The 576,716-nt window shown below is 39.1% G+C and overlaps 1 protein-coding gene across 9 annotated transcripts; it reads left to right on the top strand.

The window, feature by feature from the left end:
* Window positions 1-199,897: 199,897 nt before the first annotated feature.
* Window positions 199,898-524,471, top strand: EYA1 (EYA transcriptional coactivator and phosphatase 1; the record flags this gene model as incomplete). Of its 9 annotated transcripts, none has more annotated exons than XM_079722292.1 (18): window positions 199,898-199,930; window positions 366,729-366,778; window positions 368,352-368,470; window positions 392,572-392,649; window positions 403,445-403,514; window positions 403,838-403,983; window positions 407,741-407,882; window positions 425,458-425,536; window positions 425,951-426,137; window positions 448,627-448,766; window positions 450,095-450,178; window positions 475,641-475,730; window positions 506,062-506,120; window positions 506,231-506,391; window positions 507,299-507,413; window positions 507,534-507,655; window positions 511,468-511,568; window positions 524,391-524,471. In XM_079722292.1, 18 exons carry the CDS (start codon window positions 199,898-199,900, stop codon window positions 524,469-524,471), a joined length of 1,857 nt encoding a protein of 618 aa, XP_079578418.1. The 9 variants fall into 9 exon arrangements, with proteins under 9 accessions (XP_079578418.1, XP_079578423.1, XP_079578422.1 ...); XM_079722299.1 differs by lacking the exon at window positions 199,898-199,930 and adding an exon at window positions 359,916-359,942; XM_079722297.1 differs by lacking the exon at window positions 475,641-475,730 and having other exon boundaries at window positions 403,841-403,983; window positions 407,756-407,882.
* Window positions 524,472-576,716: the final 52,245 nt, after the last annotated feature.

Here is a 576,716-nt window from a genome sequence, read left to right as displayed (position 1 = left end):
CGAATCTCTGTATTAAATAACCATTATCCTGGGTCTCTGTTACTTACAATCACATGCAATTACCAGCCAGTAGGAGGTATCTTTCTGCATCTCCACTGCATCACCCTCATCCAAGCCTCTCTCATCCCTTACCTGACCTTTGAAAAAACTAATGGAAGCATCTCACATCCCTGCTTAAAAGGCTTTGATAGATTCTACTAAGCTTAAAGTGAAATACAACTTCTTCAGCATGGCATGATGCAGCCCCTGCCTAGTTTCTCCAGGTCATCTCATATCACTTGTTCCTGTCTTTATTCCCTGCCAGGCAGAAGCCTTCCTTGAACATGTCACCCCAGGGCCCTTGCATGTGTTGTTTGGATTACCTAGAAATATCTACTCTTTATTCCTTCTCCCCACCTCTCTCCTCCATTTCCAGAGACTAACTTTTTGTCTTCCTTTAATTTACAAGTTAAATGTCACCTCTCTGACCATTCTGCCTAATTTTGATCATTCCCTCACACTCCACCATAATTTCCAGTTATTGCCATCTTTTGGTTTTCATCACCATACTTACTTTAGTTTATCATAATTTGCTTGTTTGTAGCATGTTCTTTGCCTTTCTTTCTCATTAAATCTGAAGTTGTAGGAGGACAGGGATGATGTTATATTTGTTCTTCAGCTTTGTTCTCTGTTTACAAGTACCTAAGAGGAGTGGCTAGTATCGGTTGGTTCAAAACCATGGCTGAACGTGAGAATCACCTGGGGAGATTTTAAGTACTGATGTCCAGGTCCTATACTGCTAGAGTCAGATTTAATTGGTCAGTGTTGGTACCCGGAATCAGTACACTCTAAAAGCTCTCCAGGTGGTGTAATGTGCAGCCAGGTTTGAGAACCACCACACTAGGCCAAAGGTTCTCAATCCTTGAATGTACATCCAAGTCACTGAGTGAGCTTTTAAAGCAATACTAGTGTATGTACCCCACCACCGGATTTGTTTGGTCTGTGGTGAGGGCTCTGAGTATAAAAATCTTCCCAAGTGATTCTGATGATTCCCTGGGGTGGGAAATATTTGTATTAATTCTTGATACATATCTGTTGCCTAAATGAACACAGCTCATTATACAATTAATTTAAACATAACCATGCATAACAAATTATATGTGATAGTGTTTTTATATCGATTTCTATGCCTCTTCAACAGGAATCGGTTGAATCTCGCTGCCGACAATTGTCTCTATTCTAGTTAACACCAGAGTTTTCTTAACACCTTCCCTCACCGTTTTTCTCCTCTTATTTGTGTTACTAACTGCTCTTGGTCACCCTGGGACACATTGGGATTCTTGTTTCCTTGTATCAGGACCCTTGTAACTATTGGATGTTAATTCTCAGTTTTGTATCTACAGCCGTACCAAGTTCACACTTGAAATTAAAAGTCAATCATATGTTTTCACTTCTATGTGGAACCTAAAAAAAAGAGCAAACAAATATAACGAAACAGAAACAGACTCACAGAGAACAAACTAGTGGTTACCTGTGGGGAGAGAAGTGGGGGGAGGGGCAACATAGGGGAAGGGGATTAAGAGGTAGAAAGTACTACGTATAAAATAAATAAGATACAAGGATGTAATGTACAGCACAGGGAATATAGCCAGTATTTTATAATAATTTTATATGAAATATCTATAAAATATCAAATCAGTATGTTGTACATCTGAAACTAATATAATATTGTAAGTTGACTATACTTCAATTAAAAAAAATAATTATACACAGCAAAAAAAAAAAAAAGTCAATTATTTCCCTACTTACAATCCTCACTCCCCAGCCCACCTGTCACACTGCATCTGGCACAAGGCCTATCAGAGAAGATGCTTGGCTCCTGTTTGTTAAATGGAATGAATTCATCAGCTCTATTAAAAAGGGTAGCCATACCCCAAGCTCCAAAAAATGCCCTGTGCTCTCACTATTTTCTTGGGTCCCCAGCCTTTTCTTCCAGAAGCCCCTGTTCTGAGCCACAGTGACCTTCATTGCGGGGGGGTGGGGGCAAGTAAGAAGATCAACTTCCTAGTTGAAGCTACACTGAAAAGGCAGCTCCCAGAATTCCTTTGTGCAAAGGGGCTTAACCCCCCTCCGCACCCCACTGCCGCCCCTTCCTTGGCCAGAAGGTTACCTTTTCCTGAATTTAATGTTTATACTCTGCTGTGCACATTTTAATGTTTTATTCCAGCATGACTTTTATTGTAGGAAATGATTTTTTTTAAAGTGAATTTATAGGAGCCACACTCTCTGTTGTACCACAGGACAGTCTGAGGATTTCTGAGAAATAGAAGGTAGACTACCTCTTGTCACAAAATGCCAACCCCAGCGGAGACAGTGCCTTCTACTGGGAGAAACAAAATTGAATGCCAGGACCAGAATTCTTTACAAGTTACGAAGTGAGTACAAATATTGTTGCTATTAAAATTCACACTGTTGCTAAAAATAAGACTAGAAAAGCATCCTGTTTACCCTCGGAAAACTTTCCATCTAACTTGCAAAGCACTGCTACAGCCAGACCACACAGTCCCAAGAACGCTAGTTCCAGAATCAAGAACTTTCTCTGGGGACTGCTATACCCTAACACCGAGGACGGTAAGCACTCACTGAATACCTGCTAAATATTGAGTTAATGAACTAAAATTCATTTACATGCAGTGGCAAAAAAACAAGTACAGGATTTTCTAAGTAAATTATAATGACAACCTGGGAGCGAGAGCTTACTGTGAGGTGAGGGTTTTGCAAGATGTGTGTCCAGACAGGAGCAGTAAAAAGGACTCCCCCCTCTGCACTCTTATGTGTGTGCCATTGTTCCAGAGACACCGGTTTTGGAGGGGACAAGGACGTAATTCATCCGCCTACATAGGGGACCAGGAGGAAATAGGACCCGGGTCCATTATGAATCGCTTTGTTTGTGAGCTCCTAACCATGTAATTGTTTTAACGACTAGCAGGTGGGTAAGTGATCCAGGTTTTCAGGACCTCAGACTATTGTAAGTGAGGAGATTAGTGAGTGTGAGTGAATCAGGATGGGGTTCAGCTTGAGACCCCAAGGAAGTTTCTTTAAAAACAAAAGAGAAAAATGGCTCACTGGTAAGTGAAAAGCATGGGAAAACAGCATTGGGTTCCACTCAAACAAGTCAAAAGTAAGAATTCCTTCCTGGAAAAGCTTATCTTCATGTGTTCCAAGTCTAAGCCCAAGCTTAGACTATCACAGGTGCTGTGGGGCTAATCCCTTTTTCGCAGCATTTCCAGCTATGGAATGCACACCTGAGAAACAGAATTCAGCTGCCCTAACGGGGACCTGGGGAGGGACCAGCTCTCCCTGTGTCAGCCACCCCAGACCCTGCTTCTCGGATTCCAATGAATAATTAACTTCTTTGCCTAATATCTACATCTCCCTTGCGGTTTCTTTTTCCTTCTACCTCTAGGAAGACCTGAGGCTAAGTGTGTAATTGCCCTCTCCTCTAAGGTGTCTGCAATGAGCGTTCCCAAATAGGGGATTCACCCATTTCACGGTGAAGGGAGAAACTACTGTTTAAAATCCATCATCATGAAGCTTTTCCTTTCCCAAATCTGTCAAATGAGTAGATACTGCTGAATGAACACATCAAGGCAATACAATGCTAACAAATGGTGTCCTTTGTTTCCCATGCTCCGTGGTCATCTTGTGATGGAAGGTTCTCTCTTAGATTAGCTTCAAGTTCCAATCCATCCTTCAAAATCCTTCTAAATTTCATACTTTCATGGAACCATCCAGTAAAAATGGACATTGGCTCCCAACCAACTCCTGTTTCTTAAACATCTATAATCTTCCTGCTCTCTCAGTCAGACAGAATCACTAGAGTCTTTTCTCCTCAGTGGTTAGGTGATTCCTGGATCATAAATGTTTTTACTCAGGATCAGAGGAAGCAAATGATACCCTGGTTGGTGTAAGGCATGGTGTACTCTCTCAGAACCGAGCAACGAATGAATCAGACACTAGAAGCCTCTTGAAGGCTCATGTCATCCCTTCTCAATTCTGCATCTTTTCTTGTTAATAAAGTTCTAGTAGATTATGAGAGAAAGCTTTGAAAAACATTCTAGGTGGCCCCTGGTTCTGAGATGCATCCACCCAGCCTGACACCTGGTCTCTCTACAGACAGCATCCCTTGAATCTTGACATTGTGCCAGGCAGTGCTCCAAGTGCTTCACATAACCATACATGAACTCATGTAACCCTCACACGATTGTGTGCTGTACCAGTGGGGAAGTGGAGATGCTGGCCTTACTCAAGGTCCCACAGCTCATAATTGGCAGGGCTGGTATTTGAACCAAGGCTACCTGGCTCCAAAGTCTAGGCTCTTAACTGCCACACCACCTGCCCTTTTACTGACAGAAAATTGAGCAGGTACTACGGTAGCCTGACTTTGTCCTCAACAGACTTCCCAAGCCCCAGGCAGCATCCCCGGGACAGTACCTTTGCCCTCCTACTGCCTGTAGAAAGCGGCTCAGATCAGACTAACTGAAGTCCATGTTTGTTCTGTAATAGTCAGGCGATGATATATGTAGCGGTCTTGTGTTCTTCTTTTCCGCGTTTCCATGAGCTGACCGCTGTGTACTGTTCATCACTCCAACTGCTTCTCCCGTTCCTTTTGTTTTCCCACTTCCCCTCCCCCTCACCTCCAGCAAATCTGATCTCTTTTTCTGCGTTTGTTTGTTTGTTTCTGAAGTATAATTGACCTGCAATGTTATGTTAGTTCCCATTGTACAACATGGTGACGTTTTCTATACATTTCAAGATGATTACCGGATACGTCTAGTTACGATGTGTCACCACAAAGATATTGGTCACTGACTATATTCCCCACACTGTACGCTTCAGACTGGTGATGTTTACTTTGCAACTGGAAGTTTGTACCTCTGAATCCCCCTCACCGACTTCTTTCTTCCCCCTACCGCTCGCTCCTCTGGTAACCATCTGTTTGTTCTCTCTATCTATAATTCTGTGTCTGTTTTGTTACATTTGTTCATTTGTTTTGATTGTTAGATTCCACATGTAAGTGACATCTTACAGTATTTGTCTTTCTCTGTCTGACTTATTTCACTTAGCACAATACCCTCTAGGTCCACCCATGTTGTCACAAATGGCAAGATTTCATTCTTCTTATGGCTAAATAATATTCCACTGTATATATATACACCACATCTTCTTTATCCATTCATCTGTTGATGGACACTTGGGTTGCTTCCATATCTTGGCTATTGTAAATAATGCTGCAATGGACATCAGGGTGCATATATCGTTTCTAATTAGTGTTTTTGTTTCTTTGGATAAGTACCCAGGAGTGGAATTGTTGGATCCTATGGTAGTCCTAGTTTTAATTTTTGAGGATTTTTTTCCCACTGTACCTTTCTGAGCAGCAAAAGTCTTAATTGTTATGTCACACATCTGCTGTGTCTGCATGAGTCTCAGCTTTCACTGAACAGTGCCATCCATTGTCAGGCACAGCAGTCAGTCTCCAAGTCTCTCTCTGTTTCCCTGCCTGCCCCTCATATATGTATATATATTGGTATATATATGGGACACACACATGCACACATATATTGGAATACAGAAAGCAGTAAACTAGGGTTTCACATGTGTCATCTCAGTCTTCATGACAGCCCTGTGAAGTAGGTACTCTCTTTATCCCCACATTACAGAGAAACGGGCCCAGGGCGGTTCCATAACTTGCCCGTGGAACATGGCTAACATTGGCTTTGGGATTCCCTGTTCTCTGACTCCAGAACTCTTGGTGAGGCTGCCTGCATTCACAGCAGGGAAAGCGGTGAGTTGCCGTGATATAAGCATGGCAATACTGAATTGAGCTCTCCAGTCCTTCCTTTGTAAGAGCATAGTAGAGTATTTTCAGTTTTTTTTTTTTTTTTTTTTTTTAGTAAAACACATCCATTCCAGTAAATCTCATTAGGGGAACTGATAGTTCCAGAGGAATCAAAGGGGTTTGCTTTTTCTTTGCTACTCACTGATTGACTGCTTGTCATCTTTCAAAGGGGGATAACATCTGCCTCATAGGCTTATTGTGAGGATGATTGGAAATAAAGGTGACTAAGCACCCTCCTCAGTGCGTGGTTCACATGGCACACCCTCAATAAATGTGAACATTCCATGTTATTCTGAAGCTCAATAAATGTGAACATTCCATGTTATTCTGAAGCTCGACACTGTGATTATCATTAATGACCTTGCAAATTATCAATAATTGATTATAACTTACATGAAAATTCATACTTTTAAAATCTGCTACACCCTGAGATAGGATCATTTTTATTTTATTCACAAAAGAGAAAATATTGTCAAATACTTTTCATGTCTAAATTCCACTCCAGTTTTGGGTCCAGCTTCCTTCATCTACCTCCTTTCCCCATTTGTGTGCAAAAAGAACATTCCCTCAATGAATCATGAGTTTCAAAAGCCATTTATTTTCACCACTTAAAACACTAAATTTACCAGAGTCCACTCCATAATTGTGCCTTATAACTTACAATATTTTCTTCCTGTTAACAAGAGATAGTGAATTAAGTCTCTGAATGCTACATTTTAGAAGGATAGAAGGGTGCCCCACAAGTTGAGGAAGAGGATGTAAGAGCATCCCTTAGAGTGCCAACCGGTCTGAGGGCCCCAAATAAACAGATGGTGGGGGAGGGAGGACAGGGGATTGGTGAGGAATGACGAATTACATGGGACCCAAAGAGAATAAAACCCAAACTGAGATAGGCCAAACACATAAATTGCTATTAAATCACGGCTTTTATTTTTCCTGCCTTTGCCCTGCTAACGTTTGGTTTCTCAGCAAATGAAAGGAATCATTTGAAGTAAGGGTCTGGAGAAGGCAGGCCTCTGACCTCTAGCTCGACCACAGAGATCAAAGGCAGGCCCCATATGTGTGAGATATTATCTTTTCCAGGCAAGTGGGCATGATGTTTTGTGATGCATTAGTGTGGAAACAGACAAATAGCCAGGTTAGTGACCACTGGGAGGGAAATGATTGACGTGGGGACTGAGCACGAGGAATGGGGGAATCGGAAAGCCCATCACCCATCGGCTGCCTTTTGGGTTTTGTTTTAGTTCTCACAAATCCTGTAGTGGTTATGTTGTTGTTGTTAATTATGTTACTCGTGACTTTAGTCCAAACCACATGTTCATGTTCATGTTCATGTTTGCAATGAACATTTATCTCTACAAACATGTTCCTTATTTATTTTTTTAACTTCCCTTATTTTTAAATGCAGTAAAAATTTTGTTTTGAAAGGCAAGGTTCTTGGCTAGTTTTGTGTGTGTTTGTGTGTGTGTGTAGATAAATAATATGACTAAAGTTTTACTAGTAATCATAATAAAATGCCTTTAGTAAAATCTCAACATGTAAACAGGTCGGACTATTCGACAGCTCCAAAGGCCACTCTGTGTGGAAATTAGGCCTCTCTTTTCCTCTATTGTTCTCTGCCCGTACTCCCCACACACAGAAAGAATTAATCCCAGAGGCAGCTCTCCTGTTGTTTCTGGGGCCAATGCTGCATTGACAGGACGACATTGTTGTCCATTTCCAGGAAGTCACCACCAGCTTAGAACTTTTCAGTTGTCTTGGCCTCTACTCTGTCCTTCAATCGGGCTGATCATTAGCATTCCTCAAAAAGAGAACAAAGCAGAACCCAGGTGAGATGGATTTCAGCCCATGTGGTTGAACTTGACCTTTCATCGTTTTCCTCATGCACTCCATGGTGATAATTCTGTGAGGAAGCCAAGGGCACCCACGGGCTCAGGTCATAGTGCTTTTCAGCCTCTTCTGATTTCTTTCTCTTTCTACCTTCCTGTCTAGATCTCACTCTCTTTCCTCACTCTTGATCCCTTTCAATTTATTCCTCTTCCCAACTTTTTCTTTGCCCCAGTACTTTATTGAATAGGTCCAGCTAGCATTTTCATGGAAAACAAACAAACAGAACATAGCCTTTCTTGATTAATATGCTCACCAAGTTTCCTATTCCCACTTGTCGGTTTATCCTTGCCCCTGTTTTTGCAACACACACACACACCCCAACATACACACATACATCTTGACATACACAATATACATACTAATACACACACACACATACCAACACACACGAACATGCACACCAAAACATACAGTGACACACACACACTCATACACACTAACACACTAATACACACACCAACATACATGCACACATACTAATACACCAATACACACTAATACACAAATACTAACACTAACACACAGTAACACAGCAACACACTAATACAAGTAGCATCTCATACACACACACCCATGCATGGGTGTGCATGCACACATGCAGAAAACAGTCACTTCTGAACCCTGGAACATATTTCTTCATTATCCAGCTGACATCCTCAGGAGGAGATGCAGATTGCCAGTTTCCAACGTCATCTATTTGTCCACTGATAATCGAGCTGAGAGGAATTCTTGTCACTCTCTTTGTGAATAAAAATTACTATGAAAATCTTGCCGAAGCTGAAACACTGTCAGGAAGGTGAAAACAAAGTCTACATTTCAGCTACAACACAGGAGTGTACTAGTTGGGCTTTCTGCTTTCAGTAGGCCCCCAACAGCAGAAGTGTGCCGTCCCTGAGGGCTTTGTGCAGGGACAGATGTAAGCGTCAAGATCTTCATCACGAGCCACATATGGGGTGATTCCTGCTAACACGATGTTCATGACGTTCAGGCAGCACAGACAGCGGACAGCTCCGCACTGTCGTTTCATCTAAGTAAGTGGGTTCACAGTAACCACTTGAAAACTCTTTAGTATGAACTGGTATGGAGTAAGTTAATACAGCCTCAGTTTCCATGCTTAAAAAAAAAGTGGTCTGGTACTCTCCCTGCCCCCTTGTATCTGTCTAGACAATTTGAGACAAAAGAAACTCATTTGCTCTTGGAGGTGTTGAATGAAAACTCACTGGGGGTTGGTTGAGGGATGGAGGAGGGGATGGAAGTCAAAGGACTTAAAGCAAAAGAGTCTTGTGCCTCCCAGGATCTAAAAAGGGGGATGTACTGTGTATAGAAACCGTCATAGGAATAACTGGGGCTGGGCGGGGTAGGGGAGGGGCTCAATGGCTAGAATCAAGGGGAGAATTAATTTTCTTTTAAGAATTTTTCTCATCACCTCTCTTCTTCGATGGAGCATAAAATAAAACAACTTGGGCTTCCCTGGTGGCGCAGTGGTTGAGAGTCTGCCTGCCGATGCAGGGGGACACGGGTTCGTGCCCCGGTCCGGGAAGATCCCACATGCCGCAGAGCGGCTGGGCCCGTGAGCCATGGCCACTGAGCCTGCGCGTCCGAAGCCTGTGCTCCGCAACGGGAGAGGCCACAACAGTGAGAGGCCCGCGTACCGCAAAAAATAATTAAAAAAAAAATAATAATAATAAAATAACTTTATTATTTTAATACACGTATTTTATCTTTCCTAAAAAAGTTATGCAAATATACTTTCATTTCTACGATTACTAAAATATTTTTTTAAATTACTAACCTAGACTTTTATTTCAATAATATTTTTAGGAGCCATGCTATGGGCTCTAGGGTGAGATGTTTTATAAAAACTACCCTAGAATAAAGAAGGGTATTCCTTTTTCCTTATTCCTTATACCTAGAATAAGGGCTATTTTTCTACTTCTGAAATAAATCCCTGCTGACTCCAAGACTGACCTGTGCTATGCAAACTGTTATGCCAAAAATCAGCTGTGTGCTTCCAAGACAACTTTTAATGGCACATCTAGGCCAGAGATACTCTGTTATTAGAACAGTTAATTCAAACATTTTATTCATAGTAAAAGGTAAGTTGAGTAGAAATTGATTATTAGTTAACAAAATATAAAGGATGTTTTACTCAGCAAAAACTAGCAAATGAAAATGCAAACCCCATTTTAATGACCTTGACAGCTCATATTACTGACTTTTATGAAACTTTCGCTGGAATTGCTCCTTCATGCCTCCATTGTGTGGAGACAAGCTTCTACCACAGAAACTATGGTGCTTCATCCATTCATTTGCCTCTTTCCCCAATGAACAGTGAGTTCCTGAAGAGTTGGGACAATTAATGTTTATATTTCCAGTGTCTAGAGCACAGTATAGACTCAGTGAATGTTTCCTACATGCATTTTATTTCATTTCAGAGCAAATGGAGGTGACATTAATTGGTTGCATTCATAGAAGTCTCTTAGTTTATTTTTAGCCATTGTGCACCAATTCTTACAGCTATAAACCCTGGAAAACTTAGAAGGAAATGATATGAAATGATTAATAGTGTGATTTGAGATATTGATAAAATTTACGTGGCTCATCAGTTGCTCCTTGGCCTTAAAATAGTTCTGTGATACTCTAATTTGGAATGATGTTCCCCAAGTGGATCTATACAAAAGGCATGTCCCCAGATGGTTTGTTAACCTTGATCCACTGAGGTGGGGGCGGGGAGGGAATCAGAATGTTTATAATATTTATTTTTATCTCATTCTTTTAACTCCTTATTTGGTGTATTTTGTGATATGCATAATGTGTTAATGTAAGTATTTACCTATATATATTTGTAAATATATATATTTACCTATATATATTTGTAAATATATATATTTACCTATATATATTTACCTATATATATTTGTATATATTGTATATTCCATATACTAATGGAATTGTGTGAACAAAAATGTATGGTCACCCTGGTTTAGAGAATTTAAGTAGATGACACAATTTTTTGGTACTTCTTATTATGTTTAATATGAATGAAAGAATACAAACATTCATTTATTTAACTTACACTTATGAGAACCTTATATATGCTGAAGACTGTTCTAATTACTAGGCATAAGCATACAAAGATAGATAAGACACATTTGCTTTTCTCAAAGAGTTTTTTCGTCTAATAGAAGAGATAAGAATTCAAGTTATATAAATAAATGCCACTACTCCCTCCCCGTAAAGGCTTTGCAGATTCCTCCTTTCTCTTCTTTTTTTTTTTTAAAACATGTTTATTGGAGTATAATTGCTTTACAATGGTGCATTAGTTTCTGCTTTATAACAAAGTGAATCAGCTATACATATACATACATCCCCATATCCCCTCCCTCTTGCGTCTCCCTCACACACTCACTATCCCAGCCCTCTAGGTGGTCACAAAGCACCGAGCTGATCTCCCTATGCGGCTGCTTCCCACTAGCTACCTGTTTTACATTTGGTAGTGTATATATGTCAGTGCCACTCTCTCACTTCATCCCAGCTTACCCTTCCCCCTCCCTGTGTCTTCAAGTCCATTCTCTACGTCTGCCTCTTTATTCCTGTCCTGGCCCTAGGTTCTTCAGAACCTTTTTTTTTTTTTTTAGATTCCATATATATGTGTTAGCATACAGTATTTGTTTTTCTCTTTCTGACTTACTTCACTCAGTATGAAAGACCCTAGGTCCACCCACCTCACTACAAATAACTCAATTTCATTTATTTTTATGTCTGAGTAATATTCCATTGTATATATGTGCCACATCTTCTTTATCCATTCATCTGTCGATGGACACAGGTTGCTTCCATGTCCTGGCTATCGTAAATAGAGCTGCAGTGAACATTGTGGTACATGACTCTGTTTGGATTATGGTTTTCTCAGGGTATACGCCCAGTAGTGGGATTGCTGGGTTGTATGGTAGTTCTACTTTTAGTTTTTTAAGGACCCTCCATACTGTTCTCCATAGTGGCTATATCAATTTACATTCCCACCAACAGTGCAAGAGGGTTCCCTTTTCTTCACACCCTATCCAACATTTATTGTTTGTAGATTTTTTTGATGATGGCCATTCTGACTGGTGTGAGGTGCTACCTCATTGTAGTTTTGATTTGCATTTCTCTGATGATTAGTGATGTTGAGCATCTTTTTATGTGTTTGTTGCCAATCTGTATATCTTATTTGGAAAACTGGCTGTTTAGGTCTTCTGCCCTGCATCCTTTTGTAGAAGACTGTGTCATAAGGCCATCCTAACTGCAAAATCAAGCATTTGTCTTTCTAGTTTTTATGATAGATGAGGAAAACAAAGACAAGTGGTTTGGGAATGGTGGTGTTGAGAGAGCCAACCTGTAATACCAGGCACTGAATATAGGTTGCCTAATATTTTATATATTGGTGTGAACTGATTTCCTTTCCTACCAAACCAAAAACTCCTTGAGATAAAATATGACTTCACTTCTCATGCAATAAATATCTGTTGATTGAATGAATCAATAAATGAGTTTAGAGACAGCAGAAGCAAGAAGAACTACAGTCCTGCAGCCTGTGGAACAAAAACCACATTCACAGAAAGATAGACAAGATGAAAAGGCAGAGGGCTATGTACTAGATGAATAAACAAGATAAAACCCCAGAAAAACAACTAAATGAAGTGGAGATAGGCAACCTTCCAGAAAAAGAATTCAAAATAATGATAGTGAAGATGATCCAGGACCTCGGAAAAAGAATAGAGGCAAAGACAGAGACAGAGAAGATGCAAGAAATGTTTAACAAAGACCTAGAAGAATTAAAGAACAAAAAAACAGAGATGAACAATGCAATAACTGGAATGACAAATACACTAGAAGGAATCAATAGCAGAATAACTGAGGCAGAAGAATGGATAAGTGACCTGGAAGACAGAATGGTGGAATTCACTGCTGCTGAACAGAATAAAAAAGAAAGAATGAAAAGAAATGAACACAGACTAAGAGCCCTCTGGGACAACATTAAATGCAACAACATTCACATTATAGGAGTCCCAGAAGGAGAAGAGAGAGAGAAAGGACCCGAGAAAATATTTGAAGAGATTATAGTCGAAAACTTCCCTAACATGGGAGAGGAAGTAGCCACCCAAGACCAGGAAGCGCAGAGAGTCCCATACAGGAAAAACCCAAGGAGAAACACGCAGAGACACATAGTAATCAAACTGGCAAAAATTAAAGACAAAAATTATTGAAAGCAGCAAGGGAAAAACAACAAATAACATAGAAGGGAACTCCCATAAGGTTAACAGCTGATTTCTCAGCAGAAACTCTGCAAGCCAGAAGGGAGTGGCATGACATATTTAAAGTGATGAAAAGGAAGAACCTACAACCAAGATTACTTTACCCCGCAAGGAACTCATTCAAATTCGATGGAGAAATCAAAAGCTTTACAGACAAGCAAAGCTAAGAGAATTCAGCACCACCAAACCAGCTCTACAACAAATGCTAACGGAACTTCTCTAAGGGGGAAACACAAGAGAAGAAAAGGACCTACAAAAACAAATGCAAAACAATTAAGAAAATGGTCATAGGAACATACATATCGATAATTACCTTAAATGTGAATGGATTAAATGCTCCAACCAAAAGACACAGGCTCGCTGAATGGATACAAAAACAAGACCCGTATATATGCTGTCTACAAGAGACCCACTTCAGACCTAGGGACACATACAGACTGAAAGTGAGGGGATGGAAAAAGATATTCCATGCAAATGGAAATCAAAAGAAAACTGGAGTAGCAATACTCATATCAGATAAAATAGACTTTAAAATAAAGAATGTTACAAAAGACAAGGAAGGACACTACATAATGATCAAGGGATCAATCCAAGAAGAAGATATAACAATTATATATGCACCCAACATAGGAGCACCTCAATACATAAGGCAACTGCTAACAGCTATAAAAGAGGAAATCAACAGTAACACAGTATTAGTGGGGGACTTTTAACACCTCACACCAATGGACACATCCAAACAGAAAATTAATAAGGAAACACAAGCTTTAAATGACACAATAGACCAGATAGATTTAATTGATATTTATAGGACACTCCATCCAGAAACAGCAGATTACACTTTCTTCTGAAGTGTGCATGGAACATTCTCCAGGGTAGATCACATCTTGGGTCACAAATAAAGCCTCAGTAAATTTAAGAAAATTGAAATCATATCAAGCATCTTTTCTGACCACAATGCTATGAAATTAGAAATCAGTTACAGGGAAAACAACGTAAAAAACACAAACACCTGGAGGCTAAACAGTATGTTACTAAATAACCAAGAGATCACTGAAGAAATCAAAGAGGAAATCCAAAAATACCTAGAGACAAATGACAATGAAAACATGACGATCCAAAGCCTATGGGATGCAGCAAAAGCAGTTCTAAGGAGGAAGTTTATAGAAATACAAGCCTACCTCAAGAAACAAGAAAAATCTCAAATAAGCAGTCTAACCTTACACCTAAAGGAACTAGAAAAAGAAGAGAAACCAAACCCAAAATTAGCAGAAGGAAAGAAATCATAAAGATCACATCAGAAATAAATGAAATAGAAACAAAACAATAGCAAAGATCAATAAAACTAAAAGCTGGTTCTTTGAGAAGATAAACAAAATTGATAAACCATTAGCCAGACTCATCAAGAAAAAGAGGGAGAGGACTCAAATCAATAAAATTAGAAATGAAAACAGAGAAGTTACAACAGACACCACAGAAATACAAAGCATCCTAAGAGACTACTACAAGCAACTATATGCCAATAAAATGGACAACCTGGAAGAAATGGGCAAATTCTTAGACAGGAATAACCTTCCAAGACTGAACCAGGAAGAAATAGAAAATATGAACAGACCAATCACAAGTAATGAAATTGAAACCGTGATTAAAAATCTTCCAACAAACAAAAGTCCAGGACCAGATGGCTTCACAGGTGAATTCTATCACACATTTAGAGAAGAGCTAATACCCATCCTTCTCAAACTCTTCCAAAAAATTGCAGAGGAAGGAACAATTCCAAATTCATTCTATGAGGCCACCATTACCCTGATACCAAAACCAGACAAAGATACTACAAAAAAAGAAAATTTCAGACCAATATCACTGATGAATATAGATGCAAAAATCCTCAACAAAATACTAGCAAATAGAATCCAACAACACATTAAAAGGATCATACACCATGATCAAGTGGGATGTATCCCAGGGATGCAAGGATTCTTTAATATACACAAATCAATCAATGTGATACACCATATTAACAAATTGAAGAGGAAAAACCATATGATCAACTCAATACATGCAGAAAGAGCTTTTGACAAAATTCAACACCGATTTATGATAAAACTCTCCAGAAAGTGGGCATAGAGGGAACCTACATCAACATAATAAAGGCCATATATGACAAACCCACAGCAAACCTCATTCTCAATGGTGAAAAACTGAAAGCATTTCCTCTAAGATCAGGAACAAGACAAGGATGTCCACTCTTGCCACTATTATTCAACATAGTTTTGTAAGTCCTAGCCCCGGCACTCAGAGAAGAAGAAGAAATGAAAGGACTCCAAATTGGAAAAGAAGAAATAAAGCTGTCACTGTTTGCAGATGACATGATACTATACATAGAGAATCCTAAGGATGCCACCAGAAAACTACTAGAGCTAATCAATGAATTTGGTAAAGTTGCAGGATACAAAATTAATGCACAGAAATCTCTTGCATTCCTATACACTAATGATGAAAGATCTGAAAGAGAAATTATGGAAACACTCCCATTTACCATGGCAACAAAAAAGATAAAATACCTAGGAATAGACCTACCTAGGGAGACAAAAGACCTGTATGCAGAAAACTATAAGACACTGATGAAAGAAATTAAAGATGATACAAACAGATTGAGAGATATACCATGTTCTTGGATTGGAAGAATCAATATTGTGAAAATGACTATACTACCCAAAGCAATCTACAGATTCAATGCAATCTCTATCAAATTACCAATGGCATCTTTTACAGAACTAGAATAAAAAAATCTTAAAATTTGTACGGAGACACAAAAGACCCTGAAAAGCCAAAGCAGTCTTGAGGGAAAAAAATGGAGCTGGAGGAATCAGACTCCCTGACTTCAGACTATACTACAAAGCTACAGTAATCAAGACAATATGGTACTGGCACAGAAACAGAAATATAGGTCCATGGAACAGGATAGAAAGTCCAGAGATAAACCCACACACCTGTTGGTCAACTAATCTATGACAAAGGAGGCAAGCATATACAATGGAGAAAAGACAGTCTCTTCAATAAGTGGTGCTGGGAAAACTGGACAGCTCCATGTAAAAGAATGAAATTAGAACACTCCCTAACACCATACACAAAAATAAACTCAAAATGGATTAGAGACCTAAATGTAAGACTGGACACTATAAAACCCTTAGAGGAAAAGGTAGGAAGAACACTCTTTGGCATAAATCACAGCAAGAACTTTTTTGATTCATCTCCTAGAGTAATGGAAATAAAAACAAAAATAAACAAAGGGGACTTAATGAAACTTAAAAGCTTTTGCACAGCAAAGGAAACCATAAAGAAGACGAAAAGACAACCCTCAGAATGGGCGAAAATATTTGCAAACAAATCAACGGACAAAGCATTAATCTCCAAAACATATAAACAGCTCATGCAGCTCAATATAGGAAAACAAACAACCCAATCCAAAAATAGGCAGAAGATTTAAATAGACATGTATCCAAAGAAGACATACAGATGGCCAAGAAGCACATGAAAAACTGCTCAACATCACTAATTATTAGAGAAATGCAAATCAAAACTACAATGAGGTATCACCTCATACCAGTCAGAATGGCCATCCTCAAAAAATCTACGAACAACAAATGCTGGAGAGGGTGTGGAGAAAAGGGAACCCTCTTGCACTGTTGGTTGGAATGTAAATTGATACAGCCACTATGGAGAAGAGTATGGAGGTTCCTTAAAAAACTAAAAATAGAATTACCATATGACCCAGCAATACCACTATGGGTCATATACCCAGAGAAAACCATAATTGAAAAAGACACATGCACCCCAATGTTCATTGCAGCACTATTTACAATAGCCAGGTCATGGAAGCAACCTAAATGCCCATTGACAGACGAATGGGTAAAGAAGATGTGGTACATATATACAGTGGAATATTAATGAGCCATAAAAAGGAACGAAATGGGGTCATTTGTAGAGACGTGGATAAATCTAGAGACTGTCATACAGAATGAAGTAAGTCAGAAAGAGAAAAACAAATATCGTATATTAATGCATATATGTGGAACCTAGAAAAATGGTATAGATGAACCAGTTTGTAGGGCAGAAATTGAGACACAGATATAGAGAACAAACATACGGACACCAAAGGGAGAAAGTGGCTGGGGAGGGGGGGTGGTCATGAATTGGGAGATTTGGATTGACATATATACACTAATATGTATAAAATGGATAACTAATAAGAACCTGCTGTATAAAAAATAAATAAAATAAAATTCAAAAATTCAAAAAAAAGTCAAACACTAAGGTGTGGGCATTGATATAAAAAATAAATGAGTTTAATTACCTTAGGGCAGAATAAATGTAGATGCTTTTTAGTTTGCTAAATCTAGTTTTCAATACACTGAAACAAAAGAAGGTTTGTAAACCTCATGAGGGAAGGTTTCCTGTTCAAATTTCTTGAGTTCCATAGATCTTAACACTTGACTTTGTGCACACAATAATAGGTGTTCAATTAATACTCGCTTGACACTAAATGAACGAATAAAGTGAACGGGCTGGTCACAGGGCAATTCCACATTCCATCGTGAACCAAAGATATCTGAAATTTTCAGGACAAAAACTAGCTTCCTCAATACCCAGACACTTGATCCTCAGTATATTAAATCAACAGATAACTTAACTTTTGAAAACATTCTGTTTCATAAACTTACACCAATTTCAGCCTGTTTCTGGTTTAATAGTATGAATTTTCCCTCACAGTCTCAGTTTAAAAGCCCTGAGGCCAATTTTTTTTTTTTAAATGCCCATATGAGCCAATGAATCTGCATTATCACTCATATTCTGCATAAATCTGATGTGATCATCTCCTTTAATCATAAACCTCTGAAGGTGTTTCACTAACAAAGTAAGTAGATCCTGTGGTTGAGCATGGAGCGAATTTACAGTGAAGACATAAAAGATTTCCATTAAAAAACACTCTTTCATTCTCCAGCCTTCTCTCATTATTCAGTGTGAAGGCTGAGGGCACTGCAGAGGTCACGGAGGCCTTTGTCCTGGACCTCCTCTCATGTTCCCCTAAATCATTTCATCCCACTGAGAAAATCTCTGTCCTTATAGACTTTTGAGAGGAACACAGTGCCCTTAGTAAGTTACTTCAAAGTTTGAAAAGCTTAATTTCAAACAACCTAACTTCTAACATAGATCCTGCTTGCTGCATTTTGTTCATTTTTATTGCTCTGGCAACAGAAGAGTTGGAAAATAGTTCCCTAAAGTCTCAGTGTAAAAGGTTTAACATGAAAGTTGCTGCTTCTTTCCTTGTTCTCAAAGCTCAATTATGCTAGTCTTTTTTTACATTTTTCTTAAGTTTTCACTCCCTGACTCAGTCCTCAGATTGACATTCCCCTGATTCTGCTTCAAGTTTTCTTTAACTATTTGCAGTGTTGTAGCCAGATATGGACACATTTCTTTCTCTCTGGGCATTCAACACTGTCCTTGTGTATTCCTCCCACATAATTTTGGAATCTCAGTTTTGAATCTTCTCAGAACTCTGACTTGACTCATATCTAGCAAAGATGTGTCTAATGTATATTATTCCTATCACTGCATTGTGCATTTTATATTTTAGCCTTATTATATTATTATACATTTTGATTTTCATTACCATACCAATGTGAAAGGTGACTTTACATTTTTATTTTCTTTTAACTATATATACACATACGATCTGCAGATTCAAGATATGTTTAATGGCGAACTTTATAAATATCTTTCTCTTCATTCATTCACATATTCATTTACTTGTTCATTCAGTTCTCTGAGCCACTTATAAACTGGTTAATTAAATTAACAGCCAATTAATTATATGCTGATCGCTATGCTAGGTACTAGGAATAAAAGGATGTACTCTCATAAAGCTTTCTGACTATTGACGAAAGAGACAATCAGTTTCCCAAAACTAAGTGTAAAATTGCGACTTTGACAAAAACAGTGATAGAACAGGTAGATTTGGCTTCGTCTAGGGGATCAAAGAAGGCTTTCCTGAGACAACCACGCTTAAGTCAAGATCTGAAGGATGAGGAGGGGTTAACCAAGTGAAGGGTAGAGGTAAGAACATTCTTCCAACCCTTAGATCATTCCTTCACTAAGAAACATTTATTGGGAGTCTGTTATTTGCCAGAGACAGTGTTTGATACTAGAAATGCAGCAATAGACCCGTCAGGAGCCCTGCCTTCACTGAGCATTCAGTCTAGTGGGGAAGCCAAATATTAAACACATCATCACTTCCAACAATGATTTAAATTACAATCAAGATAAGGACTATGAAGGAGAGGCATCAGGGCAGCTGTGAAATCAATTAAGATCTGTCAGGGGCTTTCCTGAAGAAGCAGCATGCAAAGGTCACTTGAAAATGGTACCAGTTTAGATGACCAGTTCCTGCCTGCTAACACTCGTGATGTTTCTGATATTGACGCTGATTTGCTACCACCTATTTTCCCGGAAAGAAGTGCTCTGTAGGTGTGAAAATACTTGAGTTAAGTGGTCTCAGGTACTTTGCTTAGTTTACTAATGAATATGCTGAGTAAGGGAATGTGGAATCCTTCTCTCAGCCCTATGCTGGCTTCTCTTTTGTTAGAGGCAGATATTTGCACAGCCTGACGGTATTTGTTCTTGGGGATCGTAGACCCTTAATGTCTGTGAGTGCAAATGGATTTTATTTGGATTCCTTTTCCTACTTACCTAGTAATGAAAGGCAAAGGCTTTTTCTTTTTTTCTAAATCATGAGCAATACTGGTTCTCTCCTGTCCCCATCCCATGTCTTTTCAAAGACTTTGGCCAGTTATTTTAACCTAGATTTTATCAAATGATTTCCTACACAAGGTGGTTTCCTGCCCATTTACAAAGCATGGCTTGGCCTCAGTATTTTTAAAGTAAATATTTTATTAAAAAATTAAAGATGTATTTGTATATGTAACTAAATGGAAACACTAGCATTTGTCATAGTTTTTCTTCTACATAAGTACAGCTTTCCATTTCCTTTACCTTTACTCTTATATGGCGTAGCTTAGCTATCTCTCTGGACTTAACTTACCCTTGAGGAATCAAAGCCAACTTCTTCCCTTCGGGGCATACGTATTTGCATTTGGTTTCTTGAATTGTTTTTTTGTTATTGTCATCTGTGGAAATTGCTTTTGGCATGTGGGCGGATGGGATGAGTGCTCCAAACATTTCCATTCTCTCCACATGTTGAAGATAATGGAACCATAGGACTTAAGAAGTCTGGGTCCCTGAATCACCACTTGGGATAGAATCCCCTGACCAGGAACATCCATATTGGACTGTGATATGAGAGGAAACAAACTTTCATTTTAGTGTTACCTTTAGAAATACACAGTCTTTATCGTACTATAAACAACAAAGCAACAAGAGAATGTATGGCTTGTGACAAGAGCCATCTTACCACTCTTGTGATGCATATGTGAAATTTATTTTCTGGCTCTGCTGCTCTTAACTCTTTGGGTAGTGGGATAAGATCCTTCCACATTTATAGGAGATTGAAGTTACAAGTTTAGTGTAGAGTGTTAGTACAATATTGTCTCTAATTTGAAGTAATTCATTGAATTTGAACCAGCACAGAACTTTAAAGAAGTATAGATCCTTAGATGATGGTTATTACCCAGTGTGTTAAGAATGGCTCACAAGATTCCTATGAATGAAATGTATAAACATGTCTCTCTAATTAATATTAGCAATAAGGAGCTTTCATTTAAAGTCATTTATCTTAGTTTTTTAAAGCAATAAGTAAAACTGCTTCCAATAGATACTCTTATGAGACAGACTGTGCGAGTGGGTCTTTTTTTCTTCTGTCCTTTATGTAAACTCATCTGCTTCACACAACCTATTTTTATGGTACATTTCTTCCCAAATTTTATACAGTAGATACATCATAACTGGAACAAATAGGCTTACACAAGGCCACTTTCCACCACCCACTTTGTGTATAGCTGGAAAAGTCATAAACAGTCCTTGGACGCTGCAATGTGATCTTTCAATCTGCAGTCGTTGATGACAATTTTCTGCCTGTTTGGGAGCATAATGCCTTAAAGGAAATTTCAGAGCCAGCCTTGCACAAACTGTGCTGTTGGTGACATCTGCCTTATTACCAATAAAAATGATGTATTGTGTAACAGTGAATTACTCAGCAAACAATTCCCAGAGATCACCTTTGCTATGGAGTGTGAAACAGAACTACTCCCTTTCCTGAATGTCAGGAGTTTTACAGAGGAGAATGACCTACCAACAGTTACTCAACGGGAACTACCCCTCTTCAAACAGATATATGATGTTTAACTTTACACACTTGGTACCCATAGAAAAAGTAAAATAAAACCATCAGTTCAGTTCTTACAGAGCTTAGTAGTGTACACGTACACACACACACACACACACGTATGCATACACATATATATGGCTCTGCAATGAATTATATGCAGTGAATGTATATTATATATTATATATCATATATGAAGCGAATATAATATAGTGAATGTATTATATGTAATGAATATATATAATATATGCAGTGAATATATACATATAACATATGCAGTGAACATATGTACATACACACACACATACATTTTGGAAAAAGTCACATGCAAGCAACAAACGCTGCTTCAGAAGGACAGTATCTCAGCAATTATGTGTCTTCAATAAATATTATGACTGCAAATCAGTTTGAAATACCCTAATGAAGAAAAAATTTGAGGTGAAGAAGTCCCTAAATTAACTGGAATAACTCACTGCCCAAACACTGTCAGAATAGAATACAAGCAACACAAAAAACTCATTAAAATTAAAAAAAAAAATTTCTTGTTCTACTGATTTGAATAGGGTTGGAAATCATCAATCAGTAAATTAATCCTGGGTAAATGGATTTATTGTAGTAAGACCCACACTGAAGTGATTAGGAGTGGCCAGTTAAAACATCTGAAATAAAAGAACACTACTAATCTCAGTCACATCACCAAATGCTATATGAAAACTCTCTACCAAGGAGCTTGAGTGCCTTCTTTGCTAAACACTGCCTCTTGTTTCTTGCTCATCTATATAACTGGGAGCACTGTACAATTTGTCCACCTAACGTTTTACATTTAATGAACCTAGAGACTAATGTGTTTTTTCCCAAACCTTGGAATGCATTGTTTTGAGTCTGTTGAAGAAAGCCTTCACGTACCCTAAAAGGACACTGGCCCTTTAATTTTTAACACACTTCCCCAATTAAGCGTTTTAGGCTCCAGACTTTAACAGCTGTCTGCAGCTGTTGAAAAGTGATTTATCATTGTCAGAGTTCGTGACCAAAACATTAAAGAATTTGTTTTTTATGTTTGGCAGGGTAACTTTCATCTATAGTCATACATCCTCCTTAATGCTTTCTTATTCCTAGTAGCAATAAAAAATGAAAGAAAAATATTTTACTGAATAATTTTGAATTTTATTTTCCTCATGTAGAACACTGTAATGATTTGTAAAAAATCTTTTGTGTAAGAGAATATTGCTCTGAAAAATATTTGTTTTTTATGGAGAAAAGTGTGGAGTTTTGCTTAAAAGGCTTTTGATGAAAATCTGATTTTATTCATGCCTGGGAAATTCTTTTGAATTCTAAAATGTTCAAAGAAATCCAAAACCATTTCCCTGTTTTTGAAATAATAAAAGAAGATTTTTTTTCCTCTTTTTTTTACTGATGTTAAAAAGGCTTCCACATCAAACATTCAGTGTTTTCATAGTGCTATACTTTGTTTTTAAAAGAAACTTTTTTTACCTTAAAAATTGCAAGTGGAAGGATCTATAACTTCAGGTTCATCTTTTACTGGGCATCACGTCCACTCATCTTGGAGAAATTCAATTGAATGTAGGGCTTTTTTCCCTTCTCACTTTCTACTTCTCTTTTCTAAACTTATTTGAGGTTTGATACGAACTCAATTTGCTAGACACCTATCTATTTTACAAGCAGTTCTTGAATTCTTAACAACCAATTCATAGGCTCCATGCCTATGGTGGCCCCGAAAGGCCAAAAGGCATCTTAAGACAGGAGTCATACTCCACAAGGCGTTCACTGTGCAGGTCTTTTATACTCTAAGCAGACTCTTCGAACCGCAGTTTTCCCATATCAGATGGCCAACATACACGTTTATTACAAAATCATTTGATCACTTTTTCAAAGTTCTGCACAATGAAAAATGTCACTTCTACTCTGGAAGAGATTTTAACACTGAATCGTAAATCTATTTACATCCTTCCCAACTTTAGTACAGAGCCTTTTCATGTGTCCTTCCACGGATGCCCTCCATATCCCATTTCTGCCATGAGCTGTAGAAAATAAGATTCAGGGATCTTTAAGCTCTGAAATCAAAGCAGTATAAGAGGGACTGGCTAGATTTCATTACAATGGTCTAACTCCTCACCTGGACTTTCTGCTGCCTTCCCCATGCCCCTGAAGATCAGGAGCCAACTGCACAGGCACACATGAGTTAGAGCTCCCCGTGACAAATGAAGTGGAAAAAGAAGTAAAACTTGAATGGAAAGCCTTCATGAAGCTCGCCACTGAACCATGGGCAAGGTGGAGACATTGAAGGAAAATAAAGAGTGTGTTTATAACCGCTTACTGTTTTACAGAAAAATATGAGCTAACTCAATTGAAGATGACAAGTCCTTCTTAACAACTCGCCTTAAGTGACTCTTATTTTTAGTTCAGCAGTGGCTTCTCTGAGGAGTAAGGGAGCTATGACAGAAAGCAGCAGCCTTGTGTGTTTAGTTCTGCTCTTGAAGTATGCCTCTGTCTGCTCACCTCCCTGAAGAAAAGGCAGTTGGCCTTTGCAATGTTTTGGCCATAGATCTGTCCTCCTAAAGATAATAATTTGCTTGAGCAACTTCCTGTTTTAAAGACACTCCCTGGGGTGTTAGTGGCCCTGAATTATAGAAGAGATAAAATACTGTAAGAATGTTAAAGCTGCAGACTCCAGATTAACCATGGCCTGGAAACTCCTTGGGAAACAGAAGGAACATTAAAAGAGGATAAAAGACACTGTAATTTTAACTCATTTTTCTTTTTCTATTTTCCAGTGTATCACAGGCATTGGCTTTATTGTATAAGGAAAGCAAACAGTCTGGAGGAAAAAAATGGAGGAGTCAGAATCAGGACTCAAGATTAATAATGATATCACAATATATCCAATGACTTTATAGAACAACATGAAATCACTTGGTCATTTCCTCTTTCTCGTAAAGCGATTGGGACACCTTGGAAACCCGTTTCGTTGTTTATTACCATTGTCTTACACACCAGTGGCCAGCTATGAATTGATGTGAGGTTCAGTGGGATAGGCTGGGAAGAAAAGAAACTTTATCATAAATTTGCCAGGTGGGGTCTCATTATTTTAAAAAGTTTAGGAAGGCTTCCAGTTTAAAGACTCATCATGGTAGAAAGCTTTACAAGCTCAGCCGGAGCACCTGGATGAATTATGTCTAAGAGGAAAGGCATTGGTGCAACAGGCTTTAAAAAGGTAAAAAGATTTTTTTTAAAAAAAGGCCCCCTATAAAAAAGACCACAGGAAATGTAGTAAATTTCATTTGTAACTTTCTCTAAGAACCAGCTAAAATATGTCAAACTCTTCCTCCTCCTTTTTTTTTTTTTTTAAAAGGAAGGGGTTAAAACAATATCCTCAAAAAGATCACTTCTTAAGAAAAAGCATCTAAAAAGTAATATCTGTATGTTTCTGAAACCACAAGTAAATTGCTAAAAAATACATATGTGAACTTGGGTTTACATTAAGTCCAATTGTTGAATATCATCTTGAAGGAAGAAAGTATTTGTAGATCAGTTACTGTCAAAGGTTTGTTTTATACATTTATTTTTCTAAAGGCTTACTTCCTTTGACCAACTCTTTAAAGCCAAAATTACCTATGTAATTGAAGGAAAATATGTGAGGAAAAAGAAGCTCTGAAATTTGTGGGTGCAAAGATATTTTTTAAAGAAGGTGACTGAAAGCCATAGGAAGATAATAAGCGTCTGAAGAGTAATTTAGTCCCATACACCAAAAATCTAAAATCCTTTAATTACATCACAAAAGGTTGCCTTTGATCAGAAAGACTTTTATAAATATATGTGTGAGTATTTTGTGCATCTTAAAGCATTCTATAAATATGAGGTATTGCTGTTATTATGGATCCTGGTGAGGGAGCAGCATCTCCTAAGTAAGAGAATCAAAGCTCCAGTCAGAATCTAGCCATGAAAGCATAGTCAGAGATAGTGGAAAGTGATGAACAAAGGGTGAAATGCTGGACCTAAGCTAGACAAAGGAAAAGAAACTTAAGTAAAAGTGAAGCTGTAAAACCTCATTATTTAGAAGGCTCAAGAAAGGCTTCCAATTAATGATACTGCTACTACTACCGCTAATAATAATGATGTTATTCCAGTTGGTAAAGACAAACAAACAGTGGGTGTAGCGAAAGTTTGTCAGGGTTAATGGGAAATGAGCTGTTCAAGAAAACGTGGAAACATCTGATTCAAGGCTACCCACAGACCAGGGATAAAAGACAAATGGCTTTCATCTTTTACCCCAACTCCAACTGATTGATTTCATTGCTAAAAGCACTAGGTTAAGAACGATTCTAAGGCTGCATCTTAGCTCATCAGGAAAAAGAGCCAAGATCAATTGATGATGCCTGCCTTGGGCAAAGAAAGAGAAAATGGCATGGGAGTTCAGGCTTGAATAAGGGAAATGGAATAAGGGTGAACTGAGAGCAGGATTGAACTCAACCAAATAGTGAGTGGCCTATTTGCTGTTTTCTTTTCCATAATATAGATGGGAAATGTGAGGAATCACTGGAGATGTGCAGGATGGCAAAGAAGCTACATTTCTGCCTAGAACCATAAAATCATAAAAAGTTGACCTTATTGCTGATGGTGTCAAAATCAGAGATTCAGTATAGTATCAAAAATGGTGGGCTTCCCTGGTGGCGCAGTGGTTGAGAGTCCGCCTGCTGATGCAGGAGACACGGGTTCGTGCCCCGGTCTGGGAAGATCCCACATGCCGCGGAGCGGCTGGGCCCGTGAGCCATGGCCGCTGAGCCTGCGCGTCCGGAGCCTGTGCTCCGCAACGGGAGAGGCCACAACAGTGAGAGGCCCACGTACCGCAAAAAAAAAAAAAAAAAAAAAAAAAAAAAAAAAATGGTGATAAGATCACCCGTTAACAGACAGCTTTCCCTAGACAAGGAGGGGGTCTGTGGCAGATAACCTCCATATGCCACTGTAGGTGTGTGTTCCACCCTTCCCTACCTTACTGATCTGCTGACATCAACTCAGGAGCCTGACCTTTGTAGACTGCCTCAGTGGGTTCTCTGTCTTGTGGCTTCCAGTCGGCTTCAAGTCCAGTTCATCCAATGAGAGGTGATAAGAGGAAGCCAGGATGTCAGAGCAGAGGAGAAGACAGATGTCAGTTTCCTCTCTGCTAGGTTCGCAGGGACTGAATTTCCCTATTCAAGGCCACATCTCCTGTCTGGGAGTTTTCATCTACAGCCTTAGCCGCAGCTCTCTCTCGATTCCAGTAAACCTTCCCCTGCCTTCAGCCTAGGGGTAGTAAGGGCTTCCTGCTGTTGCTAACTATCAGGTCCTAGCCATGCCTGTTGGCTTCCCACATTTTGTAAATAGTTCCCTTATTAAACTCTTTGTTGGAATATAACATCTTTTTCCTCCTCTCCAGGAGCCCAAAGATACATTGCTCCATTATCTAGGGATATAGTACCATAGTAACTACAGGACATCAGGGAGCTTTCAGACTCCCCTCCAGAATTTCCCTCAGCACCCCCCTTCTATGATATTGACAATCGATGTTATCTCAACAGAGTGTAAAGAATTCTATAAGTGAAATTTCAATATCCTCTCCCTTTCAACAATATGACACCCCACCCGACCCCCGCCCTCAAATGTGCGAGCACATGCGTACACACACACACACACACACACACCAGCTCATTTTACACAAATCTCTGGATCAGCAACAGCTCACCAGGATTAGCAGCGTCTGCACACAAGCAATATTATCTGCCTTCCCTGCCAAGGTGCTTGGGCCAATGAAATCAAAAGGTAGTTATATTTAGAGGTTGAAGATGTGATTTTTTTGTCAAGAATAATTACATGAGTGTGTGTACTTCTGTCAATAGGGGCATAATTTCCAGTTGCCTCTCGTCTTATTATGTTGTAGCCTTTGATGATTATTATTCAGATTCATTAATTAACTAGCATTTTGAAAAGTGATGATACTCTTTCATTTCATCTTCATTTATTTGGTGGAAAATTTCTATAAAAATAGAAATGTCTCCCCATAAACTCTTTGGTTACCCTGAGGTACAATTTAAACAGGAAAGGCAGATTAAATGCTCATTCCCCCCCCTTTATCAGTTTATGGGAGAATGAGTTTGTTCCCTAGCATCTTCTAAAGATAACCAACGAAGTTCCTCCCTCCCATCCACCCATGTATCATTGTGAACTCATGGATTTAAACATAGTTGACATCTTTCAATACACTGAAGTTGTTATTATTAATGGTCAAATTATCTCTTATCTCTTTGATCAATGGGATTCTCTTCTGAATCCTTTGGGTACCACCCCAATAGTCACTGTTATTTCCTTTCCTTTTCATACAAAAAGACCTTCCAGGCTGATATCATACATTTCCTGTTCCAGATATTTTCTCTGTATATTTCTCTGAACTGGATTCCTTTTAGTGGAAAATGTATCTAGAGACTACAAACAGGGTATTCTTGTTCTTTTTCAAAAGTATTTTGAAATTTTATTGCTAAATATTTACAAAATTGTACAATCTTCAGGATATTAACCAACAAAGATATTTAAATTATGGTCAAGGAAAGATGCTAAAAAAATTAAAAAGGGTATTTAAGTGTAGTCTAACTATATATCAGTTCATAAGGGAAAACGAGACTATTAGTATGTTTTCTTTCCTACACAGTCTTATAATTGCTTGAACTCAGATAAAGAATACTGTGAAAATAAGAACCCCCTTCTCATCCCCAAATATGTGAAGACTTTATCGCAGTACCTCGTGCATAGTAAGTGCTAAATAAGGGCTATTGCATTTATTATTATTAGCGGGATTCACAGTCCCTTTTTCCCCATCCAAAAAGTGGATAAAAAATGAAATTTTAAAGTAGAGGGGAAAAAATCTGTTTGTTCCCTGAAGGCCAAGCAAAGGCTCATTGGTATCTGCCTCCATTCTACTTCCTTCCAAAGTGTCCTCTGTATCCCAGAAGAGATCTGGTAATTACATCTCCCAGAATCCCCTTCCCCATGTGAGGAACCAAGATTTTTGTTGTGTAAGAAAGTAGATACAGATGTAACGCTCATGAGGTTAAATGAAAACACTGTATCCCTGAGTTTGAATTGGAAGTATCAATATGACCTAATGATTTATTTTAACACACACACACACACATTCCCCAATGTGTCCACTGAAGAAACCTGTGAACAGTGACCAACACAGGAGTAATGAACAGCCCTGTTGCACAAATTGTAACCTCCAAATATCATTTCCTGCTGTAAAGAACTAATGCTCCTTAGAGAAATAGCTGATTATAAGTCTGAGGGCAAGGAATGAGCAAGGTGAGGCTACCACATCTTGTCATAACTACAAAACAGGGAAGTGATCTAGGGTTTTGTCAAAAACAACAAGGAGCCAACTTGAAAAGGCTCCCCTGGCCAAGGATTAGACAACTGAGTATCAGTAAAAATAACAAGAGCAAGTTCATAGTGATACTAAACACAAAAAGCCTCATTGATGGACTTTTGAAGAAAACTAGGAAATAAAGAACGAATGCCCAGTAACTCAAGGACTTGTCCTTTTTTTAACATCCTAAACCAGTTGACTTTTCTGCAACATTGCCTCACTATTGGGGCTCTTTCTGAACTTTTGTTTTAGAACCCAGGGTTCTATCAGCCAGCTCTCATTACACATGCAGCCATTACTGTCCTTAACTATTAAAATGCATAATGAGGGCTTCATCTTTTATGATACTGGGTTTACAGGGAGTCACTAGAGAGAGAGCTTCCAGAATATAGTCAATATACAGACAAACATTAATTGAAGACTTATTAGGGATAAGACACCTTCCTTGTCCCTAAAGAGAGCGAATACCAGAACACCAAGCCAAGCCAAGTTCCTGCCATCAAAAACTTGCTTTTTTTTTTTTTTTTTTTTGGCCGCTTGGCCTGCGGGGATCTTAGTTCCCTGACTAGGGACTGAACTCGTGCCCCCTGCAGTGGCAGTGCAGCGTCCTTACTACTGTACCACCAGGGAAGTTTCCCCAAAAGTTTATATTTTTAGAGGACACAGTTCTACATAAAAGAATAAAGAAGGGGATGGAAGTGAAATGACTGAAGCGAATGAACGGGCCAACTGACAAATGGTTCTGAGTAACAAGTGTACAATAAATAGACTGATGGGACATAAAATAGAAGCAAGAGAGAAGTATTGTGAACGTATTTTTCCAAAGCTATTACATTCTCCTTGTTAAAGAAAACCTTTAATGAGGTGTTAACATTATGCATTTTAAATGTTTTGTCTCCCCTTCTTTTTGGATTATTCATCTCATCACCCTCTGACTTAAGCAAAAATAAAGACAGACGAAAGCCCTGATACAATAGGAAGTGCTAGCTCGCAACACACAACTTTAATGTAATGACTCTTTTCCTCTGAGAACTGCTTTTGAAACTCACCCAAACTTACTCAGAGGAAACTCATTTTGACTGTAATGGCTACATGTGTAATGAGATTAGGCTGACAGAATCCTGCTCTTTTTTTTTCAGGCTAAAATATATCAGATTTGAAACCCCTTTTCAATCTGAGAGTAAAGCAGGAATAGTCACTGGTGAGCCAGTGGTGGTTTACAAGTGTACAAAGCTTGCAGTTTTATTTTCTCCACACAAAGACTGCTTTTATTACCAACAGTATGCTCTGGCTTGGGAGTATCAATTCTAGTGTCTAAATCTCCAGGTAGAGGCATTCCTTGCCCAGGAGTCTAATAAGCATGCCAGAAAACCACACGGAGCAGAATGCTCTATGCCTCCTGCTAACCTGGGACCATCATCTTGTTAATTTCCTGGTGCTCATGTGTATTTTGTTAACTCATCAATTCGGTGGTTTCTGCATATATGTCAGAATAATAGTACACGGATGGCATTTGTAGGCAGGAGGGAAAAAACTTGTCACAAACAGGTCTCTGGCTTTCAAAAAATGTCCCCTGAAAGAATTCTTCTTAAGTAACGAACTCTGGCGGTACTGTGTCATTCTAGGCTGAAATGTGAATGTTTCTGCTTTCTAAAAGTCCTTCATGGTCCTGTTAATGTGCATTACGCGCACGTGCGCACGCGCACACACACACACTAATTATTTGAACACGTGGTTCTCTGAACTCCTCTGGAACATATATCTACATAATTCATTTTGGCCTTAATCATATACTGCCTTGTATTGTTACTTAGTAGTTCCATGTCTATAAGTTATATTGTCCCAGGATAAAATACTTAGATCATAGAAGACTGGGATTAGGTCTTACTTTTTTTTTTTTAATTTTTATTGAAATATAGTTGATTTACAATGTTGTGTTAGTTTCAGGTATACAGCAAAGTAATTCAGTTATATATACATACATAAGTTCAGTTTTATATATATAGATAGATTCTTTTCCATTATACGTTATTATATGATACTGAGTATCGTCCCCTGTGTTATACAGTAGGAATTTGCTGGTTATCTGTTTTATAGATAGTAGTATACATATTTTAATTCCAAACTCCTAATTTATTCCTCCCCACCTTTCCCATTTGGTAACCGTAAGTTTGTTTTCTATGTCTGTGAGACTATTTGTGTTTCATAAATAAGTTCATTTGTAATCACTTTTTAAGATTCCACATATAAGTGGTATCATGTGATATTTGTCTTTCTTTGTCTGATTTAGTTCACTTACTATGACAATCTCTAGGTCCATCCATGTTGCTGCAAATGGCATTATTTCATTCTTTTTTATGACTGAGTAGTATTCCACTGCATGTATTTACCACATCTTCTTTATCCATTCATCTGTTGATGGTCACTTAGGTTGTTTCCATGTCCTGGCTATTGTAAATAGTGCTGCTATGAACATTGGGGTGCATGTATCTTTTCAAATTAGTTTTCTCTGGATGTATGCCCAGGCATAGGATTGCTGGATCATATGGTAGTTCTCTTTTTAGTTTTTTAAGGAACCTCCATACTGTTCTCCGTAGTGGCTGTACCAATTTACATTCCCACCAACAGTGCAAGAGGGTTCCCTTTTCTCCACACCCTCTCCAGCATTTATTATTTATAGACTTTTTTTTTTTTTTTTTTTTTTTTGCGGTACGCGGGCCTCACTGTTGTGGCTTCTCCCGTTGTGGAGCACAGGCTCCGGACGTGCAGGCTCAGCGGCCATGGCTCACGGGCCCAGCCGCTCCGCGGCATGTGGGATCTTCCCGGATCGGGGCACAAACCCATGTCCCCTGCATTGGCAGGTGGACTCTCAACCACTGCGCCACCAGGGAAGCCCTTAGACTTTTTGATGATGACCATTCTGGCTGGTGTGAGAGGTGATACCTCACTGTAGTTCTGATTTGCATTTCTCTAATAATTAGGTCTTATTATTTTTTTAATCACTGTCCTCTCTCCCTGCTCCCGCCAATGCCCAATGCATTCCTCTGTACATAACTATTGCTAAAGAAATACAGTAATCATCATCTGTGGCAGCATCACTATTAGCAATAATAATGGTCAATTATTAAGCCAAGTGCGGAACTGGGTAGTGTGCATTCATAATCTTGTATTTTATACCCCTTGCATATTTTAGCCACATATTAAATTTATAATAAAATATTTCAGACATTCAAAAATAATAAAAGTTTATGTACCCACCATCATCAATGTAACAGAAACCTCTATTCTGGACATTTTCATAGGGATTTATACTGAAGCTTAGAGAGAGTAAAGTAACTTGCCAAGATTTCACAGTAAATAAGGAGCCACTCTAATTGAAGTGTGGGATTCAAGAATAAAAAGGACAAGATTTTTCTGTGTAGATAATGGAGGTATCGTTCTTGAAAGGGTTAAAGCAATTTCCAGAATTATCTAATGGATGGCCAGAAAGTTGCTTATCAGTTGTGAAAATATGGCCAGTATTTAAAAGAACTTATTCCACAGTCATCCCAGAGGGCTTCACTGATCACCCACTCTTTCCTCTTCCTTCTTATCTCACGGTTTGGTGATTTTTATAGCATGTTTCCCTTATTTTCCATGAAACATTTATGAGATCCTGCCACTTTAAAGTGTTGTCCTAACTCCAAAAGGCAAATGTAGAATTGCTACAAGTAAATGTTAGTTTCATTTTACCAATGCTTCGGATGCGTAAATGTCAAAAGAGTTCGAGTTCTTGCTTGGAAAAATGTTGGACTTTGGGGGAAAATTATCTTAAGAATTGTAATATCTCCAGGCTATAAAATGCAATTGGAAAATACTATGAAAAGGGTCTTTCTAGTAAGAGTTTTCATAGCCTTACTTCTGACTGTGACTGGAAATTCCACATAATAATTAGAATGAAAATTATTTCAATATTTTTAGGCTTAACTAGAAAACGCAGTGCAAAGGAGAAAAACCCACAATAGTTCTAAAACTTAGGACCTCACAAGCATCTTAGATAATCATAAGGGAAGTATATCTTGTTGGGAGAAATACTTTCATGATGATTCTTTAAAACCTGTATCTCTGTTACTAAGTAAAAAGACGAAGATACCGATTGCTTTTACTACAAATGTGTCTTCCGAAATGTCTTACCAATATTTTAACTGAGTGGTAATCAGTTCCAGAAGTAACAGTCTATCAATCCTTCAGTCAAAATGACTTATTTTCCTAATAGACTCTCTGCATGTACCATACTCTGATAACTGATTCTTCAAACATTCATTTGTTAAACTGATATCTGTTAAACATGCATTGTGTGCCCTGCATTACACTAGAACCTAAGTGGAATACACAGCCTTCATCCCCAAACTGAGGAGATTACCATGGAAGATAAGGCGTGTACCTATAAACTATAATATAATAAATAAAGAGTTAAGTACCACAAGTGAGGTAAATGTAAAGTTTTACAGAAGATCTGAGGACACAGAGAGAATTTTTTTCCTAAAAGAAACAAAGAAAGCTTTTTGGAAAAGGTGGAATTTAAACTGGGCCTTGAAATATTGATAGTGGTTGGATTTGTGGATCTAGAAGGGCATTGTCACCAGGAGAAAAATATGAATGGATGTGCAGAGGAGGATAATATGAAGCATGTACCATGACTCCAAGTAGGAGATCTCAGAGCCAGCGAAATGGGTGGGGAAGATGACTGAAGTCAGTCCCCAGTCCCAGACAAGACACACATCCTTCTTATAGACTTTGTATGCCATTCTGAGGAGTCCGTACTCTTCCTTTATATACTTGCTTCAGAGAGACTACTGCAGGGTATACAAAATGAATAAGAGCAGAGTAAGATGGGACACAGGATATAAGTTAGGAGCCTTTTTTAAAAAATGGTAACGAACACTATTTAAAAGTATTAAGGCAAATAGAAAAGGATGGGGTTAAGCTAGAAATATAACAGAGGAAGATGACATAATACTTCGGAAAATTGTAGCTGTTACAAGGAGGGAGTTAGGAAATGTTGATTAAGCATTAAAGGTATCTTGGGAATATTGAGTCACTATGTTGTACACCTGAAACTAATATAATATTGTAAATCAATATACTTCAATAAAGAAAGATATCTTGGTTATTTAAGAAGTGTGGGTGATAGTGCCATCCATAGAAATATAAAATACTGAACAAAAACCAGATTTGGAAGGAAATATAATGAGAATTATTCCGAACAATGAATTTCAGTGCTTGGCACAATGCCTAGTTCCAGTAAGAGTGACAGATCACTAGATGCCTCTCCTCCAAAAAATCTGTTTTCCCTTCTTCCATAGCAACAGGGACATCCTGCTGAAGACTCAGCCTTCCTTCCACATTCAGTGTGGTGACATTACTAAGTCAGGGTAATGACATGTGAGCTGGAGCAATACAGACCACTCTGGTGCTTGGTCTTCAGACATTGGGCATGCCCTCTTCCATTTCCTTTGTCTCCTTTTCACATGCTGACAGGAAAGTGATCCAGCTCTGGCCATATATATGTACAACACTTTAGGGGGACAGCACTGCAAGGTGGAAGAGTCCTGGGTTTCTGAATGACTTTGTAGAAATAGGTGTTCCACCGACTTGTGAAATAAGAGAAAGATGAACTTCTGCCTTATGAAAGTCATTGTACTTGGATAGCAGCTTAACTCTCACCTTAGCTAACATAGTGGGCACTTCATAAATGTATATTGAGTGAACGATTGAATAAATGAATTAAAGAATGAACTTAAGATGAATTTAGAACATTAAAATAAACATATCCAGGAGACAGAGGGAAACACATGTCCAGAGTGAAGAAAAGCAGTTAAAGAAATTTGAATAAGAATAGACATATGTATATGTATAACTGAATCACTTTGCTGCACACCTGCAACTGACACAACATTGTAAATCAACTATATAGTCCAATATAAAATAAAAATTTAAAAACAAAAGTTAAAGCAGAAGATTTGCTATTTACCTATATGGATTCATAGTTGAGACTGGATGAGATTGCTAAATCAAAGAAAGAGAGGAAGGAAGGAAGGAAATGGCCCCAGAGACAGATGTGGAGGAGCCAGATCCTTACAGACTACATTCATGTAGAGAAAGAATGTCATGTGGAAGAAGAGACAGAGGAGGCGTGGTCAGAGAAGTAAGAGAAGCAGGAGAGATGAGTCAGAGTCATATAGAAGCCAAAGTGAATGAGTTTTTTTTTTTAACTTTATCTTTTGGCTGCTTTGGGTCTTCATTGCTGTGCGCGGGCTTCCTCTAGTTGTGGCGAGCGTGGGCTACTCTTTGTTGCAGTGCGCGAGCTTCTCATTGCGGTGGCTTCTCTTGTTGCGGAGCACGGGCTCTAGGCGCATGGGCTTCAGTAGTTGTGGCACGTGGGCTCAGTAGTTGTGGCTCGTGGGCTCTAGAGTGCAGGCTCAGTAGTTGTGGCACATGGGCTTCTTTGCTCCGTGGCATGTGGGATCTTCCCGGACCAGGGCTTGAACCCATGTCCCCTGCATTTGCAGGCAGATTCTTAACCACTGTGCCGCCAGGGAAGTCCCAGTAAGTGAGTTTGAAAGTGAGATATTTCAAGAAATTGGGAGAATCGGATCAGTGGTGTGAGTAGGTGCTGGGCAACTGTGGTGGGCAATCATCTTTCCCGAAGTTTGGCCGTGGCCCAAAGGAGGAACAACAGAAGCATGGGAGAGTTGGAGAGAATGGCAGGATCAAGAGAAAGCCGTGTTTGGATAGGAAAACAATAGCATGTTGGCAGGCTGAATGGAAGGGACTTCTGAAGAGGGGAAATGTTAACAAATGTGAGTGGAGACAGGGTGGGGGCCAGTTAATTGATTCACCAGTGTTTCAGGATGGGAGCAAGGGATTAGGTGGAGAGATTAGAATGGAATAGGAGGAAGAGGTGAAGTGGGGGAGAAGCTGGATAAAGATGCAGGGAAATTTTGAGGACAGGAAAGCCAGGAAGTAAGAAGGGAAGCTGAGGGAGTTTGGTCTCTACATTCCTCTTTTTTATCCACCCACAGGAGCAAGGCTCACTAAAGTATTCCCTACAGTGCTCTATAATGCTGTTGGCAAACTGACATGAAGCTAATGTCTACAGCACAGAGCAGCTTGAATTCTGTATCAAGACAGAAAAAATAAATAATGCTGATTTTTGTGTGCTGCTACCTATCCAAATAAAAAATATGTTTTTCTAAACCTGTTTCTTTTCTTTTTCTCCAACACTAGGAGAAAATATTTACTTTTGTATTTTTCCCTTGACTGTGTAATCTTAGCATTGAGTAGTAATCAGAGATCCTGTCAGTTTGGGGTTCAGTTTCTTTTGATAACTTGTACAATATAATTTAGTTGATGGTCTACAATTGTTTTCCTTTAATTTGACAAGTTACTAGACATTTATCTTTGCATCATCATCATCTTCAGACAAGTCCTATCTTTCTTAGAACCATTGTTAGACCATTAGTCACAACCAGAGGAAGGCATGCAACTATTTTTTAACCTAAGAACCTTAATAACATTAAATAATAAAGAACTGTCAAGTAGGTGCTAAAGTAGAAACTGAAGGAGAAAATGTACTTTTGTGCACCATGTTTTCAAACCTTTGAACATCATGTAACTTAGCCATGATGTTTATACATTATAAAGTCCAGGTAGAGACATGATCATTCGATTATTAACAGTTTTATAATGAATGAATGAATGAATTGAACATAAACGATTACTTTCCATGTATTCAGTGGTTAAAAGTGCAGAATGTATCTTATGGGGCCCATTAGATGTTTCTTATGTCAAACTTACATAAGCTTACTAACAGGCCAGTGATTTTTGAAAGTCTAAAGTTGACTATAGCAGCATACCTTGGTTAGAACACTTAAAATGATAAAGTAAAATAGACGTATTATTCTTTTATAGAGCAGGATTTGAAGTCAGAAATACCTAGAGTTCACGCTGTGTGACTTTTGGCAAGTTGTTTAGTTTCTTTGTGTTTTACTTTCCTCATCTGTCCAAAGGGTGTTGGGTCATGACCTCCAGGAGCTTCCTAGGTGTAATCTGAAACTGGTCCCCAAACACAGAGGGCAGGGAGAGACCCAAGAAAGAGGCAGACCATTCCAGGTTGGTAGGTGGTAGGTTTAATAAGCAAAGGAACTTACGAGGCTGGTCTTGAGTGGCCACAAAATGAGTAGTTTTCTGTACTTGCCTACCAAATCTTAAAAGTTTATAGAGAGCCTTTAAGGGGGTTCAGTCATGTATTCAATCCAGATGGTCTCAACAGCACCTTACTCTCCCAAGGCTGTGTCCTTGGAACGGCTCCCACTGTGGGAACAGTAGGTAGAGCGTACATTCCAAAGACAGGGGAGGCGTGAGGAGCCTCTGATTACCTGGGTCCAGCTCCAGGGTCAACCAGTGGTCACATCCTCTTGATGACCTCCTCCAACAAACGGACTTATTTGTGACAAAATAAGCTATAGCTTACTTTAAAGTATTTTCTGGAAGTTGTAAAAATTCCATGTAGTAGTTCATTTATTGATTCATTCATTCAATAAATATTTCTCAGGAAATACTGAGGGCCAGACCCTGGGCTCACCTCCCAGGTGATTGACAACATTGGCAGGAACAAGCCATGAAGGGTCTTGTTTAACATATTAAAAATAAGGGCCTTACCCAGAAGACAGTAAGGAGCGAGTGATGAGATTTTCTTTTGAGGGAAGCTGTCCTGGCACAGAGAAAACTGATCTAGTGCTGAGAGTGACTGAGACCAGGAGACAGACTTCTGGCTACCATATTCTTTTATGATAGCATCTCTTCATTGAAGAAAATTTGGGAAATACATTTAAAAAAACTGTTAGTATATTGTTATATTTTCTTAGGGCAGCCATATGTCCTGGGTTTTCCAGGATAGACCTGATTCAGGTGCCTGCTCACATTATTCCCCAACATACACTTGTACTTGTTGGACTCGTGCAGCTATACCAATGAACTTCCAATTGACAAGGATAGAGTGAGAACGTGTTATCTTTTTTTTTTTCAGATAAGCAAAAATTAGCTTTATTTGCTTCACATTTTCATACATTGTCCTCTAAAACCATCTTTTTTTCCCCAAATTTTTATTTTATATTGGAGTATAGTTGATTTGCAATATGTTAGTTTCAGGTGTACAGCTAAGTGATTTAGTTATAAATATACATATATCCTTTTTTGGATTCTTTTCCCATTTAGGTCATTACAGAGTACTGAGTAGAGTTCTCTGTGCTATACAGTAGGTCCTTGTTGTTTATCTATTTTATATATAATAGTGTGTATATGTTAATCCCAATCTCCTAATTTATCCCCCCGCCTTTCCCCTTTGGTGACCATGTTTGTTTTCTAAGTATGCGAGTCTGTTTCTGTTTTGTAAATAAGTTCAGTTGTATCATTTTTTAGATTCTACACGTAAGTGATATCATATGATATTCGTCTTTCTCTGTTTGACTTACTTCAGTTAGTATGATAATCTCTAGGTCCAGAGACCGTGTTATCTTTAAGTTGCTTGAAGGCAGAGTCTGTATGTTTCCAGAAAAAAGGACAAGAGTAGTGAGTATGAGTAAAACAGTAATGAGAAGCAGCACAGTTGGCCAGTTGTTTGAGTACAAAGAGAAAAAAAAAGAGGAGCTGGTAAGGTCCCATCAAGAAATTTGTATCCAGAATCCCAGTGATTTTCAGCCATAGAGTTGAAAAGCATTGTTTGGCACAATCAGTGGTGATTTGAAAGTAATGTCATCAATGGTAATAATGTAAATGACTTACTTTTCTCTATAAATTAAAGCAGATTTAATTGAGTGGAGGTGCAGTTAGTCTGCACATCATGTGGAACACCCAACAGGTTGTTGTCATATAGGAAACTCATCCATCATGTTTGTTGGCAAAAAGAAGGAGAACCACTGCTGAGGTGACAGGGTCAAGAAGGATTTTTAAAAGGAGAGAGACATGGTGAAATTTGCATTTTAGAAAGGTCACTCTAGATATTGTAGGAGGCAAGACCTATTAGGAGGCTGTTGGAATAATCAGATGAGAGATGAGGGGCGATAAAGGTCTGAATTAGGGCTGTGGTAGCTGAAATAGTAGAGGACAGATTAGAAAGTAGGAAGTGCCCCCCCCAAATTTATGTCCATTCAGAACCCATGAATGTGACACTATTTAGAAATAAGGTCTTTACAGATGTAATAAAGTTAAGATGAAGCTATACTGGATTGGATTGGTTGTAATCCAACATGAATGTTGCCCTCATAAGAAGAGGGAAGTTTGAACACAGAGACAGACATGAGGACATGTGACAATGCAGGCAGAGGTTGGAATGATGCAGCTGCAAGCCAAGGAATGCCAAGGATTGCCTGCAGCCCAGAGAAGCTGGGAAGAAGCCAGAATGAAGCAAGGAAGCCTCTGCCCCTCAAGCCTTCAGAGAGAGCATGGCGCTGCCAACACCTTGATTTTGAACTTCTGGCCTCCAGAACTGTGAGAGAATAAATTTCTGTTGTGTTAAGCCACCAAGTTCATCCTAATTTGTTACAACAGCCCTAGAAAACTAATATAGGAAGTAAAATAATCGACTTAATCGTTGTTTGGATGTGAATGGAGAGTGAGAATTTTGGTCATAGGGAGTGAATGGACGGTATTCCACTAAGCAAGAGCATAGAACAGGTATCAGCAGACCACAGTCTTCAGTTAAAGTCTACTGTCTCCCCCACCTGCCTCCATATTGTTGTTAATAAAGTTTTATTGGAACACAGCCACGCCCATTTGTTACATATCGTCTGTAGCTGTTTTCCTGCTACAAAGTTGAGGAGTGTTGGTAGAGTTGGTAGCAGAGACTTCATAGCTTGCAACGCCTAAAATTTTTACTGTCTGGGCCTTTGCAGAAAAAGTTGCCAACCCTTAGCATGCAGGAAGAAGAGAAGATTTAGGGCTGTGATGAATTCAAAGTCTCTACAGGACAACTGGGTGAATTATGTTATGGCATCAACTGAAAATAAACTCACAGAAATATTTTAGAAAGTCCTACATCGATTTGACCTGTCAGTGGAAACAGAAAACTATAAAATCAGAACTGTGATAGGGACATTAAATCATTGCCCCAGAACGATTAATATTTACTTCATTCAAGATAAAGGGGGAGGGAATAAACTACGACACACCTCCTCCAAAAGCAAACTAAGCATTTCATGTCATTCTGGTACTATTTACTTTCTACCACATTTTTCTTCCATAAAAGGCAACCATTGTAGAACCTCATTATTGCCTGCAGGGAAAAGGCATTCCATGATGTTGGATTGCGGTCTAAGGAGAGTTTTCTAAACTGTGAAGTGGTCATTCACTTCTAAGTCTGGGAACACATTAAGATTTCTTATCCCTCGCATTCTAGCGTATAACAGTCCTTCTGAGCATTTCCGATTTAATATCCCCAACGGTAGAAATAGGATCGCATAGATCCTAGGTTGAGGGCCTGTCCAGAAGGGATGCACGGCAAAGTCAGTATTTCTTCAAACTCTCATGTTTAATCCTTAAAATACATTTAAATTTGTTGTTTTATTCTGTAATAATTTTGTTTTAATATAAAACAGTGTTTCTTTGAAAACTGATATCCAAAGTAGAGACCACATGTAAAACTTACGGCTATAGAACATTTTAGCATTACCAAGAAATCTGGAGAGGGCCCTAGTACAAGTGTGTTGGAAATATGTTTTCCTACACAACACTAGAAAATGTGTATTACTCATTGTTCAAGAAAAAGAGCAGACAGACTGGAATCACAGACCCAAATACAATTTGACAAAACGATTTCTGTCAGGATCAGGAAGTTCTACAGTTGCTTCCAAGGCCTTGTATTAAAATTCATAGTGATCAAAAATTATATCTGGACTATCCCTGCCTTTCTGCTGTATCTTTGGCAAAGGGCTTCTGACTGAAAAACCACCCACAACTCTAAAGAACAATAGCAAATTCAAATGTGTTCAGTCTACCACTGAATATCCAAATCATGTTGCGCCACTATCATTGGACATTTTAATAATAAAATAAATTCTGGTTCATCTCTGATGACAAACCAAATCATAAGATTATTCAAGATTTTGAGATTCTACATCTTGTATTTTCTATGGAGCGGTAGTTAGTAAAGAAACTGCCAGAGAAGTTAAAGCTATTGCCAAATGATATGCATGAGTTACTTTGGCCATAAGACATTCCACTTGTGGGTAAACTGCTTTGGCTGAAGGTGGCCATTGCATTATCTTGGTATCTGGAATATCTTAGCTTAAAAGCAAAGATTGGAAAGCATCATGGCTTTGTCAAAGGCATGTTCTTTTCCATGATAGTGGATTAAGAAATCTTGGCCAAGACTCCATAGGAATTTTGCAGAATGAATTTGTGTTCTGATAAATCAGCCAACATGGTTCACAATGCTTTCTTTCCCTTCCATCTCAGACTTAACATACTAAAATGAAATCAGGGCCAGTTATTCACAACCTACAGATTTTCAGGTGCCATTGTTTCTGAAAACCATCAACTGGATTTTAGGAATTCGTGGGTAGCTTGCCCAGGTTGTCACCATCATCCCTCATCTTTCTGAAGTTCGGAAATAATTAGCCAGATGAGAGTGCTAATGACTTGAGAATATCATGAGAGCAATTGTTGGAAGAGAATGATGCTACAGTTCTTTCCACGTAAATGAAGAAAAGAATCTGTTTTGCTGAGATGCACATCAGTAGGTACCTTGACTAACTCAATCCAGATTTATGGCTGCATGAGTGTTTAAGACAAGACCATATTTTAGTGGTTGCTTTCTTCACTAATTTTGCCTGTTTCTATTACAAACAAGAGGTTTTGCTAAGGAGTGTTGGGCTAGAACAAGTGTTGCTGCTACTTCAATTGAAATCAAATTCTTTGGGTAATTTTCCTGTAGGAAAATAAGATTTTCTAGATGAAGTAACTTAATAAAGGAGTGAGGTTCACTCTAAGTAAGGGAAAGATAAAATAGCATAGTTCTCATGCCAACAAGAAGCTGTGGAAAATAAAAAGGGCCCTCACTGTAGATGCTGGCTTCAGTTTTTCAGGCTGAACTCGAGAGACAGCAGTCTGATCTCAGGAGCATTCTAGGACCCTAAGCTACAAGGAATCTTCAAAGCATCAGAATAGCCCCATATATGCTGCATAGATGTTTGTTGAGTGAATAAATGACTTAAATGAATAGGCCATCTTATCTATCCATGAACCATAAAAGAATGACTGTGGTTTTGATGTTTGTGGTGATGTAGATTAGAGGATATAAGATTCAGAGATTTCTAGAAGCAAAGCTGTTCTTCCTCTAACCCATGTGAGAAATATGCAGAAAAGTACCCACTCTGTGTAAGGAAAAGGCTTGCTTAATCTTGACAAATAAGATTTTACAGAGAGATAAATTGAGACCCCCCCCAAAAGTTTATTCATCCACCAGTTAGTTACTGAATGCTTATTACATGACCACATGTAATAAGCAGAGCTTACATTTTAACTGATGGAAACTGTTAGTAAACAAATATATAAATAATATATTTGGTAGTGATTCATGCTCTGAAGACAACTGAAGCAGGATAAGGGAGTAGAGAATTGACAGAAAGGGACAGTGATCAAGGAAAGCTTTGATAGGATGATATTTGAGCAGACATGAGGAAGATAAATACTTTCTCTAAAGCAGTGAAAAAGTGGCTGACCTAGGATATTTGTGTGGTTGTCTCATTTGTCCATTTGTCCAATTCCAAAGTTGTAAACCTTGGGATTAGTTTCTGATAGTTGAACTACTGTTTCCTGAACATCCTTGACTGTCTTGCAGTAGTCCTTTTGGGCCCTTGAGATCTGATCATCTCCAAAGTGAGCCAATTCCTGGCTTTCCTGAGTCCCAGGATTGAGTCTGTTTCCAGAGCACAGATGAGCATTCGGGTACCACAATATTGCTCTGTGATTTCAGGTCCACTTGTGTCATTCAACATCAATCTGGTATATGTCATTCTCCTTTTGAGTTCCTGTTACAGTGCAACACAGAATATTAGAATAGCGGTGATGGCCTTTTGACACAGTCCATTTTTTTTTAAATGATATGAAATGAGGCTTTTTCCAGCTCTTCCTTTGAAAGTTTGTACAACAATCTACTGAAGGTTTTAGATGAATTAGAATCTTTCTTTCCTCTAATAACAAACAGGAAAAACACTCATCCATTAATATGATGGCAGTTGAATCTTCTATCTCATTCCAGGAGAGCCACTGCTGTCAGTGATCAACTAATAAATGGATGTTTTGGTCAATAATTTTTAAGGACAAACAATAATTATGCTTCAATCAGACTCATTATTTTTGACATCTAGTTAGATAATATAAAACAATTTCACTCAACATATTAATGTATTAGTTATTTGAGGATGGATTTAGGGGCCTGTTTCTTCTAGTTGGATGCATGAGGATGAAGCCTGTGAAAAATGAAATGTGCACTGGATGTCTCATTTCAGAATCAGAGACTTGCTAATGCCTAGGCTAAAAATCTCTGAGTAAGGTTATTTCTTTCATGATTTAAACTACAGAAAGCTGGGGCTTCAGTGAGGTACTAACTTAAGTGCTGGATGAATCCAAAGCTTCTATTTAAGTCACTATTGACTGGCAGCAGTTATGAGGTAAAAGAATTAACCTTCATGAATGTTTATATAAATAAAGAGGGCTGGAATGGATCTCAGAAATTACAGATTTAAAATATCAGATTTTGTGATAAGTAACAATTTTGGTAAGTTTTCCAAGGAAATTTTGTACATAGTACCCAACTTACCAGCTAGTTGTGTTTCAAAATTATATTTGTAAGTTGATACGAAGTCAGAGTGCATTTACAAAAACAATGGTGCTATAATGGTGTTAAAAAATGGAAATGAGCTTATTTAATATTTATTTAATCTATATTAAGATTAGGTTATTTGTTTCATCCATATGAAGACAAATCATTTTAATTTGCAAGTTTTTTAAGTTTCTAATATATGTTATTTCAGGTATTGTAACAAAAAATGAGCTACTAAAAGGCTCTGGGGTTAAATTGCCAGATGGATCCTAGCTGCTAGTTACCAGCAACACAGGTTGGGCAAGTACTTACCTTGTTGGCTACAGTTTATACAACTATATAAGAAAAAGAGTACTACTAATAATAGGTATGTAGAGATCTTAAGTTTTAAATGGCGTAGGCCCAGTGCGTGGTGTATGTAAGCAGTCCATAAATGCCTAAAATTGGCCAAAGAGTATGATCCCATCATAAGCTAAAGCATTTCATCTTCCTGCTGCTGTGATACCAGCATGAGAAATTAGAATCAGGAGGGCCTTGCGCGCCTCTTTGGTGGGCCAGTGTCTGGGCCTAATCATCAATTGGGTTTTGACAGAGCAGCCTCCTTGCGAGAAGGGAGCGTATAGCTAAGAGGGTCTGGGAACATGGTTCCCCTCCCTCTTTCCTCCTGAAGCACCAGGAAGACCACCTGGAGGAAAAGGCAGGTGGGACAGAGACCCGGCTGAGAGGACTTCCAGGCCCTTCAAATCACACCGAATTGAAAGGCCACACGTCCATGGCTTCTTCTAAAGGTTTCTTTGGGGTGAACTTCTTTGCGTCTGTCCCCAGTTTGCCTGGCACCTATCTCTTCTTCAGCTCACGGGCATCTTGGTGGTTTTTGGTTCCTGCAGATGAGCTCTCGCTGTCCCCACCTGCCTCGGGCCAACATCTGGACTTACTGTTAGCATTGCAACCACCCTTTGGCTTTATTCGGCCAAAGTGTAGATCCAGGGCAGAGGGAGCGGCCAGAGCGCCGGCGGTGGGCTGGTGGTGCTGGGGAGCAGGTACATGGTGGAGACTGGGCGACCAATGCCGATGCTCGTTTCCCATCCCAGAATCTGGTCCGCCCTTCCCACCTCATTCGTAGGGACCTTCTTAGTCCTTTGAAGGATATATTTCCTTTTTCTTTCTCAACTGTCTGTCCTCTGATCCTGTCTCCCTCAGTAACCATGATGATAGCTGCTGAGCCAGGAGAAAACACAACAGCTTGAGGAATCCATCTCACCTTCATACTTTTGTATAGGATTTACCCCTGCCCTCGGCATGGCCTGGGTGGACCTTTAAGAAGTTAGTGCAGGAGAGACAAGACAAATGATAAAATAAGTGGATAATATTATATATTATACATACAATAAATATAAAATGTATATGTAATATTTTACATAATGTATAATAAAATATATGTAATATATGATACATACTAGTAAAAATAAAAATATGTATAATATATAGAGTAGTATTCTTTATAAGCTCATTACATTTTTCTAGAGGAAAACAAAAGGCCCATTAAGTTGAGTATGTGTTGCTTTACCTCCACAAAGCAACACAAATCTTTGGTAAAACGTATTGTGTCACAAAATTTATATGCAAGAAAGAGAGAGAAAACTCTGTTTGAAAACAACAAGCACGACACCGGCTGGCTGTTGATTTTTGTGGAGTGTGAGGCTAAGGGCAGTGTTTGTTCTTATCTCCACCCCATGAATTATAAGGATAGGAAACACTCTAGTAAGTATGAGATGAAAAGAATCACCTGGTTGAATCAGCCTCCCGTCTTTGTGGTTGTAAAGCAGAGTTTTTTAAGCTCTGTCTCAGGATAGAATTGGGGCGAGGAACTGGACAGCCCGGGATAGGCAGGCGAAGATGGTTAGGAAGGGGCAGCCGGTTGCTTCTTGCTGCTCTTCTGCCCCAGGTGGCTGTACACCCAGTCTGTGTTTTAAAGACCTGAGTTTCCTTATTCACGGACCGGATCATCGACAGCGTCTGGATGTCTGGAAGGAACACATCATCAATGCCCAGATTTTTCTGGGTGGGACGAAAATCTCTAAACAGAGATTTATTTTAATTCCTACATTTAATTTAGGACTTCAGCCCCTACCACCCCTAGCATCCCTGCCCCTGTCTCCTGTGACCAGTGGCTGTCTGTGCCCCACAGATCCCTTCGGAAAACTGCCGCTAAGTTAATCACTGGGTGGCACCCAAGAGCCAGAAAAAGATGGATCGAGTTGCAGACACTCTCTAATACACACATTTTAACAATTTCCTCCGTCCTCAGCAAAATTATGCTAATATTTTAGTTGAGTTTCCTCAAGTCTGGAACTCAAATTAAGTCTGTCTGTTTCATTTTTATGATAGTGCTTGAAATCACTTGCAGACAAGGGGTTGTTGGGCCATGAGATTTATAGTGGCAGTGCCACAAAGGTCAAACACATCCTGAGGAAGAGGAAAGCAATCTGTAGAACCAGTGTTTTCACTGCAATAAAGTTTATAGCAGCATTAAGGGAATAGTTACAAATCAGTCGGATGGTGTTGATTTCATTGAGAATAAGTATATTTACACTTGTAAGCTTTCTCTCAATAATATTCTGAATGTTTTACACAATGGGGTTAGTGAAGGTTGGATCTGGGCATATTTCACAAGTGACAAAATTTGTTTTTCTTTTTTCCACCCATCCTTCTACTTGTTACTTTCACAAAATGGGTTTATAATGGCTCAGTAGGGGCCGAGTAAAGGTTCAGCAATTTTCTGAGATTTCAACAAAGTCGAAGATGCTGCAAAAACTTGGAAAGCAGAATGATTACTTGTGTGTATGTATGTGATAAAAGATGAGCTAAGTCTAGAGAAACAAAATGTCCCTAATACTAAAAAATGCTTCTTTTTAGGTAATTAGTAATTAGTTCTTACTGCAGCCAATTTTGTTTCATTAGAATTTCTCATTGAACGTTCAATTCCCGTATTTAAAAGGCAAAACACAGCTACCCCAACCCATATAAGACCTGCAAAGAATTATGTTTATGGTCAGCACAATCATTAAATAGCTTCCTTCTGTTACTTTATATCACAGCACCCAGTGTCCTTCATAGAACTAAGCACTATTATTTTTTGTAGTTAACTGTAAAATAATTATGTGGTTGTGCTCTCATTTGTATTAATTGGGCTATTATTATGTAATTATCTTACCTGTTGTTTATTTCCTTATTTATCATCTATCTTGTCCGCTAGATTGTAAATCCCACAAGGGCAAGAACCTTTTCCTGTTCCCAGAGTCACAGGGCCTATGCGTGAGTCTGGCACTTAGACCTCAAAAATATTTATTGAATTATTAATAAATGAATATTGCTATATTCTCAGGATTCTTCCACATGGTGAAAACACTTTCTCACCCTCAAACCAACTCTACACAATGTAAATATTTTCTAACTCAGTGTTATAGAACCTGCTGTCTCTATTGTGTTTTTATCCTCTAAGAGCTGATGTGTCTCCAACAGACATGGGGGCAAAGGAAGAGGTAGACCTTATTGTCCACGTTCTATAAATGAGAAAACTGGGGCTTCGGCCTAGAAGTCTGGCAAGTGTAATTTGTTGACAAGAAATCATAAAGCACGCCCTGAAGCAATTCTCTCTGAACCAGAGCAGAGTTGCCTGTGTGCAAACTATGAAAATCTGTGGGGCTCTTGTGGGTACATTTTATTTTCCCACGATTGCCTCATAAATATATTTGTGTTCAAATATCCTTCAGTCTCGATTGTAATAGAATTTAATTCAACCATTTTAAAGTCATACATAGTTTGGCCACTTTACAAACTAAGTAGACTGTAGAGTAATACGTTAAATGGTTAATTTGATATGTCCATTATTAGTCAGACTGACCATTTGTATATTTGTATTCCTTCTTAAAAACAAATTTTCCTGTTTTTTTCAATTATAAAATTAGAACATACCATTGTATGGAAAATATAAAAAAGCATAGAAGAAGAAAATTAAAATTACCCCAGTACTTGCCAGTAACTGAATTATATCGCTTTTTGTTCTAGAAACAAAATGTTTTAAAGTTCCATGATAATAAACAAGCCTAAGCCTGTGGCCTGAGAGCCAACTTCACCTCAAAACTTAAGATGGTGCCAAACAAAATGATGGAAAGATCAAACAAATAAAAGTCTGGTAAGAGCGGCTGACCCGTAATGTTTAAAAACATTTGTGTGTGTGCCTATGAGTGTGTGTGTGCATATTGGGTGTGTAGGGTGTGTAGAGATAGGAAGTTGTTGGCTGCATTTTAGAGAAAAGAAATAGCTATTTGGAGCCTTTTTTTTACTGCATCTGATAATTGAAAATGATTTTGACAGCCACTTCTTACACTAACTTGCTGTGTGTCTTTGGATAAACTGCCTCACTTCCTGGGTCTCAGGTTCTGCACCTAACAAATAGAAGGATGGGGAAGGGGAGTGTTGGCTGATCTGCTTTTAGACCCAGTTGAATGGGTACTTGAATGATGGTCAGTATTGAAATAAAATGCTCTGGTCTTGCCCCCAGAGTGGAAGCCACCTGAGGGCAGAGTCGTGTGTATAGTCACACTGCATGAGACAGCAGAAATTGGCCCCGCTAGTCATGAAAATATGGTCTCAGAGCAGGTGTCACTCTGAAATCTGAACTGTAGACTATTATCACTGAGACTGTTGGGGCTTTGTTGCTCTGATATGGGTAGGAAATGATGACTGATGAAGAGGCAGGCAGGGAAGTTTGTGAGAACCCTTTACTCTATGTGCTATTTCAACAAGCACTGGCCAATTTTGGTGGTGTTCAGTGTATAAATCATCAAGTATAAAGCACCAAGGATGTGAAGAGGAAGAAAATATATCTTACATGCTCATAGAGGAGATGGGTACTGGTCACAGCTAAGCCTATTCCAGTGGAGCACCTCCCCCAGTGTATGAACAATGTGAAGTGAAACATAGGAAAAAAGGAACAGTTCTGCAGGTCTGTTGGAAATCAGATGAGGAGGGAGGCTGGGAAATGCTTGTCCACAATTGTCTCTGAGCCAGTGTTTAAGAATGGGTGGGTAGGGCGCTGTCAAGTGAATAAGCGGAGGAGGCCATTGCAGGTAGAGGAAACAACATGAACCAAAGCTTAGCATCATGATAATATGCTGCTTTCCGAGAAAATTCCAAGTAATCAGGATTGCTAGGGTGCAGCTCAGCAAGTCGCCCACTGCCCATCAATGGATGGGAAATGGTTCACCAACATGGCAGCAGAGTGAATAAAAAATACCCTGCCCAATGTCAGAAAGAAATCAGGATGTTGCAAAATTAGAATAGCTATCTCTCTGCCTTTTCTTTGTTTTTTTTTTTTTTGGTTTTTTTTTTGCGGTACACAGGCCTCTCACTGTTGTGGCCTCTCCCGTTGCGGAGCACAGGCTCCGGACGCACAGGCTCAGCGGCCATGGTTCATGGGCCCAGCCGCTCCGTGGCATGTGGGATCCTCCCAGACCGGGGCACGAACCCGTGTCCCCTGCATCAGCAGGTGGACTCTCAACCACTGCGCCACCAGGGAAGCCCTCTCTGCCTTTTCTTAAAGAAAAGCAGAGGGTCTAGCAATCTTGGATCCTCCTTCTTGCAGGCAACAGTAGACAGAGCTGACTAGCAGCTCCCCGTCCCACCTTGGACACACGGACCTTCTCCAGTTCTCCTCAGCCACCGCTCGAGCAAGTGCATGTGTTCATTTCCCTGGACTGCTTCATCCAGGTGTGTCACCTAACCAGCCCAGTGGCAGGTGAACCTGTCACCTGGGGTAGAGGGTGAGGGCAGAGGCAGATGGGGTGGGGAATTACACTGGAAGAGTAGACAAGAGCCAGATTTGAACTTTATTCTGTAGTCAGTGTAACCTCATCAAGGCTATCCAAATGTGAGAATAACAGGGACAAAAAGAGTTCCCAACCACTGAAGGTCAGCCTCTCTACAAACTGGTCAGTTGGCTCTTTCCTCTATCTCTTCAAGACTAAGCAAACACTTGCTCAACATATACTATTTTTGAACAATGGACTGGACAATGCACATGGTTTGGGGTTGTGTCTGAGGGTATTTTCAGGAATAACAGGAAGGAAGAGTACTACACATGAAAAAAGACCCACTGTAATTTCTCCAAATAATCCAGTTCTTGTTATAATTTTAGTACTGGAAGAAAAGTTGTTGCCGAAAAATATCTTCGAGGGACACATATTTTAATGTTTTCAAACACAGTGTAAAACATAAAAATATAGACTAAAATAATTTAAAATTTAACAGTATGCCCCAGATGATTTTTTAAGCTACGAAGAACAAAATAATTTGTGCTCAGAGCATAATTTTCTCAATTTACCGAGTACTCTTGACCTAATTTGACCACAAATAGATACTGGTGGCAATGATGATATGTAGAGAAAAATAAGGATAAAGTCCAAAAGTGGATAAAATGCAGAATTTAGAGAAATATGAATGAAGAGGCCAGCATTCATTGTTGGTGTGCTATTTGTGTATAACTTCTGAGTTCTAAACCTAGCTCTGCTCTGGGAAATTCACTTAAACTTGGCTTCCTCACCTTCAGAATGAAGATATGTTCTTAAAAATACAATCTCAACATCTCCACCTCAAGCTGAAGTTTTTATCCTGGACCTTCAGGACTGCCGAGTGAAAGGACCATTGATACATGTATTTCAAGCAAAGGAAAAATAAGATTTACTTTTTTGCTAGGGCTAAGCAGACACTGAGGGAAGTGATTCCAGCTTTTTCTGAGAAACTTTTGTAACACGGGGAAAAAACGATGCAAAAATCAAATGAAACTTGGGGAAACTGAAAAACAAAGCAGGCGAGTTCTCAAGGTCATTTAATTTAAATTAATTAAAATTTGCCTGTCTTCTCAGCAAATACGTAGTACCCCTTAGGTGTAACTACCAGGTACCCTCTATCGGCAGATTGAAGACATAAGGCACTTAAGCAACTACGGAAGGTTTATTGCCATATTCTATAAAATACATACTCTGTAAAATAAACCTATTAGAATTATGAAATGGCCAGACATCCCAATTAGGAGTCCTGAAATTCAAATACTTGAGTTTTAAAGATAAATAGACTTGGATAACACCAAGTAACTTCTGGATAAGTATCTACTGCCTGTTATATGTTGACTTCTAAAAAAAGTGTAAGAAATAGAGCTTTAGTTTTGTCCAAGAATGAAATACAGTGTGTTGAAAATTGCTTCAGCCAATTTCAGGAATTCCCATAAATTTTTCCACTGTGTCTCTCTTATTGGACTGTCAACAGTAATAACACTTCATATTCAAGATATATTCTCCCCTTGTAGAATTTATCAATTTAGTAGTTTTCCTTCCCAATTATAGATGAAGTGTGAAAGGAAAATGGAAGGCAGTTTTCAGAAAAATCAATAAGGAAGAAGTCTTCATTATTTTAGTAGTGCTGCTTTGTGAATATTAATGTGATTTTAAATTTACCAAAAAAAGTCGTGAAGAGACAGCAACTTGTTTTTTTGTTTTTTTTTTTGCGGTATGCAAGCCTCTCACTGTTGTGGCCTCTCCCATTGCGGAGCACAGGCTCCAGACGTGCAGGTTCAGCGGCCATGGCTCACGGGCCCAGCCGCTCCGTGGCATGTGGGATCTTCCCGGACCGGGGCACGAACCCGTGTCCCCTGCATCGGCAGGCGGACTCTCAACCACTGCACCACCAGGGAAGCCCCTTTTTTTTTTTTGTGGTACGCGGGCCTCTCACTGTTGTGGCCTCTCCCGTTGTGGAGCACAGGCTCCGGACGCGCAGGCTCAGCGGCCATGGCTCACGGGCCCAGCCGCTCTGCGGCACGTGGGACCTTCCCAGACCGGGGCACGAACCCATGTCCCCTGCATCGGCAGGTGGACTCTCAACCACTGCACCATCAGGGAAGCCCCAGCAACTTGTATTTTTGTGGGAAATATTTTCTTATGGCACAAGTGAGAATGGAAGCCATTTTATCAATAAGATCACACCCTTTAATAGAAATTATGACTTATTTTCAGATATAGGTATTTACTTAGGCTTGTGTTCCCAAAATGTAAGCTATTATACAATATATAATATATATTACATACATATATTATATAAGTTCCCAAGGACTATGTTCATTTGTCCACTATTACATCTTTCATGTACTTTATTTTAATACATAGTTTTGAATAAACAGATCGATTAAAAATAATGACTGTAGGGCTTCCCTGGTGGCGCAGTGGTTGAGAGTCCGCCTGCCGATGCAGGGGACACGGGTTCGTGCCCCAGTCCGGGAAGATCCCGCATGCCGCAGAGCGGCTGGGCCCGTGAGCCATGGCCGCTGAGCCTGCGCGTCCGGAGCCTGTGCTCCGCAACAGGAGAGGCCACAACAGTGAGAGGCCCACGTACAGCAAAAAATAATAATAATAATAATGACTGTAGATCGTTGCAACAATGGTTTTATTGACTTTTATAATACAAACCATGCTTTTATATTTTGTTCTGTCTTTAAGGTACTGAAATCACAGTGGAATTTTTTCCCCTCTTCTCTATCCATTGGTCGCTCCTAACTGGTCTTTGCTTCCTCCTAACCCAAAAAGAGCATTTTTACATTTCAATGATTTAATGTACATAACGCAAAACCTAAATTGTCAGAATTCACAAATTCTAAATTTGTAAATGATTTATATTAGAGAAAGGAATGAATTTTCTAGATTTCTACATGCATCTCATGACCTGTTTGATTACCTATTCTTTAGCTGGCTGTACCTCAAAACTCTCATACTTCTCCTAAGCGCAAAACAATCTTGAAGTCACTCCTGATTTCTTATTTTTTGGACTTTCTGTATAATTCGTCACTAAGACTTTTAATTTTTTACTTGAATTTGCCCCTTATTCTCCATTTTTATTGCTGTTACCCTGGTCCCCCATCACTATCACCTACCAACGTCTGTTGCTTGGTACTTCTGGAGCACTCTGATAGAATGTTCTGTTGACCACATTCACATTGTCGTTCTGGCTTTAGCTCCATTCTTGCTTCTGTCTCTAATTTCAATCCTTTCCAGCCCATTGTTCATACCACAGACTTTTGTTTTCCCCAAACCTTGTTCAGATTCCACTTCCTTATGGAGCCATCCCCAAATGCCAAATCATTCTTTTATTCATTTATTCAGGACATTTTTGATGGAGTGTCAACTGTGATAATACCACTGTCTTGGCAGAGATTTCCTTAATTGAATGCAACATAATGTCATTTGTTTTTTCTTCATTTATTAACTTATACCTTCCTCTTACTCCAAAGAGAATTTCAGATAGCTTCTGTAAGTACTAGAGAAAAACAAAATAAAAACAAGTAATTAAGGAAAATGGAATTTATCCAGAAAATGTATCCTGTCTCTTCACATTTGCTAACGTTAGAGCACAGATTTGATAGAAAGCCAAGTAGAAAGATACATCTATTTAGAGGATTCACAAGATGTGTAAGATTAAACTTGGACAATAATCAAAATGCATTTCTCAGGGGAAGTACACTATTTTCCTGTTGAGATCAGAAAGAAATTTCTTCTGTAGCTCCTTACCAAAAGAACACATGTACTATAATAAACAATGCCCTCAATAACACCCTTATAGCTCGTTTCATAGGGCTCTTTTCAGGAATGTACCTCAGTGTTTGAGAATTGTGTAACACCAAGTGGAGACTCAAAAAAGCACTTCTAAGGGCATGGTTACCTTTATAAGTTTTCAAAACGTATTGTATGCACAGCATAACACTGATAATAATAGCAATGACAATTACAGCTGTTTGAGCATTTATTGTATATCAGGTACAATGTGCATCACTTTACGTACATTGTTATTTAACCCTCACAGTGACCTCTTGAGGTGGACATAATCCCATTGCACCAGTGAAATTGAGTGTTTAAGGAACTCAGCCATAAACACTCAGTAAGTATTGTTCAATAATAAAACACTGCCACCATATTAGAACCCCCTCATAGCTCATCAATCAGCCCTCTCTACCTTAAGTTTTAAGCACTATCCTGACTTCTAGCATTACAGATTAGTCTGCCTATTTTAAGTGTAAAACAAATGAAATCATACAGAAGGCATTATTTGGTGTCTGGTGTCTTTCACTGAATACTGTTTGTGGAATTCATTCATGTTGTATGTAGTTGTAATTTGCTTATTTTCATGTTGTGTAATTTTCCATTATAAGAGTAGACCACATTTATTTAACCATTGTACTGTCTTGGACATTTCTGTCATTTCCAGTTTTCAACTATTATGCATATTTTGCTGTCACTATTCTTATACATAGTTCTTTGTGTACATGTGCCCACATTTTTAGGGTATATACACCAGTTCAGAGTAGAATGTCTTTAGCTCCAGTGGATAAAGCTGTGCTGTTTCTCCGTGTGGTTGCCCTCTCTTCCTTTCTACTCGTGCTTGCATATTTCATCTACATCAGAAATACAGCTCAATTCAATCAAAGCCATTTCCTAATGAAAAGATCCTAACCAGATAAGTTCCACAAAAGCTTTCCATTTTTCATAAAATCGTAGCAAGTCATGACTAAATTATCTTTGAAAAAGTTTAGTACTCCAAAGAAGTAAGGGTGAAGTTTTATTCTACTTTAATTATAGGATATGGTGAATGAGCTACTGCATGCCAATTGCTGTAGACAGGAAGCACTCTCAAAAGCTCCTTGACACCAACTATCAGACCAAAGCACTAAAATTTCTTTGAACTTGAATTTTAAGTGCACTGAAACACTGTAATCTTAATTAGCTATGACACATAAATTACTTCATTTTACACTCACAACCATTAGCATTCAGAATTCTGAGTCAAAGTTTCTGAGTTCTCAGATTAATGTGTATGCCAGGAAGAGCTGTTATTGCCCCAGGAAGGAAATGTCTTTTGCTTTCAGTGAAAAGGTATAGAATGGAAAGTGATGCTCTGCACTTGGTAGATCTCATGGAATTTATCAAGAAAATTGCTTAACGATTATGTAATGCTATATCCCTAGCACTTTAAAAAATGATTATTCAATTTCAACAAAGATATATTAATTTAAAGTTTCTCAAACGAGGTCCGTTTAGCTCATGTGGGAAATTTGCAGGTTTTCCATGAGAATATTTTAATCCTGTGTTTTCACTTATTTAGATGATTATCTAAAAAAAAATTTAGTGAAGCCCTCTCTAGATGACCATCTATCAGTGAGCCTTTGCATCTCAGCTTCAGTGCTTGTGCTTGTTCAGTAGTGTTGGCTACCACTATATTCATTCTGAACTTCAGGCTAAGAAAAAAAGAGAACTTTGTATGTCAATCTGGTGTTCAGACGTGCGGTTTTAAAATAATTCAGATAGACTTTAAATAACAGAAGAATTGAAAGTATCACATAGCACATGGTAATTAAGGCAGGCCAAACTCAAAAGATGTCAAAAGAGTTTGTGCTAGCACCTTGTACCATTTTCAACAAAACAACATTAAATTAATACTATTAATTTGAATTTTATTGATTTCATGGGTTTGAGCTTAATTTATAAATACATTCTTGTTTATAGCTGCGTAATAGTTATAGAAATACAGAGTTTAGGTTTTTTATTTTTGTACATATTTGAGAAGTATTAAAATCATATGAATAAAAACTTGAGGTCTGTTAGAATTGTTTTCCTTTAAAATGGATCTTTACATTTTATAAGCTTAAAAACACTGCTCTAACAGATCAGTAATGAGAATAGCTAATACTTGTTGAGAACTCTGCTTGCAGTATGTTTTTTAATCTTCCCAAGCACACTGTTACATAATGGAGTGCTATTACGTAGGGTAATATTACCCTATATAATAGATTACTACTATATAATAGGTGCTATCTCTGGCCCATGTTACAGGTTAGGAAACTGACTTTAGATCATGTCCACAACTCACAAGTGGCTGCCCTGAGATTCCCACTACTAATCATGACGGTTGTGGGCATTAGAATGCATCACCCAAAGAAGCTAGTTTTTCCTAAAAGTGCAGACAACATTAGCTTTTTCAGGCTATTTCAAAGTAGTGCTTGTTCAAACAGAGGAATTAACTTCACCAAATCTCGCGTGATTTCATGGGCAGCATTACAACATTTGCGTGTCATTTAGGCCTGGACCTCAGCTGTGTAGTTTTAGGTTACATTTCTGTAACTCACCTTCTCCTGCTCTCATCGCTCCTCCTCGGTTTCGTCTTAGAGAACTGTTCCTTTCACTGTCATAACAAGCTGCATTCTGAACCATTTTTGATGAGTGCTGTCTTGTTTCTTCAGACACTAGCTGTGCATTTGGTGGCCACAGCAGTGCAAGAAGAGTTATCCCATCAAACTACCATAATCCCCAGCTACAGCGAGGACCTTGGCTTGTACTCATCTTGAGGGAGGGTGAGATCAAGCAGGCAGTGGATCCAGAAGAAACAAAAGACAAAAAGAATTCAAGCATGTTTAAGTGGGTACTTATTCCCCTCTGCGAGGGAAGAGGTGCATTTAAATGGAAACAAGAGTTACCTTGTATAGGAAGGTCTCAATTCTACACAACTGCAACGTCCGTATTCCCTGGCAGCAGAGGCCAGGAGAGCTCCACCTCAGAGACTGGAATAAACGCCACTGATTTGGTTTGAAATAATAATGAACAATATTTCAGTTGCTTTTCTTACAAAGAATAGAATGTTATAAGGTGCCCTAAGGTGATGATTCAATTAGAGTTATAGAATAAGTTCTCGGCAGTTAAGTAGAAATAAACACTAGAAGAGAAGCCAAGAAAGATCTCAAACAGCAACTCTAAAAACAAAACTTGACAAGCTTAATAACTTCATTTAGAACTGAAAATAGTATTTTTAAACTATAATTCTGAATGCTTTCCTCATAAAATAAGATTGCCATGCTCTAGTAATTCTGCCATGATTATGTTTCTATGACTCTTCTACAATTTGTAGTTTTTTCTCTTTTAAAATTTATTATGAAATATTTTAAAACACATGAAAATAAATATTACATATATGTATATATATACATGTATATATATAAAATGAGAGAGAGACGCAGTCAGACATATAGAAAAAGAGAAACATGTGTATCCACTACCCAGCTTAAGAAAAAAAAACTTTGCCTATGACATTTGAAGGTCTTTGTGTACCCTTTTATGATAGCATTCAACTTTCACACTCCCAGTGAAACATTATCATGAAATTTTGGTCTATCATTCCCTTGTTTTTTCATAGTTTTATAACATGTAAGTATATCTCAAAATAATATATTGTGATTATTGATATATTTGAATTTGTTTCTACTGCAGTATTATTTTGGTATCCTACTTTTTTTTCTCTTTTTAAAAATCTTCTTTGATGTAAACTGAGTTTTAAAATTTTTATTCCATATTTTCTTTGTAATAGTATGGAAGTTTCACAGTCCAAGTTTTTTTCAAGTAATACAATGATTTTTTAGAGTGGGTCAACTTGATCACCTACTCACCTCCCTGCACACATGTTATTGTGTAAGTATTTTGGTTCTCTCTCATTTTTTTAACTATCAGGCTAAACATTGTTCTTATTGTGTTATATAGTCATTTTTTTTTAGATTTACACTCATATTTGCCACTTTCTTTGTGTACCATTTTTCTTGAGGTTCTGACCTTGTTTTGAAATCATTTTACTTTGGCCTAAAATAGATCCTTTAGAAGCTCTTTTAGGATAATCTCAAAGTCATAAATACTCCTAGCTTTTGTTTCTCTGATAATGATTTGATTTCACACTTGTTATTCAAAGATAATCTTACTGACTATAAAATTCTATGTTGACAGTTATATTCTTTTAGCACTTGAAAAATGTTTTTTCATTGTTCTCTCACTTTCATTGTTGCTGATGAGAAATCAGCTGTTAATTTAACTATCTTTTCATTTTGGTTTCTTCTTTTAATCCTTTAAATTGTGTTTTTAATATTCTGTTTCACTACAATGTAAGTGGTGTAGAACTATTTTTATTTATTTTGTTTGGGTTATTATACTTTCTGAATCTGAAAATTCGTATATGCCTGAAGGCATATTACCCTTTTAGAATGTTGCCTCTAAGCTGGTGCTCCACCTTTAGATCACTCTATTCTGTCAGACTGTGTGCCTTTGGGCAGTGCAGTATATGATGCAATCAGAAGATACCATGATCATGAGCCACATCCATATTCCTTCACTGCAAAATATGTGCTGTGGTTATGTGCTATGTTGTATGGGATTCCATGCCTATAGATCAAGTACTCCATAAACCCAAGACAGTGGTGCTGGCTGAAGCTTTGCAGATAAAAATGGCAGAGCCATGCCCAGCATAGCTGTCTATCTCTGTTATGACAAATTGCTGGCCTGATATAATCAACTTGCCACCAAATGGCCTTTTGGTCTCCTAGAGGCATGGTGCCATACCAGGGACTCGGTGTTGGTCTCAGTTGCTGGCACTTTGGACAGTTGGATGCAGCAGTAGCTGGAATGACCTTGGTAAGTGGGAGTCCTTGCTGGTTAACTCATGTAGTACCTCCATCTCTGCCACTATGACCACTAAGTTTACATGCCCCTTGTTTCAGATTTAGGTTGGCTAGTTAGTGAGGAAAGCTGGTTAATATCAACAGGCTAAGTCACATTTTCAGTGTCTCTTGCATGTAGCACTTTTTTTTTTTTTTTTTTTTTTGCGGTACGCGGGCCTCTCACTGTTGTGGCCTCTCCCGTTGCGGAGCACAGGCTCTGGACGCGCAGGCTCAGCGGCCATGGCTCATGGGCCTAGCCGCTCCACGGCATGTGGGATCCTCCCAGACTGGGGCACGAACCCGTGTCCCCTGCATCGGCAGGCGGACTCTCAACCACTGCGCCACCAGGGAAGAAGCCCTTGCATGTAGCACTTTAACATGCAATATAAAATCTTTGCACTTTGTCCCAACTCCCATACATTCATCCACCTCCCTCCACCCTAGGCTTCCTGGTCTTCAATCTTCTGGTCCTTTTCCTTCCAGACCCCCAAAGATCACCAGGCTATTGGCCACTTCTCATGAATCTGACTATATTTTCACCTTGGCCACTCTTCCTTCCAAACAAGCATATGACCAGGTGCACTGCTCATGTCTCTGCCCATTGGAAATGTTTTCTGTCTCTACCATCTTTCAGGACTAGTCCTGAATGTGGATGTAATGCAGCTGCCGTCTATTTTTGGCTCGCCCTCAAGTACCTAGCTACCCCATCCATCAACCAAACTTGAGCTTAAAACTCTTCTTTCGGCTGTTCATATGGAACTTACTCAGTTGGCCATAGGTGCAAACTGGAGGAGAGGCTGAGTGCAATTGTAATGGGTTACAAGGAGGTCTGGCCCACCTGCTTATGCAGTTTACTCATGCCTTCTAGTCCTGCTCTGCAGTGATCCAGATATACCATTTCTGTCTTATGATGTCCTGTCACTGGACCTGTCTGACTTTACCACTTGGTCAGTTTAACTGAACACAGCTCATAATGGCACCACTTTATGTCTCATAGTCAAGCATTCTGCCTCTATAGGGACCAATAACATGCCAAGAACTGTGTAATTCTTTGCTGCTGATGGCATAGCCTTGTTCTGAAACCCAGGGGCTTAGATTGTGATTCTCCCATTGGAGCTTGCCCAAAGCACCATACTGCATCTTTTCCAACCACTGGCACCTCCAACACCATAGGTAGGGCCAAAATTATATGGCCCAAATATCAAAGTTGATTTTACCACAATCTGGAACTGTTACAGTGCTCTTTTATGTTCTGTGCCCCATCAAAAATGGGAGCCTTCTATATCACCTAGTACATGGGCCAGAGCACATTTTAACCTTTTGTGTTTCCTATGGACGGAATGTTTCTGTCTCCCCCCAAGTTCATTTGTTAAAATTCTAATCCCCAAAGCGATGGTGCTTGGAGATGGGCCTTTGAGAGTTGATTAGGTCATGAGAGCAGAGCCCTCATGAATGGGATTAGTGTCCTTATAAAAGAGGCCCCAGAGAGATCCCTTGCCCCTTCCACCATGTCAAGTTAGAGTGAAAAGAAAGCCATCAATGTACCAGCAAGGGCCTTCTCTAGACACTGAATCTGGCTGTGCCTTGATCTTGGACTTCCTAGCCTCCAGAACTGTGAGAAATAAATTTCTGTTGTTTTTAAGCCTTGCAGACTATGATATTTTGTTACAGCAGCCTAAATGGACTAAGACAGTGTAATTACATTTTAACATATAGTATTAAATAATAGAATATGTAATGTATTGTATTTATTGTTATTAACTCCCTTTTCCATTCTTTTGTGTATACTTATATACACATAACAAAAGAATAATGGCGATGATAATAATGATGTATTGAAGTGGTTCTCTCTGTTACTGTCCTCAACTTGCAGCCTTACTTAGTTCTTTTTCATTGAATTATTTTTCACTCTATCCTCTTTTGCATTTATACCTAATTTTTCAAAAAATGTATTAGACCCTAATATAAGTTCCATTCTGCATAACTGCTATTTATCAACTTTTTTCATTTATATGAGAATGTTTATAGGCAAGGGAATGATCACAGTATTTTGCAAAAATTTTAAATGGTATGCAAAATATTCACCAAGATGGTACCACTTTGTAAATATATGGAGAGGAAAGAGAAAAGTGTAGAGTCTGGGTATTTCCTGGCAGTAGAATAAAAAAGGTGGGGTGATAGAAGTGATTTCTACTGGATGCAGCCAAGAATGCAATTTTATTCTCAGTTATACTACTTAGGAATGGTAATAAAGCTAACAAAAAGCCAATAAGTGATTTATTATTAATATGGACCAGGTGGGTTTTCTGTTTGTTTGTTTGCATGAATAATGTCTTCTAAGAACAGAATACTAGGAAAATAAGAGTATAATCAAGAAAAATGTCTTTAATAATCATGTTACCAATTTTTTTCCATCTTGTCAAACTACTCAAAATCAAGTGGCTTAAAACAAAAATTTATCATTATTTTATTTCAATATTATGTAGGTCATTAATCTGGGTGGGGTTCAGGGGTTTATCTCAACTTCACAACATCTGGGATTTCTTCTGGGATGATTTGAATGGCTGAGGCTAGAATACCTGGGGCTGGTGGAGTTCCTCCGTCTGTCTCTCTTCTCTAATGGAGTTTCTCTGTCTCTCTGACTCCCTGCTTCCCCTCAAGACCTCTCCATGTGATTACCTTGGATTTTCACATAGTTTACACACTGAATGGTCTGACTTCTCAAATGTAGGTCAGTGATCCAAGAAAAAGGAAGTGGAAACTGCCAAGTTTCTTAAAGGCTAGGTCAAAAACTGGCAAACATTAGTTCTATCATGCTCTAAGCCTGGATTCAAGGGGATGGGATATAGTCCCCTCTTTTCAAAGGGAGGGATATTAAAGAATTCGTGGCCATTTTTAATGTCACAATATTTATATATGGGTTTGTGTACATGATTAGAGTGGTCAGATATATTTCAATTAAAATGAAACTCAATATAGCTTAAGAAAAAAAACTTGAAATAAAAAATGAAACAATATATGATAAATTATCAGACTGACAGAGAAGAATAAGAAGAGTGGGGAAATATATTGCCTACTTTAACTTAAAAAATCTAGTTAGGGGACTTCCCTGGCAGTCCAGTGGTTAAGACTTTGCCTTCCAACGCAGGGGGTGCGGGTTTGATCCCTGGTCGTGGAGCTAAAATCCCACATGCCTCGCAGCCACAAAACCAAAATATAAAACAGAAGCAATATTGTAACAAATTCAATAAAGACTTTAAAAATGGTCCACATCAAAAAAATCTTTTTAAAAAAATGCAGTTAGTATTCAAGGGAGGCTAGACACAGAATTCAAACTATATTCTCTCTCACACTTTTGCTCTCTCTTTCACTGGCTCAGATGTCCATGGAATAACTTGAGTGGACAGACTTTGTCCTAAGACTGTACCTATAACAATATTATAGTTTGGAAAAAAGCGTGTGGTTAGCCAACCTGAGCCACATGACCAACCCTGTGTCTGGAGAGATGAGGCCATGTAATTTCACTGCCAGCTTCTTTAGGTAGAAGTATTTTTCTTAAAAGGATGCATTAGACATTAGTTCCTATAAAAATTTGTGTCCACTAACTTTAAAAGGGATGTAAGTAAAGGTATCATAATAGAACTAGAACAAAAAGTTTCACAATTTGTATGGAAACACAAAAGACCCCGAATAGCCAAAGCAATCTTGAGAAAGAAAAACGGAGCTGGAGGAATCAGGCTCCCTGACTTCAGACTATACTACAAACCTACAGTAATCAAGACAGTATGGTATTGGCACAAAAACAGAAATAGAGACCAATGGAACAGGATAGAAGGCCCAGAGATAAACCCACCCACATATGGTCACCTTATCTTTGATAAAGGAGGCAAAAATATACAGTGGACAAAAGACAGCCTCTTCAATAAGTGGTGCTGGGAAAACTGGACAGCTACGTGTAAAAGAATGAAATTAGAACACTCTCTAACACCATACACAAAAATAAACTCAAAATGGATTAAAGGCCTAAATGTAAGGCCAGATACTATAAAACTCTTAGAGGAAAACATAGGCAGAACACTTCATGACATAAATCACAGCAAGATCCTTTTGACCCACCTCCTAGAGAAAGGGAAATAAAAAAAAACAAATGGGACCTGATGAAATTTAAAAGCTTTTGCACAGCAAAGGAAACCATAAACAGGATGAAAAGTCAACCCTCAGAATGGGAGAAAATATTTGCAAATGAAGAAACTGACAAAGGATTAATCTCCAAAATATACAAGCAGCTCATGCAGCTCAATATCAAAAAAACAAACAACCCAATCCAAAAATGGGCAGAAGACCTAAATAGACATTTCTCCAAAGAAGTTACACAGATTGCCAACAAACACATGGAAGGATGCTCAACATCACTAATAGAGAAATGCAAATCAAAACTACAATGAGATATCATCCCACACTGGTCAGAATGACCATCATCAGAAAGTGTACAAACAATAAATGCTGGAGAGGGTGTGGAGAAAAGGGATCCCTCTTGCATTGTTCGTGGGAATGTAAATAGCCACTATGGAGAACAGTATGAAGGTGCCTTAAAAAACTAAAAATAGAACTACCATATGACCCAGCAATCCCACTACTGGGCATGTACCCGGAGAAAACCATAATTCAAAGAGTCATGTACCACAATGTCCATTGCAGAACTATTTACAATAGCCAGGACATGGAATCAACCTAAGTGTCCATCGACAGATGAATGGATAAAGAAGATGTGGCACATACATACAATGGAATATTATTCAGCCATAAAAAGAAACGAAATTGAGTTATTTGTAGTGAGGTAGATGGACCTACAGTCTGTCATACAGCATGAAGTAAGTCAGAAAGAGAAAAACAAATACTGTATTCTAACACATATATATGGAATCTAAAAAAATAAAAAGGTTCTGAAGAACCTAAGGACAGGACAGGAATAAAGATGCAGACATAGAGAATGGACTTGAGGACATGGGAAGGGGGAAGAGTAAGCTGGGATGAAGTGAGAGAGTGGCACTGACATATATACACTACCAAAGGTAAAAGAGATAGCTAGTGGGAAGCAGCCACATAGCACAGGGAGATCAACTCAGTGCTTTGTGAGCACCTAGAAGGGTGGGATAGTGAGGGTGGGAGGGAGATGCAAGAGGGAGGGGATGTGGGGATATTTGTATACATATAGCTGATTCACTTTGTCATAAAGCAGAAACTAACACCATTGTAAAGCAATTATACTTCAATAAAGATGTTAAAAAAGATATAATAAGGATATGTTCATCATCTACATGTGTTTCCTGTTTTGAGTTATCTGCGTCCTGAATTAATACCTCCTATTAAGTAGAATTATAGTTTTTTAACTTTATTTTTTTATACAATTTTTAATTGTTACACTCCATTTACAGTTATTAAAAAGTATTGTCTATATTCCCCATATTGTACAGAACATCCTTCTAGTCTATCTTATACCCAATAGTTTGTACCACCCACTCCCCTACCTCTATATTGCACCTCCCCCCTCCCCACTGGTAACCACTAGTTTGTTCTCTATATCTGTGAGTCTGCTTCTTTTCTGTTACATTCACTAGCTTGTTGTATTTTTTAGATTCCCCATATAAGTAATATAATACAGTATTTAGGTTCATCTGTCTGACATTTCACTTAGCATAATGCCCTCCAAGTCCATCCATATCGCTGCAAATGGCAAAATTTCATTCTTTTTTTTATGGCTGAGTAGTATTCCATTGTGTGTATATGGAGATCTATCTATCTATTTATCTATATCTATCTATCTATCTATATCTATCAATATATAGATATAGATATAGATATATCTCACATCTTTTTATCCATTCATCTATTGCTTGACACTTCAGTTGCTTCCATATCTTGGCAATTAAAGTAATGCTGCTAGGAACATTCGGGTGCATGCATCTTTTTGAATTAGTGTTTTTGTTTTTTTCGAATATACACCCAGGAGTGGAATTGCTGGATCATATGGTTAAAACAACCATACTTCCCCAAGGCAATCTACAGAGTTAATGCAATACATATCAAAATACCAATGGCATTTTTCACAGAACTAAATCAAATAATTCTAAAATCTGTATGGAAGCAAAAAAGAACCCAAATAGCCAAAGCAATCTTGAGAAAGAAAAAAGGAGCCGGAGGAATCATGCTCCCTGACTTCAGACTGTACTACCAAGCTACAGAAATCCAAACAGTATGGTACTAGCACAAAAACAGACACATAAATCAATGGAACAGGATACAGAGCCCAGAAATAAACACACACACTTACGGTCAATTAATCTTTGACAAAAGAAGCAAGAATATACAATGGAGAAAGGCAGACTCTTTAACAAGTCATGCTGGGAAAACTGGACAGCTACATGTAAAAGAATGAAATTAGAACATTCTCTAACACCATATACAAAAATAAACTCAATATGGATTAAAGACCTAAATGTAAGACCGGATACTATAAAACTCCTTGAGGAAAACATAGGCAGAACACTCTTTGACATGAATCACAGCAATATTTTTTTTTGGATCTGTCTCCTAAAGTAAAGGAAATAAAAGCAAAAATAAACAAATGGGACCTGATTAAACTTAAAAGCTTTTGCACAGCAAAGGAAACCATAAGCAAAATGAAAAGACAACCTACTGAAATGGAGAAAATATTTGTAAACGATATGACCAATAAGAGATTAATATCCAGCATATATAAACAGCTCATACAACTCAACGTCAAAAAAACAAACACGATGATTAAAAAATGGGCAGAAGAACTGAATAGACATTTTTCCAGAGAGGAAATGCAGATGGCCAACAGGCACATGAAAAGATGCTCAGCATCGCTAATCATCAGAGAAATGCAAATTAAAACCACAGTGAGATATCACCTCACACCTGTCAGAATGGCTATCAACAAAAAGAACACAAATAACAAATGATGCAAGGTTGTGGAGAAAACGGAACCCTTGTACACAGTTGGTGGGAATGTAACTTGGAGCAGCCATTGTGGAAAACAGTATGGAGGTTTCTCAAAAAACTAGAAATAGAGCTACCATATTAATTGCATTTTTAAATTACAAAATCTAAGAGATTTATGTTCATATTTTCATTTGTAAGTGACATTTCTCCATGAGGGCTCTAAACAGATTTTCACTATCAACAACCCTGTATTAACTAATTTTTTGTGTAATTGGTACACAATGTTTAAAAGCTAGTAAATCACAGCAGATTTCTCCCATTTCCTAGGTATCACATATATTAAATTGACTTCTCTTAAATTCAACTCAGCTATACCTATAATTATTATCTATATAATTAACCACGCCTAAAATTAAGAAACCATAACAAGAAAATGGTTGTATAAATATACATTAACTCATCCTTGGCACACAAGTACTTACCAACTGTACCCAAAAAATTGTTTCCTCAATTTTTTCCCCATATACTAAATATAATGAGGTGGCATAGAGTATGTGGTTTTTTGGTGATAAATATAAAGTACATCTATGTTGTATATAATTTTCTGCTTGAAACTAAAACACAGACTGTAAAGTTACTAGTTAAATAGCCAGAAGATTAAAAATATTATCCACTTTGGATCTACTTAAGCTTGTCATATTTAGTATACACAACAGATCAGAACAGCTCAGAAATGTAAACTCTTCTGTACTCAATTTATCGCATCCAAACAGCTACTTTGGATGAGGTCTGTACTATGCAATTTCTATTTAAGAGACACCCACACTTAGCAGATATTATGTGTATCTTGGATCCTTCAAAAGAGGGTAAAACACAGCCAATAGCCATTTAAAATAAATACTGGTCTGTCAGTTGATCTTCATAATAGCATGCAGGATATTTATTATATAAACTGGGGATCTTTCACATTTATATTGTTTAAGTCTTTTTGATATTACTTTTTTTAACAGCAAAGTAACATTGAAACATATGCCTTACATCTGAAAGAACATCATTTCTTTGGATGTAAAACTACACTGTTCATTTAGAATTCTTTTACAACAAGCGGGAGGTCAAGAAAAATAGCCTGATAAAATTAATGAAGCTGATATTAAACTATGCATAAAAGTCAGAATTATGAACACTCTCTGCTTAACAGAAAATCTTAACTGATAAGATTTCACCAAACACTGTAACCTCTTTCTTTTCCTCACCCCGGCCACTAAGTATGCCCAGAATGGTAATTGCTTAGCTATTAAAAGCAGTTTTGCTGAAATCAGACCTAAGAACATGCTATTGGCTCGTGACTATCTTGTACTAGTTGACATATTTGTCTGTAGATCTATCTTTAGCCTCATGATTCTACCCACTCTTGTTACCCAGGATCCTCCTCTGTTCTACTGTCCTTGACAACCCATTCTGGAGAAACCACCCCTCTTTTTGAAGGATGACTGTCTGAGAAACTATCCAGTCATTTACTGAAGATCTTTTTAGTGCCTATCATATATTAATACTGTGCAAAGCATCAGGGAATCAAAATGTAAACAACACAACTCCTGCTCTTCAGGAGTTCTAGTGGAGCAAAGGAAATTCCCAACCTCTCTGTTACTGCAGGAATAAAAATGGGTACAATGTTCAGGGGGGGCATGAGGGAGGGAGCTATGCTTGTGAGGAAGAGACGTTTTCTCAAGTGAAGAAACCTGTGAGCTCTGGTTTGACAGATAAGTAAGAGTTGAGCTTACAGCCAAGAGGAGGAAGGACGAGGGACATCCAGAAAGTGGGCACTGTAGGTTGAAAGGCACGAGGCATAAAATAGCTTGTAATATGCAGAGTATTGTCAGTGGATTGGCGTGGCTGGAATACAGGATGCGAGGAAGTGGATGGTAAAAGTTATGCTGTAGAGGTAGACACGCAGATATATAGGTACACAAAGAGATGTATTCCAAGAATTCTCAGATGCACATGCTTTCACATTGTAACATTCCTGAGATTGGGATGCCTCTTGCAGTCACTGTCATTTGGGATGTTGTTGTGGTTGCTGGCATGTATACAAGCTCAGTCATAGCTGCTCCAGGTTTCAGTTGAGTTAAAGTGCAACATGTTGGGTTAATGCCATTCACATTTCTTTTAAAAAGTACACATAATTCAGTTTTGAAGCAAAATGGATTATTTATGCAGAAAGTCACAGAAACAGAGTAAGGGCTTACATTTGACATTAGAGAAGCAAGTAAATCTGAAAACATTCTTTCAGTAAATATAAATTAAGAATTCTGAGTGATAAAAAAGCATTACGCCACAGTTTAATTGGCATTTTTTCTTTCATAGCAGTACATAAAGTAGTGATGTATCTTCTAATCAGTGATGTATCTTCTAATACACCTTCTAATCAGACGTATCTTCTTTTTTTTTTTTAAATATGTTTATTATTTATCTCAACGTAGAGCCTAAATCTATTCTCCACATAAACATGAGTATTGGGGGTGTTGTTTTGTTTTGTTGCTGTTGTTGTTGTTGTCAGTTTTTGCGGTACACGGGCCTCTCACTGTTGTGCCCGTTGCGGAGCACAGGCTCCGGACGTGCAGTCTCAGCGGCCATGGCTCACGGGCACAGCCACTCCGCGGCATGTGGGATCTTCCCGGACCGGGACACGAACCCGTGTCCCCTGCATTGGCAGGCGGGCTCTCAACCACTGCGCCACCAGGGAAGCCCAGATGTATCTTCTAATCAGTTAGGTTAGATAAAGTATCAATTAATAATTGAGTATAGGCAAATCCTGTGCTTGCTTTTGTTTTCATCACTTTTGTTTTTTGCTAGAATAAACTCTCATAAAATATGAAAGGGTAGTTTGCTCCCCTCTCTTTAAAGAATGGGCAGTTAGGTGTTGTGCTGTTGATTCTGGGGCTCTGACCTATGGGAACATATTACTAGACTTGGCATTCAGATGAGGTGGGCAGTCCTGAGGGTACACAGAAACACACACACACACAGACACACACACACACACACACCAGTTCTTGACTTCATGACTTCAGGGTAAACGGGATCTGTGGACTTTCCAGAAACAAGTCATATGAAAAGGTATAGGGTCTTATCACCAGTTCATTTGCAAACAGGTCAGACTTCCTGTGGACTACTTTATTAAGTCCAGGTTGAGGCTGGGTCCATGCTCCAAGGCCTCATCAAATGCCCTGGAGGCCAAGCTTAATATGGAGCCAGAGGAGTACAAATGGACCATGCAGACCTAGACAATGAGTGTCTTCAGCATGACCAGGAAGACTGGTGTTCAGAGGTTTCTTCCTCCATGTAGCCTCAACTGTTTAAGTCCTAGAATCTTATTACAGTGCAAAGTGCAAGCCATGAACCACGAAGTATGAAAAATTACAGACACTGGATTTCTCAACAACCTTGTCAGTGGGGGTTGAGATTGGTGTGGGTTGATTTTAAAAATAAATAAATGTGGCACTTCATCTGAGTATTGAGCATAAATGTATTTCTGAAACATCAGGTCAAAGAATTCTGAAAGCAGAGAACCATTCATTGGGGTTTAAGTTAGGAGACTGGATTAATTATATCTTCAAGATCTTCAGTGTTGTTCTGGCAACAATCAAGACAGTGAAAGTGGGGAAGGGTAGATATGGAGGTGTCATCATTCAAGTAGGAAGTATACATTGCAAATAGACATGGGACAGTTAAGTATCTGGAAAAGAGCTGTGTAAGGAGGGGATGTTTTCAGTAAGGAAGTCTTCAAGGAATTCCAAAATCACAATGCAGTGGCAGCTAATTACTCTGATGATACATAAATCTATATTTCTTACAAGACATTACTTTGTCTAATGAAGCTGGATATTAGTTATCAGCTGAAACACACTGTCCTGTCTTGTGACAAAATCAGGCATACCACATAACATGGAGGACTATGGATGAGGAATGTGCTTTTAACCAACCCTAATCATCAGGTAAGATGAACATTAAGGAAAATGACTGTCCTCTCTATCTGGCCCTTTGAGCCAGCAGGATGCAGCCATATATCATACAGTTGGAAGTTAGAAACAATCACATCTTCTGCAAACTTTGAACTCTTCACTTTGTAGCCCTCTGTCTTAGCTTTTGTTTTCTTCCACAGGGCTTAGTTTGTCTTAACCCTTTGGTTCCAGATAAGTGGTAAGGATCCTTTACCCAAAGTATAATCTCCCCCATCTTAGGCTCTGCCTTGTTGGAACACAATCCCTATTCTAACCACATGCCTGGTAACTGGCTAAGCCATTTGAACACATCTAACACCCCTGCCCAGGATAGCAGGAGAGAAGATAGACTCTGAGTCAGCTACATGTTCATCAAAGAGGAGTTTGGCAAGCGAAACCTGGCTTCTAAGGGAAGGGCAGCTGATGCCCGGTGAGCAAGAGCCAGCAGTTTCCACACATATTATTTGGATTTCCCCCCCAAATTAGACAGAATCCCAAAAAGATGATGAGGGGAAGTCAGTTTCAGAAATCCAGAGGATAGCATCAGCAGAGTCAGTTCATGAAGTTGATGAATTCACAGAAAGGGACTGGAAACAGTAAGAAAGGGAGGGCTCTTGTCCTAGGGGGAAGGTAGGAAACTCAGCCAGGGGCTAGAACGGGGATCAAGGAAGAGTGTCCAGGTTAGCAAATCAGGCAAAAGGACTAGATACTGCATCTTAAAAATAAGACCAAAACACAGCATGCCACCAGAGTAAAAGGTTAAGGTTAGAATAAATGTCAAGGGTGCCTTGACCTTGGACAAGAATAAGGAGCTAGAACCACTGAATTATCTTCTATGTCATCATCAATATCATCATAGATAACATTTATTAACCTTTTACCATATGCTAGGCATCATGCTGAGTGTTACATATGCATTATCTCATTTAAATTCTGAGGTAAGTGATATTTTAGCATTTTGGAATTCAAGGAATTCCAAAATCACAATGCAGTGGCAGCTGATTACTCTGATGATACGTATGTCTATACTTTTTGCAAGATGTTACTTTGTCTAGTGAGGCTGGATATTCGTTATCAGCTGATTTTATAGTTGAGAAAACTGAGGCACAGAGAAGGTAAAGAACTTCCAAATGAAGTAACGGGATAGCATATGGAAAAGTGAATGTGAATCAATTTCTCACACCCTACAGTAGGATAAATTCCAAATGTTTCAGGTATTTAAATGTAAAAATTAAACTATAAAAGTATTAGAAGAAAAACAAGGTGGAAGAGGAGCTTCAAGATGGCGGACGAGTAAGATGTGGAGATCAACCGCTTCCCCACAAATACATCAGAAATACATCTACATGTGGAATAGCTCCTACAGAACACCCACTGAACGCTGGCAGAAGACCTCAGACCTCACAAAAGGCAAGAAACTCCCCATGTACCTGGGTAGGGCAAAAGAAAAAAAGAAAAAACAGAGACAAAAGAACAGGGATGGGACCTGCACCGGTGGGAGGGAGCTGTGAAGGAGGAAAGGTTTCCACACACTAGGAAGCCCCTTCGCGGGCGGAGACTGCGGGTGGTGGAGGAGGGAAGCTTCGGAGCTGCGGAGGAGAGCCCAGCAACAGGGATGCGGAGAGCAAAGCAGAGAGATTCCCACACAGAGGATCAGTGCGGACCGGCACTCACCAGCCCGAGAGGCTTGTCTGCTCACCTGCCGGGGTGGGTGGGGCTGGGAGCTGAGGCTTAGGCTTCGGTCGGATCCCAGGAAGAGGACCGGGGTTGGCTGTGTGAACACAGCCTGAAGGGGCTAGTGCACCACGGCTGGCCGGGAGGGAGTCCGGGAAAAAGTCTGGACCTGCCGAAGAGGCAAGAGACTTTTTCTCGCCTCTGTGTTTCCTGGTGCGCGAGGAGAGGGGATTAAGAGCGCTGCTTAAAGGAGCTCCAGAGACGGGCGTGAGCTGTGGCTATCAGCGTGGACCCCAGAGATGGGCATGAGACGCTAAGGCTGCTGCTGTTGCTGCCACCAAGAAGCCTGTGTGCGAGCACAGGTCACTCTCCACACCTCCCCCCCCAGAGCCTGTGCAGCCCACCACGGCCAGGGTCCCGTGATCCAGGGACAACTTCCCCGGGAGAACGCACGGCGCGCCTCAGGCTGGTGCTACGTCACGCTGGCCTCTGCCGCCGCAGGCTCGCCCAGCATCTGTACCCCTCCCTCCCCCTGGCCTGAGTGAGCCAGAGCCCCCGAATCAGCTGCTCCTTTAACCCTCCCCTGTCTGAACGAAGAACAGACGCCCTCAGGCGACCTACACGCAGAGGCAGGTCCAAATCCAAATCTGAACCCCGAGAGATGTGTGAACAAAGAAGAGAAAGGGAAATTTCTCCCAGCAGCCTCAGGAGCAGTGGATTAAAACTCCACAGTCAACTTGATGTACCTGCATCTGTGGAATACCTGAATAGACAACGAGTCATCCCAAATTCAGGAGTTGGACTTTGGCAGCAACAATATATATATTTTTTCCCCTTTTTCTCTTTTTCTGAGTGTGTATGTGTATGCTTCTGTGTGTGATTTTGTCTGTATAACTTTGCTTTTACCATTTTTCCTAGGGTTCTGTCTGTCCTTTTTTTTTTTTTTTTTCAGTAAAGTTTTTAGTGCTTGTAATCATTGGTGGATTGGTTTTTTTGGTTTGGTTATTCTCTCCTTTCTTTTTTTATTACTTAAAAAAATTTTTTAATACTTATTTTTTATTTTAAAAATTATTTTATTTTACTTTTTCTTTCTTTCTTTGTTTCTTTCTTTTCTTTTCTTTTCTTTTCTTTTCTCCCTTTTATTCTGAACCATATGGATGACAGGCTCTTGGTGCTCCAGCCAGGCATCAGGGCTGTGCCTCTGAGGTGGGAGACCCAAGTCCAGGACATTGGTTCACAAGAGACCTCCCAGCTCCACATAATATCAAACAGTGAAAATCTCCCAGAGATCTCCATCTCAACACCAAGATCCAGCTCCACTCAACGACCAGCAAGCTACAGTGCTGGACACCCTATGCCAAACAACTAGCAAGACAAGAACACAACGCCACCCATTAGCAGAGAGGCTGCCTAAAATCATAATAAGGCCACAGACACCCCAAAACACACCTCCAGACGTGGACCTGTCCACCAGAAAGACAAGATACAGCCTCATCCACCAGAACACAGGCACTGGTCCCCTCCACCAGGAAGCCTACACAACACACTGAAGCAACCTTAGCCACTGGGGGCAGAAACCAAAAACAACGGGAACTACGAACCTGCAGCCTGTGAAAAGGAGACCCCAAACACAGTAAGATAAGCAAAATAAGAAGACAGAGAAACACACAGCAGATGAAGGAGCAAGACAAAAACCCACCAGACCTAACAAATGAAGAGGAAATAGGCAGTCTACCTGAAAAAGAATTCAGAATAATGATAGTAAAGATGATCCAAAATCTTGGAAATAAAATGGAGAAAATACAGGAAACGTTTAACAAGGACCTAGAAGAACTAAAGAGCAAACAAACAGTGATGAACAACACAATAAATGAAATTAAAAGTTCTCTAGAAGGAATCAATAGCAGAATAACTGAGGCAGAAGAACGGATAAGTGACCTGGAAGATAAAATAGTGGAAATAACTACTGCAGAGCAGAATAAAGAAAAAAAATTGAAAAGAATTGAGGACAGTCTCAGACACCTCTGGGACAACATTAAACGCACCAACATTCGAATTATAGGGGTCCAAGAAGAAAAAGAGAAAAAGGGACTGAGAAAATATTTGAAGAGATTATAGTTGAAAACTTCCCTATTATGGGAAAGGAAATAGTTAATCAAGTCCAGGAAGCACAGAGAGTCCCATACAGGATAAAATCCAAGGAGAAACATACCAAGACATGTATTAATCAAACTAGCAAAGATTAAATACAAGGAAAGAATACTAAAAGCAGCAAGGGAAAAACAACAAATAACACACAAGGGAATCCCCATAAGGTTAACAGCTGATCTTTCAGCAGAAATTCTGCAAGCCAGAAGGGAGTGGCAGGACATATTTAAAGTGATGAAGGGGAAAAACCTACAACCAAGATTACTCTACCCGGCAAGGATCTCATTCAGATTCGATGGAGAAATTAAAACCTTTACAGAGAAGAAAGCTAAGAGAATTCAGCACCACCAAACCAGCTTTACAACAAATGCTAAAGGAACTTCTCTAGGCAGGAAGTGCAAGAGAAGGAAAAAACCTACAATAACAAACACAAAACAATTAAGAAAATGGTAATAGGAACATACATATCGATAATTACCTTAACTGTAAAGGGATTAAATGCTCCAACCAAAAGACATAGACTGGCTGAATGGATACAAAAACAAGACCCGTATATATGCTGTCTACAAGAGACCCACTTCAGACACAGGGACACATACAGACTGAAAGTGAGTGGATGGAAAAAGATATTCCATGCAAATGGAAATCAAAAGGAAGCTGGAGCAGCAATTCTCAGACAAAATAGACTTTAAAACAAACACTATTACAAGAGACAGAGAAGAACACTACATAATTATCAAGGGATCAATCCAAGAAGAAATATAACAATGGTAAATATTTATGCACCCAACATAGGAGCACCTCACTACATAAGTCAAATACTAACAGCCATAAAAGGGGAAATCAACAGTAACACGATCATAGTAGGGGACTTTAACACCCCACTTTCACCAATGGACATATCATCCAAAATGAAAATAAATAAGGAAACACAAGCTTTAAATGATACATTAAACAAGATGGACTTAATTGATATTTATAGGTCTTTCCATCCAAAAACAACAGAATACACTTTCTTCTCAGGTGCTCATGGAACATTCTCCAGGATAGATCATATCTTGGGTCACAAATCAAGCCTTGGTAAATTTAAGAAAATTGAAATCGTATCAAGTATCTTTTCTGACCACAATGCTATGACACTAGATATCAATTACAGGAAAAAAATCTGAAAAAATACAAACACATGGAGGCTAAACAATACACTACTTAATAGCCAAGAGATCACTGAATAAATCAAAGAGGAAATCAAAAAATACCTAGAAACAAATGACAATAAAAACACGACAACCCAAAACCTATGGGATGCAGCAAAAGCTGTTCTAAGAGGAAAGTTTATAGCAATATAACCCTTATAAATAATAAAATAAAATAAAAATTAAAAAATAAAGGGGAAAAATTATCTATACAAAAAGAAAAACAAGGGCAATTCATTTATACCTTGGAGTGAATCAAAATCCAGAAGTAATGAAGGAAAATATAGATACATTTAATTACATTAAAATAAAAATTCTTGACTAGGAAGACATACAGTAAGCAAAGTAAAAAGACAGAATCAAACTTGTAAAAATATTTGCTACTTATAACCCAGAACAGGAGATATTCTAATTTATAAAGAGTTTTCCAAAAGGGAGAAAAAGGAGATGGAAAATATTACAGAAAAACAGGTTGGAAATGCAAACATAAAACACAAAGAAAATGAAATTTAAATTGTTTCTTAGCCATATGAAAATAGACACGAATAACTCATATAAGAGAAATGGAAATTAGAAGTATGCTGAGACTGACAAAAATCCAAAAGTTTGGCAATATATTCAAATGTAGTAGCGCTCTCACACATTTGTGGTGTGAATGCAAATGACAGAACCATTTGGAAAGAAACTTGTAGTCTCCAGAGAAAGTATATACTTATTTTACTCTTTGATTCCGCAAACCCACTTCTAGAAATCTATCCAATGGGTACAGTGGCAGGATGCAAAAATATAAATGCACAGGGCCATTTTTAGTAAGATATTTGTTATAGCACAAATTAGAAACAAAATCAAATGAATGTTTACAGGAGGCTGGTTAGATACATCAAGGTATATGCTCATAATAGAATGCTATGCAGCTGTAAAGCGTGAAGAAGTGGGATATAGATCTATACCCTACTATGGAGTGGAGGTACTGTCAAGTGCAAAGAGCAAGATAGATAAAATGTGTGTAGTATGCACCTACTCATCTAAGAAAGGGGGGAACTGTGACAGGCCAAATAATGGTTTCCCCAGTTACGTCAAGCCAAATTCCCTGAACCTGAAGTATGTTACCTTACATGGCAAAAAGGACTTTTCAGAAGTGGTGAAATTAAGGACCTTCAGATGGGAGATTGTCCTGGATTCTTCGGATAGGCCCAGTGTAATCCCAAGGATCAAGATTGAGGCAGAAGAGGGGAGTTAAAGGGAGATGTGACTAATGAACAGAGAGATGCATGATGGATGACTTTGAAGATGTAGGAAGGAGGCCACTAGGCAAGGTACGTGGATGGTCTCCAAAAGCCATCTTTGCTGCAGAAAGCAAGGAGATGGGTTTTCCCAAAGAGCCTGAAGAAAGGCACACAGCCCTGCTGACATATTGATTTTTGCCCAGTGAAAGCTATCAGTGTTCTAACCTCTGTAACTATAGAAACCAAATCTGTGTTGTTTTAAAGCCACTAAGTCTGTGGTAATTTGTTATGGCATAAATAGAAAATTAATAGAGGAAAGCAAACATGAAATGAAAAGAGTGGTTGCATATTGGGGAAGGGAGGAAATAGGGTGGGACAGAAACTAGATTTATTTTATAGGTTTGACTTGGGCCATGTTAATGTTTTAATCCTAAAAATTTTAGTTTAAAAATCCATAAAATAGGGCCTCCCTGGTGGCGCAGTGGTTGAGAGTCCGCCTGCTGATGAAGGGGATACGGGTTCGTGCCCCAGTCCGGGAGGATCCCACATGCCGCGGAGCGGCTGGGCCCGTGAGCCATGGCCGCTGAGCCTGCGCGTCCGGAGCCTGTGCTCCGCAACGGGAGAGGCCACAACAGTGAGAGGCCCACGTACCGCAAAAAAAAAAAACTAAAAATCCATAAAATAAAAATAAAATGGGATGAATTGGTAGCACAACCACCCAGAAGTTCAAAGTGGCTAAAAAACACAGTTATTTGGTTATAATCTTTAATATGATATATGTAGGAAGAAAAATTTCTGAAACTACAAGAAAAAATCTTACACTATTTTCATTAATCATATGGTTGGTAGTAAATTTTTTTGTTATTTTGAAATTACTGTGGGTATATTATGGGAGAAAGCAAATGAGAAGTATTTGCTATTCTAATTCTATCATTCTATGTCATTAGAACTCAGATTCTGGGCGTGGGGTAAAGGAGATTCAGACTTAAGATCAAAAAGATTAAATAAAAATCCTGCCAGTCCTCAATTTGGATTGGAAGTATCATCTAAACTTATGATGAATTTTATTTAAAACAAAAATTTTCCTAGCTTTGTTTGCTGAAAAGACCTAGAAATAATGACCAACCCAGTAGCAGTGAGTACTCTCAGTGCCCAACTTATAGCCTCTAAATACAGTTTCCCACTAACAGGAAGATAATGGAGATTTCAGTGATTTCCAGGTCTTGGAAAGAAATGTACATGATGAATCTGGATCATTTATTATGCTACACATTGCAATGAAGCTATAAAAGAAGACTAAAGTCACGTCAAAGATCACAGGACTCAACTCAAAGAGTTACCCACTGGTCAAAAATGGGTTAGGATAAATAAGGATAATAATTGCAATTGGATTGAAGCATTTCAAGCACATTTAGATATATGAGTTCTTAAAGATATCATTATTGGTCATTGTTGAATGATGCTCAAGTATCAACTCTTTATTTGTAATACTGGCCTTTCCTATGCAAACTATACCTTTGGATAACCCAATAGTAGATGAGGGAAAGTTTCTCTTTATAGAGATATTCTAGCTAATAAGTGAAGGAAGAATGACAGATTTCCAGTATCACATATGGCTGACACTGAATCAGAAAACAGACCAGATTGCCAACAGTAAGAGAAAAAGGTCCTTGCTATTCAAAGTGTGGTTCATGGACCAGCATGGGCATCACCTGGGAATGTGTTGGCTAGGCAGCCTCTCACTCCCATCACCAGCCTTACTGAATCAGAATTCATTCTAGCTACCCCTCCTCCAGGTGATTCGTGTGCAGCTCATGTGTAAAAGCACCTCTAGAGCATTGGGCATTATTACCACCACCATCATAGCTAACATTCGTTTAGCATTTATCATGTGCTAATACTGTTCCTTCACATGAATTATCTCAATGCAACTATGTAAAGAAATCACTATTATTATTCTCATTTTAGCGATGAGATAACTGACATCCAAAAACATTTTTAAAGTTGAAAATGCACATGGCTTCTCACTGATGGATCTGGGGTTCAAACTCAGGTTCTTAGGACCCGAAAGTATGAGTCTTAATTACAATTTTGTTATCCTCAGAAATGGTCCTACCCGTAAGGAGAAACCCCACTGGTACCATTATGTTTGATTATGAAGACTGAATATATTACAGAGACAAATAAAGGAGAGAAGGCAGGAGAAAGATTCACCATCACCACTAAAGAATTTTCAAAGTGAGTTAACACCAGATTTAAAACAGTGAAGTCGAACAGGAAAGGCAGCACACAATAAGAACTGTTAGATGTCTTTCTTCACTGATTATTCCAACATTAAAAGATTCCATGTTCTTCAGAAATATTTATCTGAGAGAAAAACAAAATTAGCATTTTAGGTTTCATCTGTTTTGACAAACACATAACTGCCCTTAGCCTGGCAAAGATTTTCCCTGTTGTCCCAGATGAATGCTGACTAAATGTGACATGAATTTAGAATTAATCCCTACTGTAGTTAGGATTTGCTACAAAGCAGCTGTTTCTTCTTCTCATTTCTTGAGGATCATATGCTGATTATGACAGACTTATTAGATGTTTTCAGGAGGCTGTGAAGCTGCTTTTGACTGTTTGTGAGTAGGTCCTGAGTTTTATCACAAAATTTCTGCCTGATTCTCTTGATCTAGGGGTGGTTTATATTAAGTAACCGAGAGATAATAATCAGAAAGAAATGGCATGCCTCAAAATCTGAAACAAGGCAATTTTAATCAGTATATTTTAATCTAAATTACGTTTAGTTTATTTTTCAAAGGGAGATTCCAGATTTCTAGCGTTTATAATTCTGTCCCTTTAAAATACGACTTTGAAGGGTTCACAAATCACAAACGGTGGCTACATCTGCATGGTGCAATCACATGTTTAAAAACGAGGACATTCTGTCAAAATGACTTCCTGCCACTGTCCAAGGCAACTCAGAGTATCCCAAACAGCACCGTCCTCCATCACAAGCTCATCTGCCGGTGGGGTGAGGGGTCGTTTAAATCACCCCTCCATAGTTTCCTCTGGTTCCCAAACCTTTCATCTCCATTTCTTCCAACTCCCTGCCACGAACCTTTCACTTTAAATCCTTTCTTATTCTCTACTCTCTACTGAGGACTTAATTCAGACTGTCCCTACTTTACTCAGGGAGGTCCCATATATTACTGGTATTTATTCCCCATTTTTCTGCCATTGTCGCTTGATAGCAGATTCCCTACAAGAGGTGGAAAAACTTGTTTGGTTAGTGCAGGCCACTATGGCATTTCAGTAGCTTCATCCTAGTTGAGCTGACTGCAACCCAAGTTGGCCTGGCTGAGGCTTTGTCCCCAACTCAATGCATCTACTCATTAGATGCACTGGTTATCTCGTTTTTCTGGTAGGGTAGTTCCAACAGAGGTCAACCAGCCCAATGGGAAAGAGGAACTATTTGCTCCAAAGTGTACTTATGCTGTAGGCCTGAAGATTCCCATCATCCATGGTTGGTCTGCTTCAACCACTGTTAAGCTAGAACAGACCTGGGAACACAATCAGTTACAGGCAGGTGGTCGATCTCTCTTACTTATTTATTTGCAAATTATGTTTTTTTAATTTTAATGAGGTATAGTTTATATACCCCAGATCTTAAGTTTACACTATGAAAACTCCCGTAACAAGTTTAAAATACCTTCCTGACAAAAATGCTGATTTCATTTTCACATCAAGGAAATTTGATTGTCCAGAATAGTACCATAGATCTGTTAATATTTAACATATTAATACGTGACCTGCTGCATAAAATTCTTCATAAGCCACATTTTTCAAGTTTTAAAAATACTTAATGTGCTCCATTTGCAATATAACTTGTAACATTTCTGCTCTGTGGTGGAGATTTATTTGTAAAGGCTGATGAGAGGCAAAGGATGTTAGAATAGCAAAAAATGTTTTTATGAATGAATTAAATTTTTAACCTTTTAACGGCAACTACATGTGTTTTAAAAAATCTGTGCATTACAGAATGCACAGGTCTTAAGTCTTTATTTTGATCAATTTTGATAAATTATACACCCTTGTAACCATCATCCAAATCAAAATATAGAACATTTCAATCATCCCATAAAATTCCCCTTTGCCACTTTCCAGTCAACACTGCCAGCCCACAAGCAACCATTATTCCCATTTCTACATTACTGGAGTCATACAGAAGGTACTCATTTGGGTTTCTTTCGTTCAGTGTAATGTTTCTGAGATTCATCCATGTTTGTGTGTATTAGTAGTTTGTTCTTTTTCATTGTGATTCCATTGTGTGGATATACCATGATTTGTGTATTGACTCAACTATTGATGGATGCGTTGCTTCCAATTTCTTACTATTATAAATGAAGCTATAGACATTCATGGATTAGGCCTTTTGTGGCCATGTTTTCATTTCTCTTGGGCCTATGAGTGGAATTGTTGAATCATACAATAGTATATGGTTATCTTTATTAGAAACTGCCAAACTGTTTTCCAAAGTGGTTATATCATTTTTTTTTTAACTTCCACTAGCAAGGTTTGAGAGTCCTGATTGCTCCTTCTTCTTGCCACTACTTCCTACTGTCAGCCTTTTAAAATTTCAGCCATTCTAGTGGGTAGGTATTATTCTCTCATGTGGTTTTAATTTGAATTCCTCTCATAAATAATGATTTCATGTGCTTATTAGCATTCATAGTCTTATTTGGTGAAATGTCTGTTTAGATCATTATTTTAAAGTTGTTCAAGTTTACTCTCTCATATTCACAAAACTGATAGATATGCATTTTCTCCCAGAAATGCCCTGAGAGGTCCTCTGCTTGAACTCCTTGAAGCTACTTTTTATTTTTTTAATTGAATTGTAGGTGACATATGATATTATATTAGTTTTAAGCTTACAACATAGTGATTCAATATTTTTATACATTACAAAATGATCACCACGATGTCTAGCTACCATCTGTCACCATACAAAATTATTACAATATTTATTGACTATATCCCCTGTGCCATACATTCCATTCCTGTGGCTTATTTACTTTGTAGCTGGAAGTCTGTACCTCCTAATCCTCTTCACCTATTTCACCCATCTCCCCACCCTCCTCCCCTCTGGCAACCACCAGTTTGTTCTCTGTAACTGTGAGTCTGTTTCTCTTTTGTTTTGTTTGTTTTGTTTTTTAGATTCCACAAATAAGTGAAATCATACAGTATTTGTCTTTTTCTGTCTGACTTATTTCACTTAGCCTAATACCCTCTAGGTCCATCCATGTCATCACAAATAGCAAGGTTTCATTCTTTTTCATGGCTGAGTAATAGTCCATCATTTCTATCTATCACATTATATATATATATCACACATCATATATATATACATATACACATATATATACATATATGTGTGTATATATATATGTATATATATATATACCATATCTTCTTTATAATGGAAGAAGCTTTGAATATAACTTTCCCCACTCTTACTCAGATCCCAGTGCATTTCTACTTCTAGCCTTCCCCCCTCTGACCCCAGAGGTCATAAAACTTCTGGAGCCTTTTGTTTGGGGCTCCCTCAGGAGCGAGATGATGCCCACATCAGCACGGATCCAGCTGACCCTCAACCAGTATGCCCTTCCATGGGGAAGATAGACCAGAGGGAGTCAGTGCTTTCTCTGGTTTTAGCCTCTTGCTTAGACCATCACAGGAAGTGATTGATTTATTTTTTCATTTTTGGCTTATAGCTTTTTTTTTTTTTTTTTGCGGTACGCGGGCCTCTCACTGTTGTGGCCTCTCCCGTTGCGGAGCACAGGCTCCGGACGTGCAGGGTCAGCGGCCATGGCTCACGGGCCCAGCCGCTCCGCGGCATGTGGGATCTTCCCAGACCGGGGCATGAACCCGTGTCCCCTGCATCAGCAGGCAGACTCTCAACCACTGTGCCACCAGGGAAGCCCTGGCTTATAGCTTTAATTGGCTACTCTGACAGCTGACACCTTCCCTCAATCTCTCGAGCTCAGCTCTGCAGCTGAATGAATGGCTTTCCAGAATTGTTTCTCATGGGGGGAAAGGAGGTCAGGCTGTACCCTCATATCAGCTGGTTATTGGCTGTGGGCCACCCTCTGGGAAGGCACATAACCTTGGGTAGGGCAGGTCCCTGCAGCCAGGGGCGGGCGGGGGCAATGCCCAGTGAGGGGCACAGCTGTGAGGCATCAGCAGACAATATTCACAGCCACTGGGGATCGTTCTTTGGCCCAGAGGTAGAATCTTTGTGGAGCACCATGGTATTAACTATAGTCACCTCTTGTATTGCCCGGATCTACTTTTCTCTTATAATAAGTTTATTCTACCTGGGAACAGGGCCTCCAAAACTCTGGTTGGGCTTATTTCCTGGGATACTTGGGTTTAAGAGGATGAACTATAGACCCCTCCACAGTTCTAATTAAAGCTGTAACTGACACTCATCCTTCATCCCCTCACCACCAACTCTGGATTCCTCTCCCCCTTGGCAAACACCTCTGCTAGACTAAGCAGTTAGTCGGGGGGTGGGGGGCCGTAATCCAGACGTTCATCTTTGAGGGGTCTGAGCCCCTGGTTTCCAAGTGCTTAACAGGCTGTGGTGACTGTACTCATCGATTTAACATTAAAACTAGGCGCAGGAGTGCCAAGAGACACACTTGGTTTTTTGCTGAATACCAGACATCTTCTCTGTTCCCTCTGTCTGAAGGCAATTCTCAGTGAGGGGCACATCTGTGAGCTTTCAGCAGCTGGTACTCTCAAGAGTTAGGAGATGCATTAACTGGCACTGAGGCAAGGATCTAGATGTAATACCACAATATCTACTGGAAAAAGAAATCAGAATTTCCAGGACTTTTCTTGAATTCCAAAAATCTTAAATTACTTCATATTTTCATAACATGTTTTTATATGTTTAAGAAGTATATAATGAGTAAGATTTCCACTTCTGACCAAGATGGACTGACAAGAACTAGAATTACCCTCCTGTCTAAAACAACTGACAAAATATACAATATAATTTTTTCAAAACACTGGACTCACACCAGCAAATGATCTGCAGGGGTCCTCCTCAAATACTGAGTAATGATTAGCACATTTGTGTGAGGAAAGCACCTAAGGAAAGAACCACCAGGAAGAATTAGAGGGAATAGTGCCCAGCATTCATAGAAGGCCGGGGCAGTGCCTGCTTCCAACAGTCAGACTGGAAAACCTCATAATACATGGGCCATAAAGCACTCAAAAGGGTTTCACTAAACAGTGGGGAGAAATCAGCTGTAGAACAAACATTTCTCTGGTCCTGACTAATGAATTTTAAACGGAAAAACTGAAAGGATCACACTGTTTCTAAGTAATTTAATTGTATCTCTGAACAAATCCCAAGAAGGTTTATAGGCAGACAAAGTACCCAGCACTCAACAAGGTAAGACTCACAATGTATGTTATCAAAAATTACAAGGCATGCAAACTGCCAGGCAGGAAAATAAGACCCATAATGGGAAAAACCAGTCAATCTAAACCAAACAAGAATGGATATACATGTTAGAATTACATAATAAACAAGGACATTAAAAGGCTTACAATAACTGTATTCAATATATTTAAAAGTTAAATAAGGACATGGGAGATGCTTATAAAGACCCAAATCTAACTTCTAGAGATGAAAACTGTAATGTGTGAGATGAGAAATGCATTGATGGGGAGTAAGGGAAGATTAGACAGTGCAGAAGAAAAGATTAGCAAACTTGAAGACGTCACAATTGAAACTGTCCAAAATGAAATAGTGAGAAGAAAAGAATTTTGAACATGAACAGAGCATCAGTGAGGTGTGGGACAACTTCAAACAGCCATGTAATTGGATTAGGGATCCTCACTGTGAAAGAAAGACAACACGAGCAAGACTGAGCAGAGTTAGAGGTCTGATGGCGGTGCAGAGTCGTCAAAGCCTTGGCCAACCTGGCAGGAAGCACTGGGTTGAATATGCCTATCAGAGTGTTCTGAGTGGCCTTCATAATCTCATGTTGCTCACTCACCAGATCCAGGGCTCCCCAGGAAGTGTATGATCCTGCCTAAGGGATCTCTCTGCAGCAGAGGGAGCCCTTTGTCAAGGCTGGATCTGGAGGGGACCTTCCCCCTGAACTCACTGCTTCTGGTCAACAAGCCATTTCTTGAAGTGGGATCTGAAGGCAAACCTCCAGATCAACCACGAAGAGCATGGGCTTCCAAGCCGATTGCTCAGGTTCAAGTCCTGACTCTGCCACTTCGGGTAAGGTCTTAACTTCTCCGTGTTTTGTTTCCCCAAGTATATGATAGAGTTGGTAACAACTGTGTCTACTTCATGGGGTTATGTGAAGATTAAGTAGCTAAAGCACTTAGAGCTTAACACTGACTGGCCACTTAACACTTAGACCGTAGCACTGACTGGCCAGGTGTTAAGGATTCTATAAATATTTGCTATGATTGCTCTCATTGCTTCATTTAATATTCCCATTGGCCCTACAAAGTAGGTATTCTTGTCTCCATTTTACAAATCAGCAAACAGATTCTTTATTTATTTTCTTTATTTTTTAATTTGGCCACGCCGTGCAGGTTGTGGGATCTTAGTTCCCTGACGCGGGATTGAACCCACCCCCTCGGCAGTGAAAGCTCAGAGTCCTAACCACTGGACTGCCAGGGAATTCCCAACAGATCCTTTAAAAGGTCAAGTAACTTCCCTAAGATTACCCAGATAGGACATGCTATGATCAGAATCCAAACCTGGGTCTGTTTGCACCCAAAATTCATCTTTATGATTACATTAATTTTTTGTGGTTGTTATTATTATTTGTTGCCTCTGAATTATCTACGTAGACTGTAAATGTCCTGAGCTCTTTTTATGACTAAGACTCAGCATAATCTGCAGCACAGAATAGGCATTCAGTAAATATTTACTGGCTGGAAGGGTGAAAAGCTGGTGATTCCTTTGCTTATAGAGACCTAGCTTGTTGCTGCCTTGCCAGACTGTTCTGCCCTTGATCTGATTTTTTTGTTTTAATTGTTCAAGGGCTGCACATTCTACACTGACATCGTAACCCACACAAACAAAACCACTAAGTAAAGTTCAGTGAGGTGCAAACATTTCTGGAACTTTGTTTTCTGTCTTCCTGAAGAACCTCAAGCACATAATGTAACTAAATTGATGTGATTTTTTTTTGCCATAAATATGTGTTTCAATTCCTTTTTTTTTTATTCAACAGGTGTTATTAGAGAAAAATATATTCTTTATTTTTAAATATACCTCATTTATTTGTAATAATTAAGATGAGTAAGAGATTGAAGGGATTCATCAAGTAGGTACTAATTCCCATCTAACCCCCCAAAATATCTTGACTAAAACAACAGGTGAAAACATTGGGTGTGCAAAAAGCAAACTGGAGATTTTATAAATAGCACAGGAAATACGGAAGAGTTTAGCAAGGTTGTAGCACAGTGTGAAGTTAAGTATTTGAATAAGCTATCATACCGGCACAACTCTGGGGGTAAAAAGCAAAATTTGGTCTATGTCACTCATTAACAGTTTTCATTAATAAATTCATCTGGGGTTAATGGGAGTCTCATGTGAATAATCAAGATGAGGATTTTCTCTCCTGGCTAGTTCACTGATCAATCTTAACAGTTTAGTAGCAATCAAAGTTCCTGGGAAAACAAAGTCCAAAAAAAGTGTCTGGTTGAGTGAAATATTGTGGCAGACATCTGTGATTTTTGCTTATGTCTTCTGATAAGAGTACCATGATTTCCCCTTGAAAATACCCATCCCCTATTCTTAGTTCATGTGGTTTGAGTGGAACTGTGCCCATAGGTGGGCATGTGACTTAGACAAGATTCAAATAAAACATTGTGAACCAGTTGGCACCAGCTGGATTCAATAGCAGGACTTTTTTGGCCTGTTAAAAATACAGGATCTCAGGCTTCCCTGGTGGCGCAGTGGTTGAGAGTCTGCCTGCCGATGCAGGGGACATGGGTTCGTGCCCCGGTCTGGGAAGATCCCACATGGAGTGGCTGGGCCCGTGAGCCATGGCCGCTGAGCCTGTGTGTCCGGAGCCTGTGCTCCGCAACGGGAGAGGCCACAACAGTGAGAGGCCCGCGTACTGCAAAAAAAACAAAAATAAAAAATACAGAATCTCTCTTTCTTGTGGGGTTGATGAGTAGATAAACTATAAGGTAGTTATTGCTGGCAGCCATCGTACCATCATGAGAAAGCTGACTTCCAGGGAATATGGGGCAAGGTGGGAGGGGAACATGAACCAAGAGGGAGAGAGAGAGAAAGGGAGGTAGGAAGGGAGGGAGGCAGACTTGATAACAGCTGTAGTAGCCCTTGGATCCAGCTGTACTTCAAGTTCACCCTGGTATTTTTCAATTACATGAACCAATGTGTTTTCTTTTTACCTTAAGTCGGTTTGAGTTGAATTCTCCACACATAATTGAAAGAGCCCTAATATAATAGCTACTACCTTATGTCAGCCTCAGGTTCCATTATGTTCTTAAGTATTTGAATCTTAGATGGTAGCAAATATATTTTTTGAGTACTTAAGGTTATTTTCCACATAACTCAAAAGGTCAGTTAAAAAGTGATATATTCAGTAGGTCCACTAGTGTGACTTATATTTCAATGTCTTTGATAATTTAGGATTTTAGAGTTACAGGACAATTTATGCTCGCTTATTTGTATTTGTGTTCTTGTTTCTGTTGCTATAATTAAGTTATATTCAATTAGCCTGATGAACTTCTAAGATAACATTTCAATATAAATGACTAGGTAATAGTGAATTCAAAAATGTAAACAGGGCTTTCCTGATGGCACAGTGGTTGAGAGTCTGCCTGCCGATGCAGGGGACACGGGTTCGTGCCCTGGTCTGGGAACATCCCACATGCCGCGGAGTGGCTGGGCCTGTGAGCCATGGCTGCTGAGCCTGCGCGTCCGAAGCCTGTGCTCCGCAACGGGAGAGGCCACAACAGTGAGAGGCCTGCGTACCGCAAAAAAAAAAAAAAAAAGTAAACATTAGGAAATCACACAGAAAGGAGAGAGCGTTGTATAGGAAATGGAGTACAGAATTCTGGTACTGTCATTAAACAATACATTTAAATGTAATCTTTCTAGCAACCAAGGCCAGAAGAAAATTAGAATGGATTTCATAATCTCCACTGTTAAAAGGAAGCTTGTCAGTTATTCAGAAGAGACAAACTTCTTAGCAAAATTTTGTGTTAAATTTTTCTCAGAAAACCAAGAGTCATGGTTTTTTTAAAAAAATATATTTATTTAGGAGTCTGGCTTTGGTTAGAAAAGTCTCCTTTTGTCTGCTTTGTTTCTATTTTTTTCCCATTCATCATGCGACTTGGTAGCGACTTGAATAAAATGCTGTGATAACATTTTCATGGCTTGCCTAATGCCTAACGATTAGAGAAGAAGAGATAGAAACCAGGTGGTTTAACCTTCCACCAGGCCAAGACTGAAGCGATGTATCTTATCAGACAATTGAAAACACGTGCTCCAGCTCTGACCTCACGCTCCAAAGGTCAAGGAGGTAATGTGCAAATTCGGGATGCTTCTGAAAGTCTTTTAAAAGGACTTCTGGGTGGTAAAAGCTTGGCTGAAATGACTTCTTCATGTTCTCTGGAAACTCAAGGCCAGTATTTTTGCACAGAGTCTGGGCAAAAGTGGTTGAAGTTGACCTTGTTACTTCAAAGCGTCTATTGCACTCTTAAAGATAAAGGAAAACTTTGCTGCCTCAAAACAAATGGACCGCCGGCTCCAAGCAATCATTTGAAGGTACTTAAACAGTCAAAAGCCATTAATATTATCACAAAGTTGTATCCCTCTTCTTGGGAATCCTAAAACTACAATTCATTTTCCTTCGCCAGCATCTATGTTTGGCTCCATTTCCTTTCTTTTCTTCAGTCACAAGTCTCTTGTCTTTAAGTGCTTCATAAAACAGTTTATGAGACTCAGTCCCTTTCTCATTCTTCCAGAAATCTGTAGCCTCTTTTCAAAAATCCAGAAAGAGCAAAATTAAAACCACTGTATCAGTAAATAGAGTTTAGTAAGTTTATTGCGCATAGAAGAAGTTTTCCAACTGGGAGCTTTTAAATTTAAAACCGATATGAAGCTCAGGGCTGTAACATCACAGAGTGGCTTATAAAGTGAAAATGAGAAAGTTGTTTAATCTTTATAATGACTGGTTATTAGAATGGGGGTTTACAGAAAGCAGGGGATTTCTTAAAAGGATTATTTCATACCAATTTTAGGAAGATAACTTGTTTCTTTTATGATTATCAGAGGCATTTATATACGTTGTTTTGCTTATGTTCACGAAATTACCTAAACTTTGCTTATGTTCATGAGTAAGCTAGATTTAGCTTTGCTTACGTGGCTTAAATGGTTTTGCCTGCACAGGTAATTTGCAAGTCTGCTCTCCATTTTGTATTTAGTTTTAACATCTGTGAGGTCCCAACATCTGTGAGGTCCCAACTTAATCAGTTTTCCCCTCAGCTTTTTAAGGGTTTGCTTACTTAAGGCCTCATTGATATTTATATATATTTATATATAATTGATATATATATATATAACATATATATATCTCAAGGCCTGAATCATTTGGACTATTTATTAATCATTGTTACCAGAAAAGTCTCCTAAGATTAAGCATCTCAATCTCAATAATGCAGGAAGCAAAGACAAAATAAATTACATACAATTATATTTTCTCAAAACAAATCTAAGTTTTTCCTTAGAAATCCCAGTGTTTTCTGCCGTATGTAATATTGCCCTCTACGGTATCCTTTTCATCTTAGCAGTAAGTTTCATACCATGGTGTTATATCTCAATACAGGCATTATTTCCAAAACCACACAATTTCAGTCGTAGGGTTGGTTTGCGGCACAGTTACATCATATGAAATGATTTCTATTTACTGTTTGTCAATGATTTCTAGAAATGAAAATGGGAAACCGTGGGAGAAGAACAAGGTAACTTCTACAGATGATAGAAACAGTTCTATGAAAAATATGAGTAGCAGAAATTCCCTGTTTGTCTTTTAACACTTGGATATACATTTGCTTATGAAAATTTTGCTTATTCCTATTGATGAATGCTTATCCCAATTTCAGTATTTAATAATGTTTATCATTTCCTTGTGTCTGTAAAGATGATGACAATTGCAAGATGTATATTATATAGTAGTATTCTGATAGCATCCCTTACGTTGAAGACCATAGATTTGGAATAGCTATAATAGTGTTGGTGTCCAGCGTATAACAACTAAACACCAAGCCATCTCAGAATATTTATAAATAAGTTTAGGAGCCACAATTTTGGGTTGGAAAGGAGGACTAGAGAAATTTTCCTGGAAGCGCATTACTTTTCCTTAATTGTATGTTTATTTTGTGTGGCTTAGGAGGGGATGGGTGGGGGTTCTAAAGTCCTCCGCTCAGGCCAGGCAGCTCCTGGACTCTGTATATGACTCAGCTAAAAATATAGGTACCAGAAAAGGAACAAACTCACAAATGTTTACAACGATATGCACTAAGATCACAGAGCCTTTGAGTTTTTAATTTGTTACCTGACTGTTCCTATTGACACCTGAGTATTGTGAGATAAGGATTTTGCCCCATTCAAAGGAGCACACTTTGATTGGTTGCTTCTTCAAACCCTCACCACAACTTAACTGCATGGTAGGATATAAGTTATCATACACTGACTGACAACATTTCTAAATAGCTCAAGTCTTTATTCAATAAGGAACAAGACTTCATATATCAGTGATTCTCCAAGTGTAATCAACAGCCATATGGCCAGGAGAGTCCTTCTCTGCTACCAACAAAAAAATCCAAGCCCTTTCTTTAGTTGTGCCAGGTGAAGAAGTCATACTTGCACAGAATGTTGTTTTTAATCTATGCTTAAGGACTACACACTAAGTGAGTCACTAAGCGTCCCTAAACTTTGATAGCCATGAACTAAACTTAGCATCTAGTTTTGATGAGTTGCCACACAAACCTGACAATGTTGCAAAGCTGCTGTGCACGTGTGCCTTCCTGGACCATTGGATTAAGCAGGTGTCCCAGAAAGGATGTTTCACGGTCAGTGTGTCATCAGTCTTCTTTGGACTTGATCACTCTTTTCCATTCCTTCTATGCTTGCTTTTTACTCAGGACTTTTAGTTTGGCCTCAACATTATCAATTCCATTTATTTACTTTTTTTTTATTGAACTATAGTTGATTTACAATATTGTGTTACTTTCAGGTGTACAGCAAAGCGATTCAGTTATATACGTGTGTGTATATATAAATATATTCTTTTTCAGATTCTTTTCTATTATAGGTTATAATAAGATATTGAATAGAGTTCCCTATGCTGTACAGTAAATCCTTGTTGTTTGTCTGTTTTATATATAGTCGTGTGTACCAAAGGGGAAAGGGAGGAGGGATAAATTAGGAGCATGGGGTTAACAGATGCCCAGTGTTATCAATTCCATGTATTGAATCATTATAGTAACAATATAAGATACAGACTTGATAAACTGGCAGTGTTTGAATTGACGAGTGGTGTTGAAACCTAGATGCTAGGGGTACAGAAATGAGGGTAAATATTTTCCTTGTGTTGAATTTCAAGGCTTTTTGAGTTGAGTTTCTGAAACCTGTAGCCTAAAGCGTCCTGATATGGCCTCTGAATTTAAGCACAACCTCCCATCTCTGCTCCTGGTTTATTTGTTTTAGTTTCCTAGGCCTGGATGTTAGATTCACGTTTAGCTTTATTCTTCTTTCCTCTTGATTTCCTGCGTCCTTTTCATAAATGTCCCTTCTCCCTTGTACTTTTATCGAGCAGCTACTAGGTGCCAAGTCCTATTCTAGGCAATGTGAACCCCAAGTCACTGTCACTCCCTGGGGGGCCCCACCGTGGTGGACAGCGGCTCCCTTGAGTGTGGATACATTTTGCAGTTTCACAAGCCCATCTACTGCTGTTATTTCCAGGACTGAAAACTACCATTACATTTTCTGCTCCATTTCCCACTGCTTTGTTTTCCCTTCTCTTTCTGGTGCTGATTCTTTCCTCCATCCATTCTTGGGCTCATTTGTTTTTTCTCTTTCCTCCCTTGTGTTTATCCTCTTGGGTCTTCCTCCTCTGAGCAAAATGGAAGAAGCTATTTAATCATCCCCTCAGGCCGCTGCGCTTTTGGGAGAAGACCACTGGTTATCAGACACTACAAGAGACACCACAGACACAGAGCCCTTAAGAAACCAGCAGTGAATCTGTGCTTAGCACTGCAACAGAGGCCTCCAGGAAAATGCCATGAGACTATAGAGTGGGATTAAGCACACAGACTCTGGATCCTGACACTTTAGATGCAAATCGTAGCGCCAGCCGCCAGCCCTTAATAGCCGCGAGATTTTGACTTAACCTGTTTGGGCCTCAATTCCCCGTAAAATGGAGATGATGATAATTCGTGCTGCTCCCAGGGTTGTGATGAAGGTCAGTGTGTTAATATAACATAAGTGTTTAGAACCGATCCTCGCCCATTAATAAGTGCTAAGGCTTATATGGCGGTCATTACCACTGAGCCTGCTCTCCTCACCGGTGCTGTGAGGGCTTTTACAGCCCACTCCTGGAGCCCAAGAGTGCTGAGCCCCGGGGGAGGGGCTTGCAGTGAAAGCAGGAAGAGAGGGATGGACAGGCCCACAGCTTCTGGGTGGTGCCTCGTTACATGATTTGGCCCGAGCCAACCTGTCTTCCAATAGGAGGTGAAGCCTTGTTCAGGGCCACCCTGGCTTTCGCAGCACTCCCTGCATGCAGTCTTCCGCCTGGTGACCTCCGACACTCCTGGAGAGACATAGGTCTTCTGTTCAAAGCCACAGCATCCGTGTAAGTACCGTACCTCTTAAGATTCAGTAACAAAAACATGCCAATCGTGGCACAGACTCATCTCTGACAGATTCTTCGCGTAAACCACAATTCACTCCTTGGCTTTTAAGTCATCTGATCAAGTCCTACATGGTCATCCTTACAACTTCTCCATAACAAAACTGAATTCAATTAACTAAAGGTCTGTCTCTTCCAATTCACCCCTCACCTGCACACCCTTCCATGCAACATGGACAGTTATGAAGGTAAAACTTACACTGCATCTCAACTTAAACCTTCCTTTCTTCATCCCTTTCTCTTCCCTCATCCTTTCCTTCCTTTGCTCCCAAGTAGCTCCAAAAAGGATGTGAATTCAGCCTTCTTTGATAACACCACGCTGGGAAGGATGTGGGGCGGAGGGCACCATCATATGTTGCTACTGAAAGATGAATCAGTATAATATCTACAAAGGGCAGCTGTCGAAATTACAAATGCACATCCTCTTCGACCTAGTGCTTTGACTTTCAGGAATTTATCCTGTAGATAAACTCTCAGGATCTAAATGGAAGAGGTACAAAGTTATGTATTGCAGTATTATTTGTTTTTTGGGGTTTTTTTGTTTTATTTATTTATTTATTTATGGCTGTGTCGGGTCTTTGTTTCTGTGCGAGGGCTTTCTCTAGTTGTGGCAAGCGGGGGCCACTCTTCATCGCGGTGCGCAGGCCTCTCACTGTTGTGGCCTCTCTTGTTGCGGAGCACAGGCTCCTGATGTGCAGGCTCAGTAGTTGTGGCTCAGGGGCCTAGTTGCTCCGTGGCATGTGGGATCTTCCCAGACCAGGGCTTGAACCCGTGTCCCCTGCATTGGCAGGTAGACTCTCAACCACTGCCCCACCAGGGAAGCCCCTGCAGGATTATTTGTAATAGCCAAAGATTGGAAACAATCTAAATGTTCATCAATACTTTATAGTGCTTCAATCCATTTGAAATCTCCAACCTTCAAAAAGAACGAGGAGACCCTTCATGTATTGATATGAATCATTTTCCAGATACATACGCATTCACACGCACGTACACACTTGTATATGCTACCAGCTAAAATATCTTTGGAAGAGAGAGAATTACATTGTTTGGAAACTTGGTAAAAGGGAGGCTTTTCATTATTCAAATTAAGTTTGGCTGCATTTATAAGAAAAAGGAAAATTACAGAGGTTTAAACAAGAAAGAGAAACATATTTCTCCCATGTGAAAGAAATCCAGAGGTAGGCACTCCAGGGCTGAAGCTACAGCTCCATAAACTTAAAACCACCCAGATTCTTTCAGCCTCTCCCCTCCCCCTTCTCAGGTTGTGACCTGTGTCCTCATGGCACCAGCATCAGACCCCCTTCCAGGAAGCAGGACGAGGAGGGGAGGAGAAGTCCCTCTCTTTCCAGGAGGCCTCCCAGAATTCCTTCCCAACACTCCGACCACAGGTCACTGACTGGACCTTAGGGAATGTGGCCACACATTTTTCAAGGGGCTTCTGAAAATGTAGTTTGAGGCTGAAGTAAGGAAAAAAGCAAGAATGTACATTGGGAGGCTACTATCAGTCCTTTTGTCTTTTTGAATCACTGAATAAATTACCTATTTAAAGACTAAATAGAAATCGCATTTTAAATGTTACATTAAAAAAAAAAAGCCTAAAAAGTTACACATGGATCAGACCAGCCTTCTTTGGGGGCTTACGTCTGATACCACACTTTAGCTGATCTACTGCAGAGCTACCCTCTCCTCAGGCCCTGGCCTGTTCCACAAGGACCCGGGGCTCCTCCATAGTCTCTCACCCTCTCTTGAAGCCAGCGGCCCCTAGTGGCCACCTCAGTGGTCCAGGACTCAGGAAGTACCTATCAGATGCTTGCAAGGTTTCCATGAAGTGTTATCTTCACACCATCTCTCCAAGGTCATTTGCAGAATTGAGTTTCAATCCACCAAATAAATTCAGAACCATTGCTCTTAGAGTATTACCTATAAATAATGTCTTAATATTATTGATGAAAGCAATAATTTTTACCACATAACTAACTGTACCACCTTTGTTACCTGACTTAAAGTAGCTTTATGTCTTCCTATAATAGGAAAACAAGAGTTTTAATTTCAAGCCCTATTTAAGGTGCTTGGGGGAAGAGTACATAAGAGAAAATATAGTTAGCTTGATCTTGGCATCCCAAACCCTAGAGAAGAATAATTTATATTATTTTAGTATGTATTTATTAATGTATTCAACACACATTCAATGTAAAAGTTCGTTTAATCTCCTTTATTATGATAGTCACCTTATTAAACAACTTATTTAGTACTTTATAAATAATTTTATAACTGGAACCGAGCTCTTTCGCCATACTTCAGGAGTTGCAGCCATTAAAACAGAGTGAATTCATTTTAAAAATCTCCTAGTTGGGACATTTTTCTTTACTGAAAACATCAATCATAAATCATAAACACTAAGAGCCACTCTATCCAATAATGATGATGATGATCAGGGGAGTATTTGCTTCTTTAACTGTAATCATTCTCCCACAGATATTTAGGCTGGTATTCACTGTTCATATTTCCTAACTCTTCACAAAGCAGGGCTATTTAGCAGAGTTTGTGCTTCATATTGTGTCCTATTGCATCCTGCTAACAATCTGTGAGCAGTTCGCTGAGTCTTTAGACTTGGATATGAGTTCTGTGGGCAGGAACCCCCCCAAAAATTCTGCTTCTCAGTTTTCCACATAAGATGGGGTTTTCACTGCGCTCCCCAGGAGGGGGCAATATTGGAGTGAAACTGGACTGTGAGGTCCTTGTCAATCTAAGTGTGTTAGTTTGCCTCAAAAACAGAAAGCAGAGCCCCATCCCTGCCCTCACACTTTTGCATCCCGGGCCAGGACCCACCTCCCTCCTGTGCACTCTGGAGCTGCCCACTCAGCCTGCAGGCTGGGGCCTGGGAGGCAGGTGCCGGGGACAAATGACAGGGACGCTTAGAGGACCCGGCTCGCCAGCAGAGGCCCCCATGAGCGGGCTGACAGAGATGGAGGACCGGCTCCCCCTTTCTACAATGGACCGGTTCTGCACAATCCCAAATAAAGCGTACACTGACTGTGTGGGTGGTATCTACTGGGAGAAATCCACAGGGAACCCCCAAACCTGTCCCCTTCCCCCTGAGTTTTCCCCATTTTAGGAACTGACAACTCTCTTCAGAAACCTGGGGAGTCATCTTTGCCTCTTCCTTTATCCTCACTCCCACTGTTCAGTCCATCAGCAGGTCCTGTCTGCTCTACCTTCAAAATGTATCTTAAATGTACCCACTTTCCTCGTCTTCCTGGCTCCAGCATCCCTCCCAGGTAACCACAATGGCCGCTTCACTGGTGCTCCTATTTCAACTTCCCCTCCAAGCCCATCTTCATCCAGCTGCTAGAGTAATCTTGAAATAGGCAGATCAGATCATGCTCCTCCGCACTTAAAAGTCTCCAGTGGCTTCCAGCTGAGTGGAGAATAAAATCCAGGCCCCTGTCCATGTCCTGTAAGTTTTGTGTGCTCCAGCCCCAGCCCCTCGTCACTTTTCTAACCTCACCTCATCAGGCTCTCCCTCTCAGTAAGCAAGCTTTGGGCCCTGGACATTCTGTCCCTCCCCACCACGTGCCCTGCTGGGTCCTGCCTAGGCACTCAGTGCCTGAGATGTTCTCCCCTCCCCTCTTCACAGGGCTGGAGCCTCCTCCCCCTCGCCTTGGATGCCTTAACGCAAATGTGCTAATGGTGTACGTGGCTTAAGCAAGAAAGCTTAAAGGGAAGCATTCTTGGACCAGCTTGTCTTTACTCCCTTCATTTTATATTATCAACAAACCCTGCTTATTTTCTTCCCAGTGCTATTAACAATCCATTATTATTACTATTATCATAATCATCTTATTGTCCGACCCCAGAGGAAAATAGTGTTCTTTTGTTGGCCACACTATCCCTGAAACCTTGTATTTTTACTGGTGTGCAGTAGCAACCTGATAAATACTTGCCATTTAAATAACTGAATAAAGGAGTAAGGCTGTTATTGATCTATCTATTCGTGTGGCAAAGCATTTTTTAAAAATTGTTATTGAAGCATAGTTGATTTACAATGCTGTGTTAATTTCTGCTATATAGCAAAGTGATTCAGTTATACATATTTTTTTCATATTCTTTTCCATTATGGCTTATCATAGGACACTGAATACAGTTCCCTGTGCTATACAGTAGGATCTTGTTGTTTATCCATCCTATGTTTAATAGTTTGCATCTGCTAATCCCAAACTCCCAATCCATCCCTCCTCCCCCCCCACCCTTGGCAACGGCTAAGTCTGTTCTCTATGTCTGTGAGTCTGTTTCTGTTTCATAGATATGTTTATTTGTGTTGTATTTTAGATTCCACATATAAGTGATATCATATGGTATTTGTTGTTCTCTGACTTACTTTGCTTAGCATGATAATCTCTAGATCCATTCATGTTGCTGCAAATGGCATTATTTCATTCCTTTTTATGGCTGGTGGTATTCCATTGTATGTATATACCACATCTTCTTTATCTGTTCATCTGTTAATGGACAATTTATGTTGTTTCCATGTCTTGGCTATTGTAAATAGTGCTGCTATGAACACAGGGGTGCATATATCTTTTCAAATTATAGTTTTGTCTGGGTATATGCCCAGGAGTGGGATTGCTGGATCATATGGCAACTCTATTTTTAATTTTTTGAGGAAACTCTGTACTGTTTTCCATAGTGGCTACACCAATATACATTCCCACCAACAGCGTAGGAGGGTTCCCTTTTCTCTGCACCCTCTCCAGCATTTATTATCTGTAGACTTTTTAATGATGGCCATTCTGACCAGTATAAGGTGGTACCTCATTGTAGTTTTGATTTACATTTCTCTAATAATTAGCGATGTTGAGTATCTTTTCATGTGCCTATTGGCCATCTGTATGTCTTGTTTGGAGACTCGTCTAGTTAGGTCTTCTATGCGTGGCAAAGCATTTTGAAGCCCTTGATTCAATATCATCCTCTTGGCAAACTTCTATTTACCACTGAAGCATTTAAAAAAACACCAGGGAGGGCTTTCCTGGTGGCGCAGTGGTTGGGAGTCTGCCTGCCGATGCAGGGGACGCGGGTTCGTGCCCCGGTCCGGGAAGATCCCACATGCCGCGGAGTGGCTGGGCCCGTGAGCCATGGCCGCTGAGCCTGCGCGTCCAGAGCCTGTGCTCTGCAATGGGAGAGGCCACAACAGTGAGAGACCCACGTACCGCACAAAAAAAAAAAGAAAGAAAACACCAGGGAGAGCTGAAGAGAAGCAGCAGCAAAAGCTAGGATATTTGAAATTTGCTGACAATGTCATCAGGTCACACATCTTTTGCAGTCACTTTTGTAGTCACAAGTAGGGACCATCTCATCACCAAACACGGGGTCAGGCTTCTCTCGCCTGGGACCCTGCCCTTGTTCACTGGGCCTGGAGTACTCTTCTCCCAGAGACGGATCAATGTTTCACTTTCCTCAGCTAAGGCTCCGGTGTCACTTTCTCAGTGAGGAGGTCACTTCTCTGACCATCCCGTAGAAATTGCAGTCCCTCCACACCCCACAGGCACACAAGTGTTCCCTGTCGCCCTTCCACACCCTATTTTTTTCATGACACTTGTTAAAATCTGATATGCTATATTTATTTATATGTTTATTCATTCATTCATTCATTCTCTGTCACATTTCAGGAACTTTTGTTTGTCTTCTTCACTGTGGTATCCCCAGCCCCACACAATGATCCCTTGCACCCTGTTGGTGTTCAATAAATACAGATAATTAGATAGGGCTGTGTCACAGGAGTGAGGAATTTGTTCATTTTCCCAGTCTTCAGTTCCGTCTGTGTTGACATCATCTATGATGTGTCAAAGAGTTGTGTGCCTGCCATCAAACCAGTTAAAATCGACTGTATTCGCAGACCTCTGCATAAGACCTCTGTTCAGGTTGTGCACTGCTCAAGTCTAGTGGCTCACGTTCACAGAGACTCACCCCCTGGAGCTGGATGGTCTCACAATCTGCACAGCCAGGCCCAGAGCCCCAGGGAGGAGTGAATTCATGTCCTTGTGGAGGGGAGGAAAAAGTGAGAGGAAAGAAGGAAAAAGAATAAAATGGCGAAAGAAGTAGAAAAAGAGACTGAGGAGGAGAGCAGGAAATGAGTGAATAGTAGGAGAGGGGAAAACTAAAGAAGAAAGGGAAAGCTGAAAAGGCCAAGGGAGGAACCGGATCCTGGCTTCACACCTCATTCCTCCCCCGAGCAATCCCAGCCTGTTCACCCAGGACCCTCCTCCCACTCTTCAGTGATTCCCCTGCTATTAATCAGGCACAAAACTTGAATTATATATAAAACTCACTTAGGCCACTCAGCTTCAGCTCCACCGATATCTAATATATTCACATATACCTAAATTGTCCACTTTAATTTTTAAGAGAATGCTTTCCTCCTACAGCTGAATTTTAATTCGTTTACAAAATGCCTGCTCTTGATGTTTTAGGGTGACCAAGCCTGCAGCTGTATGAACAATACATTGAGACAGATCGAGAGGTAGAAAGAGGACCAGCTAAGAGACTGTCAGTGTAACAGAGGTGAGGGATCTGGCAGTGATGGAAGCTTGGGCAACAGTGGTAGCTATGGCAATGGGCATGAAATGTAAAACTGAGAGATATGCATGAAGAAATAGGCAGATTTTATAATGATTGAATGCAGCAAGAGAAGGAATAAAATAGGATCCCAAGTTTAGGGACCCAAAAAACTGATATTTGAACAGAAGATTCTGTATGGGAGCAATTGGGTAGAAGATGGAAAATTCATTTTTAAATATGTTTAGAGGAAATTAATCCTTTGGAATTTAAAGCCAGTCCTATTGAATGGAAAGATTTATTAATAAAACAACATACCACAAAGGTATCTACATAATAAATTTCTCTTCATTTTTATCCTTAGTTCTGTGAGGACAACTCGATTATGTAAGAAAAAACTTTGATTTAGACTGTATCCATTTTCAATTCCTCTTTGCTAATGAAGTTATACAGGAAAAATAGCAAAAATACAAAAATTTGAACATAATTAGGAAAGGAAATTTTTAAACTAAACTACACCAGTTTCCAGAGATGTTTAAAGAAGGAAAAGAAAGAGGTTGCACATATTTTCTTTGGCTCATAGCCCAAAAAATTGTACTTCAAGCTTCATAAGAAATCAAAGTAGGGAAAGATCTAGCAAAAGCAAAAATAACACAGGGATTGGGAAAATTTTCAGTAGATATAGCTTGGTTAGATATAAAAAAATTAAGGAAAAGAGTAGCATTTTGTAAGAACTATACTAGGAATAAAAACTTTAAGCCTTATTCATAAGAAACAGGTAAAGAAATATAAGGATTTGATTGATACGGAAACAGAAAAGAATATGCCTTTTCCACTTTCTGCTGGTGAATGTTAAATCCACTCCTGCACTAACATATAACCATGTGACACTGGACAATAAGAGTATCAACCTCAAAGGCTGTTGTGAGAATTTAGTGAGATAATCCACCAAAGGGCTTGGCACCCTGTCTGCCATTGAATAAGCTCTTCCATAAGCTGTTGCTATTCCAACTCTCTGCTGATTCCACAGTGAGATCTCATGTTTGCTAAAAGACTAGATACTGACTTTTCCTTGGTTTTTCCCATTGTGCATTTAGGTCCTGGGCAGATACCTTTCCAGCTTTATAGCAGAGGGCAGGATAAAATGCCTGGCTTCCAGACCAGTGCTTATTGGCTCTTGGGCATTTACCAAGGATAGTCATGTTCTTCTGGGTAGGATTATTGACTCCTTTTCTCCTAGTTTCTAAAGCACTGAACCAAATATTTGAAATATTTCAATCCCTAGCATGTGCAGTCCCATCGTTCTCTGTCTGTCTTTGCCTTCTGTACTGTACCGTGGGGACTATACCTCTTGGGAGGCAGTAACCCCCTCAGTCTCCCTTTCTCCCACTTAACCCACCCACACCCTTAACTTTCTTCCTTACATTTTTCTGGGAGTTTCAGTTTTCCAGTGAATATAGAAGTGCTTGGGATTAAGTTGGCCAAGGATAATAATAGTAAGAACCAACAATACTGGGTACCATGCCATGTTCTCTATATTTTATATACTCCCTGAAAACCTCATTTAATTCTCAGACCAACCCTATAAGGTAGATCCTCTTATTATCTTCGCTTTATAGACAAGGAAACAGGCACAGAGAGTCAAGCTCTTTGTGGCAGTAGGTGAGTCGTAGAGCCAGTACTTGATCCTGGGAAGTCTGGTTCTAAGGGCCATCCTCGTAACTGTACACTAGCCTACCTATCTACAGAGAGCATCCCAGCACCTGGGTGGTAGAACAGTGGCAGTTAGTGGTATTGGATGTCCCTGGCCTAGAGGCTGCATATACCCCTTACAGAGTCAGGAGGCAGATGACACCTCCCCTATTCTTTCAGGAGAAGCAAAGCACAGGCAAGCCACTTTTATTACTTTTCTTAATGGAACCCTCTCCATCTTACTATCAGAGGAAATTCCTCCTAGGCCTCCTCCACACTCTTCTTTGGGTTGGATCCTGGGACTTTCTCTTGAAAATTGGAGGAGGGGGCCTCTTCTTTGGTTCTTAGTAGCCGCATTGCTTCTTCTGCTACACAATATCCTCTCAACACAAGTTAGGCTCCCAATTCTGCCATCAAGTTACTACCCAGTGATAAAGACACAGCACAAGATCTCACCACAGCTTCCAAGGCTAGAACGGGGGCCGCCAGGAAGAGATGTGTAGGTTGGCTACTGCATGACCCAAGGGGGTGCCATATGCACTGTTGACATCGTAGATACACGTAGTTAAGTCTCTTGTTCTAATAAAATGTATACTATCCAAATTTTCTGACAGATGGACTCTTGAGGAAAGAGTGCCCTTTCCTCATTTTTTTTTTTTTTTTTTTTGCGGTACGCGGGCCTCTCACTGTTGTGGCCTCTCCCATTGCGGAGCACAGGCTCCGGACGCGCAGGCTCAGTGGCCATGGCTAACAGGCCCAGCCGCTCCGCGGTATGTGGGATCTTCCCAGACCAGGGCATGAACCCGTGTCCCCTGCATGGGCAGGCGGACTCTCAACCACTGTGCCACCAGGGAAGTCCTTTCCTCATTTTTTAAAGAAGGTATTATGTGGGATACTGATGGCTGTAGCTGATGTCAGCGGTATTCAGGCTTCTCAGGCAGGCTTCCTCTGAGCTCGCCAAAGCACCTCACAGCCATGGCCCATTCCCACCCACCCTATTTAGACTAAACACATTAATTTTCTAGTCTCAAACTAGCCTAGTCCTCAAAGAGAAGATATTATCTTCCAAGAAACTCTACTTCCAACTGGCCCTGAAATAAAACGATCCCTTTTTCTTCCCAGGAAGAAAGGGGTAGGAGTAACTGGTAAAAGAAATATGTACTTTCATTTTTCATTTTTCTTAGGGGAGTATAGAACAATAAAAAAATAAAAGGCCCCAGTTAGTCCTCCCTCCCCCAAGGAATCCTCTTATTGGGTTAATATTTGCAATTCCCCTCTCTGGTCTTTAAAATAGGATGTGTCCAAAGAAATTTCCCTTGGACACAAGGGTGAAATAGATGAGAATGCAAATGAGGTAGATCTCAGCATTAATGAGCTTGCAAATACTTAGAGGGGGAAAATATTTGAGAGGGACAATGGGGGCTGGGTACAGGGGACAGGTTAGAGAGAGATTTGTGGTGATGCAATGAGGCACAGAAATTAGGGAAAGGGTGAAGGATATAAATTGGATTTTTAGGAAGTTTTGCTGTATTTTGTGCTATACCACCCTCACCTCAGTTTCCTTAAAGAACTTCAGAAAAAAATATGCATTACTTTGAAAGGCATTTGAGGATTAGGCTTTATTTCATAAGAATATGACACTATGCTGAGAGGAGTCTTAAGGGAAGGCCAAGAAATATTTGGATTATGTTAGTTTTTGGTATGATGTTAGTTTTTCCTACATCTTTGTTGTTCAGTCTTTCCTAAATATTGTTACTTAAAAAACTTGTTTCTAGGTGCATTACTAGGTGATAACAAAGAAAACCTGTAGTTAAATAAGTATAAGAAACCTCACACGGCAGACTCCTCTATTCCTCTTAGCATGTTAAAGGACACAGACATCCTAGAAAAAACTCTGTAGCACTTGTTATCATCCTGCAGCGTTCCATGGGATACTGATTTGGGAAATGCAATAGATAGATGAATAAAAATTAAAAGTGGCTCCATCAGGGGCTACTACCTGACACCATCTAAAACTGGAAGACAGTTTTGTTTTGTTTTGTTTTTTGCGGTACACGGGCCTTTCACTGTTGTGGTCTCTCCCGTTGTGGAGCACAGGCTCCGGATGCGCAGGCTCAGCGGCCATGGGTCACGGGCCCAGCCGCTCCGCGGCACGTGGGATCTTCCCGGACCGGGGCACGAACCCGTGTCCCCTGCATCGGCAGGCAGACTCTCAACCACTGCGCCACCAGGGAAGCCCTGGAAGACAGTTTTTTTAATGTAGGGATAATACATTTTTTTCAAAACACTATGGCCAAAGATTGTTGACTCAAATTAAAGTTGTCACAGCGAAACAAGTAAAAATGAGAAATTTTGAAACAACTATTGTGTTGAAGAGTAGGAAACAGTAGAGAATTATTATAAATTGAGGCAAGTTTGGTTTCAACTGAAAGAAATGTATATTAAATTATCTGTGATTCTCTTAGATTAATCATATATGCAATGATCAGACTTGTTTCATTTCATTCGGTGGCAATGCTTTCTCAAAGGTACCTTTTAAAAATTAGTAGTAATGCAAAAACAGCCCCCAGTGGATCAGCATTCTATCATAGGTGGCAAGTTTTGACAAAGTTTGCTTGTTGATATTGTTTAATCAGCTAGCACCCTTGGCTTTATTAATTTTGAATTTTCAGTGATGAGCAAGATCTATTAAGTTTCTGAGGAATTACTCCCAATTCACCTGTAAGTTCAAATGTTTATGTGTCACTTAAATGCATGTATGTAGGAGATAATGGAAGGGGTAAAGGAAGGATAATGACCTTAGGGTTACAGACAACATTTAAGTTCATTTAAATCAATGGCTCCTGTTTATTTTCCTTCGGGACTGTGGGCTCTATCAGATTTCATCACATCACACACCTGCATCTTCTCGGTTTGTTTACTTTCCACCCCATGACTGCATTCAATAAACAGTACTCAGAGTGAATAAAAACAGAGACGGGATGGTGGAGAAAATCAGTGATAGAAAATCCATACTTTATTCTTAAAACTTAATTTGAGTAAATACAAAATGTCATTATCTTAATATTGGGTAGTTAGTTGAAATCTCATGTTTTACATATAAACTTTACAACAGGTGACTTTACAACGAAGTTATTTTTTACATATCACTTTACAACAGAAAATAAATGCATCTGAGAGGGTGCATCTGAGAGGATTATTCTTTTTGCATATAACAATGTTGGTTTCATTTTTAAAAGTAAAGGAATACCATGCTTTACTCATCTCAACAGGAAGCAGAAATCTGTCACCATGTCATTTCTCCACAACTTCTTAAAGAGACACCTTTCCATTTATTCTTTGAGATTTAGTTTTTTAGGATGAATCTGAATGGTTGTTTAGAATAATGTAACACCTCTTCATGTCCCTGTAATCATGGAATTGGATTTGAAGTTTCCACACTCCGGTCAGAATACCTTCTTCAAGGAAGAAATGCACACCAAGCTAACAAGTAACTATTTGGTGACATCAGTCAGCACAGAGAGAAGAACATCAGAACCCTTCCAGTTATAGAAACTGTGCATATTGGAATGTGCTAGTTTTGTTTTTTCACATAGTGTAAAACCAGGTTGAGGACACATCCCCATAACCAGGTATGTGCTCCCCTCAGACGGAGAGCCTGAGGAGATTGAGTGAAACCCCAGTCTTGGTACCTTGCATGGGGCCTGGTATGCAGTTGTCAAGGAGTGGATATTCGCCGAATTGATTTGAAACTCAGTTATATAAAATCATCATATATAGCAGATTATAGGATCAGAGGATGTTAGAACTGAAAAAGTAACAGTGATTACCTTAACTAGTCTTCTCATTTTTTCCATGGGAAAGTAAAGCAGTGAGCAAGAGCAAAATTACTAATTCAGTATTAAAAGGCTTGGAATGTGGGTACTCACTTGCCTTCTCAAGTTTACAGAATCATGGAATCTCAGAGTGGGGACAGGTCTGAAGTTAGAGACAACCTGTGATGCACAAATATCCTTTACAATATGCTCTTCAAATAATCCCTCGAGAAGACTGGGCCAGGTGACTTGGTTCCCTGGGCACATAGGGGAGGTTGTAAGCCCCTAGAAGAATCCCTCACATGGCCACTTCTGACATGGTGCAGGAGCCAATGTGAGGAGGTGTCAAGGCAGACAGGTAAGTGAGTGAACCCAAGGCACGTTCTTGGTTCTCATGGGGCCTAGAGAGGGTACAGGAAAGGTTCATGATCACAAGATATAGGATGAAATAGGTGGGGACTATTGACACCAGTGGGAAATAACTGGAACCATGGACTCCAGGGATGAACCAAACCATTGTCCCCAAAATGCCAGATGGGACCAGTAGCACCCAAAGTCACTGGTTCATAGAGCCATATCAACCTATCTGCATGTATCCAGAGGACACAGAAGGGAATATGAGGACCTGTACTTTACTGTTAATATTAGATTATGCAGAATGCACACACATGCACATGCAAGCACACATGTACATACACACACCTCCCCAATCCCCCAGATTATCATGGAGAGAACTGGGATCAGGAGATAGAGATGAAAAATCCAAGAGGCTGGGCATTTTTCATAAAGAGGATGAGGAATTTCTTGTGCCAGCCAAATGGAGTAAGCTGACTACTGCCTATCTCTTCTACTGATTTCAACTAACAACTCCAGACAAAGTAAAAAAGCAACTATGTGAGCACTCTGAAAAGTAAACAATAGCAAGCAGATTAGGGAAGGAAGTCAAAAGTTGAAGAATGACCAGGATGGCACTGAGTTTACTGGGCTCTTTTCCCTCCTTTATCTTTTGACTTTGACGTGAGGGCAACTGATGTCCTAGAACAGAGTAGCAGTGTGGACAGCAAGACCTCCAAGAGACACCTCCCTGTTTCCAAGAGGACAGGGAAACGGGGACCCTGTGAGCTAGAAAGTGTGTAGGAGGGGGGATCTCCTTTCTCTCTCCCTCTCTCCCCCTCTTTCTCTTCCCCTCTCTCTCTCCTTTAGTTCTTTTCTGAGGGCAGCACCAATGATGGAATTGCATTGCCAAGTGATGGTGGCCATAAAGGCACCTACCATCTCTAAAAGAAAATGCATCTCTCTAGCCAGAATTGGGATGAGGGGGCCCCTGCAGTCTGAAGAGTGTAGGGGAATCTCATCTTTGCTATTTTTGTCTCTCCTTTATCTCACTGCTTAACACTTAGGGTGAAGCCAGTGCTAGGGGCTAAATATCTGAGAGAAATCCCAGATTTCTAGCCAGAGAGCTAGGAAAAAGGACTTGTGAAAGCCAGAGAGAGTGGGAGAAATTTCAGAGAGGACACAGCTGGAGAAAGGGATCCCTTATCTATATATCAACCAACCGAAGCTCCAAGCTCACCCCTGAGCTGCATCAGCAAAGAAATATAGCAAAGGCTTTAGGGTCTGAGCTATGATAAAAACTACTACCCAAATCTCAGACTAACCACTAAGTGCAACATGCAGAGCAGATTCGAAAACAGCATAACAAAGGCTTTGAAAACCTAACTGGAACCACTGCTGAGAGAAGGCAAGACAATATGTGAGCTGAACACAGCTGGGCTTATTGTGTCCTAAAACAAACAAGCAAATCAACATTCTCCAGAGGGCTTTAACAGATCCCAAAGTCTCACCAGATTATATCCAAAATGCCCAGCATACAATCCAAAATTATATACCAAAAACAAACAAACAAATAAAATCCCAGGAATATATGGCAAATTTCCAAGGAAAAAGACAACAGTTGCCAGTACCAAGAAGACCCAAATATTTAAATTATTAGAGTCTTTAAAAAGTGAGATAGGGCTTCCCTGGTGGCGCAGTGGTTGAGAGTCCGCCTGCCAATGCAGGGGACACGGGTTTGAGCCCTGGTCTGGGAAGATCCCACATGCTGCAGAGCAACTGGGCCCGTGAGCCACGCCTACTGAGCCTGCGCGTCTGGAGCCTGTGCTCCGCAACAAGACAGGCCGCGACAGTGAGAGGCCCGCGCACCGTGATGAAGAGTGGCCCCCACTTGCCACAACTAGAGAAAGCCCTCGAACAGAAACGAAGACCCAACACAGCCATAAATAAATAAATAAATAAAGCAAAAAACTGTCAAAAAAAAAAAGTGAGATAAAGGTGAACACAATTGAAAGGAGTGGACAGAAGTTCTCAACAAAGAAGTAGAAACTATGAAAAAGAATTAAATGAAAGTTTTATAATTGAAAATTTCAATAGTTGGAATAAGAAAATTCACTTGATGGGCTCCATAACAAAACAGAGATAACAGAGGAAAGATGCAGCAAACTTGAGAGAAATAATCTAATTTGGAAAAGAAAAAAGTGGGAAAATATTGAAAAATATGAACAGATCCTGAGGACTTGTGGGGCCATAACAAAAAGTCTAACGTTGTGTCATTGGTCTCGAGAGGATAGAAGGTGAGGCTGAAAAGATATTTGAAGAAATATTGGCCAAAAACTTCCCAAATTTTGTGAAAGAAATCAATTTACAGATTGAAGATGCTCAGAACCCGCACCCCCTCCCCAAAGGAATACACTCAAAGAAAATCATGCCCAGTGACATCATGATCAAACCGCTAAAAACCAGTGATAAAGACAAATCCTGAAAGCAGCCTGAGAATGATACATTACATAGAGGGGAACAATTATTTGAATGACTGTGGATTTCTCATCAGAGGCCATGGAACCTAGAAGACAGTGGAACCATATCTTTAAAGTGCTGAAAGACATGAACTGTCATTCTATGTTCAACAAAATATATCTTTCAGGAATGAAGTCTAGGTAGACATTCTCAGATGATTGAAAACTGAATGTATTACCAGCAGATATGACCTAAAATAAATGCGAAAGGAAATTTTTTTCAGACAAGAGGGAAACATGGATCATCAGGAATGAAGAAAGAGTAACAGAAATGGTAAATATCTGGGTAAAAAAATGACAGACTATTTTTTCCCTGAAAGATCTTTAAAATATTTATGACTATAAAAATAAAAAATTATAACATTTCCTGGTTGGACTTCTCATTGCGTGTAAGACCTGTGGCAGCTATAACATAAAGAAACTGAGTATTTACCTATTGATCTGTGTTAATTACTGAATCAGTACACTCTACTGACTTTTCCCCTGCTACCCATTGGGGTGAGTGTTTGTGAAGAAAATCAGAGCAGTTATAGAGAAAATAATCTAAAGTTTCCTTATACAACTCACTTGTACTTAAGTAAATTAGAGACGTTGTCACACATATATTTTTGTTCTTTTTGGAGGGAGAGAGTAAGACAAACTATTTGCATGATTACCATGTAGTTTCTAATTATCTTCATATTCCAAGTTGACAGCCCAATTCAGGACTTCCAAAAAGTTTGATACAGGTGGAAAATTCTTCTGCATGCCACTTTCTTTTACCTGATCCCTGTTTATCTCCCACTCCAAGAGACCATTTGTAAACTGGGAAATTATGGTATTACCTGTTTTTTGTAAACTGAACAACTTTTGTTAGATAGCCTAAGCTCTATTCCCCCCCCCCCCGATTTTGGTAACTGTCCTGTCCCAGATTCAGTACCACCCTGACCCCAGCCCCAGTTGATGTGTATTTTATTCCCTGGGGGCATACTCCTGCTTTGGATCTTTAAGTTTAGAGCATGATCTTCTAAAAATTACTGAACACAGAATTTTTTCACATCTCTGGTAAGCTGCTGATGGTAGTAGCTGGGGGCTCCTACTCTTAAGAATTTTTCCTCTAATTTTTAAAATTGCATACTCATTCTTTTAGGATACTTCCTTTCACACAGGAGCATGTAAGGAAGAATCCTTTGGATTTTCTTGTCTCACTTTCTTTCCCTGATACTGTGTTTTTGGAAGCACAGGGGTGATAATTGGAAACGACATCGAAATATTGGGTTTTTTTCTAAATTTCATGTCCCGTAGTTTTATCAGTTTCCTTATCAGCTTGCTATTGGTATTTTTATTTTTTTAGTTTTTCTCCTTTTGGTTGGGGGTAAAGGAATCTCATTTTGTGAGGTATCAGGGGAGGAATTACTAATGATCTGGTTTTATTCTGCTATCTTTATTCAGAAGCCTGAGCATGAGATAAAGGTTTTGGCTTCAACACAATATATGCATTTCTGAATAACTCCACACCCTGCAAAATTGTACTAAAAATAACTGGGCTAATAGAAAAAAAGAAAATTATGTATAGATCACTCAAAACCTGTGCAACTTTGTAATCAGAGCATCAACAAAGAAAATAATAATTGAATTAAAATACTGGCACATGGGATAGGGAGGGTGGGAGGGAGATGCAAGAGGGAGGGGATATGGGGATATGAGTATACATATAGCTGATTCACTTTGTTATACAGCAGAAACTAACACAACATTGTAAAGCAGTTATACTCCAATAGAGATGTTAAATTAAAAAAAAATAAAGGTAAGATATAATATTATACTAAATCACTAAGACAAAAAAAAAATACTGGCACAGCTAAAAGACACTGAATTTTTTTTTTTTTTAATGGAGAATGTAGCTTGGTGGAAAAAGAAATGAGGAAAGGTTGAGGTTACTGAGTTATGGAGGCCAGGACAAAATGCCCACATGTCAGGAGGACATCACAGCAAGGACTTCAAGGACAGAGCATATAGCTAAAACCGAGCTAAGAGGATGGTTGTCAGGTACGAGGGCATCCATGTGGTACCGAATACCTCTGCAGCTTGTGGTCAGTGGCACTCATGTAGTTTGTGCTTTACTATTATTTGATGATGTAAAACATTATTGTGCTGGGGAAAAGCCCATAGGAAAATTTCATATGAAAATTCTCAGCATATCCACAGTATTCTTTTATTTCCAGTCAGCATGAGCTAGCTTGGATTACTGAAAGACACATGACAATGAAACAGATCGTACCTATTCATATGTAATGTTTCCTAAGAGGATCATTTCAGCAATATCTCTGGCTATATATTAACTTATAAAAATGATGCTACGCAGATTTTAAAATGTGATTTTAAAATCACAGATTTAAAAAATGACCTTGTCAGTGTTTTAAAATACTAAGACAAGAACAACTAAAGGCAGAAAAAATAATGAACATAATGCTTACTAAACATGCTTATGTTATCATTCAATATGGAAAGACTGGGAATAATCTCTACATGCAACAGGAAAAAAATTGATAAACTAGGGTACATCAATTCACTGGAATACAATGTGAACATTAACAAAGATTTATGATTACATGTATTATCAAGGAAAGATATTTAATATTATGTAAAAAAGTATGTAATATACATAACTCTGTGCATATACACCAAAATGTTAGCTGTGGTTATCTCAGTATCTCAGTGTGGTAGGATTCCAGTGATTTTTGGTTTTTCCCCCTTGTCTGTATTTCCTTTTTTTTTTTTTCTGTAATAAACTTATATTACTCTTGCAGTAAGATGAAGGGAAGTTATTATGAAAACTCACATCTGAAAATATTTTAGCTCTCTCAGCATTTTATAGCAGGAAACAGCAAGCAATATAATTTCAAAACCATAGGGGGCTAGATTTAAAGAGCCTCTTCTGCTTTGACCTACTAGGCTGGTGGAGCTTGGTGACATGTGGACATGGCATGAAATGTGGGGCTGGGGTCTGGAGAGGTTATACCAACATTCACTTAAAGGTCTGTTAGATTTGGTCTATTGCAACATCCTAAGCTTATCAACAAACTTTATTTTCAGGGACCATCCATCTCTTACGGAAACACTATTTCCTCCGAGGCACATGTGTATGCAACACAATACAGACTCTTTGCTGGGGGAAGAAACGAGTGACTATAACAACAGGAAAGCGGGTTAATGCTACAGCATGAATCAAGGCACCAAAAGGACAAAAGAAAAAAAAAGTGTTTTCTTGCATTTGCAAGTGTGACCACATCATGGTTTGGGCCATCCAGAATAGGGACGATTCAGTTGGGTCTTTCTTATTTCTGAAACCTAGCAAACAGGGCTGGATCCCAGTGTCTCTGAAACAGATATGGTTCTTTGTGTTAGTAACATCTGCATCACTGTGAGTCAATGACTTACCTCCTCTGGGCCTCAGCTTTCCTAGTTGCAAAATGTTTGTGCTGATCCCAGAGGTTCTCCTGTGGCTCTGAAATTCTACAGTTGTAATTTAAGGGAATTCAATTAATGTTAGTGGAGCACCTACTACATGCAAGGTATTATGCTAGGTTCTTCAGTAGGTACAAAGTGAGTAATATGTAGTCTTCCTCCTCAAGAAGCTGATAATCTGATAGGAGATATAGACATACAGATAATTAAGGCAAAGTAAAAGTGCCACTAGAGCAGAATAAATATGATGCCCTGAAAGTTGGAAAGAGCTAAGATAGCCTCAGTAAGAGTTCTAACGTGTTTCTCCTGGACTGTCTTCTTTAGCTATTTTCAATTTTTTGGCCATCTAGATCTCTAAAATATGAACAAATTCTTTTCAAAAACTCCAAACTGTAACAAGCCAATAAAAATAGGAATCTGCTTTTTTGCAAACACTAAAGGAATTCGCTCCAGTAAAATAGAATAAACCCTCAGTAATTCAGACCAAGGAAGGTAAGGAAATTTAATGTGAAGTCCATTATAGGATATATGCATTATGTGATTTTAATGAATTCTAGTTTTACTTTCAAGGGTATACAGAAACATTGCCTAGAAATCTTTACAAAGTGACTTTTGTAGAATATAAAATTTGAAAGCCCCATATATGTCTAGTCCAACCTTCTCAGTGTACCGGCGGGAAAACTCTTACAAACTGGTTATTCAAGGCCCCAGAGAGAGGAGTCTTTTTAAATGACACAGCAAATGTTTGTAAATGGTTATTTGATGAGCTTGAATTTTCTTGAAAGTGCCTTGTTCTCCACATTTCCTACAATCTTGTTCAGTCTATTAATTTGAACTTTATGAATAGGAGAGAGATTTGGTAGCACAAGTAAGCTTTCATCTATTTGCAGCTCTTTTCATTCATCTTGGTGCCAAACAGGCAATTTCTAGCCTATATTGTTAACATGAGGGGCGCTGGAGGAGGAAGAAAGTCGACAGATATTAACTATCCTGGTGGTATTTTTCCAGGACTGGGGCCTGACCTTCTGCAGATTAGCTAACCATCTAGCAGATATTATTGAGAAAGGCTGTCAAGGCACCTTAAGGCCCCCAGTTTTTCCTCTGCTGGATTGCTAAGGCTAAATTACATTGTTCTGAATTCATTCCTCTGGAATATAATTTTGTGTCACCAGCTGTCATGTGTGAGAGGTAATAAAACTTCACCTATTAGGTTAAATCATGTAAAATTGCTGCTTTGGTAGGTCCAAAAAAATGGCAATTTCATTTGGTTGAACCTATATTTCACAGAATTAACTAATTAGATATTAACCACCCTCTTAGAGAGGAGATAATAGGACTCTAAAGGAAAGAGACACAGAAAAGTTACATATTGACAGAAAAAGGAGTTAGGAAAAAAAGGCATAGGATGGGAGGTTGCCAGGATAGCAGATGTGGGTGGAGCATCAGAAAGGGAAAGGACGAATAGTATATAAACTTGGTCTACTCTATGCGGTCTTCAATGCCAGTTGTGTTCAGAGGTGCGAAAGAAAGAAGAGACATGATCTCACTCTACTTAAACAGAAAAGAGCATACAAATTGCTAGTGAGCCATACAAGCCTATATAAAATCAAGAGCTGGATTATTTTCAGACCACACATATTACACTAATTCCAAAAAGAGAAAGATCACTCTAGGTGGTCAGGCAAGAGGCTAAAGAGGTAATATCTTCAGCTGAGCTTTGAAGGATCTGAGTAAGTAGGGGGACATGGACTCTACTCATGGCAGATTTTATCCAAAAAGAAAGTTGGCAGTTTCTAACGTGGATACAAAAAGGGGCTTCCATCCTCCAAAAACTGCTATTCTTCTCTTCTTCCTTCCTTTGCTTGGGGTAGCATAGCATTTCATCATTTGTGATATAATTCCATGTGAATTAATTGATTATGTCTTCATCTTTGGATGCAAAAGAAAAAAAAGGGATAGATAGAGAGAGGGAAAACTCCCCCCGAAACAATGCTTATATAATCCCTGCCTCAATTTCCCTGTCATTGAGCAAGAAAACTCATGGGAATCCAAAAAATTAAAGTCCCATCTCCTAGGCTTGTGAATTCAATTTGTTTGAATTGACTGCTAGAAAATAAATAAATAGACTGAAGGCAGGACCAAGTCCTTAACATCAGCACACTGAGGTTAAGCATGCAAAGGTTTTTAAGCATAAACAGAATACCAAAATAGCCCAAGAGGGAAGAAAATCATGCATTTGGGCTCAGTACAGGTGGTGTGACAGGGCGGCCAGGAAAAGGTAGAGGTATTCTGAGCAGAGTTCCCGGATGCTTCTGCATAAAAACAACTCTACCTATATTACTGAGAATATGTCAGATAATGTATTTAGAGAAAGTATTTTTAAAGCTGTTTGTCTGTTTTGAACATTTGCTATCTTTGGATTTCTAGTGGGTTTCTGTTTTGTTTTTAATCATACAAACTGAAATATCTTCAGGGTATGTTTTTACTAAGGATCGGGTGTGGAAGATATGAGATAAGGTTTTGCCAATAGAATTTTTTTAAAAAGTGACATCAGAACAACTCCAGTAAACTGCAAGAACATTATCTATTGCAATAGTTTTTAAACTATTCACTACCAGGCACAACTTTTATTATTCCTTCTTCTCACCCCAGGATTTGTGTTTTATAAGATAGTTATTGCTATCCAATAAAAATTTCATTCCATCTGTGTTCCCACAACTTTTCTACTTCTGTTGTATTCCAGATTTTTAACAATCTACACTTAGGAAAGGGTCACAATATTATGAAATCATGTACCTAACTATGTAAACTTAAGAAACAATAACACATGCTAATTATGGTGTAGATTTGACTGTTTCCCTGTACTCACATCTAATATGCATGGCATCCTCAAAATTCACATCATAATCTTCAAGAAATAATCAGTGGTTTTGATCAGGGAAGAATAGCCTTTTTATTCCTTTTCCCCCTCTTCTTTATCTTCAGCCCTATTTTATTTATTTTTTCCTTCCAGTTGCATTAAGGTATAATTGACATACAGCACTGTATAAGTTTACGGCATAGAGCGTAATGATTTGACTTACATACATCATGAAATGATTATCATAACAGATATAGTGAACATCCCTCATCTCATATACATACAAAATCAAAGAAATAGAAAAAATGTTTTCCTTGTGATGAGAACTCTTAGAATTTACTCTCTTAACAATGTTCATATATAACATACAGCAGTGTTCATTATATTTATCATGTTGTACATTAAATCCCTAGTACTTATTTATCTTATAACTAGAAGTTTGTAGCTTTTGACTGCCTTCAGCCAATTCCTCCCCTAACCCTGGCCCGCCTCTGGTAACCACAAATCTGATCTCTTTTTCTATGGTTTGTTTGTTTGATTTAGAAGTATGATTGACCTACAACGTTATGTTAGTTCCCGTTACACAATATAGCAATTCGATATTTCTGTACATTTCAAAATGTTCACCAGGATAAGTCCAGTTAGATATAAAGATATTACATAGTTATTAACTATATTCCCCACACTGTACATTTCATACCTGTGACTCATTTATTTTGCAACTGGAAGCTCGTACCTCTTAATCTCCCTCACCGATTTCTTTCCTCCCCCCACTCCCTCCCCTCTGCCAATCACCTGTTTATTCTCTGTGTCTATAATTATTTGTTATATTTGTTCATTTGTTTTGTTTTTTAGATTCCACGTATAAGTGAAATCACACAGTATTTGTCTTTCTCTGACTTATTTCACTAAGCATAATACCCTCTAGGTCCATCCATGTTTTCTCAAATGGCAAGATTTCCTTCTTTTTGGTGGCTGAGTAATATTCCTTTATATGCATATACCACAGATTCTTTATCCATTCATCTATGGATTGCATTCATATCATAGCTATTGTAAATAATGCTGCAGTGAACATAGGGCTGCATATATCATTTCTAATTAGTGTTTTTGTTTTCTTCAGATAAATACCCAGGAGTGGAAATGCTGGGTCATATAGTAGTGCTGTTCTTAATTTTTTGAGGAATCTCCATGTTGTTCTCCATAGTGGCTGCACCAGTTTACATTCCTGCCAACAGTGCACAAGGGTTCCCTTTTCTCTACATCCTCTCCAACACTCGTTATTTGTTGTCTTTTTGATAATAGTCTTTCTGACAGGTGTGATGTAATAATATCTCATTGTGGTTTTGATTTGCATTTCCCTAATGACTAGTGATGTTGAGCATATTTTCATGTGCCTGTGGGCCATATGTATGTCTCCTTTGGAAAAATATCTATCCAGATCCTCTGCCCATTTTTAAATCAGGTTGTTTGTATTTTTTGATGTTGAGTTGTATGAGTTCTTTGGATATCAACACCTCATCCAATATATCTTTTACACATATCTTCTCCCATTCAATAGGTAGCCTTTATGCTTTATTGATAGTGTCCTTTGCTGTGCAAAAGCTTTTTAGTTTGATGTAGTCCCATTTATCTATTTTTCTTTTGCTTCCCTTGCCTGAAGAGTCATATCCAAAAAAATACTACTGAGAATAATGTCAGAGAGCTTACTGCCTATGTTTTCTTCTAGATACTTTATGGTTTCAGGTGTTACATTTAAGTCTTTAATCCATTTTGAAATTATTTTTGTGCATAGTGTAATAGAGTAGTCCAGTTTGACTCTTTTGCGTGTAGCTGTCCAGTTTTCCCAATGCCATTTATTGAAGAGGCTCTCTTTTCACCATTCCATGTTCTTGCCTCCTTTGTCATAGATTAATTGCCCATATAAATGTGGGCTCTATATTCTGTTCCATTGATCTATGTGTCTACTTTTGTAGTACCATACGGTTTTGATTACTGTAGCTTTGTAGTATAGTTTGAAATCAGGGAGCGTGATACCTCCAGCTTTGTTCTTCTTTCTCAAAGATGTTTTGGTTATTTAGGGTCTTTTGTGTTTCCATGAAAATTTTAGAATTATTTCTTCTAGCTCTGTGAAAAATGTCATTGGTGTTTTGATAGGGATTGCATTGAACTGTAGATTGCCTGGGTAGTATGGTCATTTTAACAATATTAATTCTTCCAGTCCATAAACACAGTATATTTTTCCACCTGTTTATGTCAACTACAATTACTTTCATCAGTGTCTTATAGATTTTTGAGTACAAGTCTTTTAGCTCCTTAGTTAGATTTATTCCTAGGTATTTTATTCTTTTTGATGCAATTGTAAATAGAACTGTTTTCTTATTTTCTCTTTCTGAGGGTTTGTTGTTAGTGTATAGAAATGCAACATGTTTCTGTATATTAATTTTGTATCCTGCAACTTTACCAAATTTATCGATGGGTTCTAGTAGTTTTTTGGTGGTCCTTTTAGGATTTTTTATGTATAGTATCATGTCATCTATCATTTTATGTATAGTACATGTCAACTGTAAACAGTGACAGTTTTACTTCTTCCTATCCAATTTGGATTCCTTTTATTTCTTTTTCTTGTCTGATTGCTGTGGCTAGGAATAATAATGCCTTATTGAATAAAAGTGGCAAGAGTGGGCATCCTTGTCTTGTTCCTGATCTTAGGGGAAATGCTTTCAGTTTTTCACCATCCAGTATGTTATCTATGGGCTTCTCATATATGGCCTTTATTATGTTGAGGTATGGTCTCTCTATACCCACTTTGTTGAGAGTTTTTACCATAAATGGATGTTGAGTTTTGTCAGTAGTCCTTTCTGCACTTACTGAGATGATCATATGATTTTTATTCTTCAATTTTTTAATGTGGTGTATCACATTGATTGATTAGAAGATATTGAAAAATCCTTGCATCCCTGGGATAAATCCGATTTGATCATGGTGTATAAGCCATTAGTGTATTGTTGAATTTGGTTTGCTAATGTTTCGCTGAGGATTTCTTCATTTATGTTCATCAGTGATATTGGCATGTAATTTTCTTTTTTATATGTGATATCTTTGTCTGGTTTTGGTATCAGGGTGATTCTGGCCTCATAGAATGAGTTCAGAAGCACTCCTTCCTCTGCAATTTTTCAGAATAGTTTGAGAGTAGGTGTTAAATCTTTAAATGTTGGTAGAAATCATCTGTGAGGCCATCTGGTCTGGACTTCTGTTTGTTGGGAGGGTTTTTTTTTTATTACTGATTCAATTTCATTACTGGTCATTGGTCTGTTCATATTTTCTATTTCTTCCTGGTTCAGTCTTGGGAGATTGTACATTTCTAGGAATTTGTCCATTTCTTCTAGGTTGTCTATCTTATTGTCTAATTGTCTATGATAATCTCTTATGATTCTTTGTATTTCTGAGGTATCAGTTGTAACTTCTCTTTTTTTCATTTCTGATTTTGTAGATTTGGGCCTTCTTTTTTTCCTTGATGAGTCTGGTAAAGATTTGTCAATTTTGTTTATCTTTTTAAAGAAACAGCTCTTAGTTTCATTGGTCAGTTCTATATGGTTTTTTACTCTCTATTTCATTTATTTCTGTTCTGATCTTTATGATATTTTTCCTTCTACTAACTTTGGGTTTTGTTTGTTCTTTTTCTAGTTCCTTTAGGTATAAAGTTACAATGTTTGAGATTTTTCTTGTTTCCTGAGGTAAGCTTGTATCACTATAAACTTCCCTCTTAGAACTGCTTTTGCTGTGTCCCGTAGATTTTGAATAGTTTTGTTTTCATTTTCATTTGTCTCTAGGTATTTTCTGGTTTCTTCTTTGATTTCTCCAGTAATCCACTGGTTTAGTAGCATATGGTTTTGCCTCCACATGTCTGTTTTTTTTTGCATTTTTTTTCTTGTAGTTGATTTCTAGTCTCATAGCTTTGTGGTTGGAAAAAATGCTTGATATGATTTCAGTTTTCTTAAATTTACTGACCAAATTTACTTAAATTTGTGGCCTAGTATGTGATCCATCCTGGAGAATGCTCTATGTGCACTTGAAAAGAATCTGTGTCCTGATGTTTTGGGATGGAATGTCCATATATTTACATATGTATATATATATATAAAGTTCATCTTATCTAATGTGTCATTGAAGGCCAGTGTTTCCTCATTGATTTTCTGTCTGGATGATGTGTCCATTATGTAATTGGTGTGTTAAAGTCCCCTAGTATTATTGTGTTACTGTCAGTTTTTCCCTTTATGTCTATTAATATTTGCTTTACGTATTGAGGTGCTCCAATGTTGGGTGCATATATATTTATAACTGTTGTATCTTCTTAGATTGATCATTTGATCATTATGTAATGTCCTTCTGTGTCTCTTATTGTCTTTTTTTAAAGTCTATTTTGTCTGATATAAGTATCACTATACATTTGTGTGGAACACCTTTTTCATCCACTCAGTTTCAATCTGTGTGTATCTTTAGATCTGAAGTTAGTTTCTTGTAGGCAACATATTTATGGATATTGTTTTTGTTTCCATTCAGCCATTCAGTGACTTTTGACTGCAGCATTTAGTCCATTTACATTAAGTAATTATTGATAGGTATGTACTTATTGCCATTTTGTTCATTGTTTTCGGGTTGTTTTGTAGTTCGTTTTTGTTCATTTCTTCTTCTTTTGCTTTCTTTTCTTGTGGTTTGATGACAATCTTTAGTGTTTGGATTCCTCTCTTTTTTATGTGCATATCTATTATAGATTTTTGGTTTTTCATTACCATGAGGTTTATATATAGCTATATATATACATTATTATTTTAGTTTATTGATCTCTTAAATTGAAATGCATTTTAACAATCCTGTATTTTTACTACCTGCCCCCCCCATGTTTACTGTTTTTGACATTATGTTTTATGTCGTTTGGTTTTGTGTATCCCTTAACTACTTTTGGTGGATATAGATGATTTTACTCCTTTTGTTTTTTAGCCTTTCTATTAGCTTTATATGTGTACCAGTGAGATTTTTCCATTCATAATTTTCATATTGCTAGTTGTGGTCTTTTCTTTTTTGCTTAGAGAAGTCCCTTTAACAATTCTTGTAAAGTTAATTTTGTGGTGCTGAATGCTTAGCTTTTGCTTGTCTGTAGAACTTTTTTTTTTTTAATTTATTTTTGGCTGCATTGGATCTTCGTTGGGGTGTGCGGGCATCTCATTGTGGGGCTTGGTAGTTGTGGTGCACAAGCTCAGTTGCTCTGCGGCACGTGGGATTTTCCTGGATCAGGGATCGAACCCATGTCCCCTGCACCAGCAGGCAGACTCCCAACCACTGAGCCACCAGGGAGGCCTGTCTGTAGAACTTTTCATCTCTTCTTCAAATCTGAATGAAAACCTTGCTGGATATAGTATTCTTTTTTTTTCCATAGTAATTGTAATAGTTAATATTTATTGCCATTTAATATATGTCAGGCACTGTTTTAGGGTCTTTATTTAATGAATGTTGATCTTTAACATTGAATGATCTCAATCCCAAAGAATTAAAGTTGTAAGTTTAGTGTTTTGCTGTTATAAGACCTGTCAACTAGTGTGTCATTGGAGTTCATCCTTCCTAGAAATTTCTCTTACATAGAAACTATTATATGATGCAGTTGACAAACATAGGGAAGGGGTGTGGATACAAAAACTCTATGATCAGCCCCTAGACCATTAAAGATTGAGTCATTATTTTATGATATAAGCCAAAATTGTGTTTGTTTTTGCTGTTTCTCATTAGAGTTTTGTTTAGGCACAGAGGGTAGGGCAACAACTCCTCCTCCTCCTCCTACAAAAGCTCCAGGCTTTACCTGCTATCACCTTACTTTTTTTTTTCTTATTAGTTATCTATTTTATACATATTAGTGTATATATGTCAATCCCAATCTCCCAATTCATCCCACCAGGATATAGTATTCTTGATTGTAGGTTTTTTGCTTTCATCACTTTAACTATATCATGCCACTCGCTTCTGGCCTGCAGGGTTTCTGCTGAAAAGTCAGCTCATAGCCTTATTGGAGTTCCCTTGTACATAACTTGTTGTTTTTCCCTTACTGCTTTTAATATTCTCTCTTTATTTTTAATTTTTGCCATTTTAAATACAGCGTGTCTTGGTGTGGTCCTCTTTAGGTTGATCCTGTTTAGAATTCTCTGTGCTTTCTGGTTCTGGATGTCTGTTTCCTTTCCCAGGTTAGGGAAGTTTTCATCTATTATGTCTTCAAATAATTTCTCTGCCCCATACTCTCTCTCTCTTCTCCTTCTTGGACCCCTATAATGCAAATGCTAGTACATTTGATGTTGTCCTAGAGAGTCTCTTAAGCTGTCCTAATTTCTTTTTATTCTTTTCTTTTTTTCTGTTCTGCTTCTGTGATTTCCACTACTCTGTCTTTCAGATTACTGACTCATTTCTCTGTATCATCTAGTCTACTGTTGGTTCCTTCTAGTGTATTTTTTTTTCAATTATTGTATAATTCATCTCTGGTTATTCTTTATATTTTCTAACTCTTGTTAAAAACTTCTAACTTTTCATTCTGTTCATCCCATCTTTCTCCAAGTTCTTTGATCATCTTTATGATCATTACCTTGAACTCTTACTGGGTAGATTGCTCATCTTCACTGTACTTATTTCTTATTCTGGGGATTTATCCCATTCCTTCATTTGGAACATAGTTCTCTTTCACCTGATTTTGCCTAATTTGCTGTTTTTATTTCTATGTATCTGGTAAGTTGGTTACATTTCCTGACCTTGGAGAAGTCGCCTTTTGTAGGAAATATCTTATGTGTCCCAACTCTGGTCACTGGAGCTGTATGCTGTAGGGATTCCCCCTATTTGGGTTGCATGGATCCTTCTGTTGTGATGGGTTGACTGCTGTGGGTGATCTTGTAGGTGTGGCTGGCCCTTGGTCTGGTTGTTTGTCAGGTCCTGCCTTGTGCAGAGGCTGCCAGCTGCTGGTGGGTGGAGCTGGGTCAGGAAGTGGCAGGCTGAAGAGCCCAGAGTCTCAGGGCTAGTGCTGGCCCCCTGGTGGGCAGAGTTGGGTTCTGGAATGAATGGGTGCAGGGCTGGAGGTCCCCAATCTAGTGTTGGCCTCCTGTTGCGGGGGATGGGGGCAGTTATTTACATGGCTGGCTGCAGGGTCCAGGTTGTCCCAAAGCTATGCCAGCCTGCTGGTGGTGAGACAGTATCCCAGGTTGATTGGCTAAGGGGCCCAAGGTGTCCCAGAGCTGGTGTTGGCCTGCTTGTTGGCAAGGCTGGAGCCCAGGGAGTTCCAGGTCTTGTGCTGGCCTGCTGGTGCATCAGTTGGGTCCTGACATGGCAGGCTATGGGGCTGCAGTTGTCTTGAGTCTGGTGTCTGCCTGCTGGTGTGTGAGGCTAGGCCCAGGGCTAGTGCCCACCCACTAGCGGGTGGAAATTGGTCCCAGGGTCTCTGGCTACAGAGCCCTGGTGGTCCCATGGCTAGTGCTGATGCACTGGTGTGCAGGGCCGGGTCTTGGGGCAGCTGTGGGGTCAGGGGACCTTAAGGAAGCCTGCCTGCTGGTGGGTGGGGGTCGTGTCCTTGCCCAGCTAATTGCTTGGCTTAGCCTGAGGTGTCCCAGTACTGGTGCACACAGGCTAGTAGGTGGGGGATGGGTCCTGGTGCTAATAAGCTAGAGGGAGAATTCCAAAGTGGTGCTTGCCAGCAGCAGTGTCCTCATGGTAGAACAAGCTTCTAAAAATGGCTGACATCAGGCCAGTGTCTATGTCCCCAGGGTGAACTCCAGTTGCTTCCTGCCTCTCCGGGAGGCTCTTTAAGATCAGCAGGTGGATCTGAACCAGGATCCTTTCAAATTACTGCTTCTACCCTGTATCCTGGAGCGTGTGGGATTTTGTGTGCACCCTTTAAGAGTGGAGTCTTTATTTCCCACAGCCCTCTGGCTCTCCCAAAAGTAAGCCCCCCTCTCTTTCAAAGTCAAACTTTCTGGGGCCTCATCTTTCTGCTGCAGGGCCCCTGGGTTTGGGGAGCCCAATGTGGACCTTGGACCCCTCACTCCTTGGGGAGAACGTCTGCAATTGTAATTATCCTCCTGCTTGTGGTCCACTCACCTGGGGAATGGGTACTCTGTCTCCATCCCTCCTACCTGTCTTACTGTGGTTCCTTCTTTATATCTTTGTTGTAGAAGATCTTCTGTGCTAGATTCCAGTCTTTCTCATCAATAGTTTCTCTGTAAATAGTTGTAATTTTGGTGACCTGTGAGGGGAGGTGAGCTCAGGCCTTCTCTACCGTCTTGGCCACACACTCTTAGCTGCTTACTTCTAATGAATAGAATATGACAGACGTCTCCAGCCCTATTTTTAATATTTTATTCAGTCCTTCTGGTCATTGTCTCCCTAACGCTAAACAATTCATGTGTACATCTATGTTCTAATTTTCAAGTTTTAACAGAAATTAGTAAATCTTTTCTATGCCAGATGAAGAATTTGTTTTACAGTAATCACTCTCCCTTTCCCATCCTTTCACCAATTTTGTTACTTATATTTTGACCTTAGTTCTGCACCTGTTTATCAATATAACTTTAACTATTAGACCTAAACTTATAACTCTTAATACATGAATCTTCAACAGCATGCCTTAAACGCCCATTATAGAAGCTGAAGTTCTTTTCAGCTCCACCTTCCAATCTGTTAATCCTACCACTATAATTTTTTATTATGAAAATTTTCAAATATGTACAAAGTAAAAACAATAATATAGTGAACTCCCCTATACTCATCACTCAGTTTCAACAATTATCAAAGATCTGCTATTCTTTGTCATTTATATTTTCATTCTTCACTCCTTCATTTGATTTTTTTCCATTACTTTATTATTTTCCATTACCTAAAATTGTCAAATGTTACATTTGCCTTCTTCAGCCAGTTTTTTATTTTCCTGAGAAGTAATATAATTCTAGCAAAAAGTTTAAAAGTTTATTTATTTTTGGCAACCTGAGTAGACTATTTGAAAATGGATGTACAATTTCTGTTAGCTTCTTTGAGGTGATGGAATAGTTCATGGCTCCACCATGACTATCATCCTCATCTCCTGAGTCTATAGTTCAAGTCCATAATTCCCCTGAGAAGCTCCTAACCCAAAAGTGCATACAAGATTCTTACAGCTCAAAAGCAGTAAGATGTGGATGACAGATGCAATGTCTCAGCAAGACGAGGCAGAAGAGGAAAGGTTATGTTAATTAATAGAAGGATTTGACTGCCAGGCTAAGCATTTTGAAGTGCAGTAGAAAAGATGCTCAATGAAGGGCTTCCCTGGTGGCACAGTGGTTGGGAGTCTGCCTGCCGGTGCAGGGGACACGGGTTCGTGCCCCGGTCCTGGAAGATCCCACGTGCCACGGAGCGGCTGGGCCCGTGAGCCATGGCTGCTGAGCCTGCACGTCCGGAGCCTGTGCTCTGCAACGGGAGAGGCCACAACAGTGAGAGGCCTGTGCACCACACACACACAAAAAAAAGATGCTCGATGAAGAAAAAATAGTTGGGGGTCAATGAGATCTAGTATTTTCTTCTGGATTTCTCCACTAGTATTTTTGCGTATTTGTTTGTTTTAGATTCAGTGTCTACTTTGTAGAACAACTGTGTCCTCTGCTGCAGTTTGCCTCATATTTAACTTGAAACAGACTTGCCTAATTTCCCATTATGGCACCACAGAACAAGAATTAGTTTATAATTATAAATCTCTTATGAATGTCAAGTGTCACTGTGATAAGTAAATACAGTGTTGGGGGCAGAGATCTTTTGGGAGTGGAAGGAGAGCCCCACGACCCAGCAAAGGGGCTCCACCTGCCTGGCTCTGGGTGGGGGTGGGTAGAGTATGGGCCTGCTTCGGACGGTTCTGACATGGTACTTGTTTCCCTTACCTTGTCCCTCCCCTCCCCCTCCCCCACCTACTGCTGCAGCCCTCTCACCTGCCTAGGACTTTCATGCCATCCTTTGGCTTCTGAAAACTTGATACAACCTAATACTTCATGTCTGCGATGGCCTTTTGATGGGGCCACTCAGCTGGGCTACAGTCTCCAGTTATACAATCAAACACTACTCTAGGTATTTTGTGGATGTGACTAAAGCCCATAATTAATTGACTTTAAGGGAGATCATCTGAAATAATCCAGGTGGGCCAGATTCAGCAGCTGAAAGGCCTTAAGAGCAGAGCTGATGAAGAAGAAATTCCCCCTTTGGACGGCAACTTCAGCCTCTACAGAGAGCGCCAGCCTGCCCCTCCTGACAGCATGTCCTATGGATTCCAGACTTACTGAGCTGGCCTTCACCAGGATCTAAGCCAGTGCCTTGTAATAAATGTCTTATATATTATCTCCTACTGGTTCTGCTTCTCTGGTTGGACACTGACTGGCACAGTGTTCCACAGTTTGCCCCCGATTGTATTTGGTCCTGGAGCGGAGCTAGAACTTGTATGTGAAAGTTAGGGCAGCCTCATAATCAAGAGATAGTATGGCAGTCTGTCAGAGAAGATGTAGGAGCAAGTGATTTGACAGTTTTACAGCTAGAGAGTCCTGCTGATCCCAGGTGGAATTTTGGCACAGGCGATAGTAAACTCTGCTGCCAACTACATAAGAAACAGGAGCAGAGACAGAAGAGGGAAGGCCTGTCATTCACTTGCTAGGGAGACACATTCTTGCAGAGACTGCTGGGAGGGCAGGAAAACCACCAGGTCCTCCTTGAGCTCTCCCCAGTCTGAATTACCTCTGCCAGAGGACCTCCCTCTCTTTAGGAGGCTTTCCATATCCATTAGACCATCTGATCACGTGAGCCATGCACAGTTGACTCTGGGAGTCCAGGAATCCCTGTATTTCCAGATCTAACTCTGGAATTTAAGAGATAAAGTCGAATTAGGGAGAAGAGAACGAGAAAGCAATGTTAACTGGTTGGCATTAGCATTTGCCTTTGGGAAACATTTTTAGGTCCATGAAGTAAAAGACATTAAGTACAGGCTTCAGAGCCACCCACACTGAGAGCTTTAGCAAACTTTCTAAGCAAATCCACTCAGCTTTCCCATTTGTGGGACAGAGACAATACCTACCATAGGCTTTAGAGCAAAGAAAGTATGTTAAGTTCTGGGCACATGGAAATGATGTTCCATAAACCTTAGCTCCCTGCTATATGCACAGACTCACAGGGAAAATAAAACGGTTGCAGGAGCCCCAAAATGAAGATTTCCAGCATCAGAGCCTATTCCTTCTTTCCTGTATATGTCTTTGCTAATATTTTTTGATGATGTTTGGATTCATATTATGTTCTTCCCTTTTGTCTGAAGACAAAAATCATTTTACTTTCCACTCTGGTGAGAAGTCACTAGATTCTGGGTGCTCAGTAAGCATCATTTATCCAAATACGTGAGGATTGCCTTGATGGTGCAACACAGTTTTGAAAAACAGATACATAGGGCTCTCCCAGTCTCCTGAGTCAACGAATGAGTCAGAAATAGATTCTAAAACTGCTGATCCATTGTCCTGTGGTCTGCTAGCTCAAGAAATTTTTCTTTTAATACCTCTATATGTAATTAAGTGTTCAGTTCTTCAATCACGTATTTTCCCTCTGCTTGTAACTTTTTTGCTGATGGCCAAGGGCATTAACTCCTTCCTTCCTTAGGCAGTAGAGCCTTGGGAAAAAACTCAAAGAGAAACTCTATAACCCTGGGAATGCGCCACAAAAATGTAACGAAGGAGACGTTTATTGGCTAATGATAGAAAGAGTTACCCAGCAGGTTTGAAACTGAAGATGGGCCTCTAATCTCAGTGATACATCAAATACAAAAGTTAACGTTTCCAAATTCCTGGAAATATCACATTTCCTCATAGTCTTCCGCTGCTTTATCTTCCCTGGAGATTGTTTTTCCCTGTTTCTTAAAATGAATTTGCTTTTCTCCTGAGGAGCTTCATAAAGTTACAGAATTGTTTCACAATAGAAAAAAATTCTCTGAGCCAGAGGGTGAACAGAGCGATATATCATATCCCTACTCAAGTTGTGTGGAATCCCGCAATATGTGATAGGAAAGTCAAGACATAGATACACAATGGATTCTTATTTTCCATGTTCTCCTCCAGTGGAAAGGGGCTCAAGCTCCAACTCAGAGCACATTCAAAAGTGTGTTGTGATCATGCGAGGGAGGAACCTGAAAATTCAGCCAGAGTGAGTTAATCCATTGTTGAGAGGTAGTTGAACTAAGGGGTGAATCAGCAGTTGAACACTTTTGAGAATTTTGGTTGATTCTAGTGGTCACAGGGTTGGCTACTTTGTCCAAAACAGAAAGGGAAAAACTAAAAATGTGTTCCAAGTGGATGGCTATAGGAAAGCTTTTCTTCCTTTGCTGGTGTTTCTGGCATTACGTCTTCACCTCTTTTAAGCAGCGTGGACTTGTTGGAACTGGAAGCAACACAAAACCCTCCCTCCCCAGTGAAACCAAATTTGCCAGCTGTGGAAGTGATTATGGTCCCTGTTGCTAAGACTCCCTCTGACCAGCCGGAAGAGATCATTAGATCTAAAGTTGGCCTTGGGCCTGGCCTTGAATAGCAAGCAAATGGCAACATTTGGTACCATTCCCTTAGTGTTTCTATTTCTATTCACAGTGCAAAATGGTTTTCTCAGCAGGATATGAACAATGATACGAAAGACCCAACATACTTGCTCTATTGAAAAATTGGCCATGAAAATTAAAAGCAGACATGTGTAAGGAAATTAAAACTAGAACTTATTAGGAATGCTTTCAGCAAAAGCAATAGAAAACCCAACTAAGAGTAACTTAAGCAATAAAAACATTGAATTAGCTCACATAATAGGCCTGGAGGTGGGTGGGCAGTTCCAGGTTTGGTCTGAAGGCTCACTAATATCATCAAGATACTACTCTCCTTCTATCCTTTCTGCCCTACTGTCCTCAGCATGTTGGCTTTTAGCTTTATGGTCATAAAATGGCTGCTGCAGCTCCAGTCATCATGACCTTGTTGTAGTATCCCAAGCAAGAAAAAAGGGACAAGAGCAAAAAGCTATTTTCACCTAGGTCTAATTTTTAGTCCCAACAGAATCTCCATTATATCTCTTTGATGAAACTGAATGTCACATTCACACCTAGACTGGCTAAGGGGCATAGATGGCCCCAACTTATTATACCAGTGTCCATTAACCAGTCGTGACTTTTATTCCCTGGGTCTGAGGAGGGGTGTACTTTCAACGAGATCAAGGGGCTCCACTTACCTGAATAACATCTGGAGTTCTTTTAGGTAGGAAGAATGATTGCGAGGCAGCCACAATCACCAGTGTCTGCCACAATCGGTCCTCCCTCTCCCATCAGACTGAAAAACAAGGTGGAATAGTACACAGTTGATGCCTCTAAACTTATTCAATCTTATAACCAAAATTAAGAGTACTGGACTCATTCCTTTTTTTTTTTTCCCAAAGAATTCCTAAAATAAAGATCACTCAATTCCTTTCAGGAAAACGTTTCTGGGACTAATCTTTTTTTTTGAAATATTCATTTATCGCTCCTTAGGATTTTCTTAAAATTCATTTAAAAATATGAATTTACACCGGTGGTTAACCTTGTTTAGCAAAGTTCAACATTTTTGAAACATACAATTGTGAATTTTTTAAGAAAAGGGGGGGTCTATTTGAAATGTGGTTGAATAAACATGATAATTGTTGCACTATGAAATACTGACAAATGACACAGCTGAAATGTTGCTCTATTTTTCTGAAAGGACTCTGTTCTATTTCTTGATGTAGGTGATGTTTTGGGGAATGTTTTTAGGATGTTTAGGAATTTTTACTCAAAAATAAATTTGAGGTGATACTAACCAAACTCTCTCCAGAGACAATTTTAAGTTATTTTTCCTTATCTCCTTATAGAGTATTTAGTTATGTGGCATAGAAATTGGAGATATTTCTTCCTAGGTATGACTCATAGTTAGTTTTTTCCACAAAGCATTGTACTTTGTACATTAAAAATGTACTTTGAGAAATCTCTATATGTCCAGAAATGCCATAGTTTGTTTTTTTTTTCTTTCTGACAGTCATTTAACCTGTGGGGTGGGGAGTACTATCTATAAAATTACACATGTGAAAATGAGTTTCACAGCTTATTTGCTTTAAAACTGCAATGCAGAACTTAGATTATCTCTCAACAGAGGCAAAAACTGGTGTTGACAAATGTAGTAAAGGAACTTAATCATGTGAAACTTTTGGAATTCTTATTTTTAGAATACCTGTCTGGGAACCTTTAAGATATTTTTTAGATTTCTTTATGTTTTAGTCATGGAGCAATACAGCATTTAGGAGCTTGGATTTGGGGCAAACATATAAGTTCAAGTTTTGCTTCTATCAGTTACTACTTGTCTAACCTTGGGCAATTTGATGAATTTCTTTGAATCTAAATCCCCTCATCAGTTAAATGGGATTAAAAATTGTTAAAGCATAAATGATTATAAAGATAAAATAATTCTCATACAAATATAAAATGAATGCGTATCAAAGATTTTTAACTCATTAATTAATGAGCAAAATGTTTAACTGTTGTAACTGGCGCAAAGGAAAATTCACACACACACACACACACACAGATACACACACACATGCGGCACACGCGCACGCGCACATTTCCACCAAACTTTATTTACATTTCAATTAGCAAGAATCATTTGCATTGTATCAGTTTTCTACAACTTGCCAAGTTGTAAAATAACTCAGACACTGAAAGAGGCAGATAACCCACCCACCTGGAAGAATGGGCTAGATGGGACGTACTACCTAAGGCATCCATTGACTGCTTCTAGGGAGAATGAATGCAATCAAAAATATGAAGGCAATTTTAGACAATAATGGGGTACCTGAGTCTGAAATCAAAGATCTTCTGATTTGCAAGAGCTTGGCTTTTGAGAGTAAAAGATTTTCCTAAATTCCAGACACTTCCTTTAAACATCAAGAAAGGGTCTTTATTTTTATTTATTTATTTATTTATTTATTATTTTTTTTTTTTTGCGGTACGCGGGCCTCTCACCACTGCGGCCTCTCCCGCTGCGGAGCACAGGCTCCGGACGCGCAGGCCCAGAGACCATGGCCCACGGGCCCAGCCGCTCCGCGGCATGTGGGATCCCCCCGTACCAGGGCACGAACCCGCGTCCCCTGCATCGGCAGGCGGACGCTCAACCACTGCGCCACCCGGGAAGCCCAAGAAAGGGTCTTTAAACACCAAGAAAGGGTCTTTAAACAAGAAAGGAGAGCACACTGGGTGCCGTGTCATTTCCTCACTCTTTCCAAGTCTGAACCGAGCAGGCTGGAGATACAGGGAGAGGAAGCCCAGACTGTGACCGAACGTGTTCCTTGACACTCGCCTCAGGGTTGTTACCTACAAAGGGCAAGAGACGCTCCAAGATGGACTTCTAGATAAGGATGCTGAGAGCAGAGGAGACTTTGGCTCCACTTCCCACCTGGAATTCTGCAAGGAGGCATCCTCACAGTATTTCCAACTTTTGTTTGGGGTGGTTGTGATAAAGAAAGTGTGGCAGTATGAAATATGCAGGGTGAGAGAAAGCCCAATATAACAACCTCCATCCCCGATGCCCTAGACCTGGCTTGGGGGACATCCCACAGGTGTGTGTCCCCACACACACATTTGGGGTATCCTCAGTGCTGGGTGAGGAGAGGAAGTTGCGGAGGACTCAGATCTCCAGAACCTGGGGCTCAGACAGCAGGAGATGCTGGCCCTGCCCACAGGCAGACGAAGCCAGGTACAGCAGCTGCAGACACTGCAGGACAGAGGCCAGAACCATGGTCCACAGGGGAGAAGACATCTCAACAGAGACCAGAGAGGAAAGAGGCAGCATCCAGGCATCCAGACAGGGCCCCATACACACACTCAGACACTCAGACAACCTCCCGAGGTTCCTTGAGAGAGGAGGAAGTTCAATATGAAGTTTGACATTTCCAGTAACTGAGCCTGAACCCTGAGTAGATTATTTACCCTCAAGTGTCTATACTCCAGCCCACAATGACTGAATCGACCTGAACTGGACAGCTTCAGTTATTTCCACTATGGCATTAGGCATTAGACACAACAGTGACACATGTGAGACCGTACATCGCTGATGTTTTACAAAAATGCTATGAATAAACCCATCCTCCACAGTAACTTATTCGCATTTTGTAAACACCTCTACTGGAAGCATCTCACCCTCTTTTATATATTATAATTATTTTTTATATAAGTATTTCTCTCTTACTAGATTCTGGTGAGGCCCACTAGATTCTGGCCAGACATGTTTTATGCATCATTTTGTAACACCTACCCTGTACATAGCAGGTGCTCAATAAATATTTATTGAACTGAGTTATGGTTTTTTTCTGAAATTAAAGTTTCAGTATTTCTTTTTTCAGTGGATAAATGTATTTTCCACTCTGCAACAATTTCAGAGCTAAAAGGGTATTAATGGTTTTAATTTTATTTCTATCATGTATCTTCTTTTTTATTGAGGTATAGCAAAGTGATTCAGTATATATATAACTTTGCTGTACACCTGAAAGTAACACAGCATTTAAAATATGTATATATATATGTATATATATTCTTTTTCAGATTCTTTTCTATTATAGGTTATTACAAGATATTGAATATAGTTCCCTGTGCTTATCATGTATTTTCTAATTGCAAAATCATTAGTGTATGTGTATACACTCATACATGTATACATATGTGTATATACACATACATGTGTGCACATACCCATATAGTGATGGCATCATATGGCTCTTCGATGGCTTGATTTCTCTATATTGACCAGTGTGCCTTCACCATACAGGCCATGGTCGTGGTCTTGTACTCTGCTGGGGTATTTGAGCAATATCACGCGGGCACCCACGCCTCTCCTGAAGAGGAGAGCACCTGGCCCCGTTTTCACGCAGCTGACCACGGTCGGGTCGCCTCCAGCCAGGACACACTAAACCTCCACTGAGCTGTCAAAGTTGTTTTATCCTGCACGGCTAGATCATTTTTTCCCCTGACATGTTGAAATTAACCCGGAACTCATCATTGCATAAAGTCGCTGAATTGTTCTTTCCAATAGACACTTCCTCTTACTTAACAGTCTTGTTTTTACCTGCCTGAAATTACAGTGTCTGGCATATAGAGGTGCAAGCTGCATGAGTACAAGGACGACAGAAGCGTGCAAATCTCAGCATTGCAGAGTGACTGCTTGGCCCATGCTGCTATCTGACCCCAAGGACAAGTCCCTAAGTACCTCCTAGGAAGAGGACCTGCTGGCCAAGATGTTGCAGTGAGATCCCAGAGCATGACGTCAAGTGCTACCCCTCTGTCCTGTGATATCTTCCCATTCCTGGTGACTCTTGCCTCACTACTGATTCCGCACGCTGACTCAGCGCCCTTGCTCTGTTTGCTGACACTGGTCATTCCTCTTTTAAACTGTTCTCCACGATACTTGACTGCATCCTGATAAGCATTATCCAGCTCCACCCGACTTGTCTCCCACTTGCTGAAGGTGGTCTCAGGCTGCAGAGGTGAGTACCATTCTGGCTTGCCTTTAACTAATTCTCTCCCTGGATACTTATGAGATGTCTAACGTGATAGCTCTGTCAATTGCCAGCCAAGGGAAGATTTCATGACCCATTGTGTCATCTCTCCCTGACAACAAATTCTAATGGCACTTTTAAGCATTCATTAAGAATGTGCTGGGCTTCCCTGGTGGCGCAGTGGTTGAGAGTCCGCCTGCCGATGCAGGGGACACGGGTTCGTGCCCCGGTCTGGGAGGATCCCACATGCCGCGGAGCGGCTGGGCCCGTGAGCCATGGCCACTGAGCCTGTGCTCCGGAGCCTGTGCTCCGCAAGGGGAGAGGCCACAACAGTGAGAGGCCCGCCTACCGCAAAAAAAAAAAAAAAAAAAAAAAAAAAAAAAAGAATGTGCTTAAGTGTGCCTTACCAAACAGCCTGAGATATCACCAACTTTTGGTGGACTATTCTCAACACATGTTAATGAATTGGGTTTTTTGTCTTTTTACTCTGGATAGCTAAAATGTGAACTTTTAGGACTACTGAAAAATTTTGAGCCTTTGTAGTCCAAAATATGGGGTCTTCATAAAATCTTCCTGACTTTTAAACTGCAACAACTTAAGTTTAAAGCGCACAATAATGTTTAAACAGCATTCAAAACAGATTTATTAAAGTTTCAGACCATATAACACAACTCTGCACAACATACTCTTATTTCAGATTCTATTACAAAAGATGGCTACCATACATGGGGAGGTTTTGCTGGCCCCCTTGGCTTATAGAATTTAAGTGCTGGCCAGCTGTGAGAAGGAAATTCACTGCTTACAACCAGGAAGATGCAGATGGTTTATATCATTCCTATAATCTAAATTATTAAAGTTAAAATGTTTAAAACAGCACCTGGACTTTATAAAAACTCTGAGCTACAGATAGATTCCAAATTGTTTAGCAATACAATCATAATGGCTTATGTTATTTTCTAAGAAATTTTCTTTTGAAATTACATTACTGTTTGATGCTTCCCAAAGTTGATTTGCGGGTAGGGGTCTAGTCTGAGAGAAATCTGCTTTTATTTTTGAGTGATAGCAACATGAAAGAAACATGTTTTTACCTCTTTTGCCCTTTTTGTCTTTCAAATTTCTCAGAAACATCTAAACCTTAGAACATCAGGCAGTCCTTCTAGGTTGAGCTCAATGAGAAAAGCAAATTGGAAAAAGTTCTCCAAAATGTAATAAAGTGGTTTGAAAGTGTCACACTACTTATATGAAATAGAAGACTATATCGGTTAAAACAATAAAGATTTTGGCCCAGTTAATTACAGCAAATTAAAAAGTTCACCAATGGTTACTCCCTAGATACGAATGCAGAAACAGTCAATTTAGATAAGCAGTCAATTTGGACTTTTAAAAAATTAAACAGAACATTTGATTGAAATGGTTGCTGGAGAAATACTTTTCAGTGTCTATCTGGCTTTCTGTGCCCAAAAGGTCATGAATCGTGTGTGCAAAAAAACTATAGGGCAACCAGTAACTTACCTAGGTAATACACATTACACTGAACCCCAAGTCTTCACTTGTGGGAGCACAGACTCAATAGAGGTTCTATCGAAATAGTGAAAAGAATACAGAGAAACGTGCTGTGGGACTCTTTTGATGCCAGTTATTTTCTTTTGCATAATTTACTCCAATTTTGTCATATTCATATGAAATTGACTTTTAAATAAATACAATGATAGGAGATAGTTCGGGCCAATTAACTTTCAAAAAGATTTTGTTGTTTTTGTTTTTGCCTTTGTTTATAACTCTTTATACAACAGAATAGGGTCTTTACTTCTTGTGTAGGATCATTCAGGGTCTCATGCTCCTAATTCTGGACTTGAGTTCTTTTTCAAAACGCCATATGTATATGTGAAATGTAAGTGATGAGGCTGAACATGGACTATCTCCAGGGTACAGGGTGAGAGTTGTTTTGTTTTTACATATTCTATGTTACGAGTTTCTTTCCATCTCGTTCCCTTCTTTACTTTAAAAATGAATTGCAGTGTACTATCAATCATATGAGCCTCTCAAAAAAAGATGCTTTCCTGTCATACTATTAGTGTATATATATATATATATATATATATATATATATATATACACACATATATATACACACATATATATCTTTATACATCAATTTTTAGGTTGCATAATCAATTTTACCAATATTTTATTCTCTTAACAAATCAGATTCAAGCTATGGAAGCAGTCTCTCAAGACTGGAAGCTGAGAGTACACAAAATCTGCAAAGTACCTAAATTAGAATTTTGTTGCCAATATTTGAACAGCTGCAGTAGGCACACAGAGAATATGTTGTTATCACAATTTACTTACTTATTTGTGCCTAAAATATTGATTCCAAAAGAGTTTAGGGCAGAGTGGGATGTAGAGCCTTCTGATTAGAGATGAAACTATTATTCCGTTTGCAAAACTACCAAATGGGACAGAAGACAAGCAGCCTGTCAAATAATGGAGTGGTGGAGCTCAGGTTGAACTTCCCCTGTGTTCCTTTCAACGTCATTCATCGTATAATCATTGAGAGCCTGCTGGATGCCAGACAAGTGCTGGGTACGGGGAATACAAGGGTAAATAAGACATCATTCCCACCTTCCAGAACTGCAGGAAAAATGGGCAGATGGATAGATAAATGGGTAAATCACTATCGAATATGGTAGCTCTGGAGTTAGAAACATTAACTTGGTGAGCACACGTGTGTGTGTGCGTGCGCGCGCACACACACACACACACACACACACACACACACACCGTCTACCTGGTCTACCTCTAAATCTAAGTTTTTCATACACTAACCACAGTGTTCTTCAAATTGCAAATCCGATTACATCATCATTGCTCACCCCAATTAAAATCCTTTTTTGGTTTTCTACTCCTTTGAGGATAAAAACAAAACTCCTTAATATGGCAGCCTGCAAGACCCCAGATCCCCCTGCTCTGGTGTCCCCCTGTGTCCTCTTCACTCTCTGGGTTCCAGCCATGCAGGCTTATGATTTTTCTAAACGACTTTATACAATCTATTGATAATACATACATACCATAATAGTCACTCTTCACCTGTTTAAAGTGAACAATTTAAAAAATTCTTGGTATATTTAGAGTTTTACAAACATCATCACAATCTAACTTTGGAACATTCCCATCACCCTATAAGGAAACCTTACCTCCATTTACAGTTATTCCTTGGTCCCAAACCCTCATTCCCAGGCAACCCCTAATCTACTTTCTATCCTTACATTTTTGCCTTTTCTGGACATTTAATGTAAATATAACCATATAATATGCACCCTTTTGTGACTGGCTTCTTTCCCTGAGCATTATATTTTTGAAGGTCATCCCTGTTGTGAGCATGTATCAGTACTTTGTTTCTTTTTATGGTAGAATAGTGTTCTATTGTATGGATAGACCACATTTTGTTTATCCATTTCTCAACTGATGGACATTTAGGTTGTTTCTATCTTAGGAGTATTATAAACAATGCTACTCTGAACATTCATGCACAAGTCTTTGTGTGGGCATATATTTTTGCTGCCCTTGGGTAGATATCTAGAAGTGGAATTGCTAGGTCATATGATGTCTATGTTTTTTTTTTGTTTATGAAAAACTTTTGCAAAGTAGTTCCACAATTTCATATATTCCCACCAGCAGTATACAAATGTTGCAATTTTTCCACATTCTTGTCAACCCTTGTTACTGTCTACCTATTATAGCTATCTTTATGGGTGTGTGGTATCCCATCATGGTTTTGACTCGCATTTCCCTAATAACTGATGAAGTTTAACATCTTTTCATGTGTTTATTGAATATTTGTATATCTTCCTTGGAGAAATATCTATTCAAATCGTTTGCCCATTTTTATTGGGTTGTCTTTTCATTATTGAGTTGTAAGAGCTCTTTATATGGATACAAGTCACTTATCAGATATAAGATTTGTGAATATTTTCTCCCATTTTAAGGGTTATCTTTTCACTTTCTTGATGGTGTCTTTTGAAGTGCAAAAGTTTTTAATTTTTGTAAGTTCAATTTATCTGTCTTTTTCTTTTATTCTGTGCACTTTTAATGATTTATCTAAGGAATCGTTGCATAACTCAACTCTGGCTTATTTTACTCTCTTCTTTTTGTTGTAACCCCTCCCACGCCAACCGTTGTACATGCTATTCCCTCAGCCTAGAACACTCTTATCCCCCTCTTCCTCACCTATTACCTTGAATCCATCCTTCAACTCTCAGAACAAACATTACCTCCTCAGAAAAGTCTTCCTTGACAAACCCTTCAATAGGTCAAATGCCTATTGGATCATGGCATGAGAAACTCACTTCCATAGCACTGACTGACACAGGTAAAGATTTTCATTTGTTTGGATGATTATTTGATGAATATTTGTCTCTCCCACTATAAACTTCTCAAAAACTTTGTCTATTTTTGCTTACCATTATAATCCTCACACCTAACGCTCTTCTTGGCACATAGGAGGTACTCGATAAGTATTTCTTGAATAAATGAGTAAACAATAAATAAATGTCTTAGAAAGATTTCACTGGGAAAATGTCATTTGAACCGGATCCTGAAGGACGAGGTAGGAGTTTAACCAGCAAAAAAGGCAGAACAGGGAACTGCAGGCAGAAAAAATAAGCATATACATACAAACGAGTTAGGAAATGGTAGAGAATGATGAAAGGGCTTGGCACGATGAGAAGTTCATTAAGACATAACACACATTCGCGCGCGCACACGCATGTGTCTATTTGTATGTGAAGGTCTAAGCAGCTGTGCAGGGAATGGCAAAAGATAATGGATGGGATGAGATGTTTCTACGTATGTAGGAGAGTGACTGGCAGTAGTCTGAAAAGCGGGGAGAGGGAACTGGAGTGAGAAGAGCCTATATGTACACAGAGAGATCTGTGAAGAGGTTATGCAGTATCTTAGTGCTCCTGCCTTCTCTCTCTTGCCCCAGCATCTTGGATACACAAAAGGAATGGAGTTATGCTTTGTCAAAACGGTGTCAAAGAGAAGAATCCAAAAGGAGTCTAGTGACGGAATGTTAACCATGGCCCCTGTTTAGGGGAGACATTTTGGTTAGTAAGGCTCTCGTGTGTTCAGATTACAACCTGTAGGGAACAGGGGGCATCCCTAGATAGGAACAAGGATATTCAGGTTATCCTTGACTCTGCTAGTTCAGTGTTCAACTCCACAAACAATGCAGTTTACAAACGGCAAACTCAGACACATTTTAAGGGCCCATCGAATGAGGAACTACAGTAATCCCAAGAAAGTTGAGCTCTGATAGAAGAACTCTGCACAAACTAAATTAATCCACCAAAGGGACTGTCACATGGCAGTCTGTAGAATAATTTGGGGAATCACATATTTCCACACTCTGTCTTTGTTTTTGTTTTTTAGCTCATGTTTTTAAAAAAGTTGTGGACTTTATAGTTTGAGCAAAAAGAAAAGATTGTGTTTACAAAGTGTTCAATCCTTTCCATTTGCACTCTGGCAAAACTTTTTTAGGTTTACCTTCTTAAATTGGATTTTTTTTGGCTCTTTGCAATGATTTATTTATGTTTTTGTTGTTTCTATTAGCATTTTAAGGATTGGATTTTTAAGGTGCTTAACATAAAATAAACTCACATACTGGTAAGTTTGGAGCCCAGCAAAATTTTAAAACCACGTGTTCACAATGAAACAGGGAGAGCTTTGAAATGCACAAATCCAAGCTAAGCTTGGGATGAAACCAGAAATGTTGCAGAAATGTCTCTGTGTCCCAGAGTTGGAGTCTGTGTGTGCTGGTTTGCCTTCTTTCACTTATGTGATGGAAAATCCCAAAAGCTACCAAATGAGGTCATATGAAGAAATGAACACCTCCTGAAATTAAAGGTTTCCATCTAGTCTCCTTTCTGGTTATTGTTCCCCTTGCCTATCTTCTTCCAAACTTTATGAGGGTATTTTCCCTTAAAAAAATATGTACCAGATTCAACCCCTTCTCAGACTTAGCTGCTAATTTGGATGGTATGGAAGGGAGACTTTGCTAATATCTGTGAAACAAAGTTTACTCTGTGCTTTCTTTTGATTTGTATTGATCTTGAGCTGAGTTATTTGTTCAGCTTTTGTTTAAGATAAATATTTCTGCAGATCTTTGCAGATTTGCATTTTAAAAAAATAATGCTCTCCAGACATTTTTCCAGACCCGACAGTTCATAAATTGTAGACTAGCATTTTTTGTCTTAATGTATGGTAAAAATAAGTCTGTGTTGATATCTCAGACATGATTTAAAGCTGCTATCTTTTATTTTTAACATTGTTGAAAAATGATTCCTTTTATCTGCCGTCATCCACTTTGTTTCATGTACGTGAAACTTAAAGGCAAGACATGCATTTTCTATTCTGGCCACTTGAGGGAATCAGGCTTTAGAAATGGCAGATAATTTAGATCTTTATTTCAAAAGCTAGGAGAATAAATATTTATTTGTTGACAAAATGGTTCTCCTGTCCCCCAGACATGAGGAAGATCACAGAGCCCAGGTTCTGAGATAAATTACTCGTTATATATTTATATGCAGGTGGAAAAGAGGAATTACTGGTAAATGGGAGTCCTGGGAGGTACTGAGTGAGGGCCCCACATACAATTTATGATCAGCACTCTTGGACTTCAGAATGATTAATACCGTCTATTCTCACTGGAATAAGAGCTGTTTTAGCCTAGGAGAGGACTGTATATTACTGTTTATAGAAGCAGATAACATCAAAGTAACCCATGGCTTGTGTTAAGCAAATACAAAATTCTGGGTCAACGCAAATTAATCCTAAAGGAGTAACGGAAAGTTCTTAATGACTGTGAGATCTATACATTATCACTTTTCATTCAAGTAGTGGAAACTGGTAGAACTATTGATGAGATTTGCAACTGGCCTCCTTTACTGCATTGTGCTAACAGCTGCTCAATAGCATATTCTCCAATCTAGAGCCTTATTATCTGTACATCTGTCATTTGTTAATGAAGTGTAGAAGTCTATGCAATTTTAAAATTACATTTGGGAGCTTCTGAACCATTTTAATATTATGTTTCACAACAAAAATGCAGCAAATCACATTATACTTTACATATTCTTAGACTTTAAGTGGCTGTGTGGATGGATGAATTAAAGACTGTTCTCCTATCTACATTATACTAAACAGATGTTATTTCAAGGGCATGTCATAAAGAGATTTTTTTCCCCCAAATGATGTTACTCACTGAATAATTATATATTTCTTTGATTTTAGGAAGATGAGAAATTTGTAAACAAAAGAAAAATATATGTAGACATTAACGTTAATATTTAAATGTTTTATGTACACATCTTAAAAAAAGTCTTGGGGATTTTGAGCACAATTCAAAGGAACTGTGGATAAAATAATTTACTCAGTAAACATTTTATATTTCTCATTCTATACAGCTGGGTTTTGCTTTAACACATTTTTACCCAAACATTTAAAATTATTTCATTGCCCCATTTGGGTTAGGTCATGTATCCATATTATTAATTATTTCCAAATGAATTACAGAATGCCAGTCTTCTTCAGATAAGCATAGTAATGAATTTAAATTTATTAAAATCAGCTTCACATTCTCTGCCTGACATAAAATGTTTAAAGTAACTTTTCCTTTTTTCCCCTACTGCTTCAAGTCTTTTACTAATTTCAAAAACCTAGGAATCTGATTGCCTTGAATTTCACATTCTTTTCCTCCTTGTACAGATTTTGCTAAAAGTTGAAATAGACAATTGCCAGCCTGAATAATTTGCTAATTACTTAATCCAGTCTCTAATAGATTAAGTTGATTTCCTTTGGAAAACACTCAAAGGAAAAATAAATTAGTCAATGAAATTATGCTGTAGTAAAATGTATTATTTAAATATTTAAAGATTATTTTATTTAAATTAGTGGCTTGAACTCAGATTCCTAACATTAGTATTTGACCATAGGTTTTATTACACAATTTAGGGCAAAAAGATTCCTTTAGTATAAATGATACCAAGAGAAATTAGATTATCCCGATGAAGCCTTCAGATGACCTTCTAATTATTCAATGTTTACTGATTTGTGTGTGTTTCCAACAAGTCATGTAAAATTAGGTCTCACTTTGTTCTGTTTAGTCATGAAATGGTCCAGACTTAACCAGCCCTGGATTTGAGCATTCAAACAGTAGTCTCTAAACCACTGGTTGCTCACACTTAAAAAGGCTGTATCCCTTTACAGAATCCTGAATATGTGTCATTGCTGATGTGATTTTCTTGGAAACTTAGGTCATAATGTAGAAGATTTTATCTCTTTAAATTGTTTACGTCCTTTCTCTGGTAGGCCACATTTTCAGTGTTACAATCCAAATCCAATGATGTGTTTTTGACAGAGTGTTATGGTTACATTAATTTGCCCTTTGTATACCATTTTGTATTTATCAAAGCTATTTCACTTTTTTTTTGGATTTTGGATTTTTTGGGGGGGGGGATTTTTGAAATGGCATGAGCTTATCAGGAAAGATAAAAGCCCATTTAACACATGAGAAACCTGAGTCCCTGCGATCCAAAATGAAGCCTAAATTACTAAGTCCAAGGTCAAGTGGCAAGTTACTTTGCTTCAGGAACCATACGCAGGTATTATGACATATTCAGTGATTCTTTTTATAAGCCAGTTGCCCGAATGAGTTGCACAGTTTTAAAGAAGCTATTTTCCAAAGCCCTGTTTGGGTAACATTATTTCAACATATCTATAAACATCATTCATATTAGGTTAGTGACTCAACCACTGGGATTCTGATCTATGATCATTGTTGATGGTAACCCGTGATGGAGATGCTGCCACAGAAAGAGTAGGTGGTGTATTAGACTACAGGATGACTTGTTTTGTTTTATTGCTGCTTTATATGCAGGGAGGAAAGGAATTCATTCCAATCTCTGATTTTTCATAGAATAAAACTTTCTAAACCTTGTATTTATATTCATATTTACCTACTGCATAAATTTCCAAACCAATATCTTTAAGGAATAGCACTTTACCTATCAATCGTGGCATGATAAATAATTATTTCAACTTTTCTCAAGCACTTTCCCATTATTCCCCCTCCCCCCAAATGAATACCTTATATTTTTCTATCACTTATAAGGGGCAGTGAAAATACTACCCCTTGACTGGAAGAGTGTAGGGTGCTGGCATGCCGTTTATTAAAATGGAATTTATTCCACCTCTGGTTAGAACTTGCAGCTATCACTTTTCTTGGGTTCATATCAGTCATTTTATTAAGTACTAGCCACTTGGGCTACCCTGAGGGTTGAGAGTTTATAGCAACTGTAAATCTATTAAGCCACAATTTGCACATAATAAAATGAAACAGCAAGTAGTTAAATGAAAAAGGCTCAATTCTGAGCCGCTGGAACATTTTCCAGGAAAAGTCCCCGAAACTGCTCCTGCTACTGCTTTTCTGCCTTTGAGAAATTCAATCACGCTGATTGAGGAAACCTGGAGAGAGTTGGCTGTTCCTTCCTCCAGTTCATAATCGCCCTGTAGACCACTTAATCATCTGTAGATGAAACAAAGCGGGTGCTGTAGAGGGCCGGAAGCAAAGGCATGCGCTTATCAATTGCTTCCTACCACCCTGGAGAGCCAGCACCCATGTCTGAGCCATCCTGCCGGCAGGCAGGGGAGTTGCAAGCAGACTGGATCTTCCGGTTGTCAGTACGGTGGCCTTCCTGAACGCCTTGATTTTATTACAGTCAAGCGCACGCTGGCCAAGTTTCTAAGAGCTCAGTTCAGAGCAGAGAATGAAGTCTTTCTACTTGCCGGAGAATGCAGATGGGCCTGGATAATGCTAGCAAGACCAGAACTTGCTGTGGACAGATTTGACAAGAAGACATTGAAGAAATCCTAACATTATTGACTAAGCAAGACAAAATGATCGTCCTCCTGTGAATGACCATCTGCAAATAACTTTCAATATCAGAATGACATATATCTAGACTACAAATATTATCTGTAATATAAACAAGCTGGTGCTTATATATGCGTATTCAGGCACATCCCCAGGAAAGCTGAGTTTTTGGTTAGCAGTGGATTTCATTGCCCTGTGTTGGTGGGTGACCCTGGCATAGCACACAAAAGGTCCGGTCAGAAACCGCATGCCCAGTTTTATTAAGTAAGGAAAGAAGACGGGCTGGCAAGTGGAGACACTGAAAACCAGAAAACCTGATACATCATGCTAATTGACTTGGAATATTAGTCTTTTGTAGAACCATGGAATTCATTTCCTCCTGAATATAGACAACGCGCCCAACAGCTTAGGCCCCATAGGTAACTCTGTGAAGTTGTCATAAACCTCGACACCTAATTTGAAGAACGAATTTGGGTGAACATGATGTTTACAAAAGAATTCCGGAAAGAATAGTTCCATTGTTTGGAGCCGTCCATTTGATAATCACAAAACAATCTTCTACGTTTTTTTCTTTTTTAAGCTTTTCTTGTCAGTGGGAAATTTTGAAGGAATTTTAATTCGGAACAACACTCACTTCTGGCTAATGTGTGCCAATTAAGTTCTATTCATTGAATCAGCAGTTTTCTGTTACCTGTTCCTTCAGGTAGAACAGAGTCTGATAGCCCTGCCCTTTCCCAGGCTTCTGTGCAGAGACCTTTGCTGCCTGCAAACAGTAGGGGCACCTGTTTTCTGAGCGGGGACGGCCAGCATCTGAAATCTTAGGAATGGGGCTGCTTTTGAAAAAGGGGTGCTTGATAAGGCAGTCGCTGTGATAGGCAGCGGAAATTTGATAATGAAAGGAGATGCCTAATAGATTAATCTAGTGCGATTTGCCAAAACACAGGGTTTTCTGGAAGATTATCCACACTCCCAATAGGAAGCTCTTTGTTTTGTGAAAGTCCCCACTTATCATTGTATTCTTTATCTCAGTAAGAAACATAATGGTTTGCTTGTTTACATGCATGGTAGATATATTCCGAGCTGGGTTCTGGGGCTGTGAACTCCCTTTCATTTGAAATGTCTCCACCATGCAGGTTATTAGCTAAGGGGGAACAAGCAGTTGGACACATATAAAATTTAAATCTGCCTTGCTTAGATTGGCAGAAACGACTGTTATTTTATCCACTGGGAAAAGGTTTTATTTCCTGCTCAAATACTTTCAGAGGAAAATCGCAAGCTCATTTGTAGCCATCATATATCAATGTGTATATGTTTTTAGAGCTAAGTGGTTTGTCTACAGAAGTGGACTTCTTGCTGTCAACCAGTTCTTTTCCACTAATTTTAATTATTTGATTAGCTTGTCTGACTCCTTCTGTTTTGTTCGGCTTACCATAAAGTGTGACTTATGCCTTTACATTATTTACATTGACCGTGTAGCTCAAATCTGGCCCTTGATGCATCTTGAACAGTACTGCTTTGGTTTCTGGAATTGATTTTTAAATATCTCACACATCCGGCGGGACAGGACTACCAAAGCACAGTGCTCCTGCTCTAAAAATAAACAAAAAATATCCCCATGCCTGAGCACAACTTGATTAAAGCTCTCCCTACTCTATTTTTTTTAAAGTAATTCCCTCTATCGACAGAACTCTTTTCTTGTATGTGCTCATACAAAATAAAGCTTGCCAGAACAAATAAATATCCGTACAAGGTAGTAGAAATACAGAATTTTGTATGCCATGCTCCCAGTGTCTCCCTGCTGGGGTTCAAATGATTGCATCTCTGACCTTTAGTAAGAATAGCTAATATTTATTGGCTGATTATAATATGCTGGGCATTGTGCAGGGAACTCTTTAGGCTTTTTTATTTTTATTTTTTCATGTAATCCTCACAACAATTACTCTCCCTTTTACAGGTGGGAAAGTGAATATGGGAAGGTTAGCAATTGCCTAGGATTGCAAATCTAGCAGTGACAAAATCAGGGCTCGAACCTAGGTGCTGGATCATCCAGAGAGTGTGCTCCTAACTCTTCCATTGCATTGCTTCTTAGGTGACCTGACTTTCCTTGGGATTCAATATTTCAGGAAACTGGGAGTCAGGTAGGGGGTGGTTATTCTTATGGTAGGTGAGGAAGGAATGATTCCCAGCAGGAAAGTTTGGGAGGCCTGCAGAATTCACTATACAGTGTTCGTCTCTCCTGGTCTTTCTGCTGCTCTCGAAGACATTAGGCCATTAATGACCTTCACCAGTAAATGTCATTATATCACATGTGCAAGCAGGAGAGACAGGAGGAAGTAGAAAATTATAAAGGAAAAATGGGGGTGGAAATCTGATAAACCTATCAAAAGAGAATGAATCTCAAAAGAATTGTCTGTCTAGACCAACTGACGGCTGCAAACAAAAGTGACTGGTTCATGGGGCTGAAAATGTATCCAGTGCTGGGAAAAATGACCACCAGGTAACACATGGCACCATATGAAAATGGCATTGTGCCTTCTTCAAACAGGTTTTAGACGTTGAAAGCACTGGAAATCTAGTCTTTACATTTATAGTTTTTGTTTCATATTTTATGGATGGTTGAGGCACATGTGGCTTTTCTGTCTCTCTTTTCCAGTCCTCTAGTTAATCCAAATTGGGGTTATTCTTGTTGAAAAATAACTTTTCACGGGAGGATAAATCTATATCACATATTTTGAAGCTACAGTCAAGTGGTCTAACTTGAGTTTGTGATTTCAAGCTGTTCAGCTATTTTCTAAGATGTTTCCTGATTAAATATTTGCTTCAGGGTAAGATCCTAATATATTCTCATTTATTCAGCATTTGCTTATATACATATAAGCAAATGCTGAATAAATCAATCAGCATTTGATCAATCAAAGAACAGTAACTGTCAGTCATTTTATCTCATGGGCAGCCGCACATATTTTCAATCAGTTTATTTATTTAAGAAATACACCCCCTCCCAGTTGTTTCTGAATGGAAACGTATGGCTGCGTGACCAGACCTGAAAACCATGGTATTTCCTTTTCATAGATGTTAAAACACCATGAATAAGCAGGATTCCTCACCATCAAGCACCTTCATGGTTAATTAAATCTCTGCACAGAGACACATAGAAGACCCATGTCTCTGTGGTGTAGTAATGGAGTCCCAGGGTAAACACAGGAACAAAATTGCTTGTTGGGCTTGGAATGTTTTCACTAGAATCTGACTACTTCAAATAAGTTATTTTTCCTTGACGATAATTATTTACTTCGACTAGACTGATTTTATTTTCAGGACTAGAAATGGTCGTGTACCCTCCAAAATATCTTAGCCATGAGGAGTCCCATGTGAAAAAAAGAAAATAACGTGAACCGTCACATTACATTCTGGCTGCACATTTATAGAAAGCTTTGAATCACATGAAAGTCTCCATTTTATAAGCCTTTTCTACCCAGTTTGAGTATTCAGTGCAAGCCACATGAGGTAGGACTGTTTTGGTGCCTTGAGGATTCAGTAATTCTGCCTAGTGCAATGTCTTAGATATCTTATTTTTACTATTTATTATTATTTTATTCTTTTTAAAATTTGTCTTTTTTGCATAAATAAATGCCTTTTCCCTCTCTGTATTAATATATATATTAACTCTGTATTAAAGTGTTCGGTTCTCAACCTAAGAATCAGAAGCGGATCCTACTCCACCAACATTCTTTATAGCTTTTTCTGGGAAAATGCACACCTACATACCAAATATTTCTCAAGTCCCTTCCTGTGAATATATCTCTTCCACTCTCACCCTTGTCCAATCTGCCGTCACTTTTCATCAGGGCCACAGTAGTCCCCTACCTACTTTACTGCATCTACTCTGGCCTCCCCCAATCCATTTTCCACCTTGCAGCCAGAGGAAGTGTTCTAAAAGTGCACGTCTGATCATATCACTTTGTTTCAGACCCTTGAAGCCTTCCGGTTGCTCCCAGGATCCAGCCAGACATCCATGCCATGGCACCACCCCTCCAGGCCCCTTCTCATGCCCCTGCTCCTTCCCTGCACTCCAGGGACCCCAGCCTTCTTTCAGCGTCTTGAGATCCCTATGTTTTGTCCCGCTGCACAGATGTTTGCACACATTCTTTTATCAGCCTGGAATTCTCTTCCTTCTTATCACTTTCCTTGAGGTGCTTCCCTTCACCTCCCTGACTCAGTCAAACTTTCTTCTGATTTCTCCTAACCCTGGGAACCTCTCTTCTGAAGTACCTGTTGCAGTAGCACTTTTATACTAATTTATGTCTCTCTTCCCTACTGGAAGTAAACTCCAAGACACCATCACAAAGGCCTGTCCTCCCTGTTGTATTCATGTAGTGGGCACTCAGTGAATGTTTGTTGAATGCAGCATTAATGGATTAAAAAATGGAATGCTATGGTATTGGTACAAGAACAGACACATAGATCAATGGAACTGAATAGAGAGCCCAGAAATAAACCCACACACTAATGGTTAATCAATCAATAACAAAGGAGGCAAGAATATACAATGGAGAAAAGACAGTCTCTTCAGTAAGTGGTGCTGGGAAAACTGGACAACTACACAGAAAAAAATGAGATTAAAACATTTCCTCACACCATATACAAAAACAAATTCAAAATAGATTAAATGTAAGACCTGAAATTGTAAAACTCCTAGAAGACATCATAGGCAGAACATTCTTTGACGTAAATCGTAGCAATATTTTTTTTGGATCTGTCTCCTAAGGCAGAAGAAATAAAGGCAAAAATAAACAAATGGGACCTAATTAAGTTTAACATCTTTTGCCCAGCAAAGGAAACCATCAACAAAACAAAAAGACAACCTAATAAATTGGAGAAAATATTTGCAAATGATATGACTGACAAGGGGTTAATATGCAAAATACATAAACAGCTTATACAACTCAAAATCAAAAAACTAAACAAATCAATCAAAAAAGTGGACAGAAGACCTGAATAGAAATCTTTCCAAAGGAGATATATATATATATATATATATATATGGCTATGGCTAACAGGCACATGAAAATATGCTCAACATTGCTAATCATCAGGGAAATGCAAATCAAAACCACAGTAAGATATCGTCTCACACCTGTCAGAATGGCTATCATCAAAAAGAACGCAAATAACAAATGTTGGCAAGGATGTGGAGAAAAGAGAACCTTTGTACACTGTTGGTAGGAATGTAAATTGATGCAACCACTACGGAACAGTGTGGAGGTTCCTCAAAAAACTAGAAATAGAACCACCACATGATCCAGCAATCCCACTCCTGGGTATATATCTGAAAATACTGAAAACACTAATTCAAAAAGATACTCACACCACAATGTTCATAGCACTATTATTTACAATAGCCAAGGTATGGAAGAACACACGTGTCCATCAACAGGTGAATGAATAAAGAAGTTATGAGATATATATATATATATATATATATATATATATATATATGTATGTATATATACACAATGGAATATTACTCGACCCTGACAAGAATGAAATTCTGCCATTTGCAACAATATGGATGGACCTAGAGAGTATTATGCTTAGTGAAATAAGTCAAAGAAAGATAAATACTGTATGTTATCACTTATATGTGGAATCTAAAAAATACAACAAACTAGTGAATATAACAAAAAAGATTCACAGATATAGAGAACAAACTAGTGGATTACAGTGGGGAGAGGGAATAGGGGAGGGGCAAGAAAGGGGTATGGGATTGACAGATACAAACTACTGTCTAAAATAGATAAGCAACAAAGATATATTGTACAGCACAGAGAAATATAACCATTATTTTGTAATAACTTTAAATGCAGTATAATGTATAAAAACGTTGAATCACTATGCTGTACACCTGAAATTTATATAATATTGTAAATCAACTATACTTCAATAAACAGAATGCTAGATTTTGCTAATGTATTTGAAGTAAGTCCCAAGTGCACTAAACAACCTGAGCTGACATTTCTTTTCAGTACCAAGAATAAGAGATCAGTCTATTCTCACAAACGGTGCTATCTGAGGCATAGTCAACAGCTGATGAAGTAAAATAAATATCCCTCTTGCATGCCAGCCTAGAGCTTGGGATCCGTACCAATACTATTTGAGTCCGGCAGATTTCTCAGCCCTTCTCAGGGATGCATCCTATTGCTCCCAGCCTGCAGACCCCTGGGGGCATATACACTACACTTTCCAGATATATAAACACCAGAATTGTGTTAACAGGTGAGCGAGCATAGGAAATTCTTTATGAAATCATGCTCTGCTGTCTTTTATTTATTCAAGAAATTGATTCTGTGCACACTGTGTGCCTTGTGATGAAGCTGATGCCCAGGAATTGTGAACTTCTGCAGAAAAAAATTAATTTTTATTGACAGTTTCAGTGAAGGCAAGGGAAAAAGTCCTTGCCCCAGCAATTCATCCAAGCAGCATCACCTGCTGGGATGGTGAGACCTTGATACTGTCGGGGGACACAAGATTCTTCATCCAAAGCTGCCAAGAGACATGGTAAAGCAAAGCCCATTCAAGAGGTCTTATCCCCAGCTGTTCCAACCGATGACCTGCTGTAGTGACAACTCACCAAGACTCAGGGCAGACTTCTGTTCTACGATCCCGTGATGTTCCAGGGGCTGTGCTCAGGGGCCATGAGAATTACCAAAAGCAATCAGGTCGGACTTCCTGCTCCCAAAATCCTTATCTTCGACGAAGGAGATCTGAAGCACAGAGAGACGAAGACATTTATTGCACCATGAGCTGGAGAACAGGAGGAATTCTTCACAGAGGAAATTACACTTGAGCCAAACCTTGAAAGAAAAGTCAAATTTACCAGGGAAAGTCAGGGATGAAGAACATCTCAGAGGAAAGAGCTTGACCCAGAGTGGGAAGATGTGAGACTACAAGGCAAATCCAGAGAGCCAAGGCTAATTTATCATAGCTGGAGCTCAATGAGAGGAAAGGGCAAAAGAAAGGAGGTAGAACAATGCTGCTAAGTATCCATTAGTGGATTTATGGATGGGAAAAATAGCTGTGGTCCTTCCTACCTTGAATCCATGTGTGGTCTTTCCAAATCAAGTAACATTTTACATAATCTAATCTGCCCTCCTGCAACATTTATTGCTGCTTGTAGGGTTCCATCTGCCATTTTGCCATGCAGTGTTTGAGCATTAAGTGGCAATGGAAATGGGCAATCTTGAGCTAATCCATTACTATATCCATTTTCTATTGCTGGATGACAAATTACCCAAAACTTAAATGTTTAAACAACAAAGATATATTGTCTCACCATTTCTCTAGGTCAGAAGTCCAGAATGGCATGGCTGGATTCTCTGCTCAGGGTCTCGCTGGGATGAAATCACGGTGTCAGCCAGTGCTGCTGTTCTCATTTGGGCCTCAGGGTTCTCTCCCAAGTTCACGATTATTGGCAGATCTCATCTCCTTGAATCATAGGACTGACATCCCCATTTCTTTGCTGGCTCTCAGACAGGAACACTCTCAGTTTCTAGAGGAAACACACACACACACACACACACACACACACACACACACACACACACGCACACACACGCGCGCACACACACACACACACACACACACACCCTTACCTGGCCCTCTCTATCTTCAAGCCAGCAACAGTACTTCAAATCCTTCCCATGCTTTGAATCTCTGACTTCTTCTTTTCCACCAACTGAAAACACTCCCAGCTTTTAGAGGGCTCGTGTGATGAGGTTAGGCCCATCCAGATAATCTCCCCATTTTAAGATCTATGGTGCGTATAACACAACCTAAATATGGGAGTAAAACCCATCCTATTCATAGAGATTATACAGTGTGTGTACAGCAGGCTGGGAAATGTTGGGATTCTTAGTATTCTGCCTATCACAATGAGCCGCTACAATGGCTGTGACTCAGCTTAGTATAGACAGAGAAGTCAATGATAATTTAAAAGCTCCTCTAAACTACCACCTGCTCCCTAAACTCTACCCCACGGACCAACCATTCCTAATGCTGAAGTTCTTCCGCCGGTGTTAATCTTCTAGGTTAACCAACAAACAAGGGGGCACTGTCTCTAGAGCCCACGCGGATCAAGAGGAAAAGGAAGACAATGGCCAGGGCATCCTTCTCCTCAGTGTCTCTCATATGTGCACAGTCACAGGCATTGATCTAATAGAATCAACTGGTAACCAAGTAGGATACTCTAGTAGATGCTGTTGCTCTTGACAGCCAAGTATCCATTACCCTTTCTCTGGCAAGGACATCATTATTTTCCTTTAGGGAACCACCCATCCCCCGCTCTATGTCCATGGGATTTGGGTAGAAATAATTCCCTGCCTAATAACCAGTGGGGTATTGGACCCAGACCTGCCTATGAGGGTACAACCACCCTCTGGCCACAGTGATTTCCTCAGGGATGTGCCTATAACCCATGCTGAGCTAACCGGTGCCAATGAGTCCTGAACTTTCACTAAATCTCTCTAGAAAATGAAGCTGTCTTTCATTGGTGATAGAATGCCTCAAGCAGGGTTTCTTAACCTTAACACTATTGACATTTGGGGCCAGATAATTCTTTGTTGGGTGAAAGGGCTGAGCGTTGTAGGATGTTTCACAGTGTCCTTGGCTTTTACCTACTAGGTGCCAGCAGCACTGCCCACCCCTGTCCCCAGTTGTGACAATCAAAAATGTCAACACACATTGTCAAATATCCCTGGGAGGGAAAATTCACCAACTATTGAGAACTTCTGTCCATCGTGTCACCAAGAGGAGAGAGGCTGCTTGAGAATTAAACCAATATAGAGAACAGAGAGGGGCAAATCCTGATGACAAGAGTTGAGCACTTTTGAACATTTTCTCACTAGATACACCCTAGACTTTTTAGTAATAAGCAACAATAAATTCCTTTCTTTGCTTACGCCTGTTTGACTTAGGTTTTTGTTTTTGTTTTCTAAATCAAGCACTTTGGATAACATAAAGCCTGAGGAAAAAAAATGCTGAGAAATCAATTTCAGTCAATTCTGGTAATGTAAGCCTAGGTCAAACAGTTAGGAAAGTGAGCTTCTTAAAAGTAAGGGGAATAGAATCTAATGATAAACTTCACCAAATTCATAACGCTGTCTTTTTCTTGCCTAGGATGCTTCACATCAAACTTGTCTTCGTAGGCAAGTAAGTATTAATTGCCTGACTGGTAACTGTCATATAGCCTCTGAAAGGAGAAGTTCCCCCAAAGATAAATAAAGAGCATATTCAGTAGGACTTTTTCAGATGCAAGTTACAGAAGCAAACCTCCAATTAGCTGAAAGAAATGTACTTAACCATAAAATAAAATAAAATAAAATAAAATAAAACAAGATATTGAATTCCAGAGGTCAGGGAAGGCTAGAGACGAGCTGGTCCCAGGACAACTGAAACCATTCTCCTCACTTGCCCCCAATCTCTGCTGCTCCCTGCACATCACTTTCTTTTGGCCTTGATATGAAATAGCTTCTTAAAATGACACAAAACATAGCTGCCCATGGTTTCCCAGCATTTATCTTCCAGCCACAGAGGCAGGACCTCTCTGCATCTCTATCTCAAGTTTAGACACTTAGCCCAGAGAACAGACTTGGAGGTGATATCTTTTCCCCGATTAATCCATCAACTGTGGCTCGTGGATGGGCTACCACGAAGGGCCCTGTGTTACCCCTAAGCGGTGGTGTGAGGTCATATAAGGACATGGGAAACCCCTGTAGTAACCATATGGACTGCAGGGGCAGGGTGGTATCCTGGAAAGGAGCGTCCAGCAGTCATTTGGGAGCGAGGGCACCCAAAGGAAGCTTATTTGAAACTTTTTCCTTGAAGTCCAAGCAATTAACATTAGGTCTGGCTATATTGTTCCTTCAAGGTTACTTTAGTTCAGTTCAATAGCAACTTGGAAAGAGCATAACGATCCTGAGATGCACAGCCCAGTGAAACTAAATTGAAAAAAAAAAAAGAGAAAAAAGGCTTCGTCGAGCACACAGCAGAACCTCATTAATGGTGGCCTTGTTAAACACAGCTTATAGATATAACTGATGGGACCCAGCCCAGACGTTGAAAACGGTATCTGTAAGCAGGTCCAGGTATCAGAGCCTCGGGGCTCTCTGGACAGCTCCATTGTTTGTAGACCTTTAGCTGGAGCTGGAGCTTGGTGCCCTGTTGACGCCAGAATCTGTCTGCCAGGTTCCCGAAGGACTTGCTGGATTTCTGGATGCAGTACAAGTCCCCTGTGTGTTAGTTCAGTTGAGAAACTTTTCCATGTTCTTTTTTTTTTTTCTTTTTGTAAACCCAATTACACAATGACTGGGGCTAGAGTGTAAGAGGAGAGAGAGGCAGAAGGAAGCTGCTGGCCTAACCGAACTGTCTAGTTTTCCACAGAAAACAATAAATCATCCTGGTAAACCCACAAGCTGATTCACATCTTCAGGACCTAACAAAGATTACCGGAGGGAAATTTTTTATTTCGATGACTTCTGAGAGCCATGGTTCTGAAAACTCAGCAGTAATTTGAAGGAAGAAAGAAAGAAAAAAACCATCAGCTCTTCCACCTATTCTTACTACATGCATGGAGGTCAACACCAGTGGTTAGAAAACTTGTAAATGACAGAGCAACAATCACTCAGTCTTTTTCTGCAACAACATAGGAGCTTGATGAGGATTTTAGGCTAAACCAGAGCCAAAAGAAATTTTAACCATCCAGACCGACCCTCGGAGCCAAAGGGAGAAAGACATGTTATTCTTCCCTCCCTACTTGTGGAGATAAATAGTATATAGATAAGGGGGGGCCAGACAATATTTCTGCACCTCAGCTCCCAGATCTGTTTTTACTTCTCTGCAAAATGTTTCTGAGGTAAATTAAAGTTAGAGGAAAGGCACAGATCTAATCTGTCGGCTTGGTTTTGAAAACCTTAGGCCTATTCGTCTAAACAGTGCTTTTCAAACATTTCTTTTTTCCTCCAGCGGTTCCACATGTAACCTCATTCAGAATTCTGAAATCTAAAACAGAAAACTGGGAGCTGTTGGCAGACATGAGGCGGGAGGCCCGGAGTTCCTCATGCTTGGCTTCCCCTCTCGCTCAGGATTCCACAGAAAACCACTCACCTAAGGCACTCTTAAATTGAGTATCTGGACAAAAGTCACACCATGGTCACTCCTAGACGCTTGAAAGAAAGATCTGGGACAGATTCTCCAGATGGTGCTGCAGGTGGATCCTGCCCTGGTGTCTTTGGTATCAAGTTGGTCATGCCACCTTCATGAAGGTGAGATTCCAAAATGGAAGACACAAATGGGAGACATGGAAACGGGGAGTGGACCACCTACAAAAGCAGGCTGGCCAATTTCCCTTGTCATGAAATTAGGCTAAATTTGCAGTGAAGCAGTTATTGGCAGTCCTTCCCACCCCTAGAAAAGTACAAAAAGACACTGATCTACCACACCCATCACCACCCCTGTACTCACTGTCTGGGAAAATCCAATCTTTGTCCCAAAGACTGAAGACCAAGGGTGGAGGGATTGAGAGCACCCCCCGTCATGGTGGTCATGGCAAGTCGAGACCCAGGTTACTCAGCTTTCAAACTAGGACCTCCCTGAGGTCCCAGCTGTCAGGCAGCAGTGAATTCAGATCGAGATGATGGGACCACAAACTAAGGAGAGTTGTAGGATTTGTGGATCAACTTGCTGCCTGATGACTTGCTACCTCTGAGCTCTAAGAACTTAAATCTGATCAATATAAAATCTCATAAGAATGTCCTCCTTTTTTTCTCAGAACATAGATTCAGTGAGCTAAGTTTTAAATTCCAATCCAATTGCATTTTAAATTCAATTCTAAATTTAAATTCAAATTAGTATATTATTTGCAAACCACATTTATTTTCCCCCGATGACATCCTTGGGAGGTAGACCGCTGGTAGCTGCTACGTATTTGCTCATATATAACATACCAAAGGCAGAATTCTTTGTTCTTCTATCCATGCACTCTCCCTCCCTGCCTCATCCCAACATTCCCCTAGTTATTTATGTTAAATCTTAAAAATCATCCGTAATTCCTCTCTGTCCTTTATATCTACATTTAGTGAATTAGCAAATCTTGTCAGTACTACCTCGAATATACGTTCTTAATCTGACCACTTCTTGGCGTCACAAAACTCTAGTCTGAGCCATCATCATCTTTGGTATCATCTTATTGGTTTCCTTGCTGCCTACCCTCCATTCTCCAGTTAGCAGTCAGAGTGATATGCTCAAAGCTTAAACCAGATGATAATCACTACCCTCCATAAAATCCCCAAATGGCCCATTATACCAAGAAAAATTCCAAACCATTCACCATGCTCTGAAGTTCCTAGTAATCTAGCTAATCATTGCCTACAACTTTTACCTTCCACCCCCAAACCCCACATGAGTGGGGCCTTCTTTAGGTTCCTCGAACCCACACTCATTCCCATTCTGGGCCTTGGCAGTGCTATTTCTTCTAGCTGGAAAATTCTTCACTCAGATCTTTGCAGGGCTGTTTCCCTTTTATCATTTACATCTCAGGTCAAATATCACTTCCTCAATCATTTTTGACTATGTGAGCTAACATGTCCTTCCCCATTACCACTCACACATGCTCTGTGTCATTGATGTATCTTACTGCCTTTACGATATTAATCACTACTTAAAATTATTCACGTATTTTATTAATGTATTTTTTGCATTTTTCCCCATACTAGAATAAAATTTGTGAAGTCAGGGATTTTTGTCTTACTATTCTACTTTCAGGGTCTAGGACTGTGTCTACCACATAGTAGATAATCAATAAGTATTGGCCAAATGAATGATATTTTTCTCCCCTGTGAATCAGGTGCTGTGCTAAGCCCTTTGCATATATTCTTATAGCAATAGTTCATCAGGGTGGCAGTAGAACACAATGGTAGAGTGTGGACTCTAGCACTAGAGTTCTGGGATCGAATCTTAACTCATCACTTACTAGCTGTGAAACCTTGGGTAGTTGGATCTCATCTTTTTATCTGAAAAAAGTAAAAATAAAAATAATACCTACCCCACAGATACTCACGACAAACTTAGAACAATATGTCACCCATAATAAGCATTTAGTAAATACTAGTTATTCTTACCACATTGTTTCACTTTATCCTCATGACAACCCAATAATACTTATCTACATACTACATCTAAGGAAAAATCCTCAGCCAGATAAAATAATTTCAACCCTAGTCCATGGAGCTAGTATGGGGTAGCACAGAGATTAAACCTCTGATAAGACAATACTTTCAATACTCTACCATGCTGCTTCATACTGTGGGCTATTTCCAGGATTCTCCAGATTTCCAGGTAATTCATTATACAATCATGTATAAAGCAACAACAGTGTGCTTTATACATGATTGTATAATCATGGACAGTATGGTAACCTTGTAGATACAAATATGGATATTTCAGCATTCCTGCCTTTACTGTTACACTTCAGAGGGGATAACCAACTCTTGTCCTGGCTAACCTTCTAACAAGGATGGAAAATGCCTCTTATAGTTCCCCACTGTGAGAAAGTAGGAGTGAGTGCTTTCTGTCTTCGGGCAAGAGAACAGTTTCCTCCTCTTTTCCTGATACATGCACATGTTTCTTACATGCCACCATCATCCCTTAGATTTCCCTCAGTCCCTTCATTCAAACAAGTCTTTGGTTGAAGCCCCGCCCTTAGCCTCCTCCACACTGTTCCCCTACACAGGGACAGGCATTCACACTTGCTCCAGCTGGCCACCCAGGCTGCTCATATGGAATAATAACTCTCACTGGAGTAGGATGGTGGTTCTAGATTGACCAGAGGCTGCACTGGGATGAATAGACGGAAGCCCGAGGAGAAGTGACAATGCTAAGAGAGACTCTGGGAACTTGAGGAGAGAAAAACTGAGCCATATGTTTCCAATAGACAACTTCTTTCTCTGTCATCTTTTCCTTGGAAAAGTTTAATGAAGCCACATAACTATTATGGATTGAAGTCTATCTTCAAAAAGAAATTTGGAGCTATTACACATCCATGGCACAAGGTGACAAAAGCCATAATTCTCTACATTCTTGTATGAAAATAAAATGGATGGATGAAAGGGTGAATGGATATATGAATAGACTGACAGACGGATAGGTGGATAGATAGATTGATAGGTAATAGATTTATGTCTTCCTCATTTTAAAAATATTTTGTCACTTTTTAAATCTTATATATTACCATAATATGATACTCTTCTGTATCTCAACTGTCTCCATATTGTGACAAATGTTGAAAATAGGCAATTAATCTTTGAATTCAATTGTTCCTTTGTTTCTAATCTTAGTGATACTTTTACAATAATCTCTTCTTTCAGGTATATTTCAACATAATTTAGTAGAAGAAACTTGAATATTAAAAGAGAAGTAGCTTTATTTTGGCATAATAGGGAGTCAAACATCATTTTAAAACTTTCCTGCTAATCATATGAAATGACACATAAAGTGCCTGGCAGAGGGGTATGCACATGACAGGTGTCCAATAACTTCAGCATCATTCCTTTCAACCCTTACATATAAACCATCACTATGTTGTAGATGTCAATGAGAATTAAACAGTAATTAGCAACTAAATACAAAAACTTCCTTACCATTCCTCATGATGATTTAAACATCCAGATGTACTTTTTCCCCATTGTTATAGATTCTCTGAAGTCAGATTTTCTGGGGACCAAATTACGGTTCCACCACTTCCCGTCAAGTCACTTAACATCTCCAGGGCTCAGTTTCTTTGTCTGCAAAGTGGGGACAATAAGAGAGTTTTTATGATAATTAAAGAAGACAGTAAGACGTACAAGGGCTTTAGAGCAGTGTCCTGCATGTGGTAGATACTCTCTGAATACAGTGGTCTGGTCTTTTGGGTTGTAAGCTGGAGGAAAATTGGCTTTTCATCAGAAAAACACCTAGACATTTGAAATGTACCAACCACAGTGCATGGAAACCACACATAGGTACCACTCATAGGTCCCACTGCAAGAGAAATAAGGCAATGATTTGAGCTTCGAATAATTCTTTTACAGACTTCATGGGATTAATTAGCTTTATGTCTCTAAAATCAGCAATTAGCATTTTAGGAATATGTGAAAATATGCCTAATGCAGGTATAAAACAGCATTTCCCACCTTCTTTACGATGGTTTGTGGTTGTGGAATTGAATTTCAGCCAAATAATATCAATCAAAAAGTAATTTAGGAGCAGCCCAAAATATGTAACATGGAAATATTACATGCACCTCGAAAGTAAATTATGTTTTTCACAAGAGTGAGGGAGAACTACAGAGTCTGGATTTTTGAAATTAGAAAGAGCTGTTTGAGGCTATTTGAATGATACTAAGTAAAACAGAGTACAGTTCATCTGTTCTTGGAATTACCACAAAAATATACTTGATTATTTTATGATAGCGATAAAGCAAAGAAAATACAAGCAAGAAAGTGATCTGTAAGAAAAAGAAATAAAATGCATCACTGTGCACTTGCAACATACACATCTTGAGGTTCACATTTGCAATTCTAATAAGCATGAGACCTCATTGGTTTTCTGAGCATGAATATGTCCCAGCACAGGGTGATGTCTCTTGAAGACAGTAGAAGAGGCATTCTGTGTACTTGCTGTCCTGTGGTTAGCATGTCCCATGGAATAATTTCAGCATGGAGTCTCAACTTTTAGATCACAGTTTGAGACACATAAAGAGTATGCAACTCAGAACTCATTATTATGAAGGGTAAATAAGACAAGGAACCATTTTATTTTTGTTTGAATTCCTAGTTTTTCATATTAGCAAGCTCTCACAGCACCAGCAAAAAAGGGACCAGGAGAGAATTTGTTCAAAATAGCACAGAGAAGGAGGGAAAAAAAAAATCCTGGAAACAACAACAACAAAAGGCCCCTTTCTTTTGGCATTGTTACCTCGGATCCCCATTTCTGTATATTTTAACTTTTATTCTGTTTATCAGTTTCTATCTAAAAAATAATGTCTGAGCCAAATTTTCATCCTATGTAACTCTATGAGGATTCTCTTTTGCTTTCTTGGAGTCTAATTCTCCCATGGCGTTGCATGAGATGTAAATCTGACCCTAAGGGAATATTATTTCAGTGAGAGGAGAAACTGCCTTTCATGGCAGCATGGTATCATTTAAGTGTTTTTTAAAATGTAATCTTTAAGGGAGATATAAAATTTATAAGTGGTAATGATATCATTTTAATCATTTCAAGCTAATAGGCCGACACAAAATGAGGGTGTTTTCTTCTTAAGTGTGTTTAATCAAATGCAGAGTTTGGGAGTCTCCAATTTAGAGATACTTCTTCAAATAAGCACTCTTCCTGCTGAGTCACTGTGGTTTTCCTGGAATGGGTTTCTGAAGGTTGGAATTTACATGGTGTAGCATTTTTTCTGTCTTAAAGAGCCTTTTCGACCCCCTACTCCAACCCATTCTCTGGTTCACTTGCTCTCCTAAGTCACGAGCCTGAGGACATCCCTCCATGAACAACCTGCAGGATTATGTGGCTTCATCTCTTCCTGATTGACCAGACAGAACTCTTCCTGAAGACAGCAGTGAGATCTCAGGCAGTCCAGGCTACGGAGATCCAATCCATTCTCAGTAACCAAGATATTCATCTCAATGCCCATGTACAATTTGTACTATTGATTTTTTTCCCTTACAACTATAAAGGTTTAGTGTCAACCAGTTCTACTACTCTAATACTGGTATGCCTTGCCAATTAGTAAAGTTTAGGCTATGTTTTTAAAGAACTGATCAGTTTTTGTCAGCAGTGCTTGCTCTCAGCAAAAATATACTATTGCTTCAAAAGGACCAGAGAACAACTTTTTGGAAAGTATGGATTTTCTGCTTAAATAAAAATTGAAGGAGAGAAAAAGGAGGAAAAGAAGGACCCAACTGTGCTATGGATACTGTCCATGCACAGGATTTAGGCTCTTTTCCCTTTAATATACACGTACCTTTCCTCTCTTCTATTCTAGAGCAGTGCTGTCCAATAGAACTTCCTATGGTGATGGAAATATTTTATGTCTGTGCTGTCCAATAAGACAACCACTGGCTGTATTTGGCTACTGAGCATTTGAAATGCTGCAAAATGCATTTGAGGAAGTGAATTTTAAACTCTATTTGATTAATTAAAATTTAACTTTAAGTAGCCCTGTCTCACACTGTTTTGGTTAGTGCTGGTCTTGAATCTTGAGTTGTGTAATTTTGAGTTCATTTTTATTGTTCCCATTAGAGTAATAGGTATTTATATTTCCCCATGTCATTTTCAAATCTGATTGCAAAGGATGCAGCACAAAAATTCTTTACCTTATTTTTGTATATCCCGTGGGGAAAATGTTCTTTATTGGCCTCTCTAAAAACTTACCCTACTGCTGAAAGTTCGTTCACCTTTTATTTATTTAGACAACAGTTTATTAAATTAAGATAGGAAAAAGCCTAGCTTGATCTATGGTCTGGGAAACCCAGCTCCTAAGTGTAGTTTTGGTCTCTTTAACATAAAATTACTATAAGGTCAAATTTGATTGTATTGGCTTGCTAACCACTTTTTGATTTTTAATTGTTCATTATTGCTCTAACAGTGCCTTCAGGGTCCATGCTATAGGACCAGGTCATAATAAATTGCTTCCAGCATTTCTAGATTTTTAGTAACTAACCTCTCTCGGAAGGAACCCCTAACATATTAGTGTTGTACCAAATTCTACCCAATCTTGGGTTACAATAAAACACCCATGCATTTTGTAATTTTTTTTCTGAATGCTTTGTAATTTATTATATAGAATACAACTTTATTTAGGAAAATTATAATAAAGGTGTTTATAATCTAATGATGAAATTCTGAATAAATGAATTTGAAGAAAATTAGGTATGTGTATTAGTGAAATACCTGATTTTCATCTTTCAAATGTTTAAATTTGTGAAAATTGTATAGAACTCATGTAAAAATCTATAAATTGATATTTTAAGTGTTAATATTCCCTACAAATACCATTTGATGGGTTACTAGTGTGTTGTTTAAAATACTGAGCACCATTTAAGATTTATATTAACCATTGTAATAGCATACTTTCTAATAGATAGCTATAATAAAATTTTTAAGTAAATTTAAAAATAAATGTGGAAGGATTCCTTAAGACTACACCCATACCTGTGGTAATATTAAAATTTATGTGTAGATAAAAACAAATACTGAAAAGGAGTAATCCTTAAAAGTATCTTTAATTACACTTGAAAAATATCCCAGTATTAAAAACATATAATTATTCTATTCTAGCCCTGTTAAAAATGCAAGTTTGATAAACTAATCAGTAAAATAATAAAGAAGAAAGTAATTAATATTTATTTGCTAAAGTAAAATTATGTATTTAAAAGAAGCAGGCAAATATTTTCTTTTCTTAAGCTTCCTTCAACCATAGCTGAAATACAGTAAGAATTGTAACTGGGGAAACATAGGTGATATTAAGCATGACAATCTGAGCAAACCATAAATCACAAAAGATGGGAAAAAATGATACCCATGTGTATAAATCCTTTTGCTACATTACTAGGATTTAGATGTTAGAGAGCTAGCCTTGACATTAACCATTATCTCAATGCTTAGATGTTTCTGAAGAGATAAAGCATAAGACCAGGAGTGGCTTTCAGACATTGGACACAAAGCCACGGAGGTCTTTGACTAGAGCTGGTTTACAGGCTTTGCTTTGTGAATCACCCTCTCTCCCTACTGAGCCGAGAAAGAACAACTGATGAGTAGGGGGAAATAGAGAAATTCCCTAACTCTCTACCAAGACATTAAAACCACCTAGATCTTCTTATGGAGCTTATATATAGAAAAAACTACTAGCAATATGATGCATTCATATACTCATGAAATCATAGAAATGAGATACAAATTTAAAAGAACGCAGTTCAAGTAAGAGATAGTAGATATTTAGGCAAATAACTTAGATGTACATTAAGGAAGTAATGATTCTCAGGAAATTTAGGTGAGAAATTTTGTTTAAATGCTACTTTTTTTTTTGCTGTCATTTAATTTAAAAACTGTTAAGGCGGGGAGAAATATGAAAGTCAGTTTGGAAATAAAGCCAGTCTCAAGAGAAGAAACATGATATGTAAACTGAGTATAATGGAGGAGAAAAGTTCAAGAAGTCATGAGCAAATTCAGGGATGTTGAGAAACCAGTTCAACTTCCCCGAGTTTTTATTTATTAAGTATCCTGATTCCAAAAGTGGAAGCTAAGTGATGAACTTCTAAGTACCCATATGCAACATTATTTTGACTGACCTAGAGTCTTATTAAAACGACTTCATAGAGTTTATCAATGATGATGTAAGCAAAATAGCCTCTTGGAGAGTAAGTTTTAGCAGTGGTTTCTAACAAAATTCAGAAAAGAGCTACAAAGCCATTAACACTTAGAGCCACTCTGGTAGGGCTGTTGTGTTTGTAACCAAAAGGCATCATGGAGTAAACTTGCAATGGCTTTTTTGTAAAAAACGCTAAAGTTCTGATCTATGGTTGTTGAATTAGAGAATCTTAGGGTTAGAAATCATCTTAGATGTTGCAAATTCATCCCAACCCTTTCTGCAATACCCCTGCTGAAGGCTCATCCAGACACAGCATTAGAGAATTTAGCAGATGGTTTTTATTTTCAGAGAGTTTATTTGTTAAAATGTTCTTCTTTGTAGAGTTCCTAAGTGCATCTATCTTTAACTACCCTTCTCTAGTACTAGTTCTATTTTCCAAAGACACTCAAATTAAGTTGAGACCTCCTGCCCAGAAAACACTGGCCACTTGTTAAGTTCTTTCTTCTCCTTAGTTGCTTTCATCATTGCTCACTTACCATGTCTTCTGGTCTTTGCCATCTTTTCTGGGTCTCTCCAGTTGGCCCACCTCCCTGTTAGACTAGGGCCCCTTGAAACCAGCGCAATATCCCAGGTCTTGTCTCACCTAAGCAGAGTAAATAAAGCAGGACTTTGCCTTCCTGGAGCAAAGCACTGTGCTTCCTTAGAAGATCGGGTCAAGTTCTTTGGCAGCTACATCACACTGCCAACTCATGTTGACCATGTGATTCACAGTGTGATGTTAGCTACAGGCGTTTCGTAGGTAAGGAGGTTCCTTCTATGCCCAGTTTGCAAAGAATATTTATCATAAGTGATTGTGAATTTTGTTTCTGCATCTATTGAAATAATCATATATTTTTTCCTTTATTCTATGAAAGGAATGAGACAAACCTCACTGAGGCATTTTATAAATACATAAGTGGAACCAACATGGTATTCCTGCAATCAGTCCAATTTGGTCATAATACATTGTCTAATATATGTATTGCTGCATTCTACTTGCACATATTTGCTTTAGAATATTTGAATCTATTTTCTTGAGTAATATTAGCCTAAATTATCCCTTTCTTATAGAAGCTTTGCCAGGTCTGAGTAGTAAGGTTAGGCAGGCCTCATAAAAATGAAGTGTTCCCTCTTTTTCAATTCCCTGGAAAAGTTGGTATGCTAACTCTCCCATAAATGTTTGGTAGAGTTTGCCAATGATCCATCTAGTTCCAAAGGGTTGTTTTGTTTTGTTTGTTTTGGTTATTGTCGAAGTTTTAAAATTACAGCATTAACGTCTTCAATAGCCATGGGTCTTTTGGATTTTTTTTCATGATAGCTATTTCATTAATGTCTGGCCTTATTTTATTATTTCCTTCTTCTTTTTGGATTGAGCTGCAGTTCTTTTCTAACTACCTGGAAAAATGCTTAATTCATTTCTTGTCAACCTTTGTTCTTGCTGTATATATGAAAACAGCACATAGTTTTTAGTTAATCTGGTATAATTTTTGCCCTTTGATGGCATAATTTAGTATATTTAACTTTTAATGTAATTACTAATATATTTTGGGTTAAATCTATCATTTTATTATGCCTTTGTGTTTGTTTTGCTTGTTCTCTATTACTTTTTCACTCCATTCTTGTCTTATTTTAGATTAATTCACTTTTCCATTTATTTCTTTATCGGTTTGGAAATTATATTTGGGGGAAGATATTTTATTAGTTCTTATCTTAGAAATTATAATATGTGCCTCATCAAAATCTGATGTTCGATTTCTACTGCCAAACAAAACTGAGCAACAGGGACTAGATTTATCCTCCCACCTGAAACAACAGAAAAACTAGATGAAATATATGAAAAAATATCTCTAAAGACTCTGAACATAAGGAAACTAAGGACTGTGATCCCTGAGAGGCAAGAAATCAAGGTGTCAGGACTTGCACTGACCTCCGCTTACTGCCTAGAGCAGGTCAGTAAGCCTTTGCAGGGGAACCCCTGGGAAAGCTGGTGGTATCTCTGAGGTGTGGAGATGGATCTGGGAGCCAAGGAAAGCAAAGTTGCTAGGGTCTGTAAGGCAGTGTACTGAAGAGAAAAACACTGCAAGGAGGAGGCACTCTGGATGTCTGTAAAAGGTTTGTCTCAAGTATTCAGTTGGGTACTGATCAGCACATGCATTTGAGGAAAACTACCCAAGTCCAGGGAAAGAACCACCGAAAATATTAAAGGGAACAGTGCCCCCAGATCACCAGGGACAGGAAAAGTGCCTGCACCTATATTAACTCTGTTTTCTTATTTTCTGTATTCTTGATTTTCTGGCATCTGGGGCTTCACTGACAGAGGTGAGGCTACTCCTCCCAGGGCCAGCTAATTCCTAGAGAAGCAAAAGACTCCACTGCAAGCATACCTTTCATATGTATACCAACCAACCCAAAGCCCGTACTCCGGCTGTCTTCTTTACTGAACACTCATACTCCAGGAGTTAATATTCCTCTGCCCTAATCTCCCTAGGCCAGACACCTAGGGAGCACCCCTATATCCCAGAGCCAACTCTAATTATTCAACCTATCTAATCCTAAGCCTGGTCAACTGCTGACCTTACTCTATTTATTTATATTTACCTGCATTTTATCATTTTTCCCCTCTCTATCTTTTCTTGTATCTCTCATCTTCTAACAGGGATGATTTTGATTCTGTCTGAAAAAAAAAATCCTTAGGTATTTATTTTAATGTAGGTCTTCTGGTGACAACTGTTTTCATTTTTTATTTGAAAATATTTTGTATCACCTTTATTCCTGAAGGATTTTTCACTGGATAAAGAATTCTAGGTTGGCAGGAGATTTTTTCATACATTACATTATTGATATCATTCCTCTGTCTTCTAGCTTTGTTGCTATTAAGAAGCAGCTGTCAGTCTAATGTTGCTCTTGAAATAATCTGTCACCTACCACCACTACCCCTAATACTTTTAAGATTTTCTCTTTGTCTTTGGTTTTTGGCAGTTTGTCTATGATGTATCAAGGCATAGGTTTCTTGTTATTTTCTGTGAGTTTAGATTTGTTAAACAATTAAAATCTGTGGATGGATAGTTTTCAAAACCCCTGGAAAATTTTAGTCCAGAATCACTTTAAATATTGTGTCTTCTACACTCTTCACCTCCTTTAGTTCTAGGTCCCCAATTGAATCTGTGTTAGACCAACTCAATGAACTGTCTGTCTTTCACTGTCTTTCATGTATTCCTCATCTTTTTGTCACTCCGTACTTTATAATGGACAGTTTATTCTTAGCTACCATCAAGTTTACTGTTTGTCTCTTGCTAAGTTTATTTTGTTCTTAAACTCAACCATTGCAGTCTCAATTTTAGTTATTACAGTTTTTAGTTCTAAACTTCTATTTGGTTCATTTCACATACACAATATCCATTTTAATTTAAAGGTTTTTGCTGAATTTAAGTTGAGCTTTTATTTCTCTAAACATAGAAATCATAATTGTTTATTAGTGTATGTCTGGTGCCTTTTCTGTGTGCAATATCTGTAGGTCTCTGTTCTTTGTTGTTTGTGCTGGTTCTTCTTCATGTTTTCTTGTCTTCTAATATGCCTAGTTATATTTTATTGTCTGTTGCACATTGTATTTGAAAAATAAATTTTGAACATGATTTGAGACCTAAGATGATATTACTTTCCTCCAGAGACAGCTGTCTTCTTTTGCCACATTTTATTTTTTAAATGTTCAAAAATATTAAAAAATTTAAAGAATTTTACAGTGAACATTTGTAGAGTCACCACCTAGACTCTACCTTTAATATTTTTTAATGATTTACTACACTTTCTTTATCAAATCTATCTATCCATGTGAGAGGTTTTTTTTTTTTCTTCCCTCTGCCAAACACAGTTTGTTCGGAGAAAAATAACAATCCAGGATCATTTCAGTCTAATTTCAGGGCTTTATATTTTTCTGGACTAATAAAATTAGTTTAAGTGTGCATCAGCATGAAAGCTGTTTTACTTCTTCCTTTTTCCTTATTAGCATGCATCCCTTCAGGGCACTAACCCAAAGTATATGATGATTTAACAAGCCTCTCTCCCTTGGAAAACTCTAGACTAAAACTTTGGCTACCCAATTCTTTGAAACTACTAGATGTACTGCTCACTCTTTCATATTAATAGATACCCCAGGGCAAAAACAGCCACATATTGCAGATTTCCATTCTCTGGATTTGCATCTCCTCCTTTATAGTATCTTTGTAGTTATTCAATATTTTGTTAGCTCTTTAATGCTTTTAGAAGTTTTTACAAATATTTCATCCATTTTTGAGTTTTCTTAGTGGAAAGAAATGAATGACCTAGGCTACCATGACCAGGGCATAAGCCTCCCATTCTCTCATGAACCCATTCAAATCAAAATTTCATCCCTATCACTTCATTAAAACAGTTCTTCTCAAGGTCACCAGTGACTCCCAAATTTACAATTCCAGTGGTGGAGTCCCAGTTTCCATCTTGACATTTCAGTAACATCTAGTATAAATGATCAAATTTTGCTTTATTCACTTGCTTTCCAGGACTTCCACCTCTCCTGAATTTTCTCCCATCTCAACTAACTGATCCTTCCCCAGAATCCTTTGCTGGAATCTCTTCCTTGAATTAGATCCTAAGTATCAGTGTGACCAGAACTAAATCTTTGCAGAATTTCAGGTTTCTAGGCCTGCTTCCTAGGTGATCTCCTCCTGTTTTAAATAACATATACATCCATCTTGACTGTCAATATTGTTAATCAAATCCTAAATCTAAATATCAGAGACATTTACCTTTCATCTTTTTTTTTTTTTTTTAGTTCTTTCTATATTATAATTTGACTAGTTTAATTTCAGGCTGGTTTGATTTAAAGCTAAATTTTAAATTTAATTCACATTTAATATTTGAATTAAGGATTCCTCCGCAAGATTTTCTCTTGTGATACAGCCACCCTTCCCCACCCCTATCCCTATGTTCACTCTAACTTTAACATTCAGACAAAAGAAGGGTGATACATATCATTGATTATAAAAATCTGAAGAACTCCATTGATCATCACTACAATCATGCCAATGGGAACTGCACAATCATAACCAACTACAAAGTACTTAGTATCTAATAAATTCATCCCTTAAATTTCCGCAAAGAGAAAAGCATGGAGTAGAGAGTAATAAATGCAAGACAAGATGACTGAATCAGTCCACTAAAGCTCTAATGAGAAAATGAACAGAGCCATACCAGAATTCCTCATGGCTCATCACCAGCAGCTAAATTTCTTCAGAAACCAGATTTCAGATATCCCACAATTTATTTTGAATACACATTCAAAATAACATTAAGTACTCAAATAGCCTTGTATTTTAATAAAGTTTTTAATCCCTAATAAAAAGTGAGAAGTCATTCGTAGAGAAAGGAACTGAGAGTAATGTACGTACTGTCACAAAGCAGCCTGGTAGGTAGAAATAGAACAAAAACCTATGGGTTCTGATTTTTTTCACCCATCTGTTCTGTACCAAATTGCCTATGCAACATTTGCAATATATAATAAGCATCTTGACATTAACATATCTAAAACTGAATTCTTGATTCCTCTAATCCCACCTGGTTCAAGCCTCTCCTCCTCAGTGTTACACATCTTTAGTAAATGTCATTATTGTTCACCCACATTTTCAGACAAAAACCTATATGTCATTACAAAATTTATAACTTTTATGGCTTCGCCAATTTTGGAACATTTTGACTTCCGTATTTTCAAATCTTTGGCTCCATTCTCCTTGCCTTCCTTCTGGAATTGAAAAACCAATTTGCTGAATCTTTCCATCATGTTTCACATGTCTCTTATACATTCTTCATACTTTTGTCTCCTTGTATTTATTTGTGTTGACTTGCCTTACACTTCATTTAATCCTCGTTATGGCTGTGTCTAGTGTGCTTTTAAACCTGCTATTAGGTCTCTAATTGTATTTATTTTATTTTTCAGCCTTAGAATTTCTATTTAATACTTTTTAATATCTAGTTATCTTCTGCGCTTCACCATCTTGCCATCTATTTTTTAAATCATATGTGTTTTTTTCTTTGTTTGTTTGTTTTTTGAGTTCATGTCAGATACTCAAATAACTGAATCTCCAAGTGGTCTGTTTATATTCTATTACTTTCTTGGTTTTCAGTTATTTAGTTACGTTTCCTGATATGCTTGTTTATTTTTGGTTGAATGTCAGACATTTGAGGATCTGGATGATATTTTCCTTTAGAGAATTTGCTTTTGCATTTAACAGGAAGTGGCAAAAAGTCTGAAAGACATCAGTGTTTGAGCTGATTCTGATGTGATTTTCAGTCTTAGGAAGCCTGGCCCATTTTTAGTTCAATTTTACTCATAGAGTTTAGCCCTTTAGTGGTCCCAACAGAGTATCTGAGGTTTTTCCAGGGCCCCTCTATCTTGGTGAGTCCGAAACTTCCATTTTTGTCTCCCTAGCTCCATGAGAGTGCTGAGAGTTCTGCTCAGTTTTTCAGAACATATATGGATCTGTAAACGTCTCAAGGTGAAAAGCAGCACTGAATGTTGGGTTAATTCTCTGTACATACTCTTTTTGGGGGAGGAGAGTGGTCTTGGAACTTCATATTTTGGCTGTCTTGGTGGTTTCATAATGACTTTATACCCATGTTTTTAATATTTTATCCAATTTCTCCAGTTCTTAGTGCATGGTCTGATAAATTCTAATCCACTATAGCCAGAGCAGAACCCATAGGAGTCAATCTTGATATTTTTTTTTTCTTTCTCCTGTATTACACCCATGTTTGAGCCCAGAAGGTGCTGTGTATCCTACCTTCCAAAAATACCTTGAGTGTAACCGATTATCACCTTTTACTCTAGGCTGACATCATATCCCACTTAGACAACGACAGTAACCTCCTAAATGGCAGAGGAGTCAGCTTTAGATGAAAAGTTAGAGGTTATTTTGAAATAGAGAAGGAATATAAAATAGATATGGATAAAAGTACTTTTGTATATTTGGTGTTAACTAAAAAACATGAGCAGGTTTCTCTCTGGTTCCTTCTATTTTCTTTGTAACTTAGGAGGTGAGGTCATCTGCTGGGGAAGGGGCAGCAGTGTCAGATCAGAGGTTTAAGGAGAATGAGAAAGTGATTGGATCAAAACCATGCAGCATTGGTGAGGGCCCATTTGAAGTTGGCCATGAATGTGGTAGAACCAAGCTGCCATGTTGTATGACACAGAGGAAATAAACAGTTGCAGCCACCAAGCCTAGTGATTTGTAGGTAAATACAGTCAAAATATAAGAGGTGGAGGAACTTTAGGTTATTGAAAAGATTGTTTTTGTTACTGGAATGATGGCTTGCAAGCTCTAATTTGGATAGGAATGAATTTTTCTTAAAAAAGCAAAGGCTAATATATTTGTATAAAGTGCAACGGTCAGTGACCTAGAGGTTCCAAATGAGGTGAAAGAAGCATCACCTCATGGGGGGTAGTTGAACAGACAAGCTGAAAGCAGGAAGGTCATGGTCAGATATGGATTCCAAAATCAGTGATATTGGAGTTAGAGAAATTGCAGATGATGACAGTGTCTGGTGTGAGGTTATGGCCTGATGGACAGAAGTGGAGTGGAGACTGAGGTCAGGAGGAGACGAGGAATCAACAGGCGTTGATTATGGCAGTTGAAACTGCGGGTCCTAAAGTGGCTCAAGATGATGGCAGGGTTTGAGGGAGAGAAAAGGACCATAGCCAACGGCCAGTGTCTTCCATTGGCTGGGAAGTTGGAAGAAGAATGGCCTAGCCAAATGGGATGGGTTTCAAACAGGAGATGACTAATAATCTGAGAGCAGCAGTGGGGAGGACCACTCCTAGGTCCAGAGTAGTATGAGGTGTTAGAAAATAGACAATTACTTGCCCGTACTTCATGAAAGTGGTTTCTTTGTCTCCAAAGTCTCAGAGCTGGGTCAAGGACAAGAAAATAAAGGCTATTTCAGGAATGACTGAGAAGTGGAAGATGGATGGTCAAGTGTTTATAACACATACCTTCCAAGTTGCCGTCCAACCTTGAGACCCTACAATAACAAGATGTCATAAAGTATTTGTATTGTCTGGGCATAATGCTTCTCAAATGAGACATACCCCAAAATTCTTATTTTCTGGAGGATGAAATTAGTTTGTGGTATTAAATAATATCTAAATATGAAAAAGCTACCGCTAAATAACTGTCTCATGGTGAAGGAAAGAAAAAAGACATTATTAGCTGATACTTATTTCTCAAGAATTTGAAGGAACATGCTAGTCATAAAAACAGCTCCCTTAAGACAAAACAGCAAAGTTGCTCATTTTGTTGAAGTAGCATTTCTGTGTCTTTGAAATGATTTGTGTGGTTTCTCTCAGTAATGTGTCGATAATGGCTTGATTTTTTAGTAAATAATATGTTCATATTCATATATGTGTAGCTTCCAAAAAGAGGTAGAATGTGGTTTTCTTTTTACATAGAAATTTGGAATAAGGAATTTTTTTCATTTGTTGATTAGCTCTGAATTATCCAGAGAGCCCCAGATTAACCAAAAACATCTTGGTTTACTTTTTCATCCATTCAACAGATATTTACTGAATACCTCATAAGTGCAACATATTGTTTTAAAAGCCAGAGATATAACACAAAAGGTTAGATTTAATATTAAGTTTTTAGTATTTTCCAAAAATGGTCATGGAATCTAATTCAAAGAACAACAAATAGCATGGAATAATATGAATTTCTGACAACTCTCTTGTTAATTTGAAAAATTATTAGGTTTTAAAGATCCTTGTACATTTGTTTTCAATATGCTCTGGTATCAATATGGGTATTAATTGATAAAAATTGTGGCTTTCTTTTCCTGAAACCACCAATGTATTCCACAGTCTACAGAATTAAATCCTTAGGTTGATTAAAACTATGCTTATAGATAGGCTGACTTTCCCTCACTTTTTCCCCAGAACAATCCCTGTTGTTCTGGGTAATACTCTCAAAATATCCTGGTTCAGAAAATAAAATGTATGGTCAGGTTACTCACAGACAAATGAGCTACAGGACAGCACTTAAGATTATATTTAAAAAGAAATAAAGAAAATATGTAGGAGCCAAATACGAGTTTATAAAATTATAATATTCAAGTTAAAAGTTTCTATCCATAACTAACTATAGATTCTCTATAAGGTTTTTTAAATGTTATTTTTTGCATTAATTATTTGAAAACAAAGAACAATGTGGATTAATGGGAATTTGGGTTTTAGAACAGATTTTTAATGAGTGGTGACATATGATATTTATCTGCAGAATCAGTAAAAGCTATTAGCTTTGGGTTCTGCCACAGAAAGACAGCAGCATGTTATGCATGATATCCAGAAAAAACACTAAAATAGTTTAACGAGCAAATTTCACTGTACCCTTAGGGGTGATTTTTAGTCAAGATCACTCCAAGTCTGCTATAACAAAGGATATAAAGAACACAGAGGTAAGGTCCAAAGTGCCTTGTGACTTACAGTGTAACTGTCACCCATTGACATTCTCAACTGACAGTCTTTCCTTTAAGCCTGGAAATATTATTTTATACTTTCACTTATCTTTTCCACTGGCATTTGTAAGTTGCTGCTTAAAAATTATATGTATATACACAATGGGTTTTCAAATAAGGAAACATTTGTCCTGAAACTACTTTTTTAGAATTAAAGCTGTTTGGATAAATTATCATCCTATTCAAGCCAATGAAGCAAAATTACCCCCTGGGTTTCTGAGGTTAAGAATTTAGCCTAACAAAATTATAGCTCATGTCTCACTAAATGTCAGTTCATTAATAATTTTTATGTGCAGTACCATAGAGATTGCATTTTAAGAAATGCAATTCCGTGTAAAAATGGCTTAATGATATCTTCAAAACTTAAACCACGACAGAGTTAGAGGGGCTATATACCCATTTCATAGGTGGAAAAAACTGAAGTTCAAATGTAAAAATCACAAAGGGAAATAAAAAAGAAATGTAGAACCTAGGCTTCCACTATATGGAAAACAGAAATTTATTATTCAGATTTTTTAAAGGGATTGTTAGAAAGGGAATTCAAATCCTATTGATTTGTTTTACTCTTTCTCAAGTAATGTCAATAATTATATTGGCACTCACTGAGCATTTACTCTACGCCAAGAATTCTATTAGGTACTTAATCTACATTATCTGGTATAGTTCTCAATACAATGTGGTAAGGTGGTTGTGTTCATAACTACTTTGCAGAAGAGGAAATGCAAACTGAAAAGGTTCATTTATTTACCTTGGTCTCACAGAGTCGGGATTCAGACCCAGCTGTCTAGTTCCAGAGCATCTGCCTTAAACCAGGATGCTAAACCAGTTAAGGGGACATTGTCACCCAGGATGCTCAAAAACCAAAAGATTGTCCTACCTCCATTTTGCAGATGGAAAAACTGAGGCCCTAGCCCTGTGCAAGATCACAGCCTTGCTTGACTTCAAAGCAAAGCTCTTTCTCCTATACCAGGCTGTCTTCTTAATCTCATCTTCCCCCTTAAAATTATTTTATTTAAAAAAAATGTAAGACCTAGAGATTGTCATGCTGAGTGAAGTAAGTCAGACACAGAAGGACAAATGTCATACATCGCTTATATGTGGAATCTAAAAAAAGGTACAAATGAACTTACTTACTTACAAAACAGAAGTAGGGTCACAGAGGTAGAAAACAAACTTATGGTTACCAGGGGATAAGGGCAGGGACGAGGGATAAATTGGGAGATTGGGATTGACATATACACACTACTATATATAAAACAGATAACTAATAAAGAACTACTGTATAGCACAGGGAACTCTACTCGATACTCTGCAATGGCCTATATGGGAAAAAAATCTAAAATAAAAAGAGTGGATATATGTATATGTGTAACTGGATTCACTTTGCTGTACACCTGAAACTAACACAGCATTGTAAATCAACTATACTCAGATAAAAACTTCTTTTAAAAAAGTAAAATCCGGGCTTCCCTGGTGGCGCAGTGGTTGAGAGTCCGCCTGCCGATGCAGGGGACACGGGTTCGTGCGCCAGTCCGGGAAGATCCCACATGCTGCGGAGCGGCTAGGCCCGTGAGCCATGGCCGCTGAGCCTGCGTGTCTGGAGCCTGTGCTCCGCAACGGGGGAGGCCACAACAGTGAGAGGCCCGCGTACCACCAAAAAAAAAAAAAAAAAAGTAAAATCCATATTCTTCCATTCTCCCTTTGTATAGACTAGTACTTTGCTCTTCCACTGAAGAGAATTTCTCTATGTGGCTAAACAAAAGTGTTTATACTAATGCACTTATAGGTCGCCTACCTCTCCCTGTCTCAGTGAGACCATTTTATGATTGTTAACTGGCATGAAGTGTATACACGTGATGTGTATATTTGAAAGACAGTGGAGTGATGGGGGGAAATGACATTATCTCAAACTAATATAATAATATATTTCCACAGTAGCTAGTTTTTATCTTTATTTGCCTATTTTTCACCTGATATTTTCGGATACTACTTCCAGTGCTAGGAAAGTTTTAAATGAGGGTGGAGTTTTGTAGACACTTAAATCACCTTAAAAGTTGTTTTTAATGTTTTCTGCACACTTTATAGCTTAGTGTACGTCCCAGTGGAACCAGTGTTTTATCATTTGCCAAGAAATTACTTATGCTCTGATTTCTACAAGTTACTTCTCTATGACTCAGTTTTGTCATAAAATGGGAATAATAAATTCACCTACTCCAAAAGACTGTTGTGAGGACTGATTGAGTCAATTCATATAAAGATCTGGAATTTGGTCTCAGAACTCGTATAAAGAACCTGGCAATTGGGTGATCAGATTTCAATTTTCATTATACTAAGATTATGAAGGTACTTAAACACACACACACATACACACACACAGACACACACACACACATCAAAGCCTTCCAATGATTTGTTGCTTGTCCAACTTTCCTTTGGCAATATCTTCATGGTAAATCTAAGTTTCATGAACACAAATTACATACCCTCCCTAGCTGCAATCATTTTGTTTTTGAAATTGGAGAAATGCTAAACTACACCAGAAGTGACCCATGACAAAGAAGACATTTTAAAACTAACAAAATAAAGAAGCTTCCTACTAAAAAATGGCAGTTAAACATTGGACTAAAACTTGGGTAAGAGATCATCTTGTCTATATTAATTATCAATTATCTTCTGAAATAGATGGTGACTATGGTTATTGTCAACCTTCACGGAAAAGAAATCTTGACCCAAATGACTACACAATGTAATGCCTTCCAAAAATTTTAGGGGGATGAAATATAGCATGTTCCTCATAACAGTGGGAAATCATACTTTTAAAAAGGCAAACCAAATACAGATTTTAGGCCCAAGAATATTAGCAACAAGTTCGCCTTGTCTGTAAAACAAATGTGTGTGGCAACCACGACATTGAGATAGTTGTCAGAACTAAGCGCACACACTCTACTGTAGGTCGTCCTCAAGGTAATAACATGATGGCTCTAAGAGGAACAAAAGGAGGGTAAGCTTCCAACATATACCATACTTGGGTAATTTTAAGAGACATCTGTAATGGAAATGCTGAAGTATACTCTTTCCCAGAGATTTGTTGGCAAACTTAGCTTAGCGTGTGTGCACATGCATACTTATAGTACATGTGGTTTTGTCCAACCTCATGAGTGAAAAACTTCCCTGGAAGTTTCATTGTTTCAAACTATATATTTTTTTTTTCTGTAAACTTTGCTGTTATGGCAAAAGGACCACGAATTTTGTTGATTATTATTTTCAATTGCTTAGATTTTCTCTGCTCTGAGCTGGTGCCAGAACGTACTCAGTGAAATCTGCCCATTCTGGAAAGATTGTAGATGAAAAGCAAACATATAAAGTGAAGGAAGACAAACATGCTCCCGAATGATAATTAATACAGTATATATCACTGAATACAGCATACAGATCTTTCATGTCCATATGTGTATTATGCCTATATTTGTAGTCCTGAATCAACAATGTGACTGTTATCTTTTTCTGTGTACATTGCATGTTCTGATTTAAAATTTCAGAATGCTTTCCCATGTCAATGACAATCTTAATAGAGTCCAATTAGTTCCACAAGGCACTTTCTGATGCACAAGCCTCTGGCTTGATTGCGGTGAATGGTGGGTATTTCCTGTGTTTAAGCCCACATATGGATTGAGTAAGGCAGTGGCAGAGGGACTACTGTTTTCCTTCACTACATCTTCATTTCTTTTTCACAGGCTGAGGCTTTTTTGTTTTTCCTGGCTCTGTTGTCAAAATACTGACCAAAGTTTTGGCTTATGGTTTGGAACACCAGGCCAAAACAATCCTCTGGAAACTAGTGTGGCACAATGTATTTTAATCTATACATTCACCATTCAACCGTGTGCACTACCACACCCACTGACCCACTCTGTGGTTTAAAAACAACATGGGTTTGCCCCCAGAACAGCTTGATTTATAGGACAAGTTTTTTCAAGTCTGCTCTATCAACATTAAAAACTGTTCTGAGGCTTGGTTTCATCACATCTCTTGTGGAAAAAAAAAAAGGTATTACCTACACTGGGATCATTTTTGTTTCTGTTTTTAAAAACAAGGTGAATTCCTTTTGCATTCTACAGAATTTCTTTAAAAATGTGTTCAAATAATAGATTATTTTGATAAGGCATGAAAAATATGTCTGAATCAGAAAGCAGTGAATGCAATTATTATAAGTATTTCCTATCACGTTACAAATAAGAAAAGATTAAGAACTTTCCTAGAATGAGTCTTCATATTTTTCTTTTTAGGCTAATTCAAAGTGATTAATTCCTTTAAGTGTCAGAAACCACGTTTTTTCCTTGTCTTTCCAGAAGTGCTGGATTAATTCTTTAACTCTATTTCATAGTACAAAAGCATCAAGGGTTGATCTCCCAACCAACTTTGAATATTGCTTGGGAGATCAGATTGTCCAAAGGCCTCCACTGAATATCCACTGAACCCACTTTTAAAGTTCTGAATATTTTAATGAATGCTAATTGCCTCTCTGTCAACAAAAACAGATTTTGATTTGCATCTAATAATACCTGTTCCAATCAAGATGTTTGCCTTGAACAAGGCTCTGGTGGAAAATTTTGCTGAATGACATTGAATTTGCCACCTGGATTTTCTCCCAGATGAACAGGAAGAGCTAAAATGGTCAAGAAAATATCCCTTGATTTTAAATTAAGTATTAACCCTTTCAGCAAAATGCAATTTATAGCATGTGCTGCAGAGAATTTTATGGCTTCCCCTTCCTCCACTAGAGAGAGAGGGAGAGGGAGAGAGAAAGAAGGAGGGGGAGGGAGAAAGAGAGAGGGACAGAGAGAGAGGCAGAGGGACAGAAAGAGGGAGAGGGAGAGAGAGAGGGAGAGAGAGGGAGAGAGAGAGGGAGAGGGAGAGAGTAAGGGAGAGCGCGAGGAGGGGCAAACTTTCAAACCGTTGCGCTCTCTCTCTTTCCCTCTCTCCCCCCTCCCTCCCTCCCCGCCCCCCTCAGATCTGACTACCTCAGTCTCAGTAAACGTTTATACCTCTAGGAGTTCAGGAAGGGTAAAGTTTTCGAAGGTCCCAAATCTAGAGTCTCCTTTTTTTTTTTTTTTTTTGAAATTAATGAACAATGTCGATTTGGGAACGCTGACATTAAGAGAGAAGGTGGAAAAAAGGATAGGGCAGACGCCATGGCTGTCTGATTGCTGGTGGCACACCCTGGGCTATCCGATAGTGCAACGTTTATGAGATATTTTGGTTAGCTGGAATCTTTAGACTTAATTGTTCAGTCCCCTATTCTCAACCCAATGACCATTTCCTAGACTGTACATTTCCATAAGCTAGAGACGTTCGCAGTTCGAAATACATGTGCATTTTTAGATTCCCGGGCTACTGATACCACCTAAAGGTTTTCACGTTCATTTGGGACAAGGGCTTAAGATCTTAAGTCAGAGGCCGCTCTCGGCGCTGTCACCGTCTGCGGGCGCCTGAGCCTGCTGTTACCGGACACGCGCGTTCTCTGCGCACCGCAGCAGCCCTGGCTGCCAGCTTTCTTCACCTGGAATCCGTCGAGGCTGCACGACCCACAGTAAATGCGCCAGTGCCAGGCCCGCCCAAACCCAGGCACCCCGGAGTGGAGGAGGGAGTGGTGGCGACGTCACGCCTTTGAGTAAATGTCTGAACTGAGGACGCTGCGGCGGGTAACCCGGACTGCAACGCCCATCCACCCAGCAGGGAAAATCCACCAAAGAAGGCCGAAGGCGGATCTGCTGCACCCAAACGGGCTGTGACTTCAATGAGCCGAATCGTGTCTCGAAGTGCTCCTTACAAACAATTAAAAACGTTTAGCCATTTCGTAGGAAACAGAGAAAGGCTGCAAATACCTCGAGCAAAGAAAACAAAAGGGTTTTTTTTTTTTTTTTGTGGACAAAGGGCTTTTATTTATGATCTGTGCTCTGTTTAAATATCGGTCCTAGAAATATTGGCTATTGAATTACCGAAGTTTTTATTCAGTATACAACTAATACAATATATCTCGAAAGGCTGAAAAGAATCAAGAGCTTGTTATATTGCATTTATTTTTATTAGGAATATGCAGTTTATCACGTATTAATAATACATTCTCACTCTGTAATGCAACAGGACTACATCTGTTTTTAATACTTGCTGTATAGATCATTAGCCTACTGGTCTTTCTGATCTGTTTCTGCAGTGGCAGAATAAATATCATAATTAATGCTATTTTTGTGCCTATGTGTGCCCTTTTTGCACAAGATCAGAGAGGTTATTGGGCCTGCCAATGTGACCCCAGTTTTCAACTCAGGTGATTAGCATAGGGAATTAAGTGTGTCTACTTATTATCCATTGAAGATTGCAAAGATACAGCAGACAATCACAATCATAATTCCAAATGAAAAGAAAGCGTGATTCTTTAAAAGTGTTTAGGAGGGTGCACAGCAGGGCATATTTTCTTTCTTACTGGCAAGAGTTTGTAACTGGATATGTTAACATTACTGAGAACATGAAAACATGAAACAAAAGTATTGATTCAAGAATTCACTGAAGAATCCAAGTGCACACTGGTTGGTTTTATTTTATTCTTTTAAAGCACAAGTTACATTGGTTGTTTATGGCAGGCAGGTACAATGTGGCTGGTTCTCTCTTCATGCATCTTTCAACATACATGAAAGAAAGTGTTATTTGTATTGTTAAATTTACATTATCTCCTCTTTAATTGCATCAGCTGCTAACTAGATCTAGAAATAATGACATTTAAAGGGAAAATGGCAAGCATCTCCAAAAGACTGCAGTATAATGGAAGAACCTAATTAATTTAACCTCATAATCTTCCATAATGGCTGAGTTTCATCATTCCCACAGATGGAGCTCAGAGGAATTAACAGCGCTGTGCATCCCCACAGACTCCACGGAATGACTGGCTAAGGGAGATTTGTCTTTATATTGCTTCGACTCACATGTTGGCAATGCTTGCTTGAAGTATACTTGGAAATATACTAAGAAGACAAAGTGTGTGGCATTAAAAGGTGGAATTAAAAAAAACAACCCATCTTGCCAAATGTCTTGCTTCTAGTTTTATATGGTAGAGGCAAAAGAAAATCTCTTTGAGAGATGTGGCACCAAGAATTTCAGATCACCTATGAATATTCTTTCAAGTTTAAATTGCAACAGAAAGGGAAAGCAAAGGTTTAACCTCAGGGAAGTGAGAGATTTGCACGTGTCTACACGTCTTTGAAAATGCCACTATTCATTTTTTCCCCCTAAATGAGTTGTAATATTTTCTGGAATTTTTGCTAATATTAGAAAATAGAGAGATGTGGGGTTCTGTATGAACACATGGGTACAGCAATGTATTGGGGATATTTTTAAAAGATAGTTGCATCATGAAAATAGTTTTACTGCTATGATTCCTCTGCTACAGTGACCAATTCCCTAGCCATTATGTACTGCCCAAATTCATTATCAGTAAAGAGATCTGAAAGCATCTCTCCCAGCCATTTTTTCTTCCAAAGGAGCCAGTTTCTTTCCACTGTCAAAAAAAAACTGTATCTTACTTTTTACATCCTTTAATTGTGAATGTAAACATGGATTCCTGTTTCTCTGATCACAGTGAGCAGAGTTAATCTCAGAAAATATTGACAACAGTGTTTGAAGGAACCTCAGTGTCAGACCATCCGTATCTCACTTGCATTCAGTAGGTTGATAGTCAGGAAGTTGAAATTATCTGCGTGGGTCCCACAGCAGTCTTAAAAACAAGGAAGATGGTAGCTGATGAGGCTCACCAGAGGAGAGAATGTGAAGTTATTATTGCATAGGGTCACGCTTATTCATTCAGTGATCATAGTACTTTAATGTGCCAAGTCCTGTGGGTCTTTCCCGCAGGTGCTCCTCCAACGCGTGTCGAGTTTTACACACGCTTTTCTGTCAAAGAGTGGTTTGTAAGCTGCTGATCTAAATTTCGAAAATGCCCCACATTTCTCTCCATCTCCGGAAAACTGGCGAATCCGCCCTGTAGGGAAGCGCGTCTTTATCTGGAAAAAGCCCTACTGGTCTTCAGGTGGCACTTGGCCGAGAGGAATCACAGCCTCTCAAGCGCCTTCGCAAAGGTGTTTCTCCCGTCACACTGTGGACGGACGGTCCGGGCTCCTGAGCACTTCCCCGCGCCTGGTCACCTTTCCTCCCGGGACTGTGCCCCACGGTTCCCCCAGAGTAGTGGTGGCCCCAGAAATTCTAGGAGGCTTTAGCTCAGGGCAACAATTGGCTTGGAGTGTGGCTGGGAGTGGGGGGAGAGAGGGTCTTCCAGCTGTGATGTACTGCACACAGGTTTTTATTTTCCACTTAGATTTCCACCGCGGGGGTGTTGAGAGGGATGCTAAAGCCTCCCCAGATGACCTTTAAAAGCTCCAACCCTGCCCTGGAACGCACCTTGGACGAGGTTAAGGTTGCCGGAAAACCAGGGGTGCAGGGTGGTATTCCTAAAGGAGAAAGGAGACCGAGGAGAGAGATTTTACTCCTTGTCATTTTCTGCTGCGGCAGTTCTTGATGCTGAGGAAATGATACTGACCACAGCAGGGTCCGCAGAACTGCGGAATGAAAACCGAGGAGGGGGTACGGTCGGGGCTGGAGATGGCGGATTCTTAGAGATCAGTAAAGAAGAGCGAAGGGCTCCGTTCGCCGGAATCTGTGGGCAAAGGAGCATCTGGGTTTGGGGATGCTGTAGCCTGGCCTTGGAGCGCGCGGGATTGGGCGGGAAACGGCCTGGCACGTGGTTACGCTTCGGTTAATGAGGGTGCACTGGGAGTCCGACCTCGGTTCGGATGCCGAGTCTTCGACCACCTGGCTGGGTGTTCATTCACTGAACACATATTGACTGCTGGCTCGCCCTGCGCTAGGCATCATTCCAGAGGCTGGGCATACAGCCGTGTCATCCTGGACTGGTCACTTGACCCCTCGGAATGTCATTTCTTCATCCATACAGCGGCAGGGTTGGATGACTACAAGGTCACTGAGATCCCTTCCAGCTGTCAAATATGACACAGGCGCGAATGGGTGTGCCCTCCGCTGACGGATGAGCCCCCTACTCTCGGCGGTGGGCGGGGAGAAGGACCCGATAGGCCCTTTGCTTCGGTCACTTCTAGGCTGGCAAGACACTATTGGGCTAAGCCGGAAAAACACAGCTGTGCGAGGGTGCGGGAATCTAAGGCATCGCAGCCCCCGCAAGCTTGTTTTCCAAAATCCTACCGCACGCCTAGGTGCAACCTCTCTTCAGAAGCGTATTCTTACTTATCTGACCACCCTCGGTGTCAAAAGAGGCCTCCGCAGCAAGCCGGCCGGCATCAGGCCCCTTTCGAGCCCGGGGCCAGGGATCCGGCCAGTCCTCACCGGGCTACGCTTGCCGCGGCCCGGGGTCCCACTCTCGCCCGGCCCTGGGAGGAGAACCGACTCCAGCCCGTGGAGCCAGGACCACCGCGGCGGCCGGATCCGGGCCTGCGCCGCCCGGCGCTGCAGAGCCGAGCCCTGGGTCCCGCGCTCATCGCGGCGCCCCCCCACCCCCACCCAGCGTTGGCTTTCCTGTCCCAGTTTCCATCGAACCTTTGTGAGCGCCTGTTCTCGCCTCTCGGGTGTCTGTTTCTAGCTCATGCTGAAAGTGGAGTTCGAGGACGAGGGAGGGGGCCGCCCCGGCGAGCCGTGCCTCTGGGGGTCACAGCGCGCGCTCCCAGTGCCGGCGCGGGCAAGCCGTTCCCGAGCCCCCGGGGCTCCGCGCCGGGGCAGCAGCGCCCCTGCACCCTCTCCGCGCGTTCCATCTCCCCGAAGGTTACAGGTGGCGGCAGGGCCCGGGCCCCACTCTCTCGCCCAGGCCTCCCGCGCCTTCTTCGGCGCGCCCTGGCGGGTGAGAGGCAGCGGTCTCCAGCGAGCCTAGCCCGGCGCCCTTCCCGCCTGCGGCCTCCTGACATCACCGCCGCTGAGCCTTCCTCTAACCTCCCTCGGTGGGCTTAAAGCCTCGTGCTCCTCCGGGCTCATCCCTCGCGCTCCCTCCCCCAGCTGCCGCATCCCGGAGCTCGGAACCTGCGCGCGGGTCTGCGCCGCGGCGTCGACGGGCCGGGCCGCGGCGAAGCTGGCGGGGGAGGCGGGGAAGGGAAGGGAAGGGGAGGGAGGGGCGGGAGGAGATGGAGCCCAGTGAGAGGCCGTGGGTTCGGGCAAACTGATCCTCGCAGGGCTAAGCAGAAGCAGCTGCTGGTAATCGGCGCCGCCGGGAAGGGAGCGGGTTTCTCAGTCCCGGTCGCTCGCGGCTGCGGCGGGCGCGCGGAAGGCCAGAGCCACCGCTGGCAGGAGCGAACCGCAGCGGAGGCGCCCGCTCCACCCGCGGGCCTCGATGCAGACCCCCTTCACCTTGCGGGGGACCCCTCAGTCCCAGAGGGCTCTCCTGATACACCCTCGTCACCAAGACGGGGCAGAAAGCCCCTCACACCCCACTCCCTACTTCTCCCACCCGAGCGAGCGCTCTCCTTTTTCCCTCCTTGCACCCCAAGAATGGTGCTTAGATGGGTGTTATTCAAAGCCTGCTAAGGAGGTGGGACCACGGCCGGCAACCGAAGCCCCCTCACCTCCTCCCCCCACACCCGGCATCCTTGCAGAAGTGGCCAAACACTTCCCATTGTTCTGAGATCGGGCAGCTAGGACGCGCTTCACTTAGAAGTATTTCTTTGGTTCTCTTCCCATGTACTTCTAAGAAGGGAAATAAGGAAATGGTGCCTGTTGCAGTTTCAGAAGCTTAAAATATTAGACAAGTGTTTGTAAATGAAAACATTTGGAAACTTAGGAAAATTAATAAGCACCTGAAAATCCACGACAAGCTGTAACAACTGATTTTTTATCTATCATTTTATATCCGTCCATGATCCATCTCAATATGAAAACCCCGTGATTTTAGGTAGTTTACATAAACCACAGGCATCTGGCTTTTGCTCTTGAGTTTTTCTTCCGATACATTCATGAATTGGCAATTGGCCCTCAAAACCTACTGAATACGTATTTTAATCCTGGAAAAATAAAATTCAGCTCAATTTATCGCGTTTACATCTTATGGAGTTTTTTTTTTTTTAATTTTGGGGGAAAGTTCTCCAAAGTCCTCCCCTCTCCCGCCCCACCCCCCCTAGAGTCCTCCTTTCACGGCCTCTGGTTCCACTACTTCAGCGACATCTAGTAATAAAATCTTTGCGGTCCCAGAATATAATCAATCTAGAATTTCTTTCTTTGAATGTTTACATCATGCAGTTTTCGTTACAATCTTGTTAACATGTTTTGTTTAATTCAAGACATGTTAGAAAAGAAAAACAAAACTGAACGTCCTTATGGAGGCAATAATTTTTCTTAAATCTTGATTGAGGTATCAGCGGTAGCACTTTGATTTATCTTTCCTTCCCAAAGAAAATTTGTGTTCGATTTTATTGATCAAATGGTGCATCTACATTGACAAAAGTGTGTCTTTAGATCCTATTTACAATCATACATACTTTTACCAAGTAGACGGTACATTTGGAAGCAAAACAGCTTCCAGAAGAAAACCACTCTCTTTCATGCATCTGCCTACTTGTTTAGCCACCCAAAATATATCCTAAAGAGATGTCTTTTCATCTTTACTTCTCTGATACTTGAGGGCTTCAGATCTCTCTAAATAAATGAAATTCGAATGTCTTGTTTAAGGGAGACTATGCATTTCTGTATCTTGGATTTGGACAAAGGAACTGTTCATAGTCTTTGCGGGAAATAACCTACTCCTACTTGGAAACAGCCCAGGGAACAGCATCTCTCTCTGAGGTTTCCCGGAAAAATCCCCACCGCGGAAGCTGCTCCTACATTTATTTCCGTAGACGCGTCGCTGTCCCTCTTCCACTTCTATTGGATAAGTGCGGCTGTGAAGAACCAAAAACAATATGTATTGGGAAAGAAGAAGGGAGATTCTCGAATTCTAAAGCTGTACCATAATTTCTAGTTTCACTTCTCTCCTCCTCACCTCCCCCATCCTCCTATCCAATTTTCAGGACCACGTGTGCGGTTCTACATCCCACAGTCTCTTCTCGAGTTTCTTAGATAGTTTTTGTTTTTTTCCTCTCAAGTAGTCAGAAAAACAATGCCGAGCGGGGGAAAAGGGCCTGAAATCGAACTGCAGAGCCAGCAGGCAGAGCGACCGGACGCGCCTGCACACAGTACCAGCAACCCGGAGTCTCCGGGGGCTTTTCCGAGGCTGCCTCAAATGCAAATGTGCGGCGTCCTGGGCTGGAGGAAAAAGACGAGTCTTACGAAAGGAGCTAGACTTCCGTAATGTGAAGGCGAAATGGACAAAGACAATCCTCCTACCTGAGGTGAATTTCGCTTAACTATCTGAACCGGGCTCAAGTCGTTCCACGGTCTTTGGTCCTGCGATTCCTCCCACGTCGCCACAGACCCCCCGCGACCCCAGACTCTCGCTCTGTCCCTCTCCTCAGGCTTCCTCGCTCAGTTTTCACGTCAAATGAGCTCCTCGCAGCTACGTTCGCAGTATTTCTTGAACAGTGAACCCCTCTTTCCGAGGCAAACGGTTCGATTAGCGTTTCTAGCCCACGTTTAAATTTCAACAGACATTCATCCCCCCCTGTGCCTGGCCTCGCTGGAAATCCACTTGCAACGACAGAGGGTACAGGTAAACGCTCTGTGCGTGCGTTTTGCCTCCGACGATGTCATTGCATCTGTTTGAACTTCAGTATTCCCCGTGTTGCTGGAACAACACCCAAACCTATTGAATGGGTGACTTGAGGCTGCTGCGAAATTTTACATAACAACAAAGATGAAAAAATTGCTATAAGCAGTCACACTGCAGTGACCACAGGGATGTTGTTTTCTTACATACGGAAGAATAACTCCTTTTTCACTCCAACAAACATTTTGCCCCAGCTGATCTCCAGTGGTTTCCTTAGCTGATTGTGAAGTGGTTTGAGTTTTCCTCTTGCCTACATAAATCAATTTTATGATTTGAAAGGAAATATCTATATCGTGTTAGATTTAGGCAAATTATTGGGCTCGCCATTTACTTCAGAATCTACAGCAAATTAAAATATGAAATCCTGGGACAAAGATTTTAGAGGAAAATGGCCATGAGCTGTCAGTCAGCATGCTGTGTGTTCTGAAAATTGAATGATGAAATGTATCTGTTAGATTCCTTCCTTTCATACTCACTATAAACATCATGGGTTTTAGCTATGATTCAGTTAACATATAGATGTAATATCATGTAAAAGCACTGGTTTAAATGATGCACAAAGCAATGTAAAGTTTTGTTCCTTGAAGGATAGCTTAAGCTATCAAACATTTGGTAGATAAAATAGAATATCCTATCAAAACAAAGCAAGCAAACAGAATGTCTGGTGTTAGGAGAGAAACCACATGGAGGCAAAGAATAAAACAAAACGAAGGGAAAAAACAGACATAAACAAAAACAGGAACAAAAGAAGTCAACCTCAATCAGCGGTTCAGCTCTCTGAATATCTAATATTCAAGGACATGTTAGGTTTTCATTACCAAGAACATCTCTTCAGTGCCTCTTGTTACATGTTAAGAAATAAAGACAACTACAGTGTTGGAAACATAATTTTTCTCACTCTAAATATTTTATGCTTACCAAACAATGGATTGTTTGCTTTCTCCTTTTCACTACTCCTTTGGCACTAAATTTGGCACTTAGATGGTGCTTGGTTTGGCATGCAAGGCAAGGCAGTTTGAAAATTATCTTTACAGCTACCTCTGGTGCTATTCTTCAGGCGTATTGTTGGCCAATAGAGAGCTGATTGTTTCGTCTAAATGGGCCTCAGCCCACGATCTATGCTTTTATAGAATAACACTTTATATTACATCTTTTCAATGGATCCAAGCATTCTTGGGCTTTCTGAAATCAGAGTGTACCTGCTTAGTTTTATTTTTGCATGATGACAGAACTCACAAAATGGAATAGATTTTTTAAAAGTTCAACAGTAATGTACAACTGTAAACCTAAAGTCAATAAAAGTACTATCAGCTATCTGCCAAATACATTGTCAGGAAATAGCAAATGAGATTTAACCTAGATAAGTACAAGTAGTATGTCTGTGGAAATATAATCTAGAAGTCATAAGCTAGAGGTCCAACTCCATACTCTTCATGAGTCAAACTCCCAGATATTTCCATTCTCCTGGCCATTAGAGTTTACTTATGAAGCATGCAGTTCTGTTCTAAACTACACTGGAAGAACAATTATGTTGGATATATATATTTTTTTAATGCACCTGCAATTTTATTCTTGGAGGAAGAGGTGCTATTTCTTAAATTTCCTAGTTGTGAGAAAGAAGAATAAATCTGATGCTTCTTTGTCATGTGATATTATAGGAACATAAAAGGAACAATCAAGCCACTGCCTTTGGGGTGGAGGGAGAAACAAGTGATTTCCACATTGAGGAATCATATTCCCCCAAAACACTTGTTAAATATCCTTTCTTTATAAAGGTAAAGGCAGCTCACAAACAGATATGTTAATAGGTAGAATGATCTGGATAAAAGAAAACTGTAAGCTCAGGAAAGCTCCATCTATAACAGTAGTTGACAATGAAAAGCATATATATGCCAAGAGAGAAAAATAATAAGAAGAGAAGAAAAAACAGGCAAGTTAGTTAAATATGCAGACGGATTACATCTCAACCACTTTGGAAGATTCACCTAAAAAGAAAAGATCAACAGAACAGGTGTGGGTTTTTTTTTTTAATTAGTGAAATATACAATTAAATTTACCATAGTAATTATTTATGAGACAAAGGATATGGGTAAAACATCACCTGAAAATTATCCCAAGTCTTGGCTTTAGTAGAAATCTGGCCAAGAAACCTAGTCTTGCACCCCTCAGTTGGTGTCCTAAGCTAGAAGTGCATAAGGATGAAAGTAAACTTAAACTTGTTCCCTTCACCCCAGGTCCTCTCACCGCATACCTCCAAAATCCCTGGTGTGATTAAAGCATTTGATGATGTCCTTTTAGAAGTCTTGATAGGGGGAAATGTATTTCCTGACATGAGTCAACAATAAATGGTTTAGAAAACCAATCCTAATGTAACAAGAAATTGGATAGAAAAGTCAAAAATTTATGGTTCATGTAATAAGTTCCTGTGTAGTGAATAGACTTCTCCCTGGTTTATCTCACACGTTTTTTAGGGGAGCAGTAAGTATTTAGTCCAGCAAACTAAAAAGCACATGTACTTTTTATAATATAAAGGTCCTGGAGTATAGGGGCCATGCCTTGAGTCTTGTGTGTAAGTTTTCTTGGTATTATTATTCTAGTGCCTTCAGTTGATGCTCTTCAGCGAGGTGCACTCTACACTGTAGGAATTAACATGGCTCCTAACAGTACTAAGTGATTTAACTGAGTGAAAGAAGAGAGGCCAGTATGGGGAAAATGACTGGTCTTTTAAAAGTTTCTTTAACTGGTTCCTATACATAAGAGCATTTCCAACTCACACCTGGAGAGTTGGCTTCACTCTTGGCTGTTCCCATATGGTCCAATCTTCTCTCCCTGATGCTTAGGGGTAAATCTTGACTTAAACTTATGGGCTGGATCTTCATCCTCCTTATGAAAACTCCCATTAGGTGCATTTGACAAGTTTCTCTATATGAAATTACATTGCCAAACTAAATAACAAAGGAATTTTAAAAAACGTGGTGTGTGTGTGTGTGTGTGTGTGTGTGTGTGTGTGTGTGAGAGAGAGAGAGAGAGAGAGAGAGAGAGAGAGAGAAAGGGAGAGAAAGGCAGAAAAATCTTTTGAATCAGGACTAGTCATAACATACCTGTCAGTATAGGCAGAATACAAATACTCAAAGAATTACAAAACTCCTGTTGATTTTTGCCCTCTGCCTTCTGTGGATCTGTATTTGAAACTTTGATATCAATGTACATTTCTGTCACATGTGTTCTATATTTATGCCATAAGCCACAGGATAACTCTACACTTAAGGAATTTTTGTGCCTTTTTGTGCAAAAAACTTTGTCATTTCTTTACTGTACACAGTGTAGTTTAGGCTAGCAGTTAGGATTAGCATTTTATGACATGTAAACAGCTGAATGTTCTAAGTCCAATATAAACTAACAGATACATAATTGAGTCCTTATGGCATTTACTAGTTACTCACAGGGCAATTCAACAGATAAATATATCTCTATATACACATCAATAGATGAATACAGACTCTCATATGTATTCTCAAATGGAGAATTGTGAATCTATGTTTTATTGGGTTTTGGCTTGGCATTGCAAAGGACACTTAAGTTTTTACTGAAAATTTTATTCATAATTGCATTCATGTCAAATGAAAGAAATAAGTATATTTTATGTCAAAAATAAACCTATCTTGGGTGGTATAATTCATTTGCAGATTGTGACCCTATGCCCAGGCAGGACTGTAAATCCACACCATGTGCCTGTGACTGATTTGGGATTTGGATTTCTGATTTGGCTGAGAGATGTGTAAAAACCTCAAGTAGTCAACAGCTCCCTACTGGCTGTGCAACTGAGGGGCTCAAGAACATTGTTTATTCCAGCAAGTGTCTGGAATACATTATCCTCGATAAATTGGCTCCCGCTACTCCCGTTTTGGAGAATAGGAAGAATTTGTATACTGCGCTAAAATAAATGTACTTTGCCCAAATAACAATTTTCCTTAAAAAAAAGTCTAAACATGACTCTATCTTCTGAATCTAGGATTGCCAATATTTTAAACACATGGCATCTCTGAAAGAGCAATAATGAAATAATTCTCCACGCTTTCAAATTCCGAAACTGGTACAAAATTTAGATGTTTTTATCCAAAGGCCATATGAATCTAGGTTTCGAGAAGTTAAAAAGTTAAAATGATAGGACATTTGGGTTGAAAGTTGTTCTCTATATATATTTTAAGAAAATACCAGGGCTAAGGATCAAAAGACTCCTTGTATTCAAACATAAACATTTTAGACTATATGTTACTTCTGAATTACATTGAGTTTTCAAAATATGATTTTCAAATAAGTAACAAGCCTGTAGTTTTTGACAAGAGAAACTTTCATTGTCTTTGGTGAGTTCTCAGCAGACATATATTTGGTAGTTTCGGGTTATTGTTTGCTCCCTCCTGAAATAATAACTTTTGATCACATATGCTTTAAGAGATTCTGGATTCGCTTTTTTATGTTATAGAAATGCCTTATATTTGTGAATGGGTAGAAATGATAAGCAATGAATTCAAAAAGGCAGAGCCATCCTCAGCAACTGGCTGGTTTGGATAATGTTTCTCTTTGGACAAGGTATTGGGGTCTTATTGGGCTAACATAATTTAGCAATGCTTTGACTTCTACCGGAAGTCCTCTTCACCCAACACACAGGGGGTATTTTGAAAAGTTTCCGGGTCTGCCTACATATAAACATCCCAACAGTTAGGATCAAAAATCAGTCTTTGTGTAGATTTCCAATCATCTCCTGTGTGTTGGTTTTATCTTCCAATCTATAATCTGTGGTCTTTGAAGGTGAAGGATTAGGTCTCATTGTTCTGACTAGAGCTTCACAGTACTTACTACAAGTCAACAGATACTCGATGACTGATAGAGACAACAGCGAAGCGTGTGAATGTAGCTGATTCTGAAAGAGCCGGTACCATAATACCCGTATTGATGCCCTGCTTTATACTTTACGAGGGCCTTTTGCTTACATTATCTCATTTGATGTGAATAATTGAGTGGGGGTGGGAAAGGGATTTCATATGAGAGGGAGAGAGAAGTGCTAACATTTGAAGGCTCACTGGAGGCGATGAGTCCTTATAAGAGCAAATCATCAAAGTATTTGCATATCTTTCGCTGCTTGTGATTGGATCCTAATCAAGTAAGAGGAAGTTCCCAAAGAACGAGTAGCTCAGATTACCGGCCTGTAATGGATGCTTCATCCAATGCTGAAATACCTTACGCGTTGAATCAAGAGTCTCTCTGGCCCCTCTTAAGTCACAGATACAAAAGAACTTTGGGGTGACAGAAACTTTCCCCGACCCTCCCAAAGGGTTCCTTGACGCCAAGAAAGACAAAACATTTAGTAGCGAGGATACTGGGCTAGACGTGGACGCTTCGTCCAGGCCCCCATGCACGATTCTGGGGAATCCACTTACTGCTCTTTGCCTCGGTTTCCCTAGCTCCCAGAACAGTACATAATTTTAAGACCACTTGCAAAATTACTTGATTCCGGATGTTTTGATAAGTTTCAGTCTGACGGCTTATTGCTTTAGATCCTCCCCACACCACCAGGAAAAAAAAAAATCACTGTGTCACTCCACCCACCTTTCCTTCGGGGCCACCTCCTGCACACCTATCTCCCCCGTGTTAACAGAGCAAACGCTACCACCCTGTGCCTCAGTGGAAACACTGCGAGGGCCCAGGCGGCGGAGCCACCCCTCGGGGCGTGGGCACCAGGCCCAGGCTCCAGCTCGGGCGCCGAGGGGAGTCGGGGCCCGGGGAGGGGGGCGGGGAAGGGCGGGGAAGGGGGTACTGGGAAGACCGGGGGTGCCGGGAAGAGGGCTCCCCTCGCCAGCGCCGGCCACCGCGTAGCTGCGCACTCAGAGCCGCGCCAAGGGCGCCCCGCGACCCGGAGGCACAGGCGCATTTCCGAAGGAAAGAAAGAAAAAAGCTTCGACTGGCTCGAATTTCTGGAAGCCAGAGCCGTTTGGGCCCTAAACACCGACACAGAACCCCTCTTAGCGCTGCCCCGGCCTCTCCGTTACCCATTTTCGGTTTGGTTTTGGAAGAACCGGTTCCTCGGCCCCGCGTCGCCGAAGCTGTGACCCAAGTAAGTCCGGCCGCCGGCCCCCTGTCGCTGGTCACCCTCCCCTCGCGCGCTCCCTTCCCACCTTCGCCCCCGGCGGCCGCGCTCCCGCCCCTGCCCCGGGCCGCCCGGCCGGCTCTGGCCTCCAGTGGGGTTGCGGTGACCGGGAGACTTTGTTGTGAAACGAAATCTGACCCTTGGGCGCCGAGGCCGCGGCCGAGAGCCCGGGACCGTGACGCCCGCGGCCCCAACCGGGCCAGGAGGGGCGGGGGCGGCGGAGGGGGCGCAGCCGGCGCGGCGCCCAGACCCCCCCCCAACCCCCGCCGATGATCGCGCGCGCGCAGCGCCCGCTCCGCGGCCCGTCCGCAGTCTCCTCGGCCGCCTGCTCGGCGTGGGCACCGCCGCCAGGTACGCGGAGCCACCTGGAAGGACGCGGCGGCGCGCGCGCAGTAATGGGGACGCGCGTCGGGAGAGCAATGAGGGGACGCCGGCGTCGCCCCCGGCCCCGCGGCATCAGGGCGCTGCACGTGGAGGGATGTGTCTAGGGCCGGTGGGTTTTCCTTGAGGGAGGTGATGACTGATGGGGACGGAAGCGGGGGGGCGTCATCTTGGCCTTATTTGCTGTTGTGATGGCCGTCTTGGACGTGTTCTTGCGTTTGAAGCTCCAGTGATAGGAAATATTCGAGGAGTAGGCTGAACACACGAATATTTATATTTAGTGCTTTCTGGCCCCGGAGTCCTTTCTTTTGGCCCAAAGTGGGTTGTTTGGTCCAATTAACAGAGACCAGTTAAAAGAAGTAGCAGATGAATTGCAGAAGGTCAACGACGGCGATGCATTATTATTATTCTATGAATAATTAGGAAAGCAAGGAAAAATAAACAACATCTCTGGTTTAACTGTGGTGAGAATAATGCAAATGGTATAAACAACTTTCACTGTTTCCTTCATGTTAAGACCCACCCGAGTATTTTGTTCTGGAAGCCAGACTGACTAACGCTAACTAGGTAAGTCACCTCATAAAACTCAACGCTTCTTGAAAATATTTGGGTAGGAGAAGGACTCAAACCTGTCAAGAAATGTGAGTTGATTATATATTCAAAAAAATCAGTGGCGAGTGTTAGCACAGAGGATCCCAGCTAGGAGTGGGAAGTGCAAGGCTACTGGAGGAGCAGCGTCTCCGTGGAGGCCAAGGAAGGCATTCTTCATCCTGTTCAGAGACCTTAGTACCCTGAGAATCCTCCGTCTCTAGTCAGACCTGCTCATTCAGCCAACACTGGGAAACGTGCCATGTACCAAACACCTTGTTACATGGATTAAAATGGTTTCTGCCCTGAAGGAGTGGTCTGGTAGACAGTTGTGACCTGAAATGACTAGTGCTCAGATGGGGAAACACAGATGGACCGGGCTTCCCGGAAGCAGGACTGGATGGGCCTTGAAGGCTGTGTAGCAATCTGGGTGGAAGGTGCGTCCTCCAGGCAGAGAGCTGTTGGCACCAAGGGCATCTGGAAGTGGTCTGGTGTAGCTGCAGGTGATCAGGAGAGACCTGGGACGCAGGACAGATGTGTAGGGACTGTAGCTGGGGACAGATTGGAAAGGGCTTCCATGTCAGACCAAACAGACTAAATCAGACTTGTTCCCTATTTGGAAGAGAGCAAAAGCTAACAAGTTTCACAATTTGGAACATGTGAAGAAAGCCTTGGGGAGAAGGCAGAGGAAAGTGTTAATGAAGATGTTACAAAATAGGAAGTATAAAAAAATGATTAGTGGGATTGTTTAGCCTATAAAAAAGTCAAAATGTTCACAAAAAGTAAGTAAAGAGAGGGAACATAACAAGAGCAATATTATTTTACTAATTATTATCTTAGTAACCTGAAATGCAGCTCTGAAAAGTGTCCAGTTATCCTATTCCACGATAATTTTTGAACGTAAAAACTAGAGACGATTAAGCATATTACATTACAGTTTTATGACCTTTCATCCTTTACAAAGTGATTGTTACCATCCACTCACACATTCGTTGAGCATGTATTATGTGTAAGATGCATTATCAATCTTCTCCATCCCGTTAGATGGTATTGATGTCACTGTGTAGATAAAGAAACGAGCTCAGAGAGGTTCATTAATTTTTCCAAGATTGCAGAGCTGACGAGTGCTCAAGTTACTGACTTAAATCCCTAGCCAGCTTCCCCGAGTTTTCCGTAGTCTTTCCCTCTACCCTTGGACGCATTGGGACTAGCTGTCTGGGGCTTTCTCTCCTTTATCATTTCTGTCAGTGACTTGGAAGAAGGAAACTAAAGGAATGGTTTTGAGGTTGGCATATTATACAAAGCCGAATGGATGTCTCAGGTCGTTTGCAGAAGTGTTTGTGTATCCCTAAGCTCAGTAAGTGCCAGTGGTGTTTGGATCCAGAGGCCACTGATCACAGACATGTCCTGTGGAGGGGGATCAGAAAGTTAAGTAACTTGTTTCTGAAAGGATGAGTAATTAAATTTTGAGCCTAGAGAGGAGATCTGATTGTAATTTTAGGAAATGTCATCAAAATCTTCAGATGTTTCAGGGATTATTTTGTATGAGGGGCGTATTAAAATACATTTGTGCTTGTGCAGAAGAAAAATGGACCCTAGAAGAGAGGGTTTTGATCGGTCTGTTTCGGCTCAGTAGAAGGGAAAACCTCGTAAAGGTTAAACCTTCCAGCTGTAGACCAAATGGCTTGCCAAGTTGGTGAATTTCTGTCCCCAGAAGCGTTCATGCAGAAGCAGGTTGGCTATCAGTCGAGGTTTCGGGTGATTCCTGCCCTAGGTGGAATTTGGATTCTACAACTTCCTTCTGTGGCTCCATCACAACATCCCATACCATGTATATTGCCATCACATTGTACCACCCAGTAGCTCTTTTCTTAATGAATTAAGGGGAGAGAGCTTTCTTAAACTTTTCAAGTTTCGCTGTAATGTAAGTTGTCCTTTGATTTTTTTTTTTTTTTTTTTTTTTTTGCTGTACACGGGCGTCTCACTGTTGTGGCCTCTCCCGTTGCGGAGCACAGGCTCAGCGGCCATGGGTTACGGGCCCAGCCGCCCCGTGGCATGTGGGATCTTCCCGGACCGGGGCACGAACCCGCGTCCCCTGCATCGGCAGGCGGACTCTCAACCACTGCGCCACCAGGGAAGCCCTGTCCTTTGATTTTAAGAAAAGAGTGAAATCCAAAGAAATCCTGAGTCAGTGCCTCTTTTCTGACAGCTTAATGCTTTCTCCATTACCATCTTTATTTTCGGTGTTTTGGCCTCTGAGACTGCAGCCCTGCAGTCTTATTCTGCATCGAGCAATCCTTACTCTGGTCGAGACGCAACTAAAAATAAGAATCAGCATCCAGGAAATGAGGAAATTGCTTTGCTAAACTTTGCTTGTGATTGTCAAAGGTAAAGGAGCAAGGAGGCATTTATTCTCCAGTTCCTCCTAAACTACACATGTAATCTTCACGCATTCTAAGGTCTAATGAGGAACGTGGGTCCCCTGTAGTAAATACGTTACCTAATGAGCTGAATATTGAAGTCTCTGCCTCTATCCATGGTTCAAATTGCCTTCGAATTTTAGCAGCGAAAGAAAAAGAAATGTCAGAATCTGAGAAATATGTTTTCACCTTATTTTTATGAATAAAACTGCTTTTTTGTTCTTGACAGCTGAACTTATTGTGGGTTAAGCAGTCAAGCAGGAATAAATGTCACGTGCGTCAGAAAGGAGTGCTGGTGGGTGAACATCAGCACTGACATCATGTTTCACTTGGAGGGGCAAGAACTTATCATCTCCAATGAAGAAGGCAGTCACTATCAAAACCATTTGTTGCTTCATTAATGGTGCTGGGGGAAAAAGATGTTGACAGTTGTTAGGAAATATGAACTGTGGCACATTAAAATTGGGATTGACATATATACACTAATATGTATAAAATAGATAACTAGTAAGAACCTGCTGTATAAAAACATAAAATTTAATTTAAAGAAATCAACGTTCTGAAGTGTAGAGTTCAGTGACTCTTGGCAATTATGTACAGCCATGTAACCACGACCTTCAAGATATAGGGCACTGCTAGCACCTCCAGAAGTTCCCTCACGCCCCCCACAGTCCAGTCCCTCCCCACGCCTACCTCTGTCCCTGGCTCCAAGCAGTATCCTGCTTTCCGTCCCTGTGGGTGAGTTTTGTGATGTTTTATTAGCATCTTCAGAGGCATTCGATGGTAGAGCTTTCTATGTAAAAGCAAAGGAGCAGATATTTCAGATCCCCTTTTCTTTTGAATAAAGTAAGAAAATTCATCATTTAGTTATATAGTTGTTTGGACAGTAGCGAGCAACCACTGAATGGAACCAGTTTAGTTTGCTACCAGTTGTTCAAGAGCATAAGGTATCTTAAAAGTACAACTGGGCTTCCATGGTGGCGCAGTGGTTGAGAGTCCGCCTGCCGATGCAGGGGACACGAGTTCGTGCCCTGGTCTGGGAAGATCCCACATGCCGCAGAGCGGCTGGGCCCGTGAGCCATGGCCGCTGAGCCTGCGCGTCCGGAGCCTGTGCTCCGCAACGGGAGAGGCCACAACAGTGAGAGGCCCGCGTACAGCAAAAAAAAAAAAAAAAAAAAAAGTACAACTATAGTCGTGGGAAACTGAGAAACAATTTCTGTGATACATTGTGGACTAGCAATGCCCCAAATTCAGTAGCTGCAGCGGAATTAATACGCCAGCCTGGTGAAATTTTAGGTGAATGTATCACATGTGATTACGTTTTAGACTTTTCTCTTAGATGCCTGCATTTCCTTATTACATATAAGATACATAGGCCTGTAGCTCTCAGGCGCTGTGCTATTATAGCACACCCACGTTCCTCAAATCCGTCATGGGCGTGCTATCCGTCATCATCCGCAGGCAACACTGACTTTTTCCGTGCTTCAGTAGAAATTATTTTCTGACAATGGCTGTCAGACTCAACCGACTAAGTCATGGGACGTGGTGATTTACCTTGCTGAAGATAAGAGAGGAAAATGATTAGAATAGTGGTAAAAGATCCCATGTTCACTGGAATGCATTTTCACCGTTTTGTTTTGTTTAAGACTTTTTCTTTTTTTTTCAGATTTTTACAAATTGAAGCGTAGTTCATATACTGTTGTGTTAGTTTCAGGTGTACAGCAAAATGATTCAGTTATATGTACATGTATATCTATCTTTTTTCTGATTCTTTTCCCTTATAGGTTATTAGAAAATACTGAGTATAGTTCCCCGTTTTGACTTTTTGTCTTGAGTCTATGAGAGCAGATTCCATTCAAAGAGCCGTGTTGCGCAAAAGAAAGAGCAGGTGACGAGTGTGTGATAACCATGCTTACATTTATCAGCACCGTGATAGCCTACGCCAGTGATTTAGTTAAGGCTTTCAAATGTCCTGCCATGGTCTTTAGTATTCAGAAGTTTGCCATGAACACAAAAATTTTGTAACCTCTGATATAGGGAGGTTCTTGAATGTTGTCAAGTTCCTTTGTAGCAACTTTATTGGACTATTTTAAAATACGAAATCTATGTTTCATCCTTCCACTAGGGCCAGTGTTGTATGAGAGAAAAATCTGCACGAGTGAATTTGACTTCACTTTAAAAGAATTACTAGTTTTAGCTATCATACCTCTTGATCCTGTAATTAGATTGTTTGGAATTTATCCTTAAAGAAATAATTTAAAAGAAGGAAAAAACTTGTTGAGTAAAGATATTGAAGTGTTATATGCTGTAGTGAAAGAGTGGGGAAAAAAACCCCCAAATATCCCACTTTATAGGACTATCTCCCTGATGGAATATTACATGGGCATTAAAAATGATAAGGATACAGACTGTAAGATACTTATGAAATGATGTTAAGAGAAACCAGAAAAACACATGCATGAAGATTTGCTCTGATTATATCTACGTAAAACTGTACACATACAGACAAGTTGGGTTGATGGAATTACAGGTGTGTTTCTTTAGAGTTTTCTTTATATTGTTAATGTAGAAAGTACTACGTTGAAATAATGTGTAGGTCTAATGCTCTTGAAAACATCGTTTGAATTCAACTTTAGTTACTGAATAAACACATGTCATCATTTTCCTAATTAATGTCAGCTCATTGGGTTGCCTTACATTCTTCCTCTGAAGACAGAAGGAAATTGCATATGGTGGAAACAGAAATCTGATCATATTTATTCAGAAGTTCTATAAAGAATGGATGGGCTTCATACTTAAAACTTTAAAATGGCAGCACCAGTAAATCAGTGGAAAAGCTATAAAAGCAAATTGGTGTCAACATTTATTTCTATAGAAACTACATCTCCAGCTGTAGAAGACTTTCACCAGTGTAAAGAGCTGAACTTGTTTTTCATTAATAGCTTCCGTGGTTGGGATATGGTCCTTACAACAATTGGAAAGAGAATCTAGTTTCTGAATCTGACTCACCTGGGCATGCTCAATCTCTGTTTTCCTCAATATAACCGTATTTCTTAGGAAGGTGAGGAAAGCAAAGAAGAGGTCACCTTCAGACACAGCTGCTTATGGCTTCTGAAGCCATTGAATAGTGAGTTGAAGAAGTCTCTGGAGGTCATTTATCCAATGGTTCATTTCACTGCAGGCTTCTGTTTGTAAATTTTCTTAAAGACCCCTTGATTTGATATGTTTATTCAATCTGCAGTTGTAGTCTTCTGGGGACATACTTCAGAATAGCCCTTTTCTTTTCTACAAAGCAATGTTCAACCACTAGTTTCCTTCTGCCTCTCAGGAATGTTGGAAAACTCAACACTTGGTGAGAAGGCAAAGATGAAAGTGATGGTGTGTTAATGAAAATACTCTTTCATCCAAGGAGCCGCAAGTTATTCACAGTGCCTGATGGGTCTCTGGTTCATTAGAGATGATTTATGTGTCATCTAAACTGTAACCCATTTTTTAAATCCAGCAGGAAAAATTAAAATATACGTGATGTATAAAGTTTTTAAAAAGATTATTTTCTTCCCAATCATATCAATCCTCACCTCCAGCCCCACCTTGTTTTTCTTCAATCTAGAAAGTCTGTTCCATGCACCTGCCTAGAGCCTTTTTCTGCCTACTTCATGCCTCTGTCACTTGCACACTTATCCCAGCTTCTCTTCTCCCAATCTTTTGATCTGACAATAGATGGGATATTGGTGATGAGCTAGAACTAAAGTAAAAGTAAGAAATGTTTACAGGTAAGATGAGGTGCGGTTGCTCATTTTATCAACTGCCTGATTTTAGCCAATGGGTGGAAAAGAATAGGAAGTGTCTGTGTGGGGTGGTGAAAATGGATTTCCAGAATCCAGAAAGCTTGAGGTTCAAAGCTCTTGAGTACTTTTTTTAAGTAGCAAGTGCTGTTTGTAGAATTGGGGAGAAAAATTGTCATCCTGGGGAGAGCTTAAATTATAGCAGGAATGCACAGAATAGATGTTTTGTCTCATATATGTTAAAGATTTTGTATTTAGAACTATTTTGTATTTTAACAATAAGCTTGTTAGTTGCAGTGGGGCATAAAATATCATTTCCAAATATGTGTCACTGAACTCTATAGGTATCACTGTAATGCCATCACCAGGGGTGTAACTTCATAATGCCTCTGAGCCCCCAAAGGGGATTTTGTGTGATTGCAAGATTTGTCAGATTGTCATGTTGTTTTGGTGTTTTCTGTAGAGTCTGTTTTATCAGTGTATAAATCTAACGTTTATTTACCATTGTGTATTCGCTAGTATGTCTACACTAATTACAGACCCTTCCCAGCCCACTCCCCCAAGAGTGCAAAATGAAGTTCCTAAGGCTTCTGTTAATATTGTGTCAGAAGAGTCTTTGTAGTAAAGTTCACTTTTCCATGGTGTTTCATCAACAGTCCATGGGATTGGGACCGAAGAAGGCATAGTTCCCTCAGGGGTTGGAAAGATCATTTCAAACAGAGCCAGTACTTCCTGTTTCCTCCTTGTCCGGGATGCCTCCCACTGTCCCTCTTGCCACCTGCCCGCTTCTGCTAGCACCAGATGCCAAGGTGGGCCTATGGCCTGGGGCTGTGAATGCAAGTCAAGAGCTCTAGGTGCCCCTTCCCTGTCACCTGTGGGCTTTGGTGGCCTTGGAAGGGGTTGCTTACCACTGTCTGTCCTTCTTTAGGTGGCCTCATGCAACTAGCAAATATGAAATATGGGCCCAGCTATACAACTTTTTCTCACTGTTTTGTTCAGTTGATCTTTTCTTCCTCCTTAAGTGGTTAGTGAAACCCATTCCAAGAAGAGGCTTCCAGGCCTTTTCTCTATGCTCAGAGTGGATAACTGACTCTGGAGTGTTGAATTTGGGTGGCAGAGCCCCAGGATGTGTCTCAGTCCCTTTTCTCTTTATTAGGGAACTTTCACTTGAGTGGCTAATAGAAAGGTGGCCTTCCATGTGTACAACTCCAACCCACCCCCTACTTCTGGAGGGTACCAAAGAGTTGACTCAGGAGTGAGTAAATAAAGGGTTTGGTCTTTGCAGATAAATGCACAAGTGGGTAATTAACCCAATTCCCTGCTTTGGCATGGTGAGTGCTGGGGATGGGTGTATGGATGGGTAACCGCCACCAGGCTTATGGCATCCAGACATGTGGGGGTACTTTGGATATCAAGACACCTCCTGCCTGTACTGCCCCACGAATCTCCTGAAACAAATTTCATGTCACCCATCCTTCCATCAGTGCGCACCTCCCCACACCAACACCGTCCTATACCTAGATCAGCCTCCTTGGACATTCTACTCCTTCTTTTCTAGGAACCACTCCTTGGTTTAAACAGAGTCCCTTTGAAGTTCACCTCTAAGTACTCTATAGGTCTGTGTAGTTTTATGAATAGCTACTCCCTATGTGCGTAATGTGCAGGTAGGCAGGTAGTTAGATAGATATGAACCAATTAACCTGTCTTTGCTTGAGCCTGTTTCTTAGGGTATTTGAACCAAATATTGACGACCTAAAATTCAATGAATCATTTTTAAGTTGACTGGATGATAGCACCACCATTTAACTGCCCATCTAATTCTAGCTCAGAGTTTACATGTATTCAAAAATTGTCATGTATCAATAATATTCATTCATTCACTCATTCAAAATATTTAATGAATGCCATATGTGACCAGAACAAGAGAGCAAGGCATGGTCCTAGCCCTCATGGAGCTACAATCTAGTGGGCGGACAGGTAGAGAAATAATTAGATAAGAGCTATAATGGGGGCAGGCTTATTTATAAACCATGAAAGATCAAGTCCAACAAGGGAATTAAGGGTTTACCAGAGCCAGGCTCCTAAATATCAGTAGACCCAGTCATGGCATATATTTCATGGTTTGGATTGACATGTAGAAATCTGGAAACAACTATGCTGATTTAGCAAGCGGGAGGATTTGTAAATAAAGTCCATGGGTCTCTGTGATTTTGTGATTTTTGAGTGGTAGTCTTTCTTAGTGGAGACATCTACTTGAACTAGATGAATGCTGACTGTTTGGCTTCTCAATAATCTCAGTCTTTTCTTTTTAGGCCAGGAAACAATAACAAACATAGTATTTAGTACAGAATAGTTTCATCTTCAGAAGAAATAAAATTACGAATGAAATACCTTTCATGCTCATGTAACTTGACCATTCTTAATACCTTAAACTGTTCAGTAAGTTCAATATGGAAATATGGAAAAGAAACACATGGGAAATAATCCTGGAATATCAAATATACAGACTTTGATTGAAACACGTTCTCGGGACAGGTATGGAGAGGATGGGAATTTAGGGGAAATCAGAGGGGGCTTTGTCTTGGGCCCGCCCCCTTCTGTGAGGAATGAGACCGGACTTTGTCTCAGCACATATAGGTGCACTGTGGGCGATTTATGTGAAGGCACTTTGTAAACTGTAAAGTGTTTTCCCAATGTAAGGCAGAATTATTATCATTATTTTAAAATGCTACTTTATCGCCTGGAAAAGTTAACGTGCCTCCAGAGAGTAACGGAAGCAATGAAAAAAAAATCTAGTTTCTGCAATATCTCTTCCCTAATTATGCAAGAAATCCTCTAAAAGCAATGCCGGTGGATTTTAAGATTTGGTTCTGAAATTTTGTGCAATTCAAAATAGAGTGGTATGTTGTGTTTCCTTGGGTTAGCAGAACTTAAATACATCCATATGATTTTTATTTACTTGTAACCTGAAATTATGACATTGTTTTTTGTTAAAACTACAGAAACACTCTGCTTTAATAGGGATTCTCCAAATTTTAGGAGTTAGTTAGTTATGAGTTTTGTTTTTTGTTTTTTTAAATTAATTAATTAATTTATTTTTGGCTGTGTTGGGTCTTCGTTTCTGTGCGAGGGCTCAGTAGTTGTGGCTCACGGGCCTAGTTGCTCCGCGGCATGTGGGATCTTCCCAGACCAGGGCTCGAACCCGTGTCCCCTGCATTGGCAGGCAGATTCTCAACCACGGTGCCACCAGGGAAGCCCAGTTATGAGTTTCATGTTGTCCAAGAAGCATCACTTTTGTGTTAATGGCGGGTAAGGCATATGTCTTCCAGCATTGATAATTGTGAGCAAAAAATCATAAATGAGAATTACTCTGGCATTTCAAAATTATATACCAAATGAGCCACGCTTGGAATATTTTACCTGATAATTAGCGTGTAAATGCATACTTTCATTAAATTATAAATCTAAAATATATAATATCATCCAGTTGAAATCTCCCATTTCACAGATAATAAAACTTAGGCTCAGGGAGCCAAAATTATTTGCCTGAGTTCATTCAACTAGTTAGTGGTGGAGTCAGAACCTGAATTCAGACCTTTTGACTTCCACTGCGGTGCTTTTCCTACCATGCTGACATGCAGAAGTTTAAGTACCTTTAAGAGAAGTGATACTAAAGTTTACACTACTACATGTTCTCTGTTCTCTAATTTTACCTTGAGTGATATTAAGATCGTGTCTGGTTTTTTTGGTTAAATTTACATGTCTATTTATCTATGTTGAAGTTGATGTGAGGTGTGTAGATTAATTTCTTAGTTGCTAAGACCAAGCAAGAAAAGCTGGGAGTTTCTTTTGGTTCCTCATTTGAGCATGAGTATGAAAATTAATTCTGAGAGTTAGGAAATGAGAATGGGCAGCTAGATGGCTATATTGTTATTATTATTTGCAGATAGCTAAACATAGACTATATTTCAAAATACTACATTTATCGTCCATGTCTTGCAGCATGCCCAAACCCCACTCTTCTCAAAGGTGTTGAGTCTCTGAAGGTTCAGAATTGATCAACTGTGAAACTGTGACCTAAAGTAAACTTGCTAAGAAATGGTATAATAATATCCTTGCCCTGAGGGTAAAACACTCAACTCTAGATTTTTCTCTTTTATCCTTGCTCAGACTACAATCATATTTCTTTGTTAGTATTTCCTCTTGGCATTGTGGTACAGCTGACGTTGATAGATAGCATGGAGAAACCGAATTCAAAAAGAAAAAAAAAGGAGGGGGGGCTCTTGGACTCTTGGCTCAAAAATAATGCGCGTAGAAAGCTCTCTATCTGCCCTCTTCATTTTTTTTTTCCTTGGGCTGCAGCTGCTGACAGCAGACACACTGAGCTATAATTTGGCCACATTTGGCTCATGTAAATTGTGATAAACAGTGAGCCCATAATATTTATTTTAAAGATTCAATCAGTGAAGGTAAGCATTCTTGACTTGTGTATACATGCTAGTAAATAGAAAGCTACAGACATAAAGATCAGCTCTTAATTTCATGCCACACAATTAATACGGCGGCTTGATGCTCTGTTCATCACAGGTGCTGGGGTGTTGGAACCCTTTGAAGAAGTGTGTAGCTAATAGCCCATATATAATTCGGAAGAAGAAATCTTCAATGGAAGACCCCCAGGGGATAAATGGACAGTCTGTAAGTAAACAGAATGTCAGTCCTAAGGCAAGAGTTATTACTCTTAAAATCGTAATTACTATTTTTGTTGTAACTTGAGTGTCTGGAAATTCCTCAAAAGCTCTGTACCAATTTTTAATGATTTTTAAAGTTATGAATTAAGTGGTACATTATTTCATCAGCCTAACCTAATTTATATCTTTTTTAAAGGTATCAGTTATCAAAAGTAGAGGTCTAGAGGAAAAAGCCAACCTTTAGTATTACTTAATTATACCAAAACGCTTAACAAAATTTTTAGACTTACATTTTCCTTTGCCTCAGGGAAAACATATATTTGTCTCGTGAAACTTGCAATGTCTAAGTTTGGATTGTTTTGTATTTGTTTTTTTTTTTTTTTTTTTTTTTTTTTTTTTTTTTTTTTTTTTTTTTTGCGGTACGCGGGCCTCTCACTGTTGTGGCCTCTCCCGTTGCGGAGCACAGGCTCTGGATGCGCAGGCTCAGCGGCCATGGCTCACGGGCCCAGCCGCTCCGCGGCATATGGGATCCTCCCAGACCGGGGCACGAACCCGTATCCCCTGCATCAGCAGGCGGACTCTCAACCACTGCGCCACCAGGGAGGCCCTTGTATTTGTTTTGATGTATACGTGTGTGTGTGTGCGTGTGTATCTTTAAAATGTGTGATAAAAAAGCAAAATAAAATAAAATGTGTGGTAGGTGTGGTAGGTTCACAGTTTGATAAACTCTCGAGTGGGCTTTAAATTAAGGAGAACCTGAGGTTTTATTTTGTTTGTTTATCTTGTGAGCACAAGAGAAAGGGTTCAGAAATGTTCCTCAAGTTCGTATCAGGAAGAAAAAAAGTTTCCTTTGGCTCATAAACAAATATTCCCAATAAGAGATCATCTTATAAATAGCCTTTGTTTCGAACTTAAGAAAGTCAACGGATTTTAATTTTAAAAAAGCCTATTTCAGTACGTTAGAGTTGTTTCCTTGGAAATTTTCCATAGCAATATTTGGGGTGGCACTATGTGACTTTGCCTTTAAAGGTCTCTCATCAGTTATGATGCTTTTAAACCTGTGGTTTTGTAGCTCAGCTTTGTTCACCATAGAATTATTACAAACCAGAAGTGTGATCTTTAGTAATGACATTGTGGTTCCTGTCAATGTGTGTTTTACAAGACCTTCTGGTGGTTGTGTAATAAGCAGTAACTGCTAATGGATTAGGATTTTAATAACAAAGGGTCACGTGCTATCAAGGTGCTTCTGCAGTCATACTGTATGCAGTTACAGAGCGTATTTTATGGCTCTCCTAAATCATCTTGTGAGGTAATTCACATAAAGCATTTCGAGATCATTCCGTATGGTGTAGCTTTCACCCTAAACAGGAAAAGCACCCTTAACACGTTTAAGTTGTTTGTTTGGCCTTTTAAACTTATGTTACGGGCCTGTGATATTCGATGTTGTTATTATAGGAAGAATAGTTTGGGAGTGCCTATAAAATAAGTGAAAAATAAATGCGCAAATAACTTACTGTTTTCTGCCCCTTGTATGTAACTTTGCTCCCTACCTTCATGCAAGTGGCAGCGTTGGCGAATCACTAACAGATTTAACAATCTCTGCCAATAAATGCTGCAGATAATATTTCTTTTGAGGTTTTACTATTCTGCCGGTTCTCGTTTAAAACTTAAGAAATTAACTAAGATTTGAGACAAATAAAAAACACAGGTAAAGAATATAATGATGAAAATTTTCGTACCTGTCCCAACAAAATGGTGTTTATTGGGCCATCTCATTCCATATCATTTGGAGGTGTTTTGATACGTGAAGAGTGAAGCAGTTTTACTCTTGAAAGATACTTGGCTGCCTCAGAAGTAGAGAGCTAGGGAGTGATGTTTCTCAAGGGCAAACAGTGTGTGGCATTGGAGAAGCCGTTTCCGGGCATCTTGGCCCCTGCCTACTCAACCACGAAGGGCAAGCAGTCTTTTCAGAGGTCCCTATGTGTTGGGCCCCAGGTGGGCTCCTCTGGGCTCACTTTCTTTGGCTCTCAGGTTTCCCCTTTTCTTAGGAAGGTGCGGAAACAGGCTTAAGATGGGAAGAGGGCCTAGAACTTAGCTGAAAGCAATAAGGTAACTCAAGAAACTGAAGGAGTTTTTAAAATTTATTTTTTTTATTGAAGTATAGTTGATTTACAGTGTTCTGTTAATTTCTGCTGTACAGCAAAGTGACTCAGTTATACGCATATATGCACCCTTTTTTATATTTTTTTCCATTATGGTTTATCCCAGGATATTGAATATAGTTCCCTGTGCTATACAGTAGGATCTTGTTGTTTATCCATTCTATATGTAGCAGTTAGCCCCAAACTCCCAATCCATCTCTCCCCCACCTCCCCTCCCCCTTGGCAACCACAAGTCTGTTCTCTATGTCTGTAAATCTGCTTCTGTTTCGTAGATAGGTTCATTTGTGTCATATTTTAAATTCCACATATAAGTAATATCATATGGTATTTGTTTTTCTCTTTCTGACTTACTTCACTTAGTGTGATAATCTCTAGGTCCATCCACGTTGCTGCAAGTGGCATTATTTCATTCTTTTTTATGGCTGAGTAGTATTTCATTGTATATATGTACCCCATCTCCTTTATCCATTCATCTGTCAATGGACATTTAGGTTGTTTCCACGTATTGGCTACTGTAAATAGTGCTGCTATGAACTTTGGGGTGCATGTATCTTTTCGAATTAGAGTTTTTGTCTTTTCCAGATCTCTGCCCAGGAGTGGGATCACTGGATCATATGGTAGCTCTATTTTTAGTTTTCTGTTTTCCACAGTGGCTGTACCAACTTATATTCCCACCAGCAATGTAGGAGGGTTCTCTTTTCTCCACACCCTCTCCAGCATTTATTGTTTGTAGATTTTTTAATGATGGCCATTCTGACCAGTGTGAGGTGGTACTGCATTGTAGTTTTGATTTACATTTTTCTAATAATTAGCAATGTTGAGCATCTTTTCATGTGCCTATTGGCCATCTGTATGTCGTCTTTGAAGAAACGTCTATTTAGGTCTTCTGCCCATTTTTCAATTGGGTTGTCTGGTTTTGTTTGTTGTTGTTGAAGGAAACTAAAGGATTAAAAGGAGACTGGGTACCAGAAATTCTTGTACTTCCCAACGTGACTTGCACTGTCCCTCGCTTGCCACATTCATCTTTCAAAGTTTTGCTTAAAAAAGTCAATATATTCAGAGTAAACACAAGAGTATACTGTACCCCCAATATTCCTAGGATGTAGCCTCCTGACCATAGTGGCACTTTGGAAATACATCTTTCATGTGACTAGAGACCAGGGGCAGAGGTGAAGTAGCTTCTCATTTTGATCCTAAAGAGGTACAGTCCTGGGCAAAACATTTAAATCAGAAATTCCACCTTTCTTATTCTGGAATTTTCTGCTTGTGTGTTTTCCACATCTAGAAAGAAGTAGCTCATGAGATTTTGTAGGTTTTGTCAACTCTTCAACTTGCCTCATGAGGACAAAAAGGAGAGGAGGACATTTGTGGGGCTTTACATCATTTTGGTGAATAATTCTAGCCACTCCAGTATCCCCTCTTGAGGAATCCCATTTGGATAAGCACGGCCCCATTCTCTCTCCGTAGGTCCATGGTCGGCCTCTCCGAGGTAGACACCTCTGAAACACAGACATCAAAGGGCCAGGCTATAGCTGTATCTTTCAGTTTCTTTAGTTTATGAGGATTTCTACAGGGAAATTATGTCAAGATAAGAAAAGCATTTACTAACTCTTTTTAAAAAAGTGAATTAAAAAATAAATCACTATCTTTTCCTTAGAAGCTGTGAGCTCTGCGGTTACCCAAACCTTGTGTCTGATTTAGATGGAATCCTGGTATCATGAAAACTACGTTTTAGATATGGAATCCGAAGACTGGGTTTTAATTTTTAATAATTGTATGATCTGGGGTAGATTTCCAAGCATCAGTCTCTTCAACTAGAAAACAGAGATGATAATACTTACCTTCTCTTATTTAAAATTATAATTTTGTAGGTCAAGTGGGGTCATGTATTTAAAAGTTCTTTGATAACTGAAAAGTACAATACACCTCTCATGCACTTTTATTCTAAATATCGCTAAAAAAGTGTGGTCATGGATAAAAAGTTATCTGGCCGCCTTCAAGTCCACAATAAAAAATTTTGAATGCAACCCTTATACCAGTGCCAGGTATTATAAACACCAACACTACATATGTTTGTTTATGTTGTTAGCTGTCAAGGGAATCAGGTCTCCTGAGACTCTAAAGGAGCTTTTTATTATAAATGGTAGATTGTTAATTTACTTTTATTATAAAAATTTCAGATGGTGATATTTTAGAGCTTTTTGGAATAATTATATCTTTGGCCTCCATTGTATTCTCATAACTGCATCTTCTTTAGATTATGGTAAATCTGAAATGCTAACAGCAGTTTTTGCTGAGATGCCGGGTTTTGCAAGAAAACCATGAACTAAAAGATGTATGTACCTTATTTCTATGTTTGGACATTCTAAAAAGGCAAAGTGACTTTTAACCAAAATGGTAAAGTTAAATATATATTTTATGAACAGAGAGAAGAACACTATTAAGCAGAGATTTCTAAAAGTAGTATATATATATGTGTATATATATATATATATGTACATTACATCCGTATAAGTCAAATTAACTGGGAAATTATAAATTAGGTCAAGGTTACATTTATTCAGCTTTATCATGAGTGAGATATTTTATGTAAGTGAAATTTTAGATAAATTAAAAAATATAGAATTCAGTAGTTTTCAGTTTCCTTTTTAAAATCATGAGCATCTTATTCAAGCCTGTATTAGTTCCATCAGGCTGCTGTAACAAAGTACAATAAACTGGGTGGCTTAAAACAACAGAAATTTATTGTCTCACAGTTCCAGAGGCTAGAAGTCCAAAATCAAGGTGTTGGCAGGGCTTCCTCTGAAAGCTGTTGAGGAATTCTTCCTTGCTGCTTCTTAACTTCCAGACCTCTATAACAATCCTTGGCATTCCTTGGCTTGCAGCTCCTGCGCTTTGATCTCTGCCATGTTGTCACATGGCATTCTCCCCCTTACCTCTGTCTCTCCTCCTCTTCTTGTAAGGACATTAGTTATATTGGTTTAAGGACCAACCTAATGACCTCATCTTAACTTGATAGCATCTGCAGAGACCCTTTTCCCAAATAAGGTCACATTCACAGATACCAAGGATTAGGACTTCAACCTGTCTTTTTCGGGGGGGGGGGGGAGTGGATACAATTCAACCCATAACAAAGCCCAAGAAGAATGTGAGGCTTCAGACCTTATCTGTTTGCCTACCCATCCCACTTCCCTCCACCTTAGCACTTTGAATAACTCTAGTTTATTTGGTTGCAAGTAGTGGAATTCCCATGAGCTGGCTTAAGCAAACAAAAGAAAAGTCTTAAGAAAGACTTAAACAAAAGGAAAGTCTTAAGAAAGGAAATTCAAGCAATTTTCTTTCTAGTTTTCTCTGCATATGTTTTTCAGTCCTCTTTTTCTTTGTAGACTGGCTTTTGTACTCCCCTTGTGTAGCATTGGCTGCCTGCTGACCATGGTTTACATGTTACTGAACCATCCAGCAGAAAGAAAGACTCTGCTTGGTGCTGCATGAGTCATGATTCTGCGGCTGATGCCCAGAGAAGGAACTGAGCAGACCACCCAATAGGTGCCCATCATGAACCTTCAAGAAAACCCCAGTTTGTACTCAGAGAGGCACTTGTTTGAAACCACAGTTTTAGTCCTATCACATCATCTTACAGATTTAGCCTTTGATGTACCATCACCTACATGCTAATCATTTTGATGGAAATATCTACTGGTGAATATATATATATATATATATATATATATAAAATTCTTCCCTGATGACCTAAGTTCTTTGTTACAACTGTCAGTTATAAGTTGGATCCCTAGTAAGTTAGTTTCTCTTCTCTCACTTGATCTGACAGAAGCAATGCTTTGCATTTTCAGCCCCAGGCAGTAAAGCCTAGAACTGGGGCTAAGTTGGCTATGATGGGTGCACAGCAAATAGATGCTAACTTGAAAATGGAAGGCAGTTGGACATAGTGAAGAAAACCTTGACTTGGAATCAGAATACTGAGTTTTGAGCCACAGCTTACTGACTAAGTCACCTTGGGAAAGTTATTTTAACTTCTAAGCCTCAATTTTGTTTTTATAATTACAGATAATTAGATCTATATTGCTGGGTCTCTGTGACGAAGAAATAAGATATCATATGCCAAAGCACTTTGTAAACTATAAAGCAATATATACGGCCACTAGTATCAAGCCCTGTGGGGCATCTTTTTGGAAAGGGCAGGACACTTTGTGTCAGACATGTCTGCTTCAGCCTTTGCCCTGCACTTGGGCAAGTTTTTAAACCTCTCTCAGCCTCAGTTCCTCCTCATTTGTAAAGAAGGGATAAGAGTACCTTCTTACAGGATTAGAAATAGCATATGAAAGACAGCCAGTGAATAAGAACACAGTTTTTGGAGCCTGACTCCCTGGGTTCAGACTTGAGCTATGATACTCACTGGCTGTGTGATGTCGGGCACGTCTGTGTGCCTCCCTGGGGCCATTTTCCTTGTCTGTAGATGGGGATGATGGTAATGACTTAGGTCACAGGGTGGCTGAGAAGATTGAATGAGGTTATATGTGTGAGAGTACTTAGAATGGTGCCTGACATACAGGAAATGCTGTCTTAGCATTTGTTGATGTTACTAATATTATCTCCACCATGCCAGGCACACAAATAGTAAGTGCTTTAAAAATGCTCATTGTTATTTAATTAAAATGGATTTGACTGGGGGGATGAGATACTATTTCTTAACTGATTTGTAATGGACCCACATTCACAGGGTTAAGGTGAGATGATGTCTTGGGATGTCAGACCATGCTGGAAGGAATAAGACAATATCTCCCTTTGCACGGGCAAGGCTGGTTTGGGCCCATTAAAAGAGCCCAGGTTGGAATGCGATCTGAGAGTTTAGAAGAGACTGGCTGTTAAAGTTCAAATTGGGTACCAGGCTGTATTACCAGTTGGGTATTTTAGGTGAAGAATAAAACCTAGACAGGAAAATTGCTCCAGAGTCAGGACGGTGACTTGTTTATATTTCTAGGCCAAACACAATGTCAAGCCCTTTACGTGCACTCTGTAAACGTTTGTTTATCTGAGGTGACCGGCATCTTGTGTCCTGGGATAGCTCACTTGGTCCCTATGCATCAAACAAATAGAGTGTGACAAGGATGAAAATTGCTTGTGGCTGATGCTGGAAAAAAAGGAGAAAGGGGCTCTAACCATTTAGACTCACTGCCTCTGACCTTCCTCTGACCTGCGCTCTTAAACAGGCAGGGGGCTGAGAGCTCAGTGACCATGGTGCTTGGAACCGGATGTATGAGCAGAGCAGTTAGCAATGATGGCATTTGCATCTCTCTTTCTGAGGAAGAGGCACAGACTTTGGGATCTCTGTTTGTTTTTGTTGTTGTTGTGGTGGTTTTTTTTTTTTTGGAAGTAGGAAAGGCAGCTTAAATACTTAAAAGAAAAAGAAAAATACTTTCTCGTCTAGAGCTGTGATGTTGAAAAGTTACCAAAAGTGTGAGCTAGAATAAGAAATCTATTTCTTTTTTAAGAAATTGAAGTCTAGTTGATTTACAATATTGTGTTAGTTTCAGGTGTACAGCAAAAGTGATTCAGTTATACATTTTATGTATATATCTATTTTTTTCTTTCAAGTCTATTCCATTATAGTTTATAACAGGATATTGAATATAGTCCCCTGTGTTATACAGTAAATCCTTGTTGTTGACTTTATATATAGTGTGGGCATCTGTTAATTCCCTACTCCCAACTTATCCCTCCCTGCCTCCCCTTTGGTGACCATAAGTTTGTTTTCTAAGTCTGTGAGTCTGTTTCTGTTTCGTAAATGAGTTCATTTGTACTATTTTTTAGATTCCACATATAAGTGATATCATATAATATTTGTCTTTCTCTGAGAAAGCCATTTCACTGTAGTGAAAGTACAATAAACTTTTTCTCTAAAGGATCAGATAGTAAATATTTTGGGCTTTACAGGCTAGAAGATCTCTATGGCATGTGTTGTGGTGTGAAAGTATTGACAATACAGAACAGAGCCCCAGGGCGATATTAATGCCTGCAGATAACTGGAGGATCCCCGCCTTTGTTCTCATTAGCACTTGCAGGTCAGTCTACCATTGCACTCCCACCTCCGTCAAGGTTTCTCATTTTATTTCTATCAGGCTTGCTCCGTCATCCTGGATTTGACTTATTTCTGCCCTTTGAGCCTCATTTTCTTCGTTTATAAAATGAAGAACTGAGGAGAAGTTCTCTTCTAGTTCTAACAAAGTGTGAATCCACTCATGCTCCTATGGTATTGGATAATCAAAGTTAATAAAGTTTATGCATCACAAAATAAATACGTGCTTGTTGCCAAGGGATGGGCAGGAGGACCCATCAGGACACGGAGCAACTTTGCAAACCCAACAAGTGCTCAGTTTGATGATCCAATACCACAGTTCCAGGATTGCATTTGAACCCTCATATGACGCATCTTCACATTTCTAAGGTCTCCTGATCATTTCTTTTGCAATCTCCTTCATCCCTCAGTCAATGAATATTTTTATTTGTAAAGCCCATAGGATATTTTTATATTGGCACTGATGTTGTGATAAGGGTTCTTTGACGTCCACATTTCTTCTGTACATGTATAATTTTGTTTATATGTCATATCAACTATGTTTCTATGATTAATTTAAAAAGGTGCTTGGAATACATAAAGAAGCACTCCTACATTTTGTATCACCTTCCTGAATGTGTTTGTAGTGATCTAAAAATATGTTTACAGTACTCCTCCCTTTAAGACATGGAGTCTCTTGATGATGAACTCCTTGAGATGAATCCCTCCCCTTGGGTATGGTCTGGACTTAGTCACTCACTTCTAATAAGTAGAAACGAGAACAGAAGTGGTGCCGCTGCAGGTACTAGGTCATGAAAGCCACTGTGGCTTCCTCCTTGCTCTCTCTTGGATCACTCACTCTGGGGGAAAGCCAGCTACCATGTTGTGAGGACATTCAAGCAGCCTGTGGAGAGGCCTGTGTGCCAGGCTCTGAAGCCTTCTTCTTCCTCTCTCCATGTGAGGGAGTCTTCTTGGAGGTGAATCCTCCAGCCTCAGTCCAGCCTTCCGATGAAGCAGCCCCAGCAGACAGCTAAGGTACCTCCTCATGAGAGCCCTGATATCCAGTAACATTTAGATATACTGCTTCCAGATTTCTGACTCTCAGAAATTGTGTGAGATAATAAAATACATGTTATTTTGAGATGCTAAGTTTTGGGGTAATTTTGTTACACAGCTGTAGATAACTAACACAGTGATCTCATCAACCTATTTTTGCATTAAAATTATCTCTACTCAGTATTTATATAAACATTATATAAATATAATTAATAAAACTCTTATTTTTCCTATTGCATTTCATTTGCAACCTGGGGACATCCAGATGTCGATTTATTTATCTTTATCTGTTCCCCCAAACAGAAGTTTTTCTTCTTCACACAATAAATGCTTTGAACCGCTAATTAGCAGTTTATTCTATCTTAAATTGTCCACACTTATTTACAAATCTGCTTGCCTTCTAGACTGTGAGTTTTCTGAGGGCAGAGAATATGAGAGAGGCATAATCACCCTCCCTCTGACATTCAGCCCTCTCTATTTTGCACATTGTAGATGCAAAAAATCTTTGGTTGAATGAATGAACGAATGAATATAATTGCCATGTAAAAGGAGAGAAATATTCACATATGCTAGTTTGGCCACTTTGCTACACGTGGCTCCAGGGAACCAAGCATCTCTGGAAACATACCAGAATCAGGCTCAGAGCTTTTCCTGCTCTGTTAGGTTTCGTGAAAGTAGAGGTCCACTGAAAGCAAACATCACTGCTGTGAAACCTCATTAGTTGGACCTCCATTAATGGAAAATTTCTGATAATTTAAGCAGAGAATGAAGTGAATTCTTACATATGTCCTTTTATGAAAATAGGATTATAAAAGAAAATAACAATATAGATTCATTTTAACTGTATGTGAATGTAGGAAAGTAGGTGAGCAAAATAACCGGACAATCACATACCAAAAATTTCATGTGCGGGCTTCCCTGGCGGCGCAGTGGTTGGGAGTCCGCCTGCCGATGCAGGGGACGCGGGTTCGTGCCCCGGTCCGGGAAGATCCCACGTGCCGCGGAGCAGCTGGGCCCGTGAGCCATGGCCGCTGAGCCTGCGCGTCCGGAGCCTGTGCTCCGCAACAGGAGAGGCCACAGCGGTGAGAGGCCCGCGTACCGCAAAAAAAAAAAAAAAAAAAATTTCATGTGCTTTTTGCAAATAAATCTTATTCATTAAAGAAATCTTTCCAAAGTGCTGTTCTTGGTTAAACTAGTTCAATTAATGTTTATATTTCAAAGGAATTCTTGAAATTTCTTTGCGAGTTCTCCCAAATTCAAACTTAACATAAATCAGACTAACAGTGTCTTATTTTTAAAAATTTTGATTCTTGCAACGCTATGAATGTATACTCCCATCTCACATCAATAAGGCAATAACTGAGCTTATGTTCTTATCAGTTCAAGTCAGTGGATACCTGTGAGGTACAGGAGGGAGCATGGGCTTGGCAGGCAGCTGGAGGCTGGGCCTGAAGTTCTAGCTGGAGTGTGTGCAAATCTCTCTGATCATTTCTAGCCAGGATCTTCATCTCTAAAATGGGATATTTCAGTCCTGTGTATCTCAGAATTGTTGTGAGGACCAAAAGGAGAACAGGCGTGCCTTTATTAAGCAATATATGTACATATGTTGTGTGTTTATCAGAAAACAATAAATACATCTGTCTTCTTCCAGGTAGTGTTTAAAAAAAATAATCCTGTGTCCTTTTCAATAATTCTCCCTTCTTTTTATAAGAGAAAGGAAAAATGAGAAAAACTTTTTTAATTACTGATTTTATTTCATTATTTTTTTTCATTTTGAAATATGGTGTGTATAATATAAGGGGACACGAGATAATTGCTAATGGGCTGTGCAGATATTGAAATGGATGGCTGTTCATTCACTAGTTCTTGTTTTTACTTAAATACTTTATAAACTAAAATTCCTTTTAGGAATCCTAAAATGTATTGAAATTTATTTTGATGTCTAGAAATTCTCAAATGTTTTATTATATCAAACATCATTTGGCAAGGTATATAGTATATGCTTATTTATTTCTTTAATGAGGCTGTTACTGTTGTATTTCTTTCAAAGGATAGCCATCTCGAATGTTTTTCAAGAATAAAATTTTATGCTTTGGGTAACCACATATTAACCTTAATATGAGTCATGTTTTACAAGGAAAGAAAAGATAAATGCTAGATTGTTTATGATTAAAGTGATATGTTATTTAAAATTGCACTTCTAATTTCTATTTAAATAAAAGAAATAGATTTTCTTGGCATAGGAAATAATGATCAAATACACATTTTACTTTTTTAACCTTGGTGTTTATGTTAGTGATTTTTAGTGACTTGTCCATCGAAGATTCTGCGAAACATTTAAAAAACATACGTTTACCTGACCTTATCTGGTAGGCTGGGAGGGTTAACTTTAAAAACTTCAAAAATATTTTGTTTTCAGGTGTGTGAAATTATATGCCCTGAAAAATGTTCATAATTGGTTAGCTATGCGTGCATTTAACCACTTATATTCTCAAAATAGGAAACTGTTGGTGGCAAAATGGAACCCAGGCAACTTAAAATAGTTTCATCCATGGAGTTGACTTTTATTAAATTTCACAGTAGACACTGGAATTAGTTGTTTGCTAAGATGCCAAATTATTTTGGAAAAAAATAGACTCATCATTACTATGGACTAAAAATCAGATCTATATTTTAATTTAATCCATTAGAATTTCATTTTGTCTTTTTAAAAATGGTTATCTTTCTGTTTGCCCTAGGGTAGTTTTTTAAGTACAGTGACTGATTTCAATCAAAATTGACACACCCTTTATTTATATATTTTAAATTCAAACTGTGAGTCAGGCTACCATCTTAAAACAATAGAGCTGCCAAAAATTTTCAAATAAACGTGTGATCTATTTGTGATATTGAATGGGGACTGTAATTCACAGAACCATCTGCAATGGCAGCAAGGAGAGTACTGGGCTAATTCGTACGTGGCCCTGAGTCTATGGTGAACTTCTTCATTACCTGGAGCATTAGAGTCCTTTGAAGTCTGTCTTAACTTATTGGGACAAAGGTGATCTGCTGCAATTTTTTTTTTTTTTTTTTTTTTGCGGTACGCAGGCCTCTCACTGTTGTGGCCTCTCCCGTTGCGGAGCACAGGCTCCGGACAGGCAGGCTCAGCGGCCATGGCTCACGGGCCCAGCCGCTCCGCGGCATGTGGGATCTTCCCGAACCGGGGCACGAACCCGCGTCCCCTGCATCGGCAGGCGGACTCTCAACCACGGCGCCACCAGGGAAACCCCGGTCTGCTGCAATTTTTACTGAAAATAGTGGCTTTTACCTATACTGCCAATAAGAGTTGAATAGATTTTGGTATTACTTTGGAAGACCATGCTTGAAAATCTTACAATGTTCTCACCTACCTTTAAAAATGAGAAAAGATAGTATAATATGGAGGGCATGTGGAAAAAATAAAGATTATAATCCTATAGTTCAGTGCAAAGTTTTAAAATTGTAAATGTATTCCACATTTATATTATAAAATATTACATATTAAATTGAGATTTTGTTCTGAGTCCTTTTAAGTTGTTGCCAAAAAAGTTGTTTGCATTGGTAGCTAAACTCTCCATACATTGTAATTTTTGAGTCATTGAACCAATGATAGTCCTTAAACACTACAAGTTACAGGAAAAGATGAAATGGGCTGATTTTCTTGGGAGGCATCAGCGTTAGGTCCTTGGAGATATGCAGTGCCTGACTATTATTAAAAAGAATAAATAACGTTTATTAAGCACTTACTATGTAGCACTGCTATTCTAAGCATGTTACACATATAGCCTTAGCTCATTACTACTTGGTGATAATCTGTTGAAGACTGTGCATGGGAACAAGGTAGAACTGGATTACCTCTAAAATCCCTTTCACCACTGAGATTTAGTGAATCCATGATTTATTACCTAGTGCTTAATGAGAGAGAGGAAGTAGGGCTATAAGGATCAAGGTTGTTTTTCCATATTCAAGTAGGCAAAATGCATAATGCTCTCTGTGTTCCTTTGGGGTTAACATATAATTTTGAAGAAAATGTGCTATATTTTTCCAGAAAGGTTCACACAAAGCGCATACAGATTAGAAATACTTCCGCTCTTTCTTGCCATTTTTCAAGCCCTCTGTGAGTTCCAAAATATAGGAATTATTCCTTTATTTTTTATAATACCTAACAAAATTACGTATTGACCCATGATTAAGTAGTATAAGCTTTAGATGGTTATAATTTAACTCAGAGTGATAAACTTGCTCCTTTTCTTCTCCCTTTTCTTTTTCCTTTCTTTTTTAACAGAAGTTCAGATCAATAGTTACAAATCTGACCTTAAAAAGCAAAATCTAACCAATAACTTGTTGAATAAGTAATAAAAACCTTTGAAAATATGTGCGGCCTTGAAAGAAAAGTATAACAGGGCTTTATTGTGAAATGTTTAGAAAACACAAAGCTTAGATTTTGATGGTTTAAAAAACTATGTTGAGACCGTATTTCCCCCCATCTAAAGTTTTGCAGAAGTAAAGGAATTCTACAATGATTTCTCCAGTTAATAAATGCCTGCTTTTTCACGCATTCTACTTTTATAAATTTCTGCAGGGAATGTACAGACGAATCTTCGTTTTGCTTTGAACAGTCTTTGCACTTTTCTTGTTTCTTTATATATACATGAATCGCTTTCCATATGTAGTTCCAAATCTAAAAAAAAAAATAGTCTATGAATATTTTCAGTTAAATTAGAATAAAATTCACAAATATGATCATCTTATTAGCCTTAATTCCATTTTACTGAAATGTGTGTGATATTGAGCACAGATTTGGGATATGACTGAAGGCATCATATTCAGCCATTTTTATAGTTTTTTTTTCTCATTGTTGAGAGTGTTTCCATCTATTATTAATTATACTATATATACATTTTTTTTCTTTGCTTCAACTCCAAGTAATGCTGGCTTAATTTGAGTTAAAAAAAAATTTTTTTTTTTAAAGAGGGGACCCAAGTATAAGGTTGGGGGAATAATTAATCTAATATGTCCAGTCTCATGATAAATAATTTTAAAAAACTTTAGAAAATATAGTTACATGTTGAGATTAATGGAACTTTGGGAACCAGGATATATTTGTAACTAACTACACATACAGCTAACTGTAATTCCTTATGTACATTTTAGAATGATGTGCATTTTTTAGTGAATGTCTTAAACATTCTTGAAAATACCATACTTGGGGTTCATTTATCTTATGTGTATATACTTTGGGATCTAAAAAAAAAAAAAAAAATGTTCCCAGCTTCAGTCTTTATTTCTAATCTTCATTACCTCTTTGATAGAATTAGCACAAATTGACTAGGAACTAGGTTCAGCTTACTCAAGCTGAACTCTGGCCTGAGGGTGTGGAGGTGAGGAAAGGAAGCTTTTCTTCATCTCTTTCTCTGAGGTGTGGTTCTGTTTACTTTGGAAAGAAAAGATACAAGTATCTCCTAAAGTGGATTAGACATGGCAAGACAAGATGATACATTTGCACTATAAACTCTCAAGCAGCTGTGAGAAGGCCTTATGTGTGAAATTTCTTACCTTCTTAAAAATCTTGATAGTTGTAGCTAAGCTCTTAACAGTCAAAAACAAACTGCCAACGAGGTTTATTTTCTTTTTTGCTGAGTTTTCTGGGCCATTGTTCCGCTTGAGGGGCCCTGTTTGTTAGTTTTGGCTCAGGGACTTCTCTTCCTTCAGGATAAGCTCTCCTAAGGCACTTGTACAAGTCGGTACTCAGGCGCTGCTTCACAGTTTATTCACGGCCCGCTAAAGCACCATTCAACTGCATGACTTCCTGTCTCAGAGGAGGGGTGGCCGACTAGGGGTTTTGTATCTGTAATGTAAAAATATAGTGGATTTTGTGGAAAACTGGGATGTTTTTGTTTGTTCTCATAAAAGATTCCTGCTGGAAGTTTTATTTTAAAGTTGGCTTTTAGCCTTTTTTTTTTTTTTTTTTTTTTTTTTTTGCTGTGACTTGGATCCTGATCTGATTTTCTGCTTTCACGGCCCTTTTTGAAAAATTTAAAATATTTAATTCAACATTAACTGTGCTTACAAGCTACATAGCAGAATAAAATCACATTACAAACATTGTAGTATTAGATTTTATCACCATTTATTTCTTCTAGCCTGTCCAGGGATTTCTTCATGTTCAGTAGAACTAATTTGCAGTCAGACATTGAGGTCTTCTAGAAGGCCAGCAGGCTCCAGAAATTAATTTATCCAAATAACCGATCCCTCCTAGGCCAACCATAGGGGGACACCAAAATGGCCTAAGAAGGCAGAGCCTTCTTTTGAAGTCTGGAATGTTTTGACTGACTTGAAACAGGCGGCTGGAATGAAAGGATAATTTTCAGTGACCCAGGGGATTTTTTTGCCATTTTCAAATATTAGGTAAAACAAAGAGAAATTGCTTGCTCTAATTTAGAAAGACTTAGTAATCAGGAAGGCAACCAGACTGAGAATAAAGTTCCAAGGTATATATAGCAGAAGCTTATTTACTAAGCTTAGATTGCTGGCAAAAATCAAAATTATTATACCCTTAAAAAAACCTTACAGGGGATATATTTTAGTCAAATAGCTGCATTTTCATCACCTATACCTGCATTATTTTCTTAGTATTAAAAAAAAGAGAAAGTTAACTGCTTTGATTTATTGCCATCTAAAATATTTCTATATTACAATCTTAATTTTATTAAACAAACAGGAGGTTATAATTTAAAATAGTCTACTCAACTAAATGGGTTTACTAGAAACACTGAGTAGATATTTCATATTTGTCAAATTTTCAAAACATTAATGGATTTTAAGACCATTACTTCTTTAAAGCAAACTGTAACATGAGCTGAAGCATAGGAGTATCCAGGTGTAACAAATGTTTTTTGATGACCAGGTCAGAGGGGTAGATCAAAGTAATTTTGAAGAGATTCCTTCGTTATACTATACATAAATATTTATTGTTGCAGAAGAAAAAATACCTTTTCTCATTTTGGTGAAAAAAATGAATTAAAAGTAGGGATTGGTAGCCAAATAACTGCACATTAAGGTAGAAATAGGAAATGCTTCTTTTTACACAATACATTCCCTGTCCCCTATAACGCAGTAATGTACTTAATGTATAGCATTATTTAGGAAAAAAGGATTAGATAACATTTGTAATTTAAGAGTTCTGAATATTAGTAGATGCCAACTGACTTTATGGATTTAGGCTTTATTTTACAGCTTGGGAGAATTACAGAGTAATTTAGGTACTGATGTGGCCACAAGGGTGCCAATCCTGTTGCTGGCACTTGGTCATTCTTAAACTGGTGAAGTATGTCTTAAATCAATTTAAATGAAAAATAAATAGTAATTTTATTGATTTTGATTTGTTCTCGGGCTTGTTTGCTAGTTTTGAATTGGGGTGATTGGAACTCTACATTTTCATTACCGAAGTTGTCAAACCTTTTTTCTCTAAGTTGCATCTTTTTGTACCAGTTTTCCATTTGATTGGCTGCCCTTGCAAAGCCAAAGTACATGATAAATATAAGAAAATTCTCTGAAAGCAGAGTGTTCTAATGGGAGGTGACATTCACATTATTCTTGGGTGTTACAGAGAGAAAATAGTATTGCCATTCACCTTTATATCATCTTCAAGTTTTTCTTTTGGCTACTGAAATTCTGAGTTAAAAAAAAAAAAAGTCAGCTCTTTAATAAGTTGTGAGAAATAGCCTTTGGAAAAGAAGGTAATTGAGAAGTTTAAGTAATGGTTGACGGGGGCCAGCAATGTTGATGAATTTAGGTGGAAGGGGAATTAAGCTATCTTTGGTAATAAGAACTAAGACTCTATGTAAGTACATGGCAGAGATTGGAGAAACGTGTGCAGATGAAAATGTAGGAGGAAAATTAGGGGGTAATAGTTGCTTATACCAGTGGACTACATAGAAGAATGTCTACTATCCCTTGAGTCATGGGAAGAAAATAGAATGTCTAATTTTTAATTTCATCCTTTTAAAAAACATATATTTATTTTGTGTGGGTTTTATATATAATATATTAGTAAAGCACTGTTTGAATATAATGTATAGATACGTGTTGCTCATTTTTTTTTTTTTTTTACTGATGAGGAATTAAAAGACATTTGGAAATGGTTAGTTTCAATAATAGCTTTATATGCATTATCCTGCATATTTTCCATTAGGAATCAGCGATTGTGTATATTGATCAGGAATTTAAGTAATTGAAATATGAAAATCCTTCATACTCATGGTTAATAAATGCATATAAATATTTTCATTTTGGAGATGACTATTTGGTATTTTTCTCTGTGTTCTGAACAACATCTCTCAATGGGGCTTAGCCATATTTTATCTTTAAAAAGTAATACTATTTCTTTACCTAAAATCACTGTAATGTGGATGTGTATCATTACATAAATATTACCTTATGTTTACATATAATAATGAGGAACCCTAGGTAAAAGGTAGCTGATTCTTTCTTTGAGGTTATGCTAATTGACTTCATGATAACTTTATTTTTCTCAGTACTCTTCATAGGTTTATCATTTCTTTCTGTTTGAAATTACTGTAACTTTGACTTCTGGATAATTAACACTTCAGTTACTTGGTAATAAAAGACTTAGTGAGGACTGAGTGCTCTTTTTTCTAAGTACTTAAGAGATTTCCATGCAGGAGAAGAGTTCATCTTAGTAGGTTTAACTGTAGGTGACAGAGGATAATGAGTTCAATTTTGGGCAGTTTGAGAGGTTTTGCAGATCTGCAGGTGATCTGTAGACAGTTGAAAATTTGGATGTGGGTTTCTAGAGTGGATTGGCCTAAACGTATGGACTTGGGGCCATCAGCAAGTGGATGATTCTGAAGCCATTATGTGAGGTAACAGAGGAGAAGTGTGTTGAGGAAGAAAAGAACCAAACAAGAGAAGATTTAAGGGGATATTAGAGCCAGGGAGAGGACAGGAGCCAAGTATGAAGTCTGAGGTACGGTTGGAGAGGTATATGAACCAGAGATAGAGAGACAACTTGCAGGAGAGGAATGGTTAGTGGTGCCAGGTTCCTTTGAGGGATTAAGATGCATAAGTACTGAAAGGTATACAATGGACAGTAAGCCACTAGTCCTAGCAGTTTGATGGTACAGTGATGGGTGGAATCCATATTACTTGTGTTGATAAGTAAATGGGAACTGAGATACTGAGATTCAACTACCCTTTCGAGCAGTTTGGCTGAGTTGGGAGAGTTAGAGACTTAAGTAGAGGGAGATGGACTGCAGGAGGATTTTCAGAGGAGAAAGGACTTTCCCGTGCAGGCGAAGTCCATGGAAAGCCCATTCTTCCTCTTCTGATCCGGAACTCCCTGCAGTGTTGCTCTGTCTCTATACGCCCCTCCTCTCCAGAGAGCATGACCTCGTAGGAAGTGGGAGAAGCACTTAAAAAAGCTACATTTTTGGCCATAGGATATTTATATTTGCATAGTAGCAAATAATGATTTATGTGTGACTGGCTGAGGATCAACCTGTACTAACCGTCATGGTTCTAAAAGCTATACCACTTTCCCTTGCTTCATGCATTCTGTGCCCACTTCTCTGCCTGGTAGAAGCCTCCTCCTCCTATTTTGAAGTCAAAGGCCAACCCCTATGTGAAGTCTGCTTTGGTAACTTCAACTAGTTGGATTCTCTTTTCTGTGATCCTTTAAGAGCTCTACTGTGGCTCTTAGTAAGTTGATTTACAACTAGCTATTTACACATCTCTCTTCCAATGAACTGTGAATTCTCAGAGGAGCACCTGTCCTGTCTCTTAATCACTACCCTATCACGTTGCCTGGCACTTAGTGGCTACTCAGTCAACTTTGTTTGAATGAATGAATGGATAAGGGAGGACATGAGAAAAGACAACCTCTAAGTGTTGGGAGAGGCACCAAAAAAAAAACTGTCTTTGTGACTATTGGTTATTTATACTCATTATACTCATCTATGTGTAACTAGCTAATGGCCAGCTTGATCTATAAAGAGTGGCTAATTATTACAGTTAATTGAGATTATGTTTTACATCTTGGTCCCTGTTTATTTAAAGTAGGAGCATACTTAATTTATTAATCTCAGCCTTTTGAAAAGAATGTGTTTGTGTAGGTTTTATACTGTATGTAATATGTCAAATAGAGATATACTTAGTTTATTATATTCATCATTAGTTGCCAAGTATGAGGAAATAAATTAATTTCAAAAGGAAGTTTGAATTGCAAACTGTCCTGTTGGGAGTATTTAGAGTATACAGTTATAGTTTTAATAGAGACTATAATGCTCAGTAGACTACTGTTGAAAAGTTTTGTTTGCTTTTAATTGTTTTCTTTACAACGTTTGCTACCACTGCATAAGAATCATCAAAGTTAGTAGAATGCAAATTAATGTAAAAAAAAAAAGGCTTGGGTTAAGAAATGCTTTACATAACTTTCTGTTTCCCATCATTTATTCTAACAATTCTAGACTTGGCACTTTTCTATCATGGTAGTGTCCTGATATAAACTGTATCAGTAGTAAACATGTGCTATCACATAATTAATTAACTTATTCTTTTGACGTTCAGATTCAACTTGATTGTGAGCTTGTGGTTAACTGCATACTTTTACAGAGCCAGCAACTGAACACTTTATTTATTTTAAAACGATAAATGAGATTAACTTCTCTTAGATTTAGGATCCAGAAATTGGGAAGGAGAGGATTGGCGAGGGAGAGCATGGCTTTCAGGTCATGTGACTTGGGTTCTCACTTGGCCATTGTCACTGACTGGCTTTGTGATCCACATCACATTATTTATCTGGCCTTCCTTGTCTGAAAAATGAGCTAGTAAAATGTCATGGAGTTGCAAGAAATACATGATAGAGTGGTTGGCATGTGGTAGCTACTCAACTAACATTTGTTGGTCTCTCTCTTTCTTCCAAGAAAATTTTGTTCCGCTTTCTTCTACTAGACACCAAAAATATGTACCTCATTGTTCTTTTTTACCTTGCTGTCGGAAAGGAGGATCAGTGGCAAGTACATTGAAAATGAAATTTCCTTATACAAAAAAAACCTAAAAATAAAAGGAATCACCTCGATCACCTCCTATTGAAAAATAACCATTGATAATATCAGGTATGTATCATTCCAGACTTTTCTTGATGCATATGTGCATAAAACAAACCTTTCTTCAATGCTATTATTCCTCCACATAAGGTCAACATTTTATAATTCATACAATAAATTATTTATTTTAGAAACTACCTTCATGCTAAGAGAAGAGGACAAAAGTTAGCCCACTTCCTCTTTCTCATCTGACAGTTTTTGTTAGCTATTCTTTTGACATTGTCAAGGTTTATAACATTCTGTTATGAAAATCCTAATAGTTGTTTAATCTTAAGTACTGAATACTCTCTGCTATTTCAGTGAATCTCGTATTTGTCATTCTTTTTTGTTTGTTTTGAAATTTTTAGTAGAGTGATTTTTCAGGAAGAGTTCATGGGGTGCTATGTTCCCTGATTTTGTGCTCTCTGCACATTGCAGTCACGGTCTTTTCTCATAGCTGTGAAACAGCTGGTTTCCTTGCTCAGCTGGGACCATGTCTGATTTTGGCTTCTTACTTCATACATCTGGTAGTAGTGCTAGAATATAGTAGGTACTCAAAAGATGTTTAGTGAAATGAAGAATAGCTCAACAAATTAGTTCAGTCTGCATGGGGTCATGTTGAAGGTTTCTCAATAGGAACTTTACACTCTCAGTTTCTTTAGCACCATTAATCTGGCTTTTATGGACGGGGTAGTTTAAAGAGACTAAGTGAAAAGACTCCTTTGGAGACACTTACAGTAGTAGGTGAGATATGAAGATGAATTCAACATCCTCTTCAAAGATGTCAAAGCAGTTAGAATGAAAAGAAAGAAAGAGATGGAAGAAATAATGCAAAGAAAGAATGACAGATCTCAATGACTGATTAATGGGATGTCTTTACTAATGTGGTTCTTCAGCCTGGGAAGCCCTCTTTCTCCTTTTCACATATTTACATTTAAATATTTATGTTCAATTCAAAACCCATCATCCATCAGTTTATGGCACAATAATGTCGCATAACAAACAAACCCAACATCTCCATGGCTTATGACAGCAGACGTGTATTCTACTGCCAACAGTCTACAGGTTGGCTGTGTTTGGCTGATCTAGGCTGGGCTCAGCTGGGCAGCTCTGTTTCAGACCGTGGGTTGGCTGTGTTTGCTTTAGAGTTTGTTTTGGTCAGATTTGCTCCATAAGTCTCTCATCTCACTGGGTCTAATGACTACCTGAAACAGCACAAGTGTGAAAGCAAGCATGCTTAAAGATTTTACTAGTGTCCCATCTACTCACATCCCATGGGTCAAAGAAAGTCACATGCTCAAGCCCAACTTTAATAAAACAATACCATATTTTATTATAGATTAAAATAATAAATTATTGTGGGATGGTAAGATAGTGTATAGTTACAGGACAACAATCCAAAATATAATGCCCCTTATCTGTGATTCTCTCAGCTAGGGACATTGTGTTTTGGTTCTGAATTCTTGTGGCACTTTCTTTGTTAATAGCTCTTTCTTCTTTGTACTGTTAAAGTGTTAATACTTTAAACCAGAAAGTGATTCATTATCTTTAAGGACAATGACGTTGTACTCTCCAGTGGAGCAGATGTAAGTGTATAGTAAAAATGCTGTGTATTTAAACCTTCTCTAAGTATAATTTTGAAATAAAAAATGGCTTTCTGTTTGTGTACAGTTATAGCATATTTGTAGACGTATCCTTAATGAAACATGTAGAGGTATTTTCTTTCTACATTCTGTTGACCCACATTGACTAAGATGCTGTTGAGCTTTATATCTGAGGTAATGGAGGTCGAAATGCATTGAAGTTCACTCAGAAAGGAGCATGTGTAGTCCAGTGCCAAATAATTAGTTTCCTCTGTTTAAGAAACTCAAAAATTCTTTTCTAGACAGATAAGATATTTTGGAGTTTCTTCATACATTAGCATACTTCACAAAGTAGCTTTGTTAAGCAACAAACTGTCTACTTCTTTTGTATGAAGGTAGTTTCTAAAATAAATAATTTATTGCATGAATTATAAAGAGTTGACCTTATGTGGAGGAATAATAGCATTGTTATTTTTTTAATAAAATATTTACAAAGTTGTGTGATTTAGGCTACTTCCAGAAAAATGATATATTTGCTCACTTTAAGAAGTCGGACAAAACAATCTATTATGAGAAATATGGTATAGTAATATATTTTGGCCACCTCAGTAGGTGCAGTAGAATAAGGATGACAAAATATATTTTCTGGATAACCCGAAACAGTGCCCTTTTGAAAAACCAGTTTGTCCTGGTGAGTTCTGTATGTTTATAGTGTCACTGAAGACCCAAGGAAGAGTTTGGATAATAAGTTTTTCTGTTTGATGAAGAGAGATGTGAGTCCAAACAAAGGAGAAAGTGCAAAGCAGAAGCACAGAGACATAGGTCACCCTACTTGGGCACCATGACGTGTAGGGTCCCTTAGGCAGAGCATCATGTTTAAACACAACAAACCATGATCAGATTCATTGACAAAGTTGGCTAGAGATGCATAAGAATATAATGAATTCATATCTTATCATTCTATTTTAACTTAAAAGACATAAGGTATATTTATTTGTCAATGTTTTGATATTAGGCTAAGGCTTTTCCTTTGAGGATGGACTCAGGTTTGGAATTCAGAATCGTGTTTTCTTGCTCCCTTCCCACACAATGAATATATATTCTTATTTCTTTTCTCTGTACAAAAGACAGCTCACTATACACACTGGTCTGCACCTTGCTTTTTGCATTTACTGTATCTTGGAAATCATTCCATATCAGTACACAGAGGGCTGCTTTACTCCTTTTACAGATGCATAGTATTCTATTGAATGGCTATGCCATTATGATGGACATTTGGTGGTTTTCTAATTTTTCTTACTATTACAAGCAATGCTGTGTGAATAATGATCTTAGAAACATGTCATATTGCATGTGCATGATTATATATGCAGGATAAATTCCCAGGAGTGGGATTGCTGGATCAGAGAGCATATGCATTTGTAATTTTTATAGCCACTGTTGGATTGCCCTCAGTAGGTATTGCAACTGCTTTTACTTCAGCGGTGTAGCTGAGTGCCTGTGTTCTCCACTTTGCCTAGAGAGTATACAGTATTATCAAACTGAAAGTTTTGTCAGTCAGAGAGTGGGAAAAATTGTCAAAATCTCAATGTGGCTTTAATGTGCATTTCTCTTATTAGGAAAGGAAGTATGCATAATGCTTAAGATCACCTAAATTTGGGCTCCACCGCTTACCAGCTCTGTGACCTTGGGCAAATTTCGTACCTTCTTAGTGCCTCCATCTCCTATGCCTCTATTGAAAAGAATATTAACTACCTTATAGGGTTGCTTTAATAATTAAATACGTTAAAGAGCTAGACTAGTAAAGAGCTAGACTAGTATCTGGCACATGGTATGTTTGAGCTATTATTATTGTTTGAGCTATTATTATTGTTGCTATTATTGTTGGTGGAGTTGAACATCTCTTTATGTATTTAAGAGCCAGTTATTGTTCCTTTTCTATGAATTTTTATCCTTTCTCTTTTCTATTGTTTGTTGATCTTTCTCTTATGGATTTTTATGAGCTTTTAATATGTTGAGATTAACCCTTTATACACAATCTGCAAATATTTTTGCACAGCCTGTTGCTTGTCTTTTATTTTTGCTTGATATTTTGTCATGCCCACTTTTGACATTTATGCAGTTGAATTTATCGGTCTTTTCTTCTATGGTTGTAAGATTTTGCTTCATAGTCAGAAAAGACTTTCCCACTTTCAGGTTGTTAAACAATTCTCCAGAGGGTTTTTTTTCAAGTACTTTTACGCTTTCGTTTTTTACATTTAAATCTTTAATCCATTTGGAATTTATATTGGTATATGGTTACAGAAAATATTTTAATTTGCTTTTATCAAAGACCTTTTTCTAAGCATTAGTTTTTAAGCAACAACAACAGCAAACTCTTTTCACACACAGAGTGCATTTTATGTAGTATAATTAAAATTGCAAAACTACAATAACCAGTGTAATAGGCACACGTAGGTTTGAGAAGAAACCCCCATAACATCTGCCTCCCTGTTGCAGTGATGGAGAAGGATATACGTCATGTCTCATAGTCAGGGAGAAGGATACTTTGAGGTAAAGAATACTGAGGTAAACAAACAAAACCAGGGCCACCCTGTCTCGCTGAATTCACAAATTAAGTGGAGCCTTGAACTGGTACTTCTCAAGGCTGGCTTCCTTTGCAAACCCTCTTTGCAAGTCGACTTCTTTCCTTTTTTGAATGCTTTTGCATGTGGATCTCTCTTGGCACATCTAATCACGGTGGTGGGGTTTTACTACTCTGTGTGGAAGTGAATGAAGATTCCACCTTTTCACTTTCTCTATTTTAATACAAAATAATCCAACCGGAAGTTCGGAAGGGGTAACAAAGCTGATGGTGCAAATGAACTCTGCTTTCCTGGTTTCCAGGGCATTTGAGGGACTGATATTTGAGCAAGGAGCTGGCTGGGTCCTCCAAGCTGGCCATGGCTGTTGAAGCACCCACAAGAATCTGTTAGATCAGAAAACTATGGAATGCAGAGGGTGGCAAACTCTGCTGCTGTAAAAGCATTCGTAAACTTCACAGTCTTTTTGGACACCAAGGGGAGAACATGGCTTCTCCTATGTGGGTGGTCACTCCAAGAGTCACCTATTCCTGTTACAAGTTGCTAAGGAATGAAAAAATGAAGAAATTTAATAAAAGCGTATTTGTTGCCTTTGTTACTTCTAAATACAGGGTTTGCTTATTAAGACGTATTCTACAAGCAACCTAAGGAATTGTGTCACAGTACCCTGTAGTCATTCCTCATATTTTTTGAGCCAGTAGTTCTCAGCCTTGACTCTAGACCAAACCTAAGGCACTTGGCCTGGCTCCAGACCTAGAGATTCTGATGTGCTGCCAGTGTTGAGAACCAGCACATTAATCTTCATTTTATTTTATTTTTGTGTGAAGTACCATAGTGGGGGACAGAAAAGAGTTTCTTAAAATGAAGTCTTTGGTCCACCTGTGTGAGAATCACCTCCATTGTTAAAAGGGACTTAGAGACTTCACCCCACGTTTACCAAAGCAGAATCTCTGGAGGTGGAGGCCAGAAGTCGGAATCCATAAGCATCCCAGGTGATTTGAATGTTCACTAAAGTTTGAGAACTGATGTGAAAGTAAGACCTGGAATATTTGAAACTAACAAAATCTGATGAATTTTATCATTGTGGAAATAGGGAAGAAATTTTGTCTCTCTTTCTCTGAACAAGTTTTAGAAGATCTACTTTATAAGAGATTTAAAAATAGATGTAAACTTAACTATGAGTTTTAGTAGCAAAAATATACATCAAGTGGAGAATAATAGAAAATTCATTGGGTGGTTTATAAAGAAATTAGACAGTCATCTTAAAATGGGACTTGAAAAAAATCTAAATAGTGTACCTGTATTTTACATATTTTAAAATTCACTTGATTTATGAATTTGAAAGTTTTTTTAATGACTTGAGTAAAACTCAGTTACAATTAAATGCAAGCTGTACACCAGCAAAAATCTCCCTATACTTAGTAATTCAATTAGTGATTCTATTTCTACAGTGTTACTTTTTTCAAATTTTAAATTGGAATTCTTACAAGTTAGAGTAAATGAAAATGTGATCTGTATTATTTGTTACCCAACCAGAAGGAGATGCAGGGTAAAGCAAATGCATTAACACATTCACCTCCTAAAAGATAATTTCATAAAGAATAAATACATTAAAAAGCTATTTAAGCCAGGAAGCGATCATGTTATCTATGAAAACTATTGATATAATTTAGGTGCCTCTCATTCCAAGGAGTAGCTGATATTGAAATATCCAACAACTGGAGGCACCACTGAGATGTGACCTCACCAGTAGGACCCCTACAGAGTGGTAGGTAGTTAAGCACATGGGCTTAGAATTGGAGACACCTGGGTTCAAATCCATATTTTTTTTTTTTTTTTTTTTTTTTTTTTTTTGCTGTGCTTTATGGATGCATTACTAACCTTCAATATTGGCTATCATTTGTCATAGAGGTAATATTTCTAATATCAGATTAGCATCAAGGCCCATGTAGTGTGTATTTATTCCAACAATGGCATTGTATTAGTCAGGGTTCTCCTGAGAAACAGAACCAGTAGGAGGTTTATTATAAGGACTTGGCTCCCATAATTATGGAATCTGAGAAGTCCTGCAATCCCAGTGGTGAGATTCAATCTCAAGTCCTGAGTCTGAAGGCCTGACAACCAGGGGAGCCCATGGTATAAACCCTAGTCGGAAGAAAGGAGAAGATGAGATGAGATGTCCCAGCCCAACAGTGAGGCAGGGAAAAGGGACAAATTCCTCCTTTCTCCACTTTGTGTTCTAATCAGGTCCCCAGTGGATTGAATGATGTCCACCCATTTTGGTGAGGTCAGTCTACTTTCCTAAGGCCACTGATTCAAATGCTAATCTCATCTGGAAACACCCTCATAGACACCTCCAGAAACAATGTTTAATCTGGGCACTCTGTGGCCAGTCAAGTTGACACATAGAATCAACCATCACAGCATCAAGGATTACTTTGTGAAAGAGTGCTTTTCGATATTCCAAGTATGTAGACCTCAAGGACAGATCTATACTCTGGCTTTCCCATCTTTATTTGGGAGTACTGAAAGCTGTCTCTTTCACTTTGAACACTATCTGTTTATTTAAACTGTTTAACCATTTTTAGAGATTTATAAGTCTGTTTATTGAGAGGCTACTGTCACCAGGACCCTGTGCTAGTCACTGAGCATATAGAGGTGAATAGAGTTCCTGACCTCATGGAGTATATATTCTTGTTGGAAAGAAATATATGTATAGAAGCAATTGTAATTCAATATCAGAAGTGCTACGATGAAGGTAATAGTTAACTGATTACCAAGTTTATTACAAAAAAGGCCTCGTTATAATGGTGGGAGTGGGGGCAGAACCAACCATTCGGTGTAATAAAAATGCCCTCTACCCTTGGAAGCTAGTAATGACATGCACTCAGCTAAATAAAGGCAAGTGGATAAGTTTAACCAGATGCTTTTACAAAGAGGCAAGATTGTTGAAGAGCTCTTGACTAGGGGTTTAGAGGTCTAGATGGTTGTTAAGGCTGCTACTGTCAGTTTGAGTTACACCAATCTCTTTATCACCATGCTTGAGGATCCTTACCTGTAAAGTTTTAAATTTTAAGTCATAATCTATGATTTTATCAAATAACTAGTATTGCCAGATGAAAATACAGGATGCCCAGCTAAATTTTTTTTTTGGTATATGTACATTCCAAATGTTTCATGGGACATACTTATACTAAAAATTATTCATTGTTTATCTGAAATTAAAATGTAACCAAGCATCCTATACTTTTATTTGCTAAATCTGGCAATCCTAAAAGAAACCTTGAGTGAATTAGAATCACTAAACTCTAGCCCTGCCAGTGTGGGTGATGAGAACTGAGAAGTCTTGTAGTTCCTTTCCCTGTAAAAGAATACATGGAGCACGAGAAAAATAATGAGAAAGAAAAGGATTTGAAAAACAGGCATAAGAAAAGATGTACATAGAATAGGAAGCATCACACGGCTCACACATCTGTCATTCCAGTGTTCACCAAGTCCTTTTTATATCATCTAGTCTGATAGAATGTCAGAGGGGGAGAGAAATAATCTGATGTTGCATTATTTGAAGATCCCAATGATGAAAGTTTTTTGAGAGATGTGTTTTAAAAATCTTTTTGTTTTCCTGGGTTCAGATTTTACAAACACTTGTCAAGCACATAGTATATATAAGATACCATCCTAGGTACTTTGACATGCTTGTCTCATAAAATGAAGGATCCTGTTAGTAGGTCCTAGAATTAAGAGAGCTTCATTGAGTCTGAAATTCCTAGTATTAAAAGAGACAAGGTGCTGTGCTTGCTGTTGTTCTGGTTATACATACCCCCCTCCCATAAATCCACAGTTTCCCATCATTTGAGCCTGAGAATTATGAGGAAGACTTCTATAGCTAAAAGAGTTAAGTGCACAATATTTGACATTTCCAGAAAAACTGACTTACAAGTTGGGTTGTTTCAAACCCTATGGAGCTCTACAGTACTCAGTGGACCATGTTTTTGACTTTGTGTAGCTGTGGCAGGATGGCTGCTGTATTTCCGAGTGTCCATTTCCCCCAGGGAGCATGCTACTTCCACTACAAAGCCCAAAGTTTTTTGACATCCAGCACGCGTGAACTCAGAGTTTTCCTCCTTTGCTTTACACCGAAGTAGTATAAAATATGGCCTGGTTTATGCTTTCAATCATCTAAATTTGTCCAGGCATGATAGAGGATGCCGTACAATTTTCTTTTGGTAGTTAGAGCTTTACTGACATAATTGCAGCCCAATCACATTTCTAAGATAACTAGTACAATATGTACATATTTAATTCAAAGTTTCCTGGAGGATTTCAGGCAAATAATGACCATATTTTAAGTCATCTCAAAAAAGCAGAGACTCAAAAGCGAAAGTGCTTTTTCATCATCTGGGCAAGGTTGCTCTAGGTAAATGTGTTTATTCCTTCTTCTTTTGACATCCTTCCCCTGTCCCCCTTCCCCCAGGACCCCCTGCTTTCCTTTTATCCCAGACTTTGCCTTATATTGTAGACCATTCTCTTCCTTCTGTCGTACCAGCCAAGTTTAATATGCTATACCATCGTCTTAAAGTCATATCAAGTGACTTGTAGGTTAATATGATAAGTTTATTCTAGTATGCTAATAAAACTTAATGGCTGGACGAGTTATTACTCCAGATGACATATGTACATTTTAGTGGTGACCTTTTATGGATTAACACCAAGTTCAGGCCAAGGTGGGAAGGTAAGCATAAGTTGGAATGGGTAGAGATTAAGGCGGGAGATTTTTGGCACAAAATATCTCAGCCCTCATCAAATCACACCACTAGACCTCTCTTTATCTGGCCTAGGTTTGGGTCTGACTTAAAATGTAAAGATTATGAATGTTCAGCTGAGATGAGGAATCCAAGTTGCTTGTAAACATCTTTACTTTTTTTTTTTTGTCTGATGTGGACCATTTTTTAATGTCTTTATTGAATTTGTTACAATACTGTTTTATGTTTTGGTTTATTTGGCTGCGAGGCATGTGGGATCTTAGCTCCCCGACCAGGGATCAAACCCGCAGCCCCTGCAGCTGAAGGCAAAGTCTTAACCACTGGACCACCAGGGAAGTCCCACCTTTACTCTTTACCGTGGAAAATAAAGTCGTGATAAAACTCCCTGTGTGTGTGTGTGTGTGTGTGTGTGTGTGTGTGTGTATGTGTATATCTGTGTGAATAAAAACTCTTATGCTATAGCGAAGCGGTAATAAAATGCAGAATATAGATAATTCCCCCTCATTTGGATCACAGACTTGATTGAAGCAAAAATATAGAAATATCAAGACCGAAGAAAGCACCTACATTTATTGTTAAAGTAGCCACTTGGCAGCTTACTTAGAGTAAAAACCAGTTGAAGGCAGGTGATTTCCTCTTCTTTTTACTAAGTGTATACACCCGACTCCTCCAGCAAGTAGGAAGATCCCAAATGGAGGAATACCGGGATACCACTGGCAAATGAGGAGTGAAAGGACAAAACAGTGTCTGAAACACGGTGGAGGAGGGGAGAGGGCTCTCTGAGGAGGGGATGAAAGATCCAGAAGAATCATTCTGGTAACATCCCAAGAAGTTGTCTCCTAGCTATTAAGTGTCGTTGTAGCTTCTGACAACAGTAGAAGTTGTAAACCAAGTCTGGTTTCTATTTTCCTCAATCATGGAGGTCAGTCTTTCAAATTAGGTTGCTTTTATGCATATTAGTTTCCTGGCAACCTATGTGATCTTTTTTTTTTTTTCTTTTAAGATGGTTGCAATGGATCAGAACAAATACGTTAATATTCTCACACATTTATCTTAAGCTCACACCTCTTCCCTGAGGGTTATATTCATACATTCAGATGCTTTCTGGGCATCCCTATCCCTTGTACACAAGACACGGAGAGAGATTCAGCATGCCTGGAACTGACCTCATTGTGTGTTTCTGTTCCATTCCCGTTCACCTGAAGAGTCATCTTATACTGCTCCCTGCCAATTCCTCCTTTTTAAATCCAGTCAATCAAATCCTGCTAATTTGACTTTCACAATCATTCTCAATCCTTACTGTCAAGTCCATCCTAATTACCGCCACCCTATTTCAGAGGATTGGCTCCTTAAATTTCCCTGACTGGATTATTTCAGTAATTACCAGTTTATCCATCTGTCCTCACTCTTGCCCCTTTTCTATCTGGCACATGCAGCCAGAGTGGTCTATTTAAAAGACAATTTTACTAAAACTACAGTAAAAATCCCAAGGTCCTTGGCACAGGATGTTCTTCATGGCCTGACCATCTCAACTGTTCAGCAACACTTCAGCCCATTTCTCACTCTATATTTTATAATCCAGATTGAGTTAAATGCCCCATTCATAAATCTGTTACAGTCATATCACTCTGTATTTAAATAATTTGTTGTGCTTTCTTTAGCCTTCAACTCACCCCCGTTCCTGCAAACCAGCAAATAAACAATCAAGCAAAACATCTCTGGCCTCCCAGTGGACAGCGACAGAATCTCATTCACTTTCATACGCTCATCATAGCGTAATGGCTCTCAGCAGGCCCTGGAATCAGGCTGCATTCAATCATCGCTCTATCATTTAGGAATGAGCAGTCTCTTGTCAGTTACTAGCGGCTCTGTGCCTCCGTTTCTGCATTTATAAAATAGGGACAGGGCTTCCCTGGTGGCGCAGTGGTTGAGAGTCCGCCTGCCGATGCAGGGGACACGGGTTCGTGCCCCGGTCTGGGAAGATCCCACATGCCGCGGAGCGGCTGGGCCCGTGAGCCATGGCTGCTAAGCCTGTGCGTCTGGAGCCTGTGCTCCGCAACGGGAGAGGCCACAACAGTGTGAGGCCCGTGTATCGCAAAAAACAACAACAAAACAAAAACAAATAAAATAGGGACAATAGTACCTGCTTCACGGTCTTGTTGTGAGACATAAATATCATGCATCTGGGACAGTCAGTATTTGGCATACAGTAGGCAACCCACTGTTATAAATTATTATAGATAACATGTTCAATATCTTACAAAACTGAAGGTGTATAAAGAGAAGTCATTGTGGGAGAAAGACCACTTGGGATTTGATGAGGGTCTGACTCTAGTGATGAGAGTTGACCTACTCTCTACTTTTCGTTTGGAAGTAGAGTTGGGCCATATGTGCTGGTGGGCATTAATTTAGGGTGTGAGGGAAATCCCTAAGCAGAGGATCCCCGACTCCATACTCTACCACTGGCTGAATTAGTATCCCAGTATCCATGAGGCCTGGCCCTTTCTATGTAGAATATGCTTCTCCTTCTACAGCCGGAGGAAGACATCTTGTCTTTATCTAAATTAAACTTGAACAACAACTGGGTTCCTGTTTGGGAGGATAATGGATACTATTATCAGCAGGAAGCTTCCAAGGTCATGGCCCAATAGTGGTGTGAAGGTGATGGACACTTGGAGTCCAATGAATGATCATTCTTTTTTGATACTTTTTTTTTGCGGTACGCGGGCTTCTCACTGTTGTGGCCTCTCCCGTTGCGGCGCACAGGCTCCGGACGCGCAGGCTCAGCGGCCATGGCTCACGGGCGCAGCCGCTCCGCGGCATGTGGGATCCTCCCAGACTGGGGCACGAACCCGCGTCCCCTGCATCGGCAAGTGGACTCTCAACCACTTGCGCCACCAGGGAAGCCCGATCATTCTTTTTTGATACTTGTTTTTAGCTCTTCTTGTGACCACAGTGTAGTCTCTGATGATTCACTCAAGTGACCTTCCAAGTCCTTTAGCTACCTTTTTACCATAAATGTAGATCCCATATACTGTAGCAGACATGGAGATTGATTGCCCAGTGGTAGAAGAGGTCTTAGCAGACATGGAGATTGATTGCCCAGTGGTAGAAAAGGTCTTCCCTGATTTCTCTTCTGGTCTTTGGGACTCTCTTCTCCTCACATGCAGAGAGATCCTGAGAGTACCCCTGCGTTGAGCCTCTCCAGCCATGTGGTCTGGTAGACAGAGTATGGTTCAGTAGCTAATGCTCATAAGCATTATGTTCACCGAATGATCAACATTCCTAGAATGAATGTCCTTGGTGTTTTCCTATCCTCTTCTTCCTTTTTTACCCACCACTTCTCATTTGGTGTGAAAACAGCATCCAGAAAAGTTCTGAGACCCCAGGTTAGTCACAATGGGAAAAGGAAAAATTTGAAAGCAATTCTACTCTAAATACGAGCATATTTTGATGCTGATATGCAATGGCTTCTTCATGGGAAAAAGAATGTCCTGTGATTGAATTTTAATTGGTGGGTCTTCTACCTTTTTTTTTTTTCCTTTTTAATCTTTTCTAGAAAGTTTACTATACTAGAAAAAGTGAAAGAGGTAAACAATGTGGGATAGATATCAGATTTTTCTGGCTCTTGAGAATTTAATGGACCAACAATAATTGGTGGTAATTGACTGATACAACTGGTTTCCCTGTGGTTCCCTGAAAAGACTGTGTGGTAAAAGATTTAAAGACAGAGGGTAGAATTTGTGGCCATTTTGAAGTTGCTGCAACTCTTTTAGGTCACTAAGGTACCATTTAGTAAATTAGTGTTTTGTTGATGAATTTTAGTTTCAGAGGTTAGTTCACAGAATAAGAGAAATTGGCTTAAAACACTGAAGAAATACTGATATATTCTCTCTGTGGGTAACTGTAACTTCTAAATTACAGCAAGCTTAAGTATTTTAAATTAGAAACAGAATAATCTGTTTTCCTATGAATATTTAACACAGTTTGAGCTATAACATTTCAGTTAGACATAAATAGAAATTACAGCTCATAGTTAATTAAACAGTTCGAAGATCCCTTCCTGTTTTACAACCTGTTTTCGGTATCAGGGTATAATCTGAGTGAATTAAGTGCAAAGACCCATAATACAATGATTTGCATAAGGCTGCCAACAAAAATAAACCCGGCTGTGATTAAGGCTATGACAATGGTGTTAGCTTAGCTATACAGGCTCATGGAAGCATGCAGAACAAGAGCAATTAGATTCACAAACTGATTTATTACGTAGACTGCAGGTGTTGAGTTTTATGGGAATTGGGGATTATCAGACTTGCCTCATTATTTCAGTTTAGTTATATGACCTTTTCTTAAAAATCATTCACTGGAACATTTTAAAAAAAAATTAGAGTGTCTTAATTCATGAGCTTAAGAAAAGTTAATTTGACTTAAAAATGTAAAAATCTTGGTTTGAGTTTTAGTATTGTCAGAATAAAACCAGTGTTTAGGAATAATAATTCACTTTTCATTCACCACAAAATTTTACTTTTAAGTAAACAATGTGCCCACAGTTCCTGCGGGGCCATTGCTGGGGAGAGTGATCTCCTGGCAGGGCATCCCCTGTCACAGTGAGAGTTGGGAGGGAGCTGTAAGACATTGTCCCATCACGGGGGAAGGCTACTCATATTCACTAATTATTGAATCATGTGTGTCATTTGGATGGATTTTTTTTAAAATAGAGGACTTCTGAGGAGTTAATTATATTAGGGAAGAAAAAATAACCAGCACAGAATGTTGACTTAAAACTAAGCATAAATGCTAGTAGTTCCAATAATTCCTAGAATTAAATTTTAATGAACTCTCAAAATAAATTTCACATCAAATCAGAGCTATTGCCACAGCTTGTTTGCTATTGTTTTTATTGTTGAAGAAAAATCGTTGTAGCCATACTGTGGTAGTAATTTTGAATATTTCAAGCATTTCATTGCAGAAAAGAATTATCTTTCCCAGCAGTTAAATTTTAGAGAACCACCAATGTTTATCTCTCTAATATGTGGGTTTTGTTTTTCTCAATTTCCTTTTTTTTTTAAAGTATAAATTTGCAAGGTCATCAGCTTCAACTTGGTGGTTTGCCTGAGTATGTTCTGTATTGTAGTATCTTCCAGAAGCACAGAAAATATTCATAAGCTGCTCGGGAGTTTGCTATTGCTGTGTTTGTAAATACAGTATTGCTTTGGCCTTAAGAAGTGGAATGAACCTTATACAAGTTTCAAAACTTATGGTTCAATTTTTTTCTGTGAACTTGTTTAATGGATATTTTATTGACTTTGGCTTAAACATATTCACATATGTGTTTCTCATGCTTAATTCTGTTATTTACAGGGTGTTTTCCTTCTACATACTTTAGATTATAAATGCTTGACTTAAAGCAGCTGTGTATTCGCTTCCTTTCTAACCCTTGGCATGTAAGCCTTGCTCTAGGCCTTGTCTTCATTTACCTTTCACCAGATTTCAAATTTGCAGCATTTTTCTTGCACTTTTTGAAACCGAGCAAATTATTCACAAATGTTATATGGTGACTGAAGCTAATGGTCTACTTTTCTTAAAATTCTTTTGCCTCCATGCTTTACTTGAAAGAATACTGATTTTGGCTGGGTTATACATTGCTGAGGCCATAAGAGTAATTTGAATGCACAAGTAAAAAGAATTTTTCTTAATAACGTATTATTCATTATGTCTTCATTTGGATAATATAGCATTATGTTACATTGCTGAAATTGGTTAAAATAATGCATTGATTAAATGGAGGAAAAGTTGTATAATCTAAAGAAATAAGCAAACTGGAACTCTTAAGTGAATTCACATTACAGTGTAAAGCATTTTTGTTTGCAAGAAACCAACAGTTTTTATAATTTTATGATTGTCTTATAATTTTGTTGTTTCTAAGGTTTGTTTGGAATCTGTGAAATGAAGCACTATCTAATTTCAAATCTACAAAGACAAGCTTTGAAGTTATGTGCAAAGCTATTCTGCTTGAATACTATAATTATAATATATAATGAAACTTTCAAAAAGTTAAACTGAATTTTATTTTGAAATTTTCTATAATTGATCCAGTCCAATCCTATGTAAACAGAAGTAGTCTCTTGAAATTCACTACAGAAAGTTTCACTTAGAAAAAATATAATGTATAATATATAATGAAACTCACAGTATTTAAAATGTTCCAAAGAATGAAAGTACGTTTCTCTCCCAGTGGGAATAAAGTGATCTTTACATGTGGTATTGAATAAGAAGGCTTTCAGAAAGCTCATATGACACAGTTTTCTCTTAGTAGTTAACTTTCCATGGTATTTTTATGTAGTAAGAAAGGTGCAAATTCCTTATGGACAGTTTTAGTGTTTGTATACCAATAGCTATTACATTACGATTTACTTGATAACCTACAATGGTATAATTCCAGGTCTTTTAGCTGTTCAGTGAGCATATTCAGCCATGGACATAGAGCGGTGAGGCTGGTTAGTGGAAGAAAAAATAAGATTGTGGGTAGTGGAAGAGGTATAGCTGTTCCTAAAGAACATATGTGTATGTGTTGGTTTATTGTCAAAACTGTCCTTGTTCAGGGCTTCCCTGGTGGCGCAGTGGTTGAGCGTCCGCCTGCCGATGCAGGGGACACGGGTTCGTGCCCCGGTCCGGGAAGATCCCACGTGCCGCGGAGCGGCTGGGCCCGTGAGCCATGGCTGCTGAGCCTGCGCGTCCGGAGCCTGTGCTCCACAACGGGAGAGGCCACAACAGTGAGAGGCCCACGTACCGAAAAACAAAACAAAACTGGCCTTCTTCCGTCAGGGGGTGTCATCTGCCCAGGGCACATCATTCCTGTCTCCACCTGCTGCCATCTCCTCCACATATTCTTTTTTTTTTTTTCAGGCAAGGCTTTATTGGAGCCCCTGCTGCAGCAGTGAAGAGCTAGAACAAGTAACAGGTTCCCTTGCTCCCTCGCTCCCTGAGGGGGGTGGTGAGCTTGTTCCTTATGTGGCGTGTCTTCTACATATTTTTATTCCACTGAAAATATGTTGTTTTCATTATTAGTCTATTAAGACAATTTTCAAAAAATAGCTGAACATAAAAGGGAACCAACCTGCAGTTAACAAACAGGTCTGCAGTTGGATGTTCCACTCTCTGGGGCATCTGTGCTGCTGTCACCCCTCCTGTGCCTATGGCAGTTATTGCTACAGGCATTACCAGCCAGCCCCCTATTACATGCATTAGATTTGGCACTTGACCTGAAACATAGTGCCATCCTGCTTAGGGATCATAGCTTCTGCAGGACTGATAGTTGCCATCCAGAGTAAGCTAAGTCCAGTAGTTCCTTCCCTGTAACATGCTGGTGGGTATGAACTAGATGCTGGGTACAGTCAAGTCAAATTTGCTTGTTAAATAGAAATGCAAATTATAACTAAAATAACTATAAATTGGTTATACATTTAATAAGCTAAATACAGTCACAGGAAACAACACGTTTCACACCTTCATCTATGGTTAGTAACCACCACGCAACTGAATTTGGGATTGCAGGTTTCATGCTTACTCTTTTTTTTTTTCTTTCGGTATGCGCGCCTCTCACCGTTGTGGCCTCTCCCATTGTGGAGCACAGGCTCCGGACACGCAGGCCCAGCGGCCATGGCTCACGGGCCCAGCCGCTCCGCGGCATGTGGGATTTGCCCGGACCAGGGCACGAACCCGTGTCCCCTGTATCGGTAGGCGGACTCTCAACCACTGCGCCACCAGTGAAGCCCCTTCATTCTCACTCTTAAAGGCAGTGGTTGTCAATACTCGTGTAAGAGTTTGCTAGGGCTGCCATAACAAAGTACCATGAGCTAGGTGCCTTAAACAACAGAAATTTGTTTTCCCACAATTCTGGAGGCTGAGATCAAGGTGTTGGTAGGGTTGGTTATTTCTGAAGCCTCTCTCTTTGGCTTGGTGATGGCCATCTTCTCCTTGTGTCTTCACATGGTATTCCTTCTATGCCTATGTGTGTTTTAATCTCTTTGTCTTATAAGAACACCAATCATATTGGACTAGGGCCCACCCATGTGACCTCATTTAACCTTAATTGCCTATTTCAAAACCCTATCTCCAAAATACTGAGGTACTAGGTGTTAGGACTCTGGAATATGAATTTGGAGGGACACAATTCAGCCCAGGACAACCTGTTTTAATCTCTGGTTAAGAGCTCTCTTCTTGTTGAGCCTTATCTGTCGGAATGAAGAGTTAATTTTCTCCAGGTCCAACAAATAACTACAGGGTTCAGCTTCCTTAGACAACACTTCTTTTTCTCTTACTGCTTTCTTTTAAAAATAAAAAGAGAACACAGTGATATGCAGAAAATAGTGACCTGGGAAGCAGAAGTCCTGGGTTTTAGCCCTACTGCTGCCACGACTTAGCTATGCAGTCTTGCAGATGCCACTTGGCTACATGTGTGTTCTATATCCTCTATAAAATGAAGAAATGGGACCAGATGATTGCTTAGGTTTCTCTTAGACCTGATATTTTGAGACTCTACTTAGAATTTTATTCAGTCAGTAATTTATTCATTCTCCAATTATTTGAGTGTCAGTAGCGTGACTCACTTTGTATGACCTTCTCAAGAAGGATCAATCCTTCCGAAGTATCAGAGGATACTTCGGAAGTATCCAATTGAAGTAGCCAGACCTCTGCGTGTGTTTTAGCTACTCATTCCCTTCTCTCGTTGGCCGTCGTATCTGTGGGTTCCGCATCCATGGAGTCAACCAACCAGGGATCAAAATATTCAGAAAAAAAAAAATCCGGAAAGTTCCAAAAAGCAAAACTTGAATTTGCTGTGCACCGGCAACTATTTACATAATATTTACATTGTATTAGTTAGATATGTAATATAGAGATGATTTAAAGTATATGGGAGGATGTGTGTAGGTTATATGCAAATACTAAAATACTATGCCATTTTATGTAAGGGACTTGAGCATCTGCAGATTTGGGTATCCTGGAGGGGGGGTAGCATGGTCCTGGACTTAACCCCCGCCGGGATTCTGAGGGACAACTGTACTCTTTTCTAGTCAGTGCTTCTTTATAGCATGCAAGTCACTTCCTCAATGAAAAATCTTTAAGTTTTCACAGGTTACAACCTTCTCTGCTAAACAGCTTTTCATGTTGTGGATTCTTTTCCACTTGATTTTTGCTTCTAAAAGTTATTTCCTAAAAAAAAAAAGTTATTTCCTAAAGCTGTTAAAGCTTTTCACTGTGTGTTTTAAAACACGTTTTAAAACATAATTATACAATAGTTTCCCAAAGGAGGTTTACTTTGTAAACTTCCTAAATCATACCCTTCTCTCATATACATGCTATACAATCTACATATATACATATATATTATATGCATATATATAATCATATGTATATATACTAGCCCATCACATATTTTATTTAAAGTACTTCTGTGTTTTCTATAAACATTGGTATTGGGGTATCCAATATTCCCAACATTTATAATATGTGTAAAGTATCTGTTTATAAACAACCAATTTTCTAATTATTTCATTAAAAACATAAATTATAGAAGCTTTTATGGCTTTGTTTACTGTGTGGAATAACATTCACACAAAGAACCAGTAAGGTTTAATTCTGAAATAACTATTCTAGCATTAGCTACCCCATGGTTACTTCATTAAGCAAATCAAGAAATCTTGTCAGTCAGTTTTGATGGTGCAGAAACATCTCCCTTCAGGAAGTCTTGTGGTCAGTGGGCAAAAATGGCAACCAGCTTCTCAAAAGTTGAAGGCATTATTATGTACTAAAGGTCACCCACAACTTTTATAATGGAGGACCAGCTGTGTAAACTGCAAGATGTTGTCAAAAGGAAGTGCCAAGCAAAACTCTGGTGCTGTTTGCTGACTGTGCTGAAGGGCAGAGAAGCTAAATTCTTGCCAGGAAGAGGGTAGCCTCTGGGAGGTGCCTACACCCCAGGGCCTGGGATCCAGTCTTGGAGATCACGCTTGGTCTCGCACCTTGGTCCTCAAAATCTTCCCAATGACAAGGCCCCGATCCTGCAAGGTCAGGCTTGGGAAGCAGCTGGGCAGGCTGTGCTCCTAACTGGCCTAGTTAAGTGGCCAGTTCTTCAAACCTGGAAGTAATTCTTGAGATGGTTTGGAGTCAGCATCAGCTATGATGTGGTTGCAGCATTGTCAACTGAAGTTGATTAAAATACATGTCGTTTTCTATGACACTATAATTAAAATAACCCAATTTCCAAATAGTGTGCAAGTTTTTGCAGGCTTAGAGCAAGAGCTCTTTCATGGTTGGAAAATGTGTTCATGCCCCACACCACATGATCTGAAACCATTGCCATTAGGTCTAATTGCACAGAAGCAGTCAAATGGTGCCTTTTATGCCCCTACTGTCTACCTGAAACTGTTTAAAAACTCACACATGGAGCTTAGAATATAGCTGAAGGGGTAAGACAGGCTTTATGTGAAAAGGTTCGTGAGGGGGAGAACAGTATTTAACAGTAATGTCCTTATGTATGTGTTATGTATGCATCTATGTATTTGTTCTGTTTTAGAACAAAACATTTGTAGTGGTTGTTACATAGTACAGTAAGAGTCCAGTAGGATAAAAATATAAAGAAACCGAGGTGTAGTGAAAATAAGGATAGAGATAGAATGAAGCCAAGGATAAAAGAAGTTAAAGATGAACATCCCAGAAAGTTCAAAAAGAGAATGGCTTGAACAGTGGGTGGAAAGTCAGGAGTGACTAGCAACTCAATGTGGATTTTCCCTTTTTGTTCTGACTACTAGGAAATTCAGCTACAGAATTAACAGCATCCATCAGATAAAAACATACCAATTGGGCTTCCCTGGTGGCGCAGTGGTTGGGAGTCCGCCTGCCGACGCGGGGGGCACGGGTTCGTGCCCCGGTCCGGGAGGATCCCACGTGCCACGGAGCGGCTGGGCCCGTGAGCCATGGCCGCTGGGCCTGCACGTCTGGAGCCTGTGCTCCGGAACGGGAGAGGCCACAGCAGTGGGAGGCCCGCATACCGCAAAAAAACAAAACAAAACATAAAAAACCATACCAATTGCTCAAGAGAAACAGCTTTCTTGACCTGAGCACTGACAGAATTTCCTCCAGTACTTCTCCATAAAGGGGAAATGGTAGAAAATGTCCTCAAACAATGTCCTTATAGTAAAATAGCATCAGGTTTCACTTTGTTTCTTACAAAGCCCTTGACATGGATAGGAGGTAACTCTAAAGTTTAGTTCAGTAAACTTCTAATTAGAAGCTAAACGTACACAATGCAATTGAAGAGGTGTGTAGATCTGCTTTTAGTCAAGAGTAAAATTTAGACCATCTCAAGAAATCAGTGGGTGGATGCTCTTCAGTTAATTCTCAAGAATGTTGTTTTGTGAATCTGGGCTTTTATTACTGTTTTGTTGGCTTTTAAAAATTGAGGCATAACATACACTTAGTAAAGTATGTAAAGATCAAATCTCAAGTGTATAGTTTGGTGAATATTTACATAGGTACACATTGGTTTAAAACTATCATTCAGATCAAGATTTAGAACAGTTCCAGGAGCTCAGAAGGTCCCTTGTCCTCCTGCCCTGTCAATACCCGTCACTGTTCTGACTTCTAGCACCACTGATTCATTGTGCCTCTCAGTGAGCTTCATATAAATTGAATCATATAATATCTACTCTCTTGATTCTTGCTCAATATATTGTCTGAGGATTTATCCCTATTTTTTTTTTTAATATTTAGAGGTTGTTCATTCTTTTTCATTGCTATGCAGTATTCTTTTATATGAGTGTATCACAATTTATTTACCCTTTATACCTTTGATGTACACTTGGATTGTTTCTCTTTTTTAAAATAATGAATAAAACTGCTATGAAAATTCTTGTGCATGTCTTTTGTTGGACATATGCACTCATTTCTTCCAGGACTGAAATTGCTGGTCATAGGGTGGTTGCATGATTAGATTTAGCTAATACTGCTAAACTGTTTTCCAAAACCATTATACGTACACTTCCACCAGCAGTGTTGGAGCTTTCCAGTTGTCTTACGTCTTTACCAACCCTTGGTATTGTTAATCTTTAAAAAGTTTAGCAATTCTGGTGGTTGTGTAGTGTTATCTCACTGTGATTTTAATTTGTATTTTCTTGGTGAGTTGAATACCTTTTGAATAACTTTTCTTATGCCTTATGGTCATTTGGTTAGTTTCTTTTGCCTAATTTTTAAAAATTGGATTTTTTTGTCTCTTTCTTAATCATTTGTAGGAATCTTTATACATTCTGAATATGAGTCCTTTGTTGGGTATATGAATTACAAATACCTTCTCCCAGTCTGTGTCTTGTCTCTGTACTGTCTTACTGTTTTCAGATGAACAAAAGATCCTGAGCTTTTGGAGGAGTTGGGTGGAAAAGAGAGGGATGCAAATGATATTCTCTGGCGAGAACCTATAGTACAGTATAATGTTACGGTAAAATGCTTAAATTATAGGTACAGGTAGAAAATAGAACAGTGAAGAATAAGGTAGTAATTGTATGGTAGACAAGTATAGGAAAAGTTACAGATCTTTGTAGATTGGTTTGGGCTCAAAGACTTAGAGAATGTTCGCACTGGGAGTATGTTTGAAGATCATCGACTTAACCTCCTCATTGTACAGATGAAAATGAGGCCTAAGAATGTTAACTAACCACAGTAAGTAATTAGACTTGATGTAGAAAGTGAAATCAGAGCTGCATCATAAAGAATATGTGAACTACACCTGGGAAGATTTTCTGGATCAGCCCTCACTTCAAATAATTTTTCACATTATCCCAATAATACAGTTGAATTTCTAAGATTGTTTCTTGGTACTCAATTTTTCCAAAGGAAGGGAATTGAGAAAATGTGGTTACTTCTGACAAACCACCTACTAGGTGTGTGATGCTGATTAAATCATTTAGTGTCTATGAAACTCTTGCTGGAATTTTAAGGGACAACAAGGAGTCAGACCTCATTCCCCACCCCTGAATTTGGAACTCCCTGAGAAGTAACATAGGGTCACGAAGATAAAGCTATAAAATAGTACCTTTATTACCAACCAGGCTGAATTAGAAAACGGGACGTCACTTGACACAGTTGGTGTCTCTAATATCCATCCTCTTTCTCCCCTTCCCCAGCATGGCCTCAAGACAGCCCCCTTGAGGAGGGAGAGTTTGTGTCTGCAGGGCAGATGTGCTTACCCAGAACCCCACCCTCGCATCCTTCGGGGACAGAAAGAGAGAGAGCACCAGCCCTGCAGACCTGCCTCTGAGAGCCTGGCCTGGGCTGGGGGGATCTGGGCTCTGACCCAGGCAGGGTTGCACAGAGGAGTATGGGAACAAAGCAGCAGGGAAGAGGCTGAGTAAAAGATGCTCTGCGCGTGGCCAATTCCTTCCCGACCCGTCGGCTAGCGAGAGGAGACATGACCCAGCAGCAGAGAAAGGACCCCGCAGGTTCTTCCCAAACGTATTCCTTGGGGGAGAGAAGCAGAAGCTTCTTGATCTAAAGATCATAGTAGGAGCATGAGGGAAAGAGAATGATTCCTCCTTACACCTTGGTTTCTTCTGTGTACCTCCCAGGGTTGTTGAGGGATCGGAGGCACCAACCCAAGAATGCCTCTAGGTGTAGGGTCTCACCATCAGAAGGAAACGCACTGTGTTTGCATAGCGCTTTTCTCCACCGTTAGAATTCTGACTTTGCCTCCACCATTATAAAGAGAATTTCTCCAAGTCAGGCATGGTGCCTCAGTACCAGGTCTAGTAGTCCGAAGTCCTTAACCACAGCAGGCGTTCAGTACTTGCTGCGATGGCTCAGCCCTACCCCTCAAACCACGAAACCCGATACTACAGTGATTCCCCCCAAACCGCTTGCACTAATTAAACTCTGTTTCTGAGATCCTAATCTTTGGAGGGAAGATGGGAATTTCACAGGTCTCTTAAAACGTTGGCAAAAGTTATGGACTCTTCTTTCAATAAAAAGGACATCAAACAGAATTTTCTACCTTGTTCCAGGAGACACATAAAAGCCCTAAACTCAAACACAGAGCCCTTAGGGTGCCTTGGACCTCAGTGAAAAACCCCTGTAACTGGATTAAGAGAATAACTCTGCAGGTTTTAATTTAAAACCCAATACACTTTAAAAATACAATATAAAGAAAAATAAAAACCATAATCCATTTATCCAGTGCTAATTAAGAACTTGGGATGGCAGCTTCCAAAACCAGTAAATTCTTCTTTTTTTTTCAATTGGTTTACTCTTCTGTTCACTTGTACTTTTATTGTTCTAAAGTCTGTTCTTATCTTGTTTAAAAGTTCTTACATGACTTAGAGACATGAGAAAACAGTGGGTTTGGGATTTGAAATTCTTAGCCTGTGATATTTCTTCATTCCTAAGCTCTTTCTGTCAGTGTTGTGTCACCCACAACTTTTAGAATGAACCCATTATTTTCATTTAATGGATTGATTTTTGCCAAACTAAATGGAAATGTTTTGAAATATGAAAATAAAATTCTTCTTACTTACACATAGATGAAAAATCACAAGTTTTTCTCAACATGAAATATCTGATCATTTCAATATTTACGTGAATCTTTCATTGGAGGAAACCGTCTTGACACTTTCTGTAACATTGCTAAGCTTGAATTTCAAAAGCTATGTTTTATTCACAACAGTAAATACACGAACTTTAAAATATACCAACAAGCAGTTTGGATTGAAATGTACAACAGTCAGTGAGATCCTCCCCAAATTTCCATCCTTGGAATCCAGTCCCACTTATGAATGACTATGAGGCTGTCTAGGGGGCTTGGCACACACGGTTGAAGGATGCTGAAAGGGGTACAGAGCTTTGCGTGTGGCTTACATGTGGCCTGTGAAGAATTCACAGGCATGGCTCCCAACCCAGCACTTGTTCTCTGCTCTAGAGTTCCCCTGGGACAGGTCATTGTGGAGACAAGGCCTGTGTTCTCAGCCAGTAAATGGAAGGGAGGGGTGTGGTAAGATGGCGGTCCTCAGGGTTGGTGAGGTGGGCAGCATGATGATCCCTGATGGCAGGAGGTGTCATGGATCCCTGAGGCCTTCCCAGGAGTCTGCAATAAGGTGACAATGAAGAGTCAGTATTTGCTACTGGGCAGCAAATCCAGCTCTTTAAGGGTCTTCTTTGTAGACAAGCAAACTAGACTGTCGCATGGTTACCGGGGAGAAGTTCTGGAGCTCCAGAAGACAAGGCGCCACAGTCAGGGGCTTTGTCTCTGCCTGGCCCAGCAGAACGTGGGGGGCTGCTTTTGAATGATATATAAATAATTTCCTGCTACAGATGGCATGGCCTTGCTTCAGAATACTAGGGCTCTATGCTGTCATTCTTCTGTTGATGCTGGCCATATACTCCATGTAGCATCTTTTCCCACTACAGATATCACTAGTACTATACACCCACCGGGTCATTCAGCCCATTTGGAAGGACTGCTGGCATCACCTTCTGTTTGCAAGGTACTGTGGTCAATCACCTGAGAAGTGAGTGGAAACGGATCTCTTTGTGTAGAATATGTTGCCTCCAAAACCTGCTGAGGGCTGAGAAGGTTTGTGCTTCCTTCTTGGTGGTAGGAGGAATATAACTTTTCCCATCCATTGAAGAGGATTTCCCTGCATGCCCAGTTCACTTTACAGGCTGGCTACATCATTTGCAAATGAAAGTGTGGAGCCACGCACAGGGGTAGGGAAGTCGTTGTACCCTTCCCATGTGTCCACCACCCTGCAGCAGATGGACGACCCCCAAGGGACTTCAACCTCCATGCCTGGACATGCTCGGCGCCTAGATCAGGAGTCCCCTCATTCTAAGTATCAAGCTGAGAGTCCCTTATGACAGGAGCAAAACCAAGCCATTACAGCCAGTGCATTGACTCGTGGTCCTCACGACCACCCTTTGCGGTAGCTCATAAAAGAAATATAGGGGCTTCCCTGGTGGCACAGTGGTTGGGAGTCTGCCTGCTGATGCAGGGGACACGGGTTCGTGCCCCGGTCCGGGAAGATCCCACATGCCGCGGAGCGGCTGGGCCCGTGAGCCATGGCCACTGAGCCTGCGCGTCTGGAGCCTGTGCTCCGCAGCGGGAGAGGCCACAACAGTGAGAGGCCCGCGTACCACAAAAAAAAAAGAAAAGAAAAGAAATATGGAACACTTTGCCTGGCAGTTTACAGTTAGTATGTACTTTCTCTTTCATTGACTAATTTGATGCTCACTTTCCTGTCCTTTGTTCTTCTGCAGTGCACACTTCAGCAAAACTGATTCTTGTACTTTTCTGACTACAACATGCTATCTCTCTTGTTTGTCTTTTTCCACAGGACATGGCTTTTCTGAAATAGAAAGGTCTTTCCACACCTTCATCTCTTAAAACTCTCTTGAGACAAGTTATCAGTCTTTTCCTGTTTCCCAGTAGGAATGGGTAATCAGGTCATGCAGAATTACCTTCCTGGACCAGTGGGGTCGACCAGTGGACTGAAGTATGTGTCCCAAGTTTCATTCAGAAGTTGCCCCTGCATGTCTATGATAGACCCTGTGGAAATCCCAGATATATGGGAATTCTAGGGCTGAGACACCCTTCTCTTTTTTGCTAAACTTTATCCCATGACAGAAGAAAACAATTCACTCTCTCATTATGCTTTTTATTCACCCTTTGTTCCCTACACCCAATCCAGTACCTCAAACTTACTTAGCCAAACTCGTTTCCTCAGCTTGAAGGAGAAATGAGAAGCAATCTTTCTGTTGTGTCTGGGGGTCAGTATAAGGATACAATGAAGGAAAAGCTCTTGTTAACTTAGCATCCGGGCCCATTTTTATGTGTTACATCGCTACTTTCAATCGTTACCTTCTATCCTATATGTTTGCATACTCAGGAAAACACACACACACACACACACTCACACACACACACACACTCCACTAGCACTACTGAGGATATGGTCATATTCTTCCCACATCCTGCTGGTTTTCTCCAGCTTCCCCAGAGGCCACATAAAAAGTCTTCTTGTATATTCTACATATTTGCTGAAGACTAAAGGGGAAAGAATGTGAGTGGATTTTGCATATTGAAAGAAACTGCATTTTTTAAAACAAACCTAAATGTATTTGTTTCTTGAAAACTCCAAAAAGTCCCGTTTCTTTTCCATTTCTTCTCCACTGTTGTCCATCTGACTGTGATTGGGTCCAGTCAATCCTTCTCCACCTTCACCTCCCCACCCCCGCCAATCCCACCAACCCCCTCCCCTCTTCCCCCTCCTGCCACATACACACAAACGTAAATGAGGACTATGAAGCTTTAACCAGGAAAGGATCAGGGCTTGAGTGAGATGAGGTAGGGCTTGAGTGAGAAAATGACATTTGAATAAAGTCTTGAAGGAGGTGAGAGAGTGAGCTTTGTAGCTCTCTGTATCTGAGGGAAGAACATTCCGGGCAGAAGGAACAGCCAGGGCAAAAGCCCTTAGACAGGGCTTTATTATTTCAGAATAAGTGAGGAGAGTAGTGGGGGCCCAATGGTGTAGGTTATTGTGAGCCATTATCAAGAATTTGACTTTTCCCCTGAGTGAAATGGGAACCACCAGTGGGTTTTGAGCAGAGGGGCATCATGATGTGGATTCTGGCTTCAAAGAACCGGGTGACCGGTTAGGAGGTACAACCATGGTGGGAGCATGGATTTTTATTTTTATATACAAACCTATAAACATCACGAAGAAGGGATAAAATATTTTCAGCATCTCCATTGTATCCCCTTTTCCGGTTGATATTCATCCACAAAGGTAACAGCTACTTTGACCAATGGATTTGTTTTCCTCTTTTTGATATCATATAAATAGGAATCAATAGTATATTCTCTTTTGTGTCTGGTGTCTATCGCTCCATATTTTGTTTGTGAGTGTTGTCCATGTTATTGGATATGTCAGGAGTTCATTCTTATTGTTGTTTCGTATTCATTATATGAATAGGCTACAACGTATTTATTCTATTGTTGGTGGATATTTCATTGTTTCCAATATATGGCTTTTCTGTATGAAGTTGCTGTGAACGTACTTGTGTGTATCATTTGGTGAAGAACTGCATTCATTTTTCTTGAGTACATACCTAGAAGTGGAATTACTGGGTGGTAGGTTAGGTAAATGTACAGGTGTATGGTACAGTTTTCCAGTGTAGCTGAACCAATTTAAATTCCCACCAGCAACGTATGAGCGCTCCATTATTCCACATCCTCAACAACACTTGAGATTATTTTAGCCTTCCTGGTAGGTAACTTTGACCTTCCTGAGTAAATGATTATGGTTTACTTTGCATTTTTCTGATTAATAATGATGTTGGGCACCTTTTCATGTACATATTGGTCATTTAGACTGCCTTTTTAGGAAGTGTCTGTTCCTTTGCCCACTTTTTATATAGGATTGTCAATCTTTTTTGTTATTGATTTGTAGGAGTTTCTTTATAAATTCTGGATAGAAGTCCTTTGTTAGATACATATTTTGTGAATACATTTTCCAATCTGTCACTTGCCTGTTCACTTTTTTTTTTTTTTTTTTTTTTTGCGGTACGCGGGCCTCTCACTGCTGTGGCCTCTCCCGTTGCGGAGCACAGGCTCTGGACGCGCACGCTCAGCGGCCATGGCTCACGTGCCCAGCCGCTCCGCGGCATGTGGGATCTTCCCGGACCGGGGCATGAACCCGTGTCCCCTGCATCGGCAGGCGGACTCTCAACCACTGCGCCACCAGGGAAGCCCCCCCTGTTCACTTTTTAACGATGTTTTTTTGATAAATAGGAGCTCTGAACTTTAATGAAGTCTAGTTTACCAATATTTTCTTTTATGGATCCTTTCTATGCCCTGATAATGAAAGTATGGTCTTCTCTTAACTGTCTAAACAGGAAAGTTATAAAAATGGAAGCAACTTTGTTTGGTTTAACCCAGTTTTCAGGTCTGAGACTAAACCACTCACTTAACTACCTTGTCTCATCTCCTCCCCTCCACTCCCTCCTCGGCTCCTTCTTTCCCACCCCCCCTCCTTCCCGCCTTCCTTCTCCTCCTCTCCTTCTTCTTTGTCCTTCTTTGCTTTCTCCTCCTCGTTATCTTTTCTTCCACTTCCTCCTCCTCCTCCCTTTTCCTGCATCAGAAGATGAATTCCTGGTTTCCATTTCCCATGTAGCACCTGCTGCTGCTCATTTCCAGGCCGTGTGCAGGCCTGCCCAGCTGGATTACAGGAAAAGCGGGCGGCAGAATGTAACAGAGGACTCTCGCTGATCAACTTGGTTTACAATTGTATATTAAGCTCATCACGTAAAGCGAAGGGGTTCCGTTATGCGTAGACCAAGTGTAGACACCATAAGGCAGAGACAGTATCGATTCTATTCCTTACAACATCCAGCATCTTGCATAGTCCCAGCACGTCGTAGGCACTCAGAAAATATTTTTTGGAGGATTAGTGAATTGATTCTGAAAAAAAAAATCAAGAACTAGGTTCTTGTGGTCAGTATAACAGCTTAGAAGGTATCATTATTTCCACTACAGTATGGGAGATGGTGTAACTGCTTTTTTGGTCATTCGGTGACTTTCATCTTAAAACTGATGACAGCCTTGGTTAGCATATGCTTCCTCTTTTTCTTAACAAAAAATACTGTTCATTCAAATGCAAATATATATTGTGTACATTTGCTGTCTCATTTGTTTCTGAAAGTTCATTCATCAGAAAAATAAATCTAATTTTCTTGCCCATTGAGAAAAGCCATTTTTACTCAAAGAAATTTCATCAGACCTTTTATAGTTAATATACGCATAGAGTCAAAATCTTTGAATTTGTATTGGGTAGCTATAAATAACTGATGTTTGCTTTAGAATATTCTAAACAAGTTGATATTTTGCTTAAAGATCTGTTTAACATTGAAGCTTAAACTATCCCTTCTACTGATTTTTTTTTTAGTGAACCAGGTATAATGTTTCAATTCCTTAGTGCTAAGTCCATTGACATACATTATTTTGGACTCCACAGGACTGAGAAATTAAGCTCCGGTTTGAAAACAAGAAAGGCATTCATGGGATTTTTACTTTTTGGTTGAAGTTGCCTGAACTTTTTTTCACTTTAGAAGGTAAAGAAATTGCTCAGAGGCTAATCTTAATCTCTCAATTTTACAGACAAATCAGTGGGATTAGTTGAAATGGTTCAAGACAATGCATATCTACAAGTGATTTAACTGGTGAGGAGAATAGAAAATAGCGTCTGCTTTCAGCTAAGGTATTGCTTTTGTTCTGTTGTATAAAGGCAAACGAAGGTGCCTTATTCCACCCCATTTTGTTTTTTTTTTGTGTGGTACGCGGGCCTCTCACTGTTGTGGCCTCTCCCGTTGCGGAGCACAGGCTCCGGACGCGCAGGCTCAGCAGCCATGGCTCACGGGCCCAGCCGCTCCGCGGCATATGGGATCCTCCCAGACCGGGGCACGAACCCGTATCCCCTGCATCGGCAGGCGGACTCTCAACCACTGCGCCACCAGGGAGGCCCCCACCCCATTTTGTATCCTGATAATCTCATGTCATAAACAGATAATCCCCATTTACATTTTTCACACATTTTTAAATGAACATTTTAATAATGAAGTCTTATCTGTTGATTAGAACTGTCGTGATTAAATGGCCTCAGGTTTTTTTAGACTGTGAATGTACAAGATTAGACAAGAATTACAAACAAAATCAAGGAAACTTTAACCATACATTATGGATAAACTTTACTTAGGAGTAAAGCACCAGGGATTCTTTTCTTTTTCTTCTTTATTGAGAGTGAAAGAAATAAGAACAAGAGAAGGAAATGAAAATTGTAAGTGACTGCATGTCTTGCCTGAAATACCAGGGATTATAAAGAATCAGAGACGACTTAGGAAAAAAGAGTAAAAACAACTCTCTTCCATTTCATTGTTTCCAGTCTCTTTAGATCTGTTTGTGGAAGATGCAGACCATTACATAAGAAACATTTTACATAGAAATCATTTTTGTCCGCCCACATAGCTCACTGACAGGTATTAATGGGAGATGGGAAGCACAGTTGAGTGGTGTTCAGGTATCTGGGGAAATGCTATCCACTGTTGAGTGATAGGGTGTCTTCATCTTCGTATCTCAGAGGCTGGGTGTAGTGGCTGGTGCCATGGGAATACAGCTATGATTTCAGACGCACGAAAATAGTGTCCCCAGAGAGCCAGTCCCGGGGGACTTTCTTGTAATGAAAGTGTTCTAAGGGTATTGGAATCGATCACTTCTGTTCATTTCACAAATATTTATGGAGCACGTGCCACTGGAGGTGCTGGAGAGACAGCAGTGAGCAATCCAGACACAGATAAACCCCTACCCTCGCGGAGCTTACAGTAGGGAGTGGGGCAATACAATAAACCTAGTAAATAAGGAAATTGGATAATGTGTGAAAATGGAACATAGAAAAAAAAATTCGAGCAGAGTAAGGGAAATAGGAAATGATGGGGCGGGTGGGCTGTAATTTTAAATAAGACAGAGTAGCTGGGCCTCATCAAGAAGGTGTAAATTGAGCAGAATCCCGAAGGAAGTAAAGAAGGTGAATTATGAGGAAATCAGGGGAAAACTTTTGAGGTGGATGGAACGTGAGGGAATGAAGAAGCATGCTTGGTGTGTTGGAGGATTTGCAAAGAGGCCACTGACCGTCATAGAGGGGAGAGAGTTAGACAAGTTGGTGAGGCCAGAGGCCAGAGAGGTGAAAGGGGTGGCTGGAGTGGGGAGTGACCCAATATCATATGGAGGCTCATAGACCATTGTAAGGATTTTGGCTTTTGTTCTTAGAAAAAGGAGGAGTCATTGCAAGATTGTAAGCGGAGGACCCTGCCATTTTGCATTTTTCTTGATACCTACAAAAGAATGTTATGCAAAAATAACTATTTTCTTGTATCCTCACAGTACTTGGTGCGTGGCAGTGCTCAGTAAATATTTGTCGAATGGATGAATGAAAATAGTGACCCACCCATTCACAAGTTTTTGATCAATCGGCTGATAAAGTGCCACATTGTGGGATAGTTGTGTTTTCTCTGCCCAGGACTCTATGACTAATGGGGCTTTCCGTGGACGGCCTCACATGCCTCCTTTCACCCAGCCATGAGCCTGCTCAGGGTTTGGCAGCTGTTTTCTGGAGGTCAGAGCACAATAACTAGAGAAGGATCTTCAGAGCACTTTATATGGCTGGCGTCCACGGCTTGCAGACAGTGTTTCTCTTGCTAGCTCCTCCTCTGGCTGTCAATAGGAAGAGGTCATTAAAGTAAGACCTTAATTTTTATAAAGCCCTATTCATTCACTCCATCATTTTCATGGTATCCATGGGTTCCCCAAGGGCAGCATTTCTTTTTTTTTTTTTACTTTATTAAACAGAATTATTATTTGTAGTATTTAATACATAGTCTTCCATGATAATGTTAAAGTTACCATTTTCTTCAAATGCCCCTCAAAATAACCCACTTTGCCTTCCTAAGTGAATCTTGGACGAGGAAATTCAGTGAAAGTGATCAACTCCTGACTGTGTCCCATGTCCCTTTTTTTTTTTTTAACCTCTTTATTGGAGTATAATGCTTTACAATGGTGTGTTCGTTTCTGCTGTATAACAAAGTGAATCAGCTATATGTGTACATATATCCCCATATCTCCTCCCTCTTGCACCTCCCTCCCACCCTCCCTATCCCACCTGTCTAGGTGGTCACAAAGCACTGAGCTGATCTCCCTGTGCTATGCGGCTGCTTCCCACTAGCTATCTGTTTTACATTTGGTAGTGTATATGTGTCCATGCCACTCTCTCACTTCATCCCAGCTTACCCTTCCTCCTCCCTGGGTCCTCAAGTCCATTCTCCACGTCCCAACACAGCATTTCTTAAAGTGACTGTTGTAGAAAGTATGATCATACTACTCCCTTGTATTACCGAGTCTAAGCTCATGTTGCTCACCACACAACAGGCCAATAAATTGAGAGACGAGTTCTCGGGGCAAGGAATAGTGGCTTTATTCAGAAAATCAGCAGACCAAGAAAATGGTGGACTCGTGTCCCAAAGAACCATCTTACCCGAGTTAAAATGCAGGCTTCTTTTATTCTAAAAGGGGAGGGGGTGTGGCTGGTGGCTGCAGACTTCTTGGTGCTGGAATCCTTTGTTCTTGCAGCTGTCCATGTAGGTCAGGTCGTGATATTCCTGTAAACCTCCAACAAGACAAATGTTATTCTCTGTTCTGCAACTTTTTATCTCTATATGAATGGAAAAGTGTTTATACCTTTAATGGTCAGAGCCTTGAGAATGAGCTATCCTGTATATTTCAGGCTATAGGCAACATTCTTAACTTACAGCCAAAGCAATAGAATACAAAGGTTAAAGTAAAAGAAACAGATCCAATATGGAGTCAGATTTGTTCTTCCCTATTACACTTATTGTTTCTCACCTCTTTGTTTATATAGATAGCTCTATTGGATGATCACTAATTGTGCTGTTTCAATGTAGTATCAGTGATAGATTTACACTGGTACATTTATACGAAATGATGTCTGCAGATACCTCTGTTTATAAAGTTGGATGTTGATCTTTTTTCTTCACCTTTCTTTTTTTTTTTAATTAATTAATTAATTATTTTTTGGCTGTGTTGGGTCTTCGTTGCTGCATGAGGGCTTTCTCTAGTTGCAGCGAGCGGGGGCTACTCTTCGTTGTGGTGCATGGGCTTTTCATTGCGGTGGCTTCTCTTGTTGCGGAGCATGGGCTCTAGAGCGCGGGCTTCCGTAGTTGTGGCATGCAGGCTCAGTAGTTGTGGCTCACAGGCTCTAGAGAACAGGCTTAGTAGTTGTGGCACACAGGTTTAGTTGCTCCACGGCATGTGGGATCTTCCTGGACCAGGAATCGAACCCATGTCCCTTGCATTGGCAGGCGGATTCTTAACCACTGCACCACAAGGGAAGTCCTCTTCACCTTTCTTAAAAATAATTGTTGCTGACCTTTATTCCCCCATGTTAGCTTTATTGAGTTATAATTTACATAGAGTGAAATGTACAAGTCTTTTTTCCCACCATTTTAACTATGTTAAAGTGTACAATTTAGTTTTATGTATATTCACAGTGTGTGAAACCATCACCACTATCTGATTTTAAAACATTACCATCACCCTATGATGATGGTTATGGGAACTCCATAACCATTAGTAGTCACACCCAATTCCTCCCTCCTCCTAGCCCCTGGCAACCACTAATCTACTTTCTCTATCTATGGATTTGTGTATTCAGGACATTTCATATAAATGGAATCATACAAATATGTGACCTTTTGTGTATGGCTTCTTTCATTTTACATAATATTGTCAATGTTTATCCATGTGGTATCATATATTAGTACTTCCCTCCTTTTATGGCCTAATAATATTCCATTATATGGGTATACCACCTTTTTCTTATTTATTCATCAGTTGATGGACATTTGGATTGTTTCTACTTTTGGGTTAATATAAATAATGCTGCTATGAACATTCTTTTACAAGTTCTTGTGTGAACAGATGTTTTCATTTGTCTTGGGTATGTACCTAGGAGTGGAGATGGCAGGCCATATGGAAACTTTATATTTAACTTTTTGAGGAAAAACCAAACTATCTTCTACAGAAGGTGCATCAATTTACAGTCCATCAGAAATATATGATGGTTCCAATTTCTCCACATCCTCCTCAACACTTGTTCTTTTCCTCTTCTTTTTTTTTTAATTTTTAAGTTATAGCCATCCTAGTGTGAGTGAAGTGGTATCTCATTCTAGTTTTGATTTACATTTCCCCAATGACTAATGATGTTGAGCATCTTTTCATGTAATTATTGGTCATTTGTATATTTCTTTGGACAGTGTCTACTCAGATTCTTTGCCCTTTTTGAATCGGATTATTTGTCTTTTTATTGTTGAATTGTAGACTTTATATAGTCTAGATACTATTCCCTTATCAAATATATGATTTGCAAATATTTTCTTCTATTCTGTAGGCTGTCTTTTCACTTTCTTGGTGATGAACTTTAAAGCATAATAGTTTTTAATTGTGATGAAGTCTAATTTATTTTTTCTGTTATTGCTTGTGCCTTTGTTTTGTATCTAAGAAATCTTTGGCTAACCTGAGGTCACAAAGATTTACTCCTGTGGTTTTTTTTTCCTAAGATTTTTATAATTTTAACTCTTACATTTAGGTCTGATTTAAATTCTCGGTTATGATGTGTGATAGGGTTCTAAATTCTTTTTCTTTCTTTCTTTCTTTTTTTTTTTTTTTTTGCATGTAGATATCCAGTTGTCTCAGCACTATTTGTGGAAAAGGTTGTTCTTTCCTCATTGAATGGTTTTGGCAGTCTTGTTGAAAATCAATTGACCATAAATGTGTGGTAGCTTTGTGGAAAGTTTTTAAATCAGGAGGTGTGTGTCCTCCAAATTTGCTCTTCTTTTAAGATTGTTTTGGCTGTTTTGGGTCTCTTGCATTTCCATATGATTTTAGTATCAGCTTGTCCATTTCTGTAAAGAAAGCAGTTAAAATTTGCCATTACTAAGCAAGTTCAAAGACTTGCTTAATAATAGCAAGTCTTCCAATCCATGAATGTGGAATGTATGTATATATTCTTTATCTCTTCATTAATTTCTTGTAAACAATGTTTTGTAGTTTTCAGTATACAAGTTTTGCCCCTTCTTGGTTAAATTCATTTCTAGGTATTTTATTCATTCTTGATGCTATAGTAAATGGAATTGTTTTCTTAATTTCACTTTCAGATAATGTGCAAATCTTAAGTGTATTGTTCAAACATATTTGAGAAATGAATACACCTGTGTTGCTGATCTTTGGTAAATTAATATAGCTGGAGATTTGAGTATAATTATCCCTTAATTAGAATTTATCTAGGCTATAGGAAGGTCATGGTGATTTAAAGATAAAAGCACTTTTGAATTTTTGTCATGTTTGTCCCAGAAGAACTGAGTTTTGTAAATTTTCTATATAAGCTCTGTACTCTTTGAGACCAACAGATTATGCAAAGAATGTTGTGATTTATAAGGCTTGGAGAACATCACGTGGTTAAAATGGGTATGAGGGATTGAGGGGTTGGGGTAGGAAGAGGGGACCAGAGACTCAGGTTTTCTCATTCATAGTTATTTGTAAGATCAGCTAAGCCCATATCAATTCACTAACCATGAAGTTCTGGATGAGAATTTCAGGTGAATCATGACTTAGAGCAGTCATTCTGTTGAATGGCTATTTTAAATTGGGAAACCAAATTTCGAACTATTCTATGACTCTTAAGAGTATATCTAGTGAAGACTAAAAAAGTCTTGAAGAATTTGTTTATTAGTTTGAAATTTAGTTATGTCAACAACAAAATGGGTAATAATTTAAGGTTCTATTTCAGGATAGACTGAGTAATAAAATAAACAAATGAAAATTATAGCCAGCAAGGATTTTTGTTTATAAAAAAAATCTCCAGTCTCTAACCATTTGCCCAGCTATGCAAACTGGAAAGGAGGAATTTAATGGCCATGAAAGGAAATTGGAGGAGGAACCAAAACTTTTGTCTTTGCCTGCCAACAATTATACTGTCATGCTTATTTTGAGTCTATAGAATTAGACTTTGAGACAGATGAGAGCAGGAAGCAATAATATAACAACAGAAAGTTCACTGTGATTTACTACCTAGTTCTTTCCAGTTTTACATTATTATTATTATTATTTTTTGCCTATGTCTTTATAGCAAATAGTTAACATTTGAAACCAAGCTTAGCTTTTTTTATTATTTTAAAAAAACATATGCACATGGTTGAAAATATTCAAACAGGACAATAGATCAATGAAAATCAAACCTTCCTTTAGCTCTAAACCTCCAGTCCCACACCTCAGACAACCATTCAAACTGTTTCTTATTTACCTTTCAGAACACTTTCATATATATACGTATACCTAGGCTTGTTTGACCCAAACTATACACACTATTATGTACCTTGCTTTTTTAAACTAAATAGTCTGTTGTTAGTTCCATGTCAACACATAAATATCTATTTCATTTTTTGAATAGCCATTACAGAGTATTTCATTGTACAGATGGACTGTAATTTATTTAGCCAGTCACCTATTGCTAAACATGTAGGTTTTCTTTTTCTTTTTAATTACAAATGATCTTTACATATCTTTGATGTAGAAGAGAGAAATAAAAAATAGTGTATGTCTTTTCATTGACTATAAAAATTATTCTCTGCGTTCTATAATGAAGTGTTTTATGTACATTATCATTTTCACAAATTTATATAATATATCATTATCTAATAGATAGTTTCTTAAGGTTGATTGTGGGTGTTATTGAAAACAACTTGTAAAGTTAACAGTGAGTGTGTGTGATAGCTGTGGTCTTGATAATGTATTTCTCTAGGAAAAAGCTTTATTCTGTCATACTGTAAAACAACATGGTCCTGTAGGATGGCTGGATGTCTTTATGGCACAGTTGTTGGGTGGAGTTGCTTAAAATATGTAGTCCTCTACTGTTGCTCTTGCTTGTATGTTCCATTCATCCTCACCTCTGGAGCCCTTCAGTGTTGTGCATTCATCTGGAAAGTGGTTCCCAACTGAAAGGCACTAGAGAAGTTCCATTTGAATCTGAGCTCCTCTTTTCCTAAACCCCTTGCCCCCAACACAACATACACAAAGACTATTGGACAGGTCTGGTAGATGGAGCCAGCAGCCAGGATTTTGTCCAGAACTAAATATGATGGGCTGGAGCCCAAATAACCAAGTATGAACAAAGGAGATGCAGACTGGACTTTCAACAGCCTTTATACTGGCATTTGCCAGGTTGAGAGAGCACCGGTCCACTCTGAGTAAAGGTATTGGATGATCAGGTTTTCATTCAGTAAATGACCACTCCTTGGTCTTTTTTTTTTTTTTTTTTTTTGCTTTATAACAAATTTAATCAGTTATACATATACATATGTTCCCATATCCCCTCCCTTTTGCATCTCCCTCCCACCCTCCCTATCCCACCCCTCCAGGCGGTCACAAAGCACCGAACTGATCTCTCTGTGCTATGCGGCTGCTTCCCACTAGCTATCTACCTTATGTTTGGTAGTGTATATATGTCCATGCCGCTCTTTCACTTTGTCACAGCTTACCCTTCCCCCTCCCTATATCCTCAAGTCCATTCTCTAGTAGGTCTGTGTCTTTATTCCTGTCTTACCCCTATGTTCTTCATGACATTTTTTTTCTTAAATTCCATATATATGTGTCAGCATACAGTATTTGTCTTTCTCTTTCTGACTTACTTCACTCTGTATGACAGACTCTAGGTCCATCCACCTCATTACAAATAGCTCAATTTCGTTTCTTTTTATGGCTGAGTAATATTCCATTGTATATATGTGCCACATCTTCTTTATCCATTCATCCGATGATGGACACTTAGGTTGTTTCCATCTCCGGGCTATTGTAAATAGGGCTGCTATGAACATTTTGGTACATGACTCTTTTTGAATTATGGTTTTCTCAGGGTATATGCCCAGTAGTGGGATTGCTGGGTCATATGGTAATTCTATTTGTAGTTTTTTAAGGAACCTCCATACCGTTCTCCATAGTGGCTGTACCAATTCACATTCCCACCAGCAGTGCAAGAGTGTTCCCTTTTTTCCACACCCTCTCCAGCATTTATTGTTTCTAGATTTTTTGATGATGGCCATTCTGACTGGTGTGAGATGATATCTCATTGTAGTTTTGATTTGCATTTCTCTAATGAGTAAAGATGTTGAGCATCCTTTCATGTGTTTGTTGGCAGTCTGTATATCTTCTGTGGAGAAATGTCTATTTAGATCTTCTGCCCATTTTTGGATTGGGTTGTTTGTTTTTTTGTTATTGAGCTGCATGAGCTGCTTATAAATTTTGGAGATTAATCCTTTGTCAGTTGCTTCATTTGCAAATATTTTCTCCCATTCTGAGGGTTGTCTTTTGGTCTTGTTTATGGTTTCCTTTGCTGTGCAAAAGCTTTTAAGTTTCATTAGGTCCCATGTGTTTATTTTTGTCTTTAGTTCCATTTCTCTAGGAAGTGGGTCAAAAAGGATCTTGCTGTGATTTATGTCATAGAGTGTTCTGCCTATGTTTTCCTCTAAGAGTTTGATAGTGTCTGGCCTTACATTTAGGTCTTTAATCCATTTTGAGCTTATTTTTGTGTATGGTGTTAGGGAGTGATCTAATCTCATACTTTTACATGTCCCTGTCCAGTTTTCCCAGCACCACTTATTGAAGAGACTGTCCTTTCTCCACTGTACATTCCTGCCTCCTTTATCAAAGATAAGGTGACCATATGTCCGTGGGTTTATCTCTGGGCTTTCTATCCTGTTCCATTGATCTATCTTTCTGTTTTTGTGCCAGTACCATACTGTCTTGATTACTGTAGCTTTGTAGTATAGTCTGAAGTCAGGGAGCCTGATTCCTCCAGCTCCATTTTTCGTTCTCAAGATTGCTTTGGCTATTCGGGGTCTTTTGTGTTTCCATACAAATTGTGAAATTTTTTGTTCTAGTTCTGTGTTGGTCTTTTTTTTTTTTCCCCCCCCCCTTGATCATTTTTGACTCCTTACTTTTCTCCTCTTCTCCATCTGTCTAATGGATACCCATTCTTTTAAGGCTAGGGAAGTCCCATTCTCTTCATGAAGACACACCCTCCCACTGAGATCCTTGGTGCACGCCCTTTCTCTGATTCTGGTGAAATTCATTATATACTAATCGTTCTCAATTTGCATGTTGTGATAGCATCAGTTATGTGATAATTTGCATATAATTTGTTGCTCTTTCCAGTGACTTGTACTAATATTTTTATGGATTGGAACAGATTGGAAGCTACTCCTGTCTATCTCTTGCCTTCTCTAATGCTGTGCTCTCTACCACCCAGCCCCCCAACATCCACAGGAACCTGATCCCCTCACAGCCCCACAGATCTTCTGTGCCTCCCATTTGCTTTGCTTCCTTCCACCGGAGTCTTTGAACAGCCTGTCCTCTTTGGTTGAAGCACTATTCCAGCTCCTTTTTGCTTCCTCATCTTTCAGATCTATAAGCAAGTACTGCTACTTCAAGGGAAACTTCACTGACATTCCTGACAAGTACCTCCCCTCCGGCCGGCTCCTTTTATGGCATTGGCTTTGGCTGGAATTTCACATATGGGGTTATTTGATTAATATCTGTTTTTTCCACTAGACTGTTAACTCTGTTAAGGCAGGGGCCTTAATATATTTTTCTTCATCATTATTTCTCTTGCTTAATAAATTTTTATTGAATAAATAAATGAATCAATCAATTCATATTATAATGCTATTATTTTGTATCTGCCTTCCTTTATTTAAATCCATCAAGCTGGAATTGGACATTATTTGGGCTCCTTTCTATCTAAGCTATAACATTTTGGTTGAGAGTATGTTTTACATGTATGTCTCTCTGGAAAAATATTTAAAGACCATTTCTTTTTTTTTTTTGAAGAAAATATTCATAACAAATACATATGACAAAGGGCTTATATTCAGAATATATAGAGAGTTCCTACAACTCAATAATAACAAAATATATAATTGTATAAAAAATGGACAAAATATTTAAGCAAAGCCTTCACAGAAATGACATATGAATTACTAATAAGCACATTAAAAAGTGTTCAACATCACTGATTCTCAAGGAAATGCAAATTAAAACACAAATTGGAAAAAGATTGACAATACCAAATGCTTTAGAGCATGTAGAGCATCTGGAAATCTCATACATAGCTGTAAAAATATAAAATGGTATAATCACTTTGGAATATAGTTCGGCAGTTCCTTCAAAATAAAAACCATTTCTTTACAGTATTAATTTAACAATTATGTACTCTTCCCCCTCCCCCCATTATACTGTGTTTTACTTTTTCTGTCAAGATAGTAAGCTGGCAATATAAATAAGTATAAAATTATATGCATAGGTACACAGATACATGCATGCATGCATATGTACATGGATACATCCATATGTACACATACACATCTACATGCATATATATTTCCAAAGCCACATCTAAAATACATGTGCTCAATACATGTGTACTCAATACACGCATAGTGTGCTGGTTAAAGCACACGACTTAGGCAACCTGAGTTGTACTTTGGCCATGAAGTCACTTAATGACTGACAATTACCTTATGTAAGATACTTAGTTTCTCTGAGCCTCAATTTTTTCATTGTAAAAGGAAAATAATATTATTACCCTAAGATTATGCATTGTAGGGGATTTAGATAGTGGAGTGTTTCATACCTCTTATCTGACATAATTAATGATTAAATGGTCATGGCCTTGCCCTATTTTCAACTCAAAACTGCATATAGGGTTAAATCAGCAACCAAAACTACAGGGAGCAAATTAAGAATTTGGGAAACACCATTCCAAGAAATGACCTGCAGTGACTATCTATTAGACATCACCACCATCTCAGTAGAATTTCTCTGCTACTTGACTGGAATGAGCCTTACAGCTTCTTTTTAAAGGTCATGTGCTTTTTCTTTAACAAAAATGTTGACAGTGAAAAAAGGACAATTGGCTAGAAGTAGGCAGTGTTTAAAGTTGGCTGAATGCCTTGTTTTAAAGTGAAAAAAGAAACCAAGCTGTAAACATTAGACTAGTACAAGCTTACAGAATGATTTCATAAAAGAGAGAAAGGCAGTTGCAAAGTGGGATAAATGTTTTTATGGTTGAATATAAGACATATATTAAGCTCTAAATGATCTTTGTTTCTATTAATTTTCCCAGTGAAAGCAGGATTCTTGGTTCCTAGGGAATAGTAGTGGATCCTTCTGCAGAATTGCTTTTGTGTTTGGAGGAGGCTTGCAAGACTTATCATAAGCAAACAAAGAGTGATTTGCATTGGCCAGTTTAAATGACCAGTTTATGATGGAGAAATAGTGGCCTATAAAAGGGGTTTGCAAGATTTGAAATCAAAAGCAAAGTTTAGATGTTTGATAACCACAAGTATGCCACAACTCCAGAGACTTCATTTCCATTATATGATAACATCCTCTTCTCCCATCCTTCCCCAACATCCAACCAACCACAACACGGCAAGAAACAAAACAAAACAAAATTCTTTTTATACTTTGGGAAGTTGGAAGCTCTATGCTATGGGAGAGTGTGTCCATAATCAAATAATTTGAAACAATTTCAAAATTTATTAATACTTTACTCAGGGGTAAAACTATAACTAGGACAAAAGTAATCTAGAAACTGAGTACTAGATAATAATTTTTGTGTTTTATTTATGAGAAAACAGTTATTTTTTTCCCCAGGTTTAATTTACACACACACATACACATAAACACAAAATCTTACACAAATACAATCCTTATACGCACATATACGATCATTATGTTAAAATTATGTGTGTGTATAATGTCAATATTTATCAATTGACTTATGTTATAGTTTGCTTTGTGTATAATTTTTAATATCAAACTCTCCATACATTCAGAAAATAAGGATTAAATGCCTCTGTCATTTCTGAAATGAATTTTAAAAGTCAGTTGTGCAACAATTGTTTTCTATTTGTGTTCACATCATCTAAATGATCTGAATTCTGACCCTTTCCCCAGAGAAGGAAGCAATTCAGATTCTATGCTAATTGAATCCTGTGAGTCTTATGAAATATCAGTTTTATTATAGGGATTGCTAGTCTCTGGGGCTTAACTAGGACCACCAAATATAAAATTCTGAACCACACATGTTTGAGGACTACTAATGTCTCAAGATGAGTTAAGTAAGAGCAGGCACTTAGGACCATTTAAGAAACTCCCCAAATTAATTACAAAATAGTGAGTTTTAAATGATACCCTAGAGACACAAAAGATCATCTGTGATTCCAAAGGTGCCAAGTTTCCTTGGAAGCAGGGAATAGCTTATAACGTATTTAACCTGGTAAATACAGCATACAAGTAATAAAAACATACAAGAATATAAATAAACTCACTTCCTTTTCCTAGGTACTAGTAATCTTTTATTGTTGTTCCTTCTCAGAAGGAAATATGCCACAAAGGAAGGATATTGACTTGTAAAACATTTAGTACTCTGCAATAATACCCTAGCTGGCAAACAGCTAAGATGGCTCTAATGCCTAATTCTTTAGACACTGTCTTAAACACGAGGGATATTTAAAAATATTAGACTCTGGAAAACACATTAATTTCGTGTACGTTTCCAAAAAAAATGAATGTTTAAAATGTGTATTTTAAATTATGTTTATTTTTAAAATCATGGTATCTTTTTTAAAGCAGATATAATCCTATCTCCCATATTTAGCTGATTATTACTTTTGAGAGAAGAACTGGGCTCCAACATACCAGAATGAAATAAATTTACAACTTTATTAACCTAAAAAGCCTGAAATGGTTTAGAATATGGCTGTGTACCTATTTATTCCCAACTGGTATTTCATCTGACATCTGTCAGACTCGTGTTTCCTAATCTTAATTTCCAGGGGTTTGCTTTTTCTTCAGAGATTCTGCTTGTAAATATACAAAAATCTATTTTCCTTGCTCAATTACTTTTATTCCCTTTTAATGGGAAAACAATAACATGTTTAATTCAGAAAACTACTTCTAAAGTGCTCCATTGGGAAACATTTTGTTAAGAAATATGTCTGAGGTCATAAGTTTATAGTGTGTGCAGCTATCCTATGTTGATTAAAAATTGTGTCTCTACACCTGCTTACATAAAATGATATGTATTCTTGTTGATATTTTGCAACCACTGCATGATATTATCATTCCCTTTTTGAAGGCTTTCGGTTTGAATATAATTGAGTCAAGTTACTTTAGGTACACGCAGTACTGCAAATTACATCACTCAGGGCAAAATGTAAATTTGATTAAGATCTATTCTCTTCTCCAAATGCCAGAGTTCCACGAACAAGCATTGCTTTGCGTATGTTTTGTGCTGGCCTGTGTAGGCACAAAAACTTGAACCTTCCATACGTGCTCTGACATAAATATCATGTTGGCAAGAAGTTGTTGCTTGGATATTTTCATGGTCATCCTGAGGTCACCACAGCTTTTCATGTGGCTAATCTCCACATGATTTTAGAAATATTGCTAGCCCGAGTCTAAAACTTTTGATTAGCCTTTTAATAAAATAAAATTATTTCACTGCGAAAAGGCATATCTTTGCAGAGCAAGACTGTAGCTACCCATCTAGAGCAGGATGTTTTGTTAGACTATTTTTTCATCTGTAAATCCTTTTTTTTTCCTTCTATGAAGTATGAACATGACCCTTTGTTTCATTTTGTAGAATTTGTGTCTTTCCATCACTTTGGAAATAATAGGTGGTCAATAAATATTTGAATAAACGGATAAATATGTAAGATATAAGATAATTATATTTAAATGTGTGAATAATTTTGCCTTGACTTTTTCTGAATTCAAAATACTTTTCATAAATACGTTCTAACTTCACAATTATTATCTGGAATCTCCAAGAGATTTGAGAGATTATCTTAGGTAGGTGAATACTGCTTTTCTAATACTGCTGTGAGTTGTGAAGCCTAAAATATAGAATTCCTACTTTCTCTAAGGAAACTGTATCAATAGTGAGTAAGTTTTTTCTTCTCACCGCTTAAGCGCTTAAGAACTTCTGAGCATCTTAACACAATCTGGCAAATGGCATCAATGCAACTAATCATAATACAGGAATGCCAGTGGTGCAGTCATGGTAGAGGGACACGCATGATCAAAATTTTAACCAGAAAGTGGGCATGTAGTTGGCATGTTCTTCAGAATAAGTGATCTAATTTATAAGAGTGAGTTCTAATCCAGCATTCACAAACCTCCCACATATCAGCCACGGACTTTGTGTTGCTGGTGCGGTTCTTGTAATTTGAGGACTGGCAGCAAAGGCTTGGCGGTGGGGAGCCGCAGCGCTGTACCCACTCTCTCTGCAACTGCCTCCCTGCTTTCCTGTTCTTTTTTCTGGTTTAAATCTCTTCCTGATGTAAAACTGTTTTTCTTTCACTTTTAATGAGTGAAGGAGCAATATAACTTTTTCTGCGTAAAGAATGCACTGCTGACATTTAGAAAAGAAAGGAAAGTTGCTGTGATTTTGCTGCTGTGAGCAGGGGATCAGGGATACGACTAGCACCTCTAGCCTCAGGAAGGACTGGGTGGATGTGCCCGTGAGAGCTCCTGTCTGCAGGAGGGCTGCGTGATGTTCACCCACAGGGGATGCGTGAGCCATCATCACCACCTTCTCTATAATGCATACTAGCAATGCAAACGAAAGATGAGAATGATGGGCTATTATCCATGCATCTGATTTTTAAATTTATTTTTATTGTGAAAAAGATCATATATGCAAAAGCATGCATAAAATAATAAAAACAATTTTGGTGCTAAGTACACAAGGTGAAGAAAGGGAACTCTACCAGTATCATGGCTTACCCCGCCCCCCCATGACATCTCACCGTAACAACCTCCATCCCAGAGGGAAACAGTCTCCTGATTTTCTGTTAAATATCCCTTTGCTTTTCCTAAGTTTTACCCTCTGTGTAAATGTCCATAAACACATATTAATTTAAATTATGTTAACTATGTGGCTAAGTGTATTTTTTAACTTTAAAAAAATTATTTTTTAAAATTTATTTTATTGAAGTATAGCTGATCTACAGTGTCATGTTAATTTCTGCTGTACAGCAAAGTGACTCAGTTTTACATATATACATTCTTTTTCATATTCTTTTCCATTAAGGTTTATCACAGGATACTGAATATAGTTCCTTGTGCTATACAGTAGGTCATTATTGTTTATTCATTCCATATATAATAGTTTGCATCTGCTAATCCAAAACTCCCACTCCTTCCCTCCCCCACTCCCCCTTCCCCTTGGAAACCACACGTCTGTTCTCTATGTCTGCGAGTCTGTTTCTGTTTCATAGGTAAGTTCATTTGTGTCATAATTTAGATTCCACATATAAGTGATATCATATGGTACTTGTCTTTTTCTGTCTGACTTACTTCACTTAGTATGATAATTTCTAGGTCCATCCATGTTGCTACAAGTGGCATTATTTCATTCTTTTTTATGGCTGAGTAGTATTCCGTTGTATATATGTACCACATCTTCTTTATCCATTTATCTTTAAACTAGCACACACAAAAAAATAATATCCAATGCTGGTTAAGATGGGAACAAATTAGAATTTATTGTACTGCAGCTGTGTTGAAATAGCTCTGCAGTTAAACTCTGTATGCCCTTACTTTCTTCCATCTCTCTTATGTTATCAAATGCACACAATTGTATTTTATGCATTTATTCCTTCTATTATACATTACTGAACATTATAAAATTTATCTACTTTCTTACAGAGTTTTATACAAAAAACCATATATGTGGTACTATATTTTATGGATATAAATCCATTGTAACAAAAAGCAATTTGGTAATAAATATTAAAAATCATAAAAACTTCATATCCTTTGCACTATTGTCCCACTTTGGAGAATTTATCCTAGATATATTTTTTTCCTAAAAAGAATTAAAGTTATATGATAAAGATCATCATTGCAGCATTATTTCTGATTTCTCAAAATTGAAAATAATATAAATGTTGAACATAGAAGCTGTTAAATAAACTGGGCTGCTTCTTCTCATTGGACTCTTTTCAGCAATTATACATGAAAGTATGAAGACCACATAAAAACATGAGAATGCTTGTGATTTAGTATTAGGTGAAGACATAAAGCAAGATGTACAACTTGTGCATTGTTATATAGAAAAACACACATGGAAAGACTAGTAGGTAAAATAAACAATCAAATTACTTTTTCATTTGGTTGTGGAAAATCAGCCACTTTGGCCTTATTCATAAATTTTCTATAATGTTGTAGAAACTTCATGATTTAAATTTTAAGAAAAATAAAATAGACCTAGAGAGTTGCCAATAGAAACTCTGAAAAAAATTATCTTATGTCTGAATGAATAAATTAAAATTGTTTTTAATTTTCTGAATGAAATAGGAACAGTGCTTCAAATATAGTTGACTCAAGTATTTATTTGACTGTATAATCATTAAAAGTATGATAATTTACCTCTAAATTGGGAGTTTTAAATATTATTATTGGCCGCATAAAGATTTAACAAACAGTTTCTCTGTATTTTAACAATCTTTTTAGGGAAACTAAAACTCGGTAGAGCAGGCTATAGCAGTTATAATCCATCAAGGTATTCTGCATAGAGCATAAAATTTTGAAAAGTTAAGGAAAAGAGTAGTAAAGATCTTGTTTAAAAAGTTAACTGGAATAGAAGCTCTCCTAACTGATCATCATTTATCTCAGGGGTCCCCAAGCCCCAGGCCACGGACCCTGCAGCAGTCTGCGACCTGTTAGGAACTGGGCCGCGCAAAGGAAGTGAGCGGCGGGCCAGCGACTGAAGCTTCATTGGCCGCTCCCCATTGCTCACGTTACAGCCTGAACCATCCCCCACCCCCTTCCTGGTCCATGGAAAAATTGTCTTCCACGAAACCAGTCCCTGGTGCCAAAAATGTTGGGGACTGCTGATTTATCTGACTACCTAGAGGGACTAATGTGTTTCATTCCTTCTGTGAAATGTACGGACTGACATAATACTCTGTAGTATGTCCACACACACACTTTTCCTGCTGCTGTTTGAGTTGTGTGCTTACCAAGAGTCAATTGCTCCCAAACCTATTTGTGACAGTTATATTTCTTGTCATTAAAAATTTAAATATTGTGCAAACCAATGAAATTATATGAAAGGAATGAATTATTTGTAGCATTATGTTGAAATTCTTTGGAAAGACTAGTTTAAAAATGCTACTGTCTAATTAGGTGTGGTCATAACAATAGCAAAAGAAGGAAAAACAATGAATTGTACAATCTAGAAGGATACTACATTAGATTGTTTCATGAGTGTCAAAGTTCTAATTCCATTCTAAAGTGGAATTTGTAGATGATACATCATGGGTGTGGTTTATGTAAGAATTGGAGTGGACTGGCATTCTCCTGGGAGCCTGAAAGGGGTGGTGGGCATCTTCCCTGCTATCTCTCTCCAGCTTATTCCAACAGTAATTCTCTTTAGAAGAAGGTTGTCCACACGTCTAGCACCCCAACTGTTACAGCTGCAACCTGAGGGCCTAGCCCCCAAATCACCTAGCTCTGGGACCTAATGGGGCACAGCATTCCCAAGTTCCCAAGGACCACAGAAAACAAAGAGGCAATTCTATTTGGGCACAAAAGCACTCTCAGTGTCCATTCCCTCTGAGTCAGCACGGAATGAGGAGGCCAAAATACCCAGCTCCGGATTTCTCTGATAGGCACTAGATTGCATATCTAACACCCTGACTTTCCTGGCTGCCGCCTGAAGGTTGGGCTTCCAACTAGCCTGCATTGGAGAGCTGAAGGAGCAGGCAACTAGTAATCTGGGAGGCTTAACAGGCTTGGGGACATTTCTCACAGCTTTAGGACACTCTTGGGTTTTGGCACCCCCTCATCTACTGGGAGTCTCTAAGAACAGAAACAGCAGCTTGGACAATCACAAAGGTTTGACAGGCAACCAGGAGCTCGGGCTGGGCATACTGATGAGGTGCATCTCCTATATGAGGTGTGCACGTCGAGACTGGGAGAGGTGGCTTTTTTATCTAATGCACATAAACCAATACAAAGAGTGAAGAAAAATGAAAAAACAGAGGAATATATTCCAAACAAAAGGAAAAGATAAATCTCCAGAAACTGCCCTTGATGAAACAGAGATAAGTGATTTATCTGACAGATTTCAAAACAATGATCACAAAGATGGTCACCAGGGTCAGGAGAACATGAACGAAGTGAAAATGTCAACAAAGAGGAAGAAAATACAAAAAAGTACCAAACGGAAATCATAGAGGTAAAGAATACAAAAACTGAACTGAAAAATTCAATAGAAGGTTTCAGCAGCAGGCTAGATCAAACAAAAGAAAGGATCAGCTGGACTAATTAGGAAAAAAGAGAGAAGACTCAAAGTTAGAAATGAAAGAGGAGACATTACAATGGATGTCTTAGAAACAAAAAGGATCACAAGGGACTGTTATGAACAATTATATGCCAACAAATTGGATAACCTAGAAGAAATAGACAAATTTCTAAAAGCATAGGACTTACCAAAACATAATCATGAATAAATAGAAAATCTGAATAGACCAGTTATGAATAAAGAGATTGAATTGGTAATCAAAAACTTCCCAACACAGAAAAGTGTAGGACCAGATGGCTTCACTGGTGAATTCTACCAAACATGTACAAAAGAATTAATACCAGTCCTTCTCAAACACTTCCCAAAAGTTGAAGAGAAGGGAACACTTCCAAACTAATTTTACGAGGTCCGCATTACCTAGATAATAAAGCCAGACAAGGGTACTACAAGAATAGAAAATTACAGGCCAATGACCCTGACAAACATAGGTAGAAAAATCTTCACCAAAATATTAGCAAACTGAATTTAACAGTACATTAAAAGGATTATGCACCGTGATCCATTAGGATTTATTATTGGGATACAAGCGTAGTTCAATATCCACAAATCAACAAATGTAATTCACCACATGAACAAAATTAAGGATAGAAATCATAATCATCTCAGTAGATGCAGACAAAGTATTTGACAAAATTCGACATACTTTCATGAAAAAAAACTCTCAACAAATTAGGTATAGATGGAATGTACCTCAACATAATAAAGGCTGTATATGACAAGCCCACAGCTAACAAACACCATACGCAACAGTGAAAAGCTGAAAGCTTTTCCCCTAAGATCAGGAACAAGACAAAAATGACCACTCTTGACACTCCTATTCAACATAGTACTGGAAGTCCTATGCAGAGCAAGTAGGCAAGAAAATGAATTAAAAGCAGCCAGATCACAAAGGAAGAAGTAAAATTGCTTACAGATGATATGATCATATATGTAGAAAACCTAAAAACTATTAGGACTAATAAACTAATCAGTAAATTTGCAAGATACAAAATCAATATACAAAGTCCGTTTGTATCCTATACACTAACAAGGGACTATCAGAAAGGAACTTTAAGGAAACAATCCCATTTACAATAGCATCAAAAAGAGTAAAAGACTTAAGAATAAATTTAACCAAGGAGATGAAAGATCTGAACACTGAAAACTGTGAAACACTGATGAAAAAAATTGAAAAAGATGCAAATAAATGGAAAGATAGTCTATGTTAACGGATTGGAAGAATGAATATTGTAAAAATGTCTATACTACCCAAAGCGATCTACAGATCGAGTATAATCTGTATCAAAATTCCAATAGCATTTTTCAGAGAAACAAACAAAAATCCTAAAATTTGTATGGAACCACACAGATCACAGATAACCAAAGCAATTTGAGCCAGAAGAACAAAGACTGAGGCATCATACTTCCTGATTTCAAACTATGTTACAGAGCTATGGTAATCAAAACAGTATAAGATTGGCATTAAAAATAGACACATTGATCAATGAAACAGAATAGAGGTCCCAGATAAACTCATGCATATATGGTAAATTAATTTTTGACAAAAGTGCCAAAAATACACAATAGGGAAGGGATAGTCTTTTCAAAAAATAATGTTGGGAAACTGGATATACACATGCAAATCTATTAAATTGAACCTGTATCTTACATGATACATATAAATCAACTCAAAATGGATCCTGACCTGAACATAAGACCTGAAACCATACAACTCCTAGAAAAAACATAAGGGATAAGCTCCTTGAAATTGGTCTTGGCAGTGATTTTTTGGATTTTACACCACAAACAAAGGAGATAAAAGGAAACAATTGGGACTACATCAAACTAAAAAGCTCTGCACAGCAAAGGAAGCCATCAACAAAATGAAATGGCAATCTATGGAATGGGTGAAAAATTTTGCAAACCCCATATCCAGTAAGGGATTAGTATTCAAAATATACAAGGAACTAGTACAAATAACCCAATTAAAAATGGGCAAAGTATCCAAATAGACAGTTTTCCAAAGAAGACATACATATGGCCAACAGGTACATGTAAAGATGCTCAACGTCACTAATCAGGGAAATTCAAGTCAAAACCATAATGAGATATGATCTCACATCTGTTAGGATGGCTATTATAAAAAAAGACAAAGGATAACAAGGGGTTGCAAGGATGTAGAGAAAAGGGGACCCTTGTATACTGTCGGTGGGAATGTAAATTGGTACAGTCATTATGGATGTTCCTCAAAAAATTAAAAGTAGAACTACCATATGATCCAGCAATCCCCCTTCTGGGTATATATCCAAAGGAAAGGCAATCACTATCTTGAAGAGACATCTGCACTCCCATGTTCATTGAAGCAGTATTCACGATAGCTAAGACATGGAAACAACCTAAGTGTCTATTGATGGATAGATGGATAAAGAAAATGTAATATATATATATATATATATATATATATATATATATATATATATATACACACACACATATAAATATATATATAGAAATTTCAGCCTCATTAAAAAAAGAAATCTTGCCATCTGTGACAACATAGATGAAGCTGGAGGGCATTATGCTATGTGAAATAAGGCAGGTGGAAAAATAAATACTGCATTGTATCACTTATACGTGGAATCTAAAAAACAAAACAAAACCAAACAAATCGAACTCACAAAAACAGAGAATAATTTGGTGGTTGCCAGGGGCTACGGATGGGGAAAATGGGGAGAGGTTGATAGTAGAAGGGTACAAACTTTTAGTTATAAGTAAGTTCTGAGGATCTAATGTATAGCATGGTGACTGTAGTTAGTACTGTATTGTATAATTGAAATTTGCTGAGAGAATAGATCTTAAACATTCTCACACACACAAAAAAGGTGACTATTTGTGGTGACAGATGTGTTAATTAACTTGATTGTGGGCATTTTTTCACAATGTATATGTATAGTTGACCCTTGAACAATCTAGGGACACCGGTTAGGGACACCAACCCCCTCGTAGTTGAATATCTGTGTATAACTTTACAGTCGGCTCTCTGTATCTGCAGTTCTGTATCCTCAGATTCAATCAACTGTGATTATAGTAGTACTGTAGTGTGAATTTATTTTTAAAAAATCCATTTATAAGAGAATGCACACAGTTTAAACCCATGTTGTTCAAGGGTTAACTGTGTATCAAATCATTACTTTGTACACTTTAAATATATTATAATTAAATTTATCAATAAAGTTGGGGAAGAATGGTCAGGAGTGAAAAAAAAATAAAGTCACTGAAAAAGCTTTAAAAATTGTTAATGTAATTTGCTTACTACCCAGGTACCATGAGTATGACAACACCACAAACATATTGTAAATATTATTTTCTATCTATAGCTGTTAGGCCAACTAGGTACATTGCACTGCCTGTTTGTTTTGGCTTTGGAGTGCCCTTTACCTGTGTGAGAGGCATAATCTGAGGGAAAAAAAAGAGGAAGACAGCTGTTTCTAATGAAGTGGATTTGAATAGACTGTAGCAGCTCAGAAAGGTGTCTCTTGAAAGGAGGTGGAAGATGTAATCAGTGATGAGTATTTGTCATTAAAGGTGAGAAAGAACATGAAGGAAAAAGACATAAAATCAGTACCAGAAAAGTGTGTGAATTTTTTGAAATATAAAGATCAGTATCAAATTTGTAACTTATAGAAAAATGGCTATGGGAAGAGTTTGGAAAGAGGCCCACAGGTGAAGGCAGGAGAATAACAAATGTAGAAGAACACAGTAACAATAGAGAGCAGTGCTTGGGCGGAGTGATGGGGGAGAGTATTGCCTGGAGGAAGATCATTTAGATGTGGTAAATAAAAAGTTACATGAATAACTACCTAAAGAAGGTCTGCATAGTGGACTTTGTAATAATTACATAGCGATGGTGATCATAAAAGGCACACTGGATGAGTTTAAATCCCAATTACATAGTACTCTCCATCAGCTTTAAATTACAGAGAAATGTTCTTCACACTAGAGAAAATATAAAGGTTAGAGGATTCCAAGAAGAGGTGAAAGATTTAGCGTTGATGACAAGAAGACCAGAATTAAAGACTGTGTGTTCATTACAAATTCAACCATGGTCCAAAGGAATTTTTTATTTTATTATTTTTTAAATTTTTATTTTATTTTTAAAATTTATTATATTAGAGTATAGTTGATTTGCAATGTTGTGTTAATTTCCATTATGGTTTATCCCAGGATATTGAATATAGTTCCCTGTGCTATACAGTAGGACCTTGTTGCTTATCCATTCTATATATAATAGTTTTCAGTTGCTAATCCCAAACTCCCAGTGCATCCCTCCCCCACTCTCCTTCCCCCTTGGCAACCACAAGTCTGTTCTCTATGTCTGTAAGTCTGTTTCTGTTTCATAGGTAAGTTCATTCGTGTTATATTTTAGATTCCATGTGTAAGTGATATCATATGGTATTTGTCTTTCTTTTTCTGACTGACTTCACTTAGTATGGTCATCTCTAGGTCCATCCACGTTGCTGCAGATGGCATTATTTCATTCTTTTTATGGCTGAGTAGTATTCCATTTTATACATGTACCTCATATTCTTTATCCATTCATCTGTCAATGGACATTTAGGTTGTTTTCATGTCTTGGCTAATGTGAATAATGCTGCAATGAACATTGGGATGCATTAATCTTTCTGAATTATAGTTTTGTCTGGATATATGCCCGAGAGTGGGATTGCCGGATCATATGGCAACTCTATTTTTAATTTTTTGAGGAAGCTCCTCACTGTTTTACATAGTGGCTGCACCAGTTTATATTCCCACCAACAGTGTAGGAGGGTTCCCTTTTCTCCACACCCTCTCCAGCATTTGTTATTTGTAGACTTTTTAAAGATGGCCATTCTGATGGGTGTGAGGTGGTACCTCATTGTAGTTTTGATTTACATTTCTCTAATAATTAGCCATGTTGCGCATCTTTTCCTGTGCCTGTTGGCCATCTGTATCTCTTCTTTGGAGAAATGTCTATTTAGTTCTTCTGCCCATTTTTCGATTGGGTTGTTTGTTTTTTTTGTTGTTGAGTTGTATGTGCTGTTTGTATATTTTGGAAATTAAGCCCCCCAAGGCATTTTTAAACTGTTCCATGATGATTGTGGCAGACCATTAGGAATAGGAGACTAGAGATTGTATTGTGGTTGAGTAAATGATACACACTCACACATACATGTAAATATATATGTATATATGTTGTGCGTGAGAGAGAGACAGGGAGAATATATATATGTCAAGAAATAATCTAAGCCTGATGTGTGATTGCAAATACAGTGTGTCAGACCTGCAGTGTCTGAGCGGGAATTAACTTTAGAGATCATGTCATCCGACTTTTTGTGTCATGATACATGAACCCCCTCCTCAACTTTTTACCAAGATTGTGGTCTAACCACTGCTTAGAGTTAATCAGTGAAAATGAACTCATTGGATTTACAAGGCAGTCCATTCTACTGTTTATAAACAAGTGAGTAAATCTACGGGGAAACACATTTCTCTCTGTCCTTGTGAGATTCACCACCATAGCTCATCATTTTGGCTTCTTAAACCATGGGGCAGAAAACCATGTAACTTTTGTCTAGTTCTGTGCTATCTGATACAGTAGCCACTGGACACATGGACTTCTTGAGCACTTGAAGTGCTGTGAGTCCCAAACTGAGATGTGCTGTACACCCCAGATTTTGAAGACTTAGTGTAAACAAAAGAATATAAAATATTTCATTAATAATTTGATATTGATTATATGTTGAAATAATAGTATTTTGGGTATATTGGGTTCAATAAAATACATTACTTTTTTTTTTTTTCTTTTTTTTTTTGGTACGCGGGCCTCTCACTGTTGTGGCCTCTCCCGTTGCGGAGCACAGGCTCTGGACACGCAGGCTCAGCGGCCATGGCTCACGGGCCCAGCCGCTCTGTGGTATGTGGGATCCTCCCGGACCGGGGCACGAACCCGCGCCCCCGCATCGGCAGGCTGACTCTCAACCACTGCGCCACCAGGGAAGTCCAAAATACATTACTTTTAAAAAAATGTGGCAACTAGAAAACTTTCAAATTACATAAAATTACATAAAAACAGAACTATATGCTCACGTTATATTTCTATTGCACATTGCTAGTCTATATCATATTTACAGCCAGTTCTTTTATTTGCATATTCTCCTTTTCCTGCGTAAGTTCTAGATTTCATCAGATAATATGATTAACACAAAATCCAAACTTCCAAGTTAATGTCTAGCCAAAGACTTTAACGGCCCTACAGCTACTCTCCCATCCCCTAGAGGTTGTATTATTTAAGTTGGTGTTTCCCAAACTCACAGGATCATCAGAGGACCTGGGGTATTTGCTGAAGTAATGCTATCTGAGCCTCTTCTAAGCCTACTGAATCAGCTTCTCCTGGGGGCTTCTCCTGTGTTGGTCATGATGGCAAACCCTGCAGTAGGAAGAAGTTTCCACAATGGTTTTTCATTTCTGTAGGACAAAATGTGAACATTCTGAAACCCTTCACAATCCAGTTAAGTCCTGTCTTTGCATGATTGTCTCCGCCTCTCCACCTCATTCACACTGTCTTCCAGCTATGCTGACCTACGTGTTACACTGTTTCCTGCCTTGGGTTTACGTCTGTTCTTCCACTTACCTGAAATGCTTCCTCCCGACCCTGCCAAGCCTGATGTGCTGTCCTTACCTTTCACTGCTGGCCCCTGTAAAAAGCTTTACTTTCTCTTCACTCCAGGCACAGATAAGTACTTTCTACTTTGTTTTCCTACTACAAGGGTGCGCAACCCAAGCCACACATTTGAATCACTTGGGAACTTCAAAAACCTTCTGATGCTTAGGTCAAATCCCTAAAATTTTGACTTACTTGATCTAAGAGAGGTCATGGAGGTTGGACTATTTCTTCTAAAGCTCTTCAGGATGCCGCTGTTGAGAGTCACATTTGGTGGCTTGAGCTTTACCACACGTTGTAATTATTTGTTCACATATGTCTCCTTATTTTAAACTGAGCACATGGATAATGTGGACATCTTATTTTCTTTGTATCACAGATACTGGGTATGAAAAATATGCTCAAATACTTTTTGAATGAATGGTTTAATGAATAGATGAGGGAGGTGACAAAAAGTAGCATGTGAAGGAAACATTTAAATCTATTTCAAAAACCTTAGGAGAGATACTTCTCTAATTTCATATGCTGATAATCTGGAGTACGCTTGCAAAATTGGAAAATGGGCTTAATTGTAGGATTAATTTATTTAGCAAAAGCCAGATAATTGGATATGCAAATTGAAAGTTACTTTTGCATAATCAGAAAAAGTATAACTGAAGTTAAGTGGACAAATGAGAAGGATTTTGACTAGGAATATAAAAAATATTAAGAGCAGTATTGGAAGGACAAATAAAAAGCCTATAACTAATCTCTACTGTCAGAGTACCATATTATTCATAATACAGTATTTAACATGAATATGAAGAAACCAGTAAAAAGGGAGGGAGCAAAAGCTTTTTAAAAAAAGAATATTTACATTAGAAAAATCAACAAGGAATGTTAAGGAAAATTCATTTGAAACAAAAATAGCAAAAATAAAAGTATAAGTAATAAGCCTGTGTAGACCTCGGCTAATATGGAAATGAGAGAATCAAGGCACATTCATAGATGTTTTAGAGTCCTATGTTGTTGAAAAGAATGAAGATCAATGGTGGCCAATTGGGGGAGTTAAAAAAGCCTACTATGACAAAACTTAAACATAAAATAGTTGAAAATATTTTGAAAGCCAGTGTAGATATGAAACAGAGGAAATAATTGAGTTAGGTAGAGGTTTTGCAGAAATTGAAAGCATAAATTACAGTTAAGGAACTGAGAAATGCATAGAAGGATTTAGTCACGTAGTCTAATTCTACAAGATTTTTGAGATTTCTCCAGCAAATGTCAGTTAATAGGAATTGAGGTATGAAGCAAAGGCATGCCATAATGAGCACTGGAAAACATTGGAAGAAGTCCCAGATTATGTCAGAGAAATGTGGAAGGTCTCTTACTAAGCCTAGAGTAGGAAAAGGTTTTAAAGCTAGCCCCCTGCTCACCCCTCCAAAATCTCTGTGAATATAAGAGTATTAGACAAGCTCATCACATAAAGTCATTGCTTTGGAATCTTAAAGCTGGAGGATACCACTGAGATATCAATTTAGCAATTTTACAGATAGGATCACCATCAACAGTTGGTGACAGAACCAGGATTTGAAAGCAGTCTCACTAATAACAGCCTAGTTCTCAAATAAGCAATGGTAAGTGAACATTTGACTGACATAACAATATTTAGATGCTAAGTGAACACATCTGGAAAGCATATATAAAAATAGAGGAGTGTGCCAACACTCTCCATGACTATATGTATGATCACCGCAACCATGATAAGCATGAGAGAAACCAATGGCGTCAAGAAGAAAGTCGTATCACATCTGAGGGGAGAACACGTAAAATGATTTTGCAATGCTAATCATGAGTCTCTCTCCCTCTCTCTGCTTTGTTTTTGTTTTACCTGATTGGTGGTTAATGGAATATGACTAATGAGAAAAGAAAGCAAACCCTGGTCATGTAAAGGGCTCTAAGAAACCCTTAGGATTACACTAAAGGTTTAGATAAAAAGACAAATAATTAGTGAATTTCTGTCCAGATAATGAATATTGAAAGTGTCAGGAAGTATTATGGTTGTTCTTCACATTGGTATCCTTAGGAACTTTAAAAGAAAAATTCCAAAGTCCATGGCCCATCTTAGACCAAATAAGTCAAAATTTTAGGGTTTTGACCTGAACATCAGTCGTTTTTGAAAGTTCCCAGGTGACTCAAATGTATAACTAGGGTTGAATACCACTGATACAAGTTTCTTAAACTTCCCTCTATTTTCTTTCTTTTTTTAAAAACTAATTTTTATTGGAGTATAGTTGCTTTATAAAGTTGTGTTAGTTTCTACTATACAGCAAAGTGAATCAGCTATATGTATACATATACCTCCTCTTTTTTGGATTTCCTTCCCATTTAGGTCACCACAGAACATCAAGTAGAGTTCTCTGTGCTATACAGTAGGTTCTCATTAGTTATCTATTTTATACATTGTATCAACAGTGTTTATACGTCAATCCCAATTCCTCCCACCCCTCCCATCTCCATTGGTATCCATACATTTGTTCTCTATGTCTGTGTCTCTACTTCTGCTTTGCAAATAAGATCATCTATACCATTTTTCTAGATTCCACATATATGTGTTAATATATGATATTTTTTTTTCTGACTTACTTCACTCTGTATGACAGTCTCTAGGTCCATCCACATCTCTACAAATGACCCAATTTTGTTCCTTTTTATGGCTGAGTAATATTCCATTGAATATATGTACCACATCTTCTTTATCCATTCCTCTGTTTTTTTTTTTTTTTTTTTTTTGAGGTGTTTCCTACCTGGTTCCCATCCTCTTGATGATGTGGGCTATCTAATGTGAGGTCACAACTGATGGGTTCCTCATCTTTTTATGAAGTGGGCCCTCTGTTATTAGGTAACTCCTGCCTGGTTTCCATCCCCTTGGTGATGTGGGCCTTCTGTTGTGAGGTGGATTCTGCTGGGTGCCTCATCCCCTTCGTGATGTGGGCCCTCTGCTGTGAGGTGGTTCCTGCCTGGTTTCCATCCCTTTGGTGATGTGTGCCCTCTGGTGTGAGTTCACTCCTGCCTTGTTCCCATCCCCTTTATCATGTGGGCCCTCTGGTGTGAGGTGGATCCTACTGGGTGCCTCTTCCTCTTGGTGATGTGGGCTCTCTGGTGTGAGGTCACTCCTGCTTGGTTTCTCACCTTTTCATGAGGTGGGCCCTCTGGTGTGAGGTCACTCCTGCCTGGTTTCTCACCTTTTCATGAGGTGGGCCCTCTGGTGTGAGGTCACTCCTGCCTGGTTCCCATCTCCTTGGTGATGTAGGCCCTGTGGTGTGAGGTTATCCATTCCTCTGTTGATGGACATTTAGGTAGCTTCCATGTCCTGACTATTGTAAATAGTGCTGCAATGAACACTGGGATGCATGTGTCTTTTTGAACTATGGTTTTCTCAATGAAATTAGTAAAGTCTCAGGATACAAAATTAATACACAGAAATCTCTTGCATTCCTATACACTAACAATGAAAGATCAGAAAGAAAAATTGAGGAAACAATCCCATTTACCATTGCAACAAAAATAATAAAATACCTAGGAATAAACCTACCTAAGGAGACAAAAGACCTGTATGCAGAAAACTATAAGATACAGATGAAAGAAATCAAAGACAACACAAACAGATGGAGGGATGTACCATGTTCTTGGAATGGAAGAATCAATATTGTGAAAATGACTATACTACCCAAAGCAATCTACAGATTCAGTGCAATCCCTATCAAACTATCAATGGCATTTTTCACAGAACCAGAACAAAAAATTTTACAATTTGTATGGAAACACAAAAGACCCCGAATAGCCAAAGCAATCTTGAGAAAGAAAAACAGAGATGGAGGAATCAGGCTCCCTGACTTCATACTATACTACAAACCTACAGTAATGAAGACAGTATGGTATTGGCACAAAAACAGAAATAGAGATCAGTGGAACAGGATAGAAAGCCCAGAGATAAACCCACGCTCATATGGTCACCTTATCTTTGATAAAGGAGGCAAGAATATACAATGGAGATAAGTGATGCTGGGAAAACTGGACAGCTACATATAAAAGAATGAAATTAGAACACTCCCTAACACCATACACAAAAATAGACTCAAAGTGGATTAAAGACCTAAATGTAAGGCCAGACACTATAAAACTATTAGAGGAAAACATAGGCAGAACGCTCTTTGACATAAATCACAGCAAGATTTTTTTTGACCCACCTCCTAGAGAAATGAGAATAAAAACAAAACAAAACAAAACAAAATAAATGGGACCTAATTAAACTTGAAAGCTTTTGCACAGCAAAGGAAACCATAAACAAGACAAAAAGACAACCCTCAGAATGGTAGAAAATATTTGCAATGGGGCTTCCCTGGTGGCGCAGTGGTTGAGAGTCCGCCTGCCGATGCAGGGGACACGGGTTCGTGCCCCAGTCTGGGAAGATCCCACATGCCGCGGAGCGGCTGGGCCTGTGAGCCATGGCCGCTGAGCCTGCGCGTCCGGAGCCTGTGCTCCGCAGCGGGAGAGGCCACAACAGTGAGAGGCCCGCATACAGCAAAAAAAAAAAAAAAAAAAAAAAAAAAAAAAAATATTTGCAATGAAGCAACTGACAAAAGATTGATCTTCAAAGTATATAAACAGCTCATGCAGCTCAATATCAAAAAACAAACAACCCAATCAAAAAATGAGTGGAAGACCTAAATAGACATTTCTCTGAACACGACATACAGATGGCCAACAAAAATGAAAAGATGCTCAACATCACTAATTATTAGAGAAATGCAAATCAAAACTACAATGAGGTAACACTTCACACTGGTCAGAATGGCCATCACCAAAAAAGCTACAAACAGTAAATGGTGGAGAGGGTGTGGACAAAGGGAACCCTCTTGCACTGTTGGTGGGAATGTAAATTGATACAGTCATTGTAGGGAGGTTCCCTCTATTTTCTATGCTTAAAACACCTTTTTGTTTGTATTCTCTAGTCTCTGTTGTACTTTTTAAACTAACATATCAATATATACAGCCAGAACAAGGCATTTACTCCCTACTCTGAAAACTGCAATGTATGCACACTTTGACATTCAGAGGTTACAGTTTCCAAATACTGGATTTAGCTTTAACCACATGGGAGCCTATAATTAAGAGATGAAATGAGTCAAACTCACGTTCATGACTTAAGATAAAGTACCCTTAGTGCATACGCTCATTGTTGGTGAAACATCTCTTATGACTTGACTTTGGAAGACTAAAAACTTCATAAATCAGAAAAGGTAATTAGTAAAGATGTGTCCACTCTACCAACTGATAGTTTTCCAGATGAGGAAGCTCCTAATCACCCTCATCTCTGGTAAAAGATAAAAATACATACCAACAGTTTTAAAGAAGAACCCTGATTATAAGAGGAAAAAAGAAAAAGAAAATTTGGAAAAATAAACAAAAAATATTCCTCATAAACCCATAACCAGGTTGATGTTTCATCTGTTTCTTTCTGGTGTTGTATATATGTGTGTGTGCATATATAATTTACATATTTGTCTCAGGTCATGTATGGTTTTATATTCTGCTCTTATTTTCTTTACCTTGAAACAGTTTCTCATGTAATTAAATACTTTCTGAAGATATAATTTTAAATGACAGCATGATATTTAATCTATTCACACCAAATTTTTAAAATATTTCTCTAGTTTTGGATATTTTGGTTGTTTTATAGTTGCTATTATGCTAACTGCTAAGATGAACATGTATATATTAGGAATTATTCCAGGTGTGTGATTATTAGATCTAAAATCATGTGCCCTTTGAAAGTTATTAAAACACAGTGCCACATCATTTTCTAGAACAGTTTATCAGTTTTTATTCCCATCATCAGTGAACAAAAATATCTGTAATTTCACTATACGCTCATCACATTAAAAATATGGTTTAAATTCTTCCCAATATTACGGGTGATAATAGTATTATAATGTACATTTCTCTGATGATTAATGCAAATGAACATTTTTCCTGTTTATTGGCAGTTGTCATGTCTTCCTTTGCATATTTTTAGTTCATGATCTTTGCTTACTTGTGAAATCATTTCAAGGAAGTTAAAAGAGCATTAGAGAAATGTAATTCCACTTTAATTTATACACTTACAGTTATAACTTTATAGTAAATCCAACAGCCACAAATTGCAGTCTCTACCCTGGTGAAGTCCTCTGTGGGAATCTTTGTAGTTCCTTTTGTATACATTACCATTCAAGAGCTATGAATTACTACAATTTAATTCAATGCAATTAGATAGAACTTTTCCCTTAAATGCAAGTTGCACAAATCAGATTAATCTGAATAGTCTAGAAATGTAGGCAACCAGGGATAGTTATTCAACTATGTGGTAATGTCAGTCATGTGAAATAGCTTTAGTGTAAAGATGAAATGCCACGAAATTCCTGGAGCATACACAGAGGGGGCTTTTGAAGAGGTTCTTCTGGGTTTTTTGCAGACTTTGCAGTTGCTTATATTTCAGACTTTTTAAAGAATGGATTGGGGTTGATAACCACTAGCCATTTAGCAAATAGTTTAAGGCAAGATATATTTAGATGGTTGAAAGTTGGGGAGGCTGAGGACCCCAAAGAAATGGAAGACCTAGTAGTGAGTGAGTGACAAAAGATAAATAGGGCTACTGCCTTTTCTAGTGGAGGAAGCACAAAATTCAGGCCTTCTGTCTAAAACTGGTTACTGGTTGCACTCAACTGTATTCTCCTAGTGTGTAGTTCTAGAGAGCAAATGAGTTAAATGGGAGTAGAAAGGAGGTTACGATTGCAAAATGAAGGCCTGTACCACTCACATGCTTCTTAATTTCTGAAAAGTTTAGAATGATTTGTGACAACAAGAAAAATCTTAAAGCAAAATACACATCTACAAAATAAGAGCCTAAATTAATATTAATTAATGTCATTACTTAAAGAATAATTTCCTAATGCTTACATTCTTACTGTCATTAGATATCAAGCCAGACAAAAGGATCATTTTGTCTTCAGCATAGTCTAAGTCTAATTTTGCATTTTACTTCACTGATAGTTTTTCTTACAAAGTGTTTTATTAGTCAGTCTTTGATTTTTCTCTTAATAGAGTCTCCACTTCAGCTACCAATTTCAACTTCTATTAGATCACCAGACAAAGTTTAAAATCCAACCTCTTTTCCCAGAACAAATCATGCAGTATAGCAATGAACAGTAAAAGAGGTAATGAGGAATGGGAGTTAAAAAAGAATGGATGATGAAGGTGGATTTTGAACTGCTGAACTCAGCCAGATTCTAGCAGCACATTCAAAATCTTTCAAAACACATGCACAAACTATAAATTAAAATAAAATAAAACCAAACAAAAGGTATTTTACTAGTGGCAATGTTAAAACAGTGGGTTAATTATCTTGTGAAAACTCAGAGACTTTTTTTGATAGGGTCTGATTTGAGTTTCATTTCTCTCCAATTTCACACATGGTTTGAATTAACATCTCTAGTTCTTGGAAAAAAATATTACATTTTAAAATTGCACTTAAACTACATATTTTCCACAAATAGATTGGTAATGGCCATCTTGAGGAATATTTTTCTAAAGATAGTTTTACTATCACTACCTCACACGATGTGAAATCTAGTTAATAGGGCAGACAGTTCAAATCCAACTTCAGTGGTTAAGGGCATAGTCCTGTCTAAGGGTATAAGTTCAAATGTATAATTTTGTCTCCTATATTTCCAGATTCTCCGTGTAGAATTAGTACTATGAGCAAGGAACACATAAGGATGCTCATGTCCTCAGCACCAAGTTTGCTCTCTGCTCACCTGGGTACCAATTGGTTCCCACCTAATACTAGAAGCAGGACCTCCTTACATCTTCATCTTAGTCGACTAAATTCTCAATACCATGATCTATGTCTTTAGTACCAAAATCTTTCTTGGTCACTGTCTCTGCTGCCTTTTTGTCTGTGATCATGTGTTCTGTTCTTGGCAAATGAACAAGATTGTACTTTCTGCTTTTGAACTAACCTCTCTTGTTGTTGCTCTCTTTTCTGAATCTGTGTCCCCACAAGTCTTTCCTTAGAACAGCGAATGCCTGACTGTGGGCTCATGTTTAGATCTAATCCTGGAAGTCTACTTCTCCTCCCATTCTGACTTATCCTGCTCATGAGCCACTTCTCCTTTGTTAGGAAGGAAGATTGGGCTTTCATTCTCTGCTTGGAGGAGATATCATTTTATGTACACTGGTCACCTACGTTGAGGTAAATTTATGTGATAGAGGTCACTTGGGCACAAAATGGGTGGAATAAACACAACAACGAATTATTCTTCTCCTTGGAAAGTAATACCTGTAGCAAACCAACTATTCACTTACTCAGTAGATATTTATGGAAAACATAGCTTTGTCACATAATTAGGAATCCAGGTTATAGAGGCTTTTGGAATCAAATTTTGAGATTGTGTGTCTCATCTTCCTAGAGAAAACAGAGTTAATCTCATTAGTATTGGTAGAGTTTTTTAAAATTTTTGCTTTACATAAGGGCAAAACTTAAATTAGATGGTAAGATAACTTTTACTAAGGAGTCTCAGAACTTGTACCTTTTGAGGGTGGACACATGACAGAGTCATATCATTCAGTGATATGTAAGGGCAAACACTAAATGTGCACACCCAGTTTGGTTTGGCAGGTGGGCAATGGGTGAAGTATCTTGGAAATGGGAGTGCTAATGAAATCAGCACTGGGTAGGGTTGTGTGTCATCCGTATAGCACAGTTCTCTTGGAGGTGCATATTACACAGTAAAAACAATTCTTTCATTTTCTTCAAATCTCTTACCTGTCTCTGGCCATAGATTTCTCCAACTGAGAATCATAGAACTGTTGATCAGTTATCCCAGTCTATGTGATGTCAGAGGGCTTGTTCATCATTATCTCTCTATCCTGGACCATTATCTTGAACCTGTTTTTCATACCTAGCATGATATTCTTTCTTATGCTTCTTTGTGACAGATCCTACTATAGGTAACCCATCTAAAATAGTCTAGTAGATAGCTGGGTTGGTTAACAGTATTTGCTGTGTGGTAAATTCTCACTAGTTGAGAGTATATAGTCAAGTGCCCTGTACTGGCTCTCGTTTGCCTCTGAGTGTAAAGCACAGGAGAATAAAAAGTGAATTGTAAGCACATAAAGGCAAGTATTTCAGAGATAAAGTACTGTGATGACATAATTGGCCAGGACATGTTAAACAGGGTACACAGGACCCCACTCTGTGTATTAGCCCTGTGATTTTCCACAGTCAGTAACACCCTGCTCTGTAAAATGGTCCACATTGTATTACGGCCACCCTCTGGTCAAGAGGCAGAACAAGAAGTTGCATACATCTTCTAGAACTTCTGAGATACAGGCTTCTATCTTAATCACTTTCTATTTAAACTTGGAGAAGGTCACGTGCACATATGATAGCTTATAAAAACACAAAATAAGATTCCGTTATCTAGGAATCTTGTTATCTAGGAAGCCGTTCAGTTGCCTCAGGATGAAAATGTCTTTGAAAGGAAATGTCTTTTTCCCATGAGACCCATTGATTAATGGTTCAGTCCATTCCTTCAGAGAGCTGTTGTGAGAATTAAAAAGATGGTACAATGCAAACTGTTATATACATGTATAGCTGAATCACTTTGCTATACACCAGAAATGAACACAACATTGTAAATCAACTGTACTTCAATAAAATAAATTTTTTAAAAAGATGGTACATGTAAAGATGTTAGCACTTTGCCTTACTCATACTGAGAGCTAAATAAATATTAACTGTTATAATTTATCTAACTTTGTCCTCATGCACAACAAACTATAAGTGGACTATAATATTAGATTGAATTAAATATTAGAAAAATGATACTTGGACAAATTCATTAACTTGTCCTTAGTCACATTGTTAGTAAGAAGAGGTTTGGATTTTGAAGCCAGAAATACCCAATTTATAAGGCAATATTTTGTCTCACTCTCTGTGTAGATACCATACTATGTTGCTTCAAGTCCATTGATAGAAAGCTGTAGTGTGGGCTGTTTGAACACTAGATTTGCCCCCATTGCTGTTGCAGTATTGTTTCTGTGGGAAACACATAGAGATTATTTAGCCTTTCAGTCTGATTTGGGTGGTTTTAACTGTCTTCAATATGTAGGTAAATCCAAAGCAAATTACGGGTGTATCTATCTTTATTGCTCTCTGCTGCTTATATACGATATTAACATCTTATGAAAACTCCTGTTTATGACTGTGATATGGGGCCTGTCACTCAGGCCCCAAATCTTTGAAGTTCCTTTCGGTTTTTTTGCCTCTCCTTCGTGCATATGTACTTGGGTCTGTTTTTGGACTTACTAGTGGTTTCTATGAATGCCAGAAAAAGGTTGACTTTCATGATCAGTATAACCTGCTCTGTAAAATGGTCCACATGTGGATTTAAGTGGGCTTCTTCCCAAGCATGTGTGTGTCCCTAGGAGGGCAATCTTAATTTGTTCTTCCACTTTTAGGGATCTTAGCAGGAGCTTCCATCTCGTGAACTTGGTTCTTCTTCTTTCTTTCTCATTTATACATTCCTTTGTTTTCTATATACTCCTCCTAGGCAATTTTATCCGTATTATGTATTAACTACAATTTAGAAACTCAGAACTCAAAAGTTTATATCTTTAGTGACATCCAGGTAGAGATGACCAATAGGAACTTGATGTATGAGCTCCAAGTTCATATCCAGGTACCTACTGCACATCCTCACCTGCACGTCCCACATTTTAGACTCAGCAGGTCTGAACCTGAACTCATCATTACACCCCTAAATCTGTCGCATGTTTAGTCTTCCCCATCTCAGAAAATGGCCCATCCCTGACCTACTTGCCCGAAAGTTGGAACTTTGTCATCCTGTACTTCTCTCTCATCCATTTCCCAGGTCTAATTAGTTATCAAGTCATCTAAAGACTTCCTCCAAAACTCCTCTTGATTGTGTCCCTTGTCTTCATTTGCACCAGCCCTCCCTTAGCTCCGGCCCTTGCCACTTCCTGCCCTTGTTGCTCAAAGATCTTCCAGAATGATTGTTTTTGTCACCACTGCCAGAACGATCTTTCTAGAGCACAAAACAGGTCATGTCATATCCCCATCCAAAAATCTTCCAGTGGTTTCCTACAGCTTTAAATAGAAAACTCAACCTCCTTAGCTTAGCATCCAGGGCCTTTGCAATTGGCTTCTACTTCCATCTCTTTTGTCTCCAGGCAGAATGATCAGTCCCTATCTTAGGGCCTCACACCTCCATTATTTTCACGGGCAATTTTAATCTGCCTCAAATGACCTTCTCTTATTTCTTCTAAATAGAAAATGCCTACAAACACCTCAAAGTTCTACACAAGTGTCTCCACCTCCAGAAAACGTCTTTGATGTGGCTTACCCAGTCTCTAAAAATAGTAATCATAATAACTAACATTTATTGAGAAGTAATATGTGCCAGGCCATGTTCTAGGCATGTTACATGTCTGAACCCACTTAGTCCTCTTAATTACCCTGTGAGATGAACGTGTTCCTAACAGAGCTAAGGCACACAGCTAGTATAGTGGAGGAACTGAGAATTTGCCTGCTCATTAAACAAAATGCTACTCACCATACTTCCTGTAGTACTCATTGGCGCTTAGTGAATATTTGTGGAATGAATAAATTAACAAATATTCTTGCAACTGAGTATCGTTATGGGAAGGATTTACACAGCCATCACGCGTTACAATGCTACCTCCATGCCACTGACACCAGAATGAATGGTAAGCCAAGTAATTCCATGAAGTCAAGGAGTGATGGAGAAACCCAATGAGTATTTATTGAGTGAATTCATTGGAAAATATGAATCTACCCTGAAGTACGTGTTCCAGAATCATGGTCTAATGGAAGAGACATTTAACAGCATCAAGGGGTTTCCTGGGAGACAAGTTGGATGACCAGTATCCTAACTAATTCATGACTGTGAAACTTCAGCTTTGAGCAGGCACTCCTACGTGTATCACATATCCCCTTCTCCAGCTTATAATAGCTGGAGTAACTACCTGGTCACAATCCTTTCCAATCATTGGGGACCAAACAAGCTCAAAATGTAAAGCAGCTAATTGCAGGGGAGCAGGGGACTTGAGAGGTGGTCCTTGGGAAAGAGCTATGAACAGGTGGTTAAGCATTCTGCGTCCTAGCCCTAGCTATGGTGCCACCTCCTATTGTGAGCGTGGAAAGGCATGTTAACCTTTCTGAGGTTTGGACTTACAGAGTTGTCTAGGCCTTCACTGGCTTCACTGTTTCAATGACTGAATATCCTTGTATCAAAAATCTCTGACCTTGTCTTTGGTTCCCTGCTTAGCTGGCTCCTCGAAACCCAACTGATCCAGTGTAGCCTGGCTGTTTGAGTTTGACTCTTTGCCTGTTTTGGCCAATCCTTTCTCCCTCAAGGTTTTCCTTCTAGTTTATTAACTGCACGGATCTGTAAGATGAATGAAGACATTCTTCAAATCTTAATACACAGACTTGGCCCTTCCTTGCAAGTTTTGCCGTGTCATCAGATAAGCTGCAGCTAGAGATCTGTCTCCTGCTATTCTCCTTCTGCCTGGAGATCTCACTGTGGCTGAGCCAGTCTCAGCCACATCCCTGCATGCTCCGTGCATACTGCAGCTCCTTTTGGGCCCTCTACTTGGATGCCCCCTCCTTTCTCTCCACCTGTGTACACCCTCCACATTCCAGGCATCACTCTAACAACCCTCACATCCTTCAGGAAGTCATCACCCCTCATCTCTCTGCATTGATCAACCCTAACAGCACTTCCTGCCTATATCACTCATTTTCATCTGATTAACTATTTTAAGTGTCTGTAATTCTTCCATGCAATTTGATGATCTTTGAGGACAAGAGTTGTGGCTTATGTCTATGGCATTCTTCAGAGCCCAGCAACACTGCTATGTATATAGTAGTAAATGTCTGAATTTGCTTACGTCATTTCTTGATTTAGGTTGTTTATTATACATAAATATATTATGTAAATTAATTTATTTAATCCACCAAAGACCATTTGATTATGATCAAGTGAGTTGGTTATGAGAAATGCATAATCTTACCCATTTTAAAGACCTATATCTTATCTTACATATTTTCGAGATGGAGAAACTGAGGCTTCAAGGATGTCTCAGGTTTCTGGTTATAAAGCTGTTCCTTCATAAATATGTTCTTGGTTTTAAAGCTGGCACAGGGGGAGCTAGATTTTGAACTCTGCTCTTTCTAACACAATCCACTGATATTTTAGTAGAGGGGATAAATGACACAAAAATATTTACTTGAACCATCAGGACTGAATTTTTAAAAAATTGTGCCAAGAATGAAACTATCCAGAAATCTAAGAAATCTTGAAACAACAGCTTTTTCTCCAACTAATGGACTGAACAAAATGGAAAACTTTGTTAGCTTAAAAGCATATATGTATATGTATATATTCATATATACAATATATATAGTGTGTATATACATGTATATATGGATATATGCTTATACTATATGTAAAGTGTATACACAGAAACTGAATGTACACACATGCACATAATACACACACCTGGAATTAAACATCATGTAAAATCGTGCATATTATGATTATAATACTCAGGAATGCACTAAAGATAAAACATAAATGTCTCTAACATCATCACACTGTTTCTCGAAATAGTTTACAGAAAGGACATCACATGGTTAATTTTAAAGTCCCCCTGATGAGAGGTACTGTGTTGGAGGCAGGATGACCTCTCCTTTATTAGTGTGACTTTACCTTCAAGGCAAACATTTTTCAATCAACACTAATTTGCATATAATTTATCAAGAGAGAAGTGCAAAATAATTTTGTTGAAAGATTCCCCTTTGTTTTAAGTGTCATTAGCAGTCCCAGCTAATCCGATTTTTACAATCTCATCAGGCGCTTTTAGAAAATCTCTCTGAACTCATCTGGAGGATGCATTTATTCCTGTGTCCCATATTGCATTACAGCACAGCGGAGAGGCGCAGCCCGCTACAGATGTTTATGTGAAATGCAGTTAACGCTCTGCCAATTTCGTTTTTATAGGGACACAGTCAATTTTTATTCATTTAAAAACCAGAATGCTTTCTTTTATTGTGTGCAGCCTCTCCTGATTATATAGCTAAACAAATTATTTCTCTGTTTGTACTAAATGGTACTATTGGGGGAGAGCAATGGCATGGTATAAGGGTACCATATATACGTCAGGCAAATAAATAATGGTTCCCTCTTAGGGTATGTTCCTTGCAATGGGTTATTTTAAACTTTTTTTTTTTTTTTTTTTTTTTTAGTTTTAGTTTTACTTACTGTAAATACGCATGAATGAAATGTAAATCTTGCATTGGGTAGTCTGTGGGCTCTGTCATCTGAACTTGCGTTTCCATGAAGTTTAATGGTTTATAAGCTATTCTCATGTACATTATTTCACATCATTTAAGATGCTTAGGTTCTATTGTCAAGATGTTGGAATAGTCAGGTGCCCCCATTGTTTTGCCAGAAGATTCCTACAGCTCTGCATTTTTATGGCACTACAATTTAAAAAATGCTTTGTTGAGTGTCAATACTCTTGACAATATGGAGCAAAAGACTTAGAGGACTAAAGTTAAGATGACCTTGGTGATATGGGAGAAATAGATTTCTATATTTAGCTACTTGAAAAATCCATCATGTCTAAGTTTAGTGGAAACTCTTAACCATGGAGTGGAGAGACAGTTCCTAAACTGGTGTTACAGACTACTGCCTCTAGACTCTTGCTGTATTTGAATCCATGCCCTATTGAGGTGGGTTGAATATTGCTGAGAGAAGGCTCTGAGTCAGGAGATTTTCTTAGGGACTGATACTAAAAGCAATGACTAGAGATCCTCGTAAATCCCCTTTATAGGATAACACTAAGTATATTATTTTTAATTATGTTATATCTAGTAATATATGTTTGAGATTTAAGCAGCATGGAAAATACCATAAATGTGGTTAGGAAAACATAGAAAAGAGTCTAAATAGTCTTCTGGTTAACTTAATATTAGCTTTTTTCCCCTCAGAATTCTTATTTAAGTGTTTGGATCATTTCCATATACATTTTTATCCCTAAGATAAACCTTTATTTTGAGGCTGACTTTTATTAAGTCTACATTCCCGTAGATAATTTTAACAATTAAAAGGAAGAAAATGAATATATTACCAGCTATATGTGAATCAATTTAAATATTCAATTAAAGCATCATAATGCCCCTATATAGCACTACATAATTATCTGATAAGGAATAAGCCAATGTACTCTGCCCTCAGGAAGCTCACAATTCATTTGGGTAGCACGGGTTAAACACCAAAATGACGAACAATAAGAGCACATTAAAAGTATAGTCTTGCAATACAAGAGATATCATGAGCATGTGATTATGGATCATGCTAGTGGAATCATATAGAGTGAGTTCAGAGAAGAACTTTTGTGGGTTGGAAAAATCTAAGAAGGCTTCCCAGAGCCTTGAATGATAGATAAGAATTAGACAGATGAAAGCACAAATCTGGAGAAACTGACTTTGCTTACTTGAAAGGTGAATTTGCCACATTTTCAGAACTGTGAAGTTTTTTATGATTCTATGAAAGGGAAACTACATGGGCATGTATTGTGTGTGTATGTTTGTGTACATATATATGCATACTATTGAGTAAAACGTATATGTGTGTGTGTGTGTGTGTATATATATATATATATATACAAAATTTTTTTTTACTTAAATAGCGCTTGCTTTGGTAAAATTGCTTTGAGAAAGCTTGAATTGCCTCTTTAAATACATTTAGGCTTTTAATTGCACACATACTTTTTCCAGAAATTACACTCAACTCTTCTGTTTTGGTTTATTATTCAGATTTAATAAAACTTTGATCACCATACAGTGTTTTTTCTCTATATATATGGCTGCTGAGTTAATTCACCTCTAACTATCCCTAAGAACTCACATCTACCTGTATTAGTTAGAAGCTGAACAGCTTCACAGTTAGAATGTATAGCATTCATGGTGAGGCATTGTCATCAGATTTCTGAAAGACCTCGTTTCCTAGGCAACCTTCTTCAACTTTCTAAGTAACCTCTAATTTTTCTTTTTGTAAGAAGTCTGTGTTATTCCACCCATCTTTCACCAAAAGAACCAACGTGAATAGCTTTTCAGGTTGAATTAATGCCATAACTTATCCAATTATATAAAAATTTTCCTGCTGCAAGAATCCTCTTATCACTGAGGTAATGTGCAAAGAATGTCCTTTGAAAGACAGGTTTACAGAAAACTGAAATGCTTTTTGCTATTACTTACACATATTTTATTATTGTAAATAAAGGAAACTTTGGAGTGCCTCTATGTGTGAAATTGTGTGCTAGGTGCTAAAGCATGTCATTTCTCAAAGTATCAACTTGCAACTTAAATAATATCTGAAAAATTATTACTATCCTTGGGAGTGAGTCATAGGACTGCAAATATTTAAATATACATTTAATGGCTACTCCATCCTTCAGGTGGTTTGGCCCCTGAATCTTGGACTTGTGATTGATTCTGCTTTTCCCTTCACACCCCATATCCAGTCCATTAGCAAAATCAGTTGGGTCTACCTACAAAAGTCAAGAATTGACCACTTCTCAGCAACTTCACTGCTATGACTGTGGAACAAGCCACCACAATTTCCCAGCTGGAGTATTAAAATAGCCTCTTAATTGCCTGTTCCATCTGCTTTAGTCTGTTCTCCATAACCAGAGGTGTCCCACCTAAAATGCAAGTCTCCTCTTGTGACTCCTCTCCTCAGAATCCTCCATGGTTTCTCACATGACTCAGAGGAATAGACAACGGCCTTCAGGCACTGAATGATCTGGTCCCCAGGTACTCTCCAACATCACTGTCTACCCTTCACAATCTCTCACTAACTCTACTTCAGCCACACTGGCCTCTCTATTGTTCCCCAGACCCACCAAGCACACTCCCACTCAGTGCCTTTGCATGTGCTGTTCCCATATTCTAGAATGTTCTCTCTCCCTAACATCCCCACAGTTTGTTGCCTCTCCAGTCTCTGGCCTTTGCTCACATGGCACTTTCTTCATGAAACTTTACTTGCCCCAGTCCCCATTTTAATTGCAACTTTCTCAGTTCCAGTGGGGAACTATTGTTTCTATTGCACTAGAATAATGTACTAGGTATTTCCCTTGTTTCTTTTGTGCCTTTCTCCCTATTTGAAGGTAAGCTCCATGAGAGAGGAAGTTTTCTCTGTTTTATTTTAAACTATTCAAGTGACATTGGAGTATATTCTTAACCTTATTTAATTCCTCATATTGAAATAGTCTAAGAAGTCTTAGAAGAAACTAAAAAGTCCTGAAATTTTCATATTCTTTTTTCCTCCTCAAATCTTTCTCCCTACCTTTTCATATGTACAATACACTATTATTTTCTAGATACCAGAGCTCTGCAAAAATGTGAAGTTCTAAGGAAAAATTTCCAAATATATACCTTCCATGCTTCCAGATGCTACAGTAGTTGGGACTAAAGATGGGCTTCCTCTGTGTAGGGTTCCCGAGTGTGGGCAGTTTGGTATTCGACCACATGGCTGATCAATCCTAGCAATAGTCTGTGTCTCTTTAACTATTACATTAGCTTATATGTTTCCTGAAACAGGCACCCGGCATTATTCTGGAGTAAAGAATAATATAAGTTAACAGAAAACTAAGGCAATTCAAAAATGAACATTTGAGTAGTACTGTGGTGGTTCTTCCAATGTCTAATTGTCTTCTTTTAGTCTTTGTTCAATCTCTCAGTCTGGTTGATTCCACTCATCTGAATCCATTTTTCAAAGGCATCTATTATGAGCTGATTTTTGTCCCCCCAGAATTTATATGTTGAAGTCTTAAACCCCTAGCACCTCAAAATCTGACTGCACTGTATTTGGAGATAGACCTTTAGAGAGTTAATGAAGGTACAGTGAGCTCATATGTGTGGGCCCTAATCCAATTTAACTGGTGTCCTGATAAGAAGAGGAGATTAAGACACAGACCTGCACACAGAAGGACCATGCAAGGACAGAGCAAGAAGGCAGCCAACTGCAAGCCAAAGAGAGAAGCCTTAGAAGAAGCAAAGTCACCTTGATCTTGAACTTCTGGCTCCAGAACTGTAAGAAAACAGATTTCTGTTGTTTAAGTCTCTGCAATCTCTGGCATTTTGTCCTGATGGCCCTAGAAAACAAATATAGCATCCTATTGATGAATGCTGGATTCGGATATATAATGGCCACAAGCCCTTCTAGGTGAGGCACTCTGAAAGCACACTGCATCCAGCCTTCTTGTTAGGCAGATGTTTGGCAAAGAGCTTTGCTGGGTTCTCAAATACAATAGTTTATGTTTATTATTTTTCTTATATTGTCATCTTTTACATCTATGTGTAGAGAGCATTTTTCTAGGTCCTTGAGATATAAATAACACAAAATGAAACAAAAAACAAATATGTTTCTTAACCATGAGAGGCTTATCACCTATTTACAGAAAACAGAATGTATGTAGTTCCTAAAATAAGCATGGAAAAAACTCAAAGAAGGAAGCAACTATGAGAAACTCCAATGATACTTAAGCAAAATCTTAAAAACTTTGCAAGACCAAGACTAGTGGAGTAGGCATAATTCTACTCCATGAAATATAAATAACACACAAGTATGTGGAAGTTGGGATAATCTAGGAAATATGAGTTGAACGGAGGGGACCTATCTTGACAGGTTGCCAAATTTGGACTTCATTAAGTAGTCAGAGAGGAGCCTCTGAAATTTGTGATTAGGTAGCTGATATATCCAAAATAATACCTTTGGAAAAACATGGTGGAAATGTGTGCAGTCGTTTTGGGGAGGGGAGTGAGGAGGACACTCCTTGGAATCTATTTCAGTCGTACAGACTAATGCTTCCCAAAGTGTTATCCTGAGTTTCCTCAGAAGAAAATTTTCCTCAAAAGAAGGGACTCATGGTTAAGTCACACAGAGATCTTCCTCGACTTCCAATGGGGTTACATCCTGATAAACCCATGGTAAGTTGAAAATATTGTAAGTTGAAAATGCATTTAATACACCTAACTTACAAAGCATCATAGCTGAGCCTAGCCTACCTTAGACGTGCTCAGGACACCTACATTAGCCAACAGTTGGGCAAAGTCTCCAACACAAAGCCTATCTTATTATAAAGTGTTGATTATCTCATGTAATTTATTGAATATTGTGTGAAAGTGAGAAGCAGAATGGTTGTCTGGGTCCAGAATGGTTGTAAGTGTTATCAGTTGTTTACCCTTGTGATCCTGTGACTGACCGGGAGCTGCAGCTCACTGCACTGCCCAGCATCACAAGAAAGTATTGTACAGATATCACTAGCCGAAGAAAAGATCAAAATTCAAAGTACAGTTTCTACTGAATGAGTATCACTTTCACACCATCATGAAGTTGAAAAATTGACTTGAACCGTCATAAGTTGGGACCATCTGTAGTGTGTTCTTGGGGATGTTCAAAGCTAGTTAGCATATTTTAAAGGCCCAAAGCAGTTCCTCAGTAAAGACACCTGTTTAATTATGTTTAACCCTGTGTTTCCTACACTTTTTTACCCCTGGAACTTTGTTGTTGTTGTAGTTGGCAGAGTAATGCCTCTAAATATCCTATGGAATTAGTCATCCACAGGAGAGCAACAATAGGAATTGTTAGTCTAGGCTTGTGGGCCCAGACTGGAGTGGTGGAAAAGGGAAAGTAAAAGAAAGTATTGGGTTCAAGAGACATTTCAAAGGCAGAGTGAGTTGACATGATCTCTCTGTGGGTCAAGTGAGAGAGATGCTCACTGAGTGATTATAAAGAGGAAGAGAGGCAGGCAGGTTATTCCTCCCTTCCCAGCCAGAATGTAAGGCCAAGGGACAAGGATTGTATCTTATTTCCTTTCTCTTTGTCTTTGCACTTAACAGAGGACTGAGAACATGATCCATATACAACAAATAGGTAGTAATAGATTTCTTGTCTAGTATTTGAGTTAATATTAGAGGGAAGACTATTTAGACATTATATGTTAAGCTATCCATATCTATCAAAGCTAGACTAAAATTCCTCTTAATGTCCTGTGGGTTTTAGGGTATCTACCTTGACTCTGCAAAGGCTTTATCCACTTAATAAAAGCCAAAGTCTCTTGTCCTTTGTTCTTAGGCTCTGCAGGTTTTGTTTCGGCTTGCTGTTCTCTTCCAGCTTTTGGGTTGTTCCTTATCTTCTCCCACTTACGTTTTGGGCTGGATCTGAAAATGACTTAGGTAGCTTTTGACTCGGCACTCTATAAGGACTCTGTTCTTATCCTTTGGCTTCTCTATTTCTGGCTGCTTCAAGAACCTTTACAGCTCCCGCCCCAGTTGGTTTCAGGGATAACAACCCCTTGGCCAGCATCCCAGATGGGCTGGCTCCAGCCTCTCCTAAGGGAATTAATTATTTACCACGGGTTATTTCTAGGCTTGACTCAACTGGATGTTCTTAGCCCAAATCAGGGTTGATGATGCAGGGCACGATTCCAAACAGTACTGATTCATGACTTCCATCTTATTCATATCTCCCCTATTTCAAGATTTTAATATAGGTTTCCCAGTATTCATTTACCTAATTTATTCCATTGCCCTACTGATTTCTCAGGGTAATTTTTGTACTCAGGTATAGTTAGCAGGTTGCAAATGAAGACTTACAGCCCTGCCATGGTCTGGTTGTATGTGACTCTGGGCATTGTATTAACCTCTCTGAATATCACTGTCCTGAAGCTGTAACATGAGGATAAAAATTATCTTATCTTAATGCTATCTCCCTGATGATTATAGGAAAAGAGATAATACCTGTAAAGGATGTAGCAAAGCTGCTGGCACATAAGTTGTTCGATAAAAGGCTAGTTATTATTGAACCTCTCAGAGAAGATAAAACCTGTGAAATAAGGTTTTTATTATAGGATTAATATATTTTAAGTAAAATATATTTATTTCTTTCAAATTTATACAGTGACTCAGGCCATACCAACATAACATTGCTTCATGAGTATTTGTTATTTTTATTAGCACTAACTTACTTGCATTTTAAAGCCATATATATATATATCAATCATCCAATTTTCATAACTAATTTCCATAGAGTACTTGATTATATTGATAATGTCAGAATGAAACTACAGGGTGGTTTTTGCCCAAATGATCTAAGAAACTTAATTTGGAAAGTCTTAATAATTGCTAATTTATAGTTCACCTTTTTTTTTTTTTTTTTTTTGGCCACACCGGGTGGCATGTGGGATCTTAATTCCCAAACCCACGGCCCCTGCAGTGGAAGGGCAGAGTCTTAACCACTGGACTGCCAGGAAAGTCCCATATAGTTCACCTTTTTAATCAGTAGGACTAGTATAGCAGCAGTGGTAAACATATGAGAACCATCCTATCCCTTCTATACAAAATGTCCCATTCACAACATATCTTTGTATCACATCATCACATTGTATACCTTAAACTTAGACAATATTATATGTCATTACATCTCAATAAAGCTGGAAAAAAATTATTTCAAAAGAGCAAATAGGGCAAGGAATTAGAAGTGCTATCAGGAAATAGCATGAGCCCCTTTTCCATGAAGTAGAATGATGATAGGTTCTTGGCTTGTCCCCTCTACCTCTCTATTCGATAAACATTTGTGAGCGCCCAGTGTTTATGGAGAGCTTATTAGGAGTCAGGCTTTGTTTTTCCATCTATAACATTTTGAACAATTCATCATATTAGATAAGTGATCTTTGACAAAGATCTGTTTCATACTGGGATCGACGATTTCTGTGCTGCTTTTTCAACCACAAGATAATTCTACATTTTTCCTATTACCAGGCGCTTACCAATGTAGTATATTATTATAATTTGACCTAAATTATTTAGAATACAAAGATTTTTATTACAGAGGTGTAATAGCACCTCTGTAATAAATAAAATAATATAAATAATAAATAAAAATAGCAACATTTTTTAAGTGTGATTAAAAATATACTTTTTTTTTTTTCAAATCAACCCAGATGTGTACTTCAGTGATGAAGCATCTTTAATCATTTACTAAGATGAAAGTAGTTTGGGTTATATTCACAGGCAGTTTATTGGTTAAAATCTGATGCATCTGCCCTATAAGTCTATAAAATATTTTCTGTTTCTTCAAGAAAATAAGTATCCAAGTTCATTTGTTAATTTCAGTGGGCTAACGCCTTCTAGAAAACAAAGGAAATGTTTGAAAAGTAATGACTTTGACATTCAGGATAAATTATATATTCAAATGAATTTGGCAGAATAAAGCAGTCTGAGGCATTGCGTTTAAATTATTTTGAACTGATTTCTCCTCCTATAGAAGGTGACCAAATACTTCCATCAAAGGGGCTAATACCAGTAACTCACTTTCAAGCTCAGTTTTCCTGGGCCTCCCTGCAGACAGGAGTTGAAGGCCTCTGGGGTATTCAGGTTCAGTGAAGCCTAGTTGAATAATTGCAGAAAATAAACACCCCTAGGAAGTATGGAAAAGGTGAATGGTAGTAAAATGTTATTAAACTTAGAGATTTCAGCTTTCTCCCTTGTTTCTCCTGGCATATTTCAAAGGAAATGCCACAATGACTCTGAGGTTTTTTAAGTCACATGCTGAACTTGCAATAGTATTAGAAAGGAAAGCCATTGTGAAATAGAAAAAGAAAAGAGCAGTTAGGACACTTTAATGAACACTTGAATGCACCTCAAATGAAAAACAGATGTTCTTTGTTAAATTTAACAGCGATTCTTATTCAGATTGAGGTAACTAGCCGAGACAGTGGGGTAGAATTGGCTACAGCAGGATCTTGTTCAAAAAGTTAGTATATTTCTTCTTGTTGTTCTGTACCAAAAATTTCCCCCAGTTTTTTCTGCATTTAGATAAAAGTGAGCATTTGAAAGTTTAAGCCTTGAAAATTGATTTTATTCATTGCTAATTTTTTCTATACAAACTTTAATTCATGAGATAGTTTTAGTTTTGTAACTATTGCATAAATCTTATTCTGGCATTTCATTAGTCTTTTTTTTTTTTAATGCATCAATGTCACATAATACAGGGTGCTGTTAATGTTTTAGAACAGCAACTGATGTCATATTAAGTACATTTTATTAATACCTTTCCCCCTAAAAAATGTTTATCCACACCTCCCCTTTCACCCTCCTCCTCCAAAAAAAACCCCCACTAAACAAAGCTTTTCTGGGCAACCCATTTCAGTCCATCAATCAGCGGTATTTTCTCCCATGCACCAAACTTTTGCTAACCTATCTCATCTGATTCATTCAGTGGAAACATGGTCACAAGCCAATGCAGACTCACTCACATGACCCTTTCCTGAAAGGATAAATTATATTACTACTCCAGCTCTAACTCGTTTTGAGATGCACTAGGTTTCCTGGTTTGGGGTTTTAAAAGTTTTTTAGCATATATATTGAACAGCACCTGGCATTCTATTTAACCATACGTGTGCCAGAGACTACAATGGTAGAAATTAAGAAAAAAATAGAGATCAAAAAAGTTGGGTGGGGGTAGGGGAAGAGGCGGATAAAGCATTTAGTATATTAACATATGATTAATTTTTAAGTCAATGACTTCACTATGCATTATCTAAGGTGTAAAAGGAGACACAATCTTAGTCCACAACAAGGTGAGAGAAGTGTGTGATTTATTCAGTAACATCCAGTGAGGCAATGATGAAAATACAGACAATTCAGACTGTCATCAGCGGCTCTGAATAGAGGTATCTCCTTACATCTTCCATGTCTTTTTATTTCTCTGTATATTTTTGTTTGATGCCCAGGAAATTTATCCTCTTTTGTTCCTAATCTTTATCATTTAAAAAGAAAGCCTGTAAAACAGAACTACAACCAGGTCATTAAACAGCAGGGAGACTATATAATAAGCTAAGTAAACAACGGAGGAAGGAAAGCATCCCCAAACTGTCATAGTTAAGCAGGGCTTGCCTCGTTGAAATTCCCATCTGAGCAACATCAAGGTCAACTTCAATACTCAAGGAGAGATGAGGGGGAAAAAAAGGCAATGTTTCAAAAGAACAAAACTCATAGCTCCAAAACCACTTCTAAGTTTAGATCAGTCACGATGAAGAAGGGAAAGGAAAGACAGTGCTTCAAAGCAGACCAGCTTAATACTCTGTTAGAAATCACATGTATCTCGCAAGTTGCAATCGTGATTTATACTAGTATACAATCCACTACATGCACGTTTTAGGTCAGGGTATTAAATTTCTCATTCTTTCTTCCTGTTTGTTTCTTTTCTCCTTTAGGAAACTTCAGGGTTAAAGGATAAATTCTGTGTTCTAAGTAGGACAAAAATTTCAGTCCTACACAAAAAGTCACTTTCTTAAAAACAACTCTTTATTTCAGAAAAAAAAAACCTAATAATTAAAAGTCCAAGCACTGCCATATTACAAGAGGTTACATTTGGGTATCAATCTTTCTAATTCATAAAGCAAAATGATGTTATTGATCTTTTACATGATGAACATTTTTACTTGGTTTTGAGTAAACCAGATCTCTATTTTGCAGACCTAGTTGTTTAACCCAGTTAGGGGGATGTTGGAGAAGTCAGAAAGCAAGGGGGATTATACCTCACCTGTCCCGAGTTGCTGGTTACCTGCGTACCTCATCCTCCCCAGTCCCCTGACTCTTTCTCTCATCTGAACTTCAGTGATATTTCCCTTGGCCAGACTCTTTGGCAAATGCTAGATCTTGTACATCAGATACATCTTGAACATCTACTATCCTGCCATCCAGACGTGGTTCCCATCCTCACTTAGCTCTTACAATTTGAGGATGCTTCACATGTAAGTGATAATTCTACTTTTCTTGTTAATATCTCTATGTGAGAATGAACAGATTGCTATTTAAAGTTCTCTTAGAAGTTACAAAATCACATTATTAAGAGCTATGATTTGCATCCTATAATAAGGAAATTACCTGCAGCAGTCAGTCTAAGCCATGTCAAAGTTGATTAACTTATAAATGCATACTCATTATTATTCAACATTATAAAATATCCACCAGAATGGGTGATGTCATATTTCCTTCCGTAGTCTCACTCCCCTAGTCCAAACATCCCAGTAAAAGAAATATGAAGTTGTGTTGTATCCAATTCAGCCTCACGAGGTCTCTATGGTTTTAATCAGGACCTTTTCACCTTTTCTGCCACACCTCCCTTGAGACCTTTGGACATCCAGCCGAGAGCTGAGTTTGTCTCAGAACTTCCCTTTTTGGATTCTTTGCCCATCGTTGGCCATGCCTCATAGCAGTGCCGGCCTGTCCATCGATTCCCAGGAATACTATCCTTCCTTCCAACTATTCCAACAAGCATGCTTGTTTAGGTTAGAATACTAAGACATGGTCCCGATGATACCAATGGAACAAGTATATTCACCTACACACACATACACACACACACACACACATACAGTAAAGGTTTAATGGAGAATTCACTTTTTAAAGAAGATATGATCCAAGAATATCCAAATCTGGAAAGAAGTTAGGTAATTATAGATATTAAGGTACTTAGATGAGGAACATTTCCCACTAATCAGTTGTACACAGAAGGCTTTTCCCACTGCATGTGTGTTGTGGGAGAGATGTTTAATCACATTTCAGAATATGTAAGAATTAAACACAATGTAAAAATTTCATAGGCTTATTGAAAAATAAGGATGACTTTTTTTTTAGATTAGTAAATTCATTAGCATTATCTTATTTTTACAAAGGATATTTTACTGTTTCAAAAGTATCTTGTTTGCTTTCTCAACCTCTCCCAATTCAAGAATTTATTAAAGTGTACATTTTTTCTAGAAACAATGAAGAAAATGACTCAGGAAGCTCTTTTTTCCTCTCTGAAGTTCTATGGGGAATTTTCTTTAAGAGTTTTGGTGACAGGTCCTACCTAGAGGCCTGATCAGGGCTCCCAGTCTAGGGCCTGGGAAGGCAAGTGTAACCTGGCAGGCCATAGGAAACCATCCATCAGGCCAGGGTGAGGACAGACACCTGGAATGTCACAAAAGACTTCTCACCTTATACAAATTAAAGTGAAACCCTTAGCAGGCAGAAAGTTCAAGGGGAACTAGAATTGATCACATAGAGCAAGAAAAAAATGTACAGACTGCAAACACACTTCTCTAGCTGTGCAGATAAGATGACATTCACCAGTTCTGCCATCTTACTGTGATCAACATTCCCAGTCAGAATAGTTATGTTGTCTAATAAATTTTTATTTGAATGAGCTTCCCATTTTATTTTATTTTTTTAACATCTTTCCTGGAGTATAATTGCTTTACAATGGTGTGTTAGTTTCTGCTGTATAACAAAGTGAATCAGCTATACATATACACATATCCCCATATCTCCTCTGTCTTGTGTCTCCTTCCCACCCTCCCTATCCCAACCCTTCTAGGTGGTCGCAGAGCACCAAGCTGATCTCCCTGTGCTATGTAGCTGCTTCCCACTAGCTATCTATTTTACATTTGGTAGTGTATATATGTCAATGCTACTCTCTCACTTTGTCCCCGCTTACCCTTCCCCCTCCCCATGTCCTCAAGTACATTCTCTACATCTGTGTCTTTATTCCTGTCCTTCCCCTAGGTTCATTAGAACCTTTTTTTTTAAGATTCCATATATATGTGTTAGCATACAGTATTTGTTTTTCTCTTTCTGACTTATTTCACTCTGTATGACAGACTCTAGGTCCATCCACCTCACAACAATTTCGTTTCTTTTTATGGCTGAGTAATATTCCATTGTATATATGTGCCACATCTTCTTCATCCATTCATCTGTTGCGTGAGCCTTGGATTTGGGGAAACTTACATCTTCATATAAATATCCCGTGCATGATGTCTGTTCATGGATGTAAAAGTCCCAGATTCTTCTTAGGCAAAGCATTTTAGGACATTTTAAGTGCAATCAGGGTGTTGGTTCTAAAATTTTAATTTTAGAACCAACAATCATGCTTATTTTCTTATATATTTTATAAATCAACATTACTATCTGAATCACTGAATTTTGACTTGTGAGGACCTAAGTATATCGTAGGACTGAATATATTAATTAAAGATCATGGATCTGACTATAACTGTTGTAGAAAATCTGATTGCATATGTGATTCTCAAGATGTATATTTCTTTGGCAACATTCTATTACTGAAAAATCTTTGGTCCTGGAATTGGTGGTGCTCAGGAAGTAGTGGGTATCTTTTAGGTCCTTCCATCAAACTTTTTGTTTTATACTTGAAAGTAGCAAGAAGATTGCAACTTCCATAAAGAATAGACCATTTTTCTAAACATATAAGGCTGTTTCTTAACATCAACCTAAGCTAACAACAACAACAACAAAATAGAAGCATTAACAAAAGATAAGGGAGGAAAATAAAAATAGTTCACCTAGCTAGAAAGTGATCCTAACCTGCTACCCAAGACCTGTATCTACTCAGCTCTTTTCAAGTTTTGCTTATATAGTTTCTGGAAAAACTTGTATGCAGTAGAGTTATTTGGGGATGTGTGCCTTCAAATCAAGAGTTTTTTACATTTTGCTGTTAACTATTTTATTTTTTTTTAAAGTTGATATACAGGGGAAAATATCAAAATGATTTCATTAGACATTTTCAAATAGAAGTATTGTATACATGAATTATATGAAATGAAGTCTCCAAAGGAGACATTTGTTCCATTCCTTACCTTGTCTGTCACATATCACTAATCCTTTGTGCAGAGATACAGTCTGCAACGTGAAGAAAATGGGATTTACTAAACGAGAAAGTCAAGGGAATTGTATACATTTGTTGAAAATTACTACTATTATTTGGATATCCTAAAGAAATAAAATCATTTATGGATTTCTTTCACAAATTTGAAGAATAAAACAAATAATATCCTATTAGAATGGGATGGATCCGAGAACATAAAGATAAAAACATTCGAAGAACGATCATGAAAGTCACATTCTAATTAAGGTCACTGAAATGAGCATGAATCCTATTTATACTGTTGTTGTCAAGGGAAATTATTTCAGATGTTTAAAACAGTATGCTATTGTCACTATTTAAATCCAGTCTTTTTTTTTTTAATGGAGAAAGATTGAGATTTATTTCAGATAATATTTTCAATATTATTATAAAATAACAGAGATTGGTTGGGATTTTTTAGATAAAAATTTTAATATTATTCCTCAATAGTCTAGACCAGGGTTTCTCCACCTCAGCAATATTGACATTTTTGGTCTGTATTGTTTGTCATAGAGGCTATTCCTGTATGTTGTATGATATTTATTTATTTATTTATTTTTAAATTTTATTGGAGTATAGTTGATTTACAATGTTGTGTTATTTTCAGGTGTATAGCAAAATGACTCAGTAATGCATATACATATATTCATTCTTTTTCAGATTCTTTTCTCATATTGATTATCACAGAATATTGAGTAGAGTTCCCTGTGCTATTAAATCCAGTCTTTAAGAATATTTTTTTCAGCCTGGTTTTGTCCTGTAAGAGATTGAAACTTTGAACTGGTAGCAAAGATACACGCCTCTCCCCAACCACAACAGTATGAAAACATAATGCCTTTCTGAACAATAGTATTTTATGGCATCTTATAATGAAGGGAAAAATACATTCTTTAAATTTAAAAAAAAACAGGATTTAGATATTGATTTTTGCCATTTATTTTTGTGATTTGATTTTGGATGAGTTTCTGCAGGTCTCTGAGTTTAGAATCTTCAAGTATAAAATGAGACTAATCAGACTTGTCTCACAATAGTGTTTCCAGTAAAGGTAGGTATCTGTGTACAAGTTCCTTTCCCTGAGAATGCGCTGACAACCAGTCAAAGACAGAACTCTAGTTATGAACAGATTAGGAGTATGTCTGCCTAAGGCATTGTACTTTCTATGCTTGAGAAGCAACAGAAGCAAATATTCCCATTTCCATTACCAAAGACCAGTAATCAACAGAAGAGTTTTTGGAGAGACAGCGGCCCTAGAAAATAAAACCCTTAGTGTCCCCAGAGGAAGAATGGATTAGAAAAGTTGTACTAAATACCTTCCATCCTTCCCTAGAAAAACTCACCAGATTATCACTGACTTCTTTGTAAAACAGAACAAAATAAAACTGGGAGGTTTCCTTATCAAAAGCAAAGTAACCACGTTTTTTTTTTCAGTCTTTCAAAACAAAGGATATTTACATCATAAGAAACTGACAAATACAGAATACTCATCTTTACGTTAAGTGAAACCAGACATTCGTATCAAAAAATATCTGAAAGGAGGTATCTGACCATTATAGAAAAATCTCCTTTAAAAATTGATAGTTATGGGTAATCACTTCTCTCAACACTATGCAACATACCTAGAATATTGGTGCCCCTGCTTTTGAAATCTTAGGGTCAGCCCTGTCCCCTTCACCCTTTGCACACCCATATCCATGTGGACAACACAAGCCTTTGTTCGTTTTGCAGGTGCAGTGGCAGCAGCTGTTAAGAGCACATTAGTTCAGTGTTTCAGCTACCTTTTTGACATCCCATATGTCTTAATTGAAGGTTAGCAAGCAGGGAGGAAGTTTGGAGGAGGCCAAGTGAAGAGCTGGTTAAAGCCAATTCACTGTATTTGTGTAACCCATGGTTGACCGCTGCCACCATCAAACAATTGTTCACAGAGCTGCATCGTTTATTTCCTCAACCTTTTAGGACTTCCCCATGCACAAATTGCCCCTCCCCACCACACACACACTCGAGCTTGTAGCGATGGATATACATTTTGAGATCCGCTGACTATTATGTCATCATCATTAAAAAAATCCTTTTGGCTTATTGGCATAGTAAAAAATAATAACCCCTAAACTGGCACTCCAAAAATCTAGAGGTTCAGTTTTGTTCTGCAAATAAACAGTTGGATGACCTTGAGCAAGTCACCTTTCTTGGCCTTGAAGTACTGGAACTAGGAGATGTCACAAGTCCTTTCAGCTATAATTCTGTTATAAATTCCTACCCAGAAGAAAGATGCATCAGAGTTTCAATGGGATTCATGGCAACAGCACCAACATTAAGGGGATTGATTGATCACTCTTGGGGATTGAAGTAGCGACCACTTCTCATCAATCTCCTTATCCCTGATGAAAACAAGGAGTTTCCCTGTAAACAAGGTGCCTCTTTTCCAAGACTTGGAGAGCCCCATGACTCAGGTTTCAGGGGATGAGCCATTTGCCCCAGATATAGACGCTGTGCTCTAACGCCAATGGATTACTTAGTTCTGTGCTGGGTTTTTGTGTTCTTTTTTCTGGCTGAAAGATTTTTTTTATATATATATATTTTTATTGATGTATAGTTGATTTACAATGTTGTGTTAGTTTCAGGTGTACAGCAAAGTGATATATATATCTTTTCCCATATAGGTTACTATGAAATATTGAGTATAGTTCCCTGTGCTATACAGTAGGTCCTTGTTATCTATTTTATATATAGTAATGTGTATATGTTACTCCCAAATTCCTAATTTATTCTGTGCTGTTTTAAGTGCAAATTTGGACATGGTCACCACATGAAATTACGTTTAACTTAAAATTAAAAGTGTGCTTGGTCTCTACAATGTTATTCACCATTTATTGGAAGGGGGAAAAAAAAAACCCTGCCTGGATCACCTGGCTCAAATTTTGTGGTGTTTGCACCTTTACCTCTCACAAAATGATGCTTTTAAAAATAATATCTGATAGAAGAATGATGCCTTTCACCATTCATATTAACTCATAACTGATCACCTGTAACTGAGATAACTACTTAGACTACAATTTTACTATTCTAGTCTGGCTAAGTGCTTCGGGAGACTTGAAGCACAAAACTCTGCTCACTCAAAAAGCTTGTTAATGGGTCCCTCATGACTCAGCTATCAATTTTTTAGTATCAGATATACATGCTGTATCCATTATTACTTTCACTTAGAGCCAGATCTGACCTGATTGCACAGCAGCTTATGAGATTTTATTTATTTTTCATTTTGGTAATAGATCAAAAGGAGAAATAACAGTGCATGGAAAATGTGTATCTTAATCAAAACTTCCAGTATAATATTATGAATGTAGCTACTTTGTCCTTTAAAAGAATCGTCCATTTTTGCATGGTTTCTACCTTTAACATATTTTAGGTTGTTTAAATGTGCTTTGTAAGCAATGATAAAATGACAAGTTATCATTGATCTGTCCTTTCTTCCATCTCAGAGGGATGCATTAAATAATGCATGCACCCATGTGAATTACTTTCTTCACTATAGCATCCCCAGACCATTAGCCAAATATAGCAACATTAACATCTTTCAACCCTTAGAAACCCTTTGGCTTTCATTTAATTAAATTATCTCATTATGAAAACTCTTATAATGAGATTAAATTTAATTATTTATTAGACACTTATTTGCACTAGGGAACCTATCAATTATGCATGGTTGAGCTAAACATTTTTCAATCCATCACCTTTTCTTTTCAAGGAGGGTGCAATTTATTAGGTACATTTAGGATACTATACCTAGCAGGCCTTAATGTGAATAAGTATCTAGCCCTCTTAAAAACTGCTATAATAAGGATTAAAATGCCTATGTGTGAAAAATAGATAAGAGAATTGCTGCCAGATATTCTAGTGTTCTAGACTTCCAGTTTTTGTAAGTGCTCCTAATAGAGTTTGTAGCCCATCTTAGAGAACTTTTCTATTATTATGCACCTACCAAACATATCAAATATAGCTGAAATGTTATATATAGGAATAATTATAGAGCTAGTAAAGTATGCATTTAAATCATGAAGTTTTGTAGCAATCCTATATTAAATATGTTAATATTAGTAGCATCTTAAATGCTGATTTAAATATCTTTTAAAGTTTCAGGATATACAAAAATAGCATGGTATGGTGGACCACCTAGGTAACCATCTTCCACCTTCAGCAGTTTTTAACTCAGAGCCAATCTGGTTACAACTGTCACCCTCCACCTGCTCTCCACCCAACTGAAGCAAATCTGAGACAAATCATTTTGACAATCTTTATGAAAAGAAAATTGAGTGTCTCAAAGACAAAATGTTTTTTTTACAATGGAGTGAGTTTTTAGTGAATGTTATGATGATAAATGTCAATTCAGGGCATGGGTTCTCCTATCAGTTCCCATCAATATATAATTAGTTATTCTTCTGGTTTGATTTGCACTGTCTTAAGATGGTAGGAAGCATATTATTTAAAAATTATAATATATATCATATTGATTACATGTAATGTAAATATATATATATATATACACACACATATATATTTAATAATGTGATGGACTATTGCAATAGCTCCCTAATTGGCCTCCCTGCTTATGCCCTTACCACTCTAAAGTTTGTTTTCCACACAGCAGCCATGGTGATTCTTTTAAAAGGAGACATCATGTCATGACTCTGCTCAAAACCCTCCAATGGTTCTTTTTTAAAACTTATTTTATTGAAGTATAGTTGATTTACCATGTTGTGTTCATTTCTGTTGTACAGCAAAGTGATTCAGTTATACATATATATATTCTTTTTCATATTATTTTCCATTATGGTTTATCCCAGGATATTGAATACAGTTCCCTGTGATATACAGTAAGACCTTGTTTTTTACCCATTCTGTATATAATACTTTGCATCTGCTAACCCCAAACTCCCAATCCATCCCTCCTCCACTCCCCTCCCCCTTGGTAACCACAAGTCTGTTCTCTATGTCTGTGAGTCTGTTTCTGTTTTGTAGATAAGTTCATTTGTGTCATATTTTAGATTCCACATATATGTGATATCATACGGTATTTGTCTTTGTCTGACTTACTTCACTTAGTATGATGATCTCTAAGTCCATCCAAGTTGCTGCAAATGGCATTATTTCATTCTTTTTTATGGCTGAGTAATACTCCATTGTATATATGTACCACATCTTCTTTATCCACTCATCTGTCGATAGACATTTAGGTTGTTTCCATGTCTTGGCTATTGTAAATAGTACTGCTATGAACATAGGGGTGTGTGTATATTTTCAAATTAAAGTTTTGCCCAATGGTTCTTTCTTTCACTCTGGGTAAAATAAAAGCTACCCAGCATGCCTACAAAGCTCCACATAATCCAATTCCCTAACTAGTTGTCTGGTCTCATTTCTCACCTCTTTCCCCTTTGCTTATTTCGCTCCAGCAGCAATGACCTTGGAGAAGCTCAGTTACCTGGAGCATATTCAGACCTCAAGGCCTTCCCATTGCTCTTTCCCAGCCATGTCCATAGCCTACTTCCCTACTTGCTTTAGCTCTCTGACCATGTTATATCTTATCAAAGAGGTCTTCCCTGACCACCATGTATAAAGTGGCATGTCTCTCCGCACCTTATGGTTCTCTATCCTCATCCTTGCTTTGTTTTTCTTCATAGCACCCATCACCATCTGACATATTTGTTTATTTCTGCCTCTCTTACCAGAAGATGAATTTCATGGGAAGAGGCCTTTTGTCTTTGTATTTCTGTCTTCTATATCTCCTATGCCTAGAACAATGGCTGGGATATAATAGGGTATTCAATGAATATTTTCCAAATAAATGAAAGAAAAGAATTTGTTCAATTTTCTGAAATAATGTATATGTTTGAATACCCATAATGATGTAGTAGTCCTTTTAGATTGCTGGGGTGGCTGGGGAGGATGAGATGGAGAAGTAAATTAGGACCCATGTGTGTGACCAGCATTAGAAGTCAAATGTAAGGCTTTTAGGTGTTATCCTGCAGGTGCTTAATGGGGTCAAGGCAAAAAAATAGGTTCAGGTATGATGGGAATAGGGGTGAGGTGGGGAAACTGAAGAGCTCATGACCCATCAAGAGAGAGTAGCAGAAACAATTTATATGAGACTCTGAGCTCAGGGTTGATTCAACTTCTAATTTTTTAAAAGAGAATCTGAAAAAGTGAAATTTTATATGAAATTCCCCAATTTTAAAAATGCTGTGTGAACTAAGGTAATCATATTCAGTGGTGACATTCTGCAACTTCAGCACTAAGTGTTGGGGATCAAAATAGCTGTCTAGATGGGAAATAGAAAGTCCTTCGGGAAGTGGCTCAGGTATCATAGTGAGGAGTGGACTCACCTGGGGGGAGCCAAGAGGCAGAGAATCAGGCTAAAGGCTCCACTGTGGATGAGGCAAGAATGATGCAGGTACGCATGAAGGTAGTATCAGAAGAGGTAGAAGTGACAAGATTTTATGAGTAGTTGGATGGGGTAAAGGGGGGCATTCAGGATTACCTTCAGTTTTCTAGCTTAGGAGAGCAGCTGTGTTTGGCTTAAAGGCTTATTGAGCTCTGGGAATGATGATGGTGATTGGAAGAGAATGTGATTTGAGTTATCTCCATATATCAAGATGGATATATCTTTTAGGCAGTCAAAACTAGGAGCCAAGGGACATAGGAGATAGAGTGAAGCAGGGTTTCTCAATCTAGGCCTGATTATCCTTTGAGATGGATAAGTCTTTGTTGTAGAGGACTGTCTGGTACCTTGTAGAATGATTATCAGGATCCCTGGTGTCTTCCCTCTAGAAGCCAATAATACTTCCCAGTTGTGACAACCAGAAATGTGTCCACACATTGACAAATTGCCCCGAGGGGAAAAATTGTCCCCAGTTGAGAACCACTGGACTAAAGATATAAAATTATGTCTGTCTGATGTTTTTTGAATTTTTATGTGAGTATAAATAACTGGGAATATTTTCAAGTACAGATACTGATTCAGTAGGTCTGGAGAAGGCCTGAGATCCTGCATTTCGAACAAGATCTTAGATGATGCTGAGGCTGCCAGTCCAAGGACCACACTTTGAGTGCAAGGTTGTTTTTTTTTCTATTGGAGTATAATTGCTTTACAATATTGTGTTAGCTTCTGCTGTACAGTGAAGTGAATCAGCTGTATGTATACCTATATCCTCTCCCACTTGGACCTCCCTCCTGCACCCCATCCCACCCATCTAGGTCATCACACAGCACCGAGCTGAGCTGAAATCTTCAGAACGGATGAGGACTACTCTGGAAGGCTGTAGAGAGCTGTGGGTTTTTTTGTTGTTTGTTTTGTTTTGTTTGTTTTTTTGCGGTACGCAGGCCTCTCACTGTTGTGGCCTCTCCCGTTCCGGAGCACAGGCTCCGGACGCACAGGCTCAGCGGCCATAGCTCACGGGCCCAGCTGCTCCGCGGCATGGGGGATCTTCCCGGACGGGGGCACGAACCCGCGTCCCCTGCATAGGCAGGCGGACTCTCAACCACTGCGCCACCAGGGAAGCCCGAGAGCAGTGGTTTTAACTTTGCAAATGTGGGCTTTAAGGGAGTTATGAATTAGGCTTCCTAATGATGGTTTTCTTTCATCTTCTTCCTTTTTTTAAAAAAATTGCTGTTTTTCTTTTACATCTCAAATATTTTTATTAGAGGAGCATTGTACCCTTTTACTCTGGATCAGAGTCCTAGCAGAAGACAGAATTCCACTCAGATAATGCAAATGAAGTGCATTTAATAATGGAGCTGTTTACACAGATGTAGGCAAGGTTAAGGCAACCAGTAAGACATCGTGAGGCACCAAGAGACTGGCAGCACTGGGATGTCCAAAGAGCGCTGGCACCGTGGAGGAGGAGAGGTAGAGGAAGAGCTGTGGTCCTGGAGGGATGCAGCCCCTGGGAGAACCACAGCGCTGAGCGGGAGGGAGAAGGGAAGAAAGGCCCCTCCCTCTGTCTCTCTTCTAGCCCTCTGACCATCCTCCTGGTGCTTGCTGTTGGTCAAGTCCAATTGAATGAAGCCCCTCGGATGGGAGCTTGGGTGATACAGTCTGTAGAGATCAGCCTTCTGAGGTGAGAGAGGCTGGAGAAGAGCAGAGAATGAGTCTGCAGTGAGGAGGAGACATACAAAGAATAACTAATATACACGCCACATAGATACGAAGCTTGTGTACTCAAGCAATGTGTGTTTGTCATTATCCCCATAGTTTGATATCAAGTATATTCTCCAATATATAGGGGTTAATAATAGATCCTGCTCTAATGATCATAGAAATTTGTCTTACTTGTAATGACTCTGGCTTTAATAGAAAAATGTTACCAAAAGTAGGACAGAGCTCAGCTGTCTTTGGTTCTCCTTTTGTTGCTGAACATACAGCAAGGATCCCCAGTGCTTCTTTGTCCTATGGACGGAAGCATGAAGCCAGTGAAACTAAAGAAGCAGAGAGAGAGAGAGAGAGAGAGAGAGAGAGTGTGTGTGTGTGTGTGTACCAGGCAAAGCAGAATTCTTTGGTGAGAGGAAGGCTCAATTAAAAAATGTTGGGATGACTCCCTAACTATGATTTGTCCCCCAGAGATGCTTGAAACACCATGTAGTGTAGTTAAGAGGGTGGACTCTGAAGTCAGGCAGCCGTGTGTGTTTGAATCCAGGCTTCCCACTCTCTAGTTATGGGAGTGTAGGCTGACCATTAACATCATTTGGTATTGATTTTCTCATCTACAAATGGGAATCTGTAAAATGGGAGTTACAGCTAGTTAGAGCTATATGTGGCATGTGGAAGGTCCTCAATAATTAGTAGCTTTATTGTTGTTATAAGGATGATTGCCTTGTTTCCAAATAAAAGGAGTCAAAATTACTGAGAACTTGAAGTGCTCTGGAAGTGGTGAAAGAAGCAGAGGAAGAAAACTGAAGAGGTTTCTTCATCAAAGGATGTCACCTACTCATGAATCACTGATGTTTATCTGATTCCCTTCAGATTGCAACTGGATAAAATATCTGATGCCTCTCAGAGCACCCAGTTTCCCTGGTTTTCTTCTATTATGTGTATACTGATGCCATCAAAAAAGGGCTTCAGTTTTATAAGTTTTTGGTCAGAAAAAAATGTTGATCTTCTGTGAATCAATGGAGTGTCTGCAGTGCTACAGAACTTGTCAGATTTTGTTGTTTTATTGAAGGGTTTTCCGAATAATCATCTTATATGAGAGTCATGAATTCAATTAGAGCTATAGATTAAATCGCTATCTTTTCCAGAAGTTTAGTTCCGAAATGGGAAAACAATATAAGAGTGTTCTCTGCTTCTTCAGAACACCGGAATACCTGATGTTCACAGGTATTCCAGAGGTCAAGGCTTTAAAGCCCTTAACCATCCAATGGACATTTCATTTCCTCTGGGTTAATAGGGAAGCCACTCTTAGAATATTTGACCAGAGTTCCAACCCATCTTGACATACTTTGTATAAAATTTTGACATATATGATTGAGGTAAATATCTTCTTTCAAAAATCTGAAGGAACTCTTAGAAAACAGTCTAAGAAAACTAGGAGAGGGAATTTCAGGTGGGTTTTCGTGTGAAATTTTAGTTGGAAAAGTGTGTCTATGGGCAGAGAAAAAAGTGATAACGCTCTAGCCATTTCTCTGCAGCCAAAATTAGAATGACTGCAAACCTTGTCAAAGATGGAGTATAAATTGGATACAGAAATGATGGGATAAGAATTCAGTTCAAGGAGTCTTAGAGAATTCTGGTGTTTCTTGATCGAAGCCTCTTGTAGTGGACACTGTCGTGTGCCACCCAGACCCCCCTTTAGGAATGAAGATGTATTCCCTAGCCGCTGGGATTGCCACCAGCAGGGCTGCAGGAAGATGCTCATCAGCTGTCAGCTCTCTTTCAGAGCTGCCTTGACTGAAAAGCACAGCCTTGCTGATGGCACACCTTTCCTGGGGCAGCGTGCATCCAAGGACTGTTTAATATGGGAGTATAATGGCCCTGCTTCTAGCCCCAACTCAGGTTACCTCTGAAGGGCCTTCCCCTGGTGTGGCCCAGGCCTTCCTGGAGGCTGCCTTGCAGTCAATCTCTTTCTCTGCCTATCCTGCTTTTCTCCCTACCCTTCCACAGTATTGACCCCAACAGCACACCCTCACAAATTGACCAAGTGCTAATCATCTTAGATTCTACTTTCTAGGAAATCCAACTTGTAACACTTACCTTCAGCCTACAGAGTGACAAAGCAAAATAATTCCTTTCTTGCTGCATACCTTTAGGAGTAAGAATTTTAGCAGTAGTTATTAACTAAATGGAAATTCAAAATTGACTGACTATCTAAAGATGACACAAATGTACCGAATCATGAGCCATACAACAATGGCAGCATTGCTGTCAAGTTTAGCAACATTGGAATGTACTTTTGAACACAGTTAGGTTACTTTTTCTTTTGCATATACCATTTACGTTTTTCCTTTCTCATCATCAAAAACGGCTAGCTTTTGATTTGTGACACGAAGATTGTTTTATAGTCTGCATATTTGAAGTAAATTTCCAATGCAATAAAATAAATGGCATGCCAAATTTTGTGCATAGGTGTTTATGGGCATTTTATCCTGGGGAAGTGGTTCGTGCCTTTCACTGGATTCCTAAAGGAGTTCATGCCCCCAAAAAGGTTTAGAACAATTGGTATAAGTAAAATGAGAAGCAGAACTAGGATAATGTACTGAGCCTGTGGAAGGCACTCAAATACTTGCTGAATATCCAGGGGTACTGGGAGTTGATCATGCAGGAGTTTGAGCAGTTCCTGTTGGAGAGGTGGGTTGCTGGCCCAGGGTGGCACCTACAGCGGTCATCACCTCCACCATACAGGTGCTGGAGACTCCTTAGAAGGGCGTTCCAGAACACACTTGTATTGACATTGTAAAGATAATCGTTTTGACTTTTTCCTCCTTTTTGATTCTGCTCTACTTCTGAACTTCCAAACAACTACCTTTACAAGTTTTTTCCATTTTGCTCCTTCACTCATTTTGTAGAATTGAACCTTGGCACTTTTACTTATGACGCTGGCTTTGGATGACGATTCTGTTTTCTCAACCTGACTCTGCTGCTTCACACGAGTCTATCTCAGACCCTCTAATTCAGTCCTGGAGTCCCCTTCCCTAGCACGGTCCCCAAAAGATATTCCTAACAGGCTTTGTGATCAGGACAGCAGAAATAGAGGAGAATGCAGAGAGAGGTGACCTTGAAATCAACATGGGGGTAGGTAACAGAGTCAAGAAAACAGGGACCACGATAATGACTTGAAAAGATCCCCATGAAGTTGGCCAATTTGGTCATTAGTGACCATACTCAAAGCAGTTTTAAACAGGATGTTGGGGATGGAAGCCATGCTTCTTTTTAATGTTTTATTGTGGAATATTTCAAGTACAACATGATAAGCCCCCATGTATCCATTACTCAGATTTAATACAATCATCTCATGGCCTTTTTTCATATATACCTCCATCCACCACCCCCTGTACTATTTTGAAACGAATTTCATCCATCATATTACTTCATCCCTAAATATTTCAGCATGTACCATTAAATGATAAGATCAGTTAAAAATGTATAACTATCATACTGTCAGTACACCTAAAATCAATGAATAATAATTTATTTATATCATCAGAAATCCAGTTAATGCTAACATGTAATTGCCATTTTCCACAATTTGCATGAATGTCATAAATTGCTTTCTAAAAGTTTGTTTGAATCAAAAAACATCCATGGGCTTCCCTGGTGGCGCAGTGGTTGAGAGTCCGCCTGCCAATGCAGGGGACACGGGTTCGTGCCCCGGTCCGGGAAGATCCCACATGCCGCGGAGCGGCTGGGCCCGTGAGCCATGGCCGCTGAGCCTGTGCGTCCAGAGCCTGTGCTCCGCAACGGGAGAGGCCACAACAGTAAGAGGCCCACGTACTGCAAAAAAAAAAAAAAAAAAATCCATGAATTGAGGGGTTTTTGCTATTATTAAAGTCTACGTTTACTTCCCCTCCCTCCGTTTATGTCTTGTTAAAAGAAATTCGTCATTTGTTCTGTAGAGTTTGTCATAGTCTGGATGTGGCTGGTTCCATCCCTGTGTTGTATTTAATTTTATTTTAATTAATTATTTATTTTTAAACCTGTTTATTGGAATATAATTGCTTTACAATTTTTTAATTGATTTTTTTTTTTTTTTTTTGCTTTATCACAAATTTAATCAGTTATATGTATACATATGTTCCCATATCCCCTCCCTTTTGCGTCTCCCTCCCACCCTCCCTATCCCACCCCTCCAGGCGGTCACAAAGCACCGAGCTGATCTCCCTGTGCTATGCGGCTGCTTCCCACTAGCTATCTACCTTACGTTTGGTAGTGTATATATGTCCATGCCGCTCTTTCACTTTGTCACAGCTTACCCTTCCCCCTCCCCATATCCTCAAGTCCATTCTCTAGTAGGTCTGTGTCTTTATTCCTGTCTTACCCCTATGTTCTTCATGACCTTTTTTTTTCTTAAATTCCATATATATGTGTCAGCATACAGTATTTGTCTTTCTCTTTCTGACTTACTTCACTCTGTATGACAGACTCTAGGTCCATCCACCTCATTACAAATAGTTCAATTTCATTTCTTTTTATGGCTGAGTAATATTCCATTGTATGTATGTGCCACATCTTCTTTACCCATTCATCCGATGATGGACACTTAGGTTGTTTCCATCTCCGGGCTATTGTAAATAGGGCTGCTATGAACATTTTGGTACATGTCTCTTTTTGAATTATGGTTTTCTCAGGGTATATGCCCAGTAGTGGGATTGCAGGGTCATATGGTAGTTCTATTTGTAGTTTTTTAAGGAACCTCCATACCGTTCTCCATAGTGGCTGTACCAATTCACATTCCCACCAGCAGTGCAAGAGTGTTCCCTTTTTTCCACACCCTCTCCAGCATTTATTGTTTCTAGATTTTTTGATGATGGCCATTCTGACTGGTGTGAGATGATATCTCATTGTAGTTTTGATTTGCATTTCTCTAATTAGTAAAGATGTTGAGCATCCTTTCATGTGTTTGTTGGCAGTCTGTGTATCTTCTGTGGAGAAATGTCTATTTAGGTCTTCTGCCCATTTTTGGATTGGGTTGTTTGTTTTTTTGTTATTGAGCTGCATGAGCTGCTTATAAATTTTGGAGATTAATCCTTTGTCAGTTGCTTCATTTGCAAATATTTTCTCCCATTCTGAGGGTTGTCTTTTGGTCTTGTTTATGGTTTCCTTTGCTGTGCAAAAGCTTTTAAGTTTCATTAGGTCCCATGTGTTTATTTTTGTCTTTATTTCCATTTCTCTAGGAGGTGGGTCAAAAAGGATCTTGCTGTGATTTATGTCATAGAGTGTTCTGCCTATGTTGTCCTCTAAGAGTTTGATAGTGTCTGGCCTTACATTTAGGTCTTTAATCCATTTTGAGCTTATTTTTGTGTATGGTGTTAGGGAGTGATCGAATCTCATACTTTTACATGTCCCTGTCCAGTTTTCCCAACACCACTTATTGAAGAGACTGTCCTTTCTCCACTGTACATTCCTGCCTCCTTTATCAAAGATAAGGTGACCATATGTCCGTGGGTTTATCTCTGGGCTTTCTATCCTGTTCCATTGATCTATCTTTCTGTTTTTGTGCCAGTACCATACTGTCTTGATTACTGCAGCTTTGTAGTATAGTCTGAAGTCAGGGAGCCTGATTCCTCCAGCTCCATTTTTCGTTCTCAAGATTGCTTTGGCTATTCGGGGTCTTTTGTGTTTCCATACAAATTGTGAAATTTTTTGTTCTAGTTCTGTGAAAAATGCCAGTGGTATTTTGATAGGGATTGCATTGAATCTGTAGATTGCTTTGGGTAGTAGAGTCATTTTCACAATGTTGATTCTTCCAATCCAAGAACATGGTACATCTCTCCATCTATTTGTATCATCTTTAATTTCTTTCATCAGTGTCTTATAATTTTCTGCATACAGGTCTTTTGTCTCCTTAGGTAGGTTTATTCCTAGATATTTTATTCTTTTTGTTGCAATGGTAAATGGGAGTGTTTCCTTGATTTCACTTTCAGATTTTTCATCATTAGTATATAGGAATGCCAGAGATTTCTGTGCATTAATTTTGTATCCTGCAACTTTACCAAATTCATTGATTAGCTCTAGTAGTTTTCTGGTAGCATCTTTAGGATTCTCTATGTATAGTATCATGTCATCTGCAAACAGTGACAGCTTTACTTCTTCTTTTCCAATTTGGATTCCTTTTATTTGCTTTTCTTCTCTGATTGCTGTGGCTAAAACTTCCAAAACTATGTTGAATAAGAGTGGTGAGAGTGGGCAACCTTGTCTTGTTCCTGATCTTAGTGGAAATGGTTTCAGTTTTTCACCATTGAGGACGATGCTGGCTGTGGGTTTGTCATATATGGCCTTTATTATGTTGAGGAAAGTTCCCTCTATGCCTACTTTCTGCAGGGTTTTTATCATGAATGGGTGTTGAATTTTGTCGAAAGCTTTCTCTGCATCTATTGAGATGATCATATGGTTTTTCTCCTTCAATTTGTTAATATGGTGTATCACGTTGATTGATTTGCGTATATTGAAGAATCCTTGCATTCCTGGGATAAACCCCACTTGATCATGGTGTATGATCCTTTTAATGTGCTGTTGGATTCTGTTTGCTAGTATTTTGTTGAGGATTTTTGCATCTATGTTCATCAGTGATATTGGCCTGTAGTTTTCTTTCTTTGTGACATCCTTGTCTGGTTTTGGTATCAAGGTGATGGTGGCCTCGTAGAATGAGTTTGGGAGTGTTCCTCCCTCTGCTATATTTTGGAAGAGTTTGAGAAGGATAGGCGTTAGCTCTTCTCTAAATGCTTGATAGAATTCGCCTGTGAAGCCATCTGGTCCTGGGCTTTTGTTTGTTGGAAGATTTTTTATCACAGTTTCAATTTCAGTGCTTGTGATTGGTCTGTTCATATGTTCTATTTCTTCCTGATTCAGTCTTGGCAGGTTGTGCATTTCTAAGAATTTGTCCATTTCTTCCAGGTTGTCCATTTTATTGGCATAGAGTTGCTTATAGTAATCTCTCACGATCTTTTGTATTTCTGCAGTGTCAGTTGTTACTTCTCCTTTTTCATTTCTAATTCTATTGATTTGAGTCTTCTCCCTTTTTTTCTTGATGAGTCTGGCTAATGGTTTATCAATTTTGTTTATCTTCTCAAAGAACCAGCTTTTAGTTTTATTGATCTTTGCTATTGTTTCCTTCATTTCTTTTTCATTTATTTCTGATCTGATTTTTATGATTTCTTTCCTTCTGCTAACTTTGGGATGTTTTTGTTCTTCTTTCTCTAATTGCTTTAGGTGCAAGGTTAGGTTGTTTAGTCGAGATATTTCCTGTTTCTTAAGGTGGGATTGTATTGCTATAAACTTCCCTCTTAGAACTGCTTTTGCTGCATCCCATAGGTTTTGGGTCGTCGTGTCTCCATTGTCATTTGTTTCTAGGTATTTTTTTATTTCCTCTTTGATTTCTTCAGTGATCACTTCGTTATTAAGTAATGTATTGTTTAGCCTCCATGTGTTTGTATTTTTTATAGCTCTTTTCCTGTAATTGATATCTAGTCTCATAGCATTGTGGTCGGAAAAGATACTTGATACAATTTCAATTTTCTTAAATTTACCAAGGCTTGATTTGTGACCCAAGATATGATCTATCCTGGAGAATGTTCCATGAACACTTGAGAAAAATGTGTATTCTGTTGTTTTTGGATGGAATGTCCTATAAATATCAATTAAGTCCATCTTGTTTAATGTATCATTTAAAGCTTGTGTTTCCTTATTTATTTTCATTTTGGATGATCTGTCCATTGGTGAAAGTGGGGTGTTAAAGTCCCCTACTATGATTGTGTTACTGTCGATTTCTCCTTTTATGGCTGTTAGTGTTTGCCTTATGTATTGAGGTGCTCCTATGTTGGGTGCATAAATATTTACAATTGTTATATCTTCTTCTTGGATCGATCCCTTGATCATTATGTAGTGTCCTTCTTTGTCTCTTCTAGTAGTCTTTATTTTAAAGTCTATTTTGTCTGATATGAGAATTGCTACTCCAGCTTTCTTTTGGTTTCCATTTGCATGGAATATCTTTTTCCATCCCCTTACTTTCAGTCTGTATGTGTCTCTAGGTCTGAAGTGGGTCTCTTGTAGACAGCATATATATGGGTCTTGTTTTTGTATCCATTCAGCCAATCTGTGTCTTTTGGTGGGAGCGTTTAGTCCATTTACATTTAAGGTAATTATCGATATGTATGTTCCTATTCCCATTTTCTTAATTGTTTTGGGTTCGTTATTGTAGGTCTTTTCCTTCTGTTGTGTTTCTTGCCTAGAGAAGTTCCTTTAGCATTTGTTGTAAAGCTGGTTTGGTGGTGCTGAACTCTCTCAGCTTTTGCTTGTCTGTAAATGTTTTAATTTCTCCATCAAATCTGAATGAGATCCTTGCTGGGTAGAGTAATCTTGGTTGCAGGTTTTTCTCCTTCATCACTTTAATTATGTCCTGCCACTCCCTTCTGGCTTGTAGAGTTTCTGCTGAGAGATCAGCTGTTATCCTGATGGGGATTCCCTTGTGTGTTATTTGTTGTTTTTGCCTTGCTGCTTTTAATATGATTTCTTTGTGTTTAATTTTTGACAGTTTGATTAATATGTGTCTTGGCGTATTTCTCCTTGGATTTATCCTGTATGGGACTCTCTGTGCTTCTTGGACTTGATTAACTATTTCCTTTCCCATATTAGGGAAGTTTTCAACTATAATCTCTTCAAATATTTTCTCAGTCCCTTTCTTTTTCTCTTCTTCTTCTGGAACCCCTATAATTCGAATGTTGGTGCGTTTAATGTTGTCCCAGAGGTCTCTGATATTGTCCTCTGTTCTTTTCATTCTTTTTTCTTTATTTTGCTCTGCATTAGTTATTTCCACTATTTTATCTTCCACCTCACTTATCCGTTCTTCTGCCTCAGTTATTCTGCTATTGATCCCATCTAGAGTATTTTTCATTTCATTTATTGTGTTTTTAATCGATGCTTGATTCATCTTTAGTTCTACTAGGTCCTTGTTAACTGTTTCTTGCATTTTGTCTATTCTATTTCCAAGATTTTGGATCATCTTTACTATCATTATTCTGAATTCTTTTTCAGATAGACTGCCTATTACCTCTTCATTTGTTAGGTCTGGTGGGTTTTTATCTTGCTCCTTCTCCTGCTGTGTGTTTTTCTGTCTTCTCATTTTGCTTATGTTACTGTGTTTGGGGTCTCCTTTTTGCCGGCTGCAGGTTCGTAGTTCCTGTTGTTTTTGGTGTCTGTCCCCAGTGGCTAAGGTTGGTTTAGTGGGTTGTGTAGGCTTCCTGGTCGAGGGGACTAGTGCCTGTGTTCTGGTGGATGAGGCTGGATCTTGTCTTTCTGGTGGGCAGGTCCACGTCTGGTGGTATGTTTTGGGGTGTCTGCAGACTTTTTATGATTTTAGGCCACCTCTCTGCTAATGGGTGGCGTTGTGTTCCTGTCTTGCTAGTTGTTTGGCATAGGGTGTCCAGCACTGTAGCTTGCTGGTCGTTGAGTGAAGCTGGGTGCTGGTGTTGAGATGGAGATCTCTGGAAGATTTTCGCCGTTTGATATTATGTGGAGCTGGGAGGTCTCTTGTGGACCAGTGTCCTGAAGTTGGCTCTCCCACCTCAGAGGCACAGTACTGACTCCTGGCTCCTCAATTTGGGATGAGTTGTTGTCTATTCATGTATTCCACAGATGCAGGGTACATCAAGTTGATTGTGGAGCTTTAATCCGCTGCTTCTGAGGCTGCTGGGAGAGGTTTCCCTTTCTCTTCTTTGTTCTCACAGCTCCCGGGTCTCAGCTTTGGATTTGGCCCCGCCTCTGCGTGTAGGTCGCCGGAGGGCGTCTGTTCTTCGCTCAGACAGGACAGGGTTAAAGGAGCAGCCTCTTCGGGGACTCTGGCTCACTCAGGCCGGGCGGGAGGGAGGGGCACGGAGTGCGGGGCGAGCCTGCAGCGGCAGAGGTCGGCGTGACGTTGCACCAGCCCGAGGCGCGCCGTGCGTTCTCCCAGGGAAGCCGCCCCTGGATCCCGGGACCCCGGCAGTGGCGGGCTGCTCAGGCTCCCGGAAGGGCGGTGTGGACAGTGACCTGCGCTCGCACACGGGCTTCTTGGCGGCGGCAGCAGCAGCCCCAGCGTCCCACGCCCGTCACTGGGCTCCGCGCTTTCAGTCGCGACTCGCGCCCGTCTGTGGAGCCCCTTTAAGCAGCGCTCTTAATCCCCTCTCCTCGCGCAGCAGGAAACCAAGAGGGAAGAACAAGTCTCTTGCCTGTTCGGCAGCTCCAGAGTTTTCCCGGACTCCCTCCCGGCTAGCTGTGGCACATTAGCCCCCTTCAGGCTGAGTTCTCGCCGCCAGCCCCAGTCCTCTCCCTGCGCTCTGACCGAAGCCCGAGCCTCAGCTTCCAGCGCCGCCCGCCCCGGCGGGCGAGCAGACAAGCCTCTCGGGCTGGTGAGTGCCGCTCGGCACCGATCCTCTGTGCGGGAATCTCTCCGCTTTGCCCTACCCAGGTATGTGGGGAGTTTCTTGCCTTTTGGGAGGTCTGGGGTCTTCTGCCAGCGTTCAGTAGGTGTTCTGTAGGAGTTGTTCCACGTGTAGCTGTATTTCTGGTGTATCCGTGAGGAGGAAGGTGATCTCCGCGTCTTACTCTTCCGCCATCTTACCCGGCCCACCTTAATTGATATTTTTAAACTGAAATATAGTTGATGTACAATATTATGTTAGTTTCAGGTTTACAGCATAATGATTTGACATGACATTTGCATGCCTTATAAAATTATGACCACAATGAGTCTAGTAACCACACATAGTTATTACAATATTATTGACTATATTCCTTATGCTATATAAATAAATCCCCATGATTTATTTATTTTATAACTGAACGTTTGTACCTCTGAATCCCCATCATCTATTTTGCCCTCCCCAACCCCTCCCTCTGGCAACTACCCATTTGTTCTCTTTATCTATGAGCCTGTTTTTATTTTGTTTTCTTTTTTTTTTTTTTTTTTTAGATTTCACATATAAGTGAGATCACAGAGTATTTATCTTTCTTTGTCTGAGTTATTTCACTTAGCACAGTACTCTGTAGATCCAAACATGTTGTTGCAAATGTCAAGATTTAATTTTTTATGGCTGAATAATATTCCAATGTATGTATAAATACCACATCTTTTTTTTATCTATGCATCTGTTGATGGGCACTTAGGTTGCTTCCATATTTTGGCTGTTGTAAATAATACTGCAATGTACATAGAGGTGCATTTATTTATCTTTCAAATTTGTGTTTTTGTTTTCTTTGGGATAATACCCAGAAGTGGAATTGTTTGATCATATGGTAGTTCTATTTTTAATTTTTTGAGAAATCTTCAGACTGTTTTCCATAGTGGCTGTACCAATTTACCTTCCCACCAACAGGATATGAGGGTTCCCTTTTCTCCACATAATCGCTAATACTTGTTGTTTGTTGTCTTTTTGATAATAGCCATTCTGACAGATGTGAGTTGGTATCTCATTTTGATTTTGATTTGTATTTCACAGTTGATTAGTGATGTTCAGCCTCTTTTCATGGGTCTGTTGGCCATCTGTATGTCTTCTTTGGAAAAAAAATGTCTATTCAGGTCCTCTGCACATTTTTTTAATTGTGTTGTTTGTTTTTTGATGTTGAGTTTATGAGTACTTTGTATATTTTGGATATTAACTCCTTATAGGATATACCATTTGCAAATGTCTTCTCCCATTCAGTATGCTGCCTTTTTCTTTTGTTGATAGTTTCCTTCAGTGTGCAAAAGCTTTTTCTTTTGATGTAGTCCCATTTGTTTATTTTGCTTTTGTTGCTCTTGCCTGAGAAGACAGATCCTTAAAATATTGCTAAGACTGATGTCAAAGAGGATACTGCCTATGTTTTCTTTTTCTTTTTTATTATCTATTAGTTTCTTTTCTTTCTTTTTTTTTAATAGATCTTTATTGGAGTATAATTGCTTCACAGTACCATGTTAGTTTCTGTTGCACAACACAGTGAATCAGCCATATGCATACACATGTCCCCATATCCCCTCCCTCTTGATCCTCCCTCCTATCCTCCCTATCCCACCCCTCTAGGTCTTCACAAAGCACTGAGCTGATCTCCCTGTGCTATGCTGCTGCTTCCCACCAGCTAACTGTTTTACATTCAGTAGTGTATATATGTTGATGCTACTCTCACTTTGCCCCAGCTTTGCCCTCCCACCCCATGTCATCAAGTCCATTCTCTACGTCTACCTCTTTATTCCTGCCCTGCAACTAGGTTCATCAGCACCATTTTTTTTTTTTTAGATTCCATATATATGCATTAGCATACAGTATTTGTTTTTCTCTTTCTGACTTATTGCACTCTGTATGACAGACTCTAGGTCCATCCACCTCACTACAAATAACTCAATTTCATTTCGTTTTATGGCTGAGTAATATTCCATTGTATATATGTGCCACATCTTCTTCATCCATTCATCTGTCGATGGACATTTAGGTTGGTTCCGTGTCCTGGCTATTGTAAATAGTGCTGCAGCGAACATTCTGGTAAATGTCTCTTTTTGAATTATGATTTTCTCAGGGTATATGCCCAGTAGTGGGATTGCTGGATCATATGGTAGTTCTATTTTTAGTTTCTTAAGGAACCTCCATACTGTTTTGCGTGGTGGTTGTATCAATTTACATTCCCACCAACAGTGTAGGGGGGTTCCCTTTTCACCACACCCTTTCTAGCATTTATTGTTTCTAGATTTTTGATAATGGCCATTCTGACCGGCATGAGGTGATACCTCATTGTAGTTTTGATTTGCATTTCTCAAATAATTAGTGATGTTGAGTATCTTTTCATGTGCCTCTTGGCCATCTGTATGTCTTACTTTGTGAAATGTCTATTTAAGTTTTCCGCCCATTTTTTAACTGGATTGTTTGTTTTTTTGATATTGAGCTCCATGAGCTGTTTGTATATTTTGGAGATTAATCCATTGACTGTCGTTTCATTTGCAAATATTTTCTCCCATTCTGAGGGTTGTCTTTTTGTCTTGTTTATGGTTTCCTTTGCTGTGCAAAAGCTTTTAAGTTTAATTAAGTCCCATTTGTTTATTTTTGTTTTTATTTCTGTTACTCTAGGAGATGGGTCAAAAAATATCTTGCTGTGGTTTATGTCAAAGAGTGTTTTTCCTATATTTTCCTCTAAAAGTTTTATAGTGTCTAGTCTTACATTTAAGTCTTTAATCCATTTGGAGTTTATTTTTGTGTATGGTGTTATGTAATGTTCTAATTTCATTCTTTTACATGTAGCTGTCCAGTTTTCCCAGCATCACTTATTGAAGAGGCTGTCTTTTCTCCATTGTATGTTGGGTGCACATTGGGTGCCCATATGTGTGTGGGTTTATCTCTGGGCATTCTATCCCCTACCATTAATCTTTATTTCTGTTTTTGTGCCAGTACCACACTGTCTTGATTACTGTAGCTTTGTGCTATAGTTTGAAGTCGGGGAGCCTGATTCCTCCAACTCTGTTTTTCTTTCTCAAGATTGCTTTGGCTATTCAGGGTCTTTTGTGCTACCATACGAATTGTAAGATTTTTTTGTTCTAATTCTGTGAAGAATGCCATTGGTAGTTTGATAGGGATTGCACTGAATCTGTAGAATGCTTTGGGTAGTATAGTCATTTTCACAATATTGATTCTTCCAATCCAAGAACATGGTATATTTCTCCATCTGTTTATGTCATCTCTGATTTCTCTCTTCAGTGTTTTATACTTTTCTGAGTACAAGTCTTTTGCCTCCTTAGGCGGGTTTATTCCTAGGTATTTTATTCTTTTTGTTGCAGTGGTAAATGGGAGTATTTCCTTAATTTCTCTTTCTGATATTTTGTTGTTGGTGTATAGGAATGCCAGAGATTTCTGTGCATTAATTTTGTATCCTGCAACCTTACCAAATTCATTGATTAATTCTAGTAGTTTTCTGGTGGCATCTTTAGGATTTTCTATGTATAGTATCATGTCATCGGCAATAGTGACAGTTTTACTTCTTCTTTTCCAGTTTGTATTCCTGTTATTTCTTTTTCTTCTCTGATTGCTGCGGCTAGGACTTCCAAAACTATGTTAAATAAGAATGGCGAGTGGACATCCTTGTCTTGTTCCTGATCCTAGTGGAAATGGTTTCAGTTTTTCACCATTGAGGACAATGTTGGCTGTGGGTTTGTCATATATGACCTTTATTATGTTGAGGTAGGTTCCCTCTATGCCCATTTTCTGGAGAGTTTTTATTGTAAATATGTGTTGAATATTGTCAGAAGCTTTCACTGCATCTATTGAGATGATCATATGGTTTTTATTCCTTAATTTATTAATGTGGTTTATCATATTGATTGATTTGCATATATTGAAGAATTCTTGCATCCCTGGGATAAATCCCACTTGATCGTGGTGTATGATCCTTTTAATGTGCTGTTGGATTCTGTTTGCTAGTATTTTGTTCAGGATATTTGCATCTATGTTTATCAGTGGTATTGGTCTATAATTTTCTTTTTTTGTGACATCTTTTTCTTGTTTTGGTATCAGGGTGATGGTGGCTTCATAGAATGAATTTTGGAGTGTTTCTCCCTCTGCAATTTTTTGGAAGAGTTTGAGAAGAATAGGTGTTAGCTCTTCCCTAAATGTTTGATAGAATTTGCCTGTGAATCCATCTGGTCCTGGACATTTGTTTGTTGGAAGATTTTTAATTACTGTTTCAATTTCATTACTTGTGGTAAGTCTGTTTATATTTTCTAATTCTTCCTGGTTCAGTCTTGGAAAATTGTACCTTTCCAAGAATTTGTCCATTTCTTCGTGGTTGTCCATTTTATTGGCATATAGTTGTTTTTAGTAGTCTCTTATAATCCTTTGAATTTCTGCAGTGTCAGTTGTGATTTCTCCTTTTTCATTTCTAATTTTATTGATTTGCCTCCTCTCTCTTTTTTTCTTGATGCGTCTGGCTAAGGGTTTATCAATTTTGTTTATCTTCTCAAAGAAGCAGCTTTTAGTTTATTGATCTTTGCTATCATTTTCTTCATTTCTATTTCATTTATTTCTGCTCTGATCTTTATGATATCTTTCCTTCTACTGACTTTGGGTTTTCATTGTTCTTCTTTCTCTAGTTGTTTTAAGTGTAGGATTAGATTGTTTATTTGAGATTTTTCTTGTTTCTTGAGGTGAGATTGAATTGCTATAAATTTCCCTCTTAGAACTGTTTTTGCTGCATCCCATAGGTTTTGGGTCATCGTGTTTTCGTTGTCATTAGTTTCTATGTATTTTTAAATTTCTTCTTTGATTTATTCAGTGATCTCTTGGTTATTTAGTAGTGCACTGTTTAGCCTCCATGTATTTGTGTTTTTTACAGTTTTTTTCCTGTAATTGATTTCCAATCTCATAGCATTGTGGTCAAAAAAGATGCTTGATATGATTTCAATTTTCTTAAATTTTCCGAGGCTTGATTTGTGACCCAAGATGTGATCTATCCTGCAGAATGTTCCATGTGCACTTGAGAAGAAAGTGTATTCTGCTACTTTTGGGTGGAAGGTTCTATAAATATCAGTTAGATCTATCTGGTCTAGTGTGTCATTTAAAGCTGTGTTTCCTTATTTATTTTCTGTTTGGATATCTGTCCCTTGGTGTAAGTGGGTGTTAAATTCACCTGCTATTATTGTGTTACTGTTGATTTCTCCTTTCATGGTTGTTAGCATTTGCTTTATGTATTGAGGTGCTCCTATGTTGGGTGCATAAACATTTATAACTGTTATATCTTCTTCTTGGACTGATCCTTTGATCATTTTGTTGTGTCCTTCCTTACCTCTTGTAACAGTCTTTATTTTAAAGTCTATTTTATCTGATATGAGTATTGCTCCTCCAGCTTTCTTTTGCTTTCCATTTGCATGGAATATCTTTTTCCATCCCTTCACTTTCAGTCTTTATGTGTCCCTAGTTCTGAAATAGGTCTCTTGTAGACAGCATATATATGGGTCTTGTTTTTGTATCCCTTCAGCCAGTCTGTGTCCTTTGGTAGTGTTGTCCCAGAAGTCTCTGAATTGTCTTCAATTCTTTTCATTCTTTTTTCTTTATTCTGCTCCTCAGCAGTTATTTCCACCATTTTGTCTTCCAGCTCACTTATTCATTCTTCTGTCTCCATTATTCTGTTTTTGATTCCTTCCAGTGTAATTTTCATTTCAGTTATTGTGTTGTTCATCTGTTTGTTTGTTTTTTAGTTCTTCTATATCTTTGTTAAACATTTCTTGTATTTTCTCAATCCGTGCTTCCATTCTATTTCCAAGATTTTGGATCATCTTTACTGTCATTACTCTGAATTCTTTTTCAGGTAGATTGCCTATTTCCTCTTCAGTTATTTGGTCTTGTAGGTTTTTACCTTTCTCCTTCACCTGTGACATAATTTTTTGCTGTCTTTTTTTTTTTTTTTTTTTTTTTAATGAGTGGGATTGTGTTCCTGTTTTACTGGTTGTTTGGCCTGAGGCTTCCAGCAATGGAGTTTATAGCCTATTGGGTAGAGCTGGGTCTTGGTGCTGAGATGAGGAACTCTGTGATACCTCACTCTGCTGAATATTCCCTGGGGTCTGAGGTTCTCTGTTAGTCCAGTGGTTTGGCCACAGAGCTCCCATTGCAGGAGTTTCCACCTGACCCTGAGCTCGCAAATCAAGATCCTGCAAGCCACATGGGGTGGCAATAAATAAATAAATAAATAAATAAGAAAGTAAGAAATAAAATTAGACTAGGAAGCTAACAGATATGTTAGAAGGAATGTAAAAATAAAATTATAGATGAATCAACAACCTAAAATACATCAGTACCACAATAGTAAAAAAGAGGAAGAGGGGAAAAGGAAAAAAAAAAAAAGGAGGCGGGGAAAGGCCTTGGCTGTGGAGAGTGGGGCCTAAGCAAGGGCGAGATTTGTGTGGTGGGCAGGGCCCATGCTCAGGACCCACAGGGCCGGAAAAGGCCCTGGGGGCTGTGGGGGTTGGGGCTTAGGCTCAAGGAAGAGAAGGGGCCCAGGCGTGCCCCCCACCCCTGGTCTCAGCGGGCCGGGGACCTCACCTGGGATCCCAGCAGGCTTCCTGGGCTCGAGTGTGTGGGGCAAACACCCTCCTCTCCTCTCCTGATCCTCCCATCTGGGGTCTGAGGGGGCCCCTCCCGCCTGCCTCATCTGACCTCCCTGGCCTTCCTCCGATGCCTGCAGGACCAATGAGGGGGTGGGGAGTGGGGGCCTTGACTAGCAGGGGACTGGCCTGGGAGCTCAGCAGGCTCCCCGTGTCTGAGTGGGCAGGGCAATCGCCCTCTGCTCCTGCAGGGCCCCTCCCGCCTGCCTCTCCTGATCTCCCCAGCCTCCCTCCTATGCCCCCAAGGACCCACGTAGCCTGGAGGGGGGTTTGGAGGGCAGGGGATCGGCCTTGGAGCACAACAGCCTCCCCATGTGGGTGCAGCAATCGCCCTCTGCTCCTCTCCCGCTCCTCCCGAGGGCCCCTCCTGCCTGCCTCTCCTGATCTCTCCGGCCTCCCTCCAATGCCCCCAGGACCCATGTGGCCTGGATGGGGCTTTGGAAGTGGGTGGGAGCTGGCTTGGGAACTCAGCAGGCTCCATGGCCTCAGTGGCCAGGCGACCACCCTCCGCTCCTCTCCTGCTCTTCCTGGAGAGTCCCTGCCACCTGCCTCTCCTGGTCTCCCTGGTCTCAGGGCCTCTGATCTTGTCTGGCCTCCACTTCTCCTCCCCCTCGGTCCCCCTACGTCCTACCGGTTCACTCTGGGGTTCCTCCCGTCTCCTTAGGGGTTAGGGTCCCCCACCAGCAGCCAGCAGGCACCCTAGTTGTGGGGAGACTCTAACTCCACGTCTTCCCACACCGCCATCTTGACTCCTCTGCCTGTGTTTTCTTTTAGGACTTTTATTATTTCAGTCTAATATTTAAGTCTTTAATCGATTTTGAGTTTATCGTTGTATATGGTGTGAGAAAGTAGTCCAGTGTGATTCTTTTGCATGTAGCTATCCAGTTTTCCCTACACTATTTATTGAAGAGGCTTTTTCCCATTGCATATTCTTGCCTCCTTTGTCGTAGATTAATTGATCATATAGGTGTGGTTTTATTTCTGGGCTCTCTATGCTGTTCCATTGATCTATGTATCTGTTTTAGTGCCAGTACCATACTCTTTTGATTATTGTAGCTTTCTAGTATAGTTTGAACCAGGGAGTGTGATACCTCCAGTTTTGTTCTTTCTCAACATTGTTTTGTCTATTTGGGGTCTTTCGTGTTTTCATACAAATTTTGGAATTATTTGTCTTAGTTATGTGAAACATGCCTTTGACATTTTGGTAGGAGTTGCAATGAATCTGTAGATTGCCTTGGGCAGCATGTTAATTTTAACAATATTAATTGTTCCAATCTATGAGCAGATTATATCTTTCCATCTGCTGTCCAGACTTCTGTTTCTTTCATCAGTGTCTTATAGTTTTCAGAGTACAAGTCTTTTACCTATTTTATTCGATTTATTCCTAGGTATTTTATTCTTTTTGAAGCAATTGTAAATGGAATTGCTTTCTTAATTTCTCTTTCTAATAGTTTGTTATTAGTGTACAGAAATGTGACAGATTTCTGTATATTAATTTTGCATCCTACAACTTCAGTGAACTCATTTATTAGTTCTAATAGTTTTTTGAAAGTGTCTTTAGGATTTTCTGTATATAGTATCATGTCATCTGCAAATAGTGACAGTTTTACTTCTTCCTTTCTGATTTGGATCCCTTCTATTTATTTATTTTTTCACGTCTGATTACTATGGCTAGGACTTTCAATACTTGGTTGAATAAAAGTGGTGAGAATGGACATTCTTGTTCCTGACCTTAGGGAAAATTCTTTCAGGTTTTCACTGTTCAGTATGATGTTGGCTGTGGGCTCATCATATATGGTCTTTATTATATTGAGGTATGTTTTGTGTGGAATATTCTATGTATATATATCTATTAAGTTCATCTGGTCTAATGTGTTATTTAAGGCCAGTGTTTCCTTATTGATTTTCTGTCTGCATAATCTGTTCATTGATGTAAGTGGTGTGTTAAAGTACCTTACTATTATTGTGTTACTATAAGCTCCTCCTTTTATGTTTTAATATTTGCTTTATGTATTTACATGCTTCTATGTTGGGTGCACATATATTTGCAATCATTATATATTTTTGGATTGATTCTTTGGTTGTTACATAATGTTCTTCTTTGTCTCTTGTTATGGTCTTTGTTCTAAAGTCTATTTTGTTTGATATAAGTATTGCTACCCCAGCTTTATTTTCATTTTCATTGCCTGGAATATCTCTTTCTATCCTCTCACTTTCTGTCTGTTTCCTTAGATCTGAAGTGAGTCTCTTGTAGGCAGCATATATATGGGTCCTTTTTTTTTTTATTCATTCAACCACTCTGTATCTTTGATTAGAACATTTATTCCATTTACATTTAAAGTAATCATTGATAGGTATGTACTTATTGCCATTTTGTTGATTGTTTTCTGGTTGTCATTGTCATTCTTTTTTGTTCTTTTCTTCTTTTGCACTTGCATTTTAAGAGTGGAGATTTTGCCCATGCCCTTTAAAAGTGGAGTTTCTGTTTCCTATAGCCCTCTGGCTTTCCCAAACATAAGCCCTGCTGCTTTTCAAAACCAGGTATTCTGGGGGCTCATCTTCCCAGTGCAGGATCCCTGGCCCGGGGAGTCCAATATGGAGCTCAGACCCCTTCCTCCTTGCTCCTTTGCAATTGGTATTCTTCCTCTTTGTGGATTGCCAGCCTTGGGGTGTAGGTCCTGACTATATTCAATGTCTGCCTCTGCTACTGCTCTCATTGTGGTTCTCTCTTTATGTCTTTAATTGTGGAAAATCTTTTCTGCTAGTCTTTAGATTGTTTTCATAGATAGTTGCTCTGTAAGTAGTTGTAATTTTGGTTTGTCTGTGGGAGGAGATGAGTTCAGCGTCTTCTTACTCCACCATCTTGGCCACCTCCCCTGTGCTGTATTTTAGTATGTTCCTCTGTCAACTGTATTTCTTCTAACTTACAGTTGGATCTAAAGTGTTGATCAGGGGAAGCCATATTTTAAGAGTTGAGGAGTGAATGTGAGTTAAGAAAGTGAAGGCAGAAAACTTGACTAGTTTTCCAGAATGTTGTGCAGTGACATGAAGGAAGGAAATAGTTTAATATGGGAAGTTAATACATGCTTATTGAATAAGGAGGGGAAAGATCCAGATGATAGAAGTTTAAGGTACAGGAAAGATAGACATTTATGAAGAGAAAGCTTGAAAGTTATGGAGTTAGAATTTAGTGAGTGGCTTAGCATGTATTCATTTATTCACCTATTCCAGACTGTGTACCAGACATAGTGCTAGGTGCTGAGGAAATAAAGATAAAAACAAAACAAACCAAAAAAGACTTACCCTACATTCAAGGGCTTTATGTGCTAGGAGACAGAGATCACCATGTGAACTAGTAAGGAATTAAGTGTTGATAACAACTTTGTAGGCACCTTTCCTGGGAACAGTGGGTGGCTCAAAGGAGAAAGGGGTCCAGTCTTTAATTCTGACTGGTCCACATTCTGTGTGTTAAAGAGATGGCTACCCAGACAAAGGTTGGAGAGGAGAGGAGAAAGTGGGGAGGAAAGTGAGGATGAGAGTGGGGATGACTTAAGGAACCATTGTTCTAAATGGAATCTCTTGTTTAAAAAGACAGAGACAGAGACAGAGCTGGACTGGAATGGACAATGATTCAGAAAAGGGCATGCAATAATGAAAGAATAATAAGTCCTGGAACAGGCGGCCTATTTATAGCCACTTACCTTCTTGGAATGCCTGATATGATACCAGGTTGGCACCTCTATACTACTCTTATTTTTAAGAATTGGCCTGGATCCTAATTTTTTTCTGGCATCTGGGAGTAGTTGTTAATTAAAGATATGGATTCCTGGAGGTGGCTTTGGCCAAGTGAAATAAGATAGAGTATATTTTTCTTTCATTTTCTAAACTTCTGAACCTTAAACATCATTTGATTCTCTCTTCCTTTACTTCACAATCTATCAGTTGATGTGTTTTGTCATTTTTACCTCTAAAAACAGTGACTTTTAAACTTTTTAAACTGCAAACCACAGTTGGAAATATTTCCCATCACAATCCAGTACAAACACATTTGTATGTGTGAACATCTATATGCCTGAAAAAAATTCATTGAGTGATGTTGACCGTTATTAGGGGTGATGCCCTCTGATATTTTATTTTCTACTTCATTTTTCAAAAATGTTAATAGCAAGCCATTTATGTCACTTCAACACCCATTAATAGGTTCTGACAGTGGTTTGAAAAACACTATTCCCATATTTCTCCTTCCTCTCCATACTGGTACTTTTTATTAGCTCTATGATCTGGACACCTCCAAAATCTCCTACTCTTTTTCCAAAATGTTATTGCTTTTTAAATGTACATTTCTTATTAGGTCACTTTCTTTGACACAGAAGATTCCTAAATAGAGCTAAGTATGTTATCCTTCATAATCTGAACCCCATCACCATTTTCAACCTAACTTCACAGTGCTTTCTTTCTTTCCCAATCACTGTGCTATAGCCAAATTAACTTATAATTTGTACCCCAACAAGAACAATTATTTTTAAAATTTCTTTAATGTTTGTTTTTAAAGTTAAAAAAAACAATTTAAGAAGTGAAACAATCCAAGTACGTTTAAAGAAAGGGTGAATAACCTTTCCTCAATTCCCTTCCATTCCCATCCTCTTGAAGTGACCAGTTGCTAACAGCTTGAGTTGTATGCTTTCTTAACGTTCTCCATCCTTTTCTAAATATATATATTATTTATTAGGTTCTGGTTTTATTTTCAGAAAAAGGTATAGTATACAAAAAAGCAAGTCTAACTTGCTTTTTTACTTGAAAATGCATATCCCTTCAGGTTTATAGATACAGCTCTATCTTATTCTTTTTAGAAGCAGCATGCAATTTTTTAGAGTCCATGATCTAGCCATATATTCCTCTGATGATCAAGTAGATGATCAAGTAGATTCCATTTTACCTTTACCAAAATGATGCAGTAGTAGTCTTTTTTTTTCTTCTTCTTCTTCAATAGGATGCACTCTCAAAAGTGGAATTGTTGGTCGCAGCATCTGCAAACTTCAGAGTTTGTTTTAATAAATACTACTAATTTATGCTTCCAAGACGTTTTGGCATTTTTTTTTCTTCCACCATCATCATATGTGAATTTCCATTTCTTCACAACTCTACCAGCACTGTTTGTTACACCTTACACACCCATTTTTTTTTTTTCAATTTCTTTGGTTTGCCAGTAATGATGCATTTCTTTTTGTAAGTTTTTGGCCATTTGGATTCCCTTCTCTGCCAATTTCCCACTCATATTCTTTGAACAATTTTCTATTGGATTACTTGTCTTTTTCTAAACAATATGTGGTGCTTTGATTATTTAGGATTATTAACCCAATTTCTGTCCAACATTTTCCCAGTCTATTATCTTTGACTTTAGTTATGCTGTCTTTTGCTATACAATAATTTAAAACTTTTATATAGTCAATTATGTTAATCTTTCCCTTTACACCTTTTGAGTTTCCTGTTTTGCCTAGGAAAATAATACTGAGTCAAAACTTGTACAATTGGTATCCTAGTTTTCTTTTTTAATATTTTTAAAATAAGTTATGCTTGGGCTTCCCTGGTGGCGCAGTGGTTGAGAGTCCGCCTGCCGATGCAGAGGACACAGATTCGGGCCCCGGTCCAGGAAGATCCCACATGCCGTGGAGCAACTGGGCCCGTGAGCCATGGCCGCTGAGCCTGCGCATCCGGAGCCTGTGCTCTGCAATGGGAGAGGCCACAGCAGTGAGAGGCCCACGTACCGCAAAAAAAAAAAAAAGCAAATAAATAAATCGTGAATTAAATATAGTCTACAAGCATGAATTTATAGCTTTAAATGTATAGCTTTAAATGATTTTATTCCGAAAAAAGTGGGAAAATAAATTATTTAGTTGCAGTAATGAAAAAGTAACAAAATAAACAGAAAATACTGGGATGGTAGTAATTCATACAGACTGAAGTTAAAGAAATAAAAATAATGAAATTGAAGTCTTCTTTTTGAAAAGATTAATAAAATAGAGAAACTTGCTATGCCTGATTTTTTTGAAAAGGGAGTTAAAACAAAGATATGCCACATTAACTATGAAGAGATAGAACCACATATATGGAAGAAATAGGCTTAAGAAAACATTTGTTTTTTTGGTAAATCTAAACTAATACATTTGAAAAATTAGAAGAAATGAATGATTTTCCAGCAAAATATGAACTAAAAATATTGACTAAAGAAGAAACTAAGACCCTGAGAAGACCAAAAACCATAAAGCAGGTTAAAAAGATAAATAAAAGTTTGTATTTTAAAAAGCATTAGTACTTCCAAGGGCAACCAAGATGGAATAATCCCACTGTAGCCTGTCTCTGCCGCTGATACAAGGGAAACTCTGCACAAAATACAACAAGTCACCATTTGGAACTCTGAAAAGTAAATAAAAGCAAGAAGGTTGGAAAGGAAGGTCAAAAGTTAAGAAGCGAATTACACAGGAGTGTGAGTCCCATTTTTTTTTTCTCTTTTCACTCATGGCTTTAACTTGAAGATCATCCCCCAGTCATGATTCTGTAGCTGCAGGGTTTTGGGAAGAAAGAATGGAACCATCTCACCTTCCTGACAGTAAAACCAGGAAAAGGAACCAATGGCAGCCAAAGAGTGCGGAGGTAAAATCTTCAGGATTTTTTCGCCTTTTTCATTCCTCCCTCTCCTGACAGCAGCCCCAGTTGTGGAACTATGGGAATAGAAGGTACAGATAACTAAAGCTCAGAGAAACCCAGCCTTTCTGTCCATAGGAACTGGGAAAACAGACCCCTGTAGTCTGAAAAGTGTGGGGTAAAGTCCCTGTTATTTTTTTTTTTCCTATTTTAATCTTTCTGTTTTGACCACAGGCAGGCTCCAATCAAGGAGCTGCAGCTGCAGTTCTGAGAGAAATTATCTTTTTAGTCAGAGGATAGATAAAAGAGGCCCCTGAGAGGTTTAGTGTGGTGGGATCCCAGAAAGGAAAAAGTTGGAAAAGGGGACTCCCTAATTCTGTGTATAAATGCAAGCATTCTGTGCTCACATCTGAGCTCAACATGCTTGGAACAGATCCAAAAGAACAAAACAAAGTCTTTGAGGATTGCACTACTAGATATACCACTGTCCAATTCCCAGACTAGCCCCAGAGTGGCTCACACATGTACCAAAGCAGCATAGCAAAAGCTTTGAAACCTAAACTGACATTGGGACCACCACCCAAAAAGGTGAGGTAGAACTTGCAGTCTGAGACTAACCAGATTCATTGTCTCCTAAAACAACAAGAAAAAAAACAACATTCTCCCAGGACCCAGAGTTTCACAACATAGTAATCAAAATGTCCAAGATAAAATTCAAAATTACCTGACATAAAAAGAATAAGGAAAATGTGACCATTTCTCAATGAAAAAAACAACCAGTAAATGCCAACTCTAAGTTGAGATATTGGAATAGTCAAAGATTTTAGAGAAGCTATTATACCTATGCTAGATGGGGTAAAGACAGTTTAAATGAATAGAAAGATTCTAAGAAGGAGAGGTAAGAGAAATTGGGCAGGAAAAAAAAAAAAAATGAAGAGAAAAGACACCAGACTAGGTGGCTCTATCTTTAAAGAAATAATAATTCCTATAACTTTTAAATTGTTTCACATTATACAAAATATTAATTTCTTCTATTCATTTTATGATTTGGCTTAACATTAATATCAAAACCTAAATTTTAAAAAGGGCAAAATTGACCAATTTCATTTGTAAATGAAAGATTGTCAAATCTTTAAAGGAATTTCATTAGCAAATCAAATCTAATAGTGTACTAAAAGCATAATATACCATTACAAAGTCAAGTTTATTTCAGTAATTTAAGGATTGTTTAACATAAGGAAATCTATTAACATATATGACACTACATCAAAATTTTAAAGGAGAAAAACTGCTATGAATACATCACTAAATGCAAAAAAAATCATCTGGTAAATATAACAGCATTCAAATTATACATTCAATAATGGAACAAAAAAATTAAGCATCTACCAGGGAAAAGATATATGTAAAATAATGCTAACTAAACAGAGGGATAGATTGGGAAATGCAGAAGATTGAATATTGACCTAGAGACCTTCACAGTTTCAAATTGAACTATTGGCATTACAATACAAAAGTCTTGTGGACACCAAAAAGGAAAGAGACCAATTGAATAGAACCAAATTGGTAAATAGAACCAAATAGTACCAAAGTCAGTTTCAAAAGAATTTAATGTTAATCTGTCACTCATACATGGACCATCAGATATTTTTGGCATCAGTTTTTTCTAGGTGTTAGTATCATTTGCTTGAGAACTTTTTCATAATTTTGATTTTTCTACCTTTAAAAGCCAAGCCCAACTGTTGATTTGAACAACACTGTAGTACAAATGGACCTAACAGATATATATAGAACTTTCCACCTAAGCAGAAGTTTACCCATTCTTCTCAAGCACATGAAGAACATTCTTCAGGATAGATCACATGTTAGGTTACAAAACAACTCTTAACAAACTTAACAAGATCAAAATTCTTCAAAGTATCTTTTCTGACCACAATGGAATGAAACTAGAAGTTGATAACAATAAGAAAATGGGAAGACTCACAAATACATGGAAACCAAACAACACGCTCTTAAATAACCTTTGGATCAATGAGGATATCTAAAGGAAATTTTTAAAGTATCTCAAGACAAAACAAAAACACTACATACCCAAAATTGTGGGATGCAGCAAAAGCAGTACTCAGAGGGAAATTTATAGCAATAAATACCTACATTTAAAAAAAGAAAGATCTCAAATAAACAACCCAACTTTACATTGCATCTGTTTGTAGATAACATGATATCATATGTAGAAAACCCTAAAGACTTCACCAAAAACTGTTAGAACTAATAAATTCAGTAAAGTTGAAGGATACAAAATCAACAGGCAAAAATCATTCGCATTCCTATACTCAAACAACAGGCTATCCAAAGAGGAAATTAAGAAACAATCCATTCACAACAGCAACAAAAAGAATATACTACTTAAGAGTAAACTAAACCGAAGAAGTAGAAGACTTATATGCTGAAAATTATAAAATATTGGTGAGGGAAATTAAAGAAGACAGATAAGTGGAAGCCATCCCATGTTCATGAATTGGAAGCATTAATATTTTTTAAATGTCCATACTACTCAATGTGATCTACAGATTCAATGAAACCCCTATCAAAATCCCAATGGCGTTCTTTACAGAAATAGAAAAAACAATCCTAAAATTCATAGTTCATTTATATACTCAGTTTCAGTTATTCAAGATGAATAATTTCTGAAGAGCTAATGTACAGCAATGTGACTATAGTTAACAATACTGACTATATGGTGTATTTGAAATTTGCTAAGAGGGAGCCCTTGCTTGTTTACATCACAAAATAAAAAAGAAAAGAAAATGGTAACTATGTGAGGTGATGGTGATCTTAATTAGCTTGATTGTGGTGATATTTTACAATGCATAAGTGTATGGAGACATCAAGTCATACACCTTAGATATAAAAAAATTGTCAGTTATACGTCAATAAAGATGGGGGGGCCAAGCCCAGTAACAAAACATGAAATTTCTAGATTGACCCCTTTGACAAGAGCTGTTTAAGTAATACAGAATCTGCTTTGCCAATTCACTTTCTGAAAATCTTGCCAAGTGCTCCTGGTTATATGCAGTGTGTTTAATACATCTCATTAAGGGGGATTTCTGATATGTTTCAGGTCTCAGTTAACCTGCATAACATGGAACAGTTTTTTTATTGTTGTTGTTAATAATTAATAGAAGACAGAACACATAGCCTAACATGTTTGCTCTAAAGCAGAGATTTAATAATGTAATTAAATATAATTTGCTATATTTTAAAATATTTATAATATGTTCAGATAAGTAAAGAAGAAGATAAACAAGTAAGCCCTGTACTGATTTACTGAATGTTAAATCCTATTAGAATAAAAAGAGTAAAAAGATCATTAGAGTTTCCTGACAGAGATGTATCTTCCCCCATAAAAAAGGGCAGGGGAGGTAGGAGAAACTTTGTTGTTTTTCCTCTCTCCCTTTGTTTTTGTTTTTTTTTTTTTGGTTGTTTGTTGTTGCTTTTGTTGCTTAATTGTCTTGGTAAAGTCCTGAGGTGAACCAGGTTGGCAGGCACCCTGGTGCAGGGGTGTGAGGGGAGCCCAGATGAGGAATGCTCTACATCTTTTCGTCTACAGAGGGACTTGTGTGTAGGAACTGGCTGCCTTCCCAAATACCCAGGAACTAGCTGGATGCTGTGAAGTTGCCAGCGTGATGTGTAATAACCAAGACCAGTCTGCATACGTCTTGACTTATATAAACTCAGTTCATTTCCAAGATGATTTTGACTATAATTCTCATACTTATTAAGGTATACTTCCTCTGATCTGAGCTACAGTGCCAAGAAAGACCTGCTCACTTCCTCTCCCCAAACATGTGTGATAGGGCTTCAGCATCAGAGTGTCATAGGAGTTCTGTATTTTTGTTTGTTTGTTTCATGTGGCATTAATTAGAAGATTGGATAATATTGTCATTCTCTTTAGCTCCTATTCCTAAGTAGCTGGGATTGAAGCTAGCTAGAGATGATCAGTAGAGTCATCGTTCTGGAAAGGCCCTTTCACCATCTCTCTCTGTATTAAATGATACATTAGCCATTATAATAGTGAACACCTTGTAAAATTCTTAATAGACAACTGAATAACTATGGTCACCCTCACTATCTAACTCACGTCCCCCTCCATTTTCTTTTTGCTATCATCATAGCCAAGCTCTTTTATAGGAGTTGTATGTATTTGCTAACTCCATTTCCTGACTTGCCAGTCATTCCAGATACTTTAGAGATTCTAGCTGTGATTACCAGTGGCCTTTATATTGCAAATCTGGGACACTTTTCACCCTTGACCACTTCATTATATGACCTTGAGGATCACTGACATCATGATGAAGTAGAAATTGTTCAATCCTTGAAATGTGGCAGGACTAGGTTTGAATTACAGGTGTCTTAATTCCAGAGTGACCTTGAAGAAGATATTTTACCTTTTTGGGTAGTTCAGTTTCCTTGACTGGAAGATGAGTACAGTATAATGATAACTAACTTTGGGGATTATGGACCATGTGTGTAGGTTTAGCACAGTTCCTGGCATGTACTAGCTGTACAATACTCTTTCTTCCCTTCTTGAAACCTTGTCACATATTCTATTAGTTCTTCTACTTCTCGGATGATTCTTCATCTGTGTTAAGTAATGGTGTTGCCCTAGGCTTCTATGTTCTTCTCATTACACACTCACACTAAATGTTCTCTCTATTCTCATGCTTTAACCACCAACTTGGTTTCTAAGAATTCTCAAAAGTATGTTTCCTGCTCACATCTTATCCCCAAGATTTAGAACTGAAAATCTCCACCTGAATATCCCATAGGCACCTCTAACCTAGAGCATCCAAACTGAATGTATCACCTTCCGTGACACCTGTTCCTCTTTATTCTTGATCGCTTTGTAGGGCAGTGGACACGACCACTAGCTACACTATGAAACAAAGGTAGAACTTTGTGAGTCATTGGCATTGCTTCCCCTCAACTCTACCATCATATAAATCATTCAGTTCCAATAATACGTCTCCCCAATATTTTTCAGATCTCTCCCTTTTCTCTTAAAAGTCCTTATATCTTCTTTTCTCTAGTCTAGGTCCTTATCCCTCAATTGGACCACAGCTATGGTCACTTTAATGGTGTTTCTACACCATGTTTGTCTCTCTTAATTCTATCCTTTACAAAGTCCATCAGGATTATCTATCTAAAATAGATGGCAAAGTTCCTCTTTTTCTTAAATGGTGTAAGTGTGGCTTTCTGCTTGTACTTTGATAAAGACACCATGTTACTTCTATCTTCCATACCTTTGCAAAGGCTGTTTTTTGTTTGTTTGTTTGTTTTTTTGCGGTACGTGGGCCTCTCACTGTTGTGGCCTCTCCCGTTGCGGAGCGCAGGCTGCGGACGCGCAGGCTCAGCTCACTGGCCCAGCCGCTCCGCGGCATGTGGGATCTTCCCGGACCGGGGCACGAACCCGTGTCCCCTGCATAGGCAGGCGGACTCTCAACCACTGCGCCACCAGGGAAGCCCTGCAAAGGCTGTTTTGCCATTCTCAGTTTACCTGAATGACTTCCATTCCTTCTCCAATATTTAATTCCATGATCACCTGAAATAAGTCATCATTGACTTTCACAATCTACTTCCTCTGTGCCTCCCAATCTTTTCTTATACTTCCCTAAAGGCCTTCAAGTAAATCTGTCGCATCGTACGCCTATTAGATGATGAGCTCTGTGAGGGCAGGGAACGTATCTCATTCATCTGTATTCTCAGCACTTGGCAGAATTTGGCCCACACGAGGGACCATAAGATGTTTATTGACACGAATTGAACTAACCCCATCTGCCCAATCCATGTCTAGAACCATTTCACAAAGCCATTAGTCAATAAGATGATACTAAGTAGTTTGATTCAGAATAAAAATTTCTGTTTCCAATTATTTTTTGACTCCTTATATCAGATTGTCATAAAATAGAAGGTTACATCTCTTCCTTTTTCAAGTTCCTTATTCTTGGCTTCTCATCAACATTCACTTATGCTGACATGAGCAAGCAATTTCTTTCTCCATATTCATTCTGTCACTCTCTAACATTCTAATTATGTTTATATCATCCTATTTTTTCCTAAATTTGCCTAGGAATTGGATTGTAACCATGGAAGAAGACAGTCTTTCCTACTGAAATCTGACTTTGGGTCCACCATTCTGCACGTTGGAATAGAAAACTGAGTCAGCAATTGTAAACTCAAGGTCCACAAATGCCAATTGCTCTAGAAAATGTTGGTCCATACACTTTAAAAAATTATTTTTAATTGTAACCTTATGAAAAAAAATACAGATTTCTGGCTTCTCTCAAAAACTCTGAAGATCCAGTAACAGTAAATCCATATTCCTGTATGACAGCAACCCACATGTGTTGAACAGCAAATGACCCATTCATAAGAGCTTGCACTGCACAGTGCCCTGTCCCCTCCCCATTTTTCTTTCACACAAACTGGTTCCTGAAGGCATTGAAGCTTGCCACCTACATCATTAGTGTTGACCCAGGTCTTAGAGACATTGCTGATCTTAGATGCATGGGAGTTTAAGATTTTTGAGGCTCAGAGATGCAGAAAATGGTAAAAATTAAAGAAACTAAAAGAAGTGTGATGGAATAATTTGACCTAAATGAGAGAATTAGCATTACTGGAAAGCAGCAACATCTTTCTAAGTGATGTGAGAGTAATACAAGTTAAGCATATTTTTCACTACAAAACCAAAATAAGCAGGAGTGTGCTTTATAGCTACCTAAATGGTAAAAAGTCGGGGACAGATTTTCGAAGCATTAAATGGGAATTTACCCACCTGATCTCTGTTAATGTAATAAAAAACACACCGCTCAGTGCTTTGAATATTCCTCTTAGGTGTTTATCTTTGAATATTTATTCAATTAGAAATAAACTATACAGCTAATTTTAACCCAGACAGATATTATTCAATTATAGAAGAGTTTCAAATTTTTCTAAATTCCATTTCAACTATACTCACTTAGAAGCTTTTTTTTTTTTTTTTCGGTACGTGGCCCTCTCACTGTTGTGGCCTCTCCCGCTGCAGAGCACAGGCTCCGGACGCGCAGGCTCAGTGGCCATGGCTCACGGGCCCAGCCGCTCTGCGGCATGTGGGATCTTCCCGGACCGGGGCACGAACCCACGTCCCCTGCATCGGCAGGCGGACTCTCAACCACTGCGCCACCAGGGAAGCCCAGAAGCATTATTTTTTAAGTGGAAGGAAATTAACTGAGGGAGAATGACAGTACCACATTTTGAAAAGAGACTGGATTAAATATAAAAAATATTGGGTTTCAGTGTCACTTCTGACACTCCCTCTTTGTCCTTAGCCTCCCTGAGCCTCAGTTTCCTCATCTGTACAACAGGTAATGTTACCTGATCTTTTTAATCTAAGGACTGTTGTGGCCTTTAATGAGATTACATGGGGAAAAGTACTTTATGAATAAAATAAAGCATATATAAAGTCAAGATCTTGCTGTATAATCAGTAGCTACTGTAACAGGTAAACATTTTTTAAAATTTTTTTGAAGTATAGTTGATTTACAACATTGTGTTAGTTTCTGCTGTACAGCAAAGTGAATTAGTTTTATATATATATATAGTGTGTATATATATATATATATATATATATATATACATATACATATATCCACTCTTTTTTAGATTCTTTCCCATATAGGTTATTATAGAGTATTAAGAAGAGTTCCCTGTGCTATACAGTAGGTCCTTTTTAGTTATCTACTTTTTATATAGTAGTGTGTATATGTCAGTCCCAATCTCCCAATTTATTCCTCCCGCTGCCCCAGGTAAAATGCTTTTAATGCTCTTTTCTTAACTCTTTTCTCCCTCTGTACCTGTATTTCTCCCAGCTCCTGTCTTCTGTGATGGCTAGTATGAGATCGACATTTATTCTCTTAGGGTTACAGGGTGTTCTGTCATATTGAGGCCTGGGCTCATCTGTTTTCACCACTGGCCCACTGCCTGGCTGCTCCAGAATGTTTATAGTCATTTGGGTTTATGTTTTGGCTTTTTTGGCTGCGAGGCATGTGGGACCTTAGTTCCCTGACCAGGAATCGAACCCGCAGTCTCTGCATTGGAAGGCGAAGTCTTAACCACTGGACCGCCAGGGAAGTCCCTGGATCATATTTTAATATTCTATGTCTATGGGGGTCTACTCACCACAATTTGGTATAAGAGTATTTAGTACTTACTTAAAAATCACTGCATCTCTGCATATGCCATTCTGAGAACTACTCATTATCAGGTCAAAGCGTTGCAAACTATATGCCTTCATGCTCAAAACCTGGACTCAAGAATAAGTTGTATTTCTCCCTCTGGGGAGCATTGCCATTTCCTAAGAGAAGGATTCAACGATGATTTTGCCTTTCACCTTTGTAAAAAGCACCAGCTAAAGAATAAGACTAGTGGGGAAGGATTGATACTGGTGTTTTTACAGCTTCTTTCTTTCATTTATTCATTCAGGAAACACTTATCAAGTACATATAGGACTGCACTAAGATCTTGAAAAAGTAACAGCAGAACTTAGGTGCTGCTTTTAGGAAGCTTATATTTCAGGAGAGGAGATAGAGTTATCTACCAGACAGCAGGGTGAAAAATTCTGCAATCCAGATATTTGTGGGGACAAAGGAAATTCCAGGGAGGGGCCCCAACCTGGCCTCAGTTGGTCAGAGAAGGCAACCAGGGTCTGCCCCACCTGAGGCAAGTCCTAAAGGATGAAAAGTACCACTGTGAATGGGCAGTGGGACATGGGGAGGGATAAATCAGCCCCACCCTGGATCTTACAATGCTTAGAAAAGAAGAAACCTGTCCAGAGAGGTTAAGCCATTTAAATAAACCTTCCTAAAAATGTTCAATGTGGAACAGACACACCAATTTAAAATATATGCAGACTGATCATGTAAGCAACATGAAAACAACCAATTACCTTATCAGATAGTGTATCATCAGAGGTCTAAGCTTGTCTCTTAGTGAGGTTGGGAAATTCGATGCCCTCCTAAAGATCTGGAGAAGATTATGAAGTGGAAAACACTTAAAATTGTAGTTGCTATCTCTGAGATACAGTGAATTTTAAAAAGGTATATAAAAATAGTAATAAATGTTCTAGTAATGTTTATTAGGGTGAAGAAGTAATTGTTTTGCTCTTAAAAATTGGAAATATATTATATACACAGAAAATTAGAAATAGTAATATAATTAATACCTGCATACATCTACCCAGATTGCCAAAATATAATAGTTTTGTATTGTTCAAATGTCTTTTTCTCTTTTTCAAGATATGAAACATTATTTTTTTTTAATTTTTATTGGAGTATAGTTGATTTACAGTGTGTTAGTTTCAGGCGTACAGCAAAGTGAATCAGTTATACATATACATATATCCACTCTTTTTTCTTTTTTTAGATTCTTTTCCCATATAGGCCATTACAGAGTATTGAGTAGAGCTTCCTGTGCTGTACAACAGGTTCTTATTAGTTATCTATTTTATATATAGGAGTGTGTGTATGTCAATCCCACCCTCCCAATTTATCCCCCCGCCCTTATCCTCTAGTAACTATAAGTTTGTTTTCTACATCTGTGTCTCTACTTCTATTTTGTAAATAAGTTCACTTGTACCCTTTTATTTAGATTCCACATATAAGCGATATCATATGATATTTGTCTTTCTGTGTCTGACTTAGTATGACAATCTCTGGGTCCATTCATGTTGTTGCAAATGGCATTATTTTGTTCCTTTTTATGGCTGAGTAATATTCCATTGTATATATGTACCACATCTTTATCCATTCATCTGTTGATGGACATTTAGGTTGCTTCCTTGTCCTGGCTATTGTAAATAGTGCTGCAATGAACACTAGGGTGCATGTATCTTTTTTTTTTTTTTTTTTTTTGCGGTACGTGGGCCTCTCACCATTGTGGCCTCTCCCGTTGTGGAGCACAGGCTCCGGACGCGCAGGCTCAGCGGCCATGGCTCACGGGCCCAGCCGCTCCGTGGCATGTGGGATCTTCCCGGACCGGGGCACGAACCCATGTCCCCTGCATCGGCAGGTGGGCTCTCAACCACTGCGCCACCAGGGAAGCCCGCATGTATCTTTTTGAAACGTTAAAGAAGGCATTGAATCCCGTGGTTCATTTTCTTCATTTTCTATCTCCTTCCTTTCTTCCCAGAGTTGATTACTATTCTGAATTTGGTGTTCATCATTTCCACTCATGTCTCTATAGTTTTACTACAAATCTGTATCTATAGGCACTTATTATTGCATGTTTTAAAACTTCAGTAAAAAATAGCCTATTATCTATTATCATCCTTAAACTTGCTTTTTTGCTTCAAGTGTATATACATACATATGTATTTTTTAAATATTTATTTGAAATAATGTGGTAGTGTTTTGTGTATTTTTCTTTGTGTTCATGTATAGGAGTTTCTCTAGGAAATATGCCTAGAAAATGAAATTGCTGGGTGTGAGAGTGTCTTTCCTTTTAACAAGATTGATATACTTTTTCATACTTCTAACAGCAGTGGATAAGAATTCCTGTTGCTTCAACTTCACCAACATTTAGAATTGTCAGAATTTATAATTTTGGTTGAGCTGAGAATGAAATGTTATGTCTTTTTAATTGGCATTTTCTTAAATGAGGTGATAAAAATTGGTATAAAAAAGGTAATATTAGAAAACAATGTAACTACGGCTATCATATATTCATTTAACTGACCCATGGAAGAAAAGTTACTTAAGCAAAGGTGCACCTCCCCACAAAACTGTGGCTTTAGAATTTTTTTTTAATTATGATTTTTTATTCACGTTGTTCTGATATGCCACATCCATTTAGTTATGTCATTCTTCCAAAATGTGGAATGGTGCAAATTTTCTGTTCATACTAAAAATTAAAATTATTCTTTCATTATAGAATTTTCTTAAGAGCCTAGAAATTTACATGCTTTCTATGAGCTTTCAGTTTATTCTATACTATGACCTAATACAGATATTGAAGCACAGAATTGCTGAATTCAGAAAGCGTAGGCCACCAAATCATAGAATTCTGTAACTAAGTTTAACTTGGATATATTGGGTTAGCCAAAAAGTTTGTGTTTTTCTGTAACATCTTACAGATCATCTGACTCTGTGAGTAATCAGAGAAAACTTTTGTCTATACTTACCTAGTTTGACTGTCCATGCTATGTAGATTCCTTAGTTTATCACCAGCTCTGCTTTATTTTCTGCAGTGATTTAAGAAACAAGCATATATTTCCATTACTAGTCAATGAGAAAATGCCAGGCCCTTTAAAACATAAACATGGCTTATCTGTTTCCTATTAATGCATACCTTTTAAGGAGATAAATTGCAACTTTAAAAAATTAGAAGGAAATCTTTGTAGTATAAAATAATATTGTGTGCTGAAATACATGTGAAGTGAATATAAAATTAAATTTAATATACTTACTATTTAAGGTGGATACTTTACCTCTAATATACCTTTAACCATTTGGACAACAGTTGGGACACTGGATCTTTTTAATTTAATTTATGTCTGTTAAGGTAGGAAATCTTGAGGTATTTTTTATGTTACAAATTTATGTATATTTTAGCAACTAGTAATGCAAAGTAATACGATATTCTACATGGTAATTTGTTACCACTGTATAAGTACTAGTTCAATTCAGTATAATATAATTTTAATTACGAAAATAAAGCTTTTATCTACTTTCATCTGGTTTTGATTTCTTCATTTTTATTATAAGATCCCTTCATAAATATTATGTAATTCATCTGTGGTTCTACTAAAATGTCTAGTTTTACTCAAATGGGAGATCAGACGGTAGCCTTAACATATGTGTTCTGTTTCTTCTCATCTTGTATGTCATTAGTAAAAATAAGGATGGTTATGATGTATAATGAAAATGCAGATTCATAACATGATTAGCTTGATGTAAAACAAATTTTAAAGTGCCCCAGGCTTTAAAGACATTACTCTGGATCTGTGCCCATGTTGTGTATACAAAGTGCTTTTTATATTATAAGAGTCTAGAATCAACCTGTTAGTGAAAATACCAGTAAATCCCAAATGACACACGGAGGGAGACAATTATAAATGGTGTCTGCTCACCAGAGTGTGTGTGATGGGGGCGGGGGGCAGTGTGTGTGTGTGTGCACGCACATGCGCGTGAGGGAGCATTTGAGGATGAGTACGTTGGAATATCTTAGATTGCTCTAAGAGGATGAGAAGGGGGGAAATCTTCAAAGCAATTTTAGAACCAAAGCACTAATGTGTGTCTGCACGATTGGTACTCACATCTGTAGAGCCCTGGCTTTAGAGATAACACCATGAGGATAAATTTAATAAAAGACGTTTACCTTAGCCCTGGTAAAAGTGAATACTAATTTTTCACTGTCTTTCAAAAAACCAAAACCTTACCAAACCTCTTGCTCCAAAGTCATTGTCTGTGTGTGCCTTGTCCCTGGCTTCAACCTGGCCCCTGGTTATAGTCTGCTCTTTCCTCTTTCTCTCAGTTTCCCAATGTTCTAATGTACCCAGTTTCCAGACGAGTGAAAAGAAGTTACGGGCAGTTTCATGTCACGTTGGCATGGAAAAGACTGGAGCATGCCTGTTAGACTAGGCACAAGGTGGGGTTAGGGGTTAATACAGAGACCGGAAGTGCAAAAGCCTCTTTCCTTCTGGTTTTTTTTCCTACTGAAACTTACCTGGAGGTCTACCATGGACCTAATTTGCTTGCTTTTAATTGGTATCTAACTGAAGGTTTCAAGGACATTTCAAATGGTGGGGACAATATGAGTAAAGGTGTCTTGAGGAAAAGCATGTGTGTCCTGGGGGAACTATGGACAGTTTAGGGCTAGAGCAGAAAGGGCAAACAGGTCATCCTGGCGGCCAAACTGGAAAGGTGGACAGTGTCTAGACTGTGGCGAGCCTCCCAAGCTGTTTTATGGATTCAGTTTTACTGTGGAGAGCCTCCCAAGCTGTTTTATGGATTCAGTTTTAATCTCTGAGAATGGAGTCAGCTGTTAAAGGATTTTAAGCACTGCAGTGAAATCATCAGAGTCCCAGTGTCTGAAGTCGACGCCGCCTGCAGTGTGGATGGAAGAGAACACTGGATACAGTGGGACCAGCTGGGAGGCTGCCTGATTGGGGCAGCGTAAACAGGGCAGAACCCGAGGAGACTGCGTGCAGGATATGGAGAGGTGGCATCAGCTGACTTGGCACTGGCTTTGGATGTAGAGAAGGAAGAATCCAAGAACACCTTAACATGTCCAGCTTGGCTTACTGGTTGTGTCCCCAAGTGAAAGAGAGAAATAGAGAAGCAGGTTTGGGGCTAAGAATATGAGTTTCCTTCAGTTCAGATTGCATTCCAAGTGTTTATGGGGAAGCTAGCTGGTGACACTACAGGGGCATAAGGTTGTAAGGGAAGTATGTCCAGAGAGATGCTGAGCTGAACTCTGATAGACAGTAGGGACTGGAAATTTCGGGCACAGGGAACAACACAAAGGCAGGAACCTGTGCGTCAGGTTTGAGAACTAGTTGTGTCTCAGAATGACTACAAGGATGCAGGGGTATGCCGCAGGTGAGACTTCAGGCTGAAGAAGGAGGCTTGTGCCGGGTTACCCAGGGCCCCTGTGATAAACTGGTGAGTTTGAACTTCACCTTCAAATCTATGAAGGATGTTTTAAATCAGAGATATGATGAGATTCGTATTTGATAAAGAGAGTGTGGCAGTGTGGTCACCGTGTTGTGGATAGATTGGGTTTGGAGCTTAGGAGATGTCGTCTGTTAGGGCTGTGCTGTTACAGTTTATGCAGGACTCAGATGTGAAATCAAAGTTAATTTTATTTTCCACAACCAATGGCATCCTGCTTCCAAGCACACAGTAGCAAAACGAAACCTAAGAACAATTACAAGAGTAACAACCACAAAAATCCTTAAATGTGTCTATTTCAAGGTAACGGAATCTCTCAGGTGAACAGGTGGTCCTTTCAGGATGTAATCCCTGATAGTTCTGGATTCTCTGAAACGCCTTTGCTCACCTTTCTCCCTGGGGTGATCTAAGTACCCGGGGGACTCATTCATGTACCATCCTGGCCTTGGGGATGGCCTTGGGGTAGTTGTAGCTCTTGCATCTCTGGTACATGTGCTGTGCTGGGTGTTGCCTGTGGCTCATGTGGACATATCCTCTGGTTGCTGTGAACCCTACCTGGTGGCAGGCACAGGTGTGGCTAGTCCTGTGTGGTCCTGTTCAGCACCATGCTGATTGCTATTCTTCGAGTCCTTGGTCCCCACAGTGGCCTCCAGGCTCAAGTGACCTACTAGTGGCCTCCTCATTTTCACAAAAGGCCTTTACTTAGTTGATCAAGTTTCTTGACACTTTTGTGTCCCCACTGGAGACCCAGGAATTCTTGTCCGCCTTCTCTCTGCCATACTGGGATGGGTTTTCATGCCTGAAGACTTTTGTGTAGAGAAAGGAATTCACATATTCACCTGTGTTTTAATAAATAGTTGTTTAGCCCAAAGCTTAAAAAGTCAACTCATGGAACTTATTTTACTTATAAATCTGGTTATTTTTCACAAAATAAGAAAAATGACTTTCACTTAGCTATTTAACCAATTGAAGCTTCTTTAAACATTAACTCCATTTAATTAATCAAATTCCCTTAGCCATTTCAAATTATAATCACAAGTCTGTGATTTCAAGACACAGTAAAGATTTCCAATATCCTAACAAGTTGACTAAGAATATACAGAACAACCCAATGAGTATAAAATATAGTACCTTACTGATCCTCAAACTTTTAAGTATTAACAGTAAAAGTCTCTGCTTTCTTCATTCATGTCTTCACATTTTACATTTTTATTGTAAAATATAACCCATATATATACATTTTTAATTTTTTTAAACATATTTCTGTGTATTCCTGGAGTTATATGACAAACTTATCAGATCCCAAGAGAATACCAGGCAAGGTTACTAGTTGTTGGTTATTGACCATTCAGTGAGACAGAAGCCAGCAGTGGATAAGGGGTAGACTAAGTAGAAAGAGGGATAAAGACATTAATATCAGGCTGGTGGGTATGGGGAAACATAAACAAATACATAGACACAGGAGTGAGCGTAGGGTATGGGTGACAGAAAACGGGATGGTGTGGACTAAGTGGGTGCTGGGGAGGGAATGTGTTAGATAGTTCAACTAGATAGTCATGAAAAAACTTTCAGTTAACTTTCAACTATTTACATTCTAATTATTCATGCTCTTTGTGTTTATGTCATGTTATTGTATGAGCAAGAAAGCAGAAAGAAGAAACGAATGGAGATGAAAGTCAAATCAGGGGTGTTTATTGTTTGTGCGGAGAGACTGGAGTCATCCTTAATTTCTTTCTTTGCCTCAAACCCACATCCAATCTACAAGTTCTGTTGGCTCTAGTTCCAAAATATGCCCTAAATCTGACTACGTATCATTTCCCCATAAAACCCTGGTCTAGATTATCACCATTTCTCACCTGGACTACGGCAGTAGCCCCCTCATTTGCCTCCCTGCCTCTGTTCTTGGTCTCCTGTTGTCTATCCTACACCTACAGGCAGCAGCCAGAGTGTCCTCTCTTACGTATAAATCAGATCATGCCATTTTTCTGCTCAAAAACAAAACAGAAGCAAGCAAACCCAAAAAAAAAAAAAAAAAGAAAGAAAGAAAGAGAAAAAAGAAACCTCTAGTAACTTCCTATAACACCTAGAGTAAGATCCCAACTCCTTACCTAACCTACAATGCCCCGTGCTCCATACCAGCCCTGGTGCTGTTCTTTTCTTCATGTTCTCTATCATCTGGTTCTTTCTTTCTTCCCTCCTACTTGTCAAGCTGTTCACTTTGAACTTGCTGTTTCTTTTGTGTGGACCACCTTCCTCTCCCCTGCCCACCCGCCCCAAGATTTTACAAGTCTATCACCTTTTCATCATTTGTGTCTCAACTCAAGTGACTCCTCTCCCAAGAGGCTTTCCTTGACTAGCTGACATAGCACCCACCACTTCCCTCATGTCCTTCTCTACCAAATTTTACCGGAATTCTTTTCTCTGCTTGTCAATAACCATTGCGTGCACACACACACACACACAGGAGCAGGAAAATACTTATTTTTCTACAGTATATTGATTTTAATCAAAATTATATGTACATCCTCTTACATGTCAAAGAATTCTATAAAAATAACACTACCTACACGTATGTGCTTTACAGCCACAGCATGTAGTATTCTACAATTCCTTTTAATAATTCAACTTCATACTCTCTCTGATTGTTTAACTCTCCTTTCCATATATTCAGATGTATCTACTCTTCTATCAATTTTTTCATCTTGATGAAAACTTTCCTGGTGTCTCCTGACCTTCAATCTGGACGGCCATGCCTGGTTCAGAGCTATCCTCCTAGAAATTCTCTTTATCATCAACACCAGGGATTAGAGACTTCTCTCTCCTATTTCATTTACTTATTTCATAAAGGAACTTTGCTTCCATATTTCAATGGAACGTATCATCTCTTAGCTTCCTGAGAAAGGATATTTGGAAAATAAATTTTTTGAGACTTGACATATTGGCAAATATCTTTATTTTAAATGTCTTCAATTTTCTTACTTGTTATAAAGTTTGTTAGGATACAGAATTCTAGGTTGAGAATTATTTTTCTTTAAGGAATTTGAAACATTGCTTTATTACCTTCTAGAAATACATGTTCCAATTAAGAAGTTTGAAGTCATGACCCATACTTTGTGTGTGACCTGTTTTTTCTTTCTAGAAGGTTATAGGCGCTACCCTCTCTCCTAGTGTTTTGAAATTTCTCAACAATATCAGTTGGTATGGTTTTTTTTTTTTCCAGTTGTTTTGTTTGGTATATATTAGGCTCTGAAAACTCATGTCCTAGGAAATATTTTAGAATTATTTATTTAAATTTTACCCTTTATTTTCTCTACTCTCTTTTTGAAACTCCAGTTATTTGGATGTTGGACCACTAGGTTTTCTTACAGCTCCTCATTTTCTTATATTTTCTGTTCTTCTCTCCTATTTTCTGTCTCTTTCGCTCTATTCCCTGGAAAACTTCCTCAGTTTTATTTTCTAAACCTCATTGAATAACACATTTCTGTTATCCTCCTTTTTATTTCTAAAGGCTGTTTTTTGTTGTTGGATGTCCTTCTTTTTTAAAAAATTATAATTATTATTATTTTCCTCTCTTGTTTCATGTTTACAGTATCTTATTTCTTGAGGGATATCAGTTTAGTGAGAGTTTGTTTTTGTTTTGCTTCCTTTTGCCTGATCTCTGTTTCCTGCAAGTTGCTTTTCTCTATTCATTTGGTTTCTACATTTCTTGGTAGAGGCTTTACTCAGACATAGATAATCCAAGTTGGTGGTGTAAATTGGGATGCTTTTCAGCTTTTCTCACTGCCAACACTAGATTCAGCTTCTTCGGATCTGCTAAGTCAGTTAGCAGTCAGTAGTGGTCTGCCTGTTTTTTCACTTATAAAATTTGTTACTGTTTTCTTATTACCTTCCCTTTTAATTCTTTGGGATTTATGCTTTTAAAAAACTCTATTTAGTGTTGCTCTAGTGGGGCTTATAGAGAAAGCAAAAAATAAATGCTCATGTCCAGTTGGCCACCTTTTAATTTATCTACTCTCTTTTATGCATACATGATAAGTGGGAATTCTGTCTGTCTTGTTTACTGCTTCATCTCCTAGTGCCCACATTTCTGGCACATACTAAATGCATGATAAATTTGCTGAATGACTGACCGGCTGGCTGACTAGCTTGGTTAGTTAGATTTCTGAACAGTCTAAAAGATGCAAAATTTTAAAATGACAGCATTGTTGGATACATCTACAATGAGGTATTTCTGAGAGGCAGAGGATGCAGACTTTATTTAAAGATACTTTTACTCTATTGTGTATCCTTAAATTTTTTAAATTAATTTTTCTAGATATTTTGGTTAAGAATTTAAAAAGGAAATATAAACTGATGTTGGAGTAACAGGGCACTTCAGGAGAAATATGTTGGGTGTAACTAAAATACAGTGTATGGTAGCTTTTTAAAAAATCTGAACCTTAACTTTTTATTCTGTTTTCCTGTCTCACCCAAACACATATACCAGGTGAATACAGTGATTTCAGGTCTCTTCTAATTTCTTAATTTCCTTAGAGTTTGGCTATTCCCCAATGTTAGGATGGCAAATTTCTAGCACATTTTCCATGACTCAGTTGTGTTCCATAAAGTATTTTAAGTATGGTTTGAACATGAGACCAACATTAACGCTTTTATGATGATAAGTCCAACTTTAGAGTTTCCAACGGGGGACAAATATAACAACATGTAAGGAAAATAAAGGAAAACATAGAAGCAAAGGAAATTCAGGGAAATCATTTTTCTTTCACAAACCCCTGGCATGTTCCCTCAAGTAGCCAAGTATGCATGTATTAATTAATTTGAATAAAACTTATCGAGTACCTCTTATGTGTACCAAGCTGTGCTAAAACTGGAAGCTCAACCATGCCCTGTCTGGGCACTCATTCTATACTTGTTTAATTAAATTGATTTGAAATTCAGTTTTCTATTGCTATTTTACTATCCATAAGAGCTTTCTCATAGCAGTAAACATTTTTATCCCTATGCCATTTTGGAAAGTTGTGGAACCTTCCTGCATCCTTTTTATTGTTTAACCTGTTTACAGATTATAAATTGACACTGTAAGTGATATGACCACAAAGGGCACAGAAAAAACCCGTGCTGAAGCCAGAATTAGAACTTGAATCTGTCATGCATTTGTTTTAGTCTAGTGAGTAGTACCCTCTGAACTGTAGATAGATTTTAATAATTCTACACATTTGAGGAAAAGGGCACCATTTAAACCTTGAACAGTAATAGAAATACAATCAAAGAAGATGGAAACATAGGGGAAGGAAATAAAGATTATCATATGTTGCTTCCTGAGGTCTTCACATGAAATATCTCATTTAAAATATCTTTTTGGGGATTTTCCTGGTGGTGCAGTGGCTAAGAATCTGCCTGCCAGTGCAGGGGACACAGGTTTGAGCCCTGGTCCGGGAAGATCCCACATGCCACGAAGCAGCTAAGCTCGTGCGCCACAACTACTGAGCCTACGCTCTAGAGCCTGCAAGCCACAACTACTGAAGCCTGTGTGCCACAACTACTGAAGCCCATGCGCCTAGAGCCCATGCTCCACAACAAGAGAAGCCACCGCAATGAGAAGCCCGGGCACCGCAACGAAGAGTAGCCCCGGCTCGCCACACCTAGAGAAAGCCCGCGCGCAGCAACGAAGACCCAACGCAGCCAAAAATAAATAAATAAATAAATAAATAAATAAATAAATAAATAAATAATAAAATATCTTTTTTCAAATCTAGGTCATTCATTGGTTAGTAATAGGCATGATTTTGGTAAATTATAAACAGAAAGCTTAGAGATGTAGATTCCTCCTTTTAAATAATCTTCAGTAATTAATCATGAATTAATTGATCTGTGGAGTTAGGTCATTTTTTTTTTAATTTATCAAATGCAGTGCCTCCCAAAAGAGGTGAGTATACTAGTAACAGTACTGTAAATGTAAAACATACAAAAATCTGCATATCTAAAAATGTTATCTTTTTTCCCCTTTAGAATGTCTAAGTCACAGACACTCCTGCTTTAAAAAAGACCTAGGATCCAGCTGGCTTTCTGATTATTGTCTTGAATAACTTCTTTCTTGTTTTTGTCCTGGCTCTCCCGCACCTCCTCCTTAGCCCTCTCCAGCCACTTTCTGCTGGTGAGGAAGAGCTGTCCTCTCAGGCAAGGACAGGAAGGAAAGTGAACAGCTCTCCCAGGAGGCCGGAGCTAATGGGGGTTTTGCGGATCTTTCAGCAGGGGCTGTCGATGCTAACCGCGCGGTAGAGGTCTCCTTTACTGGCTCTCTGACCTCTTGGTAAACTATTTGTTTTTCCTTATATTGATTAAAAAAACAAGCCACCAGCCTGTAACTCCCTATCAACCAGGTGTTGTTTTTAAGAATCATGCACATTTAAAATACACGATTTCAGGAAAAAAACCCTGATCCTGGACTTGGTTTTACTTTGCAATTCAGGTAAACCAGATCATCGATGATATTACAACAGAATCCCTGAAAGAAGCAGCAGATGCTTCCAGACTTCTGTTTTTTCAAAGAACATGAACTACAAATTTAAAGGATCAGTCTAATATACCCAATATTAGGCCATCTGAAATAAGAATTCTTATTAATTATGAGCATCCAAAGACTAAAAAACTTGAAGCCTTGTTTACATTTTGGCCATAAAAAGGTACTCTTACTATTCAAACAAACTGAAGCTATTGTTTTCCTTAGCATGTAATGCAGTCTACTTTTTCTTACTCTATAGCATTCTAAAGTAAAATTCAAAAACCCAAGGCAACTTGATCGCCTGCAAGTATGAATCTTTATAGTAGAGAAACCTCTAGATTGTATACCTATTGACATTGCTTAATAAAAACATCTAGAATAATGGTGCTTCTGGTTGTGTTTCCAATAGCAATGTGATTGCAGCACCCTGTGGATTAAGTTACCGATCCTTTGAATTCTGACCTTCTGTCTAAAACAGCTTTAGAGGTTACTCTTTTTTTCCGATTTGGGAGCCTAGAGGGGGGAAAAGTTAATGCTGTTTGAAGGAAGAAAAAATTTCTATAGGTTATTAGATTTTGGTTTTCTTATTTGTCCCCTTCCTGGCAAATCCTTTGTAGCAATAATAGAGCCTCTTGATTCTGAGTACTTAAACTACACCTCCAAATACATAAGGAGAATTGGAGTGCATTTTGAATGTAATTATTTCCTCGATGAATAAATCAAGTGCTTATGATGGAATAGCTATTAAGATGCAAGCAATATCACATTGGATAAATAAAATTAAGGACTACAACAGGGAAGAAATTGATAGAACTGTCCATACAATTGCTTGTTGTAAACTCAGACCCTTAGCTGCTCTTTTTAATATAAAGAAAAAGTTGGGAATATTTATAATCTTGCTTTAGGAAGATAATTCACATTTTTTGGTAAATAATGAGAAAAATATATATAGCTCCTGATTTGATCATTCAAGTTTAAGGATTCATCACACTTTTGCCCCTATTGACCATTTAATGTATGTACTTTTATTTTTGAACCAGCAAATTAACTTGCAATATGTGTTTGTAAATAATCAGACATTGTATAGTGATGATGTCTGTTCTCTATTAAATACATCATTTCCATACAATCCACACCTTTCTGGATTTATTAACTTTATTAGGTGTCACCTTGCTCCAAAATGATGATACAACCAGGACACAGTGATGTCCCAGTGCCCCATCGACTGTTTAGCGGTAACTTTGATGGTGCTAGAGAAAGAAGGCAGATTCCAGAACAAATAGTTGGAGGCTGGGGGGGGGCGGGGGGGAGCATATTTTTAAAACCCAGGATTCTTACAGATAAGCTGTTACATTATGTGTTAAAATGAATGAAGAGGGCTTCCCTGGTGGCGCAGTGGTTGAGAGTCCGCCTGCCGATGCAGGGGACACGGGTTTGTGCCCCGGTCCGGGAGGATCCCACATGTCGCGGAGCAACTGTGCCCGTGAGCCATGGCCGCTGAGCCTGCGCGTCCGGAGCCTGTGCTCCGCAGTGGGAGAGGCCACAGCAGTGAGAGGCCCGCGTACCGCAAAAAAAAAAAAAAAAAAAAAATGAAGAATGTACATAGAATACCGGCGCAGAGTAAGCACTCAATAAACGCTAATTCCCTTCCTTCTTCCGTGAGATAGTCATCATTTCCGAAGAATTTAAAAACTGTGAACTCAGCTGTCATGAAACCTGGAAAACACAGAGCCAATTTCCAGATCCTCTTAAAGGTATTGGGAGGTGCTGACAAGATGGGTTTTGCCCATGGCTTAGAGAAAAAAAGGTTGAAGAGACAACCTGGGTTTTCTAGGTTGCTTCGTGTCAATTTTTGATTTTGAGAAAGCAAAATAGCTTATTGCTCAGATTAAGCATATGATCCCAAGACCAATTATTTACATATTTTTGGCAGAAGGAAGAAAAAGTAACTCTCTTTGCCATTTTGGGAAATCAGTTGATTTTAAAAGAGAAAACCCAATATGTCCTATTTTGTTTTTAAATTAAGTACCTCTATCATCCCATTCCCTCTTCTTAAAAACCTACTGCTGCCTTTGGTATCATTATTCGTTTCAAGAAGTGCTGCTCAAGCTTTCTATTAAGAATAATAATTTTTTAAAAAACATCCTATAGGCAGTCATCACTACATATGATAACAAGTCTCCCACTCTACATAAATAAATGGGTATTATTCATATGTAATAACCAATGTGCTTATTAGGGAGCCAGGAAATAGGTTATATTTCCATATTGTGTTGGTATAAAGGATCTAATTTTTATTAAAACAATTTTCCATGGTACAGTGAATAGTTAGTAATTGCCTCCTTAAATTTGCTGTTAAAAGCTATTCATCTTGGAATTTGAACGGGAAACATTTAGCAAAATACTGGTAGACATTCAGTTTGGCGGATTTAATATCATTCTTAAAATAAATAGAGGATGTTTTACTTGGTTACGTTTCCGCAGAAGGCTACTGGGAGCAGGTCTCGTGCCACTGGGAAAGAGTAGGTCATGGAAGTGACCACTCCACATGCCAGCAAGGATGGTAATGTCAGCCATCTAGACACTGTTCCAAAGGTTCCATTAAAAGCCAGGAATGTAGAGCCGTGGCATGGACCACGAGAAAAAGAGTTATCTGGAAGCAGAGGCACTGGAAGTACAGTATTTTGGAATCTTTGCTGTTCTGCTTTGAGCAGTTTAAATCACAAAATGTTGACTATTTCCAGGTATTACTGATTTTAAGAATGTGGAAGAAATAATAACAAGGATTTTGCTTTTGAAGAAAAAGCACTGATCTTTAAGTGCTAATTCTATCTTGCAACTTACTGTACCATTATTCTTGAGTAAGAATCTTCAGAAAGAATGGTAGAAACAGAGAGGTAAGAGATAGTGGGCATCGACCAGGTAATTGCATGCATGCTTAATTCTAAAATGATTTAAAGGTAAACAAAACTAGAAGAAAAAAACTTCTGAGTCTATCTTTTATTGGAAACTTCACAACTACTCAAGAACTGTATTATCGTTCCTGGAATGGAAAAAGGGAAAGGGAGACATGTTTTAGCTTTTGCTTTCTCGGTGTTTGTTATATTTAATTGGATTAATCAACTGTATATTCATGTCATTTTAGAAAAGTTCCAACTTACCTTTTCGATTGTTCTAATGGATCCCTTATATCTACCCATGTCTTTTTTCTTTTTTAATTAGGCACATTTATTTTTGTAATCATGCCTTTATTTAAACTTCTCTGTTCATTGAACAGCACTAACAACTTCTGTCAAAATTGCAGACTTCTATATAACCAGGCACATATCTAGACAACAGTTTGCTCTGTATGATAAAACTTGTTTGGAGATACATGAAAGATATCATCCTTTTTGAGGGTATTCAAACATTTTGTTACAGTTGACTATTCCAAGCGTTTTCCTTTTCCAGATAAAAGTTATTTTTGTTTTAGTGTGGAAAAGGCATATTAGAAATTTTTTCCTCCTATTCATATGTTTATGTGTTGAAATTTTTCCAGGAAATATCAGATAGTAATGTTTTCTACTATCACCTGTTTTTACTAATGGCGGATTTTCAGCAAATTTTCCTAATTTCTGTTGTAATAGGTATGACTATTTAGGGAACACCTTGGTCCTTAAAGTATATGGTTAAGTCATGTAATTATAGTTGTGAAAATTTAGAAATAGGAAGTTAACAGTACACTACAAACTGGGTCTTCTTAGTAATGTCTTACATTTTGGCTGTTTATCAGAGGATAACTTATTTTGGTGTGAGTTGTATGGTATTTATTACATATTTGATATTCAGAAGTAGTAACCAGACAAAATTTATGGATACGCATGTGATTGTTTTTAGGCCATCTAATTTTGCTTTAGGAAAAGGAAAGCATTTAATAGTGATACACACTTTTGAAAAGTTAAAAAAATAAATAAGTGGTATACATGGATATTTCTTGTAGCCAATGACTAAGCTCTTTGTTACATAACTATGCAGCAGGACCTATATCACATCAGTTAGTGCTCACATTACATTCATCATGCTTTTCATCATTTTCTTCATAATGACATGCATCATTTCTTTAATGGTTCTTATTTGGTTATATAAATAAAAATAATTGAATTTCAATATAAAAACTAATATAATGTGGTAAATTTGATTATATAAAAGTCAGATATGTTACATGATATTCCTGCTGACTTCATATAGTTTGTGTCTTCTGGATTCGCCAGTATAATCTTTCATGGATCAGAAAAATAATATTTTATCTTTTTATACCTAAAATAATTTTTAAACTATGGGAAACATGGCCACAATAGCTTAAAGTTTCAAATACGGTTGAATTCTCCAAACAGCATCTCAAATTTTATATTTTATGGGGCTTAGAAATAAATATGATAGCAAAAGCGGTTACTGTGCGGGTCTTTGATATCATAGATTGAATTATTTTATCTCACGGCACTAGAGACCTCCATTACATGCTGTATTTTATTTTCTGCATATATATTCTAGTATACTGAATAACCGATACTTCTGGTCTGGGAAAGTGCTGTAGGTGGTAACGTAATTCTATTTCGGCTGCATGAACAGATCCAATAGCAAACAACTGATTTTTGACCTTGCTTCCCAAATATGGTAGGTGGCTCGCCCATGATTCCTTGCCAGTACCATACAAAATGAAATCCTAGGTGAGTTTGCAGTTTAAGCGGTCTCTTAGGTTTGACAAAGTGTTCTCTTCTGAGGAATTTAGATTGGTATCCTTGGTGGGGGGGAGGGGGTGGGGAGTCCATATTGAACTTTGGTCATTAGAAGCTTTTTCTTTGTTTGCATTGGAATGGTGCTTTCATTTACAAATTAGTAAAGTAAAGGTAAGACTTACTGTTTTATGAGTTGATGATCTGAAATGTATTATAAAATCATTTAACAAGTTACTGTGATTTTTAAAATGTTTTTTTCATACCAAGGCAGGAGCCTTAATGAAGAAGATGCTTATTATTACTAATAAAAAAGACTAGATCCGTAGAGTAGTATTACTGTTAATGACGAAACAGTTTTAAGGAAAATCCAACGGGTATAAAGATTCTATTTTAGAGTACAAAATTGGTTATGATGAGTAAAAATAAACATTTGTATTTGAACTATGGTATAAGGCTGGCAAAAAGCAGTATAATAATTAGTCATGTGAGTGATGCCTTCTTTAAATATTTGAAATCAATATAATGGTTAAGTTATTGATCTAATAACAAGTCATTTATTTGCCTAAAACATGAGAGTAAGTAAACATTTTAAACTGTAATTTAGTCATAATCTGAATTGCTCAACTACCTAGGTGAGCATTGTAGACTTTCATGCATAGATTGAGTTTAGTTAGACTTTTTTTAAAAGAACAGACTGTAAGGAAAGAGTTCTAGGTAAAATAAATCTTTTCCCCCAAAATCATTTTAAAATATCAACACTGAAATCTTATCTGGTTCATATCCAAAAAAATTGCTCCTGTAAAACTTGCCATTCTAGAAATCACTGCAGAATTAACATTCAGGCTTTCATTGTTAAACTGATAATAGCTTACACGTTTGCTTTTTCTCTCCCTTTGCTTACTTAATATGGAAATGGCCATTCTAATTTTCATTTTCCCCAGACCTGTTAGTTGTTACATTCGGAAAAAAAATTTTGCGGGGGGGAAAAGTATCGATTCCCTAAGTTTCAGGGCCTGAAAACAAGTTTTGGAAAAGTATGAAAGATAACGTGTAACTACTCCCCAAAGCTCGTAATTGGTAGCTGCTGTAGCAAGAGATGTGTGTTGACAGTGTCTCCGAGAAGCGATTCTCACACAGCTGTTTATTCAGATAGCATGGGGCGCGTTCATTTACATAATAAATTTTTTCGGAGCAGCAAGGTTGAGTCAGAGAGAGCAGTGCTCCTCTCAATTGTTGCATTTAAACCAATAAGGATAGGACAAGAGAATAGCTGTGGTTTGCGTTGCAAAAACAAAAAAAGCCCCGAGGCTCCACGGGCAGACCTACAAGGCTGCGCCAACAAATCGAGGGATGAGATGGTGCTGTTTCTTTGTCTGGGCTTCTCAGATGCTATCAGCTGCTGCTGTTTAGAGGGAAAGAGCGCGGGGCTCAAAGCGGTGACTAAACAGAACGGTGGGAGCTGATGGCTGCGAGTTTGGGGCGAGGTAGAAACTCTCCAGTGCCACTTCCGACTCTGAGCCTTCCTGTTGCCGTCCAGTGTGGCGGTTTTCTCGCCGGGGCCAGCGTGTGCGCTCAGTCGCTCGGCAGCCCGAGCCTGCAGCGGCGCCCAGGCGGCGGTCCTCGCGGCCCCGCTTCCCCCCGCGGACGCGCTCCGCTTCCCGAAGCGCCGGGCTCCGCCGAGAGCCCCTAAGAGCCCTCCCGCGTCCTTATCCAGGAGCAAAACTATGTCAGGAATGGAGGTTTGCTAAACCAGAAAATTCGAAGGAGCCCAGGAAACTGGTGGATGCAGCAGATGTAAGCGCTGTAAGTACAAGCTGAGTGTTTGAAAAACTGTTCTGAATGACAACAGCTGTCCTGTGGGCAAAGCCGAAGATAACAGGAGCGCTTTGAGTTATTGTTTTGATTTGTTTTAAAAGAAAAACATTAGGGCGTGGGGAAGATTATGACACTTTGTACCCAGTGCTTTATGGGCCACTGGGTTCCATCGTAAAAGTATAAGTTTTAACCCCCAAATTAGCTGAGCGATTAGAATCATTAAGAGGTAATTAGAAATTAATTGTTAACGATGGCTTTTGTTGTGCTCTATGTAAATAAGTATATTGCATGGCTATATTCTTGTAGGGAGATCACTTCATATCTCTTTTCTGCACAAACCTCAACTAGTACTGTGTGATGTTGATTAAAGCGGTATCTGTCTATATCCATTGCAACACACAGATAACTTTTCCTACACATTTTAGTTGGATTGGAGAAAAGGAGGAAGGAATTAACATTTTCAAAGGACAACAGATAACAAAAATAAATTGAAACCACTTTTTAAGGAAGGAAATCCTTTCGTTTCAATAAACAAATTTCCCAAACATTATATTAAAGGGCTCATCTTCAAAAGGTGAAATAATAAACATTTGCCAAATTAATATATTTCTCACTTATTGACACTTAACAGGACTTGAATGGACCTTGAAATTAAAAACAAGGTTCTTAAACTTTTGAATTACCACTTAAAATATTTGTCATTCAAAATCAGTATATGAATTGCTAATGACTCATAGGCTTATATTTCTTGGGAGGAGTTTTTGAAACATTTAAGCACAGCTTTTGCACGAATTCAGTAAATTCAGAGCTGTCACTGAATGTAGACAAGTGTTTTTATGTTTCATTTCTTAAAATGACAAGGGATACAAAAAGTCGCTAGTTAAGCACGTAGTGTAGTTTTATAGGCTGGGGGTTGTTTTCTTGATGTGTCTCTCATAGTAGGTTTTATTTTAGGCGTGTGAGTCTTTTCGCCCACCGTTTGGGATTTGAAGACATGCACACACGAATAGTTATGCTTTTTTTCATTATCAAATATTTGATATTTGACTTTCTCGCTGCTTGAGTTCTCCTAAGGCCCAAAGTGTTCAGTAAGTGAGCAAACAGCCATGGATTTTCAATCCTGAAAATTCTTCGCGGTGACAGACAGAGCAGCCTAACTGAGCCACTGTTCAGTTTTAGAATGCCAAAGGGAAGTCAACAGCTCTGGGAGTTTGGTAGACATAATAAATGATTTTCTCAAAAGAAAATTTCCTCTTGAATTTGAAAATTTATTTTGTAAGAATACCTTGGGGAAAAAGACACTCGCAGTGAGAATAAAACCCCTTCCATTTAATCAACTATCGAAAGTATTACATTCAACATCTTAAATAAATGCTAATTTTGAAAACAATCCGTCAAGTCTATAGGTAGAATCAGTGTTGTTCACATACTTGTTTTTGTTTTCCTGGGGACTCTATTTTGTTATTTTCTTTAAACAAGAGACTTTAAAAAGTGATACAGTATATTACATTTAAAATCAGTAAGGGTATTAAATAATTCATTTTATGGAGCCTGATAAAGAAGGAGGTAAGTGTTAACACTGAAACGACATCTACCTCTTTCTGGAAGTTCATTTCCATTTTTAGGTTTAGATTTTTAATTACATCATTGACACCATCGTTGGAAATGTTGATTGAGGAACATTTTAGCAAGAATATATTGCGATTTAAAAGCAGGCTTCTGCCTAAGGCACATTTTCTTTCCTATAAAATACACTCTGATTAGAAAATTGCCATTGTCTTTCAAATTTGGGAGTACTCAGGTTGATCTGTGGTTGGGCAAAACTAGTTCGCCTGCCAACTCTATTTATTTAGATAAGTTCAGTACTTTCACTTTGAAAATTTCTTTTGAGTTTGAAAAAAAGTTTAAAATTATAGTCATTTTATAAAAATTGCTTCTAGCAAGCAAAAAAGCCAATGGAAAACCCATAATTTAAACAAGTACCTACATTTTATTTGCTCTCTGCTGCTGAGATTTAGAATCCCTTTCCATTTACAGTTTACTTTTCACAGAACATTATTAACTTTTTGGCTTCATACATGATCTTCTGTCAGATGCTTTTGATTTGTAATTTAGCAAAGTATAATAAACAGTGCAAAAGTCATGAATTTTGCTCTGCATCCTGAGCTCTGTGGTAGGGAAAAATGTGATAAAATGTGTACCTTAAGTCTTGTTTGATGATCTCTCAAAGCAAGTTTGCCTTCTGGAAATAATTTCTGGGGTTGAAGAGCATGGTATTAACAGATTTAATGTGGCTATTCAATGGATTGGCGAAGTACTATGTGAGGTTTAACAAAATGAGAGAGACAAATTGAACATCAACAAAAGTTACATCTGTGAAGAATTAGAAATTTAATTAGAAAAAAGGCAAACTTAAAAGACCTCATTAACTAATCAGAAGTCAAAGTTACTAGTTGCGGATCCTTGAATTGAAATTCTAAGAAGTTCTGCTCTCTTTTTTCTCTGTATTTTCACAACTCTGTCAGTACGCTACTCTGGGTATTCTCTACAAAGAGTTTTAAAAAGCATTAAAGTGAAATGACTTCATTGTAATCTAAGATGACCATTTATAATGTTATGGGAAATATTTTTGCACTCCTAGGAGCATTTGAATTAAAAATACCAGATTAGGAGGAGACAAGAAACATACTAGGTTTATGGATGTAAAGCAGAAAATATGAGCTTACTGAATGCCTAACAGCATTTTTCTGAAAACCATGAAATAGTTTCTTTTCTCTTTGAATGGAAAGGCGCCTAATTAATTATTTTTGCAGCACATTATGTTTTTAGACCTTGAAAACCTAGAACCTTCCAGAGATATTGGCAAACATAAGAGAAAATCAACGCCAATCAGAAATAGGTGTTCTTTTTAGATAAGTCATTACAAGAGTATGTTTTCTTACTGCACTGTAATCTTGTACTACACATAAAAAACTAAAAGCATGTGAAGTGTAGCATTTTGTAAACTGTAACTAATTTTGCTCACATCTGTGTCTAATTGTTGTCTGCATTCGCATTCTTGAGAGTAGATTTATTTTTCCTGGACCTCGATGTGGATTCAGCTGACCAGCCTAAGTGAGGATTAGTTGTTTTAAAGTTATTTTGATTAAAGAGTCATTTTTAAAAACAGTAACACACAACACATGGTTTAACTAATCCTTGAGACACAAAAGAATATATCTGATGTATACTTAATGAAATGAAGGTCATGGATACGGGTTCAAAAATTGTAGTGTACGAAGTACAGTAGAGACTGAGTCCAGCCAGCCTAAAAAAAAGTACGTTGTTGTGAAAATGCATTTTTTTCAGTGAGAAAGTGTGTTAGAATGATTCTTATTTTGAAGTTCATTTTTTTTAATTAACAGATTGACTTTGCAATTAAATAGGATAGGTTAAACCTCAAATATAAATATAATCAAACTTTCAAAGTATACAAGGAAACTAAAATTAGGTTTTTAAGATGATACTATCTAGCCAAGGTTAAAATAGGAATGTATTTTAATATGTAACAGAAGGTATGTTTTACATACTCTTTCACATAATTAAGCCAAGAGAGTTCTTAAAATTAAGTTAGTTCTCACCTATAATTTATTCCAGGTGTATAAAAGTGGAAAAAAAGAGGAAAAAAAGGAAATTTATCCTTGAGGTATATCGCTGCAGTTTCTAAAGGAAAACATTTAATCTTGTGTGAGAACATTAATTTCAAAAAAAAAATCAGAAGCCAGTTATCACCAAATGACCTATCTGTAGGCATTAAAATGAAACTTTTATTGAATACTCAGGCATCCCTTTAAAATTATTTTTCGTCCTGCACATATTTTAGAAAAGTATACCTAGAAATTTCGTGTCACATTATACCAAGATATTTAGACTTTAACGATGCTTTATTCTTGCCAAAAAGGTAGTACTTTTTAATTTCATAAATCATAATTAAAAAATAACAGGACTCAACAGAAGATGCTTGGCTGGATAACTTTAATGCCATTTGAGATGCTTCAGTTTTTTCATCTTTGTTCTGTAACCCTAATTGATGTCTGTTCCGGTTGAATGAAAATACACATCAAAGATTTGGAATTCTGAGTCATTTTAAACGTTATGCAGAATTCCCTTTACCTCCGAGGCAGGCGTTAGCCTGAGCTTGTGGGCCAGCGGCCCACCCTCACCTGAGCTTATCACCTGCTGGCAGTTTTGCTGTCTCTGGACGAAGGACAGTGACTAGCAAAGCCTGCAAGCTAAGTTAGCTGTTCAGTGAAATGCCAAATACAGATTCATCTGGAGACAAAAGAGACCAGAACTCTGGCCAGCTGAGACACTGAATTGATTATTCAACTATCCATTCTCTCTCCTGGTTGAAAAGGTGGAAAATTAAACCAAAAGCGAACGGCTTTTGCTATTTCACCAGGCAGTGATGGATTTCCCTGAATTTAAACATGCACTGAATTTTCAGTTTGCTTGGGTACACGAGCACATTGCTCCACGATGGGACTTTGGGGAGGAGAACGTGCTTTTGCCATTTCTCGTTGAGTCCGGCACTGCCTGAAAGTAGCCCAGAAGCCGTTTTGGTGGATGTTCAATGACAAATAGTAAATATAGGAGAAAACCATCACGATAAGGATAAGGACTGTCAGGTGTCAAAGGCATGGGCGGGAGATCTCTTTCAGCTGGTGATAGCAGAAGATGAAAGATCTTCTGAGGATGCTGGAGGGTTAATGCTTGAACTGCTGCTGTGAAACACACTCATTTTGCTAATAGCTATTTTTTTTCCAAGCACCTTGTCCAAGCTGCCTGGATAAGGCTGCTTTGCATGTTGATTGGGGGAGGGGTAATCCCGTTTGCAGCTGTCATAGGCCAGTGATGAATCACTATCCCGTCATTTGGCTGCCTTCCCCCCTAACAAGGGGAGGAGGAGGGCAGACCTGGAGGAGGAAACAACAGTGGAGACCTCAACTTAAAGACAATATGCCTTTCACCGCTGCAGTATCCTCCTTTTTCTCTTTTGGTTAAAAGAGAGCATTGTAGTCCTGAGCCACGTGCTCTGTATAATTAAGAACTGACACTGAAGCAGAGTAACAACAGCTTCTAATTTTTTACCCCTGATCACAGGTGCAAACATCTCAAACCAGTTCAGATGTTGCTGTTTCCTCAAGTTGCAGGTAAGGATATCGTTGATATTTGACATTTGGAGAGATTACCTTTCTGTGACCCCCCCGTCTATTTTTGTCTAGTATTTCTTAATTATTTCTATTAATAGCCTTGGTTGGAAATTACTTAACCATCTGTGTGTGTGTGTGTGCTTGTAAAAAAAAAAAAAATTGTTAAATATGTAGAAAGGGAAGAGGATCCTGGGTTTGAAAATGATTAGGGGTTCTAGTTTCTGGGGTTAGGAAAACTGTGAATGTGTCATGAGAATTAGGGGAGAAAAATTGGATTTTAAGCCATCTCCCATTTGAATCCAGAAGACTTGGGGAAGTCAAAACTCACTTTGGAAGTAAGACGGTTCATGTTAAGCCGTTTTAAAAACTGACGTTTACAGTCAGTTTAAGTGCAGCCTCCAAATTAAAACGACTGTAGCTTTTATTGGCCTGGCGGGATGAGCAGACAGTCTTAGCTTCATACATATTAACCCCCCTCCTTCTTTTTTTTTTTTTTTTTTTTAGAAAAACACAAAGTTTAAAATAAAGTGAATGGGCCTTAGACTTTCAGACACTTGGCTGTCAGAAAACAGAACGGTATCTAGGTGTGTTTTTAGTCACTTTAAACAAATGCTCGCCTCTCTTCATTAAGAACAGATGCAATATAAGTGAATAGCTCTGAAATTGTGAACATGAGTAGTGGCTTCTGTACCCTGTAGAGCATAGGCAACTGCCGAGTCGAAGAACTTTCTGGGGGATTTCGCTGGTTTTGTGTTGTAAAAATGCCCAATTTGAGCAGGGAAGTGGCATTGTGCTCATTTCCCTGAGTGGGTGACAGCTGAGGTATTCTGACTGCTCATGTTCCTGGGGGCTCACTGTATGCTGGCCTGATCCCTCCTCACTTGGGCAGGCTGTATGTAATCCACAAAGCAAACAAGTGAGCCGACATCAGGATGTTTTAATGCTGCATTTGTTTCAAGGGAGACAGAGGAACAATTAAGCAGTTTCCCAGAGTAAACACATGCATCAGGGACATCTCATTCCCTGTCACTGGACTATAGGCTTCAAGTGTTGTATTTGGTTTGGAGACCCATTAAATCACAATTGGGCGGTAAATTATAAGGGAGTACCTAGTGCTAATTTATTAGATGAAAGAGATTCCATAGAAAAGTGATTTTTCTTTTCAATTTTACACTTTCGTCTTTTAGAACAAAAATGCCTTGGGGTTTTTTTCCCACCTGAAAAGGAAAGCATGATGGTCTGTTTTCTTTGATAATAAAAATAGATGGAATTGTCTCCTTAGATCTTGGGACTTGATGAGCTATCGGAGGAGAGAAAAAGAGATTAAAAAAAAACTCTGTATGAATGTTTGGCTGAATAGGTAAGGCCAGTGACATCTTGTAATAGTACAGGTTACATTTTCACTTCAGCCATCCTTTCATAACGTAAGACAAACTATTTTGAGTCGAAGAAGATAGATACAATGGGGCTTTTGTGCGAATGTGTTTCAAAGAAGGTGTCAAGTCGTTAGCACATTAAATAGTAGGGTTATGAATTTGGTACATCTGTCAAACGGAAGGCTTCTTGTCTTTAGGTCTATGGAAATGCAGGATCTAACCAGCCCGCATAGCCGTCTGAGTGGTAGTAGTGAATCCCCCAAACTCGATAACTCTCATATAAATAGTAATTCCATGACTCCCAATGGCACCGAAGGTGAGTGTCTGCCTTCTCACTGTTTACTTTGCACCTTGTTTCTTCATCAGTATACATTGTGTTACTAGGTGGTTATGATTTCAGTTGTCAAATCCATGAAACCACTGTTTTATTTCTTGTTTAGGTAATTTGACTTATAATCAGTATCCACCCTTACTTAGGGACTGCATGTTACCAGGTTATTATAACATTACACAGACTGGTTTTATTTCACATAGATGCATATGTATGCATGACATATTTAAGCTTTGAGTGTGTTTTTTCTTCTTGTTGATCGTTCTCCACAGCACAGTATCAATCTGCAATCGTTTTGCTCTCTGAGCCATGAGAATTTGGATTATTTCCTTTATTTTACTTTCCCTTTGTTACTAAATATAATCAAATTTGTTTCAGGGCAACATTAGACTGGATTGTCTCTAAATATCAATACAATAATTTGTGTGCCTAATGTTCTTGTGGCTTTTGGCCATTGAAATATAAAGAAGTAAAAAAATACTTATTGTTTACAAATATATGACCTTACTTGGAAGATAACATGACATTCATTTACTTTCTTAAAGATTAAGTATATACTTCAAACACAGTACTGTTACAACGATTTTTGTGTAATTAATACATATGAATATTTATGTAAATTTTATGTAAATAGGAATGCCTACTTTAATCCATATATACCTAAGTCTAAACATATAGGTAAAGCTATTTGTATGTATCGTTAGCTGTCGTGCACGTTTATTTAGGTACTATACATATTTTTAAAACTTCATAGAAGGGTATGTTACATATTGCATTGTATTTATTTCTACTTTAGCCTATTGAAATATCCCTTCTTCACGGATGATATTTTTGCTTATTTATTCCTTACTAAGCCTTAGGACCTTGATGAACTTAGAACATAAGTTTCACTAGAAGTTTGATGAATTATCTACATTAGAATTCCATCCATAAACAAAACCCTTCACCATCATTTCTCAATCACCATGATGATCTTTTATCATAGTTCTTAAAAACAACAACAACAAAAAACCCCAAATGCCATAAAATTGTTTGTTTGGTGCAATATTCCAGTATGTGTGAAGGAAGCATTTTGAAACTGATAATGATATGAAATTTCTGGTAATGGATACAATATAAAATCAGTTGTTTCTGATAGGAGATAACTTTTACAGCCTCAGTGATTGTTTTTACATGCAGTAGTCTGTATTTTCCTTTTTGAGTAAATACTTTCACTTACGGAAAATGGTCCCTGTCAAAAGTAGAAACTTTGCTGACCTAGCAAAAAAAAATCTCTGAAAAAGGTTCCTTTACATGTGAAACTCTCTTCTGCCCATTTCGACAATCAAAAAGAAATTTCACTTATGTATAGGAAAGTCATTCTAGCATTTAGGAAGATTTTATAGAGCAGATGAAATAAAAGCCAGCAGTCCTTTTTTTCTCTCCTTTGGAATTTGGCTTCAGGTGTGAGCATGGCAGCTGCTGCAGTGTGGACTGGACCGGGTGTGTGCACAGACACACAGACCACTGCAGGGCCCTGGACCGGTAGGCCCCATGCCAGTGTCAGTGTTCAGGGCGGCTGCTGAGGGCAGCATCAGGGGACCAGAGGTGGAAACCTGTAACAGTCATTCTCATCACTGTGAAGTCCAAATAAGACAATCATTTAAAGTAACTTAAGAAAAAAGAAGCTTTAAGTATGTTAAATTGTTTTGATTTATAGAATAGACCAATACATATTGGTAGGAGTAATTATGAAATTATGAGTTAATTTTCTTATATATGAAGAAATGAAATAGGGGTAAGATGTTTTCATTTTGTCATCGTTTTACTGGCAAATCATCTCCTACAAAAGAAGAACCAGGCAATATTGAAACAGAGTATGTGTTGGAGACTGCCCCCTTGGATGGCTTTGTGTGCGTGATGCGTGGTTTGCTTTTTAAGGACATGTGAAATGATACTATTTCTGAATATTTATATTTCATAGCTTGATGTCATGTTTGTATTCAGTAATATGTACTTGATCAGATTTTTGCATAACTAAAATCCAAAGTAAGAAAATGTTTTAGATAACTGTGTAATCTGCTGAACCATCAATTTGGGAAATACTTAGAAATTATTTCTCTCCTAAAAAAACCCCAAAAAACTCTTAGTTATCTTATAGCTTAGAAATGGATTTTTTTAGACCTATTTCAGACAGGTACCCAGTTACTCACCTCACTCTGTTTTCGGGCATTCTTTACTGGTATACTTTGCAAAGCTTATGGTAGTTAGAAAGTGAAGTGAGAAGATATCACTATAAATTATCCAAAGAATACATGAAATTTTAGTCAGTCGACTGGGGCATCAGTTTTACTTTAGTGTACAGTTTGAAAACATGGACCCAAACTTTCTTCACCATCTATGCTACATGTCTGTTCGGATGCAAACGATATCAGAAAGTTCTGGGTTGTTATTAAGTTTGTGAATCAATTTATCATGCTGCTTACATGTTGCATAAGGCATTTGTGTCTTTTCTCTCAGTCACCACTAGAGGAGTTCAGCTTAAAAATCAGTGAATTCACTGTGGCTGACAAGCTTTCCTGGAATAGAATCATTATAGATTTTCCTATTCCTTCTTTGAAATCTTATTTATTTTGAAACCAGCAGTATTTACCAATGAATTAGAGGAATGAAAAAAACAAGAAATCCCTTAACTTTTCAAAGTGTGTTTAAAATATCCATCACCTCCCCTAAGTCCATAACAAGTGTTTCTAGCTATCCCCACCATGATGGATATTTAAGTGACTTTATTGCAGCGCAGTTGCAATGAGTCTCCTTAATTAGGTCAACAAAACTTCCATTGAGTTTACATAGTTGTTGGCCCTTCACCCACTTAGATAGGTTGTCTTCTCTCACCAGAGCCTTTTTTTATTTCCTGCAACCACTTGTTCCTATCATGAGGCTAAGAAAACATGAAAATCTCCTGTATCAAAAACCATAACTTCATCTGAAGAACAAACAAGAAGGGAATGGAGTGGAGAGGCAGGGAATATTAAGTTTCTTCTGAAGTTGGCTGCCAGATTATCATAAGACTCAGTGTTTGCAGGTTCTGTCCTCACAGGCTAGTGCCTATTTTCATGGTTCATCTAAGGGATAAAGACAGAAAGACACTGAGCTGCAGCCTCAAACACTGTGCTTTTCTCTTTCCTAATTGAAATGTTCTTTAGTGAGATTCATTGTTTGAATGTTTCAGATTTCACAAGTTTCAACTCTTCATATTTGTATATTCTATTCCAACCTCTCTGTGAATTGTTATTGTTGCAGTGAACTGTGGGTTTCACCCAGTTTATAAATCTTTGAACTAGAAAACATAAAGAGGCAAAAATACAAAATAGCATAAATGAATGCTTGACTTGCATTAAGAAAAGCACTGTTAGAAGTGATATGTTTCCAGATGAGTTAATAAATATTTTAGATGACTGTTCAACAATTAAAGCTTGACCTGGAGAGACTGATGGAATGGTTATGGAAACATCAGTGGTGGCTTTTCTTTTAACTGTTTTCTTCTAGTCTTTTCGTCTTCCGGGACAGAATGGAAGAGGAATTTCTTATTAGATTATTAAAGCATAATTTTTAAGACATAGGCTCTTGGGTGGTGATACTCCTATTAGATAAACATGAGCGTCGGACCTGAGAGGATTTCCAATGTGTAGGTATATGTTCCGGCCTCTCTTTGGTAGAGGCTGCGTGTTGACGTTTGTGTTGTGTAAGTGTGAGACGTAGTTGGGAAATGTTTCTTCAGAAGGACCTAGGGCTCTAGCAGTAAAAGGATTTTTATTTACGTACCTAATTAAGGCCTTGTTTGCAAAGCAGTGATTCTTTCCATCTTTGTTTTTTCTGGTTGTCTTAAATCCACAGGAGCATAAGATTGGTCAGTTCATATATTGCTAGCGTGAGTGTTTATTTTTGGTTGTCTGGGGCTGAGGAGTGGCGAAGGGCAAAAAAGAGGTGTGAGCGAGCAGAACTCAAAGCTCTCACTCTGAGTTGTCTTGATTGCAAATTCAGAGGCAAACTCAAGAAGAGGCTAAACTTGTCTTAAAGCCGAGGAATTTGTCTTGAAGTGACATAAAACCAGATGCAATTGGAATCTTCACTACAAATAGGGTTTCAGGAATTCTGATGGTAATTCAAGTAGTAATTTTGAATTGGTATATCAGATTTCCCAGATGATAAGAGATGCAATCTTGGATTAGGTGGCTAAATTTTCTGCATTTTAAGACTGATCTAGTTGTGTATTTCATATTTTAGGCTGATAGGTTAATTCAATTTTACAAATTTCTATTATCAGAAGTTATTTGAAAGTTGCTTTATCCTTTCTACAAAGCTTAGACTGCAAACAAATTGTCAATATCTTGAATTTGCTTTCCTCACTGTAATTTTAATTTCGTAAAATACCGTTATATCCAAGTAGAGTATTTTTAAGAACTCTTACTTATGAAAAATATGTAAACTGGAGTGAAAGTGTATAACATTATGGTTTGAGGCTACATTTTAAAAGCTATATTTATATATATGTGGTCAAATTTTCTGTTGTCAGTAGAAAAAACGGTAATCTAATTTTATTGTTGTTTACATTCTGCACATGATTTCGTTTCTGGAAGATGAAGGGACATTGTGAGTAAAGGGGTTTCTAAGTGACACTTTTAGAGTCTGTCTGTAGCCACAGAATTGGCCGCTTTTAAATTGTTCTTTAGCAAAAGCTGTGAAAGCATGAAAACTATAACTTGTTAGGATTTAATATTTGCGTATACAGTGTATGAGAATAATTTTCACATGCCTATTGGTAGTTAATGAAAATAATAGCTAATTTTTAAGAATAACTTATTATCAGTCACTAAGCTGACCATTCTCTCTGATTCATTTCATTAGTCTTCAGAAAATCCTTTGAGATCGCCAACATAGTGGTTGAGACACTGGGTTTGAATCCCAGCTCCGTTTGCTGGCTGTGTGAGCTCAGGCACGTTAACTTCTGTGTGGCTTAGTCTCCTCATCTGTACAGTGGGGATAACATCAGGTCTTACATCAGGCTTGCTGTGAGGATGATAAGTAAAACTTGTAACACACTAGGAACTTACTAAGTGCTCTATGAATTTCTAGACCATGTGTAAATAATAGCCCCTTCCAGAGTACCATTATCGTTTCAGGTACAATAAAACTGAGTCTTGGAAAGTTAAATGCCAAGTTGAAAGACACACGATTTGTAATTGGTACCACTGGTATCTGACATGGTATTTGAATCAAGTTCTGTTTGAGTCCAGAGCCTGGGTTTTCAAATCACTGTATCACTCTAGGGAGAGAATACATGATTCCACCATCTGCCAATACCTTTTCTAATACCTTCGTACTAAACATTGGTACCTCCACTGTCCTCATGACTGGAGAACACTGTTCTCTAGCAAACAGCAGAGCTGTAAAAGGACCAATGGCAAAGGCTTTGATGACAAAAGGACTTCATTATAAGGACAACTCCCCAGGGTAGTCATACTCTGGTTTTTAAGTTCTTTTGTGCATGAGTGTGTGAGATTTCTTCCTTGTGTCATGTGCACATAGCATATTGCATCAATAGGTTAACTTCTAGGGGATTGTCTCTTACTAGTTTTCATTTTCAAAGCTTTAGACTTAATTATAATTCCACCAGCCGTCCATCTATGTTAAGCCTCTCTGGGATCAAACGGAGTTGGGAAGTCATCTCTGCTTTTCATTATAATAGTCATTATTATATGCACATTTGGATTGAAGCAGTATTACTGTGAAATTTTAAAAGTGGTTGCAGTTTTGCTACTGCTCAAGAGTAAGTCTTTTCGGCCTCAGAAAATATTTTGAAGTGGGTGATAAATTTGGTCACATTTCTCTTGACTTTAAGAACCAGGTTATAGTAACCAAGCAAAACTCAAAGAAGAAGCTTGAATGGCATTTGTTGGGGCTCCATAGGAAGAGCAGTTACCAAAGCCATGAGTTGGGAACATGCGTGCTACATCCTAGGAACAGGAGGAGAGAGAATGACAGGGAGTGGAAGAGGTCAAGTGGGAGGAAGAGAGGGGTGGCATGTGTAGGGCTTGCAGGTTGGCAAACATACTCTAGCCAATTATATATCACTAACTATCTTTCATAGTAATAATAGGAACTATAACACTGCCTGAAACTAGGCTCAGAGTTTCTAGAGGGCCAGGCTTCTTGATAAACTAATGACTCCATGTGGACGGTTTTCATCTACTCCCAGTATCAATAGTTCAGAGAATTATGGTTCTGGGGCACCTCTCCCCTAGCTGGGCCAGAACTTTCATTGGAACAGAAATATGTATAACTTCCTAAGGACATCCTATCTCTGGGAGAAACTTTGGTTTCCCCCAGAGGGATGTGCAAACCTTTAGCGAGTGCCAGTATTTAGGCCAATCCTTATCCCTTTGGTCATGAATTCCCTGATTTAAGTAATTCCTAATTTCTTAGGATGCCCAAGGATGTTTTGGGGTGAGCAGTATATAGATAAAAGTGGTGTGTATGTGTGTGTGTGCGTGCACGCGTGCACGCTTATTCTCACCTTGCTTACTTGGCATAAGGTCCAAGAATAATTCATTCTCTTCTTTTTGCCTCCAAACTCACAATATAATAGAAAGAATATATACATAATTGCAAATTTTCTATTTTTCCCTTTTCACGTTGGGTAGGAAAAAGTCATCTGTCACATAGCCATCCTCAAAGACTGCTAAATATTGCCTTTACTAAAAGAGAACATACATTTTGAGAAGCTAATTGAGGATTTACGTTAAGCTTTAGGGCACCCAAGTAGTTTATAACTAAAAGCTTACTATGATTATGTACAAGGTAGTTTGCTGGTTTTGCAGGTTTTTCAGTTCTATTTCATGCCTCCAGTGTTCCATTACACTGAAAAAGTTGGGTGAACTCTACCAAACACATTCCAAGGATGTATTTTATTTTATTTTATTTTATTTATTTATTTTAATTAATTAATTTATTTTTGGCTGCGTTGGGTCTTCATTGCTGTGCGTGGGCTTTCTCTAGTCGCAGTGAGCGGGAGCTACTCTTCCTTGTGGTGAGCAGGCTTTTCATTGTGGTGGCTTCTCTTGTTGCGGAACACGGGCTCTAGGCGCGCGGGCTTCAGTAGTTGTGGCTCGCGTGCTCTAGAGCGCAGGCTCAGTAGTTGTGGCTCACGGGCTTAGTTGCTCCGCGGCATGTGGGATCTTCCTGGGTCAGGGCTCGAACCCGTGTCTCCTGCATTGGCAGGCAGATTCTTAACCACTGAGCCACCAGGGAAGCCCCCAAGGATGTATTTTAAAGTGCTCCCTGTAATATACAACAGAGACAGTTTTTCTTTCATAAAATTAATCTAAATCAAAATCTAAAATACTTCCCTGTTTTATCACTGCATCTATTACCGATAAGGGGAATTTTGTGTGGGGAGAATACTGTTTTAGCAAAACAAGGACTAGGAGCTGAATAGACAGAGTTCTTACTACCTAAGCAAGTCTTTTATTCCCTCCACCGACCTTATTTCCTTTTATCCTGAAAAAAGTTAGGGTAGCTTTTCTGCACCTCATTTTACAGAGTTTAAGTGATTGTTCTATGCTTCCACAGCATATTATCTGTGTTGGAAAAGAGATTCAAAGGTGTGTCAGGCTAATTTTAAAGCCTGCATCCTTTACACTCAAAAAAAAAAAAGGACTTCCTAATAGCCTAAAAACTTAGCACTTACTGAAATACTTAACCTGCCTTAAGAAGTTTTTATGTTACTTTATCTAAGATTATTACCCGTTGAAGGAACTACAGCTTCCATTTATATGTGTATTTCACCTAGTAGAGGCTCAAGGGTCCCTAAGGCAGGGATAAGTCTGTTCACTATCGTGTCCTTAGCAGCTGGCAGAAGGCTTGGCCCTGATTAAGCAGTCAACAAATATTGGTTATTGCATATTACTAAGTAAATAATGCAGGTGAAGGATTCCAAGAGAAGGCTCACTGACTTTATTTACAAAGCATTAACAGATTCAATAAGTAGCTAAAGCCCATTTTGCAAATTTTTGAAAATGATCATTGCACAGACCAATTCCTACAGTAGCCATAGGCCGTCCATCCAGAGAATATCTGCAGTCAACCTTGCTGCTGAGTTTGAATTTGCTCCATAGTAACTAACTTGCATTTGATATGTACTAATTAACTGTTTTATAAATGGGAACTTCAACTTGGACTCAGTGTTATTTAGCAACGATGAATTAACTTTCACATAGTCCGAGAAACAGCTGAATGATAAAAAGATCAAGCAGTTAGCACACTTAGGTTTAGTATCCTTACATAGATGGTAAGGAGTCATGACTGGAGGTTTAAGGGGAAAAATTGCAGGAGCAAGGATGTATACACACTGCAGTGAAAAGAATATACATATCATATAAGAATATATATCGTATTATATATCCACTATTTCCTTGTTAATTCAAGAAATAGTTATTAAGTAATTGTGTCTAGAAATTTACCAAATACCATTCTTGCCAAGGAGAAGTTCATGGTCTACTGTGATTTGCAGACCAATAATCAGATGACCACCATACTTGATGCTCAGGGCTGTATTCTCCAGAGGAAGAGGGACACCTAATCATGACTGAGGTGATCTAAGGATGGTTTCTGCACACTGGTAATGCTTAAACTGAATCTTGAAGGAGAGGTAGAAAACCTCTGGATGCCAAGCCAGAAAGGCAGAAAGGGAGGCCATGCATTATTCAGCTGTAGCAAAGCCATCCCTAATCCCGGGGGCTGTGTTTGTGTGTTGGAGGGGTGGGGCGGGGGGGTTGGTGAGAGACATGGCAGCCAGATGATGAATGGCCTTATGTACCAGGTTCAGGAGTTTGGATTCAATCCTGAAGGAACTGGGTGACCTGAAGGCTTGCAAACAGGAGAGTGATGTGATAGAGTCTGTGTCTTGGAAATACACTTAGGTAGTACTTTGAAATGCTATTCAATAGGTGGTAGGTGGGGAGAAAAGACTCCAGGTGAGAAGTTACGAGGGCATTTTAATCTAAAATCATGTACTTATTTATATATTTTTATTTCTTTCAGCACAAATTTCTATCTGATACTTGCCTTAAGGAAAGCAGAGAATGGATAATATTAAAAATATATCAGAGCAGTATTGCATGATCGTGAGAGGGTGGATTTTGCAGTCAGACTAACCTGGGCTTGAAATGTCAGTTTAGGGCTTCCCTGGTCGCGCAGTGGTTGAGAGTCCACCTGCCGATGCAGGGGACACGGGTTCGTGCCCCGGTCCGGGAAGATCCCACATGCCGCGGGGTGGCTGGGCCCGTAAGCCATGGCCGCGGAGCTTGCGCGTCCGGAGCCTGTGCTCCACAATGGGAGCGGCCACAGCAGTGAGAGGCCCGCGTACAGCAAAAAAAAAAAAAAAAAAAAAAAAATCAGTTTAGCTATTTACTAACAATGTAACGGACATGTGGGTTTTGAGAGACACCAGGGGGTTGGGGGAAGGCCTGGAAGCCAGGATACTAGCCCTGCCCCTTACCAGTTAGCAAGTGTGATGCCCTATATCTCTGCTTCCTGGTCTGTAAAATGAAGAGAATAATAGTACTGACCTGTAGGGGTGTGAGGATAGTTAAATGAGTGGGTAAAGCACTTACAACAGTCTGACTCCTAGGAAATACTTACTATCCGTTGGCTGTTTTTGTTGTTACTGTTATTATCATATATGATCTCCGAGCCTCTGCTTTCCCCACTGTAAAATGGGGGTTGTACCTTTTTCACTGGGTGTGTTTCACCCAGTAGAGGCTCAAGGTTCCTTAAAGGCAGGGACAGACCTAAAATGCTAAGCACAGTCACTGCCATGCCACATGCCCAAAGAGTAGCAGCTATTAGTAAAGACTAATTCATGTTATATGTTTTTAAGCAAACATATGGCTACTGCATACTGGCTGGCTACTGCAGTGTTTCCATGGAAAGAGAAGATGTTTCCTTCCCTTGTGAGATCTGCACATCTCTTAATAGCCTTTGCAGGTACTTTGAGTACCTGTGGTACTCAATAAGTACCTTCTCAATTAATACACAGTGAGGGTAGTAGGATTTAGTTCTGGGTGCTCCTGTGATTCGGTGAAGAATGGGAAAAGGTATGATCTGAGATGTAAATTTGGTAGGTTGATTACATTGTAGGCAAGTAAACCATTGTTCCAGATTGATATGATTGAGGTTATGAACCCAAGCCAGTTCATCTGCTTCCAATCTTCATACACCAGTTTATTTTACCAACCGCTAATTTGCAACATACAGTGGTACACTTTTGTTCAATGCCCTGCTCTTCTGGGACTTTCCTATTGCTGTGCCCTTCACTGATTGTTCAGATCTCCATCAGAGGAATGATTAAGGATGATAAAACCCTAATTGGACAACGTTTGGTTTTTCAGTGGTTTCATAAAAGGTATAGTAATCAAAGAAATTTGAAACCTAATTGTGTGACCTTAGGCTAGTTTTTAAACATCTTTAAGCTGCAGTTTCCTCATCTTTCAAATGTGACAATTATAATAAATATCTCATGATGTTGCCATGAGAAGCAAATAAGCTGTTGCTTATAAAGTGCTTAGCACAATGCCTGGCATGTGGTAAATGCTCAATATATATAAGCTATTTTTAAAGTGACTACTCTTCCACATGAAAATTCTATGTAAGTATTGCCTATGCCATAAATTGAGACTGTTATGTTGCTAACTCAATTCTTAAAATTGGAACAACCTTTTCAGACCGTTGTGCCATGTTCCCATTCTTATAACACACTAAAAATGTTTAGATCCCACTTTGGCATCTAAATGTAGGTATCTGTTCAACGTCATCAAATGGCACATTTAAGATTTGTGTGTTTCATTATGTATATTTTACTTAAAAGAAAAAAGGACCATAAACAAATATGAACTCTAATGATATGAGTGCTGAAGTGTTTTGGGGAACTATATTATGTCTGCAGCTTATTTTTAATGCATGTAGAATAAGATGGTTTTATGAGGAATAGATGTGGAAAAGTAAATAGATTAAAATGTTAATGGTGAAATCCTGGTGGTAGGTTTCTGGCTGTTCAGTGTATAGTTCTTTCAGCTTTTCAGTATGTAGGAAAATTTTTGTAATAAAATATTGATGAAAAAAGTGAACCTCAGATCCTTAAAGTGTCCTAGGAAGGAAACATTTATTTAGTTTTCACTGTGTACAAAGCACTCTGCCAGGTTCTAGCACATATACAATGAAGTATGACACTACCTCTGCCTTTAAAAGCTCACAGTCTGGTTGGGGGAGATACGACTCTTTAAAAAATTTGGCAAAAACTGAAAGGTCATGTTGTGTCAATTAAATTATGAAGGCAGAGATTTCCAGTCTGTGGCTTAGAGATCCCCAGGAGTTGCAGAGCTAGTACTGAAAGTCAGCAAATTCTGTGCAAAGAGCTCTGTCCGAAGGATGAGGAAATTAATAGGTCACATACATCTTTAACTCTTTTTCACGTATGGACGTTCTGTTATATTTATGAAAATATAAATTTTCTTGTCCGAAAATTCACAGTAGGTTTTTGTCATCAGGTACTTTCTCAATCAACAGATTAAAAATAGGCTATCACTTGGGTTCTGAAATGTTTTGGTGTTAGAAAGAGGGCTTCATTCTCAAGAAGGTTAGAAGCCACTGATCCAAACAAAAGTGCTCTCAGAGTTCAGAGAAAAGAGCTCTTCAGCTTGCTGAGGTCTGGCCAGGCTTCAAGAAGGAGATGGAATCTGAGCTGAGTGTTTGGGAAATGGGTAGAATTTGAATAGGTTGAGAAGGGATGGAATGCATTCTAAATGAGGGACCAATGCGAACAAAGGTAGGATCGTTTGGGAGACTGGGAGGAGACCAGTTGAGCTGAAGAGGAACTGATAGTAGATAAAGTTGGAAGGATCATCTAGAGCCAAACTAGGAGGTGGAGGACCCTGAATACTAGGCTAAGGAATTTGGACTTCACCCTGGAGCCAGTAGAGAAGCCGCTGAATATTTTGAGTGAGGGATTGATATGGTGCAAGTGTTTTGGGTATGAATCTGGCAGCAATTTCAAGGATAGATTGGATTGAGGCAGAGATGTGCGGCAAAATGGAGGCTCATCTGATCTGCCAAGATTTCGTGTGTTAGAAACCTGAGCTTGTGTGGCAAGAATGAGAATTGCCAAAAAAAAAAAAAAGAAAAAAAAAAAGAAAGTGAAATCGCAGGAGACATTTTGATGGAGCAGCCATCACTTACCAAGTATCACTTCTTTTACCAAAAAAAGTCAACGAGTCCAGACCTCGACATAAATCATTGCACAGTGCTACTCCAATATGCTGTACTTTCTGTGAATAATGAGTTTTGAAACTGAATAACATTTCTTGTTGGCGATGTGTACCCTTAAGTTCAAGTTTAGTCTATGTATGTTGATTTGGTTTTCATAAGGTTGTATTGCTATTTTGTAGAGTTAATATTTTTCTACTCTCTTTTAAGAAAAAGAGGATGACCTTAAATTTTTAGAGGAATAATAATCATATTCCAGATTGTGATACCTAGTTTTCCAAATGGGTATTAACCAAAGGTAGATATATAAACTTTTAGATAAAGAAGAAAGAGTTGGGTGGCTGCTTGTAATTATTAATTCAATTATATGTCTAAAATAAGATATATAAAATATATAAATTTGGGAATATTGCTATCTTGCACTTTCATATTTCATGTAATAATTTTATTCTGTTTACATATGCATTTGGTATCCCTTGATGCCACTTTTTGAGTCATTTGACACATTTTTTAAAAACATACATTTCCGTGCTTCGCTGGTGACACAGTGGTTGAGAGTCTGCCTGCCAGTGCAGGGGACACGGGTTCATGCCCCGGTCCGGGAAGATCCCACATGCTGCAGAGCGGCTGGGCCCGTGAGCCATGGCCGCTGAGCCTGCACGTCCGGAGCCTGTGCTCCGCAACGGGAGAGGCCACAACAGTGAGAGGCCCGCGTACGGCAAAAAAACAAAAAAATATATACATTGCCACTTTGGCCTCATGATTTGAGCAGTCATTAAATCTGTGAGTGATACTATCATTGAATCCAAACTATAACCTAATATTATTATGGTTATACTTTTGTCTTATAGATTATTTGTCATCTGTACAGCATAATTGTATCTCTTTAAAGGGCTTTTTAAGGCTTACTTACAGCAATATCTAACATTTGTCTTGGGCTGGTCATGCCCCACAAATTACTATTAAATCTTTGTGACTTATTTACCTCTCTTTTTACTGATTCAGGAAGGCTTCTCTCTAAACATACAAAAATTCCAATGATTGATATTCCTTTATGCGAATGTATCTTCTCCAAAGAGTACTTTGCTCAAAATAACATGAGGGGCATGTGTCCTGTAAGTGAGAGGCTTTACAAGAACCTGCACATACATTGACAGAGTGATAATTGGGGAAGAATAAAATGTAATCTTCTGTTTGATCATACACAGTGTGTTTAATTGCCTTATGCAATATGCCTAGTGGTATGAAGTCAGTTGTAATCCGTTTTTTAAAGTCAGTTGTACATTTTTACCTTCATCCATTCCTTCAGTGAATATTGTGTTCCAGCTATGTGTCAAGCATGGTGCTATGTTCTGTAGAGATATAAAAAGCTGGAGTTCCTATCAGGAAGAAATTTATAATATATTCAAACGGATAAGACTGTGAAATGTAAAATGAGGTTGAGTAGGATCTGTGTTCTAAATGAGGTACAAGCTCAAGGAAAAGAAGAAGCACCCCCGAGTAGTAGATCAGGCAAGACTTCACACAGCAGGTGGGACGGGAATTTGTAGAACATTTAATGTCAGAAGGAAAGGCACTAGCCATACTGTGGATTTGAGGAAGCATTAAACATTCAGTAGACCAGTTTGGTTTAAATGTTGACTGTATATATGGACATGTGGTTCTTTGTCTGTAAAAGGGAGATAATAAGTGTCACATAGGAAAGTTAGGACAATTAGATGTGACCTTATATTTTGTAATATTCTTATATTCTTGTAAGTTAGCGTTTGTTATACAAGTGTAAAATGTGTATGGAAGAACTGGCAAGGAAAGGAAAAAATAAAAGTATAAGAAGCTTGGTCTTAGAGTATAGAGGGCCTTATGAATATGATAAAGGAATGGTAACTTAATTTGGGAGAAAATGGAGAGCCTGCTCTTAGACCTCAGAGCCAGGAGTGACTCGCTCAAATCTCGGCTAAGGAAAGATAAGTATCTCTGCTCGAAATAGAGTAGAGACTGAAAAGCAAATTGGTCAGCTTTTCCAAGAGAAGAGGTATAAGGTAATTGAGTTAGTGGCTGTGAAATTAGGGGGGGAAATGGTTGTAAAGATTAGAATGGTAGAAATGATGGACTTGGCAATGGAGTGTGAGGGAAGAGTTGCTGGGAGGAATCAGGGTGAAAAGGAAACTTTCAGTCTAGGTGGCCTGACCGTTATAAAGGGATAGGATGAGGAGTTTGCGTTTGAGCAGGTTGATTTGACCTTGATCCAGGCAAGGGCCTTGCATAATTGGGATGTGAGGATTGGTCCCCGTGAAAAAGTTGTGCATGTGGATAGAGATTTGCGAGTTGTCTACATGAAAGAGGTTTTTTTTTTCATTGTGGAGAGACATAACTGTGAGGGACAATTTAGATAAATGAGGAGGTAGAATTATAGAACCACAGAGTAGGCAAAGGAAGACAATCCTGAGAAAAAGACATATACAGGTTAAAAAAGGAAAACACTGCTGTGTTGTGTTGGTCAATGATGAGAAAAGTGTCAGAGGAAGGCCCACTCCACAGAAGAATTAAGGAAAATCAGGATGGAAAAAGTTTGCATCAGGCAATTAGGAATATCCTTTTAGTAAAATAGTAGCTATAAAGGGACGATACAAAGGATTAAAGAGAGAGTAGATATTAAGGATTTGAAGGCAGATTTTCAGAAAACTTAGTGATGAAAGAAGGGAGAGAAGTAGATCATTCTTGAGAGAAGTTTTTTTAAAATCAGGGCAGACCTGCCTTATTTATTTATGTATTTATTGGATTTTTAAAAAAAATTTTATTGGAGTATAGTTGATTTGCAATGTTGTGTTAGTTTCAGGTGTACAGCAAAGCAAATCAGTTATACATATATCCACTCTTTTTTAGATTCTTTTCCTGTATAGGTCATTACAGAATATTGAGTAGAGTTCCCTGTGCTATATAGTAGGTCCTTATTAGTTATCTATTATATATATATATATATATATGTCAATCTCAATCTCTTAATGTATCCCTCTCCTCTCTTTCCCCCTGGTAACCATAAGTTTGTTTTCTGCATCTGTGACTCAGTTTCTGGTTTGTAAATAAGTTCATTTTTACCCTTTTTTTAGATTCCACATATAAGCAATATCATATGATACTTGTCTTTCTCTTTCTGACTTCACTCAGTATGACAATCTCCATGTTGCTGCAAATGGCATTATTTTGTTCCTTTTTTATGGCTGAGTTATATTCCGTTGTATATATATCCCACATCTTTATCCATTCCTCTGTTGATGGACATTTAGGTTGCTTCCATGTCCTGGCTATTGTAAGTAGTGCTGCTGCCTGTTTTTAAAGTTAGGGGAAGTAGAAGGAAGTAGTCCCTCGAGATGGAACGATTGAAGATGTTGAGGCCAAACAATCAAATATTGGAGCGTTGTTGCAAAGAAGGTATGGACGTGGTGCAAGAATAAAGGTGTAAAATTTAAACCCTGCTAGAGGAAAGAAAACCTCTATTGAGATTCATCAGTGGGAAAATGGAAAATATTGTAGAAAGATCATTGAAAGATTTAATGCAGCTTCTACATTCTTTATAAAATAGTTGGTGAGGACATGTGCTAAAGAGGATGGGGAATAAGGTGCGGTTTGGAGTTTTGAGTAAAGTGGAAAAGACTTGATGGAAACTTTCAGGCAGAAGAAATGGAAAGGTGGGATTGTCAGGCAACAGGATGACTCAAAAGAATACAGAAAGCATACATTTTAGTGGATTCAGTTAGCGGGTGAATTGTGCTCAGCCAGCCAGAACAGAGCCAAAGAGTGAACAGTAAGAGATTGCCAATCCTGAGAATGGAGCTTGGCAAAAAAGATGCTTGGAAAAATGAGGTGACACATGGGATTCTAGGGTGGGAGTTCTGGGTTCCAGACTGGGCTGGTGGGGTTGGAGTGGGAGAATGGTTAGGGGTTTAGAAAGACGGGTTATTCTGAGGAGCATTAAGAGCTAGTCCAGCAGAAGTGAGCAAATGAAAAAGGTAAAAGGCGGTGTTATTTAGAGGCAGTGCAGTTCTAGGAAGTGGTGTAGCTGAAGTATTTAATTACCAAAGTGGAATGAAAGTAAATCTCATTGAAATAGAAGAGAGAAAGGAATCATAAAGAGTAGTAGAGGGATAGTGAACAGAGTTTGTAAAGTCCTGGAGCATTGAAGTAGGAAACAAAATAGAGAGGAAGACCAAGCGTGTGCCAAGCAAAGGCAAGCTGTACTGTCACAGTGAGAAGAAAAGTTATGAGATGAGCTTAGATACTTCCTGGGGAGGATCTACGGCTTACCCAGGCTGGTGCCTTTGCTGCAATCCTGGGCAAATTCTTTTTTTTTTTTTCTTTTAAGAAGATGTTGGGAGTAGGAGTTTAATTAATTAATTTATTTTTGCTGCGTTGGGTCTTCGTTTCTGTGCGAGGATTTTCTCTAGTTGTGGCAAGCGGGGGCCACTCTTCATCACGGTGTGCGGGCCTCTCACTACCGCGGCCTCTCTTGTTGTGGAGCACAGGCTCCAGACGCGCAGATTCAGTAGTTGTGGCTCACGGGCCTAGTTGCTCTGCGGCATGTGGGACCCTCCCAGACCCGGGCTCGAACCCATGTCCCCTGCATTAGCAGGCAGATTCTCAGCCACTGCGCCACCAGGGAAACCCCTGGGCAAATTCTTAACACAGAGGCCGGCTCCCAGTCCATCAGGCACAGCTGTCCTCTGGGGAAGAACGTGCTTTAACTGCCCTCTTAATTTATAGTGAGAAATATAACTAATCAAATGGACTGGGTACTTATCTCCTCGGATCAGCCTATCATCTTCCTGGAGATTATGTGACTGCAACATTCAGATTATAATGAGAAGTTGCTTGATGAGCAAGGAATCATGGTATGATGGGTTCGTTGGATGATCTTTATAGCTAAAGTCCCCAAGCTCCAGTGATCTGATAGCTCTGTCTCCAGTTAAATTTATGGTGAACAAAGACAGGGTTCTCTTTTCCATGGGCCACTAAGCAGTGCTGGAGAGAAATGCCCACATTTTCTCCTGGAATCCTCTATCACAATTGCCATGTTCACCATCCTCCCACTAGCCTGTTTCTTCAGAAAGATTGTAATGACTGAGGTATATGTTTTCTTTTTTTTTTAAATTTTAATATAATTTTTAAAGGTTACTTTCCATTTACAGTTATTACAAAATATTGGCTATATTCCTCATGTTGCACAATACATCCTTGAGCCTATCTTATACCTAGTTGTTTGTATCTCCCACTTACCACTCCTATATTGCCCCTCCCCCCCAATGGTACCCACTAGTTTGTTCTCTATATCTGTAAATCTGCTTCTTTTTTGATATATTCATTAGTTTGTTGTATTTTTTAGATTCCATATATAAGTGATATAGTATTTGTCTTTCTCCAACTTATTTCACTTAGCATAATGTCCTCCAAGTCCATCCATGTTGCTGCAAATGGCAAAATTTTATTCTTTTTTACGACTGAGTAACATTCTATTGTGTGTGTGTGTAAATATATATATATATATATATATATATATACACACACACACACACACACATATCACATCTTCTTTATCCATTCATCCATTGATGGACTCTTAGGTTACTTCCATATCTTGGCAATTATAAATAATGCTGCTGTGAACATTGGGGTGCATGATCTTTTCAAATTAGTGTTTTCATTTTTTTCGGGTACATACCCAGGAGTGGAATTGCTGGATCATATAGTAGTTCTATTTTTAGTTTTTTGAGAAACCTCCATACTGTTTTCCACAGTGGCTGCACCAATTTATATTCCCACCAACAGTCTACAAGGGTTCCCTTTTCTCTACATCTTCTCCAATGTTTGTTATTTGTGTTCTTTTTGATGATAGCCATTCTGACAGGTGTGAGGTGATATCTCATTGTGGTTTTGACTTGCATTTCCCTGATGATTAGCAGTGTTGAGCATCTTCATGTGCTTGTTGGTCATCTGCATTTCCTCTTTGGAAAAATGTCTAGTTCTCCTGACCATTTTTTTAAATTTAAATATAGTTGATTTACAATGTTGTGTTAGTTTCTGCTGTACAGAAAAGTGATTCAGTTATACATATATACGTATTCTTTGTCATATTCATTTCCCTTATGGTTTATTACAGGATATTGAATATAGTACCTTGTGCTATGCAGTAGGACCTTGTTGTTTATCTATTTTATATATATAGTAGGAAGTGGATGGACCTAGAGTCTGTCATACAGAGTGAAGTAAGTCAGAAAGAGAAAAACAAATACCGTACGCTAACGCACATATATGGAATCTAAAAAAACAGTACTGATGAACCTAATAGCAGGGCAGGAATAAAGACACAGATGTAGAGAACGGACTTGAGGACACAATGGGGGAAGGGGAAGCTGGGATGAAGTGAGAGAGTAGCACTGATATATATACACTACCAAGTGTAAAATCGATGGCTAGTGGGAAGCTGCTGCATAGCACAGGGAGATCAGCTTGATGCTTTGTGAGGATCTAGAGGGGTGGGATAGGGAAGGTGGGAGGGAGGCTCAAGAGGGAGGGGATATGGGGATATATGTATACATATAGCTGATTCACTTTGTTGTACAGCAGAAACTAACACAACACTGTAAAGCAATTATACTCCAATAAAGATATAAAAATAAAAAAATTTTAAAATGGTACCTAATTAAACTAAAAAGCTTTTGCACGCCAAAGGAAGCCACTGACAAAATGAAGACAACCTACTGAATGGGAGAAAATATTTGCAAATGATATGACCCATAAGGGATTAATAGCCAACATATATAAACAGCTCATACAACTCAACATCAAAAAAACAAACAACCCGAGGGAGGGAGATGCATGAGGGAAGGGATGTGGGAACAGATGTATATGTATGACTGATTCACTTTGTTATAAAGCAGAAACTAATAAAAAAAAAAAAAAATGCAAAACCCCCCCCCAAAAAAAAAAAAAAACAACCCAATTAAAAAATGGGCAGAAGAATTTGCAGCAATATGGATGGACCTAGAGATTATCATACTAAGTGAAGTAAGTCAGAAAGAGACAAATACCATATGATATCACTTACACGTGGAATCTAAAATATGACACAGATGAACTTATTTACAAAACAAAAGCAGACTCACAGACATAGAAAACAAACTTATGGTTACCAAAGCGGAAAGGGAGATGGAGGAGAGGGATAAATTAGGACTCTGGGATTAGCAGATATGTTTACTTAATATAATCATGATTTAATCCTTCCTCTTGAGTTACCGCCAAGTTACCTTGATTTGATTTTGGCTGTCCTGAGGCAGTTGCCCTAATGGTTGATCTTAGACAAGTCACTTAGCTTTAGATTCTTCTAATGTACTTTTCAAAGGGTAAGCTTAACTTTAATGTGAAGTTTGTAACAGATTCTGTCCCAGAAGAAACACTTTGATTTCTCATAATTACTTTAATAAAGATACTCTAATGATAGAAGTAACTATAAAAACATGGCCTCTGGACCTAGCACAGTGCTGAATGGTTTATAAGCATTTATCTTTTTAATCTTCTCGTGAGTATGTTATCCCCACTTATAGAGAAGGAAGCTGAGGCACACAGAAGTTGAGTAATTTTTCCAGGTTCATACTGTTAATAGCAACGCTAGATTGAACTTCAACTGATAATCCCAAAGCTAGTGCTTTTAACTCTTTATTCCTTCCTTTATTCATTCATTCATTTATTTATTATATATTTTAACTCTATTCCCTGTTGCTCCCTGGTACTATTTCCCAGGAGAAAGGCATTCAGGGTAGGTAGGTATAATACTGCTGCTACTAATGATGATGATAAATGTAGTTTCAGTTCCTTATTTGTATCAGGTACTTTACATACGTTTTTATGGATCCTTATTTCATTTCTGTAATATAGGTATTTTCTTTGCTTGTGATGAGAACTTTCAAGATGCACCCTTCTAGCAACTTTCCGATATGCAGGACTATGTTATTGCCTGTAGCCCCCACGCTGTGCACGACATCCCCGTGGCTTGTTTAGTTTATAACTGGAAGTTTGTACTACGTGACCCCCTTCACCTATCTCACCCACCCACAACACTCCTCTGGCGACCACCAATCTGTTCTTTGTATCTATGAGTGTCTGTTCTCTTTATGAGTTTTGCTTTGTTTGTTCATTTATTTTGTTCTGTAGATTCCACATATAAGTGAAATCGTATGGCATCTTTCTCTTCTGACTTGTTTCACTTAGCATAATACCCTCAAGGTCTATCCATGGTGTCACAAATAGAAAGATTTTATTTGTTTTATGGCTGAGTAGTATTCCATTGTGTGTGTGTGTGTGTGTATCACTGTAGATATTACTTTTAAAATATTTTATGAGATAATTAAGGTTGAAGAGATCATATAACTTTTACAAAGTCTTATAGCAGGTAGCTGGATTATTTGCCTCCAAAACCAAAGTGCAAAGAAATTGATAGATGGAAGTTTGTGGCACTTCTGGAGGGTAGCAAGTTGCCCAGTATAACTCAGGCCTAAAGTACATGGACAGGTGAAGCTGTTGAAGGGATCAGGGAGATTAAAGGGGTAAAGGAGAATTTCTGAATATTTTTAAAGGATGAGTAGGTCCTTAAGTATCAGATGGAAGACTGGAAATCTGGAGTGGTAGGAAAAAGAGAGACTCTTGAGTGGTGGCAAAAGAGACTAAAAGTTGCTATTTTCTGATAGACTGAAGTCATGTAATGCAGGAAACAGTATGGCAGAGATAAAAGAATCCTACCATTATTTAGAGGAGAACAGGTCACTCAGATTTTTCTTTTCAGATAAATAGCTCAGATGGGATCATTGTTCTCAGACATGACAGCATTTTAAATCTCTCAAACTTAAAAAAAAATTCAGTATGTTGTGTTTTTAAATTCAAAGCTTTAGAAAGGTGCTCTATTATATCACCTATGACATATTTATAAATGTCATGGCGCTAGTGAGGATGGGTAAAGTTCTGGTGGCCAGAGATTATTCTTTTTAACTTTCTGCTGGGTGTATGCTTGGCAACCACAAAGCCAGCAGTGGTCTCTGTTTATTTGGCTTTCATTCAGAAACTATTTTCCATCACAATAAATCACCAGTCTCTTTAGCATCAGGTGGCTGGTGATCACAGGTTCAATTACAGTACCTGATAAAATCACGAATATCCTGGTAGTTCCTTTATATACTGCCTCTTCTCTTCAACAGTGAGCCTTTTAAAAACTTGGGTTCATCAGGAAAAGGGAGTCTTTATTCTTTAGTGTATAGATGAGTGTATTTGAACAATGGCAAAAAGCAATGGGCTGGGGGCCTAAAAGAAAAAGTATCCTCTTCGTTTCCTTCCTATTCTTTTTGCCTAGTTTTAATGGCATTGCAAGTATAATTGAATGCGCCTCTTGGGAGTGAAAGCTGTACTTGATTAAGCTAATTATGGAGAGTAGCTGGGGTAGGTCTTGGGGTACAGGAGTAGGAGTGGTTTGGCGTAGTCAAGCTTTCGTGAATTTTATAGTCCAGTCTACAGATTCATAGACCTTAGATTTGGCAAAGACTTAGAAGTCATCTGGGCTAACATCTCACACTGTAAATTTCTTCTTCACCATCTTTCCCAGGCAGACGGGTGGGCATGGACCTTCTGCTTGAGATCTTCCAGCAAGTTCACTAGCCTGGAAGTGTTAACGCTCTAGGAAGACAAGGACTGCAGGGGTTTTGCTTTGCACCATGTCCACAATGTGCCTTACTCTGTTGTCGAGTAGCTCTAATTATTGGGAAGTGCCACTTACTGCTATTTTTCAAGACTTGGAATAAAAAATATCCAACATGAAATCCCATTTCTGCCACTTACTGTGTAACTTTGGGCAATTTCCTAACCCCTCTGATTTCAGTTTTTGCCTGTGAAACAAGAAGATAGTACGTAACTAGTGAGTTTGTGTGTTGTGTTCTGAGACCTACTTGTAGGATTGTTTAAAGAGATTAATCAAAATGTCTACAAAGAATCTGACACATAGTAGGTACTCTGTAGGACCCATTCCCCTTGGGCCTAATTCTGATCTTTTTCTGGGTGTGTGGTATTTGATAGTGAGTTCAGATCCCGTGGTAATTTGTCCAGTATAGAGTGAAATAGAACCATTGTTTTTTATGTACAGGGCGTTATATGAGTTCTTTTTAAAGAGGTAAAATAAGGATGTGGACAACTGGCTATGAAACCGTGCACCAGCAGTGGTGTCCCTGCCTTCCTAAATCTGTAGCTATATAATGCTTATGAAGAGCAAAATCATTAGGTTTCCTGGAGGCGTGAAGAGAGGAGGGAAATACAGGCTTATATCAGAATTTATTAGCATCAACTAAGACTTCTAATCCGAAACAACTGGTGGAAAAGAGAAAATTTCAGTTACACTATTGTTTGGTCTACATTAAAACAATCAATTGAAGTGATTCCCTTTGGACTCACTGGTTTTATTTTTCAACTTGGTTTAGAGACAGTCTAAATAATTTTTTTTGAAACTATCTGCTGCAACTATTTATAATGTGAATTTTAGAACTACTCATTATGCACTCGTAAAAGATTTGAAGGCCCAAGAGGGTGAATTTGTCCTCTGCCTGATGTTTATAGGAGATTAGCAGTGTTGAGAGAAGGAAAAGCTTCATTTTCTCCATCATCCGTTCCCATTCCGGGATGTGTTTACTTGGTGAGAGAAGCCACCCCAAATATTCTCTTGTTAGGGCCTTCATTTTGGGAAACATGTTATTGATTTTTAAGTAGCCTCTAAAGTATTATTACACTCTTCTTGAAAACCTGTTAATAGGGATGTATAACTTCCACACAGTAGGCTAGGCAAATTCCAGTGGTAGAACTTCACTAGTATTATAAAGCAGAAACTAAAAAAAAAAAAAAAAAAAAACTTCGCTAGTAGTTTCTAGGGAAAACAATGATGCTATTTTTTTTTTAAGCTAAAACTAGGGAAAATAGGGTTCTGAGCTGTTCTGCCTTATCCGTAGGGATGCAATAATCCCCTCACTATATCAGTGCAGTAGATTTGCTTTGGAGAACCTATAGCATAAAGATCAATGTTTTTAGTTTACAGACCCAAGGGACTTTACTGAAGGTTATGCTTTCCACAGACTGTCTGCTATTGTTATTTTTAAATGGAAAATTTTATTTCTGCTTCATTTATATTTAGTGTGGTTTTGGTCCTAAGTGTACATCAGACCTTGATGAATTGTCATGGCTGGGTGGTAATAACAGTCCATTAAAATGAGCACTCTGTTTTTTTAGCCATGCTGGATAACTGAGAAAGTGTGTGTGCGCATGCACCTGTCCTTGAGCATCATGAAAGCTGGTGTTATTTCCCACTTCTTCAAGTCTTTCTCTTCTATCCTTTGGACTCTATTTGGCCGAATGGCTACAAACCCAAGGAAATAATTTCACATCCACATTATGTAAATTTTGAGACATAAGTTATTTATTTTAGTAAGCAATTTAGTAAACATTTAAGACAACAATGAATTGAACTAATTTTAAAGTGTTTCTATTAAAAGGTAACTTGCCACAATAGATTGTTTCCTTAGGAAGAAAAACTTAACATGGGAATTTCTTTAAAAAAGACTCTATTAGGAATATTAATCTGATTTATATTCAAATATGAAAAGATTGATTTTTAAATGATTTTCTTATAATTATTTTGAATGTTATATCTTCTCTACTGTGCCTTTATGAATATTAATTGGGTATATGATATATGTTGTTTATTTTTATAGTTAAAACAGAGCCAATGAGCAGCAGTGAAATAGTTTCAACAACAGCAGACGGGTCTTTAGACAATTTCTCAGGTTCAGGTAAGGAATAAATATTAGATTTTCACAGTAATATGAAACATTATTTTTCCTAGTTTACATATACAAGTATATGTGTGTATATGCATGTGTATGTGTATGTATGTGGATATCATCTGTGTAATACTGTATAGTTTTTCTCAGCATCACATATTTGCAATTCTGATGTTTTTGTTCGGTGTGATGAAGTGTTTGCTGAAAATGTTGGTATTCTGTAAAGGAGAAAAAAATCAAAAGGGGAATTGATCTCCATCTTCTCTAAATTATCTTTATTATGTTGATGGCTCCTTCCCTCTGTCTCTCATCTGTGTGATTTTTCTTTCTTTTTTAATAAATTTATTTATTTATGGCTGTGTTGGGTCGTCGCTGCCACATGTGGGCTTTCTTTGGTTGCAGGGAGCAGGGGCTACTCTTCGTTGCGGTGCACGGGCTTCTCACTGAGGTGGCTTCTCTTGTTGTGGAGCACGAGCTCCAGGCGCACAGGCTTAGTAGCTGTGGCTCGCGGGCTCTAGAGCGCAGGCTCAGTAGTTGTGGCGCACTTGCTTAGTTGCTCCGCGGCATGTGGGATCCTCCCAGACCAGGGCTCGAACCCGTGTCTCCTGCGTTGGCAGGCGGATTCTTAACCACTGTGCCACCAGGGAAGTCCCTATGTGATTTTTCTAATCATGCACAATTTGGCTTCTGATAGCCCCTAAACAGACTTGCCACGGCATCCTCCTAACTAACTGTCATGTCAACTAGAGATCAGACTTTGTCAAGCAACTTTAGATCCTTAATTAATTTTTTAATCTCTTTCATTTTGAGTAAAGCCTGCCTTCAACAAACAAAACATACACGTTTCACCTCCATGATGATGAAATTGCTGATAAGAAAGTGACTGTGATAATAAATTCACTGTGAGGATCTGATTGTATCTTTGCCAAATTACCCAGCTTGGACACTTTCAATTAAAACTCATTCTTATCAGAAGTAATTCTTCCATTTTTTAACCCTTTTCAAGTGATTGGCTGTGTTTATGAGTCCTCTCCATCGGAAATGCTATACTTTTGTAAGTTTGTGATTGATTTCATCTAGCTCTTGGGATCATTTCACATACACCCCAATTAGAAGGAGTTATAAACAGAAATAAAATGACATGCAGATGCACAACTTTTATGCTGATGATACCAGCTGGAGGCGATAAGGAGCTAACAACAGGTGTTACACCCATAGTTCTTTCATAAAGCGTTTACTAGAATTTGACTTATGTCAGGCAGTGTGCTTGGTGCTATTATGGATTCAAAGATGTATGAGAACGGTCCTGCCTTGCGACTTAATAGGGCGAAGTAATCACCAGGCCATCATAGTACAGCTGGATAATGCCGGAGGGAGGCCTGGGGACCCCTAAGAATACCTAGGAAGGACCCAACAGAGACTGAGTTGGGGTGGGGTGGTCAGGGAGGGTTTCCTGGAGAGGATGCCTGCACTCAGCCTTAAAGAATGTGTAGGAATAAAGCACACGTAGAATTGAGGATGGGGAAGCTGGACGGATGGAGTGTTCCGTGGGAGGAGACCAAGGCACGGGGGTGTGGAACTTGGAGGCACCACTGATGGTTCAGCATTCTTGGTGTGTCTGGTGTGAGCAGTGCGGGCTGTGCTGCACGGAGAGGAAGGGACCAGAGTCTAAACAGGCAGGTGTGTTCCACGTGGCATGTGTGTTTTATCCTGAGTGCCACGGGAGGCATCAGGTTGCGTGATCACTTTCCCTTATGGAATGACTCAGGCAGGATGGGAGGGGAGGCTGGGGAACTGAAGGGGAGAGAACAGTTAGGGGTTTTTGCAATCATTTTCACAAGAAATGATGAAGACCTGAGATAGGGTGCTGGCAATGGTTGTGAAAAGGTGATGGATTAAGATGTATTTATGAAATAGAATTTATGGTCATAGTGGCCAATGAGCATGGCGAGGATGAGTGAAGCAGAGAGAGAAGGGAGGAGTGAGGGAATCTGAGAGGTATGACTGAGGAAGAAAGGTGGTGGCTTCTGTTTGGGGCTTGTTAGTGGTGATTTAACACGCACCTGAAGATGTTGGAGCTCAGGAAAGATCTGGAATGGAAATTCTGAAAGTGTACAGAGAGTTGACGCTAGCAGGGTATAACAAGGTTGAAGACAGAACCCAGGGAAAACCAATACATAAGAGATGGGTAGAGGATAAGATGAAAGCACAGGTGATTGGGGGAGAAGAAAAAGAGTATTGAAATGGAAGTAAAGGAAGGCAGGAAAGAAACTTCAGGGAAGCACTTCTATATGATAGATTCATACACAGATTTTAAAAATGGTTTTTTAAAAAATCTTAACAACATCAGAAAATGTTTACTTATATTAAGTGCAAAGCAGATTATAAAAGAGTAACATGTTCAGTATAATCACAGTTTTGTTTTGTTTAAAAAGACATTTATGTGTATGTATTTGTGTCTGTGTGTATGTGTATAAAAATTAATGGTTGGCTCTCTGAATGGTGGAATATAATTTGAATTTTATTCCTTCTGCCTTTTTCATAATTTTTTGCAGAGCATATGTATAACATTCATACTTTTAGAAAGTAATCATTTTAAAGTACAAGTTAAAAATCACATACTAAACTGCAAAGAGATAATTTTTTTGAAAGTATCTATGAATAATAGTATTGCATCATGGTTTTTCCTGAATTTTATCACAGTACTGGGGGGAAGAAATTCCTTGTTTTTAAGAAATACATACAGAAGTATTTATGAGTAAAGGGGCATCATATTTGCAACTCCAAAAAAATGTGAGTTAAACATGTGCATATACACACATATAGAAAGAGAAAGAGAATAAAGGATAAAGTTAATCTCATAAAACATAACCATTTGTGGAATTTGGGTGAAAGATATCTGGGAAGTTTTTCTACTATTCTTGCAACTTTTCTCCAGTTGTCAAATTATTTCAAAATAAGAAAATAAAAAATGAAAAGCATGAATGGATTTAACCTACGGCAGTTTCAGTGGACAAGCGGGCTTCATCTCCCTTGTGTCCGCTGGCCTACATGCCCTACTTCTGTGTCTCCAGCATAGTTCCTAGCAGGTAGTATGTGCTCATAAGTTTATTGAATGGATGAGTGGCTTAATGAATACGATGAGGAAGTGGAGACAAGAAAGAGAAAAATGTCTTTCACGTCGATCAGTGGTAAAGGGAGGAGAAGAGAAGGTAGTCTGTTAGAAAGAGGGCTGGAGGGTTGAGGATGGCATTTAGGTCAGGGTGTTTTGGGCTGCCAGCATGAACTTTATAGAGGCACGGGTGCAAGGTAGAGGCAACCTGATGGGACAGCAATGGTTAAATTCAAAACAGAAGTGGGTCAGCCTAGAAAAGGAATAACTTTTCCACAGAAATATCAGGGAAGATTGATAGAAAGTAACACAGATGAGTCTGAAGTGGAGGAGGAGGAGACAAGACCTTGAGGGAATTCCTGCCTGATTCCTCTGTTCGAACCTTCCAGTGGCTCCCATTCATCTCTGAGTAAAAGCCGATTCATTACAATTATCCTGCAAGCCCCACCAGATCTTATTGCCTGCTTCCCTTGCCTCCTGCTATTCCTCTAATAAGGGCCTCTGCAGGGGCAGTCCCTCTGCCTGGAACACGTCTCTGTGCACCTGCCTGACTACTTCACCACCTTCACATCCCACCACTGAGGCTCACCTTGACCACCTTACTCAGTGTTACAAAACTCTCACTAGAGACTTCCAGAATCCCCCACCCACCCAATAACACGTCGAACCTTTTACAAACTCTATCATTCACTTGCGTATTAGGTTTATTGCTGGCCTCTCACCCCCACCAAAATGTAAGCTTGAGATGGCAGGGATTTGGTCTTCTTTTGTTCATTTGTATCCCTGACACCTGAAAAAGTATCCAGCATGTGTTAGGCACTCAGATATTTACTAGATAAATTATTGAATACATGAATGAATGAATGAATGATGGCTTCTACTTTTTTCTCTGAAGTGACTCAATATGAGAAGAAAATTGAGGATATCAGTAAAAGACGAGTTTCAAATAACTTCATGTATCTAGGACAGATAGAAAAAAGTGAAGGAAGGGGATAATAAACTGAGAGAGGATAAGGATGTCAGGGGGCCTGCCTCTCTTGATGGGTTGGAGGATAGATGAGATGGGAATAAAGGAATGAAAATTCTGGAAAAAGAGGATGTTCCTTCCTTAATCTCAGAACTCAGTGAGGCCTCCACCTGATGCTTCTGGCGTTGGTTCTCTGTACTTCCCTTCCTCAGCCTTTATCACTCCTTTAAAAATTACTTTGCATCGTCTTTCCTCCTGCTAAACTATAGCCCTGTGAGAACAGAGACTGTTTGTCTTGTTCACACTTACAATCCCAGTGGCCATCGTAGAATGGAGCTCCTACGCAGTGGTCAGTACATGTTTGTAAATAAACAAATGAAATCAGCCAGTGCTGTTGTGGTTTAAGACTGGAATGGAGAAAGAGGTCCAGGATGTGGTCTTGAGCTTGATGGTTGACGTAGAAGGCCAGAGTTGAGGCCAAGACAGAAATGAGAAAAGTGCTGGATGCATGACCCAAGATGATGTTGGGACGTGTCAGGGGACACAGTCAAATACTAAAGTATTTGATAAATGCAAGGCAGTGCTTAGGAGGTGGGTCCTTCATGGAAGTGTTAAAGAGTTGTCAGGAACCTCAGAGAAAGGAGGGTTTCATGGGAGAGCGGAAAAACAATGATTTGGAAGAAACAACAAGGAGGATGTGTTTTTAGGTCTTGTTATTCTGGAATCTGAGAGAATGAGCAGCCTCTACTGGGAAAAGATACACGGGAGAAGTAAGGGCCTTGGAGGAGGGCTTAGCGGAAGGTGGAGGAATAGTTTGGTGAAGAGACTGAAGCTGTAGAGAATCTCATTTGCCATAGATTGATGGTCTGTGTTGGACGCAGAGGAAAGGATCAGGTGACCTGGGGACTGGGTCAAGGCATAGGGGGCACAGAGCACCGTGGGGATGGACCTTCCTTTACTGTTGTCTTTTACGTTTTCTCTTCCCTTCTCTCCTCCTCTTTCCTTTTCTCCTCTTTCTCCTTCCCCCTCCTCTTCCACCCCCCTTCCCCTGCATCTCCTTCTCTCCCCCCACCTTTCATAAGTAAAGATGTGAAAACCATGGCATGCTGGAGTGGCTGTGAATAGGACTTAGGGTTTATAAGAGGAAGAGGAGGCTGGAGAAAGCAATCTCCAAGAATTAACTCCAAGATGGTCTTTACCTCTGTGGTCACTATGCCTACCTTCCCTCTCTATGATAGCTTAAAAATTCACTTCCCTAATATTCTGGGTATCTTAAGGAAATAGCAAGGATAAAGAAGACATGGAGTCATCCTGACACTGGTAATAGCTGTTTCCACCTTTGTCCTTCAAGGAACCCTAGCATCTTAAAGCATTAAGGAGGCAGGGAGGCTCACTCTTCTCCAGGGAAATCGCCAGGTATCCTGGTGTGGGGAGACTGGAGGAGAGAGGTTGATTTTCCAAGGCATGTGGCTGAATTGAAAAATGCAAGGTTGTTTATTGTGTTTTTAAAATACAGTGACGTTCTGCTCATTTACTGTTGACCAATGAAAAACAATATTTTAATGATTAAAACGTTAAGAACAATTGGGGTTGAAAATAATGTGCTTTGAGGGATTACAAAATGTCTTTGCCTGCTGCTGCTTCCACTTCCACAAAGCCCAAATTTGTTATTCATTTGTTAAATAAAATGTCAATTGATATGGATTCATTCAACATTGATGTCTGGGGGTATTTGAAAATCGGAAATTTCTAGAGGAGAAAAAAACCACATCTGACAAATATGATTTCTTGTTTTTGTAATTGTTCATGAAAAGATCTACCTTTTGGGATCTGATTCATTCATTCAACAATTCTGTATTGAGCACCTACTGTGGGCCAGGCAATGTTCTAGACAGTGGGAATATAGAGGTGAATAAGTAGATAGGTCCCTGCTCTCATGGAGCTTTCATTCTTGTGGGAGAGACAAGTGATAAATAGGTAAGTGGTAAGTGGTAATATAAGTAACTAGGCAGTGAAAAGTGCTCTGAAGAAAACGAAAGCAGATCAAAGACTATGGTGAGGAGTGGGTAGGGGTCTCTTTTAGAAGGAAGGCTTCTCTAAGGAAAGGGCATCTGAGCAGAGGTCTTCGTGAAGTGAGGGAATACGTTTGGGTTAATCAAAATGAAACAGGATAACAGGGTTTGGAGTTGAGGGCAAGGAGGGGTTTGACATGATGATCTAATTTATGTTTTTAAGAGATCACTGTTTGTCATGTGGAAAATTCTCTTTGGGAGAAGGGTGGGAAGAAGGTAAGGAGAAGCAGGGAGACCAGCATTTCCTGGTGCAGAAGAAGAAGACTGTGTTAGCCCACGTGTTTCCTGGAGGAACCACTGAAGCAGGATGCTGTGTGCCAGTATCCTATCGGGGAGGGGAGGGAAGGTGAGATCAGGGGGCGGTGCCCTGGCTGCCCTCTCTGATGGCCACGGCCAACGTTGGTGACTGGAACAGAGTGGCAGACAAGAGAGAGTGAGAAGTTGTCACTTTTAGCCTATATTTGGAAGGGAGAGCTGACTGGACTTAGGATAAAAGGGTATGAGGAAAGGAGACGAATCAAAACTTAACTTTTAGGCTTTTGACCTGTTTGTTTGTCCAGCTGAATGACGTTGACATGGACGAGATGGGAGCCCGGGGGAGCCGTGAACTGAGGACTTGCTAATTTTTAGATTTCTATCGACTTTCTCAGCGGATTCTCTAGCTTGTGAATATTAATTCACCTTGGGTCCTTCTCCTCTCCCTTCCTGCAGTAAGATTTGGGGAGCCTCTTTAACTTACATGTGAGAGGTAGGAGAAAGAATGCAATGATAGGAAACAAGTGTGCTAAAACAAAGAAGGACCTGTTGTCCCTGCATCCCCAGGGCTCTGCCATGTGGCCTCTGGAGCTTACTAATGGTAAGAGAACCAATTTATTTACCTTGGTAAATGGCCTGGGAGCATTCTTTTTGCCTTAGGTTATTCTGGTCTCATGAAATTAAAAATAATCTGAATTCTTAGACTATTATTAAAAAGTTTAAAGTGTTTTAGGCAATTAAGGAAAAAAGTACTTGAGGTAGAAGGTGGAAGATTCTTGACTTTAGGCTACACAGAGATCACAGGGGTTTGAATTTAGAGAAAGCCCTAAGGGTATGGCTGTTTACATGGCATTACATAGTCAATAATTTTAGGTGCACACAGGTAAGTAGCAGCAACATACTCGGGCAGCGTCATAGGTTCTTATTCACATCTATTTAATAAGGAAAACTATTGACCCATTTATATTGCCAAAGATCAGGTTTATTGTTGTGTTTATAAATAACTTAACATAATTTAACCATCTTTCAAGTTATCATGGTTTAAAAATATCTACTTTGCTTATGACCTAAACCTCACAGTCTCATTCAACAAATGTTATTTATTGATTACCTACCACATGCCAGGCCCTACCAGGTGCCAAGGAAACAAAGGAGAGTAGGAGGTCCTTGGCCCCGGAAGCTCATGGGTAGCAGAGGAAACTAACATCTATGCGCTACATAAACTAACCATCATGTGGTGTGGTGAGGGCAACTTTGCCAGTGTTTACAACATTCCAAAAAGTACAGAGAAAGAAGATATTATCCTAAGGAGAAAATGATGTTTTAGTCCCAGTGGAAGAGTGGTTGACAGGCAGGGGAAAGAAGAGCATTAGCATGGCACTAGGCTCTAACATGAAGACCAACCAAGACAGACAGGAAAATGCATGGCATGCACGGGCAGTCCTCAAGTCCAGGGATGCTATGTAACTCTAAACCCACAGGAGAGTGGATGCTTGAATATCTTTATATAATCTGCCAAGGAATTTGGAATTTTTTTCTATGGATAGTGTAAGTGCAGGTGAGAGATTGTAAGCTGGAAGAATGGACGTGAAGAAGTTTCCGCGTAAGGAAGATCAATGTGGTGGCAGAAGTGAGAGGCAAAGGGCACTGGGTGGAATGCAGGGTGAGTAGCTAGATGGCTGTTTCTCTAGTCCAGGTGAGACATAATGAGGACCCGCCCCGGGACAGGTAGGGATGGAGAATGCAGGACAGCTCAATGGGTGTTTCTGAATTGGAGATGGGTGACTTGAGAGTCACAGAAGGAGAAAAAAATGAGATGATTCTGAGGTTCTAGTTCCTATGAAGGGGGGTCAGGGGATAGTATGTTTTGGCGGAAGGAGTGGGCAGATGTGGGTTCAAATAGCAGCTTTCCTCTTTATTTGCTTGGACATGTTACTTAATTTCTAGCCCCATATATAAAATGGGGATAAAGAATCCTGTTTTTCAGCATTTTGCTGGATAGATGGTGATGCTGTCCATTGAGTAGAATTAAAAATACAGAAAAAGGGCAAATATGGGGGCAAAGATAGTGGGAATTTGGGAATCTGAGATGTTAAACATTTCTTACACAAACACAGTATTATTTGCTTTATGTCATTACTTCATTTAGTCCTCACAACCATCCTATGAGGTGTAGGTAGTATTACTGCCATCATTTTACATGAGAACATGCCAAGGCTTAGAGGGATCAAATAGCTTGACCAAGACCGCATAGAAGAGTTGGATCTTGAATCTGAGCTGAAATTAAATTCTAATTCCAGAAACTGTGTTTGTATTACCACACTCTGCAACCTCCCAAATCTTTCTTCGTGTGTACATACATATACGATGCATATAATCTAAATCAGAGCTTCACGGAACCTACCTTATGCTGTATAACCACTCTGATATCTTCTATTCTGTTATTCTATTTGTTTATAAAAAATTGCTGAGCAGAACCTATGAAGTTGAATTTACAATCTTTTCATGGGTCGTGACCCATAATTTGAAAAACACAGGGATAGAGCTAGAAAAGAATAAAAGGGATTTCTGTGGCTTGCATCCTCAGATGGCTTTGGGGTTTTTTGTGTGGTAGTACATATTTGTGCTGTGGTTTCATTTTTTAAAAACTTCTTTCTATCTATGATGATCCAGGGAAGATATTACCCCTCCAACAGCTCTGCTGGATAAATCTTCTCTGCCCTTGGTCTCTTTCCAGGCCTAGAAGAGGGGATTAGAAAGGTTGTAATCGCAGGTGGCCTGGGCAAGTGGCAGTGCTTGTGGTCCAGGCATTCGCTCCCTTCTATAAATTGTATTTAATCCTCCCGTAGCTATTTGTATGTTGGCCTCCCCACATGCGACAGACAGGACTTGTCTTTGCATGTTTGCATCTGCAGCATGGAGTGCAGTGCCTGGAACAGAATAGTGACCCAACATGTGCCAAGAGATGGGGGACACCAGCCAAGCTGGCCTGCCTTCTCTCATTAATATGGCCTCCATCTCTGCCAGACCAACAGCCAGAGGGTTGACGTCTGGCAGGTCGCATGAGTACTGCTGACCTTCATCTATTCTCCTGTCACTGGGTTAGGCCTGTTTGCTTTACCGGGAAAGGATTAGTCATAGGTTTTGAGATTCTAACCCAAACCCACCACTGTTTTCCCAAACACAAGCTAGAAAATTACATTTGAGAAACATAACTATACTGATGTGATATCATGAAAATGTATAAAACCTGGAGTTCATGGAAGCTTATGAAGGGTTTTAATGTAGAATATAATGAATAAATAATAGAGCCTCTGCAGACAGTGATTATTTGTAGAAGAAAATAAACATATTACATCTTATAATAATTGTACCCAAAGCATATGCATCTTAGCCAGGAAAAGCATAGGATGAGTTTGAAGGGAAATGGGGAAATACATATATATATGTGTGTATGTATATATGTATATATTTATGTAAATGTGTAGATATGTAAATGTGTGTAGATATTTATGTACATAAATAGATGACCCATATTAGCAATGAAAGAAGCTGAGAATCACCATTTTAAGGCCTCGTGTTAGTAAAAAAAAAAAAAAAAAAACATGGTTCTTTTTTTGCTTCTTTATTTCAGAATGATTCTAAAAGAATATTTGATAGAAGGGTTTCGTGCATTTCTGAGACTTATTGAATCAAGTATATGTGATTAAAAAGAAATGAGATTCTGCTTGAATGCTTAAATCTCTTAAAAAAAAACCTTTGTGACTTGAATGCTGAAGTGGAGCACATATAACTGAAAGGCAAAGGAATATCCATCTCTGTGCAAGAAAAAACGGGCTTAGTTTGCAACTTGAGAAATCTTAGATGGTTATAGGAATGCATTCTTATTAAAAAAAATTGCTGAATCAATGCAGGCAAATGAGGATCTGTCCTATTTCTACTGCCCTGAGAGGAGATTAGACTGCATTTCTCAGTAACACAGTCTCAGGGGCGTGTGTCCCCTTGAACACAAACAGTAGACCAGAGGACCTTCCGGTCCCGCCCAGCCCTGTAATTCAAGTTCATCCCTCCCCTTTCAGTGCGGTCGTTCCAACCAGTGGCCAGGACTCCCTGTGCTCTTAAAGTATTGCCACTGTAAAAGCCATCACTGACAGGTATTTAAGAATATTATGACTATGTTTTCTAAGAGTTGATTTAAAATTCGAATCACTTGATCAGTTCCTATAGGTTCCTTAATATAGTTTAACTTTCTATTAGGTTGACTTATGAAATTGCCATTTCTTCGGGTCCCAAAGGTCTACGGTTTCATGTGGCCAACCTATAGTTGAGACTATATCAATGTTTTATACATATTTTGTATTTTGCTTGGATTATTGTGCATTATTTTTCTTTTTCCAGCCATTGGGAGCAGTAGCTTCAGCCCAAGACCGTCTCACCAATTCTCCCCACCACAGATTTATCCTTCCAAGTAAGATATATTTTCTCTTAATCAATAAATAACTTTTCTGAGTAGTCTTTTACCTTATTTCAAGTCATGTCTGGTGCCCACGTGTTACATCTTAATTTAAACTAAAGTGTGTTTCATAGAGACTTAAATGTATTGACGCAAATTTATTTGGAGCATCACCTAGGAGGGACACTAGTATTTTGGTTCTTTGTGTATTACACTTGAAAGTTATACATTAAGAAACAATCTTTAACTGGAATTTGTGATTTGGTTGTTAATCAGTTACCTTGCATGTTTCCATCTAATGCATGGGCTTTCTATTTTCTGTCATTTCTGACAAATAGCAGACCATACCCACATATTCTCCCTACCCCTTCCTCACAAACTATGGCTGCATATGGGCAAACACAGTTTACCACAGGAATGCAACAAGCTACAGCCTATGCCACGTACCCACAGCCGGGACAGCCCTATGGAATTTCCTCCTATGGTGAGTAATCCCTCGGCTTTAGCAGTGACGTTGCCTAGTGGGCACACCTGTACCTGCGAAAGTTTCACAGGAGTGGTACTTAAAGACGGTCCTCTTGGGCCACTTGAGAAAGGGTGGTCACCTTTTGTGTCTAAATTCTTAAAATGATCGTTTCTAATGAGCATTGTAAGAGCTAGTAGTTACTTATCTTGAGGTCAGAGGTGGCAAATACCATGGTTCATATGGCCTCTTGCTCTCGTTTTGTTTTTTTTTTGTTTTTTTTTTTTCCATTTATATCTCAATTCTTAATTTGCCACTTGAGCACTTGGCTCTGGAATCCAAAGTATTTTGGTGCATATTTCTGATAAAACTTCTGTGAATGAAGTCTTTTGGGGTGAAGATTCATTTCCTATTTATCAGATGCTGAGCTATGATTAGAGAAGTACAAGCAGAGTTCAACAAACCCTGGCTCTAAACTTGAGGGTGGGTAGTAGTCTCAGATTTCAGCATTATCAACCATTAGGAAAAGTGATCTATATCATGGCTTGGGCTGCACTTTAAAGAGGCCAATCAGGAAACATTTAAAGCTCACATCCCTATTTGTTCCTTCTCACCTGGAGATTATCTTTATCTTGGTGTAATTTAACTCAGTTGTTACAGGGTCAATACCTGTAAATTAAAAATAAATCCAGCCAAACCTCAAAGTTTAATTTTTAAAAAGCTTAGGATTCCAGAATACCTTCACTTCCATTGAATGGTAGTTGTAATTTTAAACAAACTGCAACTTGTTGGAAGAGAAAAATATGGATTATTGGCATTTTATTAAGAAATAAATAAAACCTAGTGATCCAGAAAAAAATACATGAAAGTTTGGAAGCAAGACTGATAGAGAAAACTGGTGGAGTATTTTGTGATCAATATTCTAATTATGCTTCTGCTGCTATTGTTATTTCATAATAATCTTTTCTCAGTATACTGAAAGAAATAATGTTCTTCTTTAAGCATTTCATTGATCATTAGAAGGTAAATTAGTTTTTGCTTTTTTATTCTGTCTTTACCCCAAATCAAATTGGCCATATATAAATTTCTGATAAAATATATAGAAATTAAAATCTAAATTAGGTATGACTTCAACTTTCATAGTTTTATTTTAAAAAGATCACAACTGAATGTGATCTAGGGAGGTGTTTTTCAACCAGACTTTAAAAACAGCAATAAAATGGACTTTCTAGAATTATCTTTCATTTCCATGACTTTTAGTCAAGTTTCTCAAAATAATGTTAAATATAGATCAAATTTGTCTGTAATTTACTTTTAAACTACTCTTATGCTAAAAGAGGGAAAAGATTCTATGATTTGAATTGCGTAACTTCAATTCTATAATGTGAGTTAAGGCAGTCCCCAATTTATATTCTCAACATTTATTTGTAAGCCGGTTATTTGAAGTAGAAATGTATTTTCCAGTACAAACAATGCTCAAGTACTGTAGACCTATCAGTGCTGCCAGGGGAAGGTACCATTCCTGTTACTGCCTTGGCTGCCACTCACACAACTCTCTTGTTTTTCTTTCTCTTCCCCATTCAGTCATGGAAGGGCCCTTTGCCAATTTCTGGGCTGCGGGGTAAGGACTTCTCTAGTTCTAAACCATCAACAGACGGCCCTGTTGTCTGAAATAGTTGTTCCAGTAGAGTGAGATGAGCAGAGGTTCGGAGGTTAGGCTCAGAACTAGTAGGATGAAGACGGGGATTTTCATGTGGTAGGTGGGGATCGGGGAGGTGGTGAGAGTGAGTCTCAGTGTAAAGGGCTTTGATCCCAGGACCTTCCATGCTTATAAATCTCCTGGGAATAATTTTCAGTCCTTAGCATTTTTCTGATCACCTCCTTTCTTCTCTTTTTGTACCTTGAGAACAAGGAGATGCCCCAGTGCTTCTGACCAGCCATTCTCTTTTTCTTGGGCCAATGCATGGAAAAATATGGCAGCCTTCTCCCTATTGCTTGCTCTGAAGGAAGAGCACATCGTTTAGGGGTTTTAACTGCTGATAGTTAAGGTCCTGATAGTTCTAGAAGACTTTCTCCAAGGACGTGTGTCCCCTGACTTTTCACTTAGACCCAGTAAGAAAAGATAGGCAAATCTTTTCATAGTAAGAGCAAGGGGTCGGCGAGGAGGAAGAGGTCATGCCATTCTTCACTGGATCTGCGTGGAGTCGACCAGTGAGATGAGTTTGACAGCTTGTGGATAGAAGCTATGGACATAGGTGTGGCTATGGGTGTTTTCTACTTCCTGCTTTTCCTTACCTGTTCTTATCACAAAGATTCCCATCCTGAGCCTCCAGGCTGAAAACAGAGGTGACACAGGTGAAGACTGAAAGCAGATCATTATAGCATCAAATGGAGAGAGAAGGGGGAAAATCTCTATTGTGACACCATGGAAAGGAATGGAGTTTTCTAGAGCCATCTAACCACCTGTCTTGGGCACTTGTTTTTCCAGGGACCATTTATAAGTGTGGGTTGTTCATTGGTTTGGGATTGCCTGTACAAGGAAAGTCACATTTTTTTAAAATGCTAAGGTTATGTTAAGACTGAAATGTAAGGCCATTATGAGGTTACTTAGAGATACTTCAGGAATTAGAGTAGGTTCTCTTCGCCAAGAGTCAGATTCTTCCACTGCCTTAGGAAAGTTACCTAACTTCATTCTACTGATGAAATTCCCCTAAAATGGAAATAAACAGTGAGACTACTGTGTATTCTAGATCCCAAAGATATTATTTATCTTAAGTGAAAAGTAAAATTATTCCAAAAGGTGAATTCCCTTGGCAGAAATTTTCATCCCCTCCCTCTGTGGGAATTAAGGACAGTTGTTAACTTTCATGACTGTCTTTAATTATGATCCAGGGCTGAGCCCTGTACAACGATACCGCCAAACCCAAGTCCTGAAATTAGGATGTCAGCCTGGCACTTTGGGAAGTTTTGGGGGGGCCACAAATACATTATTTTTGTATTATGATGTGATGAAAAGAAAGTGTACTTTATGTTACACTTAAAACAATTATATTTGAATAAAAACCTGAAACTATAAGGGACAAAAAGAGAACTACTTGTCAATTTCTCTGTGCTGTTTATAAAGCACGATGTTGTTCTACAGGATTGAGTTCTTTATTATTCTGCTTCTCTTGTGCTTACTGCCTGGTAGGATCTGGATATCTGGGAGAAGCTTTCCCCCTGTGTTGCTTAGTTCTATGCCCAATATTGCTACCTCTGACCTCAAAATGCGTTGTGTACTAAAATCAGCTTTGTGGTAGAAAGAGTAAAGAAAAAAAATGTTTTTAATGTTATGAGGCTAGAGACTCTAATTAATCACTTTTTAGAAAAAATATTTTGATTCTGATGTTAATCAATGCAACAACATTTAGAATAATTTAGTTCAAGTTTAATTATGGCCATTTCTGGACTGTAAAGATGATCTTAAACTCTTGTAAAGCAATACAACTAATTATAGAAATGATATTGCTGGAGTTAAATTTTACAGAAAATGGAATTCAGGAAAACAACAAAAAAGAATAGTGTGGATAGGCATTGAAATCTGTAATAATCCTGGTTTTATTCTTTTTAATTGAAGTTATAGTGAAGGGTATTTCACTCTAAGCGTATATGGCCTTGGTTATTGAGATAACACTGGCGGGGGGGAAACGTTTGTAATTGGATAGTTGTGGGAGTGTTTTTGTATATGGACCAGCTTTTGAAAATGAACAGATAGATAAGCTATTGCTAACTGATTTAGGTGCATTGTGGGCAGGCATCAAGACTGAAGGTGGATTGTCACAGTCTCAGTCACCTGGACAGACAGGATTTCTCAGCTATGGTACAAGCTTTGGGACCCCTCAACCTGGACAGGCACCGTACAGCTACCAGATGCAAGGTCTGTATACCCACTGGCATTGCTCTTTCCATTAATCCTGTGGGACAATTATTACCTTCTAAATTGGAACCTGATATTCTGTGTAAGTAGTGGATGATGGTGAAAGTGGACTGGGCTTGGAGGCAAGATACCTGGTTCTAGTTTGGCTCTTTACTTCCCTGCTTTCCAGGCCTAAATTTCCATATTTGTAACATCCAGGGGTTAGACTGGATGATCACTCAGGTTCTTTTACAAAAAGCTCTAAAATTCTTTGTGTCATGGAAGTTTTCTGCCTTTGCTTCTATCAACTAAAAAAAGGGTGAAAAAAAAAAAAGCAAAGTCAATGATGTAAGAGGTTGTAGTATGATATATGCTAAAAACCCTGGCACTTGGTGTCGCCAGTCAACCTGTCTCAAAGGGGTATGTTTTCTTCATTTTCATTATCACGGCTCTGGAAATAGAGCATGTGATAGGTGTTGACTAAATGATCTGCCAAAGACCAGGAGATCAAATTGACAGCCACTCAATGCATCTTCAAGCTATTGCTTCCAAGGACCCATCCCTGGGTTCTGATTTTGAAACTATAGACAAAACATAATGTAAGTGCAAGTCATATGGATGACAACTGAAAGTTTATCTTGTCAGAGCTGTTTCAAGAGTAGGCATTACTGTAATTAGCAGATTATTATCATGCAAATGTGTCTAAAATACTTGAAAATTGTTCTCGCCTAATTTAAACATTCTCCTAATATTTTGTTTTTACCACTAATCAGTTTAACAAATGATATGCATCCTTTCAATAGTGCCAAGCTATAGTAGATTTAAATACCTGCTATTTAAAAAAAAATTGTTTTATTTATTGAAGTGTAGTTGATGTACAATATTACATAAGTTAGAGAAGTACAACATAATGATTCACAATTTTTAAAGGTTATATTTCGTTTATAGTTACTACAAAATACTGGCTATATTCCCTGTGTTGTACAATACATACTCGTAGCTCATTTATTTTATACATAATAGTTTGTACCCCTTAATCCCCTCCCCCGTCTTGTCCCTCCCCACTTCCCTCTCCCCACTGGTAATCACTAGTTTGTTCTCTGTATCTGTGAGTCTGTTTCTTTTTTGTTATATTCACTAATTTGTTTTATTTTTTGGATTCCACATACAAGTGATATGATACAGTATTTGTCCACCTTTGTCTGACTTTTTTCACTTAGCATAATACCCTCCAAGTCCATCCTTGTTGCTGTAAACGGCAACATTTCTTTCTTTTCTTATGGCTGAGTAGTATTCCATTGTATGTGTGTGTGTATACCACATCTTCTTTATCCATTCATCCGCTGGTAGACTTAGCAACCTGCTCTTTTAAATAACAGATACGTTATAGACACCTTTTCACATCAATAAAATCTATTTTATGGCATCATTTTAATGGCTGCATGGTTTCACAGATATATCTTATTTAACTAACCCCCCTATTATTGGACATCTGGAGCAATGCCACGAATATCTTATGTGCATGCTTAATTATTTCCTTTGAGTAAACGTAAGTGTGGAATTGCTAGGTAAACTGTTTTCAACCCTTTTAAGGATTTGTTATATATTTCCACAAGGAAGGGCTGTGAATTCGCGTGAACACATTAAATATTTTACTTTTTAAAAAAATTGTCATTTTGGAAGGTCTGAGATTTTATTGTTGTTTTCATGTGCATTTTTAGAAAATTGAGCTGATAAACCAGTTTTTCTTTTCTTGCATGGTGGTGTTTGTCTTTTCTTATTATTTCTTATATTATGTCTCTTAATCTTTAGTAATGTTTTATAGATGTATTTCCAGTTTATCTTTTTTTCTCTTCGGTACATTGGGCCTCTCACTGTTGTGGCCTCTCCCGTTGAGGAGCACAGGCTCCGGACGTGCAGGCTCAGCGGCCATGGCTTACAGGCCCAGCCGCTCCACAGCATGTGGGATCCTCCCGGACCGGGGCACGAACCCGTGTCCCCTGCATCGGCAGGCGGACTCTCAACCACTGCGCCACCATGGAAGCCCCCGGTTTATCATTTTTAAGAGCTTTTTTTCCTGCACGGGAAGCTAAAATTTTATGGGACCAGATTCATTAATCCTTTCATACTTGGTTTTGCCTTTGGTATAAAAAAGGCATGGATTATAAAGTTTTGATATATTTGATGGCTACAAAATTAAAATTACCTTATGACAGGTAGCATTTAGTGTTAGAAGGATATTACTCATGTGCTTGATTCCAAACTTGAAAGCTGCTCTTGGAAAAGAACTATGTTTCTCCATATGCTGAATATCAGTTAAGTAAAGGGATAAAAAGAACAAAAATTGATGATATACTTCATTAAAGAATCGAATAGTCTTAGGCTTTAGTAATGAAATGGATCATAAGGCAAGCAAAGTCTGTTCGCTCCTAAAGCTTTCATTTGTGTCAAGGAGAGAGACAGTAGACAAACAGACAAATACGTTATACAATTGCAGAGTCTTAGGAGAGTTATGGGGAAAAAAATCTGGCACTATGGTCAGTTCCGTTCTACTCCGGGCATCCAGTCTCTTTAAGGAGAAGTGGATCCTAAAGGTCAGAATGAAACAGGAGAAGTGCCTTCCGGAGAGGAGAGATAACTACATGTGTGATTCCTGGACTTGAGCCCACGTGCAGCCCTTTGGTTACCATCCTCAATGGGCTGAGTACAGAAATTGCGAGTTAAGTGTTTAGAAACTTTCATGGTACATCCGTAGTAAATCTTACGGTGGTGAAATCAGACATGCACTCTGTGTCTTTTCTTTTTTCATCTCATTCTTTTAGTCATACATAACTATTATATTTTGCTAAGTTGTCAGCCTGGAAAGGATTAGGAGAAGAGAAGCGTGCTGTGTGTCTCAGAGAGTTTGAGAAATATTGCCCTTGACTTAGCTTTATCTTTCTGTCCTCGCAGATCAAAAGCTTATGTGGCAAGAAAGTTCCTAAGAGGACTAACTAGCTGTCAGAGTTGTAAGCATAGCATCAGTGTAGAGAGAAGAGTGGAAATGAAAGAGGAGAAAAGAACGTTAATTTGGAGGTGGAAAAAACTCTATTTTAAAGCAGAAATAAGGACATGTGTAGCACCAAATATAGCAAATATAGCATTGCTTTTCTAGTTATAGGTTTCATTGCATCTGGAATATTGCATTACAACTTTTTGTGTTTTTAGGCATCCCCTGGTTGAATGGCCTTTCCAGTGGGATTTTAGAGCCCTTTTTCCATGACTGAGGTATTATTTCATACGGATATTTCTATAATGGCACCTCACTCGTTTTCAGAATAATCTAAAATATGACTTTCACACACCAAGCCAAAGAATAATATGCTATTAACTTGAAAGTTGCCAGTCTGATGATGGATAATGATACGTAATATGCTATAAACGCCTTATGGTCAAATGTGGATAAATAAGTACACTCTGATTAATATGTATTTCTTAAATATTAACTGCATTGTAAAAAATGAAGTGGATGAAATGATTTTATGTGCCCAGTCATGGGAGTCTATTGACGTTTGTCTTTTCAATACTTCTTTTTAATATAAAACTTTCTATAATGTCTGAAATTATTTTCAAAATTCTCTAAATTCTATTATCCTTAATGAATAACAGTGATTTTTGCTTATATCAATCTTATATCTGTTAAAAGATCTTAGAATCTTGGATGACAGTATATGTATTTTAGTGATCTGTGAGCGTTTTACCTAGTGCTTTCTCCGATATCCTTTGACCTTTTAAATATAAGGTATGATGATGAGTTATTCAGAGATTTAGTTACTAAGATTTCATAATATTAGAATTTCACAATACTAGAAGAAATATCCTAGTAACCCAGATGACTCAGTGGGTGTTATGCTGATTAACTTCAGGAAAATTTTTGATGATCACCTCTTTGTTTCTGTGAGATTTAGAAGGTTGGACTAAAGGTACAGTGAAATCTTGCACTCTGGCGAACAGCGTAAATTCTAGAGTCAGGCTGCCTGTCCAACAGCCCTGCGCTTGCTGTCCGTGGGACTTCAGCATGGGGCTTGACTTCTCATGTCTCCATTTCTTCATCTCGAATGTGGGGATAATATTATCTGTTCCCACAGTAGTATTGTGAGGTTTAATTGAGATTATCCGTGTATATCACTCTGACCAACATCTGGCACGTAGTACGCATTCAAAGGCTTATTTTTATTTACTGTGTTCATTGTGGTAGTGATGTGGTAGTGGTGGGGGAGGGGTGATTATTATTATTATTGTTATTATCATCACTATCATCATCATCATAATCCAGCCTTCTGAAGTAGTTCCAGATTAGGAAGCATTACCTAAATTCTCCTTCTCTCCCATTCCCCAGGAGGAAAAATAATTCTCTCTATATGAAATAAATATAAAAAATTTAATATATATACTATTATATATGTGTCTATACACATATATATGTATATATATAAAACCAGCAAAGAGAACTCCAAGAACCCAGTAACCAAATAAGCATAGCAAAAAAAAGAGCCAGATCTAACTCATGTGCTGGCAAAGAAGGAGAATCACTATCAACAAAGGTCAGGCTTTGTGTACATGATACAAATGTACAGAAGAAACAAGAGAAAACAGCCAAGAACGTGAAGAAGAAAATCAGAAGGGAGAACTGGCTGTGTTGGCAGCAGCGGTGGTGGGTGCTGGAAAGCAGGAGCAGTGGGTAACACAGAAGGGCCACGGACAAAGAAAGAAACTCAGCTCTGCAGTGATGGGAAAGAAAGCGGTATCAACCAGGTCCTTACGCGCCAGGAATCCCTGCAGCCACAGTGCGACTTGAGTGCCAGGAACTGGTGGGGAAAATGGAGGTAATAGCCATGCAAACACCAAATTATTTAGTTCAGAAACCAAGATTAGGGAGGAAGATGGGAACGTGACAAGCTATGCTCTATCGAGATGGAAAACTCTGTTGCCCATAACACAAAAGAACAGCTGCTGTTTATCATATGCCCAGCACTTTTCTAATTATTTTACATATATTATTTCATCCCTGCAACGACCCTGAACAATGGCTTTGAAGGATAAGAATCTGAAAATGCTGACGAATACATCAAAATGGAGAATGGTTTAGAACTGTCAGACCCTGCCATGTTTTCTATACGCTTAGATGACCGCACCTATAGGGGAGGCGCTCACAGAAAACTACAAAAACAACGAAATGTAGTTGCCTGTAGTATGTTTCCTGAAGGGTGGATTTGCTCTTTTGGTAACTGAGATACTGCATTACACGGCTAGCTATGTAAGTAGTAAAAAAATACCAGCTCGTGAAGCTTAGAAAAGTTTTTTGAGAGAGCTAATTTCCGAGCACTGTCTGTGTTTTAACATTTTCATGGCACTTAAGGAAAAGATTTAATTGGTAATTTGTGGGCGTTTTGGCACTGCCTTATCTTGTGAACTAGGCCAGCCTTGGTGCCCTCGTTTAGTCCAGGTGAACCTTCTGTATTCTTCCAGCTCCGAAGTTCAACACTTATGTCCGTGGCAGGCTACGGTGAATCTGGCACATGCCGTTTTAAGGCAAACAAGGATCGGATTTTTAAATGCTCTAGTTTTTAAATGCACTAATACTAAAAGCCCACAGAGTAAAACCTCAGGGACTGGAAAATCTGATTGCTTTTACCTTTGCTGCAAGATTCTGGAAAATTCTATTTCTGCTTTTATTGGATCTCTTTTGTACATCCCGTGAAAGGTTAGAAACTTAAGTTTAACAGAGAAAGACAAGATGTTTCTGTTCGTGGACAACTGTGGAGTTCACCCTGAGGAAGTGAAATCCTTGCTGGTAGTTTTTGACATCTTCCTGCCCCCCGGGGTCAGCTTCAGTGTTTCTGGAAGAAGTTTTGGATGGTGTGAGATTTTTCTTCACACGCCATTGACAAACATGCAAATGAGTGAGTTGAATGAGGGAGTGTGGACGGACAGAGGGTGCCTGGAGACCCCTGGGTCAACCGTGCAGATCCTGTAGATAGTGTTTTCAATGCTGCCAATCAAAGGGCACTGACAACAGGAATGAAGGGAGGGCGTGTGAGTTTATGTGTATGTCTGTGTGTGTGTGTGTGTGCGCGCATGTGTGCACACGTGCGTGCGTACATGTACTAAGGGCAAGAAAACTTAGGAGAAACTGCTTTAGCCTGTGATTCACTGACCCGTTTCACAGAATATCTGCCAAGCTTGTCATAAGCAAATTTTATTCTCCTTTTATGTAAAAAAGGCATCTGACTTGAAATCAAGCTTTTAGTTATAATTTCTTAAGAACACAAGTTCCAGACCTATTGCTGGCATCCCCATTCATTCATTTACCCGCCCCCGCCATCCTATACACTATAGACTTAGGAGACCATCGACCACAGAAAATAAGAAACTGTTCAAAATTTTGAGGCTGAGTCATAGGAAGAAAATGACATTTTGTTTAGCAATCTGTTTGAGATAAGGAAATGCAAACAATTTTCACATGAAAAGTAATTCAAGTTAAGTCTGGGCTCTTAACTGGTTAAGCTTCAGCTTTGAGGCAAAGCCAGCTTTCCCTAATAACTTAGTTCTATTGATCGACAGTTGCAGGGGGTGACCATTTCTTCTCATATTTTCATTTTATTTGGTAGTGTGTCTGAAATCTACAAATGTTTTGCTGGGAGAGGTCTGTGTCACAATGGCAGTTGGAAGTTAAGATTCATAAGAACTCTAGTTCTCTTCATTTGGGGAAACGAATTTGGAATTTAGCATCGTAAAATCCTTGGTTACTTTATTATCGCAGTTTGTTCAAAGCAGTCTTCCCCTGTGTTCACGCTAGTAGGTGGAGCTGGATGGAGACATCACAGAATCGCGGTGGTTGTGTGGAATGCCTTTCTGAGTGTTTTAGTGCCCCAGAGAAGCAGTGAGGTGGGGACATTCCTGTCATTCTGCAGCAAGAAGGTGTCAGGATTTGCCACGATAGATGGGAGGGACTACACAGATGCGCACGCCCGAAACCCAGAGGGCTCTGGAAACCCCGCTTGGTTTATTTTCCTTTCGGTTTTATTGCTCTCTTTTAGAGGAGAAAATCACACGAATTCTAACTCCGTCTTTGTATATAATGTAGTTTGCTCTGTTAAAGAGATTGGAGTTCCAACCAGTGAGGAGAGACAAAAAAACAAGGACAGGGGTTTGTTAATGGGACGCAGAAGGGTGACAGCTCCACAGGTCTCTGCACCTCGCCGATCTGGGGCTCGTTATGAAGTGGGAACCATCCAATAATAATCTAGTAAGGACAACCACCCGGACTTCCGTTGGTCTGCCTGTCTGTAGCTTTTCAAATATATAGTTGAAGTCTTTCAGTTTATTAGTTTTTTAGAGCCTCAAAATTGCTTACCAAAATGTACTGTTAAAGTTTTTTCATTATCTATAGAAATGGTATTTTTCCTTACTTCAAATATATGGTTTTAAGAAAATATTTATTAAACCTTTTTAATAATCTGCTCTGATAAAGCCTTGGAGATTTGCACTTTCTGGCATAAAATGACAGATGAGAGTTACAATTGGAGAAAAGCTACTGCAGCTTGCACTGATGTTCACAATTTCTCTTAATTGCTTTGCCATTCTACTCACATTTATATTTTAGTTTGTAGAATTTTTTGCATTCTAGAATTTTTTTTTTTTTTTTGCTTAAGTTGATTTTTTAACAGTAATATTTTGTTTCAGTTCTTTTGGCATCTTGTGTTATTTCAAATGACAAGTGTTGAAAATTGTATGGGGATCTTTTGAAATCCAGTAATAGCAATAATTAATCAGAGATCAATACCCAAATTATTGTCGCTATGAATCGGTTTTTATTAAAATATAGAGAAATAGATGAAGAAAGATAAATAACAAGGTTTTATAGTCTTTATTACCCTAGTTACAAATTGTCTTTGAAATAGAAAAACTATTACTGAGATAAAAAGGAAAAGTTGGTCATTTAAAAGCCTTCTTGTAAGAAAAGGGGAAAACTTTGGTTTTAAATAGCCCATCTGGCCTTCAGAGGCTTTTCCGCAGGGAGCTCCACTGACTTCTGCCGCATAGATTGCGCCCGATGATGGACATAGCCCATGGCAAAGAGGCCAGGGAAGGAAAGCAAATGGACTTCTGTGAAAATACACGAGGGACAAATAGCATCCTGCTTGCCGAGTAAGTGCTAGAAAATGCTCTAAAACATGGGAAATACAGACAGGCCCCAGCAGGTTCCAGCATTCTTATGTTGGCTGGGATTCTGGTTTTTAATGCGAGTCCTTGTTCTCTGTTAAGTAGACCTTTGACCTACATGTTACCTTTTTTTTTTTTTTTTTTTTTTTTGAAGTTATAGCTGGGCAGTGTTCTCCAGGTTAAGTCACACACAAAACTTTGATTTGATATTTTAAATCATGTTATAAATCAACATAGGCTGGGTTCTTCTTAACTATGAAAAAGTAGTAAGGATTTATTAATAAAGGTTTGGAGGGGTTGGTTTATTTTTAAACTACAATTGCTTAGCATCTATAGTACTGGGTGGCCACACAGGGTCTTCTAGCAAGACTGTTTCTTGTTTGTTACGGTTGGTTGACGAGACCACCACCTTTTCCCTATAGCAACCCCTGATGGTGACAAGAAGAAAGCCAGTATTTCTGATACACTATCCTTGGGTGACTATATAATTTACTTTTAAAATTATTTACCAGCCTCAAAAGAGTTACAATGAAGAAGTCTTTTAGAAATGAGATCATTATTTATGAAATTCCTCGGATGTCTCTACCCTTTGTGTGTCTGTGATGTTTGTCCAGCAAAAAATTAATACCACTTTTCAGTCCTCCCCACCCCTTTCCCTGTGGTAACCATAAATTTGTCTTCTACGTCTGTGAGTCTGTTTCTGTTTTGTAAATAAGTTCACTTGTATCATATTTTAGATTCCACATATAGGTGATTAGCAGATACAAACTACTATATATAAAATAGGTAAACAACAAGGACCTACTGTGTAACACAGGAAACTATATTCCATATCTTGTAATAACCTATAATGGAAAAGAATATGAAAAAGAATATATATATATGTGTGTAAGTGAATCACTTTGCTGTATACCAGAAACTAACACAACATGGTAAGTCAACTCTACTTCAATAATAAAAAATTGAAGTTAAATTAAAAATATGACTTTTTACAATATATAATTCACTTTCAACACTGCTGAATCAGAGCATCTAAAGGGTGCATTTTGTGTGGTAGAATGGTAAATGGTGGCCTGGAAGTGGAGATAATGGCCATTCCCTAACTCAGAGTCCTTGGGCCAGGAAATCACCATTCTCTCTCTGACAAGGATCCTACCTCACATACGGATGTGGGAAATAACCTGAGACAATGGATGTGGAAATACTGAAATATAAATGGACTGTAAAATCATAGGATGTTATTGTGTTCTAAATTTGAGATTTTTCATCTGCAAGCAAGGCTCTTATTTTCATTCATGTACCCATGAAATACCAATATCTGAGCTAGATCAGTGATATTTTATGAGCTGTTCAAAATTAATAATGCTTAATTAGTTTAATATTTTATTTGATTTAAAACCCTGCTGGATTTTCTTTCCGGAAATTCAGACATATTTTAAATCCTTCCAGAAGGTGCTTCTAAGTCCTGTATTTAATATTCTTCATGTAATTTACATCTAAAGTAGTGATTATAATCTAATTTTTAAAGCTAAGCCTTCATATATCATCCAGTTTAAAAGAAACCAGTAAAGTGTGTGTCCTTTAGATAAAATCTGAGAAATAAACAATTATTATTTGGTTATTTTTCCTTTCCCCACTGTCTTTTTCATTGCCAAACAAATAAGGAAGTTGAGAGATGGGCCTTCAAATTGCTGTTGGGCCTTCAAATCGCTCTTCCAAACAGCCTTCTGCCACCATTACCACACACACACACACACACACACACACACACACACACACACACACACACAAATTGTGGAAAAGTTTCCTCTTGTTACCACACCTGCTTCTTTATGACAGTCGTATTCTCACTGGACCCTGTTGTCATTACCATCCTGGATTGAAACTCAAGTACCAGTTCTGTCTCCTACTGGAGCCTACACGAAACCCTTCAAAGGCACTAGTCAGACGTGGTTCCTCCTTGTCCATGTGAGACAGGTGAATAAGTAAAACACGTGAATTTAAGGAACTTATGGTCAGGATAAAAGCAAGGCCAATGAAACCTTGTTTAGTGCTGTTCTGAGAACAATGGTATCAATTATTAGTGAGCTTGAGTTCCCAGGAGGTAAAATCAGTGCAGAGAAGAACAGTCAGGGAAAGCTTATTGGGAAGATAGGACATTAGCCAGATCATGAAGGATGGGAAATGGGGATTGACGGAGAGAAGCATTAAATAAGAGGAGCAAGAATCAATAAGATGAGTTTTCAGGATAGCAGGGACCCCATCCTGAATTCATGTAGTGAGCTGTGGGCAGGCAAGCCTCGGGAAGTAGCTTGGTGAGCATATCCCTCTCCTGGGCACCTCCATCCCCACCTCTCTACCCCGAACGCTCACCCACCCCCATCTCCAGGCCCAGTTATATAAACAAAAATATCTTTGCATTTATAACACGTCCTCCAATCCTTAAAAGGAAAATCAGAATCATAACATTTCCCGTGTCCCAATATGCTAATATTGGTATGATCAACATTCAGATTCCTGGGTTTTTCCGATAAAGAATGTCATTTTGCTGAACTGTTATTCTTTTCTTAAATGATCAAGAAACTTCTGTCACCTACCTTTAGTCTCTTTCCCTACTTCCCTATAAACCTTTCACCCTCAGATCTTCTCCTTTGGATAGTTTATACTCACTGTGTACCAGGAATACGCTGCTTGACATTTTCTGTGTATTTTCTGTGTATTGTCCTTTTCAGTCTCATCAGATGTTTTCATTTCATTGACTGAGCAGCTCCACGTCAGAACTTGTGGTGCTCGTGTAGGTAACACAAGCTAATGTTTCTTGGTGGTGCTTTCATGAGATTGTGTTTTTTTAAACTTTCCTCAAAGAATAGACTCATGACACCCGCTTCTTTTGGTCCACAACACCCTCTAGAGTAGTAAGTGTGCCAATTAGATGGGCCAGTAGTTGCTGTGGACTGAACTAACTTGGAAAGGTTTTTTTTTTTTTCACACAGTATAACATATATAATCTTCCCATTCAGAATATAAAAATTTTCAACTTTAAAAAGAAGACAATGGAATGAAAAATAATTTTGTGTCCTAGAGAAGTTCTGAAAGGAAAGATTTTTCCAGTGTTCTGGTCTGGAAAGGAGTGTCTCTCCTCCCTGTCAAAAAAGAAGAATGGCTATGATTTTTCACAATAGTAAACTATTTAAACAGATAAGGTTTTCCTTTTCACTAGTGGGGAAGAAAGTATCACCACTGCCACCCTGCTTGGAAGGTAACTTAATTCCAAACTCTACCAAGAATAATGTTGGGCATTATTGGAGCCCCATTTGAACCAATCTCTGCCAAACTCCTTGTGAGTGAGAAATAATGGATTCAAAAAGGGAATTCTTTCTACTTTGGGGGAATTTTCATGATATGTTACATAAAATATAAAACAATTTATCATAGAATATTTCTGTTCTCTTTACCTAGAGGTGACTTTTCATGTAAAATCTTTTGGATCTAGGAAGGAAAATACTTCTATATTATTTTGGTAAATGAATTCTCAATACTAAGCCGAATTCTGTGACCTAACGTTGTAAGTGAAGACTCTTGTGAATCGAACAGAAACTCTTAAGAGGATAGATCCTAATGGAAGAAGGAGGTCTGTTTTTCCTGGTCATGTCCTGCCCTTTCTCCCCTGTAGCATACATGCTTAAGTCTGGTCCATGGTGGCCTTCTACACAAATGTGCCTCATCTCCCAGGCCTGTGTAGAGTAGGAAGTGGGTTTAGTAGCTACACACGGACGCTTTCTTAGGAGCGTTGTCATTGCTATTTTGCCTTTGCTTTGTGGTGTTCTAAGCTTCAGTGAAATTCATCTGGTAATACTGGCACCCAATCTGCATCAGATCAGCTATCAGAGTGGGACCCTTTACTCCCTATGAGCTTTGTTTAGCCCAGCTCAAGGGCCACAAATACCCAAAACAGTCTTCCATTCTTTAAATTCCTGGTGAGTGTGATTACTTTCTTAGTGTAAAAACAAAACTTATACTAGTGGGGGTTTTTGAAGCAGTTGCTAAAACACCAGTTGAATTGGTACTAAAATATAGTGGCTAGAAATAAGAGACTTTAGGTGTCCAGTAAACCTGTGGATTTTCAGGTCACATCCTACCCCTCCTGCCTCAGTAAGATGGTGATTTCTGTGTCTGAGGAGGGGCCCAGATTTGTGCCATTTAACAAACACCTCCTGGTGATTCCGTGGCAGACAGTTAGCCATATGTTGGTTAAAAAATATATGCTAAAGGAAAAAGAACCCTGGTTACTTTGAGAGGCAATACATGGTGGAGATAAAGAACTTCAACTCTGGAGCCAGATGGCCTGGGATTGAACCCCAGGTCTGCCACACTTGTTTATCATCTTGGGCAGTTTCTTCATCTGTAAAATGGGGTATAATAGTACCTTCCTGAGGGGTGGTTGTGAGAGCTCGTGAGTTGTAACATGTAAAATATTTGATTGGCCTGGCTCAGAGTAAGCCCTTGATATGTTTTAAGTATGATTATTCTTGTCACTTCTATTTTGATTCTATGTTTGCTTCCTATGGTTTTTTTTTTTTTTTTCATCCTTATAGAATGATCCCTGGGAACACTTTAGTAAACTTCAGCTCTTCCCATAAAGCAACAGAGAACAGGGTAAGAGGACATGAGAGCTCATCATATAGACTCTAAAACCAGATGGAGCTATGTTTAATTTTACTTCCATGCCATGGAAGCTATATTACCCTAACCTAACCCTCTGGTTCCCTACAGTATCGAGTTATTTTGATAGATAAAGCATGTGAAAGATGAACTTATTCCTAACATATAGTAAGCATTCAATGCGTGTTTTCCATTTTTATTGTTCATATATGTCATATATATAAAATATACACATCACAGAGAAGGAGAGGGAGACAGAGAGAAATTCAGTAACCCAGGCTTAGGAGGAAAGAGGAGAAGAAGGGAATTCAGGGAAGGTTTTTCTGAGGAAAGGAGTTTCTAGTCTGTGCTGAATTGGGAAGCTGATTAGAAGTTAGCCAGGATACAGTGGGAGTGGGGAGGGAGGGAGAAGTGCAAAGAGTAACCTTCAGAGAAGCGTGTGTTGCTTCCCTTGCATGAGGCTGGAATGTGTATCTGGGTGGGTGAGGGGTGGGAGTTCCTGGGAAGAGATCAAAGAAATCTAAGAGAGAAACTACAGTCAGACCAAGTAGGGCCTAATAAATAAGCCCTGGTAAGGAGTGTGAATTTGATCCTGAGGCTAATAGGGGGCAGTTACGTTTTTAACAAGGGAGTGAGAAGATGAGATATGCACCGTAGAGAAAGTATTCCACTGCTGGTGTGGAGAATGAGCTATAGGGGGCCGGAAGATGGCCAGGAAGCAGGCTGTTGAAGAAATCCAGTGCTGGTGGCCTGGACTAAAAGTTACCAGCTCTCTTTCCTAAGTCCTCTGTGGAGGCGGGTGGGGCAGCCCTACAGATCTGATTCTGGGGTTAAAAATTAATACTGCCTGAGCCTGATTCTCCCGCATGTCCATCTCTGCCTGACGTAAGTTAGATCCTTGTGGAAGTTGCATTAAGTCTCCTAGGCCACTGGAGTGCTGTTAAACTCCTGCATGTGAAATGGAATGGAATCTCAGCCTGCAGTCAGCCGGTAAATGAGTATAACTTATGTTGAATTCCAGCTAATGTACAGCCGTCGAAGTAGCATGAAGTCTGGGAAGTCACTGGGGTACTATTTAGAGTACTGAACAGTGATTTACGTGGTCAGACCCCAGTGGCCTATATGTGCCAATATAGCTTCCATCGTCTTTTCTACTTTGTTCCAGGGAATAAGTTATGGAATAAAAACATCCATTTTTAAAATATATTTTCTATATCTTAATTCATTTTCTTGGTGGATGGGGATTATTGAGGTCGCTATTTATTGTTCAAAAATGTGTAGTATAGGGGCTTCCCTGGTGGCGCAGTGGTTGAGGGTCCATCTGCCGATGCAGGGGACGCGGGTTCGTGCCCCGGTCTGGGAGGATCCCACATGCCGCGGAGCGGCTGTGGCCGCTGGGCCTGCGGGTCCGGAGCCTGTGCTCCACGGTGGGAGGGGCCACAGCGGTGGGAGGGGCCACAGCGGTGGGAGGGGCCACAGTGGTGGGAGGCCTGCGTACTGCAAAAAAAAAAATAGTATAAACGAAAGTAGCAAGTCATAACCTAAAAATGTGTAGTTTAAATGAAAGTCACAAGTCATAACCCGAAGTATTTTTTCCTATAAAATATATATAATACAGTTTTCAAAAGTATTGAACAGAATAAATTTGAATTTTTATAAGGAAGTTTTTAAATGCTCATTATAAGTTTGTGATATATATATATATAGGTATAGATATAGATTTAGTGTTAATTGTTCACTGATATACAAATAATGAATGAGTCATATGCCCATGAAGTCCAGTGTTTAAAAAGAAAAAAAACAGAACTAATGTTAACCTGGTAAGTCCTAGAGGTCCAAGCCTGTATCTTCTGTCCTCATGTAATTATCACCACAAGCCCTATATTTAATACTTGCTTAATAAGTATGTGGTTGCCACGTGCAAATGATCATTAATATGAAAAGCTTGTCTGTTGTTGCCCCTACGTTTGTGGTGAAACAAGTAATAGTTGTGTGAGAGCTCGCAGCTTATCTGTGATAGGTGTTCTGGGCACTTTGAACAACCGATGTTCCTAAAATTTACAAATGAGGAAACCTCAAATATGAGTCTGTAATAACTACGTTTAAAACTATCTTAGGAAATATTGTCCCCTCTTAGTAAAAGTAACAAATCCTTGAGATTAGCTCAAGATGGCGGAGTAGAAGGACGTGCTCTCACCTCTTCTTACAAGACCACCGGAATCACAACTAACTGCTGAACAAAAAAGTACTGGAACCTACCAAAAAAGATACCCTACATCCAAAAATAACAAATCCTCTGATTGGGTTTTCACAGTGCGTAGATGCTTGATAAATAAGTAGGAAAAGAATTTTAGATATGCAGAGAGATTAAGTCATATTTATCTAGTTTGGGAAAGTCAAAAGAGGGAAAAGATAAATACAGTAGAGAATTTTAGAAGCGTTTACTGGAATAAACAGTAACGGTTCCAAACATTTGTGTGTTACTGTGGCTTGTTCATTATGTTTTCCAAAACATTACTTCATTTGATCTGTTTAAGAAGCCTATGAAATAGAGTTTCTACAGCTAGGGAAATTATTTCTTAGAGCAGTTAGGTGATTTGTCCAGAGTCCAAACAGCTCATAAGTAATGAACTGGAAACTCTATGTTTTCTGACTCTTTAGCCAGTACTTAAATGTTCAGTAGCAAGTAAATAATTGGTGTATATTAACTACCACATTGTACCGGAAGGCATCTGTGACTAGGCAGTTCACACTGAAGATGTCCTCCTTAAACTGCCCACGCATTTACTGCCAAGACTGCTCATTTGCCATAAAATTTTAATTTAAAAAAATGTTTTTTCTGTTTACAGAAGTAACACAGGTTCTGAGTAGAAAATTTAAAAATGTACATTGGCTCCATGAATATTATGTGACCATAGATTGCACCCCTCCATAGATTCTGAGATTTTTGTGCTTTTTGGAAATACTTTATGCTTTAAAAATATTTCAGATGAGATCACAAAGAACATTTTTGTTGCTTTAGTTTTTATTTTAACAAATTAGTATGAAAAAATTTCCTGTGTCGTTAAATGTCATCATGATACTATTTCAACAGCTTCATAATATTCCATTTTCCAAATAACACCTATTAAGAACTTGGGGATGCTCTCTATATTTTGTTATTAGAAATAACACTGAAGAATATCTTTACTAACTACCTCATTGTATAAATCCATATTTTCTTAGGTAGCCTGGCAATAAAATTGCTGGGTTAAATGATATATAAAATTTCTTGGTCATGACCAAATAGCCCAATAGCTTGTCTTATTTAAATTCCCATTTTGTTGTGTATGAATGCCATTTTTTACATTTGCAAATCCCTGATCTTTTCAAAAATCTTTGCCAAAAGGATCATCAAAAATAGTGTATTATTAAAGGTACATGCACCCCTATGTTCATAGCAGCGCTATCACAATAGTCAAGACGTGGAAACAACCTAAATGTCCATCAAGAGATGAATGGATAAAGAAGATGTGGTATATATATACAATGGAATACTACTCAGCCTTAAAAAAGAACAAAATAATGCCATTTGCAGCAACATGGATGGACCTAGAGATTATCATACTAGGTGAAGTAAGTCAGAAAGAGAAAAACAAATACTATATGATATCACTAATATGTGGAATCTAAGACATGACAGAAATGAACGTATCTAAGAAACAGAAAGATTCACATACATAGGGAACAGACTTGTGGTTGCCAAGGGGTTGGCGGGTAGGGGAGGGATGGAGTGGGAGTTTGTGGTTAGCAGATGCAAACTATTACATATAGAATGGATAAACAACAAGGTCCTACTGTATAGCACAGGGAACTATATTAAATTTCCTGAGATAAACCATAATGGAAAAGAATATTAAAAAATGTATATGTATGTATAATTGAATCACTTTGCTGTACAGCAGAAATTAACACAACACTGTAAATCAACTATACTTCAAGAAGAAAATGGTGTGTTGTCTCTTTGCGTGGTTAAACAGTAAGATAGTAAATCCATTGAAGGAGGGGACTAAGATTTGCTCTTTGGCTTGAATCCGGTACAACGCCTGCTGTATCTTTTGACACAGAGACATTCAACAAACAGGATGTTGCCTACACGGCACATGTAATACATAAAACATTGGTCATGTTCCTGTTTGATCTTTGTTTTTATCAAATACTTCAAGTGCTTCCATTCATTCTTCTGTGAAATGAAATAACCAGCTTTTTCGGTGCCCATTCAAATGGCAAGTGCACGTTGGAAAGCATTTTGCATTTTTGGAAGTAGCATCATAGTTTTTGAGCTAGCAGGAACTTTAAAGATCATTCAATCTGATCCTGTTACTTTACAATAAGCGTATTTAATGTAAAGATATGAAAAATCCTGGTGTGTTTTACAAATTGAAATGGAAAACTCAGTGTCTAATATTTTTGCACATATGTATAATTTTGTCCATAGTTTATATGAGTTCCTCATGTCCTCAGAAATGTAAACCTCTGTACTTTTTAATTATTTGTAGTATAGTGAAACTAAAATTGTCAACCATTTTAAGAAAACAAAATTTTAGCCATGGCAATGGATTCTGGTTTCAAAGATAAACGAAACGCATTTGCAGTGAACTCCAACCCTGCTTTATCTAAATAATAATTTCCTATAGGCACATTACTTGGCATGGCTTAGTCAACCATATTTCTTTTCATTTTGTTTTAGGTAGCAGTTTTACAACATCATCAGGATTATATACAGGAAATAATTCACTCACGAATTCCTCTGGATTTAACAGTTCACAGCAGGTAATTTTCAAAGCCAGTTTAACTTCTGAAATTTAAAGAAATGCAACAGATGATTTTCTTAGGTAAAGAAAGATCCGTTTATATTACACTATAAGCGAGACCTTTCTTAAGCCTTCTAATAGTTTTTTTTTTTTCCTCCATTAAAAATCTCTTTAGCGGTCCTATATGGTGAGTTGTTTGGTTCTCAGATTGGTTGAATTTTACCTAGAAATCATGGAATAGAAATATGAAGAGGGAATCTGAGCGTACATAAAACTGGTTTGCAAGTCTGCTCACTTCAGTCAGCGTGTGCTTGTGTGTCCCTTTGTGAAGTCAGAGAAGACGGAAGTGCAAACACATTCACGGTTACATTCTGAAAACGCTAAGCAGCAGCCGTATTCTGACAGGTTGCTCTTGTGTGGTTTGATTTGGTAGGACTATCCATCGTATCCCAGCTTTGGCCAGGGTCAGTATGCACAGTATTACAACAGCTCGCCGTACCCGGCACATTACATGACGAGTAGCAACAGCAGCCCAACGACGCCGTCCACAAATGCCACTTACCAGCTTCAGGAACCGCCATCTGGCATCACCAGCCAAGCAGTGACAGATCCCACAGCAGGTAATTTCGTGCATTTTTATTAGTCCTGCGCGCTATGTTTCTGGTGGTTGAAATGCATTTTTCCACAGTCATATATTCACGACAGTGGTCGCACACCTTTGACAAGTTTTGGCAAGACCTTAAGTCAAGCAGTATGATGGTGACCTTAGCTTTATTTTTACTTGCTTAAAAATTTTAGTACAAAGTGTATAACTTCAAAAGTACATGAAATAGAGACTTTGTTTAGTCGTACCTATACTCAATTTTCAAGATATATATAGCTTTTTAGATGCATAAGTATAAATGTTTAGCTATAATGCTTACCTATAATTATAACTGTGTTGACATATGAATATGAAGATAAATGACATCACCTCAACTTTAATGTTTATCATCATGAAACAGTTAATGTTTTTCAAAAAAGTCAAATAGCATCAGAGGGTTGATCATGGAAAATAGTGGTTCTCCTGGCCTACCCTTTCCCACTCCTGACTTGCTGTGAATTTTTTAACAATGTATGTGAGGGCGGGCATTTTTTGTACTCCTGCACAACCTTTGAGGGGCCCTTTCAAATGCAAGTCTCTCCATCTCTGGAAGTTTATCCGCTAGGTTTTTAACATTTCTTCCCCGCCATTAATTCTTTCTGGAACTCTTAATATTGTATGCTTAATTTCCTGAATTGGTCTCTAACTAGGTTTCTTACGTTTTCTCTCGCACTTCTTTCATCCTTAACTTTTTAAGAATGTAATCTTTCCTTTCATGGATTAGAGGTGAGCTGTTATCCTCAAAGCAGCAGCGAGTTTTTTTTCCTTTGCCTTTTATTCCTAGAGCCAAAGCCCACTGTGTCAGGTTAAAATGGTCTTACATTGTAAGGCTCACTTCTAGGATGTGATCACAGTGTTAATTCTAGGCAGTTATCCCAAATTGTGTGTGTGTGGGGGGGGAATGTAATGGATGCTAATTTAAATTTTGACTGTAGGGTTGTCTTGTAAATCTTAGCAGATGACCCTCCCGAAAACCCCTTTAAGTGTTTAGTTGTTCTGCCTTTTCTCTTAAATGCATGCAAATGCTGTTTTATTCTCGAGTAGGAAGTTACATCATTCTTAATCTTGTATTACAACTACCTGCGCATCTCCATTCTAAACATGTTTATCTTTGATTATCTTATTCCATTTACCTTTATTTTAAAAAACTCGCTTGATATAACATTCTTCACACAGTTCATGTGTAAAAACAGTATTCATAGAACCTCATATATGTATTTCTTCTGTCTTTTAATTAGATTTCACATCTATATAATCCCACTTAAATAAACTTTGTAGGTATTGAATGTCCTGTAGAAGTTATTGTAGAATTTTCTTCGCTACCTACATTAACTTCATATAGGTATCAAGAGGAAAGATAATGGCTTGCTGAAATTTAGGGGTATCGTGTGTTTTACATGAACCATCTGGGTCGTGCAAGCTTCTCAAGGATCAAAAGGAATTTTGAAATGAGGATAGCTATGTGAATGAGGAATAGAAAAACTCTTTAGGGTCTGTGGAATAAGAGATTGAGAAAAGGAGACCACAGAATAATTTTACTTAATTCATGACATTTTTGTTGTGAAGAGAACAGAATAAAACAAACTGGTGAAGACTTAATCATGTTTCTTAAATTAAGGTTGATTAGAGCTTTAAAAAAAGGCCATCTGGACATATCATAAAACTTTATCTCTGAAACGTGACATTGTTCTGAGTGAATTTTATTTATAAAAGGAATGCTGTGTGAGAGAGTGGGGATGAGTGGGCACGAAGCCACGCCAGATGGGAAACAATGCAAAATTATAACTTTTGAAAGGTATATATAATTTTATTTTAAGGTTGAATGATCTATCTTAGGTTTTATTTGAATAAATGCTTAGTGTTTTAGGTACTTATTTCAATTTCAGTATCTTTATGGCTACAGAATAGGACTGAATTGAAATGGGGAGAAAATAATTTTTCAGATTGTTTTATATTCACCACTTCCCCCTAAAACGCATGTGTAGGGATCAGCCTTTCTTGTCTTACACAGTTAGGAGAGGAAAGTTCAGTGAGTTTACACATTGAAAAAGAAATGTGGATTTCTTTAAAAATTCAAGGAAAATTTAGTCTTTTTTTTTTTTTTTTAACTTTGTGGTAAGTTTGTGGATTCAGCCTAAGTTGTTTGGCATTAACTTTCCTTTCTTACTAGTCATGTGTAAAATTATAGACTTATCCTTCTTGATGAAAAGTAAGTGTTGGTGATAAAGTACATAAAAATCATTAAACTGAAGAATTAGAAGGAATGATTTATTACATATAACCTAATGTTTTTGTTTCAAGATTGAAATAAAAATAGTTAAAATAATGAATGTCTATTTTTGTTGAAGTTATTTCAGATGTTTTTTTTTTCTTTTAATAGTCTATTGGGTTTAAAGTCAGTATTTTCTAAAACTGGAAAGTTAAATTCTAGTCATTATCTGATCTTATGTATGACCAGGTTTCTGCCTTTCAGTTTCATGGAATTATGCAGTACAGATGAATTCACAGTTCATGAGTTCTTCCATACTTTATGATATCTGTTCTTTATTGTTCATAGAATCGTTATGTCATAATGAACAAATAAGATAGCCTTGTAAGGCTTTTTCAGGGCAAACACGTAGGGACTCATTTATTTTTAATTGTGCATTTTAAAATTGGTATGAACAATAGTAATCTTTCAAGTCCATGATATTATGCAGTATTACTTATAAGTATGTACCTCCTCATGAATCTTAAGTTCAAAACTTATTTTAATATGTTTGTAATTAAATATTGAAAACTTTATCCTCCTTTCATTAGGCATGTGTAATACATTAAAAATAACATAACTTGCATATGAAAGCTTACTCTCAAATTTTAAAAACTAAAAACAGTGCCTTTGCATTCATTTAAAAAAATGAGTTTATTAGTCATGCATTGACTGTCTTAATAAAATACAATTTACATCATCTGGAGATATGTAAGAATCCATCTACTTGAGAAACATAGTGAGATTTATCTGATCATTCACCAACGTTTTAATTTACTTATTGGATTCAAGAAAATAGTGCCTACTCTTCAGCTAGCAGTGCCAGCCTCCCCACTCCCCGTTGAAGGACATCTTGGTTGCCTCCAATTTTGGCAATTATAAATAAAGCTACTATAAACATTTGTATAGGTTTTTGTATGGACATATGTTTTCACTCATTTGGGCAAATTCCTAAGAGTCCGATGACTAGATTGTATGGTAAAAGTATGTTTAGTTTGATAAGAGACTGCTAAAATGTCTTCCAAAGTGGCTGTATCATTTTGCACTTCTACCAGCAAGAATGAGAGTTCCTGTTGCTCCACATCGTCACCAGGGTTTGGTGGTGTCAGTTTTCAAATTTTGGCCATTCTAATAGGTGTGTTGTGGTATCTAATTGTTTTAATTTGCATTTTTCTAATGAAATATGATGTTGAGTATCTTCATGTAATTAGTTGTCATCTGTGTATCTTCTTTGATGAGGTATCTGTTCAGGTGTTTTGCCCACTTCTTAATCAGGTTGTTTGTTTTCTTATTGTTGAATTTTAAAAGTTCTTTGTATATTTTGGATACAAGGTCCTTTATCAGATGTTGTTTTATCCCAGTCTGTGTCTTGTCTTTTCATTCTCTTAACATTACCTTTTGCAGAGCAGAAGTTTTTAATTTGAATGAACTCCATCTTATCATTTTTTTTCTTTCATGGAACATGCATTTGGTTTTGTATCTAAAGACTCATTGCCAAACCATAGGTTTTCTCTTATTGTTATGCTCTAGAAAATTTGTGGGCATAGAGTTGTTCATAATATTCTTTTATTATCCTTTTAATGTCCATGGGCTTGCTAATGACGGACCCCCTCTTTCATTTCTGATATTAGTAAGTTTTATCTTCTCTCTTTTTGTCTTGGTTAACCCTCTAGAGTTTTATTAATTTTATTGACCTTTTCAAAGAGCCAATTTTTAGTTTCATTGATTTTTCTCTGTTGTTTTCCTGTTTTCAATTTCATTGGCTTCTCTGTTTTTTAGTATTTCTTTTGCCTACTTTTTTTTATATATATAAATTTATTTATTTATTTTTGGCTGCATTGGGTCTTCGTTGCTGCACGTGGGCTTTCTCTAGTTGCGGTGAGCGGGGGTTACCCTTCATTGTGGTGTACAGGCTTCTCATTGGGGTGGCTTGTCTTTGTTGAGGAGCGTGGGCTCTAGGTGTGCGGGCTTCAGTAGTTGTGGCATGTGGGCTCAGTAGCTGTGGCTCATGGGCTCTAGAGTGCAGGCTCAGTAGTGTGGCGCATGGGCTTAGTTGCTCCACGGCATGTGGGATCTTCCTGGACCAGGGCTCAAACCTGTGTCCCCTGCATTGGCAGGTGGATTCTTTTTTTTTTTTTTTAGATGTTGGGGGTAGGAGTTTATTAATTAATTTATTTATTTTTGGCTGTGCCGGGTCTTCGTTTCTGTGCGAGGGCTTTCTCTAGTTGTGGCAAGCGGGAGCCACTCTTCATCGCGGTGCGCGGGCCTCTCACTGTCGCGGCCTCTCTTGTTGCGGAGCACAGGCTCCAGACGCACAGGCTCAGTAGTTGTGGCTCGCGGGCCCAGTTGCTCTGCGGCATGTGGGATCCTCCCAGACCAGGGCTCGAACCCGTGTCCCCTGCATTAGCAGGCAGATTCTCAACCACTGCGCCACCAGGGAAGCCCTACAGGTGGATTCTTAACCATTGCGCCACCAGGGAAGTCCCTTCTTTTGCCTACTTTTGATTTAATTTGCCCCTCTTTTTCTAGTTTTCTAAGGTTTGAAGTTTAGATGATTGATTTTAAGTCTTTCTTCTTTTCTAATATACACATTCAATGCTATGAACTTCCCTCTAAGCACTGCTTTTGTTGCATCCCACAATATTTGACAGGGTTTTTTTTTCATTTTCATTTAGTTCAAAATATTTTTATTTTCATTATCATTGAAGGCCTCCCTTTCAAAGAGGTATATATTTATAAACATCCTATCAGAGAAAACTCTTAGAAATTTGATGGTATACAGTAAGAATCATTTGTTACAGCCATAGTTATTCACATCTTCCTAATTAAATGGCTTTCAGTTCTTAGAAAATGTGTTTAGTTTCTGAGAGAAGGGTATTACCATGGTCCATTCAAATTCTACTTTCTATATAAGATAATTTTGGTCACAGTCAACTCTTTTTTTTTCCGTATCCAAATCTAAGTAATATTAAAATTAAATCCAATATTACTTTAATTTTTAAATGATGGATTTCCTTTAAAATTTCTTTTAAACTTTTAAAAGAAAAAATGTTTTAATTTTGAATTTCTTTTTAAAATATTTTTCTTTGCAAAGTTACTGATTTTCTTCTATGTTTAAAAAGATATAGAGGTAAGAAATAAAAAAAGAAAAACACATTTTAGGATGTTTCCCTTTTGTGCAAATATCTAAACTCTTATCCCTCCTAGCCACTGAAGTGTAAAGAGTATATTATTTCCTTGCACTGAACCCTAATATCTTAAGGCATGTTGTTACCAACATAATTGAATACATTTTTTTTTAAAGTGGTAAAAACTAATTTAACCACTCGAGAGTTATTCATGAAGGAATTTTTTAATTGATTTCTATCAAAAGAACACAAGCCATTCTTTAAAAAATGTTTTTTTATCATATGTCAAAATATGAACACTAATTTGTAATCCAGTTACTGTGCTATATTTAAATAATTTGGCTTGAAAACATTTTTCTTGTCCAAAATCTCTTAGAACATCTCATAATAATTATGACAGTGATCATAATAATAATACATAGTAAAAACACAATTACTGTGTTTAGAGCTTTACATTATATTACCTTCAACCTTATAAATATACCCATGAATTAGGTACTCTGTGTCTCCATTTTACAGATGAGGAAAATGAGGCACATAGCTCTTGAATGCTCAGTAAATGTTAGGTGTTATTAAGTTAATCAGGGATTTTGAGGCCAAATTCTTATGAAAGGGCTATTCACCTGTAACATTGTATTTTTAAAATAGTACAAAGCAATCAGAGAGAGAGGGATAAAAGTAAATGATAAATAATCATTTTAGGTTAATGTGAAATAAAAGCTAATTATGTATTTATTAGGAACGAATTTTAGCACGGATGCTATAGAAAAGTTCCTTTTTCAAAGGATTTGTTCATTTGAATTTCTTACAAAAAACTTGATGTTGAAATCTACCTTTTCATGCTCTGACTGCATGCAGACAATTTACTGGTTAAGGTGATGTACAGGAATCTTGCCAATATTGAATTTCAAGTGACAGAGGAAAAATCAGTATAAGAGGGAATTCAATATGCATGGGAAACCATTTGTTCCCTTTGCTTCTTTGATCCTTGCCAAGGCCCAGGAAAGTAGAGCAAAGCGCATGAAAAACAGGGGAACATTCTTGTGCAAAGTGGCAGGAGCGCTCTGAGCTCTCACAGGAATTCAGTGTGACAGGATGAAAAACGAAACTGCCGGCCGTCTTCCCTGTGAATGTAGGAAATTTGGGCCACATCTATACTACCTAACATGTCTATGTCTGTTCGCTATAGATATGATCCTGAGGTTTGCAATAAGCTTCCATTTTGACTCCTATATGTTGCCAAGTGAGCGGTTTTGCAAATCTTTAGGCCATATTTGCTCCTTTCCACAGATGCCTTGTGGACTTTGGAAGAGTTTGCAATTTGTTCAGCTCGAAAAGCAACTATTTCAGCAAAACAATTTTAACTAACATTTTGGAAACATTTGTCAGCAAAACAAATATTTGTATCTGAAATAGCCAGGCTATTGAGATGTGAGAAAACAAAACAGATGTTTGTTTGGCATTCTTGTGTTTGGTTGTCTTGATGGCATTTGTTTTCTTTCTTTTTTTTTTTTTTTTTTTTTTTACCCCCAGGAGATGTACAGCGTTAACCTTAATGAGATTATAAAATTCTTGGAAATAAAATTCACTCTTTTTTTATATTGCCAGGAATGTAATAAAAATGAATTGCCGTACCTGTGAATTTTGGACTTGTTTCTAAGAAGCGAAAAATTCACTGTTTTAGCATTTACCCATTTTGTGCCTCGTTACTAGTTTCACTAATTTTTTCAGTTAGCTGGCATGAACTCAGGATCCCTTATAGAGTCAGTTTTAGTACACTTGGATTCCAGTATGTCATTCTTTCTGATATTTTTACATAACAGATGATTTGAATATAAATAATAAAAATCAGAAAGCATATATTATAGAGCTAATTAAATTAGTTCAGTAACCTCCCAAACATTTATTATTTCATCTTCTTTTGTAGCTAATTGGGTCATTGTTTTTGTAAAGTATTGGTATTAAGCATCCTATGGGGCCAACACAAATCAATGTAATAAGTTCCCTTGTTTAAATTAAAGGACATCAGCATTTACTGATTCAATTTTGTAATTGGAGATTGCTGGGGAAAAGGACCTAGTAAGTTACCTGTGTTTGCCATCCCTCCACCTCATTTAATTGGGATGGGATGCTTTAGTGGATGAGTTTGGGATTAACTTTTCAATAAAGGTAGTTTTGATGATTAATCGCTATCAGTTTTATTCCTAGCTTCATAGCCAAAAAACAATTTAAGTTTAATGAATGTCTTTTAAATTTATTGAATAATAACAAAAGAGCATGGGACAGAATTATAAAGGTCCACGAGGGTTTACAGAGAAAAGTAAAACCCCTTTCATCTTCTACACCCAGCTCCTTGGTTTCTTTCAGCAGAGTTTCCTGTGATACACTTTGCTTATATAAACATAGACATAGCACCTGCCCCTGAGCACTTTTTTTTTTTTTTTGCATATTCAAGTATGTATACTTTTAATTAGTTTTCTTTTTCCTTAAAGATATTAGAATACTATGCATACTATTCTGTACCCTACATTTTTCTCTTAGTAATATACAGAGAAAAATTCAATATGTAGTTTTGTTGTTTTCTATATTTCATATACAAATATAACAACGGCACATATATTCTGAGCACTTTACTATGTACCGAGCAGCATTCTAAGCACTGTTCGTGCATGACTTAGTTTGTTTTTACCAGGGCCAAGAGAATAGGCAATGTCATCATTATCCCCATTTTACAGGCAAGGGAAGCTAAGGAGAGGTCAGCTGCAGTGCTGGATTTAACCTCTGGCTTCAAACTTGAGTTCTTAATCAGGAAAGCATGCTGCTTCTTGAAACCACCGGGTTTGAGATTTCAAACAAGCGGAAACATGAAAATGTAAACAAAGAGTCACAAAAGGTAGTAGCTATATGGTGTTCATTTTCTTTAATCATTCATAGCATATATGAGCATAATTACTCAGCAAAGGCATCTATTAGGAGGCATTCAGTTAAATATATGTTCAACATTTGAATGAGCTCTACTCGCTAATAAAAATAATGTAGGTCTGTCTGAAATTATAGGGACATGGTATGTAATAATATATCTAAGGTGATCTTTTACTGTATTTCCTGAATTATAAGGTCAGTTTGTGGGTCTCTTGAATGATCCGACAACCAGTTGTACACTTTCTTTCTTAGCTTCCACTTTCCTGCATCTGTTCTGTCTTTACTTGCTATTTATCCTGTTTAGTAATTACCTACTGTGGACCTGCTTAGGAAACGATATTCACAACAGCCCTTTACCCTTTCCTTTCCCTGCAAGGACCTCATTCTCTACCTTAGGAACTTTTTCTTTTTTTCTTTATTTCTCCACTCACAGCTCACGGTTGATGAGTGTTGAGTATAGGGATAATGATATTCTTGTCTCAAGGAAAGCCATTCATCTTAAAGTGAAAGCAGGCATCTTAACCCAGTACAATCATCTTCCAACACTTTTGAAAATATTTATGTGACCCCCTTTAGAAACTTTATAAAATTTAAATTGCATTTTCTTCAGAACCATTATGTAAGACACATTTTTCTATTTTTCACTTTTATGTAACTGCCGATATTTGAGTACAGTTTTCTAATGTTTTATGTTGCGTGTGTGCAGTTTTCACCTGGATTATTGATTGACTTGATAATCATGGATTGGTTTGTAAATCATGTCTACCATTGTTTCTGTGAGAAAATAGCTTCTGAGTTTCAGACAGCTTATGTAAAACTATTTAGAACATAGCTGATTTGAAAATTGGCAACTCTTTTCTATCTACAAATCCACTTGAGTAACTTTACCCTGGGGCAGTTGAACAATTTTAAAGTTAGAAGTGACCTTATAGATTCTTTTGCCTAAGACTTTCACTCTACTGATGATGAATAAGGAATCCAGAAAGGTTAAATTTTTCCAAAGCCGCGTGGCCTGCCATCAGCAACATGTCTTTACGGCAAGTTGGAGTGGCAGCCTTGGAAGATATGACGTGGTATGGATTTTCCCACACCACCCCAGGCAGCACTGCTATCTCCTGAAGATGGAGATGGGTGTCCTTTAATGAATTCCAAGGTGGAATCTGTTGGGGACACAAGTTGTCAGGTTTAAAGTTATCAGGGTTCCTCTACATTAAGTCTTTTGTGTTCATTTGATACAGTAATATTCACTGAGAATTGAATATAATGCACAGTGTCCTAATCACACCTGCCTGGGTACCACTCTCAACCCACCCCCACAGGACATATCTGTGAACTTCTCTTGGGCACCACACACTTCCTTGGAATATAATTGAGAGAAACTGGAGTGGTACCTAGGGATTCGGAGTTGGGCTAACCCGGCTTGGAATCCTGGTTCTGTCATTTACTCTGGGCACATCACTTAGCTCTTTAGTGTATCCGTTTTCTATGAAATGAGAATAATACCCCTCTTGTGTATAAGATGAATGAGGGAATGAAATTATGTGGTGGCCAGCAAAGTGACTGACAGATACTAGGCTTTCAGATATTCGTTTCTTCAGCTATGCATTCAACAGACATGTACAAGTGCTTGCTGTGGCACTGCGCCTGGTGCCAGGGACATAGAGGTGACAAGAAAGGCAAGGTCTCCAGCCTCTGGAGCTGATGAGTCCTCCCCTCTTGAAGATAACTGTAGTGCGTTGTGCATTGTGGTTATTTCAGAGATAAAGCCCTCAAAGTGTGTCTCACCTGTTTTCTTCACATAGAATGACTGTCAGGGATTTAAGCCAGAGGTTGAAGCACGTGAGAAGGATGATAGATGTTTCTACGAGGTCGTTCCATAGAGTACTGGAGAGTGGATGATGGCCTGACTCCAGGGATGATAAAATTCTCTTAATTTAGTCACTAGACCTTGTCTGAGGACCTAATTTACCTGCGTTAGTAATTCGTGAAAGGGAAGCAATAGTCATGGAAGACAGATAGAGAAATCAAAGCAGTTCTCTAAAATTAATTAATACCTATTGGTCTTTGACTTCTGGTGACTTCTATGAGACTAGTCAGCAAGTATACTTGCCTTGGCTTATTTTACACAAGTGTTTATGGGAGGATTCTATGACCGATCATTTGAAGTTATCAAAGTTTCTTTAAGTCTTCTCTTATCCTTTGATGAGGTAATATTCACTGAGAGTCTTATATGATGAAATGTAATTTGTTCAAGGCTTTGATGAGGTTGTTTGTTTGTTTGTTTGTTGCCAAGATAGATAGCTCCCACTTTAAAAAGCTCCCAGTATAGGGGCTTCCCTGGTGGCGCAGTGGTTGGGAGTCCGCCTGCCGATGCAGGGGACGCGGGTTCGTGCCCCGGTCTGGGAAGATCCCACATGCCGCGGAGTGGCTGGGCCTGTGAGCCATGGCCATTGAGCCTGCACGTCCGGAGCCTGTGCTCCGCAACGGGAGAGGCCACAACAGTGAGAGGCCCGCATACCGCAAAAAACAAACAAAAAAAAGCTCCCAGTATAAAATTGGCATGTCACTTTGGAGGCTTCTTGGCCCATTACTTTGTAGGTCTCTGTGGGTCCTAAATAGCTTTTTAAGGAACATCACTGGCCTTCCCTCAGGGCTGCGGCCTTCCATCTGGGAATCGTCCCTGGACATGTGTCTTAATTTTCATAGGGGAATATCATTTCCATTCTCAGTGCAGCTAACTTAGTAACAAAGCTCAAGCCTCCTCTCAAGCCAGCAGCCAAGAATCACTCTCCTCCGAGTAACTCATCAGTATAACCTCCTCCTTCATCGCCGTCTAAAACCCAAGTGGAAACTTGCTTCTGTTCGCTGCCAGAAGGGTAAATCATGGCCTCGTTCTTCTAGATATTTTCAGTTTTACCCTTAAGATAAGCAAGATGCCTGCCGTCCACGTTCTGTGCTCTGAAGCGCCGAGTCAGCCATATGGAGTCCAGTGTAATCAGCCTTAGGAGTCAGAGTCTTGTGAAACGTGCTGTTTTATTTACCAGGAGGGTATGTTCCTGGCATCATACACACCCTCTCAATGAGCAGTCCCATGAGGTGTTTCCTTCTCGTTTCTGTAGAGAAATTGGTTTGTCTCACCTTATACGCCCCATGAGTCTTTGAACTGTTTGTGCCTCTGCCTGTGTTGACTGCAGACTTAGGGCAACCAGCAAGCAGACCTGTGCTGACCACTCTCCTCCCAGCTTTATTTTATTTACATTCCCCACTGCAGTGTTTCGTCTAATGCACTCGTTCGTTGTTTTAAAAGACCGCTATAGAGTTATTGTGTATATATTTGGTGTGTATCTTAAACCCTTTTTGGAGAAAGGTGGGATATAAATTACTCAGAAAATAAAATAAAGAATTTAAATGTTTTATTCAATAAGAATAAGGGCCAGAGAAAAGATTCACCACAACTACTCATGCTCAGGAAGCACCTGTTTTGCAAACTACATTACAACCATCTTTTAAATGCTGCCATTTTGGTTAATGTATACACAAAAACCTCTTCAGGATTCTCATAATAATAGCCTCCCAAGAGCACACGTGTCTCCATCTCTTCTTCTCTCTGCCCAGGGTCTCATACCTCCCCATCTAATTCATAGGCTTTATATTCATTTCAGTTCAGCTAATTTATATAAAGAAGCATGTTGCCAATTGTAATATGTTTCCCAAAGGTAAGAATTCACTTTCTCTACCTCTGACATCATTTTCAACTTCTGTAGTTTCTTTTCTTTTCCATCCCCGATGACATTTTAAATGTTCTGAGCATTCTAAGAATTTTCTTTCTGAGGGATCTCTTTTCTTTCCAGCTTCTCATTTAGTGTTTTCCCTAATGTGTCCGTTTCAGTACATTTGTTCATCTAATTACCTCCCTTGACTCAGCAGTGATGTTGAGAAAGGTTATAGAGGAAGCATGTTTCTCTTGAGATTTATTCCTTAATCTGGCCGTGAAATTTTGTTACACTGTTCCATAATTGAAGGAAGGGCAAAAAGCATGGTTTCTTCTACTGCCACCTGTAAATGAGGATTTGATGATGTTCTCCAACATGCCCTTAGCTAATCATTGTGCATCTCTTAATTACAAAGTACTCTTAGGTTCGGTGGGGATACAGAGAGCAAGAGGGTTATTCTCTGTCCTTAAGGAGCATTCTGTGTGAACAGTCAAACCTAAGAAAGGTTGAGTTGAAACAATGTAGTGCTAGGAGAAGCAGCAAAATGCTCCAGAAGAATGCAGGCACCAGAGATTTCTTACGTAAAGTGTTTGGGGAAAAAACTAATAAGGGAGGTAAAATTTATCCTCAGCATCAGAAGATGGGAATGAGTGAGGGACAGAGGATAGGGAAGGGATATTCATCCAAGGCTGGAGATATAGACCCTTTTCAATGAGCTCAATGATGGTATCATTTCCATCAGAACAAACTTAAACTATACTTGCATTTCACTGAAGGATGAACAGCATTTCTAAGCTGGAAGATCACTTTACGACTGTCTTTACCAATAAGATACCTGAATGAATCCAGGGAGGTGACTTTGAACAATTCACTTCACACGACGGCACTAACACGTTGTACAAAATACTGCAGCATAAAATTATCTTACCTACTCTTCATAATGGTGTCATCCTCATTTTACTGTTGAAGAAGCTGAAGTCCAGATAATGTGCAGATAATTATTTAAATGACAACGTACCACACCCATTCAGATCATACTGTCTGGAGGTTACACTGTCCCCTGTGACGACATTTGAACTGCTTAGTTTTGCATGTTCTGTCCTGTAAGTTAGAGAAAAGTGGAGATGGACCAAAACCTGCAGGATCCACCCCCTCCGTAGGTGGGTTATTTCCCAAACATTGAAAGAGAAGAAGGTCATATTTTCAGAGTCGCTGCAGGTTCCATAATTGATGTGGCCAAGCCTGGGTCCTGGGCAGCTCCCCTCCCCCAGCCCCAAACCTCTGGGAGGAGAAGGTGGCGGCCAAAGCTCCCCATCCAGGAGCCCATCAGAGGCTGGACCACCTGACGCTGTTCTCATCACTGCAAAGCAAGGCTTGTGGCATAGAGAAGTGATGCTCTCTCTGAGAAAAGTCAAGGCAGGTCCGGTTAAGTGTATGAGGCAGAGAAGGCAGGTAGAACCAGAGAAGTCCTCTCAGAGCCTAGAGGAAGCCCTGTTCAATCTACTGTCCACTTTTCAACCCAAATGTGCCCTCACTTTTCTTTTACTGTGAAGGGTAAGGTCTACCCCCAGCTCTGCACTGGATGAAGTCAGCTGAACCCAGAGGATGGAATAAGGAACCGAGTGTGTCTGAGTTCTCCTTCTGTCAAATCCTCCCTGAAAGGGTGTGACGCCACATTGATAAGTACTCACTTATGACACATCCCTTAAGAGAGTGTTTAAAGTTAAATTTTACCCTGCGGATTATCGGTGATCATGTGCATTTTGTGAACCAGGGATGTTCCATGTGCCAGGTTGTTAGTTCATTCAACAACAAATGTTTTTTGAGCCTCCGGAATGTTCCAGGCTCTGTCCTTGACACGGGGGACTCAGCAGTGAACAAAATGAAGTCTCTGCCCTCTGGGAGTTTACATTCTACCAGAGCACACAGACAATAGTAAATATAAAAATGCATCTAGTCGACAGAAGTGCCTGGAAGGATGACCTGGTGTGTAAAGAGAAGAGAGTTAGGGCAGGTGAACTGTTTCAGAAGAGTGGTCCAGCAGGGTGACATTTTAACAGACACCCGGAAGGGGTGAGGAAAGGACCACCTTGATACCTAGGGGAAGAGTGTTCTGGGAGAGGAAACAGCACTACCAAGGCCTGGAGGGGGGACTGTGTTCCGTGGATTCGGGGAGTGGCAGGAGGACCAGTGTGGTTGGAGCCCATTGGCAGAGGAGAGTGTCGGGGCTGAGGGTGGGGAGGTAGAGAGGCCAGATCACAGCAGGCATGTGAGCATGGGGCAATCTTTGGGTTTTATTTTGAGTGCAGTGAGAAGTGTTTAAGCAGAAAAGTGACAAGATGTCATGACATTTAAAAGGAATCTGTCTGGTTGTTGGGCAGAGAATGGTCTGGGGCAGGGCAAGACGGGGAACGGAGCCATCACGTAAGAGATGCTTCCAGTGGTCCGGGTGAGATGTAATGGGGGCCAGGCTTGGTGCTTGCGGTGGAGGTGGTGATGGCAGTCAGACTTGAGGGGGATTAGAGGGTAGAGGTACCACGATTTGTCAATGGATTAAATGTGACAAGTAAGAAGAGAGGAGTCATGGGTGACACCGTGCTTTGGGGCCCAAATAGCTGGAAAAGTGCATCTGCCATTTATCGATATGGGCAGAATGGCAGGAGGAGAAAAGGTGGTGTTGAGGACATCAGGATTTCCGTTTGAGTTTGAGATGCCTGTTAGAAATCCGAAGGGGAGATGGCAAGTAAGTTGTTGGATAAATAAGTCTGATGTTCGTAGGTTACTTGAGGGCCTAAATGTGTCAGTCAGCACAGATGCCACTTAGAGCTGACGTGCCTGGATGAGTTCAGCAGGACAGCAAATGTGAACTCAGAGAGCCGGAGGAAGCATGGGGCCAAGGGAAGTAAGTATCCAACAGTGAGGTGTGATCCACTGTGTGTAATGCTTGTGAAGGCTTGAGAAAGTGGACATCGAGACTGTGCCATTGGATTGGACAGAGTAGGGATGCTGGTGGCATGTTGGAGAAAGTAGCGTGATTGGGATGGATTCAAAAGAGAGGGGGAGGGCTCCCCTGGTGGCGCAGTGGTTGAGAGTCCGCCTGCCGACGCAGGGGACACGGGTTCGTGCCCCGGTCCGGGAAGATCCCACATGCCGCGGAGCGGCTGGGCCCGTGAGCCATGGCCGCTGAGCCTGCGCGTCCGGAGCCTGTGCTCCGCAACGGGAGAGGCCACAGCGGTGAGAGGACCACGTACCACAAAAAAAAAAAAAAAGAGAGGGGGAGGAGAAGAAATTGATGCAGCTAATACCATTCTTTCAGTTACTTTCACTGTACACTATAGGGTAATAGAGAAATGGGGCAGAAACTAGAGGGAGAATTTGGGGTATTTTTAGGCAGGAAATATATCCAGCCTGTATACATAGGTGAGTGACCCGGAAGAACACTGGCTGAAGTAGGTGACAGGGCGCTGGGGTCTCATGCCCAAATGAGGGGCTGGCCTGGGGAGTGCAGAAATTCATCCATCCTAACAAGAGGGGAGGAGACTGTTCCTGAAAAGTGCCGGCAGGGGGTTTACCCAGGCATGGAAATTGTGGAGAGTGGGTGCTTCTATTTTTTTCAGCAAATGAGGTGGCAGGTAGGCAGGTTTCTTGCTTGAGGCTAGAAGGAGACTTGGTCCTGAGGGTCAAGCTGTCCCGTGCTGTGGCTTGCGATGCCCCAGTATGTCATGAATATAGGCAGCACTGAGGTTCTGTGAAGGCAGGAACCGCCATCCGGCTCAGTTGGGTCCCCAGTGCTTAGCACGTTGCCTGGCGCAAAGTAGGTGCTCGGTCTCAGCACAGAATCCTAAAGTGGCGTTTGCTCCACTGGTTCAGGGATTTGTTTGTGGCAGCCACAGGCAGGATGGCTACATGGTGTGTGGGCCCCGGGGCACAAAACGCAGGCCCTTTGTTCATAGATCAAGACTTTCAAAACCACACAGCAGAGCCTTCAACCATGTGCAGGGCCCATCTGAGCACAGGGCCCCTTGTGACCGCTCAGCCCACAAGTCCATGGAGCTGGCCTGGTACACAGTTACCAGTTGAATCTGATCAAGCACTTCCGTGGGCAGTAGGCCAGGGGCACTGGCCGGAGCCAGGACTTCCTGAGAAGATAGCATTACGTGTTTACCATTCTCTCAGAAGTTTAAGAAAGAAAGATCAAATCCGAAAGAGAAGCTGCTGGCATCACAGATGGAGAGAGGTGAAGGTATAGCAGCATTCTAAGAAAGTGAGCGGAAGATGCATCAGAGCTGTTTAGAAACCTTTATCACCAAAAACATTTGCTAGGGGTGTCTCCTGAGTCAGAATTCCCCAAATCACAACAGTGGAAAGCGGAAGGTGGGAAGAACTGAAACTCGGCAATGGAGTTTACAGTCCATTATCAGTAAAGATGTGGCATCAATGACTAATTTAAAAAGAAAAGACATAAGAAAATCCTCCCCATTCATTCCTCAAACTCCAGCAGAGAAGGACAGTATGAATGGAAGATTAGATCCAGGGCAAGGATAAGATGACCAATTTTTAGCTGCTTTAAAATTGACTTGTTTCAAAGATTGCTTTCAAAAGACAATATATAAAGGTCTTTTTGAAGACGTTTTCCAACATTGTTCCCCTTTTATTGGGGGGAAGAAAAAAGCAAGTTAGCTGAATGAGTGTGTACGTATACATCCGTGCTCTGCTGTGAGCATTTGTCTTCTATGGTAGTGACTCTGTCACCGGACAGTGCAAGCGTGAAGTTTAGGCCACCACTGGCATTTCTTTAGAGTTTGGAGAGTAATGGGAATTTCGGGGAGTTTTTTATTGTCTGAAACTACTTTATTTTCATTTTCATTCAGGATGACTTCAATCTACTAATAAGCGAACATCAAGAATGATCAGGAGCCTTAGTTTAGAACATTAGATCAAGAACAATTAGTTTACCTAATTGTACTTGTTATCCAGTTTTACATCTTTAATTGTTCCCAAAGTAACACGAGCCTTGTCAACTGTATTTTTTTAAGTGACAACGTTAATTTATTCTGTTTTACTGTCAAAGACTATCAAGCTTTAAAAATAAATGTCAAGAGCCTAATCAAATTTAATCAGGTCTTTTTACCAAATGTATAAATGTCTGCTGTACATTGTATGCAGTATTCACAAATATACATTATATATAATGCTCACATTGACAAAAGATCGCTAGCTCTCTATCTCAATACACCATGTCAAAATGGACATTGACTGATCTTCCTCTTCATGAATAGGAAGCCATGAATACATGAATACATAGCAATCATTACCTCAAAAGAAGTATCAGTGCTTACCAAGTGTGCTACAAATTCAAACTGGTCAGAAACCATTGTCAGAAAACTTCCAGGAATATCAGTTTTCAACTCTGAGGATCTCTGACTTAGAGAGGTTGATTCCAGGCTGACTTACAGGAGAGGAGAATCCGTTTTACAGAGTGTTGTTGGGTGACTGGGGGAGAGCCTGGGAAGGAATAGCTGTCAGATTCAGTTGTCACAGGTGACTGCAAGTCAAGGAAAATCTAAGTGTTAGGTGTGCAAGACATATGTGCTCCTTTTCCCTTTGCCCTTTCACCTAATTTCCTAATTCTCCTGTACAGTCATCCCTCAGTATCCTGGGGGATTGGTTCTAGGACACACACCCTCCGCCCCATACCAGAATCCACAGGATGCTCAAGTCCCTTATATAAAATGGTGTAGTTGTTTGCATATATCCTATGCACATCCTTCTCTATACTTTAAATCCTCTCTAGATTCCATATAATACCTGATATAATGGAAATGCTATGTAAATAGTTGGCAGCATGTGGCATATTCAAGTCTTGCTTTATGGAACTTTCTGGAATTTTTAAAAATATTTTTGATCTGTGGATGTGCTACCCTTGAGGATACAGAGGACTGACTGGTTAGTGAACAGTATGGCCTGACCATGGCAGGCAGGGCCTTTGAGTTTTTCTTTTCTCATAAACAAACTTAGCTCATCATGCAGTGTCACTGGAGCTTGCCTGCTCCTGTCATTTGTGACTGTGTCCTCCAGATTCAGTCAACTGCAAAGAGCCCAGTAAACAAGTGTCCCAAGGTCGCACACCTGGAACAGTGCCCATTGTACAGTGGTTTCGTTAGGCTTGGTGCCTGCACGGAGATCTGTTCTGTTCGAGATGAGAACACAGAATCCCTCCCAGGATGGAGGTGTTGGTGCCCGTATCAACCCGAGGAGAATCTGTAATCTGTTTTGCATGTCAAGTTACTGTGTTCATGAGGAAAACAAAATCCTATCCTCCTCTTGCTTTGTTTGCATATTCAAGATAGGGATGTTTTGACAGCATGATGGCTCAGCTCTCTTAGCACCTGGGATAGGGCCTTTTAAAAAGTATATATTAAATTCCTTATCTGCTTGTTATCAGCTCCCCCAAAATTAGCTCCTTATTTTGGACCTTGTTCTCCAGTTAGTTCAGCAACATGTTTCACTTACTATCTTTACTACACAGTTTTACCATTTACTATTTAACAGATTTGAAGAAGTGATAGCACCCAGAAAAGTCAGGTGACAGTCACTTGCTTGAATCTCAGTCACAACAGAGTTACTTACTTGAATCTCATAGTCACACAGTTACATTAATGAATGCAATTATATCCTCCCACAAGCCAAATCTGCTTTGTAAATAAAGTTTTATTGAAATACTCCCATACTCCTTCACCAACATCCTGGCTGGGATTGCTTTGGCACCATAATGGTGGAGTTGAGTCACTGCAACAGAGACCACATAGCCCACAAAGCCTAAAATACTTATTACTATCTGATTCTTTGCCAAAAAAATGTGCTGACCTTCAATTTCAGAATGTCCAAAGCTGGACCCAAATTCTCACCTATGTTTTTCCCTCCATCCCTCCTTCTTCCTAAGCCCCGTGCTCATACTACAGTCTGCCTAGTTGCCAAACCACTAGCACGAGCATCAACCTTCCCCCTTCTTCTTTATCCCATTAGTTATGGATTTCGCTGCCAAATGACTCTTTTTTTTTTTTTTGCGGTACGCGGGCCTCTCACTGTTGTGGCCTCTCCCGTTGCGGGAGCACAGGCTCCAGATGCGCAGGCTCAGCGGCCATGGCTCACGGGCTTAGCCGCTCCGCGGCATGTGAGATCTTCCCGGACCGGGGCACGAGCCCGCATCCCCTGCATCGGCAGGCGGACTCTCAACCACTGCGCCACCAGGGAAGCCCCCAAATGACTCATTGAACCTGTAACTCTTCCTTATCCCCGCTGCCTGCATCTGGGCCACCAGCATATGCATCACCTGGATGACTGAGTTACCCTCCTGACGGGTCTCCCTTTCTCAGTCTTCATTTGTCTCCAGGACCCTTGCTACCCTGGAGCTAGAGTCCTCCATCTAAAAATGTAAATTTGATGACATCAGCCCCTTGTGGAATTCTGTGCCGGCCCCTCCAGCCTCATCTGTGTACTCTATAGAGTCAGGTCACATTGATTGTTTTTTAGTTCTGCAACATGCTCTCTCTTTCTGCACCTTCACACGTGCTCATGTGACTACTTGGAGCACATTTGTATACCCTTTTTATTGGCATATTTGTCTTCCATCATGAGGAACCTTCTACGACCCTGCAAGTCTGAGCTACATGCACTTCCTCTGTGGTCACCTAGCATTCTGCTTTTCCCATTTCATAACCTTTTCCAAGTTGTTTTGTAATCTCTCATTTTTATTCATGAATCAGTGCCTTCCTCTGAATGTTAAACTCCAAGAAGGCAGGAACCATATCTGTTTGGTATACATCATTATACTTCAGGCTTCTAGTACGGTGCCTGGAAGAGTGTGACCATTCAGTCAGTGTTTGTTAAATGAAATGAATGCTCCTCTGAGTGTTTTCACATCCATTATCTCAGTCGGGGTAAAGTTGAACAATTTAGAGAGGATTTTAATGAAACATGAGATGTTAGTGGATTAGAAGATTAAATTATTTGTTGTTTTGTACTTGTAGGAGGAAGGAGAACTAAGAGGCGGGAAAGCTGGTTAGGAGAGTAGAAGCATTTAATTCTACCTCGTAAAACAAAGAGGAGGAGTTTTTGAAAAAAACTAGCTTGCATTATTCAATTTCATATTCCTTCTAATAAGTTGTCAGATTGTCCATCTTTTAGGGCTTCTTTTCTTCACCTGGAAAAACTCTACATAGCATGATTTAAAAGTCTTCTTGTAGACTTTGATCACTGAATTTGTTTTCTTTGGGGGGAGGTTTACAGAAGTAAGTAATCGATTTCATTATAGCTTTTCTATTTCCAAACAAATTGAGATGGAATGTATTTTTAAAGATTTAATTGAGTTTTTAAAAAAGGGATAAAGAAGTAAACACCAAGAAATAAAGGAATAGGCAATCAACTGGAGGAAATCTAGGCTCAGAAAACGTAGGTAAGATAAGCTACTTTGAGGACAAAATTATCTCTAAACTATCTAGAAGTTGAGGTGTAAAACATAATGGGATAAGACACATTGCTTGGTGTCTTTAGCTTCTTCTCAGATATGAACTTCCAAAGCTGGAAAACTCAGCACCATTCAAGATAGACTTTACAGACAAGTGCCTTGAAGTCCAGCTCCGTTTTGAAACTGTTAAAAGAGATTGGTGTGTGTTCTGTATAGGGTGGTGGCTATAAAGATTCTGTATGGAGATGTAGATCGCAGAATATTTTTTTTAAAAAAGAGGTCAAGACTTTTTCTTTAAAACACAACTTTGAATCTAATGAACTCCATAAAAAATAAATTCATTTCAACTTCCTGATTCTCTATAAAACATGGAAGAGAGATGCTTGGTTTGGAACATCTTGAGAAGATGACACAAACGTCTACCTCTGCAAGAAAAGAATCTAATATAGATTTAGAGAATGCTTATCGTTCACCAGGCGGCACTGTATTCTAACAGTTCTATGAGATGAGTTAGCTCAGAGTTTATGTTAATCATCCTGATTAACATAAATTGAGCATTGAGTGGAGTTGTTTTGAATTTTCTGGCCGTAATTAACCAAGAGCCTTGTAAGTCATCATGGTGGTTTCTAGGTTCAAGGATCACATGTCCAGTTTATATGAGGAAGTTTGCCATCTTGTTTGCTATGCCAGAGGACATGCAAAAGCTACATCTAAAAGTGATAGGAATCAATTAGGTTTTCAGGTTCAACAAGAGACATAGGGCTGTTTCATGTGATTTAAAAACAGAATTTACTCTGTCAGAGTCCATTCCTATCTACCCCGACTCATAAGGCTTTGGAGAAGCCCTTCAACTTGGAGGTAATACTGAGATCACACAGTTTGACACATGGAAGACCTTGTTGGTAGAGTCAAGGCTGATAGTACATTAATAAAGGCTACCACGTCTTTAGCTGTTCTCCACAGTTCTGTTTGGTGAAATGTCACATCAGCGTCTTCGTGAGAATAATCATTCCTCTTATTAGACTGAGAGATCCAACCCATATCTAGTAGAGTGATCTGGCAAAGAGGTTGGGGGGAGAGCCAGCACACCGGCACATCTGGAGTTTGGGTAGGTAGAGACTGTCTGATGGGTGAACTGGATGGACTATGAAAAGAACGTACCTAGGGCTAAGAGTAGAGGGTTTTTTGTTTATTCTGGAAACAGGATAAGAGTCTCTTCCTGACTCCACAACCACTGCCCAGCTCTTCCTCTGAGCTGGTTGGGGGTTGTTTTTAATTTTGTGGTTTCTCCACGATTATTTCTGTGGTTTTTCTGAGTTTCCCAGATGAGTACTTTTAATGTGCTGCCTGGTTTGGGATATTTGCTTCAAAGAGATGAAGACACAGGAAGAGCCTGTGATGAATGCCGTGCAGAGTATGGCATTGCTCGTACATGAGCTCTGCTCATCTTGCCGCTCCCTTGTTCTCACATAAAATGAGGGAGAAAATGGAGAATTTTAAATTTTCAAAGAAAAATCCATCTGATTCCATTTTCCCTGGCCCAGGGGTTTTTCTTTTCATTTCGTTCCATGAACCAGAAGCCTTTCTGTAGGCAGGAGCATGGCTGGTAAGGCAATTGTGTGGACCTCTCAGTATGGCCAGGAGCTATTTGTGGGGTGAGAGAGAAGCAAGTGGACCTGGAGATGGGGTCTCACTACAGAGAACCACAAAGAAAATCTCCCCCACTTGGTACAACCTGTTGTCTCCCACCTTCCATTAATTTTTAATTACTTCTAATCACACATTCTTTCCAATCACACATTCTTTCCAAACAAGTCTAGCATCATCCATCTCTTAACTTATTTACTGATGTCCATAAAAGATAATGTAGAATTTGAGCAGAATGAAATGTGCTTTACTTTTCCAACTTTCCTATGGATTAAAACAAGGATAATCTTGGCACCGTGGTGATAGAACAAGAGATGAAAGTCCTTGCTGTATTTCCACAGAGTACAGTACAATCCACAGCCCGTCAACACCCATTAAAGATTCAGATTCTGATCGATTGCGTCGAGGTTCAGATGGGAAGTCACGTGGACGGGGCCGAAGAAACAATAATCCTTCTCCTCCGCCAGATTCTGATCTTGAGGTATGTCATTGCCAAGGCCTAAGTAAATAGCAAGGTGTTTTAGTAGCTAACTGGTGATTCTGTATACCTGCTGTGAGCGAGGTGTCCAAATGCCTTTGTTACTACATTCTGTTCCATATTAACTATAAGTAAGCCAGTTTTTTTTCCATATTGAAGATAAAGCAGTTATTTATTTCTGTTTTCTCTTCCACTTTAACTATGTAGTAAAGCATTTTTTTTTTCTCTTTAGTGAAACATCGTAAATTATATAATCCTGCTTTGACAAAATTCTCTTGTACTGCTCTGTCATTGCCATTTAAATTAAGTGTTGTACGAAAAATGCTTAATAAAATCCACTTGGAAATTAAAGACATGCTATGTATATTGAGAAAGGACAACCCAGGATATTATAAACAGAAGTGGTTATCACCTTATGAGACACATTTTGGTGGAGTTCAAAGCAGGAGGGATTAAATAAATAAAACTTTAAAGGGTGATAGATTTCATAGCCTTGAATCCACTGGAATTAAGTTTCTTTTTATTGCCCAAGTGAAACTGATGGTAGAAAACATGATTCTTTTGGCTGAAAAGATGGAAAATTTCCAGCAGAACTTGTGTGTATGAATATGTACTGGTGTAAGTGGGATTGGTAAGAAGAAAAGCAGGGTTGGGAGGCCTTTTGTGGTATCTCAGAGACCTTTTTGAAATGAGTTCCTTCAATAATTCAATTCCAAATACCCCAAGAGTGTGTCAGGAGCATGTGTGTTCCATCTGCTTAAGTTGTTAACTCTGAAATCTGAAGAAAATTGGGCAGGAACAGTATATCATCCATTTGATAACATCGCAACAGATAACCTGAGGTGAATAGACGATGTAGTTTCAGTTTTTATGTGCAATTTTTAAATACTTGATAAGAATAAAACACAAGATTAGTTATTTTAACACTTCTTAATGAACAGAGAGCAGAGATAAGGAAAAGATCAATTGAGTGGTTTTTCATTGATTGCCCCTCTCTGTCTTAGAAGTTATAAACAAACTCATTTTAGCTTATGTTTCATTTCTTTAGAACTAAGACTAAGAAGCAACTACAGAAGTAGGAAGGACGTATATTCTTTTTTCCTACATTTATGTCAGTGTTGCTAATGTATTTATCCTCTTGCACCTCATTTGAGGTTATATCTGAGGAAAGCTAGGAGATACCCTTTGGAACAGCTGTGTTTAAAAAAAAATAGTAAATTCACGTTTTTCATTTGTCTCCCATTTAAAGACTACCTTTTCATGTTGAAGTTAGCTGAATAGCAGGTTTCTCAACCAAGAGAAAGACACAGTGATTGGTTCTTCCTTTGTAGAGGGTGTTCATCTGGGACTTGGATGAGACAATCATCGTTTTCCACTCCTTGCTCACTGGGTCCTACGCCAACAGATACGGGAGGGTGAGTACCACGAGGCATCAGTTTTTAGTTTCTTTAGAGTAAGTATTCCTAGAATTGAATTTTTTTATCCAAATGGGAATGTGGCTTAACTTTAAATAATACATTTAAAATATAAAAGGAAGATAACTTGATTTATTGAAATAGTCAAATATATATGTAAGACAAGAACATATAAATGAACAGAAGGAGTTCTTTTTAGGCTCTTAAAAATGAGATAAACTTTATGCAATTACATTCATTCTTATTTCAGACCCCAATGAATACAGGTGATTGGATGCTATTCTAGGATGAAATAGTAAAATATATAGATGATATAGAAAGGTCTTTTGCGTTGTATTTTTTTGGTCACGTCCTTTTATTCTCTTTATTCCCAACATATTCAATGGAGCAAATATTGTGCTTGATATTATCTTCTGTGATTACCAGTGTTAGTATTTTATTTTCAAAGTACCTGTTATGAATGTCTTTATTAGTCCCTTTGCTGTGGAGCTAAATTTACATGAATGGCTTGTAAAATTGGGCCTCTGAATGACAAAGGACCAATACGTCCCATTCTGAGTCGTTACAATATTTATCTTGGTGGTATAGGTACAGAATAATGTTATAGATCACCTTCCATGAGTACAACTTCAATTTCAATGTTCTGAATTTGGGTTTCTCAAAACCTTGGAAATCCTTTCTGATTGCTTGGTGGTTCCATAAACCTTTCCCACGCAAAAATCATGTTATTTAAAGTGCGTTTAAGTAATTTCTGAAATATCCTGTGAATATGATATTTTTCATCTTTTTAATCTTTAAAGAAAGATTTAAAGATTAAATCTTTTTGAAGCCTTAGGAAGTGAATTCTTGTGTCTTGGTGACTCCAGATTTGTATCACAGTTAAATGTTAAAATTGATACTTGTAAAATTGTCATGCTATCTTTACAGATTTTATGCAGGTATTCATTCTTTCAATAAATAGTTATTTCAGTAAATACATATTGAGTGCCTGATATGTAGGTGTCTGAAGGTGAAAGTAGAGAAATGATCAATGAGCTTCACAATGCAACTTTCCTTCTTTTAACCCTAAAGCTACACCTAATCCGAAAAAGGGTTGGAAAAATGCACATTTGTAAGAGCAAGAATATTCCACCATTTGAATGTCTGTCAGAAATAAGATATATGTAAAACACAATATGTCCCATCTTATTGTTAAACAAATTTTCTCTGAGAAGAAGACAATTAACAAAAACACAGATTATAAAAAAATAAGGTCATAGAATCAGTCATTCAAAATAAGTCTCTATTTGTGGCTAGCACATAATAAGGATTCAATAAATATTAGTTGTGATTTTTTATATTATTTCTTCTATCAATACTATTACTATCCCCATTTCTACAAAAACTACTACTTTATAAGCCTGAAATATCAAAGTGTAATGAATATGAAGAGTCTTGAAGATCATCTTAACAGAACAATTTTAATCTCCCTACAACTAACTCCTAAGGAAGAGAGCTGGCTCCTGGAACTCACAGAAAAGTGAAAAGGGCATGCACTTAGGAAACCAACATTTGAAAACCACCCAGAAAGTCTCAAGTCTTTAAAAGCTTTGTCACTAGAGGCCAAATTGATGTAAAGAGAGTTGTCTTGATCAGTGTGCTGTTAGCCATTGAAAGGGGTCAGTTTAGAGAGAGGTGGTGAACATCCCATGACCGACCGCATGACCTCGTGTCAATCTCTGGCCATAAATTATTGGTTTACACATGGAATTCACACCTAACCTAGAAGCCACTGGCAGCTTAGAATTTTTCATTTGAATTCTTGACAAGATCTAAACCAAACATTACAAATATCATGAATTTTATTTTTACAAGTGTCAACCATTAGTATTTTGAGACTTCAACCGATAGTATTTTGTTTGTTTGTATGTTTAGTTTTCTCATACTAGGGCATGTGATAAAAAGTTTTACCTTCTGTAATTTCCCAAAGCCAGATGTATATATTCTTTCAACTATGGATGATTTGAGATGTTTAAATGTAAGCTTACCCTTCGTTTATAAGTTGATGGGGGTTGGGAAGAGAGCAACTTCAGAAAGCCTGGTTGGGGAAAATCTTCCTGAGCATGACCCTTTGAGCCTGAGGTCAGAGTGACCTGAAGGGTCCAGTTGAGAATACGCCTATCAGGAGAAAGAGTGTTCTAAGCAGAGGAAACAGCAAGCACAGAGGCAGGAAAGGGTTTAATGTTTGAGAGACAAAGAGGCTGGTGTTGCCTAGCTTAGTGTTGGAGATGCAGAGTCAAGAGAGGTGTGGGCTGGGATGAGGGCAGGTACAAAGTGCCTCCCAACCATGGTCAGCAGGGTTAATCTCATTGCACGGCCGTAGGAAATCCTTGGAAGACTTCGAACGGGGACATGACAAGGTCCGATTTAGATTTTTAGACTACTTTGGTTGTGTGTGGAGGATTAATGGTACAGGGAGAGGGGTGGTGGAACAGAGAGGAGGTTTCAGGGGTGATCTGATGCATTAGCAGTACAGATGGAGAAGCTGATTGGATGATGGATTCTATTGTGTCACTGAGTCTAAGCTCGTACTCCTGACTGCACGACAGGCCAATAATCGAGAGACAAGTTGTTGGGGCAAGGAATAACGACTTTATTCAGAAAGCCGGCAGACCGAGAAGATGGTGGACTCGTGTCCCAAAGAAACATCTTGCCTGGGTTAGAATTCAGTCTTCTTTTATACTGAAAGGGGAGGGAGTACAGTCAAACATTTGCTGGTTCCCATCAGCCTCTGGAAGGGATGTGTTCATTTCTTCCTCCCTGCAGTCGTGCACAGGTGGGCCTAATCAGGATGTTCCCTGTGAGCTAAACAAAGGTATTTTAGCTTAATGCTCATTACCTGGGAGGCAGGGTTCCCAGAGATGGGCCATTATGTATAATTTAAGCTTATAGGTGACATCCCTTTAGTGATTAACTTATAGTAGAATACAAAAGGTTCTTCCCTATTACAATTGCAGATAGAGAATTAGGATTTAATTGGACTGTGCTGGTGGGCAATAAGTAATAGGCTCAGGGTTTTGTCCTGAGCAACTGGGAGAACAGTCAAAGATTTGTTGAGATGGGGAAGAACTAATTTGGAGGGAAAATGGAGAGTTCAATGTTATACTGGTTTGAAATGCCCATTAGACATCCACTTGGACTAGGCAAGGAGATACTTGGAAGGTGAGCCTGGGGCATGGGGGAGTGGTCGGGGCAGGAGATGTCAGATTTAGTCCAACAGTGCACAGCTCAGGATCAGAAGGTCCTCAGACACTATTAGCTTGCTTTCTTCCTAAACACCTTCTTTGTGCTGGGCACTCTTGGTCAGCCTGTGGTCTCATTGCTGGGACACGCCCCTTCCTGACTTTTGAAGATGCTCTTGCTGAGGATGTTGAATTGTAGCCTGAGGCATGCAAGAAAGCTTGCTCCATGTTCTCTTTATTAGAGAACCTTAGAGTCTGGCAGAACTGCTCTCAGATCTGATAATCATGTCTTGTAAAACTGTGGCTCACCAAGGATTCTTCCGAACAATAATAATAACCAAGCTGATCAGAACTTGCATCCCCCTAGAAAAATGGTACAGATGAACTGGTTTGCAGGGCAGAAATTGAGACACAGATGTACAGAACAAACATATGGACACCAAGGGGGGAGAGTGGTGGGGAGGCGGGTGGTGGTGTGATGAATTGGGAGATTGGAACTGACATGTATACATTAATATGCATAAAATGGGTAACTAATAAGAACCTGCTGTATAAAAAAATAAATTAAATTAAAAAAAGAAATAAGAACTTGCATCCCTCTTGTTTACTCGGGGCACAGGAGAGAAATCTTAAAGCACTTCAGGGGCGGGCCGCCTTTCTTGGAGCACAGGTTCAGGGATGTTACTGGGCTTTGTCAAGGGAGCATGTGGCTGTGCCTTACTCTTCAGGCATATAAAGCATTGAATACCCGACAATGTGATCGCTGTCTGGTCTCTATGGGAACCAGATACTTGAGAAGTAGCTTAGTCACAGTAGCTTAGGCTCCTGGATGAGTAGGCTATTCAGTAAGGGGATACAGGATCTGGTTGATATAATGCAAAATTAGGGCATGTTACAGCAATATGTACCCAAAAAAAGTTTGAGAATGTCCCACCTTCCATGTAATCCTAGCTGTGGGAAGCAGTCCTGCTGGGTGTTATAAGGAAGTGTTGTTTTATAACAAAGGTGATGGGAACAAAAAGAGGGTGCTAGCTACAGTTCATATTTTAGGGAAGAGAAAAGAAAGAGCATATTAGCAAGAAAATGAAGTCCATGGGTGTTACTGTAAATTAGGTTGTTAATAATATCTGTCCTAGCTTTTTTTGTTTAATGCTTCTTTTTAAGTTGCTTTCAAACTAAATCCAAATTCCCCAACTTTACTGAAGAAAACTATAGTCTTGATATTTTTTGTTGAATGTTCTCTTTAAAATAGACCATGTAATAATCTAGTTGTTAATATCAAAGCACAGACCCCAGATTTGTATTTAAAATAAGTCTTGTGCTGATGTCCCAAGCATTATTCCCTTTTTGTGGGAGGACTTCCCAAGATACCCAGTATCTTGATTGTTTTAATACTTTATTTTTATTGTTGCTTTAACACCTGTGTCTCATACAGATTTGGGCTGAAATTTAGGTCTTCAAAGTCTTGAGCCTCACTCCTCATTTTACGCAGAAACCTAAAAGCGTGAACACTTAGGACAGCATAAAGCTTAGCATTTTTAATTGTAGGCCCTACTTATTAAGAATCTCCTGTGTGCCCAGGACTCATTTAACTCAACTTTAAGTGCTCTGAAACTGCTATTGCCAAACCCATTTACAGATGAGGAAACTGAAGAGGTGGAGACCAAATGTGAAAAACACTTCGCATCGTGTCTGGCATCAAATATGTATTAGTTGTATTTTAATGTAGCTGAACCTTGGCTGTCAAACAAAACAAAAAACTCCTTGAATCTGGCATAGTTGCTAGTGAGTAAATTATGGTAGTGTCTTTAAATTTTTGAAGTACCAATATGTGATAGGCCTTATGGTGTAATAGAAAGAGCATCGGATTTGAATTCAGATAGAGCTAGACTCAGATCTAAGCTCTGATTTTCAGTTCATTGACCTTGGGCAAATTGTTTATCCATGCTGAGCCTTAGTTTCCATATCCATAAATCTGACTACTTATAATTGCTTTAAGAATTCATTAAGTGCCAATGATTTCGCAATAAGGCTGGAGGGGAAAAAAAAGATGTAAGTCATGTCATGAATTTGAAGGGCCTTATTAATAGCCATAATCCAATAATAAAAACAGCATATGTCACTGATTGATCTTGTGTCTGCTGTCTAAGCATTTGTTTTCTAATGTACCAGGCTTCTAGGAAGGTCCCCATTGTCATAGTGAATTTAGATCAACTGAACCTCCCTAGTGAGTGTATTACTGATCATTCAGCACATTGATGAAAGAAAAATTTGACAGCAGCTTATCTAACCCATTTCATCAGAACACTCTAGGTAGCCAGGAAAGATAACTGTTCTTACCCTGTTTTAGGGTATGAACTCCCTAAAACTCCAAACTCTGTTGAGCCGCCTTCCATGGTGGCTATAGATGTCAAATTCTTAGCATGGCACCCAAGCAGCCAGACATCCAGTGTCCTCCTTGGGCTATAGAGGATCTGGTTACTTAAACAGGATGATCTCTCTTTTGGAACCTCCAGACCAGGGTTTCATAAACTTTTTTGATAAAGGGTCAGATAATAAATATTTCAGGCTCTGTGGGCCATATCCTGTCATAACTCTTCAGCTCTGCCCTGGTAGTGCAAAAACAGCCACAGATAATATGTAACTGAATAAATGTCAATAAAACTTTACTTATAGTTCCCAAGTTTGAATTTCATGTAATTTTTACATGTCATGAAATATCCTTCCACTGGATTTTTAAAATCTAGACAAGGGATTGACAGATCACATCTCATAGGCCAAATCTGGTTCGTGGTCTGTTTTTGTAGAGCTTCCAAGCTAAGAATGTTGTTTGAATTTTTAAAGGGATATATATATAAAAAAATAAAAAAGAGAGAGAGAGAGAGAGAGAGATGAAGAATTTGTCTCAGAAACCGTATATGGCCTGCAAAGTCTAAAATATTTTTTGTCTGTCCCTTTAGAGAAAGGGTTTGCCTGCCCTTGCTCTAGATCATGCTCTGAACTTCGTGTTACTTAATATTACTCCTGCCTTCAGGACATCGGGACAATTCAATGACGGCCACAGTGTGGCTGACTAGACAGTAAACTCAATGCAGGCATTGTGTGTCTGCATCTGAGGCCCCAGTGAAGCACAAGCCAGCACATGAATTTGTCAGGGTAGGCAAAGTGGTGATAACAAATAGGCCCCAAATCTCATGGCTCAAACACAACAGAAATTTATGTTTCCTACTGAATGGTCTTGAGTGGATCTCCCAGGTTGCTTGGTTTAGGCAGGCTTTGGCCCTGCAGGTGATGGTTGTACCATCTCACCGTGTAGCTTCTGAGGCTTCTGTGATCCTTGTCATCAGCTTTCTAGTCCACAGGGAGAAAAAGCAGGGGGGAGCATGAGTGGCAGGCTTTATGGGCCAGGCTTAGAAGGGTACATAACCTCTGCTCCCTTGGCCCAGTGCAAAGGAGACCAGGAGATGTAGCCTAGCTGTGTGCCCAGGAAGAAACAGAGAATGGGTTTTGGTGGATGGGTGGCAGTGGCAGCCACAGTTCTCAGCTAAGAAATATTCGACAAATGAGTAAAACCCAGAGCACACTTTCAAACCTTTGTAGTGGCTCTGGTCATCCCAGCAGAGAAGTGCCCTAGGGCTATGTGACAGGTGTGCTGAGTGGCCACTTACTCCCAAAGGATTGTTCCCTGATTTTATTACCTTCTTTGTGTATCAATGCCAAGTTAGATCAAAATGATGAAATAAATAAGGGTTCCAAATATAACCTTTGGATACTGTGAATTGACATGGAACCTAAACTCTCAAAATGAACCAAAACACAATGTTTTTGACTATCAAAGGGATTTCCAGCTGAAAGAGTCTCCTTCATCCCTTTTCGTTGCCCTTATCCTGACAGTGGTTCTCTTTCCCTTTAACTGGCAGCCTCTTCCTCCTTACTGGCTGTAACGTAGACTGAAATGTATGTTCCTGCTACCTTATTGAATGAAGCCTATTTTTCATGTTCATGCATATAAAAGGGAACGCAGTGAACAAACATGAATCACCACAGCTTTCCAACCACCATACTGGCCTGCCACCACCAGCTTTGGACCTCCCTTGCTCTAAGGCCTGGAAAAGCCCCTTGGAGATAATGCAAGTCTCACTCGTTCTGTCTTAATCTTCCCATCTATAAAATGGGAGCAATCACGGGGCTGTTGGGAAAACAATGTAAAGCACCTAGAAAAATACTCATAGGCACTTTGTAAATAAGAGCTATTATTGCTTACTTTGGGGGGTTCAGAGGAGGGAGTGAGCAATAGTGAATACTTTGTTGTTCCAGGTAGCAGACTGGGAGAGGTGGAAGGATAGCATAACCATTTAGGGAAATGGTAGGCAAGGTGGCTGGATATCTATTAAGTACATATAGAGGATCGGACTTGCAGAAGATGAGTAGCAGAAAATGTATTGAAATGGTAATAAAAATACTGCACCTTTGTTCAGCTGTTACCGTCTGCACTGCCATCTCACACTGATTAAATATCCAATTAGTTCCTTCGTTTTTTCTAATGAGGAAGCTGTGGCTCAGAAGATTAAATGATTGGCCCAAGGAAGCACATCTGTTAACTGACAGCATCAGGAATTTCATCTAGTCTTCTGATGGGCCCATCACCCTCAAAAGGGGGGTGCCAGGAGCCCTGAATGCCAGGATTTTGTGATGTGGGCATGGGGATGCCATGAACGATACTGAAACAGTAGAGCGACATGATGGACGTGTACCATTTGGAAGATTGATGAGATAGCAGAGAAGATTATTACAGTCCTCCCAGTAGGAAATAATAAAGGTCTAAGAGAATGGCTGTAACACTAGGAAGGAGAGAGAGATAGGAGAGTGGTTACAAGTGAAATCTAGATGTTTTTTTATTGGATTTAGCCGTGTAGGCTTTTTGCTGGCACTGCATGGGCCCCAACTTGGCTAGATCTGTTCTGGCTTTCTTCTCCTTCCTCCCTCTTTGTACCATGTCTTGGCATCTGTCCCATGTTTGGGATTCATTGGGTTTTCTCCACAATCACAATTCATCTTTGGAATGGTGAAGTTCTTACCCTTATTCTCTACTTGGGTATTATTTTCATGATGTTGAAAGAGAATCTCTTAAATAGGAGAAAATTAGAGCAGTCGAGTGTCACATATCTAATCAGTAAAAATAACCTGATTAGCCCTACCACAAGTTTGGATTTTTTTCTTTTTAAAATCATTCAGTGAGTAATTCAGCTGTGATTTATTTTTCATGTGTGTGCCTTCTCTCCTGGTAATAGAGATTATTTCTTAATTGGCATCAGAACTATGCCCAGCTCCTAAACCTTGGCATTTCACACCAGCTGTTCAGTGATAGGGCCTTATAAAATTACAAAAAGTTAATATACCATTGATGGTGTTGATAACTTTAGACAGGTTAGAGAAAAGAAAGAAAACAGTGGAATCTTTGGGTCTCATAGGTTGTACATATCATTTACGTAACACTTTTAGAAATATTTTTAAATGAAATAACATTTCAGCATATTTTGTTTTTCTTCTCTCCAAGAAGGGAGCTAATTTTCTCATCTTATCTTTAATCCTTCCCTTGTGAGCAACCAGCATGGGGCCTTGAAAATAAGCCACTCCTGGACTCAGAGTGCCTGCCCATTCCTGTTTTTCAGCTTCTTTTTCTCCAAAACAAAAGATCCTGAATGGGGAGAATTTATTTTAAATGGCATTTGGGCCCTGTCTGTGGCTGTAATATTAGCGTTCTAAATAAGGAGTTGCTTAAGGGGTCCAAAATGGGTATTTTTTTTTTCTTTCCTTTGATTGAGACTGGCCAAGATTTGTTGTTGCTTTGAGGATACTTTACAAGATTTTCACATTGACCAACAAATCCTCATAAACCTGTTCACATCCTTCGCATCACACCTCACTGGGCCACTTCAATCCCAGTAATTGTTCGCCAGTGGAGGCTTAGCTGCCCACTTAGGATCAGAGCAGATAGAATTTTTAGAACCTTACCTTTTAGTCCACAAATTAAAAATGTAAGTACCATATCCCAGGGAACTAGTCAGACTTTCTGAAATAGTTGAACCATCTTCTGGCACCTCTTTCTAGCCTAAGATAAACTCTTTAAATAGCATTTTTAAAACATCATAGGTTCTACTTTTTGATCCAAAGTATTAGAATAGCAATTGCCAGGATTCTGTATAGGTTTGATCATATAGATGTAGTGGGGTACATATTCAGATAGGAGAGATGCAAAAGACATTTATCATGTATTTAAAAGGTACTTGGAAATTGGAAATAGTAATAGATAAATTAAAAAGCAGGGCTTCCCTGGTGGTGCAGTGGTTGAGAGTCCGCCTGCCGATGCAGGGGACACGGGTTCGTGCCCCGGTCTGGGAAGATCCCACATGCCGTGGAGCGGCTGGGCCTGTGAGCCATGGCTGCTGAGCCTGCGCGTCGGGAGCCTGTGCTCCACAACAGGAGAGGCCACAGCAGTGAGAGGCCCGCGTACCGCAAAAAAGAAAAAAAAGAAAAATTAAAAAGCAAAATTAATTTTTTTGGCTTTCAGTAAAATAAATCCCCAGCATCACTGGTACTTTGTAGAACCCTATTACTATCACTGTAGAATTACTACAGTAATATTACTATATTACTATACTATATTACTATTACTGTAGAAGTCCTATTACTCGGAATGCTGCAGCTATCTAATATTAGAACAACGACTTAGGTATTAAAATATTTCTTAAAGGTCTCAGCTTAAATAATTTGTATTGGATAAATGTATATTACCTTATACTTTTGCTTGGTTTATTTCACTGTTAAATTTTTTTGCTTTTCAGTTTAGAAAACTAAGATGGTAAAAGAAAAGGAATAAAAGGGCAAAATTTCAAGGGTGTGGAAGTAGGAACCAGAGCTATATTAATAATACGAACAATTTTTTCTTTTAATATTTTACTGGTATATCTAAGCAATAAAGAGAAATTGCTTTCCTATTAACATTTGGTGCTATTTTAGTTGTTTTTACAGTAAAACTTAAGTGACTTATTCTTTTTGGACTATACAAGATCTAATGCAATATTTGGCATTGGAGCATTGTTAAACGAAAACTAAAAATCTTGGGATGTATCTTTTAAAATAGTCAATAAAAAAAGAGATATTTTTATGGCTAGATGAATGGTTAGCTTTAAGGTTTCTAGAGAAAGGACAAAGTATTTTATTTTTGTACTCAGAATAACATTCTGGATCCTGTTCTAAAAACCCAAGAAGAGATAAACAGGTTTTCCTCAAACTATCTATTTTGAGGCTCAAAGGGCCATGGACACTCTGAGCCAAAAATAGAATTTTGAGAAAGTAATGAAAATGGGTTAAGGAAAGCTTTTTTTTTTTTTTTTTTTTTTTGGCGGTACGCGGGCCTCTCACTGTTGTGGCCTCTCCCGTTGCAGAGCACAGGCTCCGGACGCACAGGCTCAGCGGCCATGGCTCACGGGCCCAGCCGCTCCGTGGCATGTGGAATCTTCCCGGACCGGGGCACGAACCCGTGTCCCCTGCATCGGCAGGCGGACTCTCAACCACTGTGCCACCAGGGAAGCCCAAGAAAAGCATTTTTTAATCAGCCTCAGTTCGAGGGGTGGTAGGTGTGGGGGGTGCTCGTGTTTACCATTAAAAACAGATTAAATTGCCGTTGAAGCCACAAAATGAGAATTAAGGCTGAGTGCCTACCATCCTTCCAAACAGTTTTACAGATAGTTAAGATCAAATATCATGTACAAATACTGGAATTAGCAATGCAGATGTAACTATGATATTTCTCAACATAAATGGCCAACGAAATAATCTGAGCAGCATGAACGTCAGCTTGGTCAGTGGAATACAGCACAAGTCATGTCAGAAAGTACCCCCTGCTGCTGCTCCTCACAGATCTGGGAAAGAATCCATGCTAATGCCATGTGGTCCCCATGTTAGGACTAACCAAAATTTAAGACCCCATCCAAAGAATTTATCATAGTAGACGTAGTAGATGGCATGCAGTTCCTTAGCCTTCTGGCCTATAGTAGTTTCGTTGTGAGTAATGATCACTGAAAACATCCATTAAGTAATTCAAAAAATTGTACCACCAAATGGCACCGTTCCAAGTTGCACACGCAAAACCACCCATGTTATACAGGCTGTAGTACCTAAGACACACTTGGCTGTGCACCCCTCTCCTGCCTGAGTCACCATTTATCTCCTGGTCTGATACCAATGAGTCATTCAGAATGTCAGTCCTTTATGATTTCTTTTTTTTTTTAATTTATTTTTTATACAGCAGGTTCTTATTAGTTATCTGTTTTATACATAAGAGTGTATATATGTCAGCCCTTTATAATTTCTTGAATACATACATAGCAATGTAATAGGTGCCTAGCCGTAATTCCTGCCTTCAGGGAGCTTATAAATTAATAAAGGAGGCAGTCGGTAGGAAATGGATGAGTCTTCAACAGCAGTCCTTCATTGGGGCAAAACTGATCTAAACTAACGCCACTCTCAATCCACAAAGAGTGAAACCACAGAATCTCCAAAGGAATAACAATATTAAGAAGGAAACAAGTCTTCCTGTATTACTCAGGGCAAGTGTTCTCTAATAGCTACAATTACTTAGCTAGTAAGAAAGAGCCAATAATAGGATGTCAAATGATAACACTAGTATTGTGAGCCAGAAAAAAAAGATCAGGATCCACAGGAGCTGCACAACCAAAAAATAAATGCCAGAGGCCCTAAATGAGATGCTTCTAGGGTTACCGCTATTCTTAAATTACACTGGGAATTCTCCTTTGCAGCCGATCAGCATTACAATGTGACACTGCTGCTCCTAAATATATAAGACATAGGTCCTGTGGCTTCCATTATGTATGTAGGAGTTTCTCTGGTTTTCTGGAAAAGACCATCCTATATGATAAAAAATTAGTAGAGTTAATACAAGAAAAGCATTGTCTTCTGACCTACATCCTTCTGTATATGACAAATCTCACTTAAGTCTGAGTACAGATTACCAAGCGACTCCTAGCATCTTTTCAATAAAAGGGAGATACTGAGGAATTTTGCAAGACTTTTGACAATTTTGACTTAAAAATTTCTTTTGTCATTTTAAAAGTATGGTTTGAGTGTGCTTTACATTTTCAAAATAAATATTTTTAATCTATAGTTTCACCACCAAAAGACAACCAATCTGGACACAGTGAATATTTTTTTAAAATTTATTATAGAAACTTCTAAACATCTACATAAGTAGATGAAATGGTATAACGGAACCCAGTGTAACCTCTGCCAGCTTTAACAATGATCAGATCCTAGTTAATCTTGTTGCATGTATGTCCTTTACCACATCCCTCCCCTATCCTGCTCTACCCTAGGGTTATTTTTCAAAGCAAGTCCCAGAGATCATATTATTTCATTTGTATGTATTTCAGTATGTATTTAAGACTCCATTAAAAGACTTTTTAGAATAGAAATAGTAGATGTTACTCAGAACTTTAGCCATCTAGCAAAATTAATAATAATTTCTTAATATCATTGAATGTCTAATCAACGGTTACATTTCTCCAATTCTTTTTTTTAATTTTAAATTGTAAAATACACGTAAGATAAACTCTACTTTCTTAGCAGTTTTCTTGTTTCTTTGTTTTTTTGTTTTTTGTTTTCTGCATTACACGGGCCTCACTGCTGTGGCCTCTACCGTTGCGGAGCACAGGCTCCGGATGCGCAGGCCCAGCGGCCATGGCTCACTGGCCCAGCCGTTCCGCGGCATGTGGGATCTTCCCCGACCGGGGCACGAACCCGTGTCCCCTGCATCGGCAGGCGGACTCTCAACTGCTGCGCCACCAGGGAAGCCCTCTTAGCAGCTTTTAAGCATACAGTTCAGTGGCATTAAATTCATCCACATTATTGTGCAACCAATCTCCAGAACTCTTTTGATCTTGCAAAACTGAAAGTCTATACTCATTAAATAACTCCCCATCCTCTCCTCCCCACAGCACCTGGCAATCACCATTCTACTTTCTGTCTCTATGATTTTGACTGCTCTGTAATTTATTTATTTTTATTGAACTATAGTTGATTTACAATATTGTGTTAGTTTCAGGTGTACAGCAAAGTCATTCAGGTATATATATGTTCTTTTTCAGATTCTTTTCCTTTATAGATTATTACAGGATGCTGAATACAGTTCCCTGTGCTATACAGTAAATCCTTGTTTTTTATCTTTTTATATATAGTGGTGTGTATCTGTTAATCCCATACTCCTAATTTGTCCTTTCCCTGTGGTAACTATAAGTTTGTTCTTTATGTCTGTGAGTCTGTTTTGTAAATAAGTTGATTTGTATTATTTTTTAGATTCCACATGTAAGTGATATCATATATTTGTCTTTCTCTGTCTCACTTCACTTAGTGTGATAATCTGAATACTTCATATAAGTAAAATCATACAGTATTTGTCTTTTTGTGAGTGGCTTACTTCACTTAGCATAATGTCTTCCAGGTTCATTCATGTTGTATGCATGTGTCAGAATTCCTTTCCTTTTTATTTAAGGCTGAGTAATACTCCATTGTATGGTATGCCTCATTTTGTCTATTCATCTGTCAGTGGACACTTGGGTTGCTTTTACCTTTTAGCAATTGTGAATAAGGCTGCTATGAACATGGGTGTACAGATATCTCTTGGAGACCCTGCTTTCAATTATTTCGGGTACCAGAAGTAGAATTGCTGGATCACATAGTAACCCTATGCCTAATTTTTGGAGGAACTGCCATACTGTTTTTCATGGCAGCTGTGCCAACAGTGCACAAGGGTTCCAGTTTCTCTATATCCTTATCAACACTTGTTATTTTCCAGATTTTTTTTATAGTAGCCATCCTAATGAGTGTGAGGTGGTATCTCATTGTGATTTTGATTTGCATTTCCCTAATGATTAGTTACGTTGATCATCTTTTCATGTGCTTGTTGACCATTTGTATATCTTCTTTTTATTTTAGCTTTTTTTTCTTCCTGTCTTACTGAGATATAATTGACATCCAGCACTGTATAGGTTTGTGTACAGCGTAACGATTTGACTTACATACATCTTGAAATACTTATCACAGTAAGTTAAATAAACAAAAAAGAAAAAGTATTTTTTACCTGTGATGAGAACTCTTAGGATTTATTCTAACAACTTCCATATATATCATACAGCAGTGTTAATTATATTAATCATGTTGTATATTACATCCCTAGCATTTATTTTATAACTGGAAGTTAGTATCTTTTGACCACCTTCATCCAATCCCTCATCCCCCCACTTCCCACCTCTGGTAACCACAAATCTGATTTTTTCTATGAGTTTATTTGTTTTCTTTTTAAGTATAATTGACCTGCAACACAATGTTAGTTCCTGGTGCACAACATAGTGATACGATGTTTCTATTGTATATCTTCTTTAGAGAATATCTATTCAAGTTCTTTGCCCATTTTTTAATCGGGTTGTTCATTTTTTGTTGCTTAGTTGTAGGTGTTCTTTGTATATCCTGGATACTAACCTCCTATCAGATATGAGTTTCAGTATTTTCTACTATTCCATACGTTGCCTTTTTATTCTGTTAATTGGACCCTTTGATGCACAGAGTTTTTAGATATAGTCAAATTTATCTATTTTTTTCTTTTGTTGCCTGTGCCTTTGGTGTCATAGCCAAGAAGTCACTGCCAGATTCAGTGTTATGAAGCTTTTCCCCTAAGAGTTTTATAAATTCACTCTTAGGTTTAGGTCTTTGATCCATTTTGAGTTCATTTTTGTATACGGTGTAAGGTAAGGATCCAACTTTATTCTTTTGCATGTGGATATCCAGTTTTCCCCACACCATTTGTTGAAAAGATTGTCTTTTCCTCATTGAATAATCTTAGCACCCTTGTTGAAAGTCATTTGACCATATATGTAGGAATTTATTTCTGAGCTGTCTGTTGTATGCCATTGGTCTATATGTCTGTCTTTATAGATCACTCTATACCACACTGTTTTGACTACTGTGGCTTTGTAACTAAGTTTTGAAATCAGAAAGTGTGAGACCCAACTTTGTTATTCTGTTTCAAGATTGTTTTGGCTATTTGGGGTCCCTTGAGATTCCATATGAATTTTATGATGGATATTTCTGGTTTTGCAAAAAACATCATTGAAAACTTGATAGGGTAAATCACTTTGGGTATATTGATATCTTAATGTTAAGTCTTCCATCCATGAAAATGGACTGCCTTTCCATTTGTTTGTGTCTTCTTTGATTTCTTTCAGCAACATTTTGTAGTTTTCAGTATACCAGTCTTTTGCCTACTTGGTTACATTTATTTCTAAGTATTTTATTCATTTTGATGCTATTTTAAATGAAATTGTCTTAACTTCCTTCCTGGATTGTTCATTATTAGTATATAGAAATGCAGTTGATTTTTGTGTCCTGATTTTGTATCCTGTAACTGTGCTGAATTCATTTGTTAGTTCTAACAGTTTTTAGAAACTCTTTGGCATTTTCTACATATAAGATCATGTCATCTGTGAACAAAGACATTTTACTTCTTCCTTTCCTATTTGGATGACTTTTATTTCTTTTTCTTTCTTACTGAATTGCTCTGGCTAAGATTTCCAGTACTATGTCAACTAGAAATGGCAAAAGCAGGCATCCTTGTCTTACTCCTGGTCATAGAGGAAAAGCATTCAGACTTTAACCATTGAGTATGATGTTGCCTGTGGGCTTTTCATATATGTCCTTTGTGGTATTGAGATAGTTTCCTTCTATCCTCTGTTCCTACTTTGTAAAGTGTTTTTCTCCAGTGGTTTTATAATTTTTTTTACAGTTTATTGTATGTCTCTTACATGTCTTTAATCTGTACATTCTCACTCAATCTTTTTTTTTAACCTTGAGTATTTCTGTTGAAATAACCAGATCATCTGTCTTATAGAGTGTCTGAGACTCTGGGTTTTCTTGATTGCATCTCCGTTGTGTTCCTTTGTCACATATTCTTTTGTCCCCTGTAGTTCCTGTGAATTAGTAGCTAGATCCGGAAGCTTAATTAGATTCAGGTTTAATGGTTTGTTTGTTTTGGTCAAGACTTCATAGGTGGGGTATATCCTTCCAGTAAGAGATGTGTAATGTCTGGTTGCTCTTGTTTTTTTTGTTGTTGTTTTTCTTTTTTTGCGGTACACGGGCCTCTCACTGTTGTGGCCTCTCCCGTTGCGGAGCACAGGCTCCGGATGCGCAGGCTCAGCGGCCATGGCTCACGGGCCCAGCCGCTCCGCGGCATGTGGGATCTTCCCAGACCGGGGCACGAACCCGTGTCCCCTGCATCAGCAGGCGGACTCTCAACCACTGCGCCACCAGGGAAGCCCTGGTTGCTCTTGTTTTACACTTCAGCTTGCTGGTTGGACAGTCTCCTCTAACAATCCATTGTAATTATCCTGTAAATCCTTTCTTATTGGCTCAAAGTTAGTTGATTAGGAAGGAGAAAACTCCAGAGTTTTGGGCGGGGGCGGGAGGAGAGTTAAACCACAAGTTCATTAACTCAGCAGAACCAAGTATATGTGGATGCACATCAGAAATAAAAAGATGTGACAGTGCTTGTTGCAAATAACTAGCCCATAGTTACTTTTGGTGAGGCAAAGTGTTGAGATAAACCTAAACCACTTTCTGAATTTAGAGATTTTCTCAAATATCTTCTCTCTCCTTGAATATCTCTCCAGTATTAGTACAGATCCTTGTTAAGGCTTCCTGGTCACCTCTAGGAGACAGATAGATATCCTCAGTGGCTCATGCAGGTGCCACATTCCTTTATTATCTTTTCAACAGCATAGTGAATTTCAGTTTACCAGCCATAGTCCTGAGTCAGTGAACTAATGTGATTAATCTATAGGTTTGCTTGATGCTTGGTGGGTAACTTTAAAGGTAAATCCAACTCTGCCCCTTGAGGCTTAAGTCTAGCCTTAGGCATTTAATCTGTAGGCAGTTTCCTTGTAAATCTCAGTGTAAGAATACTATTTAACAGAGGTTTATGTATATACATGTATATACATTGTAATCTTGACTTGGAAGTGATCAACTATTTACATTAGGGAAAGAATGCTATGCTCACATCAGACAGCTGAGAAATGGAATACCTTTCCCTGGTAGTTAATCACATGACAATCAGAGTTGCTATTTGTGGAAGAACTAATACTAGAAGACTCCACTTTTCTTTCTTGTTATGTTAGCTGATAATTTTATATGATGTTGATATTCTTAAAGTAGTCCCACAAATTTATTCTTTGACCCTACCACAAACAAGACCTCTCTGAATTATGTTGTTCCTCAAATGCTAAAACGTAACATGATTTTGTGAATACTGAAATTTTTCAGGGACTATACATTGAAGGTACTAAATTTGGAATGTACCTCAGTAATTAACTGTTTATTGCCTTTAATCGCTACCAGCCATTTGTTGATAAACTTGGGCAGAGTCAAGATTTTTCCAAGACCTGTTCTTCCAAGTCATTTGTTAATTGACTGGAAGCAATGGATTTGGGCTGTGCTTAAGTGCCTGTTCACGAATCTGACCCTTTAATGATTAAAGAGCATAAGCTAACAGGTATGTGACCCACCCATGGGGATCACAGTGCTTGCTTGGCTGTGCAAGTAATTGTTTTTTTTTAAAGAACGCTTCTAGGTTTCTACTGAATTGGTGCAGTATTTGGATCCTATCTGAATGACACTTCCTCCCCTTTAGTTCCTAGATCTTCAAAGTATGGGACAACACCTTTGCCAGTTTGCTAGAGTTGGGTCATCTCTCCTAGTGATGAGAAGCTTGGTTGAGATCTTTTGGGAGAACCAATGACAGTCCTCCTAGGAGTGGTCACACTGCATGTTCCCCATTTAACATCCACACAAATCAGCTTTACTGATGATTGGTCTCTTAAAAACACAGTCACCTCAAAAATATTGGCATGAGGAATTTAGGGTTGCCCTTATCTTTAAAAAGTCTGAACTTCATATCCAATCTGAGTGCAGAATGTTAATGCATCTTTTTGTAGTGGAGACATGGTGTCCCATGTTCAGATTGATCTGCTGTTATTATTGTAGTATAGTGATAGCAGAAATCACCACCACCACCCGTAGTAGCAGCAGCAGCAGCTTAATACTTGGCAGGCGCTATGTTCAGAACTTTAAATGTATTACCAGTTTAATCCTTCAAACAAACCTGTTGTATTCCTGTTTTACTGATGAGGGACCTGAGGTCCAGGGGTTTAAGTAACTGAACTTGCCCACCACCCAGCTAGTAAATGGCAAAGTTAGAATTCCAATCTAGACTCCATGACTGCAAAGCCCATGGTACGACCACCATGAGAGTGTGCACTTCCAGTGTCCTTCTACCGTGTATGCCTGCAGGTTGGAAGCACAATTATCTTGGAAGAAGCTCCTTCAATTTCTGTGACATGTAGCAAAAAAGTACCCCCGCCAATGCCTTGTGTTGGGGTTAGTGTTACACCTAGTTCAGTCCAAAAATGAACTGGATGGCATCCTTGCAAGCTCTGACCACAAGGAGTTTCATTACTTGTCATCCTGAGAGAATTCCTAGATGGATGTGTGGAAGCAACAACACAGCCCTGCAGTTACAACAGTGTCTTCACTGGTGGTTGAGTCTTGGTGAAATCAAATTTCTGAACTGCTATGGATTGTGCTTACTGAAAAGTGCATTTTTAGTGACGCTTGAAGTTTATCCAATGCCCCAGCTCATCTGTAAAGCAAAACAAGGCAACAAGAGCCCACATTCCTAGTCCTCCAGTGTTCTAATACCCACATACATTTACGGACACCCTTTTCTTTCATTTACTTCGAATCACATTATAGTTTTTCAACATGTTAATTCAAGACTGACAGACATGAATCTCCCTAGAAGATGAATTTAATGGCATTTCAGCATTTCTATGCACTGATTTCGTCGAGAATTTCTTCTTTTTAAAGCATTTTCATCACGTGAGGATCTAGTGTAATAGCAGTGATCAGGCTAAAAAAAACCAAGGAACACTAAAAGAATGACAACAGGCCAGGGATGATGCTGATAATTTGAATACAGGATGATAATAACTTTAGTCTCTGTGGGCAGCTCTGTGTTCTAGAAACCGGAGAAAAAGATCTTGAGGGAATGGGATAATTAAAGATCATTGGATAGAAGATGAGAGCAAAACAATTGTTTTAGGCTTGGGTCTAATTTATCTGTATAATATTGCTTTCTCTTCAATAGACATAACCATTTTTTTTTTTTTTTTGGTACACGGGCCTCTCACTGTTGTGGCCTCTCCCGTTGCGGAGCACAGGCTCCGGACACGCAGGCTCAGCGGCCATGGCTCACGGGCCCAGCCGCTCCGCGGCATGTGGGATCTTCCCGGACCAGGGCACAAACCCGTGTCCCCTGCATTGGCAGGCGGACTCTCAACCACTGCACCACCAGGGAAGCCCACCATTTTTGACTTACACAAAACAGCCCTGGGTAGCCTAGCATTGCAACGAGTTCCTTCACCTTATTTTCATGACTTCAAGCAGACAACTGCAATTTTTTTTAAGTTGAAGTATAGTTGATTTACAATGTTCTGTTAGTTTCTGGTGTATAGCAAAGTGATTCAGTTTATATATATATATATATATATATATATATAAAATATACGTATATAGAATATATATAGAGAGAATATATATATAGAATATATATAGAGAGAATATATATATAGAGAATATATATATATATATATTCTTCTTCAGATTCTTTTCCATTATATGTTGTTACAAGATATTGAATGTAGTTCCCTGTGCTGTACACTAGGTCCTTGCTGTTCATCTGTTTTATATGTAGTGGTGTGTATCTGTTAATCCCAAACTCCTGATTTATCCCTCCCTCCCCCACCTTTCCCCTTTGATAACCATAAGTTTGTTCTCTATGTCTGTGAGTTTATTTCTGTTTTGTAAATAAGTTCATTTGTATCTTTTTTTAGATTCCACACATAAGTGATATTATATGATATTTGTCTCTGTCTGACTTACTTCACTTAGTATGATAATCTCTAGGTCCATCCTTGTTGCTGCAAATGGCATTATTTCATTCTTTTTTATGGCTGAGTGATGTTCCATTGTATATTTGTACAACATCATCTTTATATATTCACCCATTGATGGACATTTAGGTTGCTTTGCAATTTACTATCATATCAAAATAATTTAAGATCAGAGTTAAATTTAATTCCTCTGTGTGTGTGTGTGTGTGTGTGTGTGTGTGTGTGAGTGAGGGGCGGTGTTGGATGCTGTTTGTCTTGTCTTGTTAAGGAACAGCTAGTAGAATTTCCTGGGCAGAAGAACTATAGTAAGTTTACACTGTTTATTCATTAAACAAGAAAAATGATAAAGCATTTGATTGTATTTTCTCTCTTTGAGCCTCTTCACTGAACTATTCAGTTTTTACTAGAGAGCTAGATTGCAGACAATATGAGAATATATTTTTCAAGATGTTGTAACGCATACCACTGATAAATTTTAAAAATAAATAATTGTATGCTGATCTTATGTTAATCTTATTCACTGCATCAAATAGATAAGAAAGGCTTTGTAAGTAGCTCTTCTAAGAATGAGCTGCTCTTTAATCAGGTACAAAGTATGAATGAACGTGTTTAATATTGATACCATATTATGTAGATAGAATGACTTTTAGGAATCAAATGTCCTTTTCTCCCCCTAAGCTAGGTATCTAGGATTTTTTTTTTTTTACTGACACTAAACACTAATAACTAACTAAAGATCAAATTTAATATTTTTTTCTTCATTACAATTATTTGAAATATCTGCTGTTTATTTCTTTCATTCATTTATTCCTCCGCCAAACTTTGGGACAGCCCTGTGCCAGGCATTGTGCATGGTCCCAAGGATGGAGAGAGAAGGATACAGGGATATGCCTCTGACATAGACAAGAGCACATACAGCTGTGGTACCCAGCGGCTGATGAGCCCGGCTGGGAGGAGTCGGGGAAGAGACTCTGGATTGATGGAGGGGCACTGAAAGAAGCGCTCTGTGGGATGCAGGACTGAGCATGGGGGTTGAACAGAGACTTGGTTGTATTCATGTCGGTAACCGGGGGAGACCGATCCAGTGAGGGAAGCTACTACAGATAGCTACAAAGGAGACACATGGCTGGAGAAAAGAAAATGGTGGCGAATATAAGGAAGGTATGAATTCCAGGTCCAAGGGGCAGGAGCTTGTGGTTCATTTGATGTGGGAAATATGATGAATCCAGGTTGCAGCCCATTGAGTTTCAGGTGCTCTATGGGTTATCAAGTACAAAGGACCAATAGGTGATTGATATATGGGCCTACAAATGAGGTCTGAGGTTCAACAGCGGGGAATGGGGTGATAGTTGAAGGTATGAGTGTGTTGGAGTCTGTAAGGCAGTGTGAATAGAATGAGGAATGGATGAAAACAGTCCTAGGAACCAACATCACTGAAGGGATAGGGGATGGGTAATCAGATTCTAGGAAGATGCCCAGAAAAGACTGATGATATTACAGACGTAAGGGAAGAAGAAATGTTAAGAAAAAAATTAGAAGTGGTAAATACCACAGAGGAGTCAAGTTCAGAAAAGAATGGAAACATTTGTCAACAAGGTTTACTTAAAATGAAATGTTTCTTGGAAGTGGAGGCGAAGTTCTAAATAATTTTTCAAAAGTGATGTAGCAAAAAATGGTGTTTTAAAAGGCACCATTTCACAACTACAGCTCTGGAATTCGTTACTGCAAAGCACAAGGAAAGTAAGATTAAGCCAAAGACATGGTGATTTTAATGTCTCGGTTTGGGTCTAAAAAATGTGTTTTTTCTTTCTTCCACTATATATGCCAAAATAAGCCATCAAGCTAGGACTAATTTATTAACTGTTCAGTGTTAACTTTTTTGACATTTGACTTGTATCAGCCATGTTTGAAAAATACAAAAATATTGAAAGATTATTATAATAGGAAGATCAAATCCAACCTTGATTTGAGAAGAACTCCAGTTGCTAGAATGTGGAAGCAGATCTGTGACCATGGTTACCTATCTGTTCTTCTGGCTAGTTTCCCTTCAGGTAAAACACTTAGGGTGAGATAGCTCTGTACCCTAACAGCTCTGTTACCACAAGCAAATCATAACACGGCTGCAAATCAGTTTTCCTGTCTCTGAAATCAAAAGTAGGTGTTCTTTAGACCTCTGCTTTCCAAGCTATAGACTTCGACACATTAACGGGCGATGAAATGGAAAGTAACAGAATACTGTCCGCACAGTGTGGAAAGCCTCGTTTTGCCAAGCTCACATTTCAGCTGTGTGTGTGTGAGACCGAGAGAGAGATGTTACTAGATCAGAGTATACAATGATTTTTCTTACTGTGGATTATGGTTAAAAAATATTTGAGAAACACTGCTTTCAACTAGATCCGCTTCCTATTCTAAAATTCTTTCATTCCAGTTAACCGTCAGGCTGTTCTATTGGTGGTGTAAATGTTTCCTAACAATACTATGGAGTGACAGGTGTGAAAACTGTTAAGGAGTGACTGCTAATAACAAAAGAGAAAAACATTAAAAGGTAAATAAGGCCAACATCTATGTTGTATTTGACCACAAGACTGAACAAGCCTTTAAAATGTATTAGTATTCCAACTCACAAGTCATTACTGTAATTTATGAAGAAACGTTAGAGTATGCTATATATTCACAAACAATGGAGTAATTATTTTGATGGTGGTATAAATAAGCAACCATATCAAGGAGAAATAATCCTTTTTCAGAAGTAACAATACCATGGCACATCAATTCTAGAATTGCCCATTAAATAATTGCAGTGAGTCTCCTTCGCCTGGCCCCATAAAAAGATTCATTGACGTGGTTATGAGACAAGTCAGTGTATTTTTATTGGCCTCAACTAGAGGGAGGCCACACCTGAGTCAGGTGTTTTGTTTTAGAAACAGCTGTTTGAACTTCCCCTACTGGTTAATTCTGCTCTAGGCTGTATGTATTTGAGCATTTGTTTTTCCCAACACACTTATTGATACTTGGAATTCTTGGAAGTGAGCAATTTCCTATAAAACCAAGATTCAGTGAGAGTTTTTCTTTACTTCTTTGTAAACAGTTTTTAATTCTTCTACAACCTATGAAATTTCATAGATTTTAGGTGGTATCAAGCAGGGAAGATTTAACAAGGCTAAATCATTGTACAGGAAATTTGAGGGAAGTGTTTTTATTTGTCCCTCCCTGCACAGCTCTTGGACACTCAGTTGGTCTATGTGTTTTTATTTCCTGTCTGCCCTCTTACAAACCCTGGGGTATTTGCTTTGCCCCTTTGCCAATCTAACCCCAGATTTTTGGCAATAATGTGTTTTCTCTCTCCTTTTCGTTGCCAGTCAGCTGGCAGAGAAGGCCTAGGTGGGAGGGGAATTGAGACCAGCAGTACCATCCTGCCATATTTTCCCCAAACCTCCTCTTGTCCGTCTCTGGGACTCCTGTGAGATAAACCATGCTGGTGCTGGAGCTGAGGGTGTGCTGGTGGGGTGGGCGGAGCTAGTCGGATGGGTGGTGCAGGGATGGTATTGACTCTGCCTCCCTGGCCACAGTTGATTGGCCCATGGCTGGCACCCAGTGAGTCTCCACCCCCTCCACCATCCCAGGCCCCTCCTTTCTCCCAGGTGTGTAAACACATATGATTGTGACAAATGAAGAGACAGAGTTTTGTTTTGTTTTTTTATTCTACGGGAGAACAACATATTTGCCATCTAGCCACCTGATTTATTAGATGAGCAAACTGAGGCTCAGTGAGATAAAGACACCAAAGTAACTCAGAGAACAAGGATAGGGCTTGGCCTCTGGGTCTAGGGCTCTTCTACCATTTGTCGCTGCCTCCCAAAGCCCATGAGAAGATGGGGCTTGAGGTTGATGGACTTTAGATACTTGGAGGGTAGGGGGTAAAACAAAGGCAAGTCTTGAGCTTTGAAATGAAGACAATAGAGAAAATGTACAAGGTTTATATTGGACAGTATTAGAAAGCAAGACTTATTTTCTCTGGGTTTTTCTCCACTCTAAGGCTCAAAGACAGGTGATACACAAAGTACACCCCAGCTAGATGGGTGGGCGACATGAAGGCATAATTTCTCTAGTTACAGTTTCTCTAATTAAATGATCCACATAGATTCCAAAGGTTTGCTGTGATAATAAAATAGTATATCAGAAATTATTGTTCTTTGGAAAAATTTAAAGGCCATAAAGGTGAAAGTTGGTATTGCTATTAAAATGCCAATAAAAACTTGAAAAACTCACAATATATCCTTGAATACTTTCTCTACAGAATATTTTTCCTTTTTCACTAATTATGCAGGATATTCACCATGAACAGTGTTGCTTCCTGGGTTTGATGCATTACGAATAGAGTAACACCATTAAAACCTTGCAAATATCTCTCTATTCCCCATCTTCAATACCAACAGATGTCATCAGGATATGTGTTGTGTGGGACAGACTGTCTATCACTAGTGTCGAAGGCTTGAAGCGTTGGGTAGAAGCCACTGTTCAGAATGCTGGTGCTCCCCTGTGTGTGTTACTGGCTGTTTGATGACTGGATAGTGTCACATGAATGTCAAGATGAGCTTCCTGAACTGGCATGGTGCCAGCTGGTCAGAGTGGCCATCACTTCCATTTTGAGTATACTCAAAATTGGCAGGCGATCTGAATAAATAAAAAATAATGGTAGTTATCATCTGGAGTGAAATTGGTATTTTCTATCCTTCTGAAATTAATCTATATTATATCTATTTTCTGATATTTGTGGCAGTGCTTTTAGACACTCTTCATGGATTGAGGTGGAACATAAAAAAAAATGGCTTCCTGATTCACTGAATTTCTTGCTCCTGAAACAGACGTGTGAAGCTGAATTTCCTCTACTCTATATGTCTAAGTAACCCTAGATTTTATATTTTTTGCAATCTTATAAGCAGCAATTTTTTTCTTCATTATGCAAAGTACCAACAACATTAGAGATACTTTTTAAATAAAACAAGTCACTGAAGTTCAAATACAGAATAAACCACGCACTCTAAAAGCAGCTGGAGCCCAAGCCTTTTGTCCTTTCCCGATGCTAACTCCCTCTCAGCATGACACTCTATTTCCTGTACCCTGAAGTATGTATGTTCTTGACCTGTAAAATTCTTCTTTTAGGATCCACCTACTTCAGTTTCCCTTGGACTACGAATGGAAGAAATGATTTTCAACTTGGCAGACACACATCTATTTTTTAACGACTTAGAGGTAAGTGCTGATTATTTTATATACTCTTCATGTTGCATGTTTGGAAATAGGTGATCGGTCCTAGAATAACAATGGGATATTATTTTTTGAATATATAATTGGAATAAGGAGATAAAGTAATTATTGATTATATGGTCATGCGTTTTGCCTTCATGGAGTTTCTGTTTTGCTTTATTTGGCTGTTGTATTTCAAAGTTCGATTCCACATGATTATTGGTAGGGGTTAAAAGTTGATGTCAAGAATGTTTTATATTAAACTGTGTTGATTTTCAGAAGCTACAGGTTTCTCAGTTACATAATCACGGTTGAGATGGGTTTCCTTTAGAATCCAACAGAATTTGTGATCCTTTCATATGCTGTCCATGTCAGACTCTTATCGTATTGGGTCAGATTCTTTTCTGTCTGGCCCAGTTGGTTGTATAACATTTTAGTCAGGCCTCTGCTCTTTGGGTTGCCAGGATTCCTTATGTCAAACTGCTGATGATTTTATTTGTCCTTTATAATCTGGGGGGAAACTTTTGTAAGATGGCTAGTTAAATGCGTTACGGGCAATGACAAACATGCTGATCTTGGTTAGAAGCTTTTTTTTTTTTTTAATTTATTTATTTTTGGCTGTGTTGGGTCTTCGTTGCTGGGTGCGTTCTTTCTCTGGTTGCGGCGAGCGGGGGCTACTCTCCATTGCAGAGTGCGGGCTTCTCATTGCGGTGGCTTCTCTTGTTGCGGAGCACGGGCTCTAGGCACGTGGGCTTCAGTAGTTGTGGCACGTGGGCTCAGTATTTGTGGCTCACGGGCTCTAGAGCGCAGGCTCAGTAGTTGTGGCACAACGGCTTAGTTGCTCCGCAGCATGTGGGATCTTCCCGGACCAGGGCTCGAACCCGTGTCCCCTGCATTGGCAGGCGGATTCTTAACTACTGCGCCACCAAGGAAGCCCCAGAAGCATTTTTAAGAATAAAGAATATTGGTTTTCATAGCTCCATTATGAGAAAACATGCCTGTAACTACATTTCACTCCCTTCATAATAGAGATAGTTGTTTATTTAAATCCTGCTATTAAGCAAGCTTGTGGTAGGGCTGCCAACAGGCATTAATCATCAAGTTGTTGTTTTCCTAGATTTTATAAATGTATGTTATTTCAGACAGGAGAAGAATCTGAAAGATTCAAATAGAACTTTTACTGATCAAAGTTAATTGGCAGCAATTGGCCTTTAAATATTTCCTTATGTTTCCCCTTTTCAAAATCAAGCAAAATGCACCTTATTTCATAGATGAGCCAAAATCATTTGAAAAATGCCAGTGTGTGACAGAACTTAAATGCGGTTTGTTCAACATCTGTCCTGTATTTTGATTTCTTTTCATCTGCAGTGAAACTACTCACAGACGAATTGGCAACTTCCAGTGCAATGAAATTATTTAAATGTGCTTCATTTTTCCCCCATTCCGTAGTGAAATATTTATTTTTACACTTAGGGTGAAATACAGAATTTTTTTTTTTTTTTTTGCATTTTAAAGTGTTTGCTTTCCTTAAGGAAATTACATGTAAGGCATTACTATTTTTTGAGGTGGAAATATTCCAAGTGAGTGACAAGTTCAGAATTGCCTTTCTAAAAGCTTAATAATCATACTTATTTTCAAAAGCTGTTTCTGCCTTATGGTTGTGATTCCCTTCATAAGAGAACAGCACCAAAAAATTCCATATTTTACTAATATGTTAAAATTCCTTTCCTAAGTTTCGGTTGTTTCCAACGATACAGACTAGGCTGATATTTTGTCTTGGGTTCAAACCTGTTACTCTTACTGATGTTAATAGGTGTTAATAGCATCCATCAAGAAGAAATTAGCAGTAATTTTCTATTGTTTTTAAACTCTACCCCTTAAAAATGACAAAGCTTGACTGTACAGTACCAAAACTATGTGGTAAAAAGTGAGAAGTTAGACAAAATAGTAACTTGGTATAATATAGACAGAAAAGCTTCCTAACTCAATTTGGATATAATACAGCCAGATTTTTATTTATTTACTAACATTATTCACACCGAACTATATAGAGAAGGTCTGAAATAAAAGTAAATATTAAAAGTTCTAGTTTAGGTTTGTAGTGGATGTAGTTTTTTCATAAGCCCAAATTAAAAAAAAAAAAAAAAGAAGAACTAGGAATCCACACAGATATTGAAGTATCAGATTTTACTCTTGGCATGAGAACTCTTTTTTTTTTTTTTTTTTTTTTTTTTTTGCGGTACGTGGGCCTCTCACTGTTGTGGCCTCTCCCGTTGCGGAGCACAGGCTCCGGACGCGCAGGCTCAGCGGCCATGGCTCACGGGCCCAGCCGTTCCGCGGCATGTGGGATCTTCCCGGACCAGGGCACGAACCCGTGTCCCCTGCATCAGCAGGCGGACCCCCAACCACTGCGCCACCAGGGAAGCCCTGAGGACTCTTTCTTATAAGTAAAGTAGAGGAGAGAATGAAGGAATAATTCAACCAAATGTAAAAATCAATAGTGAAAAATTATTTAAGCTTGTAACCTTCCCAAAATTGATTTTATTTTACTTGCGAATAATATAAAGCAAAAGTATAAATGAAAGATTCACTTAGCCTCTGTCTTCGGAAATTATTTACTTGCTTTAGATTTGTGCAATATTTAAAAAATACATTGGTTTTTATACTTATTTCAATTCTTCATTTTATATTTTTGTAATTCAACAAACCTGAGACTGGTCATTGCAAATATTAGTTTCTTTCAAAATAGAGTAAAATTATTTCCTGGCAAAAATAAATGTATTAGCTTAATACTCTTCAGAAAACCAAAATTATCTCATCAGGCAAAAATGATGTGGTAATGCTTGATTTCACATTCCAATTAGCAATGTACTGTCGTAAAGGACATGAATATTTTAATATATTTTAATTACATGTTTTTAGCTTTTGAAGATCTAGAGTACAGGTAATTTCAAGGAGATTAACAATCTATTGGTTAGCTTGAAGTGTGATTTCTGAACTCTAATTGTTGACTTAAGCCTCATTTTCTTTTAAAATCTTAACTTTTTGCCAGCCACTCTGTATAATTTGGTTATTTCAAGCTGTGGCTTAAAAGAGATTCTGAATAATGAAATATACTACGTAAGGAGCTTCCAGTAACAATTCTTGTGTTATCAAAGTATTTGCTTAAAATGGTTATTAGGATATTATTTAGGAAATTTTCGATATGATTTTAAATTTAGAAATATCTTCACTGAATTTTAAGACATAATAACGTTAACCATTTTAGTTTTAAAAGTCTTATTTGTCATATCAGTTAGTGAGAGTTTTTAATAAAAGCAATCACAATTTAATTCTATTGACACTTCAGGAAAAAATAAATAAAAAGGAGAAAGCTGGTTTTTTGAACCATTAAAAATGTTTGACATGTGAAGGACCATGAGTGACAGGGAGACACAATTATCAGAGGAAATAATATTTCCCCCCCCACCCAGAGAAGGGTTTAGACTTGAGTTCCATGCACTCCTGGCTTTCCTATTTCCAAGTCTGACTAACACCCTGCATATCATTTTACCAAAAGGTCTCCGTGTGCAATCCGACGATGCTTATTATGGAAGTCATTTTTTATGAATGACAGTATGAAATTGGAGGGTTTTTTCCAGCTTCTTTAGTAAAGTCTGTCTCTTTCTGACTGAATGGAGAAAGAGCTCTTTCTGTTGGATTTTTATTGAAAGGTGATCAACCTTCTGAATACGATAGCATTTCAGTTTTACTTGCTTTTTGTCGATTATCCTGCTGGATATTTCCACAATTAAAGGACGATATTTCATCAAGATTAATATGAGTCTAAAGAAAAATAAGGCACAAGCTGATGTCGAATGTTCTCTTTCTGTCTGGTGTTAAGTAATATCATCTCACTGGCGTTATGGTTGCCATCCTAACTGATGTTATCAACATGGTAGCCTCCATGAGTCTCTGCTGTCAGGCCACAGGGGTCAGGGTTGGGAAGCAGCAGGGACCCGCCTCTTGTCTCCTGGGTTGTACACACCACGTTGGCCTAGTCAAGTGTGAAGCTGTGCTACAACTTTCTCTTTCACGCTCCTAGTTGTGTTGGTTAGTTGGGACAGACCAGAGGATTCTTTGGTGTCAAGCTTTACAATGTGAATACCCCAGTCCTTTCTTGGGCCTTTGATATGTAGACTCCTGTCCCAGGTTTGATTTTCAATCACCTACTCTTGTAGCTCCTTGTTTTCACATTTTCTATTAAGAAAAGGCCTGGGACCAAAGGTTCTGGTCTCAGTAGAGCTGGATTTGATGAGTCAAAGGCCAAGGAAAGGCACCATGGACAGTCTCCAAGTAATGCCATAACTTAAAGCACGTAAGCTATAATGAGTTTTCTTATAAAGCAAAGAAATTAGTTTGCCCCTTGGTTTCATTCAGTCTTTAAATTTGCAGTAATATGTTATGAGTCTAAAACTTAAGTTATCGTCTGTTAATTACTTTAATATATCTTGTTTATAAATTGATTTTTAGCTAGGAAAAAAAAATCTTACTTCAAAATGTCAGTCATGCCAATGCTAAGTAGCTTTGATCTCAAGTGAAGCGTTCTGTAGTGACCTAATGCTTGTGCTTCCCAAAGTGGAAAAGTTGTAAGCTAATTGAGAAGTTGACTTTTTGAGTGGAGAAGTATAATTCACCTAGAAAGTGCTTTGTTGCTAAACAAGAATGAATTCTGATGCCCAGGGTCCAGCTTCTTTGTAGACGCTGGATGATCTGGTTCCATAGGTGCTTGTAAAGAAGACACTTCTGGAAGAGCTTGAGCTGTTTTCTTCTTTCGGTGCATATCACAGCCAAGAAACAACTCTATGAAAGTGTGTGGGCCTATCAGTAATTGCATTCTAAACATAAATGTACCATAGGCATGTGTATGCCACTTGTTATTTTCAGCTCTGGACATAGGCTTTTGTATATGTATTTAATTTTCTTCTGATAAATTTAGCAAACATAAAGGATTACAGTTTTTTTAAAATCCTGGTAACATCCTTCATAACACCTAGAATATTGCCCTATACATGTTGACCATTAGTGAGTATTTGTTAGATTAAATTCTTACCTGTTGTCTCAGATAGAAGATCGATTTCTGTGTCCTTTCCCATGGAATACAATAGACTTGACCTTGCCTTTCTGTTTTAAGATAGGTTGCTTGACCTCATCTATTTTCTTAGTTAATAAGAGTAACACCAAAGCCCTCAGTTTCGGAGTCAAAATAAGTTTGCAAGCAGCAAATGATTATTAGACAAAATACATATGTATTGAATTTAACTATATTGTAACTGGTGATCAGAATGAAGCAATACCCATATTTTATCCATTGTTGTTACTCATGAATAAGTATATGTGTTCTTCCTATCTCATCATTTCTCACAAGATTCTATCATCTTTGTTTTATCTGAAGTAAAAAATAGAAACATAAAGCTATATTCCAAGACTTCCTTGATTCTGATGTTTATCAGAAAGTTAGTCAAAATATGTGGCTGTTTAACATAATAAAAGATATTTTCCTTTTACCAACAGCCAACATTGTACTTAGCAATAAAATAATAGAGGCAAATTGTCATAAAGATGGAAACAAAATAAGAACGTCCTCTGTCACTACTATTAGTCCGCATTGTTCTAGGAATTTGGAGCAACGCAATAAGATATGAAAGAAATGAAATGAAAGATTAAAATTATTGTGCTTTTTTGCATAATATTTGATATACATAGAAAACTGAAGAGAATCTCCAGGAATTGTTTTAGAATTTACAGTGGGCTTCAGAAAAGTAAAAGACTATAGAATTAAATTAAAAAATTAATAGCCTTCTTCTAGCCACACATGTAGAAAATTTAATTAAATTATAATTTTTAAATAGCTGCAGTAACTACAACACAAAAAAAAAATTAAAGGAAAGATAAGGAGTAACCTATATAAGAAGTGTTTATAGGAAATATATGAATAAAACTTTGACATCCTACCGAAGGATCTAAAGGAAGATTTGAATAAGTGAGATTTCTTCCATTCCTTTTCTTTTCTGTAATATGACAAAATTGTTGTAAGGTCCATTTGAAGGATAAATAGGCAAAAATACCTAGAAGTTTTGGACAGAAAGCAGTAATAGTGAGCACCCAGCTCAACTAAGTATTAAATGTTTTATAATTCGACAATAATATGAAGATTTATGTTGGCACGGCTTTGACATTGAACTATAGGGAGAAGAGAGAGCTCAGACATAGACCCAACTTGTAGAAAAATTTTGTATGTGTTAAATGAAACCAAACAAATTAACCAGTGAAGGAATGGATTATTCAATTTATATACAGAAATAGGTAAATTATAGAGTTAAAATGTGAAAGAATAAAACTCAAGGAGAAAATATAGGTAGATCAAAAGGAGATCTCACATTGCTTACAGGAAATAAACTGTTGGATAGCCATTTGGCGGTAAGCATCAATAGCCTAAAAAAGATTGATACCATTTGTGCTAATTGTACATCTAGGAATTTTTACTTGTCAAAGACAAAGGCAACTATTTACAAATATTTCCAAATTATGGAATTCTGATCATGTTTCATTTCTTGTCCCAGGAGCTGGTTACATGACTATGTTCCATTTGTGAAAATTCATTGAGCTATAATATACACTTTCTTCAACAAAAAGTTATTTTTTAAAAAGTAACATTTTGAGGACTATACACACAGACATAGTTTGCTCTCAATTCTGTTAAAAAATTATATACCCTATGTATAATAATAGTCACTACTGTTTCTCTAGCACAGTGCCTGGCCCATAGAAGGCACCCAGTAAGTACGTGTTAAATAATAAATAAATGGAGGAACAAAAAACAGATGGAAAGAGGTACTCTAGAATTTTAATGTTATTTCTATCTGAGATCCCAGGTTTTATTTTCTTATTTGTACTTTTCTGTGTATTCCAAATTCTTTATAACATATATACTAATTTCTTTTGTAGTCAGGGAAGAAAACAAACACTGTTTTTGAAAACCATAGATAATATTAAAAGACAAAGCTATTTCTAACCAATAAAATAATCAATATTATTGCAACTCATTAAGAAAAACCTAAAGAAATTAGCAAAGGACATGAACAGATAATTCACAAGAGAAAAGCATTCAAATTTTCAACACATAGAAAAGAAAATTTTGGATTTCACCTCTAGTAATCAGAAATGTTAAAGAGAAAGTGTTCAGCCTCTTGCCCATCAAATTGGCAAAGCTTTAAAACAGATAATTCACAAGAGAAAAGCATTCAAATTTTCAACACAGAAAAGAAAATGTTGGATTTCACCTCTAGTAATCAGAAATGTTAGAGAGTAAGTGTTCAGCCTCTTGCCCATCAAATTGGCCAAGCTTTAATATGGTCTACAGTGCAGTAGGAGGAACACTTGTGTACATTACTGATAAGGATAGAAATTGGTACAAGTTTTGAGAAAAGTAGCTTGATAATATGTATTCAGAACCTTAATGTATGGATCCTTTTACTCCGTAATTTCACTTTTAAGTTCTAAGAAAACTTCTAAAAATAACTTCTAAGTTATAGGCAGAGAATTGATACAATATTAATGAACATTTATTGAACACTTGTCCTAAGTGCTGTACATGTTATTCCACTTAATACCCTGATATTTCTATGATAAGAGCACTGTTATTATCTCCATTTTATAGAATAGCCAAGAGAAGCTTAGAGTTGTTAAAATAAAACTGGTCTAAGGCCACACAGCTGAGTGGCTTAGACAAGTGACTCAGGTCCAGTGCTTTCTAGAAGTCCACTCAACCCCATGCTATATCATCTCCCAAATGGTGTTTTTTACCACTAAAATATAGAACTATTTTAAATATCCTAAAATAGATGAATAGTGATAAATGATACATCCTCACTGAAAATTGTTTTCAGACTGCTTATTAAATATAGGGAAAATATTCATGGTCCATTTCAAGTTTTAAAAATAGACTGTTCAGTACAGTGTAGCCTTAATGTTAAAATTTATGGCATATTATCTGAAAAGGCTACATACTATGAGACCAACTATTTGACATTCTGGAAAAGGCACAACTGTGGATCACCTGGCTGCCAGGGGTTGGGGGTAGAAAGGGATGAATTAGTTGGAGCACAGAAGATTTTTTGGGCAGTGGAACTATTCTATGTGATACTACAATGGTGGGTACATGTCATGAGACATTTGCTCAAGCCCATAGAATGTACTACACCAAGAGTGAACCCTAACATCAACTATGGACTTTGGGTGGTGATGGTGTGTCAATATACATTCATTGGTTGTAACAAATGTACCACTCTAGTGTGAGATGTCGATATGAGGGGAGGTTTTGCATGTGTAGGAGCAGGGGGTATATGAATAATCTCTGTATTTTATGGTCAGTTTTGCTATAAACCTAATACTTCTCTAAAAAATAAGGTTTATTAATTTTTTTTAAAGTGTGGCATATTAAGAAAACTGGAGGAAAATACTGTTTTAAAAGCTACCATTATGTAACTTTAAAAATAAGCAGTCTACAGAATAAATTATACTGTATAATTCTGATTTTAGCATCTATGACATACTAAAAATAACTGGAGGTGAATACATTATAATGTTGCTAGTCTGGATGATGGGGTTATAAATGCTGTTTCTCTGTGACGCGGCAAAACTGAGATGCTTGTAGCATTGTGTAAACTCTTTATACCTTCTGTCCTTCATTCAATAGTCAATATATATTTATTAACTTTTTTTTTTTTTTTTTTTTTTTGCGGTACGCGGGCCTCTCACTGTTGTGGCCTCTCCCATTGTGGAGCACAGGCTCCGGATGCGCAGGCCCAGCAGCCATGGCTCACGGCCCCAGCCGCTCCGCGGCATGTGGGATCTTCCAGGACCGGGGCACGAACCCGTTTCCCCTGCATCGGCAGGCGGACTCTCAACCACTGTGCCACCAGGGAAGCCCTATATTTATTAACTGTTAAGTGCCAGGCACAATTCTGGATGCTGAGGATGCAGCGATAATTGAGTGAAGGTTACCCTCTTCGTGGAGGGGAAGTAGGAAACAAACACTATGTAAATAAAATAATTTCAGGTAGAGATAAGTGCTAGGAAGAAAATCAGAGAGTAATTTAAGGGATTAGGGCTCTTTAGCTGAGATGGGGCATCTTTAGCTGAGAGTGGGACATCTTTAGCTGAAATATTCAGGAACAGGTGTCTCTGAAAAGAGGACATTTGTGAAGAAACCAGGAAGTTGGGAGGAAGCAGCTGGAACAGCAGGAAGTCATTCTGGAAGGGGAATGGCCTGTGCAAAGGCCCTGAGGTAGGAATGCAATTTGCTCCTTCAAGAAATAAACACGTGCTTCATTTGGCTGGGGCAGAGTGAATGGGGGGAAAGTGACAGGGTCCAGATCATGAAGGGCCTTGTAGACTGTGGTAAAGAAGTTGGATTTTTTTCTAATTGCAATGGGAAGCCATTGGAGAGTTTTAAGCATGAATATGATAGACTAGTGTTTACTACAGACTGGTTATCATATGAGGAACTGGACTCAATAAGACCAGTTAGGAGACGGTTGCTTTGGGCTTAGGATGCAGCAGTTCCGGACGTGGTGTGAAGTTGCAGGATTTACAGTCTAATTTGATGGAAGCACTGGCAGAATCTGCTAATGGGTCAGATGTGGGACGAGAAGGAGAGCAGAATCAAGGAGGGCCACTAGGCTTTGACCTGAGCAACTGGATGGGTGGTCACGTCATCTGAGATGACGAAGAGCACTTTGGGGTGGCGAGGTTGGGGGAAGAGTTGTCCTCAAATATTTTGCATTGAGCATATTAAGTTTGAAATACCTATTCAACATTCAGGTCAAGAGATGATGTACATTTAGGTTTGGAATTCAGAGGAGAGAGGCAGATGTGAAGACACAGTTTTGGGAATCATAGAGGCATGAGACAAAACATCTCGTAGGGGAAAGAGGAAATTGAGAAGAGGGCATAAGATTGGGCATCAGACACTTAGAAACAGGACCAAGAAAGTAGACCTGTCGAGAGAGAGTGGTAAGGAGTAGACAGTGAGGTGGGTGGGAAAGTACATGCCATCACGGAAATCTAGGGAATGGCGTTTCAGGAATGAGGGGTTGCACTACTGTGTCGAGTGGCTGTTGGATTTGCCAGGAATGTTGGCTGGTAAGGACTCTAGTAAGCACCGTTTCCGTGAAGCGGAAGACGTAAGCCCAATGGGAGTGGGTTGAAAAGAGGAGGAGGGTTGACACCGTGAAACCAGGAAAGATTGATTGAGAGTTTCCACAATGACCAAATGCAAAGAGATGGGTAGGATGTGGAGAGGATCATAGGATCAAGGTATATGTGGGGGTGGGTGGGGGTGGGTGGGTTAGTGTTAAAATAGAAGATATTTAGACATGTTTGGGTGTTGGGGGGAATGTGTGGCAAAGAGAGGGAGCAGCAGAAAGAGTGAAGTCCCTGGGTTGCAGGACAGGATGGGCTTCAGGACACTGGTCTGCAGGGCTGGGCTTCAGTAAGAAGGCAGGCCGACTCTGCAGGTGCACAGATGCAGGCAGGCAGCTGGGGTTCCACCGTGGGAGAGGAGGCTGTTCTCACTGTAAAAATACCTCCCGTAATATCTTACGATTTTCTGTCTACCTCTTTCTACACCTGCACCCCACCCCCCTGGCAGTCCCTTGAGAGCAGGGACCGTGACTCGTCCACTTGAAGCCTAAGCACTAACACCAGATTTGCTTACACAGAAGGCTCTCCTATGTCTTTTTAATTTTTTCCAAAGTTTTGAAAGTAATAGTCTACAATGAACGCTACTCTTTTTACAATTTGCAAACATTAACTTGCTAAAAGTAAATGATCACAAATCCTACAGATGACTGAAATTGTCCAAGAGGTTAAATGTTGATATTATCCTTTTTTAAGTCATATTTTCAAAGTCCTAGTGGCAAAACACCATGAACGTGTAAGAGGTACGATATAAAATGATATTCAGTGTCGATCCAGTTTAAGGTTTTTTTAAAAAAGGTGCATGCATCCAAAAGAAGATAAAAAGATTTTCCACATTAAAAATGTTACAGAAGGGCTTCCCTGGTGGCGCAGTGGTTGAGAGTCCGCCTGCCGATGCAGGGGACACGGGTTCGTGCCCCGGTCTGGGAGGATCCACATGCCGCGGAGCGGCTGGGCCCGTGAGCCATGGCCGCTGAGCCTGCGCGTCCGGAGCCTGTGCTCCGCAAGGGGAGAGGCCACAACAGTAAGAGGCCCGCGTACCGCAAAAAAAAAAAAAAAAAAAAATGTTACAGAAAATAAATAATTTCTACAGTAAAAAAGGGATTTACCTCTGGATAGTGGGATAACACTACCATGAACTAAACTATAAGTTCTCTTTATATTTTTTCTTTCCTATAGTTAACATTTCTTATAATAAGAAAGTTGTTGAATAATCATCACTCAACTCTTCCAACTTGACTCAAAGCCCTATATTTATGTGGTGTGTTATCTCACAATTCTAGGGGTACTGGAGGTTAAACTCACAAATTCATTAATTCTTGAGGGACCCCTCTGTGCCTCAGTTTCTCATCTGTAAAGTTGCATGGTGATAGTACCCACCTCCTAGGGTCAGTGTGAAGACTCAAGACGCGAATACCTGTTAAGTGCCTAGAAGTAGCTCTAGCACACAGGAGGCACTAAGGAAGTCCAATCTGCTATTACTCTTTTTTTTTTTTTTTTTTTTTTTGCGGTACGCGGGCCTCTCACTGTTGTGGCCTCTCCCGTTGCGGAGCACAGACTCCGGACGTGCAGGCTCAGCGGCCATGGCTCACGGGCCCAGGCGCTCCGCGGCATGTGGGACCCTCCCGGACCGGGGCACGAACCCGTGTCCCCTGCATTGGCAGGCGGACTCTCAACCACTGCGCCACCAGGGGAGCCCTGCTATTACTCTTTATTGAGTGTCTTTGATGCAAAACACTGGAGAGTAGGGCCATGGAGCAAGAAGAGGGGGTGACTTGGGGAGCGGTTAGGAAATGAAGCGTGGGAAATAATAAGTGGTTTGCCGCCAAAATTCCCGTGTAGAATTCCAACAGACATCACACCAGAAGAACAACGGAAATTCTGCCGGTGTTCAGTTTGCAGATGCAGACGGTTCCAGGCACGTCGCAGCGCACTGTCCTCCTTCTGCTCTTTCCCCATTCACATGCTCCTCCCACCCCCAGTTCCAGGAGGGGAGGTTTCCTCTGGGCAGTTAAATAGCTACTGTATCTGGCTTCCCTCACCCTGTGCTGTTCTTTCATGGAAAACGAGGATGCTGGCTTCACGTCCAAAAGACGCGTGTTTCTCGGATTGTGCTAGTGAGCTGTCCTTTCCTTGTCCTCGTCCTGCCTCGTGTTTGAGGGGTGGCTCCTGGATCTTGCTGGTGGTGTCCCCAGCGTGGAGCAGAACCCTGCCGTGTACACAGCGATACAGGAGGGAGAAGGACGGCAGGCTTTAGGGAAACTCCTCTCACATCAGTACAGAGCTTTGACTTTGACGCTCCGTCAGCACTGGGAAAACTCAGTCTTATCTCCAGTGTACGTGTGTGGACAGTTGAAGTGAAGCGATTCTTGCCCAAAGCCACTTGGTGAGGTGATGGTAAAGCTAAGGTGGGAACGGGGGTTTCTGATCCAAAATATCATCGCACAGACCTCTCTAGCCATGTCCCATGACCTGGCTATGTCTCTGCAACAACATAAAGGAAGTAGTGGCATGTTGGTGCTGTCACATACTGTTGTCATGCAGCAGATCCCAATAACGAACGTGTTTTCTCTAATGGATTATTTGTTAGCTTTGTTTCTCACTAGGTCTAACTCTACTGTTAGTGGTCACCAGGCAAGCTAAAATCTGTCTTGAACGGTTTGGAGGTAGATGGGTAGGTAGATAGGTTGTCAGACAGATAATGGACAGACAGACATGTGCTTGTCAATTTCTATTGAGTAGACAAAAATATTTTAGCTGCCTGTATCTACACTACACAGAAAAAGAGCTACAGTGCTATAAATTTACTCATGCTTACTCCATTCTGGACACTATACTAGGCATTGAGGAGAAGAGATGAAATATATTCACTGCCCTCAAAGAGCCCAGATGGGGGGTGAAGATAGAAAAGCAAGAAAACAGTTAGAGCACAGTATATCTCCACAGTGACGGAGACACGTAAGGATCTCAATAGAGTCCAAAGGCAGGGTGGCTAACCCAGCCTGGGGGAGAGGTGGCAAGGCAGAGAGGGCAGGAGATATGACTTCCCCATGACATAACGTTTGGTATGAGAGAGCATGGCATTTAGGAACGGTTTGAGTAGATATAAAGCTCAGAGCACATGTAGAGCAGTTGTGAGATAAAGAAGACAGAAAGGGAGACCGAAGCCGGATCGTGAGAGGCTTTGTACACTCTGCTAAGGAAGCTGAATGTCATATTGAATGCCAAGGGTAATCACTAATGAATGTTTAGCATTGCTATGGAGATGAATTGTACGGTGAAGTCAGAGGTGTCAGTAAGATAGGTTAGGAATCACCAGGGTTCCTTTGTAGGAACAGAGTACGGGGGCAGATGGGAAAGCTCTTAAGAAAGTCGTCTAGAGCATGGGAGAGAAGATTTGATGTAATGGGTTGGGAAACAAGAATCTTTACTTTCCGGCTTGAACAATAAGGTAGAGATAGAAAACCCAGGACAACTAGCTGGCTTTGGAAAGAAGATGCTACATTCGATTTTTTTTTTTTTTTTTTTTTTTTTTTTTTTGCGGTACGTGGGCCTCGCGCTGTTGTGGCCTCTCCCGTTGCGGAGCACAGGCTCTGGACGCGCAGGCTCAACGGCCATGGCTCACGGGCCCAGCCGCTCCGCGGCATGTGGGATCTTCCCGGACCGGGGCACTAACCCGTGTCCCCTGCATCGGCAGGCGGACTCTCAACCACTGCGCCACCAGGGAAGCCCTACATTCGATTTTGAGATGTTGAATTTGAAGTGTGTGTTGGACATCAGGCAAACCACAGCAAGCAGCAGTGTTTGGGGGTCTGAAGCTCAGAAGAGAGAATTGAGCTTGAAGTCATCACCCATAAAATTGGTTACGATTTCTCAGGAAGAATGTATTGAATGATAAACATTATCTCAAAGCAGGGATCTCTTTGTGGGATTTTTGTTTGGAAACACAGAATCTAAATGTTTGTTGATTCCCTGTTCAGAAACTTAAATAACGTATGTAAAGCAAAAGTGGTCGTTCTAGCAAACTGATAATTGACCTGCCTGTGAAACTATCTTCCTCGTTTGACCATAGTCTCTTTTTTGATTATTTTTTTATTGAGGTATAATTGACTTACAATAATTGTAAGTTTCAGGTGTACAACATAGTGATTCACAGTTTTAAAGGTTATATTCCATTTATCATTATTATAAAATATTGGCTTTATTCTGTGGATGAAGCCACTGGGAGGCAGCGTGGTCTGAGGAAACAGTGAACACTTCTTTGGAAGTGACGCAAGTTCAGGTCTCGCTTAAAACTAATGCTCGACCTTCACCCATCAACCCCGACAAGCGTCAGAGATGGCCCAGGGGTACAGTGCAGTTAGGAGAGAGGATTATCTGGAGCCCCAGCCAATGCCTGGCGCATGGTGGTGGGCCTCAGTATTCAGGAGTGCCTTTCCTTCTTCCCAAATAGAAATGCCACTTCAGCTTTCACATAATTGGCCGATGGCTGTCAGTTTATTTAAAAATCCTGAGAAATTGACCTGTTGGTGTCACCTATGACAGACTTTTTGTTTAGATTCTTCATTTTGACAGGTGCTCAGTAATCTTCAATCTGGGAGATTTTACTTGCTTACCTTCATAGGAAGTTTGCTTAGTAGAGAAAAAAATTCTTTTTAAAAAAAAAAATTGACGAGTGCACGAGTAAGCCTGTAACTTCAACTTCCCCAAAATGTGCTTAAGTTGTGGTCCCTGGAGTCTTCTCCCGTTTCGGGGCAGTTACAATAGAGCCTCTATCTGGGCTCAGCCAGTCCGGTATGCTAACAGCATTTCTAAGTAAAAACTTTCTAAATCCTGGATTCTTCTTGCTGGTAATTGTGTGCGACTCCTTTGTAAGGCAGGTAGAGTGCAGGGGCGGGCAGAGAGGATGCCGTTTTTGATCAACAGTATTTGGTGATTTTGTTTGTCTCTTTGAAAATAATGGACTAAGAAGTATCTTCTAGTATTGGTGTTTTGTCAAAAAGTTAAAGGGACCTCTTAGATCCAAGATACCATCCCTTTTAATTGGTGGGAATTGTTTGTTTTAAACACATACTAATGCAGTCCCCCTGGACTGGCAGATAAGATGTTTCTACTAAGCAAAAAGTAAGTAGCTTGGAGCATTAACAGTTGAAAGATAGTATTTAGCATGTATATCATAAGAACATGTAGAGGTGTGGCGAAATAATATTTTCTCTTTTCAAAGTAGTAATTACAACCTTTACTTTCTTTAAAATATAAGGAAAAGTACTTGAATTCAAAATGACAAAAATGAATAATTCACTCTACTTTCAGTCACATACCTATTCAAATGGTCGTAAGCAGAAGTCATACCCCATAATTGGCCAAGGCCTTAAGGAAATTGACAAGGGCTTTTCCAAAATCCAGGAGAAAATTTTTAAACTTTATATTTGAGTTAAGAAACAAATGAATTTTGTAAAACTTTTTTTTTTTTTTGCGGTATGCGGGCCTCTCACTGTTGTGGCCTCTCCCGTTGCGGAGCACAGGCTCCGGATGCGCAGGCTCAGCGGCCATGGCTCACGGGCCCAGCCTCTCTGCGGCATGTGGGATCCTCCCGGACCGGGGCACGAACCCGCGTCCCCTGCATCGGCAGGCAGACTCTCAACCACTGCACCACCAGGGAAGCCCTGTAAAACTTTTTAGGGATGATAGTAAACAAGATGAAAGTCATGTTCTCAAGGTGCTTAAAGTCACATGAGCTCAGAGTAAGGAGTACTCAGAAAGATGAGGGTGACATTGAAACTGTCACAAAGGATTAACAGGAATAAACAGAGCTGTGTGGGGTGGGCTTTATAGACGAATGTTCTAAGCAGAAGGTATATAGTGAACAAGGCTCAGAGATTTGAGTGAATAAAAATATCACGTCAGGAAAAGTATAATGTAGCCTAAAGAGATAAATGAATGTCATGAATCTGTCTAAGCTTGTTCATCAGTGTGGTCATTCACTTAAACATTGATCAAGTGATGACTGTTCTATGCACAAAAATGCTTAAATATTAATTATTAATGAGTAATTAATTTAATTAATAATTAAATATTAATTATTTTAGTTGCTTAAAATGGAATTGTAAGGAAGATTGACAGTTGTTGCCCTACTTAAATATTAGGGAATTAAGAAAATATTAGAAACTATCAGCCATTGCTTGGTTAAAAGAAATATGAGACATGCATAATGTGGAATAGTATACAGCAATTTAAAAGATAATACAGATGATTAATTGATTTAAACGATGTTTATTCCATATTGTTGAGTGGAGGGGAAAGTAGCTACAAAACGTGTATCTGGTTCTACTGGCTTTTTGGTGTGTATCCCGTGCCAAAATTTAAGCTCTACGAGAAACATGAAGAACGCTGGATAATTCAGTAAGTAGGGCCAGGAAAAATGATGGAGGAATTTTAACACTGGCTCCTTCTGAGGGATGGAATTGAAGTTTATTTGTTTTATATATTTTTGTGTTTTGCGTGCATTCTCTACATGAATATGTATCATTTATAGTCAGATAAAATAATAAATTTATTTTCATAAAACTACTAACTTTTTAACACTGCAATGACAAAATGCAGTAATGTTAGCAACTAATTTCTGGTTGGGTCACCCCATTTTTTCATATTAAATTCTGTCAGGAAGATAATCTGGAAGGTTTCCTTCAGTATCGTCCATGTGCTTGGTCCACCCAGAAGAGGAATAGGCAGGAATAAGGTTCTACTTAGAATATAAATAGGGAGAAAAAGACCCGTAAAAAGTTCTCTCTTCCTTCAAAGCATGTATTACCTGGTGGGATACACAGATCTGTGTAAGCCTTCATTTCCTTATCCATCAAATACAGAGTTTAAGGGAGGATTGGAAATAGCGTGCAGTATATGCGCCTGACACATAGCGGCTCTTAATGATTGTTGCTTCTGTTACTCAGACAGTGAGCTCCAGAGCATACATCTGGGTTGAGAAAGAAAAGAATCCATCAATTTTATTGGTCAAATAATAAAAAAAAAAAATAGCTTGCCAGAGGAATCTTGCCTTGACAGGAGAGAAAGGAGAGAGAAGACATTCCAGCAAGCAATAGACACAACCGTTATCTGGTGAAAGAGGGAAGTGGAGGCGAGGCTGATTGAGGCTGGCCTGCGAGGAGCATGTGCCTCCTCCAGATGGGCTGTGAAGGAGAGACAGACAGCATTGGATAGGCAAGGTTAAGTCTCATCATTGAAGCCCTTGAATGCCCATTTGCGTTGGAATATATAACGTATTTCTAATTTAATTTTTCCAAAGCATCTGTTGATCACCTTCTGGTTAAAAGGCAGAGACAGACAGAAACAGAAGTGAAATGTATTACCTGCCCCCAAGAAGCTAATCCTCCATAGTGGATTAACTGGAGGATTTCCACCAGCTCTCCCATCATATTTCCTGGGAGAGCAAAACCTTCTTTGAGAAAACTGTATCTGAAGGTGATTAATGCACAGGCTGGGTTGAAAGGAGAAGGGCGAGAAGCATGATGAATCCCATGTTCCATTCTTGTAGCTTTGTGAGAATTCTAGTTCCTTCTCTGAGAGAAAAATCATAGTGACACTCACTTATACCCTCTCTCTCCAGCCCCTCCCCATGTTTATGAAGGCTTTCTGGCATTATCTGCATCTCGTTTATTTTCGTGTGCTTGGTGCCTGGTATATAAATAGGTGGTCAGTCATTATTAGTTGAATACATGACAAAATGAATGAAAAAGAATACAGAATGTGTGTCCTATATATTTTCTAAAGATATTTCCGGAGGTAACATAGATCATATTAACGCTATATTAATGGTATATAATATACTGTTTTCCTGAATAATATATAAACAACCAAAACATAGTCTTTGTGGCTTGAAATATATAATTCATGGGAAAAGGGGTGGTTTTGTAGGGAGTGAGACTGTGAGTATGAACAAGATTTTTCCTTGGTTTTCAGGCACTTGCCCCTCCTCGCTCCCCTTCTGACACCCATTGGTTTGGGGGCACACCAGAGCCCCCATGCTGGAGGAAATTTACCAGATAGGACGGTTCGCACCCAAGTAATGGAGCTTAAGTCAGTTACCCTTACCAGAAGTCTTTGTCTTATAAAAGAAGATTGAAAAGGCATGATTTCCACGGGTGGAATTTCAGACCCACTGATACTTGGAAGAGAAGAGAGAACTTTTTGAGTAAGAAAGTGGCCTCCTCTGAGGTCCTCACTCCCCCCATGAGGGGCTGACAGTGAGGGAAGGTGATGATGGAACCTTCCTGAAGCTCATGGGGAAACTTTTTTTTTTTTAAGTGCCCATGTCCGTTTCTGCCTCCTTTTCTCTCTGGAGTCAGCAATAATTATACGACAGAGGAAATCAGCCTGGAGAATTTTTATTCACTTATGAACTAAGGGTGTTATTCTGAGCTACACATTCTTTTATACAAAACTGATTCTTGTTTACCATTATAAAGTCATCTGGCTATATGATAAAAGTTAACTAAAATTAATAAATTGATCTCTTTTAAAGTTTCAAAGTTTACTCCTCAGCCCTGCAAAAAAGAGTCACTTAAGAAATCAATTACACTGAAATATGTCCTTAAAAATTGTCCTGACATATGGTTTGCAGTTCAATAAAGAGGAACCGATAGACATGAATGGTAATAAACTGGAACTTCTGTTGGTTGCAAATATTGAATTTTAGAGTGAAAAATTATTTCAGAAAAAAAGAGCTCTCTTATAATATGACCTGTTTAATTATTACAGCTTTAGTTCATTGGTTTATGTGTAATCAAAACAAATATTCCATGTAAATGAAAACTTCTAGTTAAATGCTTTGTGAATATATTAGTATCTGATTAATTTTCTTCAAATGGCAGTGAAGGTTAAAAGAAAGTGATTGCAGAAAAGTATAAAAGGTTTCCTGGTTTGGGTATGCTTCCATGCTTCTAGCAGCAAGTTTTCAATAAAAAGAATGATTTTTATGAGAATGTGGTTATTCACAGCAAGACTAGAGCTGGTGTCACTGTGAAAAATTCTTCTTTGGTAGATACTCTCAGCAGGAATAATAGATCTAAAAGAAAGGCAACAGGAATTACAAAGAACACTGTGGCCAGTGACAAATTATGTTTGCAAAATGATGGGCAAACCCACTGAAAACTGAGAAATCAGTTCAGCAGTAAATCAAAATCTTATTCTTAAGAGTAGTCCTGACATTCCAAAGAATGACATTTATATTAGATATGTGCTGAGTTGTCCTTTTTTTTAAGGCTCTGAATTATTATTTTGTACCTAGTCAGCCTGTAGTCTTTTATCTTACTGCTTGATTTTAAGTTACATTATATAATTAAAAATATGTATGATATTTTATTTTTATTTTTTATTTTTTTAAAGAAGATGTTGGGGGTAGGAGTTTATTAATTAATTTATTTATTTCTGCTGTGTTGGGTCTTCGTTTCTGTGGGAGGGCTTTCTCTAGTTGTGGAAAGTGGGGGCCCCTCTTCATCGCGGTGCGCGGGCCTCTCACTATCGCGGCCACTCCTGTTGCGGAGCACAGGCTCCAGACGCGCAGGCTCAGCAGTTGTGGCTCACAGGGCTAGCTGCTCCGCGGCATGTGGGATCCTCCCAGACCAGGGCTCGAACCCGTGTCCCCTGCATTAGCAGGCAGACTCTCAACCACTGCGCCACCAGGGAAGCCCCTGTATATTTTAATGAAAAGCTATATAATACAATTAGACATATCAAACACTGATGCACTGCCCTATTTTTGTATTTGAAGGTATAAAACATTTTCACTGATTTCTCTGCAAATTTGTAAAATGCCATATCTTCTTGTATTAGCTGAACGATAAATGAAGCTGTGTATTTGGGCCAAAGCTTTTTATGTATAGTATCATGTGGTAGGGGTATAGAATGCACTGAAATATAGTTTGTGCTATTGCACAAAACATAACTTAAACAAAAAAAGATGGATCTTGTAGCGTTAGATATTAGGCATTCACTGTATACCTTTTCATTCACTCTGCTTTTTATTCGCTTTATTTTTTTATTCACTGTATATTTTTTAAAAAGTAAAGAAAGTTATGTGTTGATATCATTTGATCAAATGTAATAATATGCCATAATTATCAATTAAATGAATCCCTTACTTTTAGAGATACAGTGTTGAACGATTTTAAATAAGCCCATTTTATTTTAAAAGCTCATTTTCAATTCTTTCTGGCTTTCATTAGTAAACCTTTCTTTTCCTCACCCTAAGGTGGAGGGTGTAAATAAAGATAAATATATTTAATAGAACCAATGAGGGAAAGAAGGTATTCATGGTTAGAAAGAAGGAACTCCAAGCAGAGTGAAACTGACATATTTATTAACACTGTACCACTCTCTAAGAAGGAACCAGCTTCATGTAATTCCTTTGGGATTCTTCGAGCTGCGTGCTGCAGTGGTATTATCATGACATCTTACTTTTAGTGAGCACATTTTTAAAGGAATTAATATTATAAGAAAATATTACAAATTTAAAAACATGCTCTCATCTTTTCTTTATTTATTGTAAATAAGAACCTTGAGAGTCCTGTAATTTTTATTTAGTGATTTTACATATTTAGTATAACTTCGTACATACACAAAAACGTAGCTTAAGCAGTTTATCTTTTGCCTTAATATGCCGTCTCCAGGTACTTTCAGTAAAGATTTTATTCTCTAAATGTTTTATGAATATTCATCTAAACAGAATGAGATTGAAATAGTTAATATCTTGCCTTTGTTGAAACTGCTGTAATTCAAATCTTGGGTTTTGAATACAGGTACCTAGGTCTGCTAGCTAAAGTAAACATGATTCTAGTAAAATCTCTCTCTCGTTTAGATAATCCCTACAGGATATGGTAACATTAAATATATTAAAATACTGTTTTTCTAAGTAAGGAACAATAATTAAAAACAGCACGTGTCTCCACAAGTTGCATCTTACTACCAGATCTTAAAAATAGATGTTAAAATTCCTCTTATCGGTTTCTGAAATTCAAAATTCTGTTTTTATTTTTATTTTTTTCCTACTGGCTTCTATAGTTGTGTCATCCTATTCCTATCAAAACAGATAGGGTTATTTAAACATTGACTTAAAATACGCGTTGGCACTGCTGCTGTGCCGAGTAGATAGTTTCAAGTGGGAATGTGCAGATAAATTTGTCCAGCTATATTTTAATTCCTTAACTTGGTGTTTCCCAAACTGTCAAACAGAAGGATTTCAAAAACTCCCTTTGTTCTTCATCTCCTGTGCCTTAGCCCTGGGTAATCTGCACCCCTTTCTTTTGCAAGGAAGCATTGTAGTAGGAAAGCACCGGCAATTGGCAGGTCACAGGGTGCACCCCAGACAGGCATGACAGGTCCTGCCGCTGAGCGCCAGAGCCACCGGGCTGCAACCCGGATACTCTTCTTTCCAGGTGGCCCGCGCCGCAGGCTTGCCGCCAGTCCATGGTGAGGGGCACAGGGACGCAGCAGTTCTATGACTTGTCATTGCATCCATTTGAAAGTGCAGTGAGGATTTGGACACACCTTTAGAAAGCACACTACAAGCATATTATTCCCCATCAGTAAGTCAAAATACACAGCATGTTGATCGGACAGCCTCCTTTATAAAGCAAAAGAGCGAAATATGCAAGTCAAACCCTGGTTTCTGCAAATTTACTAACTCTCAGACAGAATTTCTTTCTTTTTTTAATTGAAGTATATAATTGATTTACAACGTTGCATTAGTTTCAGGTGTATAGCAAAGTGACTCAGTTATACATATATTTTTTTTTCAGATTCTTTTCCATTATAGGTTATTACAAGATATTGAATATAGTTCCCTGTGCTGTACAGTACAGACAGAATTTCTTAACCACCGAGCTCAACGCACTGACTCTAATTGTCAGTCAATTAGAAGCAGGATTCTTCACATCTTTGTCATTAATTAACTTGTTTGTTGACCACTCCTTCCCCCTCCATAGAACTTCTGAATAACAGAAAATCTCTAGGGATGACCCATTTCACCTTATTTTTCCAACAAAGCTATGCAAATATCTAGGCAGTCGGGAGTTATTTCCAAAAGCCGCCAGGAAATCACTCCCTTAAAACCTCTGTCACTCAAATACTGGTCACCCCGTAATGCCATCAGTACAATTTAGATTTTCTATGAGAAAGAGGATAGTGTGGGCAGATTCACAGGTTGGGGGGGGTGTCTTTTTTTTTTTTTTTTTTAAGCATTTTCAAGCATTGCTGATCACTTGTTAAAGCTTTCAGACAATTTGTGTGAGTTGTCTCTCAAGTACTAGAAGTACTCCTGTACTCTGTATAATTACACATTTTCATGTTTAGGAATAAAAGGAAAACTTCCTAGTAACTTGTAGATGTCTAAGGTATCAAGCAAGTATCTGTATTGTTGGAGGGGGGGAGGTCAGAGCAGTGGATGTAACTGCTTGATGACAGACGGCGGGGGAGAGAGAACCCAGCCGTCCTTTCCTTGGCCTTCACCAACTCCAGGGGGTCTCAGTAGGCTCCCTGATGTAGACAATGAAAATAGCTCGTTCTCCGGTGACTCTTTCTTCCTTCCTTCTTTATTTTGTAAAGAAAGTTATTGATACAATTAGTCGGCAGGACGGTGTCCGTTTTCTCATGGCAAATTTGGGAAATGGAGCAAATACCGCTTCAGTCAGCAGAATCAGGGCTTCTGTAACTCAACTTCTCCAAAGACGTGTTTGTAAGAATTTTATATTGTTCCCTTTCATAACATGCAGGCTGCCTCAAAGTCTTCTAAGTGTCTCTGTTTATTCAAAGCCTGCAGGTTTATTTGGAGTTTATGTTTCTAGTGTCGGATTCAGGGGTATAAACGCCTCAACATCCTGGCGATGACGTCACTGTGCTTGGCACAGATAATAAGACCCATTGTAACTGTCTTAATTCTTTTTATTAATTTTCCTAAATGAATGTGAATGGTATGGTGTATTTTTACATAATTATGGCACAAGTGAAAGGCTTGGGGGGAAAAGTCCAACCACTACGGTATCAAAGCAGAATAAATATTTGCAGAAAAATTCTGCCATAACTTAATATTTTGCATATGAGCCCCTGTACAAAATCGGAGTTATTCCCGGGGCTTGGTCCAAAAGAACATGTCTGTGGCCCGGCCCTGGAAGGCCAGAAATGATGACGGATCAGAAAAAGGTCAGCTTGAGTTGCAGTGCCAAAAATAATGACAGAAGGGACCAAAAAGGCAGAATAACAGTGCAAAACCAGAGTTCTGAGAGAGACTGTGCCATTGCCGCCTGGCCGTGAGACGGTCCCCGTGTGGCTTGCTTCCGCTCCCAACCTTCCCTCTCACCTCTGGGACCTGCTCACTAACTGCACAGAGTCCCCGTGCATCTCTAAGTCTAGACCTGGTATTCAGTTCTGCTTCATGCGTTGGCAGTTTTCCCCAGCCACGCATGTGAGCATTTTATAATCCAGCCCCACGAGTGCTGAGATGTCTGAGCTGAGGGCCGGGAGTAGCTGAAGCTTGCTAATTTTACTTATTTTACCGCTCTGTGAAGCACAGGCCATGGAACATAAAGGGAAGCCAGGCGAGGGTAAACTTTGGTCGTTTGGTTTGTGGTGTTTATCTAGAGGATGCTCCTAGGAGGCTTCCAGGTAGAACAGAGCCTGTAGGCCAGCACCAGCAGGCTCAGTCTCACTGATTGTTGCCAACTGCCCTCATTCAAGTCTACCGTGACTGTAGCCAAAATCCTTGTTCCTGGCTTCAAGGCTCCTGTGAGGACACGTGTCAAAGTCACACTAACACCTACGCCCTCACTGCCTACCATTGTGCCCTGTCCCCTCCACCCCAGTTCCCACGATGGCTCTCCTTCCGGGACAGTTTCCCTCTGGAGTGCCATTTGGAGGCGTGGTGGAGAGATGATGGGGCGGGGCTTGAACTGGAGAATGGAGGACTCACATCTGAGCTCTGGACTGCGAGAGGGGCTGTGGTGACAAACTCTGGACCCAGGTGGGTGTGGAGCAGACGACGGGGAGGATGCGTCCTGGAGCAGGGGTCCCCTAAACGTGAAACAACGGGTGAGGCACCAGGGGCCCAGGTCGTGGCCACCTGTCTACACTGTGTGAAATCCAGGGATCCGGGAAGAAACAGTGAATGGGGGTCAAAGACCTGTATAGTGAGTGTCTCAGCACTTAGGTTACTTAAATTTTCTGAGTCTTCATTTATTTGCATCTATAAAATGGGTTATAACATTAAATACTATTTTGTGTTCTACACAAGTAACAGTAATCCAACTCAACAAGAAATAGGAGTCTGTGTAAGAGAAACCGTGGGCCTGCCTCTGCAGGAACTCCACAGAAGTATAAGAAAAGACTCGGAGTCGCTCGCCATCACTTTGAGGGAAGGAGGAATACGCTCTTTGCGGTGTCAACACAGGGCACTTTGGTAACTGAATGTCAACGGGGATGGTGCATCCCTGGTGCTTTAGGACTTCTGAAAAGGGAGGGACTGAGCTCAGGATGGCAACAGTGGGCCAGATGCGTTAGCAATATCTAATTCGGTGTTGTGAACTTTTCCTAGTGAAGGATAATCACAGCTGTGCCCAGCACTGGCCTGACTCTTCCTTAGACTCTCTTTGTGAGATGTGGGTATATGTGAATACTGGTTAACTAAAAATGTTAATTATATTTTCCTTTAGGATTGACGTGACACAGAGCCTTTACGCAAAAATACTGATTTTGACATCCCTTTGGAAAGCCATGAACAACAAATAACTCTTTGCCCACCTCTTGATCCCTTTCCTGTCCCACATTAATTCTCACATCTATAATTGGGGGGATAAAAGAAACTATGTTCAAGAACCTTCCCTCTCACCTCTGGGACCTGCTCACTAACTGTACAGAGTCCCTTTGCATCTCTAAGTCTAGGGTATTTCCTAGAGAGAAGGTTGGCTTGCCCCAAAAGTGCCACCTTCCCCTGCTCCACCCCACAGCCACTCAAAAGTAGAGGACCGGCATTGACAGTCTGGGATCAAAAGGCTATGTTTTGTTTCTGTTACCGCAGCTTCAGCGATTGTGAACCACCCCTAGCTGTCCACCATGTGTCTCTGTATTTGATTACTTTAATCACAAAAGCAACCAGAATAAACAGTGGGCCAGGCTGTCCCTCTCTGATCTAGCAAACTATCATTTCAGTTTTTCAGAGCTCTGCAGCCCTCTTGGACTAAGCAGAATTCCACCATTCAGCAAGAGGATAGTCCTTTGTTTTTATTTTTGGGGAAATGTGTACATCTATATATTCTTGTTTTATACTCTTTTCCATTATGTTTGATCACAGGATATTCACTATAGTTCCCTGTGCCATGCATTAGGACCTTGTTGTCTATCCATTCCAAATGTAAGTTTGTATCTACCAACCCAAACTCCCAATCCATCCCTCTCCCTCCCTCAACCCCGGGCAACCACAAGTCTGTTCTCCATGTCTACGAGTCTGCCTCTGTTCATTTGTAGATAGGTTCATTTGTGCCATATTTTAGGTTCCACATATGAGTGATATCATATATTTGTCCTTCTCTTTCTGACTTCATTTAGTACGATAATCTCTCGTTGCATTCGTGTTGCTGCAAATGGCATTATTTCATTCTTTTTTATGGCTGAGTAGTATTCCATTGTGTATATGTACCACATCTTCCTTATCCATTAATCTGTTGATGGACATTTAGGTTGTTTCCATGTTTTGGCTATTGTGAACAGTGCTGCTATGAACATAGGGGTGCATGTATCTTTTTGAATTATAGTATTGTCCAGGTATATTCCCAGGAGTGGGAGTGCTGGATCATACAGTAGTTCTATTTTTAGTTTTCTGAGGAACCCCCATACTGTTCTCCATAGTGACTGTACCAACTTACATTCCCACCAACAGTGCAGGAGGGTTCCCTTTTCTCGGAGAGGATAGTCCTTTGGGTTCCAGGGAGGTTCTGCAGCATTTACCACAAGTGTAATTAGCGTAGCACATGTGTAGCTAGCTAAATTAACTTCTGGCCCTCTTGCTAAACTGTAGGTGCCTTGAGGGCAGGGACTGATAACTTGATGCTACTTCCCAGGCAGAGCCAGCTCCTCGCGTGTCACCTGCTGGCCCGTGTAACTCTTCCCCTCCTGCCTCAGGGCCTTTGAACTCGCTATTTCCTTGGCCTGCAAAGCTCTTTCCCCAGATACCACCACAGCCTTGCATATTCACCTTGCCTGCTGTAGTTTTTCTCCTTAGCACTTCTTACTGCCTGATGATACATTTTGCATATTTTCTTGTTCAGGTGTCTCTCCCAACTAGAATGTTAGTTCCAAGATGGTAAGGATTTTTGTGTTAAGTGGTGTATCCTTAGCATCTAGAACAATACCCAGAACAGTCACCCCTTAATAAATAATTAGACACATGAATAAATAAATGATCACCTTTTTAATCCAAGGCACCCATTAGCCTGCTTGGATGGGTATTGAGTGCAAGGTCTTCCAGGAGTCCAGGAAATCACTACTCTGTGTCCCCAAGTGAGACCCCAAGCCTGACACTCATATATGCTAGGGGTCCCTTAGGCATCTCAAGTCTCAGTAGGACTGATTCATGCGTGAAATATGCTAAATTGGCTGAGCTGGCAGTGGGAGCCCCCTATGTGGATGCCACCCCAAGACTTGGATTCGGTAATGACATACTCCTTAAAATCCTATCACATACTTTTTGGAAGTTTATTTCAAAAGTACATTTTCAGCACATTCAGTGTTTTGGGAATAAAAACGTATTTTCTCGTGGAATTCTATAGATCTGCACTCTGTGTATTAAGCATTAAATTAGGGCTTGTAGGGATATATTTTGGCACGTGAAAATACAGGAAGCTTCCATTATTGTCTTCTGTGTCTACCAGTGGGGGATCTAAACGTTGTTACTGTTGTTTCAGTGGGTGCAGAGCCCCTTCTGCTCCCTCCCCCAGTCACTGAATTGTCTCCGTTTATGACGAATTTGGAAACTAAAAGCAACCGAATTCGGAAAGCAAAAATGTAAACCTCAAATTAGGCTCTCAGGAAGACAAACAAAAAGCGAGATGGCTTCTGAAAAGTGGGAGGACGGGAGCCTCGTCCCCACAGAGGAGACAACTGCAGGATATCAGAATGCAGGGAACTGCAGTTTCTAATTTGAGAGTGAAAACACTTAGCACAAGTTCACACGTAACAGGGCTCTGCTGGGAAATGAAATGATCTCTCAGTATCTTAATACTCTCCATTCTTTAAGGAATTAAAGTTTTTCATAGGTAAGCATCAAAAGTAATATTATAGTTTCTCATTAAAATTTTTTTAAACTACATAGCTTATTTCCCAAGACATTTATACCATTATTTGTAAACTCATACAGAGACTCAGCGGTGATGCATCTTTAATATGTATCTCATCAATTCCGAGTTTGTGCAACATAGTACTTGTCTGTTGTTAAGTAAAATGAGCACCCATTCCAAAAACACATTTTACATAGACATTTTAATGATGCTTTAATTCCTAAAAGCGCTAACGAGGCTCTTTTTAAAAATGCTCTTGATTTTTTTCATCTATTTTGATTCAAATTGTTCTACAAAAATTCTCCAGCTAAAGAGCCAGGATTTCCTTGTTGCCACCACACCAAACTTTGCTTTCATCAAATCACCGTGAAGTGAGTTTGGTTATCTGCAGTGAAAAAAGCTGGAAGCTGTTGACACTTAGCGCCAACCAAGATATTGAACAATACTTCAAATGAGGGCCTCAGCCTGGGAACAAAAAGTCTTAAGGAAAGCTGGCAGGAGAAAACAAATACAGGATGTGGATGGACAATAGCCACGGTAGAGTCACCAACAGTCATTAGAAGATAACGGCTGCTCTGTTAGTAATGGAGATTTTCAAGAGCATTAGCTTAAGAAAAGCCTCTTAATGCCCTGTGTTTGCAAAGAATTCCTCCCACCCCTAGAGTTAACCAAGTACTTTAGGTCACCGTTGATTCCTTGAATTAAATTCTCTTTAACATATCTTTTCCTCTTCTAATTTCTCAACTTCCTCCTCCTCTCTGTTCTCTCTCCCAAGAGAGAAAAATACTCCATTGAGGCGCTAAGGCTTGAGGGGTTTTTGTTTGTTTGCAGGGAGTACGCTTTTCTGCATTTGTTTGTGTTGTAACTAACCATGCACCCGAAAAGAGTAGTTTACCAACAGCGTAATTTTTGTATTTCTGGCTAGATGAATGGCTAGATAGCAGAAAGTCACGATTTAGTCATTCTTTAAACCCAGAATAAGTATGTTGTTGAAAAAACACAACTATCATTCATCTTTCATCCTCCGAATTATGTATAATTAATAACTCTGAGAAGTTTCCAAACATGTTTTGCAGGAATGACCTGTTTCTTCAAATGTTAAATTCACAGCCCTGCCTGTGAGGCCTCCTAGACTTTTATTCCTTTTTTTCCTTATCTGGGGTTTCGGACCTCGGGAGAGCAGGGGAGGGTTACAAGGTCAAAGTCCTTTCCTCCTTGGAACTTGCTGCTTGCTGGGAGAGGGTTGCCTGGAAAATAGATGCTTTAGAAAGAAGAGGTTGGGGGGTCAGGATTTTAATTCTGTTAAGCAACAGCTGGTTTGAGTTTCTTTCCACTTCTATCTCCTGCTCCTTTCCTCACAAATCCATGGAGAGAAAAGAATTTGTTCAGAAGGAGCCAGCAACATAAAAATACACCTTCTATTCCTGTGGTGCTTACCTATGGCATCTTGTTATACATTGGAATTGAAGCACTAGAGGGACAGATAGGCTAGATTCTATAAAATTAACTCCATAGGAAAGAAAACCAGAGCTTTAGTCTGAAGAACATTTTAAAATACAGGATGCACGCCTGAAAATTTCTTTAAAAATTTTTTTAACTAAAACTTTTAATGGAAATAAGTGTCAGAACGGCCTCTGGGGTACCTGGAGGCTGACTGCCAAGAGGAGAATCATAACTGAAAACATTAAAGCATGCCAAGTGTGTGTTACTTGTTTCTGGACTAGGGACCGTGTCTGTCTCCAAATTAGTTTGCCTTCATTTGTTCAACAAACGTTTACTGAGTGTCTGCTCTTCCCACAATGATGCTGGGGGCTGGGGACACAGCAGTAAGATGTGGGCGTGCTTATATGTAAGCAGGTGTATCAACGTGAACTCGTCCAACTGAGCTTTAACCCACAGTTACACCTCCTATTCTAAACACTTTACACATGGATTGGGATTTTACAATCAGGTCTGTTCAACTCATATTATTCTATAATCAACTCATCAATCCGATATTTAAAATGAATATGTAATAATAGTGAAACAGTAAAAAAAAAAAAAAAAAGTTAAAGTTTTAAAAACAGTAAAAAAAACACCTCGTGCTTTGATTATTTTTATTTAGGTTGTGAAGTCTCCCATGCTTTTTTCCTACACACACACACTCACACGCACACACGTGCACGCACACACACACACACACACACAGAATAAAACTTGCATCTCTCAAATCAATGGCAAACCAGTAACAGATTTTCTAGTCTGGGCTCCTCCACACGCTGGCCTCAGGCTGTGTTGGTGTGTGGCTCGACAGCAATCAGAGGTCATAATTTCATTGGCAGTTAGCATCAGGTTTAATTTTTCTAGCATGTTAGATTTACCGAAATGTCTGGTTTCAGTTACGCTTCGGCATTGACTGAATCAGCTCGGAGCAGCACGATGTCTTCAGGTACCTGAGGTTTATGAAACACATATGCTAATTGTTTTCAATCAATCACTTTCCTTTCTAAACACAAAAATGTGTTTTCTGAACCTGAATAACAGTAGTCCTTAATGACATTGCTCGTTTCTTATATTGTAAAAGGACCCGAAGTAGGTAAAAATGTCAATTTAACTAGACTGCCACTTACTGATTGCCGTGGTTGGAAAACACTCCAATTACAGTGTTTGGGCTTTTTTTTTTTTAAACAGGCTTGTGTGGATTTCCCCCTCTCCAAAAAATGTAGATAAATGTAGATGCTTTTTGAAAATTAACATGTATCATTTTAATTGCTTTTTAGGAATGTGACCAAGTTCATATAGATGATGTCTCTTCAGATGACAATGGACAAGACCTAAGGTGAGCCGATGAATGGGAAGTGATGGGCTCCACGTTGTAGCTTAATTGCTCAGCTTATTAAGATGAACTTTCTGTTTGGTTAACTTTGGGCTTTTCTTGCATCTAAATAGCACATATAACTTTGGAACAGATGGCTTTCCTGCTGCGGCAACCAGCGCTAATTTATGCTTGGCAACCGGTGTGCGTGGCGGTGTAGACTGGATGAGAAAGTTGGCCTTCCGTTACAGACGAGTAAAAGAGATCTACAATACCTACAAAAATAATGTTGGAGGCAAGTGACTATCACCAGTAGGTTACTGTGTTAGTTAAGGTAGTCTTGATAAGATGCTCAAAGTACCACACACTTTTACATCACACTTTTTTGGATAGAACAGCTGTTTTTGAGAGCCGTTTCATCTAACCAGTGATTACTGTGCTGTGACTGAGTGACAGAAGTAACCGACTAGAGCCAGCTGCCCTCCATTCCTTAGTAGTGGTGTGACCTGGAGTAAGTTTCTTGACCTCCTGCCTAAAGGACTTAAGATGAATCATAAAGCTCCTTCTACCGGGTAGATGTTTGCATTACTTTGGATCTTTTGATTGTGGTTCCAAATAGCTCTGGTATGAAAAGGAACATATTGACCTAATGAAAACTTTAGGTGGTGCTGGTTTCTGGCATGGCTAAATCCAGATGCTCAGATGATGCAATCAGTCATCTTTGGCCTGTAATTTCCTTTGGAAAATTACCACCTCCCAAAAGGTGGCAAATGTGCCTACCAGTAGACCCAGGCTTATATGCTACCAGTCCAGCACCACCATGGGGTGGAAAGTGTCTTTCCCAATAGATTGAGCAAAAGATCCGAAACAGCCTTTCACTGGCCAAGCTGAGGACATATGGCTATTCTGGGAGCCAGAGGGTAGGGTCTGCTCTGCTCAATCTTCATGGTTGGAGGAATGGGGGAGAGCAGGCTCCCCAAAAAGAAGAGAGGATGTCTATAGCCAGAAGGATGCTAGGAATGCAAAACCAATAGATGTTCGCTACAGTGCTAAATATTTGTCAAATGAATGATAACGTGAAAAATTGCTTAGTCTATTATAAAGCTTGAGGGTAGTATTTGAGTAGTTTTAAATGTTTACTGTTTATAAAGTTGACGAGACACGTTAGTGAGGAGGTAGTTCATGTGCTTTTAAATCCACAGGTCTGCTTGGTCCAGCTAAGAGGGAAGCCTGGTTGCAGCTGAGGGCCGAGATTGAAGCCCTGACAGACTCCTGGTTGACACTGGCCCTGAAAGCTCTCACACTCATTCACTCCCGGTAAGTTCTCCCCAGGTCACTTCATACAAAGTGCCTTTGCCTGAAAATGAGCTGTGCTTGTTCATTTTGGAGATTTATTTTTCAACTGTCTTTTTTTTTTTTTTCTGTGTATTCTCACAGGACGAACTGTGTTAATATTTTAGTAACAACTACTCAGCTTATCCCAGCATTGGCGAAAGTCCTGCTGTATGGATTAGGAATTGTATTTCCAATAGAAAATATTTACAGTGCAACTAAAATTGGTAAGCTGCTTTTTAATTAATTTATTTATTTAACCATCAACACTTTGCTTTCAGGCTAGTAAGAATGAAAGGCGATAATAAACAGGACTACTTTTTTCAGAATGCTAAATGTCAGAAAACTAGAAGAATGATTTAACCAAATTTTATTGTCAAAATAGGCTTTAGATATCAAGAGAAATATAAAGCACAATCCATGTAGTTGAACTCAGAAAATTTTACTTTACTGGCTAACATTAAAACCTATGCGTTTTAGCTATAGGCAACTTAGCATCACTTCTAGATTATTATCTTATTTTTATTCTCTTAGGCAACATCAATGAAAATATTTTATAAGCTAAAACAAGTAGTTGTATAGAAATATACAAAGTAGAAATGAAATAACTAATAGCAGCTTTAATGAAACAACTCTAATAATACATTATTATTACTGGAACTATTTTTTTCACCCTATTTTACATGTATAAATGATTGAGTTCCCATTTTTGTTATGGGGATCAAAAAAATTCTTGCAAGAAGGAAATGTAGTTGGGAAAGAAGACTAATGGGGAATTTAGTTAAGATATAAACCAAGACAAAACAGAAGTCGGGATAAAAAGAAGACATGGCTCTTTCCTTAGGGAATTCACTATCTCTAGCAGGGGAAGCAGACATCAATCAAAATAACTATAATATGACAAAGTAGTATGTAAATAAGCATTTATCAAGTATCTACTAGATGCTCAGAATTGTACTAAACATTTTACATATTAAAGTCAGTCTTTGCAGCCTTTCCATTTTTCAGCTGAGAAAACTAAAGCTCAGAGACTTAAGTAAATTGTTCAGGTTAACAGCTAGTAAAGTTAAGGGTCAAAGTAGATCTCTCTGATTCCAAGGTCCAGCAGACTCCATTCCACACCCTAAGGGGTCCTACCACTAAGTGCCCAAATGTGCACTTCAATGGGAGAGCATTCACTCCCACCCAGGAGGCAGCAGAGGGCACGTGTCAGTGAAGACTAAAGGGAAGATATGACATTTGAGCTGGGTAGAGAAGGGTAAATAAGAGTTTACTAGGCAGATGGCGAGTGAGAACAAAGTGACAGAGGAATTAAAATGTGTTCCCTGCTGAGGGACTTGTGAGTCGTCCGGGGTGACTAATATGCAATGCCCATGGGAAGCTGATGCTGGAAAGGTAGACTCGGGTCTTATCATAAGTGGCCTCGTATGTTGCCCTAATGAGATGAATGTTATGTAAGTGAGTCCTAGGGAAGGAGGATGAGTATTCTGGTAGGTGGAAAGAAGGTTGTTTCTGGCTAAAGAAAAAGGTGCAGAACAGAACCCCTATCTATTTGGCTTGTACTTCTGCTTCAAAGAACTTACTACATTATCACTAAAAAATTGCTTGTTCAGTTATTTGTTCATAGTCTCCTTGGTAACTGAGTCTGTCCATCTCACTCATCATGGTGGCTACAGGGCCCAGCACATGGTAGGTACTCAATCAGTGTTGAATGAAATGGGCGAATAAATGGTTGTTTATTCAGAAGAAGGCTGACACAGAGGTTTCTTTTAGGCAACTGGGTCAGCAGTGACACTGTTAGCTGATGGGGAAATCAGGTTTGATGGCAAAGATAATAAGGGTTTGAGCTTACCAATGTGAGTTTGAAAAACCTATGGGATATTCAGATAGCCCTGTCAAGTTGGAAATCGTTGGAGTGTGAGAATGACTGATGCCTCCTGAGAAGGGCCAAGGAGAGAATACTAGGAGTATACCAAATAGAATTCCTAGTAGCCCAGTAGAACTTGAATTTTTATATGTTGTCATATAAAATAGCAATCGGTTTCCACAAACTCAGGTCTTTATTCTGTCTGTATCAGTAAAGAGGAATCATTGTGTTTTGTAAACAAGGATCCAAGGGAAAGGTTTATCAGCACATGAAAGAAAGAACATATTCCAAATGAGCATATAATACAGAACGGATAGCACTTAACTTCCCAGAAGAAAAGAACAATTAGCGTATTACACTTCATGCACATTGAACTTTAATCCCAAATAATTTGAAAATGCGAGGATAATAGGAAGTTACAATAACAATCAAGCAAGTTTTTTTTTAATGGGCATTTTGTTTGCCATATTGGACTTCTTTAATTGTTTTCAGTCTAGAATAAAAATTTGATTTAAAAACTGTACAGTGGTAGAAACAATCTCAAAACCATAGGTAGAATCACTTTTCCATGATATTTTTAATTTAAAAAAGTAGGTATTGAAACTCCTGTAAGTTGCTGCTAGTTTTGCCATCAAATGAGATCTAATTTGGGGATCAATGCAGAAAACCACCCAGGAATTTTCCTCGTAGGCCAGGGTTCCCCGCCCCACACGCACAGCAGGAGCTGAGCGGTGGAAGGGGGAGCAAAGCATTCTGGGGTTGCTGCCTGAACCATCCCCATCTCCCGGCCCCTGACCCACACCCCCTCCTCGGTCCATGGAAAAATGGTCTTCCATGAAACCGGTCCCTGGTGCCAGAAAGGTTGGGGACTTATTTTTAAATAACATTGAGTTTACCTTCCTTCTTTACATGAAAAGGAAACTTTACAAAACCACATAAACATTTCCCTCTAAGCGGGAAAAGAAAGTTTCATGACATCTGACTGTTTGGTTACATATTTTTTGCAGTGAAAAACCATCCTTTGTATTTGTTTCTCAAGGTGATTTAATATTTCACAGGTTAGTGGGCAACTGAAGAAGCATTGAAATGACATCCTTTGAAGAAGGCTGCCCTTATTTCTTTCTGTCAGATGCAAGCTAGAGATCTTAGTGCAAAATACAAATATAAAGCAGACATTTGTTTAAGCAAACAAGCAATTTGTTCGTGTGTATATCTGATCCTTATTTGAAAGAGGTACAGGCCCCGTTCAGCCATTCACATTTGAAAACTATAAACTGTCCCATTGTCCATTAAAATGACCTTATTGGCAGCCCAGGACTTGGAACCCCAGTTCCTGCTCCAAGAAGCAACAATGGCTGCATTAACTACAGGGATGTGCTGACAGTGTAGCTGCCACGGGCGCCTAAACTAAGTCTTGACATGGGAAAGATAATAGATAGGTACAGGTATCCTGTTACCTTTATCCCACTTTTCCTCTAGGAAAGCGCTTTACTGAGCATTAGATGCCTGGGCCAGGCAAGCACCAAATTACCTGACATTCATTTCAGAAACAGTTTTCCAAGAATATTTCAGGTCAACGCATTAGGCCTGGGTCGGGGGAGGGTGTCTTTCATTCAAAGAGCATCCCAACCTGAAAATGAAGGGATAAACTAAGTCCAGTGTTGGATTTCTCTTGCCATAATAAAACCAGTTCTTCGGTTTTGTTCATCCCTGTCAACAGTCTTTCGATCAGATACTGTATTCAGAGTTTGATAGATCATGAAACATTTTTTAAGTCAAGTTAAAATGTTTTGCCAGAATGGCATGCTTTCATTTAGTCTCAGCTTGTAGGGGGAAAAGTACTATTTCCAAACAATACTTTTTCCACCAAATGCTCTACTGAGATCTAGATTCTACTTTTTAATAAATGAGTCTTGGGGGAGAAAAAGTACTAAAATTGTTCGTTCCCAAGGGACAGGACACCACATGGGTCGTTCATTTACAGTTTTTGCTGTATTGTGCTGTTCTACATACTCCCCAAATGGCACATAAAAGCACTCTTTTCCTAGTTTGCACAAGTACGATAGACTTGGATCAGAAGCATGGAAAAAGCATTTTATATAAAAATTTAAGCCCTGGAGTGCTGACTTACTCAAACTTTACATTTTTTTACAATTTACTTTTGTTCATTAGGAAAGGAAAGCTGTTTTGAGAGGATAATTCAGAGGTTTGGAAGAAAAGTGGTGTATGTTGTCATAGGAGACGGTGTGGAAGAGGAACAAGGGGCAAAAAAGGTGAGTGTTCCTCCTTGGTGCCTCTTGTGCCCTTTCATTTTTCTTACTCCTCAAAATCTTCAGAACTGGATCATTTAAACACATGCCATTTCTCTGAAACAGATTATGAATGTGATCTGAACCATAAGCGCTGACCAAGGGCAGAGTAGAAGTAAGTCATTATTGAAGCGATCTTTTTGAAGAGTGGTATTCACAAGCTCGGGGGTCATGGATGGTTGGTCTTCACAGAATGTAGACTCGGGGAACAGAAAAGGAGGCTTAGTTCTGCAGCCATCATCCGGAACACAGACAGCACACATGCCTGCCCATGCCCCTTTCTGCACCCATGGCAGACATCGCCAGGTGATTAGACGTCCATTACCTGAGCCTGGATGCAGCCTAAGCACCTTCCAAACATCAGTTCAGAAAGATTCTAGGAGCTAATCAGAGCTGGCTTGCAAAGCTATTTTCTGCCCTAGAGTACGGTGCCTTCTTTTGATCATGAGGTCAATGCTTTGCCTCTTTGGGGAGGCTCAAAAAGGAGGAAAGGAGCGGGTCCCTTGACTCCCTGTTTGCCTGTGATATTTCTTTTTATTCTTCTGCATCCCTGCAAGTGTGATTCTGTCATTCCTGTAGCAAAAGCTTTCTCATGAAAGTCCTTCATTGTATTTTAAAAAGGGGGAAGGAGGAAGGAACCACATTCCTTAGCCTGGCACTCAGGGTCTTCACAATCTAGTAACACCGTAGGCACATGGGTCTGCTTTCCCTCCTTTGGCCACGCCCAGCACCTCCTTCCTGCTGCTGTTGTGCTTGGAATGCTCCTCTGCCCAGTGCCCTACTGTCATTGTCTTACTCATTTTTCAAAATCCGGTTTACATACCACCTTTTCTATTTCCCTTGTTTATAAGAACTCAGTATATAGTAGCACCACTTATACTTTAATTGCAGAAGCTCTGGTTGCAGAAGCTCTGGTAAATAACTTGGATTCTTGAGCCAGATACCCTGGGTTTGAATGACAGCTCTACCATTTACCAGTTCTGTGACTTCGAAAAAGTTACTTTACCCTTCTCTTTCCATATCTATACATGGAGATTATAGCAGCACCTAGCTCATTGGCTATTTTAAGGATTAGATTTAGTTCAGGTATAAAACAGAGCCTGATACATGTGAAGTATGCAACAAATGGCAGCTCTTATTATTAATTATTTGCGCATGTGCCTGTTTCAGCAGTAAAGTGTGAGCTCCTGAGATGTAGGGATCTTATTTTGCTTGATTGCTGTTTGAGACTGTCTTTTTTTTTTTTTCTTTTTTTTTTTACAGTTCCCTAAATCTTGGCACAGTCATGCACTAATATTTCTTAAATTGAAGAGCATTAACTATTTTATGAGATTAACCAATAGAATAATGTTTTTCTTCTCTTCCCCATACACTCACTCATAGAAGTCACTTTTCCATAAAGGAGGCAAGCTCTTCTGGAATATTCCAGTATACTCCAGAAATGGCACCAGTCCATAGATGCAGCATGAAGCATGGCATGTGGCCAGCCTCCTTATAGAGTCCAAGAATACTTAATTCACCTTCAGTGCCTCTGAATTCCAGTAAAAGCATAGAAGCTGACCCTAATTCTGTAAATAATAGATTTCACTTACACCCATAGATACACAATGTGCCCATGATTACAGTCTCCCCACGTGTGTTCAGTGCTGGTAGAAACCCACACACACTTTTTTAAAGCTTGATTCTAAGCAGTATTTGCCATCTAAGCACTAATTCTGTGTTCCAGCTTCACCAGTGGCCAACCACCATTGTCATTAGGTACATCTGTTAGCCCTTTGGGCTGTCTTCATAAAAAGAAATCTTTCCCAGACTAAATAGAGTACCCAAAACTCAGCCCTGGAGAGTTAAAGAGAATATTTGGTGCGAATCCAGACTCAAATCTTTTTCCTGAGAAAGCCTCTGGAATCCCCTGCCATTTCCAGACAGGACCTCCTAGTGGCTATGGGAACATGGAATAGATTTGCACCTCTGAGCATCACAGAATTGAAGAGCGGCATTTCATGCCAGGATGGCCCAGGGCCAAGGTGTGACTCTGCCTTCCAAGCTGGTCCTTCTCCACCTAGTACTCACCAAAAAATTTTAATTTCAAGAGAAGGTTGCCAAAATGTGGCTTTCTAGCTTGTGGTAGACAGAAGAATGTTTATGAAAGTGATGACCTAAAATTCAAAGAACACAAGAAGTATGTTTCTTAGATATTTGTGTGGGTGAACACAAGATGGGAAAAGTAAAGGAATTCGTGATTTGATATTAGAATTGAAAGTAGTAACAGTACTGAGAGTATTTGCTCTCTTTGAAGAACAGTTAAAATTGTTTCCACTGTTTACCTTTGGACATGTTATTCTTTCTATTCAGGACAAACACACACACCTATACCAAAAAGAATTAGGCAGCTGCCTACGAAGAACATCCTCTTTAAATTTTTTGACTGTAAATGAATGCTTGTAGCTTCAACTTTCTGGTCTGATTTCTTGGGATAAGTGTATGTAATCAGTCCAGTACTCTGTTACAAAGGAACTCTTGGCACCTTGAGAGCTACCAGCATGGGAACTCTAATGAAACTGTAACCAGGAGTTGTAAGCACTTTATGTGTGTTTGTAAAGTGTACAGATTTTTCAGGAATAGTCAGATTCCTAATAATTGTGCATATGATTCAGATGTCATAAATCTGTCATCCTGAGTGACAAATTGACCATTCCTTTCTTATAGTCTGTCTAGCCTTTCTAGGTTAACTAGTATTTAAACAGCAGTACTTAGTGCATGAGTTAAGAGACAAGGATCTAATAATTCACAGTAAATAATGAGTATATTTAATGTGTGGGGTTCTGCATAGAAATAGAGAATATTTAATATTTAACTTAAGGGAAATATTTAATTTAGGGGAAGACTACAATTTATCAATATCCCATTTTAAAAACTCTATATGAAAATTCAAGCTAAAGAAATAAAGAGATGGTTATCCTTACTATCAGTTATAAAGCCCTTATTACGTCCCAGAACCTCTTTTAGGCACTTCCTATCCATTATCTCATTAAATCCTCACAACAATTCTATGAGGCAGGAGCCCTTAGACCTCTTTTATAGATGAGGAAACTGAGGCACAGGAAGGTGAATACTTTGGCCAAGCTCACACAGCTAGAAAGTCACCAAACTAGGATTTGAAGCCAATTATATCTGTGAGATTCAGCACAAAGTTCCTTCAAATTACAGACTGTACTTAACATATCTTAAATATGATTTGATTTACAAAAAAAGAATTTTAATGCTTTTTTTAAATTGTTAGAATATAGTGTGCAATGTTTGTTTCTTTCCTCTTGGGAGGTAGATAGAACTATGTTAAGTGTTCTCTTTCTCCCAATTTTACACTCATGATTAAAATTTTAAAAATAAATCATTAATTCTAGTTTATAATTTGGTTCATAAGCATTTCAGATTACTAAATAAAACTAACAGTGAACCAGTGAAGTTCTGCAAGTTTGGGCACTAAAATGTTTTGCAAAATCAAAACATTCTGCATTTCTTCTAAATCAATTTTAACCATTTAGCTGCCTCTCTTCCTATGTCCTATGTCCTATGTCCTTTTAAAAATCTAGTACAACACTCTCCTCTTCCCTGTAGAGATGTCTTTCATCTCCCTAAATAATGTTCTTTTGCTAGAGGTAGTTATTTTTTTAAGCCCGGAAATGAAAACTAGTAAGTATTCTGCCCGTTACCTGTTTTGTTATGGTCAGTTGACGTCTGTTCTGTCACCTTTGTTCTCTTTAGCAATACAGTCCCAGGAGTTTCATCCGTAATTTTATCTAATTCTATAATCCATATCATTAAAAAAAAAAACACGTCAAAGAGAAAAGGTTAGAAATACTTCTGTTTTTTAAAAAAATGTTATTCTAAAAAGATCTCTTTTTTCAAAATTTTTATGGGAGTATAGTTGATTTACAATGTTGTATTAGTTTCAGGTGTACAGAAAGTGAATCTGTTATACATATACATATATCAACTCTTTTTTAGATTCTTTTCCCATATAGGCCATTACATAATATCGAGTGACGTTCCCTGTGCTATATACAGTAGGTCCTTACTTAGTTATTATCTATCTTATATATAGTAGTGTGTTTATGTCAATCCCAATCTTCCAATTTATCCCTCCCCCCCAATTTACCCCCTGATAACAATAAGTTTGTTTTCTATATCTGTAACTCTATTTCTGTTTTGTAGATAAGTTCATTTGTACCCTTTTTCTAGAATCGACATATAAGCGATATATGATAATTGTCTTTCTCTGTCTGACTTACTTCACTCAGTGTGACAATCTCTAGGTCCATCCATTGTTGCTGCAAACGGCATTATTTTGTTCTTTTTTATGGCTGATATTCCATTGTATGTATGTACATTTTTTTCTGTTCCTCCATTAATGGACTTTTAGGTTGCTTCCATGTCCTGGCTATTGTAAATAGTGCTGCTGTGAACGTTGGGGTGCATGTATATTTTCAAATTATAGTTTTCTCTGGATATATTCCCAGAAGTGGGATTGCTGGATCATATTTTAGTTTTTTAAGGAACCTCCATATTGTTCTCCATAGTGGCTGCACCAGTATACATTCCCACCAACAGTGCAAGAGGGTTCCCTTTTGTCCACACCCTCTCCAGCATTTATCGTTTATAGATTTGTTTGATGGTGGCCATTCCCACAGGTGTGAGGTGATACCTCATTGTAGTTTTGATTTGCATTTCTCTACTAATTAGTGATGTTGAGCATCTTTTCATGTTTGTTGGCCATTTGTATGTCATCTTTGGAGAAATGTCTATTTAGGTCTTCTGCCCATTTTTTCATTCGGTTGTTTGTTTTTTTGATATTGAGCTGCATGAGCTATATGTATATTTTGGAGATTAATGCCCTGTCAGTTGCTTTGCTTGCAAATATTTTCTCCCATTCTGAGGGTTGTGTTTTTGTCTTGTTTATGGTTTCCTTTGCTGTGCAAAAGCTTCTAAGTTTAATTAGGTCCCATTTGTTTATTTTTGTTTTTATTTCCATTTCTCTAGGAGGTGGGTTGGAAAAGATCTTCCTGCGATTTATGTCCAGGAGTGTTCTGCCTACGTTTTCCTCTAAGAGTTTTACAGTGTCCAGTCTTACATTTAGGTCTTTAATTCATTCTGAGTTTATTTTTGTGTATGGTGTTAGGGAGTGTTCTAACTTCATTCTTTTACATGTAGCTGTCCAGTTTTCCCAGCACCACTTATTGAAGAGACTGTCTGCTCCATTGTATATTCTTGCCTCCTTTGTCATAGATTAGGGGACCATAGGTGTGTGGGTTTATCTCTGGGCTTTCTATCTTGTTCCATTGATCTATGTTTCTGTTTTTGTGCCAGTACCAAACTGTCTTCATTATAACAGCTTTGTAGTATAGTCTGAAGTCAGGGAGCCTGATTCCTCCAGCTCCATTTTTCTTTCTAAAGATTGCTTTGGCTATTCAGGGTCTTTTGTGTTTCCATACAAACTGTGAAATTTTTTGTTCTAGTTCTGTGAAAAATACCATTGGTAATTTGATAGGGATTGCATTGAATCTGTAGATTGCTTTGGGCAGTATAGTCATTTTCACAATGTTGATTTTTCCAATCCAAGAACATGGTATATCTCTCCATCTGTTTGTGTCATCTTTGATTGCTTTCATCAGTATCTTACAGTTTTCTGAGTACAGGTCTTTTGCCTCCTTATGTAGGTTTATTCCTATGTATTTTATTCTTTTTGATGTGATGGTAAATGGGATTGTTGCCTTGATTTCTCTTTCTGACCTTTCATTGTTAGCGTATAGGAATGCAAGAGATTTCTGTGTATTAATTTTGTATCCTACAACTTTATACCAAATTCATTGATGAGCTCTAGTAGTTTTCTGGCAGCATCTTTAGGGTTTTCTATGTATAGTATCATGTCATCTGCAAACAGTGACAGTTTTACTTCTTCTTTTCCAATTTGGATTCTTTTTATTTCTTTTTCTTCTGTGATTGCTGTGGCTAGGACTTCCAAGACTGTGTTGAATAATAGTGGTGAGACTAGACATCCTTGTCTTGTTCCTGATCTTAGAGGAAATGCTTTCCCTTTTTCACCCTAGAAGAAATGGACAAATTCTAAAAAAGATCTCTTGTAAGAGTTTTCTCTGAGCACCTCTTTATCCCTAGAAAGACCATTCAGAGAAGCCATCTCACTACTGGTGGCTATCTTTCTTTGATGTATGTCTTTGTTGTCAAAGTCTGCTATGCTTAATACAACATTCCTCAAGTGAAAATAATTAGGCCTATGTATGATTTTTTTAAAAAATCAAAATGTAAATAATAGTCTTCGGCACACTGAAAGCAGTTTTGGTTTCTAGAGTAAACACAGCCTCGTTTTATAACTCTGACTTTATTTACTTTTCAGAGACTTACTTAAAATTAATCTCTTGTGAATAACATGGCGGGAAAGGGGGATGGCAAGCGCCATTATTCTGCATAATGACAAGCTCTTCAGCAAAACATGTCCATTTTCACTGTGCATTCCAAAACCTGCTGAAAACCAAGATGAAGCTGAGAATCTGCTTAATAATGCTTGATTGTGAGTCTATTTAGGAGAAAAATTAGGAGAAAAATAAGAGCTTCTTTTGTTTAAAAAAAAAGACAACATTTTTAAGGCAAGTTTTTGCTTTTAGTTTTATTTAAGTGAGACATAGGGATTGCTGAGTACAGAATTTTATTATTCTAAAGCCACTACATTCGTTTAACGTAATGAGCACATACTGTATGCCAGGTCTTAAATTGGATTTCATCTTTATTCTTAAAGAGCTCACTCCTGTCCAGAGGGGATACAGATATACAAATAGTCAAAGAGCAAGGCTGTGTGGTAAGCTTCATGAGTTCTCAGAATATCTCTTTATTTACAATTTGAGAAGTATTTGTACCTCCATATGCAAATTTTCTAGAGATAATATATGCATAGGAAAGCACAGATCTGTTCTTTATTTTTTATACAAATGGTAACTATACACTTTTTTTTCCGTGCCTGCTTTTTTCACTTCATATATATCCTGGTGGTTATTCCATATCAATACATGGAGCTCTGCATCTCTAATTCTTATAAATGGCTGCATCACAATTCCATTACCTTGATATGTTGTAGTTTAACAAGTCCCCTGGGGCTTAACATTTCATTGGTTTCCAGTGTTTATTATTACAAACAGTTCTGCAGTGAGTGGTCTTTATGTGGTTCATGCGTGGGTAAGTATATCTGTGGGATGAATTCCTAGAAGTGCAATACCTGGGGCAAAGGTTATGTGCGTTTCTGGTTTTGAAACATTTTCTTAATACATTTTTAATAATTCAGCAATATTCAAATTACATGTGTCCACACACCCAGCTTTTTATATTACTGATCTTATGTATACCCAGAAAGGATAAATACCAGACAAGGAGGAAAGTTGGCAGAAGGGGATTTGGAAAGCTGCACATGTGCGCAAGAGGAACAAAGGCTGTGTCATTATTTTACCATGAGGGAATATTTTGGTTCTAATGATCCCAAACCATGTGCTATTTCCCAAGATTTAGGTCTTGGTGCCCACTTCTCTCAGTATATGCTAATCTTGATAAACTAACTATATACACATCAGTTTAGGCTATCACTGTTGTTAAGATTTGTGGTTTAGCTGTGTTTTAGTCCCATGGCTCTAGTTACCTGATGGACTTTCTCCATGTAGGTATCCCATTTCATCCACCTGCATATCAGCAGATGAATTTTACTGTCCCAAACCAGTTCGCCCACTCAGATTTGTTTTGGTGTTCTCTACCTCCAACCCATCACCCATTAGCAAGAACTCTCTCTTTACAGTGTGTCTCCCGTCCGTTGCACCCACTCCATTTCCACTGTTCCTTTGCCTAGTTTCTCTGCTACCAGCCAGCCACACCTCCAGTCCAGCCTTCCTTTAGTGCCTCATTAAATTGCTTAACATACTTCTACCTGGAAAAAAATATCTCCTTTCTTATTAGTGTTTGTTATGAACACACCATTCCAGCCCCATCTCCTCCACACTAAATACTCTGTGCATCCCACCTTTGTCACATACCATCTCCTGACTGGGAGTCCCATCCCTCTCCATCTACCTAACCAAATTTGCCCATTTCTCAAATTCAATACAGGCCCAATTTACCCTCTCCAGCTTACAGCTGAGTTCTCTCTGAATTTATCTTTTTTTTTTTTTTTTTTTTTTGGCGGTACGCAGGCCTCTGACTGCTGTGGCCTCTCCTGTTGCGGAGCACAGGCTCCAGACACACAGGCTCAGTGGCCATGGCTCACGGGCCCAGCCGCTCCGCGGCATGTGGGATCCTCCCAGACCGGGGCGCGAGCCTGCGTCCCCTGCATCAGCAGGCGGACTCCCAACCACTGCGCCACCAGGGAAGCCCTGAATTTATCATTTTGATTCTTTGTTTTCTTGAGATATAATTGGCATTCAGCACTGTATAAGTTTAAGGTGTACAGCCTAATGACTTGACTTACATATACTGTGAAACATACTGTGAAATAATTACCACAATAAGTTTCATTGACATCCATTATCTCCTATAGATACAAAAAACATTTTTTTCTTGTGATGAGAACTCTTAGGATCTACTGCTCCTAGCTTTCATATATATCATAGAGCAGTGTTAACTGTAGTCAGCATGTTGTATGTTACAGCCCCAGTACTTTTTTATCTTATAACTGGAAATGTGTATCTTTTGGCCACCTTCATCCAATTTCCCCTCCCCAACCCTTTGCCTCTGGTAACTACAAATCTAATCTCCTTTTCCATGGCTTCTAGTTTTTTGGTTTTTTTAGATTCCACACATAAGTGAGATCATACAATATTTGTCTTTGTGTGACTTATTTCACTTAGCATAATGCCCTCAGTGTCTGTCCATGTTGTCCCAAATGGCAGGATTTCCTTTTTTATGGCTGAATAATATTCAATCATGTATATATCACAATGCCTTTATCCATTCACCTGTCACTGGACACTTTGGTTGCTTCCATGTCTTGGCTATTATAAATAGTGCTTCTATGAACATGAGGGTGCAGATATGCCTTTGACATAGTGTTTTCATTTCCTTTGGGCATGTATATACCCAGAAGTGGAACTGTCTAATCATGGGGTAGTTCTGTTTTCAATTTTTTGAGGAACTGCCATACTCTTTTCCATAGTGGTTGTACCAATTTACATTCTGACCAACAGTGTGTAAGGGTTCCCTTTTCTCTACATCCTCATCAGCATTTGTTACCTCTTACCTTTTTGATGAAGGCCATTCTAACAGGCGTGAGCTGGTATCTCATTGTGGTTTTGATTTGCATTTCCCTGAGAAGTGATGGTGAGCACCTCTTCATGTACCTGTTGGCCATCTGTATATCTTCTTTACAAAAATGTCTATTCAGGTCCTCTGCCCAATTTTTAAATTGGATTATTTGTTTTGCTATTGAGTTGTATGATATTAACCCCTCATCAGATATATGGCTTACAAACATGTTTTTCTCACTCCATAGGTTTTTTTCATTTTGTCAAACGTTTCTTTTGCTGTGCAAAAGTTTTTTAGTTTGATATAGTCCACATGTTTATTTTTTATTTTGTTGCTTTTGCTTTAGGTGTCATATCCAAAAAATAATTGCCAAGGCTAATGTCAAGGAGCCAAACATTTTTTTTCAGTGTTTTCTTATAGGAGTTTTATGGTTTCTGGTCTTACATTTAAGTCTTTAGTCCTTTTCAGGTTAATTGTTGCATTCTTATACATGTGAATAGCCAGTATTCCCAGCAACATTTATTGAAGAGACTGTCTTTTCTCCAGTCAGTATTCTTGGCTCCCTTGTAAAATATTAGTTTAGCATATATACATGGGTTTATTTCTGGGCTCATTGATTCTGTTCCATTTTCCATGTGTCTGTTTTCATGCCCATACCAATACTGTTTTGATTACCATACCTTTATAATATAGCTTGAAATCAGGAAGTGTGATGCCTCCCCCTTTGTTCTTTCTCAGGATTGCTTTGGCAATTTAGGGTCTTTTAGTTCCGTATACATTTTAGGATTGTTTTTTCTACTTCTGTAAAAAAAACACCATTGGAATTTCCATAGAGATCACATTGAATCTGTAGATGGCATTTTAACAATATTAATTCTTCTAATCCATGAACATGAGATACCTTTCCATTTATTATTTGTGTCTTCTTCAATTTCTTTCATCCATGTCTTATAACTTTCAGTGTAGAAATCCTTCACTTTTTAAGTATTTTGTTGTTTTTGATGCTTTATTGTAAATGGAATCACTTTCTTTATTATCAGATCATTTGTTCTTAGTGTATAAAAATGCTGCTGATTTTTGTATCCTGCAACTTTACTGAATTCATTGATTTGATCTAACAGTTTTTTTCTTGGAGTCTTCAGGATTTTCTATATATAAAATCATGTCATCTGCGAATAGTTTTACTTCTCCCTTTCCAATTCTGATGCTTTTATTTATTTTTCTTACCTCATTTCTCTGGCAAGGTCAATTTGATTCTTAGTCCCACACTGCCTTACATTGTAATGAAATAGTTTCAGCAGATATGTCTTGCCTGCTGGTTCTTGGCAGTAGGATCATACGTTATGTATGTATATTACTTTACAAATCTGCTGTAGCTACAGAGCTGTACAAGTAATAGAATATTTTAATGAAAAAGTTTATAGACTTTATTAAACCTAGAAGCAACCCTGAGTCATTTCCCCTAAACCCTTATTTTGCAAATAAACAAACGGGCTCCAGGGAGATTAGTAACATGACTTTGAATCATGACAAAAGTCAGAGTTGAGAGTATAACCCAGGCCTCCTCATTCTAGAACCTGCTTTTCTTTTCCTCTTTTGCCACCATCTCTCTCTGTCTTCATATAAGAAATATTTGTTCCACGCTAAACATTGATTCAGGAAAAAAAATTGTTTACTTTGCACCCAGTTGCCCTGGGAAGCTCTTGTAGATCCATAAAAGCTTCACATCAGTATGTGCTTAGTTAGGGAAAATGTTATTTTGCAATATTAGTTCTAATTATTTGTTAACACAGGTTTGACTCCCCTGTTCTCTCCGCTAGACTCAGTCTTCTTAGAATTAGTCACTATTAAACGTTAATCATAACTCTCATTATTATTAATAAACTCTTTAACAGGACTAACCAGGTCCTGCACCACTTGGCTCCTACAGCCGGTAATGTCACAGCCATGTCTTTCTCTCTCACAGCCAGTATTCTAACAGTGAACTTCTTTATCCTCTGCCCCAGCCCCCTTCACATGCACAGAGACATTACATTGCTCTTCTGAATGATCAGCCTTTCATAACTAGCTCAACTATCACCGCCTCTTACCAGTGTCTCTCCCAGTTCCCCAGGCAAAGTTTAGGTGAACATTCATGATTGTTGTTCATTTCTGCTACTCACCCACAGACTGTGAGAGGGTGGGCCGGGAATGTCTTCTACACCGTGCCTGTGAATGCAAAAAATCACTAATGAATGAACGCAAAATAGTACAGTCTACTTTTATGATCTAAAATTGCCAAGTGGAACATCCTAAATTTTTGAAAAGAAATCTCTAGTACTTGGTTCTGGACAGTTATTGAAGGATAACAAAAATAGAGATACTCCAAAATAGTATAGAATCCAGAAAGGTCTACATATGCTATTGGACTGTGGTATATGTTTTTAGCAGATTACTTGTTAATAAGTAACAATAGTTTGCATCCCCAGAATAACGGGTATGTGATCTGCACCAAAATAGTTAGTAGCTCCTACTGTCACTTACAGATAGTCCCCCCAAAAAACTCCTCAGTTCTAAATTCTGTTTGCTTTCATGCCATATTCTCCTAATAGTGTGAATTGTTTAAAAATTCCCTAGACCTATAATTGCAAATTATACTCAGGCCTTCACATTATTTTTTGCGTAGAAAAAACCAAAATGTTTTCTGTGGGCTTAATAGAATTTTGTTCTCTGAAGTGTGATGATTATCTTTCTCTTATCAAGAAAAAGATTTTGCTGATACATAAATACTTAGTACAGTGCTTTTTGAGCCGTAAAGTTTATAATCATGTTTTTATCCCTCATGGACGATATAACCTCTTTTTTTTTTTTGGCCTGCTTTTCTTGTCTCTGGTTAATTCAGGCGTTTCACAGACATTCCCGTCATTTAACATCATTTAAGCTAGATTTCTAGATGTTTTAAACTACCACCAAAAAAACCAAAAAACTATCTTAGATGTTCATTTAAAATTTCCCATATGGTAAACCTGTTTCAGGGTCAATGCAAAAAAACGAAAAAAAAAAAAAAAAAGTTGCTTCTTACAGGAGTAAAATTAAGTTTTGCAAAATGTAAAATACTACCAACTAAGGAAAACCGCTTAAACTTGCAGCATGAAAAATGCACTGGATCCAGATTTTGAAAGGCAAATGTTTGACAAGGTTTTGTCCATAGCCACTGGATTTTATTTGAAGCTTGAAATCGGCATTCAAGTCGCAGTGTAGGTCTGCTTAAGAAATACCCATCACCTTCTTCAAAGGAACAGATTCCTGAATTACATTTTAAAATGCAGTCCAGTATTCTAAGGGGAGGATTAAGTTTGAATTTGTGTTTTAAACAGATGTGATGTTGAGATCTTAACTGGCAGTTTTCACGGTACCGAATAAGGGGATGTGGGCAGCATGGTGGATTGCCAAAGCAGCCTTTCAGGGCCTGTGCTGGGAGTGTCCTCTGTCCTGACCACGTTGTCTGCCCCTTTGCAGCACGCCATGCCCTTCTGGAGGGTCTCCAGTCACTCGGACCTCATGGCCCTACATCATGCCTTGGAACTGGAGTACCTGTAACAGCCCCCTAGCACTTTGAAACCACACAACCGCCCCGTGACCAGGGACACACCCAGCAGGCTGAGTCCCGAGTCGGCGCCGGACTCCAAACTAGCGATTTCAACATTTTGATGCCCAGCTGCTGTGGGTCCTCGCCTCTGCCCTTGTGGTAAATGAAGGACCACATCCCTTTCTTCAGAACAGCTGTTGACTCTAGTACTGTGAATCCAATGCAAATAAGCCATGAGAATGTTCTAGCACAGTGTAACGTGTCTTGGCCACATTAACTACATGGTTCGAACCTGTGAAGAAAGGACCCGCAGACGCTTTACGTTTTTAGCATCTTCAGTGTGACCTAAACAGCTTCTCCAATACAGCAAACTTGATTGCACAACAAAGACTGAAATGGGTTTCCTGATTACCAGTGGGGGGATTTTCTTGTAAAGGTTTACTTTTTTGGTGTCTTATACCCAGGGTCATCTGTACATCTCTACTTATTTATGAACAGACTTTTTAAAAAAAAAAAAAAAAAACAGCTTTATCGAGGTATAATTCAGGAACCATACAGTTCATGCGAACAGACTTTTCTGACATCAAATAACTGAAGAGACAGTAGCATGATGAGAGAGAAGCGACTGAAGGCTTTGGCCTCACGACACAGCAAGTACTTTAAATTTTAGCACATTGCAAAGTAGTTTAAAATATGTCTAATTTAAACGTATAATATGTACATCACTGAGACAATCATGTACAGAAAGAATTTTGGGTGTAAATTTGTAATAATGGATGATTCTTTTACATATTGTTTAGGAAAATGATATTGAAAGGTAGCAATGCCTTGATAGTGAAGTATGAGGCAGGATATGCACAGACGTGCAGTGCCTTCTCGAAGTACTGGTATAAATATGTAGATAATGGATTTTTTTTTAAGATCATGTTGTCAAGACCAAAAGCATGGATGTCAAGTGTCAATAAGATTTTGTTTTCCAATTTTTTTTCCCATCAGTTCTTTTTTTATGCTGTTAGGAGGGCCTTGGTAAAAGAACACAGCAGTGTCTGTCTTAAATAATTTTGGGGAAAAAAGCCCTCTTAAAACCTCACTTTTTCATTGTCAACACTAATGTAGTATATGTAACTACTTGGAAAAAGATTATTCAAATGCTCCTTCCCACAGAAAGAATGTAGATGATGGATATATTTTACTAATGAAATGGTTCATGGACTGGACACTAGCAAAGTTTTCATGTGCTCAGATGATATTTTCTCATTTAAGGAAGGACATTACCACATATCTGGAAATCAGCAAAACTTTGTATTACTTCCTACATTCATGTTCCTTCTGTTTTCCTCCACACTCACCTCCTACCCCACCCTCCCAGGAAAGTTCATTGCCAGCAGGGGACACAGCCCAGTCATCATCACCAAGAAAATAATGCTACTCTTCACCCCCATTCTGTATTACATGACAAGCATAAACCTGGGAAATAAAATTTGTCACCTTTGTAATACCCTAATAAAGTTTCTCCAAAAGTGATCCATCAGTTTATCTAGACACTAGTTTCTCTCATCTAAAGCCTTCCGTTGTCATGAAATTACTTTCTGGATGAATTTTCTTTAATAGTGTATTGAGGGAAAAAAATAACACCAGCTTTGACCCAAAGTAGCTAAAGAGCTACTCTGTCCTTTTCTGAAGTTTCATGTTGCTGCTAGAATTAGTCAGTCAGTTGTGAATTTCTCAAAATCGTTTTAATCATTCAATTCAGTTTGTTTTTCCTCTTTTGCTTGAAGCAAACAGAAGTCGACAATTTTTCAGCCTTAACATTTTACATTTTTGTACTCTGCAGACTGAAAAGACAAAGTTTATCTTACCCTTACTGTATAAAGGTGTGTTGTGTCCACAACTGTGTACAGAATTTTTCTTCATTCAATTTGTGTTTAAATTAATAAAACTGATTTGTGAAGTACTGTAAGCTCCTTGACTTGTCAGTATTTTCTTCATCTCTTGGTTCTAAGAAATAGCAGGATCTTGGTTGCATTAGAAAGCTCATAGTCCAACAAAAGGAAGTTGTACAGAGCAACTGTAGTAATGGCTTTATCAGTCCTTGAGAGGACTAAGCTAGAAAAATTACAGCTGTTTCTTTGATCACTGTAAGAACAGATGAATGGAAAAGTTCTTTACTTCCTCCGAAAACTATATAAAGCTAGACCTCTGCTCAGACTTATCTGCTATAGAACAGAATTCAGCATCAAGTGTCTTGGATGCCAGAGCATAGATTTAGCCACTTAAATACCCAAGGGACAGCAACAGAAACGAGCTTCATCTATAAAGAATGCCCACAACATACACCGCTAAGATCTGGCCAGATTAATCACCGACAAAGAGCTACAAAACAGCACAACTTGCTTCCTCCTGAGATTTAATCTTGGAAACACAACATTCATACATACAAACACGTGACCATCAAACATGCAGTGGTCTGACTCATTTATCAGGCCCAGGATGTTCGTTTTTCACATGCACACACTAATGAAGTGTCTGCGCATGCTCAGACACCCGAGAATGAAAAGTCTGGGGAATGTCTGTAAAGAGAGGCAGGGGTGGGGACCAGAAGGACTTTTGGTCTCAGGTTAAGAAAGTATGGAAAACAGGCAAAATGGAGAGCATACCCTCAAGAGATGGATTTTCTAAAGCGCCACGTCTAACATGACCCCCTCTGGCCAAAATGCTTAAAGGGTTCCCCTTCAACCATAGATTAGAGCCCATATTTCTCTACCTGCCATTCTAGAGTTTCCAAGTCCAGCCTCTGCTTTCTTCCCCATGTTGTCTCTCGTTATTCTTAGGAACAAACCTTCAGTCCATATAGACTGGGCTCCTTAAATGGGCCAAACAGCCTGTAAGCATCCCCGCCAAATCTCTGCTCAGAGCTCTCCCATTGCCATCAATGACTTCCTCCACCTTTAATCCACCCAAACCGTGTCCAGCTCCAGAGCCTTCACCTCTGTAGAACCTTCTTTCCCACCATGGCACACAAGTGTTAGCGCCATCTCTTGAACTTCTCTCATCCAATGTCCATAGTCTTACTGGCCGCTCAGACTATATTCCCTTAAATAAAGGCTCACCATGCCCCCACCACTGTCCGAGATGCTGAGGACAGGAGGTCTCTGCTCATGAGGATGGAGTTTACATCAGAGTAGGTGGGAACAGACAAATGAATTACTGAATGAATGAGTGAATACGATACATTCAGTCGGAATGAATTCTTTGTGGAAAATTAAAACAGGGAATATGGGTAGGTGACAGGGCTTCCCTGGAAAGGATGGACAGAACTGCGACGTGTGAACGGAGACCAGTTGCTAAGAAGCAGGCAGCATGTGAGCATGAGGAGCAGAAGATACAGTCAAAGGTCCTCGGAGGAGAAAACTTCTACTTACTGTGTTTTAGGAGTGAAAGTCACACTCGGGTCCAAGAAGAGATGATCTGGGAAAGGAATGGAGACGGGGAGAGTCTTGTCGAGGGATTTGGATGCTATTCTAAATGGCCGCTGAGGGGTCTACACAGGGTTGTGACCCAATCTGACACACACTTTGGAATGACCGCTCTGGCTGCTGGGTGGAGGATAGGCTAAAGAAGGGTGAGAGAAGAAGTGGGGGAACAAGTCATCAGGCTAGCAGGGCAGAGTCCAGGAGAACAGCAGCCAGGTTCAGGTTAGGACGGGGAAAAGGACACCTGGATTTATTTGTAGTGACAGCGAGGACAGCGCTTGGCTAATGGGTTGAATGGGGGGAGCAGTGAGACACAAGAGGAGTCTGGACACCCCCAGAGTAAGGGGTCTCCCCACCACTGTGAGATAGTACACCTAGTGGTGAAGAGCCTGGCCTCTGCAGGCAGACTGCCTGGGTTTGAATCCCAGCTTCCCATTTTAGTTAGCCAAGTTGTTTAACTTCCCTGTGCCTTAGTTTCCTCATCTGTAAAAAGGGGATAACAGGGCTTCCCTGGTGGCGCAGTGGTTGGGAGTCCGCCTGCCGATGCAGGGGACACGGGTTCGTGCCCCGGTCCGGGAAGATCCCACATGCCGCGGAGCGGCTGGGCCCGTGAGCCATGGCCGCTGAGCCTGCGCGTCCGGAGCCTGTGCTCCGCAACGGGAGAGGCCACAACAGTGAGAGGCCCATGTACCACAAAAAAAAAAAAAATGGGGATGACAATAATACCTACTTCAGACCGTTATTATGAGGACCAATTAAGTTAAAATGTGTAAATTGTTTGGGACACTGCTTGGCATATTTTTTAATGCTGCCCATTACTATGCTGGCTAAGTATTCAGACTTTTTTTTTCTCCCCAACTAAAGAACCAGCTCTTTGACGGCACAGACCATTTACAAGGGGACTGCATTTTTCCGGCCTAGTCTAGGAAACAGGATGAAAAAGACCATCTAGTTTCTGACCTCAAGCACTGGGATGGTGGCTATTAAAAAAGAATCACAATGATAAAGGAGGATTCCGTGCGTGGTCCTGCTGGCGTGGGAGGTGGGGAGAGCAGCGCAGCCTGGGCAGGCGGGCAACGCCGCCCCGAAGCTGAGCCCTGCCGGCTAGAGCTGGCCTGAGCAGAGTGGGGAGAAGGGAGCACAGGAGAGAGGCCGAGAGGGAAGGTGAGAAGGGAAGACAGGCCACAGGACTACAGGAGCGCGGGGAGTGTGGGTCAGAGTGGCCGGGAGGGGGAGGGGTGAGGGCGTGAGCTGTGCTTCACTTCCAAGCAAAACTTCAGGCTTAGTGCTTTCATTACCCACGAGCATGGCTATTCCCCTTTCACGGAAGAAAGATAGGAGGATGGAAACAGAGGTTGCCTTCAGCCTCCTGCATTGCAGCACAAACAGCCTGGGACCCTTCACTGGGGCCACGATTCCACATTAAACTAGACTTAGATGTTAGCCCTAAGTAGCGTCTAGCGGAGCCCCTTTTATTATACAAATTACAAAACTCAGGTTACTTGCTCTGTCCAAGAGGTCACAGCCCAATCAGGCAGAGTCATAACCCCAGGCGACTCTTGGATGCAACACAGAATCATGAAAAGATCATGGGCTCTCAGGTCAATAGAAGTTGGCTTTGCCCCGTGCTCCATGGCTCCACACCAGGGCTTTCCATTTTCAGGGTGTATTTGGCATCCTGTCCACCGTTAGTACAATTGTCCAATGATGTCTAAATGCTTTGGGTTGTAAACCTCAGCACCTCAATTCTGTGTCATCCTTCCAGGGACTGGTTTAAAATTTGTCTTCCAATCAGCATTTACACACATCCAATGCACATGCATTCTGTAATAACTTTTAAAAGTTGCTTTTCAAAACATTTGAATAGGGCTTGGATGTTCCCCAATTCAAGTGACTATAAAGGAAGCCATTTGCTTAACAGAATGTGGAGATGCTGCGGCGGACAGCGTGGGTTCATTTCAGACCTGTAAGACATTTCCTTCCAGACCCTGGGATCCCCGACACTCTCTTTCTGCAGCTACAGAAGCGTCAGCTGACTCACGTCGCCCTGTCCCTCCCACTCAGGATGGTTTCTTGACAATCCAAAAGGAGACGGTTAGCAATAGCACTTCTTTCTTTCAGTGTCTCTCAGAAACGTTTCCCTTTCTCTCCGTTCTGTGCAATTATCCAAACTGACAGGCGAACTTGTGGCAGAAGAAATGAAAGGGTCTGTAATTTAGGAAACCTTTGGCTCCACTCACTGAAAGCAGGTTGTTTGTAAAGAGGAAATCCTGACCTCAGCTAACTGGCAAACTCTGTCAGAAGCAATAGAAGGAAGTGAAGGAGAAAGAACAGCGCCGGGGATTTGTATTGGCAACAGAAGAAAAACGGATGCCCTGCCAGAGGGAAGCCCTTCCGAGAGGACTCTCTGATGGGGGGACCAAGCGTGCCCAGAGCTAGTGCGTGTGCAGCTATGCACCGCCTGGTGGCTCTGGGCTGGGTCTGTCGGCTGGTCTGACTGGGGGACTTGGCTGCCTGGGACCATAGCTAGACAGACCATCCTGAAAACGGATTGCCTTCGCTCCTGCCTGCTGCTCCCAGCACCCCGTGGCTTGTCCCACTTCTCTAGTGGCTTGACATAAAGCCCCAGGACCCAGAGGTGGGAAGGGAGATGAGCTACCTCATGTTTCCCACGTTGGTGCCGCCCACCGACTCCCCCCACCTCCTCCCTCTGTCTGCCACCCCATTTAGCAGGGACCTCTGGGTAACTCCCCAAGAAAGGAGGCCCCCTCGAGCCCTCATATCCTTCTACCAGGGGTCCTCAATGGGCTGCCCGTTGAAATTGCCCGGGTGCTTAGAAAACTCCCTGAGCCCCTCTCTACAGATTCTAATTGAATTTGTCTAGGTTGGGGCTCGAGCAGCAGTCAAGGTAAAGAGCCATTGCTTTGGGCCAACCAGGTATGGGAAAGGCCTCCATTCAAGGCAACTCCCAGCAAGGCTGGGCCATGTGTGGAGTGTGAGTTCCCAGCTCCTGGCCTTTCCCTTCCAAGCCATTCCGATTCCCGGTAGGCCATGCCTATGCCCCGGAAATCCTTATGACCCCCAACTCGATTCCATTCAAGCATCTAGGGAGTTTCTCCTGTGAGTGAAGAGTTCTGCCTGGTGTCAGGGGTGTCCCTAGGGGGGTTCCCCATCTAGTGGGGAAACAGAGAGAATGTGAGAAAAGGCAGGTGTGACGAGGGCCTCACTGGATGGCCAGGACACTGGAAATCTAGGGGGACAAATGTTGCAAAGAATTTTAACTTATGATGGAAGCCCAGAGGGGACAGCAATGGATGTTGGCTGGGGAAACAGGTCTCATTGAGGGTATGACATTTTCATCGACCTAGATGAGATAAAAGAATAAGATGCTGATAGGCTCCTAAACCTAGGTTCCTCATCCTCTTCCGGATTAATGAGAGAGAGAACTATTTAATAACTGCCGGCTGCAATAACCCAAGTGAGATGTAAGGAGGGTCTGTCCTAGGGCAGCCCTGGGGATAGAAACATGGAACCCATTTCACAGGTGTCCCAGAGGCAGAGCGAGTCCTGAGTGTGGGGGGCAGACTTCCAAGGTTCTCTTGCTGTGCCCCTCCCTCCATCCAACACTGGATAGGATCCGGCTGGATCCAGCCAGGTGCCAAGTTGTGCATAATTAAGTCAGAGGATTATAGCTGAGGGGAAGGTGTTGGTTCATTCTAAATTTCTCTCGAACTCAGACCTGGAAGGCTTTGCTGTCTTTGGGACTAATTATATGTATCATTGAGAGAGAGAGAGAGAGAGAGAGAGAGAGAGAGAGAGAGAGTGTGTGTGTGTGTGTGTGTGTGTGTGTGTGTTTTGCAGTGAATTATTTCAAGGAGCAAGAAGAACATCCCAGTTTCCTGGATGGTTCTCGAAGTGCAGCAATCAGGCTGAAACCCTTTACGTGTAATTGGGAAAGTGACACTTTTCCATTTCAAATTGGGGGAAGCGGGGTGACTGAAGGTGTTTTTAAAGAAGCTAAACCCTTCCTGGGGGGGCCCTTCCTATCACCCTCCAAAAACATAACCTGGAGATGGGCTGGGGGGCAGGGGACGGGACCTTTGTAGTGTTGTAAGCAGATAGGTTATGGGGTCCCCGAAGAAAGAGAACAAGGAATGGCTTTCTTGACATAAGAGGAGCCATGTTGGCCTCAGCATTTTGTGATCTAAGCCTGGCCACATGCTGGCCCTTGAACAGGCCTCAGTAATCAATGAGCTTTAGGGAACAAAGGAATGCAGGAAGAGAGAAAAGGCAGCCGAACAATAGTGCAGTGACAAAGCAGAGTCCTCGTGCCTCCTCAGGGGATACACAGAATAATATATCTCTGAGTTCTGCAGGGTCCCCACCCAGGGGAGGACAGCAGGATGATGTTGACCCTCCTGACAGTCAGTCAACTCAAGTTCGGATTGAGTCGACCTTTGTCCCAATTTTATGCTGAATTCTCCTCTGCTCAAGCCCCTTCATGAATATACATGGACCCTTAGCTTAAAAGCTCCCCAGTTTTGCTACTGGGGAGACACTGCTTTGGGAAAGACCCCTAAGGTTCTCCTTACTGGCTGCAGGAATAATAAGTCCTTCCTTCTCCCCGTCTTTGGCTTGGTTGTGTCCATTGGCTCGACATCCCCCCAAGAGGCAAACCTAGTTTTCGGGTAACAGTATCTGCAGGAGGACGAGGGTCCCCCGAACGCTCACTCCTCGCACCTCCCTTTAAGGGACGCTGCATCCTCGGAGACGAAACAGGCACCCAGAGGCCGCTCCAAGGCCCTTCGAAGCAAAACCCCTTTGACTGTGTCCCTTGCACTTCCCTGTTTACAAGCACGCCACCCAGCTCAGACGGACGGCAAAGGGTCGAGGAGGAAGAGAAGAAAAGAAAGGAAAGAAGGAGAAGGGAAACCAAGACCGTGTGTGAGGGAGGAGGGAGGGAGGGTTTGTTGTGTCAACGTGGACGTTGAAAAGAACGAAACCACTGAACAGGACCCCCCCGGACTTGCCCTAGCCCTGATGTGCAGGAGGCCTGCACCCGGGCCCCCTGAAGTCGCAGGGATCAAAGTCCCGGTGAGCACGCGTCCAGACAGCCCCCGGGGCGGAGGAGGAGGGGGAGGGGGCTCTGAGCGGAGGCGGCCCCGCCCCTCCGCTGGCTCTTCAGAAAGGGCCTCTTTCACCGCCTCCCCCCATGTTCCTGTCTGTACCAACCTCTCGCTGAGAAATCACCGCAGGCCCCATCACCTAGCCTACTCAGTCGTTCAAAAATACCAAAGGTTTCGCAGAACTTCCATTCTTCTCCAAGTAGTTAAAATGCAAGCGGGCGGGGGCCTGCACTGATAGAGGAAGCACACGCCCTTAGTGGAACAGTCTTGTTTTGAAAAACTTCTGCCCTCTGGGGTTGAAAGCATTTCTTGGCCCAGTGGAATCAAAAGGTGCCACGAGAGCTCCAGCAAGGCTTCCAGCCCCTGACCCTGATATTTATTTGCAAAGCCTTACAGGAAATCAGTGCTACGTGTTCCATGAAAAACAAAGGGAAATGCAGGAATCAGGAAAAACAACAGACTGCTCCAAACAGCCTGACATCAACAACAGGCTTTAAAGAAAATGAGATGCTGAAAAAATAGTTCCCTTTGACATGTCACCTTTCAACATGTACTGAAGACCCACTGTACGCCCAGCCCGGTGCAAGGTGCTGACAGGGTCTCGGTCCTGAGAAGTTCATGTTTCCCAGGGTGGAGTCAGGGTGGGCTGCTGAGATAAAGGCAGCACTGGGTGATTTGGACTTGAACGGTAAGGAACAGAATGAACTGGAGGCTTTGGGCGCAGGGGTCACTGGGGAGATGAGTGCTTTGGGAAGATTCCTAGGAGAATGTAACATTTAATCTGTACTGAGGAACAGGTGGGAGTTTCACAGATGGAAAAAAAAAAGAAGAGCAAAGCTGGGGGGAAAGTGCATAACGTCTAAAACAGTTTCAGAAATTGAGCCTTAAAATTGCTATAAAAATTAAGCACGACATAGGATGGTCATTTATAACCATTCACGGAGAGCTTTCTGCCGACTGCAAGAAATTCATAGAAGGGCAAGAGATATGCTCTGCACACCAATGCCCAGAGTTCATGTCACCAAAGGTTACAAACTCAAATGACAACAGGGGCCAGTGAGTAATATAAGTGGGGGAGGGATTCAGGCCTATTATAGAAATCCCAGGGCCCTCTCATGTAAAAACAACAACAACAAAACCTTATTCTGATTTGATAGCGACAGTTCAGAAAAGTTTTTCTACACTAGAAGAAAAACATGCAGAAAAGTATACTGTAATCAGCTCTAGGCATTTATCCTCGGAGGGAAGAGGTGGGGATGGTCAGAAGAGAGCAGGACTCTAGGAAGCTGACAGCTGCTTCTCAGCTCTACCCAGTTGTTGCCACGAAGGAATGCTGGCTCAGGGTGTCAGGTTTTCCAGCTTTCAAGAGAAGCCAGATATCCTGATATTGCGTTTGGGGGGTGGGGGGGTGGGGGATGGTTTTGGGAATCTCAAACTTTGTAAATTCTGGTTCCAAATTTTAAATTCTGTAGATGGATTAAAATATGACAGTGGGCATAGTTTAAAACATGCAGATAATGGAAAAGATTTCTGGCTGGAATGTCTAGGAAGACTTCCTGGAGGAACTGATCTCTAAGCTGGGCCTTTGGGAAGGTTACTGGCCTCAGGTAGGAGGCTGGAGGGCAAACGGACTCAAGTGACAGCATCAGTCATACTTTGGAAAGTCATGTCATTCAGTGGTACCCAATGTGGCCATATACCAAAATGAACTTGGGAATTTTTTTCACATTTATGATCTTTTAAATGTTTCTGTACATGCTACAACATGGCTTAACCTAAACAACGTTATGCTAAGTGAAAGAAGTCAGACACCAAGGGACAAATATTGTATGATTCTAACGTTGTATGAGGGACCTAGAATAAGCAAATTCATAGAGACAGAAAGTAAAACAGAGGTTACCATGGGCTGAGGGCAGAGAGAAATGGCCAGTTATCGTTTAATGAGTAAAGAGTTTCTGTTTGGGATGATGAAAAAGTTCTAGAGATGGATAGTGCTAATGGTCGCACACCATTTTAATGTACTTAATGCCACTGAATGGTATACTTAAAAAACATTAACATGGAAAACAAAATAAAAGCTTATGTAATATAAGCATGCCTACTTATCACAAACAGAAATGGAGAAATACGTAAAATTTTTAAAGGATTTTTGGTTCTCAACCTGCTGCCACATGAACATACAATGAACCATCATGTCCCTCACAAACTCTTAGGAATTCATGCCACTGGACTCCTGCATGCCAGCACTGACCACTTCACAGGCAAAAACCCCAACTATTTCCACTTAGAATCATCCTGGGTTTCATGTACTTTGACTCCGAATCACTGACTGCACTACTGCTCAGTCATAGAACTTAAGGAGAGAGGGATGACGGGAAGCAGGAAAGCTTCACACTCCCCAAAGGATACAGTCATGTGACTGTCTTTATGTGTGTGCACATTTGTGTGTAATGTGTGCATGCATATGTATGTACATACTAGCTTATTTTACATAATTTCCTGCTTCTTGATATTTTAAAATTTCAACTATCTTAGATATCTTTCCATTTCAGTATTTATAAATCTAGTTCCTCACTTTCCACAGCTGCCTAGTGTTCCACTATATGTGAGTAGCACACCTCTTCCACTGATAGAAACTGAGGGAGTTTGCTATCTTTTCCCTTTACAAACTATGCTGTAATAAACATTCATTTAAATGGGTATTTATAAATGTGCACAAATAATTCATATAAGTTAACTTCCTAGATATATAAGTGCGAGCTCAACAGGTATGACTATTTAATGCAATAAAATCTGCCAAATTATTATGCAAAAAAAACTGCACTAATTTTTACACTTCCACCAAAAGTATTGTGAAATCTGGAAGGCTTTTGAGACTCTCAGAGCCCTGCTGCCAGAGATCCTGCTGCAGTAGTTCTGAGGTAGGATGTGGATTTCCATATTATTTTAAAATTCTACAGGTATTTCTAAGATTTGCCAGCCCTTGGACCCAAAAAGTAAAAGCTAAACATCAAATTGTGTATTATCTAATTGCAACGAAAATCTAAAAACTAAGGAATACTGTTGACAGAAATTGAAGAAGTCCTAAATAAATGGAAGGATGCACCATGTTCATAAATTAGAAGACTGAATATTACAAAGAGAGAGAGAAAACACAAGCTGATTCCTTAAACTAAACAGAGCAGGAAGACTTATACTAGTAGATGTCAAAACCAATCACAAAGCTATAGCAATTAGTGTGATATTGGCCCTAGAATAAACAAGGAAAAATGGAAAAGAATAAAAGATAGAACTACATATATTCTGTCACTGATGACTAGGACAGTATGTACAATAAAGATGGTCTTTTCAATAAATGGTGCCGATCAATTTTATTTCCATTTGGGTAAAAAATGAATCTTGACCCTATCTCTCACCATACACAAAAATAAAATCCTGAAAGATAGTAGGTCCAAATGTAATATAATATAGATATTAGAAAAATACATATAAAAATAGCTTTATGAACTTCAGAAAGATTTATTAATAGGATAAAAAAATTACTAACCATTTTAAAAATTATAACTTGGACTAAATTAAAATTAAGATGTCTGCTCATCAAAATACACCACTAAGAGAATGAAAGAGCATATAACTGAATCACTTTGTTGAACAGCAGAACTTAACACAACATTGTAAATCAACTGTTTTTCAATAAAAATTTTACAAAAAGAGAGAGAATGAAAGGGCAAGCCACAGTGGGAAAAGATATTTGCAGCACATATATCTGACAAAGTACTCATAAAATGAATATATAAAGAACTCTTACAAATAAATATGGAAAAGACCAAAAAAATCAAAGATTTTTTTAAAGATCTGAATAGACACTCCATATAAGAGGATACCCAACTGGCTGATTAAAAATAGACAAAGTTGCTCAAGTTCATTGGTTGTCAGAGAAATGACAACTAAAACAGTAATGCGATACCTTCCCATACCACCAGAATGACTGAAATAAAAGAGAGAGTTAATACTAGTGGAAGTGCAGCCTGTTTGTAAAACTGTTTGACAATACCTGCTAAGCTGGATCATGCTGCACTCCTCTGAATTACTGAGGAAGATACTCTTTATATCATTTATTTAGTATTATCTGTTGCCTTGCAAAACAGTGGTTGGTTCTCATATATATATTTCTTAACCCCCTACCCAGCATTTTAAACTTCTTGGAGCAGGAAGAGTGCCTCATTTCCTACACCATCAGAGTATCCAGCCCATCACATGGTAAATCTTCAGAAGTATCAGTTGATGGTGCTATTGATTTACAGTGTAGATCAACAGGCACATTTTTACGTTACCCTGAAAACTCCAATCCATTGTTGCATTTTTCTTTGATGTCTTCTACATATGAAATACACTAGTATCTTATATTTCAATTAAATATGCTGCTATAAAATTCCATTTCTGGGGCCTCCCTGGTGGCGCAGTGGTTGAGAGTCCGCCTGCCGATGCAGGGGATACGGGTTCGTGCCCCGGTCTGGGAGGATCCCATATGCCGCGGAGCGGCTGGGCCCGTGGGCCATGGCTGCTGGGCCTGCGTGTCCGGAGCCTGTGCTCCGCAACGGGAGAGGCCACGACAGTGAGAGGCCCGCGTACCACAAAAAAAAAAAAAAAAAAATTCCATTTCTGGGGATTTATTCAGAGAAATATTATTCAACATTTATTCACCAGAAGTTGTATTCAGCATAATACAGCTAAGGATGCGATGGGGAGCAAAACTATATAATTACCTGGCTGGGCTAATCATGATCATAAAAATGAATGCTTGCCTTCTGGTTCAAGATGGCAACATAGGAGGAGCCTAAACTCACCTCTTCCCATGGACATCCTGAATCTACAGTACATATAGAACAACTCTCACTGAAAAAAACCCTAAAAACTGGCTGAGCAACTCCTACACATCAGGTGAATGAGAGAAGGCCCCCATGAAAGCAAGTAGGAGAGGCTGGGACACAATCTCTCCATAAACCTCATCCCCAGCACAGCAGCCCACAATTGCGGGAATTCGAAACCTGAAGTATCTCCCTGAGGACCAAAGGGTTTGAACCCCACAGTGGGCACCCCAACTTCTAAGACCTGAATCTAGCCTTGAAAACCAGCGGGGCCTCTGCCCATGAGACCCACAGGCTATAGCCATCTGAGAAACAGCTCTTAAAGGGCTCGCGTGTAGACTTACCCACCAAAGGGCTCCAAGGAATGGCAGCCCAAGAACTCTCTCTCCAACTGTTACAGTCCTGTGGGATCCAGGATTCAGAGCCAGGTGATCAAGTGGCATTCCCTGGGCAGCAGCCCCTAAAATTTGGGCACCAGATGTAAAAACCAGGGTACCAGATGCATATAAAAGCTCTCCTCCAGAAGATATTTGCAAATCTTAAAGCATCAGTCTGAGAAGTAGACATCTGACTGAATGCACATCTAGGAGTCTGCTGGCTGGTAAGCACCATTTTGGTGCTCTCCCTCTGCCACACTCCAGAGCACAGTGCTTGGCAGACTAATGCCCCCAGGGCACTGTACAGATAGCCGATGGAAACTGGTCCCCAGTCCTTCTGTGAAAGAGGCCTTTTACTTGTCCAGAAGTTTTGGCCTGAGGGCCAGGCTTCTGGTTTGGCACTCATCTTGAGGCCTACAGAGATGCCCTCAGGAAACGGAGGACAGTGGACACAATCTTTCTGCCCTCTCCAGCTCACCTCACTCCAGCTCACCAGTATCTTCCAGAAGGAGCTTATACTTGTCTGGTGCCTTGATTTTTATGGCTGCCACCAGGCCAACCTCTACACTGTCTGGCTCTGGAGACCAGTGGGGCTCCATAGGACTGTAGCCTTAAGTTCCTAAATGGCTACCACCACCCCGCCCCCAGGCACAGTAAAAAGCAACAGACCAAGGAGCTCAGTCTTTCTATGAAAGAAGCCTTTTATCTTATCATCATAGCTGCAGCCTGAGGGATAGGCTTCTAATTAAACACACATCTAAGGGCTGACTGTAATCCCTTCCAGAGATCTTGGAAAAGATGGATGGTATCTTTGTGCTCTCCCTCTGCTATGCTCCAGAGCACCAGTGTCTCCTAGAGGGGAGCTTTTATACACATCTGGTACCATGGTTTTTGCTGCTTCCGCCCAGGGGATACCCCTTGATCACCTGGCTCTGGTAGCCAGGCGGGCTTGTGTTCCTGGATCCCACAGGACGGTAACACCTGGAGAGTCAGTTCTTGGCTACCACCTCCAGTGCCCTGCACAGACCGTAGCCAGAAACACAACCCCAGTCTTTCTGTAAATGAAGCCTATCTGCTTGTCCTAGAACTTCAGTCTGAGGGGCAGACTTCAGGTTTGGCACACATCTAGAAGCTGATGGAGGTGCTCGCAGGAGACATAGGCCAGTGGACACCATCTTTGCACTCTCCCTCTGCCTCAGTACAACTTGCCAGTATCTCCCAGAAAGGCACTTATACACTCATCTGGAGCCCAAATTTTTGCAACTGTCACCTAAGGGACATTTCCAGATTGCCTGGCACTGGTGGCCAGTGGAGCTTACACCTGTGGTCCCACAGGATTATATATATTTGCATACTTTAAAAGCTGTTGCCTGAAGTTCAGGCTTCCAATCACTCTGAATCTCAGTGCTAAGATCTTACCTTTCAGATCACTGATAGATCTTGGAACACCCTCAACTACTGGGAGCCACTAAAAATAAAATAGGCCTCTTAGATAATTACAAAGGTTTGAGAGACAACTAACAGCTAGAGCAGGGTTGAATGATAAGATGTATCTCCTACACAAGGCTAACCCTTCAAGACTGGGAGAGGTGGCTGTTTCATCTAATGCATAGAAACCAACACAGAGTCAAGCAAAATGAAGGAGCAGAGGCATATATTCCACAAGATAAAACCTCAGGAAAAAACCTGAATGAAACAGAGGTTAGTCATTTCCCTGCTAAAGAGTTGAAAAGAATGGTCATAAACACTGGAAGAAGAATGGATGAACACAGTGAGAACTTTAAAAAAGAGGGAGAAAATATAAGAAAGTACCAGTGATAGAAGTCAAAGAGCTGAATAATATAATACTGAGCTGAAAAATACACTAGAGTGGTTCAACAGCAGTCCAAATGAATCAGAAGAAACTATCAGTGAACTTGAAGACAGGGCAGTGGAAATCACCCAGTTAGAGCAGCAGAAAGAAAAAAGAATGAAAAAAAAAAAGTGAAGATAGTTTAAGGGACTTAAAGGACAGCATCAAGCAGATTAACATTCACATAACAGGGGCACCAGAAAAGGAAGAGAGAGAGAAAGGGGCAGAAAACTTATTTGCAGAAATAATGGCTGAAAACTTCCCTAATCTGGGGAAGGAAACAGATATCCAGATCCAGGAAGCCCAGAGAGTTTCACAGAAGATGAACTCAAAGAGACCCACACCAAGACACATTATAATTAAAATGTCAAAAGTTTAAGACAGAATCTTAAAAACAGAAAGAGAAAAATAACTTGTTTCATACAAGGGAACCCCAATAAGACTATCAGTAGATTTTTCAGCAGAAACTTTACAGGCCAGAGGGAGTGGCACAACATATCAAAATGCTGAAAGAAAAAACTTCCAAACAAGAATAGTCTACACAGCAAATTTGTCATTCAGAATTGAAGGAGAGAGAGAGTTTCCAGATAAGCAGAAGCTAACGAAATTCATTACCACTAAACTGGTCTTACAAGAAATGTTAAATGGACTTCTTTAAGCAGAAAAGAAAGGGTGCTAATTCACAACAAGAAAACCTATGAAAGTGTAAATCTCAATGGTAAAGTTAAATATATAGTAAAGTAATGAATTAGTCATTTATAAAGCTAGTATGAAGGTTAAAAAACAAAAGTAGTAAAATAACTATAACTATATAAATAACTAGATAAAAATAGATGTAAAATGTGACATCAAAAATATAAAATGTGGTAAGGGAGAGTAAAAATGAAAAGTCTTAGAATGTGTTCAAATTTGTTATCAACTTGAAATAGACTATTGTAAATATAAGTTGTTACATGTAAGCCTCATTGTAACCACAAAGCAAAAACCTACATTAGATACACAAAAGATAAAGAGAAAAGAATCTAACCATACCCCTAAAGGAAGTCATCAAATCATAAAAGAAAGAGAGAGAGAAGAAGAAAGGAAGAGAGAGGAACTACAAAACATCCAGAAAACAATTAACAAAATGGCAATAAGTGCATACCTATCAATAACTGCTTTAAATATAAATAGACTAAATTCTCCAGTAAAAGATATAGGATGGTTGAGTGGATTAAGAAGAAACAAGACCCATCTATACTCTGCCTATAAGAGTCTTGCTTCATATGTAAGGATACACATAGACTAAAAGCAAAGGGATGGAAAAAGATATTCCATACTAAAGGAAACCAGAAGAAAGCTGGGATAGCTCTACTTATACCAGATAAAATAGACTTTAAAACAAAGACTGTAATAAGAGACAAAGAAGGGCATTACATAATGATAAAGGGTCAATCCAATAAGAGAATATAACATTTGTACATATTTACGCACCCAACACAGGAGGACCTAAATATATAAAGCAAATATTAAAAGACATAAAGAGAGAAAAAGATAGCAAAACAACAATAGTAGGGGATTTTAATACCCCACTTACATCAATGGATAGGTCACCCAGACAGAAAATCAGTAAGGAAACATTGGCCTTAAACAGCATATTAGAGCAGATAGACTTAACAGATATACACAGAACATTTCATTCAAAAGCAACAGAATACACATTCTCCTCAAGTACACATGGAATATTGTCCAGGAGAGATCATATGTTAGTCACAAAACAAGCCTTAATAAATTTAAGACAACTGAAATCATATCAAACATCTTCTCCAACCACAATGGTATAAAACTCAAAATCAATTACAAGAAGAAACCTGGAAAATTCATAAATATGTGGAGAAGAAACAAGCTACTGAACAACCAATGGACCAAAGCAGAAATCGAAAGATAAAATTTAAAAAACCTTGAGACACTGGAAAATAAAAATATATCAAGGTGGGACTTCCCTGGCAGTCCAGTGGTTAAGACTTTGCCTTCCAATGCAGGGGGTGCAGGTTCAGTCCCTGGTCAGGGAGCTAGGATCCCACATGCCTTGGGGCCAAAAAGCCAAAACATAAAGCAGAAGCAATATTGTAACAAATTCAATAAAGACTTTAAAAATGGTGCACATAAAAATATATATCAAAGCATATCAAATGCAGCAAAAGCAGTTCTAAGAGGAAAGTTCATAGTGATAAATGCCTATATCAAGAAACAAGAAAAAACTATCAAGCTCTTAGAGGAAAACATAGGCAGAACACTCTATGACATGAATCACAGCAAGATCCTTTTTGACCCACCTCCTAGAGAAATGGAAATAAAAACAAAAATAAACAAATGGGACCCAATGAAACTTAAAAGCTTTTGCACAGCAAAGAAAACCGTAAACAAGACCAAAAGACAACCCTCAGAATGGGAGAAAATATTTGCAAATGAAGCAACTGACAAGGGATTAATCTCCAAAATTTATAAGCAGCTCATGCAGCTCAATAACAAAAAAACAAACAACCCAATCCAAAAATGGGCAGAAGACCTAAATAGACATTTCTCCAAAGAAGATATACAGACTGCCAACAAACACATGAAAGAATGCTCAACATCATTAATCATTAGAGAAATGCAAATCAAAACTACAATGAGATATCATCTCACACCAGTCAGAATGGCCATCATCAAAAAATCTAGAAACAATAAATGCTGGAGAGGGTGTGGAGAAAAGGGAACACTCTTGCACTGCTGGTGGGAATGTGAATTGGTACAGCCACTATGGAGAACAGTATGGAGGTTCCTTAAAAGACTACAAATAGAACTACCATATGACCCAGCAATCCCACTACTGGGCATATACCCTGAGAAAGCCATAATTCAAAAAGAGTCATGTACCAAAATGTTCATTGCAGCTCTATTTACAATAGCCCGGAGATGGAAACAACCTAAGTGTCCATCATCGGATGAATGGATAAAGAAGATGTGGCACATATATACAATGGAATATTATTCAGCCATAAAAAGAAACGAAATTGAGCTATTTGTAATGAGGTGGATAGACCTAGAGTCTGTCATACAGAGTGAAGTAAGTCAGAAAGAGAAAGACAAATACTGTATGCTAACACATATACATGGAATTTAAGAAAAAAAATGTCATGAAGAACCTAGGGGTAAGACAGGAATAAAGACACAGACCTACTAGAGAATGGACTTGAGGATGTGGGGAGGGGGAAGGGTAAGCTGTGACAAAGCGAGAGAGAGGCATGGACATATATACACTACCAAAAGTAAGGTAGATAGCTAGTGGGAAGCAGCCGCATAGCACAGGGAGATCAGCTCGGTGCTTTGTGACCACCTAGAGGGGTGGGATAGGGAGGGTGGGACGGAGGGAGACGCAAGAGGGAAGGGATATGGGAACAGATGTATATGTATAACTGATTCACTTTGTTATAAAGCAGAAACTAACACACCATTGTAAAGCAATTATACTCCAATAAAAATGTAAAAAAAAAAAAAAAGAAAAGAAACAAGAAAAATCTCAAGTAAGCAACCTAATTTTGCACTTTGAAGCACTAGAAAAACAAATGACGACCAAAGTTATTAGAAGGAAGGTAAAAACAAAAATCAGAGCAGAAATAAATGAAATAGAAACTAAAAACACAAGAGAAAAGATGAATAAAACTAACAGCCGTTCTTTAAAAAGATAAACAAAACTGACAAAGCTTTAGCTAGACTCACCAAAAGAGAGAGAGAGAAAGATAGGACTCAAATAAATAAAATCAGAAATTAAAGAGGAGACGTTATGAGTTATGGCCAAGACAGCAGTGCAGGAAGACACTAAGCTCACCTCCTCTCATGGGCACACCAAAATTACAACTATATACAGAACAACTATTGATGAGAAACACCAGAACATACCAGAAAAGACCTGCTACAACTAAAAATATAAAGAAGGAACCACAACAACACAGGTAGGAGGGGAGGAGATGCAGTACTGTCGAGAGCCATACCGCTGGGTGGGAGACCCACAAACAGGAGGAAAATTATAATTGCAGAGTTTCTCACCAAGGAATGAGGAGTACAAGCTCCACATCAGGCTCCCCAGCCCAGGGTTCCTGCACCAGGAAGATAAGCCCCAAGAACACTACGACAAAGACACTGGTGCTGGCAACTGCTCTTTTAGCATCCTCCTTCTAGCTTGTTAGCTGTGGGACCCAGCCCTCCCCCCACACCAGTCTGTCTGCACCAGTACTGGAACACCTCAGACCAACACAGGACCCAACCAACACAACAGCAGGCCAATACCAGCCCCAGGACCACCTGCCTCCAGGCCATCAGTGGGCCAACACCAGCTCCAAGATACGTGGGCCAACACCAGCTCCAAGATACTCTGGACTCCTCAGCCAGCCACCCTGGGACCCAGCTCCTCACCAGCAGGACAGCACAAGCTTCAGGACACCCCCAGAGCCAGCTGTGTCAGGAACTGGCCCCACCCACTAGCAGATCAACACTAGAAAACAATCCTATTTACAACTGCAACAAAAAGAATTAAATATTTAGGAATAAATTTAATCAAGGAGGTGAAAGACCTGTACACTGAAAACTGTAAGACACTGATGAAAGAAAATGAAGATGATACAAAGAAATGGAAAGATATTCTGTGCTCATTGACTGTAAGAATATTGTTAAAATGTCCATACTACCCAAAGCAATATACAGATTCAATGCAATCCCTATAAAAATTCCATTGACATTTTTCACAGAAATAGAATAATTCCAAAACATTTGTATGGAAACACAAAAGACCCTGAATAGCCAAAGCAATCTTGAGATAGAAGAACAAAGCTGGAGGCATCATGCTCCCTGATTTAAAACTATATTACAAAGCTATAATAATCAAAACAATATGGTATTGGTGTTAAAAACACCATAGATCAAAGGAACAGAATAGAGAACCCAGAAATGAACCCACACATATATGGGCAATTAATCTATAACAAAGGAGGCAAAAAATATACAATGGGGAAAAGACAGCCTCTTCAACAAGTGGTTTTGGGAAAACTGGACAGCCACAAGCAAAACAATGAAATTGGACTACTACCTTACACCATACATGAAAAGTACCTCAAAATGGATTAAAGTCTTGAATGTAAGATCTGAAACGATAAAACTTCTAGAAGAAAACATAGGTGGTAAGCTTCTTGACATCAGTCTTGGCGATGATTTTTTGGATTTGGCATCAAAAGCTAAGACAACAAAATAAAAAATAACAAGGGGGACTACATCAAATTAAAGAGCTCTGCACAGCAAAGGAAACTATCAACAAAATGAAAAGGCAACATACTGGTGGGAGATAATAATTACAAATTATATATCTAATAATGGGTTAATATCCAAAGTATGTAAAGAACTCACAACTCAATAGCAAAAAAAACACAAAAAACTGATTTTAAAAATGAGCAGAGAATCTGAATAGACATTTTTCCAAAGAAGACATACAGTTGGCCAACAGGTACAAGAAAAGGTTCTCAACATCACTAATCATCAGGGAAATATAAATCAAAACCAAAATGAGATATCACCTTACACCTGTCAGAATGACTATTATCAAAAATGACAATAACAACAAGTGTCAGTGAGGATGTGGAGAAAAAGGAACCCCTGTACACTGTGGGAATTTAAATTGATGCAGCTACTATGGAAAATAGTATGGAAGTTCCTCAAAAAATTAAAAATAGAATTACCACATGATCCAGCATTCAACTTCTGGGTACTTATTTGAAGAAAATAAAAAATACTAATTAGAAAAGCTATGCTCATTACAGCATTATTTGCAATAGCCAAGACACGGAAACAACCTAAATGTCCATTAATGGGTGAATGGATAAAGAAAATATGGTATATATACACAATGGAATATTATTCAGCCATAAAAAAGAATGAAATTGTGTCATTTTCAACAATATGAATGTACCTTGAGGGCATTATGCTTTGTAAAATAAGTCAGAAAGAGAAAGACAAATACACTATGATTTTACTTATGTGTTGAATCCCCCACACCCCCAACACCCCCAAAAACTAAAAATACAACCAAACTTATAGATACAAACAACAGATTGTCAGTTGCCAGCAGCAGGGGTTGGGGGTGTGTGAAATAGGGGAAGGGATCAAAAGGTACAAATTTCCAGTTATAAAATAAATAAGTTACAGGGAGCAATGTAGAGCATGATGGCTCTATTTAATAATACTTTATCACACCTTTGAAAGATGCTAAGTGAGTAGTTCTTAAAAGTTCTCATCACAAGAAAAATAAATTTGTAACTATGTGTGGTGTTGGATATCAACTAGACTTACTGTTGTGATCACTTTGCAATATATACAAATATCGAATCATTATGTTTTACACCTAAAACTAATATACAGACATACCTTGTTTTATTGTATTTCATTTTATTGTGCCTCACAGATAATTGCATTTTTTTACAAACTGAAGTTTTGTGGCAGCCCTGCCTCAAACAAGTCTATTGACACCATTTTCTGAACAGCATTTGCTCACTTCATGTTTCTGTATCACATTTTGGTAATTCTCAAAATAATTCTAATTTTTTTGTTATTATTATATTTGTTACGGTTATCTGTGATGAGTGATCTCTGATGTTACTATTGTAATTGCTTTGGGGTGCCACAAATCATGGCCATATAAGACAACAAACTTAATACATGTTATATGTGTTCTGGCTGCCCTATTGACTGGCCGTTCCCCCATCTCTCTCCCTCTCCTGGGGCCTCCCTATACCCTGAGATATAACAATACTGAAATTAGGCCAATTTTTTTCTTTTTTGAGAAATTAGGCCAATTTATAACTGTACACTAGCCTCTAAGTGCTCAAATAAAAGGATGAGTCACATGTCTCCCACTTTAAATCAAAAGCTAGAAATGATTAAACTTAGTGAGGAAGGCATATTGAAAGCCAAGACAGGCTGAAAGTGAGGCCTCTTGTGCCAAACAGTTAGCCAAGCTGTGAATGCAAAGGAAAAATTCTTGAAGAAAATTAAAAGTGTTACCTCAGTGAACACCCGAATAAGAAAGCGAAACAGCCTTATTGCTGCTATGGAGAAAGTTTTAGTGGTCTGGATAGAAGATCAAACAAGCTACAACATTCCCTCAAGCCAAAGTCTAATCCAGAGCAAGGCCCTAACTCTCTTCAATTCTATAAAAGCTTAAAGAGGTGAGAAAGCTGCAAAAGAAAAGTTTACAGATAGCAGAGGTTGGTTCATGAGGTTTAAGGAAGGAAACTATCTCCATAACATAAAAGTATAAGGTGAAGCAGCAAGTGCTGATGTAGAAGCTGCAGTGAGGTACCCAGAAGATACTTAGCTAAGACATTTAGCTAAGATAATTTATGAAGATGGCCACACTGCACAACAGATTTTCAATGTAGATAGAATAGCCTTATTTTGGAAGAACATGCCATCTAGGACTTTCATAGCTAGAGAGGAGAAGTTGATGCTTCAGAGCTTCAAAGGACAGGCTGACTCTCTTGTTACGGGCTAATGCAGCTGGTGACTTGAAGTTGAAGCCAATGCTCACTTACCATTCCAAAAATCCTAAGGCCCTTAAGAATTATGCTCAGTCTACTCTGCCTGCGCTCTATAAATGCAACAACAAAGCCTGGATGACAGCACATCTGTTTACAACATGGTTACTGAATATTTTAAGCTCACTGTTGAGACTCACTGCTCAGAAAAAAGATTCCTTTCAAAGTGTTACTGCTCATTGACAATGTACATTTCTCATAGAAATGTACAAGATTCATGTTTTTTCATGCCTGATAACACAACATCCATTCTGCAGCCCATGGACCAAGGAGTAATTCTGACTTTTAAGTCTTATTGTTTAAGAAATACATTTCTGACTTTTAAGTCTTACTGTTTAAGAAATACATTTCTGACTTTTAAGTCTTATTGTTTAAGAGATACATTTTGTAAGGTTATAGCTTCCACAGATAGTGATTCTTCTGATGGATCTGGGCAAAGTAAACTGAAAACCTTCTGGAAAGGATTCACCATTCTAGACGCCATAAAGAACATTTGTGATTCATAAGAAGAGGTCAAAATATCAAGATTAACTGGAGTTTGGAAGAAGCTGATTCCCACTCTCATGGATGACTTTGAGGGGTTCAAGACTTCAGCAGAGGAAGCAACTGCAGATGTCGCAGAAATAGCAAGAGAACTAGAATTAGAAGTGGAGTCTGAAGATGTGACTGAATTGCTGCCATCTCATGATAAAGCTTTAACAAATGAGGGGCTGCTTCTTATGGCTGAGCAAAGGAAGTGGTTTCTTGAGATGAAATCCACTCCTGGTGAAGATGCTGTGAAGATTGCTGAAATGACAACAAGGGATGTAGAATATGACATAAACTTCGTTGATAAAGCAGATGCAGGGTTTGAGGGGATGGACTTCAATTTTGAAAGAAGTTCTGTTGTGGGTAAAATACCATCAAACAGCACTGCAGGCTACAATCTTTCCTGAAAGGATTAGTCAATCGATGGGGCAAACTTCATCGTTATTTTAAGATGTCGCCACAGCCACCCTAACCTTCAGTAACCACCACCTTGATCAGTCAGCAGCCACCAACATGGAGGCAAGACCCTCCCCCAGCAAAAAGCTTATGACCTGAAGACTCAGATGATGGTTAGCATTTTTTAGTGATAAAGTATTTTTAAATTAAGGTATGTACACTGTCTTTTTTAGACATAATGCTATTGCACATTTAAGAGTATTGTATAGTATACACATAACTTTTACATGCACTGGGAAACCAAAAAGTTCACATGACTCGCTTTATTGTGCTATTTACTTTATTGCAGTGGTCTGAAACCAAACCCGCAATATGTTTGAGGTCTGCTTGTAATATGTCAATTATACCTCAATAAAAGAAAATAATGAATGCTTAACGACAAATATAGAGGTACTAGGAATTATACTTAAATGTGCCTGTAAGCCGGGGACTTATGCCTCTGTGCTGTAGGAGAAACTTCTACCCCTGAATCACACTTACCACACTTTATTTGTGTGGGTTTAATCGTCTGAAGTCCACGCTAACCCCTCAGTCCTATGAGGGCAAGCACCATGTCTGTTTTGGCCATTGCATCTCCAACACATAGGGCATGTTAGAATTGATTTTTAAAAATTGAAGTACATCTATGCAATGAAATGCTGTGCCACCATTAAATAAATTATATAGGGCTATACCTACAGTCATAGAAAGCTGTCCACAATACATTGTCTCATCAAGAAAAAAAAATCAAGATAGAGACAGCACACACTGTAAAAGACTTAGACTAATATATACAGTGGTAATCTCTGAGTGGTGGAATTCTGAAGCATTCTCACTTCTTGATAATGTCTTTATTTTCTGAAGTTTCCAATGAGAAAATGATATAGCTAAAATAATTTCAAAGCTTTTTAAATTATAAAATAAAAATTTCCCTATTTTCTAATCACTACATTTGGCAAGATTTGGCTCAAACACCATGTCTTCAGCAAAGAGAGAATTTCTTTCCTGAAGCTGAGTGTTTTGAGGGCCATGCCCAATCCAAGGGGTAAAGTTTTCTGATTTTCCATGATCTCTACTTTCTCTTCTGCCTGCCCAGTCTGTGGGGTGGAGGAACACTGGGTCACGCAGGCAGGTCAGCCCCCTGCCACTGCAGCCTTGGCTTGAACCCCTCCTTCCACCATCAATACCATTTCCTGGTTCACGATGTATTCAGTGACTATATGTGCGTAGACCCTGAACATCTATGCTAGACCCTGGATTAGAAGGAAAGCTTGGGGGATTGGCTGGCAAAGAGTCTATGCACTCAAGGATATTTCAGGCTCTCTGGGAGACAAGACCCACGTGCACAAGCACACACACACAAACAATCCCACTTCCTCAAGGCCATGGTCTTCGCACTCTTCCGCTTATTGGGAGCTACTCCTAGAAGCCAGCGTGCCAAGTGTCAGTAGACATTGTGGACTGCTATCCCTCTTTCCAGCTTATCTCACTGTGTTTTAGTATTTCCAATGGCCAAAGTACATGCTCATGGTAGAAATTCTGAAAAGTCCACAAAAACATAAAGAAACAATAAACCCATGCATGATTTTTCCATCTCAGGAATGACCACTGTTAATAGTTCAACAAGTTACTTTTAAACTTTTATTCTGCTTTTATTCTTACATAGTTGAGATCAAACTGCATTTTCAACTTTTTATGCTGTTTTTCCTGACAGTTTATGATTACTATTTACCCATGTCATTAAGCACTTCCTAAAAGCCTTTGTTTAGGGCAGCATGATGGTTCATTGTATGAGCACGTACTATTTGTCCAATACTGTACTGAGCACTGTAGCAGCTGTAAGAACTAACACTGTGGAGTGTTAACTACTTTATTGCATTTGATCCTTACAGCTTTGAGTACTATTACTAATTCCATTGTTCAGAACTTTTTTTAAAAAAGCCTCAGTTACAGAAATGTAAAGCATTTGCCCAAAGTCACAGAGGTGGTAAAAGATAGAACTAGGATATGAACCTATAAAACATGACTTCAAATCCTACCCAATTTAACTACTGTCTTATGTCGCCTCCCACTTCCCCCAAATGGATGGGAGTGGCTGATAGTAAGCTCTATACCAGACACCAGCATTGATTAATTACATGCATTAATTTATCTAATTCCCACCATTGTTCCATGACTGTCATCTTTTTACAGATGAGAAAGCTGAGACCTAGAGAGGGTAGGCAATGTGCTTAAAATCACACAGGTAGGGAGTGGTGGTCTTGGGTTTGAGCCCAGCTCTCTGACTCTAGCCCCCAACTTGACTGCTCTTCTCTACTGGAACATAAAACACAGTCTCATTGCCACATCCAATGTCATGAAGTTTTTTCCTCTGTTTTCTTCTAAGAGTTTTATAGTCTTAGCTTTAATGTTTTGACCCACTTTGAGTTAATTTTTGTGTATGGTGTGAGGTAAGGGTCCAGCTTCATTCTTTTGCATGTGGATATCCAGTTTCTCCAGTCCATTTGTTGAAAAGACTGCCCTTTCTCCACCGAATGGTCTTGACACCCTTGTTGAAAATCATTTGACCATATATGTGAGGGTTCATTTCTGGGTTCTCTATTCTATTCCATTTGTCTATACTTTTGTCTTTTTGCCAGTACCATGTTGTTTTGATTAATTTAGCTTTGTATTAAGTTTTGAAATCAGGAAGTGTAAGACCTCCAAATTTATTCTTTTTTTCCCAAGAAAAGGGGGCTATTTGGTGTCCCTTGAGATTCCATATGAATTTTAGGATAGATTTTTCTATTTCTGAAAAATAAAAGTAATTGGGATTTTGAAACAGTCCACAACAAAAACATGTAAATCAATAACTGTAGTAAAACGCTGTGAGTGTTGGGAACCACTAATCTTCTCCACTAAACTGTGAGCATTTCAAGGGTAATCGTTTCATATGTATCCTCCTCAGAATGTATTACTGAATCATGTGCTGGGCAGCACTCAATGCCTCTGAATGAATCAGGATTACAGAGCATCAAATACTTATTTCCTTGTCTGACAAAAAACCAAGATATTTTAAGAACTCAACAGAACTGAAAATAAACAGATATCTTCTTTATGATCAGACTTCAAATTTCTACACAAAGCAAAACAAAATTGAGCGCTGGCTGGCACAGACACGTCATAATTTCCATGATTATATAAGAGCTTCAAGGAGTGCAAAATAAAGTGTATGGGGCTTTTTTCTATAGTTTAAAACAAGTAGAACCTCTCCCCACCCCCAAGCCAGCTGTAGTTTAATAAAACCTAAAGGTGATATATAGAGATATCTATATCTATATCTATCTATCTCTCCTGACCATCAAGGGTAAGTGGTTTATTATTTCAGGGACTATATTACTGCCTGCATGCTCATTGTAGATGCTCAGGATTGGACGTGGTTTATTCTATTTATAGTATTAGTACTGTTTTTTAAGTTTAAATAAACTAAACAGATTGAAGAATTGAAGTTCGCATAGTAATGCTGTTATATAATATAAAAGGTATGAAACATAAACTTCTTCCTTCCTTCTGTGGAGTCTAATGAAACTGCCAGTTATTTATTTTAGCACAAGAAACTCTTGGCCTGCAGAGCACAGGAAAGACAGAAGAAACGCTTGCTTTGATGCTTCTAGAATTAACCCAAGAGGCCTTGTAAACCAAGATAGCAAAGCTGCCCTTACACTGCCAGACCAGGCACTGTCTCCTCTGTGCCCCCTTCTCTTAGCAAACAAAATTCCAAGAGCTCATGAAGAAATAGTCCAGCAGTGGTGATGTGTGGGGAGAGAATTCACTTTTATCTAGGCCAGGAGGGCTCCAACTTTTATGGAACACAGACTTCTTTGAAATCTGATGAAACATTTGAACCATGATTCCCCCACCCAAACCCAATGTAAACATACTTGCAAAATTTTACATATGATTTCAGGGGGTTCACAGACCAGAACTTCTGGTCTACTGAATGCCAACTTTGTATTACATACTGTGCTAGGTGAATTAATACAACGTCATATACATTAATCTGGCAAGTGATGATGTTTGGGTCCAAGGGTTAAAGGGAAGTGTTACAGAGTAACAACTTTGCTGGTTTATTTTAATTGATTTGCCAGGAAAAGAGCTCCAGAGGTTGAAGGCTGGGCATAGTAAAAAGACCTGCTAAGTCACTGTCTGGTAAAGAAGGTGGACTTGTCCAATGAGAGGTCTGGCCTTTGCCCTCAGGCTCTGGGAGGGAATCAATGTCATACCCGATAGGAGGGTCTTTGTTTAGGGAGAAAGCTGGCCACACCAGATTTTAGGGTAGGGCCAGCCATATACAATAGTCTGAGGTGGGAACTGGCCACCTGAAAGAGACCAAACACGTACTTTTGAGTGAAGGCTTTAGATCATGTAGTTGACCTGGAGACTGAGATCAATGACCTGGGCAATCAATCAGTCATATCTACGTAATGAAGCCCCAGTAAAAGCGCTGGACACTGAAGTTTAGGTGAACCTCCCTGGTTGGCAATATTCCATGTATACTGTCACATGTTGATGCCCAAGGGTAACACGTCCTTGAGGATGATGGAAGCTTTGTGTTTGAACGTTCCCAGGCTCTGCTCTATGCACCTCTTCCTTTGACTAATTCTGGTCTGTATCCTCTGCCCATAATAAACCACAGCTGTGAGTATAATACCTTTCAGTGAGTCCCATGAGTTCTTCTATCAAATTATCAAACTTGAAGGTGATTGAAGGACGTGCCCCCCAAACTTGATGTTGGTGTCAGAAGTGAGACTGTGCCCTCCAACTTTGTTGTTAGATCGTAACTCCTTGCAGGGTCTTGGCAGTCTGGAGGACTGCGCCCTAATCTCACAGTTTAGCTAACTCTGTGTAGCCACTTTCAAGCAGCGCTCAATCAGCTCCCCCAGGGTTTGCCGGTAAGTTGTCAGAGGATTTCTAGACCCTCTGTCCTGGGGCAAGCCTAGCCATGGGAAGCCCCCTGACTCCTGATGTGGAGCAGTGGGGAGGGACCCATGAACACTCAAATCAAGGTAAGTCAATACCTTAGTTAACTTTTCTCATGGTAGAGTCACTCTTTTAACCTCTCACACCCAAGTTCACCCCAACAAGACTGGAAAGAAACAGCAAAAATGGACTCTCGGGTGCAGCAGAGACCTGTTTTGCTCTCCAGAACTGCTTACAACAGTCTCTGTTTCTAAGACTAAGGAAATACCTTCCTAGGTAGGCACCATAGGCATCAACAACTGATCCATATACAGATTTCTCCAAAAACATTTGGTTCTGAGCTTATGCTGACTTGAGATCTTAAAAGAGCACATGACATTCACGATTAAAAGGAGCTGGCATTTTTTATAGGTACGTCCATGTTTATTACTTATTGAAGAAGAAACCCAGGAGACAAACATTTAGTCAACAAGATAAGCAAATGAAATAAGCTAGTAAGATGCCTTAAGATGGTGGAGAGGCAGGTAATCGTCCAACTATCTCCAACCCTTTCCTTTCATCCCTTCTCCCAAACTAGCGTGAGACTCAAATCTAGAGATGAAGTGGAAATCAATACGACTCAGCTCCCCAAGTGCTCCCTAGGAATCACAGATTCATTAATAAACGTGCGCCGAATACTTTATGGGCTTGAAGTAATTTGTTAGGTGCTCTGAGGTGGGTGGGAGCTTTGGTTCAAGACTTTTTAAGATAAGACCCTGCTCCAAAGGACTCACAGCCCAGTAAGAGAAATGGAACACATACACCTAACATAAGAATATAAGAAAAGCAGGGTTCCAAAGACACCATGTGGAATATAATAAAAATAAATAACAACTTCATGGCAATTCAAGAGAGGGATATGTTGGGGGTAAACAGAAGAAGGGCCAGATTTTACGTGGAGGAACTAGTGTTTTAGGTCACCTAAATAAAACTGTGGCCATTACAAAGAAATACCATTAACTAGAGACTTAGAATATTAGTACTCTGGAAAGATAAAAAAGAAAAAAAAATGAAGGAAATGATTTTATACCAGAGTTTCCCTAAGACAATTGAGACTAAAAATCAGAAAGGGCTAGCTGTCCTAACCCAAGGGGCTAGATCTTCTTATCCTGGGTTTGTCATCAGAAAGCAGTCACAGCAGGACCGGAATGATGGAGGGGCTTGTACAAGATCCTACAGGGAGTAAGTGGCTGACCGGTGACTCAAACTCAGGCCTGTTTGGTGTAAAAGCACGCAGCAAGTCCAAAGTGCAACGTGCCACAGCATGGGGGGCAACGGCAGGGCTCAGCATCAGGAGGGACGAGGGGTGGGAGCCTTGAGGGGGAATGAGCGCATCAGTGGAGGAGCCCCAGAGGCAGCAGCAAAGGTAGACCCGGCACTGGGGTTTCAAACAAACCACGGCTTCTTGGCAGGATGCGAGGACACGGCTGAGGGTGGGACTGGGGTAGGGTTGCCTCTGGGAGAGATGGAATGCTGGACCAGATGAAGAGAGGTAAAGCCTAGGTTTTATGGGTGTGTGAAATGTTTCCTGTGTTTTCCTTTGATCCCACCGCCCCACCAAGGCGAGAGGACCAGCAGGGGCTCTCCCTCTGTACTCTGGCTTGTACCTGAAAGGAAGTTCTATATTCTGGACTTGTACTAGTGAAAACACAATTTACAAATTCTGTCCCTGATACCCACCTAGACTAGTTACTGGCTTAAATACTGAAGCTCTAACTCTTTAAAAGAATAGAGAAATAAACCTGTCTTATTCCTTTCCTTATCTGCAGCCTTCACTTCTCCCACAAAGAGCCGGGGAGCTGACTAGAGCGCTCAGAAGAATTCTAGGAACTACCAAGGGAAACAGCAGCATCTCACCTCCAGACACGAGGGCGCACTGCACAACTTTTGTGATTCGGCTACTGTTTCTTCTGAAATAATTCAGGAAAAAGCTACAGGCACATGGAACAGGAAAGCAATATGAGCTGAACTCTGATCTTGAGATTCTACTAAGGCACAATTAGGATCAAATAGTAAGGTGGAAAGGAAGGTACTCAGAGAAATCAACCCAAGCTCAACAGGAAGAATGAATTTGCCAGGAAAAAGAGGGAAGCAGTGTAGGAACAGATTTGGGTTCTGAGAGACCACTGTTTCCCCTCATTCTCTGTGGATTCTCTTTAGCCTCAGTTTTCCTGACTGTAAATGGGGATAAAATTACCTGCCTGAGAGGAGACTATTTTGGACAAAGAGGTTTAACAACCAAATGATAATGTGTGCCCTTGTTTGGATCCGGGGTGAACAAACTAATTTTAAAAGATACTTCCAAGACAATAATAAAAAAAAATCAAGATGGACTAGGTCTTAGATTTATGAATTATGATGTTTATATTCTGAAGAACAAGTCTATATTTTTTCGAGATACACAGATGTAGAGGTAACATGATATGAGTTCTGGAATTTGCTTTGACATCCTTCATAACGAGGCAGGGAGAGGAGGAGGGAGTTAGAATTTTCAAAGGCTTCTTTCCAGCTCCACCCAGCTGTAAACAGCCAGTTCATCCAAAGCTGCCTCCTCGAAAACCTACGGCCACATTGAACACCCAAACCTTCCTAAAATATTCTCCAATATGAGCCACACAGGATGCTGGCTCCGAGCAGGGGCTACCTGTAGGAATTACATATTCTCAAATCAATCACTTGACGTTTTTACGGCATCACAAAATCTACACCTTTGCTCCAGCCTAAATCAACAACAAAAGCATCAGCCACAATTGCGTATATTACAGGATCCTTGTAAATCAGCAGTTGCCTTTAGGCTCCAGGGGCCTCCAAATTTGACCAGCTGCTCAAAACAGTAAAATCTCATTAGCTCAATGTCCAGCCACTCAACAGTGAGGCTGACTTCAAAGTCACACTCTGCCACCAAAGAGAGAATAACCAGGAAACTTCTGTATTTATAAGTTACTTAACAAGCTGAGAACTTGATTTTTTCTCAATAGGAAAAAAGGGATTGTGTGCTATTTAAGGGTGTTTTTTTTTTTTTCCTTTTTAACTACTTCTCCCCTTCCTTTTATGAGGAGAAACTTTTCTCCTGGTGGAAAAGAATTGATAGGACTCTACTTCCTTATGATCAAGATGGGAAATTAGGTATTAAAAGGCATTTGCCCAAGCTTGATGTTGACTGTTTCGATCCACTGAAAAATTCCAATCAGTGATCATATTTGACTTGGGCATCGGGCTGGGAAAAGATGGCATTAACTCTTCTCTCTGCTGAATAATGTTATGGAAGGAGGGGTCGCGTTTATTGGTATTTATGTCAAATTCATTCTATACCAGCCAGCTTTCTTAGACACATCATCAGCACTGAAATAGCTGGTTGGCAAGTATATGGGACATGAAATCTGTCCCAATATCTATCAGATGGTGAAAAAAGAGGAAAAAAACTGCGAGCGTGTGTGCGTCCATTAATTTTTATTTTTCTTGTTTTGGGCTGGGAGATGGGGATACTGAGAGAAGCTATTTATAAAGCCCAGTTGCTCTCTGATCCTTGGCTGCTCCAGGCAATATCTGCCACTCATGTTGTCAGGGAGCACCAGATGTTTTCATCACTTTGTTAATGGTCTCCAGATAGCCAGAGTCTGATGACTATGCATGTGCTTATTTGTTTGATGCAGGGTTTATGGAGGGCATGGTGGTGAGCAAGGACACTGGGAGAAGGCGGGCGGTGGAAGCTGGTGAGCTTGACTGTATCCCACGTACCTTTGGCCAGGGCTAAGCTTTTGCATGGAGCACGTCTGTCAGGACAGCAAAGCCCACTGATGGGAAACAAACTCTCAGGGCCAAGACTTGGTAAGAGTGGTCCAGCTGGCAACATTGAGGGATGGAAGCCCACACCTGCCTGGACCAATAAATCCTTCCGCGGAAAAAATGCTGCCACGTGCACAGCCTGTGCTTGTGTTTTATCTCTTTCACACTTTATTTTTATCTTCGTAATCCATTCCACCTCTTCCAGAAGCTATTCTGCAAGATCTCAGCTTTTAAGTCGAAGAGAATAAAAGGGATATTGGTCATCATGTCACTGTCATTTTATTTTTAAAAAAAAACCCATATCAGCCTCCAATTATTTTCACGGTGGCTTTTGAAAAGGAGGCCGAGTGACACTAACATGTTTCTATTCAAATTGAACACTGCTTCACTATTGCATGATCTCACTACACGAAGTTTCAGGACAGCACTAGTTTGTCTTGTTTTGTTTTTTTAACTTCTACAAGCACACCTTGTTATACTGTGCTTTGCTTTATTGCACTTCACAGAGACTGCATTTGTTACAAATTGAGGATTTGTGGCCACCCTGCATCAAGCACTATTGGCACTATTTTACCAACAGCATTTGATCACTTCATGTCTCCGTCACATTTTGGCAATTCTTGCAATATTTCAAAGCTTTTTATTATGGTTATATTTGTTAGGGTGATCTGTGATCTTTCATGTCACTATTGCAAAGAGATTATGGCTCGCTGAAGGCTCAGATGATGGTTAGCAGAACAGCATTTTTTAATTAAGACATACACATTTTTTAGATATAATGCTATTGCACACTTAATAGACTGCAGTATAGCATACACATAGCTTTTACATGCACTAGGAAATTTAAAAATTTGTGTGACTTGCTTTATTGTGATATTTGCTTTATTGCAATGGTCTGGAACCAAACCCACACTATCTCTCAGGGCTGTTTGTGTATCATTAGTGTAAGAATAGTGCTGTCACATAGTGGGTGCTCCAAAGATGTTTGTTAGATGAATGGATAAGTGAAATCAGTCCATTTTACCTGTTGTTTGGTGGCAACAGAAAAGCTGTTTGGTGGCAACAGAAAAGCTGTCTCCCATTAGGTTCACAGGGTTATGTGGCTGAGAATGAATTTCACTCCCTCAGACTTTTCATTCCTTTTCATCATGTTTCTCTCATGTCATAAATTTCCTGTGTTTTCCAAAGATGCCACTAATTTGTTTGTCACATGGATGGCAAACACACTTGCCAAAAGGGAATAAGCAGGAATCCTGCTGTGCATGTTTTGTATTCTTTAAAAGCAACACCAAACCAACCACGGAAAACCACTAACAATTAAACCGACAACTTTGTGGAACAATGAGCCCTTGCTGGCAAATCTTCCAAATCACCAGAACTGTTTTAGAAACCAGACCAGAGACAACATGAACGTACAAAACCCTGCCAGATTATCACACAAGGTTTTAACATCACCCTCCATATTTGGGGGCAGATGAAAGGGTAATTGGAGGCCTGTGGAAAATATGAGTTTTTCTTTGCTTCTCATATATCCCTTCACATTCTAGAAGGGAAGGAAATGACTTATGTAATGTTACGATAGTATGAAATGACTATTGTCTCCATGCCTGTGCTACCCACCTCAGGCAGGTCGGAGTGTGGATTCTGGCTTTCCCGTGGAGGGAACCACACAAGTGAGAAGTGTGTCTCAGGCCTCTCCCAATGTGAATGGAGGAGCAGCACCGAACACAAAGAGTTCCAAAAATCTGAGGTTCTGCTCTTCTAGGCCAGTGATGTGCTTAACAGGAAAGAGGAAATGAAAGTAAATGAAAACAGGTTTCCAAAAACATTGTCGTTACCGGCCAAATCAAAGTCCAAAAAAATGTTAACAGCCCGTGATTATATCCTTGGTAAAGGATGATCCAAAACATGATCCATCAGGAAAAAGACAGTTGAGTCCAAGATATTCCTTGAAAGGGAATCCCAGTAGTATACGAACGAAGTAGCTCCAACCGTCCTCCCGGCAGGGAAATGCAGCCCATCTTCTCCCCAGTCTGGTCCACGAGTCCACCAGGCCAAAACCCCATCACAAAGCCGCCTCCCCAGCCTGGTAAGATGAGAAGGGCCCAGCAGAGTAGGCGGCCACAGTTCTATGTTCCAAATGTGTCCTGCATCCATCGAAGGAAAATTAAACATTTGGTTACTAAGCTTTATGTAAGCATGCTTCCAGACCTGGAAGGAGCTCCAAAAAATGAATTGACACTTTTTTCTCACATGCTTATTCTATTAGGGCTAATATTATGTCATCACCCATACACTTAGGCTCCAGCATTCATTTGTACACCTGGATCCTGCTGGTTATTTCCCAGCATTAACATCTTTCCTTATGCCTATTGTTATCTGCACATCTCAGCTTTTCTGCTTCATATATACAGTTCTGTGATTTCGACGGTTCCTCATATCTTTTCATGTTTTTTACAAGTTCTCCTCCAAATTTACTTGGATCCAGATTGACTCATGTAGCACCAAAGACTTACCCTTAGAAAGTTAAAAGTAGTCCTAGTTTACTCACCAGATACTGATTTTGAACAGGAAAGCATATGGGGCATAAGCTTTCCTCTTTTAAGTTTGTCATATCAAAAAAGAATAGGAGGGCTTCCCTGGTGGCGCAGTGGCTGGGAGTCCGCCTGCCGATGCAGGGGACACGGGTTCGTGCCCCGGTCCAGGAAGATCCCACATGCCACGGAGCGGCTGGGCTCGTGAGCCATGGCCGCTGAGCCTGCGCGTCTGGAGCCCGTGCTCCGCAACAGGAGAGGCCACAACAGTGAGAGGCCCGTGTACCGCAAAAAAAAAAAGAATAGGAATCACACACACACAAAATATGGGTTGATATTTAAGCTTTGAATGAGTTGGGAATCCCATCATTTGTTGTTCAGTTTATCTACTGAAGTGAATTATAAGAACAAGAATCCATTTTAATCAGTTGTACTGCCTTAAAATTCTCATTAATCTAGTCAAAAACTCCCTAAAGATCGTCCATATGTAGACTTCTTTCCTTCTGGACTTCCTCCTTCCCTCTCTTCTTCACTCTCTCCCTCCCTGCCTACACTGGACCAGCTACTAGAGATATCTATTGAACAAAGATTTCTTTTTTACTTAAGTATAGTTGATTTACAATGTTGTATTAGTTTCAGGTGTGCAGTAAAGTAATTCAGTTATATATATTTCATATTCTTTTCCATTATGGTTTATTACAGGATATCAATTACTGTTCCCTGTGCTATACAGTAGGTCCTTGTTGTTTATCTATTTTATATATAGTAGTTTGTATCTGCTAATCCCAAGGTCCTAATTTATCCCTCCCCACCCCCTTTCCTTTTTGGTAACCATGAGTTTGTTTTCTCTGTCTGTGCGTCTGTTCCTGTTTTGCAAATAAGTTCATTTGTATCATATTTCAGATTCCACATATAAGCGATATCATATGGTATTTGTCTTTCTCTGTCTTACTTCACTTAGTATGATAATCTCTAGGTCCGGCCACGTTGCCGCAAATGGCATTATTTCATTATTTTTATGGCTGAGTAGTATCCCAGTGTATATATGTACCACATCTTTATCCATTCATTTGTTGATGGACATTTAGGTTGTTTCCATGTCTTGGCTATTGTGAATAGTGCTGCTATGAACATAGGGGTGCGTGTATCTTTTCGAATTAGAGTTTTCATCTTTTCTGGATGTATGCCCAGGAGCGGGATGGCCGGATCATATGGTAACTCTATTTTTAGTTTTCTGAAGAACCTCCATACTGTTTTCCATAGTGGCTGAACAAATTTACATTCCCACCAACAGTGTAGGAGGTGAACGAAGATTTATATTGCTCTGTTTTAAAGTATAACATCTCTTAGGTTAGTGGCCAAGTTTTGACTTGTTCTTTCTTTTAAATTTATTTATTTTTGGCTGTGTTGGGTCTTTGTTTCTGTGCGAGGGCTTTCTCCAGTTGCGGCAAGCGGGGGCCCCTCTTCATCGCGGTGTGCGGGCCTCTCACTGTCGCTGCCTCTTTTGCTGCGGAGCACAGGCTCCAGACACACAGGCTCAGTAGTTGTGGCTCACGGGCCTAGTTGCTCTGCGGCATGTGGGATCTTCCCAGGCCAGGGCTCGAACCCGTGTCCCCTGCATTGGCAGGCAGGTTCTCAACCGCTGTGCCACCAGGGAAGCCCTTGACTTGTTCTTTATCCATTCATTCAACTCACATTTATTAAGTGGCTGTTGTGCACAAGTTACTCAAGAGACTTAGATTACTAAGGAAAATAATGTATGCACATAACCATACGTAATGCAAGGTAAGAAGACAAAAGAACCACAATGGAAGCACAGACAGAAGCCTAGGGCAAGTCAGAGGAATAATTTTAGGTGGAGAACATTCAGGGAAGGCTTCCTGAAAGAAGTTGTTTTTTAAGATTGAAGAAAGAATTCATCAGCATGTGTGTGGTGCATGTACATTACTCCCGTGTTATTTTAATAATTTGTCTATTTGTCTCTGTTATTACACGGCAAATTCCTTGAGGGCAAAGGGGTACAGTTTTGTCCACATTTATTTTTGTCTAATATCTAGGGCAAGTGCCTGGCATGTGCTCAGTAAATGTTTATTGAATAACGTTATTAATAATTAATTTGGTCATGGGGAAAATTCCGGGCAGGGGCCACAGAGAGCAGTTGACTATAGACAGAGTCTTTTGATTCCATCGTTTGGCAAATACAGAATCTTTCAGCTATGAAAAATAAAGCAATATGTTTCTTGTTCCATTGGAAAGTTTATTTTGATTTGAAACAAACTTCCTTGTCTTCTCCCCACGTCCTGCTGCACGGCTTTGCTGGCCATGCCTGCGTGGGCTGAGAGACAACGGAGCTCAAGGTAGAAGCTTCCTTTTCTCACCCGGGTTCCTGAGCAGCTTCCTGGCCAAGGGGGGCTTCATTCATGGCCCCTCCATCATGTGGGAATGTCTCACTATGGCTACACTGAGGATTAACCAAACTGGGGCAAGTGTTTGGAGAGACTTAGATGAAGGTCCCTGTAGACCCACAAGGTATTAATGTGATGGAATGTTTAGAAAATCATGCAGCTTGGCTCAATTTTTCAAACTTGTGAGGCTCCCTGTTGGAGTTATTGCTATGTTCCCATTTTCAACAGATTATAGCCCGTTACCATCCACAGCATGGGAAAAGACTTAGGGAAAGGAGAAAGAGAAAACAAAGTCTGAAGCCTGTATCACTTCAGAGTGTGTGTGTGTGTGTGTGTGTGTGTGTGTGTGTGTGTGTGTGTGTGTGTGTGTGTGTGTGTGTGTGTGTGTGTGTGTGTGTGTGTGTGTGTGTGTGTGTGTGTGTGTGTGTGTGTGTGTGTGTGTGTGTGTGTGTGTGTGTGTGTGTCTGGGGCAGGGGGAGCCTGGTGGGGAGGGACTGCAAAAACAGTGTGTTAAATAACTAGATGGAAAAGCCTCATCCCAAGAGATTCCCCGAGAGGATAAAAGAAGGGAAACCCTTCCCCAGGAACTGGAATACTTGGAGGGGACTGGATCTTTCACAGCTCCTTTACTCTCAGCATTGTTTCTATCAGTTAAGTGATAGTGAAGACCGTTTAATTTTTTTTAAAGATACTTAATAGTAAATTCATTTCATTATGTTTGAGAGGAGAATAAAGACAAGGCAAACCTTGTGATCTCAGTCATATTCTTTAACGATCCTCACCTTGGTCAGAATAAGTGCCTGGGAAGGGCATCAGCCTGTCAACTCTTAGCAGAGGTGTGTGACGACAGCGCCTCACACTTGCAGCTTAGTAAGTATGGTCACATTTATGACTTATTGGACCCTGGGAGAGTCCTAAGCCAGACATTTTAAGGCCCATTTAATAAAGAAACAGTCAAGTTAAATACACTGATTTCCACAGAACTGCTAACTATAGATTGAGCCACTTTGTAAATGTCATTTTATTCTTACACGGGCCCCGTAAGAGAAGGGCTCTCCTCTTTCGTTGCAGATGAGGACTTCTTCAAATCAGAGCAATTGGGTTCTTTCCAAAATATCACAGAACTTATCAAAGGGGGACTACACTAGGTTAACAGACCATTAGAGCATCAACACTGTTCTTTAAAAACACTCCTTTATTAATTTGACAACCTATATATGGAACACCTACTATGTGTCAAGCACTCTTCTAGGTACTTTAGCTATATCGTGTCTTGTGGTGTTTACATGTTCAAAATAGAGATAAATGAGCGACTTCACAATCATGTGTGTGTGTGTGTGTGTGTGTGTGTATGTGTACAACCAGTGAGCCTCTATGGGAGCAACCAATTTGAACTATTTGAAGTGAACTTACCAGGATTTAACTTCACAAGTAGAAATAGCTTCTATGTTTTCAGTACATCAAGCACTGTTCAAGTGATTGCAGTAGCCGCTGCCAAGATTCCCCTGCACTGTTTAGCCAGAATCCAATGACTACATCTCGAAAGAACCACCCCCTGGGGTCTTAACGGCTAAATGTAATTTCTCAAGCCACAGTCTTGATCTCAGAGCCCACTGTCAGAGAGAGGATAAATTAGTGGTATAGCTAAGAGTACTCCTATTAAATAATGTCTATGATTTGTCCATGGTCCAAAGAATCTGATGATCTAAATTGGAAAATAAAATGTTTACATTTTGTTTAAGAATAAGTTGTGTTATGTAGAAGTGAGATATAGTTACAAGGTTTGGTGCAATTCAGCCATCCCAGTTCAGGAATTTGGAGAGTGCTATGCTACCATTCAAATATTTTCTTTCTTTCTCTCAGCCCCGACTTTTTTTTTTTTTTAAATGTTAATTGATTTGCTCCATGAAATGCCCTGTAAAGTGGCCAGATGTTGTAAGAGAATCTTGATAGTATGGGAATTCAGCAGGAGACTCCAGCAGCATAAAATGGTCCTCAAGTTTCCCCAGCTCTCAACTGAGCAAAGACAAAAGCTCCCACTTTAAGTGGGATTAGGAAGAATCTCCTGGATTTCACTAGTAGTGTCTAAAGAAATACTGCCCAGTACCCCACCACCCAACACACCAAACAAGTGCTTTGAAACACAGAAGATATTACCCTGGACTAGTAGCCAAGAGAACCTGGTTCATTCTTGACTCTGCTATTGTCGAGCTGTGTGACCTTGGAAAAAGCATATAGTCTCTGTGTCTCACATTCTCATTTATCAAAACGGTCACTGAACACCACTGTGCTAGGTATGAACAAAGTGCTGTGGGGAGTTAGGGGAGCAAAGAACTCTCCCAAGAGAAGTTAAAGAGGGCTTCACAGAGGAGGTGACCTTTGGTCTTGTTTTGGAAGGAAAGTAGAGTTTTACCAGCTGAAAAAGACAGGGACAGGACTGTGGGGTAGGAGGGGATGCGGTGACTGTGTAGTCACAACCAAGAGCTATTTGCAAAGACAAACACAAAAGGGGATGGAGAGATGGTGTAGTCAGGGGTTAGGGGAAATCAGGGAATAAGCACAAAGGGTGCATAGGCAAGGCTGTGAGATCAGTTCCATTCAAATTTCAGGACCTGTGTGGTGTGTCTCACTTAGTTTAAATTTTATCCAGAAGGTAACAAGAAGCCAACAGGAATTTGTGTTCGATCACTGCTGTTTTGCAGGACAAGATTTTTCTTTTTTAACCCAGGAAGATAACTCTGTTGGCTGTATGCAGGATGCATTGGATGAGAAAGTAAATGAGGGTTAAGAAGACAGTTAGGAAGTTACACCAGGTAAGACATACAGGTCTGAATTTAAAACCTAGCAGATTCTCATGGCAGGAGAAATTTCTGAATTTAAAACCTGGAAGAAGAAATTTCTTAGGGAGAATTAACAAGACTTTGTGCCTGGAGAGGAAAAAGTGACTGAGAAATCAAGGGGGCTATGGCATTTTTACTTTGAGAGGCTACAGCGTCTGCCCTCCACAACCATGGGCTCTGCATCTGTGGATGTGGGGAACTGACTGTACCGCACCACTTTATATAAGAGACTTGAGCATCCGCGGATTTTGGTATCCACAGATGTCCTGGAACCAATCCCCCGTGGATATCGAGGGACTGCTATATAGTGATTCCCTATGGACAAAGGTTCTCAAACTTGAACATGCATCAGAATCACCTAGAGGGCTTATTAACATAGATTTCTAGGCTCCACTTCCCAAAGTTTAAATCCAGTAACAAGTTCTCAGATCTGCTGCTACTCTGGGGAACACACTTTGAGAAGCACTGATGTAGGACTGCAGGGGGTGAAGAGTTCATTTAAAAAGGAAGTAAGCTTAAAGGTTAACATCTAAGCACATTGTGTTTGAGGAACCTATGGGGCACGTTATATATTTGTTGTCTAACCACCCCATCAGATGTCAGCTCTAAGAGGGCAGGGATGTTCTCTGGTTCACATCTGAACCACCAGTGCCTAGCATAATGCCTGGAGCATATCAATAAAGACTTGCTAAATGAATAAAAGAAAAATTAATCCAGGTAGAGATGACCAAGAAGCAACTGGAAATATGGGTCCTTGAATTTTGTCAAAAAGTCACATCAGTTCATATGGATTGAAATATGCAGCTTGAAGAAGAATGATTGTAAATAAGGCAGTTAGAAGCATTAGAGCTGACATTTTTCAAACCCTTAAGGAATCTAGCAAAGTTAGGTACACAAAGTTCCACTGAGTTCGTAAGCTTTGTAAGTCAGTGCCAGAGGGTTGAAGACAGAATCCACATTTAGAATGTCTTACAGTTTGAGCAATGAGGGTACAGCGTGCAAAGCTGAAAACTACTTGTTCCTAAAGTGATGGAAACAAATTCTAAAGGGGTATCCATGTGGACTACTGAAGGAAGGATTTCCTTACTTCGTTTCCTGTACTTGAAGGAAGGAGGACTGATGGTCCATCCGTCCCATTCTAACCCTAATAGATGTTACAATTCTATGACTTGAGTAAGGCGTAGGGAGCAGTGGCGGACTCATGTCAACTTGAGATGAAGAACATAGTAGTTGGATGCAGCAGTACAGCCAACCAAAATTTATTTCAGAGTGGGAAGGACAAGCATAATGAAAGTACAAGAGCTAAGATACTCGAGGGAAAAGAAACATGTGTGAGTCAGGGCACCAAGTGAAGTGCCGGCCTAGAAAGTTAGTGAAGTGCTAACCTGCTAGAAAGGGGAGATGGACCATTTCAGCTCCAAGTCAAGACCATGTCACACAGAGCATGATGAGCCTGTACACCAGGCAACATCAACTTTTCTGGATAACAAGGCAGAGAAGATAGAAGTTAATAGATCGTTATGAGAGAATAAAGCTCTCGTTTATCAAAATATCCTAGGACAGCCTTGTGCTAAAAAGTCACAATTCTGAGCATTAAGAAAAGAAACATATATTCTAACTTTGGCACTTAGAGCTCACACAGGATTATTTTTAGAAAGAAAGCATATAAATCAGGCAACGTTTTGCTGAGAAGTAAATTCTTTTTATCAGTAAAGGAAATTTGTGGCCTGATAGTGATAGAACGTGGTCCTCTTAAGTTAGAATATGCTTTTACCTCTGCTACTGGTTTAGAAATGCTTTAGAAATACACAAAGGATTTTAAAAAAATAGGAGTGTAGTGCCTCGGGGAGTACTGCTAGTTTAAATAACACATGAAAAGTATTTATGAGCCCTTTTTTATGAGGTGGTCAAAGAAAAGACCATCCAGCATGTAACATAAGACTGGCTGAAGAAGAAAGCATTTCCAAACCACATTGGAGAGTTAAGCATGAATGGAATTTTATTTCAGTCTCTATTGCTTATTTAAATGAATGGTGTTTTCAGCTGGGGTCTAAATGATAATGCAGATCAAGGTGAGGCTTGCCAGGAAGAAAATATACATACTAGCCCACTATTCCAAGAATGTTACTAGGTAATGCTGGAATCATCTGAAATATATAGGTTTAGCAAAAGGGGGGGTTCTGGAAGGGGTAAGTGGTTGTAATACGCCCAAGTCCATTTTGAAATCTGTGGGTCGAGCTTTTTGCTAGAGTCAGGGCTTTGGAATGACTCCATGTTCAGCAAATGTGGCTAGGTTGTCTGCAGCCAACCATGCCCAGGCACCATACACACACAACCGCAACATGTGGTGACAGCCTCGGTCCTGTTGGCTCCAAAACAGACTGTTCTCCATTCACTCAATTGTTGCAACTGCCCTCTCTAAAGAGCGCATGCCTGTAGTTTTATTCCTCTTACATGGTCATGGGTCTGAGCTAATCTGCTCACAATCTCCTCTCTGGGCCCCTGTGTGACAAAGAGCATGCCCTGGTGTGTGACAGCTGGCAAAGGTTATGGGTTGTGGATGCAGCCTTGGAACAGAACAAAGATAACTGGCCCCTAGAGGCATTCAACAGAGATCCTTGGCCTCATTAATTCCCTGTCTTCTAATGAGCATCTGTCCCGTGAGTTGTATCAATAACAAATTGTAACGGTAAAGTGTTCCCTCAGGCCACCAGTTGATTGAGTTCCATAGCTGTGTCAAGAGTATTGACGTGCTTAGCCCCTAAATGAATGCTAAATGCTCCTGGCCATTCACTCACTCATCCCACAAACGCTGACCGAGCACCAACTGCGTCCTAGACTGTCTGCTGAGCTACCACCTAACTTCGTGATTTTCCAACAAACTCCTTTTGGATGCTACAAACATCACATGGTGTTTTAAATCTGTAGCTGGTATCTCCAGATGAGAAAAAAAAAATTGTTTTTGTTTAATAATCTAAAATGGAACCCATCAGATCATCCATATCAAAAAGCCCACATTTCAAGTTCAGAAGCATCAAGCAAGGTCCACGTTTTATAAATCTTACACTTAATAGTGGCGTCACTGAATGAGGCATCGTTGAATGAAATTTAGAAAAAGAAATACAATTTTAGGCAATTTGTCGTGTGTGTCTATACAACAGCTTCAAAATATTATCAAAGGTGAGGAAAAAGAAATTGGGTAATAGGAAATTCAGTTTTCAGGAAATTCAGTCAAATCATTCAATCATTGTTCAGTCCCTTTTACAAAGCCAGACCAATTTTGTGATAAATTTCCCTTTAAACATTCATGTTTTTCATTCCTTGTTCATCTGTCTTCCTTACCCTCAAACTCTGGGCTTGCGGTGGATTGGAGAGTGATGGAAATGACTGATGCAGAACGGGGAGCCTGATGGTGCCCATTTAGAAGGGACACTGGCCAGTGCACAGTGCAGCTTGGCACATATAACCCCACCTCCTTGGTACCCATCCTCCACTTCCCTCTCTTTCTTTCTAACCCCCTTGCCAGATGGAATAGTAGTTTACCAGCAGGAGGGAACTCCATCCCGTGACTGCCTCTATGTGAGACCGCTGGGTATAGAACCAAACAGTATCTACCCTTAGCAGCTGTCAAGCCCGACCCATGATAACTGATCACTTCTTCATCTTGTGGTGGGAGCCACCCTCCAGGAAGCAAAGGGGAAAGTTTAATTTGCTTCTATTAAGAGTTAATCCACAAACCCTCAGTTTTCACTCTAGCAAAGTGATTTTTTTAAAAGTTTTTATTGGAGTGTAGTCGACTTACAATGTTGTGTTAGTTTCAGGTATACAGCAAAGTGAATCAGTTATATATATGTGTGTGTGTGTATCTATCTCCATTCTTTTTCAGATTCTTTTCCCATATAGGTCATTACAGAGGATTGAGTAGAGTTCCCTGTGCTATACAGCAGGTCCTTATTAGTTATCTATTTTATATATAGTAGTGTGTATATGTTAATCCCAATCTCCTAATTTATCACTTCCCCCCACGTTTCCCCTTTGGTAACCATAAATTTGATTTCGAGATCTGTGAGTCTGTTTCTGTTTTGTAAATAAGTTCATTTGTATCATTTTAAGCAAACTGATGTTTAAAATATATCCTGCCCTACCAAATACAGAGCAAATAAAAACAGGATGCTGCCTCCATATATATTTTTTTAAATTCCAGTCTTTGCCATAACTGGTGAGGCTGGAGTCTCAGTCTTCTGGGCAGGAATTCACTCCAAAGTTTACCAGCACAATGCCATGTGGTGGAAAGCGTTTCCAATCCAATTCGAATATGGTTTTTCAGCCACATTCGAAAGACAAGAACTTGTGATTTTTTTCTTCAAATAATCTATCTTACAGTTCAGTGAAGAAAAACGGCCACAAACCCTATATGTTTGCTTTTTTCCTGCTAAAATAATCAGCGCAGTACCTCACGTATATCTAATTGGAGGTCATTTTATTGGACTTTATGCTCAAATTCTTCTTTTTCTTCCCCAGAGGCAGGCATACTTTTAGTTTTAAAATGAAAAGATGTAACAGCTGAATCCAGATGCAGCCCCAGTTTCTCCAAGAATCTTCTGGATTATCTAGTGGTAATTTACTTTGTTTAGAGTGTTCCAGCAGCTTCAAACTCATAAGCATTCAATCCTACCAGTGTTTTCTCAAGAAGCCACTTCAGTGCATCCTCAGAGGGAGGTGGTAGACAATTATTCATAAAGCAAAGCTTCCAGCAACATCAATAAGGTGATCATTGTAGCTGGGAAGATCACATGTTGTCTTGGCTCCTTCAACAACCAAGTCTAAAGCAGTTTTTTGTTTTTTTTTTTTTTTGCTGTACGCGGGCCCTTCTCCGCTGTGGCCCCTCCCGCCGCGGAGCACAGGCTCCGGACACGCAGGCCCAGCGGCCCAGCCGCTCCACAGTATGTGGGATCCTCCCAGACCGGGGCACGAACCCGTGTCCCCTGCATCAGCAGGCGGACCCCCAACCACTGCTCCACCAGGGAAGCCCCTAAAGCAGTATTTTTTTAATAGATAATTTTTCTATTTATGGATAGCCCATAATCAAGAACAGAATTACAATTCACACTCTTAGCCATTGCTAACCTACAGTTCAGATACTTCCTTTTTTTTTTTTTTTTTGCGGTACGCGGGCCTCTCACTGTTGCGGCCTCTCCCGTTGCGGAGCACAGGCTCCGGACGCGCAGGCTCAGCGGCCATGGCTCACGGGCCCAGCCGCTCCACGGCATGTGGGATCTTCCCAGACCGGGGCACGAACCCGTGTCCCCTGCATTGGCAGGCGGACTCTCAACCACTGTGCCACCAGGGAAGCCCCAGATACTGTCTTGATACTGTGACCTGCCTCTTAAATGTCAGGACCCTGCTAAGTGCTGGGATATCTGGGTTTCACAGATAGCATGCTCCCTGTGGCATCCAGGGACCTCTGAAAATAGAACCACCTCTGGCTATACCCAAAAAGGGATTAATCAAGACTCTTCTCTGCCTTGGGCATCATGACTGCCCGTTCATGAGATGCTGCAATGGTCTATGGACTTCTCCATAATAAATTTTGAAAGAGAGTCATTGAGTTCTTAACTCATTCATTTACTCAACAATATTGACTTAGCATCAACTTTGGATCAGGCACCGTTCTAGGCCCTAGAGCCATTCCTCTTACAGAAGCTGCACCCCACATCTTTAGACTTCTAAACATTTTATTGAAATCATTTTCCATAGACTGAACAGAAGTTGCCATATCTGAAAAGACTTTGGGTTTCCTAGAGCCAGCAGCTGCCATTTTGTACTGATTCTATTAGTGCTATCTGTTGGGCTATGTGGGGTAGGGAGACATTGGGTAAGAAGCTGTCCCTTGGTTTCTAAGACACGTGGAAGTAGTCCCATTGACTAGGGCGTGCTTATGTGCTGCTGAAAATACCAGGTTTTAAGATTAGGTCCAGCCATGCAGAGCCACCAGAGGACTTCAGCATGGATATAAGGCACAAGCCTGGATAAGACAATCTCTCCACATGGCCTCCAAACACTCCCACCCATGTATGCCCCCCAAAACACAGACATCCATCCCAGCATTGACACACAAGATAGGAAGCTGTGACAAGAGCAAGGGCACATTTATCCTGCTGGCTACATTTGCAAATATCTCTAAACATATAATGGGGAGCTTGGGGCTGATGGGATATGATTTAAGTTAAATTTCATCTATTATCATCCTGGGGAAAATGAAGAGTAATGTGAGAAGCTCTGATTTATAAAGAGACTTTGTAGTCACACTGGCCTGAGTTCTGGTTCTAACCAAGTGAGTGTCCCAAGCAAGCCCCTTAATCTCTGAGTCTTTATTCTCCCATTTGTGGCATGAAGATTATGCTGCCTGTGCCCTGGTGCTCTTCGGAGGGTTAAGTAAGATAAAGGGCCTAGCATCTTGCCCAATACAAAGAAGGGACCAAACAGTGTTAGAAATCTGCCCCTTTCTCACTTAATACAGCAAAAAGTTCTGCCTGCATGTATGACTGGGAAGAAACACAACCCACTCAGATCGGAGTTCTGTAGTTTACAGTAAGAAGAAAATCTCTATACAATCATTCAATCTGTTTGTTTATTCTATCTATTGGTCATGTTCTCTGCGAAAGGTACTCTCTCAAGGACAATTGTCATCAAGCTCTTTATTATTACGTAGCCATTTAATCCCAGATCTTCACGGTTTTTAGGTGAAGCCTCGAGTCAACTGCTTACCAAGAATATTTGAAGAAGATTTTTGTTTTTTTTTTTACACTTCCTAAGTATGTCCAATTTGTTTTGAAAAGGCAGGATTCCAATCTAACAGTCAGAAAATATGGTGTTTGGTGTGGCAGTTATAATACTGTGACTATATTTCTCAACCATAAACTGACATGCGGTCTGACAAGCATAAAGTATACTGCTGGAGACAGTGGGATAGAATATTTGAAATCAGAACTGGAAAATTTGGGACATATGAAGGCTATAAATAGTGGGCAGAGATTGGGCTGGTTCCAGCAGAGACTGAACTCCTACTAAGAACCACATAATTAGCCAGTCCCCATTTGTTATACGTATAAATACTGGTACATAAAAGAGGCAATTTAAACCAGAATGATAAACAAGCCATGCCTCTGCCAGGGGGCTGCCTGGCACACACATTCCCTGTTCCCAGAGCTCCGTGAAGCCCTGGACAGGGGAAGGCTGTCCTTGGGGAACTGACAATATAGCTGGGAAACAAAACGTTGAGACTCAAACACCCACATGCAGGGCAGTGTGCCCATTGACCTGACATGGTCAACTTCACTGACCCTTCATCCTATAGGATGATGGTAGAATGATGTCACACAGGCAGTTTTAGGATGACCATGCCTCTTCCCAGTGGGAGAATCCACTTTCTGCCCAGACCTGTTAGGAAGCTATTCCCCTTACTAGGCTGGCCAAACAATGCTGGGGTTAGAGTAGGCAGAGAGCTGGGGCAAAGAGTAAAAGCACCAGCAGGCAATGCACAGAGCATATTTGAGGGAAGTTATGCTTTTTTATTACTCTCACATTGTTTATTAGGAATAAGGTATGGCACTTCTCTGCAAACTATAATAAGGACCCTGATACAAAACTTTGACGACTCCAATACAGGACAATGGACAAGATGCATGGGGCATGAATTTATCAGGATAATGACAGGAAGAGTCCATTTGATGAGCCCTACGCATGGCTTGTAGATACCAGACACACGGCTAAGCATACCTCCTCTCTTAATCTCAACATATCCTATGATCGTCTCACCTTTTACAGGTAAGGACATTGGGGCCCAAGCTCACACAATAAATTGTGCAGTCCCCAACTGAATTCAAGTCTTCAAATTCCATGAATCCCAACCTAACACCCTGGCAAGAGACAATATATTTCAGGAAGGACCAGAACAGAGACTATTCTTCCCACCTTACGCTTCTCCACAGCAAAGCATCAGAATCACTAAGGAGTGTTTTGCAAATACATAGGCTTTGGCTCCAGTGTGGAATTTCTGATTCAGAGGGCCTGTATCTCCATATTCTGAAGGAGCCCACCACCCCCATGCTCGTGATTCCCATACACACTTCCTGTTAAGAACTTGACAAGCCAGCTGTATCTGGCTGAGTTTTCACTTATTTCTTAATGAGAAGAGATTAGAAATCAACGTTTAATATTACCATTAAGCATTTGTTATCTACGCAGTATAAATCCACCTCTGATGAATATGCAGTAACGACTGAATAGCCCTAGATTCATGGCGGTGGTTCAGACATACTCTAACCACCTCTCAAGATCTTCTATCCAGTTGATGTCTACTCTGGGTGACACATTCTTGACTACTGCAATAAGCCAAAGTCAGATTAAGCCAAAACTAGGTTAAAGATTGCTCCTTAGAGAATGCTCTGAGGATGGCCAAGTTATGAAAAGCTGGGAGAGGCAGCAGCCAGTGGTGTACGTGTAGCAAACACAACTCAAGTGGCTTTTGGTCAATGGAACATGTGAATTTAAAAAGTACGGAACATACAATTGGACTAAAAGCAAAAATTCCCAAAGTACTCAAAATATGAAGGCAGAGAGGATGAAGGAAACAGATGGGTCCATTTCCAAAGTCTTCATTTGAAATTTTTTGGTGCTGTGACCAAGGAGACGGGTATGAAAAAGAAACTGGACCAAAATATCCAAGTCTGTATTTCTGTATAACCCAAGTCTCAGAGGTTAGCCATTGTTTACTGCCTTACATGTGCAATTGAAGAACGGAGTAAAACACATTACACTGGTCTCTTGGCTTGATGACAGAAAAGAACATGATGCCAAGGGCAATTTATATTCCCAAACTGTCTCTGCTACTCAGTGACTTAGGTCAAAGATTTGACTCCGATGCCTTGATTTCTCAATCTGAAAATATGGGTAGAGAGCACGAAGGGGGCTCTTGGTAGATGAGAGACACCACATTTGTACTATACTTATGCTCTAATTGCAAACTACCCACAGTTATGTACATTCTGTTTTATGTGCTTTATAAGAGTCAGATGTGGAATTCCCTGCGGTGGTGGTTGTTTTAACTCTCTAGAAACTTGAAGGGAAGTTAGAACAAAAAAGAAACTAAAGAAATAAGGCTTAAGAATTAAATGTTTCAAATATTTTCCTCCCTAATTTTCTTTGTAGAGAAATGGAAGACAGACTATCATCGGTGGGATGTATTCAAGTGAATCATAATCAAATGTGTGTGCAAAACCATCGGTGAAGCCTAGCTGTGCAATTAAATGCCTAATTATGCTTAAAGAGCCCCTGCATTCTTTACTCCCTGACTGCACCCTCAGGAAAACACACAGTAGCCTTCTGTCTTGAGTACGGTTTCTTTAAAGTGTTTAAATGGCATGAAAGTGCAACTGTGTGCCCAATTAGGGGTGCAATTGCCAGGTCAAAGCATGAAACTCGGCCTATTCCCTGCCATGCTGGGTTAGCTCTCCAGATCCAACCCAAAGGGCCATGTTAATCAGCTTCCTCTGTCATCCTGGGGCTTGGTGAGAAGTATTGGATGCTTTATCCTTTGTCAGTTTGAGAGATGGTACAAGGGAGAAAAAGTCAAACTTTGGTGCTTCCTTCAAGGGCTTTTATCTATTTCCTCAACTAAGAGATTGAAAGTTATCCTCAGATATTGCCCTGCTGCGTACGGTGAGTACTGAGGAAAGAAGAATAGGAACCTCCTTTAGCTGCATCTCTGAATACTAATTCTGGTCAGGCCTCTCTTCAGCTTATTGAAGAGGGATTAGGGACTATCACAATATACTCACTACTAGGGACCCACAGTTCATGTTCTGAAAAGGTCGTGTAGTAAGGATTTAGAATTTTCTCTTATTTCTCTTTCTCTTGGAAGTCACAGATAAATCTTTTTCATCAAAAGGTCTGGCATTTGTTGCTCACCCATCTCCCCAGGTCCAGCTGCCTTCCACAGATTTTTTTTTTTTCGATTTTCAACCAGTAATTTATTCCCTCCTTTGCCTTGTTTAGAAATTCTTATGATCCCTCAGACAGTTCCTTCTGGAACAAGCTTTCCTCTTCTCCCCCAGCCTTCCACAGATTTTTAAGTAACTGCTAAATCAGGTCATGGTCAGTGGGGGGATGGGCTGGGTGGGAAAAGCCAGAGTCAGAGGTTAGACAGTCCCACCCCTCAGGGCAGCTAAGAAGAGGGTCCCAGTGGTGGAGAAGAGGGAGGGGCTTTGACATGGCAGGTGGACGTGTGAGGAGGGGTCTGGGGAGCGGGCAGGAAGAGGAGAGCTGGTGGCAAAACAATCGGTAACAGCCAGAGGAGAGGTGCTTCATAGGCAGAAGAACTTCAGGCTCTAGGGAGACCATTGGGATGGCAGGATTTGAGTCCCACAGGATGTGGTGAATCCAAGGAATCAAAGAATGGTCCAAAGCAAAGCCAGGGTAAGAAGCCAGAGAACTCAGTGCTGGACCAGAGTATGAGGACAGGGTTTGGTCATGAGAAATGAGACAAGAGTCCAAGCATTGGGAATTTTTACTTTAAAAACTTTGAAGGACCTGCTGTAGAGCACAGGGGACTCTACTCAATACTCTGTAATGGCTTATATGGGAAAAGAATCTAAAAAAGAGTGGATGTATGTATATGTGTAACTGATTCACTTTGCTGTATACCCAAAACTAACACAACGCTGTAAATCAACTATACTCCAATAAAAATTTTTTTAAAAATAAAAACTTTGACTCAACACCTACTACGTGTCAGATGTTGATTATAGTGGTCAGTGTTGCTAATACAACAGTAAACCAACAAATAAAACTCATGATCAGAAGGAGACCAAACAAGAGGCTGGGATACTGAACACACTGTTGTAGCAGACTCAGGGAATCTTTTAGCTCCCTTTGGAGTTTGCAGATTCTGAGATAACATGCAAGTGGTTTCAGCTACAGTAATCCCAGTGCTGTCAGAGCAGTGCTCCAGCAGGCAAGTCAGGACCCCTACTTACTGGGATATGTTTATGATTCTTCCCTCCTATTTGTCCAAGCTGCTGCTTTTCTACATTCCCAGTCTTCTTTAAAAAAAAAAAAAAAAAAAAAAAGAGGGACTTCCCTGGCAGTCCAGTGGTTAAGACTTCGCCTGCCCATGCAGGGGGCATGGGTTCAATCCCTGGTCGGGGAGCTAAGAACCCACATGCCACACGGCGAAAAAACCAGAAAAACATAAAACAGAAGCAATATTGTAACAAATTCAATAAAGACTTAAAAAATGGTGCACATCAAAAAAATCTAAAAAAAAAAAAAAGAAAGAGGAAGGAAGGAAGGAAGGAAGAGAAAGAAAACCCTGTCTTAACATGCCTCACCTCCTTCCGACTTGGTTTAGGAACAAAAATCACAGCTGTTGAT

This window comes from Hyperoodon ampullatus (genome assembly GCF_949752795.1).
Source record: "Hyperoodon ampullatus genome assembly, chromosome: 17".
Taxonomy (NCBI): domain Eukaryota; kingdom Metazoa; phylum Chordata; class Mammalia; order Artiodactyla; family Ziphiidae; genus Hyperoodon; species Hyperoodon ampullatus.
This window is presented reverse-complemented; position numbering and strand designations above follow the sequence as displayed.